We start from the raw sequence: 552312 nt of genomic DNA, 5'->3' as shown, positions 1-552312 counted from the left end.
CACAGTGGCTCAGTGGTTAGCACTGCTGACTCACAGCACCAGGGACCTGAGTTTGATTCCAGTGTCAGGTGACTGAGTGTATGGAGTTTGCACATTCTCCCCATGTCTGCATGGGTTTCCTCTGGATGCTCCGGTTTCCTCCCACAGTCCAAAGGTATGCAGGCCAAGTGGATTGGCTATGCTAAATTGACCATAGTGTCCAGAGATCTTTGGTTAGGTGAGTTAGACATGGGAAATCAGGAGTAGGGAAATGGGTCTGTCTGGGATGCTCTTCAGACGGGCAGTGTGGACTTGTTGGGCCAAATGGCCTACTTTCACACTTAGAGATTCTATGGATCTACCAAGTCTGATTTCACTCCGAGGTCAGACTTGCACAGAGCATAGAACACTACAGCACTGGAACAGGTCCTTCGGCCAACACTGTTGTGTTGAACATGATGCCAAATTAAACTAATCTCTTCTGCCTGCCTGTGGTCCATATCCCTCCATTCCCTGCTTCTTCGTGTGCTACTCTAAAAGCCCGTAAAAAGCCCCTTTTTTATTTGCCTAAACCACTATCCTGGCAGTTTGTTCTAGACACCTACCACTCTCAGTGCAAAAATCTTGTCCCTTTCATTTCCTTTGAATCTTCTGCTTCTAAACGCTTGTCCAGATTAACCATTAGCTGGGATCACAACAAGTGAGGCTCTTTGAAAGACTGGAACAGGAGTTGCAGTGAATTATATTTTATATAGTTTGGTATAACAATTTTGGGAACAGAAGATGGATTACACAAAGTCTTTGACTAAAACTAAACTGAGGCAGTGAGTGGATAAACTAAAGGTAGAAATAAGCACACAATCACATTATGATTAAAACCATTATGATTAAAGTGTTGTCTCAGTCCTTACAGTTAGAAGTACAGGAAGTGAAGGTGAAATATTACAGGTAGAATTAACTAAGATATAGTTTCAAATACAAAAGAGCTTGAATTGCAGGAAAATGAAGAGGAATGGAAACAGAGAAGGAAAAGATAAGAGAAATGGTAATATGAAAGCTTGAAAAGGAAAGTGAGGAGAGAGATAATGAAAGAAGATTGGAAAGGGAAGTAGAATTAAAATATCTTAGATATAGAAATGGAATACCCTTTATTGTCATGTGTACTCAAGTACAAAAGTATAGGAGTGCAGCAAAGAGTTTACAATGTCACCCCATATAGAGTCATCTTAGGTACAAAGTCACTAGGTACAGATCTTAGATACAAAATACAGAAATAAAAGGAAAGAGAAAAAAGGTTACATTATTTATAGAAATAACAAGGTGTAGAGCTAGATGAACACAGCAGGCCAAGTAGCATCAGAGGAGCAGGAAGGTTGACCTTTCGGGCCTAGATCCTTCTTCAGAAACATTACTTACATTACTTACAGCTGCTCATAGTATAAGCTAGAAAAATAAGAATAAGTTTGAAAAGATAAGCATTACAGCCTTTCAGTAGATCAGCGCAGGGGGCTTCCACACTTGGTCTACCCAGGTTCGTAAGCCAATTATCACATGCACCAGTCCCCAATCCAACAACTGGCTTGCTCTGCTCCAGTCAGGCCTCTGGCCTGCTGGCCATCCCTGCATAATTTGATCTTAAACTTCAGAGAGAGACAGACTTAGATAACATGGCATAGCTAGAGGAAAGCTTGGAATAAAGGAAGAAAGTATGCATGGTAGTTCAGAGGATGATTCTGATTCCATGGAGAAATCTATTTTAATTAAAAACCTTTTATTTATTCCCTGAATTTGCAGTAGATGAAGCTGAAAGCTGCCTCAACTCAGGTGAAAAGATAGCTATGCAAATGAAGTAGTCAAATGCTGCTTAAACTATAATGTTACGGAATATTCTCAGAGGAAGAGCAATGAATGTGTACACCAGTGCATTGGAATAGTAGTCTACTGGTTATTTAATTCTTCAAAGGACAGAATTGAAGATTTTACAAACTTTTCCCTCAAGTTTATCACTTGAATTAAGAGATAGAAACAACGTCATCAGATATTTGTAGAATTTGAAAGGGAAAAAAAAATGTTGTTGAGAACAATGGTTTCGGCCATTGAAGTCAGGAAGAGGTTTCGAGAAGATGAAGAAAATCATGATTAGGGAAGAATTCTGAAATAGTAATCTGGTAACACCTAAGCCTTATTAAAATGAGCATCAAGTATCGAAGATTCAAGAAGCAGTAATTCGAGTAAATACCTATAATGACTCACAAAGACAATTACATGTGAGGAAATGGCCATGTAGAAATCAACAGGAAACTGGAGAAATAGAAAATCTAAGGATGGAAAAGAATTAGGGAACAAACAGAAGGAGGCCAAAGTAATAAGGGAGAAAGGCTAGAACCGAAGAAGGATGTACCTAAAATCTGCTTCCATTGTAATAAAGTTGGATGTACTGAAGTTAATTGTTGGAGCTGAAATGGGGCGTCTATTGGCAGAAGGAGTTTTCAAAAAAACATTATCTGGGAAAGGAAATTGGTATTAAAACCACAGAAGTAATATAGGTACAATGTGTTCAGGATTGTCCTAATGATTTGTAAAGGAATTTCCTTGTTACTGTTTGGTGTTGGAGATGACCAGATGAATCCATAAGATTCAGTTCTCTTGAACTAATGTACGGACATGAGGTAAGAGGGCCCTGTTATCTAATTAATTTTTTTAAAAAATCGAAACACAGACAACACTTGCAACCTATGATGGAAAAATAAAACATGATTGGCCAAAAAAGCATTTCAAAATTGTTTAACAGACATTGAAAACCAGAGCAGATAAAAATGCCAACCCTCAAAATGATAATATAGAGGCAACACAATAGTATTGTTAACTCTCTCAGGGGAATCATTGAAGGCAAAGTTTGCTTGACCTTATGAAGTCAAAAGAAATTTAATGATGTGAATTATGTGGTGAGTGCTCTAGACAAGAGGTACGGTTAGCTACTGTGTCATGTTAATAGAAAACAGGATGGAAAGATGGAAATTGTACTTAAAGCATGGAGTATGCTGTGCATGAGAATGATTCTAAATGACAAAAGTTGGTGTACATCATCAGTATTATTTTTTTTAAAAAAGTATATGACTGAATTTGTTACTGTTGAGGCCGTACTTCCCCAAAATGGATCATCCATCGCCAGATTCACAAAAGGAGCAAATAGGTAGAGCCACTTAATTAAATGCATTCCACGTAACAGTGAGATGGATGTCTCAGTGAGTTAAGTTCAATGTTCCAACAGACAAGCCAACATGAGGCCACATATATCAACATTTAGGATTAGATTGAGTAGGTGGATGACAGAAAAAAAAGATAAAGAGGGAAGTGGAAACAAGGTGGCAGAGGTGATTAGGATTATTTGTTGATTAGATGGCTCCTTTGCTCTTTCAGGGATATCTCCACATCACAATCTAATTCATACTGACCGTGGTTCTGTTACACCCTGATGATGGGTAATGTTGCAGATAATTAACTATGTAACACTTAACTTCAAATAGACCTTTCATTTCATTTCCTGTGTTCATATTGTTCAGCATCTGTATTTTATCACCGGCACCATCTGACAGAGCTCCCAAACCACCAAAAATGGGTCAAACATGCTGAACTTTGTTTGTTACAGTTTCATTTCACTACAAGTTAACTGTGCAAATTCATTCTCTCCCCATTAATTCTTGTATCTTACAGTGAATTGGAATGTGTTCTGCTCTCTCTGTGACCCCAGAATTTCTTGGATTTTGTTTTGGTTACAGAGAGAAACAGTCCATGATCAGATTTCACATCCCAAGGTGCTTTCTGTTCAATGACAAGATCTTACACCACTCTTCTTTATTTGGAATATTAAATGTTTGATTGTGACAGATCACAGATGTTTATCTGTTATTAATAACGTTTAGTTCCTATCCAATTGTTTCAGCATGACTTGCCTGTATTCACAATAGTTGGAGCAGTGGGCGCAGTACCGTGTGCACTAACTAAAACACACACCATAATGAAACACCAAGCAAGACTTTAAAACAGTTCATTGTAATAACTAGCTAATAATTTTAAAAGTTTTCGGAACAGATATTAATGTTTCACATTAAAAGTTGGTCAGTACAGGCATTGAACATTGACTTCAGTGTCTTTCAGTTGAAAACTGTGTCTGGGGTGATGCTGGACATTCTTGACCATGTACCCCCCTCAAATTGAACCTGCAGCAAAATTCACCTGAAACTCACCATTCTTTGGTAATAACTGAGCCACCACCCCTGCCCTGCAACAACAGGTTGGGTTCAAACAATTGTCTCTTGTAGTGCAGGAAAATCTTCCATCATTTGAGAAATACTTTAAAATTTTCTAAAGCTACTTCTCGCAAATTTTTGCTGATGGCAACTGGCCAGAAGTGTTTCTTGATCAAATAAAATCTATTTAGAATTTAAAATGTAGGAAAAGCTGCTCTAGTGAATGTGATTACAAAACTGGGAGTTAACTGTTCGATAGTAGGAATAGATTTGATGGGCCAAAAGGCTTTTTGATTCGTAAAATTGGTTAAAGTCTTCAAAAGAAAATTCATAAGTTGCATGTATGACACAGACAGAAAATGAAGTCATGAATCAAGGAGCAAAGGATGGTTTTATAGGATGACAACAGAGTAATGAAAATTACAATTCCTTATCCGACCAAAATCAGAACTCGACCTGGCCTCAACCTAGGCATCTTCCAAATCAGATTTTAATAATCTGCAAAACTAGATTTCTGGTTTGTCAGCTCTGTGAGGTTAACACATTTGCTGAGAACACAGTTGTGATTCATTTCTAATTTTCAGCAAAAAAAAGTTAATTCAGTAAAATTCAGGTTTCTTAAGGGTATCTGGAAGATCTTCAAGTTTTGCTACAAGTCTTGTTGGTGGAAAAGTTGGTGGAAGAGAGTTCTTGAGTAGTTTCAAGGTGGATGATGGACCTTGATAAGCCAGTGGAGTGAAAGCTTATCGGGATAGGAGGAAATACAGATGTGGAATGAGATGACAATTAGATCAGCCCTGACCTTAGTGATTGGCAGAGTTGCCCCTGAATCAAAGTGTATGTAAGGAACATATCCTGTTGACTGCTAAATCATCTGTTCCCAATTGGGTTGACTCAGTTATCACTGAAGACATTATCAAAAGACTTATTCAGTCATTGAGCGATGGCAGTATTTAGTGAAAACAAATCATCCCTTACACATAGTCTCTACTAATTTTTTTCCTAACATTTCAGGCCAAGCTAAGTGATTAGAACTAAGTGAAAATACAAATTCCACTTCATTGCCATAAATACAGCAAATTAGGCTTTGGGCCACCTCAGTGAGCAGGCACTAATTTTGTTTTATTCATTTGAGTGATGAAGGCATCAGTGGTTAGCCCAAATTTTATTGCCCAGAGGGTAGCTAAGAGTCAAACACATTGCTGTGGATCTGGAGTCTCACATAGGTTAGGCTAGGTGAGGATGGCAGTGTTCTTCCCTGAAGGACATTAGTGAACCAGGTGGGCTTTTCCAACAATTGGCAATGGTTTCATTATCATCATTAGACTCTTATTTCCCAGATTCTTATTGAACACAGATTCTACCATCTGCTGTGGCAGGATTTGAACCTAGATCCCCGGAACATTAACTGAGTCTCTGGAATACCAGTCCAGCAATAATACCACCAGGTCATTACCACCCCTAAATATTGCAAGGATTCTAGCATCAAGATGTTTGTACAAAATAACCAGTGACTCTGTCACTTTTGTACATGTATTGGAGATGGAAAATTTAGCATTTCCACTAAATGTGTTCAAAACCAGTAAGTTCCACCGAAAAGAGCACTCAAATGTAAACTCAGTCCCAATTGTCTTACACAATGCTTAGAATGGGATCAGGGTTTGAGCGATTTATGTTGGATACATTTATGCTGTTCCATTGGACATCTCAGTGTTCTATTCATTCAAGGCAGGGTTATCGAAGGAGGAAAAATTCAGCTGATGTCATCATCTCAACTGCCAGGTTTTCAAGCTCCACATTTGTTCCTTCCTCTTGATGATGTGCACTTGATATGTTGGGTCTCATTTCCCCCTGGAAGTAAAACGTTACAATCAGCCTCAACCTTGAGTCATTCAATTATATTTCTCAACCAAAGGATTCTCTCTAGAGGTTAAGTGCACTATAAAAGAGGCATGAAGTAACCATAAAAATCTGTAAGCTGTAGTTCTATTCAAGTGACTTCTCTTCAGTCCTCTCCTTGTCATCTTGAATCTTTGCGTGAGAATAAATAAAAAATGATTGTTTTATACTAATATTTGGAATTTCATCAAAGCTCAATGAGAACCAGCGCCCTTGATCTGCACAATTGGATTTGTGATTTCTAAGTCAGCTTTCTGCCTTGCATGATCCAGAAAATCATGTCTTGGTATCATTGTAGGGGCACATTCCTCATGATCAATGGTGCACGGAGTAAACCTTGTACAGTGTCAAGACAGAAAAAATGTTTTCTTCTTCTGGTCCTTCCTGCCTAAAGAACATTTAGCGACAAGATGCTGAGAAAGGGAGAAGAAATACAATCAAACAAAACAAAATAATTTCCCTTTATATGAGTTCAGAAAGAGGAAATAATCATCTACAAGAAAGTTACCTTCTAAAATATATTTTGTTCAGCAATATTAAAAGGTTTTTAAATTCCTGAATACAGTTCACAAGGGAGATAATATGAGACTAAAAACTTCCAGGCATTATTCTATGTCTCATAAAGTACAATGAAACTAATTTTGTGTAATTTAATCCAATTTAAAAATTGCATAATTCAGAAATATGCCATTTTATAGTTTAGGATCTAAAGACAAGTGCAACATTAATTAGAGAAATGATAACAATGAAATTTATTGAATCTCAGTGAAATATGATTAATTATAGGTTATTTGGGGGAAACTAAATTACCTACATTTACTCAGAAAGAATTTGATCTTTACAATGCCTTATCAAGCCTTCAGATTCTTGTAAGTAACTTTATAATTGATTAACAATTTATGGAACATTGTTAAGAATAATGCAGCAGCAAATCTGGATGCAAGAGATGAAATGTAATTTAATCTGTAAGAAATCAGAAACTGCCAGAAACATTCAGCAGGTCTGGCAGCATCCATGGAGAGATAAGAACAGAGATAATGCTTCAGTGTGTTGTTGGTTAAAGGAGGAATGTTGGCCAGGACACAAATAGACCTGTATGATCTTCAAATTGTGCAACAGAACATTCTTTTCCCATGTAAACTTGAATATAGAACATTGCTTCAATGTCTCACCTGAATGATGCTATCTTTGATAAAGAAGCTTTTGCTTTGGTATCTATGGTAGCCCTAAGACAAATCTAAAGCTTTTGTTTAAAAATTCAATTAAGGGGTGGGGGTGTCGCTGGCTAGGTCAGCATTTATTGCCCATTCCTAATTACCCAGAGAGCAGCTAAGAGTCAACCACACAGCTCTGTTTCTGGAGTTACATGTAGGCCAGGCCAGGTAAGGATTGCAACGTCTTTCTCTAAAGGGCATTAGTGAACCAAATGGGTTTCTCTGACAATTAACAATGGATTCATGGTCATCATTAGACTTTTAATTCCAGATCTTTATTGAATTCAAATTAATGATTGCAAAGTCTAAGTATAGAGAATGTGAGAACAGGATTCTGAGTCGATGAACTGCCATGATAGTTTTGAATGGTGGAGCAGGCTCAAAAAGGCCAAGTGGTCTATTTTATGCTCTAATTTTCTATGTTTCTATAATCTAATTTAGCATGAATAAATTATAAGGCAATACTCTTAGGAAGGATCTGCAAATGGATAGAGAGTATTCAGAAAGGAGGTGTGGACCCCAATTGAAACTGTTGACTTTTTTCTTGAATATTTCCTATTCTGTGTCACAAGTTTCTAAGCTGAACAGATTTGAAGTGTGTAAGTGAAGGGAAGGCCATACTGAATGTTGCTCAAAGCAGCTTTAAGTCGCTCTCAGTAAACAAAAAGAGGAATAAATAATACTAACACAGCTGTTCAAAAATTTGCATACCTACCAGTTAAACTGATTGTCAGCTGTGCTATAAAACTCCAAAAACTCAGTAGGTTCAAGATTTTATCTCTGACTTTGCTGATGTGTTTACATTTTAGAGCCAAGCCATGTGGAACCAGTTTAGGTGTTGGCAAATCTAAGATAACTTTTCAAAACACTTTGATCTGGAATCCACCTATTATTCTGAAGCAGGTTTTCAACTTTAATTGACACGTGGCATTTAGAAAGCCTGCATAATCATAGCTGTTTTAAAACCCTTAATAATCATATCTCAATCAACATCACAATCAGATCATTATCACATTCCTGTTTGTGGGAGTTTACCACGTGCAGACTGGCTGCTATGCTTCCTACGCTACTGCGGTGATTACACTAACAAAAGTGCTGCATTGAGTATAAAGAGCTATGGAACTATGGAGGAAAGTGCTATGGAAACAAAACATTTTCTTTTACATTTTTAATATGGCCTTAAAGAGAGCACGTAATAAAATCCCCATGACAGACTACTAACTAAAGTTGACACTCATTAAATTGAAGTAAGATTATTTGTTAAGAAACTAACTGAGTAGCAGGAGACAGAAAAAATGCGCTGAACAGGACATGAATGGGGATATAAGGATCTACATTGGGACTTCAACTATTCACTATATTTGCTAACAACTTAAATGATGGGATAAAATGGGTAGTTGGTTACCTGGTGGTATTATTGCTGGGCTGTTAATTCAGAGACTCAGATAATGTTCTAGGGACCTATGTTCGAATCCCACCATGACAGATGGTGGAATTTGAATTCAATAAAATGTCTGAAATTAAGAGTCTAATGATGACTGTAAATCCACTGTTGGTTGTTGGAAAAACCCATCTGGTTCACTATTGTCCTTTAGGGAAGGAAGCTGCCATCCTTACCTGGTCTGGCCTACATGTGACTCGAGACCCTAGAAATGTGGTTGACTCTTAGCGGCCATTTGGGCAATTAGGGATGGGTAATAAATGCTGCCTGGCCAGTGACACTCCCATCCCATTTATGAGTTCAGAAACAGGAACCTCATATGCTGAAAACATAGAGGCAGGCAGTAATAAAAATAGTATACTCTACAAATAGACATGAATTAATTAAGTGAATGGGGAAAATCTCTGGCAAATGTGTTTCAATAAGTGTGAAGACAAGGTTGCTCATGGACCAAACTGGAGATTGCATAATACTTTTTAAACAGTGATAAGGCCCAAAGAAACTAAGGGTCCACATCTAGAAATCACTAAAATGTCATTAGCAGGATCACAACAAAAAGATTAAGTGATTTTTGGCCTGTATTTCTAGTGGATTAGAATGTAATGGGATGGAAGGTATGATACATTATACAAAACCCTGATTAGTCCTTTGTTTTCATTTGATTTATTATTGTCGCACGTGCCTAGGTACAGTGAAATGTTTTGTTTTGCATTCAGTACAAGCAGATCATATCACACAATGTGAATTAGGGTAATAGAACAGAGTGAGGAATACAATATTACGGCTGCAGAGAAGCTGCACCAACAGCGTGATCAACTTTAAATTTAAAATTTGAGAGGCCCATTCAAAAGTCTAATAACATTGGGGAAGATGCTGTTCTTGAACCTGTTGGCATGTGTGTTTAAGATTTGTATCTTCTGGACGTTGGAAGAGATTATAACCAGGCTGGCAAGGGTCTTTGCTTATGTTGGCTGCCTTTCTAAGGCAGGGAGAAGTACAGATAGAATCATTAGACCGGCCTGTGTTAATTAATCTTTCTCTTATGGTCTGGGGCAGAGCAGTTGCTGTACCAAGGCATGATGTATTTGAGTAGAATGATTTCTATGGTGCATCTATGAAAATTGGTAAAAGTTTTTATGAACATGTGGAAAATCCTTTGCCTCCTGGGGAAGTAGAGGCATTGCTGTGCTTTCTTGATCAAGTTGTCAGTTGAACTGAATATAATACCTTAAGAAAGACAAATTGTCTTTGGAGAGAGTACAACAGAGATTTATCAGAGACCTGGATTCCTTAGGTCAATTTGTGGAGAAATTATAAAAACTATTCTCTTATTTCTTTCAATTTAAAGGTTAAGGGTGACTTGATCAAAGTTTTCAAGAGACTTAGAGGAACAAATTGACAGAAGCTATTGAGGAAGAGGGAGCTTCACCTGCAAATTAGTGCCAGTCATTTCAGAAGTGAAAGATTTTTACAAGGAAAATATGATATTAATTTGGAGCTCTCATGAAATTACAAACTGAATTGATGCTAGGTTAACTAATAAATTCAAAGCTGAGTTTGGTAGATTTTTGTTAGCTATCTGCACTTATATATTTGGGAAAAGGCTGAAATGTGGCATCAAGTCTCAGAACAGCTATGATTTAATTGAAAGGTGGATCAAGGTGGAAGAATTAAATAGCTAACTCCTGTTCCTGTGCACTAAAGGTATACGAATGAAGATGGCATGTTGAAAAAATGGTTGAGATGCTGGTTTCATCAGGTTGCACATGCTGATGTTGTACAAGAGATGCTCCATTGTGAAGAGTAATATACACAACAGTATTGTTCCTGTACACGATAACCACGGCAATTCCACTTACAGTGGTATCCATAGCAATTCCACCGAAGTTCGTATCAAGTACTAACGTCAATGAGTTGTTACAGCCCCATGATTCTGAGACTCCAGCAAATAAAATTCCTCTGTATAGAGGCAAAGAGATTTGCCTTATCTATTTGTTTCAGAGATGGTAGGAACTGCAGATGCTGGAGAATCTGAGATAACAAGGTGTAGAGCTGGATGAACACAGCAGGCCAAGCAGGAGCGGAGGGGCAGGAAGGCTGACTTTTCGGGCCTAGACCCTTCTTCAGAAATTAAGAAGGGTCTAGGCCCGAAAAGTCAACCTTCCTGCTCCTCTGATGCTGCTTGGCCCGTTGAGTTCATCCAGCTCTACACCTTGTTATCTCTTTGTCTAATCTATTTGCTGTCCCTATTACAAAACTGAACAACTTTGATTCAATTCCAGCAATGTATAAACTAACATTAGTTCAGTTAAATTCCTGCACTAGAGTTGGAGAGTGAAATAACAGCCTCTGGCAGAGTTAGATTACAGGGACTGTTTTTTTCTGCATTCTTTAAAGGGTTTAGTTTCTCTACTTTAGAAAACAAAACCTGTAGCAGAAATGTCAGGTCTGCATGCCAACATTTCTCATTGCCTCAAGATAGGATTCCTTTGTGGCTGGTTCAAGAGTGCAGCAGAACTTCAAGCTGCTCGAACTTATATTACCCCAATTTTTCCAAAACTGCATTTCACAATAATCCCTGTGGTTAATCCCTCTAGCTTTTAGCCATAGTTTTGTCAAAAGTCAGAAGGATGTAGGCTCAAGTCTCCCTCTTCCAGACTAAACCTGCACTGCAGACTCCAGGAAATATTGCAAAGTTGGAGGTGCCATCTTTCAGATGAGACATTAGACCGAAGTTCTGAGGAAGGGTCACTGGACCCGAAACGTTAACTCTGTTTTTTCCTCTACAGGTCCTGCCGGACCTGCTGAGCTTTTCCAGCAACTTTGCTTTTGTTGTTGAAGCTGAGGTATTACCTGTCTTCTCAGGAGAACACAAAAGAAATCAGGCCACTATTTTGAACATGGGCTGAGGAATTCTTCCCAGTGCCCAGGTTGATAGCTATCTCTAAATCAATATCACAAATTATTTTGTTATTTATCTCGTTTCTGTTTTGGGGGGAAACCTCGTGTTCAAAATGACTCCCATGTTTTCCAGTCTAATACTTCTTGTAGGGAATGAATCTATTACATGCCTCCATGTATCAGCTTTACCCCATTGGCAGCTCCATCTCAGAGTTCCTTTCTTGATTCTTCAACTAATTTTTAGGTTATTGGATGTGTTTCTACAAACACACACAAAAGCTCCAATGATTTAAAGAATCAAGTTCTACACATACAAAGCATGTAGCTCTGAAAATTCATTCTAGCGAGTGGGCATTGCCAGTAAAGTCAGAATTTAGTTGGAGCACCTAATTACTCTTGGAAGACGATGATCCATCCATGAAGTAGTTTATTAACAGCTTCAAAGTGACATGGGTGACATGATGAGCACTGCTGCCTCACAGTGTGAGGGACCTGGGTGCAATTCCACCTTTGGGCAATTGACATTGCAAGTTACCTTTTTTTTCATTAAGGCATAATAGAATTTACTCATGCCTGTATCTTGATGCTGAGTGCTTGTCACTGCATATTGTAACTTATTGCTGTTTTACGGCATTTATTGTTTCATGATTTTAAGGCTGTTTGTACACGAGACACTTCTCATATAATAAGGCCTAATTGTCCCTATGACCTGTACAGAATGTCCAAGATTGTGATTTGATTTATGATATATTGTCACTTGAATGTATTTATTACAGTGAAAAGTGTCCATTATTTCCATGGTCCATCATTATCTTAAATTACAGAATGTATGAAAGGATATTAATAAAACATGAGTTGATCTTTCATTTCTCATCTAGGGTCTCTGTGACGGGCTCCAGTCCCACCAGCTCCAGTACCACCACCTCTCTGCCACACCAGGAATCCCACCTCCAGGCTCAACACACAACAACCAGTGCAGCTGCCAACAATGTCATGAAGATGAAGGTGAAAGAAAAAAGAAGGAAGAACTTCAGGCTGACCTGGAGCTCAGGAGCCCAAACATTTCCTCCTGCCACCATCTTAAAAGCTATATAACGTTACTCAGCACACCAGTGACTGAAATGAATACTAACATTATATTTGCCTTCCTAAGTGCCAAACGAACTTGCATATTACCCTTAAGAGAATTGGAAACTAGGACTTCCAAGTCCTTTAGTGCTTTAGATTTCCAAAGAAGTTCCCATTTGGAAAACAGTCTATGCTTCTATTTTCCCCACCAAAGCACATAACCTCATACTTTCCCATATTGTATTACATCTGCCACTTCTTTGCCCACACCGCTGTCCGTCCAAGTCCTTCTGCAGCATCTCTGCCTCCTCAACACAACCTGTTCCCCCATCTATCTTTCTGTCATCTGTGAACCTAGCAACAATGTCTTCAACTCCTTTGTCCAGATCATTAATATGTAACATCAATTGTTGTTCCAACACAGGACCCTGTGGAATTCCCCTTTATCCCCACTCTTTGCCTTCTGCTAGTCAGCAAATCCCCTATCCATGCCAGTACCTAGCCCCTAACACCATGTCCTCATCTTATTTAGCAGACTCCTATGTGGCACTTTGTCAAAAGCCTTTTCAAAATCCACAAAGGTTACACCCATTGTTTCTCCTTTGTCTAACTTGCTTGCGACCTCCTCAAGGAATATTAACAAATTTCTCAGACATGACCTTCCCTTGACTTAGCCATTCTGCCTTTGCTCTATTTTCCCATGCATTGCCAAGTACTCTGCAATCTCATCTTTAATAATGGACTGTTACCAACAACTGAGGTATTGCTAACCAGCCTATTGTTTTCTGTCTTTTATCCTCTCTCCCTTCTTAAAGAAAGCCTTTACATTAACCATTTTCCAGTCTTTTGGGGCCCTTCCTGACTCCAGTGATTCCTGAAAGAACACCATCAATGCCTCTACAATCACCTCTCCTATCGCCCTCAGGCATCTGGGGTGTAGTTCATCTGGTTCCAGTGATTTATTCACCTTCAGTCTTTTCAGTTTTCTTAGCACCTTCTACTTACCAATGACTACTACACTCATCTCTGACGCTGACTCTCTGGAAATTATACAAATAAGCATCTCAGTCAAGTGCTTCAACTGCCAATGAATATTCCCATTCAGTAAAGAAGTGGAGCTCTCCATCAATACGCATTCCATTGTGAAAAGGAAAACTTGGGAAATCCACTATGTACACTCATCCTATAAAGGCTTTATAAAACATGGCACTCTAAATACATAGGGCCAATTATTTTAACAGAGCATTTTTAAAAATCTGTTTCCTGTTCACTTTGCAAGTACCAATCAGTTCATTGGTTTTTCACAATCTTAAAGCCTATCTCCATTAAACATTTCCCAAAAACAGATTTAGCATCAGGGTCAAGGATGAAGACTGGGAGGGTTAGGTTACCGTTAAAGTTACTGGTAGGGCTAGGGCCAGGGTTCAGTTTATGTTTACGGTCAGCCTACCCTTGGGTTTCGGGTTGGGGTTAGGATCAGGTGAAGGATCAGCGCTCAGGCTAGGATCCAGTTTAAGGATCAGGGTCAAGGTTAGGATCAGGTTTAAGGACCAGGGTCAGGTTTATGATCAGGATTAGGGTTAGGGTTAGGATCAGGATCAGGATCAATGTTAGGGCCAGGGCTAGTGTTAGGATCAGGGTTAGGGTCAGGGTTTGGAACAGGTTTGGGGTTAGGATTAGAGACAGAGTTAGGGTTGGAGTCCGGATTAGATCAGGGTCGGGGTTAGGTTCAGGGTCAGGATTAGGATTAGGGTTAGAGTTAGGATTAGATCAGGGTTGGGGTCAGAATTAGGGTCAGGGTTGGGGTTAGGGTCAGAATCACGGTCAGGATCATAGTTAGGGTCAGGGTCAGGACTAGAGTTAGGATCAGGCTCAGGATTTGGGTCAGGATCAGTGTTAAGATCAGGATTAGAATCAGGGTCAGATCAGTCTTAGGGTTAGGGTCACAGACAGGGTCAGGATCAGGATGAGGGTCAGGGTCAGGGTTAGGATCAGAATTAAGATCTGGTTTGGATTAGAGTCGGGGTAGTATCAAGGTCAGTGTCTGAGGTAGAATCTGAGTTAAGGTCAGACTTAGAATGAGGGCTTGGGTCGGGTCAGTGTCAGTGTAGGGATGTGAGTTAGGGTCAGGGTCAGGATTAGGACCGGATTCAGAGTCAGGCTCAGGATCGAGTTTACAATCATCATTGGGGTTAGGAGAGTCTTACTGCTACAAAATGGAAGAAATATAAGGCTTTCTCAAGCACTTACCACACACATTCCCTTACTCTTCGCTCCCCCCCACGCCCCCGGCCCACCCATGTCAGTCCATCACCTTCTCCAATGGGTTTCCACACCACTTTGCCAACTCAGTGCCTGCTTCCATCCTTTCCCCTCTTGCCATACCACACCCTGGATAGATGTATCTTAGTATTACTCAGAAAGTTCAACACCGTTTGGCCTATGCGATCATCACCTCATCTAACATCTTACCATTTACTTCTCTACCATTGACACATGCTGATGGCACTGTGTTCCAGCTAGAAGATGATCTGCAAGCATTCACCAGTGCTCCTTAGATCGTACCTTTCAAACCTGTGACGTCTACCACCACAAAAGGACAAGAGTGGCACATACATCGAAGAAGCACCATACCCTGTAAGCAACTCACCATTACTGCTTGCTGCCTATTTTTTGAGCTGTGCAATATATTGTCACTTTTTGAAGCAGTGCCAATGCAGCAGAGAAACTTCCAGAGCATACAAACAGAAAATAACCATTTCACCTTCACTCTCTATTTCTCTCTCTACGTAGAATAGACAGTAAACAAAGAAACTTAAATAAAAGAATTCTGATAATACCTAGGTTTAACTGATCAACTATTAAATCCCGGAGAGACCAGCATCTGAAAGACAGCAGCATATCATCAGTGCTAAAAATCAAAATATGAAATAGTGTGTGAGACAATTTAACTCATACTTGGAATCTGGACTTGTGATCTTCAGAATATTGTTTAACCTGACTGTATTCATTTGCCATCCAACAGATCTGCACGAAATCATTTGGTATTGGCATGTCTTAATTGTGAATGAGTGTGTGAGCATTTTGGGGCTTTTTGAAGGGATATTGTTTAAGATGCACATTAGTAATTAGGGTTATTTTTGTTTTTTGTTAAAGTTGTGCGTTGCAAAAAATAGGGTTTTTTTTCTGTTGATGTGAATTGGCTTTGTTTTCAAAAGCAGTCAGTCAGGCCAATTGGTCATTTTGATTGTCTAATTGAGATTTATACATTATGGGATGAACTGTGGGAGAACCGAGGCATTATTGGTGGTTTAAAAAAAACCAAAGTGCTGCGGATGCTGGAAATCAGAAACAAAATTAGCAATCTGAAGAAAGGTCACTGGACCCAAAATGTTAAACGTTACTTTCTCTCCACAGATGTTGCCAGACCTCCTGAGCTTTACCAGCAATTTATGATTTTGGTCTTGTTAGTGCTTTATTAAAAGTGCACTGTTCCCAGTTAAGATGTTGTCTGATTTAACGCCACCCCTTTTTCTCCAGAACTCTTCACATGATGACTCCCCAAGTAGATGTTACTCACTCTATGAATGCTTCTATGAATCTATTTTCACCAGCCTTTCACGTTTGTTTTCCACATCACAACGATCCTCTGTGTGAGATAATATCTTCTCATTTATGTTGGCAAACATGTAGTAAGGTCATGGAGAGATTAGTATGTGATGACTAGGATTTTAGAATAATCCTCATGTCTCTGTTGACCTACACATATTTTAAAAACATTCATTTGCAGAAAGCTTTCTATTAAATTATAAGGCGTAGAATTGATCTTCACAAAATGAGTAATAACGGTGCAGCCCTTTTATACACCATACTGATTTTAAAATGGCATTTTCCAGAAGTTAAGCATTATTTTCTTTAGACCAAAAACTTTAATTACTCAACAATATTCTCTGCTGGCCTCCTGACGAGTAACAATGTAGAATTTTCCTGCAAGAACAGCAGGTTTTCAAAGCTGTGAAACCTAATTATTTTCGTTAAATCCAATCCATTTCCCAGAATAAGTCTGACCTCATAAATGTCTGCCTTGAATTACACTTATTTACTCAATCTTAAAGAGGTAGCAGGGTCCACTTTGAATAATACAGCTTGAACCACAAGGACACCTTCTTGCAGCAGTTTCACTGCGTGGGTAGGTTCACCATTAAAACCCTTCCATAAAAAGCCATAAATCACAGATAGTGTCTGGTTATCAGACGCACACTTCCTTCAGTTAATTAAAATTGAGTTATTTAACATTGAATCCACCAGTGAATGCTCTGAAGTTTCTTCATTACCGAACTCTTAAATTAGTCATTTTCAGTTTAAATCCACTGTTACAATGAAAGAAAGAGAGAAGAATGAACCGGCATTCACATAGCGCCTTTTGTAGAGCCATAGTCATTTGCACCACTGAAGGACATTCAATTCACTAAGTCCATGTTGACTCCCTGCAGAGAAGTTCAGTCTTGTGCCACCACGACCTCTCCTTGCCCCCACTTCAACCCCTGCAACTTCATTTCCACCAACTGCCCATCCAATTTCATTTTGAAGTCATTGAGTGTCACCACTTCGACCATGCTGGCGGACAGTGTGTTCCAGGCCATGTTGTTGGGATCCTGTCTGGCATGTTAACTGGTAATCGTGAGAGGATCAGAATATGTGGTGGGATCAAAATGCAGGCAAGAATCCGGGGACAGGGGCATCCTGTGGTCAGACAGCGCTTAAACACTGACTCAGCCTCAAACCATTGACATCAATTTGAATTGCTCAGACTCAGCCATTGCGCTGGGACAATAATTTATAGAGTTTCAAATCCATTAGTTTCCTTGGATGAAACATTTCTGTTAAGATATAAATTTTGCAGGATGTTATACAGCAGAACAATTAGGCCACAGTGAAAATTTCACAGCGGATAATTTAAACAGAATGTACAATGTAAATTACAAGCTCCAACCTCCCCAATTAGCGAACAATGTACTGTCATCAGTAGATTGTTATTCTCATATTAAAATAAATTTTAAAATGCATGCATTCTTCTCGAAAATTAACTAGTGGAGTTGATAAGGTGAAATCAGCAGATGTTTACTGGGACTTTAGAAGGTTTTCAAAAGACTCACACAAGGCGCTTGCTTGTAATATTAAGCGCATGGGATTGGGAACAGTGTACTAACATCCACAGAGAACCAGCTGGAAGATAGGAAAAAAAGTGTATGAATAAACAAATCTTTTTCCAAATGGCATGTGGGCGACTTGTCACGTGCTGCAGGGATCAGTGCTTGGAACCCAACTATTCATGATATATATTATTGATTTGGATAAGAGAATTGGATGTAATATCTCCAAATTTATAGATGGCATAAAGCTGGATGGGAGGGTGGCCTGTGTGGAGGATGCAAGGGAATAGTTCAGTGTAATTTGGGCAAGCTGAGTGAGTGTGCAAATTCATTGAAGATAAAGTATACTGTGGATCAATGTGAGGTTATCCACTTTGGGAGCCAAAACAGGAAGGCGGATTATTATCTGAATGGCAATAGGTTGGGAAAGAGGCAGTGAGACAGACGATGAGCTGTGATTATATTGAGTGATGGCGCAGATTTGAAGGGCCAAATAGACTACTCCTGCTTTTATTTTCTGTAATTCTGTGACACTACAACTAGTCCATATTAATTTTAATTTCTGTTCTGTTTTAATTAGTGACTAAGATATTATGTTAAGAGAACAGAATGCACAAGAAGTGAAGCCTGGAAATAATTTCAACCAAATATTTATGATGGTTATATTGAGATGAACAGACATTTCACTGATATGGTATTAATCAGCATGATCTCCCTGTTGAAGATTGTCTTTCATTATGTGGCGACTGTTTTACTATCAATGAATAGCTTTCCAAATGTCATCAGCACTACAGCAGCCAGTTTGTACACAGCTTGGTGTTCGTTAAAGGAGGGATATTGACGAGGGAACTGGGAGAACAAGTCCCTCCACTTTCAAAAAGTGGTCTGGGTTACTTATATCCACATGAAACTACAGAGAGGGTTAAATGTCACAAGCTGAAGAGAGCACCCTTTCCATTTGGAAATCAGGAGAACACTGAAGTGTTACCTTGAACCATTCTCTTAATGCCTGATAGAAGCTCACAACTTCTCACCCAGAGATCAAAGAAGCAAGCTGACAGACAAAATGTTGTAAACAATAGGAAAGACGATTGTCAATAACGTCAAACTGGCATCACAAAACAAACCATGAAGCAATTATCTGCAATGAGTGTCATTCTCTAAGACTGCATTTCCAGGAGACTAATTTGTTCAGAATCTGCATCAGAAATTTGTGATCATATGCAATATGCTGCAACTAAACTCATAGATTCATAGAGCCAGTGATAATGGGAACTGGAGATGCTGGAGAATCCAAGATAACAAAGTGTGGAGCTGGATGAACACAGCAGGCCAAGCAGCATCTCAAGAGCGCAAAAGCTGATGTTTCGGGCCGAGACGCTTCATCAGAGAGGGGGATGGGGAGAGGGAACTGGAATAAATAGGGAGAGAGGGGGAGGCCGACCGAAGATGGAGAGAAAACAGGGTAGGTAGAGAGGAGAGTATAGGTGAGGAGGTAGGGAGGGGATAAGCCAGTCCAGGGAAGATGGACGGGTCAAGAGGTGGGATGAGGTGGTAGGTAGGAAATGGAGGTGCGGCATGAGGTGGGAGGAAGGGATGGGTGAGAGGTAGAATAGGTTAGGGAGGCAGAGACAGGTTGGGCTGGTTTTGTGATGCAGTGGGGGGAGGGGAAGAACTGGGCTGGTTTTGGGATGCAGTGGGGGAAGGGGAGATTTTGAAGCTTGTGAAGTCCACATTGATACCATTGGGCTGCAGGGTTCCCAAGCAGAATATGAGTTGCTGTTCCTGCAACCTTCGGGTGGCATCATTGTGGCACTGCAGGAGACCTATGATGGACATGTCATCTGAGGAATGGGAGGGGGAGTTAAAATGGTTCGCGACTGGGAGGTGCAGTTGTTTGTTGCGAACCGAGCGGAGGTGTTCTGCAAAGCGGCCCCCAAGCCTCCGCTTGGTTTCCCCAATGTAGAGGAAGCAACACTGGGTACAATGGATACAATATACCACATTGGCAGATGTGCAGATGAACATCTGCTTGATATGGAAGGTCATCTTGGGGCCTGGTATAGGGGTGAGGGAGGCGGTGTGGCGGCAAGTGTAGCACTTCCTGCGGTTGCAGGGGAAGGTCCCGGGTCGGGTGGGGTTGGAGGGGAGTGTGGAGAGGACAAGGGAGTCGTGGAGAGAGTGGTCTCTCCGGAAGGCAGACAAGTGTGTGGATGGAAAAATAGCTTGGGTGGTGGGGTCGGATTGTAGATGGCGGAAGTGTCGAAGGATGATACGTTGTATCCGGAGGTTGGTGGGGTGGTGTGTGAGAATGAGGGGGATCCTCTGGGGGCGGTTGGGCGGGGGCAGGTTGTGAGGGATGTGTTGTGGGAAATGCGGGAGACGCGATCAAGGGCGTTCTTGACCACTGTGAGGGGAAAGTTGCGGTCCTTGAAGAACATGGACATTTGGGATGTGTGGGAGTGGAATGCCTCATCCTGGGAGCAGATTCGGCGGAGGCGAAGGCGGAGGAATTGAGAACAGGGGATGGAATTTTTGCAGGAGGGTGGGTGGGAGGAGGTGTATTCTAGGTAGCTGTGGGAGTCAGTGGGCTATATTGTATCCATTGTACCCGGTGTGACTTCCTCTTCATTGGGGAAACCAAGCGGAGGCTTGGGGACTGCTTTGCAGAACACCTCCGCTCAGTTCGCAGCAAACAACTGCACCTCCCAGTCACGAACCATTTCAACTCCCCCTCCCATTCCTCAGACGACATGTCCATCATGGGCCTTCTGCAGTGCCACAATGATGCCACCTGAAGGTTGCAGGAACAGCAACTCATATTCCGCTTGGGAACCCTGTAGCCCAATGGTATCAATGTGGACTTCACAAGCTTCAAAATCTCCCCTTCCCCCACTGCATCCCAAAACCAGCCCAGCTCGTCCCCTCCCCCCATTGCATCCCAAAACCAGCCCAGCCTGTCTCTGCTTCCCTAACCTGTTCTTCCTTTCACCCATCCCTTCCTCCCACCTCATGCCGCACCTCCATTTCCTACCTACTAACCTCATCCCACCTCTTTGACCTGTCCGTCTTCCCTGGACTGACCTATCCCCTCCCTACCTCCCCACCTATACTCTCCTCTCCACTTACCTTCTTTTCTCTCCATCTTCGGTCGGCCTCCCCCGCTCTCCCTATTTATTCCAGTTCCCTCTCCCCAACCCCCTCTCTGATGAAGGGTCTCAGCCCAAAATGTCAGCTTTGTGCTCCTGAGATGCTGCTTGGCCTGCTGTGTTCATCCAGCTCCACACTTTGTTATCTTGGATTCATAGAGCCATACTGTTTGGAAACAGATCCTTTGGTCCACCTCATCTGTGCTGACCAAGTTTCCCAAGCTAAACTAATCCCACTTGCCTGAGTTTGGCCCATATCCCTCTAACCCATTCCTATCCATGTACATGTCCAAATGTCTTTTAAATGCTGTAACTACATCTCCCACTTCCTCTGACAGTTCAACTGATGCCTGAGTGAGTTTATTGCTCAATGTAAGTACCCATGTGATCTATTAATTATGATTTATTGTGATTTATTATTGTTTATTATGGTTAATCAATTGTGATTTGTTAATTATGATCTATCGATTCTGGTTTATTACTTATAATTTATTAATCACAATATATTAGTCATGGATGATCCAGTTATGCATCTGGCTTTGGAATTAAAATATATTTCATTGATAATCTAGACTTTTCATTTGAGAACAGAGAAGGTTAAATGGAAATTTGATAAATGCTTTCAAGATCATGAATCGTTTTGATAAAATAAATAATGAAAGGCAGTTTATGGTGGGTAACTTGAACATAGCAAGGCTCATGAGACACAGTGGTAATGCTCTTACCTCTGGAGGCCTGGGTTCAAGTCCCACTTTCTCCAGGGGTAAATAATACCACCCATGAACAGGTTGATTAGAAGGGAAACGAAAATCTAACAGAAAGACACAGCTTGAAGGTAATTGACAAAAGAGCCTGAGGCAATATGAGGGTTTGGATTTTTAGCTTTGAGGCAGGTGGCAGAAGTCAGGAAAACTCCCAGCTCCATGTGCCTGCCTTGGAGGAAGTGACTAAAAAGATGAGTCCTTCTTTGTTGGGAGTAGGATGAATATGACGGGACTACAATGAGGCCAGCTGACCGACAAGTGGCTGCTAGATGCCATTTTAGAGGCTGTTTTAAGAGAATCAGATTCACACCACCCTTTTAGTAAAATTTGGTATTAAAGGGCCAACTTTATACATCTCTCCATTCCTCTATCCAAGTCATTAATTTATTTGGTAAAAAGCTGTACAAATCCCTCAGGAAGGCCATTTGTCACCTCCCACAAATCATTTTATCTCAACTAATTATCTACCTGTCTCAAAAGGTTGGCTCTAAATATAATTATCTAATTATCTTGCTTAGGACCTTATCAAATACCATCTGAAGGTGTATCATCCTTGTGTGAAAGATTTAAACAATATAAAAAAATCTGTCCTTCACAAATCATTGCTGAACTTCATGATCAATCTCACTGTTCCAAGTGTTCTCTCACTCAAACTTGATGATTGATCTTAATAGATTTGACTATGCTGAGATTTGCTTTGAGATTGAGCTGTGAGTGTGTTTGATGGGAGCTTCCATATCATGCCAAGGGTGGAAATACTTTATGGATGTTTTAAATTCTAACCCCCATTGTTCTTCCTGAGGGTTTAACAGCATGCTGGAGTTGAGTAATGCTCCAACACCAAAAACCATTGGTTACACATCATTTCCAGTGGCCAGTGTTGTCAAACTGGTTGATGGTGGTGTCTCAGGCTCATCCGTGCTTGATCTTAGCTAGTGCTAACTCCAGGATTGACCAGAGATGCCTGCCTAACCCTCTCTCAAACAATAGCCCTTCCCGAGCTCGTTGCCGTTCCCAATGCCATGCTTTGTCTCTCTGAGGACTTGCTGTCTAATTTTGCAACATGGCCATCACCATTGCTACATGAATGTCCTAATTTGGATTCTTCCCTCTTGTCCAGTTATTGCCCTAATATAAACTCTATTCTCTATTTGAAATATGTCGGTACCAGAAGCTCCAGTCTTTGAAACACTCTCCAGGACTGATTCTCCCTGTCCTAATGGTGCTAAATCAATATTCCAGCATTACCAACCCTACCACACATCAATAATAAAAGGAGCCTTAGGCAGGGTTTGAAAGAGAGTCCTATCTACCATCAGTCATCTCTCTCTAATTGAGCAGCCTTATGATGCCCTGTGGGACTATGGTGACTTTACCTGTATACACTAGCTTGACACATGTTGCATACCAGTTTGCGATGCAGAGTGATGCCTGTGGAGGATAATTTGGTGCGTTTTCCTGCCTTTCCTTTCAGAACTCATTCCTTTGAAGAGTTGTTCTAAACAGGAAAATAAAAGCAGTTATACAAAAGATGAACTTTACAGGTGAAGTTAAAATAAATGTGCTAACACAATCTTGTTAAAATAACATACAGAACTATCAAACAAACTCTTTGACTGTTCATCCACTTAAATCAATCAACAACAACCACTTCAAACATGTCTTGTTCTTTTCAATCCATCAAAAGTGTTTATTTTCTTCTGTTAGGAATAAATGTCATGACGTACACTACATGACTGGTAAAATGTAAACACAGAAACATACTGTAATTTACTTTCCCTGTCTGAGTATCTTGTCACGTTTCCTGTGGATGCTGGTCTGTGATTGGGATGCTGGTGTTCCTCCCCATTTACTCCAGGCATTCAAAGCTACTTCAAGCATATAAACAAAAACAAACTGAAATGTTTCAGTTAGTGAACATTTCTAGAAGCTGCTACTTACCTCTTAACAGGCCAATAACATACACCATGTCTCACACAGGTATTATACTACATTGCAAACCAGTGTACAACATGTATCAAGCAAGTTGATTCAGGTAAAGTCACCATAGTCCCACCGGACCGTAAGCCTGCTCAATTAGAGAGAGAAAACTGGTGGTACTTCAAGCTGAGGGTCACTATGACTCAGATGTAGAAGAGTGTTTCATGGTAACCTCTGCTAGTGTGTGAGTTGAACCCATGCTGTTGGTATTAATCCACATCACAAATCCAGCCAACTGAGGTAACCCCCCACACCATGTATCACACTTCGTACCACACAATGTACCACCCCAGTTCATACAAGGTATGACATTAATCCACATCACATATTGCAAGTTCTTCTTCAAGCCACTCACTATCCCGATTGGGAAATGTATTGTCGTTCCTTCACTGTCACCTAGGTCAAAATCCTGGGAATCCTTCATTCCCGAATAGCAGGGCATGGACTGCAGCAATTCAAGAAGCTAAGTCTCCATCACCTTCCCAATTAGACATGGACAATAGATATGTTAACGTTCTTAAAAGCCCTTTGTCTAAAAAGTTGCTAGTTAACACATCTCTGATAAGTGACCACGGTGCTATACGGTCCAGTGAACCCCTCTGTAGGCTATTTCTTTGCACAGTATTTAAACCACAGTATAGTCAATATTAAAGAGACTTTTACAAAATGTTCCTATGTGAAAGAGATTAAAAATTAAAGTACAAATTAAAACAGAATATCAAACACACAAAATCATGCATAAAAAGAGGAGAGTATGTCTAACAGAAAAAGGAAGACAAAAGAGTATGCAGTTTAAAAATTCCTAAGGCTGTTGAAGTTTAGGTTTTACTCTGAGATTATGATTGGTTAACTGATGTCTTGTAACTTGCAGGGTCAGAATGTTTTAGATACCTTCAAGTACTTGATGAATGAATGTTTCTCCAGTTGACTTTATCACCGAGCATTGCCTTTTAAGAGGCTGAGGAAAGCAGGCAGAGAGTTTGTTCTATTATTATAAATCTATTTTCTCTTTCTGCTGCTCCATCAAAACGGCTGTCTGAAATTTGTTCATTTCCATTTCTGGCTTCCGTGTTTTCCATGCTGTGTAATTTTTTGGCTCGTCTTTATCAAAACATATAAAATTCATTCATATTGGTGTAAGTCAAACAGCAAAACAGATCTGAGTTTCAGTGCCTTTTAATGATGAGGTTAATTCTGTATCAGACTGGTTCTTGTTTGTTGAAGGTTTCATGGCCCGTGTTGGTGCAGCCATTTTAAGTCAATGAGTTTTGCCTCTTTAAAAACTATTTAATCCATTAGGCTCTAGGAAAATCAGATGATGAAAATAGAAAATTTAGTCAATACTTTACCACTTTTGTAACAAAATGAAGACAACTATCAATCTCAAAGATCACCAGCTGATTTCAAACTTTTTCAACCATGTAGTCAATTCTCAAAGAAATATTGTAAGACCAGGTATATGCTAATGTCTAGTCATTCTTGAATATTTAACTTTTTCTTATTATTCAACTATGGAATGAGGGAATTATTAGCAAGACCACCATTTCTTGCCCAATGTTCAATTAGAGAAGCTGACTGAGTCAATGCAGTGAAATTGTTTCCATGACTGAGAGGTTAGCAACCCAAGGATATAGATTTAAATTGGCTGGTGACATTTGGAGATAGTTTCTTTATGCAGTATGCTGGTAATGATCTGAATGGACTGCCTGAGAGACCAGTGCCAATAGATCAATGGTAGCTTTGAAAAAGGGATTAGATAATCATTTGAAAGGGGAAAGCAGGGAAAGAGCAAGGAGTAGGACTAATTGGATAGCTCTTTGAAAGACCTAATACAGATACAAAGGGCCAAGTGGCCTCTTTCTCTGATGTAAATCCCATACTTCTTCTACCACCAATAACAGGACAAACAATTGGCTCCATGAATTTCAAGGTCATGGTTCACTGATCTGATTGGTTCTGATAGCCTTCGGCTGCACCTTAAAAATATTTTGATTTTTTATTCTAACATTTCTTCACGTAAAATTGACAAATTGATGCATGATCTGAAGGGCTGATAGTCATCTGAAAACATGGCTTCATTGTCAAGAAATTCCAGTTTAAATCTTCGGAACAGCTTTCAGGAATGGAGCACTTGATATTAATTGATTGAGTTCCCTGTAATCCATTCCATTATACCCCTCTGACCACAGGTTTCAAATAGTTCCCAAATTTTATCACCAGTTTTTATTTATGAGTTTCAGATGGAGTGTTCCAGAATCTTTTACTTGTGCATGGTTGAGGGCTGAAGTCATCAGTAAAAAAAAGAATGCCTTAGAATTTTCTACTCTAGGATGTACATTAAATCCACATGTGGCATCAGAGAGCAATACACAACAGAAAGAGTCCATTCAGCAATTGTGCCTGTGCTAGCCCTCTGAATGTTCTATCCAATTAATACGGCTGCCTTTTCACAAAATTTTGTTGTCTAAGCAAGCTTTAGATTGCAGTTATTGAACCTGCTTCTACAGCCATTTCATGGCATCATAGAATCCCTACAGCATGGAAGCAGGCTATTCAGCCTGCTGAACTCACACTAACCCACTCCATATTTCCCTATGGTTAACCCACCTAGTGTACACAGGCACTGGACACCATGGGACAATTTAACATTGCTAATCCAGCTAACCTTCAGATCTTTGGATTGTGGGAGGAAACCCACGCAAACACAGGGAGAATGTGCAAACTCCACACAGACAGTTGCCCAAGGGTGGGGTTGAACCCAGGTCCCTGGTGTATTAGGCAGCATTGCTAACCACTGGCCCACTGTGCTGCCCATTTCAGGCAGGCCATTCTGAATCACAACAATTAGCTGCATCAAAAGAAAATTCTCCTAGTGTCTGGCTCTTGGCGATTATCTTATGTTGTGAATGCTCAGAGAGTACTCCACCTCCATGTGCTAATAGTCTTTCTGCCTAAACTCCCTTGTCCTATTTGTATTGATTTCCTGGTAATCCAAAGCCCCTAAGACCTAATCATTCTTTCTGTTAAATTTGATACATTTTTGGATTTAATTACAAGTAAATGATGTGAAGATCTGGATCAGCTGACTCCTTGTTTACTTCACTCTGGGTCAACTTGGTTTTACTTTCCTCCCAATGTGGTTTTCTCCTCATTGAGTTCATGTCACAGCCTCAAGCTCTAACTGGCAAACATAAGCCACATCCTCCAATGTTAATTTTTCCACTTGCTATTCTGCCAATTCCAGTCTATTTTCAGCAGCCAATTTCCCCATCAAGTGAATGCTTCCCGACTTGAAGGTGAGGGCGATTTCAGCACAGCTGGAGGATGTTCTGTACAGATGGAAATTGCACATGCAGATGGTGGGATTGTGTTCCTCATGTATCCTAGGGCAGGCCTACAGGAAAATTGCTCCCTTATTGCCTTCCCACCCCCATCCCTCCAGGTTAGGCTGGTCAATAAAGGCCCTGTCTCAGCAGTTGGGTATCTGTAAACTGGGAGAGCTGGTGCTGGTTTTGAGATGAGATCGCCAATCTCCTAGGCCAAGTAGAAATGTCTTTAGCAAGTTGTAACCTCCATCTCCTCCATCTTCGGATTGACAGGTAACCTCTACAATTGCATCCTCCATGTCACCTACCTGATAAATTTTATGCAACCCCCTCCTCGCCACCACCATCACTCCCACCCCTTCGTAATAATGTCTCTCCATGCAAAAAGTGTGGGTCCACAGGTTATTGAAGCCTCCATTTAGGGTCTCCTTCAAGCCATTTTGGGAGTGGTGAGTGGTGCTCTTGCCCGGTGATGGGAATAGGAGATTTTTTCCATTAGACCAGGGAAAACAGGATGGAGATCACAGACAGACACAGGAACAGACAGCGAATAGAGGGATATGGATCATGCACATGCAGATAGGATCCGTTTGGGATGGCATCATGGACAACACAGACATGGGGGACCAGAAAGCCTGTTCAGGTTTACTGTTCTGTGTTGAATGTCCACAGACATTGGCATCCAGCAAGTAGCAGCCTTGTAAGGTCATTGTGACACAGTCAGGGCAGATTTTGCCACATAATCCTTGTGTGCATTTGTGTGACTGGAGGCCAGTGTGCAGTGGTGCACCACAGTGGTAAGTGCTAGGTCCATTATTGTTTGTGATATTCATAAATGTTGTAAATGACAATCTGGAGGACGATAAGTAAGTTCACAGATGACATAAAGATTGGACGGTGGTTGACAGGAAGGTGTTAAATTACAGGGGGATATATTCGTATTGGTCAGACAGGCAGATCAATGGCAGACAAATTTAACTCTGATAATGTGAAGTGATGCACTTTGGAAAAAAGGAGCAAGACAAGGGAGCACTCAGTTAATGGCAGGATACTAAGAAGCTCAGACGAACTGAGTGATCTTGGGACACTTTTCCATAGATCCCTGAGGATGGCAGGACTGGTTAAGTCGGTAGATCGGAAGGCATTTGGGACACTTGCCTTTATGAATCATGGTATGGATTATAAGAGTAGGGAATTATATAGGAATTTAGTTAGGCCACAGCTGGTCTACTGCATGTAATTCTGGTCACCATACTATAGGGAGGATGTGATTATACTGAAGGGGTTGGAGAAGAGATTCACCAGGATGTTACCTGGAAAGGAATATTTCAGAATAGAGGCTGGATAAGCTCTGGCTGTTTCCTTTAGAGCAGAGAAGATTGAGCGGGAACCTAATAGAGCTGTAAAAGATCATGAGGGACACGGGCAGGTTGAATAGAAAGAAGCTGTTCCCCTTCGTTGAAGGGTTAATAACAAGGAGGCATCATTTTAAAGTGAGTGGCAGGAGACTCAGAGGGGAAGTGAGGACAAAGCTTTTCATCCAGTGGGTGGTGATGTCTGGAATGCACTGCCGGGTACAGTTGGTGAGGTGGGAAATGTCACAATCCTTAAAAAGTACTCAGATGAGTGCTTGAAAAGTCATAACATTCACGGTTATTAGCTTAGTGCTGGAAAGTGGGTCGAGTGCTGGTAGTCATGTCTTTTTTGCAGTACAGATTTGATGGGCTGAAGGGCCTCTTCTGTATGGCATGATTCTATGGTTCTATGAAAAAGGAGCAGGATTACTCCACCTAAAGATGAATCTTTCCAAGTTGCAGAGTCTTTCGCTAGGAGAGGCAATTCATTTAACCAGATGTGGACTTGGCTGCTGGGACAGCGTATATTCAAAGCCCCTAATTGCCTTTGAGAAGGTGATTATGAGTTGCCCTCTTGAACAATTTTCAATTCGCAGGGTGTTGGGGCGCAATCAATGAAGTGAGGAAGGACGTTCCGGGATTTGACACTGAAGGAACAGCAATATATTTCCAAGTCAGGAGGGGAACAGGTTTGGAGGGGAGCTTGCAGGTGATGGTGTTCTCATTATCTGTTGCCCTTGCCCTTCTGGATAGGAGTGGTTTTGGAAGAAATTGTGAAGGAATATTTATGAGTTCCTGTAGTGCCCCTTGTAGATAGCACAAACTGTGGCTACTGAGGGAGTGAATGTTGAACTTGTTAGATGTAATGCCTATCAAGCTGGCTGCTTTGTCTGGACCATGTCAGGTTTCTTGACTGTTGTTGAAGCCGCACTCATCCAGGTAATTGGAGAGTTTTCCATCACACTCCCGACTTGTGCCTTGTAGATAGTGGACAGGCTGTGGGGTGTCAGGAGATTTGCTGCAGAATTTGCAATCTCTGACCTACTGTTGTAGCAGTTTCGGGTAAATAGTAATCACCGATACGTTCATAGTGAGGAATTCGGTGATGGTAACGCAGTTATGAGCAGACCTCTGATATATTGGAGTTGACTTTCTCTGCAACTTCTCTGCAGCTATAACACTATATTCTGCATTCTGTTCTATTGCCCTGGTGATTTTGTGTAAGGTATGATTTGTCAGGTTAGCATGCAAAACAATACATTTCACTGTATCTCAGTACATGCGACAATAATAAAACAAATCATATCAAATTGAACGTCAAGGGGCAATTGTTACATTCTGTCCTGTTGGAGACTATCATTTGTTTGACATGAATGTTACTTGCCACTTAACTGCCTGAGCCTGGATATGGTCCGGATCTTGGTGCATTTAGACATTAATAGCTTTACCAACTGAGGAATGGTGAATAATGCTGAATATTGTGCAATCATTAGACAACATCCCCACTTCTGACACTATAATGGAGGGAAGGTCATTGATGAAGCAGCTGAAGATAGTTGGGTCACGGGCACGATCCTGTGAAACTCCTGCAGAGATGTGAAGCTGGGATGACTAACCCCAACAACCATAACGATCCCCTTTTGTGCTGAGAATGACTCTAATCAGCAGAGAGTTTCCATAATTACATAGAAAGACAGAAAATAGGAACTGGATTAGGCCATTCCGTCCCTCAAGTCTGTTCTCCCATTCCATATAATCACGGCTGGTCATCCAACTTAGATTCCCACACTTCAGTTTTGTTAGGGCTCCTTGATGCCACATTAGGTCAAATGTAGCCTTGGTGTCAAGGACAGTCACTCTCAACTCACCATTTGAGTTCAGCTCTTTTGTCCTCATTTAGATTAAGGTTGGAATGAGGTCAGGAACAGACTGGTCCTTCCCGAACCATGTGCTGTAGGTAGACCCACAGTGCCCTTAGGGAGGGAATTCTAGGATTTTGACCCAGCAACGCTGAAAGTATGGCAATATATTTCCATGTCAAGTCGGGGAGTGGCCTGAGCAAACTTGCAGTTTGTGATGTTCCCATGTATCATGTAGGTTTGAAAGGTGCTGTCTAAGGATCTTTGGTAAATTTCTGCAGTGCATCTTGTAGATAGTACACACTGCTGTTACTGAACATTGGTGGAGGAGTGAGTGACTGCTTGTGGATGTGACGCTAATCAAATAGGTTGCTTTGTCCTGGGCGATGTTAAGCTTCTTAAGTGTCGTTGGAACTGCATCCATCCAGTCAAGGGGGGAGTATTCCATCCACCTTGTGGATGATGAAAAGGTTTTGGGGAGACAGGAGGTGGGTCACTTGCTGCCGTATTCCTAGCTCTTGACTTGTTTTTGTAGTCACTACATTTACATGGCAAGTCCAGTTAAGTTCCTAATCAATGGTAACCCCCAGAATATTGATAGTGGGGGATTCAGTGATGGTAACATCATTAAATATCAAGGGGCTATGGTTAGATTGTTTCTTACTGAAGGTGGTCATGGCCTGGCATTTGAGTGGTGCAAATGTTACTTGCTACTTGTCAGCCCAATCCTGGGTGTTGTCCAGATCTTGTGGCATTTGATCAAGATTGTTAGATTGAGACCATATGTTTTTGGTATGCGTGATGCTGCTGCCCTCCTTCACACTTCATTGAAATACTCAGTGGATTGCTGAATCAACTCTGTGACACCATGATCTGAGCCAAGTTACATATAGCATTTTTGAATATCAGATTGCAAATCTCTCTGTGCCTGAGGCTACTTGACAAAAGTGCTGATAGAATCATGGACCGAGGGGTCCAAGAATCAAAATGATCAGTTCTCGCGTATGACAATGCTGCACCTCCAAGTGCATAGCACAAGCCTGGAACAGGCACACTGCCAATGCAGTGCACATTGCCATTCACACAGGACCAAGTCACAGTGTGTTGACAATACATCTTCAGTAGAGTTCCCTACCATTGTTCCTGTATCGTGAGGTGAGAGTTTGTTCTGTTCAACACTCAAAGAATGTCAGCTATTTCTCAAATACCATGTTTCTTTTCATGTGGACCCACAACTTGTTCCGTTTCTTCGCTAGGTTCCATTGCAAACCACAGAGCCAGACCACACATACTGCGATGTTTTCACTAACTTCTTTCATCTTTGGCAGGAGTTTTCTATTTTTCAGGTCCACACCCTTGTTTTCCCCTTTCTTTCCTTTGATCTCCAACGTTAAAAACTTTCATGGTTCTTTTAACCTCTAACATTTCAACTCCGTGAAATGGACAGACTTTCTGTTGAAATACAATTCTTTCACTTGTTTTATAACTTTTTCTCCTATTATTTACACAAGTATTTACACATCTTATTTCCAGTCAGATGAGGCCATTTGCAGTCAATTTCAGCTGATCAACCTCACTCCTGTAAAGACCAGCTAACCTGACTTCTGAGGCTGATCCAGAACAAGCAGATTCTGTCAATGTAATCTTCAGGTCTCAGTGTGAGTCATACAGTCGAATGAATGCAATACAATTGACTATAAGTTTGTGAAAAAAGAATGGCAAGAAATGTTGGTGCAGATTAGTCAGACATTCCCTCAAATAGTACTCAAAACTAATAGGAGAGGACTGTCTTGTCCTTTCAAGAGGTTCTTTTGTTATCAATTGCTTATAATTTTAGAGTATCCATATAACTGAACAAGAAAAGGTCTGGGAAGTAGATCTCAACACACATCACTACCCAATTAAGTGTGTGTTGTTACATCTCGGTGGGGGAATGCAATGGAGATCAATCCCTGTTACTCCCAGAATCATGATGAGTTCAAGGTTTTATAATTGTTTGCAAAATTCCCAAGTTTTCTGTTTTTTAGATTTCATAAGACCATAAGAAATATGACCAGGAGTAGGCCTTTCGGCCCCTCAGACCTGCTGCACCGTTCAATAAGATTATGGATAATCTGACATTGCTCACATCCACTTTCCTGTCTTTTCCCCATAACCCTCGATTTTCCTATTGATTAAGAATCTATCAAACTCAGCCTTGAATATACAGGACTCTATCCCCACAGCTATCTTTGGCAAGGAGTTCCAAAGATTCAACCCTCTGAGAAAAGAAATCCTCCTCCCATCAGTCTTAAATTAGTGCGCCTTAATTCTGAGACTATGCCATCTGGTCCCAGACCCTATCATGAGGGGAAACATATTCTCAGCATTTACCTTGTTAAGCTTCTTAAGAATCCAATGTTTTAATGACACCACTTCTTATTCTTCTAAACTCCAACGTGTAGAGTCCCACCTTGTTAAGCCTTTGCCCATAAGACAACCCCTCCACACTAGGGATCATCTTAGTGAACTTTCTCTGAACTACCTCCAATGAAATTATATCTTTCCTTAAATAAGGGGACCAAAATTGCACACAGCACTCTATAGATGTGGTCTTACCACCATCTTGTATCATTGCAGTAAGAATTCCCTACCCTTAGACTCCACCTCTCTTTGAAATCAGGGTCAACATACATGGCGGCTCAGTGGTTAGCACTGCTGCCTCACAGTGCCAGGGACCTAGGTTCGATTCAATCCTTGGGCAGCGGTCTACGTGGAGGTTGTACATTCTCCCCGTGTCTGCGTGGGACGCTCTGGCTTTCTCCCACAGTCCAAAGATGTACAGGTTAGATGGATTGGCTATGCTAAATTGCCCATAGAGTTCAGGGATGTGTAGATGAGGTGGGTGCTGGGGTAATAGGTCTGGGTGGGATTCTCCAAGAGTTTATGTGGACTTGGGCTGAAGGGGCTGTTTCCACATTGTAGGGATTCCTGATTACCCTGCTGTGCCTGTGTGTTAGCATTCTGTGTTTCAAACACAAACTCCAAGTCCCTTTTTGGGTAACTTTCTGAAGTTTTGTCTATTTATGTATTACTGTTTTAATGTTCTCCCTTGCAAAATGAACAACTTCACATTGTCCTACATTATACTGCATTAACCAACTGTTTGCCCAATTACCTAAACCATTAATATCTCTCTGTAAACTGTTTGCATCGCTCCCGCAATCTGACTTCCCACCTATTTTTGTGTTGTCTGCAAATTGGTCTCCAGTACATTTGCTTCCTGTGCTGTCACTCTTTGTGAGTTTTCAATTTAAGAGGGCCTACAGCAAGCAAAAGGCATTTCTCTCCCTCTGTGCTGAATTTCCACAATCATAGAAATATATATTCACTTAGATTGTGCCTCACTCAGATTGACAGAAAGCATGGCCCATGTGTCTGTATTTAACAAGAATCACTGCTTATTACAAATAAATTGATTCCAGCTGCAGGTATCATAAACATATAACTCTACTAGTTGGAACTCTAATATCTTATAAACTCCCCTCCACACACATATAGACCGACAAAAAAAAATTGGTGTTGTTTGAGTTATTTGATTTATTGATTGTCATGTTACAAAATGCAGTGAAAAGTGTTGTAAAGTGTTGCTACTCTCTGGTGTCATTTTAAACTCAAAGAAATAAACCAAAGCATAGAATATAAAGGCAGAAAAATAAAGAAATAAAAGAAAAGTGTTCTACTTTACAGTATTTCTCAGTAAGTTCTCCATCATGGGCCTGATGACCAGGCCTCAGTCCCCTTCATTGCGCTGCCATTGGAATGAAAGTGGCCACTCTTTGGCGCCATTTCACCTCCACTGATGCCCTCACCACAATGAGTCCTTGCTGGACTTTCGCAATGCAGTTGCCACCGATGCCATTGGATACAGCACCAGCCCAAAGTTGACTTCGGCACTGCTGTCATGGGTCTGTTTCGGGCCCACCTCACTAATGCACCTGCTGCTGATGCTGCCGGCTCTTGTGCTGGACCCAAATCGTCCTTCACTGCCACCTCCATGAATCTGCGCTGGACACAGATGCCACCAGGAACCCAAACTCACTTCCATTGCAGCAAACACGAGACTGCGCTGGGCCAACTTGAGTCTCCACTGGGCCCACTCATCACCACTGATGCTGTCACCGCAATCGAAGTCTTCGACAAGAGGTAAGTAAAATAAAAGGAGGATAGGAGGGGAAAAAAAGAAAAAAAATGAAAAGAAACAAGGAAATGCAGATAGACTGGATGAACCCTGGGCTCAGAAGCCCTACTCCATTGACATCTTACCATTATTGGTAGGGGGAAAGGCTGGCAAAGCAGTTTCAATGGTTCTTCTCCTCCATTTACACTGAGATGATCCTTTTGGCTTGTGAGGACTTACTGCTCAGGAAGTTTCACTGGCTCCAGGATGCATACACAACTTACAATGTCTCTGACCTATTGGCTACAAACCACATCTCACAGCCACTGCTGAGGGAAAATAAAGCGTCTTTCTTCAGGCTTTAACTTCAGAGACAAGTCAGCACCTTCCGTTCTGGAGGTTTCAGGCTTCTGGCTAACTTGTTCAGAGACAAGTCAGCACCTTCCATTCTGGAGGTTTTCCCACAAACTCTTCAGCTAATCTTCAGCTAATCACATTGTTGTTGGCAGGCTGAAGGCCTTTGTCATTGACAACTGGGCATCACTTCATAGACCAATCAGCAAACTGTTGTCAACCAGTTCTCATTTTACATACACTCCCTGGTTCCAGCAATTCTGTAGTAAATCTCCCGCACTGATCGAACAAATAACTAATCAAACTTACAATGAGAGCTGGCAATTGTGCTCCTGAGATGCTGCTTGGCCTGCTGTGTTCATCCAGCCTCACATTTTATTATCTTACAATGAGAGCTGGCAGCTTGTTGTTAAGAAGTGCAGCAGTCCTTTCGATACTTCATAATTTAAAAAGAAGTCCATTTCCCATTTCAGTCTGCAATCAAAATATAGAATGATAAAAAGACAATCTTTGCAGTGTATGCCATGGAAATTCCTGGAAAACCAGATATTTAATGCTAACCTCAAGTTGCCTTTGAGAAGATGGTGATGAACTGCCTCTTGAACAGCTGCTATCCATATACTGAAGGTCAATCCACAGGCGGACTGTAAGATGGGCAGGTCAGGAATTTAGACTCAATGATGACAAAGTGGGGGGCGGCGGGGTGGGGGGGGGGGGCAACAATTTCCAAGTCAGGTTGACACAGAACATGAAATATTGTGTTCACGGAAAACTTGAGAGAAACCCTGCTGTAGTGAACATTTTCACTAGGTCACACATATATCGAATTCCAATATCCCTGATGAGTAAACATTGCTCAATGTGAGAGCTATCACCTGCTCCTCACTCAACATTTACACATCGATTTTTGGAGCAGCTGCGTTCTACAATGTGAAGGTATCACAATCACTCTTTCCCTCACTATCTACATCCTGGAAGTTATCATTGACCAGAAATCCACTGGACTCAGCATAATAAATACAGTGGCTACACAAGCAGGTCACAGGTCAAGAATACTGTGGTGAGTAACTAACCTCCTGACTCCCCAAAGACTTTCCACCATCTACAAGGCACAAGTCAGGAGGGTGATGGAATACTCTCCACTTGCCTGAATGAGTGCAACTCCAACAACAAGAAGCTTGACACGATCCAGGACAAAGCAGCTCACTTGATTGGCACCACATCCACAAACATCCACTCCCTCCACCACTGACATTCTGTAGCAGCAGTGTGTACTCTCTAAGAGATGCACTACAGAAATTCACCAAAGATCTTTAGGAAGCACTTTTCAAACTCTTGACCGCTTCCATCTGGTGAGATAGGCAAACTCAATTCTTCAAGACGACAGCAGTGAAGTAGTAGCATTTGGGGCTGGGTCCTGAACATGTCAGCAAATGAAAAGGAAACCTTCCACTTTTAATAGCAATAGGAGACTTTTGCAGAGCTGCTGTGAGCCTGGCAGGGAATGCCTAAAGTCATTCTCAATCCCGGGACTTTTACTTATCACAGGATGTGGCTGTTAATGGCTAGGCCAGGATTTATTGCCCAACCCCAAGAGTCAACCACATTGTCACATGTGGGCCAGATCTGGTAAGGATGGCAGATTAAAGCTGTCTTAAGTGAATGAGTTAGGCTTTTTTGACAATCAAGAATGGTTACATGGCTAGAATTTAATTGAACTGAAGTTTCACCATCTTCCAGATTTGAATCCGTTGCAACACCAGCCTGGGGTTCTGGATGACTAACCCAGTACAATTAACTTTACTCCACCTGCTCCCCCACCATTGACTAACAGAATATGGAAGAAAAGTTTATCAATGTCATCATTTAAAGGCTATTATCCTAGAATCATAGATTCATTGAATCCCTTCGGTATGGAAGCAGGCCATTCGGCCCAATGAGTCAACACCAACTCTCTGAAAAGCATCCCACCCAGATCCATCCCCTATCCTAACCCTGTATTTCCCATGGCTAATACACCTACACATCTCTGGACACAATGGGCACCTGAGCACGGTCAATGCACATAAACTGCACATCTCTGGATTAGGTTCTTATTATGCAGTTAACAAGTGTCAAACTGTAATTGCATTGATTGTTCTTTTTGCTTTAATCTCAATGGCAAATTTTATGTTCCTATTGAGATCGACATTTATCACATTTAACTAACTGTCCTGTTGAGAAAACCAGTCAATGCTATTTCATTTTTTGCAATGTTTACTTTAACAATAATACTAAAATCAGCATAAAGTAAACTTGAATTAATAGGCAGGTTGCAAAATATAAACTGTAAATTACATGTTAAATAGCAGAAAATAAAAACATTAGATATTGCAGATTTACTCAGAAGTCCACTCACACAATATAGTAATTCTATCTGCCACAAAATCTTTCAAAGTTCAAATTCCAGCTCCTTTCCTTCTGGTTTTAGCTCAATCCTCAGCCAATAACAGGACCTGACTGCAGTGTTCACCAAAATGGTGAGTGTCTGCAAAAACTCAACTCATAACCGTCTTTCTAGTGCAGATCCACCAACATTATCTAAAAGGAACTGAAATAACAGCAGTAAAAGTATTCCCAGGCCTAGAAACCACGTTACGTAATTTTCAAACTGCATTGTGCAACTGGGATCTGAGCTCAAATATCTCCATTTTATTATTTGGTTTAAACCGGCACCAGTTTCCACAGAAAACTGAGGTTTCTGTTCTATTCCACTTCTTTTCATTCCTATTCCAATTCCTTTCCCATAACCTCAAGGTTAAGTTTCCTTTTCTGAAATTGATGAGAGACTGGATAGGCTGGGTTTGTTTTCCATGGAACTGAGGAGGCTGAAGGGCTATCTGATTGAGGTATACAAAATTATGAGAGGCATAAACGGAGTAAATTATGAGAATTTCTTCCCCACTGCAGATGTGTCTCAGACCAGATGAGGAGTAAATGGTTCAGGAGAGATCTGAGAGAAAAAAAATCATCCAGAGGATGATAGAAATATGGAACATGTTGAAATTTCCATTTCAGTTCTTATTCTGGTCTGTCATTACAGAATACAGGCTTTGAAACCATGGATCTGATCAGCAGACAAAGTGTCAGGCCCTAAACTTGATTCGGTTACTGTTTACCTCAGTCATTCCAACATCAAGACTATGTGAGGAAATCAGCTGTAGTTGATCAATTATTAATTGTTGCAGCATTGAGCCCAAATTGAAAATCAATTCCCATGGGAAAATTCTTTGGTGGCAAATTATAGATAATCGGAAACATTCAGGAGCTGAGAAAATATGTGAAGTCTCTGCCTGGTTTTTGCTTCTGAATCATGCAAGGATCCAAACCTCAACATGACAGACAAACTCGACAGTTCAACAAAGCCATGTGTTTTTCCACTTCTGCTTCCTACAGTCAGAAAATGGGCAGTATCAAAATTAAAACACTTCAACAGGCTTTTAGTCAAGACTCTCCTTTCTCAATGGCTGCCAATCATAGTGAAACCTGCCAGCCACTGCTCAATAAAATATACACTCTTGTTCTCCACTGGAAACTCTGGTCTCTGCCATATTTGCAGCAGAAATGTTACAAGCAACTGACAAACAGGAGTTCTTTAAATCTTGATGTTGAAATTAATTGTTTTACTATTATTCTTCACTGAAGGGAATATTGGATCAATGAAAGCAAGAACTCAGCAGAGAAATCTAGACAGGTTAAGAGAGTGGGCAAAAGCTTGGCGGATAGAACATAATGTGAGATGATGTCAGCTTATGCACTTTGGTAGGAAGAATGAAGGAGCTGAGAATTACTCATCGAATCATACACCTTAGAAACAGGCCTTTCGGCCCACCAAGTCAATGCTAACCAACAAACAACAAACTACACTCATCTCATTTACCTGCACTTGGCCAATTGTCTACTGTGCCCCTGCATTTTAAATACTCATCCAGATGCTTCTTACATGTTGCAAGAGTACCTGTCTCTAACACACTCTCAGGCAGCACATTCCGTATTTCTGCCATGCTCTGGATGATTTTGTTTTGTCTCAGCTCTCTCCGAAACTACTTACTCTTCATCTTAAACTTGTCTGCTCTAGTCTTAGACAGATCTAACACGGGAAGGGATTTTCATGATCTGCTCTGATTATGCCTCTCATAATTTTGTACACCTCAATCAGATTCCCCCTCAGCCTCCACTGCTCCATGGGAAACAAACCCATGCTATCCCATCCCTCCTCATTACTAAGACTATTCATGGAATTTCTACAGTGAGGAATAAGGCCATTTGACCCATTGTGTCTGCATCAACCTTCCAAAGAGCTTCTCACCCAGCTCCAGAACCTCAACCCATCTCTGTAATCCCGCATTTCCCATGGCCAGTCACATAACCTGCATATCTTTGGATTGTGGCAGTAAACCAGAGCACCCATAGGACACTCACGCAGACACAGGGTGAATGTGCAAACTCCACACAGACAGTCACCCAGGACTGGAATTGAACCCAGGTCCCTGGTGCTATAAGGCAGCAATGCTACAACTCCAGGCAACATCCCAGTGAATCTCTTCTGCCCCCTCTCTAGTGCAATCATATCCTTCTGCTAGTCTGTCAATAAGAACTAGACACTGTATTCCATTTATGGCCTAACCAGTGTTTCATAAAGTTGTAAAAAGACTTCCCTGTTCCTATATTCTCTGCACCATTTAATGAAGCCAAGCATCCTGTATGGCTTTTCCACCACCCCGTCTACCTGTGTTGACACCTTCAGGGATCTATGAACATGTACACTGAGGTCCCTTTGTTCTTCAGTACTCGCTAGGGGCCTACCCATTCTTGAGTATATCCTTCCTTTATTAGACCTCTCAAAATTACCACCTTGTAATTATCAGGATTAAAATCCATCTGCCATTGCTATGCCCAATTTGTCAGTTGATCAATATCAGACCATCCCCCTCAGTTTTTATCCCCCTCACCCAATTTTCATGTCATCTGTAAACATACTAATTATACCTTCTATACTTACACTCAAGTTGTTAATGTACACGACAAACAGCAAGAGTCCCAGCACTGATCCTTGTGATACACCTCTGGGCACAGGCTTCCAATCAGAAAAAATATCACTCCACTGTTACACTTTGCCTTCTGTTTGCAAGCCAATTTTGGACTCAGTTTTCCTACTTGCCTTGGATCCCATGGTCCCTTACCTTTTGGAAGGTTCTGATCGCTATACCCAAAACACTCGCCCACTGAAATATCAACTATTTGACTGGCTTCATTCCCTAGGATTAAGTTTAACGATGCCCATCTCCAGTTGGACTATCTACATACTAGCACAAAAGGACCTCCTGGATGCACTTTAAAAATTCTACCCTGTCTAATCCTTTCACTCCGAGGCGATCCCAGTTAATGTTAGCAAAATTGAAATTCCCTGCAACTATGACATCGTATCTCTTAAACCTCTCTGTGATTTGTTGACATATCTTCTCCACTATTAACCTCTGACTGTTAGGAGTTTAATGCCAGCAAAGTAATCGTCCTTTTTTTAACTTCTAAGTTTACCCAGATGTCCTGATTTGAAGAACCTTCAAATACATGCTCCCTCTTTCCTGCAGTGATAGGTTCCTTTATCAATAATGCATCCACTTTCGCCCCAATCATCCCTGAAAATTTTATACCCTGAAAAAAAGGACGGTGATGATCTGGTGGTATTAATGCTGTTCTGTTAATCCAGCGACCCAGATAATGTTCTGGGGTCCTGTGTTTGAATCCCACTATGGCAAATGGGTAATTTGAATTCAATAAATATCTGGAATTAAGAGTGTAATGATAATCATTGCCAACTGTAGGGAAAATCCCATCTGGTTCAATAATGTCCTTTAGGGAAGGAAACTGCCTTCCTTACCTGGTCTGGCCTCCATGTGACTCCATATCTACAGCAATGTGGTTTATTCTTAACTGTCCTCTAGGTAATTAGGAATGGGCAATAAATGCTGCCTACCAGTGACACCATCATCCTGTTAATGAATTTTTAAAAGTGCTGGGCTGCTAGTTCTGCCCTTCCTTCAACCATGTCTCAGCTATTGCGACAATGTCATATTCCCATGTGCTAATCAAGGCTTTAAGTTCATCCGCTTTAACAGTCAAGTTCCTTGCATTAAAATCAATACAATTTAGCTTTCTGGGCCTTCCATGTGCCTTATCCAGCCCATGTCTCCTCCACCAGCTGGACTGTCAAGTATCCCTTCTATATCTGATTGGACCTTGCTCCCAACTTCACATCTACTCTGTGCCCCATCAGTTTAAAATCTCCAACAATATGAGTAAACCTTCAAGGAAGGATATTGGAACCATTCTGCCCAGCTTGTACAGTCCCCACCTACCCCAGAAGCTGTGCCAGTGATCCAAAATCCTAAAACTTTCCCTCTTACCCCATTCATTTAACTAATGCATCCACCTATCTTCCTTTTCATGTGTCAGCAGTGTGTGGCACTGGAAGTAATCCAGAGATTACAACGTTAATAATCTTTTGCTTTAATCTACTAACTAACTCTCTGAATTTATGCTGCACAACTTCATTTTTTTTACCCGTGCTGTTGGTACTGATATGCACTACTACTGCATAGTGTTTATCTGCACCCTTCAGAATGGCCTCTGGTTATTCTGAGACATCTCTAACCCTGGCACCAGGGAGGCTGCTGCCACAGAACTGCCTGTCAGTTCCCCTTACAATCGAGTCCCCTATCACTAAAGCTCTTCCAGTCTTTTTCCTCCCCTGCTGTACAGCAAAGCCAGCTTTAGTGTCACACACATGGCTGTTGCTGCTTTCTCTTGAGAGGCCAACGCTACAACAGTATCCAACACAGTCTATCTATTTGAGAGTGGAGGGGCATGGCCTCAGGGGACTCCTGCAGTACCTGCCCATGTTTACTTGTCTTCCTGGTGATCACTCAATGCATAGCCCTTCCTTGTGGAGTAACTAGCACCCTAGAAATGCTGTCCATGATTTCTTCAGCAACACAGACGCTCCATAGTGAGTCTATCCACAGCTCCAGCTGCTCCATGCAGTCAGGAGCTGCAGCTGAACACACTTCCTACACACATGATCACATTGAAACTGGAGAAAGATTGCAGAAAGCAGCAGCACTTAGGGATTTGGGAGTCCTTAACCTTGAAACACAAATTCAGCAAGTAATCGGGAAAGCAAATGGAATGCCGGTCTTTTTTTAAAAAAAGGAATAGAGTATACAAGTAGGGAGGTTTTGTTCAATCTATACAAAGTGCCAGACTATAGCTAGAAAACTATGAACAGCTTGGGCCCCTTATCTAAGACAGGAAATATCGCAGCCCAGAGAAAGTTCACTCGGCTAACACTGTAGGGACTTGTCTAATGAGAAAAGGTTGAGTCAGTTGGGCCTGGTACTTATTTGAGTTAAGAAGAATAAGAAGCAACCCTTTTGAAACATATGAAATTCTTCAGGAAATTGACAGGGTAGGTGAAGAGAGGTTGTTTTCCCTTGTGGGAAGGCATTGCTTCAGAATAAGGAGTCACCCTTTTAAAATTTTTATGAGATAAGGAGTAATTTCTTCTCTTAGAGGGTAGTGAGTCTGTTGAATTCTTTGCCACAGAGGGCTGTTGAGACTGGATCATTAAAAATTTTCAAGGCTGAGATTGACAGATTTTTAATCAGTAAGGGAATGAAAGGTTATGGGGAAAAGGCAGAAAAGTGAAGTTGAGGATTATCAGATCAGCCACGATCTCATTGAATAACAGGTCAGAGTGACAGGCTAAATGGCCTACTTCTACTCCTACATCTTATGGTGTTATTTATACAGGAGCTTTCATGACCACAGGGTGTTCTAAGGCACTTTAAAGACAATAATGTACAGTCAGTATATCGCACATCGTCATGTACAACAATGAGGTATTGATTTGTGAGGAATACGGTGTTTACAGCAAGCTCCCAAAGCAGCAATGAAATAATAATTAGATTATATGTTTTAGGTGATAGTAAAAGGTAAATATTGATTAGAACACTGGGAAGGTCTCATTCAAAGTCATCCTTCCAAGAGACAAACAGGTCCATGTGTTATCATCTTAAATAAAAATGGTGCCTCCCAAAATGCATCACTGCCTCGAGAGTGTCAGCCTATAGTACTTGCTCAAGTATCTGGAGTGAGACTTAAATCCACAACTTTCTGACTCAGAGACAAGTGATCCATTGAGCCCTGATTGATACTTGAACAATGTGAATCCCAAGGCCGCAATACAATCAAATGATAGAGCAAATCCAGTGGGCCGAATGGCTACTCCTGTTTCTAATATTTCAATGATGTTTGATCCATGGGTTTACCTGTAAGCCGAAGAGTTCAAGAAAAGATCTGTTGCTGTGTTTAACTGCCTGGATGAGTCAGGAGCCTTTCTTGATCATCTAGGGTTGGATATAAGACCACAGCGGTAGATGGCTGATACAGGTTACACCTCTGTAACCTGGCACCATTGGGATCCAGGCCTTTACTGGAATGGAGAATTTACTGGAATGTGGGAAACCACATGTCAGTGTCAGAATGAGAGTTTTTAAACAAGTTTAAAAAGCAATTCATGCTGTTCATAACCCTGCTTCAAAGATTGAGGTTAACCTTTACTTCCTCTTAGGCCAGATGAGATCCTTTGTTCAAACATTTATTCATGCATGCATGGGAGTTGTAACTTTCACGAAAATGGTGTAACAAATTATTCATTGCAAAAAGAAAGGTTTTATATCAAATTTACAGATAACAAGCTTCCAAACAAAAGGTTACACATTTACTATCTCTATCCAACCATATTGGAATAGTCCACATTCTGGACTGGTACACATGACTATATTATCTAATGATATCCCTACATGCTCACATCTCCTAACTGCAGTACATACTTGTGACCACAGATAAACTATGATGTTTAGTCTTTTTGCCCCAATCATTTTTGCATTTAATTATGAGGTCCAATTATACTGTTTTTGCAATAAATCATATTTTGAAAAATGAATGCTCCTCAGGTTCTTCTCCACATCACAGTGTTCCTTGTGTGGTTGGCATATACTGTTAAGATCCTCAGAGATTTCTGTGCACTGAAAAACAAATTTGAGAGAGTAATCATCCTGACTTGGAAATGTATCACCCTTCCTTCACTGTCTCTGGGTCAAAATCTTTGCAACCCTTGCCAAACAACATTGTGGGTCGCTCTACACTAATGGACTGCAGCGATTTGAGATGGCACCTAGGGATGGGCAATCAAGGCTGGTGCAGCCAGCGATGCCCACAATATCAATAAGAAAGAAAACTGAGAAGGGTAAAATTGCGTAACCACCATCGGCACCAGAGGCATTTGTTCCTGGGCAAGGTTAAAGTAATTAATTTTTTTATGGCTACCAGTACACATCTGTGAGCAATTAAATAACAATAATGTTGACTGAAGAATCCAAGTTAGATCATAACTACTGCAGACAGTTAGAGAAAGCACTCCGCAAGGTGCAAGTGGAAGTAGGGGATGGGGTGAATGGGGTGTGCTAGTGGTGAAGATAACCCTTTCCCTGAGCGAGCAGTCATTATTCACCAACATCCGGTCATTCCTGTCTCTGGATAATTGGTTACTCAATTTCAAGTTTTCAATTTGTCCTCAGGAGAAAGGGAATGAAATACTACTCTTCACATACAGTCAAGTGCTAGGGCTTCAGACTGATTTATAAACCAGTCCCCACTGAGGGGACATGTCAACAGATTCAGCCGTTCAACATGATCCAAGGTATCGAGGATCGGCAAAACCAAATAAAACACGCAAATGCAGCATCTACAGACAGGCCAAGAGTTGATATTCCCAGGTGTTCCATGCTGGGAGATGTTCCATGTGATCAATTGGAAGATGGTTCAGAGGGAGGAAGAGAGAAAAAAGATGCGTAATGAGCACACACTCCAGAAAACAGAGAATGGGAAGATGGTGAAACGGAAGAAGTGACACCAGGACATAAGGCAAGATATTTCAAAGACACAGGTGAGATACCACATGTGTGTATGAAAAACTCAAAGGCTATGGTCCAGAAGACTGAGGACCCTAATAAAAAACACCGCAGTGGGTTTCAGGTTTAGTGACAGAATAAAATAGGCTGACAATAAGGATAGAGTTTACAGAGCAGCTTTTTTCTCAGTTTGAGGGGTTAGAGGGAAATGCTTCTAATCAGAGAGAAATGAATGGCTTTGTAACTCATTATTATTAACAGGGAAAAGCTAGTTGTCCACATCAGGATATGCTGTCCTGGGAGCTGACGCACTGATGTGATGAGATACACAGCTCCCACATAGGCTTAATGCCTCTAGCAAACCTGGTTCTAATCCTGAAGTTGTAATAATGAGAAAACCAGCAGCAATCAAATATTAATGCAAGTATTTTAAAGCAAGCCATAAAGCAGAGATCCTGACCTCACTGTCAGTTTAAAGTCAGCAAAACCCAAAGAATTTAGGGAAATTTAGGGAGCTTGGTTGCACTGATTAAAGTTTAACATAAATGCCCAAAGTAGACAGCCGCAGGTAGAATATAAGAATATAAGAAGCAGAAGCATGAGCAGACCATTTGGTTCATTGAGACTGTTCTGCCGTTTGATTCGATCATGGCTGAGCATCAGCTTCAAATTCACTTCCTCTTAATCTTAGATCTCACTGTTTTCTGAGAGATCAAAATATTTTGTCTATCCTGGCCATTATTGTACTCAATGGTGAAGTATTCAGAGCCCCTGGGCCTGAGAATTCCAAAAATTAATAATCCTTTGAGTGAAGACATTCCTCTCCATCTCAGTCTTAAATAATCATCTCCTTATCCCAAAATTGTGCCTGCATGGTCTAAATTCTACAGCCACAGGAAATAAATGTCTCTCAGTGCATGCCTTTCTGAACAATCCAGCTTTCAATGAGATCACCTCTCATTCTTCTAAACCCCAGACAATATGGGCCCATTTCTCATTGCAGGTTAACCCTTTCATCCCAGGAAGCAGTCTTATGAATCTTTGTTGCACTGTTTCCAATGCAAGTGTTCAAAAATATTACACACTATATTCTAGATATGTTCTTACCAAACCCCTTTAAAATTGTAGCTGGACTATTTTAGTAAGGACTTTTACTACTAAACTCCCCTTGCAATAAATACCATTGAGTATTGATTTCCTAATTATTAGCTGTACCTCCATTCTAATTTTCTGTCGTCCTTACATGAGTTACACCCTAGTCCCTCCGAAAGCAAATATTTAAAAGGTTCACATCCCTTACAAAATAATTGGCTTTTCTATTGTGACCAAGGGGAATAACTTCTGATTTCCCTACTTTATACTGTAACAACCTTCTCTTTTTGTTGGACAGTCCGTTGGGATCGAGGGTGACTTGCTTCCATCTGGTTTGGTGGTTGATGAGGCCAATGCATAAACTAAAGAACAACATCTTAGTGGGAGCTTGAGTTTGCATTTTGATTAACAGTTTAAGAGGCTATGACAGAATTAGATCTCTTTGCTGTAGTCTGTAAGTAGAATGTCTCTTTTTTATGACAGATTAATTGCTTGAGGGGATTTACAATTTAAAATGGATTTCTTAATTTTTAGCTGTATTTGGTGCCAGATGAGTATGACTGAGCTAAAACAGTACAGGTGATAGTGATCTGAAATATAAACAGGAAGCATAGGGGAAACTCAGTTGGTTTGGCAGAAATCTGATTGGAGGGATATAGAGTCCATATGACTCCAGTTCAGAACTGAACAGAGGTGAAAATTTAACGGGTTCAGTTCTATGAAAGGAGGGTCAAATGGAATGAAAGAGTAGGCCAGTGTGAGTTTAAAGTGGATGGAAGATTAGAGATGAGAGATTTCATGGAACAAAAGAGAAAGGGAATGGTAACGGATATCAAAGTAGTGTTAATAGCATAAAAGCAGAAACATGAAACCAAGCCACTGACACAAAGGAGATGAGGAAATTATCAAAATAGATGAATGAATTAATGAGCTGAAGTTGTTGAACTCCATTTCGAGTCCTTACGACTGTATAATTCTCAATCAGAAAATGAGCTGCTGTTCCTCTAGAGATAGTAAGAACTGCAGATGCTGGACAATCTGAAATAACAAGGTGTAGAGCTGGATGAACACAGCAGGCCAAGCAGCATCAGAGGAGCAGGAAGGCTGACATTTCGGGCTTCAGATTTCTGAAGAAGGGTCGAGGCCCGAAACGTCAGCCGTCCTGCTCCTCTGATTCTGTTGATCCTCCAGCTTGCTTTGGGCTTCACTGCTGTTACCACTCCCTTTGCCTTTTCTGCTCTGGCTCTTTTGGTCATTTACCTCCCTCACCATCAAACTTTACCTTGCCCTTCCCTTTGTCTCTCTGCCTTTCAATACCATTAAACCATCACTTTTCCACCTCTCTTCAGCTCCAAGGACAATCGTATTGACTTGGAACATTAACTCTGTTCTCCTTCCCACAGATGCTACCAGATCTGCTGAATTTCTCTGACATTCTCTCTGAATGAGTGAGAGCTTTTATTAGATTGTTTAAAATCTATTTCTTTTCAAATTCATGTGGCTCATGAGTTTATGTCACAGGCAATACATGTGAATGGTTATGTAGGTGACATAGAGTATGAGGGGCACGAGGGGTGGGATGGGGTTGGCAGGGGTGGTGAAGGCTGAGGGTCAAGCCTTTTCTTATACAGATGGTTTGATGTCTTTGGGAATCTGGGTGGGCAATCCATCCATCAAATTCTGGCCTTGGTCCATCTTGGTGACTGCCTCGAGCAGCCAGGGGCCTCAGTCAACCTTGACCTACTCCAGGAGTGGAAATGGAATGTGTGCAGGTGGTTTCTATGGAGATGGGTCTGCCAAGATGGGAGATTTCCTGCAATGACGTTATGAAAATCCAGCTTTATCTGTTGAACGTCTCTCTGGTGTTTTTGATTCATCATGGTAATACCTTGATCGCCCCTCGATCATGACCCCACACCCGAGCACCAAACCATCATCTCCAACACCATTCATGACCTCATCACCTCAGGGTACCTCCCAAACACAGCCGCCAACCTCATTGTTCCCCAACCCCGCATGGTCCGTTTCTATCTCCTTCCCAAAATCCACAAACCTGCCTGCCCTGGTCGACCCATTGTCTCAGCCTGTTCCTGCCCCACCGAACTCTTCTCCACCTATCTGGACTCCATTTTCTCCCCTTTGCTCCAGGAACTCCCTACCTACGTCTGTGACACCACCCACACCCTCCACCTCCTCCAGGACTTCCAATTCCCTGGCCCCCAACACCTCATTTTCACCATGGACGTCCAGTCCGTATACACCTGTATTCCGCATGCAGATGGCCTCAAGGCCGTCCACTTCTTCCTGTCCCGCAGGCCCGACCAGTCCCCCTCCACTGACACCCTCATCCGCCTAGCCAAACTCGTCCTCACCCTCAACAACTTCTCTTTCGATTCCTCCCACTTCCTACAGACAAAGGGGGTGGCCATGGGCACCTGCATGGGCCCCAGCTATGCCTGCCTCTTTGTAGGTTACGTGGAACAGTCCCTCTTCCGCACCTACACAGGCCCCAAATCCCACCTCTTCCTCTGTTACATTGATGACTGTATCAGCACTGCCTCTTGCTCCCCAGAGGAGCTCGAACAGTTCATCCACTTCACCAACACCTTCCACCCCAACCTTCAGTTCACCTGGGCCATCTCCAGCACATCCCTCACCTTCCTGGACCTCTCAGTCTCCATCTCAGGCAACCAGCTTGTAACTGATGTCCATTTCAAGCCCACCAAATCCCACAGGTACCTCGAATACACCTCCTTCCACCCACTCTCCTGCAAAAATTCCATCCCCTATTCCCAATTCCTCCGCCTGCGCCGCATCTGCTCCCACGATGAGGCATTCCACTCTCGCACATTCCAGATGTCCAAGTTCTTCAAGGACCGCAACGTTCCCCCCACAGTGGTCAAGAACGCCCTTGACCGCGTCTCCCGCATTTCCCACAACACATCCCTCACACCCCGCCCCCGCCACAATCGCCCAAAGAGGATCTCCCTCGTTCTCACACACCACCCCACCAACCTCCAGATACAACACTTCCGCCATCTACAATCCGAACCCACCACCCAAGACATTTTTCCATCCCCACCCTTGTCTGCTTTCTGGAGAGACCACCCTCTCCGTGACTCCCTTGTTCGCTCCACACTGCCCTCCAACCCCACCACACCCGGCACCTTCCCCTGCAACCGCAGGAAATGCTACACTTGCCGCCACACCTCCTCCCTCACCCCTATCCCAGGCCCCAAGATGACTTTCCAAATTAAGCAGATGTTCACCTGCACATCGGCCAATGTGGTATACTGTATCCATTGTACCCGGTGTGGCTTCCTCTACATTGGGGAAACCAAGCGGAGGCTTGGGGACGGCTTTGCAGAACACCTTTGCTCGGTTCGCAATAAACAACTGCACCTCCCAGTCGTAAACCATTTCAACACCCCTCCCATTCTTTAGATGAAATGTCCATCATGGGCCTCCTGCAGTGCCACAATGATGCTCCCCAAAGGTTGCAGGAACAGAAACTCATATTCCGCTTGGGAACCCTGCAGCCCAATGGTATCAATGTGGACTTCACCAGCTTCAAAATCTCCCCTTCCCCCACCGCATCCCAAAACCAGCCCAGTTTGTCCCCTCCCCCAACTGCACCACACAACCAGCCCAGCTCTTCCCCTCCCCCTACTGCATCCCAAAACCAGTCCAGCCTGTCTCTGCCTCCCTAACCTGTTCTTCCTCTCACCCAACCCTTCCTCCCACCTCAAGCTGCACCTCCATATCCTACCTACTAACCTTATCCCACCTCCTTGACCTGTCCGTCTTCCCTGGACTGACCTATCCCCTCCCTACCTCCCCACCTATACTCTCTCCACCTATCTTCTTTTCTCTCCATCTTCGGTCCGCCTCCCCCTCTCTCCCTATTTATTCCAGTTCCCTCCCCCCATCCCCCTCTCTGATGAAGGGTCTAGGCCCGAAACGTCAGCTTTTGTGCTCCTGAGATGCTGCTGGGCCTGCTGTGTTCATCCAGCCTCCCATTTGATTGTCTTGGATTCACCAGCACCTGCAGTTCCCATTATCACATGGTAATACCTCCCAACTGTTTCTGCTCTTTTTAAGTATTTCCCTAATCACATGCCTGTAGAGAAGGAGGGACTTGAACCTGGGCCTCCTGGCTCAGAGATATGGACACTACCACTACACTATTAGAGCCCTCCTTTTCTTTTTTTAAACTTGTTGCTTCATCTCTCTTCTGTGTTCAGGATGACTGATTGTTTAATCCTCTTCTTTGTCATTAGATATTGCATTAATTTTAGGATGCTTTCTGCAAGTTCACAAGCTAGTTATCTAAACAAACATTACATTAATCTCCTGGTTTTCAGACAGGACAACACCTTCCAGCCTTTAATCCTCAAATTCATGAAATTCCCATCTTCACTAAACCACCGAATGAGCACTTGGTTCTTGAAGCAGTCTGTTCTCCAATCACTCTGTGCTTTCCTGATTCTCAAGAAGTTGGTCAGGGATTGTGGAATAGGATGAATCGCCTCCTGGGCTACAAAGCCACTTACAACCTCACAGCAGAGACTCTTGGGAACCCTGGCTCTATCACCAATGAGCTGGCAGGAAGTCTGAGGCTATCAGATCACTGGAAAAGCTGCATCCTCTCACTCTTCCTAACTTTTACAAACCAGTGGCATTAAGTGGTGCTTCCTGGCTAGATGTAAGATAGGTTTTCTGCTGTCATTGGTGGGGGAGGGGGTTGGTGAAGTTCAGCAGATCAGTGCTGGGTACTCACTCTCAGTTAACACCTGCCATCCGACATGTTGTCAGAGGGAAAGAGGGGCGCAGTCTAATGCTTAGAGTATTTAAAATAATAGTGTACGGCAAAAAGCCAAAACAACTGTGAATGCTGAAAATCAGAAACAAAAATGAAATTGCTGGAGAATCTTGGCAGGTCTGGCAGCATCTGTGGAGAGAAAGCAGATCCAATGTTTTGCGTCCAGTGAACCATCTTCAGAGCTGATGGTAGCTTTGAAAAGGTTGGTATTTGTGGCACTTATATAAATACCAGCCTTTCCTAGTTCCCATCAGCTCTGAAGAAGGCTCACTCGACCCAAAATGTTAATTCTGATTTCTCTCCACAGCTTCTACTGGTATGCAGCACTCTCTATGAATCAAGTGACTGTGTAACTTGATAAATAAAAGTTGGGGTAAACTTTGTGGAAAATCTAAGAATGCAAACAGCTTCCTTCCATGTAGTGACCTCCTTTCTATAATTCTTCCTCTTCCTGATCGTCTTATCTCGCCCTGACACTCAGAGGAACAGGGTTGCTCATCTGGAATAATTCATAGTTGTAAGCAAGGTTTTTACACATTTAATTTAATGTGTCACTTGTCTGTACCAGTGTGCTGCTGCCTCACTCATGTTTCTATCCTCACTGGATCTCCTATGAAGTTGTGCTCAGTGAGATCTGGACAAAACCTTTCACTCAATGCAATGTGAATATCACCAGAAGTTTCACTTACACCAAAAATAATGGTACATCCTTAGCCCAGGGGAGCAAGAAACTGGAGTTTCAAAGTTGGTAACAATAGAAAACAGTGGTGACAAAGTGGGACTGAGAGGTATTGAGGTGGTCACTTCTTGGTAAAGTCAATTCACCTTCTCCAAAGAATTAATCAATGTCAACTCTGATTACTCGATTTACACCATAATTTTAAAACTTTTCAACAGCATTTTCACTGGCTTATATCATGTAGTCTGTGTACAAGGCAATAAAATTACCAATATAGTTTCAAAAGTTGATAACTGCAATATGTCTCCATGTGTAACCAGTTTATTGTGATTATTTAGTTATAATCACAACTGCATATTTACAAATTGCTGGCTGATGATACAGAGGGTGTATCTTGCTGGATACAGTACATAAATGCAGTGACTGAGCGACAAGCTACTCAGATTGACCATATCTACAAGCCTGTCTGAGCACGTGGATATCTGAAGTGAGGGCAGTAAATCGGAAATGGAGTCAAGATTTTAAACTGGGAGGTAGCAAGAGCTGCAGATACTGTAATCAGAGATAACACAGTAGGGAGCTAGAAGAACACAGTGGGCCAGGTAGCATTAGAGGAGCAGGAAAGTTGACATTTCAGGTTGGACCCATGTCCAGAAATAGGGAGGGGGAAGGGAGGTCAGAAATAAATAGAGAGAGGAGGGTTGGGGCTGAGGAAGGTAGGTGAGATGGTGATAGGCAAGTGCTGGTAGTGGGTGGTGTGGATTGGTCAGTGGCTTGAGTGGGGTGGGTAAGTGGGAGAGAAAATAGGCAGGTTGTGTCGGGTCAAGGAGGCGGGGATGAGAAGGAGGGTTGGACTAGGGATGAGGCCAGACATGGGGAGATTTTGAAACTGGTAAATTCTATATTTAGGTCATTGGGCAGTAGCATCCTGAGCTGGAAATGAGGTGTTGCTCCTCCAGTTTGTCGGTGGTGTCATTGTGACACTGGAGGAGGCCCAGACTGGACATGTAACCCAGGGAGTGGGAGAAAGAGTTACAATGGTTGGCAACTGGAATGTGTTGTTGTTAGTCGCGAACAGAGTGCAGATGTTCTAAAAAATTGTTTCACTTGGTCTCACTGATATACAGGAGGCCACTTCAGGAGCAGCAGATAGATCCTGTCTCCTCGTTTAGCCTCAGCTGCCAATTTATTTTGCATTTTACAAATGTGTAGGCAAACTATTGAGAACAGCAATAATCTAATTTATAATGCAATAAAAGTCGTTTAATTGAGTGGATTAAGGTTTCTTCTGCTTCTGATTAAAAGCAAAAATGTTACAATGAGCAACCATTAGGAAAACTGGCTTCCTCTTTAAAAGGAGAATTTCATCCCAGGGACAAGTGCTCATCAATATGAATCATAGTGAATCTAAATTCCCAACTGGCAATGAGCTGTCACCATATCAATCAACATGAGAACAAAAACAAGTTGGGAACAGCTAGACATATAGTCTGGCCAGAAAGGCAGAGTAACAGTTTGGGAACTACACTGGAGAACAGGAAACAGAACAGAGATTGCCAATTAAACACGGGAGAACTGGGACAGAGACCAGGGGAGTTCTGATTTACACTCTGGGGCTATGATTTGTGGAGTGCAGACTTATAGTGATTTGAGCAGATTATGTAGGGGTTTGATGGAAGGGAAGATGAAGTAGAATTTGAAGAGTTGGGTACTTGACTTTTATACAATAATGAATTCTGAAAAGTTCCTTCGAAAATGTTAAAAATCCGATTGTCTGAGGGGAGTAACATAAAATAATTATAAATAATATTAAAAAATGGAATGAGAGCAAATTGATCAATTGTTTTGTAAATTCCTGATCGGATCAGATTGACAACCCCAATCAAGGAACTCATATTTCATGAGATCCAGCTGGCTGACCTTGTTACAAACACTACAGTTACATAAATTCTTATGCCAATCCTGGCTCCATCTCATGCAGAACAATTTGTACTTGTTCTCTGAATTATTTTACAGAACTGTTTTTATTTCTTGTTTAACCTGCAGTAGAAATTACTCAAGAAATCAAATCTTGCATTGATTATATAATGCGACTGGACTTTTAACCTGTGGAGGTGTCTTTTATATAATGTTGTTTGTTTTTACAAAACTGATTTAACAACATATTGGTATAAAGTCTTCTACTCCTGAATTCTCAAAGAGAAGAAAAGTGAACCTGTTAGTCACAATTTGAGGCTGTACTGAATGAGGAGCCTTGATCATGAATAGGGCATATTCTTTGCTGCATAGCATTGTGGGTGAAGTAGTGTCCATAGGTGTAAGACAACAATCCTGGGGCAGAATGAATTCCACTGCAATAGAATACGTTGATAAAATGAAAATGCGCTTCTGCAAGCTGTTACAAATATAGCTAGTCCAAAAGTATGATTACTTGAGGTTATTGACTTGCTCGCCAAGCTGGCTTGCTCTTGTTCTGACGTTTCATCACCACGCGAGGTGACATCATCAGTGGAGCCTCAGATGAAACAATGCTGTTCTACTGCACTTGGAATTTATATTGTCTGGTCCTTTATGGTGACACTATTGATGTCACCTAGCATAGTGATGAAATGTTGAATAAAAACAAACGAGCACGGCGAGCAAGTCAACAACTTCACCCACAACCCGAGCTTCAGATCTTTGCCAAAACTTCAAAATATGACTATTTTTCTGATTGCTATGTCATCACCACCAGATTAAGATGGCTGCCAACACTGGCAACAGTTTCCAAGGATCCATTCTCCATCATTTGCTATAGTGGCTCATTACCTGACCATCACTGCCTTTGAAGGTGATGCTTCCTTCAGCAAGAACATTAGGAGCTGCATTGCTCTAAACTCAGGTTTGCAGCTTGTGGACTCAAACCTCATTCAGTGATCCTCGCTATAACCAGCGATGAGCGAGCTGTAACTGTGGACAGGAAACAAAACCAGCCAAGGTTTCTGGTTCCTGATTAATGGCGTCGTGTCCACTATTCAGTTGCACAAAGACAAAATTGAGCTTGCCGATGATTTGTTCCCTTCTGTCCCATGGCAGTAAGCAGCCTGTCATAACACAATGACCAAGCTTGTAGAGGAACAATGATCAGTTGGACAAAACACTGAAAATCTGCCAACTAAAACTGAGGGTCAGTACACAGTGAGGGACAATGCCCCGGTGAAGATCAGTGTCCCAGTGAGGAATGGTGCCCAGTGAGTTTCAGTTGGCCCAATAAAAGTGAGTCCCAGTGTGGGTCGGTGCCCTATTGAGGGTCAGTGGCCCAAAGAAAGTCATTGCCCAGTGAAGGGCAGTGCCCCTGGCAGTGCAGTGTCCACTGCCTTCAATGTTGATTAGAAGAAATTATTATGTGTACATGACCTATTTGTACCAATGTCTGGATTCTTGCTTCAACAATGTATATTTATATTTACATAGTGCCTTTAATATAATGAAACATCTCAAAGCAATATCAAACCACATAAGGAGATGTTATCACAGATGACCATGAGCTTGGTCAAAGAGGGAGATATTATGAAGCTTAAAGGAGCACATGTTGTAGAGAAGCAGAGAGGTGTAAGAAAAGAATTGCAGATCTTGGGATGGAAGCAAATAAATGTACAAACCACCCAAGTTGGGGAGATTAAAAGTGGGAACTCAAAAGAGTTAAGAATTAGAGGAGTGCAGATTACATAGACGGTAGTGGAACTGGAGGAGATTACTGAGATAGTGAAGGGTAAGGTCATGGAGGGATTTGAAAACAAGGTTGAAAATTTTAAAGTCATGATATTGCTTGACTGGGAGCCAGTGTAAGTTGGGGAGCAGAGGGGCGATGGAGGAAGGAGACTTGGTGTGAGTCCAAGCATGGGCAGTGGAGTTTCGTATGATTAAGATTTTCTGTGGGTTATCTGTGGTAGACTTCTCATGTCAAATCTGCAGAAAAAGAAAACACGAGTGGTGGTTTTAACAGCAAATGAACTGAGATGGGGGTCGACACTGAACAATATTATGGAAGTGGGAATAGTCTTGGCGTTGATGTGAATGGGGTTAGAAGCTCATCTCGATATCAAATATGACACCAAGACTGTGAGTAGATGGTGGCCAGAGTGAGAGAATATGTCAGCAGCGAGGCAGCAGGGACTGAACTCAGTGGCTTCACTTTTAAGAATATTTCACTGAAGAAATATTCTGCTTATCCAGTACTGGATGTCGAATACACTGTTAATTTAGCAACAATGGAACAGTCAACAAAGGTGGTGGGCAGCAAAGTGCGTGCATTGTCAGTGTAAACCGATGCTGTACCTTTAGGTTGATGTCACTGATAAAGGTCATAACAACAGAATTCATACACTGACCAGGATGACAGAGTGATGGGTAGGGAAATAAATCAACAAATATTACTAATAATAAAAGATTATCTGACCATATCACATTGCTGTTTACAGATATTCTGTGTGTAAGTTGACTGTCAATTTCCTTCAATATGATAGTCAATACACTACAAAGTATTTTGTAGGCTTTGAGATGGCACAAGGCATGAAAGACATTAAAAGCGAGCTGTTATATCAGAAGGACAGCAAGGTAAAGAGGGGAGAAGCAATACTTCAGCTGCATAAAGCCCTGGATAAAACTCACCTGCAGAATTGTCAGGGCAGGGTAGATTCTTCAGAATAATAATGAATTATATTTTGGATGAGACTAAACAAACCTGGGTTGCATTCTCTGAATTTTAAATCAAGAAGAGCAGTTAATTTGCTGGAGAGAAGCTTGCTGGAAAGTATAAGAGTAAGGGAATAAATCTAAATATCTGACCCAGACATTTCAAGAGTGAAATTAAGATTCAATTTTATGCACAGAGGGTAATGGATATTTTCAGCTCATTTACAAAGATTACAATTCATCTTTGATCAATTATTAGTTTTAAATCTAAGATTGATGAATTTTTGTTAACTGGGGAATATAGAGTAATGTGGTGAGCCGTCATGATCTCATTGAGTTTTTTTTATTCACTCACAGGACGTGGGCATTGCTGAATGGGCCAACGTTCATTGCCCAACTCTAGAAGCCCTTGAAAGATTGGCAGTGAGCTGTCTTCTTGAACTGTTGCAGTCCATTTGCTTTAGGTACACCCACAATGCCGTTAGGGAGAGAATTCCAGGATTTTGACCCAGCAACAGTGAAGAAACAGCGATATATTCCCAAGTCAGGATGGTATTCCCATGTATCTGCTGCCCTTGTCCTGAGAGATGGAAGTGGTCATGAGTTTGGGGGATGCTGCCTACGAAGCCTTGGTGAATTTCTGCAGTGCATCTTACAGATAGTACACACTGCTCTTACTGAGCATCAGTGCTGGAGGGAGTGGATGTTTGTAATTGTGGGACCAATCAAGTGGGCTGCTTTGCCCTGGATAGTACTGTTTGAGCTGAACTCATCCAGGCAAGTGGGGAGTATTGCATCACACTCCTGGCTTGTGTCTTGTAGATGATGGACAGGCTTTGGCAAGTCAGGAGGGGAGTTACTCAGTACAGGATTTCTAGCCTCTGAATTGCTCTTGTAGACAATGCATTTATATGGCAAATCCAGTTCAGTCTCTGGTCAAAGGTCATCCCCAGGATTTTGACATTGGGGGATTGAGTGATGGTAATGCCATTGAATGTCAAAGGATGATGGCTAGATTGTCTCTCATTTGAGATGGCCATTGCCTGATATTTGTGTGGCACAAATGTTACATTAATGGAAGTTCTTATTCTTTCAATTGACTCATAAATCAGTTGTAAAAGCAGAAACATTTCTGGTTGAGCAGCAGCGCGAGTGGGAGCTTGGACCAGGGGCCTGGCGGGAAGCCGGTGAGTCACTGTTTTTGAATCTATAAAAAGCTTACCTTGTGAATAGATGGAGCGCACGCTGAGCAGGAGCGGATACGGGACTGCTGAGTAAGTGAGGTAATACATTTGTTACGTTACCCAAAACACTACCCGGATAGTGTCTCCCATCCATCCTCCTCCTCTAACCAAAAAAAAAGGTTCTGTGCGCCTGAATGGTAAGGTAACAAGTTTATTTTTTATTCTTTATTTTTTAACAGTCTCTTTGGGAATTTAGAATAATGGGAACGGAGGTCAGGGCAGTTGAATGCTCCTCCTGCAGAATGTGGGAGGTAAGGGTCACCACTAGTGTCCCTGCTGACTACATCTGCGGGAAGTGCACCCAACTCCAGCTCCTTGAAAACCACGTTAGGGAACTGGAGCTGGAGCTGGAGCTGGATGAACTTTGGATCATTCAGGAGGCAGAGGGGGTATTGAGAGGAGTTACAGGGAGGTAGTCACTCCTCAAGTACAGGAAAAAGGCAGATGGGTTACGGTCAGGGGACGGAAAGGGAACCAGCAGGCAGTGCAGGGATCCCCTGTGGCCATTCCCCTCAACAATAAGTATACTGTTTTGGATACTGTTGGGGGGTTGGCTTACCAGGGGAAAGCAGTGGGGCAAAGGTCTCTGGCACAGAGTCTGTCCCTGCTGTTCAGAAGGGAAGGGGGAAAAGGAGCAGAGCAGTAGTCATTGGGGACTCCATAGTTAGGGGGACAGATAGGAGGTTCTGTGGGGACAAGAGAGACTCACGGTTGGTGTGTTGCCTCCCAGGTGCCAGGGTATGTGATGTCTCTGATTGTGTTTTTGGGATCCTTAAGGGGGAGGGGTAGCAGCCCCAAGTCGTGGTCCACATTGGCACTAACAACATAGGTAGGAAGAGAGATGGGGATTTAAGGCAGAAATTCAGGGAGCTAGGATGGAAGCTGAGAGCTAGGATGAACAGAGTTGTTGTCTCTGGTTTGTTGCCCATGCCACGTACTAGTGAGGCAAGGAATAGGGAGAGAGAGGAGTTGAACACGTGGCTACAGGGATGGTGCAGGAGGGATGGTTTTGGATTCTTGGATAATTGAGGCTCTTTCTGGGGTAGGTGGGACCTCTACAAGCAAGATGGACTTCACCTGAACCAGAGGGGTACCGATATCCTGGGGGGGGAAATTTGCTAAGGCTATTCGGGTGGGTTTAAATTAATTCAGCAGGGGGATAGGAACAAAAATTGTAGTTCGAGTATAGAAAAGGTTGAGAGTATGGAGGTCTGAAATAAAGTTTCAGGGAAGCAAGAAGGCACCGGCAAGCAAGAAGATGGTTTGAAGTGTGTCTACTTCAACACCAGGAGCGTCCGGAATAAGGTGGGTGAACTTGCAGCATGGGTTAGTACCTGGGACTTCGATGTTGTGGCCATTTCGGAGACATGGATAGAGCAGGGACAGGAATGGTTGTTGCAGGTTCCGGGATTTAGATGTTTCAGTAAGAACAGAGAAGATGGTAAAAGGGGGGGAGGTGTGGCATTGTTAGTCAAGGACAGTATTACAGTTGCAGAAAGGATGTTTGGGGACTCATCAACTGAGGTAGTATGGACTGAGGTTAGAAACAGGAAAGGAGAGATCCTCCTGTTGGGAGTATTCTATAGGCCTCCGAATAGTTCCAGATATGCAGAGGAAAGGATAGCAAAGATCATTCTTGAAAGGAGTGAGAGAGTCAGGGTAGTTGTCATGGGGGACTCCAACTTTCCAAATATTGACTGGGAACACTATAGTTTGAGTACTATAGATGGGTCAGTTTCTGTCCGGTGTGTGCAGGAGGACTTCCTGACATAGTATGTAGATAGGCCAACAAGGGGCGAAGCTACATTATATTTGGTACTGGGCAACGAGCCCGGCCAGGTGTTAGATTTGGAAGTAGGTGAGCACTTTGGTGATAGCGATCACAATTCTGTTACGTTTACTCGAGTGATGGAAAGAGATAGGTGTATACCACTGGGCAAGAGTTGTAGCTGGGGGAAAGGCAATTACGATGAGATTAGGCAAGATTTAGGGAGCAGAGGATGGGGAAGGAAATTTCAGGGGATGGGCACATTAGAAATGTGGAGCTTATTCAAGGAAAAGCTCCTGTGTGTCCTAGATAAGTATGTACCTGTCAGGCAGGGAGGAAGCTGTAGAGCGCGGGAGCCGTGGTTTACGAAGGAAATGGAATCTCTGGTCAAGAGGAAGAAGAAGGCTTATGGTTAGGATGAGATGTAAAGGGTCATTTAGGGCTCTTGAGGGCTATGAGGTAGCCAGGAAAGCCCTAAAGAGAGAGCTCAGAAGAGCCAGGAGGAGACATGAGAAGTTGTTAGCAGATAGGATCAGGGTAATCCCTAAGGTTTTCTATAGGTATTTAAGGAATAAAAGAATGACGAAAGTAAAATTAGGGCCAATCAAGGATAGTAGTGGGAAGTTGTGTGTGGAGTCAGAGGAGATAGGGGAAGCACTAAATGAATATTTTTCAACAGTATTCACTCTAGAAAACGACAATGTTGTCGAGGAGAATACTGAGATACAGGCTACTAGACTAGTTGGGATTAAGGTTCGCAAGGAAGAGGTATTAGAAATCGTACAGAGTGTGAAGATAGATAAGTCCCCTGGGCCAGATGGGATTTATCCTAGGATCCTCTGGGAAGCCAGAGAGGAGATTGCCGAGCCTTTGGCATTGATCTTTAACTCGTCATTGTCTACAGGAATAATGCCAGATGACTGGAGGATAGCAAATGTGGTTCCTCTGTTCAAGAAGGGGAGTACAGACAACTCTGGTAATTATAGACCAGTGAGCCTTACCTCAGTTGTTGGTAAAGTGTTGGAAAAGGTTATAAAGGGATAGGATTTATAATCATCTAGAAAAGAATAAATTGATTAGGGATAGTCAGCACGGTTTTGTGAAGGGTAGGTCATGCCTCACAAACCTTATTGAGTTCTTTGAGAAGGTGACTAAACAGGTAGATGAGAATAAACCGGTTGATGTGGTCCATATGGATTTCAGCAAGGCGTTCGATAAGGTGTCCCCACAGTAGGCTATTGTACAAAATGCGGAGGAATGGGATTGTGGGAGATATAACAGTTTGGATCGGAAATTGGCTTGCTGAAAGAAGACAGAGGGTGGTAGTTGATGGGAAATGTTCATCCTGGAGACCAGTGTACCGCAAGGGTCGGTGTTGGGTCCATTGCTGTTTGTCATTTTTATAAATGACCTGGATAAGGGCGTAGAAGAGATAATGGGAACTGCAGATGCTGGAGAATCCAAGATAATAAAATGTGAGGCTGGATGAACACAGCAGGCCAAGCAGCATCTCAGGAGCACAAAAGCTGACGTTTCAGGCCTAGACCCTTCATCATCTCACATTTTATTATTAAGGGCGAAGAAGGATGGGTTAGTAAATTTGCAGATGACACTAAGGTCGGTGGAGTTGTGGATAGTGACGAAGGATGCTGTAGGTTGCAGAGAGGCATTGACAAGCTGCAGAGCTGGGCTGAGAGGTGGCAAATGGAGTTTAATACAGACAAGTGTGAGGAGATGCACTTTGGTAGGAGTAACCGGAAGGCAAAGTACTGGGCTAATGGTAAGATTCTTGGTAATGTAGATGAGCAGAGAGATCTCGGTGTCCACGTACACAGATCGTTGAAAGTTGCCACCCAGGTTGACAGGGCTGTTAAGAAGGCATACAGTGTTTTAGCTTTTATTAATAGAGGGATCGAGTTCCGGAACCATGAGGTTATGCTGCAGCTGTACAAAACTCTGGTGCGGCCGCACTTGGAGTATTGCGTACAGTTCTGGTCACCGCATTATAAGAAGGATGTGGAAGATTTGGAAAGGGTGCAGAGGAGATTTCCTAGGATGTTGCCTGGTATGGAGGGAAGGTCTTACAAGGAAAGGCTGTGGGACTTGAGGCTAGAGAGAAGAAGGTTGAGAGGTGACATAATTGAGACATATAAAATAATCAGAAGGTTAGATAGGGTGGTTAGGGAGAGCCTTTTTCCTAGGATGGTGACGGCGAGCACGAGGGGGCATAGCTTTAAATTGAGGGGTGAAAGATATAGGACAGATGTCAGAGGTAGTTTATTTACTCAGAGAGTAGTAAGGGAATGGAACGCTTTGCCTGCAACGGTAGTAGATTCGCCAAGTCTAGGTACATTTAAGTCATCATTGGATGAGCATATGGACGTACATGGAATAGTGTAGGTTAGATGAGCTTCAGATCGGTATGACAGGATCGAGGGCCGAAGGGCCTGTACTGTGCTGTAATGTTCTATGTTCTATGCTGTGAAGATTACAATTGGTTATACTGACCGTTGAAGTTTACGCTGAGTCAGTAAGATTGCATAAGCATTGCAGAATAGGATTTGCCGGATTCTACCTAATCAGTATAAACCAGGCAATCAGCAAATCAATGAATCTTAAGAGCCAGCAGCATGGAAGCTGTATCAGAGAAAATGGGAACTGCAGATGCTGGAGAATCCCAGGTAACAAAGTGTGGAGCTGGATGAACACAGCAGGCCAAGCAGCATCTTAGGAGCACAAAAGCTTTTGTGCTCCTAAGATGCTGCTTGGCCTGCTGTGTTCATCCAGCTCCACACTTTGTTATCTTGCATGGAAGCTGTGATTCCTTGCTCCCTCCTGTTGTGCTCATTCTAACGGGGAATATTAATGTTAAAACAAATACATCAGTCTGTGGGAGTGAGCATGGCCATTACAATGGGAAAGGAAAGAAAGCCTTGAATGTTTTATAGCACTTTGCAACACTTTTCCCAATTGATCAATTGTAGTCCTTCTTATGATACAGAAAGCACAGCGGCCTATTGTCACACAGCCGGATTCCACAAGCAGCAGTGGGATAATGACATGATAATCTGTTTTGCTTTATTGTTTGTGTGTGACAAGAGGCAAGACCTTGGATGAATAATCATCTGAAAGGCAGAGTCATCAACGATGCCGCACTCCTTCAGTAGTACACTGCAGTGTCAACCTGGACGATGTACTCATCTCCCAGGGATACAGTTGAACCCCAGACTGCAGCCACGGATGACAAGCACCTCAGATGCATTCTCAGCTCCTTCATACTGTGTAATTCTTGCATGATTCCAAATGGGATTAACATTAAACTCACCAAATGAAAATATCCCCAAGAATTTCTTAAAACTACAACTAATTAACTTGCAGTTTCTGAATATTATTTATGCTGAAAATAAGTACTACACAATGCAGGAATACTGAATAGGTCAGGCATCATTTGCGTAGAGAGAAAGAAGTTAACAATTCAGGTCATTGATCTATCATCAGGTCACCATCTTAACTCTGATTCTCTCCCACAGATATTGCCAAACCTATCACATATTTCCAACATTTTCTTTGATTTTACAGAAAACATTGACTTTGCTGTTTTCTCCTAGATGTTGTATGAACTGCTGCTTCTAGCATTTTATTAGCTTTATTTCAGATTTCCAGCATCTGTAGGATTCTGCTTTTGTCAAGCAGCTGCTTCTGCTATGGTTATTTTTAAAGTTTATTTAATCAGTGCAGTTTAGCACCTGATGGGATTTTCTGTGATTGCAATTCCTGCATAAGATACAATTCAGCAGAAATTTCAATCCACTAAGTATTCCCCAGACAACGGATAGTGACTACATCTTAAAACAGGCAGGTCTGCACTGAAGGCATTAAGCACATTAAAATTACTTGTGTCGAAAAGTAAGGCAGGAAAACAAAGCTCACAATAAGAACAAAATTAAAAAAGAATGATAGCAAAGATTCCCCAACATTTATTCATTAAAATACTGCTTGATTCAAACATGAGGACAGGTAGCAAAATGTTGGCAGAAGGAGCAAGCTGGTTGGCTGGACATGTGCTGTAGCTCAGTTACTAATATGCTTGCCTCTGGGAGAGTTCAAAATCTAGGGGGTATATTTTTAATGTGAAAGGAGAAAGATTTAAAAAGGACACGAAGGGCAACATTTTTACACAAGGAGTGATTCATGTGTCAAATGAGCTACTAAAGGAAGCAGTGGATGCGGGTACGGTTACAAGGTTTAAAGGACATTTGGATAAATTCATGAAAAGCAAAGGTTTGGAGGGATATGGGCCCAGCACAGGCAGGTGGGAGCTGGACCAAAGTGTCTGTTTCCATGTTGTATGACTCCATGACTCTATAACAGAGCTGAGCAAGATTGATTGGAATTAGAGGTCACTGGGAGAATCAGTAACTAAACAATTGGTCAACTTTCACAGAACCAGGTACAATGGAGATATATTCCCTTTTATGAGAAGATAGGACAAACAAATCCAGAGTTCTCTTGATGGCCAAGGAGATAGAAATTAGCATTAGAAAGTAAAAGGTGTGTTTTGGACAGGTGTAAGGCAAAACGTACAATTGTGAATCAACAGGAATACTGAAGGTTTAAGAGGGAAGTGAAAAAACAAGTAAGTGAAGCAAAGGGGAACTATGAGAAAAGACTGAGATAACAAGGTGCAGAGCTGGATGAACACAGCAGGCCAAGCAGCATCAGAGGAGTAGGAAAGCTAATGTTTCGGGTCTGGCCCTTCTTCAGATTACCTCAGATTCTCCAGCATCGGCAGTTCCTACTATCTATGAGAAAAGACTAGCAGCTAACATTAAGAAGTACTTCCCAAATTCAGAATTTAAATAATGATCACATGGAAAAGATGGGTTGATTAAGAAAAGTCAGCATGGATTTCATAGTCGTGCAGTCATAGAGTGATACAGCATGGAAACAGGCCCATTGGCCCAAACTGGTCCACACTGACCATAATGCACACTCAGCTAGTTCCACGTACCTGCATTTGGTTCATATCTTTTTAGACCCTTCTCATCCATGTATCTGTCCAAATGTTTTTTAAATGTTACTGTTGTACCTGCCTCCACCACTTTCTCCGGCAGCCCATTCTATATGCACACCACTGTATGCGTGAAGAAGTTGCCCTTCAGATCCTTCTTAAATCTTTCCCCGCTCACCTTAAACATATACTCTGCAGTTTTCAATTCCCCATCCCTGGGGAAAAAAACATTATGTGCATTCATCCTTTCTATACTCCTCATGATTTTATACATGTCAATTAGGTCATCGCTCATTCTCCTACGTTCCAAAGATTAAACTCTTATCCTGGCCAACGTCTCCCTAAACCTCAGGCCCACTAGTCCTGGCAACATCCTCACTAATAAGAAATAACATGGTGTGAAGCTGGATGAACACAGCAGGCCAAGCAGCATCAGAGGAGCAGGAAAGTTTGACCCGAAACGTCAAACTTTCCTGCTCCTCTGATGCTCCTTGGCCCGCTGTGTCCATCCAGCTTCACACCATGTTATCTCAGATTCTCCAGCATCGGCAGTTCCTACTATATCTGTAACATCCTCATTAATCTTCTTTGCACACTTTCCAGTTTAATTATGTCTTTCCTGTAAGAGGGTGACCAAAACTGTACATAGTACTCCAAGTGCAACCTCACCAACAATGTATACAACTGTAACATAACATCTCAACTCCTATAACTTAATGCCTTGGATATACAGCACAGAAACACACCCTTTGGTCCAACTCGGTCATGCCGACCAGATATCTGAAATAATCTCATCACATTTGCCAGCATTTGGCCCATATCCCTCGAAATGCATTTCAAAACAGAAAATCATGTTTAACCAATTTGATAGACTTTTTTGAAGAGGTAACAGAATGTGTTAATGAGAATAACACTGATGGCATCGTATACATGGATTTCCAGTAGGCATTTAATGCAGTGCCACACAACAGACTTGTAAGGAATATTATTGATCATGGCATAAAAGGGACAGTAGCAACATGGACACAAACAACAGTGGTCAATGTATATTTTTCATTGACGAGGGAGTTTTGTAGTGGAGTTCCCCAAGGATTGATATTTGGGACCCTTACTTTGTGTGAGGTGATGAACTTTGGTCAGATGAACATTGAAAGACAATATAAAGTAGGGGGTGCAATTCTGAAGGGGGTGCAGGAGCAGAGACACCTGGGTGTAGGGTGTAGGTGTGTGCAGATCATTGATGGCGGCAGGACAGTGAGAGACAGTGTCCTTGGTTTGATAATAGGAACATAGAGTATGAGAGCAAGAAGGTGATATTGAACTTGTATAACATACTTGTTGGACTTCAGCTGGAATATTGTGTACAGTTGTACAGGAAAGGTGTGAATACACTGGAATGCAGAATCATAACACAAAAATGGCTCCAGGGTTGAAAACTTCAATTATGGCAATAAATTGAAGAAGTTGAGACTGTTCTCCTTGGAGAGAAGAATGTTGAGAGGAGATTTTATAAAGCTTTTCGAAATTATGAACAGGTTGGATTGAGTCAATTGGAAGAAGCTGTTTTTACTCATGAAAGAAAATAAGAGGGCATAGATTTAAAGGCATATGCAATCAAAGCAAAAATACGAGTAAAACTTTTTCACACCGCAAGTAATTAGGGTATGGAACACATTGCTTGGAAATATGATGGGGGCAGATTCAATTGAAGCATTTGAGAGGGCATTGGAAATTATTTGGAGAGAAATAATGTGTAAGGGTGTAGGGAAAATACAGGAGTTTGGTAGAATAGAATAGAACTGGTGCAGACTTGATGGGCTAAATGTCCTCTTTCTGTGCTGTAGCAATTCTGTGATGTTGTGATTTAAACAGATTTCAAAAAAAAACTTGGCTATAAAGCACTTCAGGATATTGTGAAATGCACTTTTTTATTGCCAAACTAAGTTCCTTCACTATTTTATATTTAATGACAGAGACAAACTGGGAGTAAGTGTTCAGTACTATCAGGCTCATATTAAGGACCTGTGCTCTAAGGGAGTCAGATTTTATAATTAATGCTGCATCTGCCTCCCTCTGGTGTTAAGTTTGGTGTTCCGATCAGTGTTCCCCACATGACTGAGTTGAGAAACAGAACTGATTTTAATAATTAATTTCCTCTCTCATACCATGTGTCTTGTTAAAGGTGAGAACTTATATGAACCTTTTATGACCACACCTCCCACACTTAATTTACTGCACATGAAGTACCTTGTACTGTAGGGAAACCTGGGAGCTAATTTGTGAACAGCAAGACTTCCCAAACAGCTATACACTCATGGCCAGATCACCTAGTTTCAGTTATTTGCAGTGAAATAAATATTGGCCAGGAGCATTCCAAAGTTCTTCTAATAGTGGCATGTTATCTTCTATCTGACAGCGTAGGTTACCTCAAAGGGAACATCTCTGACAATGAGGTGCTGCCTCTGTGCTGACCCTCTGGCAGTGCAGCACTCCCTCAGTACTGACCCTCCGACAGGGCAGCATTCCATCAGTACTGACCATTTGAGAGTGCAACACTCCCTTGATGCTAGTAAATGTTACCAGTTCAAAACTTTGGAGTGCGTTTTGAATAGAGAAGAGGCTGATTCCCCATCCAATATTAATCAGTGCTGTTGTCAGCAATCAAATATGTTACTTCAATTGTTTCTCTGTATCTAATGGCATTTTCTAACCATAGCATTCCGGTCTTGAGAAATCTCCATTCACAGGAAGGTCCAACTCATTTACAGCATCATTCCTTCCGTAGGTTCATTGTCAGCTGAGATTTATTAACGTCAGCACATGGTCTGGCAACAGATGCACAGCTGATACTCCAGGCTTTCAGCTCCCATTAGAATAGTGGAGATGTCGAATCAGAAAGCTGACTAAAAGACCCATAGCCATCTCCAACCATAATCATTATTGGCAGTGAGAAGATTCTTTCTGAAATGACATTGAAAACCAGAAGTCTTTCTCACCAACAGTCTGCGGATACATAGAGTGTCTCTCCTCAGAGCTTGTAATAGTGACAGGGGTAAATTTAACTATTTAGTTAATTAATTTCTGAAATAATTTTTTGAAAACCCAAACTTGTTTAAATTTTGCCTAATAAGGGTTTCATTTACACCTAATCCATTAACGTCTGTTTATAACAGAAATCTTAACTGAACCATTAATAGTTACTTTCTGTGTGTAAGCATGTCAAATGTTTCTGAGCTTTTGATGTAAAAAATGAGTTCGGGGTAATGTATCCCCAGATGCTCACTAAAGTGAAAATCCCTCCATTTGAACATGTTGTGAAGTTTACTAAGAATAAAGCACCGATTTGCTTCTCCTACCATCTTGCTTTTGATTTAAATAAATACATAACATTAATTAAAACATTAGTGCTGTGACTTTGCTTCATGACACTGCTGACCAAAAGCCCAGAGCCTAATGTTTTCTTAACTTTTTCATAGGATGTGGATAACATTGGCAGGATCAGCATGTACTGCCCATCCCTAATTGTCTTGAGGACAGTTAAGAATGAATCACATTCTTATGGGTCTGGAATCACATGTAAGCCAGACCAGGTAAGCATGGCATATTTCCTTCCTTGAAGAACACAGAATCCCTACAGTGTGGAAACAGGCCCTTTGGCTCAAAAGGTCCATACCCTTGGAGCATCCCACATAGACACATCCTCCTATAACCCTCACACCCCTGAACACTTCGGGCAATTTAGCATGGACGATCCACCTCCCCAGCACATCTTTGGATTGTGGGAGGAAACCGCAGCACCCGGAGGAAGCCCACACTGACACAGGGAGAATGTGCAAACTCTGCACAGGCAGTCACCCGAGGCTGGATTGAACCCAGTTCCCTGGTGCTGTGAGGCTGCAGTGCTAACCACTTAGCCACCGTGCCACCCTCATGGATTTCATGACAATTGACGGGGGTTATGTGGTTGCCACTGGAATAACCTTTTTGTTGAATTCAAACAAGCTACCGTAGTGGTTTCAAACCTATGTCCCAGAACATTTGCCTGGCTTCTATATTACTAGCCCAGCGTTAGTAGCAAAATGCCATTATGCTGTGGGTGGCACAGTGCTGCCTCACAGTGCTGGGGACCCAGCTTTCACTCCAGCCTCGGGTGACTGTCGCATGGAGTTTGCACATAACCCCGTATCTGTGTGGGTTTCTTCCAGGCACTCTGATTTCTTCCCACGGCCTTAAGATGTGCAGGTTAGGTAGACTGGCCATGCTAAATGCAGGGTTTCAAGGATGAGTTGGGTCAGGGTGGAATGTTCTTCAGAGAGTCAGTGCAGACTTGATGAGCTGAATGGCCTCTACTTCATTGCAGGGATTCTATGACTACGATTGTATGACTTCTCAAAAATGTTTAAAGAAAATACCACAGCAGCACAAATTCTTAAAGTGACAAAGTTTTTTTATTGTTATTTACATCATGTTTTCAGTGCAATGATACTACTATTGACAAAAGGTTCAGGTCCATCCTGTATTCCCTCCCTAGATGTCTGGGAGCTGATGTTTCCCGAGTTTTTATTTTCTTCAATAGATCAAGAACACTTGTTTCTTCTTTTCCAGCTGAACTGAATAGAGCAGCTGCTCAAAGGTACTGCTCTGCTGCAATTCTCAAAGCACAATGATCGGTGATACCTGCTATAAACATCACCAGCTTTGTTCCAATTGTTTGATGTGTGAAACCCTTGGAAAATGCTGATATAATGAGTTTGATCATTGTAAGTTGCAGCTAAAATGCGCGCTGTGAAACAGTGTGGATGAGCAATAAGGTTGCCTGAAGTCTTGCCAAGAAGACAGGCGACAAGACAACATTTATGGCCCAGTATATGGTACCTTAAAGTTTCTCAGTGTATCCTATAGGTACTTCAACTCCAAATAGATGATCCAATGTCAGCAATGCACCTCACCTTCTGCCAGTCCAGGTGTACAACTGCTGTGAATCGGCAAATGTCTGCCTCACATATTTCTAATGAGGCCATCTGCCATCAGTTTGGTGAGTTGGCCGTGGGAGTGGGTCACTGTCGGTCCTGGAGGTCCATCCATGAAAGGTCGAAGATGGGGGTTATCAGGGTCACTGTTGTGGCAGGAAGCTCAAGTGTTAGGTGTTGCAGGCAGCATGCTGAGACAGAGGGAGACAACAATTGTGCGGGGGACAATCCAGTGTTGAAGTGGAGAAAGACACTAGAGAATGGGAACAACAGAGGTAATGAAAATAAGGGGTTCCTGACCGACACTCACTGACAGCATTGCACTGATGTCAATGGGGGAGGCAATGCATTGTCTGGCACAGTAACAGGATGAGTGAAGAGTGAAATAAATTGGCTGGGTAGGAGAGTGCTTGGGGGGGGGTTGTTATGAAGCTGAAACAAGAAGATGTCACAAGATTTGTGATGGGGAAGCTGAACAAGAAGAAATATGAAGATTTGGGGGGGTCACCCCAACTGAGAAGCTGATGACATGACTCACTGTGTGAACATGGCCCCATTTCCTGACATTGTGATCCAAATATCAAGTGGGCAATGGAGATAAAAATGGCTGACAAGATACCTGGAGTAGGTGGGAAACTGTTGCTTTCTATGAGGGCGGGGGCACCACTTTCATGGCCCTTCAGTGGGCAACTGCACTAAACAGGCACCCACACAATCCTAGTGAAAGATATCTGCAAGTAGTAAATGCTGTATGTGATCTTTAGGCCTTAATCTACTGTGCAGAGTCCAATTCCTGACCCTGAGCTCTCTTCATCACATCATTGCTAAATCAGGAAACAATCCCTCTTATGGCTGGCATGTATGAGCAAAATCTTGTGACATGGAAACACTGGCCCTAGTTGCCAAAGTGAAAGCATCTCCCAAGGTCTCAGAGCCTATACACGGTTCAGTCACTTCATACCTTGGACCATTAACCATGGCATAGCACTGAGAAAGGCCAGGGTGTGTTCCTTCATTCTTATTGTTGTGGCTGGAGTGACATTTACTCAGACAACTTATGATTACCAAGAACATATATTTAGAAATATGGAAACGTATTTACAGTGAAGTTTCACCCATAAGTCCTCAGATGGTCGTCATCCTCCTTTCCATCCAGTAATGTCTCGCTGTAATCTTGGGATCCACAATGGGGCTGGAGGGACTCTGCCCTAGAAATGGTTTCTATTGGCCTTGGAGTTTTGGTCAGGCTAGTCTGGGGCATTTGTGGCTAGAGGGTTCAGAAATGGTGAGTATTTTCAGGCCACTGGCATGTTTACACATGTCAGCTTGAACGCCCAAAGGGCTGATGCAGGAAATGGAACTGGAAGGTCCAGTCATGTCAGGAGTGTCCTGAGAGGTGACCTCTGAGGGCCCTGTGTGTGAGTCCCTCCTTGGACAGGAAGCCTCCATACAACAGTCCTGTCTTCTTGTGAGGAAGGGATACCTCAAGAGAGGTCAAGATCCCTCGCCCCTCTCTTGCCTTGCTGTTAGTGCTAAGCACCAATGGCTAGAGAGATAGAGTGTAGATCTGTGTTTAAACCCAGCAGGGCCTGAGAGGGCTAGACCAGATTGTCTTTGGAAGATGCCAACCTGCCCATGGAGGTAAACAGACACACTGCGTTACAGAGGTGGCCAAGTGCAATCAGCGTTGTTAATGTTCTTTAATCACTAAGTCAGTTTGTCCAGTGTCCTGACAAGCCTGCTTGCTGCTCCTATGTCTGTTTCTACATTTCAATGAAGTTCTGAACTGACAGTGCCTCTCCTACCTTGGGCTGAGCAAGTGCCTGGTCTCTGGCAATCCTCCTCCAAATATGGCATCACTGCCAGGAATCCAGGGAAGTCCCTGGTACCAGGGTGTATTGCTGCCTGTCACAAGAGAGAGGATGTGACAAGTGGGTACCATAGAGGGCATGGTATATGGGTAATGAGGTGAGTTTTGGAAAATAATGTGAGAAATCTTGCTATGTCCCACAGAGTGAAACCTTGTATGAAAGTCAAAATATTAGTACCTCACTAATTTCTGGTAAAGTTCAGCTCTCAGTGGTCCTTATACACTCAAGTTTCCCTGCACTGCAACTCCTGACACAACCTTATATCATTCAAAACCATTGTGTAGTTCTGTTCTTCAGACCAAAGTTAATATTCCCCACATTACACTCCACTTAACATCTTGCTACCCACTCAATTAACCTGACTATATCTCTTGGAATACTCTTCAAAGATAACATTCCAAACTAACATCATATTGTGAGCAAAATTCATCAATCACTCCTTGTTTCTTCTGATGAAGAAGAAGATAATTGTTAATTCCCAGTTTTAATTCTAAGATTGCTTGGCAAAAATCTATCAAAGACAGTTGTATCAAATTAAGCACCAGGTCAACCACAACGATAATGTATGGTGGAAACAGGTTCAAGGGTTGACATGATCTCCCACTATTCCAAAACCACAGAAGCTCTGATCACAGGAACTACACTGGGTGGCTTGTTAGCATTGAGGCTAAATGGTGCTCTCAATGTCATCTATTCATTGAATATATTCTTTACTGACTGCAGTTTATAAACAAATCAATTCCTTTTGTCTGTCTGAACACCTTCCATTGCAGGATGTATCTTTGAATCTCACAGGAACTGCTTACGTTCAGAATTGTTACCTCGGTCATTCAGTTGACATCAGAGTTGCACTCTCTCAGCAACTCCCCTCCGGTAGCTTTCCAAGAAGCCAGTTCTCTCTGTTAGGTTCATCCACCTTCTTCTTCCTTTTCAGTCATTGAAGCAAATCCTGAACGCACTATGACAGGAAAAGGAAGAGCTTTCAGGAGATGGTGTGGCCATTGTACAACTAAATGATCTTGAATGTCACCCAACTCACTGCAGTCTCTCACTTGTCAACGCTGTTCCATCATTAGTCATTTGGCAAGATTCGACAATTTGTCCAGGTGCAGAGCTGCCAAACAAAATTAGCACTGGGCACAATTCAAAGTGCAAAACTATATCCTGTCAAATTGGAATGTTTTAATGATTTGTTTAGCCATTTGTTCACAATACTTAAAACACTGAAACAGACCATTAAAAGAGCAGAATCCACATCTCACCACTTTCTGGGTAAAGAAGCTGTGACCTGAACTCTGTACCTTAATTAGCCACTACTTTATGTTTGACTCAGTTTCAAGTGGAATGTCATCTTTGCATCAAAGCATCCACACTTTTATTGGCTTATAAACCCCTACCTTCAACATGGTCAAATGCTTCAAGGATGTTCACGTGATCTTTAACAAACAACATTTAGACACCAGACCACAGAGGGAGATATTAACACAAATGATTAAAGAACATCTTGAAGGTGAAGTGGAAAAGGTTGAGGTAGAGAATTTCAGAACTTGGAACCTTGCATTTGGAAGGCATGACCATCAATGATTGAGCGATTAAGAGCCAAACTGGAGGAATTGAAAGACACTTTAAATGGTCCAGGGGCTGGTGATGGTCACAGAGATAAGGAGGGGTGAGGCCATGGAGAAATTTAAAAACAAGTTTGTGAAGCCAGGATCCAAGGTAGGTAATTGAAAATGATACATGAACTGGCTGAGTTAGGACATGGTAGCAGAGATTTTGAATAGCTTCATTTACAGAAAGTAGAACAAGGGAGGCCAGAAGCATAGGAAGAGTCAAAACAAAAGGTAAACAGGTCTGTCAGCATCTGTGAAGGAGAAAAAAGAGTTAATGTTTTGGGTCCGGTGACCCTTCCTCAGAAAGAGATTAGAGTATTGGAACAACAGAGGTAATAAAGATAAGGGGTTCCTGACTGACACTCGCTGCACTGAAGTCAATGGGGGAGGCAATGCATTGTCCGGCACAGTAACTTGATGAGTGAAGAGTGAGGAGTTCCGAGGAAGGGTCACCGGACCTGAAGCATTAGCTCTTTTTTCTCCTCCACAGATGCTGCCAGACCTGCAGAGCTTTTCCAGCAACTTTGTTTTTGTTCCTGATTTACAGCATCCCCAGTTCTTTTGGTTCTTAAAACACAAGGTAAGATAGGAAAGAAAGCCATTTTTGGCAGTGTATACATTGAGGAGGGGCAGAGTTGGGTAACTATACTGGGGTAGAAATTGGACTCAGTGAGGGAACAGACAAGTTTGTAAGTCCAGGGTTATGAATAGTTCAGCTTAGTTTCAGCCAAAGAGCCAGGAAGTCAATAGTTAGGGAACATAGTTAGTGATACAGGCTGAAGACAATGGGCAGAATTTAAATGGGAGCTTGAATGATGTGGACTGTGGTGAGAAATTTGGGAGAATCACATGAGAAGTTGAGTGAGGTCAATAATAACACTAAGAACAACTCATTGCATTTTCCAACAGAGTTCCAGACATTGAGAGGAGATTCTGCTCTCCAGAAATGGCAGAATGGGAGCAGTCTTTTGAGGAAAAAAATGAGTGCACTGAGCAGGAGAAGTATCACGTTATACATGACAGAACACAGCAGAGTTGGGAAGTCACAGCCAGTTAGGCAGAGCTTATTTATGCCAATTCCAGGAAATATGAGCTGAGTGTAGAAAACAAACATCAAATGCAAGATAGATTTTGTTGATCTGTACTGCAGGAGAAACAGGCTGCTTCTGTTTGCTTGCTTTCTGCTTACCGTTGGCATTTGCAAACAGAAGATCATCATTTGAAGTGACTGAAGGTGCCCTGCGTGAGAAGGCCCATCGCTGAGGACCAATAACACGCTGGAAGAGAAGTGGACACAATGGATAAATTGGTAATACGTACAGCGGTTGATAAGATTGGGTGTGGGTAAGGACAAGTCAGTGCTGTGACTTGGTGGCTAAACAGAGAGTGGGGAGGGAAATGTAGCTACACGCGACTTTGTCTCAGCCATGTCAGTGACAAGCCATGAGCACGGCGAGTTTGTGATTACTGTGTCATTATGTTGGCAGTAAAGGTAACTCAGATCTGCCAATGCCCAGCCATATGGATTGCCAGTGGCAGGATATCCAGCCAATGGCTAATTCTTCAGGCTATGGCAAGCAAGAGAATCAGGCCAGTGCCAGACAAGAGGGGAAACACAGCAGTGGGGTGGTATTTAATAAGAGCATAAGAGGAACAGGAGTAGGCTGTTCAGCTCACTCAGCTTGGTCTATAACTCAATAAGATCATGGCTGATCTGACATTCCTCACGTCCACTTTCTTGCAATTTCTCTGGAACACTTGATTCCCTGACTGATCAAGAATCAAACTATCTCAGTGTTAAATATACACGAGGACTCTCTCCCACCCTCTCTGTGGCAAGGAGTTCCAAAGACTCAAAACTCTCTGAAAGAAGAAATCCCACCTCATCTCAGAGTTAATAAAATGTGAGGCTGGATGAACACAGCAGGCCCAGCAGCATCTCAGCAGCACAAAAGCTGGCGTTTCGAGTTAAATTGGCACCATTCATTCTCAGACTATGCCCTCTGGTCCTAGACCCTACCATGAGGGGAATCATCTTCTCAGCATGTTCCCTCTCAAGCCCTTTAAGAATCTTCGATGCTTCAATTTGATCACCTCACATTCTTCTGAACTCCAGTTGGTACAGTCCCAACCAGTTTAGCCTTTTCTCATAAGACAATCTCCACACCAGGTATCGTTCCAGTGAACTTTCTCTGAACTGACTCCAATGAAATAATTTCCTTAAATGAGGGGACCATAACTGCTCATAGTACTCGAGACATGGCCTCACCAGCACCTTGTACAGCTGCAGTAGGACTGCCCTACCGTTATACTCCAACCCCCTTGAAATAAGGACCAACATTCCATTAGCCCTCCTGATTACCTGCTGTATCATGTCCTAGCATTTTGTGTTTCATGTGGAAGTTCCTTGAGTCCCTTTGTGTTGCAGCTTTCTGTAGTTTTTCTCCATTTAAATAATAGCCTTTTTTTTGCTCTTTCTTCCAAAATGAACAACCCAGTACTGATGCCAATGTCCCATAAAATTGAATCTGATTCTCCCACACTAATCTTTAAGACATACATTCACCTCTTTAATCTTGTTCACTGCATGCCAGCTTGCTTATGGCTCAAATAGTAATCTAGAGATTATTACTTTTTTGATTCTGTTTTCTAGTTTTGCCCATAGCTGCTCATATTCCCTCTATCCACATCAACAGTTGGTCCCTCAGTGGGCCACGGCAACTGGATCTGTCCCTTCCTGCTCCAAGTTCCTCTGCAGCCCAAATGTGATATCCTGAACGCAGATACCAGGCAGGCAACACAACCTTCAGACTCTTGATGTCGGCCAGAGAACATGTCTATTTCCCTGACTATACAACCCCCCAATTATAACAATTCTCTTTCCTACCCCCTCCTGAATGGCTCCCCGAATGGTACTCTGATCAGTTTGCTCAACTTCCCCACTCTCATCCACATAGGGAGCTATAATCTCAAATCTGTCAGACAAGCTCAAGGGCTGAGGCTCCTTCAGCATTACCTCTTCGATCTCTCTACGTGCCTCACATAGTAGTCACACCCTCCTGTCCCTGACCAATGACCAAATTCAACGCAGTTAATATAAAGGGTGTGAATGCCTCCTGAAATATAGCATCCAAGTAGCTTCCCCATACCTGATGTGTTGCAGTGTTCAATTCACAGATTTCAGCTCATCGACTTAGAGCCAGCGTCTCTCAGGCATGAAATACTTGCTACAGATATGGACACTATGAACCACAATGGAGTCCACCAGCTCCCACATCTTGCAGCACATCACCTGGCCTGACGTCTCTATTTTATTGACTTAGTTTTCAACTTAATTTTAAAAATTCCAACTGGTGTAAGCATATCCCCTCTTTTTTTGTCTATCTGTAAGTAGCCTACAATAGATAGTCAAATTAGTAGCTATTACCAACCAATGGACTCATGGTTTTCCTGTGATATTAGTCTTTAAAGGGCCCCTCATGCTGGTCTTCAATTTATTATGTCTAAAAGAAATCCTTAGAAACTATGAATGAAAAAAAACAAGCAAAAAGCACATCTTTCCCTTTGCATTAGATTCCCATACTGCTCCAAATTCACAAAACTATCTACGCACTCGCGCAATGTCTCCCTTCAGATGTGATCTCTCTTTCCTGTCTATGCAAAGCTTACTGAGCTTAATGTGATAACGTTTAGGATGACAGTGCAAGTAAATGTGCAAGGCTGCACGGAGAGAAACCCATCATGACTATCAATGAAAACAACAGCAAAAATATCATAATGTTCAGCCCATAGTTATTAGTCTTTCAAACAATTAGTTGGAGAGAAATTTCTACTCATGCAACACAGAATCCCAGACATTATTCTGATAGTTTAGGGACAGGGGAGGGGACAAGGAAGGTGGTCACATAAGCTGTAGTAATATCCTTCCAATCCTCAATTGAGCTATAAATCCCACAATAATCACCATGCTTCTTTTTTCTTTACATTCTTTTATGGGATCATAATGCCAATGGCAATGTCAGCATTTGTTACCCATCTATAAGTGCCCTTTGAAGACAGTTAAGAGTTAATCCAGTTAATTGTATAGTTGTGAATCTGAAATCATTTGTAGGCCTGACCAGGCAGTAATGGCAGATTTTATTCCCTCACTGGCATTAGTGAACCAGATGTGTTTTTTTAAAATCAAAACCAATGATAGTTTCATGGGCACCATTATTAAGCTAGCTTTATAATTCCATGTTTGATTGAATGAGTTTAAATTCCAGGAGCTGCTGCAGTGTGATCTGAATGTATGTCCCAGGTTGTTAGCCAGCACTCTGGATTACTCGTCCTGGTAATTACTATTACGTAACCATCTCCTGATACGACGGGAGGACCTCCCAATATCTCTGAACTTGGAAACAGTAATCAGCATCAAAAAAGTGTTTTGAATTTTTCTAATTATTTATGCAACCAGGATTTTGTCCACTAATTGAGAGATGTGAGGCTGGAAAAGCACACCAGGTCAGACAGCAACCGAGGGGGTAGCTAAGTCAACGTTTTGGGTGAAACCCTTTGTCAGGCACTGTTTTGTCCATTGGTGTCTTATTATTAGAAACTGCTGCGTGAGCATCAATGTAGCATTGCTGAAGGTGCTACACTTCAAGTGAGATATTAAACTGAAGCTCTGTCATAGAAACATTGAAAATAGAAGCATTGGTAGGCCTTTTGGCCCTTCAATATTATCATGGCTGATCATCCAACTCAATACCCTGTTACTGCTTTCTCCCAATATCCTTTGGTCCCTTTAGCCACGAATGCTATATCTACTTCTTGAAATCATTAAATGCTTTGGCCTCAACCACTTTCTGTGACAGAGAATTCTAGAGGCTCACCACTTGGTGAAGAAATTTCTCCTCGTCTCTGTCCTAAATGGTCCATCCTCTTAACTTAGACTGTGATCCCCTGGTTCTGGACTACTTGGTCATTGATGATATCCTTCCTGCATTAGCACTGTTTACTCCTTTTAGAAATTTATAGTTTACAATAAGATCCCCTTAGTTTTTCCATACTTGAGCAAATTTGTTCCTAACCAATCCAGTCTCTCCTCATATGTCAGTCCTTCATTTCAGGAATCAGTCCGGTAAACCTTTGTTGCACACCCTCCATAGCCTGAGCATCTTTCCTCAGATAAGGAAACTAAAACGCCACACAATGCTCCATGTGCAGTCTTACTAAAGCCCTGTAGAATTGCATCAAGACATTCCTGCTCCTGTACTCAAAAGTCTCTCAATACGAAGGCCTACATACTATTTACTCTTTTTACCCTCTGCTGCACTTGTATGCTTACCTTCAATGACTGGTGTACATGGACATGCAGATCTCATTCTACCTCGCCTTTTCTCAATCTATTGCCATTCAGTCAATAATCCACCTTTCTATTTCTTCTATTAGGATAGATAACCTCACATTTATCCACCTTGTATAGTATCTGTCATTTATTTTCCCATGAACTCAACTTGTCCAAATAAATACTGATCAGAGATAATGGGAACTCCAAATGCTGGAGAATCCAAGAAAACAAAGTGTGAAACTGGATGAACACAGCAGGCCAAGCAGCATCACAGGAGCAGAAAAGCTGACGTTTCGGGCCTAGACCCTTCATCAGAGAGGTGGATGGGGAGAGGGTTCTGAAATAAATAGGGAGAGGGCAGGAGGCAGATCGAAGATGGATAGAGGAAAAACCAGCTTGTCCCCGCCTCCCTAACCTGTTCTTCCTCTCACCTATCCCCTCCTCCCACCTCAAGCCGCACCTCCATTTCCTACCTACAAACCTCATCCCACCTCCTTGACCTGTCTGTCCTCCCCGGACTGACCTATCCCCTCCCCACCTATACACTCCTCTCCACCTATCTTCTCCTCTATCCATCTTCGATCTGCCTCCCCACCATTTATTTCAGAACCCTCTCCCCATCCCCCTCTCTGATGAAGGGTCTACACCTGAAACGTCAGCTTTTGTGTTCCTGAGATGCTGCTTGGCCTGCTGTGTTCATGCAGTTTCACAAATAAATACTGAAGTTTCTTTGCATCTTCCTCAAGGCTCACCCTTCCATCCAGCTTTGTCTCATCTGAAAACTTGGGAGATATTACATTTAGTTCCCTGATCCATAACCCTGCAGAATAGATTGGAAACAGGCCCTTGGACTGAACAAGTCCACACTGCCCCTTGAAGCATCCCACCCAGACCATCCCCCTATAACCCACAACCCCTGAACACTACAGGCAATTTAGTAAGGCCGATCCGCATGGCCTGCACATCTTTGGGCTGTGGGAGGAAACCAGAGCATCTGGAGGAAACCCACACAGACACGGGGAGAATGTGCAAACTCCGCACAGACAGTTACCCGAGGCTGGAATCAAACCCGCGTCCCTGGTGCTGTGAGGCTGCAGTGTTACCCACTGAGCCACCATGCAGCCCTTTGATATGTATTGTGAATAAGGGAGGTCCAAGTACTGATCCCTGTGATATCAAGCGTACCACTCAGAAAAAGACCTGTTTGTTTCTACTTCTTGTTTATTCTCTGCCAACCAGTTCCCAATCCATGTCAATACACTACACCAATCTCATGTACTTTAATTTTATACACTAACCTCTTATTTGGGACCTTAATAAAAGCCTGTTGACAGTCTAAATAAAACACATTCACTGGCTCCCCCTTATCCATCCAAATAGTTAAATCCTCAGAAAATTCCAGCAGATTTGTCAAGCACTTCTTAAAGTCATATTCTATGCCACCACTATCTTTCAACTGCTTTGTGGATATATTCCTTATAAGAGACTATAGCATTTTCCCACTACCATTGTCAAGCTAACTGGTCAATAATTTGTCATTTTCTCTCTGCTTTCCCTTTTAAACCGTGGGTTTATATTTGCTCCCCTCCAATCCTACCTATCCTCTCGGGTGGATGTGGAAGATCTCTCATCAATTGTACAAATAGGAGCAAAAGAGCAAACAAGTTCTCCCCAGAGACCCTCAACTACTATCACACACAATCTCTCCCTTACACACACACAGTCTCTGTCAATTTGATCTTGGATCTTCAAGTAAATGTCCTCCAAGGCAGACTTCAAGATACACAACAACAGGAGGATTTTATGAGAATACAGGGTGACTTGGACAGGCTGGGTGAGTGGACAGATGCATGGCAGATGCAGTTTAATGTGGATAAATTTGCAGTTATACACTTTGGTGGCAAGAACAGGAAGGCAGATTACTATCTCAATAGAGTCAAGTTAGGTAAAGGGGAAGCACAATGAGATCTAGGTGTTCTTGTACATCAGTCAATGAAAGCAAGCATGCAGGTACAGCAGGCAGTGAAGAAAGCTAATAGCATGCTTGCCTTCATAACAAGAGGAATTGAGTATAGGAGCAAAGATGTCCTTCTGCAGCTATACAGGGCCCTGGTGAGACTGCACCTGGAGTATTGTGTGCAGTTTTGGTCTCCAAATTTGAGGAAGGACATTCTTGCTATTGAGGGAGTGCAGCGTAGGTTCACGAGGTCAATTCCCAGAATGGCGGGACTATCATATGTTGAAAGATTGGAGCGACTGGGCTTGTATACACTTGAGTTTAGAAGAATGAGAGGGGATCTGATTGAGGCGTATAAGGTTATTAAGGGATTGGACACTCTGGAGGCAGGAAGCATGTTTCCGCTGATGGGTGAGTCCAGAACCAGAGGATGCAGTTTAAAAATAAGGGGTAGGCCATTTAGAACAGAGTTGAGGAAAAACTTCTTCACCCAGAGAGTGGTGGATATATGGAATGCTCTGCCCCAGAAGGCAGTGGAGGCCAACTCTCTGGATACTTTCAAGAAAGAGATAGATAGAGCTCTTAAAGATAGTGGAATCAAGGATTATGGGGATAAGGCAGGAACAGGATACTGATTGTGGATGATCAGCCATGATCATAATGAATGGTGGTGCTGGCTCTAAGGGCCAAATGGCCTACTCCAGCACCTATTGTCTATCGTCTATAACAGAGACACTGAGCAGCGGTTGATAGCCATGTTTGGTACCATGAGGACAGCCTCAACTGTGATCTTGGGTTCATGTCGCACTACAAGTGACCCCACTACACTACACACACACTTAGAGATCCTCGCTCTGACACCCACGCGCGCACACACATACTCCCTCAAACACGTACACTCACTCTCTCCCTCTCACACACATACACAAAAATCCATGGGGTGAATTTGCATTTGTAGATTTGTATTTATGTATACATTCTCCTTTGTTCAAAAAGTATACAATTTGTGGACACAGTCAGTCAATGGGGCATTTTAAAAAATAATGCTTTGGAAATAAAATCAGTCTGACTCCAAGTTAAAACACAGATTCTAAACAAGGCCTGACATCTAAAATGCACTGTCTGACCTGAGGTGCCACCTCTTGAATACACTGACAAAACCTTTAGTTATCACAGGGCAGTGACTTGAGTGAAATTCTGGGATTCGCATATTAATCAATTAATTACCTGTATCTCCTTTCTACCTGATTAAAGATTTAACAGGAGGGAGTTAACCAGCCATTTTAAGTTTATTCAATATATTCGCATCTGTTGTATGATCCTTTGATGTTTTACTTATAAATTCTGTGTCTTTATACCTCCACTCTCATTACTTCTGAGGAAGGAGCAATGCTCTGAAAGTAAGTTTTTATTACCTTGTGTCGTGTGATTTTGACCATAATCTTGACAGTCATCCACCTTTACATCCCATGTCCTCTGCCATTATTAAGACATATCACCTCCAGAAAGAAAATTAGCAGCTTGATCTGGTATATCTATCCTTAGGCTATTTGGATCTCAGCCACCCACACTCCCAGCAGCTAAAGTCATGAGGAGTTAAAATGCACAACAGTGTACACCGAATGCAATCATTGTGACTGAGTGTGTGGGTAGTGGTGGTGATTGAGGAGTTGGGGAAAGCTGAACACTTAACAATGTTTAAGTGAAACAAGGTCAGAAGGAAAATGTCAATGGTTGTATTTGTTTTAAAGACACCAAGATTTATGAGACACCACAGGACAATGGACAGGAAACATTTCAAAGCTGCACAGGAATATTCAAACTCTTGGGTTAAAAGTTACAATCAGCAACCCTGAGTTCACAGTGAGGCAGCTAACAGCAAGTTCAGATGGATATGTTTTCCCTTCTTCTAACTCCCCATTGCTGCAGGCTTTATTCAATGTCTCGACCAGGACCTTTTCATAACTGTGTGCAAGTGTCAATATTTGCTAGGACTCCACAGGTTAAATGCTCTCATGGCTTACTTCTATATATGAAATAGTTTGTGACATGACTGGAATGGAAACCTTCATCCTATCCGCAGAGACTGAACTACAAAAGTAGGTACATGAGGTGAAAGTGCAGTGTACCATCCACTGTTACAGAAACCAGAGCTGAAGATTAATGCGTTCTTGATGTCAGATTATGGAAATAATGACAATATATCATATATCACGGCTGGACAGACAGCGTTTTCTAGATTAATCACAAACTAATCAGAGCATGCTAATGAAAATACAACTTTTCACTTAAATTCTCATGTAGCAAATGCTGACAAGAAATTATATTTACAACTTCAAATAAAAAGATCTTTACATAAACGTTTAGAAATGTTTATGAACATACTATTGTACTAAAATAAGTTGTATCAGAAACTCTCCTGCATTTAAATAATGATTTTCAATATAATTAGTATAAGCTGAAATTCAAAAATAGGTCTAAGTGCCTGTATTCAGGAAATGAATAAAACTAGCATTTAATGCCCATCTGTTTGTGCCCATGAAAAATCAGTAATGAGTCACCGTCTTGAATTACTGCAGTCTTCTTGTGAAGGTACTCCTATAGCATTATCAGGTAGAGTACTGCAGAATTTTGACCCATCATGAATGAAGCAGCAATGATGTATTTTAAAATCAGTATGGTGCGTGAGTTAGAGCAGAACTTGGAGATTGTGCCTCTCCTGATTGAGAAATTGTTTTTTTGGATTGGAAAATTGCCAGACAATCCATTGTTTGAGAGTAGAGTGATAATCTAGGTAATTATAGGCTCATTGCTCTGGTGTCTGTTGCGGAAAAGTTACCAGAATCGATAATTAAGGTCAGCAATTGAGTACTTGGCTAAACATGAACTAATCACAGAGGGGCTGTTTGGACTTGTAAAGAGAAAGTCACGTTTAAAGAAACAAAGTGAATATTTTAAGGTTGTAACTAATTTTGTTAAAGGAGTATTTATTGATATTTTTAGTAAAAACCTCTTGCAGACATTTATTAATAAAAATGAGTGCATATACTTGGAAGAATGTTACTGGCTTGAGCAGTGAATTGGTTAAGAAATAGAATAGAGAGAGTTGAGATAATCAGAGGAGAATGTGTTTCACATTTCTACTGACCTTTGTGCGAAGAAGTAATTCTTTACATCATCCTGAAATGTCCAAGCTCACATTTTAAAATTACGCTCCCACCATAAGAAATAACTTCTCACTATTTAACCTACTAAATCATCTGAAATACAAATAGATCACCTGAAACTTTCAAAATGTGAGGGATTACAAGCCTCTCCAAAATAATCTTTCTGCATGATTTAACACCTTTGACTCCAGGATCAGTTTGGTGAATCTGCACTGCCCTCTTTCCAGGGAATACAATACCTAAGCAGAGGCCTCGAAAGGAACACGACAGTAGGTATGCTCTAAACCCCAGGTTAGTGACTAGCAATGCTAAAGATATTAAAATTTACATAGAAATGCAGAAAACATTTCCTAATACTTACACTATTATTTTAGGATGAAACTTCTCAGCAGCCCAACTTGAAAAGCTGGTATGTTATGCATGCTCAGCAGAGTAAATGCTTAGTGGAGAAGATAACCTTAGGCTATAATAAAACCCAGCAGTTAACGACTCAATATACTGATCTGCTTCCATGTATGCAACCTTCTCTCTCTTATGTAGCTAAAAGGTCAGCTTCGACAAAACCTCACTCTGCTGGAAATAAATGCATAAATACAAGCCATTGCAACTTCTGACAAGCGTTACATTCATGTGGGTAACTGCTATCTCAACTGATTCCTTAGCAATGAGAAACAGGCTCCTTCATAATATGCAGGGAATCTCTAAGTCTTGTATTGAGCCACGGGATACAGCTGAATGCAGCAATAATATGACCAAGCTTCTGTACACAAAAACAAGTAAACAGACACATGCTATTCATTTGGCTTTATTAGTAGTATTACACGTACACCACAAAAATGACATTTGTAACTTCTGCTTCCAAATATTTTCAGCATGTTCTGTCAAAATCACATGATATGAACAGTAGATAATTGGAGTTTTATTTAATCAGCATAATTGCATTTTGTTTTAAATATCAGATAGAACTCAATTTGCTTTGTCCAAACACTGCAGATTAAATCTCTACAGAGAAACACAGTGAACATAAACACTTTGATAACCCCATAAGGGTTACATTAAAAAAAAGGGTTCATGATCCTAAAATGAGTTTTATTGTAAAACCACAGGCTACTGAAACAGATGACCCAGGGAAATTCATAACTGAACATCTGATGTAAAGGAAGGAAGGCTTTGCGTTAAGCTTTCACACACTCTAATATTTAAGAATTGTGTATTTGTGCCATTTTAACAGGCAAATTATAATTGCATTAAAAACTAAATAATACAGGTTAAAATCTATATACATAAATATCACTGTTAAAAATAGCTTGATTATAATTTCAGATAATAAAATGCATTTGGGTTATGAATCCATTTACATTAGAAAATTGGCTGAGAAAGATTACAGTTATTATATTTTGCCCAGGGGTTCTATACATTTGGCCTGGTACATTATTGAAACAGCCTTTGTGGTATGAAGAAGGATTGCCCTCATTAGCCAACAAATAATTTGTACAAATGCTTTTTATACAGTCTTAATTGAATGGTTAGAAATAACTGAAACACAATACACCCAACTTTGGTGAAGTAAATTGCTATACATCTCACCCACTATACATTCTAAGCCATTATAAGCTCCCACCTGATCCTCCTTCCCATTGAAGTCAATAGAAAAGATAACTGGGTAGAGTATACAATTGGTGGCCAATTCACACTCACCAAAGTTGGATTTTATCCCAATGTTAATAATTAGTCACAGTAAATTGCACCATTAAAATAGTTCTACACTTGTAAAGAAATAGTTGTTCAAATTATTCCTATACTAAAACCTTTCTGCACAATTACATTTACAACTATATTGACTGGATAAACATTATACTGACCCAACAGTGGAGCTAAATTTCTTCCTCAAATGAAATGTATTTAGTTAAATGGTGTTGCAGTGTACAAAAATAACAGCACTTTAGCAGAAATTAGAATGCTACATTACATGAAATTACATCAAAAATACTTACAAAATGTCGAAAATACTGAATATTTCCTAAAACAGCAAGTTCACTGCACTTCTATAACACTATTTACATTTACACTTTACTACTCAATTCTGCATTGTTTCTAAGGTGACCAGCTGAAGCTTAAACACTAGACATCTTTAACATGTCACACTTGACATTTGCTACACTTTATGGGTTTTTCAAAGAAAACATCAATTTGACAATAACACTTTAATGAAATTCAACAAGAATGCTTAGAGAACAATAATAAAATTATTCTACATTCATACTTTTAAGGTAAAGGTCCCTTTCTGGACATTGGTTCGCTTAACTAGGTCCATGTGATATTTATACTGTTTGTATTTTCTGATAGACCAAGGAGAAGTTACATTTGCAACCAGTGCCTCAGAATCAAAGATTTTGACATGATCCCTCATCACTATTTCGGGCAGACTCAGAAACAGTGATAATTAAACTGGTTAACTGCTCAAAACTACTCATGTTCAGAGCAGCTTTGAAAATAGAACTAAACCATAACATGGCTGTAAGAGCTGCATCAAAATTATATTTGCAGAGAAGTCCGAATATTAGTTTCACTTCTATAGTACTTTTTAAAAATATTATTAATGGGATGTTGGTGTCTCTCACTCGATCAGTATTTGTTGTCAAATTGCCCTTGAGAACAGCTAGGAGTCAACCATATCGCTGTAGATCTGGAGTTACAAGTAAGACAGATTAACAAAGATGGCAGATTTCCTTCCCTAAAGGACATGTGTGAACCGGACAGATTTTAATTGTAATTGATGATAGTTTCATGATTACTGTTAATTAAATTAGAATTCCAATTGCTGCATTAGCCCATGCAATCGCTGTTGTTTCGGTTCATGGTACTGAAACAGTTAGTGTTGGAGACTGCATTGAACTCCATCCAACCTGATGACGTCATATGGCCTTGATCAGGGAAAATGCAGAAAAGCTTAGGATCTTGTAAAGTGAAAACCTATATCTTAGGTCTCTTTGTTGTCTCAGTTATAGTGTCCGTCTTACTACTATAAGTTGTTCCTGATTAAAGCAGAGCCTTGTCTCATTAAGACTCACTCGAGGTTTTCTTCTACCAGCATAAATCAAGTAAGTCCTAACTTCCAATCAAGGAATGGGGATGATGTCGCAAAATTTCCAACCACAAGCAAGTAGTCATTGGCACTGCATTTAATCACAGAATCCTTACAGTGTGGAAACAGACCATTTGGCCCATCAAGTCCACACCGAACATCCAAAGTGCATCCTACCCACACTCATCCCCTCGCTATAACCCTGCTTTTCCCAGGGTTAATCATCTAGCCTGCACACCGTGGACACTATGGGCAACTGAGCATAACCAATCCATCTAACCTGCACATTGTTGGACTGTGGGAGTAAACCCATGCAGACACGGGGAGAATATTCACATGGACTGATCCCAAGGGCGGAATCTAATCTGGGTCCCTTTTGTTGTGAGGCAGCACTGATAATCACTGAGCTGCCCTATTAGTAGTTCATACAACAACATCTGGACCATTGTTACTTGACCACTATCAGCTGCCTGAACACATTAAATTTGTCCTCACTGATTTACAATGGCTTAAGGCCAGCAATGGCTTAATTTTAAATCATTATTTTAATATTCAATTCCTCTCAGACTCTCCCTATCTCTATGGCCCTGTCTAGTTTCATAACGTTCTGAGCTCTCTAGCAATTCTTGTAAATTCTTAAACCTTGATTTCACTCGCCCAACCACCAGCAACTGTGCCTTCAGCTGCTTGGGCCCTGGACTCTGGCATTCTCTCCCTAAACCTCTCTGCTTCACAATCTTGTTCTTAAAATCAAATGTTTTGACAAGTTTTTGTTCAAAAATTTTGTTCAATAATGTTCCTCTGAACTGCCCTGGCTGTTAATACTGTGTTAAAGGTGTTATAGAAATGCAACTGTTGTTTAAGTTTTACAGTGAAGCTTCATTATTGCATTTCTATTGCAAATTGAACAAAAGGTAAAACTGTTCAGTACAGCCAGATTTGACTGTATGTTATTGTGAGGACCTTGAAGATGGAAATAACTCAAATGTAACAAGAACACCAAAAGAATATTTAACACAAATTAACACAAACATACGAATGCTTTTTTTTGGAGCAATGTACATTGTTGCAATTCTGAGTATCCTTTGACACTGGCTAGTAAACTGAAATATTTTGATAGACTTTACTTCATTGCTATCATGGGAAATTTTCACCAAGAGTATGAAAACTTAAAATTATTCTGGTTTCAATTATCGTTTACTTTGTTGGACAGAAAGGAAATGTTTCACAGAGAATGTCACGTTGGGACACAATCACCCCACCTATAAATAATTTCAAATAATCAAAATACTTCATTAGGAGGGTTTAGTTATATAAAAAGTGATAAATGGTAGCTCACGAATCTATAAGGATCACGGATTTGCTTACATCTCTCAACCTCACTAAATCTTTTTCAGTTCCCTTTTATACTTGTTACTTCGTGTATATTTAGCTTTATTCGTTTGGCTAACTACCAGCACTACGGGGGTATTCCATTAGATTTTATCTGTGGAGAGAAAAGAGTTAACCACTCCAAAGATAACACATACTAGACTCAAAACGTTAACTCTGTTTTCCTCTCTTCACAGATGCTGCCAGACCTGCTGATTTTCACTACCACTTTCTGATTTTATTTCAGATTAACAGCATCTGCAGCATTTGATTTTGCTCTGTTAGATTCTATGACATGTTTTCTGGGGTTAAACTGCAAAGTTAAAGTTTAATTGGCAAAGGGCACTCCTCTTGGTCAGCAGATTTTAAAAACGCTGCATTGTTCAGCAAAGTTGCAAAGACTGAATACACATCCTTAAAGTTTCTGTAAATCAAATGAGGAAAGAGATGTTCTTTTTAACATTACCGAGTGAAATTAGGACCATGTGATGCTGATTTCGAATGAACAGAGATGTTTATCTTCTACAATTTATTTTCTACATAATTTGAAAAAAATACTAGCTGAACCAAACTATAGTGCCTTTGTCCACCTGCGGTGCTACTCAAACAAAATTAGGGTAAAGATTTTGAAAGCTGCTGCTGTGGTTCATAGGTAGTCCTGCCAGGAGATCTGCTGTTAGGTATGCCATGGTATGTTTTAGAGCAATAATTACAATTTTCATTGTTTTTAAAATAATCTTTTCAAGTGTTTGAATGTTTACCAGACGAACACGAGGTTGCAAATCTAATCCAGTATTGAGTATTATCAGATTTACAACAGACTTGTAACTGCGATGACGTAATTATGCCACAAAAATCAATAATCATGCACATTTCAGGGAATTGTATGATTTTGGATCTAAATAGGTGCATTGTAAGGGACTGTCACTTTTTGAACAACATTTTAAGCTGTTACTTGGATTAAGAATAATTTTTAAATCATACTTTTGACTAGCATACATTATTATCCCCTAGCATTTGAAGATTAAATAATATGAATTAAGAGGGACTACTATCTAATGCCATTGTTATCAATTTATGACACTGCAAGCCCAATGTCTTCCCTAACTTTGTCCATTTTTACAAATAACACTTGTTGTTTTCTTGGTTTTATGGGTACTGACAAACTAATGCAAGAATAGCTTACATTATTTATGACTAAGAACAACACTGAAGACTTGCCATACCACAACAAAAGCGGCACGAATAACAGTGTCGACAAGATATTGATATTAAGGCATGAGTCTGAACATCAAATGGCAACATTTACAAATTTAATAATGAATATAAAAGAGAGAATGTGTAGAAATACACTGATTATAAACAGTCCAAGAGTAAGATGTAAATCCCTGGTGAGGCATGGGATAATACGGAATGGCACACTCACATTGATGTGCTTGGTAAGGTGACAGATAAGAAGGGAAGCTTTTTGATGGTTCCTCCCTTCCTCTCTGACATTTATACTATCGAGACAATAGGTACTTTCCTCTTTTAAATTGACAGAAAAGACTCCAATTGTGATGCTTGACTGGTTTTATTTTCAAGGGATCTGGCCTATGTTGACACTTGCTGGAGGGATTATCTAGAATCCAGTAATTAATCCAGTGAGGATTGTGTGTCTGAACAAGTTCGATCAGATGTAAGAAGAAAATGGTCACTCATATTGTACAGTTGTAATCCTAGTGTACAGTTTAATGTATGTATTTTTTGTTTAATGTTTCTTTAGATCATAGTAACGTTTTATTTTTAATTTATCTTTAAAGTATTTGCTTAATCAACAAGTCTGGAAAACAATCTGATTATAATCTTCCTTCTGTTGTTTCACATCACTCAGACCTTTTCATTCTGTGTTGTCTGATTCTACAGCAGTGTACATCTACTGTTAAGCATGCTTATATTTTTGACACGTGTTTATGTCCTAACTGCTAACATCTGGTTATGGTAATTTCTTTTTCCCTCATGAAGTTAAAGGGATGATCTTACAAAGTTTGGTTAGACTCTGGTATGGATTACACTGCACACACTGGCCCTAGTTCCACCAATTCACTGCCAGGAATGTGTGGCACAGTTTGCTAATGTTACTGAACTGAATCCATTTGGTTTTATCTAAATGGCTCAAATTTTCTCAAAAAGGATTCCTTAAGTCAAAAATCCTTGCTGTAATTATATGCTCACCTCTCTATGATCAACCACTAGCTTATTAACTATTTACTCAGAAAATGATGGGAACATGCTTAGATCGGCAAAGTCCTCATTGTTGTAATTGCCAGTCCCCTGTGTTGGATCTCCAAGCATGGACAACATATCCTGCAAATACAAACCAATTACAGCTTAGAGTATAGAAAGAATTAGATCCTTGTGCAGAAAATATTAAGCCTTCTCATAATGCAAATATTAAGCTTCATGAGAATATTACCGCACAACACCCAGAATAAAAGTATGTAAATTATAGCTGCAGCTAAACATGATTAAGAAATGTGGAAATGTAATTGATATAGATGAAGAACTGTTGCATGCTGTGGAAGGTTCTATTAACATTTTTTTCAAATGTCGGCATTAAAGATCACGAAATTTGGGGTATAAATTGGTTAAGAACTCAACCTTCTGTGATGTCGCTGCGCTGGTTTTGAAAACCTTGTCTTAGAAGTGGCCCTCACTCACCTAAATTAGCCAAGTCCCACAGTGAATAATTATCTTTGGGAGTTTTTATTCTATTATTGAAGGGATGTGGACTTGGCTGGCTGTGCCAGCATTTATTTCCTATCCCTAGCTGCCCAGGGGAAGGTGATGGTGAGCTGTTTTCTTGAACTGACGTAGTCTGTGTGGTATTGGTGCATCCACAATGCTATCAAAGAGGGTGTTCTAGGATTTTGACCCACTGATGCTGAAAGAATGCTAATATATTTCTAAGCCAGGCAGTGAATGGCTTGCAGGCAAACCTGCAGTTGGTGGAGTTTCTATGTATCTGCTGCCTTTGTCCTTATAGATGGCAGTGATCATTAGCCTGGAAGATGCTGTCTAATGATCTTTGACAAATTTCTGCAGTGCATCTTGTAGGCAGCACATACTATTGCTACTGAACATGGTGGACTAGGGAATGAATGTTTGAGGCTACCAATCAAGTGGTCTGCTTTGTCCTGAATAGTGTCAAGCTTCTTCAGTGTTGTTAGAGATGCACTCACCCAGGCAAGTTGGAAGTATCTCTTCACATCCTGACTTGTGCCTTGTAGATAGTGGACAGGCCTTGGGGAGTCTGGGGGTGAGATATTTATTGTGGGATTCCTAGTCTCTGACCTGTTCTTTTAGCCTCTGTATTTATGTGGAGGGACCAGTTCTATTCATGGCCAATGGTAACCCCCTGGATGTTGATAGTGGGGGATCCAGTGCTGGTAATGTCATTGAAAATGGTTTTAATTTCTCTTATTGATATGTTTTATTGAGACAGCCATTGCATGGCATTTATGAGGCACAAATCTTACTTGTCACTTGTCAGCCTAACCTTGTACACTGTTCAGATCTGTCTGCATTTGGATTTGGACTGCTTCAGAATCTAAGGAGTTGTGAATGGCATAGCACTTGCACAATCATCAGCGAACATCCTCACTTCTGACTGTATGATGGAAGAAAGGTTGAGGTGAAATTGCTAAAGAAGGCTGGCCTATAGGGTATTGCCCTGGGGAACTCATGCAGAATGTCCTGGAGCTAAGATAACTGACTTCTAACAATGAGAAAGATCTTAATTTGTTCTGAAGGAGGGTCACTGGACCCAAAACATTGACTCCGATTTCTCTCCACAGTTGCAGCCAGACCTGCTGACTTTTTCAAGCAATTTCTGTTTTTGTTTCAATCTTCATTTGTCCTCAGCATGACTCCAAATATGAGAGAATTTTCCCTCTGATACACACTGTCTCTGGTATCGCTAGAGGCTACACTCGGTTAGAGTCCTGATGAAGGGTCCCGACCTGAAACATTGACTTTCTTGCTCCTCTGATGCTGCCTGACCTGCTGTGCTCCTCCAGCTTCACACTGTATCGACAGTATCACTTCACCCCTGGAATTCAGCTCTTTTTCACGTCTGAACCAAGGCTGTAATGAAGTCAGGAGTGGAGTTGTACTGGAGGAATGCAACCTGAGCATCAGTGAGCAGGTTATTGCCAAGTCCTGCTTGTAGCACGGCTGATAACTCCTTTGATCATTTTTTTGATGATCAAGAATAGAATGAAATGGCAGCACATGTCTTGCTTGGATTATCGTGCTTTTTGTGTAAAAGACATACCTGGGCAATTTTCCACATTGTCAGACAGATGTCAGCGTTGCAGCTGCACTGAAACTTGAACAGTTTCACTAAGGGCATGGCTAGTTCTACAGCACAATCATTCCTATTATTGCTAGAATGTAATTAGGGCATTGTAGGATTCAGTTTAATCAGCCATTTTTTTGATGTGACATGGAGAAATCCAATTGGTTGAAAGCTGGCATCGGTAATAAACTGAGCTAAGCAATCCAATACAAATGGATCAGTTCTGAGTTCTTAAGCCCTGGTGCTTCTTGATTTCGAATTGGCTGATGATTGGAATTTGTGATGCTGGGGACATCCAGAGAAGGGCTAGATGCATAATCCACTTCACATGTCTGGATGAAGATAGTTACAAAGACTTTAGCCTTTTATTTTGCACTAATGTGCTGACCTCCTCCATCATAAAGGATGGTGATGTTTGTGGGGCCTCCTCTGCCAGTGAATTATGCGTGGCACAAAAAAGTGGCTCAGTCGTTAGCTCTGCTGCCGCACAGTGCCAGGGACCTGGCTTTGAATCTAGCCTCAGGTGAGCCTGTGTGGAACTTGCACATTCTCCCTGTGTCTGCATGGGTTTCCGCCAGGTGCTCCAGTTTCCTCCCACAGTCCATGCTAAATTGCCCATAGTGTTCAGGGATGTTTAGGTGAGGTGCATTATCTATGGGGAATGTAGAGTTAGGGTTAGGGGATGGGTCTGGGTGGGATGGTCTTCAGAAGGTCTGCATGGACTTGTTGGGCTGAATGGTTGGTTTCCACATTGGTTGACACTTCATTTTTTGCTCTGACTGGCGCTGCACTTGCATGTCCTCTTACTGTTTTAACTGAACCAAGATTGATCCCAGGCTAGATGGTAATGGTAACGAGGGGATATGCGGGCCTTAAAGTTGCAGCTTGTATTGAAACACAATTTGACTGCTGCTGATGGCCCACACCACTTCACCAATGCCTAATCTTGAGTTGCTACATCTATTCAAAATCTGTTAATTGGGCAATGCAACAGTGCAACATAATGGATGGTATTCTCAATGCAAAGATGGAACTTTGTGCACATAAGAATTGTGTGGTAGTCACTCTTATTAATACTGTCTTGAACATCTGCAACAGGCAGATTGGTGAGGATGAGGTCAAACATAATTTTCTTCTTATTAGTTTCTCCACTGGCTACCACAAACCTAGTCTAACAGCTATGTCCTTTAGAACATGAACAACCCAATAAGTGCTATTGAGCCTTGGTGATGAACATTGAACTTCCCACCCAGAGTACTTTCTGTGCTTCTGCCAACCTCGGTGTGTCCTTCAAGTGGTGTTGAAGATGGAGGAACACTGATTCATTAGTCAAGTACGTAATAATCAATAGGACGTTGCCTTGCTCATATTTGACCACATGTCATGTGAATCCATGAGGTTCATAGTCAATACTGAATACACTAAACATCTTCCTCCTGACTGTATACCAGTGTGTTACCACCTTTGTTAGATATGTCCTATTGCACTGCCAGGATGGTGACTGCATTGCCTGGGAAATTGTCTACAAGGTCCATTCTGTGAGTATGAACGTGTTAGGCTGAGGCTTGACCTGTACATGAGGCAGCTCTCCCAACTGTGGCACTGGCTCAGAGATGTTAGTCAGAAGGACTTTGCAAGGTCAAGGCAGCTGATTTTGCCATTGTAGTTTCCAGTGCCTAGGTCGATGCCAGGTGATCTGTCAGTTTTGGTACTTTTTTGAGATTTTTTAGTGTTTGGTGTAACTGAGTGGTATGTTAGGCAGAGGGTATTTACATGTTATTCACATTGCTGTTGGTCAGGAGTCACATGCAGACCAGCCCAAGAATGGGTGGCAGATTTCTGTCCCTAGAGTGTATTAATGAAGCAGATGGGTTTGTACAACAATCAGCAACAGTTTTATGGTCATCATTAGAGTTTTAATTCCAGATTTTTTGTTTGATTTAAAATTCCAACATCTGGCATGGTAGGATTCAAACCTGTGTTCCAGAACATGAGCTGGGTCTCTGGATTACTTTCTAGCGACAATGCCACCATGCCATCACTTTCCACTTTCCACTTGTTCTGAATTTCTTTGCTTCACAAAAAGCCCAAAAACTAAGCTTGACCATTTGGGTGAATGCACAACAATAGTTACACTTAAATTGTTCCGATTGTTTTTTAAAAATATTCTGTAAATCTGACTACGATTACCAGGTAGGCAATAAATTGGCATTTTTTCCAAGGCATTTTCAGACAATTAAAACTGGGTTACTCTCAGGTGTTAGACTGGCAGTGATTTAAAATGTCTTTTGTTGAATACCCAATTTCTTACTTTTGAGGATACCAAAAACACAAAAGTTCTTTTCAAATTACTATTTAAAATGGTACCTTGATTATTCTGAATGAAGTCAGGTTTTCCAATTGCTCATACAAAGAGTCATACAGCAAGGCAACAGACCCTTTGGTCCAACAAGTCCATGCTGAACACAATCCCAAACTAGTCCCACTTGCCTACTCCTGGCCCACATCCCTTCAAACCTTTCCTATTCATGTACTTATCTAAGTGTCTTTTAAACAATGTAACTGACTCCAATACTTCCTCAAGAAGTTCATTCCACTTTGTGTAAAAACATTTGCCCCTTGTGTCTTTTTTTAAATCTTTCTCCTCTCACCTTAAAACAATGTCACCATGAATGAGTTTGAGTGGAAAGTCAACAAGTCATTTCGACAAAATGGCTACAATTCTGTACGACTGATTGTGACCAAATGTTTTGTCCAAGAAGGAAAAAATGGATCACACTACACAGGGATTTGGATCATCTACACAGAGGAGGGTGTTTAAAACAGGTTTTGAGAACCTAAACCAGTGCACAGACCAATGGGCTAGGATGAGCAAATGGCCCAGGTGGAGATTGGCAGCAAGAGCAGGACATGGCATGCAGCGGATACCCCTCCCCCTTCCAAAAGTTGGGAGCCCACAAGTGAACCCAAGAGAGTTTGATTTCTGGCTTATGGCATGTCTGCTGCTGGTTGATTGCCTTAAGGGAGAGTCAACGCCCTTAACTGGGCATTGATTGGGTTGCAATGGACATAAGGGCAAGCCATGAAAACAGATGATAGTGGCGCTGCTAGGAGCAAATTAATCAAATGATGATGATGTCATTTTAATGTTGTCACTGACTATGAAAGAATTTCACAATGAATAAATTTCTGTCTGAGTACCAGAGTGAGTAGAAAGTGTAAAGCAAACTAGTCACAGATTTCAGAAAAAGATGTAATTTATGCAGAACTGTACCTGAAAGACCTCTGGTTGTCCTGGCTGTTGGTGTGTATGCTGCTCACTTGCCTGTTGATTGTGATGTTGGCCTTGCCACTGAGACCACACAGCTGAGCCTTCAGATGATCTTCCCTGGAACTGTCCACTACTCTGTCCGCTCTCAGCTGTGGGCAAGATGTTGATGCACATCAAAAACTAATATTAGTTACTTTTAGAAAATGTGCAGTAGTTATCACCAAAATGTTTTCACCCATAACAAAATAAAAACTCTTACTGAATAAACTGAGCAATTTGTTTTCTTTTTACAAATGCTTCCTTTGACAACCTACTGAATTTACTGTGAGAATATTTTCACAGTATGTTGAGGACAATACTGAGTAGGTGAGTTTTGCTACCGGGTGGTAGTGAGAAGGACTAGCTGCCACCCTAGGAACTGGAAGGTTAATGAGAAGACCCAAAGCTAAATGTGGGGCCCTAAAAATATTAGGCCTCAGTTAAGATAACCGCATTAAACACATTCCCATGAAGAACCGGATAATCTTATGAGTTCCAAATCTTTGTTCTGTTTTTTTCTCTAACTGTTTGTGTGTTTGTTTTGTCCCATTTTTAAATGCTTTCTTTCAGTGAAACATCTCTTTAGGATCACTGTGCTATAGCCTTATGGTTCAGAAGTTACCATCCAATATGCAATGGGCAAATGAATTGGGGCAGTAACTCCCTAAGTTGCTGCGGCGAATGTCATATCGCTTATGCATATTTTGCTTCCTTTACAGAAATTGGATTGAAAACCACCCCCTCAAGACGAAGCATAATTTCAAACCAGTTGAGTCAATCTACACTAAAAACATGAACAAACAGCATATAATTTTCAGTGTGTGGTCAGATAATCCTCTGTATGCTTTGGTTAATGGGAAAGAAATAAGACATAAAATCTGACTTAAATGTAGGTATTAGCTCGCTCACAAACCAGCTAAATGTTTTAGTTTCACAATGCTGGGGCTCATTCTGCGTGTGACAGATAGAAAGGGTGAGGAAAAAAAGAACAGAAAGTGATGAAGTTCTACAACCTTTACCTCAAGTCCATGTCGTTACTTGCTGAGCTATAACCAAGGCTGCAGTTTTTATTTCCTTTATTCATTCATGGGGTGAGGGCATCGCTGGCCAGGCAGCATTTATTGCCCATGCCTCATTGCCCAGAGGGCAGTTATGAGTCAACCATATTGCTGTGTGTCTGGAGTCACATGTAGGCCAGACCAGGTAAGAGTGGCAATTCCTTCCATAATGGGCATTAGTGATGAGTTTTTCCTGACTATTGGCAATGGATTCATGGTCATCATTAGTCTCTTAATTCCAGATATTTAGTGAATTCAAATTCCACCATCTACCGTGGTGGGATTCAAACCCAGGTCCCCAGAACATTAGAGACAACAAAATGTGAGGCTGGAAGAACACAGCAGGCCAAGCAGCATCTCAGGAGCACAAAAGCTGACGTTTCGGGCCTAGACCCTTCATCAGAGAGGGGGATGGGGTGAGGGTTCTGGAATAAATAGGGAGAGAGGGGGAGGCGGACCGAAGATGGAGAGAAAAGAAGATAGGTGGAGAGGAGAGTATAGGTTGGGAGGTAGGGAGGGGATAGGTCAGTCCAGGGAAGACGGACAGGTCAAGGAGGTGGGATGAGGTTAGTAGGTAGATGGGGGTGCGGCTTAGGGTGGGAGGAAGGGATGGGTGAGAGGAAGAACAGGTTAGGGAGGCGGAGACAGGTTGGACTGGTTTTCGGATGCAGTGGGTGGAGGGGAAGAGCTAGGCTGGTTGTGTGGTGCAGTGGGGGGAGAGGACGAACTGGGCTGGTTTAGGGATGCAGTTGGGGAAGGGGAGATTTTGAAACTGGTGAGGTCCACATTGATACCATTGGGCTGCAGGGTTCCCAGGCGGAATATGAGTTGCTGTTCCTGCAACCTTCGGGTGGCATCATTATGGCACTGCAGGAGGCCCATGATGGACATGTCATCTAAAGAATGGGAGGGGGAGTGGAAATGGTTTGCGACTGGGAGGTGCAGTAGTTTGTTGCGAACTGAGCGGAGGTGTTCTGCAAAGCGGTCTCCAAGCCTCCTCTTGGTTTCCCCAATGTAGAGGAAGCACACCGGGTACAGTGGATGCAGTATACCACATTGGCCGATGTGCAGGTGAACATCTGCTTAATATGGAAAGTCATCTTGGGGCCTGGGATAGGGGTGAGGGGGGAGGTGTGGGGGCAAGTGTAGCATTTCCTGCGGTTGCAGGGGAAGGTGCCGGGTGTGGTGGGGTTGGAGGGCAGTGTGGAGCGAACAAGGGAGTCACGGAGAGGGTGGTCTCTCCAGAAAGCAGACAGGGGTGGGGATGGAAAAATGTCTTGGGTGGAGGGATCGGATTGTAGATGGCGGAAGTGTCGGAGGATGATGCGTTGTATCTGGAGGTTGGTGGGGTGGTGTGTGAGAACGAGGGGGATCCTCTTGGGGCATTTGTGGCGGGGGCGGGGTGTGAGAGACGTGTTGCGGGAAATACGGGAGATGCGGTCGAGGGCGTTCTCGATCACTGTGGGGGGAAAGTTGCGGTCCTTGAAGAATTTGGACATCTGGGATGTGCGGGAGTGGAATGTCTTGTCGTGGGAGCAGATGCGGCGGAGGCGGAGGAATTGGGAATAGGGGATCGAATTTTTGCAGGAGGGTGGGTGGGAGGAGGTGTATTCTAGGTATCTGTGGGAGTCAGTGGGCTTGAAATGGACATCAGTTACAAGCTGGTTGCCTGAGATGGATATTCCCAATTCCTCCGCCTCCGCCACATCTGCTCCCACGACAAGACATTCCACTCCCGCACATCCCAGATGTCCAAATTCTTCAAGGACCGCAACTTTCCCCCCACAGTGATCGAGAACGCCCTCGACCGCGTCTCCCGTATTTCCCGCAACATGTCTCTCACACCCCGACCCGCCACAACTGCCCCAAGAGGGTCCCCCTCGTTCTCACACACCACCCCACCAACCTCCAGATACAACGCATCATCCTCCGACACTTCCGCCATCTACAATCCGACCCCACCACCCAAGACATTTTTCCATCCCCACCCCTGTCTGCTTTCCGGAGAGACCACTCTCTCCGTGACTCCCTTGTTCGCTCCACACTGCCCTCCAACCCCACCACACCCAGCACCTTCCCCTGCAACCGCAGGAAATGTTACACTTGCCCCCACACCTCCCCCCTCACCCCTATCCCAGGCCCCAAGATGACATTCCACATTAAGCAGAGGTTCACCTGCACATCTGCCAATGTGGTATACTGCATCCACTGTACCCGGTGTGGCTTCCTCGACATTGGGGAAACCAAGCGGAGGCTTGGAGACCGCTTTGCAGAACACCTCTGCTCAGTTCGCAACAAACTACTGCACCTCCCAGTCGCAAACCATTTCTACTCCCCCTCCCATTCTTTAGATGACATGTCCATCACGGGCCTCCTGCAGTGCCACAATGATGCCACCCGAAGGTTGCAGGAACAGCAACTCATATTCCGCCTGGGAACCCTGCAGCCCAATGGTATCAATGTGGACCTCACCAGTTTCAAAATCTCCCCTTCCCCAACTGCATCCCTAAACCAGCCCAGTTCGTCCCCTCCCCCCACTGCACCACACAACCAGCCCAGCTCCTCCACTCCACCCACTGCATCCCAAAACCAGTCCAACCTGTCTCCGCCTCCCTAACCTGTTCTTCCTCTCACCCATCCCTTCCTCCCACCCTAAGCCGCACCCCCATCTACCTACTAACCTCATCCCACCTCCTTGACCTGTCCGTCTTCCCTGGACTGACCTATCCCCTCCCTACCTCCCCACCTATACTCTCCTCTCCACCTATCTTCTTTTCTCTCCATCTTCGGTCCGCCTCCCCCTCTCTCCCTATTTATTCCGGAACCCTCACCCCATCCCCCTCTCTGATGAAGGGTCTAGGCCCGAAACGTCAGCTTTTGTGCTCCTGAGATGCTGCTTGGCCTGCTGTGTTCATCCAGCCTCACATTTTGTTGTTTTGGATTCTCCAGCATCTGCAGTTCCCATTATCTCTCTCCCCAGAACATTACCCGGGTCTCTGGATTAACAGTCCAGTGATGACACCACTAGGCCATTGCCTCCCTGTTTGACATCTTTTCAACAGTTTAATTAAGGCAGAACAGTTGGTGATCATTAATGAGAAAAAGCAATCCTTTTCTTAACGAGTTTCCTGGGCGGCTAGCCATGCTGATCATTCCAAATGCCTGACCTCCTAGGGTTGACCTATTGCTTCAAAGGTTCAAAAATTTGCGGAAGTAAACAGCACTAGTGTTCAGCATGTCTCAGCTGTGCCTCCATCTCTGGGTAGCTTCAAATTACTATGGCTATTACTCTGGTTTAATTCTCAACACCTTAACATTAAACAACAAGCTGTATTTAACATTACAGAAATTTTAAAAATTAGAAAACAATTTGATTTAGGTAAGACAGGTAAAAACTAAGTTGTTATGATAAAATACTTTCTATCTGTAACATTAGCTGTAGACATAGGTAACATTCTAGAGTCATAGAAATCTACAGCATAGGAAATGGTCTCTCAGCCCATTGTGTCTGTATCAGTCAAAAGTAACCATCTAACTATTCAAATCCCATTTTCCAGCACTTAGCCCATAGTTTTGTTCATCTTGGCACTGCAAGTGCACATCTAAACATTTCTTTAATATTAGTTTTGAGGATTTCTGCCTCTACCAGCCTTACAGGCAATGAGTTCCAGATTCCCACCACCTAATATTATACTTGAAAAGACCTTTGAAAATTATTTTAATGATTTATTGATCTTTCTCTCACTGTAACTTAAAATCCTTTATTAGTTTTGCCTCTCTGTATGTCTCTAAGCTCCTCTAACCCTGCAGTCCTTTGAGATTTCTGCACACCCACAAAGTTAGCTGCCCTAACCATTCTCGATTTCCATTGTTTTACTTTTGCTGGCAGTATCTTTAGCTGTTGAGGACCTACTCTGACACTGACTTCCTAAACAGCCTGGTTTCCCTCTGCCACTTCCCCTAAGCTGTTCCTTAAAATCTCCTTCTTTAACCAAGCTATGGTAATATGTCCTATTGCTTCCTTTTGTGGTTCAGTGCCAAATTTTGGTTGATATTGCCTTAGAAAGATAAAATTACTTGGGACGTTTAACTGCGTGACAAATAGATGAAAGTTCTTGAAGAGAACTGATTGCTGGCTTCCAATTCTGGGTTTCAATCATAGAATCACAGAATCCCTACAGTGTGGAAACAGGCTCTTTGGCCCAACAAGCCCACACCAACACTCAGAGCATTCCACCCAGAGCCATTCCCCTATAACACACCTAATCTACACATCCCTGAACACTACGGGCAATTTAGAATGATCAATCCACCTAGCCTGCACATCTTTGGAGTGTGGGAGGAAACTGGAGCACCTGGAGGATACCCACGCAGATACGAGGAGAACGTGCAAACTCCACACAGACAGTCACCTGAGGGTGGATTTGAACCAGGATCCCTGGTGCTATGAGGCAGCAGTGCGAACCACTAAGCTACCAAGCGGCCCCAGAATGTTTGTAGTTTTTGTAATATTTACAACTTGTTCACTGATATGTTCCTATAGCTCAGGTATGTTCCTATAGCTCAGGTATGCTCTAATGTTGTTTATAAATACTTATGCCAAATCTTTCATGTATTTTGCTTATGTGGCACTTCCAAATGCAACAGTCACTAAAATAATGAAAGGTGGGCAGATATCTTCACACAAAGAATTTGTCAAAGACTGGACAGTGGTTATTGAGGCAAAGGTTATAAAATTATTTAGAAAGAACAGTATTTGAGAAGGAAGAATCTGAAAAGGTAAGCAGATAATAACAAAGAAGTGGAAGTTCAATACTTAGATTTACTGGAAATGCTGGCAAGTGATAGTTTGGCTCAGTTAATAGCACTTTTACATGAGTCATAGTCTGAGAGTTGATGTCCAACTTGAAGTCTTGACCATGTGATCAAAGCCAATACTTGAGCAGAGTGCGGTATTGTATATGATCTCAGTGAAGGGCAGAATAACCCAAAGGGCTGAATTACTTATTCCTGTTCTTATATCAGTGCTTGTTGGTCACAGATTTGCCCATACAAAAGCAACTGAACTTCGAAAGTAATTCATTTGGGTTTGGTACATTCGGAGGCCAAAAATCACATTATAATGTAATTAATTTCTTCTGTACAGGGATGGGTTTTCCTGGGCAGTAAGCACTTTGTAATGACTGTTATAGGGAGGAATGAACTGTGGTATCACAAGAGAGATAGGAATTTAGAATGATTTTTGATTGCAGCATGCAAGTTCCCTGTATTTTTTTAAACACTTTTTTTCTGCTACCAGACGCTGTTCTAAAGACACATTGCAGGGACATACTACTGAAATCTCTAGATTTTATTTAGCAATTCCATGGTATTGGGAAATGGGTCAGCACTTTTAATTAATCTCCAACATTAATTGGAGGTTTTCAAGTAAATTTGCCTTTGGTTCAATATTGAACATGCTCAAACCAAAACTTCAAATTGCAAAAGTTTTAAATTGGTTCTTTGGTGCCATAATATTCTAACACCTAATTCATTCACACAATGAGGATCTCTTGCTAGGCCAGCATTTATTGCCCGTCCCTAATTGTCCAGAGGGCAGTTCAGAGTCAACCACATTGCTGTGGGTTTAGAGTCACATGTAGACTCGACCAGGTAAGGATGGCAGTTTCCTCTCTCAAAGGACATTAGTAAGCCAGATCGGTTTTTCTGACAATCTGCAATAGCTTCACAGACGTCATTACACTTTTCAATTCCAGATTTTTAGTGAATTCAAATTCCACCACCTGCCATGGTAGGATTTGAATCCGGGTCCCTAAAATGCTACCGGGGTCTATGGCTTAACAGTCCAGCGTTAATAGCACACTGTAAGTCCACTATACTTATTTAAAGATACACGTTCCTGAATACTTAGCTTGTGATTAGAACACGTAAGATGGAATTCAGCGACTTCATAGGACCGTGCCTGTATTCAGTTTTCTCTTTTGTTAACAGACTGATGTAATTATGCAATTTACATTTCTCAATTCTCACATCAATAAAGCAGTAACTACAGTTCCTCGACTGTCTCTGTAAGCCACAAGTGATTAATTTAAATGTTTTGAGATGATTTGACGACAAATAATAACAAAACCAACTACTCCTTCCTTCCTATTTGCAACGTGACCTAACATGACAAATAATTAATTTAAATGATGAAGGGTCTTGGCCTGAAACGTCAGCTGTTGTGCTCCTAAGATGCTGCTTGGCCTGCTGTGTTCATCCAGCCTCACACTTTGTTATCTTGCGGGGATCAGTGTACTTGTGGCATTTTGATGGAGCAGTATTGCTTCAAGGCAATTGATAATGTTGTCATAGAATCATAGAGTCATACAGCACGGAGACAGACCCTTTGGCCAAACTCCTCCATGCCAGATAACAAAGTGTGGAGCTGGATGAACAGAGCAGGCCAAGCAGCATCTCAGGAGCACAAAAGCTGATGTTTCGGGCCGAGACCCTTCATCAGAGAGGAGGATGGGGAGAGGGTTCTGGAATAAATAGGGACAGAGGGAGAGGCGGACTGAAGATGGAGAGAAAAGAAGATAGGTGGAGAGGAGAGTGTAGGTGGGGAGGTAGGGAGGGGATAGGTCAATTCAGGGAAGATGGACAGGTCAAGGAGGCGGGATGAGGTTAGTAGGTAGGAAATGAAGGTGCAGCTTGAGGTGGGAGGAAGGGATAGGTGAGAGGAAGAACAGGTTAGGGAGGCGGGGACAAGCTGGGCTGGTTTTGGGATGCAGTGGGGGAAGGGAAGATTCTGAAGCTTGTGAAGTCCACATTGATACCATTGGGCTGCAGGGTTCCCAAGCGGAATATGAGTTGCTGTTCCTGCAACCTTCGGGTGGCATCATTGTGGCACTGCAGGAGGCCCATGATGGACATGCCATCTAAGGAATGGGAGGGGGAGATAAAATGGTTCGCGACTGGAAGGTGCAGTTGTTTATTGCGAACCGAGCAGAGGTGTTCTGCAAAGCGGTCCCCAAACCTCCGCTTGGTTTCTCAAATGTAGAGGAAGTCACACCGGGTACAGTGAATACAGTATACCACATCGGCAGATGTGCAGGTGAACATCTGCTTAATATGGAAAGTCATCTAGGGGCCTGGGATGGGTTTGAGGGAGGAGGTGTGGGGACAAGTGCAGCACTTCCTGCGGTTGCAGGGGAAGGTGTCGGGTGTGGAGGGGAGTGTGGAGCGGACAAAGGAGTCACGGAGAGAGTGGTCTCTCCGATAGGCAGACAAGGGTGGGGATGGAAAAATGTGTTGGGTGGTGGGGTCGGATTGTAGATGGCGTAAGTGTCGGAGGATGATGCATTGTATCCGGAGGTTGGTGGGGTGGTATGTGAGAACGAGGGGGATCCTCTTGGGGCGGTTGTGGCGGGGGCGGGGCGTGAGGGATGTGTTGCGGGTCTGTTTTTTGAGTGGGTGAGAGGGGTGGAGAGGTTGAGGCGGTTAATGTCTCGACGTTTTTTAACTCCCCCTCCCATTCCTCAGACGACATGTCCATCATGGGCCTCCTGCAGTGCCACAATGATGCCACCCGAAGGTTGCAGGAACAGCAACTCATATTCCGCTTGGGAACCCTGCAGCCCAATGGTATCAATGTGGACTTCACCAGCTTCAAAATCTCCCCTTCCCCCACTGCATCCCAAAACCAGCCCAGCTCGTCCTCTTCCCCCACTGCAGCCCAAAACCAGGCCAGCTTGTCCCCGCCTGCCTAACCTCTTCTTCCTCTCACCTATCCCTTCCTCCCACCTCAAGCTGCACCTCCATTTCCTACCTACTAACCTCATCCCGCCTCCTTGACCTGTCTGTCTTCCCTGGACTGACCTATCCCCTCCCTACCTCCCCACCTATACTCTCCTCTCCACCTATCTCCTCCTCTATCCATCTTCGGTCCGCCTCCCCCTCTCTCCCTATTTATTCCAGAACCCTCTCCCCATCCCCCTCTCTGATGAAGGGTCTAGGCCTGAAACGTCAGCTTTTGTGTTCATAAGATGCTGCTTGGCCTGCTGTGTTCTCCCAGCTCCAGACTTTGTTATCTTGGATTCTCCAGCATCTGCAGTTCCCATTATCTCTCCTCCATGCCAACCAGGTTTCTTCAACTCAACTAGCCCCATTTGCCTGTGTTTGGCCCATATCCCTCTGAACTTCAATAAAAACCAAAGGAACTGAGAATGCTGGAAATCAGAAACTAAAACAGAAATTGCTAGAAGAGCTCAGCAATTTTGGCAGTATCTGTGGAGACAAATCAGAGTTAACATTTTGAGTCCACTGACCTGAAGAGGTTCCTGAAAGAACCCAAAGGGTTCTGAAGAAAGGTCACTGGACCCAAAACATTGACTCTGATTTTTCACCATAGATGCTGCCAGTCCTGCTGAGCTTTTCCAGCAATTTCTGTTTTTGTTCCCTCTGAACGTTTCCTATCCATGTATCTGTTCAAATGCCTTTTGTATGATGTAATTACGCATGCTTGCATCATTTCCTCTGGCAGCTTATTACATGTACACAAGACCCTCTGTGTGAAAAAGTTGCCCCTCAGGTTTCTTTTAAATTTTTCATCTCTCATGTTGAACTTAAGCTCTCTATTTTTGGGCTCCCCCACCCGGGGAAAAGGCTTTGGCTAGTCCCCTTACCTATGACCCTCATGATTTTATAAACCTCTATAAGGTCACTCCTCAGCTTCCCACACTCTAGGGAAAGAAAGTCCCAGCCTATCCAGTCTCTCCTTATAAGTCAAACCCTCCAGTCTCAGTAACATCCCTGTAAATCATTTTTGCACCCTTTCTAGTGATGCCACTTTCAAGGAACTATGTACCTGCACCCCTAGGTGTCTCTGTTTGACAAACCTACCCAGACTCTAACAATAACTGTGCAAGTCCAGCCCTGATTTGTATTGCCATAATACAACAGCTTGTATTTATCTAAATTAAACTCCATCTGCTATTTTTTGCCCCACCGGCCCCATTATCAAAGGACTCTTAGATAACTTTCTTCACTGTCTACTATATCACCAATTTTAGTACATTATACAAACCATACCTCCGGTATTTGCATCAAAATCATTTATATATATGATAAACAACAGTGGACCCAGTGCCGATCCTTGTTGCACATGACTGGTCACAGTCCTCCAGAACAACAACCCTCCATCACCACCCTGTGTCTCCTGCTATCAAACTAATTTTGTCTCCAACTGGCTAAATCTCCCTGGATCCCACGTGAACTAACCTTACTAACCAGTCTGCCATGTGGAACCTTGTTGAAGGCCTCGCTAAAGTCCATGTAGACAACATCTACCACTCTGCCTTCATCTACCTTCTTGGTCACCTCTCCAAAAAACTCCATCAAGTTTGTGAGACATGATTTCCCACGCACAAAGCCATGATGACTATCCCTAATCAGTCCTAGCCTTTCCAAATGTGTGTTGATCCTGTCTGTTAGAATCCTTTCCAACAATTTACCCACCACTGACATCAGATTCACCAGTCCATAGTACTCTGGCTTTTTCTTGCAGGAATTTTTCTTCTTAAATAATGGCACAACATGAGCTACCCTCCCGTCTTCTGGCACCACACAGAAATGATAACAGAAATATCTCTTCTAGGGGCTCCGCAATTTCTTCCCTAACTTCCCACAATGTCCTGGGATACACTTGATCAGGTCCCAGGGATTTATCTACCCTCGAATTTTAAAACCTCCAGCACCTCTTCTTCTGTCATGTGGACTCTTCTTAAGACATCATTATTTATTTCCCAGAGTTCTATAGCTTCCAAGTCTTTCTCCACAGTAAATACTGACATGAAATATTTGTTTAGGATCTCACCCATCTCTTCTGGTTCCACACATAGATACATAGATGGCCTCATTCAACTTTAAGGGGATCTATGCTCTCCCTAGTGACTCTTTTGCCCTTAATATACTTGTAGGATCTCTTTGGATTCTCCTTAACCTTACCTGCCAAAGCTATTTCACATCCTCTTTCTGCCCTCCTGAATTCCCTCTTAAGTGAATTCCTGCACCCACTATATTCCTCAAGAGATTCACTACATCCCAGCTGATGACATCTGACATATGCCTCCTTCTTTTTCTTGACCAGAGCCTCAGTATCTCTGGCCATCCAGTGTTCCCTACTTTCTCTTCACACTAACAAGTGTTGACTTTTTACATTTCACAAGATATCTGAACAATGTGCCGCCCCCCCCACTCATAAAAACACCCATATGTAAAAACTTAGTATTAAAATCCACAACACACGAACCTAGAAAAATAAAGATGGGAAATCTTTAATGATATGTTGGATTTTGTTCATTGCTTCAATGTTGTTTATGTGCCAATTAATAAAGCATGCATCCAAATAAATACTATCATCAGGTGATATTTCTGTTAAGTTTCCCTTTTATGTTTATCTCACTGCGAGAAATATGATTTTTCTTCTTGACAGTGAAATTAAGTATTGTTCTGCACTCCCTCCTCAATTAGAAGGAGAGCAATACCAAGGATTATATCAGGTTACTAAGGAGACAGGAGGAGCTTAAAAGGTTGCATCATATTTTCTTTGTCCTTTTAATAAATCCTGTGCATACTACAACCACAAGCACTTACATAGAGCCTGTAACGTGGCAAAATACTTCACAAAAGAGAATTTACATTAAAACTGACCTGGAGACAAATAGAAATATTAAGACTGATTTCTAATCCTTTTCGCTAAAAAGGAAGGTCTTAGGTAGAATATTAATGGATGAAAGAAGTGGGGAGGAAAGACAGGAAGCTCTAAATCTTAGGGTCTAGACTACTGAATTATGATCAGTCTACAAAAGAAATGAAACACTTTCTAATTCCTGGTGAAAACATTTTGATGCCTTGATGTTTATGCACACTTTAGATTCAAATAACAACATTTTAGAGAAAGCGAGATATGGTACAAAGTGCTTTTTCTAACACCGCCTGGAAGTTACTGAGCAGTAAATGAACAGAAACAGATATCAGTTTGGATAGAGATATGAATTAGCAAAGGGAATAACTCACTGGTGGGACAGTAGCTAATAACAAACTGTTGCTAGTAATAGCTGTACTGTAGAACAGAGTATCCATAAACAAATAAAAAAACTTGTCAAAGGGGACTGCAGAATCACGTGATTTTTATCTTCATATACATTGATCAAATTAAACTGGCTAAGGTAGCCAGAGAGGATGAGCTTATAGCGTGTATATAGGACAGTTTTTGAGAACAATATGTTTTAGAATCAACCAGGGAACATGTCATTTTAGACCCAGTAATGTGTAATTAGGTGGGATTAATGACCATACAGTGAAGGATCCAAAAGGCAAAAGTGATCACAATATGGTAGGGTTTCACATGCACAGTGAGGTGGGAAATGTAGGTCTAAAACTTAAATCCTAAACATCTACTTTCTCACAATTACCCTGGAATCCTTAATTCTTCAGAAGAATCTATGTATCTTAGACTTAAATAAACACAAGGACTCTGCTCCCATGTCTCCCTTTGGCAAGGAGTTCCAAAGACTCTCAACCCACTGAGAAAAGAAATTCCTTCTCAGCTCAGAGATAGTAGGAACTGCAGATGCTGGAGAATCTGAGATAACAAGGTGTAGGGCTGGATGAACACAGCAGGCCAAGCAGCATCAGAGGAGCAAGAAGGCTGATGTTTTGGGGCTAGACCCTTCTTCAGAAATGAAGAACTCTCTTTCTTATCTCAGTTTTAAATCAGCGCCACTTTTATTCTGAGACCATGCCTTTTAGTTCTAGACTCTCGCACAAGGGGAAACAACATTTATTCTGTCAAGCCTCTTAAGAAGCTTATAACACGGCAGTGAGGTGGTATTTATTAAGAGCATAAGAGGAACAGGAGTTGGCTGTTCAGCCCATTCAAACAAACAATTGTAATCATCTAATGAGTTGAGAATAGAACTGAGCATTGTGCAAACATCAGTGAGATTCTCAGCAAGCATCCCTACTTGTCTTATGATGGAGGGCAGGGTAATTGAGGAAAAAGCAGATGAAGATAGCTGTGCCTAGTACACCGCCCTGAGGAACTCCTGCAGCAATGGTTGAACCTATTGGACTGCTACAATCATAACCATCTTCCTTCATACTAAGTCTGACTCCAACCAAAGGAGAGCTTTTCGTTTTTGATTTCTATTGACTTGATACCAGACTTGATCAAAACTTTGATGTCAAGGGCAGTCACAAGTTAACTCTATTCACCTTTGGAATTCAGTTTGTTTTTTCTCTGTTCAGATCAAGATAATGTCATCAAGATGCAATTGGCCCTGATGAAACCCAAACTGAGCACAATGAGGAAACCTAAAGTGTGTCAAAAGTGGGTTTGAAAAGGTCACATTTTAAAACAGTTCAAACACCAGGTGGATTTCCAGTAAGAAAAAAAAAACAATGCATGATGAAAATGAACTTTTTTTTGTGTTTACTTGCAACAGATGATTGTTGGCATGAATGTGCAATGAATTTACAGAGAATGGGGAAATGTCATCTGATCAAAATAACAATCCCCAGTTTACATTATTAAAAGAGATAGCAAATCTATGATTGCTTTCTCTATCTGGCGACAGAAATACTATTTGTTTGCCTTGCTTGAATGAATGTGTGAGAATGAAATATCTAATGAAAATACATGTAACTTCCCCATATCGAATGCTCCTCTAAGTAATGTCTTCTAGCCTTTAGACAGTTCAATTTTAAAGGGGATGCAGCAACAGAAGCCTGAAGGTTAATATAAAACTTTGAAGGTTGCAGGATATCTTCAGAAGACTGATCAAAAAAAAAGTGCATTTCCGACAACCAACAATGGATTCATGGTCATCATTAGGTTTTTAATTCCAGAGATTTATTGAATTCAAATTACACCATCTGCCATGGCAGGATCCAAGCCCCGGGGCCCTGAACATTACCTGGGTCTCTGAATTAGAGTCCAACAATAATGCCACTAGGCCATTGCTTCCGCTTAAATTCAACTCACCCCAGACAGGACTTGAACTCTCAATCCCTGGTTTAGGAGGTCAATGTCTTATCCATTCGGCCACTGGGGGCACGTACAAATTGGAAGATCTGGGTGAATATCATATACCTACATTAAATCTAATGGGTCTCCCCGTCTCACTAAAAGTATATCTGATGTACTATTGAACTTTATATATTCAATTAAAACTCGTAGCTAAAAATCTTGATTCCTGGAAACATCCCATGAATTCCTCTACATCCGACTGAGTGCAATCAAATTCTTATCAGAACGCATTGATCAGAACTGTGCACTATACTCTAGCTGTGTTTATATAGATTTAGAGTAACGACTGTAGAGTATTCAGACTTCAAGCATCAACTATTAAAAGGGCCATATGGGCTATATTATACACTTATCCTGCTAACTTCAGAGATCTGTCACCATAAAATTCAAAGTCTCTCTGTTTCTCCACCGTTCTCATATCCTATCAGTTACTGTATATTCTCTTAGCTTACCTGCCTTCCCAAGTACATTACTTCATATTTCTTAAGTCTAAATCATTGATGTTTTTCATGAACAGCAAAGGATCTTGTACTCAGTGCTGTAGAAGCTGATGGGAGATGTCTTCCAGACTCAAAAACCATATTCTTTCGGCTTTTAGCTCCACTGAGGTAATTTAGTATCCAACTTGCAATTTGCTTCTGGATGCCATGAGCATTTAACTTTTTGACCTATCTGCCTTAAGGGTCCTTGACAAAAGGTTCCAAAAATGCATCTAGACTACATCAAACTACTATCTTCATTAGCCCTCCTTATTCAATCAAGTTAATCAGATTGACATTCCCTTAACAAATCTACAATCACTGTCCTTGAGCAATTCATGGCTCTCCGATAACAGATGCCATCTTTCAGAATAATTTCTCCACCTCTGAGGTTAGGTGGTCTGGCCTGTCATTTTCCCTTTGTCCTTTTCTAGAGAATAGTAATCCTCCAAATTCCGTAGCAACATGTTTGTGTAGCAGACAGTATGGCAAAATGGTCAGAGCCTCTATTTGCTCCTTTAGCAGTCTGGGATACATTTCATATGGTGAGTTATCCAATTTCAAAGATGTTGCAAGGTTCTTTCTTATTCCAAGGAAAACAAACGGTTTTTAGAGTTAGGGATGGCAGTTCAGCAGGGCCAAGCGAAGAGTACATCTTGCCCTATGTATAAAGACATGGACAGCTCATGTGTCCCAGGCATACATAATTGCAGGAAATGTCACTGGCTACATCCGCTTCAGCTCAGTGTTTCAGATCTCAAGCAGCCAGTGTTGTGAACTGTTGTGCATCCCCAGAATGTTGATGGAGGTAGCTACAGAGATAGTCAATGCAATGGTAATTATCTTCCAAAATCCTATTGATTTTGAAATGATTCCTGCAGATTGAAAGGTAGCAATTGTCACCCCGCTATTTAAGGAGGGAGCAACAGAGAAAACAAAGAACTACAGACCTTTTAGTCTTATATCAGTAATTGGGAAAATGTTAGAATCTATTATAAAAGATGGAATAAACGGACACCTGATTATCTGATTGGCACGATCAACATGGATTTGGAAATAGGAAATTGTGTTTGATAAACTTGTTGCAGTCTTTTGAAGCGGTTACTAACAAAATTAAGAAAAGAGAGCCAATGGATGTAGCATACTTAGATTTTTGAAAGGCTTTTAGTTACCCAAAGAAGGCTGGTTAGAAAGATTAGAGATCATAGGTTAGGAGGTAATATATCAGCATACATCAATAATTGGTGAACAGACAGAAAATAGAAAGTAGGGAGAAATGGATCATGACTGCATTTGCAGTGTCAATAGTGTGATACCACAGTCCTTGGAGTCCAGCTGTTCATAATATCTAACAATGATTTGGAGGTGGGGACTGAATATAGTATTTCCAAATTTGATACAAGGCTAAGTGGGAGTGTGTGCTGTGAGGAAGACATACAGTGTCTTCAGAAGAATTTGGACAGGCTTAGTAAACGGGGAAGAATAGGGCAGAAGGAATATAAAGTGGAAAAAATGTGAGGTTATCCACTTTGTAGGTGAAAAAGATAAGTAGAGTGTTTCTTAAATAATGTAAGGTTGAAAAATATACGAAGGAACTTTGTCTCTGTTAAGTCACTGAAGGCTGACATAAAGGGATTACAAGCTATTAGGAAGGCTATTGAAGTGTTAGCCTTTATTGGCAGAGGATTGAGTAATGTGCAATGAAATCTTGCTGCAATTGTAAAGGAGCTTGGTTAGACAGCACCTGGAATACTGTGATAATAAAGTGTGGAGCTGGATGAACACAGCAGGCCAAGCAGCATCTCAGGAGCACAAAAGCTGACGTTTCGGGCCTAGACCCTTCATCAGAGAGTCTCTGATGAAGGGTCTAGGCCCGAAACGTCAGCTTTTGTGCTCCTGAGATGCTGCTTGGCCTGCTGAGTTCATCCAGCTTCACACTTTATTACCTTGGATTCTCCAGCATCTGCAGTTCCCATTATCTCTGATACAATTTTAACCTGGAATACTGTGTGCGGGTTTGGGCTCCTTATCTTAGCAAAAATGCTATTGCTGTAGTGGGAGGGTAATAAAGGTTTAGTGGATCTGTTCCTGAGATGGTAAGGCTGTCCTATGAAGACAGATTGGGCAAATTGGAGCTGTGTTCCCTACAGCCTTAGAGAATGAGAGGTGATCTCATTGAAACCTACAAAATACTGAAAGAGGTAGATAGGATAGATGCAGATAAGATGTTTCCCTTCGTTGGTGAGCCTAGAATTGGAGCACAGTTTAAAATAATGGGAATGTCACTTAAGGGAAAGATAAAGTCACAGTACTCCTACCAGACCATAGAAACTGCTCTCTCATTAGCGAGAGAGATGACTAGTGATGGTTTAACCTGAGGGTCACCACACCTGAGAGGGAGAGGTTAAGGACAGTCCTTCGTGGTAACCTCGGCTGGAATTGAACCAACATTGTTGGCATCACTCTGCATTGCAAACCAGCCATCCAACCAACTGAGCTAACTGATCTCTTGCTGGCGATGCCACTGAGGCCCAAGATGAGGACAAATTATTTTATGCAGAGCACTGTGAACCTTTGGAATTTTCTACCAAGGAGGGCTATGGAGGCTCAGTCTTTGAGTGTGCTGACAGTACAGATTGATATAGTCAGATATACAGTTTTGGGGATAGGGTGAGTAAAAGACATTGAAATATTCAAATAGCCATGATTGTACTGAATATCAGCACAGGCTCAATGGGCTGAATGGCCTTTTCCTGGCTCCTATGTTCCTTCTTTATTACTGACTGCTTACTCTATCAAAGCCTTTCATTATCTTAAAACAGCTCGGTTAGGTCATCTTATAATTTTCTCTGCCAAAGAGTACACAGATCTCTTTATTTATCCTTGTGACACTTATGATACTTAGGCATCTTGCGGCACAGTAACAGTGTCCCTAATTCTGGGCCAGAAGGTCCAGGTTCATGTTCAACCTGCACCCAAGGTGTGTCAAAAAATGTCCAAACTGGTTGGTGGAAATAACTATAACGTACCCCTTTCAGCTTGGTGACTCTGCATTGCACACCTTCCAAAGTCAAAGTCAATGTACATTTCCAGAGGGATGGTGCATAAAACTCCAGATGCAGTCTAATCAGAGCTTTGTACAGCTGTAACCTAAATTCCACATCTTGTATTCAAGTATTTCATTGCCTAAATGGCAGCAGAGTAAGATTCTCTATTTGGAGCTCCTCGACTCGCCAGTTCTTTTTTCTTTCCTTTTGTTTTGCTTGTTGCAACAGCTTTTCTTCCCCACCCAACTTCATTAACTACCCTAACCTACCTGGAGAACGGAGGCAAGACGAAGGGAGATGAGCTGTGGCTAGATCCTGGGTTAGAATGGAGAGCGTGGGCTGAGTCCCAGAGCGGCAGCAGAGTGAGTCTTTACATAGAGGCCAGTGTATGGAGGGAGCATGGCCTTGTTTTCTGAAGCCCAGCAGACATGGACTCATGTTGTAAAAGGACTATAACCTGAGTACTTTATAGGCATTTCTTATTCTCATTCTGACATTTTAAACTCTGTATTCCCATGCTAATCTATTTTTCTACTATTTCAAATCTGTGAAACGCTTAAATTATCTGTGCCTGGGTACCCTTTACCTAAGATGGTGCCCAGAGGTGGCATTACAAACTTTGTAAAGGCTATTCAATAAAGGCAATAAAGGCTATTCTATTCTAATCCAAAAGCTGGGTTAAGATAAAGGCCAACATTCCATTAGGCTTTTTTTTCTCATATCTGCTGACTATCTTTTACTGAGTATCAAACTTGGAATGCTAAATTCTGTTGCTCCTTTACAGTTTCTAGACAATACCTGTCATTTTTTTGTGCGCCTGGGCAAAAGAGGCAGATTTGATAACAACTTTGGTGAGGCAGCAATAACAAGAATAAGTTGTACCTATCTCTAGGACAGCTTTAAAGACTGAATTGTCCAAAGAAGCATTGCAAAACAAAATTTCACAGCATATTACATATTAAGGAAGGCATTCAAAAGCTTGATTTAAGAGGTACTTTGTAAGGAATGTGCTAAAATAGTGAGCAGAGGTGCAGAAATGCGGAGGTTCATTGAGAGAATTTCAGAGTTGTTAGCTCAGTCATCAATGATCAAAGATGTTTCCTTTCAATGTTTGAAAATGCTAAAGAGGCCTGAGTGAGAACAGCACAGATAGCTTTGGGTTTTTGAGACTGCAGACACAACAGGGCAAGTCCATACAGAGATTTGAAAACATGGAAGACTCAAGATGTTGCTTTACTGGGAATGAATATATGTTAGTGAGCATGGAAATGATGGATGAGAAGGACTTGGAGACAGTAACGATGTGAATATCAGAGTTTTGGGATAATCCCAAATCTATGGGCGGCATGGTGGCTCAGTGATTAGCACTGCCGCCTCACAGTGCCAGGGACCCAGGTTCAATTCCATCCTTGGGTGACTGCCTGTGTGGAGTTTGCACATTCTTCCCATGTCTGCGTGGTTTCCTCCAGGTACTCCAGTTTCCTCCCACAGTCCAAAGATGTGCAGGTTAGGTGAATTGGCCATGCTAAATTGCCACTGGTGCTCAGGGGTGTGTAGCTTAGGTGGGATGCTCCAGGGGTTGGTGTGGACTTGTTGGACCGAAGGGCCTGTTTCCACACTGTAGGGATTCTATGATTTGTTCTCTATGATTCTATGGAGGATACAGCCTGAGAAGTTTGTCTGGTACCCACTGGAAGAGTCAAGTCTAGAGGTAGCAAATGCATGGATGAGGCTTTTAGTAGCAAAATGAACGGACAGAGGGGTGGCAGCAGGCAATGTGTTGGAGGTGGGAATTGGGGTTCTTAGTCTTGTTAGATATGTGGTAGGAAACTGAAACCAAAGATGTGAACAGTTTGGTTCAGTCTAAAACAGCTCCTGAAAAAGGGATTAAGTTTGTGGATAGGGCACCTAAAGTTTGTGGTGCAGACCAAAGACAATGTCTAATATCTAACTGAAGGTAACTTCTGTTCATCTGTTACTGGTTGTTGGACAAGCAGCCTGACAATATAGTGACAATGGAGGAATCGAGAGAAGTAATGGTGAGGCAGAGGTGAATGTCGCCAGCAAACACATGAAAAATGACTCTATGGCTTTGGACAATACCAGCCAATGGCTATGTGCAAATGAGAAATGGGGCAGGGGCAAAAGTAGATATTTGGGAACACCAGAGATAAACTGCATGAGTAGAAAGTGATACCATTTGTAGATGATCCCTTTTGATTAGAAAGATAAGGTTAGAAATCACACAACACTAGGCTATAGTCCAACAGGTTTATTTGAAAACACAAGCTTTCCAAGCCTTGTTTCTTCTTTAGGAGTTAGACGGAGCAAAGCTTTGAAAGCTTGTGTTTTCAAATAAACCTGTTGGATTATAACCTGGTGTTGTGTGATTTCTGACCTTGCCCACCCCAGTCCAAAACAGCACCTTCACATCATTAGATAGATAAGAACGGGACCAAGCAATAGCCCCAATCACGTGGTGGAAAGGAACTAGAAGAAAATAGTGTGGTTAACAGTGCAAAAAGATGCAGAAAGGTCGAGAAGGTCTAGGAAGGAATAACTTACCTTTGTCAGTTGTATATTTATAACTGAAAATGGCAGTTTTGGTACTGTAGCAGGAAAAGAAACCTAATTGGAAGAATTCAATCATGGAACTTCAAACAAGATGGCACATATTTCAAGGGGATACGGTGTTCAAACACTTTGGGGATGAAAGGCAAGGGATTGAGGGGCAGGCCAGTGAAGGATTTCTTGAGGAAAAGATCGATGATGGCAGATTTGATGGACAGGTAGCTAGCATTTGAAGTGAGAACTGTTAACAATATCAGCTAAAATAGGAATCAGATGTGAACTTGAAAATAAAAACTTTGCAGCGCACTGTGGAAAAAGTGAGAAAATGAATCTAATTGGATAGTTCTTTCAAAGGCCTGGCTCAAGGACAACAGGAAATATGCACACAGACATGCAATGAATTGCTAGGTTGAAAGAAAGTACAATCATAGTACAAGAATTGTTCAGAATATGATTCTTCAGTCCAATACTGGGCCCATCATGAAGTGCTCAAAACTTGAGGTTTGTCACTTTCAGCTAGTTATATCTTTCCCTTGTAGCGCTCCCTTATCGCACTAAAATGTAAATACAAAAAAAAAGTTTTACAATGTCAATGGTGATTACACAGTTGGACCTGCAAAGTCTCATTCTCAGGAATTTTGTTTGGACATACTCCCAAATAATTATCTAGATCCTCTGGGGCTGAGGGGAGAATAACAGAAATATCAGTGGCTGACCTGAAGTAATCAGGACTTATCCTTGAGAAATGTGAACAATCCTTGATTGCAAGATCTTATTTTTTCATTATGCAGTGTTTGAAAAGTTCTATCCATATCATTACTTAAAACAAATAAACTTCAAATAGAAAATGAAAAACAAAAAAGTGAAAGCTTGCTTTTGCGGTATTGCTAGTGAGCTATAAAACTACATAGGCTCGCCTGGCTGCTGGTCAAAAATACTTGGAACAAAACTTTAGCATCTCAAAGTCATTAAATTGCTGTCAGCATTCCCCTGGTTGAACTGACTTTAGGTATGTTTTTGATATGCTGTAGTCCTGCCAAATACTGACAGAAGTGTTCCTGTATAACATGTCAGCAGTGCATCTACATTTTTCAGAGTCCTTTATTTCACTCACTTTAAAGGGAGCTGTGCAGTTATTGAAACAGAAGGTGGAAAGACTGGAATTGATGGGTACCTGAGATCATTGTTTTCTAAGTAACTGCTGGAGTTCAAAAGGTCATGACAAATTATTAACTCTACAACTGGTTGAAACATCTTGCTCTCACATTGCTGACATTGTTTACAATGGTAATAAAGGAGCGAAGGAGTATTAAAAATACTGTGGAGTAATGCTGTAAAGAAGCGACATCATTATAATGCTTTGTAGCCTAATAGCAGGCAAGAAATGGATTTTAAAAAGATTAAAAATTACATGATGACAACCCAGGTAGCATGATCATGATCAGGCTAAATTTGATGTTCAGTGAGGGTGAGAACAGAGGGTCTGATACTACTTTAAAAAAAAAGGGCATTTGAGAAGGGCGTGAAAGCAGAGGTGGCAAAAATGTATTGAATTAGGGTTAAAGGGAAAACCATTAATGATGCAATGAGAGACATTTAAGGGAATATTTCAGAATACAAAGAAAACTAGCATTCAGATACAATGAGTAAGATAAATTCTAAGGGACTGACCCACAATCTATGGATAACTAGAATTTTTAAAGAATACAATCTTTTGTTTTGAAATAATAGATCGTGAAAAAATGTACAACTAAAATATTAATATAGAGGGAAAAATTAGTGTATGACAGAAAGCCAGCCAGAAATATAAAACCAAATCTTTAAAGAGAAGTATTAACAGAGTGAACACCATTACTATAGAAAGTGAGACTGGAGAATTAATAAACTGAAAATAAGGAAATCGTAGATGACTTATGTATTTTTATCATTCTTCATGATGGAGGAAATGAGTAACACCCCAAAAGCAGCAATAAATCATAAAGTGAAAGGGAGAAAGAAACTTAGAAAAATGACAATCAGAAAAGTGTTATTAAGAAAATTTTTTGAGTTGACGACTTGCAAATGCCCTGAGTGTAGATGGACTTTGCCCTAGAGTTTTAAAAGTAGCTAGAGACACAACTTCCTACAGACTAAGGGAGTGGCCATGGGCACCTGTATGGGCCCAAGCTATGCTTGCACCAACCTCTGCATCTAGCACCTCATTCTCCGCCACTTCCACCACCTACAATCCGACCCCACAACCAAAGAGATATTTCCCTCCCCCGCCCTCTCTGCAACTCTTTCGTCCGCTCCACACTCCTGACTAACCCCACCACACCTGCCACCTTTCCTTGCAACCGCAGGAAGTATTACACCTGCTGCTACACCTCCCCCCTCACCTCCATTCAAGGCCCAAATCAAATCTTTCATCTCAGACAAGGGTTCACCTGTACATCCATTAACTTGGTCTACTATATCTGCTGTTCCCTATGTGGCCTTGTCGACATCAGTGAGACCAAGCGTAGACTCAGAGATTGCTTCGTAGAACAACTACGGTCTGTACTTGACAAAGGACAACACCTTCCCGTCGCAAACCGTTTAACTCCCCCTCCCCCTCCCACAACATGGGCTTCATCCAGTGTCACAACGACACCACTCGCAAACTGGAAGAGCAACACCTCATGTTCTGCTTCAGGAGCCTATAGCTAGATGGCCTGAATGTTGAATCCACCAGTTTCAAAATCTCTCCACACCCAGCTTTATGCCATGTCCAACCCTTCCTCTCATCCCCACCTACTTGACCTGACACAACCTGTCCATCTTCTCTCCCACCTATTCACCCCACATAGCCACTGACCAATCCCCACCACTCCCTACCTGCACTCACCTATCGCCATCCCATCTACCTTCCTCAGCCCCACCCCTCCTCTCTCTCTATTTATTTCTGACCTCCCTTCCCGCTTTCCATTTCTGAAGATGGATCCCGACCTGAAATGTCAACTTTCTTGCTTCTCTGATGCTGCCTGGCCTGCTATGTTCCTCTGGTTCTACACTATGTTATCTCTGACTCTCGCATCTGCAGTTCTTCCTTTCTCTGAACGAACTGACACAGACTGATTAAAACTGATCTTGATTCAGGAAGATTAGATTGGAAGGCAGCAAATGTAACTCTTTTATTCAAAAAGGAGGGAGACAGGAAACAGGAAACTATAGGACTGTTAGTTTAACTTCTGACATAGAGTCACATTGTTATACAGCATGCCACAGACCCTTTGGTCCAACTTGTCCATGCCAACCAGATATCATAAACTAATCTAGTTCCATTTGGCCTCTATCCCTCTAAATCCTTCCTATTTACATATCCATCTATATGCCTCGAGCTCCACTAACTTGTTCCTTTCATGCACCACTCTGTGTGTGAAAAAATTGCCCCTTTCCCTTTTAATTTTTTCTTTTCGCATCTTAACCCAATGCTCTCTAGTTTTGGACTCCCTTAACCTGGAAAAAAGACCTTGGGTATTCACCCTATCCATGCATCTCATGATCTTATAAATCCACATAAGGTCACCCCTCAGTATCTGATGCTCTAGGGGGAAAAAAAAACTAGCCTATTCAGCCTATAAATCGACCCCTCCAACCCTGGCAACATTCTTGTAAAAGCAGGGAGACCAGAATTAAACACAGCATTCTATAAGTGGCTGACCCAATGTCCTGCACAGCCACAACCAATTCCTGTACTCAATACACTGACCAATGAAGGCAAGAGGGTGAAACGCCTTATAGGGGAAACATTAAAAACTATGACTGAAAAGGTACAGCATGGTGCTTGGATAAATTTAAGGTGAACAGGCAGAGTCAACTTGGCTTTGGAGAAGGAAAATCATGTTTGGCCAATCTACTATAGCTCTTTGAGGAGGTAATGTGCCATGGATAAAGGGGAACAATTGGATATACTATATTTAGATTTGCAGAATGTTTTCAGAATATTAAATGTAATTGTGGGAAATAGAAATTCACACTGTAGTTGGTAGTATATAGACATAGATAGAAATTTCACTGGCTACAGGATGTAGAGATGATTTTACACAGATGAGTAAGATGTAGCAAATAGTGTGCCACAGGGATCAGGGTTGGGATGTCAAATGTTTACAATTGACATAAGTCACTTGGATAAAGCGTCAGAAGGTATGACTGCCAAGTACACTGATGACACAAAGATAAATAAGAAAGTAAGTTGTGAAGGTGGTGTAAAGGCACAGAGGTATACGGATGGCTTAACTGAGTGGCAAATGGTGTACAATGTCGGCAAGTATGAAATTGTTTATTTTGGCAGCAAGTGTAGAAAAAAAATCTAATTAGTAATGCAGAATTCTGGGATGCAAAGGGGTGCAAGTGCCCTCACACTTGAACTGCTAAAGGTTAATATGCAAGTACAACAAGTAATTAGGAAAGCTAATATCATTTATCACAAGAATATTAAATACAAAAGTGGGGGGATTATTCTCAGTTATATTGCAGAACTATGTACAGTATTGATTCCCCTTATTTAAAGATAGATGTAAATGTATTAGGAGGCAGTTCACGGAATGTTTACTGCACTAATGCCTGGAATGGTTAGTCCTATGGGGAATTATTGGGACAGGATAGGCTTGCTTCCACTGCAGTTCAGAAGAATAAGAGGAGATTCAATTGTGTTAGAACCCTTGTTGATTTTTCATTATTTTTAAATTTATCAGTTTTGAATTAAGAACTGGAAATGACTGGTGGACATTGGGACAGCCTGTGGTGAAAAGAAATGAACAGACTAAATGAGCTTCATTTGTTTGTGAGGCCAGACCTGGAGGCTAACTGTAGACTGAGCTGTGATTGAGAAGGTTCTAACAGACACAGCAACCTTAGAAAGAGCATTGTGTTTAAACAGACAGCAGAAGCTGGTTATTAATGAGGTCAATACCTAGGAATTGATTCTGACAAGTCTGGAAGAGACCCTACGTTCAAGCAGATGGCAGTTTCTGAATCATAACTGAGGACTAGGGAAGAGTCGAACAGTCTCTCATGGTGGAGCCAGAATTAAATTTTTTTTTAGACTAAGCTTTTCTGAGAGATAGTTCTGGGCTGATGCTGAGACAACAATAAGATTTGAAAGCTCTGTGCTTAACCTGATATACCAGCTTCTGGAAACCCTGAGAATAGAAACCTTAGTTAGAAATATTTCCGCCTTTACCTGGGTGAACTGAAAAGGTGACCCTTATTAACATTTCAGAAAAGCAGTCAAGAATTCTACATTTATGCCTTTGTTATTTCATTTATTCATTCCTTAACAGTATTTGTTGTCTGTCTGCCTTCAGTGTGAATGGGAGCTAAAAACAAATGTTTTGGGTTGAAAGCATAGACATTTAATCAGCCTATTATGTTGTTTACTCACCTCTCTATTAAAGTTATTGTGCATTTCATAAATAATTACATCTTTTCTTTAATATACAAAACTGGTGTCTGGAAATTAATTACTCATAAAGTTTGGGACATATTGTTCAAAAGTCTGGATCAGATTTTTTCCTCCTCCAGGTTTTCAAGAACAATTGATATCCAAAGAATTGGGTCAGAAGATGCTTACACGAATAACATCAGAAAGAGACTACATGTCCCGACACACTCACCACACTACCCTATATCAGAAACACATCAGAGTTCACCACAAGACTCCTACGATTGCTGGGCATCAGAGTGGCACACAGCCAATGTCAACCCTATGACAACTGCTCACCCAAACTAAGGACCCACTCCCCGCCACGGACAGGACCAATGTCATCTACAATATCCCCTGTGGACTGCGAGAAACACTACATCAGACAACAGGAAGGCATCTAACAAGAGTACATGAACACCAACTGGCTACAAAAAGGCACGACCAATACTCACTCATCTCAATCCACATGGACAAGGAGAACCATCACTTCGACTGGGACAGCACCAAGATCCTGGGACATGCTAGGCAGAGACAGGCACCAAAATCCCTAGAAGCATGGCACTCCACAAAGCATGCTATTAATAAACACATTGAACTCAACCCCATATACATTCCACTACGAAGGAAAACCAGAAATGAGGCAATCTCAACGGACCTCACGGTTTAAAAACCAGGCGGGAAAACACACTGACGCTTCATCGAAAGCTGCACTGAGGATGTTACCCAGCAGGGTAACGAAACGTCTGTGAAACAAGAAACCAGCTCAGCGAGCCAACCAACCTCAACAACCTCAAAACCCACAACCCGAGCAACAAGTGTACTCCAAAACCTTCGAGTCTGGATCAGGATCACTAGTGTGACTATTTGGGGGTCTTTGACTGTTTAGTTTTACTACGTTGTGAATACAGAGGCAGAAAGGTTGATTTGGTTTGGTTGGCTAGCTGTGTTGTAACAAATGAAAGACACAAGATCCTGAGAGAGCTGGGAAAAGCAGATGTGGAGAGGTTGTATCCTCTTATGGTTAGGCCTAGAAGTCACTGTTCTGAAGTCAGAGATTGTCCATTTAAAACACGTAAGGCAAAATTACTTGTTTGAGCATTGTGCATCTTTGGAATTGTCTTCCCGAAGATGCTGTGGAAGCAGAGTTTTTTAATATTTTTAAGGGAGAGGCAGAAAGATTGCTCTTAAGCAAGTTGGGTTAGGGAAATTGAAAAAAGTAAGTTATTAAGAGACAGGCAAAATGCAAATTTGAAGTTCCAACCAGATCTGCCATGATCTTATTGAATAATGGAGCAGGTTTGAGTTGCTGAATGGCCTACTCCAGCTCCTAATTATGTATGTATATTCCTATAATGATTAATTGGGGCAGGTCTACCAATATGAGGTAGGAATGCCAATTCTACAATTTGTTTCTGATGCATCAGCATTGTAACATCAATATTTGGCTTTTAGTAATATATTTTCATTCTACTTGTGCTGACATTTTGCACTTGGGAATTTATAGCTTTTTGAACGCGCCCACTGAAAATGATTTAAGAACTTATTAGCTGTTTTTCAATCTAAAGGCCTTTCACACAGTTAATCAATATTACCAAGACAATCTTAGGTTTTACTCAAAAACACTGCTGTAATTGATATTCTGTCCAAAAACAATTGATGAAGGAGAAAGACTGACTGTGACCTAAGGTTATGGTTTCTTGTTTCACAGACGTTTCGTAAATTTACTGGTATCCAGGCATATACCGGAATTGTCAAAGAAATTTCATCATACGACAAGACCATGTACCTGCTCCCCAGGACCTTCTGCTAAAGTCTATGACTTGGAGTTACAGTCAAACACTTTGGATAGCCCTGTAATACTAAACAAGGTGGTTTCCACTAAACATTAGACACATCAAAACTTAGTCGACTATCTGGGTAACACTGCAACTAGCTCCCCAATAATTCCTTCAACTCTCTGACTACCACCTTGACCAACCTTGCGGGCCAATTAAACCTGTCTATCCTCCTGGACCAGCCCCATTTATTCCCCCAGTCGAACCCAGCTACTCCTCCCAATCCATTTACCTCCTTGAACAGTCAACTACACCCCAACCTGACACAACTATTCCTTTACCCACTTACTGCCTTACCCAACTCTCCACTTGCTTGCCATCCAGTTTTCCCCTGACTCTGCTTCATCAGAGCTACCTAAAGCACACCGTGTTGCAAATATTTGAGAAAAAGTAATATACAGGCAGTCCCTTTTCTGATGAAGGGTCTGGGCCCGAAATGTCAGCTTTTGTGCTCCTAAAATGCTGCTTGGCCTGCTGTGTTCATCCAGCTCCACACTTTGTTATCTCTTAGTCCCTGGGTTGTGAACAGGTTCTGTCCTTGAGTCTGTTTGCAAGTCAATTCATGCACAAGTTGGAACACAATGCGGGACACATAAAGTAGCAATTCTCAAGTATAGGAAATGTTCATATATTGGATCTTTAAAAATTTCATGCTTGTAAGTATAAATGTTTGCAAGTCAGATAGTTGTAAATCAGGGACCCTCTGTATGGCAGTTGAGACAGGAGAGTTTTGAAGCATGGCTGCATCTCTGGCTACAATTTGACTATTTTTGTCACAGCTCAGGTGATCCACGCTGTACTCATTCTAATACTCATTTTAAAACAAATGTTTTACTAATCCATTAAAAGATATGAGAATATCCAGTAGAAAATGAGAAAGATAATTTGGCTTCATAATTTTTTTCTTTTATGAACCAAGCATTAACTGACCCTATCTTTGGTTCTAACCTGACCATATCGCCTTATCTCAACCTTTTGATTAGATTCCCTACGGTGTGGAAACAGGCCCTTCAGCCCAACAAGTCCACACCGCCCCTTGAAGCATCCCACCCAGGCCCACCCCCTATAACCCACACGCCCCTGAACACTACGGGCAATTTAGCACAGCCAACCCACCTAGCCTGCACATCTTTGGACTGTGGGAGGAAACTGGAGCACCCGGAGGAAAGCCATGCAGACATGGAGAGAATGTGCAAACTCCACACAGACAGTCGCCCGAGGCTGGAATCGAACCCAGGTCCCTGGCGCTGTGAGGCTGTAGTGCTAACCATTGAGCCACCGTGCTGCCACAACCTTGCTCTATATTTTTCCTTCAGCGTGATAAATCAGCAAACACTGAATTTTGCCTTTACTGCCCACTTCTTGTTTCCACCCTGGGGTATGTGACTGTAACCTTAAGCAACCAGTTCAATGTGCTTTGGAATTGACACCCAGATCTCTCCACATACTAATACCTCTCTGTTTGCCTCAGTGTTGAGTTTTGCTGGACCTTTGTAAAGTGCATTGAGACTCTTTTTGTGGAAATGTCAGATTCACACCAGTTTATAAATAATGAGTTCAAGCCTCAGTCTAAAGTCTTGAGCATATAATCCAGGCCAACATTATAGCAGGCACTGACGGTAACTGGAAAAATATTTATCCCTCAACCATCAAGTAAAAGCAGATCATGATTACATTGTTCTAACAGTGAAAATACTACAAACTTATTTAGACTGGCGATTGCTTTACAGAACACCTATGTTCTGTCTGCAAGAATGACTCCAAGTTTCCAGTTGCCTACTACATCATTGTGTTCCCTGGCCAACATTTATGTTTCATGCTTGCTGGGGTGCTCCAGTGAGGCTTAGTGCAAGCTAGAATTACAGTATCTTATTTTCTGCTTGGGATCCCTGCAGCCTTAGGATTCAATATCAAGTTCAATAATTTTAGAACCTGAAAACTTTCTTCCACGTCCTTTACTCACCTCTACCCCATAGTCCTGTCATGACATGGGCTGCTTTCAGCAGTCAACCCATTTTCATCTACTTATTTATGGTCCCCATTATCAGTTTTTCTTTTTCCATGGCATTCTATCATCCATCCCTTTGTCTGTCAATCTCTCTCTCTGGGCTCCATCTTCAGCTATTTGCTCACTCTTTCACTCCCACCACATCCTCTGTTTACAGCATATAGAACCACCACTTCTTAACTGCTCTGAGTTCTGAAAAAGGGTCACTGGGCTCGAAATGTTAACTCTGCTTTTTGTCCACAAACACTGCCAGACCTGCTGAGTTTCTCCAGTAAATTCTGCTTTTGTTATAAAACTACTTCTTCTGTAAGGCATTTTAGCACATCCAGGATCATTAACAGTGCCATATAAAAACAGTGCTACTTTTGTTATAATTGTGTACAATATTCTGTGACCTTGTCAGTGACCTTTGAAGATTTGGAATTATTTGAATTCTAAGACAGGATTGTGAACTTTCCTGGACAAGTTTGGAACCTTCGGGTACCAAGGATGAATTTCTCAGGAAGTCCAGCTTGTAGCTCAAAGGAAAAAGCATACTTTATATTATTCTGCTGTTTGCAACAGTCGTCCACACTGCTCTTGGTCATTGAGTCATACAGCATGGAAACAGATCCTTCGGTCCAACCAGTCCATGCCGAACAAAATCTGAAACTGCCTGCTTCGCCCCATATCTCTCTAAGCATTTTTTAATTCATGTGCTCATCCAAGAGTCTTTTAAACGTAACTGTGCCTGCATCCACCACTTCCTCAGGATGTTCATTCTACACACAAACCACCCCCTATTTAAAAAATTGCTCCTCATTTTTGAAATCTCTCTCCTCTATCCTTAAAAATACGCCCCCAGTCTTTAAATCCCCAATCCGAGGGAAAAGACATCAATATTAACCCTATCTATACCCCTCATAGTTTTATGAATCACCATTGGGTCACCTCTCAACCTCCTATGCTCCAAAGAAAAAAAGACGCAGCCTTTCTTTATAACTCAAACCTTCTGCAAGTGGCAATATTCTGGTATATCTCTTCTGAATCCTTCCAGCTTAATAATGTCCTTTCTGTAACAGAGCGACCAGAACTGGACATGGTATTCCAGAAGAGGCCTCACCAATGTTCTGTACAACCTCAAAATGACTTCCCAACTCCTATATTCAAAGTTGCTAAATAATTCCTAAATCCAATGACAATTGTGAGAGAAAAAAAATCTGAAGTCTAATTCAAGCAGGTAAAGTTTATGCAGTGAGAAATAGCTGGCATTGGTGGTAGCTTGCAGCTGTGTCGGGTTTCAGCTTTTACAGAACTTGAGAAATTCTTTTTATTCACAGTACTGTTTATTTCATCTTCTGGAACCTCGAACAAGCATTCAATCTCATCTGTCAGAGAATGATTACTGAATTGATTTTGTGGAGCAGCATCTTTAATTCTTGTACATTGTACTACTAGTTGCCCAGTCTTATGCAAGAGGATCTGGGCTGAGAGTCTTGTGCAATTGGAATAGATGCTAATACTCTCACTGCAGAGCAGTTCAATTGCACTTCTGCATTGAATGTCATTTATCACAACTCAGTTAGAAGGAAGGATTGATTACTGTCCTTGTATTATGCCTGCAGTGGCCGCTGCAAAATTTAAAAGCATGGTGAAATTATCAACCACATATACATATATACTGATTAAATGTCTTAGAAAGCACCAAAAAGACAAAAATAGCTCAAAATCAGGAAAAATAAAATCAGCTTCCTTAAATGAATAAATAAGGAACAAATCTATGGCAAAAAGCTCACTTAAGCAAAGATTACCACCAAATCATTCCAAATGTGCAAAATTATCCAATTACCATTCTTGAAAAATAACACACACATAATCTCCTCCAAGACTGAATAAAACACAACTCTGCAATTTGTAAGTAACAGTAAATTAAGAAAACAGACTTATTCACATTGGCAAACCACTGGTACTGGAGTTTTTAAGATAACAAGGTGTAGAGCTGGATGAACACAGCAGGCCAAGCAGCATCAGAGGAGCAGGAAGGCTGACGTTTCGGGCCTAGACCCTTCTTCAGAAAATGAATTTCCTACTATCTCTAGTACTGGAGTTTTTTCCTGGATTAGTTAAGACTCATTAAATTTTTCTTTACTGGAGACAGAGGTGCAAATTCAGATATCTTTGAAAACTTGCCACTTTTGGTGTTAAGACCTTCCAGTTGGTTTTCAACTCTCAGACTTTGAGATGGCTTCACAGTAAGATAGAGGGGGCTAAACACATCCCCCTGTGGAATGTCTGAAGAAGGATCCAGACCCAAAATGTCAGCTTTCCTGCTCCTCTGATGCTGCCTGGCCTGCTGTATTCATCCAGCCCCACACCTTGTTATCTCTTCCCCCGTGGCAAGTTCTCTCTGATTATCTATGCTTCCTAAACCACTAGATCATGTGATAGCCCTTTGAAAGAATCACAGACTCTCTGACTCCATCTATTCAGCCTATTCTTTGTAAATGCAACGTTATTGCTGTAGCCATTGTCCTTTGCTTTAAAAAGAGTTATTTGCAAACGTTCAACATATTTATGCATACAATGAAATTATGAATTAATCTTTTAGGCAATGCTTTGCACCGTTTGTATTCAACACAGCCTATGATCAGTTGTGGTCTGTGCAGGATCTTTGTAACATGCTTTAGGGCAATGTTATTCTGCTTTCATTACTTCAGACGTACATTCAACCTGAACTGTAATTCAAACTTTAGGTATTTTTCTTGGCAAGTTTCAGTCTTGTCAGATGATAACTTGTGCCATGGTGGTCAACGTGGTTTTAAAACATCGTTTAGTGGAGTTCAGGAGCCCACTCTGGCACATCAGTATCTGTGAAATATCTGTCGTTGGGGAGACTAAAACTCCAGACCTGTTTTTATTTAAATTTTCATTCATGGGATGTTTGGTGCTCTAGATTACCAGAACATCATTGCCTCCTATAGATTTGCTACTGTACTGTGTACTGTAGTAGAAATTACAATCTAGTGATAAGTCTACTGATCCAGAGCCTGAGGTTAATGCTCTGTGGGCAGGGTTTTAAATCCCACATGGTAGCTGATGGAATTTAAATTCAATTAATAAGTCTGGAATAAAAAGCTAGCCTCAACGACGATCATGAAACTACCATTGATTGTTATAAAATCCTGTCTGATTCACCAACATCATTTATGGAAGGAAATCCGCTCTCAGCCGATTTGGTCTCGATGTGACTCCATCTAAAACATTATGCTCAACTTTTAACTGACTTCTGAAATAGTCTAGCAAGCCATCAAAGGGCAATTAGGGATGGGTTAATAAAAGCTGCCCTTGTCAACGATGCTGACATCCCATAACAGAAACTATAATTAGACCATAGTCTTCAATGCTTAGTTTAATTCACATGTACCTAAAGACTGTTCTCTAACTTTTACTTGCCTGCTTCATGATTTCACATTTTGGCTACTTCATTACTCAAGGTTTCAGAGATTTGTGTATTCTAAATCACAGAAACCCTACAGTGCAAACATGGTACCATACTGAATCTTCCATCTACTAAGATCTCAAAAACTGCTACCTAAGGTCACAGTTTCTACTTAAAATACCAATGTTGCAAGTCTGAATTACTGCAAAAGAACTGGCTGAAGTTTGAGTATTTCGCCTCAACTTTATAGGGAAATGAGTCAAGGGTGAGAGGCTCTAAAGATTGACAAGCTGCAATGTTAGGCAAGGGACATTGAGAATGATGAAGAAGGAAGCATATGTCAGGTAAAGCACATTAAAAATAAGGAAGGCCGTTCAAAAGTATGGACAGCATAGGAGGTTGCTTAGAAAGGAAATTAAGACGGCAAAAAGAGGGTACCAAATATCACTGACAAATGGGATCAAAGAAAATCCCAAGGCTTTTTATAAATATATTAACAGCATGAAGATTACCAGGGAAAGAGTGGGATCTATTAGCGGCTAAAGGGGCAAGCTGTGCGTTGATGTGGCTGATGCCTTAAACAAATATTTCTCATCCATATTCACAAAGGAGAAAGACATTGCACCTGGTGATTTCAGTTGGGATGGTGAAGTTTTAGAGCATGTTAAGATTAATGAAGAGGAGATATTAGATGTTTCATTGGGCATACAGATGCAGAAATACCCACGGGCTAATGTATCCCAGGCTGCTATGGGAGGCAAGGGAGGAGATTGCCAGGGTCCCGTTGGAGATATTTAATAGACCGCTGGTCACAGATGAAGTGACAGATGACTGGAGGATTGATCCTGTGGTTCCTTTCTTCAAGACGGCCAACAGGGATAGGCCAAATAATTACAGATGAGTTAATTTGACATTGGTAGGAGGGAAATTACTGGAAAAGATTCTAAAGGATGCTACTTGGGAAGGCAGGGATTGATCAGAGACAGTCAGCATGATTTGTTAGAGGGGGATCCTGTCTGATTAACTGAGTTTTTTGAAAAGACAGCTGAACATATGGATGAAGATAGTGCAGTTGATATGGTTTACATGAACTTCAGCAAGACCTCTGACAAGGTCCCACATGAAAGGCTAGTTCAAAAGGTAAAGGTCCAAGGGATCCAAGACATATCGGCAAACCGGATCCAAAACTGGCTTGCAAATAGGAGGCAAATGGTGATGATGCAGATTTGTTTTTGTGATTGGAAGCCGACAGGGTTCAGCGCTGGGACCCTTGCTTTTGTTATTTACATTAACAACTTGGATGTGAATGGAGTTGATACAATTAGTAAATTTACAGATGACATGAAAAATTGGTCGTGTATTTGGAGTCATAATCCATACACTGCAGAAACAGGCCATTCGGCCCAACAAGTCCACACTGCCCCTCTGAACCACATCCCACCCAGACTCAACTCCCTACCCTTTCCCTGTAACCCTGCATTTCTCAAGTCTAATCCATCTAACGTACACATGCCTGGACACGATGGGCAATTTAGTATGGCCAATCCACCTACCCTGCACGTCTTTGGGCTTTGTTGACAGTGAGGAGGATGATCTCAGGCTACAGTCTGATATTGACCAACTCGTAAATTTGTTAGTAGAATGGAACTTAATCTCAGTAAGTGCAGTGATGCATTTTTGGAGGTCTAATAAGAGAAGGATATACAAAATAAATGGGTAAGTCCCTAGGGAGTACTGAGAAACAAAGTGACCTATTGTATGGGTCTATAGATCCCTTGAGGTGTTAGCAGTTAACATGCTTTTATCAAAGAAAAATCATGTCTAACTAATTTATTGGCATTCTTTGAAGAAGTAACTTGTACTAGAGACAAAGGGGAACCAGTAGGTCTATTGTACTAAGATTTCCAGAAGACGTTTAACAAAGTATTAAGGCTAACAGGAAGGAGAGAATACAAACAAATGGGTCTTTTTCAGGTTGGCAGGATGTCATGAGTGGTGTGCCACAGGAGTTGGTGCTCGAGCCTCAACTCTTTATAATTTATATAAATGAGTTTGGATGACGGGATTGAAGGCTAAATTTGCTGATGACAGCAAGATAGATAGGAAAGTGTGTTGTGAAGGGGGCACAGGAGCCTACAAAGGATATAGATTGGTTAAGTGAGTGAGCTAGATTTGGCAAAAGAGCTATAATTTGAGAAAGTATGAACTGTTCATTTTGGCAGGAAGGATAAAAAAGAAACATCATCTAAACAGTGAGAAGTTGCAGAGCTCGGGGATGCAGAGATCCGGGTGTCTGAGTGCATGAATTGCAGAAAGTTAGTTTGCAGATAAACAAGTAATCAGGAAAACTAACTGAATCTTATGCTTAATGTGAAGGGAATTAAATATGAGAGTAAGGATGCTACACTTCAGATATACAGGGCACTGGTTAGACCACATCTGGAATGTTTTGCTCAGTATTGATCACTGTATTTAAAGAAGGATGTTAGTGTCATAGAGCACAGATACAGGGCCTTTGGTCCAACCCGTCCGTACTGAATATAATCCCAAACTAAACTAGTCCTACTTGCCTGCTCCTGGCCCATATCCCTCCAAACCCTTCCTATTCATGCATCCATCCAAATGTCTTTTAAACGTTGCAATTGTACCCTCAGGAAGCTTATTCCACATGCGAACCACTCTCCATGTAAAAACAAAGCCTCTTATTTCCTTTTTACATCTCTCCTCTGATCTTAAAAATTGAAATTCCCCATCTTAGGGAAACAACAACTACCATTACCTCTATCTATACCGCTCGTTATTTTATAAACTTCTACCAGGTCACCTCTCAACTTCCTACACTGCAGTGAAAATAAACCCATCCTATCCAGCCTTTCTACTCAATCCTTCCATACCTAATGCAACATCCTGGTAAATCTCTTCTGAACATCCTCCAGCTTGATAATATTCTACCTATAACTGAGCGAACAAAACTAGACACCGTGCTCCAGAAAAGGCTTCACCAATGTCCTGCATAACCTCAACGTCCCAACTCCTATACTCAAAGGACTGAGCAATGAAGGCAAGCATGCCAAATATCTTTTTAACCATCCTGTCCATATGTGATGCAAACTTTAAAGAATTACGTACCTGCACCCTAAGGTCCCTCTGTTCTACAACACTGCCCAAGTGCCTACCATTAACTGAACAAGCCCTACTCTTGTTTGTTGCACCAAAATGCAATACCTCGTATTTGTCCAGATTGAACTCTATCTGCCATTTTTCAACCCAGTAGCCCATTTGATCAAGATCCCTTTGTTCTCTTAGAAAGCCTTCTTCATGGTCTACAATGCCACCAATTTTGGTGTCACCTGCAAACTTATTAACCATGCCTCCCATATTCTCACCCAAATAATTTATATAAATGACAAACAAAACAGGATCTGGAACCGATCCCTGTGGAACACCACTGGTCACAGGACACTAGTCTGAAAAGCAACCTTCCACCACTATTTTTTGTCTCCTGCTGTTAACCTAATTCTGAATCCAACTGGCGATCTCACTCTGAATCCTATGTGACTTAACTTTACTAATTAGTCTATCATGTGTGGAACCTTGTCAAAGGCTTTACTAAAATCCAAGTAAATGTCTACTGCTCTGCAATCATCAATCTTTTTGTAACTTTCTCTAAAAACTGAATCAAGTTTGTCAGACACAATTTTCCTTGCTCAAAACCACGTTGACTATCCCTAATCAATTTGTGCCTTTCTAAATGCCCATAAATTCTATCTTTTATAAAGGCCTCCAAGTATTTATCCACAATCAAAGTCAAACTCACAGGATTATAGTTCCCCAGTTTCTCCTTACAACTTTCTGAAGCAAAGGTCTAACATTAGCTGCCCTCTAGTCATCAGGCACCTCTATCATAGTTATAGATAATGCTAATATTTTTCTAAGTGCGCCAAACAGTTCTGAGAAGGTAACTCGACTGATAGCTGGGATGAGTGAATTACCTTATGAGGAAAGAATGGACCGGCCTGGCCTGTATCCTCTGGAGCTCAGAGGAGTCACAGCTAACTTAACTGGAACATAAAGATCCTGAGGGAACCTGAATAGATGGAGGTCAAAAGGATGATTCCTCTTACGGGGGAGTCTAGATCTAGGGGTCAGAGTTTTAAAAATAAGGGGTCCTCTATGTCAAACAAGATGAAGATAAATTTTTTGCTCTCAGAGGGTTGAGAATCTTTGGAATGTTCTTTCTCAAAAGGTAGTCGTGGATGCAGAATCTTTAAATATTTTTAAGGGAGTGGTAAATAGATTCCTGATTGCCAAAGGGATGGAAGATTATTGGGGATATGCAGGAATGTACAGTTGAGGTTAAAATCAGATCAGCCATAATCTTACTGAATGGTGGAGCAGGCTTCAGGGGCCAAGTGGGCTAGTCTTTCTCCTTGCTTGTATGTGCATATGTAACTCATGAAGGTGTTCAAAAAAATTTGGTGTGTGGAGGACATTCTACGTGACTGGAGATAGGAACAACTGTCAATCAATCAGAAACTTAGCAACTACGACAACTGGGAAGGCACACTATGGCTGTCAGTACCTAAGGTATCAACGTGGTGCTCCTAAACAGGCTGAAAGCAGAAGTAGTCAGTATCCTTCCTGAAGAATAGGCAGGTTTCTGGGGAAGCAGACCATGCTGCAATCAGATGTTTGCACTCGGGAATATTAATGGGCATTCAGTTAGGTTATGGCTAATCTGTATTTCAATTCCATTTACCCTCACCAATGTCACCCAAAATAATCTATCAATATTAGTTTTCAAAATTTCAATGGATCTCCAGTCCTTACTGGATGAGAGTTCCATACTTCCACGATGATTTGAGTGAAAAAAAAATTCCTGATTTCATTCTCGATTTTGCCTAACTTTAATTTTACGCTGTTTTGGATTCCATTATCAGAGTTAACAAGTTTTGTATCCACCTTATTCAACTGTTTTATGTACTCTGATTAGGTCACATCTCAACTTTCTAACCTGCAGCAACATAAGACACATTATGCAAGCTGCCCTCATAATTTAACTCCATTATCATTCTGGTGAAGTTACCCAATACCCTTTCTGCCTATCCTTCTTCAGCCTTAATGCCCAAAACTGAACCCAAACCCTAGAAGCGACTTGACCAATGTTTCATTTACCTTAAGCATAACTGCTATCTCTTTGGATTTCTGTCCGTTTAGAAGAAGACCAGCATTTTCATCAGACACTTTGATTGCCTTTGTCCCATGCACAGTTTTTACTGGGCTGGTTTCCTGGCAATCTCATGCAGTTTTCCATTCGGCCCCTTCTCATAGAAGTATACAGCAAGGAAACAGACCCTTTGGTTCAATCAATCCATGCCAAACATAATCCCAAACTATACTAGTCCCACCTGCCAGGTCCTGGCCCATATCCCTCCAAACCTTTCCCATTTATGTATCTATCCAAACGTCTTTCAAACTTTGTAATTGTATTCACATCCTTAACAAAAGCAGGAAGATCCATATTTCAGAGAGAAGATTTCATTTCAGGTCTCCCTCAGGAATGTGGAGCTGTACTTCCAGTTCTCTTATAGCACAGAACTGCCAGGGGAAGGCCAACGTTTCACTGTAGTCAGTCACCACATTCTGAAATGTAAAGGTCCTGGCAAACACTTTGACAGCTGCTGTCAAACTGTAAATACAAAAGGTAATTGGGATGTTAGGGTGCTGAGAGGGTAGGGTGCCTGGTGGGCATGCAGATGCCAACTGGGAAGGATCCAGTGGGGAAAAAGGAGGTGTTAGGTCATGTCTGGGGGCAGAGCTCTAGCTGCAACTAGCAGGGGAAAAAGGCAGTCCTGGAATTTTTGGGGTGGGGGGTGGTGTAGGGGGTGGGGGGTGTCTGGTCAGGTCAGAACTAGTGGATCAGAAGAGGGATTGGATCCATTGGGATGTTGGGTCAGGATCAGTGAGGGGGTTGGGGGTGGGGAAGCATAGTTGGGAGTGTGAGGTAAATATGAGTTCAGTTTAATTGTTACTCAGGAGTTACACGATGTAATTTAATTATTTAAAAATTTCCTTGAGTAACTATTTTACCTAAGTTCATTGGGATCATCCGAAGTCTTCAATTTTAATTCAGACTTCCGTAGGGTTCTAAGGGTACTGGAAATGTTCGGCAAAATGCTCAGCTTCCCAGGCAATCCCTTTGTAGTGTACTATGATGGGAATTCTGCAGGGTCCTTATGTACAACTCCCATCACACTGGAATAGCGAAGATCTAACCAGTGGAAAAACTGTTGCTGGAAAACTCAGCATTTATTGCCCTTTCTAATTTCCCTTGAGAAGGTGGACTTCCAAATCTCTTTGTTCCTGTATACATTTTGGTTTCTCATTATTCAGAGTGTACTCTTTTCTATCCATCCTTTATATCCAAGTTGATGACCTCACAATGAACCACACTGAACTCTATTTGCCATTGCTTTGTCTGCTCTCTTACTATCAATCTGCAAGGTTACATACATAAATTCATCAACCAAATTATGAACAAATATACTTAAAAGTAATGGCCCAAGAACAATTTTGTGCATTTTGACATATTTAGCAGCTTGAGGCAACAATGATCAAGGTGAATAGGATTGGCAGTATTGAGTTTAGCTTAGTTCAAATTCCTAGGGTTTATTCAGATGTTCAGCAACTGGTCCAGAGAGCATCCAGGTTAAATCCTCTTGCTATAATGAACTCAAAGTCAGTGCAGAACAGAATAGGTTCGAGTGTCATGGCTAAAGAGAGAACTTGATAAGCTAGTGCTTTTCATGACAAGAGAGAGAGAGTAGTCGTATCACAAAACTTTTGCAGTAGAATAATAAGTCTCAGGTCGGGGACATTAATTTATGCACATACAAGAAGTATTTAATTACATGGAGTGCAATAAATCACAGGAAAGGTTCGGCAGCCAGAGTGATTGAGGTCAGGATACTACATTCACTTAAGAAACACAATACTTGGAAGACATGCAGGGTTTGTATTCTGCAAGGATGAAATAAAATTAGCTGAATGGTGTCCTTCAGCAGAACCTATAAAAATAAAATGTTTTCTCGAACCACTTCCTCTATTTCTCACCACCTTCAACTGTCCCTTTGAAAAGGCCTTTGGAATACATTGTATGCTACCTCATGGGGTGGGGTGGGGGAGCAGTGTGTGAAGACACCAAGTAGAAGTTTGAAGTTACTACTTTGCTATGTTAAACGTGCTACACCAGTAGATCTTGTTCCAATAGGCGAGCAGGATCAGTCAACCATTTTGTACTTGTACTAAGTATTTTGTACGTTGTTCCGTTTGCTACCTAAAGATATTCAAATACTTTTTCATCTAGGTAAATGAATAGTAAACCTATTGTGTTAATGTGATATAACTAGTGGTAGTCAATGTCACTGCTCTCAGCTCAGTGAACAGCTGACTTCTGTTCATTGCTACGCAGTCTTATTTAACAAGAGGTGCTCAGCTGTTTTTTCATGCTTTCTTTGATCTTCAGCATGAACAAAATAACCTTATTAATAAGAATAAACTCTTTAATAATTTGCCTCTGTAGTTCAGTGAGTCATGTGTGTTTGGCTGTTAATCAAAAGGTTAGTGGCACATGTTCACTTGGATACAATTGATTGAATGGCCTGCTATTTGTACAAGTGGTTTAGAAAAAAGTGTAGACGGTTAAATATCCAGTGAGTTAGCTGGCACAGCAAGTAATTCAGATGGGAGAAAAAGTTGTAAAATGATATCGACCGTCTAAGTGTGGCCAAAACTGTGGCAAACGGATCTCAAGATTTGGAAACTTTAACATCATCTACTCAGGACCCAGGAAAAATAAGGCAGTGGTAAGAAAACAGGAACTGAGTAGGACTAGAGAAGTACACAGAAATCTCCATAAGCTAGCAATCAGGTTTCAAAAAAGTCTATAAAATGTCAATCTTTACTTCAAGGAGGCTGAATTGAAAATTGAAACAATATTCTTTGGAACTGTGTAATAAATTGAGGCCTGTGGAACAGGAGGATCAATGTCAGCTTGGGCAAAATATTGATCTAAGAGCAAAAAACAATCAGTCATGGTAAACAGGGATTTTACTAGACTGAATGATAGCAGACAGCGGTATATCTCAAAAGTTAGTGGTAGGATCACTACATCTTTGATTTATGCACATGACTTGGATATAAGAGTTCAGAGTAAACTGTGAGGAATCACAGATATGCTACCAGAATAGACAGAAGAATGACAGATGGGATTTAATTCAGGGAAGTGTGAGGTGATGCACTCTCGGCAGAAAAAAATACAGCAAGGCTTTATATATTTAGAACATAGCACATAGAACATAGAAAAGTATAGCACAGTACAGGCCCTTCGGCCCACGATGTTGTGCCGTGGAATAATTCTAATCCAAAAATAAAATAACCTAAGCTACATTCCCCTCAATTCACTGCTGTCCATGTGTATGTCCAGCAGTCGCTTAAATGTCACTAATGACTCCGCTTCCACGACTACCACTGGTAAACTATTCCATGCGCTCACAACTCTCTAAGAGTTAGACATATTTAATGGCACAGATCTAAAAAGTGTGCATGGACAGAGGCACCATGTACATAGATTTTGAAAGCAGTGAGACATTACCAGTAATTAGTAATGCAGACCGGAATCTAGAGCTTCATGTACTTAATACTGATGGATGTGAGTTTGCTCGCTGAGCTGGAAGGTTTGTTTTCAGACGTTTTGTCACCATTCTAGGTAACATCATCAGTGAGCCTCTGACGAAGCGCTGGTGTTATGTCCCGCTTTCTATTTATCTGTTATCTATCATCAAGGGGCACTGTAGAAATTTGTGTGTGGAACGAGAGGATGCAGGTAGAGTTTTAAATGAATATTTTGGCTCAGTGTTTACCAATGAGGGGAATAAGCTGGGTACAGAAATCAGAGAGAAGGTTTGTGATACATTTAAAGAAATTAGCATAGACAGAGAGGACATTCTGAGTGGATTGGCAGGCTTAAAAGTAGATAAATCTCCAGGCCCAGATGACATGTATCCCATGTTGTTGAAGGAGGAAAAGGAAGAAATAAATACTGAAAGAACTGCAGATGTCATAAATCAGAAACAAAAGCATAAGTTGCTAGAAAAGCTTGGTAGGTCTGGCAGCATCCGTGAAGAAAAAGATCACAGTTAAGATTTCGGGTCCGGTGAACCTACCTCAGAACACAGGAAAGAAATAGCAGGAGCGTTTGCAAAAAATTTCCAATTTCACCGTTATCTTTAAACAATATAATGAGCAAGTTAGACAAAGGAGAGCCAGTAGACTTGATCTATTTGGATTTCCAAAAGGCCTTTGACAGGGTTTCAGACAGGAGGCTGCTAATTAAGAGCCCTTGATGTTCAGGGCAAGATACCGGCATGGATAGAGGATTGACTGACTGGCAGAAGGCAGAAAGTGGGGATAAAGGGGTCTTTTTCAAGTGACTAGTGGAATTCCAGAGTGGTCAGTACTGGGATCACCACTATTCATGTTATATGGTAATGAACTGGATGAAGGAATTGAAGACATTATTGCCACGTTTGCAGATAACAGAAAGATAGATGGAGGTACAGGAAGTGTTGAGTAATTGGGGAGGCTGCAGAACAACTTGTCCATGCTAGGAGTACACAAACAAGTGTTAGAAATGTTGGAAAGTATGCACTTTGATAGGAAGAATAGAGATGTGGACTATTCTCTAAATGGGGAAAAGGCTTCGGAGATCTGAAGCACAAACAGACTTGGTTTGTTTGTTATTGACTTAAGGTTAACATGCTGGTTCAGTTGGTGGTTAGAAAGGCAAATGTAATGCTGACATTCATTTCAAGAGAACTAGAAAACAACAGAAGGAATGTATTCTGAGGCTGTTTAAGGCTCTGGTTAGACAGCATTAGGAATATTTAAGCAATTTTGGGCATGGCATCTACAGAAGGATGTGCTGGAGTTCCTGAGAAGGTTTGTAAGAATAATCCCAGGGATGAAGGGCTTATTATAGGAGGACCAGTTGCGAACTCGATAAAGTTTAGAAGATGGGGGGGCCGGATCTGATTGTAACTTAAGGAATATGGAGAGGCCTGAATAGACTGGACATGGAGAAGATGTTTTCACCACTAGGAGAGGCTTAGACTCAAGGGCACAATCTTAGAGTGAAGGGACTGCCTTTTATAACTGACATGAGGAGGAATTTCTCCAGGCAGAGGGTGGCTAATCTGTGGAACTCATTGCCACAGAGGGCTGTGGAGGCCAAGAGATTCAGTTATTTAAGACAGGTTAAGTACGATAGATAGGCTCTTAATTAGTTTGGGGATCAAGGGTTATGGGGAGAAGGTAGCAGATTAGTGTTTAGAAATATATCAGCCACGGTTGAATGGCAGAGCAGAGCAGACCTAATGGTCCAAATAGCCTAACTCTGCCCCCATATCTTATTGTCTTTTATTCAAGAGACTTTTCCCCAGGGCAGGATTGACTGCCACGAGGGGTCATAGTTTTAAGGTGTTAGGAGGAAGGTATAGAGGAGACGTCAGAGGGAGGTTCTTCACCCAGAGAGTTGTGAGCGCATGGAATAGTTTACCAGTGGTAGTCGTGGAAGCGGAGTCATTAGTGACATTTAAGCGACTGCTGGACATGCACATGGACAGCAGTGAATTGAGGGGAATGTAGCTTAGGTTATTTTATTTTTGGATTAGGATTATTCCACGGCACAACATCGTGGGCCAAAGGGCCTGTACTGTGCTGTTCTTTTCTATGTCTAAGAAGGGAGCAAGGGATAAAACAGTCCAGTCAGTCTAACCTTAGTAGTGGAGAAACCATTGGAAGCAATTCTGAGGGACAGATCATTGCCATTGAGAGAGGCAAGGATTAATCAACAACAGTCAGTGGTATTGTTATCCAAGAGAGATCATATCTGACCAACTTGATTGAATTTTAGGACAGGTAACCAGGTGTGTAGATGAGGTCAATGTTTTTGATGTTGTCTACTTGGGGTTCAGTAAGATTTTTGATAAGATCCTGCACAGGAGACTGACAGAGAATGTAAGAACCCATGGAATCCAGGAAAATTTGTAAAATGGTCAAAATTGGCTGAGTGGCAGGAAGCAGAGAGTGATGGTTGAGGGGTGAAAAATTAGGGACAGCAGCTTTATCACGAGACGAGTGACCTATTTGAGAAGGGCAGCAGAAGCTGAAGATAACAACAGGTGGCAGATAGTCTCTTCAACCTAGTTCTATCTGTCAGAGTCAAAGTGCCACATCACAGGAGAACAATCGATGAATGGTATGTATCTCAGTATCTCCATTAATTTCACTGAACAGTGGAACAGGCTTAATGGACCGAATGGATGATTTTTGCTTCTACATCTTATTGTGTGTTCTAGCCAATATTATTTGTCAATTGAGAATGAAATGGCACAAATTTCAGGTTACTTATGAAAATAGCAAAAGCCACATGAAGAAAACTTTAAAGTCTGAAATACACTGCTGGAAAGTTTAGTGGAGACAGATTTGAGACATTCAGAGTTAAAACATAATCTGAAAAGGAAGGATGTGCAGTGTTATGAGTAGAAGACAGGCAATGGCAAGATGTAAACTGCTCATTTGGTAAGCAATGCAGATAGGGACGCTGGACAAAGATTTAGTCCTTCGTGCCTGCTCCATCATTCTTGATCATCATGGCAGAACATCTACTTCAATGCCATTTTCCTGCACTCGCCTCAAATCCCTTGATGACAGGAGCATCTAGAAATCTATCAATCTCAGTCATTGGCATAGTCAACAACTGAGAGTTTTCACAGGTCTCTGGGACAGAGAATTCCAAAGGTTCACCACCGTCTGACTGAATAAATTTCTCATCTTGCTCCTAAATGACTTGCCCTTTATTCTGAAATGGTATCCTCTGGTTTTAGACCTCAAAGTCAGAGGAATCATCCTTTTATCATGCATCTCTTGAGCTTTTTAAAATTTTTCTATGCCCCAGAAAGAATATAGGTGCAGTTTCCTGAATCTCTTTACGTCAGATAGATGCACAAATCCGAGGAGTTGGTCTAGAGAACCTCTGCTGCAATCATTTTATGGCAAGTATATGTTTCCTCAAGCAAGGGAACTATAATTGCTCATGATACTCCAGGTGTAGTCTCACAAGGTTCTATATAGTTGAAGCGAGATATTTTTACTCCTGTCCTTGACTGATGGACCAAATGCACTCCAACAAATCTATGAATCAACCAACACCACTAAAACAGATGATTGGGGTTTATTATGACACTGTCATGTGAAAATTGGCTTCTCACACAACAAAACTGACTATACTTAGTCATATTCATTCATTGTAAAGTGCCCTTTGAGTTTCTGAGCCAGACAATGTCCTATAAAGCACAATGAAGTTTTAAAAATTTCTTTTCTTCCTTCTTTCCTCCTACAACTGCAGTGAGGTGCATTTTGCCTTTGATTTTTGATTCCATAACGAGGATGCCCAAGTAGTAATCCTTTCAACTCCCTTCTGTAACCTCAATTCTAACCATCGTCAACTCTTTCTTTTTTACTTCCATCTATATCCAATCCCAGTATTTATCTTCAGCCTATTGCCACCCATCATCCAGTGTATCCTCACTTTAAAGAAATGAAAGAAGAAAAAATTCAGAATAGTAGGGTAAATAAATAAATTTTACAATGAAATGGTACAGTGGAGGCACAGCAACGAAAGATGTATGCATCGTTGAGCAAGTGTGAGGAAACGGTCCATCACACTGGACAGAGACAGTGAAAAGGAATGTAAAATGTAAAAAATGCTCCACTATCTGGCTGGGCTCCAAGCTTTGGAATATCTTTCCTCTACCGCTTTCCTCTCTCTCTTGCTTTCTTCCTTTAAAAGGCTGCTTAAAAACTAAGACTGACTCATGTCTCCTTATGCATCTTAATGCCATGCTTTGTTTTATAATACATCTGCAAAGTGTGCTATGAGACTTATGTTAGAGATGTTCTACATAGTAAACAGAAGCAGCAGTAGGCGATTTGGCCCTACAAGCCTGCTCTGCCATTCAATAAGATCATGGCTGATGATCCAACTCAGTATCTTGTTCCTACTTTCTCCACTGATGTTTTGATCCCTTTCCCCTGAAGAACTACAGAAACACAGAAAACTCAAGTAGGGCTCAGTGATAATGGGAACTGCAGATGCTGGAGAATCCAAAATAGCAGTGTGGAGCTGGATGAACACAGCAGGCTAAGCAGCATCTTAGGACCACAAAAGCTGACGTTTCGGGCCTAGACCCTTCATCAGAGAAGGGGATGGGGAGAGGGTTCTGAAATAAATAGGGAGAGAGGGGGAAGCGGACCGAAGATGGAGAGTAAAGAAGATAGGTGGAGAGGAGAGTATAGGTGGGGAGGTAGGGAGGGGATAGGTCAGTCCAGGGAAGACGGACAGGTCAAAGAGGTGGGATGAGGTTAGTAGGTAGGAAATGGAGGTGCGGCATGAGGTGGGAGGAAGGGATGGGTGAGAGGAAGAACAGGTTAGGGAAGCAGAGACAGGCTGGGCTGGTTTTGGGATGGCTTCTTCTACACTGGGGACCTCTTTGCAGAACACCTCTGCTCGGTTCGCAACAAACAACTGCACCTCCCAGTCGCGAACCATTTTAACTCCCCCTTCCATTCCTCCGACGACATGTCCATCATGGGCCTCCTGCAGTGCCACAATGATGCCACCCGAAGGTTGCAGGAACAGTAACTCATATTCTGCTTGGGAACACTGCAGCCCAATGGTATCAACGTGGACTTCGCAAGCTTCAAAATCTCCCCTTCCCCCACTGCATCCCAAAACCAGCCCAGCTCGTCTCCTCCCCTCACTGCATCCCAAAACCAGCCCAGCTCGTCACTGCCTCCCTAACCTGTTCTTCTTCTCACCCATCCCCTCCTCCCACCTCAAGCCGCACCTCCATTTCCTACCTACTAACCTCATCCCGCCTCCTTGACCTGTTCGTCCTCCCCGGACTGACTTTTCCGCTCCCTACCTCCCCACCTATACTAAACTCTCCATCTTCTCCTCTATCCATCTTCGGTCTGCCTTCACCTCTCTCCCTATTTATTTCAGAACCCTCTCCCTATCCCACTCTCTGATGAAGGGTCTAGGCCCGAAACGTCAGCTTCTGTGCTCCTGAGATGCTGCTTGGCCTGCTGTGTTTATCCAGCTTCACACTTTGTTATCTTGGAAACCCAAGTAGGGCATTCAGCTCTTTTTGTTATAGTTCTCTGACTCACAGGGATTCAGCAACCTCTCATCTAATTGTTAAATTGCATTGGCAATAATAATCTACAGCAGTAACGTCACACTTAACACAGCATAAACTTATAACAAGGGAGTATTAAGGGCATCAAAGAGGAGAAAAAGATTTTGGTAAATTACCAAGCTGCAAATGGCTAAAGATTAAAATGGAAATGGGAGTCAGATTCAGCATATGCAAGTATGCAGCATAATGTGTCAGTTATTTGTAACCAAGAATAGAAATTGACTTTAGCCCTTCTGTACCTGAATAGAATATTCAGCATCTCTCTTACACATAAAAGGTCCAAGCACAATTGTGGTGGAGCAGAGCTGCAATTTTACTTCATATGTAAAATGCATGTTTTAGCAATCTTAAGTACATACTAACGTAACACAATGATCTATTCATCTGAGAAGATGTTGACTGAACGATCTCGCTGTTTATAATGAGACATGTTCTTACCAAAACCAGTGGATCGATTTGCCAGACTGGTATAAGAAGGTCCTCCCGGTGAAGATGTAGACACAGGACTGGACAGGGGACTGAAAGTCGATGGGTCTGCTGGGAATGTGTGACTTGATCCTATGGCGAAAGGTGGTGACTGAGCCTTACCAGTTTGAGATGTTACTTGCTGCAAGAGATAATTATATTTTTAATGTGCAATTACCTTAAGTGTCAGAAAAGGTTGGCACTCTGAACATGGAGATAGCAAGAACTGTAGATACTGGACTCAAAAACAACACAGTGTAGAGTTGGAGGAACACAGCAGGTCAGGCAGCATCAGAGGAGCAGGAAAATTAACATTTCGGGTCAGGACCCTTCTTCAGAAATGGGGAGGGGAAAGGGAGCTCGGAAATAAATAGAGAGAAGAGTGGTGGGGCTGGGGAAGGTAGGTGGGATAGTGACAGTTGTATGCAGGTAGGGGTTGGTGGGAATTGGTCAGAGGGAAGGGTGGCACTGATAGGTGGGCGAGAAGATGGACAGGTTGTGTCAAGTCAAGGAGGCAAGGAGGAGGATAGGTGGGGCTGGGAAAAGGTAGGTGGGATAGTGATAGGTGGATGCAGTGGGGGTCATGGGGATTGGTCAGTGGGAAGGGTGGGGCAGGTAGGTGGGCAAGAAGATGGGCAGTTGAGTCAGGTCAAGAAATAGGGGATGAGAGAGAGGTTTGAATGTGGGATGAGGCTGGAGGTGGTATGTAGATCTTAAAATGGGTGAATTCTATGCTCAGGCCATTGGGCTTTAGGCACCCAAGGCAGGGTATGAGGTGTTGTTCCTCAAGTTTGCATAAGGCATCATTGTGACACTGGAGGAGGCCCAGTATGGATATGTCACCCACAGAGTGGGAGGGGGACTTAAAATGGTTAGCAACCAGAAGGGTTGTCGATTATCACGTATGGAGCGCAGATGCTCCACATCAGGAGCAATGGATATGGTAGACCAGGTTGGAGACATATAGGTGAACCCCTGTCAAATATGGAAAGTTTGCTTTGGGCTTTGGATTGAGGTGAGAGTGGAGGTATAGGGGCAGGTGTAGTACCTCCTGCATTACAAGGAGAGGTGGCGAGTGTGGTGGGGTTAGTGAGGAGTGTGGAGCGGACGAGGGTTTTGTGGAGAGAGTGGTCCTTATGAAAGGCAGATGGGGTGGGGAGGGAAATAGCTCTTTGGTTGTGGGATCGGATTGTAGGTGGTGAAAGATAATACGTTGGATTTGGAGGTTGGTGGAGTGACATGTAATGACCATGGGGACTCTGTCTTTATTTTTGCTGGGGGGGGGGGGAGGGTTTGAGGGCAGACGTGTGGAAAATGTAAGAGATGCAGTTGAGGGAATTTTTGATCACCAGAGGTCCTTGAATCAGGAGGGCATCAGGGATGTCCAGGAATGAAAACGTTCCATCTTGGGAGCAGATGCGGCGGAGGTGGAGAAATTAGGATTCTTTCAGGAGGTTGGGTGAGAACAGGTGTAGCCCAAGTAGCTATGGGAGTCAGTGGGCTTGAAACAGATGTCAGTGTTGAGGCATTTCATTGAGCATTTGCACTCTATGCAATAATCGACAACACCTTCCAGTTGCTAACCATTTTAACTCTCTTTCCCACTCCCTGGGTGACATGTCCATCCTGGGCCTCCACCAGGGCCACAATGACATCACACGCTAACTGGAGGAGCAACACCTCATATTCCGCCTTGGGAGCCTACAGCCCGATGGCTTCAACATAGAATTCACTAGTTTTAAAATCTCCCCACCCCCGGCCTCATCTGACATCCAACCCTCCTTCTCATTCCTGCCTCCTTGATCTGACACAATCTGTCCATCTTCTCTCCCTCCTATCCAGCCACCATTTCCACTGACCAATCCCCACCACCTGCTACCAGCATCCACATATCACCATCCCACCTCCTACTATTTATTTCCCAATTTCCTTTCTTCTTCCCAGTCCTGAAGAAGAGTCCTGACCCAAAACATCAACTTTCCTACTCCTCTGGTGCTGCCTGGCCTGCTGTGTTCCTCCACCTCCAAATTGTGTTGTGTCTGGCACTCTGAGCATTTTTTTTACTGAATTCAAATAAAATATTCCGTGTATAAATACACTTTGAAATCTTAACAAAGCTAGAAAATGTAACGTCAATAAGATGAAAATTTTACTAATTGAACATATCAGAGTTCAGCTCTTTAAAAATATCTAAACAATATCAGCGGCTGATAACTGCATGCAAAATTCATCTGGAATTGAATTCCTATGTTCTAATTTTAATATCGATTTACACCATTTAAAATAAACCTAAATACGACCATTAACACTACAACACAAGAATTTTCAATCCCATCCTGAAACAGGGCCTATTTTTCATAAACTTACCATTAATTTCATTGTACAAACTGATTCAGGTATTAATTCCTCTTTACATTTTGTTAATTTGTGGTAAAGTTCTGGGTAATATCATTTTTCTTGTTGTGCATTCCTTTAGACAGTAAATATGCTCTAAACTTATTATTTATCCCATACTTTCCTAGCTTACTAGTTACTGCAGTTTAGAAATAAAACCGAGAAGGAATTTTAATTTTCCAGTTCCTTTTTGTTACTCACCTTTTCACATCTCTTGTGCTGTATTTTCGCACCTTTCCCTAACACACAAATACTGAATTAAGGACAGGAGAAATAAAAGCAGGAGACTTTCAGCAATTGAGCCTGCTCTGACACTCAATAAAATCACAGCTAATCCGAACATGCCCTAACTCCATTTTCCTGCCTACCATGCTGCGTCCCAATAATTCTAAACTTTTTTTAGATGAAAATTCAATCTAACTCTGTCTTCAACATTACAACTACTCATCTCCATCTTAAAAGGATAACCTCTCATTTTGGTTCAACCTTTCCCCATAAGATAACCCCTTTAGGCCAGAAATCAGATGAGTGAACCTGGTCTCAACTGCCTCCAGAGCAAATAAATTCCTCTGTAAAAACTGGATGTAGCACTTTAAGTGAGGTCTCACCAATACCCTCACTTTTGTAGAAAAACGTCCCAAATTTTACAGAGCAAACCCTTGCAACAGAAGCCAAAATTCTATCTGCCTTCCTAATTCCTCACTGTACGTAGGCTACTATTTTGTGATCCATGAACAAGGGTATTCAATTCCCTATTAACTACAGCATTCTGTGGTCTCTCTCCATTTAAATAATACTTCAATTTTCTATTCTTCCTACCATTGTAGATAATCCCATACTGTCTCACATTACAGTCCATCTGCACAATTTTTGCTGTCTCTTAACCTATTCACATTGCCTTTGCAGATGCTGTACGTTCTTTTCATTAACTAGCTTTCTTGCACAATTCCATATCAGCAGCAAATTAGGCTACAATGCAGCTATTCAACCGAGTCACTAATAAAGACCGCAAACAGCTGAGGCCCCAGACTGATCCCTGTGGTACCGAACTGATTCCTAATAAATTTTGTACTTTCTAAAATTAATTCTCCAGTGCCATCCGTTGAAGGGGAAATGTTCACCTTGGTGCCTTCTTCTTTTTTATATAAATGTAGAAGCTTTCCTGCTTGTTTTTGTATTTCTTGTTAGCCTACTCTTTGCAGAATTGTACTCCAGCACAATCTGCAACTTCATATTCCGGCATATCCCCCACTCAACTATTACCATCAAGCCAGGGGATCAACCCTGGTTCAATGAAGAGTACAGGAGGGCATGCCAGGAGCAGCACCAGGCATACCTGAAGATGGGGTGTCAACCTGGTGAAGCCACTAAACAGGGCTACTTGTAGACCAAAGAACAAAAGCAGCAAGCGACAGGCAGAGCTAAGAGATCCTACAACCAACTGCTCAGATCTAAACTCTGCAGTCCTGCCACATCCAGTCATGAATGGTAGTGAACAATTAAACAACTTACTGGAGGTGCGGCTTTGCAAATGTTCCCACCATCAATGTTGGAAGAGCCCAGCACATCAGTGCAAAAGATTAGGCTGAAGCATTCGCAGCAATCTTCTGCCAGTAGTGCTGAGTGGATCCATCTCGGTCTCCTCCAGTCGTCCCCACCATCACAGATACCAGTCTTCAGCCAATTTGATTCACTCCATGTGTTACCAAGAAACGTTTGGAGACATTGGATACTGAAAAGGCTATGAGCCCGGACAACATTCCAGCAATAGTACTGAAGACTTGTGCTCCAGAAATTGTTGCTACCCTAGCCGAGTACAGATACAACACTGGTATCTACCTGGCAATGTGGGAAATTGCCCAAGTATGTCGTGTACACAAAAATCAGGACAAACCCAACCCAGCTAATTACCACCTCACCAGTCTACTCTTGATCCTCAGTAAAGTGATGGAAGTGATGGCATCAACAGTGCTATCAAGCAGCACCTGCTCAGCAATAACCTGCTCAGTGGCGCCCAGTTTGGGTTCTGCCAGGGCCACTCAGCTCCTGACCTCATTACAGCTTCGGTTCAAACATGGACAAAACAGCTTCATTCTAGAGATGAGGGGAGAGTGGCAGCCTTTGACATCAGGACTGCATTTGACTGAGTGTGGCATCAGACAGTCCTGGCAAAACTGGAATCAACGGGTATCAGGGGGCAAACTCTCTGGTGGTTGGAGTTGTACCTGGCACATAGAAAGATGGTCGTGGCTGTTGGAGGCCAATCATCTCAGCTCCAGGACATCTCCGCACAGGTTTCTCAGGATAATGTCCTTGGGTCAACCATCTTCAGCCGTTTCATCAATGGACTTCCCTCCACTATAAGGTCAGAAGTGGGGATCTTTGCTGATGTCTGCACAATGTTCAGCACCATTTGCAGCACCTCAGATATTGAAGCAGTCCATATTCAAATACAACAAGATCTGGATAATATTCAGGTTTGGGCAGGCAAGTGGCAAGTGACAGTCACACCACACAAATGCCAGACTATGACCATCACCAATAAGAGACAATCTAACCACCACCCCTTGACATTCATTGGTGTTACTATCACCGAATCCCCCACGATCAACATCCTGGGGGTTATCATTGGCCAGAAATTCAACTGGACTCCCCACTTAAACACAGTGGCTACAACAGCAGGTCAGAAGCTAGGAATACTGTGGCAAGTAATTCACCTCCTGGCTCCTCTAAGCCTGTTCATCATCTACAAGGCACAAGTCAGGAGTGTGATGGAATATTTCCCCCTTGCCTGGATCAGTGCAGCCCCAACAACACTGAAGAAGCTTGACATCGTCCAGGACAAAGCAGCCCGCTTGATTGGCATGAACCGACAAGCATCCACTCCCTCCACCACCAATGCTCAGTAGCAGCAGTGTGTATTGTCTAGAAGATACACTGCAGAAAATCACCATAGATCTTAAGACAACACTTTCCAAATCCACAACCACTTTCATCTAGAAGGACAAAGGCAGGAGACAAACGGGAACACCATCATCTTCAAGTTCCCCTCCAAGCCACTCACCATCCTTACTTGGAAATATATCACCGTTCCTTCACTGTCTCTGGGTCAAAGTCCCAGAATTTAATTCCTAATGGCATTGTGGGTCAACCCACAGCAGGTGGACTGCAGCGGTTCAAGGCAGCAGCTCACACAGTGGCTCAGGGGTTAGCACTGCTGCCTCACAGCACCAGGAACCTGGGTTCAATTCAATCCTTGCACGACTGTCTGTGTGGAGTTTGCACATTCTTCCCATTTCTGCGTGGGTTTCCTCTGGATGCTTTGGTTTCCTCCCTGAGTCCAAAGATGTGCAGGCTAGGTGAATTGGCCATGCTAAATTGCCCGTCGTGTTCAGAGGCGTGTAGATTATCGATGTGGACTTGTTGGGCTGAAGGGCCTGTTTCCACACTGTAGGGATTCCATGACCTAACTAGGGATGTGCAAGAAATGCTGGCGTGCCAGTGAGGCCCATGTCCCACAAATGAATAGAAAACAAAGCTCTTATTTTCTACTATCTCTCTCGGCATTGCAAGGCTTTTAATTTGATACCATCCTCAACTGCCTCTGTTATACGTGGATTGTTCACCCTTCGCACAGTCTTTCTTTATTCACAATCTGAATGGAAAATCCCTTTCTTGAGGATTCTGAAATATTACTTCACAAGACTGCAACTGCTTCTCTATTGCTTTTTTTAAATCCTTTTTTCATTGTCCACTTTAGCCACCATATCCCCACAGCACTGTAATGTCACTAAGATTGAGAAACTTATTTCAGACCCAGACTTCTCAAGCTCAAACTGAAAGTGCACATAATGGTCAGTCTTCTCTAGAGACTTTTCACCATGAGATAAACAATTAAACAGAGTCTAATTCAATGTGAAGATAATAAAATGTGAGGCTGGATGAACACAGCAGGCCAAGCAGCATCCCAGGAGCACAAAAGCTGACGTTTCGGGCCTAGACCCTTCATCAGAGAGGGGGATGGGGGGAGGGAACTGGAATAAATAGGGAGAGAGGGGGAGGCGGACCGAAGATGGAGAGTAAAGAAGATAGGTGGAGAAGGTGTAGGTGGGGAGGTAGGGAGGGGATAGGTCAGTCCAGGGAAGACGGACAGGTCAAGGAGGTGGGATGAGGTTAGTAGGTAGCTGGGGGTGCGGCTTGGGGTGGGAGGAAGGGATGGGTGAGAGGAAGAACCGGTTAGGGAGGCAGAGACAGGTTGGACTGGTTTTGGGATGCAGTGGGTGGGGGGGAAGAGCTGGGCTGGTTGTGTGGTGCAGTGGGGGGAGGGGATGAACTGGGCTGGTTCAGGGATGCAGTGGGGGAAGGGGAGATTTTGAAACTGGTGAAGTCCACATTGATACCATATGGCTGCAGGGTTCCCAGGCGGAATATGAGTTGCTGTTCCTGCAACCTTCGGGTGGCATCATTGTGGCAGTGCAGGAGCCTCCTGCACTGCCACAATGATGCCACCCGAAGGTTGCAGGAACAGCAACTCATATTCCGCCTGGGAACCCTGCAGCCATATGGTATCAATGTGGACTTCACCAGTTTCAATATCTCCCCTTCCCCCACTGCATCCCTAAACCAGCCCAGTTCATCCCCTCCCCCCACTGCACCACACAACCAGCCCAGCTCTTCCCCCCCACCCACTGCATCCCAAAACCAGTCCAACCTGTCTCTGCCTCCCTAACCGGTTCTTCCTCTCACCCATCCCTTCCTCCCACCCCAAGCCGCACCCCCAGCTACCTACTAACCTCATCCCACCTCCTTGACCTGTCCGTCTTCCCTGGACTGACCTATCCCCTCCCTACCTCCCCACCTACACCTTCTCCACCTATCTTCTTTACTCTCCATCTTCGGTCCGCCTCCCCCTCTCTCCCTATTTATTCCAGTTCCCTCCCCCCATCCCCCTCTCTGATGAAGGGTCTAGGCCTGAAACGTCAGCTTTTGTGCTCCTGGGATGCTGCTTGGCCTGCTGTGTTCATCCAGCCTCACATTTTATTATCTTGGAATCTCCAGCATCTGCAGTTCCAATTATCTCTAATTCAATGTGTTTGTTGATGGAATTGCAGTTAGAATAGCAGATCTCCAGGAATTCCCTGGCATGTCTGTTTGACTTGTGCGATTATGAATGTGTTGTTTCAGTCAAATTCGTGTCCCTTGTTGTCTGTGTGTCGTGAGACAAGTGATCGCTTGAATTGAATTAGATTCTGCTTACAAACCAGTGAGAAACAGAACTGGGAATGGTACCAAGCACGCCAACAAACTGAGGCATATCAATAACAAGCAGACAGAACAGTGATGCTGCACTGGAGGCGCACTGACAATGTTTCCTAGAAGGATGATGGAACTCTTGCAACCAAACCCACTGGCTCAGCAAGCATGTCTACAACCGGAGCCAGGTTGTGTTAGTAGCACTGACCTGCACAGTACGTCATTATATGCAGAATTGCACATCAACCTCACGTCAAGTAGCTATCACACTTAGTGATCTTAAAAGTTCATTGAGGAAAGAAGCTGGCATGTTACTTCATCATGGCATTGTTCGCTCTCCAAATCATGTAGGCATTTATTCCCAAGAATCGTTTTACCCACGAATACACTAATATGGATCATTTGTCCTAAGTAAGGACATACTTTCAAGATTAGTAAATGCAAAACATATGTGAGTGTGCATTAGAAAAAAAAAGAGGCTTAGAAGGCTGAGGAAGCAATTGCGAAACTTCTCCCTCATGTTTTGGTAGAAACATTTAACCATAGTTTTGTTATATAGACATCCAGAAAACATAAGTACAATAACACAATGTTAATTTATGTAAGCAGTATTTCAACAGATTTTTCCATTGAAAACTGTTGTCAGTTACTTGTATCATAGGTTTTTATTTTGATGAAGTGGGCCCTACTTCTATTCATTACATTTTGATCAAAACAGTTTATCTAGAGTAAATACCTCACATAATTGCACAATCAAGTTATATGTCATTTGCATAAACAATTTACGAAAGAATGAGCACTGACCATGCGTGTTTTTATGTTTGGAATAATTTAGTCCAGTAAATAGTATGTTCATGTTTATCTAAGTGCAAAGATGTTTGTCTCTTTCCAACTATACTATGTCCAACTGCACTGATTGCACTCACTCAACAACTGGTGCATGTAATTTGTTCGGCTGACTGGAGTATGGGACATTTAGCACAGTTGATGGGAACACAGAGCTCCAATCACTATTAGAATGGCTGCAAACCCACCTCTAAGGTAGGGTGTGATCTTTTAGGACATTTTTGTCTTACCACAGAAGAACCTTGTTGTAGTAAGTATATTGAAAATTCCTCAAAACAGTTCACCTCAGGTCCTAAACGGTTAATTATATTAAAGTATGGCCATTAATCCATGTTCTGGCTGAGAATGGGCTGATTAATTGGAGTTCAGTAACAATAAATGCCGTGATCGTCTGGCACAATTCTACTCATTGGAAGAGAAAACTAAAAAGATATTTAGTCAAGCTGAAAGTTCCAAGTTTTCAGCCAGGAATTAAAATATAGATCAGTTTCCTAGCTAGGTTGTGAGTGAAAGGAAGAAAAATTGGGTGTGGATATTCTTTCCATTTTTCGAGATAGCTGTTTTTTTTTGTAGGTCTGCGTTGATTGAAGCATATTGCAACAAAAGCTTATAAAAACCCAGAATTGCTATTTTTGATCAATCACGCATATTCCATGAATCAGCTTTACAACACAAGTGAAGGAGGTAGATTTGATTATTTACACTAACATCAATGGAAATGCAGAGGTAAAACCAGCTTTTGATTCCTAGTTAAAAGTGTTAACTACCTACCAAATCTGCGCTCGTTCCAAGGAGTTCAGAGTTTTTGACCTGGCAGAAATGCTGCAACTGATCCACATGGACCAATTATGTATGTTACATTGCATAAAATGTTACATGAACTTGCTTTTATTCTTGGTTGTCAAAGACCGAATGGTGATCTGACCAAGGTGTTTAAAAATGGCAAGTTTGGGGCCTTTAATTGGGCAGGAAAGTGCCAGATGGGCATTTCAATGCTTTCCTCCTCTAATCTGATTAAGGAACGAAAGAATTTTAGAATAAGGATGAGAATTGCAAAATAGAGGCATTGATTAACTGTGTGCCAGTTTGGATTACAGAACACTGGAGTGGTGAGGGAACGGAATTTGAATTGAATGAGGATTTGGGCAGCATTTTGGATAACCTCAATTTTATAAACGGCAGAATACGTAAGACTGGCCTGGAATGCATTGGAACCTTTAAGTCAAGAGGTTTTAAAAAAAAGCAGGATTGGGGGTCAGCAGCACAGGAGCAAAGCCTAAGAATTTAAGGTTTTATTTTTACTGTTTTATTTTCGATGGTGCGAACATGGGGAGACAATGGCCTAGTGGTATTATGGCTCGACTGTTAATCCAGTGACCCAGATAATGCTCTGGATTCGAATCCCACCACGGCAGACGGTGGAATTTGAATTCCACAAAAAAAATCTGGAATTAAGAATCCAGTGACAACCATGAATTAGTTGCCAATTGTCGAAAAACCCCATCTGGTTCACTAATGTCCTTTACGGAAGGAAACAGCCATCCTTAGCTAGTCTGGCCTACATGTGACTGCAGACCCACAACCATGTGAATGACTCTCAACTGGCCTGTGGGTAATTAGAGATGGGCAATAAATGTTGCCTAATAACGACACCCTTGTCTCGCGAATGAATAGTGGAAAAAATATGTAGCTGAATTTGGTGTCAAATACATCAAGGTTTCCTCTTTTTCAACAATTTTTAAGACATTCTTTCAAGGGATGTTAGCATCGTTGTCAAGTCACTTCGAATTACTCTTGAAAGTGGCTTGCTAGATTATTTCAGAGGACAGCTGAGACAACCACAGTCTTATGAGTCACATGTAAACCAGACTAGATAATGTCAGTATGTTTCCTCTCCCAAAGGTCAGAGAATCAGAGGTTTTTTTTATGGTAACTAAGAAACAATAACTATCTTTCAACTCAAAATTTACTACTTTAGTTTAGTAATCAAATTTAAATTCCACCTCTTGCTGTGGTGGTCAAATGAACCAGCGTCTCCATCCCGTTAGTTTGGGGCTGTAGACTACAGGTTCAGTGGGTTTACCACTAATTCCACCACTACATGGATAGACATGAAATTAGTGTCACAAATAGATCTTATCAAATAAAAGAGAAGACTTGAAGGGTGAAAAGACCTACTGCAGAGAGAAGGTCATTGGCAAAGTAACTGAAGAACTAAGGAACTCATCTTGCTATCCTGAGGCTCCAATAAGCACAATTATCATCCTTTGTGCCAAGTTGGACTCCATCAGTTGGTAGTGTTCCCTGATATACGCTACTTTTAGTTTTCTCAGGGCTCCTTGATGTCATTCGAAGTCAAACACTGCCCTGATATCAAGATCTTGCTAGACTAACATGTCCTCTTTTTGGTGGAAAGGACATAGTTAGTCAAATATCTACACTGTTGGGTAGTAATGCTGCTTGGCCAGAAGTGTAGCCAATCCTGGAGTCTTCAGTACTAATCCTGCAGCCAAGTTTTGATGTCATATGAATTGAATTAACAGACTATTGATATTTGTGATGTTGGGGATTTTAGGAGGAGGCTGAGATGGATTAACCACTCAGTACTTCCAGTCGAAGGTAACTGTAAACATTTCAGCTTAATCTTGTGGATTGATATATGAATGCCCAATATCAATTAAGATGGGGATATTTACATAATCTCCCCCTCCCTGTTAATTGTTTAATTGCCCATATGATTCATGATTAAAAGCGGTAGGGCTGTAAAGCTTTGATCTGATCCACCGGTTGAGGCAATTTAGCTTCTATGGCTTGGCATGCATGTAATCCTTTGGTTCACCAAGTTGCTACTTCATCCTTATATATGCCTGGTGCTACTCCCAGCATGCTCTTCCACATTTCTCATTTAATCATGGCTGATCCCTTGGTTTAATGGCAATGGTGGAAGAAAAAGCTGAACTGAGCGCTCTGGACTTGAAGACAGAACTTAATTTCCACAAGGACTATGCAGTAGTCTCTTCAACCAGCACTGACATGGGTTAATGATCTGCAAAACAGAAATTTGAGAGGACTAGGCCAAGTTGGTTTTTTCCTCTTCTTGCTCTCTGGTACAGGTCCAGGCTGGCAGTTATGTTCTCCAAAATGTGGCCCGTTCAGCAAATGGTAGTGCTGCTAAGCTATTCTTCATGATAGTCATTGATGCTCCTGGTCCAGACTATATTCTGTGCTCCTTGTACCCTTGATGCTTCATTCAAGTCAATGCAATCATCAGTAGTGGTGGTGGTCATGGGATTGCATTGTGGTAAGTGAAAAAAAGCAGCAAAAACCTTGACTTGATGTCATGAGACCGTATGGTGTCTGTTTGGTGTTCAGGTTTCTGCCATTTTTACAGTACATCACTGTGCCACCACTTCAGGTGGGTGTGTTCTCCTGGTGTGTTTGGATATACACAGAGAATGGTGGAAGATTCCAGGACATTGGCTGAAAAGTATGCTTCAGTGAGTATAGTTGCATCTGGCTGTTGCTTGACTTGTTTTTGGATGAATCTCCAAATTTTGGCACAGGTCCCCTAATGTTAAGGGGAATTTTCCATTGTAGATCGGGCCAGTTGCTGATGCCCACGCTGAAGTAGTGATGAGTTCAATCATAATTCTTATGCCTTATTTTAGTGATTTGATGTAATTGAGTGACTTGTTGGGCTATTTCAGACAGTTTTTGTCAACCCTGTACAATGGTCTGGAGTCACACATCAGCCAGATTCCTTCACTAGAGGAAACTGGTAGACCAGAAGGCACATTATGACAATCCAATTGTATTGAGTTACAATTATTAGCATTTTATTTCAAACTTATGTAATTAATTGAATTTAAAATCCCCAGCTCATAATTCATCTCTCCAAATCATTAGTGCAGGCCTCTGATATACTCATATAATAACATTATGAATAAGCTCCTATATTGCGCTTCATAAAATAGATTCTGTTCATGAATTTGACAAGCAAATCTTCTGAAACTAAAGCATTCTTTTTACATGAACTAAAACATTATGTGTTCCAACTTTTTGAAAAAATCAGTTGAAGCAATGACACATTTTGAAATACTTAAAATAAATAAATTAGTTCTTCTTCTTGGCTTGGCCTCACTCCCAACAAAATCAGAAAGTGGAAACATATTTTCTATGTTATCTGAGATGGTTTCCAGGTACATTAAACTCTGAGGTGGCAAAATGCACTACATTCAAATGGCTGCTGAAACATGCTGTCACCAGCAGCCATGCAAAGACCTACTGAACTGCTCTCATGCCAGAGAAATTCCTGGAACTAAATTTCACCTTCATTTCAGGTTAAAAACCATTTGGTGGAGTTCAAACACACAATCTTACTGACACCACTTAACTACATTCCAAGTTACACAAATTTTACTATTTACTAAAGATTGGTCATGTGCAAATATGATCAAACCATGTTGCAAGTATTGCCCTGTCAAAAGAAAATAACTTTGAAAGCAAATCAACAATAACTTGCAAATATATAGTAATTCTGAAGTAGAAAAAAGTTTAAAGATTCCTGGTAGGTGAATACTTAGAAAAAAACTGCACTTATTTTAGCATGAGAAGTGTAGATATTCATTCTTTAAACTCTCTGCTTGGGTCACTGACAACACCTTCAGATGGACTGGATTAACTTACAAGTAAATGGCATTTGACAGAAATTGGACACTTCACCTTTGTAACGTCAATGAGACATGAAAACGATCATATTGTTTTAAAGCTGTATCTCCTTGCTTAGTTTTTGAAATGGACTAAAGCATAGCTGTGGCCAATCATAAGATGCAAACTGACTACAATTTCTACAAGAGATAGTAGGAACTGCAGATGCTACACAATCTGAGAAACAAGGTGTAGAACTGGATGAACACTGCAGGCCAAGCAGCAGCATAGGACCAGAATGAAGAAGGGTCTAGGCCCGAAACGTCAGCTTTCCTGCTCCTCTGATGCTGCTTGGCCTGCTGTGTTCACCCAGCTCTACACCTTGTTATCTACAATTTCTACAAGCTCTAATCAGCAATTACCAGGTCAGAGATTAGACAAAATATCATCTTGGAATCTCTTGCATTAAACTGGACTGAATCTTGTATTGTGTGGGAATTGCAGTCAACAAATACAAAGGAGCACTCAACAATAATAATCCCTAGCACTATGTCAAAACTCATTATGTCTTCAAGGGGACTAAAGCCCACTAATTATCTCATACAATGAATGTGGTTTTGAACAAGGGTATAGAAAATTTCCTTTGCCATATTTGTGGATGTGGTAACAGCCCTATCTATCTCCTAAGATGAAGAATTGCACCTTGCCCAGAGATAAAGAAATTAATTAATAAGTTGGAACTGACTCCTTAATGGGTCCATCATATGATCAAAAGCTTTTCTAGTCTTTGAGAAGCCTTACTTGCGTACCTTTGAAATGTTAGCTCAGTCTGCCAAGAATCAAGCCAGCTGCTAACACAATAGCCTGGTTCCAGGCTAAAACCTAAGCCTACTTAAAGTCCAAGTAAGCCACCTTTAACCTAGTTTCAGCAGAAATTGTCTATTCTACTGAAAAGAGGAACTATCTCTATGTGAAAACATTGTATTGCTGTGACATTGTGAACTTTAAAAGGAATTCTATAACACCTGCCAAGGTTGGATGAACCTGTCTGAATTTAAGTCACTACAAATGAAAGAATCCTCATTGGACATTAACTTTCCAGATTCTAGAAATCATATGAAATAATTTACAAGTCATTCGGAATTATAAACTCTTTCCTTTCCTTTTTCTTCCTCATGCTAATATGTGCGTGCAGATATTGCAATAATTATCTACTGGGTGTGAATGCCACAGCTAGAGTACTATGTGCACTCATAGGAGGGATGTGATTACAGTGGAGAGGGGCAAAGGAGATTTACCAGGATGTTGCCTAGGCTTCAGTTATGGAGAGATTGGACAGACTGGGGTTGCTTTCCTTAAAACAAAGCAGATGGAGAAAGAACATGATTGAGATGTATAAAATTGTGAGGGACATAGCTAGTATAGAATATAGGGTCATAGAGAAATACAGCATGGAAACAGGCCATTTGGCCCAAAGTGGTCCAGGCTGGCTCTGGTGCCCATTCAGCTAGTTCCAGTTGCATGCATTTGATCCATATCCCTCTAAACCGTTTCCATCCATGCACCTATCCAAATGTTTTTTTAAATGTTGTTATCATAACTGCCTCAACAACTTTCTCTGGCAGCCCATTCCATATACTCACCACACTCTGCGTGAAAAAGTTGCCCCTCAGGTCCTTCATAAATCATTCCCCTCTCATCTTAAACCTATGCCCACCAGTTTTCAATTCCCCATCCCTGGGAAAGAAGCTATACGCATGCATCCTATCTATGCTCCTATGATTTTATACATCTCAATAAAGTTACCCCTCATTCTCCTATATTCCAAGAAATATAGTCATACCTTAATCAACCTCTCCCTATAATTCAGGCCTATTAGTCCTGGCAACATGTTCATCAATCTTCTTTGCACACTTTCCAGTTTAACAATGTCTTTCCTATAACAGGGTGACCAAAACTGTACACAATACTCGACACGCGGCCTCACCAATGATTTCTACAACTGTATACAACTGACATCCCAACACCTATACTCAATGCCTCGACCAAAGAAGACCAGCATATTAAATGCCTTCCTCACCATCTTGTTCACCTGTGATGCTGCTTTCAACGAACTATATACTTGTAGTCCTTGGTCCCTGTGTTCCACAACACTCCTCAGGACCTTACCGTTTACTGTATAAGTCCTACCTTGGTTGGACTTTCCAAAGTGCAACACCTCATACTTATCTGTATTGATTTGCATTTACCAATCTTCAGCCTACTTCCTGAGACAGGAAAAAAAACTTTTACCCTTCAGAAGGGATCAAAGACCAGGGGGCATGCATTTAAGGTAAAAAGGCAGGACATTTAAAGGACATGTGAGGAAAAACCTTTTCACTAAGATGGTGGTGGGAAATCTAAAACGGTGGTAGAGGCAGAACCCCTCTAAACATTTAAGAAACATTTGTACTTGCAATGTCAAGGCAAACAAAGCAATGGGCCAATTGCTGGAAAATAGGATTAGAATAGTTAGGTAATTGTTTTTAACTAGCATGGACATGACAGGCTGAAGGTCCTTTTTCTGTGCAGTAGATATCTCAGACTCTATGATTGGTGATGAGTTTAATCTGAGGGCCAGTAGGCGAAGGATGAGGTGATCACATAATGGTGATCTGAGCCATGGAATTGAGCTCAAGCTGTTGGTGTCACACTGCAAACAAACCAGCTGTTCAGCCAACTGAGTTAACTTGCCATTATACATTATGTATATAGGTGCGTGCACACACAGGCGCAGGTAAGGCTAAGCTTCACAGAATCAAAGCCTAAAAAGAAACCATTTGGATCACTGTGGCTATGTGGTTCATTAATTAGAGCAATCCAGTTTAGCCTCACTTGTCTGCACTTTCCCTTTTATTCTGATTTTTTGTTTCCTTTTTAAGTATCAATACAGGTTGATTTTGCAATTGCTTCCGCCATTCTTTTGGGTAGTGTATTTCAATTAGCTGAATAAAAAATTCTGATTTCCACCTATTTATCAACCTCCCGCCAGTGCGAACTTCTCCCGAATACTTCATGATAGGCCTTTTCTGCTCTAAGGAGAATATCCAGTTTTTCTGGTTTCTCGAATTGAAAGGTCACCATGGCATCATTCCAGCAAATATTCTCCGCACCCAGTCTCAGAACCTAACAATCTCCCTAAAGTGTGGTGCACACAATTGGGCCCAATATACAAGCTGAGACCTGACCAGCATTAATAAACATTTGGCATCATTTTCTTGCTTTTCAAACTTAAGTTTCTGATTATAAAGCCAGATATTCAGCATGTCCTTCATTTTAAAAAACAATTCAACAAGATTTGATAAAATTAAAATGCACTTTAATCATTTTGCAAAGTGCTTTGAGCCTTCTGCACCATGTTCCATTGCATACCTGGCTTTTGAATTTTAACCTGCTGCTGCACTAGGTCATGGCAATGTTCTAGTTCTGTGCTTGAGTGGATAAATGCTGAAAATTGTTATTTTTATTATTTCTTTGGTAATTTTACTACAGGGTCATGGGACTTGCTGGATGTAACTGCCCATGTGTGTAATTAAATCTTTTTCCTAAATAATATTTGTGCAAAGGTTCTAAGCAGAAAATAAATAAAGCACAAGAGATAAAAATGCAAGTTTTTTTGACTTGAATCACGTATACTTGTCTCTCAGAGCTAGATATAAGTAAAAGAAGAAAATTATACGTATGATCAAAAGGATATCTTAAACTAATCTTTGAATACCTTTTGCAAATTAGTTGGTAAAAGAAAGAAACATAAATTCTGTTACTGAATCAGGGACGGCATGCGTTGAAATTTGAAAGGGGAAAAATAAATAATTCTTTCGTAGGCTTTCTAAATAATTCTTGGCACAAACAAAAGAAAGCTTGCGTCTTGTAATTTATCTTGATTGATTCCTCTCTTGATTGTCCTGACTTCCACTCTAAATGAAAAATTAAGCATTTAAATATAGATTCAACTGGAATGAAATCTTTCAAAATTCTTTCTAGTTTTGCTTCAAATTATTTTCAAAAACTCAAGAGAAAACACACATCAAACTCACACAAATTAATTTTCTGAAGAATTCTGTACAATGCAGCAGCTACAGGCATGAAGTAGCTGGGAGCTTTACAGCTGATTGAGCAATGGCTCTGGAATAAACAGTTTTGTTCATTTTAGGCGTTTCAGAGTGATTTGTGTAAACTTATCAGGGTGAATCTTATACTCTTTCTGCTAAGTTTGAATTCATCGGGTTTTCTTGCTGTATTTTGCCAAGCTTGCCTCCTTAACAACTTACCCTGGCTCTACAGCATCTCCCACATCCAATTCCAGTCCCATTGTATTGTTCCTAAAACAACTTACCACTCAGTGGACAACCTGGAATTCACCAGCTTCCTTGGCACCTGTGCCATCTTTAAAAGACCTTTGTGCACCTGGACTATCACTGTTCCTGACATTAGCCTTGAATTAGGCTTGACGGCAGGGACCTGAAGGTCCCACAGAATGGGATGGTACAAAGATGGGCTGTCCTCTTTCCCAGCACCAGCAGTGAAGATCACATCACCACAGAATGTCAGCCTGGTCAGAGGATGCCACCTGGGATAAAGCAGTCTCCACCTTCTGAAGGAATGCGAAGCATTGTAGGAGGAAGGTCAATGTCCTTCTCCACTCCACATGGGCAAGTTATACCATCTTCTCGCTGATATCTCACACTCACTCTGCTACTGTAACAATCTCCCACCAAGGCTCAGCCCCTACCACCTTCACTAATGCCTGCAACATCTTTATCACTCACCTATCGCATCCTCCCAACACCAGCAACCCTGTGTGCCCTCTGGGCTCTGCGATCCACTTTCATCTCCCTTCATGCCTGCCTCTCCTTCATTCCAGGAGGAAATGAGCCCACAAAAAGGTAGAGAGACTCAACACAGGTGATGGGCTGCTCAACATTCAGTTCCTCACCCTTTATGTCAAGAGCCTCCTTACTCTTGACCACCGTGACTGACTGACTGCTCTCAAGCCATAGACTGGCATCAGAATGTGCCCTTGGTTTATTGTGTTGGGAACCCCTGAGTAAAGGCTGAGACCTGAAGCCTCAGATCCCCAAGATCAGCAGACAACTATGTCAATTTTCCTTCCTTTGTGACTGTGCTGAACAGAATGCAAAACAAGAGTATAATGAGCCTGGTATTTATAGCTGCAAGGGGAAAAGTACACAACATCAACGCAAGGAAGGGACTCTGTGTATTATGGAAGCAAGTGAAGAGCACGAAGGTGCTTCTTGGTTCAGTCCATGAGCTGGATAGACGTCCGGTTGCTGCATTACAACGATAGTCGCTGGTGCAGACCACGGTAGAGCATAGAATTTGAGAAGCATCCTCTAAGTGACTGCAGATGTGCCAGGTGGGCTCTTAAACACTGGCACAAATTGGGTGCTATTGTCCACAGACATTGGGTGCATTGGGCCAGTGCTGATAGAGTGTGCCCTAAGATCATAGTCTAATAACGAGGCTCCTATAGGAAAGGATGTTGTGAAATTAGAAAGGGTTCAGAAAAGATTTACAATGATGTTGCCAGGGTTGGAGGGTTTGAGCTATACGGTGAGGCTGAATAGGCTGGGGCTATTTCCCCTGGAGAGTCGGAGGCTGAGAGGTGACCTTAAAGAGGTGTATAAATCACAAAGGGCATAGATAGGGTAAATAGGGAATGTCTTTTCCCTAGGGGTTGGGGAGTTCAAAAGTAGACAGCATAGATTTAAGATGAGAGAAAAAGATATAAAAGAGATGTCAGGGGCAACTTTTTTTATGCAGTGGATGGTGTGGGTATGCAATGAGCTGCCAGAGGAAGTGGTGGGGGCTGGTGTGATTACATCATTTAAAAGGCATCTGGATGGGTGTATGAATTGGAAGGGTTTAGAGGGATATGGGCCAAATGCTGGCAAATGGGACTAGATTTATACACAATATCTGGTCGGCATGGATGGGTTGGACCAAATGATCTGTTTGTGCTGTATATCTCTATGACTCTACGATTCTAAGCAGAGGGGTGAATGTGCCAAGTACAGACTCTGGTGTTCATGCTGAGTTTTCTCAAGGGCTAGCTTGTTTGGGGAGTTGAATATTAATAAGGTGAGTTGGACCACTGATTGTCTGACTTCATTCAGAAATTAATTGTTTTTTGGCTGGAGAACTGTGCCAGCTACAGGTTTAGCTTAGAAATACACAACTCGGTGCTGCTCATGGTGACTCAACAAAAATGCTGTTTTATCCCATATAAGACACAATGTATTATACATATTAGCCAGTGTACATAGTATAAATGCAAATTTATTCATTCACGTGAGTATTATTAATGTTATCATGGATTCATAGAATTCCTACAGTATAGAAAGACACAATCCAGCCCATCAAGTCTGCACCAACCCTCTGTACAGCATCTCCCCAGACTCAGCTCCCACCTTATCCCCATAATCCCACATTTATCATGGCCAATCCACCTAACTTGCACACATTTGGGAGAAAACTCGCAGACTTGGGGAGAATGTGCAAACTCCACTCCGGCAGTCATCCAGGCTGGATTTGAACGTAGGTCCCTGGTGCTGTGAGACAGCAGTGTTAATCACTGAGCCAACACATCAATCTCCTGAGTTACCTTCATTTTCAAGTTCCATAACCGTGCTGATAATGTTTAGCTATATTTCCATTGGACAGGGTTTTCATAATTTGGAAGAGATTCATTAGGTCATCAGTCAGTCTTACTTTTCCAAAAAGAGACCCAAACTGTCAATCCTTTCTCTATGTGCATACCCACAGTTTTCTGGTATCACCCTTGTAAATCTTCTCTGCATGTCTCCAGTGACTCATATCCTTTGTATAATCTGGTGATCAGAAACAACTAAAGTTCAGAAGAGGTTTAGCATAACATTCTACAGATCCCTTTAGAAATGAAGCTTAGTTTCTTGATATTTTCCATGGCCTTGGTAACCTGTGGCGCAACTTTTAGTGATTTTGTAATGGTGCTCTATGATGGCTTTGTTTATTTACTTTACTCAGAATGTTCTCCCTATTTTTCCTATCAGCATGTATTACCTCAAATCTATTTGTGTCGGGTTTCATCTGTTTTATTTGGAAGGTTCTGAGGTTGTGAATGACTTTACACAAATGCAAGTGTGTTACTTCTTTGTCTTTTCTGTTCCTTGTACGAGATGATGGTGTTTTCTTCTTTTAACCTTGTCCAAAGGGCTCAGACAATGCTCTTGGAATGGCAGAGTGTCACCGGTAGCAACAGGGGACGGTGCCTGTCTGTTGTGCCTCTAGAGGTTTGCAGTACTCATTGTCAACACTGATATAGACCTGGGAGGCCTCAAGATTTGGGACAAGATCTCTGTCAGGTTAGTGAGTGGATACTTTGTGCTTCCTTGCTGGATTGGCATAGATCTCTGGAAGTTATAGTCCATTAGGTTAAAAGCTTATAGTGAAGGGAAAAAAAAGTACTCTAAGTTCTAATGTAGGGAACACAGAAATTAACACAGAGTTTCAAAACTGTACTGCACAAGGATGGGTCAAAGAATCTGCACAGGAATAAACAAATATTCTGTTGCTCCATGCACCAAATTCAAACTCACTCCCCATTGTACTTCAATAGAAGGATGTTGCATTATCATACTGATGATCCTCGGGGAAGGTAATCTGCTCCTATCGATTCATTGTGACCTTTACATTCTAAGTGGTTGGCTCTTAGCGATGGCAATAAAATGCAATCTTGCCATCGTTGCGTGCACCTTGAGAACAAAGTTTACTTGAATGGCTGCAAAGTGAACATCTATCTCTCATTACATGAATCAACAAGTGAGAAAATATCTCAAGAAATGATACTTATGCATTGAAGTTTAAATTGTGGTGACAGTGCTTTCTTTTTGCAAACCTGGGCTGAAGTGCTGCAACGATTTAGAACACAGGATACATCTGGCAGAAGGGCAGGGCATTTAGTTTTATTAACAGCGTGATTAGTAGTAATGTCGGACCAGAATTCACTATAAGAAAATAAACCCATAATTCACAATTTAAAAACAATCTATAAATTATATGATAATAAACTAAACATAATAGAGGTTTCACTATAAATCATCAAGTGTAAATCTTAGTTTGTTGTTCAGAAACCAACTGTTTAAAATTAATCCATCAAAAATGTCATACAGCACCTGCCCCGGGAAAGGTGGTCGACTCCCAGTCCAGGATGTTGCAGAGACCTGGTTCGCATTTGATTGGCGAGATATCTGGGCTAAAATCTGGCCTGCTGAGGATGTTTGCTGAATGATGTTTCCACCAGGTACCATTGACGTGCTGAATAGACAAGATTACAAATCAGTTACCAAACAACCAACCATATCCCCAACAATATTCATTTACACAAGTGTTTTTAATTCAATATAACACCTGAAAGCACTGCACAGGAGTGCTATCAAACAAAATTTGTCATCAGATCACGTAAGGAAATATTAAGTCAGTTGAGAAAAGCCTCGAAGCAGTAGGTTTTAAGGAGTGTATTGAAGAAGGAAAATGTAAGGGGTAGACAGATTTATGAATGGAATTCAAACTTCTCATGCTTAAGCCTTGTCAACTGAAGGTAAAGATAAAGGTAAAAATTGAAGCAAGGATAAAGTATCCACAGTTCTACTGTCTCATTAGACAGTGATGGCTGGGGTTGGTTTAACCTGATGGTCCCCCTACCTTAGGTGAGGGGAGAGGCTGTGAAGGAAAGTCCTTTGTGGTAACCTCAGCCAGTACAGGAATTGAACCATTGTTGATGACATTACTCTGCATCACAAACCAGCCACCCAGCCAACTGAGCTAACCAACCCTCTTGCCACCAATGAAGAAGAGTTAAAGTTAGAAATACACAAGAAGCTAGATATGGACAAGAAAGAGATTTTGGAGGGCTTTAGGTGTGGAATCAATTTGGGAGAATGATGCATATAGAGGGATTGGAAAACAATTTTGAGAATTTTAAAGTGACCAGAAGGGAACTGATGTAATCATTAAGCAAGTCAGAAATGGTTACATGGGGCTTAGTGTATATTAGAACATAAGCAGCTTTAGAACCACTAATTTTGAAATAATATTCTAAACATCAATAAGGCCAGTTGAGAAATAATTACTATTTATGTCCACTATATTTAAAAGGTATAGGAGGTTGAGGGAAGATGGTATTTATAGGAGAATTGTGGTGAAAATTTCAATAATGAATTTACCGCCATAATTGACTTCTACATTATAGAAAAATATAACTCAATAAATATGCGACCTCTTTTTGTTCCAAAATGAAAATAATCTGAAGACTGGCAAGGTCACTGGTCAGCTACTGAATATTTAGAAGTGTTTACAACTTATTCCAAAATTGCCTACCAGGTCTACACTGAAATAAGCAAATGCTCCTCTTTCTTATAACACATCATCCAGCACTTGATAAGCCAAACAGTGAAGAATGGCTTCCTCAAAACATCCCAAATATAAATTGTATTTGTAAGAACATACCACAACCATGTGTTATGTTTTTCAGGGTGAGACCACAGGTTTCCAGTCAGAAAACACTCTTCAACCTTCATCCTCCATTTCCTGCCATATTTTAGATTTAATTTGTCAAATTGCCCTGGAGCCCATAGGCTCTTAATTCCTTAAAATATCCTGCCAACGCAAAACCTTCTCAAAGCCTTTCTCAAGTCCATGTACACTACACTAACATTTTTAAAAAACATTTCAAATAAATACTTATTTTATAAAGTATCTTGATATACATACATAGTCACTAGGGCAGTTCGATTCCGTGCAGCCCTTCGTATGGAGAACAAACAAACCCGAAACATTTCTTCCTTATGCATGGGAATATTTACATACATTTGAGGCACCAGGTTGGTCTGTTAACTGAACTTTGAGAGTAAGACCTCAGATGGTGGTCTTTCACCACTGTGCTTTGGTGGCAGCTGCCCAAGTTTTAACACGTCCCTCAGCATACAGTACTGGAGCTTGAAATGTGCCATTCAGCAACACTCGGTTGAGGCCAGCTCCTTGCTCTGGAAGACCAATAAATTTTGGGCAGATCAAACAGTGTCTTTCACCATGTTGATGGTCCTCCAGGTGCAGTCAATGAGTGTGTCCTGGGGAACAAACTTGTGAAGCATTCAGTCCTACATCATGGAGCAGCTGTGGAGGAACCTCGACAAGAACAACTGTTTATCTCTCCAGACTTCCTTTGCAAAGGTACATTCCAGCAGGAGATGTGCGACATACTCTACACTCCCAAGGCTGCTTCAAGCACAGTGTGTGGTGTCACAGAGAGACCAGGCATACATGAAGGGTCTCATTGGCAGTGCCCTTCTTGCCACTGGCCGAGCAATGTCTTGGTGCTTGTTGGAAGTTCTGGTGATGAGGCTTTCTGTCAAATGACTCTGACAGTCTGCTCAGGGAATAACCCAACAGAATCTATCCTCTCCTTTTCCTAAGAGGTCTCAAGGGTGTTATGTGCTGACCACTTCTTGATGGACTTGTAGTCAAAGTTGTTTTTCTTTGTAAATTTCTCCAGAAAGGAAAGGTGATATGGAAAGGTCCAACTACTTAAGAGTATTCCGCAGTGCCAAGGCCTGTCCCATCATTCGCACAACCAGGAACAGTTAGAACCTCAGTATGTAGTGTCACTTGGTGTTTGCATATCAAGGGTCTACACACAACTTGATGCAGCTACACATAAAGATGGCCATCAGCATGACGGTGATGTTTGGTATATTTTTCCCTCACTAATCCAGACATGTGCAGCTGTTAATAGAAAGGTAGGTGGAGGGGCAGGCAGAACGAGTCATGTCTTCCTCACTGGTCTCAACACACACGGATAAAGAAGGACACGAATTTGACAGGATAATGTATCCTTAATAGCACAAGTCAAACAGAGACATAGCAGGGAATCACTGGAGGCCTGGCATTCCAACCGGAACTCAGTCAACAAACACATCGAACAAGACCTGATATACAAACCACCAAAAAACAGAACCAGAAGTAAAGCCAGCCACCCCAGCAAACTGAGGCATATATATAATAAGCGGGAAAGAACACCAATGCTTCACCGGAGGCATACTGATGATGTTACCTTGCAGGGTGATGAAACGTCTGCAATCAAACACACCGGCTCAGTGAGCAAGTCTACAACCTCATCCACAACCCCAGCTACAAATCTTCTCAAAAACTTTAAATGATCTTTGCTTGTCAAAGCTATGCTGACAGTCCTTCAATAATCCTTGCCTCTCCAAATAGAGATACATTATGTACCTCAGAACTTCTTCTAATAGTTCCCCTACCACTGATATTAGACTCACTTGGCCTGCAGTTTCTTAGTTTACCCCTGCAACGCTTCTTGAATAAAAGTATGACATTAGAAGTTATCTGGTGCTTTGGCACCCCTCCTGTGGCCAGAACGGATTTCAGAATTAATGTCAGAGATCCAGCAATCTTCTTCCCTACTTTCCACAGCAGCCTTAGATTCATTGAAACTGGGCGTGAGCATTTATCCATTTTCAGGCCTGTGAAAATCACTAATACCTCCTCGCTGTCAACGCTAACATATGCAAATATATCACAGTCCTCTCCCTGATTTTCAAAACTATATTGTCCTTCTCTATAGTGAATACAGACACAAAATATTCACTTAAATCTTAGCTGTAGCTTCCAGCTTCATTCACAGATCGCCACTTTGGCCCCTCATGGACTCTACTCTTTCCATCGTTATTTTCTTGCTCCTGTTGGGGAAACTGAACTCCTCTCTGAATATTACCCTACTATTTTTGCACTTCTCTGAGATTTGTCTACATATGCCTAACCGTCTCTCCTTGACTGCTTGAGGGAACATAGTACACGCTCCAACAAATTGATTGCACCCTTTTTGTTTTTAAGTTCGACCCATAAGGCCTCGTTTGAGATACCTCCTAAGATATTGCCCCTCCGTACTGCCGTATTTGACTTGTTGACCAATATTAGGACAGAACCTGATCTTTTACACCCCTGCTATCATTTTGCCTGGAGATTCCTCAACTCAGAGTACTCAACTGACAGGAACAAAAGCAGAAGTTGCTGGAAAAGCTCAGCAGGTCTGGCAGCACCTGTAAAGGAAAAAACAGAGTTAACGTTTTGGATTCGGTGGTCCTTCCTCAGAACTGATGGTAGTTGGGAAAATGTCAGTTTATCTGCAGAAAATACGGAAGTCGGTGAGGTAGGGAGTAAATGACAGGAAAGAGCCCAAAGAGAGAGAAAAACAGTTGGACACACAAAGGAATTGAACTGTCAGTCCTGTCCCTCCCTCAAACTTGTCTCTACATCAGCAATAACTTCATATCCCCATGTATAAATCAGCACCTTTAATTCATCAGCCTTACTCGTAAGGTTCCTTGCATGAAAATAAATACTATCCAGTCTTGCTATGAAGCTGTGATGCTCATAAATCTACCTGAATGTTTGTCCCGTTCTCCCAGGCTGGAACGAACCTCCTTGTGAGTAGATCTGTTGGCTTCCTGCAACTGAAGCTGTGGACATTGTCTTCTTTTCACCTGTATTAATACAATTAGGGTGGCATCTGAATTACAAAGTTGGTCAAACACTTCGCTTAATGTAAGTCTGAGTGTAATTTTAGAAATTCTACTGCCACACTGCAGCTAAATAGGAATTGTAAAATTGATATCCAAATCTCTACATAAAGGCAAACACATTTCAGTGATCCAAACATAAACCCAGGGCTATTTAAATTATTTCGCCAAACTTGTTATTCTGTTAAAGTAGATTCAATTGACCGTTCTGGCCTTTTGAAGGCCTGTCTCACATTGAGAATATTCTACATCATGCTGTGTGGCATTAACACCCATATTAAATGTGACAGACTTCAGACACATCTCGCAAATTAAAACTGGGCATCCATGAGGCAGTGTAAGTCCTCACCAGCAGCAGAATCGCACTCCAACACAATGTGTAACCTCAAAGCCCGGGATATCTTCCACTCTACCATCACCATCAAGTCAAGGGATCAACCCCAGTTCAATGAAGAGTACAGCAGCACAAGGTATGTGAGGTGTTAAATGAGGTGTTAACCTAGTGAAGTGATAAAAGAGGACTACTTATATACCAAGCTACATAAACAGCAAGTACTTGACTACACTAAGCAATTCCAAAGAATGTGCAGATGTTGGAGTCCAAGGTAGACAAACAGGAGGCTGGAAGAACACAGCAAGCCAGGCAGCATTTGGAAGGAAGGAGAAGTCAACTTTTTCCGGTATTAGCCTTCTTCAGGACTCACAGTCAATGTTAATAAGGGTACTACCCAAAACGTTGACTCCTCCTTTCCTCCAGATGCTGTCTGGCTTGCTGCGTTCTTCTAACCTCTTGTTTGTCTACCTAGGTAAAATCTAAGCTTTGCAGTCTTTCCATATTCAGTCATGACTAGTGATGGACAATCTAACAACTCATTAAAGGAGGCAGCTCCACAAATATTCCCATCCTTAGCAATGCTAAAGCCCAGAACATCTGTACAAAAGGCTGAAGCATTTATAAGAACCTTCAGACAGAAGTGCTGTGTAAAATGATCCACCTTGGCCTCCTCCAGAGGTCCCTAGCATCACAGATGTTTCAGCAAACTTAATTCACTCCTAGAAATGTCTGGAAGCACTGGATACTATAAAAGCTTTGGGCTCTGACAACATCCTGGCAAGATTGCTGGAAGACATGTGCTATAGAACTTGTGACTCCTCAGATTGTGAAGCAGACCATGTCTGAAAATAGCTAGATCTGGATAATATCCAAGTTTGGGCTGACAAGTAATAAGTAATTATTTTTTAACCCATTTATCTAATCAACCTGTTCAGAGATCTTATTATAGATCTCTGGAGCAGGTGTGACTTGAACCGGAGCCTTCTGGTTAAGAGACAGGGACATGGCCACTGCAACACAAGAGGTCTGAATAATATTTGCACCACACGCAAGGTGCCAGACAATAATCATCTCCAACAAGAGAGAATCTAGCTATTGCTCCTTGACATTCAATGGCTGCACTGAATACCTCATTATTAACAGTCTGGGGGTTACCAGAAACTGAACAGGACTAGCCATATAAATACAGTGGCAACAAGAGCAGGTCAGAGGTTTGTAATCCTGTAGCAAGTAACTTATCTATTGACTGCTCAAAGCCTATTCACAATCTACAATGCATAAATCAGGAGTGTGATGGAATATTCCCTACTTGACTAGACGGTGCAGTTCCAACCACACTCCAGAATTTTGACACAATTCAGGACAAAGCAACTTGCTTGATTGGCATCACATCCACAAATATTCATCCCTCCATCACTGACACTCAGTGGTATCAGTGTATGCAATCTGCAAGACAACTGCAAAAATTCACCAAGGACAGCACTTTCCAAACTCACGACCACTATCATCTTGAGGAACAAGGAGCAGGACAAGGAACACCAGCACCTGCAAGTTCCCCTGTAAACCACTCACCATCTTGGCTTGGAAAAATATTGCTATTCTTTCAGTGTTGCTGGGTTATGATCCTGGAATTCATTCCCTCCCTACATGCAACAATTGGACTGAAGTTGTTCAAGGTAGCTCACAACCACATTCTCAAGGACAACTATTGAGTAAGCTGATTATGAAATTGACTACTCAATAAAACATATTTAAGGTTTACCTCCTTCACTGATATTGCATAGAGTCATTCCAAGTAGTTTTAAAGGATCAAAAAATGAATTAACCACTGATTACAACCATAGGGAAGAAACAGTGCAGATTTGATCATTCTGCCAAGATTCTATGACGGTATGCATGGAAAATGTACCGAAGAACAGTACGAAGATGTGAACTGAACATAGAATTCTATCTAAATACTTCAGGCATAATGGCCAATCTCTCCTTGTTATACCTTTGATATTTATGAAAGCATAAAGCTGCATGAATAGTTACAGAAAACATTTATGCTTCACCATGTTTAACACTGCTGCAGTGAAAAGCTATGCGCTAATAGAATTTCATCAACATCAATATCTATTTTGTTGGATGTCAATCATAAACAACCCATGCAGAATTATGTGGATGAGGGAGTGCTGTAGGAAAGTGACATTACTATACTTAGAAAATAGAAGGATCTTCAAGCAGCAAGTGTTCAAAGTTCAGAAGGAGGTAAAAGGTTTCCCATATCATGGGCCTCCTCATGCAATGGGTAAAACAGCACTGGGGCAGGATATGGCCTTCCAGTAGCAAATAATTAACAATTTAGGGACCTCAACAGAACCAAAAGGCAGATGGGCTACTGTCACCTCTACACACACACACACACACACACACACACAAACAAACTGAGACTGGTCAATGATTGGACATGTGGATAGCAGACAGAAAGAGCAAGAACTGCAGTTGCTAGAGTCAGAGACAACAGTGTGGAGCTGGAGGAACACAGCAGGTCAGACAGCATCAGAGGAGCAGGAAAGTTGATGTTTCGGAAGGGTCCCGACCCAAAATGTCTATTTTCATGTTCCTCTCACTCTGCCTGGCCTGCTGTGTTCCTCTAGCTCCATGCTGTGTTGGGCAGGCAGGCCATGCATAAAATTTTACAAGACCCCCGATCCTTCACATTCATTGACAGGGACTACAAAGTCCATCTGATAGAATTCTATGGTAAACCACAGGTCCAGACTTGTGCTTTGGTGACATGGGTTCAAATCCCACCATAATGGTTGGTGGACGTAAACCTAGTCTCAGTGGTGGTTAGCAATACTGTTTCACAGTGCCAGGGATCCAGGTTAGATTCCAGCCTTGGGTGACTGTAGAGTTTGCACATTCTCCCGCGTCTGCGTGGGTTTCCTCCGGGCACCCTGGTCTCCTCCCATATTCCAAAGGTGTGCAGGTTAGGTGGACTAGCCACAGTAAATTGCCTTGTAGTGACCAAGGTGGATTAGCCATGGGAAATGTGGGGTGATGGGGATAAGGTGGGGATGGGTCTGGTGGAATGCTCCTCAGAGAGTTGGCACAGACTCGATGGGCTGAATGGTCTCCATCTACAGTTAGGGATTCTTTGATTCTATGGTGACCATGACAAATATTAACCATTATTATTGAATATATTCATAAAAGAGATGGAAAAATTTTGAGATTTTAAAAGCATCAAGGAGAAAGCCTAGGAATATGGCACTAAGATATGCTACGATTATGCTGAATGGTAGAATAGGCCCAAAGGACTGAATGGTCTAATACTGGTCCTAGTTTCTCTTTTTTTGAGTGAAATCTCATCTGGTTTTCTAATGCCCTCTAAAGAAGGAAATCTGCCACCTTTAGTTGATCTGGCTTGCATTTGACAGCAAACGCACAACAACACGGTTGTTTCTTAACTGCACTCTGAAATAGACATGCAAGCCATTACATTCAATTAGAAATGGACAACGAATACCAGCAGAGTCCACAACAAATCTGCTCCAGACATTTACACATTTTCAGCATAAAAATTTATCCTGACATAACTGACCTTCAGGCTCAAATATCACTGGCATTGACTTCCCAGATTAAACTCTCGTGCTGATATTTGTATGTACAGCCACATTCCTTTTAGATTGTTGAGTTCAATCTCCTAGGCACTTTTCTCATAGTGCCTTGGCTTGACATTTAGGATCATTCCTACCCCATTTCTCTTCAATGTTGTACAATGTTTTTGTGGCTTAATAACGAGAACTGAATCAATGTCTCAGTGGGTAATACATCTGTTAAACTGCATGCAGCCAAACCTCTCTTAACATCCATAAAGAGAATCTTCAAAGTGGTATTTCATTTGAAATCACCCCTCCAAATGCATTGTCACCAGTGTTTTTAACTGCTTTGACTACATGACTGAACGTTCTAGTCTTAGCATTTTCCTTCGTTGTCACAAGTACGTTGACAACGTTAACTATCACTTTTAGACTTGATAATTCACTCTTGTTTAGTTGCATCTCAATTTTTGGCACAAATCTATCACTTTATATTCATCAGTGTTAAACATCATTTTGGATTTCCTTTCATAATTACTTTGAATATTGATTTTACAGTTCTGAAGAAATGGCAATGGCACTGATGTCTGAGCGTTGTCAGATCTTCTCTGCTTTTCAATCCACCATTCTTTCTGAATGATGCAAGTTTTCTGCTGTAATGTTTCTTTAGGGGCCTGTAGGAGTGCTACTTTTCTGTTCAGGTGTGATGAAATTTCTCATCTGCAGAAGATTCGCGCTATACTATTAGATCTTCAACCTCATTTTTGTTAAACCAGTCATAATGGGTAAATTTACTGCAAATGGCTAAGTGTGAATTTTGGTGAGTTTCATGGAGGATTCCTCTCCATGAGGGGTGCAATTTCTCCCTCTATCTTCTGAAACCTGCCTACTGTGACACTATCTATTCACCATACCGTCATGGCATCCCACTCGTCACACTGTACTACTCGGGAAGTATTCACCATTGCTGGGAGCTCCAGGGATTCCAGGTTCCAACGCTATAGTTAAAATGCAGTTGTGCACAAGGTCAAGCACTCTCAGTGCGTGGCTCTGATAAATCCTTCCCCAGATATGGAAAACATTGGAATACTGGCATCCCACTTTGCTGATAGGACTTAGAAGTTCCGGTAGATGGAATGATACAGAAGATGGCAGCCTTCATTCCTGCAAGATTTGCTGAGGATTCCACGTCATCAGATGGTCCCACCTTGTTCCAAGGCCACGAACTGATCAGTGTGGTTTTCACACTCCAAAGAAAGGCCAGCATTGCTGCAAGAAGGTCAATGGCCTTTGATACTTAGCTAAGTGCCACAACCTTCTCTCTGTTACTCTATCTCTGTCACTGCACATAATTCATAGCAAGGCTCATGGTCCTCCACTCTCACCATTGTGCAATATTCTACCTCAACCACTTCATAGCACCACACCACTAACCCTCCATGATCTCTGCACTTGCTCACCAAGGACACCTCATCACCTCTTCCCCACGCACAACAGCACTGGCAGCTATTTTCATCACACTCAATCCTTCACTTTTGTCTCATTCCAGGAGAAAATACTCCACAACAGGGCCAAGAAAGTCCAGGTGGGCAGAAAGGCGTCTTATGAGGACAGGGCCCTGACCTTGGCCAGTAAGAATCACAGCCACTCGTGGTGATTTTGAAGTACCTTTGTGTGCTGACAACCAGTATGTAATTTAAATGCAAAAGCAAACACTGAAACAGCAGGCACAGTTAGAGTTTTACTGGAGGCACCAAGCAAGCTGATTCAAAGGTTGGAGGACTCAGCGAACGCTGTCTACACTATGCTGCCTTTGGTATGTGGATCTGTTTACTCCATGAATGGGTTAGTGGCTGCCATGGGGAGTCAGGTCCAGCACACTCAGAGTCTGCAGGATATAAGCACAGATCAACACCCCATCTCTTTATTGGTGTTTACTACCAATAGCAAGGTAAAAGGGAGAACCACTGATCTCACTCCAGGTGCCTGATGTTCATTAGGAGACAGGACCATGCCAGTAGCCACCAGCTGCATGAGGAATCACATACAGGTCTCCACATCTCCACTCTGGGCACTCCAGAGGTGACCAAGTGTTCCGAATTCATCTTGCTTACTGAATCCAGCCCTTTGGGATTTTGAGACAAGGGTAAATATACCTCTGGCCTGGACACACTCACCATTTCTGAACCCTCTAGCCACAAATGCCCCAGACTAGCCTGACCAAAACTCCAAGGCCAACAGAATCCATTTCTAGGGCAGGGTCCCTCCAGACCAGCTCTGGAGCCCAGGACTACAGCGAGACATTATTGGAGGGAAAGGAAGATGACAACCATCTGAGGATATATGGGTGAAACTTCACTGTAAATACATTTCTACATTTGTAAATATATGTTCTTGGTAATCTAAGTTGTCTGAGTAAATGTCACTCCAGCCACAATAATAAGAATGAAGGAACACACCCTGGCCTTTCTCAGTGCTACGCCATGCTTAATGGTCCAAGGTATGACTGAACCAAATATAGTCTGCGAGGCCTTGGGGGATGCTTTCACTTTGACAACTAGGACCAATGTTTCCAGATCACAAGATTTGGCTCATGCATTTCAGCCCTTTCCTTTGCATATCTGATCATATCCCTCGCTTAATATATTGAGTTGGCCTGCACTTCAAGCTGCTATTCCCCTGCATCCCAGCATACTGCCTCCAAAATTCATAACTGAGTGTCCCAACTTCCTTCCTGCAATAGTGGCCCCAGTGGTCCCCTATTGACTTTTAGCAAACTAATTGACAGACTGACAGTGGCCCAGTCCCTTGATCAACTTGGACAGATAGCCTTTGACTGATGACTGATCAGATTCCTGTCTGATTTATGGCAGCGTGCTGATTGATTTACTGTAACTCCATGGACTGCATTGGACCCACATTGATTACTGTGGTCCATACTCCATACTACAGAGGCGTGAACCCCCTCATCCTGGATGTCCCAAGTGAGTGACTGACCATGCTCAAGCCCCTGGGCTGATGTCTGAGGTTGCCCTTGGCTTACTGTGTTGAATCCCCTTACTGAAAGGTATTGCCCTTAACTTGACAAAAAAGCTAGCACCTTCCTTACACTTTGAGACACAGTTATGTGATCGATATTTCCCATGCATGCTGCTGGCACCAATGTATGTGTGAGATTGACAGCACTAGAACTACAGCAACTCTGTGACTGATGATTGATGACAACCATAGCCAACAGCTGGGGTTTCTGTCTGTGCCAAAAGGCAAGGCAACACAGAGTTAGCATGAAACTGCAAATCTGGCTGAGGGGACAAAAAACAAAAATGCAAGGATGCCTAGGCAGAGATGCTGTGAGCATCAAAATGTGCACAAAGTGAGTGAATACTAAGACAGAAAGCAAACAGCACTGAAATGCATCCTGATCTAATCAATGAATTGGATGTCTGTCCCTGTGCATGAAGTGTCTTTGCAGCAACATTGCACTGAGAGGTCCAAGAACCTATGAACAGTAGCATTGACATGCAGGCCATATTATAAGTCAACTGCAGACGTGCCATGATACAGTGAGACTGGTAGATGTCCAAATACCAATGTCTGGGACAGGGGGTGCGTGTTCTGAGATGTTGGTAACTGGTATCCACTACTGAGGGTCAGAGGAGCAAGTGGTGAGTTGGAATCACCAGGTAAGCACTTTGACTTCCATTTTGTTTCTTACCCACTGAGTGAAAAATGGGAAACTGTACAGATATGAGGTGAGATTAACTAATAACAAGATGTTAAGGGATGCTAATACATGCAAATAAGCCTCTCACAGCTCATCAGAGAGATTCTCATCTTGTCAATTAACACTTGTTTGAAGAATGGGGCTTCTTGCTCTTGACATCCTTACTGCTGATCTCATGCAATTTTCCCAACGTTCTTGTCAATGTCCATATTGTTCAGGGCTGGAAAGATTGTGCTGGTAAGGCTGCCAAGGTCCTCTTCACAGATGGCTGTTATGGTGAACTTTTAGGTCGGCAAGAGCATATTGTAGTGTCTGATAGCTGGAGATCGTTCGTGACGTGCTGATTGAGAAGGGCTGCTTTAGATGAGAATTTTCTTGCAGCATTGCTTCTCTTACCTCCATTGATTGGAGCCTGGCTGATGGTAGATTGGATGAGGCAGTGATGGTTTAAGCAGTTGTCAGAACCTGTTATGGCTCAGGTGAGATGGGCTTCTCTACATGGTGTGTAAAAACCAAAAGGGCTGTGGATGTTATAAATCAGAAACAAAAAAAGAAATTGCTGGAAAATGCTGCAAAAGTACTGGCAGCATCTGTGGAGTCATCTCTCTACAGATGCATCCACCTTTTCTAGCAATTTCTGTCTGTGTTGTCTATAGTATGTATACCTCCCTTGCATAAATGATGATGTAGACAGGAGATGCCAGTGTTTGGACTGAATACGTTGCCATAAGGTCTTGTTGCTTATGTTTCTGGTGCTGTTTTTGCAAGATATGTTCATTTTATCAAAAGGAGGACTCTGTTGAAATTATCTATGGTCTAAGCACTTAAGTGTTCATCCTGCTGAGGGACAAGCACAGAGGTGGAGGAGATGAGGCTCCTCACTGGAGAGGATATTATGAAGAACTGTTCAAGCTAGACTCTGTCTTTGACGGTTTCATTTGGGATCATAACAATGTAAAATATGTATAAACAGAAAGCCGCAACTTGTAATGCATGTTGTGATTCTTACTAACTCTTAGTTAATCCAACAGTTACACATTCTGTGATAATGGGAACTGCAGATGCTGGAGAATCCAAGATAATAAAATGTGAGGCTGGATGAACACAGTAGGCCCAGCAGCATCTCAGGAGCATAAAAGCTGACGTTTCGGGCCTAGACCCTTCATCAGATTCTGACTACACACACATTCTGACTAGATTTATTAAATCATGTCTTTACAATAAAGAATTCAATTTAAAGGAAAGGTTATTAATGTAAGAAGATCTCAGAACAGTACCCGTGATTTGTTAATTTAAAACATGTATCTGCCAATTGGATTTGTAAAAAGGAATTTATAAATAATTATTAACCCATTTTTTCAAATAAAAGTGTCCTGTTACCTTTATTGATATCCCACATTAAAGAACCAGGAGAGTGAGGGTCCAGTTTCTTAAACACTATAGTTTATTCTCAACTCCACACTGCATGTAAAATTTTACTTTACTGGAGTGTCTAACACAAAATAGGTTTGCCGGAAAAAAACTGCTTCTTCTACATTTTGGGTATTTAAGCTTAAGAAATGCTTTGTTGCGAGTTTGAGAGATTGGAGGGTTATAATGTTCCTTGCAATGTGCTTATAAGTTGGGAATTTCTCAATTTATTATTCAGCGATCTTTGAAAAATAAGTGCATGCTCCATTGCATGACTAACAAACTGTAGGGATTGTTACTGTTTCACAAAAGTGCGAAAGGATCAGTACCACAGGAAAACTGTGATTGCCCTATTTTGTTCATTCTTGTGAAAATCAGATTATGTGAAATTGGTTGATTTAAAATATATAGGTGTCAAATAGATATCTAGAAAGGAAAATATAAATGATTATTAACCTTTTCTTAAAACAAAGGTGAAAAAGTGAATGTGAACACAGCGGGCCAAGCAGCATCAGAGGAGCAGGAAAGTTGATGTTTTGGGTTGAGACCCTTCTTCATAAATTTTCTGAAGAAAGGTCTCAACCCAAAATGTCAGCTGTCCTGCTCCTCAGATGCTGCTTGGCCTGCTGTGTTCATTCAGCTTCACACCTTGTTACCTCAGATCCCCCAGCATTGGCAGTTCCTACTATCTCTGAAAAAGTGAGTGTATTGTTTAGCACCTCATTTTCACCATTCCAGATCAATCTTCTGATCTGTACAAAATAAAGATCAGAATTAAAAACTTGTGATCGTGAACATGACTCTGATGTTAGCTGGGAGCTAGGGAGGTTGCAGGGAACAGGTAAGCAAGGAAAGAGCCCGATCAGCTAACAAAGTGAATCTGGATCTTAATGGTAAGGTCTTGTCAGATAGTTGTTGGCTTTCCCAGCCAGCAGCCAGAAATCAGAATGAATAGTGAACCTGCACTCAGAAGAAAGTAACAACTTCAGGTTGTCCAACTCCAGGCAAAGAGAAGCTGCAGATCGCAATGGATGAGAGGTTTAAACCTTTTGCACTCTTGCTGTATATGATGTTGCAAGTTCTGCTTCCAGATCAGTCTTTGCTTTGCTTCTCTTTTACAGGTCTTTGCTGTGTCTGAGAACAAAACTAACTCAAGCAGCCATCAAAAAATTTGTACCTATATGGATATTAGGACTGATGACCCTGCATACTCATTCCATTCCAGTCAAACAAAAATGTAACAACAAAAACGTGAAATTGGTTGAAGAACTGTCAAAGAAAGAAAATTAAAATGCAATGCAAACAAGGAACTTTACCCATGTTGCTACATTCTATGAAGGTTAGCATTTAAGTTTTTTTTTAAGATTAGATTAGATTCCCTACAGTGTGGAAACAGGCCCTTTGGCCCAACAAGTCCACACCGCCCCTTGGAGCATCCCACCCAGACCCATCTGCCTATAACCCACACATGCCTGAACACTACAGTCCGATCCACCTAGCCTGCACATCTTTGGACAGTGGCAGGAAACTGGAGCACCTGGAGGAAATCCATGCAGACACGGGGAGAATGTGCAAACTCCGCACAGACAGTCACCTGAGGCTGAAATCAAACCCGGGTCCCTGGTGCTGTGAGGCTGCAGTGCTAACCCTGAACCACTATGCCACCATCTTTTCTTCTGTTTTTTCCACTTGGACAAGAAACTTTAAAACTGGCTTTGGCATTCAGCAATGCTGAGCAGCAGAACACAGAGCAGCCAGGGTTCCTTCAGCCAAAGGAAGACTGAGGTCTTAGAAGGAAATCCAGTCCCTATTCCCAATGTTATGCCAGAAACAGTGTCCTATGTGTTAGCCAAATTAAATCATAATGCTTGATAAATATGTGAGTAATACTCTAATACACTCAAATTAGAGGCACCATCAGCAGAAACCTAATGAAGGGTGTCCAGAAAGTGACAGAGGAATTGGTGAATGAAATAACCTTTAGCTGAAGTTGTGTTAGTAACTGCATTGAAGAAAATTTCCATCTGACATTCACCCATGTTTTAAAAAAAACAGAAATCGCTGGAAAAGCTCAGCAGATCTGGCAGCAACTGTGGAAAGAAATCATCTTAACCTTTTGGGTCCACTGCCACTTCTTCACACCACAAGTTACTGGCAGAACATAAATCACATCAGTGACGGTAAGCAATCCCCACTACTAGCATACTAACAAAACATTCAAATTACAAGAAAATGAAACATTTTAGCTGTTTTTAAGATATTCAAACATTAACTTGCTGATTACGTTCTCAATATAGAGAACCAGAAAAGGCCATGCTGGATGCAGCATCTGTATATCATGCACAAAATGAATTTGTTCTAACAATCATAAGAAGCCTTAAACAAAAACTCAAATAAAACTAGTTTCCAACCTAAAATTAGCTAATGGAGGAACCTTGGAACATCAGATGTCCTACAGTGTGGCAAAACCAGCAGGCTTTGACACACAATCCTACAAACATGCCATTTAACATAGTGCAGACTAACTGTACATTGTGCAGTTAGCTCCTAGGAGTGCAACAGAATACTGAGGGGAGATAAGAAAACAGTTGAATGACACTCATTTAAACCATCACTTGTCTCTCTCTAATGACAGCTGCTTCATCAATGACCTTCCTTCAATCATAAGATCAGAAGTGGGGATATTTTCCAATGATTGGACAATAAAAACCAAAAAAAAATGCAGATGCTGTAAATCAGGAACAAAAACAAAGTTGCTGGAAAAGCTCAGCAGGCCTTCTTTCCTTCCCACTGACTCTTCCTCAGAACCAGACCTGAAACGTTAACTCTGATTTTTTTCTTCACAGATGCTGCCAGACCTGATAATTGCACAATGTTCAGTACCATTTGAGACTCCACAGATGCTGAAGCAGTCCAACTTCAAATGCAGCAAGATCTGGACAATATCCAGGTTTGGGCTGACAAATAACAAATAACATTCACACCACACAAATGTCAGGCAATGAATATTATCTCTAAGAGATCATCTAACCGTGCCCCTTGACATTCAACACCGTTACCATCACTCAATCCCCCAATATCAACATCTTGCAGTTTATCATTGACCAGAAACTCAACTGGATTCACCAGTTAAATGCAGTGGCCAAAAGAGCAGGTCAGATGCTAAGGAATACTCCAGTAACTCACCTTCTGACTCCCCAAAGGTCTGTCCATCACCTACAAGGCACATCTCAGGAGTGTGATGAAAACTCCCTAATTGCCTGGATGAATGCAGCTCCAACAACACTCAAGAAGTCTGACACCATCTAGATTAATGTAGCTTGCTTGATTGGCACCACATCCACAAATATCCACTCTCTCCACCAACTTTCAGTAACAACAGCATTATCTACAAGATGCAACACAGAAATTCACCAAAGATGCTCAGGCAGCACCTTCCAAACCTATAACAACTGCCACCCAGAAGCACAAGGGCAGCAGATACATGGGAAAACCACCAACTGAAGTGGCAGATGGAGTTTAACCCTGAAAAGTGTAAGGTGATTCATTTTGGAAGGACAAAGTTGAAAGCAGAATACAGGGTTAATGGAAAGATTCTCAGCAGTGTGGAGGAGCAGAGGGATCTTGGGGTTCATGTCCACAGATCCCTGAAAGCTGCTACCCCGATAGATAGAGTTGTTAAGAAGGCGTACGGTGTGTTAGCTTTCATTAATAGAGGCATTGAGTTCAAGATCCATGCAGTTATGCTCCAGCTATACAAAAGCCTGGTTCAGCCACATCTGGAGTACTGTGTCCAGTCCTGGTCACCTCATTACAGGAAAGATGTGGAGGCATTGGAAAAGGTGCAGAGGAGATTTACCAGGATGTTGCCTGGAATGGAGGGAAGATCTTATAAGGAAAGGTTGAGAGAGCTAGTGCTTTTCTCTTTAGAATGACGAAGAATGAGAGGTGACTTGATAGAGATGTACAAAATGAGCAGAGGTATAGATAGACTGGACACTCAGAGACATTTTCCTGGGTTGGAGGTAGCTATTTCGACGGGGCATAGTTTTAAAATGAGTGGAGGTAGATATAGCGGAGATGTCAGAGGTAGGTTCTTTACTCAGAGAGTGGTAGGGGCATGGAATGCATTGTCAGAGGGTAGTGGAGTCAGCCACATTAGGAGCATTTAAGCGGCTATGAGATAGGCATATTGATGATAGTATAAGGTAGGGGTGGAGGTTAGATAGACCTTAGGTTCAGGGTAAAAGTTTGGCACAACATCGTGGGCCAAATGGCTTGTCCTGTGCTGTACTGTTCTATGTTCTATGTTACCAACTGCAAGCTCCCCCCAAAGCCACTCAGCATCTTGACTTGGATATGTGTCTCCATTCCTTTAACATCACTGGTTTAAAATCCTAGAATTCTTTCCTTAACGGCATTCTGGTCAACCTACAGGACTACAGTTTCAAGAAGGCAGCTCACCACCACTTTCTCAATGGCAACCAGAGACAGGCAATTGCTGCTGGCCAGCCGCGATGCCCACATCCTACAAATGAATAAGTAAATAATAATGAGAGAGCAGGAAGGGAGTAGACTGGACTGACACAGGAATTTTAGACTCCACAACTGGGGCAAGTATCTTACCTGCATTTACCCTGTCTGTCCCTTTCAGTATTTTGTAAGTTTCAATGAACTCTCTCTTCATTTTTCAATACTCAAGAGAATACAGGCACAGTTTATCAATCTCTCTTCATAGAACTATCCTTTCATTCTAAGAATAAGTCTAATGAACCTTGGTTGATCTCCCTCTATGGCAAATAATACCTTTGTCAAGGAAAGGAGGCCAAAACAGCACACAGTACTCAAAGTGCAATGTAACCAAGTGCCTCTTCAACTAAAGAACAACTTCACTGCTCCTTAATCAAATCCCTTTGCAGAAAAGCCTATCATTCCACTAACCTTGCTAATGATTTGCTGACCTCTGAGCAAGGACAACTGGGTCCCTTTTTACAACTATACTTTTCAACTTCTTACCATTGAGGAAATAACCTGTTCTTCCGAACAATGTGAATAATTTCATGTTTTTCCACATTACATTCCATCTGCCATGTTTCTGCCAATCCACTAAGCCTGACAAAATCCTCCTGGAGCTGCTTTTTACATAATCCTCACAACACATTCTCACTGAGCATTGTACCAGAGATGTGCAAACATTACATTTAGTCTCTACTTCCAAATCATTGTGTGAACATCTGGGGCCCAAGTAATGATCCTTGTGGCACTTCACTAGTCACAGCCTGCCAACCTGAGAATGACCCATTTCTTTCAATGCTGTTTTCTGACCTTTAGTCAATCATTAACCCAGGCCAGTACATTACCATGTGCCTTAATTTTTTTAAAACAGCTGATTATAGTGGGACTTTGTTGGAAGTCTTCTGAAAGTCTAAGTATGCTACATAGATCACTATCAATTTTGTTAGTAATATTTTCATAAAAACTCCAAAAAGTTGGTAAACATAATTTTTTTATTTATCCATGCTGACAGTTGATTCAATGACATCATCATCATCCAAGTATCTATCAACCACATTCTTTATAACAGATTCAAGCATTTTCCCTACTACTAATAGAGTTATACAGCACAAAAACAGACCCTTCAGGCCAACTCGTCTGTGCCAATCAGGTTTCCTAAACTGAAATAGTCCCATTTGCCTATATGTTGCCCATTTCTCTCTAAGCCTTTCCTATTCATGAACCTGTCCAAATGTCTTATAGATGTCTTCTAAATATAATAACAGTACCTGCCACTACCACTCCCTCTGGCAGTTTGGTCCATAAATGCACCACCTTCTGAGTGAAATGCTGCTCCTTGGGTCCCTTGTAAATCTTTTCCCTCTCACTGTAAACCAAAGTCCTCTAGTTTTGTATCCCCAAGGAAAATACCTTTGCTCTTCACTTTGTCTACACCTCTCATGATTTTATAAATCTCTATAAGGTCACCATTCACCTCCTACACTCCAAGGACAAAGGTCCCAACATATTCAGCCTCTCCCTATAACTTAACAGGTCTGTAGTTCCCTGTTCTCTCTCTCTCGCTCTTCCCCCAACTTTCTTAAATAGTGGGATGACATTCACTGCCTTCTGATCTTCAGGATTCATTCCATAATATATAGTATGTTGGAAGGTGATCACTACTGCATCAACCATTTCTACAGCCAGCTCCATCAACACTCTGGAATGCAGGCTGTCAGGTCCTGGGGACTTATCAGCTTTCAGCTCCATTAATATATCTAGGATGATCTTCATACTTATCAATAATTTCCTTCAACTTCTCATTCTTTCTAGCCACAGGATCTCAATTTCTGAAAACGTGCTTGTATCTTTTCCAGTGAAAATAGACACAAAGTAATCATTCAGCTTCTCTGCTATTTCTGCATTCGCCATTATAAATTCTTCTGACTATTCGTAATGGACTGATGTTTGTTTTAGTCAAACCCTTCTTTTCTATGTAACTAAGGAAGCTTTTACAGTCTATTCCATGTTTTTTGATAGATTGAATTTACATTCTATTCTTCTTTTCTTGATTCTGTTGCTGTATTCGAAGAAACATCCCAATCCTCAGAACTATTGGCATGTTTGGCCACTTTACTGTTTTTTTCTTTTAATCATATACAATCCTAACCTTTCTTTGCCAATCCTAGGTGAGTGAGTTTTTTGTGCTTTTTGCATCTGAAGGAATATGTCGCTGCGCTGTCTTATAACAGTTCTTTAAAGTCTATCCATTGTCTATGTAGCGTCATACATAATAAAAGACTTTTCCCAATTCCCAAAAGCCAATTTGTGCCTCCTGCTTTCCTCCAGTCAAACCTAATACTGCTTCAGACTAGACTTCCTCACTTTCTAACATAAAGTAAAATTCTGTCATATTGTGGTTACTCATCAATAACGGTTCTTTTGTAAGATTATTAATTAGCCCTCTTCATTACATAATATTGGATCTAGAGTAGATAATGGCCCAGTGGTATTAGCACTAGACTATTAATTTAGAAACCTAGGTAATGTTCTGGGGACCTGGGTTTGAATTCCATCATGGCAGATGGCAGAATTTGGAGAGAAGAGTCTCATGTTGACCATTAATCCATTGCCAATTGTAGGTAAAAACCCATCTTGATGACTAATGTCTTGCTGGGAAGGAAATCTGCTGCACTTAGCAGGTATGGCCTACATATGACACCAGGCTCACAGAAATGTGGTTGACTCTTAACTGCCCTCTGAGCAATAAATGATGGCCTTGCTAGTGACACCCACATCCCATGAATGATTTTTTTAAAAAAGTAGATCATGTTGGCTCCTCAACATGCTGCCTCAGAAAACTATCCTGTGCACACTTCAGAAACTCATCAACCTCCATAGCTTTAAAGCTTAGTTGGTTTACCCAGTCTACACAAAGATTGAGGTCACCCATGACTACTGTATTGTCTGCGCTACAAGCATCTCTCATCTCCTGATCAATAACATGCCCCACGCAACCACTACTACTAATCGGCCTATAAACAACTCCAACCAATACCTGTGCTTACCTTGCTATGAAAGCTGAGTGCATTCAAGCGGACTGCCCTCAACTCTGTTGGGGGAAGCAGAATAAAGAAATAAAAGGAAATACAGCAGGTGGTAGGATACTTAAATCAAATCAAATCAAATAAATAATAAATCAGATAGATAAATCGAGTTAAAAGAAATTGAAGGCTGAGGGGTAATGGCCCTGGTTTTCATTCATATGTCAGGTGTGCAAAGTTGGGAGACATCCTGACTTTGCAAACCTACCCTTTAAAAATGGCCACCTGCACTTTTGGACTGGTTGAGGGATGTGCATGTTGGATTCAGAGTTGGGCCAAGAAACTGGAAATGGTTCTAAGACGCTGCCAGTTCCTGAGGTGAAGTGGGTAAGAAAGTCTTCCATTGGCTGCAATGCTGTGTTCAAAGTTTCAAAATTGTACTTAAATTGATAAAACACCCTTCCTGCTCTCAGAGATAACGGGAACTGCAGGTGCTGGAGAATCTGAGATAACAAGTGTAGAGCTGGATGAACACAGTAGGTCATACAGCATCATAGGAGCAAGAAAGCTGATGATTCAGACCTAGACCCTTCTTCTTTGTAGCTTTGATTATTTTAGAGGTGAAACTTGTTGTAATAGTTTACGAATCCAAACTCCAGCTTGTGCCAAAGCTTTTCAGAAGAGGTAATGATTCATGCAGGTTACCACAACACATACCTATGTTTTAACCTAGTGAAACCTACTGATGCATACTGAGAAATTTGGCAACCTGCTCACATTCTACAGATGTGTTTGGTAACACTAACTGTTCAAAGAAAAAAAACAGCTGAAACTTATGTTTTTCTGGATATGTTGTTTTGATATTAAAAACTACTCTGAAGGCAACAGAACTTATGAAAGAACATTCAGTAGGGAAATTGAATCATGCTATTGTGAAATAACTAATTTTACTTTTTTAAAGCCTAATTTGAAGATTACAAATTTTAGTTATTAAGAGAAAAATGGTGGATCATTATTTTTTTCGAACTGCGTTTTAGACAGAATGGTACTGGATTTACATTACAAGCCATTTAGCACAAAACCCATCTAAGTGACACACAAACCTCCTCCTACCTTGTTTATCTCACCCTATCAGACATTCCTCCCTCACATAAATTTCCAGCTTCATCTTAAATCTAACAAATAGATGATAGGCTACATGCTGTGATGAAAGATCACCGATCTGAGAAATTTGCTCAGCCTACTTTACATTGGAGAAACCAAACACAGACTGCTTAACAGAATGCCTCCGGTCCATGCACAAGCATGATCCCGACCTTCCTGTACCCCGTCATTTTAACACAGCATCCTGCTCATACGCCCACTTGTTAGTCCTCGGCATGCTGCAATGCCCTTGGGAATCACAGCACAAACTGGGGGGGGCGACACCTCATCTTCAGACTAGGCACTTTACAACCTGATGGGCTCAATACTGGGTTCAACATGTTCAGATTGTGAATCTAATTCCATTCCTTCCCTTTCTTTTCGCCTTACTTGTTACATTCTCTGTCACCATGCCCTGTCTGCCCTCCCCCTACTCCAGTGGGCTGTCTGTTTTTTCCAGTCTGGCAGTTAGACATATCATTGCTATGCCATTCTCACTTTCAGATCACTTAATTTGCACCATCAACATCCTAGCAATCCATCCCACCACCCCCAGCACAAATGCTTCCCCCTCCACACTTCATGTCAGCACTTATCTTTCTCACTCTCTCTCTCTCCATTGATGCTGCTTGACCCTCTGTGATTTTCAAGTTAGCTCAGTTTCTCTCTTCACAGATGCTGCCAGACCATAAAGTCACAGTCTTAGAGTTATAGAGTTGTACAGCACAGAAACAAGCCCTTCAATCCAACTCACCCATGCCGGCTAGGTATCCTAAATTAATCTAATCCCATTTGCCAGCATTTGGCCCAGATCCTTCAAAACGCTTCCTATTCATGTACCCATCCAGATGCCTTTTAAATGCTGTCTTTCCTCTGGCAGCTCATTCCATACACACATCACTCTCTGCGTAAAAAGGTTGTCTCTTAGCTTCCTTTTAACCCCTTCCCCTCTTAACTTAAACCTACAGTCTTTAGTTTTGAACTCCTCTCCCTTGGAAAAGGCTTGCTATTCACCCCATCCACGTCCTTCATGATTTTATAAACCTCTACAATATCACCCTTCAGCCTCTGATGCTCTGGGGCAAGTAGCCCCAGCGTATTCAGCCTTTCCCTACAACTGAAACCCTCCAACCCTGGCAACATTTTGGTAAATCTTTTGTGCACTCTTTCAAGTTTAACAACATCTTTTCTATATTAGGGAGACCAGAATGTTGAGTATTTCGAGGATTTCCTGTTTTTCTTATAAGTTAATGCACTTAAGGTACAAGAGCCAGTTCCTTAATTTTTTTGACTGGCTAATGCCTGCTGACGGGCTAATTTACAATTTGTGGATTTCCTACTCTCGACAGCTTCTTACTGGAATTTTTCTAGTCGCGTTTTGAGAATTTGCTAATTCATTAGATCTGATTTATTGTCACTCAACTTTGAGTAACTAGTGTGTGACAACAAAAATATGACAAATTAGAATTGAATCAGAAATGCAAGACATTACCAGATGTGTAGTGCCACGGGAAATTAAGATTCAAGCTGTAGTCCAGCAGTATTAGATGATTTAGAATAGTTAGACTTGGGTCCAGATGTCATTCTAGCCCCATTTTGAAGTCAGCCAACCATCTTCTTTTTTCCCAAATATCATTTTTAATTAAATAATAATGCCTACAGCAACTGGGAAGCAGGAAAATAAAGTAGAAAGTTGTTCTGCAGTTTAGATGCGGGACCTGGGAGACAGAGAAATGAGAGCAGAGACACTGCACAGCCACAAGTTATAAGAGGATAATATTTCTACAGGTAGTTTCCTGACATAAATGAATAAGGGTTACTTGAACACTAAAGGAATTAAGGAATTATGGAATTAAGAATTAAAAGAATTAAAGGCTATGGTGTGCAGGCAGGTAAGTGGAGCGGAGTCCACGAAAAGATCAGCCATAACCTTACTGAATGGCAGAGCAGGCTTGAGCAGCGAGAATGCCTACTCGTGCTCCTATTTCTTATGTCCTCATATATATTCACACAGGAAGTAGGTGTCAGCCTATGCTCAGTGGAAGCACTCTGCCATCTGAATCTGAAGGCTGTGAACTCAAGTCCTACTTCAGAGGATTAAGCACAAAATCTAGACTGACATTTCAATCTAACACAAATTTCCCAACATCGATAAACAGTTTGATTTGTCAGTTCAGTCATTGCTTTTTGATTGTGGTATCTTGATTTCTGGGATTTACAAAATTGCACTAGCAACCACACATCACAAGTATTTAACTGGCTGTAAGATATTCCATTTTAACTCTTGAATTTTGTCAGTAGAAACTGATTGCAAGCCCTCACCTACATTCCAGTAAAATGAACCACATCGATGTTTGAGTTCTAGCTACTCTCCCTTTTGTGCTAGACTCATCTGTTGGTGGTATTTACTAATATTATATGAAAACCAACACCATAATGGCTTCCTAATGCTCTGCCTATCTCAAAACTATCACAAAGTATATCAATTGGAAACTATATCCAACAAGAGATGTTGATTAGCTATCCTCGAGAGTACAACACTGCTTCATCTTGGAATTAAATGGGCAGTTTAAATCACAGAGGTTTTGCTACAACTGTGCAAGGCATTTGTCAGAACATAAGTGAAATCCTATGAATAGTTTTTGGCCCCTTATCAATCCAGAGAAGGTTCAACTAAGCTGATAGCAGGTATGAAGAGAAGTTGAGTAGATCAGGCCTGTACTCATTGGAATATAAAAAAATGAGAGGTGATGTTATTGAAACATACAAGATTCTTCGAGGACTTGACAGGATAGATGTGAACAGGTTGTTCCCCTTCTGGGAGAGTCTAGGACCAGAGGGTATAATCGCAGAATAAGGGGTCAAATACTTGAGATAATAATGAGAAGGATTTCTTCTCTCAGACGGTAATAAATCTGTGGAATTCTTTATAACAGAGGGGTGCTGAGGCTGGGTCATTAAGCATATTCAAAGTTGAGATAGATTTTTAATCAATAAGAGATTCAAGGTTTATAGGGAAAAGGCAGTACATGTAGTAGAGGATTATCAGATCAGCCACGATCTTTTCAAATGGCAGAGAAGACTTGACGGGCTGAATGACCCTACTTTTGTCCTATGCCTTATGGTTCATCCATATTCTAAACACTTTTCTGAGTCGTTGGAGATTCTCAAATTTAGATTGCAGTGTACAAAAACAGAAATTACTAAAGAAACTCAGCAGGTATGGCAGCATTTGTGGAGAAAACAGAGTTAACGTTTTGAGTCTGTGACCTAGTACTGATAATAGTTGGTAAAGGCGATGCTTATGCTGATGGTAGGGGAGGTGGAGAGAAATAGATAGAGATGGAGCAGAGAGAGAGAAAGTTAGGCAGATAAAGGGACACAATTCTCTGGGCTCTGCCTTTCCCTTTGTCTCTCCACAAAAGCTGCCTAACCTGCTGAGTTCCTCCTGAAACTTCTGTTTCTGTTTCAGATTTTCAGCATCCACAGTTCTTTGTTTTACATATACTTCCATTGACTCCAAATATTACCACTTTATACCTTCTTTATAGTCAAACAGCTTGGGTCCCTCCTAATCTCTAATCAGACCAGAAGTTAGCATGTTAGGTCTCACAATCCCTTTCTTCACACATTGTCTCTATAATCATTGAGTTGTACAGCATGGAAACAGACCCATTGGTCCAACTTGTCCATGCCAACCAAAAAACTGTAAATTAATCTAGTCCCATTTGCCAGCATTTGACCCATATCCCTCTCAAAACCTTCTGATTCATGTACCCATTCAGACGACGGTGGGCGATGGTGGCTCAGTGATTAGAACTGCTTCCTCACAGAACCAGAGACCCAGGTTCAATCCCACCCTGGGGCAACTGTGTGGAGTTTGCATGTTCTCCCTATCTCTGTGTGGGTTTCCTCTGGGTGCTCCAACAGTCCAAAAAAGTGCAGGCTAGGTGGATTGGCCATGCTAAATTGCCCTTTGTGTTCAGAGAAATGTAGATTAGGGGGATGAGTCTGGGTGGGATGCTCCAAGTGTCGGTGTGGACTTGTTGGGGCAAAGGGCCTGTTTCCATACTGGAGGGATTCTATGATCTATGAAATGTTGTAATTGTACCTGTCCCCATGACTTCCTTTGGCTGTTCATTACAAATATGCACTATCCTCTGTGTGAAAAAGTTGCCCTTAGGTCCCTTTTAAGTCTTACCCCTCTTACCTTACAGCCATGTCCACTAGTGGTGGATTCCCCTGCCCTGGAGAAAAGACCTTAAATATTCACCCTATCCATGACCCTCATGATTTTATAAACCTCCATCCTTTAGGCTTCAATGCTCCAGGGAAAATAGCCCCAGCCTATTCAGCCTCTCCCCACAGGTCAAGGCCTCAAACTCTGGCAACATTCTTGTAAACCTTTTCTGAGTCCTTTCAAGTTTCATAATAGCTTTCCTATAGCAGGGAGTCCAGAATTGAATACATTATTCCAAAAATGGCCTAATCAATGTGCTGTGTTAGTGAGGTTGCTGGGACTGTCTTGCTTCTTCTCTGGCTTTCTTCAAACTTCCCATACTACGAGCTTCAGTGTTATCAAGCATTTGATTTTTCTCTCATCTTCTGTTTTCACCCACAATTACTCCTTCAGCTGTTATCAGATCTTCTTTTCCAGTGTCCAGTCTCAGCTGGCTTTCTCATATTAACTGTACTTATCAAACCTTTTGGTTTCCAAAGATTTTCTCTTGATCTAACTCACTTATCCTCCAGCATATTCTGAGCACCTTGCCTCAAAGTCAGATTTCAAAATATGTTATCTCTCCCTCATTTTCTTTCTTTGGAGGACAACTCCCCCTTCATTTTACCTGATCTGAAGATACAGTTCCAAAGGATAACAATCACATAAACGTAATTATACCCTATGATTTAGAGTCATTCTATGCTGGCTGGAGAATATCAGCAAGCCCAATGATCTTAACACAGAAAGCTTATTCTGTTCAACAGCTGGTCGAATCCGTTATTCTTTCATGGGATGTGGATGTCACTGGCAAAGTCAGCATTTGCTGTCCATTCCTAATTGCCCTTGAGTGGTTTACTCAGCCAATTTAGAGGCCGTTAAGAGTCAAAGACATCACTGTGGATCTGGAGTCATATGTAGAATGGCAAATTTCCTTTTGCATAGAACATCGGTGAAATAGCTGGGTTTTAATGACAATTGAAGTTTGTAGGTTATGTACAGTGTTACTGAAACTATCTTTATATTCCAGATTTATCAATGGAATTTGAATTCCATCAACTGATGTCACAGGAACTGAACTCATGCTTCAAGGTGTTAGCCTGGGTATCTGAATATCAATCTACTGACAGTATTACTGTACCCCAAATCCCAGAATCTGCATTCAGTATAAAGTGTAAGATCACACACTGTAGGTGTTTGCTTGATTGAATTGATATCACTTGAACAGGTGGTGAGGAGTTCAAGTCACAATTTACTTCTTCAGCCATATCTAGCTGACAGTTTAGGGCATTTCCCAAGGACTGATGAATTGCTGAAGATGCCACTTTCGGAAACAAAATTTAGACCAAGGCATTTCCTACCTACTGAAGTGGATATAGAAGAATCTTTGTAGAACACAGGAATTTTTCCAGGCTGCACCATTCCTTCCTCCAATGACGTCAAAAATAAAACAGAGATTAATTGGCTAATTGCCCCAAGATCTATTTCTAGGATCTTATTCTGTGCATTTTCTTACAGATAATTGCTTCAATTAAATCCAAGTTGTAATTTTGAAATGCTTTAGGACATGCCAAGGACATGAGGAGGTGGTTTGATCATATAGAACTTAAGTATTGGTGAAAAATGTTTTTGAAGCATTTCCTCCTGAATTCTTCAGGACAGACATAAGAATGCCAAATTTCAAAGGGAGAGCTCAAACAACATGTATGCATATGCAGAGACTGTGCCCTTAAACAAAAGCTTAGATAACAATTGCCCTTTCATGTATGTGTCATGGCAATGCTTTGAACAATGAGACCTGACCTTTCTAACAAACTGGTACCTTCTCTCCATGCAGCATAAATTGTTACTTCCTTTGAAATTTAGCATTCTTGTGTCTGTCCTGATAAATGCCAGACTATAAGCTTCAACAGCAATACATGAGGAGGCACAAAATTGATGCCAGTGTATCCCATCATACCTCAGATTATCTTTTGGGAATCAGCCTTTCAAGTTATATTAACATTTTCTGAACTTCTTCACTCTGATGAGAAAATGTTGGAATAGCAGAATCTTGACTCTGTAATTTTTGCATCTCTTGTCCCTTCTGTAGCAACGAATAAAGTCTTCTATTTGAAAGTTACCATGCCAGCAACAGACAAAAACATGAACACATAGACATGGAACTGTTTTTCCATGAATTCTCGAACAGCTCAGAACTACTGTCAGTGATTTGTGACTCACTAATGGGAGACAATAATTCCTGACTATCAAGCAGATAAACACAAACAGGCAAGGATAAATTACATTCAGGATTACAATGCACTTCCAAGAGCAAAAGTTTACTTTGAAAAACTGAATTCTTTGTTCCACAAGCTTACAATGAAGTTAACATACGTTGATTAATTATTCCCTAAACCTCTATTATCTTTGCTTTATTTGAAGACATAACTGAAATTAATAGATCTAGCTGAAGACATTCTCAGCATTAGTTTGAAAAATGAAACAATAAAATAAAAACAGGCAATTTTCGGCAACTGTTATTTAATAAATACCAAGGTTCTATTTCTTTGAATAAATTATACAGCTTTAATGTCTGAAATTTTGAAAAATATCCTTGTCTGCTTTTTAAGCAGGTAATTTTAAGGAGCATTTCTTTAGAAATATTTGAAAAAAGCTTTTAAGAGGAGAAAAAAGTATGCAACATTTTGCTTTTTTTTGTTTGAAGGAAACTATGAATTTTTAATTGGTTCTTGTCTTGTATTTTAAGGTTATGGCTTATAAGCATTTCAGCTTTTATTGACACAAACTTCATAATTCAACTTAAAAAACTGAAATTTCTGGAAAAAAACTCAGCAAATCTGGCAGCTTCTGTGAAGAGAGAAAGAGTTAATATTTCGAGTCCAGGACCTTTCTTCAGACAATCGTACTTGACTCTCAACGTTAACTCTGTTTGTCTCTACAGATATTGCCAGATGTTCTGAGTTTCACAAGCACTTCCTGTTTTTATTTCAGATCTCCAGCAGTTTCGGTATTTTGCTTTGATCATAATTCAACTTACCAGGTGAAATACCAGTGTAGATATCTGTGAACCTGGGGTCTCTATCCTGCGAAAACAGTGGGTCAGTTTTGTCAATTGACTTCCCATGTTCTTGGACACCGGCAGATACAGTTGCAACGGGCACCTTTTAAAATAAATAGTTACATGAAATCTGCTATAAACATCAATTCTTCCAGTCATGCTGGCTTTCATCTGCCTAATAATATATTTTCTACTTAGTTAATCAAAACATTGAATTGTATAAATATGCATTATCTGGTTCAGTGCACAATGTCATGCCATGGGCTAGGCGATATTTGAAGTATTGCTTGTGAAAACATCAATTCTTTGTATATACTACCTGGGAAGGGTCATAGGAAGGTAGACCTTCTCTTGGACCCACTTCAAGCTCAGCTTGTTGTTGCTGCTGGAGTTGCCTAGAACATAGAACATAAACAAATTGGGAAAAAACAAATCACAACAGCAGTTAGTTAAATTACTTGTACTTCAGAGGGCAGAACTGGGGCTGCAGTTCTTTACAAATTAGGAAACATCATCACTTCCAGTCAAATCCTAATTTCTAAATGATTACCACTTCCCCTACCTCCTGCAACAGCTGTAACAATAATCACAAACCAGAACTTTATTAAAATATCACATTCTGCTTTTACATCTGGCCTAAAATTTGAATTCCTTAACAATTTTTCAGAAGATCAGTTAGAAATGTCTCCAACTATATTTCAGAAAAATATCCAAGAATACAAATTGACATCTCAGTTGAGAGATTTTTAATTATAATTCTCATCAAAATCACTTCAAATGAAATATTATTCACTTTTCTTGTTCATTCACAAGCTGTGGGTATCACTGGCATAGCATAATTTGCTGCTTATCCCTAACAGCCCATGAAAGGTGTTGGTGAACTGCCTCGGAGTGGAAGTTCCCTGATAAGTAGGTTGTGATTTGACCAAACTACAATAGAACAGTGAGTTCTGAATGCCGTGTGACTTGGAGGGGAGCATGCAGGTCCTGTTGTCCCCCTGTGCTTGACACACTACTGCAATGTATCATGGAGATGGCATACACTATTGCCCCTCTGACCTGGTAATGCAGCAACTGAATATTTAAGGTGGTGAATTGGGTGCCCATCAATCAGGGTGCTTTTCCTGGATGGTATCCAGTTTGAATAATGTCGGAGCTGTGCACATCCAGGAGGTGGAGAGTGCGCCATTGCACAGCCTGTTTGTACCTCATTTGTGCTGGAGATTCTTTCAAGAGTTAGCAGGTTAGATAGCTCTAGTCTGCTTTTAAAACCACAAATTTATGCAACTGGTCTGGGTACGATTCTGGTTTATGATAATCTTCAGGATATTGCTGCTACGGAATTTATAGAACATACAACATAACAGCTCAGTACAGGCCCTTCGGCCCTCGATGTTGTGCCGACCTGTCATACCGATCTGAAGCCCATCTAACCTACACTATTCCATGTACGTCCATATGCTCATCCAATGATGACTTAAATGTACCTAAAGTTGGCGAATCTACTACCGTTGCAGGCAAAGTGTTCCATTCCCTTACTACTCTCTGAGTAAAGAAACTACCTCTGACATCTGTCCTATATCTTTCACCCCTCAATTTAAAGCTATGCTCCCTCGTGTTCGCCATCACCATTCTAAGAAAAAGGCTCTCCCTGTCCACCCTATCTAACCCTCTGATTATTTTATATGTTTCAATTAAGTCACCTCTCAACCTTCTTCTCTCTAATGAAAACAGCCTCAAGTCCCTCAGCCTTTCCTCGTAAGACCTTCCCTCCATACCAGGCAACATCCTAGTAAATCTCCTCTGCACCCTTTCCAAAGCTTCCACATCCTTCTTATAATGTGGTGACCAGAACTGTACACAATACTCCAAATGCGGCTGCACCAGAGTTTTGTACAGCTGCAGCATAACCTCTTGGTTCCGGAACTCGATCCCTCTATTAATAAAAGCTAAAACACTGTATGCCTTCTTAACAGCCCTGTCAACCTGGGTGGCAACTTTCAAGGATCTGTGTACATGGACACCGAGATCTCACTGCTCATCTACACTACTAAGAATCTTACAATTAGCCCAGTACTTTGCCTTCCGGTTACTCCTACCAAAGAGGATCACCTCACACTTGTTCGCATTAAACTTCATTTGCCACCTCTCAGCCCAGCTCTGCAGCTTATCTATGTCTCTCTGCAACCTACAGCATCCTTTGTCACTATTCACAACTCCACCAACCTTAGTGTCAATCTCAACTCCACTGACACCTTCAATGTCACTGAATGTCGCCCTTTTTGCATGTAGTCCCATCTTCACTGTCAGGGTGTGTCTGTAGGTGGCTGCACAGTCCTTATTGAAAGACAGTTGGTCCTCTAGTTTGATGACAATGGTAGAGTGATATATTACATAATGAGGCTACAGGTTATGGTGGTATACAATTCTGTTGCTTTTAACAGCCCTCAGACAAGCGTGGATGTCCAGTTTCTAGCTGCCAGATCTGTTACAAATGATCTCATTCATATGGTAGTAATCTCACTCAACTTATTGCACAAGGCAGAAGGTGGAGTTGAAGATAAGATCAACCATGATCTCACTGAATGACAGGGAAGACTTGATGTATCGAATGGCCTACTAATGCTCCAACATCTTCTGATAACATAGTAGAATGGTGTTCTCGGATGAAAACAGGGCTGAAACTCCATAAAGCCTGTGCAACCTGTCCTACTAACACTCATGGATGTATGCATTTTGACAAGCAAATTGGTGAGGATTTGATAAAGTAGATTTTTCCCTTGTGTTATTCCTGCAACCCCAGTTTAGCAGATATGGTCTCAACTGACTGATGCTCATAAGTCCCTCTTGATGATGTGCATTTGATTCCCTCCACTCAGAAGATATTCTGTAAAGTTACTATCCTTAGTGCTTTTGAGAAGCAGTGTTCCACATGGAAGAATAGTGCTTCAACATCTAACAGAAGGCAGTGTATTGTGACAAGCTGGAGGCTTCCATGGCCACGTGTGACTTGATGCCATGATGTTCAAGGTCAGAGTCAATACAAAGGACTCCAAGGCCCATTCGTTTCTATCCATATCCACTGTGCCACTATCTCTGGCAAAACAGGGCATAGCCAGATGAGGAGCTTGGGACATTGGCGGAATGGGCTGTTCTTGGAAGTATGATATGACAGGCTAGTGTTTGAGACATCTTAGGGAGAGTTCTCCTGATTTTAGCAGAAGCCTTTAGGCGTTAGGGAGGAGGTGGTGGAGGGAACTGACAGGGCAGGATGTGCATGAGTTGTGGCCCAATCCAATAACTAGGTGACACAAGGTGTCCCATCCAATTCTATTCATAATTTATTGATAAATTGGAATGACTTGCTCAGCCTTTACACAGGACAGTTTGGAGTTATTGCCTTACTATCAAATTGGAATTAAACACAAGACAATCTGGGTTGGGATTCCAGACTTCCTTCTCTAAAAAAAACATCAGCAATAGGTTCAGAATTACCATTATTGTGGCTGGCATTTTATTCCCACCATACTTATGTATTGTAGGATAATAGACGGTGAACAATGAAGAAGCAGTTTTCAACACTAGCCTTGATGAAAACAGTCCCAAAATAGGTCACATTTTCCCATTTCAGTTTCAATCTGGTGGCAAGGTCCGCAGCGGTGATGTAATCAAGCAAGACAAGCAGCCAATCATGTGGAAGTATTCTCCCTGACTGCAAGCCAGGAAGTAAGCACTACATTCCTTCACTGTTAATGCTTAAATCTTACAGATAAGAAAGCAAATGATTGAGACTTATACATGGGAGTAAGGTAGAAGCTAAAACATTATAAACAACTTTAAGAATTTTTGTTTTAACATATGGAACTTCTCATCGTACAAGACACTGAACAAATAAAATTACCCTCTCAGGTTCATTCAGTAGAATGAATTTAGTTCACCATTGAACACCCAGGTATACCTCATTTAACAAGGTATGACTAATTAATGACTTCTCACAACAAACCCAAGAATGGATGAGTGGACATTTTCACCAGTTCAAAGATTTTCCATTGACAGTAGTCTGAGAGGACCTCAATAGGACATCCTACAGAGCACAGAATCACTGGATGAAATTTTCACGGTCACATGCGTATAGGTTTAAAGGAGAGACCAGGAGGAAATGCACTAAACTTGGTGTTGGGGCAATGTTAACACATTCCACCTCTGGGTGATCTTCCACCCAGAACAGGGTCTTCGCCAGCAGAAGCTGCCCACCTGGCAGCAGCAAGCAGCCAACCTGCTTAGTTAGTAGACTATTTGTGGACTGACTAGAATTTTCTTAGCAGCAGGGTAGCCCTCTACTGGGAACAGTCCACTGGTGCTTGGTGGCAAGTTGTCAGTGGACTGGCATAAGGGCACTACAAGGTCTCCTACCCACATCCCATCTACCACTGTACCCATCAGTGGGCTACTCCAATTGTGAGTGTTCTTTAGTTCCTACCTCCCAACCACAGGATGGCATTTCAACTATTTTTTTTTATTTTACTAAATTGAATACCTCTCCAGATACTCTCTCAAGATGGAGGTGTTCATGTAATTTCTTTCTGCAAAGGGTCAGGGAACCATCAGTCATCCTAATTGTAAGGTGGTAGCCTCTTAATTGGTCATCTCTGCAAAGATATCCCAGGCAAGTATCCTGACAACTAATATGGACTTGAGATCTGGAAATGGTAACATGTCTTTCTTTCTCTTCAAAAGAAATTAGAAGATGACCTCGCAAGTCTTTAAAACTATGGAAGGCCTTGATACAGTGGATATCAAGAATATGGCTCTATCGGTAGAAAAGAAGAAATATACTTATTTTAATATAACGGTCAGTAAGAAACCAAGTAAGGAATTCAGATATTTTGTTTTTAGCCATAGAGTGTTGAGAATGTGGAAATCATGACCACTGGGAGTGGTTGAGGACACTGATATTTATACAGTTAAGGGGAAACTAATTTAGTGTTTCAGAAAAAAGGGAACATAAGTTATTCAGAAGCTGGTGATGGAAAGAGACTCAAATGGAGAATAAGGAGCCGCATGAACTGGTGAGGATGAATGGTTTCTCTGCAATATATTCTATTCCAGCACAACCAGATTCCTGTATTTAAATGGCCAAACAGCCCATTCCACTCAAGTCCTGAGAGACCATGTGAGGAATACAAGTGGAGCTGAAATTAAGGCATCATGCATGCTGACAATTCAATTCCTCCCTGCCCTGACACTTGCTTCCTCCATAGCATGTTGTCCAATTTTGGCTCCACCTGCTTTATCCCACCAGGGTCCCACTGCTTTGGCTCTGCTCCCATTGAGGGAAATTATTGCAGGATGTTGAATGGAAGGAAGTCAGCACACAGCAGGCAAAGATTGCTAGAATAACAATGACCTGAAGAAATGAAAGACTATAGAAATGTAAACAGTACTCAAATAGTGTATGAGAGACATATTAGGAAAAGCAAAATGATGAAGAGAGAAGGAAATTGCAGCGTAATAAATTGTAGCGGAGGAAAATAGAGAGCTTGGGTGCACCAACTGGCTTTTATCTACTGCTTTATATTGCTGTAAAACAGCTCCAAGCATGTTTCATAGAAAATTTCATGCCAAACTCTATGAAATTGTAGGAGAGGTGAAAGAGACATGTTTTAAGGAATGCTATAAGGAGGAAAGAAACAAAGCATGACAAAGGGGGGCAATTCCTTAGCTAAGGGTCTAGCTAACTGAAGGCATCACTGTCAATGCAGGGGGAAAAGAAACCACAGATACACAAGAAACCAGAACTGAAGGAATGTGTGGAGGATTTTTAAGCTGTTAATAGGAAGATATAATGTCATGGAGGGGCATGAACACAAAGATGCACATTTTTAAAAATGTAGAGCAGTGAGCACAATCGTGATGACTAAATTGTACTTGGTGTAAATCAATGTATGGAGAGGGCTTTGTGATAAGCTAAAGTTTATCATGTTAAACATGATAAGGTTTGCAGGGATGAGAAGCTGAAAAAATGAACACAGACAGGCAATATGAAGTAATTCATGGCAAGAGATCAATAGAAATGCAGAGAGAGAGAGAGAGACGCTGATTAAAAAAAATGAAAATAAACAGCAAGGGAAGAGGGACCCTGGCACTGGAAATTCAAAGATTTATTTTTCATGCTTTCTTAAGTTTCTGAAGTAGTCCTATATATTGGATCCCTCCAAATAATTGACAAAATTCTTCTGGCCACAATGTTCACTAATAAGAAAACACAAAGTCCTCTCAGTCTAGAACTATGAAACTAACCCAGTTCTGGACTTACAGGTCTCAGGTCTGGAAACATCCAGTTTTGTTCTTACTGAAAAGCAGAAGCCTCATGCAACAGTTTTAAGGCTTTGCCAAGAAACACAAGTGTAAGAATCATACATCGAATAGCTTGCTCTGTTTCTCAAACTAAGTCAGAAACAAATGCATGAAATGCCTGTTAGAAGATTTCTTTCAAAAACAAACAAAAAAAACAGATATTTTCCATTTCAAAGATGAGAGAACTTTAAAGAATTGTCAAACGCTTGACTCAAGCCAAAATGTCAATCTGCGTTGAGTCACAAATAAGTTAACCAATTAAAATAATCTCATCGTAGTTTTCTTGAAAACACTACACCACATGTAATATATGGTAATATTCCAAGGAGGGTATTTTGAACTTTCTGTCAAAATATTGTGAAAGGCATGCCATAATAACCACAATCCTGATCTAGTGCTGTGCTACATTAGTCATCGGGAACCAATAGTTGGATCACCATGCTGGAGCCAACAAAATTCTGATTACCCAAAAGTTATTTGAAATAAACAAGTTACGTAATGTTCTAACTAAATATTAAGAAAATAATTTCTCATATGTTTACTTGGAATAAATTAAGGATGTGTGCAGGGAGTCATGCTCTGTTAAAATTAGTTTTCATCACTTATCTTTCCATAACGGTATGCAACAAGGTTTCACAAAGATTGGCATTCATAGAATCTGTTAAGAAGTTTCTCCATATATAATTAAATAATTCTCAAATCAAGATTAAAGGGACTACATAAACCAGGATTAGCTCCATGCATTATATTGTGTTGTTTATGTTAGCATTCTTACACAAGCTGAACTGTTATCATAAACTAAATTAACTTCAAAAGGTCATGGTCACTATTTTTTTGACAAAACAATTCTAAAATGCATGGTAGATGATTACAGCATAAAGAAAGTATTCTGTTATAATTTGATCACACAAATTCACTGAACAAAACAGCAAGTGAGGTCAGGTTATTACAGTATTATAGGATAGAACAGTACATTGAGAAACTCATGTTCTGTGTCACCAGTAAGACAGTTTCGTGTCTTATTTTCTTGAATGTCCCATTAATCCTCCTACCTTAGAGATACATTTTAGCCTGGACTGTTAACATTTCTCATTAGAGTCATAAAGCCATCGAGAGCTACACCTAAAAAAGCATGAATCCTTTAGCCTGGTCTATTGTATCTCCCATCAAAAGTAAAACTCTCCAGCCCAGGGAACATACTGGTAAATCTCCTCTGCACCCTCTCCAGTGCAAACACATCCCTCCAGAACTGCACACAATACACTCTTATACAGTTCCAACATAACTTCGCTGCTCTTAAACACTATGCTCTGGCTAATAAAGGCAAGTATCCCACATGCCTTCTTAAATACTTTATCTGCCTGCTTGGCTATTTTAAGCAACTGGCGGACATGCACACAAATTTCCCTCTGATTGTTATAGCTTCCAAGGGTCCTACCGTTCATCATGTATTCCCTTGCTTTGTGTGTCCTGCCCAAGTGTATCAGTCCCATTTATCCTGACTGAATTCCATTTGCCACTGATCAGCCCATCTGACCAGCCCATCAATATTCTCTTATCGAAGGCTTTTCTCCTCATCCCACCAACTTTCATACCATCCACAAACTTACTGATCAATCCTCCTACACACAAATCTAAACTGTTTATATATACCAACAGCAACGCCCACAAACTGAACACTGCAGATCCCCACTGGACACAGGCTACCAATCACAAAAACATCCTCAACCACCACCCCCTGGATCCATTAGCCAACTGCCTGGGATCCCATGGGTTCTTAGCTTTGCTATGAGTCTCCTATGCAGGACTTTATTAAAAGCTTTGGTGAAATCCAAGTAGACTAATTTGTCCGCTAGATGCATTGATCTAATTTAAACATTTGGTCACCTCTTTGAAAAATTCAGTCAAGTTGGTCAGATGTCACATCCCTTAACAAAACCATGCTGACTATTCTTGATTAATCCTTGCCCCTCCAAGTGCAGAGTAATTCTATTCTTTGGAGTTGCTTCCAATAGCTTCCCCTTCACTGAGATTAGACCGACTGACTCGTAGTATCCTGGTTTATTCCTTGCCGCCCTCATGAATAACAGTACCACACGGGCTGTCTTGCAGTCATCTGGCACCTCTTCTGTGGCCAGAGAGCATCTGAAAATTATTGCCAGCGTCGCTGCTATTTCCTTCCTTGCCTCACTCAACAACCTGGGATTCATTTCATCCTGGCCTGGAGATTTATCTACCTTTAAGCCTGCCAGTTAACTCAGAGCCTCTTCTCTGTCTGTGCTAATTTCTTAAAGCATATAACTGTCCTTCTTCCTGATTTCTATATCCATGTTGGACCTCTCACTTGTGAACACTGACAACTTTCATATAGAGCCGTACTTGTGTACTCTGGTTCCGTGGACAAATTACCGCTGTGTTCCTTAATGTGTGTGTTCCTACTGTGTTCCTACTCTTTCCCTAGTTATCCTTTTATCCTACTGCACTTGCAAAATGATTTCAGATTTTCCCTGATTTTACCCACCATTATCCTTTCACACCCCTTTTTATTCTCCTCATTTCCTTTCTAAGTATCCACTTGCACATTCTGTCCTCCTCCAGGACCTCTGCTGTTTTGAGCTTTCAATATCTGCCATAAGCTCCCATTTTCTCCTTATCCAATCCTGCTTATCTCTTGATAGTTCACTGGATTTGTTGGTCCCAACCTGTATCTCTATTGGAACATCTTTATTTCAAGGGTCCATTCTTTTATATCAATCTTACATGGGATATAAGGTTTGCCAGCTAGTCCAACATTTATTGTCTATTCCTAATAGCCCTTTGAAAGGTGGAGATGAAGCTGGCTTCTTGAACATCAGTGGTCATGTGCTGTAGGTAGTGCTATTAGGAGGGGAGTTCCAGAATTTTGAACAAGCGTGAATACTGATATAGTCCCAAATCAGGAGGGTGTGTGGCTTGGTGAGAACTTGAGAGTTGTGGTGTTTCCATACAGCAGATGCTCTCACGCTTATGTGTAGTAAAGATCATGAGAGGTACTGTTGAAGCAGACTGAGAAAGTTGCTGCAGTTGTAAATGATACAAACTACTGCCACTGTGTATGGATGGAGGACAGAATGAATGTTGAAGATAGTGAATGGTGCCAATCAAACAGGCAGCTTTGACCTGGATGATGTCAGGCTTCTTGATTGTTGGCAGAGCCACATTCATCCAGGCATGTGGGCAGCATTCCATCACACCTGGTTTGTGAAGTGTAGTGAAAAGTTTTGCTTTGCACGCAGTACAGGTAGGTCATGACTACAAAGATCGTAGGGTGATTGAACAGAAGGAGAAATACAAGTTACGGCTGGAAAGAGGGCGTACGAAAAGCGAGATCGACATTAGATTTGAAATTTGAAACGTTCATTCACAAGTCTAAAAAACAAACAGCAGGGAAGAAGCTGTTCTTGAACCTGTTGTGCATTTAAGCTTTAGTATTTTCTTCCTGGTGGAAGTGGTTGGAAGAGATTATAACTGGGGTGAGAGGGTTTATTGAAGATGTTGGCTAACTTTATGAGGCAGAGTGAAATGCAAATGGAGTCAATGGATGGAAAGTCAGCTTACATGATGGTCTGGACTGTGTTCGCAACTTTCTACAGTTTGTGGTGGTCCTGGGCAAAGCAGTTGCTGTACTAAGCTGTGATGCATTTAAATAGAATGCTTTCTATGGTGCATCTATAGAAGTTGGTGGGACGCCTTGTGAACATGTCAAATTTCCTTCAGTGTCTAAGGTTTTACAGTAAATTTGTAGCTCGGGTTGTTGTAGTTGGTTGGCTCGCCAAGCTGGTTTGTGGTTCTGCAGGCCTTTCATCAGCTCAATGAGCCAACCAACCACAACATCCACAACCAGAGCTACAAATCTACTCTAAAAGCTTAGAGACCTAGGAGTGAAGCACGTTCAAATTGGCACTAGCTGATGGTGTTACCCAGCAGGGTAATGTAACATCTGCGGAACAACAACCCAGCTCGGCAAGCCAACCAACCACAACTTCCTTCAGTATAAACTAATGAAATAGTAATACAATACATACAGACACAGAGTAAAATAGAAATGAAAGAAGAGCACCAGCATCAGCATGTAAAGAAAAGCATATGAGAATGAACTTTCTGAAGAAATTTCTGAAGGAGGGTCCCGACGCGAAACTCCTCTGATGCTGCCTGACCTGATGTGCTCTTCCAGCTCCAAACTGCGTTATTTGTGAAAAAAGGTTTGCCTGAAATTTGCTGATCTTGCCATGTAAAGAGTTGCTGGTGACTGACTGTGGAAGACTGGCACTTCCGAGTTCCAGGGCTTTGTGTTGTGCAATATGCTAAAGCATGTGGCAGTCATTGAAAAGCCTCAGTGAGGAAAGGGCACAGACTAAAGCCTTCCAACCATAGTACTCACTGAAAATTGTATAAGACTCCTTTACTGAAATCATCAAAGAATGATCAGAGAAATCACCAGAAATTTAACAAAATTACAATTTTTTACCAAAAATAAATGTGTAATGACATGCATTAGACAATCTACTGTACTGAAAGAAAATGATCTATGCTATGCTTTAGATATTAACAAAATTGAACTACTATGCATTGTATTTGTATAACATTTATGAGAAAAGCGTACTTCTCAAAAAAATTATACGTAGTAACAGACACCTCAATGGCAAGGCCTTTCCAGCATTTTTGTCCTTTTGAAAATGTGTGTCGTGGGGATGCACCTGGAAGGGAAATGTCAGTGAAGCAGCACTTGAAAAACAGTAAAGGTGGAAATCATAGTTATAGTAAAGCTAGTCCCATTGATTATTTAATGGGTACTGTAAAACATCTGAAATCATTCACCTCTTATTAACTTACAACAAAATGTAGTAAGTATGCATTCTAAGTTTCAAAGAATGTAGATGGGAGTAGGTCTGTTATAAACAAATGTGAAATACTGTGCATTCCAGCTAGATCCAGGAAATTTTAAAGTCTCCATAATTTAGCTTATGATGATGAGTGTCGATAAACCAGCAATTTTCTATAACTATAGACATAAAGTACAAAGACACTGCTTACAGCATTTAAAGTGAGAGAATACTTTGACATATTCATTCCTTGAACATTTGCCACTTAGAAAGCACATCTGAATTTTGTTAAACTACCCTCATTTTTGTACAAAGTGCATTATGGACCAAAAAACCCATCAACTTGTCTGTAACCCACTGCCACACCATACCACCCTACGGTAGTCACTCTACCTAGTGTCAGGTGATGATGGTCACGACCACAATGCTGAATGGCAAAGGTCCTCACTCCTGGTGCTGTATGGCGATCACAACCCTCAGCAAATCATTTGTTTCTTTACCTGATGTCGTCATTACCCAGTGCCACACACCATCAACTTTTTGCCACTTAATCACTCCTGAATGTCATCCAATCATAGATCCTCATTTTTATTCCTTGGTCACTCCAGCTTTTCCTGTCTTGTAAAGAAACTATTCCAACGCTAAGCATTCCCAGTTCTGATAAAACATTGTCAATGTTAACTCTGTTACGCTCTTCATAGATCTGTCAGACCTGTTGAATACGTGTAGCATTTTCTATTTTTATTTCATAACAAATAAAACTATTCTCATGTAAATTACTCATAAAATTGATTGTGGTTTGATTAATCAAAAGAGTCTAAATATATTCTACATATTTTAGTTCACTTTATACCATTCTAACTTCGCTACCATTAAACTATGACACTTACTTTACATTGGTGTTGGTGCAGATAATATATTCAATTTCATCTGAATAGGGATTTTGGAAAGTAAAACTGCTTGTCCTTATCCATAGCCAATCCCTGCTTTTGGTTCGGAAACGGTACATCACTGACAGCACCTGCCCTTTCAATTTCACGACCTTGAGAAAAGAAAACAATGATAAAATATATACAGCATATTCCAAGATAAATGGTTATGAACTAATGGACAATGCAGAATATCAATTTACACACAAACATATGACTAAGATGACATGGACTTCACTTGTACTATACTCCGCTTTGGTTTCATGTAAAATTATTGTATCCAATTGTTTTGGTATTTGGTATCCTCACACAGTGAGTGATAGCAAGGCTTTGGAAAGGGCACAATGTAGGTATGCTGACTTAGTTTCCAGCATAAAGTAACTTGTTTATTAAGATGGAGTAATATAGCCGGGTCTCTACACTTTGGAGACATGGATGGAAATCTGAATGAAAGGTTTATGAAGAAGTGATTAGCTCATGTTTCAGTTGGTAGTTTGTCCCATTTGAATAGGTTTGGAATGAGCATGGGTCATAATGTTATATCTACAAGCCCAAATCCTGGCTAGATTATCAGGGAATTTTTCTGCCAAAAGATCGACTATTTTCTTGCAGGAACAAATTGTCAACTGGAGTACTGGATGTTGAATCAATAACTTCCTGAAAGTGAATCAGAATCTGTTTCTGGCTGGGTGAAGATCACCTCAGAAAAAAAACACTCGGAGCTTCAAGGAATTACTGAGGCCACAGAGACTTCCTGGACTAGTTCTAATCACATTGTGGAGTCATGTCAAATTTTCCATATGTTCCACCCAAAATTAAGCTTGGTTTTTAGGCCTGATTTTCTCTTACAAGTGGTTACATAGATATAAACTGGACAGGGAGAATATATTTGTATGGAACAGGTGAAATGGATCAGAACTTTTTCCTGTCTTTCACTGTTTGTATAATTATTTGTGCTTTTGATCTGAAACAATGCGGTCAACAATAGTCTTTCTGGATGCAATTTTTTTCAGATAGCTCTTGAAAAAGTGTAAGGTGTTAAACCCTTTATTTACCATTCAATATAATTCAACGGTGGCTCACATGGTATGTAACACTTTTTGATCAGCAACAGAAAGATTCCTGGTTAGTTTAAGTTCAATCACACATGTGAAGTGAAAGTCACTATACTGCCAGAGGACCATAGGCTGCTTTCTCGTTATTAAAGAGGTGGCTGGTGGGTAGTTTAAGCTGAAGTCTCCATACTTCAAGCGAGGGATAATTTTGGTAACGTAGGGTCACCTCAACCAGTACGAGAATTGAAGCTGCACTGTGGCATCATGCTGCATCACAAGTCAGTCACCCGATTCTTAACAAGCAAGCATTGAGTGCCCTCACCCACTTTACAGTGGTAGAAGGTTAATACAAAACTACTATTCCATACAATGGAAAACATGGGAATGGGAACGGAGTGATCTCTATCAGAGGAAGCCACACATTTACATAATTAAATAGTAAGCTTACATGGCAATTCTTCACTTTTCAGCTGACCGATTGATAGACTCAACAGAGAAAAATATATTCTATTATATCAAGATCAGTGGATAATACAAAGGATTTTGTAAACTGTCTCCAAGGCCATTTCCAACTTTTGGAAAGGGCTTCCCAAGAATTGAAAGTCCTGTAGTGCAACATGATGACCAGAGGAATCCAAAGAGTGATTGCAAGATCCACATCGGGTTGCCCATTATGAAACTTGCAACTGAATTTTTGTGCAAACTTTCTTACCTTTGAAACTTTAAAGCCTTTTGTTGAAACACTAGCAACTTTCCTACATAATCATTACTCATGTGGAGTTCAGATAGTGAATGTATACGGGTTATTTGAGGGGGCATCATAGTCAAAAATGTGATCATGTCCTTAGCAGCACCCAGATGCACATTCTTCTTAAAGGAGGATCACTTACAAGAACCCTCCAACCCAGGACTGTTCAGTACAAAATTAGTTGCCCATCTACACTTTTTGAAACCACCCTACTGAAGGAAAGACAAGGTAATAGCTTCCTGACTACTACCTCCTGTGTTCCTTTGTCTGATGCATTAGTACTCACTCACATTGAACCACTACAGAGGAAGCGCTGAGCATGGAACACTGAATGTATGCTGGATGGTTTACCTCAATATCCATCACCAAGAGTGGCTTGGTACCAGCACTACTGATGGTGCTGAATCCTAAGAAAATTATTTAGAGACTGGGTATGCAGCAGGGGGTGAGGAATCTAAGAAGAGGGAAAAAAAACGCTTGACCTCATCCTCGCCAATCTACCCACAGCAGATGAATTTGTCCACAGCATTATCAGAAGGATTACCACCGCAGAGATAAAATATTGTAAATACATTGCGGATACCATCCATCATGTTTCCTGCACTACCATCATGTTAAATGGGACAGACTATGAACAAGATCTAACAACTCAAAAACTGTCTATCAGCAGAACTGTACTTAACCACAATCATCCAGTTCATGGTCCCTCTCTACCACAATCATCGAACCAGGAGATCAATTCTGGATCAAAGAACAGTGCTTAAAACATGCCAGAGCAGCACCGAGCGTACATATAAAAGATGTGTCATCATGGTGAAGCTACAACATAGGATTACTTGCACGTCGAACAGCAAAAGCACTAGCACCGGGCAGGGCTAACTGATCCTACAAATGACAGTTCAAATCTATGCTCGGCATTCCGAGCACATCCAATCCTGAATAGGGGAGGACAATACAATGCCTAACAATAGTAGGGCAGCTCCGCAGCTCCCCGATTTCAAACACGGATTTGTCCAGCTCATTTGTGCAAAAGACAAAGCTTAAGCACTGGTGTTCATCTTCAGCAGAAAGTGTTAAGTGGACGCTTCAAGTCATCATTCTCCCGAGGTCCCCAGCATCACAGATGCTAGTATTAAACAATTTGATTCACTATCTATGATATCAATTAAATAGGTCAAGGTGCTGAATAGTGCAAAGACTAAGGGACCTGACAATAGCAACAGTACTGAAGACCTGTGCTCCAGAATTTGTTGCATTCATGGCAAAGCTGTTCCCTACATCAAAGACATTTCCAAAATTACTGCCAGACTACTCGGACCTCTTGGCATCAGGGTAGCCCACAAACCCACCAACACACTAAAACAGCAGCTAATGAACTTAAAAGACCTATACAGACAACAAGCAAAACGAATGTCATCTACAAAATACCTTGCAAAAATTGTGACAAACACTACATTGGGCAAACAGGCAGAAAGCTAGCCACCAGGATACATGAACATCAACTAGCCACAAAACGACATGACCACTATCACTCGTATCCTTACGTACAGATGAGGAAGGACACCACTTTGATTGGGACAACACATCCATCCTAGGACAAGCTAAACAGACACGCACGAGAATTCCTAGAGGCATGGCATTCCAACCGGAACTCCATCAACAAACACGTTGATTTGGAGCCAATCTACCATCCTCTGGAAAAAAAAACAGGAAATGACATCACCAATGCAGGAAATGACATCACCAACCCAAGGAAACCTAAACAGATAAATAGAAAGCGGGACATAACACCAGCGCTTCATCGGAGGCTCACTGATGTTACCTAGAATGGTGAAGAAACATCTGAAAACTAACCTTCCAGCTCAGCGAGCAAACTCTCATCCAGAAACTCAACCTGAGCTACAAATCTTCTCAAAGCTGTTCCATTGCAGATATGACACAGGGATCTACCTAGCAAGATGGAAAATTGTCCAGGTACATCTTGTCCTCCAAAAGCAGAACAACAAATCGAGCTCAGCGAAATACTGGCTCATCAATCTACTGGAAGTAATGGAAGGTATTGTCAACATTGCTACCAAGCAGGACTAGCAATAGAATAACCTGCTCACTGATACTCAATTTGAGTTCCAACAGGCCTACACAGCTCCTGACCTCATTATAGCCTTGGTCCAAAAGGGGACAAGAGAGGGGGACTCCAGAAGTGATTTAAAGTGGCTGCGCTTGATGCCAAGGCAGTATTTGGCATTAAGGAGCCCAAGGAAAATCACAGTCAATGGGATTTACAGGAAAACTCTCTGTCATACCCAGCACAAAGAAAGATTGGTTGTTGGAGGTCAATTATCTCAGTCCAAGGGTATAGCTGCAGAAATAGTTATGGTAATTAGCAAAATATTATAGACACAAACATCTTTAGCTGCTTCAACGACATCCTTCCATAAGGTCAAAAGTGGAGATGTTCACTGATGTGGTGAAGGAACAGTACCATAGAGAAGGAATTTCTGATGTGCATACAGAGGAACCAAGTACAGAACAAGTCATGCCAGAAGGGGTACTGTGCAATGAGAAAGGAATAATGAGTAATGTAGTTGTGAGAAAGCCCTTAGGGATGAGCGACCATAATGTGATAGAATTCTTCATCAAGACAGAGTGTGAGATAGTCCATTCTAAGACTAGTATCCTGAATCTTAATAAGGGTAACAACAATGATATGAGGCTTGAGTTGGCTATGATGGATTGGGAAATGTTACTGAAAGGAATGGAAGTGGACAGACAATGAGACAGACAAACATTCAAAGAGCAAATGGGTGAGTACAGAGACAGTTGCAAAACCATAGCTTACGAGGGAAGTTAGAGAGAGTATAACTTGCAAAAAAGGCATACAAATTTGTGAAAAAAGAGACCTGAGGAATGGAAACAGTCTAGAAGTCAGCAAAGGAGGACAAAGGGATTGGTTAAAAAAGGAAAAATAGAGTTTGAGGCTGAGCTCGAGGGGACCACAAGAACTGACTGTAGAAGTTTCTACAGGCATTTAGGGAGAAAATGTATGGTGAAAAGTGATGTTTTACAGTCACAAATGGCCAATGAACTAAATTCATACTTCATGATAACAAAGTGTGGGGCTGGATGAACACAGCAGGCCAAGCAGCATTTTAGGAGCACAAAAGCTGATGTTTTAGGCCTAGACCCTTCATCAGAAAAACCTTTTCTGACGATGGGTCTAGGCCTAAAATGTCAGCTTTTGTGCTCCTAAGATGTTGCTTGGCCTGCTGCATTCACCCAGCTCCACACTTTGTTATCTCAGATTCTCCAACTTCTGCAGTTCCCATTATCTCTAAAATTCATACTTCACTCCTGCTTTCTTAAAGAAGGACACAAATAACATTACAGAAGTAATGGGGAACACAGGGTTTAGTGAGAGGGAGGAACTGAAGACAATCTGTATTCGTACAGAAATGGTGTTGGATAAATTGATGGGATTGAAGGCTGGTGTATCTCCAGGGCCTGATAATCTACATTCCAGAGTACTTAAGGAAATAAGTATTGGAAGGCTGAGAAATAAGGCCTAGAAATAGTGAATGCACGAATGGTCATCTTCGAAGATTCTTTCGACTCTGGAACAGTTTCTACAGATCAGAGGGTTGCTTATGTAACTCCACTGTTTAAAGATGAAAGCATAGCAAAAACAGGAAATTACAAACTACTGAGTCTGATGTTGGTGATGGGGAAGATGCTAAGATCCATTATCAAGGATTCTACGGCACAGCCCTAAGAATACAGTGGTAGAATCACTCACGGTCAGCATGGGTTTAACAAAAGGGGGGAGCCAGTGGATGTGGTTTATTTGGACTTTCAGAACGCTTTTGACAAAGTCCCAAATAAGAGGTTGATGTATAAAATTAAAGCATATGGTATTGAGTGTAATGTGTTGAGATGGGTAGAAAATTCGTTCGTAGACAAGAAACAAAGAGAAAAACAATCAGGGTCTTTTTCTGAATGACAGGCAATGATGAGTACTTAGGGATTGGGATTAGGACTCAGGCTATTCATAATATATGTTAATAATTTATTTCAGATGTTGCATTATGATTTGGAGAGGCCGAGAGAATGGGCAAATGTATGGCAGATGAAGGATAATGTAGATAAACGTGAGATTATGCACTGTGGTAGAAAAAATAGGAAGGCAGATTATTTTTTGAAGGGCTGTAAATTGAGAGGGGAAATGTTTAACAAGAATGGTGTGTCCTTGTGCATCAATTGTTGAAAGTGAGTGAGTAGGTGGAGCAGGCAGTAAAGATGGCAACTACATGCTGGCTTTCATTGTGAGACGATTCAAGTACAGGAGCAAGGATGTCTTATTGCATTTACACAGGGTACTATTGAGGCTGCACTGGAATACATGGTGCAGTTTTGATCTCCTTATCTGAGAATGAGTGTTTCTGCCATTCTGGGAGTGCAGTAGGGGTTTACCAAATTGATTCCTGGGATAACATGGTGTAGAGCTGGATGAGCACAGCAGGCCAAGCAGCATCAGAGGAGCAGGAAAGCTGACATTTTGGACCTCGGCCCTTCTTCAGAAATCAGAGATTCCTGGGATGACGGCTTAGACGAATGAAGAGAGACTGAGTTTGCTGGAATTTTATTCACTGACTTTAGAAGAATGAGGGAGAATCACATTGAAACCTATAAAATTCTAACAAGACTTACATTGTAGGAAGGATGTTTCAAATGGTGGAACAGCCAAGAGCCAGGTGTCATTGTTTAAGGATAAAGGATAAGTGTTTTAAGACTGACATAAGGAGAAATGTTATCATCCAGAGAGTGGTGAGCCTGTGGAATTCACTACCACGGCAAGCGACTGAGGCCAAAACATTGTGTTTTCAAGGAGGAGGTACAAATTGTTCTTGTGGTTCAAGGGATACTGATGGTGGACGGCGACAGGGTGGAGAGGGGGAATGGTGTGCTCAGCCATGATCATATTGAATGGAGGAACAGGCTTGAGGGGTGAATGGCCTGCTCCTTGTTTCTATGATAACAGCACAATGTCAGCAGTATTTGCAACTCCCCAAATGCTGAAACAGTCCATTTCCACATGAGCAGGGCTTTCTAGACTTGAGATGAAAAGTGGCAAATAAAATTTACATCACACAAGTGCCAGGCAATGACCATTTCTAACAAGGGAGAATTTAGCCATTGCCTCAAATCATCCATGTCCAACACACTGGAGATTACCGTTGTTCAGACTTGAACTGGACTAGCCACATAAATGCCATACTACAAGTACTGGCCAGAAGTTAAGAATTCTGCAGTGAGTAACTCACATCTTTCCTACCTAGTGCCTGTCTACCACCTATATGTGCATGTCAGGAGTGTGACAGAATTCTCTTCCATTGCCTGGATGAGTGAAGCTCCAACAACACTCAAGAAGCTCAACATTACACAGCACAAAGCAGTCGACCTGACAGACACCCCACCCACTATCTTCAACATTCACTCTCTCCACCACGACCCATGCTGACAGCAGCAGTAGTATGTACCATCTTGTGTGCATTGCAACAACTCATGTAGGCTCCTTAGATAGCGTCTTTCAAACCTGCAACTTGTATCACCTAGAAGAACACAGGCTGTAGATGCATCTCCGGCAAATTCCACTCAAAGGCACACATCACTTTTGAAGTATATCGTGGAACACCCATCCTATCAGCACTATAGGTATCCCTACACCCCAAGGGCTATAGTGGTTGAAGGAGGCAACTCGCAAGCACCTTTTCCAGAGCAATCCGGAATGGGCATTAAAAGCTAGACTAGTCAGACATGAGTACATCTGTGAACAAATTTTTAAAAAGTAAATGAAGAACTCCCTGGTGAATGGTCTGTCTCTCATGGTCAATCTTGCTGAATTGTCAGGTGGAATTTGACCTCCCTATTCTAATATGTACTACTCTTGAATAAATGTGAAACACAGAATACAACAATAACTTGTATTTACATAATACCTTAACAAAGAACAAAGAAAATTACAGCACAGGGACAGGCCCTTTGGCCCTCTAAGCCTGCGCCGATCAAGATCCTCTGTCTAACCTATCATCTATTTTCTAAGGGTCTGTGTCCATTTGCTCCTGCCCATCCACGTACCTGTCCAAGTATATAACGTGTCTGCGTCTACCACCTCCGCAGGCAATGCGTTCCAGGCACCCACCACCCTCCTGAAATGTAAATTAAACTCCTAAATTGTTTTACATGAGTGTAATAATCAAAAGAGCTCACTTAATGCTTCAGCAGCAGATGGGTGGATGCAAAGGAAAACAACAGAGGTGGAAAAAGGGTGGCTTTATGAACGAAAAGGTTTGGGTTTGAAACCACACCATGATCAAATAGGAAGCTAAGGTTGCAAACAGTCTGACTCATCCTGCAAAGGCAACAATGGAAGGAGATGAAATCAATGGTGAGGAAACAAAGTTTGTGTTGGAGGACAAAGACATAGTTTCCGCCTTCCCAAAACTGAATCAGGACTCGATATTGAACAAGTAGACTGCTCACATACAGGCATCTTCTCACGGTAGTTAGAAAACTTGACAGATCCCTAACTTCCCCTCACTAGGTATACATGTAATAATTTAAACTCTGAAGCAATACTTTTATGACATTCTGCCAATATGCACAAGTTGTTATTCGAAAAATGAACAACAAAATGATTGGAATATAAAGAATGCCAAGATGCATCTACTATGACGAGGCCAGTCATCAATAAAGAAAACAAAGGAAGCTCCATTCATTAATGAATGATCAGCACATGTACTGAGCTAGCAAGAAGCAGCTCCTCACAGATTATCATAGACTCAGAGTAAGAAGAGGCCCATCAGCCCACTGAACCTGTACTGCCAAAAATACACTAGTCCCATTTACCAGCACCAGGCCTACAGCCTTGAATTTTATGACACTTCAAATGCTCATCCAAGTACTTTTTAAAGGTCCTAAGGTTTACCACCTCAACTACCCATCCAGGCAGTGTATTCTAGATCTTACAACACTCTGGATAAACCTCCTTCTATTAATCTTATAATTATGCTGCCTTGTTATTGACCATTCAACTTAGGGAAACAACAGCTTTGTGTTCACCCAATTCGTGCCCCTCAACTTTATACACCTCTGTGAGGTCCTCCTCAATCTTTTCTAGTCCAGAGAGGACAAAGGTGACAAGCATATCCAGCCTCTCTTTAAAGCTAAAGGGCTCCATTCCAGGCAACATCCTGGTGAGTCTCCTCTGCACCTTTCTCCCAACACAATTATATCCTTCCTATCATGTGGTGACCAGAACTGCACGCAGTACTCCAGCAATCGACTCACCAAACTCTTGTACAGCTCTAATACAAATAGCTCTAGAATCTACGCCTCAGTGATAAATGCAAGTGTCCCATTTACCTTAACTACCCTAATAACCTGTCCTGCAGACAAGCATCTCAAGAATCCTCTGCTCCTATGAGCTTCCTAGTGTTTTGCCTTTCATTGAGTACAGCCTTGTCTTGATCCTGCATTTACTGGAAATAATTCACACTGATCCTAAAGCTAGGTCCCAAAGAAGGTCAATGAACTTGCCTTCAAACTCAGTTTTGCAATACCACCTTCAATGCAAATGACCTTAAATGAACGGATGGGCAGGCTGATCTTAAAAATTAGACAACTGAGTACATGAGTAACAAATGATATTATCACATTTCACAATGGAAGGAATGAGAACCAGCAGAATGGCTACATCAGCAGCCCCTGTGACCCAGGAACTATGCACAGCACAGCACTGTTTCAAAATACATATGGATTTAGTAATACAATAACAATCATTGGTGTAAACAACCCTGACAGAAGCTTTTGTGGTTTAACAAAGATATTGCAATTGTGTTTGGAACAGATTGTAATATCAGTATGCTTAAAAAACAGCCATGTTGAAACTTAAACCAGCAGACTTTTCCTAATGACAGGAAATTGTAATTATCACTGTTGTGATGTAAAATGTGGGCTTCCTATATATAATTTTTAATACTATTTATACGAGTTTGGGATTTCTGGGTTTGAGTTAGTAACTGGTAGGTTTTCTATGTGCCTGAAGTTGATACTTAACTGTAGCATAGTGAATAAAAACCAAAAGAACTGTGGGTTCTGTACATCAGAAACAGAAACAGAAGTTGCTGGATAAGCTCCACAGGAATGGCAGCATTTGTAAAAAGAAATCAGTTAACTTTTCGGGTCTGGTGACCCTTCCACAGAACAGAGGAAAACTGTTTGAAGACTGGTTTTAAAGCAAATGGGACTGTGTGCATCACTAATTAACTTTTCATTTATTTTAGAGTGTTGTGTGACCCATCAAGGTAAATAATGGTGCCTTGCGGATTCGTAAGAGATTTGAAGCACCTTTTGTTTTTAAGCTGAAGGGAAACACTCATCGTTCAGAGAGGAAGACTTTTAAGTTTTAGTCTTTACTTTATGTCCTTAGAATAAGACGGCTGTATACACCAAAACCAGTGCTCCTGAGAAGGGTAGGATATACAGTATACTAGGTTACCTTAATGTGAGGATTTAGCGTTAGCCCCAAACCAGATGAGTCGTGATAAAATGTTTAAGATGTATTGAAAATTCAGGACAATCAAGCATAGGTATACAATGATTACAGAAGAAGCAATTGGCAGTTCCAGTCTAAATGGTAAATTACAAGTGACTTAAACATCTGGGGATGTTAGGTACAAGGACCTGGGTGTTAGTATTGTGTAAGTGGTGCTTTGGGTATTGTACCAAGCTGTCTTTTGGGTACTGTATAGAAGTAGTCAGCTTCTTTTCAATTTATGAATGAGTATTTTGGAACTGATAGGATTTTACTCTTACTGTATGTTTAAAAATATTTGCATTTGTATTATAAGTGATTTATTTTTCTCCATCTTCATTTATGTTTGTAATAACTTGTGTTTTATTGTTAAAGTAGGAGCTGCAGCATGGAATGTCTACATTTCAGCAAGAGACCACTTCACTTAGTACGGAGATGAGATTTCTGTCTAATTAAAGTTAGCAGGAGTATGAATGGAAGTGGATCCCAGATACTAAAGCCAGCCACCACAGAAGCTGATAGTTGTCCTGAAGGAGAGCATTTGAGTCATCAGCTTGTATTGCACCATAGAGAGACAGTACATAATGAAAGCATTTCGTGGCTTGTACCCATGAAATCCCCTTCCCAAAGGGTGGCACAAGGAAGCCAACTGCCATACAGCAAGATGTATGGCTTCAGAGGTGCCTCAGAACATTCAGCATTTCACGTTATAACACTGGAACATTATCAAATATAATTCTAGCCATATAAGGAGATATTAGGGCAGATTAACAAAAACTGGGTCTAGGAAGTTAGTTTTATTCAAGAAGTGAGAGGGGATAAAAGACATAGGGCTGATTGAGGAAGAAATTCCAGAGTTTGGGACAAGAGCATTAAAAGGCACAGCCACCAATGTTGGCACAATGAGAGTTTGCCATGTACAAGAGAGCAGAATTAGAGAACAGCAGAGAGATTGCCAGGATTAACGAAAAGTACTGAGATGCAAGGGAGAAACCAGGGAGTGATTTGAAAATTACAAAGTAAATTTAAAGCATACATGGGGTGCCTGCTCTCTGTACTGGTAGATTGGCATTGGGAAACTCAGTTGATCAGTCAAATGAGTGGTTGGTGCATGCACATGGAACACAAGGAGACTGGACTGAGGTTTCAAAGGGATTTCAAAATGATGTTTATGCATAAAAGGTGGGGTAGGGTGTGGTCTAAAAGTAATATTGTTGGATTAGTAAACTAAACCCAGGAAAGATTCTGGGAATTCGGGTTTGGATCCTACAATGGTGGTTGATGAAATTTCAATTTAACAAAATGTGGAATTAAAAATCTGATAACCATGAAACCATTCTCAAAAAATTCCTTCTGGTTCACTAGTTTAGATGAGGGAAGGAAATCTGCTGTCATGTGTCTGGCCTAGACTCCAAACCAACAATGACATGGTGGACTCTTAACTGTCCTCTGAAATGGCTAGAAAGCAACTCAATGCCAAGCAGCATCAGAGGAGCAGGAAGGCGTAGCTCTGATGCTGCTTGGCCTGCTGTGTTCATCCAGCTCTACGCCTTGTTATCTCAGATTCTCCAGCACCTGCAGTTCCTACTATCTCTGAATCAAGTTGTACCAAACTGCTTATGGGTTTCAAAATATGGCATCAATTCAGGCATCACAAATGTCAATGACAAACCCGGTCCTGTGGACTCTGCAAAGACCCCCTCACTAATATCTTGGGGGTGGGGAGAGCCAAAATTGACAGCGCTGTCTCACAAATTAGTCAACTAACTGCTCAACATAGTCATACTCACAGAATCATTCCTAGCTAGACAACACATTCACGATCCAAGTCAGACCCTGAAGAGATAGCTGTATAGACACAGGAGGGAAGTGCCCTAGGAGTCCTCAACATTGACTCTGGACCCCATGAAATGTCATTGCATCTGATCACATATGGGGAAGGAAAGCTCTCGTTTATTATCACATTTCATATCGCTGATTGGCAGATGGATCAGTTTTATTCCACGTTGCATGTCACTTGGAGGAAACAATAAGTGTGGCAGGGGTGCTAAACGTACTCTGGGTGGTGGACTTCAATGTCCAGCACCAAGAGTCATTTGACACCACTACTGCTGACTGGGTCCTAAAGAACACAACCACCAGCCTGTACTGCAGCACACAGTGAGGGAGCCAACAAAAAAGACACTAAACCAGAAATTGCTGGAAAAGCTCAGCAGGTCTGGCAGCATTTGTGGAGAGATAGCAGAATCAACATTTCAGTGACCCTTCTTCAGAATGCACTTGAAGAAAAAGACATACTCGACTTTATCATCACCCATCTGCCTTCTCCAGATATATCCGCCCATGGCAGTATTGACAGGAGTGACGACCACAATGTTTTTGTGGAGATGCCGATGAGGTTCTGTCTTTACATCGGGGATGCCCTATATCATGTTGTGTAGCCATACTGCCATGCTTAATGGGAGACATTTTTCACATATTCATTACCTGAAGATTGGGCATCCATGCAGTGCTGTGCAAAGCTAAAATGTATTCTAACACAATCTGCAAACTCATGTCCCAACATATCTCCCACTCTTACATTCATCCAGCCACAGGATCGACCATGGTTCAATGAGGGCTATACTTAAAAATGAGATGCTAACCTCGTAAAGGTACATCATAGGACTAATAGCATGCTAAACAGTATAAGCAGCAAGTGATAGACAGGGCTAAAATGATCCCACAGCAATTCCACATTGCGTCAGATCCAAGCTCTGCAGCCCTGCGATATCCAGTCGTGAATGATGGTGGGCAAATAAAGAGCTAACTGGAAGAGGAGGTTCCACAAATATCCCCATCCTCAATGAAGGGACATCAGTACAAAAGATAGGGCTGAAACATTCGCCAAGGAGATTATCAATCTTGGCCTCCTCCAAAGATCCATTACAAATGCCAGTCTTCAGCCAATTTGATTCACTCCACATGATAACCAATTAATAGCTCAAGGCACTGGATGCTGCAAAGAGTATTGATTCTTCAACGTTGTGGCAATAGCACCAAAGACACATGTTCCAGAGCTTGCTGTGCATCTAACCAAACTGTTCCAGTACAACGACAAAATTGACATCTACACAGCAATGTAGAAAATTGCCCAGGTATGTTCTGCACACAAAAGCAGGACAAATACCATCCTATGAGTCAGCTCTTGACCACCAGAAAAAAATGATGCAAAGGCTGATTGACAATACCAATAAGCAGCACCTGCTCAGCATTAAACTGAAAAAGCAGATTAGATTCTACTAGGGCCACTCATTCTAAAATAGGGTCACTATACCTGAAACGTTGATTCTGTGATTTCTCTCCACAGATGCTGCCAGGCCTGCTGAGATTTTCTGCAATTTCAGTTTTTGTTTCACTCATTTCCTGATCTCATTACAGTCTTGCTTCAAAGGCAAAATAGTTAAATTTCAGAGTATTCAGAATTTAAGCTGAAGTTGCTTCATCAACTAACTTTCCACGGAAGGTCAGAACTGGAGGATGTTTGTTGATGAATGCATAATGTTCAGCACCAACTGCAGTTCCTCAGACACTGATGCAGTTAATGTCCAAATGCAGAAATTCCTGGACAATATCTAGGCTTGGGCTGATAGGTAATACTCACGCCATACAAGTGCCGGGTATTGACCAAGAAAGAACGTAATCTTCATCCCTTAATATTCAATACTATTACCATTGCTGAATTGCCTGGCATCAACACCTTGAGGGTTGCCATTAACTAAAAACTGAACTGGTTTAACCATAAAAATACTGTGTCTACAAGAGGCTAGGAATACTGTAATGACTAACTCATCTCTGGATTCCCCAAAACCTATCCACCATCTACAGGACACAAGTCAAGAATATGATAGAATACTCTCTACTTGCCTGGGTGAGCGCAGCTCCAACAACACTCAAGAAGATTGACACCATCTAAGATAAAAGGCGTCGGCTTGATTAGAACTATATCTACAAACATACATTCCCTGAACCACCAATGTACAGCAGCAGTTTCTATTTATAAGATGCAACGCAAAAATTCACCAAGTTTCCTCACACAGCACATTCCAAACCCACGATCACTACCATCTAGATGGCAGTATGTACATGGGAACACCACCATCTGCAAGTTCACCTCCAAGCAACTCACTATTCTAAATTTGGAAATATGTTGGTGTTCATTCAGTGTCACTGGGTCAAAATCAAGTAGGCAGCTCGCCAATCCTCAAGCTGACTGAGAGATGGACAAGAAATGCATCTAGTGGGCAATTCTCCACATCCATGAATAATTAAGAAAAAGAGTATTTATCCAATTCAGGTCCATTTAAGGAGAAAATGTTAGCTCCAACCGTTTTATCCATTTGACTCAAAGACTTACTGTCTCCTGATGGATTACATAATAGATTTGGTTTGGCTTTAAACATCTGTGATTAAATCCTTGACAAAGCTTTCATTTTTTCAGGTCAACAACCAACACCCTTCTATCAACAGTGACATATCCCACACCCTATTAGGAGTTACAAAAGACACAGAATTCATATTAAGTATCCAGGTTACATGATAGATAAAACAAGCCCTGGAACTGATGATACAGTCCTGTGTTATTTTTGGCCCTACGTAAAACACAAAGTCCCAAGTTTCCCACTGCAGCTCATGTCTTTATCTCTCCTTGGGTAGGAAACCTGTGCATGATGCTCACAGGTTTGAAACCAGATCTGCACCAGTTTCAATAGCCTTACTTTACTGCAAACATTATCAAATCCCTGGTAATACAAACATCTTACAGATCAAAAAAAATTTTATTGGCTTCAGACAAAAGGACAATTTTCTCAAAAATAACAGGCTAAAATCAGATTCACAAAACTTTGTCTTCACATTACATTGTAACAGCAGTAAAAATAAACACTAATCTACAGTGTTGCTCCCGGAACTAAGCATGACGTTACTTATATTATCAGGAGGGGTGCTTAGGAAAAATTCTTAAAGATGCCTGCTTGAAATATTAAGATGTAGAAACACTGCCAGATGTACCATGCTACATAAAGAATTTCTTTCACTGAAATAAAATGTAAGATATCACATACAACTGGAAGACCGGAACATTCATCTCCTCCAGAAAAAAACGATCAGTCAATATTAAACACTCCTGTTTTCCTCGTGATATTCCTCTCTTCCTCTCCTGCATTATGTAAATACCCAGTTGCACTACATAGTAGGTAAATGAGAGACATTAGTCCTCAATCCTAGTGTTGACTACTCATGAGAGGGACGGGAAATGTATTTGGATTAAGATAATCAGAAGTTAAATGGCCAACAAGGTTGTACTACCAAGCTGCATGTCCTGCATAAATGAAAAAAAAAGATGGATTATTAAGGATAGATACACTAGGTAACTCCAAGCATTCTCTATAACTTGCAATGAAAACACAGTGAACCAGACTGCAGTCACTGTTCATGACCAGGATGGTTCTTTCTAATAAGGAGCTGCAGACTCTTGTCACTAACTTCCAGCAAAAAGATTTTGCTAAATAGAAAAGCAGTTGGCTGAATATATAACAAGGTTTAGAGCTAGATGAACACAGCAGGCCAAGCAGCATCATAGGAGCAGGAAAGCTGACCTTTTGGGCCTAGACCCTTCTTCAGAATTTGTTTTTCTGAAAAAGGGTCTAGGCCCGAAACGTTAGCCTTCCTGCTTCTATGATGCTGCTTGGCCTGCTGTGTTCGTCCAGCTCTACACCTTGTTATCTCAGATTCTCCAGTACCTGCAGTTTCAACTATGGCTGAATATATATATTTGGATAGATACACAATAGTATCGAAGAAAAGATGTTAATTATAGCAGCATAAAATCACAATGCTAGTAAGTTGTCACAGGAGGTATACTCTAAATGAGCAGACAGTTGTGGCAAAAGTACAAAAGTCAGATAGATATGGTGCTTGAAACATGAAGAAGAACATCACTAGTCAGAATTTTAAGTCTATTGGCAATATTTTTCTCTAATGGTGCCTTTTAAAACATCAGAAATCCAGCAGTGATAACAAGTAGTGTCTACAGCACCATCTGCAGTACAGTAGTGTCACCTGTCATTACAACATGCCAAGATAATAAAATGTGAGGCTGGATGAACACAGCAGGTCAAGCAGCATCTCAGGAGCACAAAAGCTGACGTTTCGGGCCTAGACCCTTCATCAGAGCTCTGATGAAGGGTCTAGGCCCGAAACGTCAGCTTTTGTGCTCCTGAGATGCTGCTTGGCCTGCTGTGTTCATCCAGCCTCACATTTTATTATCTTGGAATCTCCAGCATCTGCAGTTCCCATTATCTCTGATACTATTACAACATGCCACTTGTGATTCCTCCAGTTGACTCCATTCTCTAATCATGTTATTGTAAAAGATAAAAATCAACAACCCAATCTGCGGAACTTTTATAAAGAAGATTCCCATAAGTGAAAAGGCACTTTAAAGAACATAATTTTTTCTAGAAGGTGGCTCTGAATTTTTCTCTTTACCTTAAAAAAACAATTTATGGCACAATAACAATTCAATCGCCTGACCACTTGGATAAGAGAGGCAACAGCAATCGATATAATTTAATTTCCTACATATAAAATGTAATTGTTGAATTACACAACAATTGTGAGAACACTGATATGTGTTTCATGTGCAAAGGCTTCTAATTAAATATACCTGAACTTATAATTGCATATAAGAGAGACACGAGAGAGGCATCCTGTTTCAACATTTACTAATCAATTATAACCAAAGTCCAGCACAAAGAGGAATATCTGCAAGTAACAGTGTTGCAAGGAAACTCACATCCTAAAGTAAAGAATTTTCTAGCATTTTTCACAACCTAAGCAGCTAATGAGAAATTCTGTGCAAAAAGCGTTGTTTGAAATTAGGTCAATGTTTACATTACTGGGGAGGGAGAAGAAAAAAGATTTCACCAGAGAAGTAGTGACGCCTTTGATGATTACAAGATATAGCAAAAGGAATATTACAGATAAGTAAGAACTATGGTTCACTTATAAAATGTAGACACAGAATAATATGGGGGGGTGTGAAAATATTTTTATACCCCATTTTCAAGGCTTAAAGTCAAAATACTGCAGATATTAGAAATCTGAAATACAAACAGGAAATAGTGAAAACACTCAACAGTTCTGGCAGCATCAGCGTAAATGTATAACCTATGAGTAGAGCAGCAGCAATAGGATAAGTAAGAAAGAGAATTAAGCAAATGAACCACTGGGAAAATACTTCAGTTGGGAGAGGGAGCGGGGACCACTGCTTATGGCAGCATGGCCAGAAGCAAAGGGATACAGGAGGTGTTAAAATGGGGAGTCTCTTGCTGTGGCTTGAGGCAAGGGAGCCACACATGATAAGTTCCATCTGCCTGCTCAGGGAGGGAAAACTGGGATGATACTGCAAGTACAAAAATCAGATAGGATGATCCTTTGAATCCTGAAGGAATGAGATGTAAAAAGAAGAGGAGCTCTATTATGGGGGGGTGGGGGGAAGAGCAGAAATGAGGAAAATGAAACACATATAGTCAAGCACCGTGGGAAGATGACTTGGTTCAGAAAAACAAAATAGAAGGATCAGTACAGAAGATCATATAGTTGGCATCTGAAATAGAAATATTATGGAAATGCAATACATTCCTAATGTGAAGCATCATGTGTGATGTGATTTATTATTATCACCTGTTTCAAGATACAATAAAAAGTGTTGTTTTGCATGTTATTCAGACAAATACTACCTTACATGATTACATCAGGGTAATATAACAGAATGCAGAATATAGTGTTACAGCTACAGAGAAGGTGCAAAGAAAGATCAACTCTAATGTATGAGAGGTGCATTTACAGGTCTGATAACAGTAGGGAAGAAGTTGTACTTGAATATGTTGGGACATGTTTTCAAACTTCAAAGCAGCAATGCTAGGCCTTATAGTGAATGTTCCAATTACCTCACAGGAAAACAGACATAGCTAAGATCAAGGCAAGACCAAACTGAACTAAACCAACCACATAAATACAGAGACTACAAGAGCAGTACGAAAGCTAGGAGTCCTGCAGCGAGTAACTCATCTTCTGACTCTCCAGAGCCTGTTCAATAACTACAAGGCATAAGTCAGGAATGAGTTACCTAGATGAGGATAGCTCAACAACACTCAGAAGCTTAACACCATTTTGACAGACACTCTTGAAAATCGATAAATGCCCAGGCTGAGATGAGATGTATCTCAGGTTGCTGTGGGAGGCAAGGATAGTGATTGCAAGGACCTTGACATCAATTTTCAAACCTTTCTAAACACAAGAAAAGTGCCAGAGCCAGATTTTTTAAGGCACTTAATAAGCTACCATTATACAGGAAGAGTGTGGTAAAAATAAATCAGGGAACCACAGGTCAGCAAGTCAAATGGTAGTCACCAGGAAACTTTTGGAATATACTCATGTACATGGACAAGCATTAATCAAAGATAGTCAGTATGGCTTTTTCAGGAGAGAGCATATCTAACAAATTTGATTGAATCATTTGAAAAGGCGCCTCAGTGTATGGATGAGGATAACGCAGTTGAAATAATCTATGTGGACTTTAGTAAGGCTTTTGACAAGGAGGTGCATGGGAGATTGGTCAAGGAGGTGACAGCCCTTGGGATCCAGGACAATTTGGCAAGTCGGATCCAAAACTGGCTTAGTGGCAAGAAGCAGAGGGTGATGTTTGAAGGTTATTTGTGTATTTGGAACCTGAGACCAGCGATGTACCAGTGATGAAGATTGATTTGACACAATGTGACATGCAGAACATCTCCATTCAGTCTTTACATGCATGACTGCCATGATTTTGGTCACCTTCAAATTTAATTCCCACACCAGTCCCAAACCAAACTGACTCTGTCCTCTGTATTTGGTAGTGTTCCAAAGAAATTCAAAGTAAGTTCCAGAGACAGAACTTTTACTTCTGATTAGGCAATTTTTGGCCTTCTAGAGCCAGCATGGAGTAATTTCAGATCATAAACACTGCATGTATTAATTTTGTTTTTCATCGATTCTGTATTTTGTTGTTTATGGTTAATTTTGCTTTCAGATGGTATCTGTTCACAATTCTGTCATGCACACCTCCTCCACTAGCATTTTGTACCGCTCCAATTGTCTTTGCACCATTTATTCCCTTTGCCATTTTACCTCTCTTGCCTTCCACCTATCACCGAGATTCCCTTTGTTATTTCCCTCCAATAAGCTCCACCATTTTCTTGCTTAAAGCCTGGAGTCATACAGTGAACAGAAAGGAAACAGAACCTTCGGTCTAAGCAGTCCATACCAACCATATCCCAAACTAAACTTGTCCCTTTTAACTGCACTTGGCCCATGTCCCTCCAAACACTTCTTATTCATGTATTTATCCAAATGTCTTTTAAATATTGTAACTGTAGCTGCATCTGCCATTTTCCCTGGAAGTTAATTCCATATACGAATCACTCTTTGTAAAAAGGTTGCCCACCACGCCTTTTTAAAATCTTTCTCCTCACGCCTTAAAAATATTTGCAGAGATAGTAGGAACTGCCGATGCTGTAGAATCTGAGATAACAAAGTGTAGAACTGGATGAACACAGCAGGCCAAGCAGCTTTCCTGTTCCTCTGATGCTGCTTGGCCTGCTGTATTCATCCAGCTCAACACCTTGTTACCCTAAAAATATGCCTGCTAGTCGTGAAATTCCCAGTCCTAGGGAAAAGACACCTGACATTCACCTTATCTATATCCCTCATGATTTTATAAACCCCAATAAGGTCACCCCTCAACCTCCTAAGCTCCACTGAAAAAATGTCCCAGCCTACTTTTGTAACTTAAACCCTCCATTCCTGGCAACATCCTGGTAAATCCTTTCTGAGATAACAAAGTGTGGAGCTGGATGAACACTGCAGGCCAAGCAGCATTTCAGGACAACATAAGCTGGCGTTTCGGGCCTAGACCCTTCATCAGAAAAGGAGGATGGGGAGAGGGTTCTGAAATAAATAGGGAGGGACAGAAAGGCGGATCGAAGATGGATAGAGAAGATAGGTGGAGAGGAGACAGACAAGTTAAAGGAGTGGGGATGGAGCCTGTAGAGGTGAGTGTGGGTGGGGAGGTAGGGAGGGGATAGGTCAGTCTGGGGAGGACGGACAGGTCAAGGGGGCAAGATGAGGTTAGAAGGTAGGAAATGGAGGTGCGGCTTGAAGTGGGAGAAGTGGATAAGTAAGAGGAAGAACAGGTTAGAGAGGCAGGGGCGAGCTGGGCTGGTTTTGGGATTGCAGTGGCGGGAGGGGAGATTTTGTCTGTCTCCTCTCCACCTATCTTCTCTTCTATCCATCTTCGATCCGTCTTCCCTTCTCTCCCTATTTATTTCAGAACCCTCTCCCCATCCTCCTTTTCTGAAGGGGGGTCTGGGCCTGAAATGTCAGCTTTTGTGCTCCCACGGTGCTGCTTGGCCTGCTGTGTTCATCCAGCTCCACACTTTGTTATCACAGATTCTCCAGCATCTGCAGCTCCCATTATCTCTGATACAAATCCTTTCTGAACCCACTCCAGTTTAATAATCTCCTTCCAACATAGGGTAACCAGAACTAGACACAGTACTCCAGAACAGGCCGCACCAGCATCCAGAACAACTTCAATAATGATGTCCTAATACATTTAAAGCAATGTGAAGGATTTCACAATAGATCTAAATATATGGAGAGGTTACTTCAGGACCAGATAATAAGGGAAAGGATGTTCCTAGGCAAGGTTCAGAGCAGCACTGCACCTCCACACCTCCTGGATGTCTGAAAGTGTGGATGTGCACACTGTGAGGTTCATGCAAGGTAACATTCAGTATCCCTATTCTACTGTCCCTGGAGCTCTCACCAGTGTTGCTGGATAGTAAAAGGCAATATGTTCTAATATCTAAAACATTTCCAAATTCTGATGACATGATACCAACTTAAAATGTTAATGCTTTCAATTATCAGAGGAAATAATTTAGGATGCTTTCCTTTTCAACTTCCAAGTGATACGCAAGATTGCTTTTTGCAGAAGTTGTGTGCTTCACTTTAGAACCTTTTAAATCCAAGATGAGAGTGTTCTTTTTTGCCTTTTTTTCTCTTCTTTCCTCTCCCAGCCACGGACTTCTGGCCACGGACTCAGCGCAGACACGGCAAGGCAGCATCCCGGTCTGGCCCAGCAGTCTCACAGCCCAGCGTGGCAGTCTCTCAGCCCGGCATGGCCTCAGTGTGGACTTCCATTCCTTGGAGTGGTGTCCTACTGTGGCTAAGCACTTAAGACTGTAATGTCAGACCTTTTAGCCTTATTTCTTCTTTCTAATTAAAATTAAGAAGCTCTGTAATGTGTAACTTTTAACCACATTTCATATGTTTTGAGCTATACTATAACTTCTGCAATGCTTCACTGTTAACATTGTTTTTCCGTTCTACCTGTTCTTGAGATTCTGTACCCTGGTACTTGCACCTAAGATGGTGCCTTGTGTGGTGACATTATACACTTTCCACTGGACTCCTGTACTTTTCTATACATGACAATAAAATCAAAATCAAATCAAAGAACCTCAACATATCGTGAACATAACTGCTAAATGCTGGAATGACCAACTGCACACCTTTTTATATTCAAAGGTGAAGCTTGCTTTATCAGCAGATTCCCTTATTTTAATGAACAAAGAATTACAATAGGAGATGCAAAATATATTCTCACAGTCTCGCTGCTGATTCAGTGCAACACATCATTTTGTCAAATTCTGTATTTTTACCCTGCAATATATCTCTCCATGTCTGATATTCTGTTCACTAGTATTTCAAAATTTAACAAATAGAATACATGACAGGTCGCTTCTCTTCCACCTTCAGCCTGACACAATGTGAGAGATTTTTCCACGATGAAATACTGCTATTTGCTCCCTATACTGCGAATCCCAAAAAATTTTTGATTTTCAAGTGTCAGTGAATATTTGCAAACAGCACACTCAGGTGTCAGAGTGATAGGCTATTAGTCAATAGCCACAAATTACCATCTACTATCCAGCAGCACTGAGGAAGGCCTCAGAGACAGTAGAATTGGGATACTGAATGTTACCTTGCACAAACCTCACAGCAGCACATTCACATTGTCAGGCACCTATTGCTGCTCCGAACCTTGTACAGCAACATCCTTTCACTGATCTTTGTCTGGTCCTGAAGTAACCTCTCCACATGTTTAGATCCATTGTGAAATCCTTCACATTTGTCAGCTCAGCTGGTACCACTGCTGCCTCACAGCGTCAGGGACCTAGGTTCGATTCCACCCTTGGGCAACTGTCTATGTGGAGTTTGTATATTCTCCCTTTACCTTGCGTGGGTTTCCTCCAGGTGCTCCAGTTCCCTCCCACACTGCAAAGATGTGCAAGTCAGGCAGATAGGCCATGCTAAATTACCCATAATGTCCAGGGATGTGCAAGCTGGATGGGTTAGCCGTGGGAAATGCAGGGTTACAAGAGTAGGGTAGCAGGCTGGGTCTGGGTGGGAGGTGCTGGTCAGAGGGTTGGTGTGACCTTGATGGGCTGAATGGCCTGCTCCTAGGCTGTAGGGATTTTATGATTATTTTAAGTCATAAACAATTTGAGCATTTCATTACATTGCAAGATTTTCTAATTGTAGGCATTAAAGCATGGAGATATGCATGTACTCAAAAACATTTCATGGATAAGTTAAATAATTAATGGATAATATATATACAGTGCATTAATTTTGACGTGTAACTTGTGGGAAACTGCAATGAAATCTGATTATATTCTGCTTACCACAAGATTTAATGCAGATAGCAATTTCACTGAAGCTACAACACATATCTTATCTTTGACACTGTGTGTTTGCTACCATCACATGCAGAGATGTGATTGTCAAAAGGAAGTTAAACAGGACAGGAAAATAAAACTTCCCTGTTCAATTCGGAGATATTATCTATATGCTAATCAGTGGAATTTGGAAACAACAGGCAATTTTCCACTTGAATTATCTCTGTTGATCATTTACAAAACAAAAAAATTCTCAAAAGGAGGAAAATGGTAATGCTTCTTGTTCTACTGCGTTGCCATCTTGATGCATGAAGCAGATCAACCGTTCCTCATATGACGAGCAACTGACTCGCACAGAACAGGGTTGTTCAAATTCTAACCAATGTTGAGTTGGCTGAGGTAATTATTCTTGTACTTACTGGTTAACAGATAATAGCCTAGTCTATCTGCATCTGATCACTGTCCAGAACTCCTACAGCAAACATAAACACACAGAGAGATGGTGGTGACAGGATCATGTTATCCCACCTCAGCTGAAAAGCCCAACAACACTCGTCAATGAAAGCATTAGCGAGTAGAAACAGTTGGAGGTAAGGAGCAGGAAATTTTGAATTTTGTCTGTTATTTTAACCATAAAAAAATCCACCAACATTTTTTTTTCCAAACAAGAGGTTCAAGGCCATAAGAAAATAGGAACAAGTGTCAGCCATTCAGGCCCTCAAACCTGCTCTGCCACTGAACAGGATCATGGCCGATCTGACATTCCTTATATTCAATTTCCTGTCTTTTCCATAACTCTTGATTCTCCTATTAATCAAGGATCTATCTCAGTCTAAAATACACAAAAGGACTCTGCCCCACGGCTGTAGGTGGAAAGGTGTTCCAAAAATTCTCAACCCTCTGAAAAGAAATTCCGCCTCATCTCAGTTTTAAATTGGTACCCCTTTATTCTGAGACAATCCTCTCTGGTCTTAGGCTTGCCCATAACGAGAGACACCTTTCAGTATTTACCCCGTAAAGCCCCTTAAGAATGCTTTATGCTTCAATGAGACCACTTCTTATTCTTCAAAACTCCACAGAGTACAGACCAAACCTGTTTAGCCTTCACTCATTAAAATAATCCCTCCTCAGAAGTGATCATCCAACTGAACCTTCTCTGAACTGACTCCAGTGAAATTTTTTTACTTAAATAACGAGAGCAAAATCGCTCACAGTACACCAGAACTAGTCTTACCAGCATCTTGTACAGTTGCACTAAGGCTGCCCCACTCTTACACTGCAAGCCCCTTGAAAGAAGGGTCAATATTCCATTAGCCTTCCTGATTACCTGCTGCATGTGTCCAGCTTTCTACATTTCATGAACAAGTGTCCCCAAGTCCCTTTATGTTGCAACTTTCTATAGTTTTTCTTCACTTAAATGGCACTTTTGTTCTTCCTTTCAAAATAAACAACTTCACATTATTCTACATTGCACTCATACTGTGAAATTTTTCACATATATAACCAATCGATATCTCTCACTAAACTGTTGGTATCCCCTTCACACCTGTTTTGGTGTCATCTGTGTATGTGGCTATGTTATATTGGCTTCCTTTACATATTGTAAACAGTTGTGGTGCCATCACCGATCCCTGTGGAAACCCATTGGTTGCAGGTTGCCAACATGAAAAAGAACCCTTTATCACCACTTGCTGTTTCCTGTCCATCAGTAAATTCTCTATCCATGCCAACATACCACCTCCAACACAGTGGACTTATGGCTCTACCTTTAGCAAAATACCTTGTCAAACGCCTTCTGGGAATACAAATGTAACACATTTACTGGTTCCTTTCTATCCACTCTGGTTGAGAATTTCTTAAGTAACTGTAGTAAATTTATCAGACATTATTTCCCTTTCATGAAGCTATGTTGACTCTACTTGATGTGAGTAATGATTTTTCAAATGTGCTATTATTACTTCCCTAATAATTAATTCTAACAGTTGTCCATCAAAAGATTTAGGCTTATCAGTCGATAGCTACCTGCTTTTTGCCTCTGTCCCTTTTGAATTGAGGTATCACAATGGCAGTTTTCCGATTCTCCAGAATCTGAAGACTTTTGGAAAATTCCAACCAACTCATCCACTATCTCCAAGTACTTCTCTTAGGATCCTAGGATGCCAAGCCATCAGAACCAGGAGATAAATGCGTCTCTATCTCCATTAGTGAGTGTATCTACTACTACTTCCTCAGTGATAATGCTGGTACTAAATTCTTCCCTGTGTTCTTTATTATCCGTAGGATGCATGAAGTAGCTTTGAAGAAGCTTCAGGTAGCTTCCTTTCTCACATGGTTTAGCGACATCAACCCAATCCAACTATAAATGAGGCTTAGAAAGGCAATGAACTGTATACCTTTTAGAAATCTTACATTCTGCAATAACAGAGGTTTTCCTCTGTCGTTGATGTTGGACATAAACAACTTTTCATTAATTTGGAGATTAACGTTAGTTTGTATACATGCTACAAGTCAGTTTGAGATGCAAGTGGCTAGTGGTGGATCTTTGGTTGAAATATTCATCTTTTATTTTGTACAATCAAAATACATTATTTCAAAATCTCGTTTCTCATGGAATTCTTTGCATGAAATGTGCATTGGGATGCATATCTATGTGCATACTTATGGTGCTCATATACGAACATACTAACAGGAGCAGAATTAGACCATTCAGCCCCATAATCCTGTGGCACCATTTAGTAAGATCAGAGCTGATCTGCTCGTGTTTCAAATTTCACATTCACACCAACTCTTGTTTCCGCTGGCTCACAAGAATCTATCCACTGAAAACAAAAACTGCTGGAGATCACGACAAGACAGGCAGCATTCATGGACAGAAAGCAAGCTAATGTTTCAAGTCTTGTTGACTCCTCATTAGAACCTGTCCACCTCTGAGTTAAAATATTCAAAGACTCCACTGCTTTTTCTGGAGAGACTTCAAAATCATGCAACCTCAAAGTACAAAGTTCTCTTCATCTCTGTTTTGAAAGAACTTGAGAACAGCACTCTAAGTTCTGGCACACAACAGGAGATGTTATTCCACATCCACCTTGTCAAAATCATTCAGGACCTTGGACACTTCAGTCAGATCACCCCTAACTCTTCTAAATTCCTATGAAAGCAAGCCTAGCCAATGAGCCTATCCTCATAAGTCACCTGCTCATTCCAGTATCAATCTAATAATGTACCTCTGAACCACTTCCAATCAATTTAAATTCTTCCTTAAATGAGGAGGCCAAAATTATACACAGTATTTACAATGTGGTCTCATTAATTTCCTGTATAACTGAACCATAACATCCTTAGTTTTGCTTTTAATAGTAAAGGACAGCATCCCATCTGATTACATACTAAATCTGCGCTCATGTAACAGAACACTTAAATTGCTCTGCAGCTTGGATTCTATAGTTGCTCTCCATTTAAATGATACTTTAGTCTTTTATTCTTCCTTCAAAAATGAACTACTTCATATTTTCATACATTATGCTCTACCTGCAAATTTTTGCTCAGTCAGTCAACCTATCTTTATCCATCTGCAATTTCCTTGTGCCTTCTTCATAACATATTTTCCTTCCTATATGATGTTGTCTATGAATTTAGATACCAGACCTTCACTCCCCTCATCTAAGGAATCGATGCAAACTGTAAGTTGAGGCCCAACATATACTCTTGCAAGATTCCATTTATCACATCCTACTAAACAGATGAAGAACCATTTAGGTATACTCTCTCCCCATCCCCCTCTCTGATGAAGGGTCTAGGCCCGAAATGTCAGCTTTTGTGCTCCTGAGATGCTGCTTGGCCTGTTGTGTTCATCTAGCTCCACACTTTGTTAACTAGGTATACTCTGTTTTCTACCTGCCAAACTGCTAAAGTATATTTATGCTACGCCTGTACCATGAGCTCCGATTTTCTACAAAAACCTTTATTGTGGCTTCATATCAAAAGTCTTCTGAAAATCCAAGTAGAATAGATCCATAAGCCCCCTTTATAATATGTATAACGCTTTCAAAAAGAACTCCAGTAAACTGGTAAAACATGAATTGCCCTTGGCAAAACCTACTGATGTTATTTCCCCTGAGGTTTTCCATACATGCAGCAATAATCTCTAATGATGGATTCTAACACCTTTCCAATGAGACATAAAACTAATTGGTTTATGGTTTCCTGCCACCTTGCCTTTTGAATAGGATTATGTTTGCTACCATCCAGTCTGATCGAGCATTTCCTAAATTGAGGGAATTTTTGATAATTAAACAACACATCTAACAGCTCATCAGCTATCTCTTTCAGGGGCCCAGGATATAGCCCATCAGACTCAACAACTTGTCAGTCCGTAGCTCCATCAGTTTGCTTGGAACTGCTTTCCTCATGACTGTAATTTCACCAAGTTCCTCTCTCCTTTTCACTTCCTGATTTACAGGTGCTACTGGTATAAAGTAGAATATTTGTAATTATCAAGTCACCCTTTAATGGAAAACAGTAAATGTCTCAGGATTTCATATCATCAAGTCAAGACTGTTTGTGTTTAAAGAATTAAGATGAGCATGGAAAATTCATATTAAAAAAACGACAAGCAAGTTATAAGAGCCTACTGCTTTGTCATTTGACGCTATAAGTACCTGCTGAAAACTGTCTCGCACGTGGCTTTGATCTTCGGGATGGCAATACTCGACAATATCCTTTCCCAGTAGCTCCTGACAAGAGAAAATGAATAAAAGGTGTTTAACTGGACACAACTAAATTATTTGTCTCAGAGGCAAGCCAAGGTTGCAAGTGGTTTTATGCCTATTGACGGTATTTAATTAGATTCAAAAGTTGTGCGTTAACTGGGGTTCACCTTTGCTCTCTTTTTGGAGTAGACAAGCTGGTAAATGATTTTCAGTTTAACCCAACAGCCATTTCCTTGACAAAAAGACATGGCTGTTATCTGCATCTGGTTTATTGACATTTGTTTGCACTAACTCCCTGGACTTGACATAAGTTGTCTAAAGCTCGAAGCAGTATAGTGATTTCTTACTCAGTAGATCCAAAAAGTACAGAAAATCATTATAGATACCTGACTTTTATTGAAATTTCAGTGTGTAATTTCTCCAGAGCCATGACTTTCCACTGGATCTGGTTATTAACAGAAATCTGTTCATGAGGTCCTCATGATGCATTATATTTGTGTAAAATGTAACTGAAATCAAGCTAAATTTCAGGTACTGCACTAACATGAAAAGTCCTTCAACCAATAAGGAGATCCTCAAACCAGCCTGTAAATAGATGAGCAAGAAACTAACCTGTGGCTGATAGCCAATAACAGTGATGCATCTATGATCCACGAATGTAAACAGTCCATCTGAATTGTGCCTAGACAGGAATTCTGTAGGGATGGCGAGACCATTCATATCCATGCACACTGGTGAGCTGGTTACCTAAGAAAAGATATCAGAATTGAACACAGGTTAAATATAAGTACTTTCCTCCTCCCTTCCACAAATAGCAATATGAAGTAACAGCAATGGTTTGTCTAGTTTGTTGCACATTGTGAAGGAAGGAAGGAGATGCTTGAGGTGGATAATAAGAATAGGAAGAGGCCACTCAATCCCTCCATCTTGCTTCTTAATTCAAAGAATGATGTGTATCTTCCCTCCATCAACCCATATTAGTTCTATATTGCTTATCATCCTTACAAAACAAAAACAGTACTGGCAAGAAATCAGCAGAAAGAAGGAACCAAAATGGAAATGTAAAAGTTGAAGAAAAAAATTACTTATGTATTTGAAACAAGAAAAACAGAAGAAAAACAACCTAATTTACTCTTGACAGATTAGTGGAATGAACTATAATTATGCTGCATGATTGCAGCATATGTGCTGGACTCCAGCCTACAATTTTGTAACGAACATTTTATGATGAATACAAGGCATAACTTTGTTCACAAGAATCTAATTCTTTGTGGGTGAGCCCACAATCTTTCTCAGGGAGACAATCCTCAGATTTCTCCAAATGCTTGAAAACAGACATCTACAAATGCAAGATCCTATTTTGTTGCTCACTGAGGCTTCTTTTGGAAGATTCTGACAAACCAGATACCACATGGGAGAGATCATATTGAACAGTCATTTTTGTTGTTTGATGGAATATGCTGGTAAACAACTGTCAAACATAAACAACAACCTAAATGTAGTTTTGACCTAAGGAACGTGGAATATATTTTAGGCTGTGGAGAAGTGTGCACTACAGATTTGGCAGAATCGTATGACCAGGTTAGCTAGCCAAATTCCTACCAATAATTTGTCCAGAAAATGAGTCAAGGAAGGTGCTAAAGTTAAAATGGAAGAAGAGGAATACTGATACTTATAAAAGGGACGAAAAGTAATTAGCTAGTGCAGAGTTTCAAACCTAGCCTGGCTGCCTCCTTCTGCTGAATAAAGTCCTCTGTGAAAGAAGCATGGGCAGGTTCAATCCAGAACTGGTTGATAACAAATCATAAAATTGACAGAACTATTCAGCAATTTTGGCCAGGCTAGCCAGAATAGGAGATGATAATGCCACTACATTACATTCTAAGCTTGTGCAGCATATATCTAATCCATGTTATATATGGTATAAGCATACATGACATGGGTATGGGTTACAAAATTAATTATTTTCTTTCCATTATTTACCTTGCCCTGTGCATTAATTATAACTTTCAATAAAATAACAAAAAATTGAAATACTAAAATCAATAATCTTCATTTATATTAAAGAAAATTTATATTAAAATTCCACATTTAGAAACACAGTCTATCTTCGTGACAACACTCGGAACTGGTATCAATACATAAAACATCCAATAGTTAATGTCTCACTTAGGAAGTGAATGAAACAAGTGGGCTCAATCAATGGTGCAATTATAAAACAAGAAGATTTTGTAAATGTGGTATATCTCTGGTTCCAAAATGCTTTGAAATCGAACATTAAAAGATAATTAATGTTTAAAGTGAATAAACAATTAACTTATTGATCTTTTGCTGTTATCAGGGCTTTCTTCAACCTACTTCAACTTCTATAGAATACTTCTTACTAAATTTACAATTACTTTCTAAAATCATAAATACTGAATCTTTTATTCAAGGCAGATCAGTCACTTGCAGCAATTGCACAAATTTGTAACACATTTCATTCTCCTGGGTTTATACATTGCAAATTTAATGGCAGTCATGTCGCAGCAATTAAAATGATTTCTTATTTGTTAAATAAATCATTGACCTAATTATCTGCGCAAAAATGATGGAAAAGGAGTCTAAAGTCTATATATTACTGATCTGAGCTGTGACTTCCTGAAGTTTAATGAAGACTAACCACTTCCTACAAAGAAATGACAATCCCGATCATTTAATCAATAAATAGACAGCCTAAAGATAAATGATTCAGCTCAGAACTGTCCCAGGTTCTATTCTTAGAATTGGTTATGGCTCAGTTGAAGTAGCCTTGGCATTCCAGTACTAAGGAAGAAATAAAGAAATGATTTCTTGCTCATGTGCTGTTTAGTGATGCTGTTCGTAAGTGCTGTCATATAGACATTTGTGAGCAGAGGATTGGGCTTGACATTGCTTGCTGCCTGGGCTCACATGCCAGGAAAGGACAGTGTGTAAGATAAAAAAGACTTCTCCAGGAGAGAAGAGAAAGAAGCTGGGATATTTTTATTTAGGGAATTAAATAAATCTCCAGGTTCACCTCGGGCTGCTTTACTATACCTCCTACAGTGTAGTTCTAAGGAAGCATTAGGAGAGACCTTGGTGACAGTCACTGATCAGGAATGGTGTGGTGTGCAGCATCAGAACAGAATTTGAAGGATAAACACAAAATAGGCTAAAGGAGAAAGTCAACAAAAGCTCACACCTAACAAACACTGCTGTCCTTTGTTCAACAAACTATTGCACAGGCACTTCATGTGCAGGGCGTTCTGATACAATAACTTTTGGATGGCCTTAAAAATCTTAACTAATAAATCTGATTCCGGTCCTGTTGGTTTCCTTTTCAGTTTGTGTACAATTGTTTACAATAGTTTGCGTACAATAATTTAGAAAATTCTGAACAGGCAGCAGTTTCAGGGGGTCAAAAAAGGCTTTTCAAAAAGACCATAAACATATGGTGTCGCTGCGTATCAGATTTGAAAATAATTGAGCAAGATGTAAAATTCAAGACAAACTATATCACCAGCGGCTAGTTGTACCAGAGGTGACTTCATTAAAACATAAGAACACAAAATGTCATCAAATCAAGCGGATAACGATTATACATTGCAGAGATTAGGGGTAGCAACATCATATATAAATAAAAATAATATTACACAAAACTGTAAATTGAAATTGCAAAAAAATTATTGAAGAAAATAAAGCTACAAGTAACACTGCGTTTTGCATGGGCGTATCTCCCTTCCACAACTATTGTCCTGAGACTGAAAGATTAACCACTGAGCGCATTCCATAGAAGATTAAGACATTTGAAGGGCAACTTCATCCAAGTTCACTGTATGTATTAGATGTAGACATTAAGCACTTTGAAGAGAATTTTCCACACAATCCAGGTTCTTTTCCATTTCATCAGGCAACCTCCCAAAACTCCTATCTCCTGATGTTTTGTGTGGTTGCATGTTGCTGTGCACAGTTGGTAGGAATTCTTGCAGTATCAGAAATTTCTGCCCTGTGTGGCAGCATGAATGGATGCCATCACAACAGAAAACATAGGCAGTGGGGAGCAGTATTCCATGGAGACAGCGGAATCCAGGCAAAACACTTAGAAAGGAAGGAAATAAAGGAAGGTCACAGCATTAACCAGGTTAAGAGAAAAAGTACGCTTTCTTGAACTGTGGAGGCGATGACAAGGTTTTAGACTCAAATTAAGGAGGATGAGAGAAGAGAGTGTTAGCGATTAGAACAAAATTGCCAGACTGTGTCATGAGGAGAACAATTGAGAGATCTGCAATTATAGAAAATAGAATGTTTTGAAAAGTATGTCAGGCTTTTCTGAACTTGGAGGAATGATTATTAAAGTATGTTTTGGGAGTCTCAGATCTGGTTGGTCTGTTGGAAACCCACTTTAATTCATTATTTCCTTAAGATTAACAAAAAAAATCTGTTGAGTGTACAAAAGTCCCACTAGATTAGAAGAATTAAAAGCTCAACTGCACTTTCACTGTGAATATCCGCTCTTACATAATGAGTTTATAATCTTGCAATTATTGCTGCCTCTCTTTCAATGGCTGTGGTCATTTTTACCAGCTAAGTTCATGATTATGAACAGACGATAAATATTTAGCTTTCATTAACTATTCCCCTTTTAAATACAAGTTGATTTTCTCTCAGCACTGTTCCAACACAAGCTTCACCCTTAGATCATGCACCAATAAAATCACTAACTTAAAATTTGATGACCTTATCTGTGACTCTATATAAGATTCTAGTGTACACCTGATCTTGTGGGCAACATATAGCCCTAGATGAAGATGGTCAGTATTGGTATTATTTAGCACGGGCTAGAATTCAGATCTACATTCAACAACAACAGAAAGAATTAGAAACAACTATTCAGAAAATTTCACAGGCAGATAACATGGAGATTTTTTGTTTTACATTTCTTAATTTTACATATCTATTTATTGAGTTGCAGTGGGTATTTGATAAAGTACCACATAGTGGACTACTATGCAAAATGGAAGCATAAGGATAGCATGAATTCAAAACAGCCTAGGACAGACAGATCAGAAAAATGTTGAATGGTCATATTTCCAACTGGAGAGAAGTATACAGTGATGTCTCTGGGGCTTGGTATTAGGATCACCACTTTAATAGGTATCAATTACATCCACACGATACATAATTTTAATATTTGCAGATGACAAGATTTGGAATAGTTGCAAGCTCAGAGGAAAATATTTTTGAAAAGCAATTTAGGAGGATCTAGGCTGGTAAAATGAGCAGGTGAAACTTAACGTAGCCAAACGTTAAATGACATCTTTTGGAATGGCAAGAGGTGGCAATGTATGTTAAATGGCATGATTTTAAAAAAAGTGTGCTGGAATGGGGACATGGGGGTCTGCAAACTTAGACCAGGCCTTTTAATAAGCATGTGGTATCCTGGACTTTATAAACAGAGGCAGTGAGTGCAAACACAAGAAAGCTAAAAATACAATTTTATAGATCACTAGTTAAACCTCAGCTGGAGTAGAGCGCACAAAACAATGGTATCACTTGCAAAGAAAGGTCAAGGCATAGGATTATTCTCCCTGAAACAGAAAAGATTAAGACATGCTTTAGCAGTTAAGATGGAACTTGATAGAGTAGTTAGCAAGAAACCTTTCCAGTTTTTAATGGAAGGGGAGTTGGTAACCAGAGAACACAAATTCATGACAATTGATAAATTCCAAGGTTGGGAGATAGGACTAAGGAGTGATCTTCTTAGTGATAATGATCAGAAATAAAATTCCCAACAGGATAGTGAAAATAAGTTCAATAGCAATTTAAGGTTTTAGCAAAGATTTGTAGCTCGGGTTCTGAATGAGTTTGTTGACTTGCTCGCCGAGCTGGCTTGTTTTCATTCAGAGGCTTTGTCACCATGCTAGGTAACATCATCAGTGAGGCCTCGATAAAGTGATGTTGTTCTAGTCTGCTTAGAATTTATACTGTCCGGTCTGTTATGTTGAGTAGTGTCATTTATGGTTTTGTTCTGTATGGGTTTGTATGAAGGATCCAATTCTATATGCTTGTTGATTGCATTATGGATTGGAAATCATGCCTCAAGGAATTCTGGTGGGTGTCAATGTTTGGCTTGGCCTACTATAGATATGTTGTGCCAGTTAAACGGATGGCGTTTAGGGAGGCCTCACTTGATGGTGTTACCTAGCACAGTGACGAAATGTCTGAATGAAAACAAGTCAGCTTGGCGAGCAAGTCAACGACCTCACATTCAATAGCAATGTTAGAAATAGAATCGGATGTTTACTTGAGAATGGAAAATTTGGCAGGGACACTGGGGATAAAAACCAAAATGGGACGCATCAGAAATGTACAGGCATGTCTGCCTGAATATGGTGTATTGCATCATTCTAGGCTAAAAATCTGCTTCTTCTAACAGTACAAGGCAGCGACCATTTCTGATTAAATTGTAATGCTTAAACCATGAGTGGAACTGGCTCATGATAATTGCACAACAAAAGAATTCTAGGATTTCTAAAAAGTTGCCTCGTTTTAAAGTTCAGATTCTGTTTCTAATTTAGAACCAACCGCATCTGAGAATCTCAACATTTAAGAAAACAACAAACCTTGACAAATTTCATGGAAATAAATTTGCAACTCTTGAAAAAAACATCTTAGAAGACCAAAAATATTTAGACAGTATTGTACTGTGGTAATTCACAACATAACAAACAGTTACAAAACAAAGACTTTTTCATGTTTTATAACCTAAACTTCCTCTCAATTTGTTGTGATTCTGTTCTTTCAATGTAAAGGCACAGAGGCTCTCAGAAACATTTTGTTTAATGTGTAGAGAATTGTAAGGCATCATACGAATCTGATCTTTCTGAGGTTCCATCCCATTTAACAAGTCTGTCTCTGAAAGCTGAGGCATGAGTTGGCCAAGTATCATTTTATTCCCCAATTGCTCCTCTCTTCAACATGTTCATCGTTGATTGAAAATATCGATATTACAATTGCTGTAGTAGTTAGTTTGATTTTATACTTCTTTTTCTTGAAAAAAAAATTGCAAAATTTTTACGTTCATTTTTGCCTCTTGGCTCCATTTGATTAAAATAATGATAAAGAGAGGAAATAAAGAGTAGGAATTAATAGGTCCTTTTCAAATTGGCAGGCAGTAACTAGTGGGGTGCCACAGGTATCAGTGCTGAGACCCTAGCTATTCACAGTACGTATTAATGATTTGGATGAGGGAACAAAATATAACATTGCCAAGTCTGCAGATGATACCAAGTTGGGTGGGAAGGTGAGTTGTGACGAGGATACAGAGATCCTTCAGCATAATTACAACAGATTGAAACGAGGTTGAGTGAACAAATCAATGGCAGATGCAGTATAATTTGGATAAATGTGAGGTTATTCACTTTGGAAGCAAAAACAATAAGACAGACTACTGAATGGCTGTAAATTGGGAGAGAATTGCAGCACGCAGTAAAGAAGGCAAATGGTATGTTGGCCTTCATTGCGAGTACAAGAGCAGGGATGTGTTGTTGCAGTCATACAGGACCTAGGTGAAGACACAGCTAGAATAAAAACCAAAAGAACTGTGGATGCTGTAAATCAGGAACAATAACAAAGTTGCTGGAAAAGCTCAGCGGGTCTGGCAGCATCCGTGAAGGGGAAAAGAGACTTAGCATTTTCGGTCTGATGACTCTTCCTCAGTATGTTCTGAAGAAGGGTCATCGGACCTGAAACGTTTTCTCCTTCACAAATGCTGCCAGGCCTGCTGAGCTTGACCGGCAACTTTGTTTTTGTTCCATATCTCGAATATTGTGCGCAGCTTTGGTCTTTTTTCTAGGAAGGATGGTCTTGCTTTCAAGGGAGTGCAACAAAGGTTTACCAGGCTGATCCCAGGGATGGCAGGAATGATGTATAAGGAGAGAGTAACTAGGTTAGGATTGTTTTCACTGGGGTTCAGACGAATGATATCGGATCTCATAGGGACTTGTAAAATTCTAACAGGACCAGACAGGGTAGATGCAGGGAGAATGTTCCTGATGGTGGGTGTGTCCAGATCCAGGGTTCGCAGTCTTAGGATTCAGGGTAGACCATTTCAGGATGGAGGTGAGGAGACATTTATTCACCTAAACAGTGGTGAGCCTGTGGAATTACTGCAGGAAGTAATTGACGCCAAAACATAGAATGTATTCAAGGGGCGGCCAGATATAGCACTTGGGGCAAATGGAATCAAAGGTAATGGGGAGAAAGAAGGATGAGGCTGTTGAATTGGACTATCAGCCACGATTGTGATGAATGGCAGAGCAGGTTGAAAAGGCTGAATGGCCTCCTCCTGCTCTTACCTTCTATGTTTCTAGAAGAAAAAGGAGCAGGAATATTCCATATGGCCTCTTGATTCTGCTGCGACATTCAATGAGATCATGGATAAACTTGGAACTCAATTCCACGCTTCTGCCGAATACCCACATCATGATTCCCATGCAGTCAAAATAACTATCCATCTCAATTTTGAATATAAGTATCAATTGAATACCTATGGCTCTCAACGTGAAGTGAAGAAATTTTGCCACCTCTTAGTCTTAAATTGTTCATTCTTTATGTGAGACTATATTCGCTAGTTTGAGAATCTTTAGCCACGAGAAACAACATCCAGGTTACAAAGAATGCTACAGTGCCATCGTGATCACCTCCCGTTTTCCTAATGTGGGGATTAATTTCCAGCATGCTACCACAGTGAAGTGTCTAAGTGGATCCTCATCAAGTCTCAGCAGCATATAAGACTAGCCCAGTTAGTGCTGACTTACAATAGGGTGTGGCAATTGAGTGATTAAGGAAGCTCAAGTGAGGAAGGGAATGAGATGTTCTGTTGAATTTGTCTTTCCTAAACTTTTTCTGGAGATGTTTCTTACTCTGCTACAGTAGCAGCTAGTTATCTGGGGAGTATATGGTAAATGGCTAAGATTTATTTTATTCCTACAGTTCAACTTAATACAGCAATTGATGTTAAGGTTAATAAGATATGTAAAAATATACCTAAATATAAAACTGAATGAATTAAATAGCTCATTAGAACACATTAAGGCTAGCATGACAGCAAACTTCACACTGTCAGAAAGGAGAGATCATAACTGGAGTGGAACACGGCCCAAGCAAATGTGTAGTTAGGGAATTTGGAAGCAGTGTGGGAATTCAGTGCAGAAGGAAAGAGGTACCTTTTGTTTGCGTTTTTTGGCTCACAGTTTGTAAGGCTTTGTTTTAAACAGGATAAACTGAAGTCCAGGAACAGGGTCTCAGTGAAGAAGAGTGACATCTCAAGTAGCCACAAGTTCATTTGTTGGTGATAGTCAAATTATTAGCTATCTATCATAGATTACTTTCAGATTGAAGACAAATAAGGAAAATATTCACAGTCTATGAATTAAAATATGAATACAAAATCATTAAAACTCAAATTGAGAACTATGTAATTAAAAGTAAGATATAGGGCTAGGTGATATGTTGTAACTGCATATTGGGGAAGCTGGTGGACCCAAATGTGGTTCAATATGATCACATCTATTGCAAATGTTGGTTACTTCAGGAATTCCAGCTCAGAGTTGATAAGCTAGAGTCTGAGCTTTGGATATTGCAACACATTGGTGGTGGTGGTGGGTGGTGGGTGGTGGTGGGTGGTCGTGGGTGGTGGTGGGTGGTGGTGGGTGGTGGTGGGTGGTGGGGGGGTGGGGGGTGTGCGGGGAAAGAGTCACCTGGACACTGTGTTTCAGGAAGCAGTCACATACCTTGGATTAATTACCTTGAATTTGGCCAATGGTCAGTGGTCAGGGACAGAACAGTGTGACTACAAGTGAGGCAGTAGATAGATCCTGGAGGTAGAGCTGAAGGAGCCTCAGCCCTTTAGCTTATCTAATAGGTTTGAGGTTCTTGCTCCCTGTGTAGATGAGGCTGGGCCTCTAGGGAGGAAGCGCAAACTGACCATAGCACCATTACACATGCAGCCATTCAAGAGACAGGGAGAAAAGAGAACTATAGTTGTAATGAGGGGATAGATGCTGCTCTCTGTGACCAGGACTGAGAGTCCTGAGAGCTGCATTGTGTGCCTAGGTGCCCGGGTTCAGGATAGCTCATCTGGGCTGCAGAGGAACCTGGAGTGGGAAGGAAGTGATCCAACTGTCATGGTTCATGTAGTTCCCAATGATAAAGGACAACTAGACAATCTGCTGAGGGAATATGAGCAGTGAGAGTCCAAATTAAAAAGCAGAACCAAAATCTCTGAGTTACGACCTGAGCCATGAGCTAAATGATACAAGTTCAACAAAACTAAAGAGCTAAATGCGTGGCTCAAAGATTTATAAGGGAGAAGGGAGTTTGAATTCATGGGACATCGGCACCAGTACTGGTGAAGAGAGCTATTCCGGTGGGACAGGCTCCACCTGAGTTGTGCTGGGGCGAGCATCCTTGGCAATTGCACAATTAGGACTGTGGATAGGGCTTTGAACTAAATAATGGGGGTGTTGGTTTCAGCAGCATGGAAAATTATTAAAAAAAGGTAAAGGTGAGGGGCAAGAGAGTTCAGCAGAGGTTGTTAAATTTTCCATAACAAGTAACAGTACAGAAAGTTTGAGAAGGATCAGGAATCTAACTTCGGGTACAGCAGATGAGGCGACAATTGTGCATAGGGGGTCAATCGTTGCAGTACTGACAGTTTTATACTTAAATGTACAAAGTAAGGTAAAAGAGGTTGTAGCGCAGTTTGAAATTGCCAAGTATGACATAATGGGTATCACAGAGACGTGGCTGCAAGGGAATCGGGCTGAGAACTAAATATCTAAGGATACACATGCTATTGAAATGACACTCAGGTGGACATTGAGGGTGGGTTTGTCTTGTTGGTAAGAAATGAAATTAAACTGATGGCAAGAACTGATATAGAGTCAGGAGGTGCATAATCTGTGTGGATAGAATTGAGAAACTACAAAGGAAGAAAGGCCCTGATGGGAGCTGTGTGCAGGCCTCCAAGCAATAGTCAGGAGGTGGAGACAAAAACAAATCCGGAAAAGAAAAGCATGTAAGAAAGGCACTATTACAATGCAGTTTTTTTAGCAGATCTCAAGAACAGGAATTCGTGGAATGTCTACAAGATTTTGTTTGGGTAGATCACACTGAATTTACCCTGCAGTTTGAGAGGGAAAAGCTTGTATCAGATGTAATAATATTACAACTGAGTAAAGGCAACTTTCCTCAAAGACATGAGGAAAGAGCTGACTGGAATTGATTGGAAGGGAAGCCTAACAGGGAAAATGGTGGGACAGCAATGGCAGGAGTTTCTGCGGATAATTCAGGAGACACAGCAGAAATTCATCCCAAGCAGGAAGAAACATACACCAGGGAGGACAAGAAGGGAAGTCAGTGACTGCATAAAAGCAAAAGAAAGAGCATACAAGATGGTGAAGATTACTGGGAAGCTTTTAAAAACCAACAGAGAACAACTAAATGAGCAATAAGGAGGGCGAAGATGAAATATGAGAGTAAGCTAGCTGTATTATAGAAAAAGTTTGTGAGTTTTTTTTAAGCTTTCTAAAAGGGAAGAGAGAAGCAAGAATGCACATTGGACTGCTAGAAAATGAGGCTGGAGACGTAGTAATGGGGAAGAAAAGAAATGGCAAAGGAACTGAACAAGTACTTTATATCAGTTTTCAGAGGAAGACACAAGCATAACAGAACTTCAAGGAAGTCTGGGGCCAGAGGTGAGTGTAGGGGCCATCATTAAGGAGAATGTGCTGGGTTGCAGAAATTTCTGAAAGTGGATAATTCACCAGGACCAGATGGGCTGTACTCCAGAGTTTTCGGGCGATAGCTGAGGAGACTGAAGAGATGATCTTTCAGGAATCACTGGAGTCACGGAGGGTCCTGGAGGACTGGAAAACTGCAAGTGTAGCACTCCTGTTTAAGAAGGGAGAGTGGCAGAAGACAGGAAATTATAGGTCAGTCAGCCTGACCTTGCTCACTGATTAAAATTTTAGAGTCCATTGTTAAGGCTGAATTTGTGGATTACTTGGAAGTGCATGGTAAAATAGGACTAAGTCAGCACAGCTTTGTCAAGTGGAGGTCATGTCTGACAAATTTATTATTATTCTTTGAGGAGGTAATAAGCAAGTGAGAAAAAGGAGAGCCAATGGACGTGTTCCATTTAGAATTCCATAAGTTCTTTGAGAAGGTGCCAGACAGGATGCTTCTAAATAAGGTAAGAGCCCATGATGTCAGGTGCAAGGTACTGGCATAGAGAGGGGATTGGCTGATTGGCAAAAGGTAGACATTAGAGATAAAGGGTCTTTTTCAGATGGCAGTCAGAGGCTAGTGAAGTTTCACAAAAGTCAGTATGGGGACAATTCACATTATATATTAATGATTTGGGTGAATGAACTGAAGGCAAGATAGGTGGAGGAACAGATAGGTTGAGGAAACATCAAGGCTGTGGAAATAATTTGACAGGCTAGGAGACTCAAAGAAGTGGCGGATGGAACATAATGTGCAGAAGTGTGAGGTTGTGCACTTTGGGAGGAAGAATAGAGGCAAAGACTATCTTCTAAACAGGGAAAGGCTGCAGAAACCTGGAGCACAAAGGGAGTTAGCAGTCCCAGTTCAGATTCTCTTCAAGTCTATACACAGGTTCATTTCATAGTTTGGATGGAAAATGCAACGTTAGCATTCATTTCAAGAGGTTTAGAATACAACAGCAGAACTGTACTGCTGATGCTGTATAAGGCTCTGCTCAGATTGCATTTGGAATATTTTGAACAGTTTCAGGTCCCATGACTATTGAAGGGTGTGCTGGCCTTGGAGGCTCAAAGAATGATCACGGAAATGAAGGGATTGTTTGTCATACGAGGAGTCTGGGCTTGACAGAGTTTAGAAGGGTGAGAGACAATCTCATTTAAACTTACAGAATACTGACAGGCCTGGATAGAGTGATTGTGGAGAAAATGTTTCCACAGAGGCACACAGCCTCAGAGTGAAGGAATATCGCTTTTGATGTGAAATGAGAGGTATTTTCTTCAGCCAGAAGTTGTTAATCTGTGGAACTTATTGCCACAACGCACTGTGGAGACTAAATCATTGAGTGTATTTAAGACAGGGGTAGGTACGTTCTTGATTAGTAAGGAGGTCAAAGATTTTGGACAGAAGGCAGGAGAATGGAATTGAGAAACATATCGGCCATGATCAAATAGCAGAGAAGACTTGAAGGGTTGATTGGCCTAATTATGCTCCTTTATCATAAGGTCTTGAGAATAGCTGGGGTCCAACCACTGATCACTGCAGTACCCACTGGGTCATTGCCTGCCACCCAAAGAGACCTGTTTATTTCTACTTCTGTTTTCTGTCTGACAGCTAGTTCTCTATCTATGTCAAGACACTACCCCCGTGCCATGCATTTTGATTTTACTTTCTACTCTCTTATATGGGACCTTATTGAAAGCCTTCTGAACGTCCAAGTCAACTACATAAGTTCCCCCTTATTAACTCTACTGATGACATCCTTGAAACATTTCAACAGATTTGTCAAGCATAATTTCCCTCTTATAAATCCATGCTGGCTGTATTCAGCTCAGTCACTATTTTCCAAGTGCTCTGCTATTAATTCTTTAATAATGGACTCTCTACTCCCTTTTCTATAATAGCAGGGGTACATCAGTTACCTTCCAATCCATAGAAACTGTTCAGAGTCTACAGAATTTTGAAAGATGACTATTCCGAGGGCCACTGCCTTAACTATTCTGGAATGGAGATTATCAAGCCTAGGTGATTTGTGAGCCTGTATTCCCATCAGTTTCCACACCATTCCCCTACTTATTTCATTCAGCTCCTACCTCTCACCAGACACTGTGTTTCCCCAACATTTTTGGGATATTGTGTCCTCCTTTGCAAAGAGACAACCAAAATACATTTTTAATTGGTCTGCAAACACTTTGTTTTCCATTATAACTTCCCTGGTTTTTGACTGTAAGGGTTCTACATTTGTGTTCACCTACCTTTTTCTCTTTGCATATCTTTAGAAATTTTTATAATTAGTTTACCCGTTCCCTGCAAGTTTACTTTAGAATTTTATTTCCCCCTTTTAATCAATCCCTTTGCCCGCTTTGCTGAAGTCTAAACTGATCCCAATCCTCAGGTATGCAGATCTTTTTGGCTGATAATATGTGTTTCTTCCTTAGATCTTATACTATTCCTCATTTCCATTGTAAACCATGGCTGGGTTACCTTTCCTGTTTTACTTTTGTGCCAGTGATGAACAATTGTAGTAGCTCCTCCATGTACTCTTTAAATGTTTGCCATTGTCTATCCACTGTCATCCTTTTAGTGAAGCTTCCCACCCTTTTCTATCTTACTTGTTAGTGATATCCTCAAAACCTTTGTGAAGCCTTCCTCAGTTGTGGTTATTAAATACAGGTTTACTTCATGCTAATTAAATATTAATTTTGTAAAGTTATATATAATTCTCACATTTGCCTTCTCTTGCAGTAATCTGAAATATAGGAGATTTAGTAAGAAGTCTGTACCTTCCACTGGGGGAAAGACACAACCATATTAATTTCCTCAATAAGTACTTATATACCTGTAGGCGTCCAATTGCAACAAGACAAAATTTACTGCTTTGTCCGCCATCTGATTCCTCCTCTGGAAGGGTCATTCCTGTCAAATAAAAATGATGTCACTGTGTTACTACCAACAAATTTCAACACTTGCATTAACATTTTATTCTCATTGAACCCTCTGAAAATATTAATTTTGTACAAGGTATCAAACCAGTTAACCCTAATGTACTAAGGGTCTCTGAATGGCTTATGCAACTGACTAGCTTTCCAGCCTAAAGAATTCATTGAGGTTTCTTTATGTTTGAAAGAAAATAGCAAAACGTGATTCTTAGCAAACTGCTCCAGGAGTTCATGTATACACCATCGCAGCAGGAGATCACATGGGCGTTTACAAGACCAACTTGTGGTGAGTCAGCAATCATCTGCTGCATAACTACACAGTTCATCACTGATTGCAGGAAAAGAAACGAAAATAAATTGCATGGACTTATTAAAATAATTTACATTACACATAAAAACAAAAAAAAGTGATCAAAAATAACGCTCAAAGAATGTCTTTAGGGTCAACGAAAAGCCTGGTCCAAATGCTTGGTAAGGAAAAAGGGTATTCAAAGTGGAAGGCAGAGGTATTTACAGAATAAAAGAGTGTGTGGAGTCTTTGCAGCGGGAGACACAGGCACCACCAAAGGCGAAACTAATCTACAGTGAATGCACAAGGTCTTAAAGACAGTGGATCAAAGCATTTGGAAGAGTGGGTGGGCAATGCAGAGCTGAAGAAGCTGATAAAAATGATGAGAGAAAAGGGAGGAGCGGTGGGTTGGTTCAAAGAAATGAGGAATTACAGAGCAAAATGGCCTTTGGTTCAAAGAACATTCCCGAACAGAAAGGTGGAGTCATCTGGCTGGCAAAAGTGATGGACCTTACTGAAGATGTGGGGTTAAAGCTGCATTTTTGGAAGGGTGAAAAACTGCTCTCCGATGAATAAATTTATCAATCGGGAAATAGTTTTTAAACCCTCCAGACCAGCAGGTTCTACCAACTTGAATTCAGCTTCACACATGAGCATAATTAAGGAGGAAATACATGGGTTTCACAGGATGGATCATCAAAAGCTACTAAGCCGTTTCTGAACATCACTGTATAGAGCATTTAAATAATAGAACATTACAATTCTAAAAGTCCAAGATCAAAAACCAATCAGAAATAATGCACCACATCCACTCATGTTCATAGGTCAGGTGCCCTCAATTTTGGAGCCAAAGCTGAAGTGCATACCTATTATCTTATCAAGTTACCGACCAGAAGAAATCAATCATGCAGAAATTACAGGTCATTTGCAAAAGTAGTCAGTACAACCCAAAAAGATGAAAAGAAACTGAGCACAATTATTTTACTAAATGGGAACAATTACACAGTTTTTAAATGCTATTTTGCTGAATCAGAGACAGCGCTGCAGTATACAGGTAATTAGATTCAATTCTATCGGCAGTTCTACAACTCCATATTTCTCCACCTTTGGCCTCAGGTGCATCTTCCACTTTCTTCGACTTGTCATTGGCAGGCCTTTTCTTCAACGATCAAAACTGAGGGTTCTGAAATTCGCACACCGAGTCTTTCTCTCCCTACCAACTGGAAAATTCCAATCAGTATTGGAAGAATGAGCTCCACAGATCCTTTAGGTTTCCCTTCTGGAAACCACCTGTGAGCAGATAGCAAAGATCCAGCTCAACAATTTGACCCATTTAGAACAGCCTGGACGCAGGAAACTGCAGACCATCCTGATGTTGTGCTCACCTCCGCAACCGTTTTAAAAATCTGACCTTGATGCTTATTTCATTTTGGATCCAGTCCAATTGGGGAAGTTGAAATACTTTTCTGATAGGATAAGGAGTATTTTTTTAAACATTGTGTATTTAAAAAAAGTCATGAGAAATAGGAACTTTAAATAAACGATGGTGTATGGATTATTTCTTCATTCTGGCCATGGCACACAAACAGACCACCAAACTAAACATCTCTTGGTTGAGTTTAATTAGTCCACATTCTTTGTTGATTTATTTCCAATAGCGAAAGGAAATAAATTCCTTTCAAGAGTAACAGGATATTTTGTAAAAATCTGAATTCTTGAAGTATTTTTTCCAGTGATGTAAAGTAGAATACTTGTGGGGGTAATGTGGAGTGAATTAGATATAGGATTTAATTCTATGGCTTCCTTAGTAATTGTAGCATATTTCAAAGACCAGAAAATCCCATACAGTATATTTATTTCATCAATAATTTAAGCTGCTTAAAACAAGACTTAGAGATAGGCAACAAGAATGAAATCCAAGGGTATTTGAGATTTTGATTCCAGCAGCTTAAGCTCAGCAATTCAGGGTCCTATTTCTAAATTTTCATCTTAGTAATGACTTAAAGCAAACACTGAGTGGCTAGGGAATGATGTAAAATTAAAGGTAATTAAATGTTTACAAATAGTCTTGTGATCAAACAGGAAAGAACGTGTAGGATGGCATTGTGTTTAACACCACGCCTCACAGCACAAGGTTCCCAAGTTCCATTCCAGCCTTAGGTGACGGTCTATGTAGAGTTTACACATTATCCATGTCTCTGTGGGTGCCCTGGTTTCTCCCACAGTCCAAATATGTGCCAGGTTAGACAGATGGCCATGCTAAATTGTCCACTGTGTCCAGAGACGTGTAGGCTAGGCGTACCAGCCATGGGAAATGCAGGGTTATGGGTATAAGTAGGGGGCCTAGGTCTAGGTGGGATGCTTTTTGGGGGACCATTGCAGATGGGTCTAATTGCCTCTTTCCACACTGCAGGAAAACTGTGTTTGAACTTGAAATATGGAAATGCTGAGCAGATAAATTGTACAATGTGTATATAGTCAAATCATGTTATAGTAGTTGCAATGCTGAAAATAAAATTATGAGAACTCACTGTTCTGCCACTCACTGATATCATGACTGATCTGTGAATTAACTCCCTATACTTTTGTCTCACATCTCCTAACAGTTTTGGTCAATAGTATCAATCACTCTGCCATCGATGTCAGGCCAGTAAACGGTAAGGTCCTCAGGAGGTCTGTGGAACAGAGAGACCTAGGAGTACAAGTACCTTGTCATTGAAAGCGGCATTTCAGGTGGACAGGGTGGTGAAGGAGGCATCTAGCATGATGACCTTCATCAGTCAAGGCAATGAGTATAGGAGTTAGGATGTTATGCTACAGTGGTAATTGGTGAGGCCACACGTAGAGTATTGTGTACAGCTTTGGTCACCCTGTTACAGGAAAACCATAGTTAAACCGGGAAATGTGCAAAGAAGATTTACAAGCTTATTGCCAGGATTAGCAGGCCTGAGTTATAGGGAGAGATTGGTCAGGGTAGGACTGTAGGAAGATGAGGAGTGACCTTATTGAGGTACATAAAATCATGAAGGGCTTGGATTGGAAGAATGCATACAATCTTTTTCCCAGCGATGGGAAATTCAAAACTAGATGGCATAGGTTTTAAGGTGAGAGGGGTAAGATTTAAGATTTAAGAAGGACCTGAGGGGCAACTTATTCATGCAGAGTGTGGTGTGTATGTGGAATGGGCTGCTAGAGGAAGTGGTTGAGGCAGATACAACAGCAACATTTAAAAAACATTTGGATAGGTACATGGATGGGAAGGGTTTTGAGGGATATGGACCAAATGCGGGCGATTAGAGCTGGATGAATGTGCATCATGGTCAGCATGGACCAGTTTGGGCCAAAGGGCCTATTTCCATGCTGTATTACTCTATGATCTAATTATCAGATGGAGGAGACAGTTCCAAACTTCTAGCAACAAATGCACTCCTGAGAGACTTGTCTGTAATTTTTAGACATTGGGGAATTTAGGATTAGTGAGGGACAATGAGTGGAAATAGGTTCTTACTTTCTTCAGATCAGAGGTATGGTCACAGACATTCGCACGGGCCCTAGTTACGCCTGTCTCTCTGAGAGCTATGTGAAACATTCTCTGTTTCAGTCCTACTCAGGTCCTTCCCCACAACTCTTTCTCCAGTACACAGCACATCATTGGTGCGGCTTCCCTCTCTTCTGAACGTGAAACTTTTATCAATTTTGCTTCTAATTTCTACCCTGCTTTCACCTTCATCTAGTCCAACTCTGACTCTTTCTTTCCCTTCTCTGACATCTTGTTTCCACTTCAATTATGTCAATGATACATCCTCACGCCCTGCTTCCTGTAAAGACTCCATACCAGTTTCCCAGTTCCTCCATCTCTGTTTCAACCATTCTGATGCCAGCTTCCACAAGGGGGCTCCAAAATATCCACCCTTTTCCTCAAGCAAGGATTCAGCACCACCATGGTTGCCAGGAGCCCTCAGCCACATCCAACACATCTCTGCACTTCTGTCTTCACCTCTTTTCTTCCCTCCCAGAATAGCAATAGGATCCCCCGGTCCTCGCTTACAACCCCGCTAGCATTGACATCCAAAGAACTGTAAGCCACCACTCCCGCCACCTTCAGTGAGATGCCAAAGCCAGCCACATTCCCCACCCTTCCCTTGTCAGCCTTCTACTGGGACTATTCACTCGACAACGCCTTGCTCCATTCCACCTCCACTCCCAAAACCACCCCACAGACTACAGCACCTTCCCACACAATCACAGAAGGTGTAACATGTGGCTGTTTACTTCCTCCCTCATCAGTATCCAAGGCCCTAGACACACTTTCCAGGTGAAGGAGTGATTTGCCTGCACTTCACTTAATCTAGTCTACTGTATTTACTGCTCACAAGGTGGTCTCCACCACATTGCGGAAGCAAAATACAGTCTGGGGGACTGTTTTGCAGAACACATAAATTCTGACTGCAAAAATGACCTGGACAGTCCTGTTGCCTGCCCTTTCAAGACACCACCATGTTCCCACTATCTCAGGCTTGCTGCAGCGCTCCAGCGAAGCTCACAACAAGCCGGAAGAACAGTATCTCACTTTCTGCTTGAGGACCCTGTAGCCTTCAGGACTCAACACCAAGTTCAATAATTTTTTGGCCTGAGCACCTTCTTCCATATCTTTCCCGTAAGCTGCTCACACCTCGCCTTGACATCACAGGAACTGCTACTAGAAAATAATCCATTGTCAGCTAAAGTCACCATTAGCAGCTGTTTATTCTCCTAGGATGACCTTTACCGATTCTTTTGCCTGCCAAACTGTTGTTCTTTCTCTCTGGGCTCCACCTCCACCTGTCGGTTACTCCTTTCCCCTCAACAGGCCCCTCCCAATCCTAAGTTCAGAATGTATACCATCCTTTTTGTAGCTATAACCAGAAGGGTCTTCAGAAGGGTCACTGGACTCAAGACTTTAACTCTACTTTCCCTCCTCAGTTGCTGCCAGACCTGCTGCATTTCTCAACAATTTCTGAAATAGGTTACTTTCATTTACTTGAAAACTTTAATCCTGAATCTTCTAAATTCCAGAAAATGCAACCCTAGTAATTTCTCCTCTGTGAATAACTGTAATTATTAATAGATTATCTGGATCATTCAGTAATAAATCTATTAAAACTGTTCAAGGTACTCCAGGTGTGATCCAACCATGCTTTGTAGAGCTGGAGCAAAACTTCATCTGCTTGTATTCCTATCATCTGCATATAAAGTCCATCATTCCATCAGATTTTATATTATTTTCTGTACTTCCCCATGATATTTTAATGATTTCAGTGTGTAGACAACCCACTCCTACCCCACAGTTTATTTGAACCTCCAATGTTTCTACCTTTTCATCAGTTATTTAGTTGTCGGTGCTAAATTAAATCAAAGAACTATGGGTGCTGGAGATCTGAAACATAAACAACAGTTTACTTCTGAAGAAGGATCACTGAGCTTGTAATGTTAACATTTTTTTCTCTCCACAGATGGCGTCAAACCTGCTGTGTCTTCTGTGCTATATTTTTTGGTATCAAAATGGATGACCTCATATTTGCTGATAATGTAATCTGTTTGTCATACAGCACAGAAACAGATTCTTTGGTCTAACTTGTCCATGCTGACCAAGTTTCCCAAAGTAAACTAGTTCCATTTGCCTGACTTTGGCCCCTATCCCTCTTAACCTCTATTCATCACAAATGATTTTTATATTGTAATAACCCTTGGCCCGTTGAGTTTTATTTTTGTGAGATGTCCCCTTTAATCCAAAGTGAAGTTGTTTTAAGTTCAACGCTGGCTGATGTCAGTATGCAGATAAAAGCTGATCAGGATGGTAATAGGTTCCAGCCTGTTTTGTGATAGTTGCTTTAAAGAGTTACACTTCAGAACATAGGAGTCCTATTAGGGGAACCAAGCAAAGCTCACTGATGATCTGTTTTCTGTTTAGCATTAGAAAACAATATGACTTCAGAAATTTTTAGTGAAGCCATATGCAAGAAATGAATCCTGAAAGTGGAATGAATAGTTCAGAAATGCTAAAGGGCTGAGTGTTTCTGTAAGGGAACCAGTGAACCAGCTCGGTGGATTGGTCATTTGGGAAGGAACTCTGAAAAGCTATGGCATCAGAACAGAACAATGAGAAAAGGATCATAGATGCGCACCTGATCAACATCAGCAGTATCTGGGTATCGTAGATAGAATCTGACTGCTGATGAAAGCAACTTGATCAGATAGGACAATGGACCAAGGAGTGACAGATGGAGTTTAATTTAGATAAATGTGAGGTGCTGCATTTTCAAAAGGCAAATCAGGGCAGGGCTTATATACTTAATGGTAAGGTCCAAGGGAGTGTTGCTGAACAAAGAGACGTTGGTGTGTAGGTTCATAGTTCCTTGAAAGTGGAGTCACAGGTGGATAGTTTAGTAAAGAAGGCATTTGGTATGCTTGCCTTTATTGGTCACTGCATTGAGCATAGGAGTTGGGAATTCATATTGTGGCTGTACAGGACATTGGTTAGGCCACTTTTGGAATCGTGTATAATTCTGCTACAGGAAGGACGTTGTGAAACTTCAAAGGGTTCAGAAAAGATTTACAAGTAAGTTGCAAGAGTGGAGTGTTTAAGCCAAATGGAGAGGCTGAACAGACAAGGGGCTATTTTCCTTGGAGCAGTGGAGGCCGAGGAGTGACCTGTTTGAGATTTATAAAATCATGAGGGGCATGAATAGAGTAAATAGTTAAGGACTTTTCCCCAGGTAGGGGAGGCGGAAATTGAGGGCATAGGTTTTAAGGTAAGAGGGGAAAGATTTAAAAGGGGAAAGATTTAAAAGGGACCTAAGGGGCAACATTTTCAGACAGAAGATAGTGCATGTTTGGAATGAGCTGCTAGAGCAAGTGGTAGAGGCTGGTACAATTACAACTTTTAAAGGTCATCTGGAGGGGTATATGAATAGGCAGGATTTAGAGGGATAGGGGCCAAATGCTGGCAAACGGGACTAAATGTATTTACAATATCTGGTCAGTATGGAAGAATTAAACCGAACGGTTTGTTTCTGTGCTGTATTTCTCTATAGTACTATAACCCAAGGGTCAAATCCATCAAGTGAGTAAAGTGAGAGAACTCAATACTGGAGACTAAGATGGAAAGATTGTGAGATTGCACAATGGTCCTACATTTGCATAAAGTGATGGGGGTATTTGCAAATGTTTACATTGTACGTTTGGTGTTGAATTATTTAAACAAAAATGTGTTTTATATGAAATATCAATAACCAATTAATTACAGTGACCTTTGTTGGGTCATTAGTGTAAAATTGTTTTAGGAAGTGAAATTTTGTCTTTGATCATTTCCGCTGGTAATGTGAGGATTCCTCCGTTGTAAAAGGTTTTCCATCTCTATTGGGATTGCGATAGTATATTGATGATCAGAGTAAGCACAATGGTATAAGTTACACTACATATAAGCTAGGTTAAAATGGACAGTTGTACAAGACTGTTAACTGTCAATGAAAAAGATAAATGATTTAGACTGCTATGATGAAGGTAATAATTCATTTGCACATTGAGGGAGTGTCTCACTGTCGGAGGCACTGCCCTTTTGATATTAGATATTAAACTGCGACTCTGCCTGCGTTTAGAAGGAGATGTTAAAGATCCTGCTGCACTATTTGGAAGAGGAGGGAGGGAGCAGCACCAGCATCCCTCAACCGATATAACGGAAGCAGATTATCTGGTCCTTCGTATCACTGTTTCTGGAATCATGCTGTGTATGAAATCAACTGCCACACTCCCTAATTTACAACAGTAACTACATGTCAATAGTACTGAACTAGTTGTAAAGAATGATGGGACCTCCTAAAACCGTCACGCTATTTCAATGCACTATATGATGTAAATATAAATATCAGGCTAAATGAAAAACACATAATAATCTTTCCGAATTTCAAAACCCAGGTATTAAAGTGCCTAGTCAATTACTAGAGATGATATAACATTGAATTAAGAGAAATTAATTTTATGCCAGACAATCTTCATTAGCTATGTTTGGAGTAAAATCCGAAGATCATTTTTGAGTCGGTAACTAAGTAACTCTGAAGAGCTCAAAGTGTGGAGCTGGATGAACAGAGCAGGCCAAGCAGCATCTCAGGAGCACAAAAGCTGATGTTTTAGGCCGAGACCTTTCGTCAGAGAGGGGGATGGGGAGAGGTTGCTGGAACAAATAGGGAGAGAGGGGGAGGCAGACCGAAGATGGAGAGAAAAGAAGATAGGTGGAGAGGGGAGTATAGGTTGGGAGGTAGGGAGGGGATAGGTCAGTCCGGAGAAGACGGACAGGTCAAGGAGGCGGGATGAGGTAGTAGGTAGGAAATGGAGGTGCGGCTTGAGGTGGGAGGAGGGGATGGGTGAGAGGGAGAACAGGTTAGGGAAGCGGAGACAGGCTGGTTTGTGATGCAGTGGGGGGAGGGGAGATTTTGAAGCTTGTGAAGTCCACATAGATACCATTGGGCTGCAGGGTTCCCAAGCGGAATATGAGTTGCTATCCGACCCCACCACCCAAGACATTTTTCCATCCCCACCCTTGTCTGCCTTCTGGAGAGACCACTCTCTCCGTGACTCCCTTGTCCGCTCCACACTCCCCTCCAACCCCACCACACCCGGCACCTTCCCCTGCAACCGCAGGAAGTGCTACACTTGCCCCCACACCTCCTCCCTCACCCCCATCCCAGGCCCCAAGATGACCTTCCATATTAAGCAGATGTTCACCTGCACGTCTGCCAATGTGGTATACTGTATCCATTGTACCCGGTGTGGCTTCCTCTACATTGGTGAAACCAAGAGGAGGCTTGGGGACCGCTTTGCAGAACACCTCCGCTCGGTTCGCAATAAACAACTGCACCTCCCAGTCGTGAACCATTTTAACTCTCCCTCCCATTCCTCAGGTGACATGTCCATCATGGGCCTCCTGCAGTGCCACAATGATGCCACCCGAAGGGTGCAAGAACAGCAACTCATATTCCGCTTGGGAACCCTGCGGCCCAATGGTATCAATGCGGACTTCATAAGCTTCAAAATCTCTCCCTCCCCCACTGCATCCCAAAACAAGCCAAGCCTGTCTCCGCTTCCCTAACCTGTTCTTCCTCTCACCCATCCCTTCCTCCCATCTCAAGCTGCACCTCCATTTCCTACCTCATCCCACCTCCTTGACCTGTCCGTCTTTCCCGGACTGACCTATCCCTTCCCCACCTATACTCTCCTCTCCACCTATCTTCTTTTCTCTCCATCTTCGGTCCACCTCCCCCTCTCTCCCTATTTATTCCAGAACCCTCTCCCCATCCCCCTCTCTGATGAAGGGTCTAGGCCCGAAACATCAGCTTTTGTGCTCCTGAGATGCTGCTTGGCCTGCTGTGTTCATCCAGCTCCACACTTTGTTATCTTGGATTCTCCAGCATCTGCAGTTCCCATTGTCACTAACTCTGAAAAGCTTGCATTTTTGTCTTCAGTTGTGAGTATATTGACATATTTGTGCTCTTTGAGGTTCAATAGCCCTGGAATTTTTAATTAATTCAAATTTTATATAAATTCCACTTTAATTCATGTTTTAGTTTTTTTTAATTTAATAACTAGTGATTAATCTTGAAGTAATTCCACAGAAGCTGGTATCCTCTCACCAAGTCACCCTTTATTTACTCATGAAGAGTCCTTCGTTATCTCTACTACTGCCACTTCAGAGCTAGCTCTCAGAGTATTAGAATCTCTAACACTCATCTTCGTATCTGACAGCCAAGGCTCCCTGATTGGAGCAAATTACCACACCCAACCAGGGAACTCATATTCTATGAGGTCCAGCTGGCTGACCTCATTACCATCACAACCAATCTTGCCAATTTAATCTCTCACACAGCTAATGGTTATGTTTTATTTTGTTTTATTTTATTTGGTTTGCTGAGATAAGACTATATTGACTTGCAAACAAAGTTATAATGCAACTGCCCTATACAGCCCAGTACCATTCCCAGGTTATAAGCACAGGTAGGGCATGTTGACTCTATGTTGGGGTTGGAGGATTAAAGTGGGAAGATAAACAATCAGATAAAGAGATTGGGTGGGAATGTGGGGAAGTTCAAACCTGATATGATTGACAGGGAGGGATACCATGAAAAGAGTTTTCACATCTGGTGGTTCACTACGGATCCTGAGAATCATTACATGAACAGAGATCACTGTTTCTTTAAATCATGCCTCAAATACCAAGTGTTCTATGGAAAAGAAAATGGCTGACGCTACCCATATTGGACAGCGTAAGTGTTTCAAATTGTGAGAGGGGGGCATCATGAGGCCCTTCAAAGAGCAACAGCATTACTCAAGCCCTATAAGCACAAATGAAAGACCGCAGCTTCAGAATTAATCTCACTAATGGCTGTGATGCACAGCAATGAACTACAGCCTGGAAAGATTGTGCATAGTTGCCAAAGTAACAGGCACCTCTCAAATTTCCATACCATGCACATGGTGCAGAACTGCTCATTTCACACGCGGACCATAAAACCTTGTGTTGGTTGGCTTTGCCCTTCTATATTGAAGTTTATGATGTATATACAGGTTCAAAATGCTCTGCACCTGGGGGAAACCAGTTATGATAGCAAAGATTATTGTTCTGCCTGCAGCACTAACATCATCACAGGGAAATGAGATGAGGTGATCTGATCTTTCACAAGCTGTATTGATACATTTGTGGATTGAGGGTTATGGCAACCTACTCCGGTCGCCAATGAATCCCGGGAAGCAGGCATAATAAATGAGATGCAGCTGTCACATTGATGACCACTGGGATAAGATGGCTATCACGCCTTCAGGTGTCTCCATCCTCATTCTGCGCTGGCAATGTCTGGAGGAAATGGTATCTGTTTTGGCCATTAACCTTACTATTTTGCTTGTCCCTCATAATCCTGGACTCCTTTGTTAATTACAAATAGGTATTTTTAAAAACATTATTCATCAGATGTGGGGCCCATCTATAGCTATCCTTTAGAAAGTGATGGTGAACTGCCTACTTGAACAGCGGCATTCCTTAGGTTGTAGAGACATCTTCAGTACTGTTAGTGATAATCAAGGAACAGCGATTTAACTCTAAGTAAGATGGTGTGTGGCTTAGAGGGAACTTAACTTGCAGGTGGTGGTCTAACATATTTAATGACCAATCATACCAAAGATTTTGCAAGGGATGAAATTCATTCTCATCTCTTAAATAAATGGGAGATCCTTTATTTTTAAACTGTGTTGCTTTGTTCTAGATTCTCCATGAAGGGAAGTACATGATTATTATTTCCACTGGGAAAAGGACAGGTACCTACAGAGCACGGATGAAGTTAATTAGCATATGAACCAAAAAGATCACAGTGGGTCATGATTATCTGGAATTGACTGCCTGATGGTGATAGAGACAGATTCAATACTGACTTGCAAAAGAAAATAGGATAAGAAAAGAAAATTTTTGCAAGGCTACAGATGAGAATGCCTGATTGGAGTGACCGCCTTTTATGCAGTAAGATCTAAAGTATAAAATTTGGAACAATCAAAAAAATAGCTGCCAATACACAAACTGAGTTAAATTAAACATGTTAGCAGTATGAACAATGGTACGTGAAGGTGAACATGGGTAACATAAAACTACTGCACACTAGATGAGAAATGGATTATACAAATGCTCACCAAATAGTATCATGTGCTTAGGGAGCAATCTAGCTGAGTGTATCAACTAAGAACCTCAATCATTAAGTCACAAAGGAACGGAAATTAGCAAAATTAGGTTTTAGAATATTGAAATAGTAGATTGTCAATAACCACTCATTAGTATTTTATTAACAGCATGAAATTAACTTGTTAAAAAAAATTAATCAGTTTGTGGGCATTGCTGGTTAGACCATTTATTGCAAATCTCTAATTTGCCTAGAGGACATGTAACAGTCAACTACATTGTTTAGGGTCTGGAGTCACATGGAAGCCACACCAGGTAAAGGTAGCAGTTTCCTTCCCTAAAGTGCAGTATTGAGCAAGAATTATTTTCCTAATAATCAACAATAGTCAATTAGACACTTAATTCCAGACTGTTATTGAATTCAGATTCCACCATCTAACATGGCAGCATTCAAAACCAAGTCCTAGAACATTACCAGGGTCTCTGGATTAATAGTCTAGTCTAATGCCATGAGATCATCAAACCTTTACAATCTGGAAGCAGTGCAGAGAGTATCACAAGGTTGATGTGTGATATAAAAGAATTGAGTTAGGAAGTAAGACTGCAGAAAACTTGGATTCATGGTTAGAGGAAGTGGTGTCCAAATTTTAAGACTCTAAAAGTATGAAAATTAATAAATAACTGACGACAAAAGGAGTAGAAAAATGAAGAATGAAAGATAGTAAAATATAGCATAAATTAGGAAATGTGCAGTAACATATTTCTAAAAAGCAACATTCATACTGAGAGTGCAGGGACGCTGGGTGATAAGGTAAAACAGTGGGATTTTAGAGTTATGTTTACAGGAAGTTAGTAACTGTACCTCATGTGTGTAAAGCCAAATAAAACTAATGAGATGCAAAGTTTTATAGCAGGTTGTGCAGAAGAGAGAAAAAAAGTAATCTATAATAAAACCTTACTAAGGCCCTCTTGTGATGCAGTGATAATATCTCTACCCTGAATCATGGGCATGGGTTTCCAATGCCAACTGCTCCACAGGTGTGTAATAACGCCTCTGAACTGGTTAATTAGAAAATAGGTTAATGAAAATAAATGATCTACAAAGCCTTATTGATACTATAGTTTGAATACTGTGTGTAGTTTTGGGATCCACATTAAGGGAAATCTGTTGCGAAAATGTGTGGGTACAATGCAAATTCACAAGAATATCACATTACACAAGAAACTATAAATGCATGAAAGGCTTGCAAAAGTGGACTGGTTCATTAGAAAGAGAATTTAAAAAAAATAAACTCCAAGTGCTTTCCAAGCCGTGGGACATCCAAAGTACTTTAAAGTCAATGGAGTACTTTTCAATGGTAGTTACCATTGTAATATAGGAAATGCAGCAAACAACAATGAGATACTGAGCAGATAATCCATTGTGGTACAGAATAAGAGATAAATACTGGTCAGGCACCACAGATGACTTCACTCCTTCATCTTCAAAAATACTGACAATGAATCTTTTTGGTCCACCTTGATTTAACGTCTCACTCAAAAGATGGTACCACTAATCAAACAGCCAGTGAGTGACCTTGAATTATTCAATGTTCGGTACTATTCAGGGCTAGGTAGTCAGACAGAAAGATGCCAGGTTAGGTTAGGTAGATCAGAGAGATTGGCTGTGACTAAGCAGAACAAAGGGGTATCCTCATAAGCAATGGGAAAGAGCTAAATACAAATGTAGAAAATGCGACGAGAAAGGTAAATTTTGGTTAATATGGGTTAATATTCAACAGAAAACAGTCATTAAAAGAATTAGGTAAAACTAGATTAGATTACCTACAGTGTGAAAATAGGCCCTTCGGCCTAACAAGTCCACAGTGCCCCTTGAAGCATCCCACCCAGACCCATCCCCCGATAACCCACACACCACTGAACACTATGGGCAATTTAGCATGGCCGATCTACCTAGCCTGCACATCTTTGGACTGTGGGAGGAAACCGGAGCACCCGGAGGAAACCCGCACAGTCATGGGGAGAAAGTGCAAACTCCGCACAGACCATCACCCGAGGCTGGAACTGAATCCGGGTCCATGGCGCTGTGAGGCTGCAGTGCTAACCACTGAGCCACCGTGCCGCCCAATAGATTAACACCTTAATGAATGAAGCGCTATAATCAAAGGATCTTTGAATGAAACTTTATTTCTGACTTTCTGGTAACATGTTGGCTCGAAAATTAGAAACATGGTAAGGCGGTTAACCGTGTTAACTTTTGAATCCAGTTCCAGGGACACAGAACAACTCTTTACAATAACATTCAGTTTAAGTTTTTATATGTAATTGTGTGCATTGTTAATAGTCAAATTAAAGAATCTTTACAAGACAAATACAGTATTGTATTAAACAAAGTATGTGATTAAAACTAATATTACCCAAGATTAGTGATGATCAACCTTTTTTTAAAAAATATCTTGGTAGTTCAATTACTTACAAGTTTATGAGTCACAAAAACAGTTAGTATTACTACAGGCACAGCACAATTGGCTGATATATCACTTATAGACTGGCTGACCTGTAACTGAAATATTTGTCCAAATTCCAACAAAGGATAGCATGTGTAGCAGACAGCTGTTGCACCGTTGTATACTAACTGCCTGTAACTATTTATCAATGGCGATGGTCTATTATAGGGTTCAGCTGGTTTTTACAGCTTGGTGTATATTTAGAACAATCATTAAATTTAGACAATTTCATCCACTGTTTACACAAACTAAACATACAGAGGAAGAGCATTCAAAGGAGTCAAATTTCCATGAACACATAAACCTGGACTCTCCAAGCGCAAACCATCCAGACTTATTGGGTAATGTTTAGGGCATTCTAATTCAAAACCTAATCACTACACTTAATCAATCATACTGTACTTCAATTAAACTTCAGAATACATGGTTACTTATAACCAAAATTTTTGTTCCATAATAAAATATGTTCTGATCACCATGGAAGCACTAGGCAAGATCTTGTATAGTTGTATTTAAATTAATGCATTCCAATTCTAATCTCGAAATTTTGACAATTTGCTTAACTAGTTAAACTGATGTCGAGATATGTTAGAAAAAATGTCTACAGATTCTCTGTAATTCCTGGTTTGGGTGCTGAAATTTAATTATATCACTGGAATAAGAGGTGAAGGACAAATCATAAAAAATAAATATCTAACTTCTCCCTGAGAATTCTAAGTATTCAGTTCCTTTTTATCTGGAATTGTTCCACATGCCTCCTTTCTACGTCGTTCATTATTCTTCAGATTATGATGTTTATCTAGGAGACAACCAAACAACTTTTAAATTATAACTGAACAGCGCATGCATCTGTGAACACAACCTGTCCGGAGGTTCAGCCTCCAGGGCTAAAGATGATATACAGCCATTTATCATACTCTCAGTGCTGACTCTGGGCCTGGATTGCAAAGCTGCAAAGCCTCTGTGCAATGAAACCATGAACTACGGATGCTGGAGATCTGAAACAACAAAAACAGAAATTGCTGGAGAAGCTCAACAGGCCTTATGTATGTGGGGAGAGGGGGAGGGGGAGAGAGAGAGAGAGAGAGAGAGAGAGAGAGAGAGAGAGAGAGCCGGTAAGAGTTTTAAGTTCTATGGCTTTTCTTCAGAATTCAGAAGCAATTTCTGCTCTTTGTTGTTTCAGGACCTTTGTACAATTAGATCTGTTGCACCTGGAAAGCACAGGAACTAGCTGCACAGTTTACAGACAATGTGCTTTCAGCAACTCATATTTATGTTGTGACTTTAATCATTTCTGGGCATGTAAATTAACCAAAGTTGGAAAGGAAGCCAAAGAAAACATCGGGACAGGCAAGCGATAGCTTGGTCCAAAATGTAGGTTTTAAGAAACCTGAATTGGACTCAAAATGTTAACCCTGTTTCTCCACATCTTCTGCCAGACCAGGCGAGTCTCATGAGCACTGTCTATTTTTACCTTGGAAATCAATGCTAGTCAGAGAGCATAGAGATGATGTGTGAACACGATTTTGAGCAGCCAGCAGACCTTTGGAAAAGCTCAAGTTTTTGAAGCATTAGGGAAGCCTTTTTGAGGATACCTGGTCAGAAGTTCAGGTCAGGGTCAATGAAAAAGCATAGTTCAGCTTGACATTGCCTACGACGAGAATGGAATCAGCAGCTGCGGGAACTGAGAACACAGTGGCAATAAAATAAAATAAGTTGTCTTTCCAAGTTTTAAATTTTTTAACTGATTAGGGGCTGGATGTAAGGTAAAATCCAAGAAGAGCTTCCGCAGTTCACAAATCAGCTACTCACATGGCCACGTTTCCAGCATGATGGAGGCAGGGTAAGTCGCTCCATTTGGAGCACCACTCTGCTGGCCATTCTCTTTCTCTTTCCTTCTTTATCCTTTTCTTTCTACCTTCTTCTCTCTCCCTCTGTAGTAATTCTATCCACCCCACCCCTTTTAACTACTGACCTAAGGAGTCTGGAAGGAGCTGGTTCACAGCTGGGAACCACGTGGTGAGGAGTTGAGTATGCCGGTAGTGTCCTGCAGCGATGGTGGCAGAAGCAAAGAAGGTGACATTGGGCCATGTGTCAGCGCAAAGCAGGACACTGCCAGCAGCATGGAGTGGGCTGGAAAGCCCCGAGTGGGACTGTGGCAGTGGGAAGGAAAGTTGAACTCTCTTAAGTTATCTTACCTTATTGATATGAATAATGTCATGTATGTACAGCGAAGGTACACACTTTTCACCGTACTTTTACACTGAATTCATGTGACAACAAATCATTCAATTCAATTCAGTAGTAAGTTATATGATCTACTGATCAGCTATGTATCTGAGTTTATGCTGCCACGTTTGTGGCATGTGACTCAGTTGTTAGCACTGCGGCCTCACAGCCCCAGGGATCTGGGTTCGATTCCATCCTTGGGTGACTGTCTGTGTGCAGTTTGCAGATTCTCCCCGTGTCTGCGTGAATTTCCTCTGGGTGCTCCGGTTTCCTCCCAAAGTCCAAACATAGAACAGTACAGCCCAGTAAGGCCCTTCGGTCCATGATGTGCTGAAAGATGTGCCGGTTAGGTGGACTGGCAATGCTAGATTGCCCGTAGTGTTCAGGAATGTGTAGCTTAGGTGGGTTATAGGGGGATGAGTCTGGATGGGATACTCCAAAGGTTGGTGTGAACTTGTTGGACCAAAGGGCCTGTTTCCACACTGTAGGGATTCTATGATCTATGATTAAAGCTATATCCTTGAATTAAGAACAGATATTGCAGATGCTAGAAATTCAACACGTTTGAGAATATATGGTATTTTTTTAACAAATCCAGACACAAATCATTAACTGTTTCTCCCTACAGATGATGTCAGACCTGCCGAGTATCTTCAGCATTCTTTAAGCTATTCTAAATCCTTTATTGGCTCGTTTGAATATTATCCTGTCCATTCCTAGCGTCTTACTGATGTATCTCAGAATGTTAAAATAATTCAAAACAAATTATTTTAGACATTGTGAGAAACAGTCCCTGCTCACAAATTCAGCCTGAGACAAAGCCTTGGAAACAAGACAATTTTATTCTGTACGATCTTGCAAGAAAGGGTGTCTGCTAGACAGGCACACACACACAAAGGAAGTTAAACATTCTTATACAATTTACGAGTTGCAGAATCACGCCTCCCTGCTCCCATTGGTCTTATCCTATCATTCCCCGTCCTGTCGGACAGCCCTTGTTTATTATTCCCTTTTCTGCCGGCCGAAGGCCCCATTCCCTTTTTATTACTGCAATCCTTATTTGGCTATCTTAAAGTGCACTAGACATGCTGTACGTGCGAATCGTCAGTTTTGCAGAAATAAGCCTCTGCTACAACACCCTTATCTGTACCATGTCCTCGTCTGCAGAAAGAATGTTACTGGTCGTGCTAACTGACATCTTTGCAGAACCTAATCTCTGGTTAATGATAAACTTCTGCTATAAAATCTTGTGAATTTCTGCTTTTGCAAGATCCCATCATTCATCCTTACCTGCAGAAACAACACATTTAATCTCTCACAATTCCCCCTTTTTCTTTTTCTCAAACTGTTGTTTCTACACTAATTAAGCCCCCTTTTTTTAAAATTCATTTTCCCATTCTCTGCCCTCTTCCGCTTGCTGGCGTTGAGGTTCACAATCTTGTACACGGTTAACCCTTAAACCACTCTTTGTGATGTTCGTTTTTCGAACTCTAGAAGCATTCTTTGACTTTCTCTTTGTTGCATACCATCTGCTGATTGTAAAACCATCTGGTGATGTACTAGGGTTCGTTCCCTTAGAGATGTCATTAATTGGTTCAGTATCCATTTTGAGGGCATTAAACCCCACCACCAGACCCACTAACATCAATAATCCATAGATGGCCAAATTAACCAACCACTTTCCCCAAAAGAAAGTGTTTGATGGCATGAGGATTTGGCATTACTTGGATGGTTCTAACATCTGGCAGCATTGAGTCATCGAGCTGTACACTATGGAAACAGACACCTCTGTCCAACTTGTCCATACCGACCAGATATCCTATATAAATCTAGTCCCATTTGCCAGCATTTGGCCCATGTCCCCCTAAACCTTTCTATTCATGTCTCCCCCTCTCTCCCTATTTATTTCGGAAGCCTCTCCCCATCCCCCTCTCTGATGAAGGGTCTAGGCCGAAATGTCAGCTTTTGTGCTCCTAAGATGCGGCTTGGCCTGCTGTGTTCATCCAGCTTCACACTTTGTTATCTTTAATCCTTGTGACTGTTTGTCGTAGAGTGGCTGTAGGCTTGAGTGCCACAATGATTCATAGTGGTCTTAGAAATATTGTTGTCAGTTCCAATATGTTCTTGATGTAGGGCAGTCTAGCCAGAGGGTTAGGTCATACTGTGCCCTCCTGTTGTTGTCTGTTTTGTAGGCATCTGAAAATGATGTTGTGGAGATATTCGTTAAAAGCGAGGATCTTGTATAAGTTTCTTCCTCTTCCTGGCGTAGTTCTGGGGTGCTGCAGAGTTTCCTAGCCCATTTAAATTGAGTTCTAATGCAGCTTTGTTTGTGGATGTTAGGGTGGTTGCTGTGGAAGTTGAGGATTTGATCTGTATGGGTTGCTTTTCAGCATACTGAGGTTTGGAATCCCTGTTTGTCAATTTTTCTAATTTAATATCCAGAAACGGAAGTTAATTGTCGTTTTATTCTTCCCTTGTGAATTTAATCCCTGCAAATACACTGTTGATGAAGTGGTGGGTCTCTTCTAATTTGTTGCATTTAATAATGACAATGTGTCATCTGTGTACTGGATCCATGGTTTAGGATGAATGTCAGGGAGGGTGGTGTGTTCTAGTCTTTGCACAATTGCTTCTGCGGTGAGTCCTGAGATGGATGACCCCATTGGTGTACCGTTGATCTGTTTGTATGTTTGACCATTAAAGACTAAGTGTGTGGTGAGGCAGAGGTCTAGTAATTTAAGCATGTTGTCCTTGCTGACAGAGTTGCTGGTCTGCATTGCTGTTTCCTCTAGTATTAAGGTCACTGTGTATTTGGCTAGTGGGATGTCAATTGATATGAACAAAGCTGTGATGTCAAAGGATACCATAATCTCATCATCACTGATTTTTATGTTCTTGAGGGTATCCAGGAAGTCTTGACCCAAAACTGCAGCTAGGTAATAGGATCACCCAGACACTGAAGCAACTAATGAATGCAAGACAGATAATCAAGGCAGACTTCATGAGAATGAAACCAGAAGGTACAATCACCTCCTGCTTCTATGGACTGCTCTAAGTACACAAACCAGACACCCCCTCAGACCCATTGTTTCCCTACTAGGTACACCTTCACACAAACTGGCCAAGGACTTGCAACAGAGATTGAAACACCTAGTAGACGGATCACGCCATGCTATTCACTCAAACCAAGATTCTACCTAAGTTGTGGATCTGACACATTTGTATTTTTTAAAATGCAACAAATGAGAAGAGATCCACCACCTCATCACTTTTCCTCACTCCTGCAACTACAGCAGCAGCTGGAGGTGGAGACAGCCAACTCTTTCAGGAAAAATATTTTGGTTAATTCTATTTTTTCTCCATTTCAAACAGTATTTACAAGTATAGGAGAGAGAGAAGGAGACTGCACAGATGTTTTCCTTTTAATATTTCAGTTCAAGTGATCACTTGAACGAAATGCATATCTTGGACTGTAAAAAGGTAAATATTTTCACAGTTAATATTATATCAGTTTGCTTTTCCAAGTGATTAACAGGCTGGAAGATAAATTTCAGAGCTTGTTTTAGGAGAAATTTCATAGTAAAAAATGATGAATGTGCATTTTCTTAAAAATAGCTTGAACAGCTAAGGCTACAAAAGAATGAAAGAATTAAGGCACTTGTGTGAATAGCTTCTATCAAGAATTCCAAAGCATAGTTCATTTACAGAAATTCTTAACTCTGTAAGTGCATTTGCTTTTTACCCAGGTTTGACGGCAGAAGAAATTTTCCAAATAAACAATCAACATCAAAGAAATTCCAGGCTCCCATCTCAGGTACTCCAAATCTTTGGACCATTCTCTCTACCCAATGAGCTAGCAAAGCCCTGTACGCTTAAATGCGTAGCCCTGCACCCTAATGCTTTCAGATCTTGAGGCCACAGCCTTGGTTGTCATCAGATTATGGAACAACTCCAGACATAGGGCTGCCTTATTTTTCTGTTTTAAAATCCTGAGATCCACTTGAACATTAGGACATCTGTGGTATCAGTTCAAAAGAACTTATCACTCCTGCTCGCCTTTATTGGTCAGTGCATTGAGTATAGGAGTTGACAGGTCACGTTGCGGCTGTACAGGACATTGGTTGGACCACTAGTGGAATACTGCGTGCAATTCTGGTCTCCCTGCGACAAGATGTTGTGAAACTTGAAAAAGCTAAGAAAATATTTACAAGGATGCTGCCAGGATTGAAGCTATAGGGAGAGGTTGAATAGGCTGGGGCTATTTTCCCTGGAGGGATGGAGGCTGAGGGGTGACCTTACAGATGTTTATAAAATTATGATGGGCATGGATAGGGTGAATAGACAAGTTCTCTTCCCTGGGTTGGGGGAGTCCAAAACTAGAGGGCATAGGTTTATGGTGAGAGGAGAAAGATTTGAAAGGGACCTAACAGATAACTTATTTCAAACAGAGGGTGTGCACGTATGGAATGAGCTGCCAGGGGAAGTGGAGGCTGGGACAATTAGAACATTTACAAGGCATCTGAATGGGCTCATGAATAGAAAGGTTTAGGGGGACATGGGCCAAATGCTGGTAAATGGGACTAGATTTATATAGGATATCTGGTCGGTATGGACAAGTTGGACAGAGGTGTCTGTTTCCATAGTGTACAGCTCGATGACTCAATGCTGCCAGATGTTAGAACCATCCAAGTAATGCCAAATCCTCATGCCATCAAATTGCAGACCTACACAACAGATTTAAAGGAAAACCGTACACAATCTCAGAATTATATCCACAGAGTGGTCAAAAAAACGGAATATAATACAAGTTATTTGCTCAATGAGTCACCATAAATTCCTGTGCACTACCTGGTATAATCTCCTGTCATAAAGCAATGTTTTCTCCAATTCAAATTATCAATAGACATTAAGTAGCAATGTACAAAAATACATGTGAGGGCACATTTGTTCGCTCTCCCTGTATTATATTCTGGCAGCAGACTTCTCACAGCAGCTATTCATTATTGCTGAATGTCAAACTTTTTTGTCCTGCACTCAAGACAGATGCCAAATTTCATGGATTTGACAACTTACACTGTATGAGAAAAAGATGCTTCATTGGTCGTGGTTTTGCTGTGGAGAGCATATCAGAGAACGAGTGTGTCCAAGGCTTTTGTTTAATTCAATTAAAAGTTACAATGCCTGAAGACATTTCTTTTGCTTGCAGAAAACCACTCCTACTCACTTAAGTATTATCAACATACTTGGAAATAAACCCTGGAAACACAAATTTGGGTGCTAATTGTTGCTCCCTTTGAAATGTGGCCATGATGCTCAATATGCTTCAACTACAAGATAATAAAATGTGAGGCTGGATGAACACAGCAGGCCCAGCAGCATCTCAGGAGCACAAAAGCTGACGTTTTGGGCCTAGACCCTTCATCAGAGAGGGGGATGGGGAGAGGGAACAGGAATAAATAGGGAGAGAGGGGGAGGCGGACCGAAGATGGAGAGTAAAGAAGATAGGTGGAGAGAGTATAGGTAGGGAGGTCAGTCCAGGGAAGACGGACAGGTCAAGGAGGTGGGATGAGGTTAGTAGGTAGCTGGGGGTGCGGCTTGGGGTGGGAGGAAGGGATGGGTGAGAGGAAGAACAGGTTAGGGAGGCAGAGACAGGTTGGACTGGTTTTGGGATGCAGTGGGTGGGGGGGGGAAAGAGCTGGGCTGGTTGTGTGGTGCAGTGGGGGGAGGGGACGAACTAGGCTGGTTTAGGGATGCAGTAGGGGAAGGGGAGATTTTGAAACTGGTGAAGTTGACATTGATACCATATGGCTGCAGGGTTCCCAGGCGGAATATGAGTTGCTGTTCCTGCAACCTTCGGGTGGCATCATTGTGGCAGTGCAGGAGGCCCATGATGGATATGTCATCTAGAGAATGGGAGGGGGAGTGGAAATGGTTTGCAACTGGGAGGTGCAGTTGTTTGTTGCGAACTGAGCGAAGGTGTTCTGCAAAGCGGTCCCCAAGCCTCCGCTTGGTTTCCCCAATGTAGAGGAAGCCGCGCCGGGTTCAGTGGATGCAGTATACCACATTGGCAGATGTGCAGGTGAACCTCTGCTTAATATGGAATGTCATCTTGGGGCCTGGGATGGGGGTGAGGGAGGAGGTGTGGGGACAAGTGTAGCATTTCCTGCGGTTGCAGGGGAAGGTGCCGGGTGTGGTGGGGTTGGAGGGCAGTGTGGAGCGAACAAGGGAGTCATGGAGAGAGTGGTCTCTCCGGAAAGCAGACGGGGAGGGGATGGAAAAATGTCTTGGGTGGTGGGGTCGGATTGTAAATGGCGGAAGTGTCGGAGGATGATGCGTTGTGTCCAGAGGTTGGTAGGGTGGTGTGTGAGAACGAGAGGGATCCTCTTAGGGCGGTTGTGGCGGGGGCGGGGTGTGAGGGTTGTGTTGCGGGAAATACGGGAGACGCGGTCAAGGGCGTTCTCGATCACTGTGGGGGGAAAGTTGCGGTCCTTAAAGAACTTGGACATCTGGGATGTGCGGGAGTGGAATGTCTTATCGTGGGAGCAGATGCGGCGGAGGCGGAGGAATTGGGAATAGGGGATGGAATCTTTGCAGGAGGGTGGGTGGGAGGAGGTGTATTCTAGGTAGCTGTGAGAGTTGGTGGGCTTGAAATGGACATCAGTTACAAGCTGGTTGCCTGAGATGGAGACTGAGAGGTCCAGGAAGGTGAGGGATGTGCTGGAGATGGCCCAGGTGAACTGAAGGTTGGGGTGGAAGGTGTTGGTGAAGTGGATGAACTGTTCGAGCTCCTCTGGGGAGCAAGAGGCGGCGCCGATACAGTCATCAATGTACCGGAGGAAGAGGTGGGGTTTGGGGCCTGTGTAGGTGCGGAAGAGGGACTGTTCCACGTAACCTACAAAGAGGCAGGCATAGCTGGGGCCCATGCGGGTACCCATGGCCACCCCCTTAGTCTGTAGGAAGTGGGAGGAGTCAAAAGAGAAGTTGTTGAGTGTGAGGACGAGTTCAGCTAGGCGGATGAGAGTGTCGGTGGAGGGGGACTGGTCGGGCCTGCGGGACAGGAAGAAGCGGAGGGCCTTGAGGCCACCTCCCTACCTATACTCTCTCCACCTATCTTCTTTACTCTCCATCTTCGGTCCGCCTCCCCCTCTCTCCCTATTTATTCCAGTTCCCTCTCCCCATCCCCCTCTCTGATGAAGGGTCTAGGCCCGAAACGTCAGCTTTTGTGCTCCTGAGATGCTGCTTGGCCTGCTGTGTTCATCCAGCCTCACATTTTATTATCTTGGAATTCTCCAGCATCTGCAGTTCCCATTATCTCTGATGCTTCAACTACATGCTCTTTTCTTATCAATACTCAATAATTACTAAGTGACTATTTGTGCACCCAAAGCAGAAGTACAATCAAGACTAAATCTGGAATGCTAAAAAGATGATGTGACTCATTGGTAAGTTATCTGCAAGCTTTCTCCAAAAGTGCATTATACCCTGCTACCAATAATCATTTTCAGAGTAAATTCGATGTGGGAGGAGGAACTAGAAGTTCTGATGATAAAACCTTCCATAATAGTGTCTCTGAGTTGTCTTTAGTTTGTCTCAACCCAGTACCTGCATTCTCTGGTCCCCGCACCACACCGCCCCCAACTATACCGTGGTTGAAAGGGTCCTCAAACACACATGCCACATTTCCTGCAAACCTGATCTCATGCTTTCTCCTGCCTCTGAACATCATTATACAGTTCCTCCTGTCTTGATCACCTACCCAATCAGCCTCCATTGTTGTCAGATCATTTCATGTCATTTCTGCCACCTCCTGCTTGACACCACTGATGTTGCCCTTTCCTCTCCCTCGACATTCTGAAGAGGCTGTTCCTACTGAGATTTTCTGGTCTTGTCCTTTGTCATTCCAAAAACCCTGTCCACTTCCGAGTGCACCTTTCCTTGCAAACACAGGAGGAATCATGCCTGTCATTTTATCTCCCACCTTCTTACCATACAAGACCTGAAAAATTTCTTCCAGGTGATGCAGCAATTTACCTGTACTTCTTTCAATCTGGTCTACTTGTTGTCCATAAACTAATGCCCTGTGTAGTATGGAGATGAAATATAGATTGAGTGAGCACTTGAGAACACACACAATATGCAAGCATGGCCTATCATTTTATTTCTCCACTTTGCACTCACAATGACATTTCTGTCTTCTAGTGAGCCTCAAAATAACCTTGAGGAGCAGCACCTCATAACCTGATTAATCACTTACAGTTTTCAGACACAACATGGATTTGAACAATTGCAAATCAAAATCCTCCATTTTGTTTCCCTTTCTTAGCTTCCTTTCCTTTCCAATCAGAAGCAAAGCTGCTTGAGGCACTTCTCTTTTCAGAGAATCCTTACAGCGTGGAAGCATACTATTTGACCCATCAAGCGCACACCAACAGCCGAACAGCTCCCCCCGCCAGGCCCATTTCCCTACCCTATCTAGTAACCCCACATTTCCCATCCCCCTAGCCTGCATATCCCTACACACTTTGGGCAATTCACATGGCCAATCCACCTAACTTGAATGTATTTGGGCTGTCAGAGGAAACCAGAGCACCCAGAGAAGACCACACAGACACATGGGAGAATGTATAAACTCCATACAGACTGTCACCCGAGGGTGAAATTAAACCCTGGTCCCTAGCTCTAAGGCAGCAGCATTAACAACTGAGTCACTGTGCTGCCCCAGATACATCAGAATATTTATAGATTGGGGGAATGGGCATTGCTGTGGCAGATGGATTTTAATAGAAGCAAGTGTGAGGTTATTAGTTTTGAACGATCAAAGAGATCAGCTCTGGCAGAACACAGACTGAGCAAGTTTTAATTAGTGCAGCTTGCTGACATTGTTGACTTTACTGATGATCGAGTGTAGACTGATTAGGGTGGTAATTGGCTGAGTGGATTTGGTTTGCTTTCTGTGGACAGGACATACCTGGGCTATTTTCTCACATAGTCGGGTAGATGCCACTGTTCTGAACAGCTTGTCTAGGGGTATAGCAATTTCTGGAGTACAAGTCTTCAAGTACCAAAATGTCACAATTCCTTCATTTTCTTTGGGTCAAAAACTTGGAACTCTTACCTAACAGCATTGTGGATCTATCTACCTATAGAACATGGACTGCAGCCACTGAAAAAGGAGGTACTCTATCAAAGGCAACAAGGAATGGGGTGATAACTCTTTAAAAGCCCAGGGGAAAGACTAACTATCCTCCCTATGGAGCTCATTAAGTATGACTTCCTTTGGCAACAAAAATAGCCTGCCCAAGTGGAACTCATCACCTCAGTCCTTTATCAAAGGCATGCTATCCCTGCTTGCTAGTAGAAGTGAAAGTGGCTCAACATTTTGCCTATGGCTACACTGACTTGAAAATGTCCAATCCAGTCTGAGTCAAAAGCTAACCACTCAGGGCTAGAACTTGGACAGGGAACTGCATGGGAATACCAACAGTAATAGGCTTTCGGACCTCTTGTGGCACTGTAGTAGTATCCATTCCTGTTAACCCAGATATAAGAAAGTGTTTTTAAAATTTATAAATCAGACCCCTGTCACTCAGTTGTGTATGAAAGCACTTCTGGGTATAAATATATCATAAAGCAGATACAACCCCTACTTCCACCCCCAACCCACCCAAAACACACATACTACATTGCCCAGAATGGGCATGGCATGTGAACTTCTAATTGGCTGCATGGGTGATTAGTGGCAATAAGAACAGGAAAAATAAGTCATTCTGACTTGGTGGTGTGAAAGTCATTCAATTGTGTTTAATAACACTTCTGGATATATGAAAACAAATAAAGCAGATCCTCTTAGGCACAGTGGTAGCGTTTCTGTTCTGAGCCAAGAGGTATGGAAGAACATCCCTGAACAGGTTGCTTAGTAAATATCATAAAGCAGACACCCGTGGGCTCTTGTGGCACAGCTGTAATGTCCCAAAAATGTCATGGTGATTTGGTGATGGGAAAAAATCCTTTCAGTTGCACGTAATAGCACTTCTAGATATAAAGAAGAAAGCAGACCCATTGTATGTAAATATTCAACTGGCCAGACGGTTGACTTACTGGTGGTGATTAGTCGTTAAAAACAAAAATAATGTCATGGTAGTTTGGTGGCAGAAAAACCATTCAGTTGTGCATATGACAACACTTTCAGATATTTTTTTAAAATGTAGACACACGGAGCTGTTTTGGTATAGTACTACGGTCTCTAATTATGAACCAGGAGGTCTAGGTTTGAGCATTAACTGTTCTGAGGTGTATCATAACATTTCTGAAAATTTGATAAGAAAAAAAGCAAACTCAGGAGTAACTCTGCAGAATTGTTTGCCCTGGGTTAAGTCTAGCCAGCGTATGCCAAGAACAGTGGTCTATTTTGGTGTTCAACAATAAATAATATTTCTGTACAGTTGGGCTTCCTGAGTTATTACAGATGGATAATAAATGCTCATCTAGCCAGCATCACCTATATCTCATGAATGAAAATTTAATAAATTCCTTGGATCCCATGGGCTCTTACTTTCACTATCAGTCTCCCTTGCAGAACCTTGGCAAAAGCTTTGCTTAAATTCAGGTACATGATGTCAAATGCATTGTCCTCATCTACACATCTGGTCACCTCTTCAAACAATTAAATCAGGCTTGTCAAACATGACTTTGTCTTAATGAAACGATGCTGGCTGTTCTTGATTAACCTTTGCCTCTCCAAATCTATCACTGGTTGGTTATGTTGTTTGGCATGCAAATAGTCCTATTTTGTAGTTTCACCAGGCTGATACCTCATTTGTTAGTTATGCCAAAAGAGTCTGACCAACTTCACTAGTCTTTGGTGTGTGTAACTAACTTTTCATAGATTCACAGAATCCTTACAGTGTGGAAGCAGGCCATTCAGCCCATCGAGTGCACACCAAAGAGCATTCCACCCACATCCCTATCCTATCCCTGTAACCCTGCATTTTCCCATGGCTAAACCACTTGGCCTGTACACCCCAGGCCACAATGGGCAACTTAGCATGCTGAATCCACCTAACCTGCATATTTTTGGACAATGGGAGGAAACCGGAGAACCCAGAGGAAACCCACGCAGACTTGGTTAAATGAAAAAAGTTTGTTGCTAATTTGTGTCATTTTTTTTGCCAAGCTAAATGCTGTGGCTTTTACACCTTTGACAGAAAAGTTCATTTTGAAGTTACAGGAGTATCGGTTTACTGCATTTGATGAGCTCAGGCAATATAGTATCAACACTTGATGCTTTTCTCATGACAAGCGAGTCAATTACTTTGCCAAGCTCTTCCAGCAAGGGTTGAATTGCATCTCTACCATGATAGGTGGCTACTCCATGGATGCCTATAGCTTCCTTAGATACAATGGTCGTTCTAGAGCACAGCTCAAAAAAGTAATTTCATTTATTACGCCAGGAAGCATGCTGTTAAACTTGAAAGGGTTCAGAAAAGATTTACCAGGCTGTTTCTGGGATTACAGGATTTGAACTATGCAGACAGGCTGAACAGGCCTGGGCCTTTTCCCCTTGGAAAGTGTCAGTGACTGAGAAGTGACCTTATTGAGATTTGTAAAATCATGAGAGTGAAGAGCCAAGGCTTTTTTTTTTCCCCTAGGGTAAAGGAGTCCAAAACTAGCAGGTATTAGTTTAAAGTGAGATGGGAAAAGATTTAAAAGGGGGGTAACTTTTTCATGCATAGAGGGGTTGTGCATGAATGGAATGAGCTGCCAGAGGAAGTGGTGGAGGCAGGCACAATTACAATATTTAAAAGGTATCTGATGGGTACATGAATAGGAAAGGTTTAGAGGGATATGGGCCAAATGCTGGCAAATAGGACCAGGTCAAATTGGGATGTTTGATCAGCACAGACAAGTTGGACCGTAGGGTCTTTTTCCATGCTGCATAACTCTATGATTCAAAGGTGCAATGTTCTAGCCAGGATGCAAGCACCTGTTATTGAACACAAGTCTGGTAAATTTTATAGAGATTTTGTGCTGCCAGAAATCAAGGTCCCAACATCCCCAGTTGGTCCAAAGGAATGCAAAGCATTAAGCTTGGCAGAGGCTTGGTTGTAAGAATTGCCAGATAAGCCACATATTTAGGCATTAGTTCCCCTTTTGGACTCCACTCAAAACTTCTCTTGTAAGAATTTACTCCCTTAACTTTCCCAAGGCATCCACAAGACACTGAAAGCATTTGCAGACAGCCAAGGGTTCGGTTCATGAATGTCAGGGTGTGTCAAAACAATGGTTGACCTGTACACTGCATTCAACCTTCTTCAAGGTTCCTCTGAAACTTAAGCCTGGGGCCATAAAAAACCCAGACTCTGCCAATTGCCATGAGAAGGTACAGTTAAGGACTTCCGTATAAACAGTTAGGAAGAGACAAATACATTTGGCTTTTTGACATTGCTGTTAGGTAGAATATCGAACATAGAACATAGAACAATACAGCACAGTTCAGGCCCTTCAGCCCAAGATGTTGGCAGGCCTATTACCCTACTAAGATCAATCTACCCTGCATACCCTACACTTTACTATCTCCTCTACCATTGCTGACAGTGCATTCCACATGTCCACCAATCTCTCTGTGTAAAGAGCCTACCTCTGACATCTCTCCTGTGCCTTCCTCCAATGACCTTAAAATTATGCCCCCTCGTAACGATCATTTCTGCCCTGGTAAAAAGTCTCTGACTATCCACTCTATCTACATCTCCCATCATCTTATAAACTTCTATCAAGTCACCTCTCATCCTTCTTCTCTCCAATGAAAAATGCCCTAGCTCCTTCAACCTTTCCTCATTAGACCTGCCCCCCAGTCCAGGCAGCATCCTGGTAAATGTCCTCTGCACCCTCTCTAAAGCTTCCACATCTTTCATGTTATGAGGTGATCAGAACTGAACTCAATATTCCAAGTATGGTCTAACCAGAGTTTTTTAGAGCTGCACGGCACTTAAACTCAATTCCCCTGCCAATGAAAGCCAGTACATCATACACCTTCGTTAATAACCCTATCAACTTCGGTCACAACTTAGAGGGATCTATGGACATGGACTCCAAGATCCCTCTGTTCCTCTATACTGCCAAGAATCCTGCCATTAATCCTGTATTCTGCATTCAAATTTGACCTTCCAGAATGATTCACTTCACACTTTCCTGGATTGAATTCCATCTGCCACTTTTTTACCCAGTTCTGCATCCTGTCAATGTCCCACTGCAACCTACAACAGCCCTCCACACTATCCATAACCCCACCAACCTTACTAACCCACCCTTCTACTTCCACATCCAATTAATTGATAAAGATCACGAAGAGCAGAGGTGCCAGAACAGATCCCTGAGGAGCACCACTGGTCACCGAGCTCCAGGCTGAGTATTTTCCATCTACTACCAGCCTCTGTCTTCTATTGGGCAGTCAGTTTTGTATCCGGACAGCCAAATTTCCTTGAATCCCATGCCTCCTTATTTCCTGAATAAGCCTACCACGTGGAACCTTATCGAATGCCTTGCTAAAATCCACATACATCACATCCACTGCTCTACATTCATCCATGTGTTTTGTCACATCCTCAAAGAATTCAATAAGGCTTGTGAGGCATGACCTGCCCCTCACAAAGCCGTGCCGACTATTTCTAATCAAACTGTGCTTTTCCAAATCATAAATACTATCTCTCAGAAGCCTCTCCAATAATTTGCCCACCACAGAAGTAAGACTGACGAGTCTGTAATTTCCAGGATTATCCCTATTCCCTTTCTTGAACAAGGGAATGATATTTGCCATCCTCCAATCTTCTGGCACTGCTCCAGTTGACAGCGAGGATACAAACATTATTGCCAAGCAGCCAGCAATCTCTTTCCTCGCTTCCCATAGCAACTTTGGGAGTATCCCATCTGGCCCAGGGGACTTATCTATCCCCATGTTTTTCAAAATTTCTAGCACATCCTCCTTCCTAACAACAACCTGTTTGAGCATATCTGCCTGTTTCATGCTGTCCTCACAAATATCAAGGTTCCTCTCACTGGTGAACACTGACGCAAATTATTCATTCAGCACCTCCCTTACCTCCTCTGACTCCGCACATAAGTTCCCTCCACTATTCCTGATTGCTCCTACCCTCACTCTGGCACCATCCTCTTGTTCTTCACGTAAGTATAGAAAGCCTTGGGGTTTTCCTTCCTGCCATGGTTTTCTCATACCCTCTTCTGGCTCTCCTAAGTTCGTTCCTGGCTACATTGTAGACCTGTAGAGCCCTGTCTGATCCTTGCTTCCTCAACCTTAAGTAAGCTTCCTTCTTCCTCTTAACTAGGTGTTCAACATGTCTTGTCATCCAAGGTTCATTCACGTTACCATCCTTTCCTTGCCTCAAGGGACAAACCTATCAAGTACTTGTAGCAGCTGCTCCCTAAACAAGCTCCACATTTCTGTCGAACATTTCCCTGAGAACATCTGATCCCAACTGGTGCTCCAGAGTTCTTGCCTAATAGCACTGTAAGTCTCTCTCTCTCTCAATTAAATGCTTTCCCATACCGTCTGCTGCTCTCCCTCTCCATGATTATAGTAAAAGTCAGGGAGTTTTGATCACTAATCACTGAAATGTGCTCCCACTGAGAGATGTGACACCTGGCCTGGTTCGGTGCCAAGCACCAAATCCAATATGGCTCCCCCTCTCATTGGCCTAACCACATATTGAGTCAGAAATCCTTCCTGGACACACCTGACAAAATCTGCACCATCCAAGCTATCAGAACTAAGGAGTTCCAGTCTATTTTACGTAAGTTGAAGTCGCCCAGGACAACAACCATATTACTTCTGTATCTTTTCAAAACCTGTCTCCCAATCTGTTCCTCAGTATCTCTGTTGCTACTGGGGGGGGGGGGGGGGGGGGGGGGTCTATAGAAAACTCCAAAAAAGTCACTGCTCCTTTCCTGCTGCTGACTTCTACCCATACTGACTCAGTGGGGAAACCCTCCTCCATGACTAACGGTGTAGGCTGAAAATGAGAAGCAAACGAACACACCAAAGTGGAAAGCACGTTAACCTTCTTCACTGACAAAGTGAACACATCACATCAGCCAAGATAACAAAGTGTGAAGCTGGATAAACACAGCAGGCCAAGCAGCATCTCAGGAGCACAAAAGCTGACGTTTCGAGCCTAGACCCTTCATCAGAGAGGGGGATGGGGTGAGGGTTCTGGAATAAATAGGGAGAGAGGGGGAGGCGGACTGAAGATGGATAGAGGAGAAGATCGGTGGAGAGGAGGGGATAGGAGGGGAGGGGATAGGTCAGTCTGGGGAGGACAGACAGGTCAAGGAGGCGGGATAAGGTTGGTAGGTGGGAAATGGAGGTGCGATTTGAGGTGGGAGGAGGGGATAGGTGAGAGGAAGAACAGGTTAGGGAGGCGGGGACGAGCTGGGCTGGTTTAGTGATGCAGTGGGGGAAGGGGAGATTTTGAAGCTTGTGAAGTCCACATTGATACCATTAGGCTGCAGGGTTCCCAAGCGGAATATGAGTTGCTGTTCCTGCAAACTTCGGGCGCCATCATTGTGGCACTGTAGGAGGCCCATGACGGACATGTCGTCTGAGGAATGGGAGGGGGAGTTAAAATGGTTCACAACTGGGAGGTGTAGTTGTTTATTGCGAACCGAGCAGAGGTGTTCTGCAAAGCGGTCCCCACGCCTCCGCCTGGTTTCCCCAATGTAGAGGAAGCCACACCGGGTACAATGGATACAGTATACCACATTGGCAGACGTGCAGGCGAACATCTTCTTAATATGGAAAGTCATCTTGAGGACTGGGATGGGGGTGAGGGAGGTGGTGTGGGGGCAAGTGTGGCACTTCCTGCGGTTGCAGGGGAAGGTGCCAGGTGTGGTGGGGTTGGAGGGGAGTGTGGAGCAGACAAGGGAGTCATGGAGAGAGTGGTCTCTCCGCAAGGCAAACAAGGGTGAGGAAAAGGGGGATTCTCTTAGGGTGGTTATTGCGGGGGCGGGGTGTGAGGGATGTGTTGCGGGAAATGCGGGAGACACGGTCAAGGGCGTTCTCAACCACTGCGGGGGGCGGGGGGGGGGGGGAGTTGCAGTCCTTGAAGAACACTGACATCTGGGATGTGCAGGAGTGGAATCTCTCATCCTGGGAGTAGATATGGTAGAGGCGAAGGAATTGGGAATAGGGGATGGAATTTTTGCAGGGTGGTGGGTGGGAGGAGGTGTATTCTCGGTAGCTGTGGGAGTAGGTGGGCTTGAAGTGGACATCAGTTTCTAGCTGGTTGCCTGAGATGGAGACAGAGAGGTCCAGGAAGCCTCCTCCCATCTCCTCCCACACATCCCCCCGTATCCCCCTCGTTCTCACACACAACTCCACCAACCTCCGGATGCAATGCATCATCCTCCGACACTTCCACCATCCACAATCCAACCCACCACCCAAGACATTTTTCCATCCCCACCCTTGTCTGCCTTCGCAGAGACCACTCTCTCCGTGGCTCCCTTGTCCGCTCCACACTCCCCTCCAACCCCACCACACCCGGCACCTTCACCTGCAACCTCAGGAAGTGCCACACTTGCCCCCACACCACCTCCCTCACCTCCATCCCAGGCCCCAAGATGACTTTCCATATTAAGCAGATGTTCACCTGCACATCTGCCAATGTAGTATACTGTATCCACTGTATCCGGTGTGGCTTCGTCTACATTAGGGAAACCAAGTGGAGGTTTGGGGACTGCTTGCAGAACACCTCCGCTCGGTTCACAATAAACAACTACACCTCCCAGTTGCGAACCATTTTAACTCCCCCTCCCAATCCTCAGACGACATGTCCAGCATTGGCCTCCTGCAGTGCCACAATGATGCCACCCGAAGGTTGCAGGCACAGCAACACATATTCCGCTTGGGAAACCTGCAGCCCCATGGTATCAATGAGAACTTCACCAGCTTCAAAATCTCCCCTTTCCCCCACTGCATCCCAAAACCAGCCCAGCCTGTCCCCTCCCCCCACTGCATCACTAAACCAGCTCAGCTCGTCCCCGCCTCCCTAGCCTGTTCTTCCTCTCATCTATCCCCTCCTCCCACCTCAAGCCGCACCTCCATTTCCCACCTACCAACCTCATCCCACCTCCTTGACCTATCCGTCCTCCCCGGACTGACCTATCCCCTCCCCACCTCCCCACCTATACTCTCCTCTCCACCTATCTTCTCTATCCATCTTCGGTCCGCCTCCCCCTCCCCCCCATTTATTTCAGAACCCTCTCCCCATCCCCCTCTCTGATGAAGGGTCTAGGCCCAAAACGTCAGCTTTTGTGCTCCTGAGATGCTGCTTGGCCTGCTGTGTTCATCCAGTTACACACTTTGTTATCTTGGATTCTCCAGCATCTGCGGTTACCATTATCTCCCTCACATCACATTAACCAGTTGTTATAAATCATCTTCTGGTGAAATTCTGATTGGAACAACATTCTATATGGTAGACAGTCTCACCTGAAAAACTCACATGAATGATTTTTGTTTAATGAAATATTTTGAGCATATAAATAAACCAGCTTCCACTGTTATTCTGAGAGTGAAGGAGTCGTGGATGCCACTGTATGTGATATTTTTCGTCGTCTTCTTCAGGGCCTTGCAAATACAATCAAAAGTGACAGCGAAAATTATATGCAGAAGGGAAGGGCAGAAAATGCTTCAAACCAATCAAGAAATATTGCTGGAAAAATGAGTTAATTTAATATCATTAATAGATTAAGCCAAAAAAATTTAATGACTTACAAAGTAAGACTTTCAAGTACGTTTTCTAAGAAGATAATCAACTCTCTTTCCAATTTTTAGTATTTAAATTAAAAATTCATTTTCATCAAGAATAAACTTTCTCATCTCATGACTGATAAAGATTATCTCCAACAAAACAAAGCCATATCAGAACCCTGTATTTTCGAAAAAAGAATGCTCACAGATTGTACAGAATGAATGACTCTTTTGAAGTCTGCAAGAGATGGCTCGTAAGTAATATATTTCCTGCTTTTTTTGTCAGGTATTACCCCTGTTTCCTTCCTTAGTGACTAATGACCCTATTATTTTGACATAGGAAGCTGCAGGTTGAAGAAGCTGTGAAGGATTCTGCTAATCTTATGATATACAACTGGGTTTTCTCATAGGCAACTGCAGTAAGTTCTGTTTTGTATCTGTCAACTTGCTCTCATCAAAATGGTTATGGTGTCTGGGAAACTACTTTGGTTTCCAGTTTGAGATATACTATCATAACCAATTAAATACTTAATCTTATAAATTTGCCAATACATTCAAGCAAGTGCTATATTAACAATACATAGATTTGACATTGTAAGAAATAAACTCCTAAACAAATTGGAGAAGACTTGTATCAGTTGTGCTGTGGACCACTGAGGTGGCCAGGGATGGATCATCCACTCAGCACTCGTGGCTAAGGATGATGCAAATGCTTCATTCACATTTTTTGTTTGGGTATGCTGGGCTCCCCTTGCATTAAAAAACAGCAAAGAATCACTACAACATTAGTAAAGAGGGGAAAAATGAACAAACAAGAAAAAAGAAGTGAATTAATGAATAAGTGCTGATCCTACAGAAAATAAGTCTGGGGAATTAGTTGTGAAGGATAAACAGGTGGCAGGCGAAATGAGCAGTTACTGTGCATCAGTCTTCACCAGACAGGATAAAAGTAAACCAGAAATAACTGTAAATCAGATACTGAAAGAGAGGGAGCTCAAGAAAATTGTCATTGGCAGGGAAGTGGTAATGACTAAATTGTTGAACTGGTCAAAAAGTCCCCAGGTGCTAAGACCATAATAAATAGGATTGTGAGCAGGTTGTTCGGTCCCTTGAGCTTGCTCCACCAGTCAATATGATCATGGTTGATCCACATTCCTTCAGTTCACTTTCCTGCCTTTTCCACACAACCCTTGATTCCCCAACTGATAAAGAGACTATGTATCTATCTCAGCCTTAAATATACACAAGGACTCTGCCTCCACAGCTTTCTGTGGAAAGGAGTTGCCAAGATTCACAACTCACTGACAGAAAAAATACCTTCTCATTTCAGTTTTAAAAATGGTGGCTCCTTTATTCCAAGACTATACGCTCTGGTCCTAGATTCTATCTACCATGAGGGAAATCATCCTCTCAGCATTTATCCTGTCAAATCACTTAAGAATCCAATATGTTTTGATGAGATCAACACTTATTCTTCTAAACTCAAATGAGTAGAATTACAGCCTTTTTAGCCTTTGCTCAAAAGATAGTCCCTCCATACTAGGGATCATCCTGGTGAACTGTCTCTAAACTGACTCCAAAGAAATGATACCTTTCCTTAAATAAGGGAACCAAAACAACCCACAGTACCCCAGATGTGGTTTCACTAGCACCTCATACAGTTGCAGTCAGACTTCGCTACCCTTGTACCTATCTGTCGTTAGTCCCATCTATCTGTCTAATACTTCTTCACCTCTGGTCAATTTTATCCTAGGGTCTTAAAAGAAGTAGCTAATAAGCTATTAGATGCGTTGGTTTATTTTTCCAAATTCAGTCGATTCAAAGCCAAGGTCCCTTTTGATTGGAAAATAGCTAACATAACTCCTTTATTCAAAAAAGAAGGGATGCAGAAAGCAAGAAACTATAGGCCCATTAGCTCAACATTCGTCATAAGGAATATGTCAGAATTTATTATTTAAGGCATTACAACAGTGCAGTTGGATAAGTTCAATGTAATCAGGCGGAACCAACATGATTTTGTTAAAAGGAATCACGTTAAACTATTTATTCAAGTTCTTTTAACATATGCTGTAGATAATAGGCATGTAATGTACTTAGAATTTCCAGAATGCTTGATAAGGTGCCACATCAAAGGCTACTAATAGAATAATGAACAGAAGATTGGCTTGCTGGCAGGAAGCAGAGTAGCAATAAATCGGTCATTCTGAGGCTGGCAGGATATCACAAGTACTGGGGCCTCAATTTTTTCAATTTACATAAATTATTTGGATGAAGGAACCAAAGATATGGTAGTTAGATTTGCTATGTTTCTATGATTCAAAGATATGTAGGAAGGTGATTCTGAAGGACACAAGGAGACCACAAAGAAATATAGATAGGTTAAATGAGTGGACAAAGATCTGGCAAATGAAGTAGAAAGTGGGAAAGTGTAAAATTGTTCTTTTGGGCAGAAAGAAGAAAAAAGTATATGATCTAAATGATGAGAGGTTGAAGAACTCAGAGATTTGAGTGCCCTAATGAATCACCGGTTAGTTTGCAGCTACAGCACGTAATCAGGATAACTAGTTGAATGTTATATTTTGTTTCAAGGGGAACTGAATGCAGAGTAGAGATGTTATGCTTCAGTTGTACAGGACATTTGTGAGACCGCATCTGGAGTACTGTGTATAGTATCAGTCACTGTACTTACGGAAGGATGTTCAGAGAAAGTTTGTTTTATGAGGAAAGGCTGTATCCTTTGGTGTTCTGAAGAGTCAGGGGTGATTTAGCTGAAACATAAAACATCCAAAGGGAACTTGACCAGGTGGGTGTTGACAATCCTCTTGGTAGGACAATCTTACCGAGGAGTCATGGTTTAAAAGTAAGGGAGTCACCTGTTTAAGAAGAGGCAAAGAGACTTCTTTTCTCTCAGGAAGTTGAGAGTCTTTGAAATTTGTTTCTTCAAGAGTCAGTGGATGCAGAATCATTAAACATTTTAAGTCAGAGGTAGAGAGATTCTGTATTAACAAGAGAATGAAAGGTTATCAGGGATATGCAGGAATGTAGAGTTGACGTTAAAATCAGACCAGATCTTATTTAATGGTGGAGCAAGATTGCGGAGCCAAGTGGTCTACTCTTGCTCTTCGCTCGTATATGCATACTTATTGAAGATGGAAATATTTGTGGAGCCTCCACCTCCAGTGAGTTGTTTTAATAGTTCATCAGCACTTGGGATTAAATCTGGTAGGATCTGTTGCACTGATTGTGAAATTGCTTAGTTCTGTGAATCACAAGTTGCTCACGTTTCTTGGCACACAAGGTGTCACATGCTGTAGTTTCACCAAGTTGATACCACATTTCTTGATATGGTTGTTGCTGCTCCTGATGCTCTCTGCACCCTTCATTGGCCAGGGTTGATTTCGTGGCTTGACATTATTGGTAGAGGAGAGGACTACGCTGGAACATGAAGTTCTAACATAAGTATATTGGATACAATTCTGCTGTTGCTGCTACTGCTCGAGCCCACAGTGCCTCAAGCATGCCCAGTTTTAACTTGTTGTTGCACTTAACACAGCAATAGTCCCACATAATACAATGCGGCATACCCTCAAAGTCAAGATGGAATTTTGTCCACATGGACTGATGCATCTATGACAGGGAAAGTAGGTTTATCCTTAGATTCATATGACAGAAGGGGCTCTTTAGCCTATCTAGTCTGTATTGCCAAAGTTACACTGAAACTACAGCAGTCCCACCTTTCAGCATTAGGTATGTGCGTGTGGCATCCGTCAGTCTCGAGAGACCATGGATCTGCGCTTGAAGAGATTTGATTCAGCTGCTGGCGGTAGCTCAGCATCTGTTGTGGCTGTACAGGCTCACACGGGAGTGACAGTCTCAGTTGCAGCGACTGCATTTGAAGACACTCTCCTCCAGTGCTGCCGTGTTGCTGTCTTTCTGTTGAACATACTTTTCCTCAGCAGCAAGCCTCAGTTTCTCCTCTCCTCGCTCCAGACCTCTGCGTAGTTCCGGTCTCCAGCGTGAGTGATCGTTTGCGACGTCTTCCCATCTCTCGACGTCCAGGTCCATTGACTTCATGTCCCTTTTGCAGATGTCCTTGAAACGAAGATGAGGTCGTCCTTGTGCTCTCTTGCCGATGGCCAATTCCCCGTACAGCACATCTTTCGGGATCCTCCCGTCCGGCATACGATATACATGACCCAACCAGTGGAGGCGGTGTTGTTGGAGTAGGGCGAAGAGGCTGGGTACATGGGTGTGGGTGAGGGCTTCGGTGTTGGTGACTCGGTCAATGCACTTGATGTCCAGAATGCGTCTCAGGCTGTGAAGGTGGAAATCATTGAAACGCTGCTCTAGTCTGGAGTAGAGGCTCTAGGCCTCACTGCCGTAAAGCAGTGTGCTGAGGATGCACGCCCTGTAGACTACAATCTTGGTGTTCGTAGTCAGCGTTTTGTTTTCCCAGACTCTCTCAGTCAGCCTGGCGAATGTGGAGGCTGCTCGTCCGATCTGCCTGTAGATCTCAGAGTCCAGGGCGAGACTGTCTCTGATGGTGGAGCTGAGGTGTGTGAATTCGTGGACTACCTCCAGCTCGTAGTTGTTGATGGTGATGACAGGGGGGTGCTCAACGCCTTGACCCAGCACGAAGGTCTTCTTCAGGCTAATGGTTGTGCTGAATTCCTGGCAGGCTCTTGAGAGGTTGTCCATGAGGCGCTGCTCTTCACAGTGGGCTGCCAACGCTGCGTCATCTGCAAACAACATATCTCTAATGAGTACCTCACGAACCTTGGATTTTGCCCTCAGCCGGGACAGACTGAACAGCCTTCCGCCCAATCTGGTGTGGAGGTAGACACCATCGGTTGATGTTCCAAACGCGTGTTTCAGCATGACTGCAAAGAAGATGCCGAACAGGGTGGGGGCAAGCACACAGCCCTGCTTAACACCGCTGCCGATGTTGAAAACCTTCGAAGAGCCGTCAAATTGATCGACACCTTTCATATCCGTCTGAAATGATTGGACTATTCTAAGGAGTCTCGGAGGACAGCCAATCCTGGCGAGGATTTTGAACAAGTCTTCTCTGCTCACAAGGTCGAATGCCTTTGTGGCATCAATGAAAGCGATGCAGAGTGGTTGTCTTTGCTCTCGGCAAATCATTAGGTGCACAGCCTTGAATAATACGATATTTCATGTGCTCAGCCAATTACTTATTAAATGTTATGAAATCACTCACCTCACGTACTCTCCAAGGCAGGGCATTCTAGATGTCCACCACCCACTGGGTCAAAATACTTTTCCTAAAATTCCACCTAAACCTCCGCCATTCATCTTAAAATTATGCCCTTTATCATTTGCGCTTTGTCTAAAGTGAACAGCTGCTTTATATTCTCCCTGTCCATGTCCCTCATAATCTTATGCACTTGTATCAAGTCCCTCTTAACCTTCTCTACTACAAGGAATATAACCCCAGCTTATCCATCCTCTCTCCATTGCAAAACTATTCAATTCCAGGCAACATCCTGGTGAATCTAAAACAAAACATAAAAATAAAGAACCTGCAGATGCTGGAGTTCCAAAACAAAAACAGAAATTCAGGAAGAAAGGAGGGGGGCACAGTCCTATCGACATCAATGGAGCGGAGGTGCAGAGTGTTGACAGCATCAAGTCCTTGGAGAGATGATAACCAATAATCTGTCCTGGTCCTCCCATGTGGATGCAACAGTCAAGAAGACACAACAACACCTCATCTTCCTCAGGAGGCTGAGGAAATTCAGCACGTCCACAAGGACCCTCACCAACTTTTACAGATGCACCTTAGAAAGCATTCTATCTTAGTGCATCACAGCTTAGCATGGCAACTGCTCTGCCCAGGACTGTAAGAAACTACAAGAAGTTGTGAACACAGCCCAAACCATTATGCCAGCCAACCTTCTATCTATGGATTCCAGCTACACTTCTCATTGCTGTGGAAAGGCAGTCAACATCATCAAAGACCCCTCCTACCCTGGTTATACTCTCTTCTAAACGCTTCCATCAAACAGAAAATACAGAAGTTTGAACACATGTACCAACAGGTTCAAAAACAACTTCTTCCTTGCTGTTATTCGGCTGCTGAATGGACCATTCTAATTTCAAGTTTAATGTTGATTTTGTTTTTGTGCATCTCCTGTGCAGCCATAACCTTGTACACCTCACTCTATCTAAACAACCTATGATCTATATGTCCTTGTATGTTATGATCTGCCTGTATTGCACTCAAAACTTTTCACTGTACTTAGGTAAATGTGACAACAATAAGTCAAATCAAATTGTTGGCAAAACTCAGTAGATCTGACAGCTTCTTTGGGGAGAAAGCAGAGTTAATGTTTTGAGTCCAGTGACTTTTCATCAGAAGTAATAGCAGAACTATTTTGAAGAAGGGTCACTGGGCCGAAAATGTTAACTCTGCTTTCTCTCCACAGGTGTTGCCAAATCTACTATGTTTCTTTCCAGCAACTTTTTTTTGTTTTATCCCAATTAAATTGGGAAAGTTGATATCTCCTAATTTAACTATCTTTTTAATGTTTTTACATAACTCAGTGAATTGTCCACATATCTGCTCTTCAATTGCCTGCTGATTCTTTCGGGGTTGATGATACACTTCCAGCAGTCTGATTCCCCTTTTTCATTCCTAAAATCTACTCACAAAGGCCCTTCCAAGATATTGTCCCTCCTTAATGCAGTAACCATTTCCTTCATTAATAATTCACCAACTCCTCTTTTACATCTTCCTCTGTCCTGCCTGAAGATCTTGTACACCACAGCAATGTCATTGACTCTTAACTGCTCTCTGGGCAATTAGGAATGGGCAGTTAAATGCTGTCTGGCCAGCAACACCCTCATCCCGTGATTGAATAAAGTCATAAAGGAATGTGTTGAGTTTCCAGTCCTGCCCCACCTCCCAAACCATATCTCTAGGATGACAGCAACATCACAATTCCACATGTCAATCCGCACCCTTAACTTATCTATTTTACCTCTAATATTCCTATCATTAGAATGCCTTACTCCCTTGAAGATCACCATATCTGAACTCCATCTGCCTATGTTCCTCTTCTCAGGTATGCTGTGCCCTATTGAGCTCACGCACCAGGTCCCCTGCCCCTGTAAAACTAGGTTAAACTTTTCCCAACAGCAATACTAAGCTCTCCTACATTCTGGTTCAGATGCAGACTGCCTTGCTGTAGAGGTCCCACTTTTCCTAGAAACCCAGGAATCTTAAACCCTCCAGGGTTTAATACTTTTGAGGTATCCATCAGCCCTATTCTCCTTTTACTGTAGTTGCCAGCACGTGGCACTGGGAGTGATCCACAGATTACAACCTGTGACGTCCTGCTTTTTAATCCACTTCCCGGATCCGTGAACTCGTGAACCCTTATCTCTCATTCCATCTACGTCATTGGTACCAATGTGTACTTTGTCTTGTCACTCTCTCCCTTCAGGATGTCCTGCAGCTGCACAGTGACATCCCTGACCCCAGCACCATGGAGGAAACACACATCCTGGAGTCATGCCTGCGATTAACAGAATCATCTGACTATTCCCCTAACTAATGAATCCCCTATCACTATTGCTCCTGTTTTCTTCTTCCTCCCTTCCTGTACAGCCACGCCACTTGCCATGCCAGAAATCTGGCTCTGTCTGCACACCCTCATCAGCTTACGAAACGGAAAACTGATGTGTGAGCAAAACCTCAGAGGACTCTTACACTACCTGCCTGATGGTCACCTTTTCCCTTCTTTCCTTGAGCTACAGTGTGAACACCTCTCTAAATGTGTTAAACATATGACTCTCAGTCTCATGGATGTGCCACAGTGTCTCCAGCCACCTCTCTGAAACATGGCACTTTGGAGCACTTCCTGCACTCGTGGTCATTTGGGATGCCAGCAGGGTCCGGGAGTTCTCACATGGAAATTTCTTTCTTATTGGTTCCATCATGCCCTACTGCAGATTCGGTCTCAGGTTTTGCTCTTTAGGACTCTTTTGGACAAAGGGGCATAATTTTTTTAAGTTAAAAAGCAGGCGGTTCAGAGGAGAGTTGAGGAAAATTATGCACACCGAGTGTGATAGGGATCTGGAATGTACTGCCTGGGAGGGTAGTTGAGGCAGGTAACTCACAACCTTTAAAAAGTACTTGGATCAGCACGTGAAATGTCATAACATTCAAGGCTATTAGTCCAGTGCTGTGAGGTGGGACTGGCGAACGTTTGTATAATTTTGGCAGTACAGACCTGATGAGCTGAAAAGCCTCTTTCTGTGGCTCAGATGGTTCAGTCAGTAGTGGTGCTACAAAGTCACTGGTAATGATGGACATTGAAGTTGCCTAATTGGAGTACATTCTATGCCCTTGCAACCCTCAGCGCCTCTTCCAACTAACATATTGGTCTTCCTGTAGAGGCAATGGCCTACTGATAATGCTGTGAAATTACTAATCCAAACAATCAGGTAATGTTCTGGGGACCCAGGTACAAATCCTGCAAAGGCATTAAAATTTCAAAATAGGAGTCTAACGATGAATGTGAAACATTGTCAATTGTTTGAATAAAAATATACTTGGTTCACTAATAATGTTTAGGGAAGGAAATGGCCATCCTTACCCACACTGGCCTACATGTGACTAACAACCACAGCAATGTGGTTGATTCTTGACTACACTCTGGGCAATTAGGGATGAGCAATAAATACTGGCCTAGCCAGGGACTCCCACATCCAGTGAATATGTTGTTAAAAATAGTGTTGTTCAAAGTGGAAGTACTGATTCTTCATCCAAGAGGGCGTGTTATATGTAATCAGAAAGAAATTTCCCTCCCCATATTTGACCAGATGCTATGAATTTCCATGGGATACAGAGTCAATGCTCAGAATTTCTGTATACCACTGTGCTGCCACTCCTAGTGAGTCTGACTGGCAGTAGGACAGGCATACCCAAAGGTGATGACGCCAGGGTTTGGAACACTGTCCATAAAGCATGATTCAGTACCTATGACTGTGTCAGGCTGTTTCTAGACTATTCTGTAGGACAGCTCTTCCAATTTATACTCATATCACCAGATGTTAATAAGAAGGACTTTATAGGGTCAACAGAGCTAGGTTGGCCACTATTGTTTCTGCAACCTGGATCAACGCCAAAAGATTCAATCAGTTTCATTCTTTTCAAATACAACAAAAAGTTGTGCATTCTGGAGTAAGCAATTCTTCAGGTATAGTGTCCAAACTGGATAGTAAGCTAGAAGCTAAACAGGAAAGAATACAATTGCAAATATAACAGATAATGAAGCGTTATGTACAGTTTTGGCCTCCTTATCCGAGGAAGGATATTCTAGCTGTGAAGGGAGTGCAGTAAAGGTTTACCAAATTTATTCCTGGGATAGCAGGGCTGACATATGAAGAGAGACTGAATTAGTTAGGCTTATAAAATCATGGAATTTCGTAGAATCCCTACAGTTTGGAAACAGGCCCTTTGGCCCAACAAGTACACACCAGCCCTCTGAACAGCATTCCACCCAGACCAGTCCCCCTATCCTTTCCCTATAACCCTACATTTTTCATTGGTAAGACACTTAATCTACACATTCCTGAATACCTAGCCTGCACATCCGTGGACTGAGAGAGGAAACCGGAGGTCTCAACAGAAACCCACACAGACAGATGGAGAATGTGCACACTCCACACAGACAGTCGCCTGAGCATGGAATCGAACTCAAACCCCTGGCGCTGTGAGGCAGCAATGCTAAGCACTGAGCCACCACTAAAGTTTGGAAGATATGGGGAGGATCTCATAGAAACCTATAAAATTCCAACAGGACTACACAGGCTAAACGCAGGAAGATGCTCCATGATCAGGGAGTCCAGAACGAAGGGTCACAGTCAAGGATTGAGATGAGCAGAAGGTTTGTCTCCCCAGGGCTCTATGGAATTCCCTGGCACAGAAAGAAGCTCAGGCCAAAGCAGTGAATGTTTTCAAGAAGTTAGAAATAGTTCTTCAAGCTAAAGTATCAAAGAATACAGGAAGAAACGGGATTAGGTTGCTAAATTGGATGATCAGCCGTGATCATACTGAACTGCAGAGCAGGTTTGATGAGCCTATTCTAGCTCCTATTTTCCATGTTTCCATAATGTTATTGCTTGTCAAAGGACAAATGAAACATCAGGTTAATATGAAGAGGTATGGAAGTCTTCAACAATTATTTCAAATCTCATAATTAATAAAACTTTTGAAAGGGCAAGATTCAATGGCTAGATTAATTCATACATGATATCATTAATGAACTCTACAGGCTATTACCGAGATGTAATTGAAGTGACTTAAAGACAGAATTCATGACAGACTGGGTTCTTGTAGGCACTACTGAGAAATCACTGTTAAATTTATTACAATTTAAAGACGACCCAACTCAGGAGACAGCCATTCAGATGGTAAGAGAAGCAGAAGTTCAAAGTAAACCACATCAATCCCAAGGGAACAAGGTAAAAATTGGCACAGGAGATCAATGAAATGTATTTAGTTTTTTTAAGGTAAAAGACTACAAAAGGCATACTACGCAAAAAAGCAGTTGAAGCAAAAAGCATATAAAGGAGACCAAAGTCAGTGATAGACCCAAAGACTGGGATAAATTCACATTCATCAAAGGACAACTAAAAGATAAAAAAAGACAGAGAAAATAAACTTTGAGGGCAAACTAATGAGGAATGTAACAATTGATAGTAAGAGTTTCTTTAAATATGTAAAAAGAGGTGTCGAAGTGAATATTGGCCCCTTAGAAAATGAAACTATGGAAACGATTCTGGGGAACAAAAATAGCAGAGGAGCTAAACTGATATTTTACATCAGTCTTTACAGTTGAAGGTACTTAGAACATCCTATTAATACTAAAGAATACAGGGGAGGAATTAATTACCATCACCATAATTAAAGATGTAGTATTAGGCAAATTAATGTGGTCAAATGCAAATAAATCCCCCAGCCCTGATGGCTTACGTCCCCAGATCCTAAAAGAGTTAGCTACAGGGATAGTGGATGCATTGGTTGTAATTTTCTAAAAATTATTGGATTTTGGAGAAGTACCACAGGATTGAAAAACTGTCAACGTGAGGCCTTGATTCAAAAAAGGAGATGCAAATGGTAGGTAAAATAAAAAGTCAATTAGCTTAACATTAATCATCAGAAAAACTTTGCAATCTATTATTAAGAAAGTAATAGCTGAACATTTGGAAACTCATAATCCAATCAAGCAGAGTCAAATCTTATTTAGATTATTAGGGTTTTTCAAGGAGGTCTCAACCAGAGTTGATAGAGGGAGGTCTCAACCAGAGTTGATAGAGGGAAACCAATCGATGTGTTGTTTTTGGACTTCCAGAAGGCATCCACAAAGGTACCTCACAAAAGGTTAAATCTTAAGATGAGTCCATGATGTTGAAGGGAGGATATTGACACGGGTAGAGAACTAGCTCATGGGCAGGAAACAAGTGTGGATAAAGGGTTCTTTTTCAGGTTGGTGACCCATGACCGGTGGAGTTCCACAGGGATAAGTGCTGGGGCCACAGCTGTTTACAATATATATTAATGACCTGAAGGAAGGAAATTAATATACTACCACCAAATTTGCAGACGACACCAAAATAAATGACGGAGACTGTGAAAAGAACACAAACACAAACAAGAGAGATTTTGATACATTAAGGAAGTATGCAGAAAGTTGGCAAGTGAAGCAAAATGTGGAAAAATACAAAGTCGTTCATTTTGGCAGGGAGAACAGAAGAACAGAATTTTATTTAAATGGAGGAAAACAACAGAAAGCTACAAAATTAAAGAGAGTCCGACCCCACCACCCAAGACATTTTTCCATCCCCACCCCTGTCTGCTTTCCGGAGAGACCACTCTCTCTGTGACTCCCTTGTTCGCTCCACACTGCCCTCCAACCCCACCACACCCGGCACCTTCCCCTGCAACCGCAGGAAATGCTACACTTGTCCCCACACCTCCTCCCTCACCCCTATCCCAGGCCCCAAGATGACATTCCACATTAAGCAGAGGTTCACCTGCACATCTGCCAATGTGGTATACTGCATCCACTGTACCCGGTGTGGCTTCCTCTACATTGGGGAAACCAAGCAGAGGCTTGGGGACCACTTTGCAGAACACCTCCACACGGTTCGCAATAAACAACTGCACCTCCCAGTCGCAAACCATTTCCACTCCCCCTCCCATTCTTTAGATGACACGTCCATCATGGGCCTCCTGCAGTGCCACAATGATGCCACCCGAAGTGTGCAGGAACTGCAACTCATATTCCGCTTGGAACCCTGCAGCCCAATGGTATCAATGTGAACTTCACCAGCATCAAAATCTCCCCTTCCGTCACCGCATCCCAAAACCAGCCCAGTTCGTCCCCTCCCCCCACTACACCACACAACCAGCCCAGCTCTTCCCCTCCACCCATTGCATCCCAAAACCAGTCCAACCTGTCTCTGCCTCCCTAACCTGTTCTTCCTCTCACCCATCCCCTCCTCCCACCCAAAGCCGCAGCTCCATCTCCTACCTACCAACCTCATCCCACCTCCTTGACCTGTCCATCTTCCCTGGACTGACCTATCCCCTCCCTACCTCCCCACCTACACTCTCCTCTCCACCTATCTTCTTTTCCCTCCATCTTCAGTCCGCCTCCCCCTCTCTCCATATTTATTCCAGAACCCTCTCCCCATCCCCCTCTCTGATGAAGGGTCTAGGCCCGAAACGTCAGCTTTTGTGCTCCTGAGATGCTGCTGGGCCTGCTGTGTTCATCCAGCCTCACATTTTATTATCTTGGATTCTCCGGCATCTGCAGTTCCCATTATCACAGGGATTGTCTGAAGTTGGTTGGAATTAAAATAAAATGTTTCATATCATATATGGGATGGAAAGCTGTGACTATATTGGTGTGATTGAAATGTTTTCCACTGCTACCAAAGCAGAAGGCAGTTTCAACTTCAAACGGCAACGAGGTTTGGGATGAAGTGCAAGTAACAAGACATAACTGAACCATTGACATTACTTGAGGGGCTATACAGCGATAGACATTGCAAGTATCTTCAATTAAATTGTGCCAGGTTGCTACATTATACAGCAAATAATTAACTACTCCAAATTCAAGCCAAGGTGTTTAGGAAGGGACATGTTCAAGTAGAGTCTTCAACCTCTCCAAATTCCAAAAAGACATCTTCAACAAATATAAATTAACACATCATGCAAGAGTTAATCTTCAAATGAGGGAGTGAAGAAGTTGGTTTCATGAATAATTAAATCCACTCAATCAAAATAGCTCAAAGTTTAAAACCACTTTATTAAATCACCACTTAAATTAAATGAAGACGAGGTCCTAATCGACTTTTCTCTCCAGATATCCAAGACCTTTCATCCCTAATGTCATCCTTTAAGACCTCTTCACAGATTGTAGCATGGGCATTTAATTGACAAAATTGATTTTAACACAGATAAGCATAGGAATTTACATTTTGTGAAAATAATAGGAGCAATTATAACTTGAAAAATAAATATCTAAGTTGGTATTGCTGCAGAAAAGACATGTTGTCGAAGCTTTTTACCTTGTACTCATTGGGACAATTCAAAAGAAATTCCAATGTAAAGGAAAAACAATATTCACACAGAATGGGAGGAGAATGCTGACTGGTGGGCCTGAAATACTAGGACATGAATGGCCTATGATAGAATTTCGGTAAGATTTTAAAAGCAAAGGATTGGAATCTCTTGTAAAGAAGGCCAGGTTAATTTAAATTTGGGGAGTGTCAGCGTCAATGACATCTGGGGAGCTGCTAAGATAGAAACCACAGAAAAATAATGGTATAAAAAGAAGCCATTCAGTCCACTGTGTCTGCACCGAGCTGAATAAACTGGCCATCCATTCTAATCCCGTTTTCCAGTATTTAGTTAATGGTCTTGAAGGTTACAGCAGTTCAGGTGCAGATTCATTTGACAAATTTAAATTAATTGGCAAATTTTAGCACATGGAACTAAAAATTAGCATTTCATAACTTCAGCACTACCTGAAAACTTTCACTATTAAGTAACTTGGAGTTGTAGTCACTGCTCTAATATAGGAAAAGTGCAACTAATTTATTCACAATACCACAAGTAGCAATGCCATAATGCACAAACAGTTCACTGCAGTGATATTATTCAGAGGGGGGATACTGACCAAGACTACTCCCTCCTCCTTCTTGGCAGGGTTCTTTTCCCTAAATGCACAGAAAAATATACTGACAGCATAGCATTCCCTCAATGCTGCACTTAGACCAGATCAAAACTTGCAACGCTTTTCTAAGACATCAGTTATTACACCTTTAAGAGCCCAGTGACAGCATGTAGCAATCCAGAAGTGAAAGCCCATAAACAGTGTGGGATTTTCATAAATTAACGATGATTGAAATTCTTTGATGGGGGGGGGGGTGGAATGTCTGAATGACTCTTGTAGCAGTCTTAACACAATCTTTAAAAAGCTTACTTTTCATCTCAGAATTGGTTCTGAAATTTGCATTCTGTTTCTGAATACACAAACAGGGAATACGTTTCGACATTCCATCAAATAGTATACCAGGCTGCTTGAAGAAAACTTAGGATAGCTCAGTACAAATTAAATCATGTGTATAGGTATGTACTTTCTAGAAGAACAGGTTCAAAGTGCATCATAAGATCATTCATAGGAAATGTTAGATTACATGAAAGTTCCAAACATGATTGTTAGTTACAAAATAAGCAAGCCATTCCATTCTCTTGCATTCATGTACAAATATATGCAAATATACAAAGAAATGTGAACCGATTATCTTTCAATAACATATCTAAGAAATAACTGGGGTTTGATAAGATAGAGCATTGGGAGAGGCATAATTTTGATCTACTGCCGCTCATCCTCCTTAGCCAGCTGAACCCCTCTCACAAATGGCACAGCTTTTCAAACAGAACAAGTGTAAGAAGTAGAAGAGAAAGAATTATCAATGATTCTGAAAATGTTTGGAAGTAAGACATCACAGAAAATCAGAAGTCAAGATATTGGGTGGGGAGCAGTAGCAAACAGCATGATAACAGGCTTTCCCTATAAGTTTTATACAACTAACATCCATGGTTAGTTGGACACTAAAGGGTATAAGATTATAAAGGGTATAAGAACATTTGTTTGGATCACGTACAGAATAATAAACTTTAACTACTACACTGGAAAAAAGCATACTAAATTACCCTTTAATTGAATTAATTTACCTGCTGGTGGCCAAGCTTTGATGTATCCAGTGCAGTGAACTACTGAATACTGCGACTCTCCTTCCTTGACAGGTCCCAAGCCATTTCTAGGAGAACATCAATGGAGGATTAATTGTTAATTTGACACCACTGATCTCAAAGGAACATAAAAAGGGTTACAAAAAAAAGTTGCATAATTTCATTGCAACGTGGTGACTCAGTGGTTAGAACTGCTGCCTTATGGTGCCAGGGACCTGGGTTCGATTCCAGCCTCAGGCGACTGTCTGTGTGGAGTTTGCACATTCTCCCTGTATCTGACATATGTAGGTTAGGTGGATTGGTCATGTTAAATTGCCCACAGTGTCTAGGGTGAGGAAATGCAGAGTATGGGTGGGTCTGATTGGGATGCCCTTCTGAAGATCAGTGCGGACTTGAATGGCCTGCTTCCACAATGTAGGGATTCTATGGATTAGGACCGACTATAGGGGTACTTCCCGCGAACTAGTATTCCAAACTCGCAGACTAATACTCTGGGAACGTGGGTTTGAAATCTGCCGAGGCAGATGGTGAAATTTGAGTTCAATAAAAATGTGTAATATTGCTGACCGGGTAACCATTGTTTATTGTTGTAAAATATTTATCTGGTTTGTTTATGTCTTTTAGAGTAGGAAATCTGCCATCTTTACCCAATCTGATTTACTTGTGATGCAAAAACCACAGCAATTCACTCTTAACTATCAACGGCCATAAATACTATCCCTGCCAGCGATGCCTATAGTCGATGAATGAAAAAAATCATGTGCAGCTAAAAAAAATTTCATACTTAAAATAGATTAGGGTATCACCTATATCTCTTGCGTAGGACAGTCAGCCTGCTCAATGAGATATGTTCCAAGGGAGCCGTTCCACACCTGCATTTAAAAAATCCATTATAGTTAAAGTCATATTCAATATTGGCACTGCTTTATACTTTAAGCTTTCTGAAAAACTGTATAGTCACTGTTGACTGAACTGCAAAGTTACTGTTACAGTCCAGCCAGCATTCTAGAATTGTAACTTAAGCACAACATAAAAGATCAATTTCCATTAGTAATACAATGCTTTTGAAGAAATGAAATTTGACAAGATATGAACCATACCTGGTTGTGTGCCACATGATAAATGGTTTGCAGAAAGAATAAATACAGACAGTTGCTATGCACTTATCAACTAAAAAAAATGTTTTTTTTTTAAACATATAGAGCCCTTAACATAAACAGTTTCACAAATAGACACATGACATCCAGCTGCGAAGACAGGAAAACAGATGTGAATTGACACTCTGTTCCATCAAAAACATTGGGTTTTTAAAAGATATACTGAAGGGGAAAGAAACAGACATCAACAGAAATTAAAATATCAGACAAATACAACTGAAAGTTTTACCAGCACAGCAAATGTACAAAAGAGCAGAAGAAGAGAAAACAACCATACTGGACAGACAGGAGACTGGGGGAGATAGCCAACAGAAAGCAGGGCATAGTCATGAATTCATTCACAAGGACAAAGATTTCAAATTTATTGCATTGTAGTCAGGAGGTTCAATGTAAAGACTAAATCAATGAAAACAGTATGAGGGTGAGTGGGACATCGAGCTATTCAAGCATTCGGACATTTGGAAAAAAAACTCGAGTTTGTTCAGAGTGACAAATGGAAAGTCATGAATAAAGAAGTTTAAATAATGAATTTTGGACAATGACAAGTACAAGGGTTTTAGTAAGGAGGAGGGTGGCACAGAAGGTAGTCAATATTGCAAGGTCAAATCAACAGACTCATTGATAGGATGAATCTGTTTAAAAGCTAACAGCAAAACCACATAGTTAAAGTTACTGACCTACTAATCAAGTTTATTGTAAAAGGTGAAGTCATACACAAGCAGAAATATACCAAATCAGATACCAACACAATATACACTTTTCATCATTTCTTTTTATTGGCAGCAACACAAAACCACAACACGCTTCAATTTAAAACTTAGAAATTGTCGAATGGGAAGTTTTTTTTTAGAAAATGCTTAGATGGGTTTGTCACAGAATATTATTTTTTAAAGTGGATTCAAACCATTACAATACTGCACTTTATCAAAGGCACTTGTGTATTTTAGAAGGGAAAAATATAGTAGACAAAGGGAAAGATATAGGATGCGAGAAAAGAGTGGCACATTGAAATTCATTATTGATTGTTTGTGCAAATAGCGACGGCCAATATACAGGTCAAATGGCCTCTGCCCATTTTGCAGTTTGATTATTTTCCTAAGCTCTTATAATTTTAGAAAGTTACAAACATGGCAATTGGAATCCATAGAGCCATCACCCACTCATGTGTAGTACAAGGGAGCAAACCACACAAACCGATCTACTGCACAAAATCTTACCACACTTTATTTTAGACTCAGGCAGTTTCTGGCTATCGAACTGCTAGAACAACTTCATAACAAAAACATATACCTTATTAAACAGAAATGCTACTTTATCACAGAAAAAAACAGTATTCTTAACTGATAAATTACTAGATAAAACAACTTGACATAATTGCTCACATTCTAGTTACATTCTCAGCAGGTGTTTTGAGTAAAAAGCCCACTTTAATGTCAAACATTCTATTCATCAATTTGAACAAGTAGCTCATGAGTAGAAACTTAATGGATCCTCACAACTTCAGTAATTCAGAACTGAAATGAAAGCTTTGGAGGGAAAAATATCAACCCTGGTTGCATTTTTTAAAGACAGACTATTACAGTATTAGGAGACAGCAGGTCAGTGAAAATAATAAGGTGTAGAGCTGGATGAACAAGGCAGGCCAGGCAGCATCACGGCAGCAGGAAAGCTGACATTTCGGGTCTTCTTCAGAAAAGACCCTTCTGACTCCTCAGGTCAGTGAAGCATGTTTTGGATTGCTTTAACATTGCAGGAATGTAGGTGTTATTGCTCTTTCACTGTAGTGGCAAGACTGAGGAGGCAGTGGCATAATGGATACAACACTGGCTAAGGTACAGACAGTAGAGTAGCAGTGAGTGGCTATTTTTCAAACTGGACATGTCCCCCACAGATCAGTATTAGGATCACTGCTCACTTAGATATAAATTAATGACCTGGATTTGGGTACAAAGAGTAAAGTTTCAAAATTCACAATTGACATGGTATTCAAAAATATACCAAACAATGAGAATCGCAACAAACCTCAGGAGGACATAGACTGACTGTTGGAATGGGAAAGTATGTGACAGATGAAATTTCATGCAGAGAAGAAGCATGAAGTGATGCATTTGGGCAGGAAAATTGTGGTGATCTAATTTTGCAATTACAATTTTAAACGGGTGGAACAACAGTTAGACATGGATGCCCGGAAATATATGAAGATAGCAGGACCAGTTGAGAAGGTTCTTAAAATTGTGTAGAATTCTTAGCTTTACAAACAGAGCATTGGGCAAAAATGAGCAAATATTGCAAACATTAAAAATCACTGGTTAGGCCACAGTTTGAGAAGTGCGTTCAATCCCAGGCTCCAGATTTCAGGAAAAATGAAAGCCGATCCATGAAAAACAGGACCGTTGCAGACTGGCTAATTAACACCCCATTAGTATACTCTCAATCATCAACAGTGATGGAAAGCATTGTCAACAATGTCATGAAGCAGCATTTAATAAACAACTGCTTACGGGTGCTCAGTTTATGTTACATCAGAGACATGTGGCTCCTAGCCTCATTACACCCTCCATAGAAACATTAATAAAAAAGTGGAATTAAAGAGGTGAGAGTGAATGCCTGTGACATCACAGAACCCTAGCAAACGTGCAGTAAATGGGCACTGGCGGAAAAGTTTCCATTTACCACAAGTCCATCAGGAAGTGGTCAGCACATAGCAACCTTGAAACCCTGAGGGAAAGGAGATGGTGGAACTTGTTACGTGGTTTCCCTGAGAAGACTGTCACAGTCATTGGTAGAAAGCTTCATCACCAAAACAAGCAACAAGACACTGGCTGGTGGTGAGAAGGATCTGTGAGATCCTTCATGTATGCCCGGTCAGCCTGTGCCACCACACACTGCCCTTGAAGTGGCTGTTTTGGGTGGGGTCATTGAGATTGTCACACGTCTCCTTCTGGAATATGCCTTTGCAAAGAATGTCTGGAGGAAGATGAAGTAATTTTTGTCAAGGTTTATCCTGAGCAGCTCCGTGACATGAGACTCTGTGCTCTACAGTTTGTTCCCTGGGACACACACCACAACAAACATCAACTGCACCTGGAGGACTATCAACTTGATGAAAGATGCTCTTTGGTTTGCCCAAAACTTATTGGTCTTTCAGAACAAGGAGGTGACCCCAAATGAGTGTTGCAGACTGGCACATTCTTTGGTCCAGGACTACATGCTGTTGGACACACTATAGTTTGGGGCAGCTGCCACCAAGGCACAATGAGGAAAGACCACCATCTGCGGTCTTCCTGCTGAAGGTTAATGGGGGTCTGTTCAGTTATTGGACCCTCCTATAGCCTCATATATATGTAAATATTAGTTTTGTGTAAGAGAGGTCTTTGGTTTTGTTGAAATAGTCATAGTTTAACGTTTTGTTTGTTTGCTTGAAAGACAACTTAGCAGAACCAAATTGCTTTGTAACAATGTATACATACAAAGAGATTTTTTTGAATAAAAGTATATTTTTGAAATTTAAAAAAATCTCCACTCCTTGGAATCTTAGCTAGCACAAAGGAAGATGCTTGTGGTTCTGGGAGGACATTCAGTTCCCAGGGTACTGCCCTAAGCCTAGCCAGGGCTGAGATAACATGGCTGTGGCAGGTAAGCCAGTCCCTGAAACTCTCAAGAAAACACAAACATATTAGGTGTGAGAGTGAGTGCATTCGAGTGAGACATAGAGTATAAGAGATAAAGAGATAGAAAGAAATTCAAGAAAGGTTGCCCTCATGCATATTAGCCTAAATTATGGCTTAACAACTGAATTAATCTCGGTTACAGGAAAGTCACGCAGACTTTGATTCAAGTCGGAGCCAGTGCAGGAGAGACAAAACCTGAGAGGAGTGGCTTCTCCAAACACAAGTTCCAAAAATCCCATGGTCACTGCTCGAGCTCATCCAATTTAAATTCTCTCTTTTGCACTCTTCATTGCTCCTCCAGAGACTGAAGCTATAGCTGAGGAGCAGCAACAGTGCGATGGAGGAAACATGTAAATTAAGCTGAGGAACTGTTATCCTAGTCAATGAGCACAACTTATTCAACATCCTCCAAGACCAGGAAACTGAGAAGGGAGAAGTGGAGAAGGACAAAGGAAAAGTTAGGCATCTGGTAAGAAGTCCAAGAGCAGACCTGAAGGAGCTACCTATACCATGGATGTGTTCAAAGACAGCAGTCATTGGAGAGATTTTATTTTATTTTGTTGTAACCCTGTAGTGATGGATGACAGGGTGGCATTTTAGAAACAGGAATAGGCTATCAAGTCCTTAGCTTGAACTCCTTACTTCTGTTTTTAATTCCCTAAAATAAATGACAACTTTCTATTAGATTTCCTAATTAATTGTTTTACCTCCATACTGGACTTTTTAAGAACATGCATAAAAACACCAACAATCTTTCACAAGATGGGATTGTCCCCATTCTTTGCCCCCTGAACAGATGACCCAAAGTCTGGCACACTGCAAGCAACAGTACCATCTGGGTCCATGTTTAAACTGTGCACCCTTCATAATCTGCAATCTCTTACTATTGGCATAATAAGGTTCCTTTTTATTCTCCTTATCATGTGGACAATTTCACATTTTCCCACATTATACCCTACTTACCAGATATTTGCCCATTCATTTATCTTATATATTACACAATACTATATTATTATTTTATATTTTTGTAGTCTCTTTATGTCCTCATCACAACTTACTTTCTTATTTTTCTTCTCATCAGCAAATTGGCACCTGTATCTTTTGCTTTCCATCCAAGTCGTTTATATAAATTGTCACACAGTTGCGGCCCCAATGCTTATTCCTGTGGTATACGTTCGTTACAGATTTACAACCTGACTAAGAATCAATTACATCTACTCTCTGCTTCCTGATATCTAGAAAATCTTCTGTTCAGACCAAAATGCCACTTGCCTATGTCATGACCTTTTGCTTTTGTTAATAAACACTGAAGTGGCACTTAATCAAGTTCTTACCGAAATCTTACGTACAATGTATCCACCAAATGCCCTCTTCTACATTACCTGACACAGCTTCAAAGAATTCTAATACTTTGCTTAAACATGATGTACTTTTAACAAAACTATATTGACTCTGCATAATTCCCTTGAACATATCCAAGTGCCCTCCTTTAAATTATTTAACAAAAGCATCTAACAATTTCTCAATGACAGATGTTAAACTAAGTGATCCTAGTTTCCAGCTTTCTGACTCCCTTTTTGAGTAAAGGAGGTACATTTGTTACCTGCTAATTAAATGGGTTCTTCCCTGACTCTGGGAAGTTTTAGAAAATTAAATCCAATTCATCCACTATCTCACCAGCCACAAATTTCATGACCCTAAGATGAAGTCCATCAGGAACTCAGCGCTTGTCAATCCCTATTTCTAACAATTGACTTATTACCACGTCAAGTGATTTTAATTTTCCCAAGATTCCTCCCTCCATTCTATTTGCTGAGTTATCACTGACATTTAGATGTTACTTGCATCTTCCATAGGAAAAACTGCTCAATCATCTGGCAACTCTTTATTTTACATTATAATTTTCAGACTTGTTTTTCTAGGACCAGCACTCACTTTAATACCTTTTTTAAAAAATAGCCATAAAAACTTTAAAAATCTGTTCTTATACATCTGGTTAGGTTACTAATCATGCTTTAATGTTTCCCTCCTTACTAATTTTTTAGTCATTCTTTGTTGTTTTTGTATTCTGTCCAATCTTCTGATCTGCCACCTGTATTTGCACAATCAAATGTTTTTGCTTAGAGTTTTGATACTACCTTTAATGTTTTTAGTTAACTCAGATAATTCTTCCTTTCTCATTGGAATGTTCCAATTTTGTGTATTCTAAAACGTCTTTATATGTCTGACATTACATCTCCAATAAATTATCCTTTAAAGTGATTTTCTAGTTTAGTTTAGTCAGCTCTGCTTCTTTGCCCTCATAACTACCCTTATTTAAGTTTCAAAATTTGATTCATTGCCCTCAGTATTTACTTTAAAATCTCCTCTACTTGCACGGTTTTGTGACTCACAAGAACTTTGGTCCCCAACACCAGTCAGATGGAGACCATTCCAATGGCACAGATCCTATTTTCTCAGAGTTGGTGAGCGCCCCATGAGCTGGAACCCTTTTCTCCCACAGTAGTCTTTGAGCCATGCACTGATCTCTCTAACCTGAACTGTGCTGTGCCAATTTGTATGTGGTGTAGGTAACATTCCTGAGATTATGACCTTGGAGGTTCTGCTTCTTAATTTGGTGCCTAGCTCCTCATACAGACCACACACAACCTCATTCTTTCTCCTACTTATGTCACTGGTATCTACATGGACATCACCGTGATGGGACTGTCGCCATCTCCCCCTGAACAGATGACCCAAAGTCTGGCATAGTGCAGGCAACAGAACCATCTGGGTCCACGTTTAAACTGCACAGAATTGTGTCAGTCTCTTCAATATATTGTTCCCTATTACTAATACATTCCTTTTTGTTCCCCCAACTAGAAAAACATCTTCCTGTACCCCTGTGCCATATCCAGTTAGCTCAACACCCTGCAGCTCAGATTATCAACGAAACAAGCTGAATGAACTTCAAATCTATTGGATGATTGCAAAGGCTGAGGCTCCTGTACTCTTAATCTGTCTCAACAACAATCACAATAAAAACAGAACTCAGCAGATCAGGCAACATCTGTGGGAATAAAGCAGAGTTAATGTTTTGAGTCTGGTGACTCTTCATCAGAACTGCTAGCACATGGAACAACTGGTAGTTATGCTGAACACGAGGTTGGTGTGGGGGGAATTATAAGGGACTGGAATCATGGAGACTGAGCCCAGAGAGAGAGAGAGGGAGAGAGAGAGAGAGAGAGAGAGCTAGAGCGAGTGCGAGAGCGAGAGAGATAAAAGGGGTAAATAAGCAAGGGGACTACGGACAGGTCAGGACAGAAGAGAAGGTGAATAAGTGATAACGACAGCTAAGAGTAGCAGAGAATGGACAGCCTATGCTGAAAACAAACTATACAATATGATAACAGGCCTGAGAGTGGGTGAGAAGGGTTGGCTGTGCTAAAGGCAACCCATGTAATAACAGGACTGGGTGTGGGAGTGGCTAAAAACCATGGAACGGCAGAATCAGAATCTGGATTCTTGAACTCAATGTTGAAGCCCAGAGGGTGCAGGCCCCCAAGTGGAAAATGAGATGTTGTTCAATGATAGTAGGAACTGCAAATGTTGGAGAATCTGAGATAACAAGGTGTGGAGCTGAATGAACACAGCAGGCCAAGCAGCATCAGATGACCAGGAAGACTGACATTTCGGGCCTAGACACTTCTTCAGAAAAAACATTTTGACCCTTTCAAGGGTCTAGGCCCAAAACATCAGTCTTCCTCCGCCTCTGATGCTGCTGGCCTGCTGCGTTCATCCAGCTCTACACCTTGTTATCTCTGTTGTTCAATGAACTTGCGCTGAGGCTCACCGGAACACTCTGACTGAAATGCTCATGTGGGAGCATGCTGGTGTGTTGAATTGGCAAACAACTGGAAACTTAAGGTCATTTTTACATTCAGGATGTATGTGTTCTACAAAGCGGTCACCCAGTCTATGTTTCATCTCCCCAATGCAGACCACACAATGAACAGCAATTACAGTAGACTAGGTTGAATGATGTGCAGGTAAATCACAGCTTCACTGAAAAAGTATGTCTAGGGAGTTGAATAGTGAGGTGAGAGAAGGTAAACGGGCAGGTGTTATACCTTCTGACACTGCATTGGGAGATGCCATGGAGGTGTGGGGGCTTAGTTGTGAATGGTGGAGGAATGGGCCAGCATGAGCATGTCCTGGAAGAAGCAATCCCGCCATATATGACAAGGGAAGGGAGGGGAGGGGAATGTGTGTCTAGTCATGGTATCCTGCTGGAGGTGATGGAAATGGCGGCTTACAATCCTGTGGATGCAGAGGCTGGTGGGATGGTAAGGACCAGGGGGATATTACAACTGTTGCGAGAGGAAAGAGAAGGAAGCAGTGCAGAAGTATGGGAGATGTGCCTAAGGGCCCTGTCAATGACCATGGTGACAGGGAATCCTCAGTTGAGGAAAATGGTGGATGGAGGGCCGCCTGCAGAAGTTGGCACCATCAGAACAGATGCGATGGAGATGGAGCAACTAGGAGAATGGGGTGGAGACCTTACAGGAAACAGAGTATGAGGATGTATAGTCCATGTAAATGTGGAAGTCAGTGAGTTTGTAACAGATATCAGTGGCCAGCCTATCTCCAGAAATGGAAAAAGCAAATTCAAGGAAGGGAAAGGAGGAGATGGAGATGGACCAGGTAAAGATGAAAGCAAGAGCAAATTGGATGCAAACTTAATAAATGTTTACAGTTCAGAACAAGAAGGGGAGTAATATATTCCTCTCTCTAAGCACCCTATGATCTGTATGTCCTTGTTTGCTATGATCTGCTTGAACTGCTCACAAAACAAAGCTTTTCATTGGACTTAGGTACATGTGACTACAATAAATCAAATCAAATCAAGTCAAACAGCAACAATGCTGTCATGGATGTATAAGATAAAGAGTTGTGCGTGGAGCTAGAGTAGGACTGGAACAAGGAATGTCCCACATACCCCTCAAAGAGACAGGCATAGCTGGGGCCCATGGAGGCTCCCATGGCAGCACTTTTGACTTGAAGGAAGTGGCAGGAGTTAAAGGAGAATGAACTTGGCCGGGCAGAGAAGGATTCAAGCCTTTTATCCCAGAAGAAGTGGGCAGCTCTGAGATCATCCTGATGGGGGATGATCATGTAAAGTAACTGCATGTGTGGTGAAGAGGCAGTGGCTGCTGCCAGCAAACAGAAATTTTTGAAATGAAGACCTGTCGATATAAGTGGGAAAGGACTGGAAAAGACTGGAAAAAAATTGAAACCGAAAGAACTGTAGAAGAAAATAATTGAGTCAAGTAGGAAGAGATAAGTTCTGTGGGGCTGGAGCAAGTAGAAACAATGGGTCTGCCTGGGCAGTCCTGTTTGTGGATTTTGGGAAGAAAGCAGAAGTGAATTGTGAGGTTTGGGACCATGAGCTGGAGGCTGTTGAGGGGAGATGCCCAGCCGAGATGAGCTTGATGACAGTTGTGGCATAATGGTCAAATGGTTTTTGGTAGGGTCATGGCCTCTGCAAAAAGAGGTCAGTACACCAGACAACAACAGCACCAACCTTTTTAGCAGTCTTAATTACAAATTCAGGCCTGGATCTGACAGCACGGAAAGCAGGCAGTTTAGATGGAGACATGCTTGAAGAATGGGGGCCAAGGAGGGTATTAAGGTAATTGGTGTCACGTTGGCAGTTCACAATGAACAAGTCAAGTGCAGGCAAACACCCAGAGTAGTCCAGGTCGAGGGAGAGTGTTAGAGGCAGGTGACAGTATCTGTGGGGTGGGAAGAGGACTCCTGTCCGAAGAAATGACACATAATGGGAGGCAATGGAAGAACTAGCTATTTGAATACTAAACTGGCTCAAAAGGTAGAAGAAAGAGGGTTGTGGTGGAAGGTTGCTTTTCAGGCTGGAGGCTTGTGACCAGCAGTTCACCACAAGGATTGATGTTGGGTTCACTGCTTTTCTTCATTTTTATAAATGATTTGGATGTGAACGTAGGAGGTATGATTGGTAAGTTTGCACATGACACCAAAACTGGAGGTGTAGTGGACAGTGAAGAAGGTTACATCAGAGTACGATGTGACCTTGATCAGATGGGCCAATGGGCTGAGGATTGGCAGATGGAGTTTAATTTATATAAACATGAGGCACTGCAGTTTGGAAAGGAAAATCAGGGCAGGATTTATATACTTAACGGTAAGGTCTTGAGGAGTGTTGCTGAACAAACAGACCTCAGAGTGCTGGTTCATAGTTCCTTGAAAGTGGAATTGCAGGTTGATAGGATAGTGAGGATGGCATTTGGTATGCTTTCCTTTATCAGTCAGCACATTGAGTATAGGAGTTGGGAGGTCATGACGCAGATGTACAGGACATTGGTTAGGACACTTTTGGAATACTGATCACTCTACAATAGGAAGGATGTTGTGAAACTTGAATGGGTTCAGAAAAGATTTATAAGCATGTTGGTGGGTTGAGCTATTGGGAGAGGCTGAATAGGCTGGACTGTTTACACCAAGAGCGTCAGACGCTGAAGGATGATGTTATAAAGGTTTATAAAATCATGAGGGGCATGGATAGGGTGAACAGACAAGGTATTTGCCCCCATGTGTGAGGGAGTCCAAAACTACAGGGCAGAAGTTTAAGGTGAGAGGGGAAAGATTTAAAAGGAACCTAAGGAGCAACTTTTTCACACAGAGCGTGGTGCAATAACCTGCCAGAGAAAGTGGTGGAGGCTGGTATAATTATCATATTTAGAAGGCATCTGGATGGGTATATGAATAGTAAGGATTTAGAGGGATAGGTGCCAAAAGCAGGCAAATAGGACTACTTAACTTAGGGTACCTGGTTGGCATGGACGAGTTGGACTGAAGGGTCCATTTTCATGCTGTACATCTCCATAATCCATGACTCTAAGAATTCAACGTCACGCCATCCCAAAATGCATTGAGGTGAGGGTGCAGAGGGATAAAACTATGATCCTAACTGTGTATAGAATATTCAGGGAGCAGAAGGGATTGTAAATGCCTGACGGGAGGTGGGGCTTGGAGAGGGGATGGAATCAGGGGAAAGAGTGGGGAGGAAGGTTCCAATAGGCAGTGATTATCTCTGAGTTGTTGCATTTTGCGTTCCTTAATGCCTGAAAGGAATAAATTTCTTGTTATAATGTCAAATGGGCTAGAGAATGAAGTAAAAGTGGAGTATGGAGACAGGACATGTGCAGTGCTGATGGAGACAGAGGTTGAGAGTATGCATATGGCAGCAAGAACTGCTGTTTGAGGAGCATGGTATATCATGGAGATACCCCATGATCCTAGGCGGATTCAAAATACGAAGGATGAAATTTCAGTTGAAATCCATGTGGAGTGATTCTGAGCCAGAGGCTCAGATGTGGAAGTGGGCTTTGGAAAGACTTTGTCAAATACAAGGAGAAAAGGCTAAGTAATAATGGAAAACAGGAAGAAAGATTAGCTTGGAAATCCTGCTGGTGACAGGAGCAGAACTTCTTTAAGGAGGGCATACTGGAAGCAATGCAGCAGTGCGTTAAACATCAAAATAAAACAAGGAACTGCAGATGCTGGAGATCTGAAATAAAAACCAAAATTCCTTGTGAAACTCAGTTGCTCTGGCAGCATCTATGGGAAATACCGCCATTCTTTTGTGCATTAACAACTGACTAAAGCAGTAGACTGTATCATAAGAGTTGTAACTGCCTCCTGGTATAATGTTTTCCCTGATGATTTGCAGTTTCAACAGTTTTGGCACCAGCTTATAAACACTGAGCTGAGCCTGCATGAATTATTATAGATTTGTATGCCTTTGATCAAACCAACAGCCAGGAGCTACCACATGCTGCAGCTGCGGCAGATTATTTGACCTGCCATCCTTGATGTGTTCTAACAGCTTAATTATTTTATTCAATTATGTATTTATTTATTTTATTCAATTATATATTTTATTAACCTTAACAATCTGTTGCTGTATTGTTGTGAACCTTATGAATATATCTTCGTCATTTCCATGATACTACAAATCTTCTATAGGAGAAGCTAGTTATCATTGAATCAGAAAAACCCTACACCCAGAATAGAATCTGGCCATACAGCCCATTGAGGCCATACCAATGCTCCAACGAGAAGCTCCCCCAGAGTCACCTCTCTATCCTATCCCCCGAACAGAATTTCCTATAGCAAGTCCACCTAGCCTGTACATTTTGGACACTATGGGCAGTTTAGCATGGCCAATCCACCTGATCTGCGCCTCTTTGGACTGTGGTAGAAACCAAAGCACCCAGAGAAATCCATGCAGCCACGGGGACAATGTACAAACGCCACACAGGCAGTCACCTGTGGGTGGAATTGAACCCTGGTCCCTGGTACTGCGAGGCAGCAGTGCTCAGGGGAGATGATGGCCTAATGGTATTATTGCTGGACTGTTAATCCAGAGACTCAGATAACTTTCTGAATAAGACAACAAAATGTGAGGCTGGATGAACACAGCAGGCCAAGCAGCATCTCAGGAGTACAAAAGCTGACGTTTCAGGCCTAGACCCTTCATCAGAGAGGGGGATGGGGTGAGGGTTCTGGAATAAATAGGGAGAGAGGGGGAGGCGGACCGAAGATGGAGAGAAAAGAAGATAGGTGGAGAGAGTATAGGTGGGGAGGTAGGGAGGGGATAGGTCAGTCTAGAGAAGACGGACAGGTCAAGGAGGTGGGATGAGGTTAGTAGGTAGATGGGGGTGTGGCTTGGGGTGGGAGGAAGGGATGGGTGAGAGGAAGAACAGGTTAGGGAGGCAGAGACAGGTTGGACTGGTTTTGGGATGCAGTGGGTGGAGTGGAGGAGCTGGGCTGGTTGTGTGGTGCAGTGGGGGGAGGGGACGAACTGGGCTGGTTTAGGGATGCAGTTGGGGAAGGGGAGATTTTGAAACTGGTGAAGTCCACATTGATATCATTGGGCTGCAGGGTTCCCAAGCAGAATATGAGTTGCTGTTCCTGCAGCCTTCGGGTGGCATCATTGTGGCACTGCAGGATGCCCATGATGGACATGTCATCTAAAGAATGGGAGGGGGAGTGGAAATGGTTTGCGACTGGGAGGTGCAGTTTGTTGCGAACTGAGCGGAGGTGTTCTGCAAAGCGGTCTCCAAGCCTCCGCTTGGTTTCCCCAATGTAGAGGAAGCCACACCGGGTACAGTGGATGCAGTGTACCACATTGGCAGATGTGCAGGTGAACCTCTGCTTAATGTGCAATGTCATCTTGGGGCCTGGGATAGGGGTGAGGGGAGAGGTGTGGGGACAAGTGTAGCATTTCCTGCGGTTGCAGGGGAAGGTGCCGGGTGTGGTGGGGTTGGAGGGCAGTGTGGAGCGAACAAGGGAGTCACGGAGAGAGTGGTCTCTCCGGAAAGCAGACAGGGGTGGGGATGGAAAAATGTCTTGGGTGGTGGGGTCGGATTGTAGATGGCGGAAGTGTCGGAGGATGATGTGTTGTATCCGGAGGTTGGTGGGGTGGTGTGTGAGAACGAGGGGGATCCTCTTGGGGCGGTTGTGGCGGGGGCGGGGTGTGAGAGACGTGTTGCGGGAATTTCTGAATAGCTGGGTTTGAATCCCACCATAGTGGAATTTGAATTTAACAAATGTCTGGAATTAAGAAGCTAGCGATGACTACAAATCCATTGCTGTTCATCAGGAAAAACCCATCTGGTTCACTAATGTCCTTTAGGGAAGCAAACCGCCATCCTTACCTGGTCTAGCCTATATGTAACTCCAGACTCACAGCAGTGTGACTGAATCTTAAATCCCCTCTAGGCAATTAGGGATGGGCAACAAATTCTTTCCTAGCCAGTGATGCCCCCATCCTGTGAATGAATAAAAGAGTTTCTGAAGGCTGAAAAGGTTTAAAAAAAAGCACAAACGTTTCTTCCCCTTCTAATTTCCTTAATCACCCAAAATCCAGCACTCACAGTAAGCTGCATACACTAATTCCCTGAATCATCTAATTCCTGGCATTCTAAATGGTACTCAAGCACACTAATTTTACATTAGTTGCCCCTTATTTGAAAGGACCTATCTGTCCCAGTTACAAAAGAATCAATTTCAGCTGCTTTGATAATTAACTAAGGCTGACCGCTCTTCCAGTAGAGACCTTGTTAAAACCCTGTTTAAGCTGGGGAACTTTAGAATTTAAACACAATGTTTCTGCTAAATGCTAACAACAAGCAAATTAAGACTGCACAAAAAGATGATGACTCTCTTTCCCCATCTATTGCCAGCATCAGTTTGCTAACGATTGCATTGATTACAAAACATAAACAATATTCAGGTGTTGGGAATTTGTGGTATTTCATAGTTGAGCCACACAAGTGCCAGGGAAAGATAATCTCTGACAAGATAGAATGTAACCAGCTCCCCTTGACGTTCAACACCATTGTCAAATCCTCCACCATCAACAATCTAGGGGGTTACCATTGGATAGGACCAGCTACACACATATGCAAGGGTGTGTACCCTTACATATGTGTGTAGCTGGTCCTATCCAATGGTAACCCCCTAGATTGTTGATGGCGGAGGATAATATATACACATTGTTGATGGTGGAGGATAATATATACACATGAACTGAGGGTATAAGAGCAGGTCAGAAACCGTGAATTCTACAGCAAGATATTCACTTTCTAATTTCCCAAACCCTGTCTTTCATTCACAATGCAGAAGTCAAAAATATGATGGCATATTCATGATTTGCTGGATGAATGCAGCTCCAACACAAAAAAACTCAACCATCTAAGACAAAACAGCCTCCTCGAATGGCACCTAGCTCATCCAATACATCAAACATTCACTCCCTCCCTGAACAGTGGCAATGGCGTGTAGCAATTACACGCTCCAAACACCATTGTAAAAGTGTGCCAGAAATGCTGTGGATCTGTCCTTGAATCAGCTGAAAAAAGGGCAGAAATGACAGCACACAAATCTAAGAGATAGTAGGAATTGCAGATGCTAGAGAATCTGAGATAACAAGGTGTATAGCCGGATGAGCACAGCAGGCCAAGCAGCAAGAGAGGAGCAGGAAGGCTGATGTTTCGGGCCTAGACCCTTCTTCAGAAACATCAGTCTTCCTGCTTCTCTGATGCTTGGCCTGCTGTGCTCATCCGGCTCTACACCTTGTTAGCACACAAATCTCACTTTGTTTTCGTTAAGCTTTAAAAACAAGTGAATCCCATTTTGAGACAGAATGTTGTTGGAAGTTGATTTGTGCTTTGGAGTCTATGATACTTTGAGTCTTTAATCAAACTTGGCAATTGCATCTTCAGAGTTAAAATAAATGTGAGCTTAAAAGGAAGAATGGAACAGTTTGTGAAATGACAAGAATCAGTCACAGACCAAAATTGGGGATGAGCAATGTAGCTTTAATAGGATAAATAAACTTATTTTTAATACACCATGGTGGGAGCAAAGTAAAATGCCTGAGTTAACAAAATGCACCAGTTAAAGGAAGTCTGCAATGTGGTTAACTTTGTTTTTGTTTCCACACTTCTCAGCTGGAGGGATTTAAAAGCACTGCGTGCAACAAATATTATGCATTTTTGTCTAATACTTGCATCTTTATTTTGCCCCAGAGGTTTGGGCACAGTGATATTGTGGTTATTCTCAGCTCAGTCAGAGGCTGTTCATTCAAGCTTCGTTGCCTGACCTGAGAAAACAATTGGGCTGACGTCCCAAAGCAGTATCGTGGGTGTGATGCACTAATGGATGTGTTACTTCTCAGATGAAATGTTAAACTAACTGTTTAGGTAAGTCAGAAAAACAAATGTTACTCAAAGAGAAGGGAGTGCTTCCTGTGTCCTGCTCAACATTTACCCTTCAACTATCAGCATTGATCAGTAGTCATGGGAACTTAGTGGCCAAGTAACAACAGTGCGCGGGCTTTAAAGAAATGCTTCATTTGCTGTGGAGTGTATTGACAGCTTACAAATCAAGATATACTGTTAAAAATTGTTTTCCTTTTAAAAATGTCACAGTGCAGAAAATGGTAAAAACAGCTATGTAGCCTGTCCTTAAAAAAAATCATTTGGGGCTGGACTTTCCAGAGGAACAGACTGCTTGACCCCCTGGAAGTAATGCTGTAGATGAACTGATCAATCAGGAAGAAGCTCACCATGCTAATAACACGCTTCAGGCTGAAGTGCGGCACTGTGGAACTTTGCCATTCACTCATGCTCTAGATCTTTTTCTTTTTATTCACTCATGGGAGATGGGCATGCTGGCTGGCCAGCATTTTGCCAGCTGCCCATCCCTAGTTGTCCTCGAGAAGGTGTGGTAAGCTGCCATCTTGAGCCGTTACAGTCAACCTCCTGTGGTTCACCCTCAAAGCCGTTAGGGAGGGATTTCCAGGATTTTGATCCAGAGACAGTGAACGAGCAACGATATACTTCCAAGTAAGGATGGTGAGTGACTTGGCAGGGAACTTGCTGGTGGTGGTGTTCCCATCTATCTGCTGTCTTTGTCTTTCTAGGTGGAAGTGGTCGTGAGTTTGGAAGGTTCTGCCAAGGATCTTTGGTGAATTTCTACAGTGCATCTTGTACATAGAACATACTTCTGCTACTGAGCATCGTTGGTGGAGGGAGTGAGTGCTTGTGGATGTTGTACCAAACAAATGGGCCGTTTTGTCCTGGATGGTGTTCAAACTTCTTGAGTGTTGCTGAAGCCACACCCATCCAGGCAAGTGGGGGTTTTCCATCACACAGTAGACAAACAGGGGGGTGGAAGAACACAAGGAAGCCAGGTAGCATCTGAAGGAAAGGAAAAGTCAACGTATTGGCTCATACCCCTTCAGGAGTCCTGAAGACAGGTAATACCCGATACGTTGACTTCTCCTTTCCTCCAGGTGCTGCTTGGGCTTGCCGTATTCTTCCAGCCTCCTGTTTTTCTACCTTGCATTGCAGCATCTGCGAGTTTTTTTTGTCTCTAACCAGTATTCCATCACACTCCTGACTTGTGCTTTGTATATGGTGCACAGGCTCTGGGGAGTCAAGAGGTGGCTTACTTGCCACAGTAATCTGCACCTCTGACCCGGTCTTGTAGTCACTGTCTTTTTGTGATGAGTCCAGTTGAATTTCTGGTGAACGGTAACCTCAAGAAATTGTCCAGATCTTCTTGTATTTGTAAACAGATTTTGTTCAATCATATTGCAGCAGCACCAGCAGTGCTACAAGTTCAGCAGTGGTGCTACCAGTACTGCAGATACCCATCAAGAAAACAACATGGATCCTATCTTAAAGTAAATCAGGAGAATTCGATAGGATGGATTTGGAACAAAAACAAAGTTGCTGGAAAAGCTCAGCAGGTCTGGCAGGATCTGTGGAGGAGAAAACAGAGTTAACGTTTCGGGGCCGGTGACCCTTCCTCGGGTGGATTTGGAAAGGTTAAGGAGGTGGGTCAAGAGCGGTTGGGAGAAGGTTTTGCAGAATATGTTCACAGAAATTTGAGGGTGCATACATGAGGATCAATGGTAGGCACAACATCGTGGGCTGAAGGGCCTGTTCTGTGCTGTACTGTTCTAATAGGCAACGAAGGAGGATAGTACGTTCAGGTAAATGTCCCTGATGTGCATAGTTTACCCCTGAAGATCATGCCCCACCTTTTCTTCCAACCTTTTCATAAACTCTACAAATAAAACAGCCTGCCTGCTCCAACACAGCTGCAACCACGTCCAGTATTGTGACTTGGGAACCATATTATCAGAGTCAAATCAGCTTTTAACCAACTCATTTAGTCCTTTAAGGTTTCGGAGTAGATTTGTAGCTCAGGTTTGGGTGTTGAGGTTGGTTGGCTCACTGAGCTGGTTTGTTGTTACTCAGACATTTCGTTACCATACCGGGTAACATCCTCAGTGCAATCTCTGATGAAGCGTTGGTGTGTTTTCCCACCTGGTTTATAGAGTCTGAAGTCCATTGAGATGAAATGCCTCAATTCCGATTTTCCTTCATGGCGGAGTGAATATCATCATAGAGTCATAGTATCCCTAGAGTGTGGAAGCAGACCCTTCAGCCCAATAAGTCCACACCGAACCTCAGAGCATCCCACCCAGACCCATTCCCCTATAACCCACCTAATCTACACATCCCTGAACATTACGGGCAATTTAGCCAATCCACCTAACCTGCACATAGTTGGACTGTGGGAGGAAACCAGAGCACCCGGAGGAAATCCATGCAGACACGGGGAGAGTGTGCAAACTCCACATAGACCGTTGCCCGAGGCTGGGATCAAACTTCGGTCGCCTGGCACTGTGAGGCAGCAGTGCTAACCACTGTACCACTGTGCCACCCCCAGGAATTTGGTCCCAATTCGACTGGGACAACACCAAAATCCTTGGATAAGCTAAGCAGAGACAGGCATGGGAATTTCTAGTAGCCTGGCACTCCACGAAACATGCCATTAATAAACATGTAGAATTTAACCCCATATACATTCCACTACGAAGGAAAACCGGAAGTGAGGCAATACAGCTCAATGGACCCTAGAGTTAAAAACCAGGCCGGAAAACGCACCGACGTTTCATCTGAGGCTGCACTGAGAATGTTACCCAGCATGCTAACGAAACATCTGAGGAACAACAAACCAGTTCGGCGAGCCAACCAACCTCAACATCATTTAGTCCTTAATTGGTGATTTACATATGGTGTGGATGTGCAGAGGGATCTTGGTGTCCATTTACATAGATCCCTGAAAGTTGCCACCCAGGTTGATAGTGCTGTTAAGAAGGCGTACGGTGTGTTAGGTTTTATTGGTAGAGGGATTGAGTTCCGGAGCCATGCTGCAACAGTATAAAACGCTAGTGTGGCTTCGTTTGGAATATTGCGTGCAGTTCTGGTCGCCCCATTACAGGAAGCATGTGAGAGCATTGGAAAAGGTGCAGAGGAGATATACCAGGATGTTGCCTGGTCTGGAGGGCAGGCCCTATGAAGAAAGGCTAAGGGACTTGGGTCTGTTCTCATCGGAGAGAAGGAGGCTAAGAGGGGATTTAATAGAGATATACAAGATGATCAGAGGATTAGATAGGGTGGACAGTGAGAGTCTTTTTCCGAGGATGATGACTTCAGCTTGTACAAGGGGGCACAGCTACAAATTGAGGGGTGATAGATTTAAGACAAATGTCAGAGGCAGGTTCTTTACTCAGAGAGTGGTAAGGTCGTGGAACGCCCTACTTGCCAATGTAGTTAACTCAGCCACATTGGGGGCATTTAAACAGTCCTTGGATAAGCATATGGATAATGATGGGATAATGTAGGGGGAGGGGCTTAGATTAGTTCACAGGTCGGTGCAACATTGAGGGCCGAACAGCCTGTTCTGCGCTGTACTGTTCTATGTTCTATGTACCCATATCAAAGCCTACTCACCGTCCATATAATGGGGGTGAGGTGAGCTGGACACTCACCTTAGAATACATGCCATTCTGTCAAAAACATCTTACAACGCCACTTGCAAAGGTATCTCCATTTTCAGCACAGATCTTACAACTTGTAACCTGATTAATCTGCATCCCTTACTCAATGCAGGCAATATATTTCTATCCAGTTTAGCTATGCCTTCATAAATTGTATTCACATTTCATCTGTGCTTTTGAGTCCGATATTCACAGTCACTGATACTGGATTGCAGATTATCACATACCATTATAATGTTATTACAGCTGCTACACACAGCACTTCTCTGGCTCAAATAACAGAAGCAATAAATGCCTGTCCGTGCTTCAATCTTTAAGGAAATAGTTACTTCAAAGTGAAATATAAGTGTTTATTGCTGCATTCAAAGCAATCAAACTGTGAATAGAATTCAGTTCACACTTTTTTGAAACATAACAGAAAGTCTGCCAGACTGTCAGAAAGATTAGGCTGAACATGTGGTAGCCTGCTCTCACACATGATAATATTCTTCAAAATCACTGGCTCTGGCTGCACATTCCATAGCCTCACAAGTGTGGGTTAAACAGCATCCTCTCTTCTATGTCCTAGATCACAGTTCTATCTTATATTATATCTAGTCATATGAAATATCAGCAATGTTAACCATCAACAATGCAAAAGTATCAGACAGGTATTGATGTTTATTCTCCAGAACAAAGCCTTATCACTATCTGAGAACACGGCAGATCAAATCTAGGCAATTCTTCCATTTTCTAGGATTCCTCAACTCCTGGTCAACATCAATGCTTTGACTCAAGATAATTCCTCACCATCAGCACAAGGCCAAAGCAAATTAATGCCCCTTTGCCAGGTAGATATATTTGTTTTGATGCAACTCCTTATATTTGAAATGCTTCAAAAAGGCAATTCCAAGGGAATAAAGATTTTAGAAGCTTTTGATTAATTATACCTGGCAAGACCTAGTCAGAAATAAATAGATACAATGTTGAACCTGCATCAACCAAGCCAATTGGTGAAAGCCACTGAGTTCACAATATGCAATTCAGATTACTGGATAGCTCAAGAAGTGGATAGGGATTCATGCAATGTTGAAGGATGTTCTACCATTCAGAGAGGGCTAATTATAAAAACGACTGTGAAAAACTCAGCCTGCCTCAACCTTTGGCAAAGCCTATGACCTTGAACCTATCAATGTAAAAACAACTTTCTAGCCAGAAAAAGTGCAGCTTAATGAAGTCAATGTATTATACTTGAAGGAATGGATAAGGAGAGGCTGAGGAGTGGAGCAATTTCAAATTTGAGTCCAGGGCACAAGTACATACAAGTCAGAAATAATATGGACCAGGGAATATCAGAATACTAGGGTAGTAGGATGAAATAGTTTATCATAATTTTTGGAAGTTGAATTTTAAAATTAGGCAGAGGGATTTTGGTCAGTTTTGTGAGAGTTGACCTTTCGTCTTTTCTCCAGCAATCTGCTCCTGTATCCACCCCCATCATCACCTTTCCCTCTCTCTACAGTTCTGGTCGCCACATTACCAAAAGGATGTGGATGCTTTGGAGAGGCTGCAGAGGAGGTTCACCAGGATGTCGCCTGGTTTGGAGGGTGCTAGCTATGAAGAGAGGTTGAGTAGATCAGGATCATTTTCATTAGAAAGATGGAGATTGAGGGGGGACCTGATTGAGGTCTACAAAATCATGAGGGGTATAGATAGGGTGGTAGCAAAAAGCTTTTTCCCCCAGAGTGGGCGACTCAATTACTAGGAGTCATGAGTTCAAAGTGAGAGGAAGAAAGTTTTAGGGAGATATGCGTGGAAAGTTCTTTACACAGAGGGTGGTGGGTGCCTGGAGTGCATTGCCAGCAGAGGTGGTAGATGCAGACACGTTAGCGTCTTTTAAGATATATTTGGACAGGTACATGGATGGGCAGGGAGCAATTGGACACAGACCATTAGAAAATAGATGACAGGTTAGACAGAGGATTTTCATCGGTGCAGGCTTGGAGGGCCAAAGGGCCTGTTCCTGTGCTGTAAGTTTCTTTGTTCTATTTATTTCAGAGCCCCCTTTCCTGCCCCCATTTCTGAAGAAGGGTCCAGACCCGAAACGTCAGCTTTCCTGCTCCTCCGATGCAGTCTGGCCTGTTGTGTTCATCCAGCTCCACACTTCGATATACAATTGCAACCGCTGTCTACAGAAGGAATCAGTTAAGTCAAAATGTGAAGAGATATAAGGGGAGTATAATTTTGAGAAGATTTGTAGCTCAGGTTGAGGTTCTGGATGTAAGTTTGCTCGCTGAGCTGGAAGGTTCATTTTCAGACATTTCATCACCATTCTAGGTAACATCATCAGTGAGCCTCCGATGAAGCGCTGGTGTTATGTCCCGCTTTCTATTTATGTGTTTAGATTTCCTTGGGTTGGTGATGTCATGATATCACCAACACTGGAAATGACATCAACACAGGAAGTGACATCACCAACCCAAGGAAATCTAAACACATAAATAGAAAGCGGGACATAACACCAGTGCTTCATCAGAGGCTCACTGTTGATGTTACCTAGAATGGTGACAAAACATCTGGTAACAAACCGGCAAGCTCAGTGAACTAGGTTACATCTCAAACACAATAAAGACCCACTCTCTTGTGGACCGAGAGGAGGAGAGTGCTATCTTGGAGGTGAAAGGAGGATGTCGGGTTGGCTGTGCACCCTTGCGACCAGTGGATCTTAATGCTGGCTTCGGCCTAACACTGGTTCAGGGGAGCAGCCAACCTGCAACGATGGCTGCGGCAAGTGCTTGGGCTCCAGGTCAGGGGGTCCGGAACACCATCCGTGTTTCTGTAAAGAAGGTGGATGAAGGTGCACCTGTGGACCGCACCTTCTTCGTGAAGAGGGTCCTGTTGGACTGTTGTGGGTTCGCTGCTGCGGACATTTACTGCCTGCAGGATTTCCCCGGAGGAGGTTTTTACGACGTGACCTTCAGGAGTTCCAAGCTTTGCGAGCGCTTCCTGAAGGTTTTCAAGGAGAAAGGAGGTGAGGGCCCCCTCTCTGTATTGACCGCTGTCCCGCTGTTTGTGATGCCAGCACAGAGGAGCCGTATGGTGACTGTATACATGTACAACCCACATGTGCCAGCAGTTGATGTCCTGACCTTCCTCGGAAGATATGTGAAGGTGGAAGGGGACCTAACTGACATCATGGACCCCTTTGGCATCTGGACGAGTAAGAGGCAGGTCAAGGTGACGCTGAGGATGGGCGCAGACGGGAATGTCGCACACCCACCGTCCAGCTTCGCGATCGGCGGGAGCAGGGGCTACCTGACCTATGCAGGGCAACCTAAAGTCTGCCATGCCTGTGGTAGGTCAGGTCACATGGTGGCCGACTGCAAAGCCACCATCTGCAGGGAGGAGGGACACCTTGTAAAGGATTGCCCACGAGAGAGAAGCTGCAACCTTTGCGGGGAAGCGGGCCACTTCTATAGGGCATGCCCGCGGTGGGGTACCACCTACGCCCAGGTCGCCGGCAGGGGAAATGCGGGGCCAGCCGCGCCCCCCCCGCCTGAGGAGAGGAAGGCACCAGGGCCCAGCAAGGACCCCACTAATGTGCAGGAGGGCAGGCCGCGCAGGAGGGCCCAGCCCTGCAGGATGGGCCCGAGGCCAGCAAAGCACCCCTGCAGGCTCCGATCCCCCCCGACAACCCGGAGCCAATGGAGGCGGCGACAGGCGACCCAGGGGAGTAGACAACAGTCCGGAAAGCGAGGAGGAAGGTGCGTCGACGGGCCCAGGAACCGCAACCATCAGGCGGGAAGAGGCAGCTACAGGGGGGCTATAAGAGCTCCTCTGACGAGGAGGATTCGGAGAGGGCCCACTCGAAGCAGAAGTTAAAGGTCTCGAGGGGGAAGGAAAGCAGCACCCCGCTTCCAGGTGACGGGAGGCGTCCTGAGGCTCCCTCCGACACCCAGTCAAGTGCCGCTGGAGCACCGGAGGGCCCCCCGGAACTTCCAGGCGGGAAGGAGGAAACAGCGCGTCCCCAGCCTGACCCGGAGCCGGACCCTCCTGCCTCCGCACCCCTGACGGGGGGATGCCACCCGGAAGGCAGCACGGACGGTTTCCTGAGCCCAGAGAGCGTCCAGCAGTTAGCCCGGGCAATGGGCATGAAGGGACAGATGGAGGGGCTGGACCTTGGACTTGGGGAGGGTACTGCGGTCACTGCCCACAATGGGGGTACGAGTTGCGAGCATTAATGTGCGCAGCGTCAAGTCAACCGCGAGATGTGTGTCCACGTTGGCCTAGCTGACCACCATCAAGGCGGACCTCCTGTTTCTGCAGGAGTGCAGGATATCGCACCTCGGCAGGTACGGGAAATGGTCCGGCGCCTGGACCTGTGGGCCTTCGATCTGGTCGGTGGGGTAACGACTGTCGCTCCTCGGGCCTGGCTATTCTGCTGTGGGGGCGCGACTTCACCATCTCTCAAGTTCAGGAGGTGGTGGGGGGCGCCTCCTAGTGGCTGACATCACCTACAGAAATGCTCCCCTGAGGCTGATCAACGTGTACGCCCCAGCGGTACGGAGTGAGCGGTTGGCCATCCTGCAGCGGCTTCCACCCCTGCTGGCTATGTCCAGGCCGGTCATCCTAGGCGGAGACTTCAACTGCATCATTGATGCAGACGGAAGATCCGGCGTGGGGACAGCGGGTGGGGGGGTTCAACTGGACGTCACGTCCAGATTCCTGATGGGCACGGTGAAGGACACCAAGCTGCTCGACTTCTTCAGCACCCCTGCAGACGGAGCGCAGCAGAGGTACACCTGGTCGCGGCCAGACGGGTCTATCCGCTCGAGGATAGACTTCCTGTTTGTGTCACGGACGTTCTCGGTCAGGTCCACCGGTGTCGAGCCGGTGTTCTTCTCTGACCACTGCCTCCTGTTGGCCGACCGTCACTTACAGGACGACCGGCCGGCCGGCAAGGGGACGTGGAAGCTCAACACGACTCTGTTGACCCCAGAGAATGTCGAGGAGCTTAAGAGGGAGTACGCCGGTTGGAGAACCATGAAACCCCTCTTTGAGTCTCCAGGCGACTGGTGGGAGACGGTGAAGGAGAACATCAAGAGGTTCTTTGTCCTCAAGGGTGTTCAGAAGGCAAGAGAGAGGTGGGGAAAGCTGTCGCGACTCCAGAAAAGGGTGCAGAACCTGCTCCTTCTGCAGTTGATGGGGATCGATGTCACAGAGGACCTCCGCGAGGTGAGGGGCCAGCAAGCCCCGCTCTTCGCCGCGGAGGCCTCCAGGATAATCTTCCGGTCCAGGGTCCGCTCCGTGGAGCAGGACGAGACGTGCTCGCGTTTCTTCTTTCAGAAGGTGCACAAAGAGAGCTCTGTGCTTAGCCGGCTGAAGGAGGACGATGGCTCGGTGACGTCGTCACGGCCCGACGTTTTGAGGATCAGCAGATCCTTCTATGCCGGACTGTACGACACGAAGCCCATGGCGAGCACGGCCTCCGAGTCGTTCCTGTCGTCTATCACGGAAGTCTTAGACGACGGCACGAGGGAGCGGCCGGACCGGCCGATATCCCTGGATGAGCTGGCCAGAGCCCTCAAGTCCTTGGAGAGGAATAGGACTCCCGGAAGCGACGGCTTACCGGTCGAGCTGTATTCCGCTCTGTGGGGCCTGGTCAGCCAGGACCTGCTGGAGGTGTACGATAGTGCGCTTCGGGCAGGGGAAATGTGCAAGTCCATGAGGAAGGGCATCATCACCCTTGTTTACAAGAGGAAGGGGGAGAAGGAAGAAATTAAGAATTGGCGTCCCATTTCACTTTTGAACGTGGACTACAAAATCCTGGCCAAGGTCATTGCCAACTGGGTCAGGTCTGTCCTGGAGTCAGTGATTCACCCTGACCAAACCTGTGCTGTGCCGGGCAGGAAGATCGCTGAGATCCTCACGCTCATCAGGGATACGATCGCCTATGTACAGGACAGGCGGGTGGACACCTGCCTCGTCAGCCTGGATCAGGAGAAGGCCTTCGACAGGGTCTCTCATGCTGACATGAGGGACGTCCTCTCCAAATTGGGGTTCGGGGAGGGCATCCACAATTGGATCCGGCTGCTCTACGCCAACATTGTTAGCACAGTCTCGATCAACGGGTGGGAATCAGACAGTTTTCCTGTTAGATCTGGAGTCAGGCAGGGCTGCCCGCTCTCTCCTGCCTTGTTCGTGTGCTGTGTGGAGCCCTTCGCCGCCTCCATCAGGAAGGACGTGAGCCTGGAGGGCGTGACTATGCCAGGCAGCGGAGGCCTTCAGGTCAAGACCTCACTGTACATGGACGATGTCGCCGTCTTCTGCACCGATCGTCGGTCGGTGAGTAGACTATTGGACATCTGCGGCCAGTTTGAACTGGCCTCGGGTGCCAAAGTCAATAGGGGTAAGAGCGAGGTCATGTTCTTCGGGAACTGGGACGACCACTCCTTCATCCCCTTCACCATCAGGACAGACTACCTGAAGATGCTGGGTGTTTGGTTTGGTGGAGCTGGGGCATGCACTAAGACTTGGGAGGAGCGTATCGCCAAATTGAAGCAGAAGCTGGGCAGGTGGACGCTCCGGTCCCTCTCCATCGCGGGTAAGAACCTGGTTGTCAGGTGCGAGGGGCTTTTGGTACTGTTGTATGTGGCGCAGGCCTGGCCTATTCCACTTCATTTGGGGGTCGAGGATGGACCGGGTCCGCAGGGACACCATGTACAAAGACCTGGGGAATGGGGGAAAGGGCGTACCGAACGCCACCCTCGCCCTGACAGCTACCTTTGTGTGCGGCTGCATCAAGCTGTGCGTAGATCCTCAGTACGCAAACACCAAGTGTCACTACTTACTGAGGTTCTACCTGTCCCCGGTGTTGCGAAGGATGGGCCTGGCCTCGTTGCCGCGGGACGCTCCGAGTAATTGGACCGTTCCGTACCACCTGTCCTTCATGGAGAAATTTTTGAAAGGAAACACCTTTGACCACAAGGCCGTCAGGCAGTGGTCAGCACATAGTATCCTCGGGACCCTTCGGGAAAAGGAGAGGGTGGATCCCGTCGTGTGGTTCCCCACGCAGACTGCCAAAGTCGTTTGGCAGAATGCCTCATCGCCAGAACTTTCAAACAAGCACAAGGACATTGCTTGGCTGGCGGTGAGAGGGGCTCTGCCAGTGAGATCCTTTATGCATGCCCGGAATCTCTGCACCACCGCACGCTACCCTCGAGGTGGCTGCGGGGGTACGAGACTGTCGATCACCTCCTTCTGGAGTGTGCCTATGCGCAGGTGGTCTGGAGGGGGATGCAGTGGTATTTGTCGAGGTTCATCCCGAGCAGCTCCGTGACGCGGGACTCCGTGCTCTACGGGCTGTTTCCGGGGATGCACACCGAGACCAACATCAACTGCGCCTGGTGGACCATCAATGTGGTGAAAGACGCTCTTTGGTCTGCCCGCAACTTGCTGGTCTGCCAGCTGAAAGAACTAACCCCGACCGAGTGTTGCAGACTGGCGCACTCCAAGGTCCAGGACTACGTGCTGAGGGACGCGCTAAAGCTTGGGGCAGCCGCCGCCAAGGCGCAGTGGGGAAAGACCACCGTATGAGCCCCCTCGTCCAGAAAGGGGAAAAGAACCCTATCTGGTAACTGGGCCCAGCTGGCGCCTTCCCCAACTGGTCAGGGGGCCAACTGGGACTGTGCGGGGTGACGACTGCCGGGGTGGTTTCTTTGCTTTGTTTTTTTTTCTCTGTTTTGTTTTTTTTTCCTTTAGTTGGTGTACGTAACCCAGAGCGGCTTGCATGACTGGGTAGGTGTATAGATGTTTTTTTTGTACATTCTATGAATAAAGTATATTTTTTCAAATAAAAAAAAAGTGACAATGTCTGAAAACGAACCTTCCAGCTCAGCGACCAAACTTACATCCAAGAGTATAATTTCTTTGCGCATAAGACTCTGTAGGGGGTACGATTTGGAAACAGGGTCCAATTTTGTTTTGCTTTTAGTATTAAGACCTTTTTGAACTGATTTCCATTATCTAAGACACTTGCAACATTCCTCGAATTTTCTTTCCAGCTATGTGGGCCTCTGAGGTGTGTGGGCAACTGCTATTTCCAGAACTGGAAGTAAATGCCAACCAATGTGTGTGGAACATTTGAATGCTGCACACACTGGCCGCTGCAACACCTTAGGGGGAATGTTGGACATTTATTTTCTTTCTCTTCTTATTTTATATAATAAACTTGTGTTTTGATATTAAAGAACAGTATGCAGTCCTGTGTAACTATATTTCAGTGACTAACTATCATGTTAACTAACTAAAAATAAATTCAACATCTGATCGATCAAACTAGGTTTCATTCCAGGGCCTGAATTGTCCAGTAGTAGCATCAGCTGGGATGAATAGAATAGAACAGAATCATGACGGGTGGAAACAGCCTTTTCGGTCCAACAAGTCAAAACATAGAAATATAGAAGATAGGAGCAGGAGGAGGCCATACGATCCTTTGAGCCTGCTCCACGATTCTTCATGATCATGGCTGATCGTCCAACAGTCTGATCTTGCTTTCTCTCCAGAAACTTTAATCGCATTCGCCCCAAGTGCGAAGATTCCAGGCCAAATAAGTCAGCTTTCCTGCCCCTCTGATGCTGCCTGGCCTGCTGTGTTCGTCCAACTTCTATAACTTGTTATTTCTTCCACCTTTACCAAGGCAATTAGTCCATATGTAATGCTAGTCCAGCTTGTAACACCCATGTGATGAATAAACAGAAATAAAAAAGCAATATGCTATTTAAATAGAGGGAGATTACGGAACACAGTAGGAAAGAAGTTGGGTGTTCTGGTATGTGAATCACAGAGTTTGTATGTAGGAGCAATAAGTGATTATGAAGATAATTTTTGTTTAATTTACCCATGGGGCTTGAGTGTTGCTGGCTGTACCAGCATTTATTGCCTGTCCCCAGTTGTTCTTGAGAAAGCAGTGGTGAGTTACCTTCTTGAACTTATGTGCTGTAGATACACAATGCCATTTGTCAGGAGGACTTCCAGGATTTTGACCCAGTAATAGTGAAGGAACGATGATATATTTCCAGGTCAGGATAATGAGTGGTTTGGAAGGGAACTTCCCTTGTCCTTCTAGATGTTCTAAGGACCTCTGGTAAATTTCTGCATTACACAGTGCTGCTACTGAGCACTGGTAGCAGAGAGAGTAGATGTTTGTGCACGTGGTGCCAATTAAACTGTTACTTTGGCCTGGATATTGTCAAGCTTCCTAAATGTTGCTGGAGTTGCACCCACCCAGGCAAGTGGGGGAGATTCCATCAGACTCTGATTTGTGCCTTGCACATAGTGGACAGACTTTGGAGAGTCGTGTGGTGAGTTAGTCACTGTAGGACTCCTAGTCTCTGACCTGCTCTTGTAGCCACTACTTACAGCTAGCCCAGTTCAGTTTTTGGTTGATGCTAACTTGTTGATGATGGTACCAACTGGCACTTACAAATGCCTAAGTTGCTCGCTGATGCTCAGTTTGAGTTTCACCAGGGTCACTCTGCTCCTGATCTAATTGCAGCCTTGGTACAAACATGTTGACACAGCTGAATTCCACAGGTGAAATCACTGCCCTTGACAGCAAGGCACCAAATGTAACACTGATAATGGGGGATTCAGTGATGATTATTTCGTTGATTGTCAAGGGCCGGTGGCTCGATTGTCTCTCACTGGAGATGGTCATTGCCTCTTCTTTGTTTCGTACGATTATCACTTACCACTTATCAGCCCTAGCCTGTTATGTAGCTGAGGAGTTGCGAACGGTACTGAACATTGTGCATCCCCACTTTTGACCTTGTGATGGAAGGATGGTTGTCGATGAAGTATCTCAGGATGGTTGGCCCTGGGACACCATCCAGAGGACTCTATAGAGAATCCCTGGAGCTGAGATGAATGACCTCCAAAAATCACAAACATTTTTCTGCATACCACATGTGGCTCCAGCCAGCAGAGATTCTGTCCCCTGACTGCCACTGATTCCAGTTTTGACAGGGCTTCTTGATGTCTCATTCAGTCAACTGCAGTCTTGATTTCAAGGGTACTGACTTTCACCTCTCGAATTGAGCTCTCTTATGCATGGAATACAAGTGTTTACTGCGAAAGGAATGGAATATTAAAGTCCAGATATTTACTACAGTTGAAGATAGTCTTAATGAAATTCCATTTGGAGTAGTATGTACAGTTTTGGACCGATTGAGAAAGGATATAATTGCATTAGAAGCAGTTTAGAGAAGGTTAAATTTTTAACTTTATCAACATGTGACTTATATGCCAAAACACACAAATTAGTTTGTACCACTGAGTTCTGCAATCCTTCTCTATTTAAGTTGTATACCATTTTACTTCTACATCATTGATGGGATGTGAGCTCCTTATTTTCCATTCCGAAGGGTTCATTTCTGAGATGAAGGACTATTTTCTGAAGCCAGGGTGAACAGGTTGTTAGGAATTTCAAAGAAATAGGGTGATCTTACTGAAACAAACAACACCCTGAGGGGACTTCCAAGGCTGGATACTAGGAGGATGTTTCCTCTTGTTGGGGAGGTTAGAATGGGGGGACACAGTTTTAAAATAAGCAGCCTCAGTCTTAAGGCCAAATCAAGAGAAACATTTTCCACAGGTAGATTATTGTTCATCGTATTCTCCTGCCCAGAAAGCAGTGGAGGCTGGATCGCAGATGGGAGTCAAAGGTCATGGAGAGCAGACACCTAAGTGGATTTTAGACCACAACTGGATCAGCCTTGAGTTTACTGATGACAGAACAGGCTCAAAAGTTACTCTTACTCCCAAGTGCCATGTCCCTAGAATTGAAAAATCACTAGATAGCCAGAAACTATTACAATTAAACAAAAGCTGTTACAAAAATTTACTTGAAAATGTAGCACTCAAAAACAATTTTAAAAATCAAGGAACAAAAAATCTGAATAAGTGAGAAAATGAGATATATTGACCCAATTTGAATCCCTATTTGTACAAATGTTATTTGTTTAAACTTTTCTCACAGAAACTTTCAAAGATCAAAGCTATTTCAATCAAGCAAACTACATTATGTGCGATTATACATGCATATAAACAGAAATAAATGCTAATATATCATTCAGAAAGTATCATTTCACTTCGAATCTATGCACAATAAATCAAATACCACAATTGAGCTCATAAACAGAAGAGGTGCAACGGCAACAAGGTTAATCATTTAATTATGTAAATAGCTAATAGGAAAACCTCACTTCATGTTATTAGACTGTGTCCTTACCTCATTCTACAAATAAAGGAACGTCTGGATCCCATGCACATTCTCATTGAAGACTGCTGCCCTTCTTTTTTAACTGTCCCAGTCTTGAGATCCAGTATACGGCCTATGTTTTAAGAGGAAACAAAAAGAAATGATGCAAAGTTAAGATTACTGCACAATGTTTTCAGATTGAGGATAATGTAGAAAGGGAGTGAGAGTTGAAGATGGGTTTCAATATCTTACTGGGGATTCCAACAACCTGCATTTATAGTGTGGGAAAGCATTTCACAGGTATTTTATCAAACAGAATTTAACCCACGTCAGGAGTGGGTAAATGGTCAAAATTTTAGTTGAAACCTTAAATGTTCATTGGACATTTCAAACGGTGGGGATTGAAGTGGCGAGGTTTAGGAAAGGGATTTCAGAGGTTATAGCCAAGATGACTGAAGCACGCCACCAATAGTGGAGCAACTAAAACCAGAGATGTGCAATCAATCATGAGATCTCTAAGAGTTGTAGCTGCTGCAAGAGTTAACAGAGATGGGTGAAACTTGGAATGATTTGAACAGAAGGATGAGATCATAGGATGCTTAGACAGAGTGGGGCATACAAGGTTGTGGCTGCACAGGAGGTGTGGAAAGCAAGATTAACATTATTTGAAGTTACAGAGGTCCATTCAGCAGTCTAACAACAGCATGGAAGAAGCTGTTGTTGAACCTGTTAGTGCACGTGTTCAAATTTCTGTATCTTCTGCCTGATGGAAGAGGTCAGAAGAGAGCATTACCAGGGTGGGAGAGGTTTTTGAAGATGTTGGCATCTTTCTGCACCAATGAGGTGTAAATGAAGTCCATGGATGGGAGTTTAGCTTCCATGATGGTCTGGGCTGTGCACATAACTATCTGCAGTTCTGTACATTCCTGAGCAGAACAGTTGCTGCACCAGGTTGTTATGTAATGCAAGGAATATAGGGCTAAGGACCAAGTGCAGGAAACTGGGATTACAATAGTTAGGTGGATCTTTTTTGATAGGTGTGGACACAAAACATTTTTTTCTGTGTTGTCGACCTCTAATACTCCAAGGCATTGGTGAGTCCAGAGTCCATGTAGGACAAATGAGCACTCGGCAAATGAGACTTGCCGCGTGTTAGGATAGATGCAACAGAGATTTGAATGAGTTCAGGCTTACATCCATTGGAAATTAGCAAAGTAGCCAGGAAACCATTTCTGTTTCATGTGCAGCCATTCACTGGGTTTACACAATTATCTGACCTACCCATAGTTGTCTGCTAGAATACCTCAACCATAAACAGACATTTTTATGAAAGGAAAAACATTTCTAATAGTAAGAAAAGATAGCTTGGCTAATCATCCCAAGATCCCACATGATTTCATCAACTCAACCTGTTGTAACCATGAGTGTACTCATGTATTCCATACTATAAGAGAATCTGTAACAATTTCAAATTCCTATGCAGGAAACTCAACTATATTTCAAGCATTGGCCATAAAATAACAATTCAAAATGGTGTAAACACTCAGCTGCTCAGGCAGCAAGTTGGAGAGAAAAACACAGTCAGCATTTCTGGTTCTCTGAACTGTTCTATTTTCATTTCAGATTTCCAGTATTTATTGTATTTTGCTTTTGCATTAGTCAAAACTGGGTTAGTCCAGTTTCAGTATTCAAAATCTTAACGATGTGAGTAACTTGCTAAAATAGTTTACCTTAGTACTTCAGAACTTTTAAATAAATTTCTTATGAAATGGAAGATTGAGGCCTTGGTTCAACAAATTTTCAATTTATAAATATTGTTTAGTCACCAATGAATTCAGCCATTACATTAAAGTCCATTTAACAGTATATTATACATTATTTTCTAATCCCTTATGCCCAACTGAAATAACTCACCATATTCACTATATCCCTCCCCCTCTGAGTCCAAGGACATCGGCTGATTCTTATTCTTCTGCTCGACCTGAGGTGTTTTAGCAATCTGCCTCGAACACAGGCGACAGGCGATGTGTAAGGCACAACAGCTTGCGCCTTGCAAGGAACATCTCAGACGGAATTCATTCTCTTCTGCAGGTGGCAAAAGGTGTTGAAGAGGAGACATCCACTGTGTCCATCTTAGATTCTGAGGTCTCTTCAATGCTTGACAGAGAGAGAAAATCCATCGGTTCGCCACCCTTTCTGACTGTTCTAAGGAGCCAAGCATGTTTTGCTTCCACACCGTAGCTTTCAAATGGTCAACGTGCTTGTTCAGGATTGTCGCATCTACGCAAATTTTATATGTCGCTGGACCTGAACTTGTACCAACCATGCCTCTTACCCATGCAGGGCCATTCCCAGTGGTTCCTACACTAAACTTCATCCCATGAAGCACACTGTCTCTTGCTTAGCAGTCTTGTGCCTGGCATTGGCACTCCTGATGCCATTCCACCTTCCCTGTTAGGACCGGGAAGATCAGATATTACCTGGTGTGGAGTCTTCTCTTCATTAGCAACTCAACCAGAGCTATCCCTGTAGTTGCATGACTGGTGGTCCTGAAATCAAATAGGAACTGGGACAGTTTGTTATCCAGTGAAGCTGTTTCTTTAAGTGAGCCTTCAAAGTTTGGACTGCTCTTTCTGCCACACCATTGGATGCTGGATTGCATGGAGCTGTCCTTTATTGTCGAATGCCATTCCACTTTATGAAATATTCAAATTCCCTGCTAGTAAATGATGGCCCTTTATCTGTGACCAACACAAAGTCTGTGTATTTCAGAGGATGCGCAGAATTTTTCTATTGTCGTCCCCACATTTGACAAATGAATTCTATGCATATCCAATCATTTTGAGTGGACCCCCACAGTGACTAATAATGCTGAGCCCATGCACAGTTGACGTGTAATCGAGTCGAAGGTTTACCTAGTCATTCCCATTAATGTGTGGGAGCTGCTGACAGTAATTTCTGTCTTTGTTGGCACTCTGGCCACTGCCCCACCAACGCACCAACGCAGCTCAATCTGCATCTGATTCTGGCTACCAGACAAAGCTTCTTGTCAACATTTTCATTGTAAATGCCTGGATGACCCTGGTGGAGTTCAGCCAGTATCTGGCAGCAATGTTTGCTTGAGACAATCACTCTTGCTTCCCATAATAATATGCCATCCTCTACTGTGATCTGGTCTCTCTGGGTCCAAAAAGGTTTCAGTACTGGTTGTGACAGCTCTTTGGTTTCTCCCATCACCACTGTTTCAGTTTTGCTAAGACAAGATCTTTCTACATCCAAAGTCTGATACTGAAATAATGAAAATAATCTGTCTCTCAACATTGACAAAACTAAAGAACTGATCATCGACTTCAGGGGAAAAAAGGGAGAACACAGCCCCATCTACATTAACGGAAATGAGGTTGAGAGAGTGAACAGCTTCAAGTTCCTCGGAATGATGATAACTGATGACATGTCCTGCGCTTCCCAGGTAGATGCGACAGTCAAAAAGGCACAACAATGCCCTTTCTTCCTCAGGTGGCTCAGGAAATTTTACTCGTCCATAAGCTCCCTCATTAACTTTGACAGATGTACCACCGAAAGCATACTGTCTGGGTGCACAATGGCCCGGTATGGCAACTGTTCTGCCCAGGTCTATAAGAAATTACAGAAGGTGCTGTGCACAGCCCAGACCATCACGGAAGCCAACCTTCCAACCATGGACTCTATTTACATGGCTCACTGCTGTGGAAATGCAGCCAACATCATCAAAGACCCATCGCACCCTGGTAATGATCTCCTATGACCTCTTCCATCAGGCAGATGATACAGAAGCCTGAACATACATGAGCAGGTTCAGGAACAGCTTCTTTCTGGCTGTTATCAGACTGTTAAATGGCCTCTAGCCTCAAATAATATAACCTGCAATGTAACCTGCATGCCTCTAAGTCTTTTTGATCTGTACATCCTTTGCTTGCTGTGATCTGCCTATACCACTCATAAACAAAGCTTTTCACTGTATTTCAACACAAGTGACAATAAAATCAAAAATCAAAATCAATAATGTCAGCTGTGACTGAAAGTGTGTCCAGAAAATTTAGAACCAGTACGGATCCTTCCAGTGGGTGGTGGTTCAATGCATCTGCATTCGTTACTTGGCTTCCCGGACAGTATTCCAACTTGTAATTATATGCACTTAGTATTAGCTGAATTTGGCCTGAAGCTCTGAGCGGTCCTGCTTTGTCCTGTTTAAGTAGACCTAATAGGGGTTCGTGGTCCACTATTATTACAAATGTATGTCCGTACAGGTATTGGTGGAACCTCCTGACTCCAAATATGACCGCCTATCCTTCTTTCTCTATCTGGGCATTCCTACGCTTTAAATTAGTCAAACTTCTGGATGCGTATGCTATTGGGTATTCCACTCTACTGAGCCACCCATAAGCTAATGCTACTCAATGCCGTATGGGGACGGATTGCATGTCAAAGCCAGATCTCAAGTGATATAACAGTGTGCAAACATCTTAGAGGATGATAGCTGTTTCTTCCCTTCCCTGAAAGCTACGGCATGGCTACATGATCATTTCAAAGGCTGGCCACTTTTTGGGAGTTTCCGAACAGTTCACCAGTCCAAGGTCTTTTCCCTAGGGTGGGGGAGCTTAAAACAAGGGGGCATATTTTTAAAGTGAGAGGAGAAAGATTTAAAAGAGATCTGAAGGGTAACTTTTGCACATAGAAGTTGGTTCGTGCCTGAGGAAATGGTAGATGCAGGTACGGTTACAATATTTAAAAGACAGTTTGGAAAGGTATATGAATAGGAAAGGCTTAGCAAAATATTGGCCAAATGCAAGTAAGTAGGATTAGTTTAGTTTGGGAAACTTGGTTCGGCATGGACTAGTCGAACTGAAGGGTCTGTTTACTTACTGTATGTCTCTATGACTCCATCACTATCTTAACTAGCAGCACTGAGTAGTTAGCTTTACACTAGAAAGCTAATTACTCTGTGGAAAAAATGCTCTGTATTGAAATGACCATTTATTTTCCTTCTGCATGCTCATTGTCATCAAATACACCAAGTTGAAAGATCAAATCGTCCACAACAATAAAATGGAACAAATCAGAATTGTGTCGCCTTAACAAAAGATTAATTCATGAACATGACAGAACCTGAATCAGAATGCATCATGGGAGAATAACAACATTTTCAAATCATGCACAGAAAGTGAAATCAAAAGACAGGGGAAAAGAAAAGTTGGATCAGGAAAGTCTAAAATTAAATGAAATTTAAAAAATAAATATAAAAATAAATTTGAACAAAGCTCACAACAATTAAAAGTTGAAGAGGAGACTCTATGCTTGTAAGCACTAATTTTCAGCTCGAGAGAGACAATATGATGGTAATTAAGATTTACCACATCATTAAAAACAATAGTTAGACTAAGACAGACAAGCCCTAATTTTTTATGGTGAGTTTAGCCTGTAGCTCAATACAACCTAATGAAATTTCATACCACTGAACACATTTGAAAGAGGAGCTAAATGTGAAATACTATTTGGTACAACAGTCAGATGAAGGGAAGATTTGAAATTTGCTAAGTACCTGGTCTCGACTGAGTTGATGTGTAACTTGCACAGAAATAACAAGTCAATGTGCTTTTCTATAATGTTAGATGGATGGTAAACTCTGTCTTATAATGTCATAAAGGATATGATGAAATATTAAAATGTGTTTTCAAAAAACACATTGTATAAACTACAAAACCTTTGAAACCATTATTCACTTATTGGCACAATAACAACTCCTATTCCAAAAACATGACACTTGGAAAAGCATTTGACAAATCAGAATGTACAGTTACATGGGTTTCTCAGCTCAATAATACCGTAAACTTTAAAAAATCATTATGACTTCAGCAAGGTTTCTGTTAGCAGGAATTTAAAAGCAATTAATAAGTTTCTACTTTAATAATTTGGGACGACAACTGTGCGTCTGATAAAATAAACTATTTAATCAGCTAGGATCCCAAAATTTATCACAGCCAATATGGAACACCCAGCAATCCAATAAACAGCAGGGTTGTATACTGTAATAAATTATGAATTCCTTTATTTCACAGAATATCAAAACATAAAGTGACTAGAAGTGCAGGCCAGGATTTTGGGTTCTTGATAAACATTTAGAGTATGACGTACATTTTTATGTACATTAACGGAAGTTAAACATCTTCAACACAGCAAAAAAAAAAATCGACTTAATGCATTGTGGATTTGTTTTATTGTATTCCAGGATTTGGATACAGCTGGCAAACCTAGCATTTGCTGCCCATGTCTAATTGTCCTTGAAAGGTGGTAGTGTAATAAACAATAAAATTATATTTAAATTCGATCTCAGCACATTGAAATATTTCAATGAATTTTGTACATTAATTTTAAATGTAGTGATTTGTGGTGAAAAAACAGTTATTCTCAGTAGAGGGATTCAGTGCCAAGAACGTCCTCCAAACAGCAATCAGATCAATGGCCAATTAATGTATTGTTCAAGTAGAATTTACTGAAGGACAAAAGCAAGCGAAGATATTGAGACAAGTTCCTCCTTCAAAATCTGGCAGTGATCTTTAACAATCACATTCATGAATTGCAAGGCAGAGTGTCAACTAATATTTCCAGTGGAAGGTTAAAGTTCAAACAGCTTCAGCTCAAAGTTTCTGAAATGAAAGCTGAATGCAGACTCTGCCATGTATTATGGAGGGGTGTGGCTCCCTAGATTCTCAAACCAGAGGCACATCACAGTACTTAAGATTGTGACTTCTGATTGGTCTGTAGTCAAGGACGGAACAACGTGACTGTCAGTGAGGCAGGTAAAGACACCCAGAGAACAGAAGTACAGGAGGGTCAGTTTTTGTAATTGTCCAATAAGTGTTAGGTTCTCTCAGCCTGTTTGATTGAGAATGGGGGCTGCAGGGCGGATGACGACGGGGGGGCGCAACAAAGAAAGATATCAATATAGTAGATGATAGTATAGTGAGAAGGACTGACACGTGTTCTCTGCAGCAACGATTAAGAATCCACATGGCTGTGTTGCCTCCTAATGCCGGGACTTGGGACATCTGCTCAGGGCTAGAAATGAAATTGCAATGGGGGAGGGAGGGTCCAGTAATCATTGTCCATGTTGGTACAAACAACAAATGGAGAACTAGGAAAAAGGTTCTACACAGACAGCATTGGAAGCTAGGCACTAAATTAAAAAGAAAATATTATAATCTCTTATTACTTAAAGCGTGTGCAAATTCAGATATGATGCGTCAAATTAGAGAGAGTTATGAAAGTTGGTTGAAGAGGGAGAAACGAGGTTCTGGTTCATGGGCCACTGGCAACAGTACTGGGGAAAAGGGGGAGCTGAATGATTTTACTATTTATACCTGAACAATGCCAGGGCCAGTGATCTTCCAAACTGTGTAACAAGGCAAAGAGAAATGTTTTTAAACAAAATAGGGGACGTGGCATCAGATGTGGAAAGATGTAGCATATCAAAAAGTACAGTCAAGGTAGGAGACAAATCATGAGCAAGACACATCATGAACTCAAACTTCAGGATGCAGTTTAAACTGAACTCCTGTACTAAAGGTTACAATATTTACTGATTCTACTCCACTTTCAGGGAGCTATGGACTTGAATCTCAAGATCCATCTGTACTTCAATTCTGTTTAGGGTCCTGTCATTAATTGTATGCTTTTCCTTAACATTTGGTTCCCAAAGTGCGGCACCTCACACTTACCGGATTAAACTCCATCTGCCATTTCTCTGCCCATATCTGCACCTGATTTACATCCTGCTCTATCCTTTGACAACCTTCTATACTAACCACAACTCCACCGATCCTTGCATTGTCTGCAAATTAACTACTAATACTAACCAACTCAATCCCCCTTCTTGCATCAGTCCTGCCATTCCCAGAATCAATTTGGTAAACCTTTGCTGCACTGTCTCTATAGCAAGAACATCCGTCCTCAGATAAGGAGAATAAAAATATACACAATCTTCCAGTTGTGGCGTCAACAAGGCTCTGTATTACTGCAGCCAGACGCCCTTGTTCCTGTACTCTAATCTTCTCACTATGAAGGGCAACAATACATTTTGCCTTCTTTACTGTTTGCTGCTTTTGCACACTTACTTTCAACAATTGGTGCAAGAGGACATCCAGCTCTTGTTGAATATTCCCATCTCTAAAATCACAGCATTCAATTAATAAATTTGCTTTCCTATTTTTATGATCACTCGCATTTATCCACATTATCTTGAATCTGATATGCATTTGCCCACAGCCATAGCTAACATCATTGTATCCTCATCACAGCTCACCCTTTCTCCCAGCTTTGTGTCATCTACAAATTACATTGATTTACCTCATCTAAATCATTAACATATATTGTAAACAGCTTGGATCCCAGCAGTTATCCTCCCACTTCCTACTATATAGCAAAAGACTATTTATTCCGAGATAATGGGAAATGCAGATGCTGGAGAATCTAAGATAACAAAGTGTGAAGCTGGATGAACATAACAGGACAAGCAGCATCTTAGGAGCATAAAAGCTGACGTTTCGGGCCTAGGCCCTTCATCAGAACAAAGACTATTTATTCCCACTGTTTGTTTCCTATCTGCTAAACAACCTTTTATTCATTTCAATACATTACCCACAATTCCATACAATTTAATTTTACACATTAATTTATTAAGTATAACTTCGTCAAAAGCCTACTGGAAACCCAAATAAATGACATCCACTAGTTCCTCTTGATCATCTCTACTAATTACATCCTCTAAGAAATTCAGTAGAACCATCAAGAATGACTTTCCTTATGTAAATCCATGCCGGCTGTATCTGATTCTCTCAAATTTTCCTAAGTGCACTGCTATAAAATCCTTGATATTAGGCTCTAGCATCTTCTCCACTCCTAAAGTCAGACTCGCTGGTCTATAATTCCCCGTTTTCTCTGCACTTCCATTTTCAAATGGTGTGGTTACATTAGCTACCCTCCAATCTGCAGGGTCTGTTCCAGAGTCTAAGGAATCTTGAACAGGACCACAAATAAATTCATTATTTCTAGGGCCACTTCCTAAGTAACCTGGAGTGTAGGTTATCAGCCCCTGGGGATTTATCAGCCTTCAATCCCATTAGTAAAGAAGTAGTGTTGGAGAAACTAATGCAGATTGGCTTCATTCCTCCCTCTCTCTCAATCCTGTATTTCCCTTCCTTTTTGGAAATTATTTGTGTCCTTCTTTATGAAGATAGCAGCAAAGCATGGATTTAGTTTGTCAGCCATTTATTTGCTCCCCATTATAAATTCCCTCCATTTGTGATTATAAGGGAACTATATTAGCTTTCAACAATCTTTTTCTCTTTGCATACCTAAAGAACTGACTGTACAGGTTTCTAATGTTCACTTCAAGCTTACTCCCCTTTTTGACTTCTAAACTGTTCCCAGTCTTCAGGCCTATGGCTTTTCTTTCCAATTTGTATGTTTTTTTTATTTGCTTCAAATACTCTCTCTACCTCTAACTTACCCCATACGCCATGATTTGGCCACTGCTTTCTTTGGATTCCTGCACCAGACAGGAATAAATAGCTTTTGTAGCTCTGCCATTTGGTCTTTTAACGTTTGTCATTGCCTATCCATTGTCATTCCTTTCAACAACATTTTGCTAAAGCCGCTCAGCACCTGACATTAGTCTAAAGATGGACAAACAAGAACACCAGAGGTGAGGTGACAGTGACTGCCCTTGGCATCAAGACTACATTTCACTGTGTGTGGCATCAAGGAGCCTGAGCAAATGTTGAATCTATGAGATTCAAGGAGAAAACGGTCTACTGGCTGGAATCATACCTGGCACCAAGATGTGTTGCAGGTCAATCATCTCAGCTCCAGGGCACTTCTACAAGAGTGTCTCAGGGCACTGTCCCAGACCCAAACATCTTCAGCTGTTTCATCAATGATCTTCCCTCCATCACAAGGTCAAAAGTGGGGACGTTTGCTGAAGATTACACAATGTTCACTACCACTTGTGACTCCTCAGATACTGAAGCAGTCAACATCCAAATGCAGCAAGACCCGCACAATATGCAAGTTTGGGCTGACAAGTGGAAAGTAATATTTGCACCACACGTGCCAGGCAAGGACCATCTCCAAAACAAGAGAATCTAACCATTGCCTCTTGACATTCAATGGAATTGCCATCGCTAACCACCCTCCTCAACCTCTATCAACATCCTAGAGAGTATCATTGATCAAAAGCTGCACCAGGCTAGCCATATAAATACTGTGGCTACAAGAACAAATATGAAGCTAGGAATCCTGTAGTGAGTAACTCACCTTCTCACTTCCTAAAGACTGTCCATTCAGGGAAAAGCAGCCTGCCTGATTGGTGCCACATACAAAAATATCCACTCTCTCCATCCCTAACACTCACTTCACAAAGTATGTACCAACTACAAGATCCACTGCAGAAATTCACTAAGGTTTCTTCAACAGTGCCATTCTAAACCCAAGTTCACTACAATCTTAAAGGACTAGGGCAGTAAATACATGGGAATACTAGTGTCTGCAAGGTCCCTTTAAGCTGCTCACCGTTCCGACTTGAAAATATGTCATGGTTCCTGGAGTATCACAGGGACAAAATCCTAGACCTCCCTTCCTAACAGAATTGTGGGTGTACTTCACCAAGTGGACTGCAGCAGTTCAAGGCAAGTCATCACCAGCCTCTCACCTACAAACAGGCAATAAATACTGGCCCAGCCTAGATGCCACAGCCCCTGAATGAGTAAAAGAAAACCTTGCTCCCTTCCTTTTTGTTTTGTTCATTGTCATCCATTTACATTTTTTTTCCCTCCTGGCTTCTTTTCTTTTCCTACTGTATTCTGCAAATTTATGATAAAATTAGGAAACACATAAAAGCTAAAACAAGATAATTGCAAAATTTGGCAGCTTATTATTTGATAAATATTTGTGATGTTTAAAAGTCAGCAATGTCACAATGGGCAGCACTCTCACAGTTCAGTCAGATAGTTGTGTGTTCAACTGCCATTCCAAGTCTTAGGCACAAAAGTTGATAGTCAATGTCATGTTGTTTTGAATGTGGATCCTCTGCATTCGGTTTTGTTACAGAAATGATTAGAACGGTGCATCGCCTATCTAGATGTGTGACTAGCATCATAAATACAGTAATTAGTGTAGATCAACTTGCATTATCCATCAGTCAGCATTTAGTGACAGAGAATTAAATTTTCTGAACCATTTTCCTATGTAAATTATAGCAATTCTGTTCTGTTAAGCATCTCTTTAAATCATACCGTAAATCAAATATAAATTTTCCCTCACCCAAAACCATGCATTCCACCACTGCAGCATACCATGAAATCAATCCAAAAATAATTCCTTTTCAACTTCTAAAGAAAATATCAGCAACGTACTTTAAAGCAGAAACAGTAACAATGCCTTTGGGAAAGAAGAAAACCAAGCAATTGACGTTGATTCAGAAGTAATGGAGTAACATGGGAAATTTAACACAGCACACTGAACAGAATATGAAGAAGTACAGCCAGTCAATAATATCTTGCTGCTCCGTTTCAGAAAGAATATCCACAGTCAAAGAATTAAGCTGATTTTATAGCCATTTATTCTCAGGTAAAAGCAAACAACAGCTCATATGTACAGCCAAATTAGAATCACTGACATTTTAAGCAATAGCCACATGTTTGTACATACACAGTAACTGGTTAGCAATGGTATGAAATGCTAGAAGAGTTGATTAAATCATTTCTTCTTGATTGAAATACAAAATAAATTTATCGAAGTGGATTTTCTTTTCAGGTTTAAATTCAAACAAAGCATGTAAGATTAATAATATGATTTTTCTTCATGCAGAAACTCTCCAGTTTTTGAAAATGGTTTCTAAATATCTCCCCAGATACATGTTGGAAAAACATGATAACAGATTAGTTACTACTCCTAGAAAATGCTCAAGATCTGTTATTTCACACACATTCAATATCCTGATGATTTTAGTTAGGGAATGGGGCCACCAGTGCATTCATGATGAGGTGCACTTTGGACCAACCAGGGAATTATCTGGAACTGCAGAGTATTACAAAGAAATAATTTATAGCACAGACAGAACTAATTCAGCCCAACTGGCCAACTTCTGAATTTATGCTGAACACACACTTTTTTCTACATTCATTCATCCAACACTACCAGGATATCTTTATGCAAATTTCTTCCAGATATATTTCATTACCTTTCTCTTAAATGTATCTATGCTATTTGCCATGACTCTACAATGTTTTACACTTAATGCATGTTTGATTTTGCTGAACAGGCCATAAAAGTGTCTGTCCTGCCATACCCTCAGATAGTGTACTCCAGATTCTAACTAATTGGTAGGTGAGGAAGAATTTCCTTGTGACATAAGAACACAGGAAATAGGAATCAGCCATTCAGCCTTCTGAGCCTGGTCAGTCATTCATTAAGATCATGGCTGATCTGATCGTGGCTTCAACTATATTTACCTATTTGCTCCCAGAACCCTCGACTCACTTGTATTCTCAACCATTCCAATGCACTTCTGGTTGTTCTCCCACATTCTATTTGCTTTAAATTGAGGGTCACTCAAAACTCTGTGCCCATGTTTTAACTCCTGTTCCCCTACCACGGCAATGCTCAATGATAAATATTGGCTCCTGATCAAGCAGTATTTTGATTTTAAAATTCTCACCGCTTTCAAATCCCTCTCTGGTTTCACACTCTTGCTCTACTATACTTTTTTTTGTTTATTAATTAACCAATTTTCTAATTAACCTTTCACAGATGTAATTGCACATTCGTAGAGCAGGTGGGGCTCAAACCCAGGTATCATGATACCAATAAAGAGATCCTCTCCTACCCCTGCATTTCTTCCAATCTCACAACTTGAAACGCCTATGTTCATCTAATTCTGACATCTTGTGCATTCCCATTCGTAATTGGTCTACTAATGATGGTCATACTTCAGTTGCCTGGACCTCAAGTTCTGGAATTCCCTCCTTATACTCTCTGCCTTTCTAACTTCACAAAACCTATCTCTTTGACCAAACCTTTGGTTATCTGATCTATGTGGCTGAGTGTCATATTGGGTTTTATAATGTTATTGAAACACCTTGAAATGTTTCACTAAATTAACGATGCTAAAGAAATACAAGTTGTTATTATTGTAAATTATAAATCTGTTGATCTCCGCCTTGAATACATTCAATGAATGATCTACTGCTCTTAAAACCAAGGAATTTCCAGATTAACAACTCTTTGAGAGAAGAAATTCCTCTTCATTTTAATCTTAAAGAGGAAATCACTTATGCATGAAGTGTGACTTTATCTTACGGATGGGGACGCAGTTACAATACAATGTTGGGGATAAAAATCCATTCAGCTGACATAGTGTGAATGAGTGTGATGACACCAGGAACGCATTATTCACGGCAGGAGTTTAGTCTATGGGTAATGATTTGACTTGGATGACCATAGCCACTATATCAGCTTTCCTCATGTTTCACTATAGAGTAAATAGCCACAGCTCCTTGGTCGGTTCTCAAGAAGTTGACGGTTGTCCAAAATTTCTGTGCAAACACCTAGAGCTTCATCACTCATGACAATCCCAGAGTTGTAACTGATTATGTTAACAGACAAACAGGGGATATGCCATCAAGTGGTGGTAATGGAGAAGCATATTTCAATCCTGATTACCATCTGATGGCCTTTGCTGGAAGTGTGCAGATTTGAACTTTGCTGTAGTAGTCCAACAAGCTGTCAGTACATAGATTCATAAATAAATAACAGCCAATTGGCTGAATGATGACAGTAATCATGGAATTTAACCCTTTTGTGTCAAAATATTTTACTGCTTTCTTGTAATAATCAGTATAGATAAGCCAATTTTATACTTGAAAGGGAAAGACATTACAGGATTATACAGAAAGAGTAGGGAAATGATATAATTCAATAGCTCCTAAATGACTTCTGCCATCCTGCACAATTCCAAATGAAGAACATTTATTTGCACAGACTATGTATCACCGATTAAGAACTCAAATTTACTCAACATGAAGATACATAACAATCCATGAATGCAAGAAAGAAACCCACGAACAGAGAGAATTACTTGTCCATAAATAGGAGAATAAGAGCAGAGCAGCACTAGGCAAAAACAAGGGAACTAGCATGGTCATTGTGAGCAAACAAAGCACTGACTTCAGGAAACCCCTGCTATTCAATAGTGGATTTCAATGTGCATGATACCTGAATAAAGCAAAAAATTTAGGTGTTGCTCAAAACCTTGAAACTGAGCATGTGACATCACAAGACAATATTATGGAATTTGCAAGTGCACATTTTCCTTTTGTTTTCTTTTCACTTCCTTATTTTTCTTTTTTCTCATTCATTCATCCAAAGTAGGTGTCTCTGGCATGGTCTGCATTTATTGCCCACCCCTGGTTGCCTTGGAGTAGATGGTAACAAGCTGCCTTAAGGCATAGCAGTCCTTAGGGTGCAGGAACATCCAAAGTACTGTTATAGGGGACTTACAGGATTTTGACTCGGAGACAATGAAGAAATAGTAGAAAGTTCCAAGTCAGGTCAGTGTGTAGCGTGGAGGGAACTTGTAGGTGATGATATTCCAAAGCATTTGCTGCCCTTGTTCTTCTAGACGGTAGAGCTGATGGGTTTGGAAGGTACCGTCTAAGGAGCCTTGCTGGCTAATGCAATGGGTCTTGTGAATGTGAAAGTAGCGAATGCTGAAGGTGATGGATAGGTTGCAAATAAAGCAGCCTGCTTTGCTCTGGATGGTGTCAAGCTTTGAGCACTTTTGGCACTGCACCCATCCAGATAATTGGAAAGCTTAGTTTCTTCTAAATTTGCTATAGTCTGCCATTATATAGGGCTCCAGCATTAGATTGGAATCAATGGCACTCATCATATTTACAATCATAAAGATTCAAGCATGTGATCAGCATGGTTATGTGGCCCAGATGTTTTAATTATAAGAACCACAGATGTTCAACAATTCCTCAAGTACCTAGGTGCAATGGCTGAAACATAATGAATAAAATAGATTGATTCAGATAATAAGTCCATCCTGTCTTGAAATTATGATCAGCATATAACACAGTATTGCAAGCACTCATTAAAAACATTTTATATGCAGTAAAAAGCTATTTTATTGATTATCAAATCAGCTTTAAAACTGTTAAATTATCCTGAATGCTTAAGGGTGTTCAGATTTTAAAAAGTCTCAATTCTAGCTGCGGGTCAATTTCAAAAGATATTTCTACTGTTGGAAAAGTCCATGCACTCCTTATTTAAACTTGGACAGGTTTGTTGGGAGAGATGGGTACTCTGCTAAAATACAGTAAAACCAAAGACAAATTTTGACAAATATCTCAAAGTTTGTATTTTTTTTTATTCATTCATGGGATGAGGGCATCACCTGCTAGGCAACATTTATTGTCCATCCCTAATTGTCCAGAGAGCAGTTAGGAGTCAACCACATTGTGGGTTTGGAATCCCATGTAGGCCAGGCCGGGAAAGGATGGCAGTGTCCTTCCCAAAAGGACATTAGTGAACCAGATGAGTTTTTCCCATCAACAATGAATTCATAGTCACTACAATTCCAGTTTTATTGTGAATTCAAATTCCACCATCTGCCGTGGTGGGATTTGTTCCCAGAACATTATCTAGATCTCCAGATTAACAGTCCAGTAATAATATTACTAGGCCATTGCCTCCCCAGATTATGATAAAGACTGACTTCATACTGCTCAGTACAATTAAATGACACATTATCGCTTGCTTTATATATAACTGCCTACACACAATCCTGCATTCAAGCAAGTTAACTGATGGAAAACCACAAGAGTGAAAGCAATTACCCTCAAAATATTCCAGCAACATTGCATAAATTGTGCTTCCGTCTCTGCGTGAAATTCCTGATACCTTGGCATTATGAAAATACCGACGATGGTTTTATACTAAATTACCACTTAAAAGTGAAACTCTAATCAAGCAATTTTGACAGTTACAGCAGGTCTTCTCATTCATTCCCTGATTGTCACTATAAGACACATGCCTTCCAACCAAGAGAAGTTCTTTTTTTGCTTAAAATATATTTACAGTTCAGAGCTAAAACATAAATTCGTGTATGAAGAAATAACTTTTTACACTGAAGGCAACTATTGAACATTCAACTCCTCTCATTTTTCACTATGTCTATGCGCAGCTCTTGATTAATAGGATTAATATGGTTAATAATGAGGTCAGCTCAGCAAACTCAAGTTTCAACTTATCAATGTCATAAAACATTTCAAAGTTAGAGAAATTAAACATATTTTACAAATTATGTTCAGTTCTTCAACTTCTTCTTTTATGCTTTATTGCTGTTCTTTATGGACATAGTACAACACTGCCATGATACATGCAGAAGTGTAAAAAAAATTCAGGAGCCAAGAGATGACTAATAGCTACATCAACATGACTTAGCCCGTGAATTACCCTGCTTTGATTTAAAGGAAATTATCATTATCATTCTTTCCACTGCAATACAATCTTCTAGCTTGTAAAATAAAAACTGAATATACATCAAAGTAATCATGCAGAAGATCAGTTGCTGGGAATTTCAGCTACAGTCTGTATAATATTTTAACCACTGCACAAAAAAAAGGGACTAGAGCTGCTCACTTGATAGACAATGGAAACAGGGTAAAATGAGGATGTGATGAGGAAGAAAAAAAATGTGCAAGGAATGGCCAGTAGTAGAAAGAAACAGGAATCGGAATGAACTATGAGATAGCAAGAACCGCAGATGCTGGAGTCGGAGATAACCAAGTGTGGAGCTGGAGGAACACAGCAGGCCATGCAGCATCAGAGGAACAGGAAAGCTGATGTTTTGAGTCAGGGCCTTTCTTCAGAAATGCTGAAATTACTTCTGAAGAAGGTCCCAACCAAAAACATCAACTTTTCTTTCCTCTGATGCTGCTTGGCCTGCTGTATTCCTCCAGCTCCACACTTTGTTATGTAGGAATGGACTATACTGTCTCTTGATCCTGTTCCTGCAGTAAAGCTGAACATATTTTATTTCCTCTATCTGTATTTGGCACATACACCAATGCCATTTTATTCAATTGTATTCCTCTTGTCAAGTGTCAGATGCAATGTGCCAGTCACTTCCTCTATCATATGCATCCACTGCCTTCTGATACCTCATGTTTGCCCATTCTTTGATATTGTTCATCCAAAACACTCTTGGTCTTCCAGTACTTTTACCATTGATAAGGCCTTCCAGTACTGTTTGTGTATTGTCGTGCCTTATCAGGTGGCCAAAATAACACAATATTTAGCTTTCAATTATGTCTACTATGCCTGTTCTAGAATTAAATCTCCCATGGACATTCTCATCGTATACTGTGTTTCCAAGACATTCTCCGTATTCTACTAAATGTACATATTTCATTACAAATATTTCTACTTTGACTGCTAACTTGTACAGAATATGCAGCAATGCGGGGGAAGAACATTCTATACGATCACTAGAGAAAACTCATATCCTTCAATCGCATTCACCGGGATTGTAACCAAGTCTTCTTGCTGTCTTCATATCTTTGCAGTCTTTGGAACTGTTGACTCAACTATTCTTTCAACATCTCTTCTCCTGCTGTCTGGCTCAATGGGACAGCTGATTTGTCTCATTCTTATCTATCCAAATACAACCAAAGCATCCACAGAGATGGCTCTATTCTTGACAATGTGCTATTATTTCCAAAGTCTCTGAAAACCTATAATTTCAACCCTACTCTACTTCCTCACCTGTGAATCAGATTCTATATGTATAACACCCACTTTATCCTCTTTGCTGCCCCACCATTACCAAGCAAAAGACATGATCTAATTCTGGATGATCTATAATTTTCTAGGACCTTTGACTTAAGCTTCCTCCACAATATCCACAGCTTCACAAACAAGTCCAAGCTCTTCCTGGATTCATCTTAGCAGTCTATTCAACTGAGGGAAAATTCTGATCGCATATCCGCTCAATCCCAAAGATCAACTCCAGCCTCCATTCATAACTCAGCCCATTATGCAGCTGAACTTTCATCCATGTCCTTTCACCTTCAGCCTCGACTCCTTTCATGCACTCCTTGCCAAATGTGCCCTTGTTGAAACTGGCATCTACGGAATTTAAACTGTAGAATTCCAGTTTAGTGCCAATTACAAACTAAGTTAGAATTGAAGAAAATAAAAAAAGCTATATTTTCTTATCAAACAAATGCATTCACTCAGTCCTCACAACACATTCACATATAAACATGCATCCAAGGAAGAAGAAAAATTACTAATTACTTAAAAATCAAAAATGTTAGAATTAGTTCACATGAATTCAAAACTTCAGTAAGTCAATTTCCAGAGAAGATCATTACAGATGTCCATGCACTGAAGGCACTTTTATGGGAGCTATGATACAATCGAATTGCTGATGATTGATAGTTGTAAAATGGAAATTGGTTCACTTTGCAAGTGAAACACAGATCTCTTCACAAGAAACAGGCTTTTGAGAGATAAATTTAGCAAGCCTGGAGATGCCAACTGTTCTGGTGTCATAAGGAGTCTAACAAACAAAAGCCAAAGCTGTATAATTCAATGGCGATTCACACAAACCAGCAGCTTTAGTTATGTAAGTGAGACTTCAATTTGAGATATTTTCGATTTGTAGTTTTGATGTTCATTTGTCAGAAGCTATTGTATTTCGTAGCAGGTAACTGTGTAACCAAGTCCAGCAATAATAGGTTTTGATCATCTCTTTTTTCAGAACAAACTGAAGTAGATATCTCCTCTACCACTCCTTTGTGTGGCATGTTCTAAAACACAAGGAATGCCACATTCCAGTAGGTGATGAGTTCACTTTTGCCTTGCTAAGTGCTAGAAATATTTGGAAACAGTGAACTTGCCTGTTCTGTGTGTTAAAATCTGGCAAGAGTCATTTCAAAATAATTTAAACAAAATTAGTTTTTTTTTTGAAAGTTACTAGGATCTCTCTTCTTTCCCTTTGGGCATTATTGCCCTTGACCGAGCGTGATATCAAGAAACCTAAGCAAAACTAGACTCAATGAGAATCAAGGGGAAAACTCTCCAATGATTAGAGTCATACTTAGTTCGGAGGAAGATGGCTATAGTTACTGGAGGTTAGTCTTTTCAGGTTCAGGATATCTCTGCATGAGTTCCTTAGAACAGTGTCCTAACATAAACACTTCCCATGCTTCCTCAATGATCTATCCTCCATTAAAGAATTGATGATTACACCAGCACTACTTACTCCTACTCAGATACCAAAGCACTCCTTATCCACATGTAGCAAGACTTGGACAATATCCAGGTTTGGGCTAACAAGTGACTAGTAACATTTGCAGTACACAATGCCAAGCCATGACCAACTCCAACAAGAGATTACCATTGTCATGTGACTTTCAATGTCTTGCCATTGTTAAATCCCTCTGTATTAATAATTTGGGGCTTGCCAATGACCAGAAACTTAACTGGACCAGCCATATAAATACCGGAACTGTAAGAACTCTCTTATTGATTCTGTCATGAACAAATGCATCTGCCACAGGCAGACTGGTGAGGATGAGGTCTAGTATGACTTTCATCCTTCTTGGTTTCCTCAGCACCTGCGGAGGCCCAGTCCAGCAGCTATATCCTTTAAGACTCAACCAGCTCAATCAGTGTTCCTGCTGCTGAGCTACTCTTGGTGGTGGACATAAATATCCCCTAGCCAGAGTGTGATCTGCAACTTTGCCACCCTCAGTGGTTCCTCCAGGTATTATTTAACATAGAGGAACACTGATTCAACAGCCAAGGGAGGACGGAATGTGGTCATCTGCAGTAGGTTTCCTTGCCCATATTTGGATGAGAATCCATAGCATCCCAAGTCAATGCTAAGGAATCCCACAGCAGCTTTCTCCCAACTGTGTTCCAATGTGCTGCCACATCTGCTGCACCAGTCCTGTCGGTCAGAGAACATATACAGGATTGGTGATGGTGGTGTCTGGGATATTGACTGTATAATTGTGTCAGGCTGCAGCTTGACTAGTCTGTGAGACAGCTCTCCCAATTCTGTCACTAACCTCTTGCCTTAAACCTATGCCCCTAATAATTGACATTTGCATCCAGGGAAAAAGACTCTGACTATCCATACCTCATTATCTGATATACTTCTATCCAGTTGTCCCCTAGCCTCTGGTGCTCTAGCAAAAATAATCCAAGTTTGTCAAGCCCCCGTTTATAGCTAACACATTCCAATCCCCCCACCACTAATGCTCAGTAGCAGCAGTGTGTACTATCTGCAAGATCCTCAGACAGCACCTTTCAAATCCACGACCACTTCCATCTAGAAGGACGGGGACATCAGACATATGGGAACACCACCATCTCCAAGTATCCCTCCAAGGCATTTACCATATTGACTTGGAAATATGTCACTGTTCTTTTACTGTCGCTGGGTCAAAATCCTGGAATTCCCTTCGTAATAGCATTGTGGGTCAACCTACACCAACAGGACTGCAGTGGTTCAAGAAGGCAGCTCATCACCGCCTTTTCAAGGGCATCTAGGGATGTGTATGAAATGCTGGTCAGCCAGTGATGCCCATGTCCCACAAATGAACAGAAAAAAAATCCAATCAACATCCTGGTAAACCTCCCTTGCACCCTCTCCAAAGCCTCCATGTCCTTCCTAGAGAGTGAGGACCAGATCTGCATACAATACTCCAAATTGCAGCCAAGCTAAAGTCTCATTCAGCTGAAACATGACTTATCAAATTTTATATTAAAAGCCCCAATTGATGAAGGCAAGCTTGCTGTATATTTTCTTTGCCAACTTGTCTACTTGTACTGCTATTTTCAGAGATCTATGGACTTGTACTCCAAGATCTCTGCATTTCAATGTTCTTACGGGTCCTGCCATTTACGCTTTCCTCTTGCATTTAACCTCGCAAAATATATCACCCATACTTGTCCAGATTAAACTCCATCTGCCATTCCTCCGCCCAACTTTCCAAGTGGTCTATATCCTGCTGTGTCCTGTGATAATCTTGCTCACTATTTACGGCTCCACCAATTTTTGTGTCATCTGCAAACTTACTAATCAGACCACCTACATTTTCATCCAAATCACATATACAAATATATAATTATATATTACACAAGAGGTCCCATCCCTGATCCTTAGAGAACACCACTTGTTAAAGACCCCCAGGTCAGAAAGATACCCCTCCACAACTACTGTCTGCCTTCTATGACCAAGTCGATTTTGTATCCAATTTGCCAATTCACCATGGAATCTTCTGAACTAGCTTATCATGAGGGAGCTTAGCAAATGCTTTAATAAAATCCTTGTGGACAACATCCACTGCCCTACCCTCAACCATCTCCACTGTTTCTTCAAAAAACTTTCAAATCAAGAGTTAACACTGCATAAAGCCATGCTGGCTATCTGTAATAGATCCACTCTTCTCAAAATCTGAGTAAATCCTGTCCCTATGAACCCTTTCCTACCCTACCACTGACATAAGGCTCACCAGCCTATAACTTCTTGGATTAACCTGCTGTTTTTCTTAAACAAAGGAACAACACTGGCTCTTCTCCAGTCTTCTGGGACCTCACCTAAGGCTAAATCAGATACAAAGATCTCTGTTAAGGCCCCAGCAATCTCCTCCCTTCCTTCCTTCAGTATCCTGGGAAAGGTTCCATCAGGCCCTGTTTCTCAAGATACCCAAACCCACCCCTCCTTAATATAAATATGCCCTAGAATGTCACATACCCCTCGCTAATCTTACCTTCATCCATTTCACGTTCTTGGTCAATACCATTGTGAAGTACCCATTAAGGATCTCACCCATTTCCTCTGGTTCCACATATAAATTCTTTCCTTGGTTCTTGCATTAATCCTACCTGCCAAGGATATTTAATGTCCCCTTCTAGCCCTCCTAATTTCTTGCTTTTTTATTACTGCTTCCTTTATACTTCTCAAGGGCTTTGTTTGATTTCAATTTCCCAAACCTTACATATATTTCATTTTTCTTTCTGACTAAACTTTCAAGATCACTTGACATTTAAGGTTCCTCAATCTTGCCATCCTTAACCTTCATCCTCACAGGAACATGCTGGTTCTGAACTCTGACCAACTACCTTTCAAAGACTCCCACATTTAAAATGTAGATTTAGTCTGAAATAGCCGTCCCATCTAATTTCTCCAATTCCTGCCTAATATTGTTAATAGCCTTCCTCCAATTTAGCAATTTCAACCAAGGACCTGCCTTATCTTATCCATAACTATCCTAAAACAGCAAGAGTTATGATTACCGCTCCCAAAATGCTCCTCTACTGAAATTTCAATCACTTAGGCAGACTCATTCCCTAAATAAGGTCTATACTAGCCCCTTCCCTAGTTGGACTATGCATATATTTTTTCAAGAAATCCTTTTGCACTGATCAGGCTTGAACTCCATCTGCCATTGCTCTACCCAGTTTACCTACTAATCAAGATCATACTCTACCCCAACACCATCCTCCTCATTATCAACACCACCACCAAATTTCCTGTCATCTGCAAACTTGTTAATTATACCTTCTAAAACAATAACAGGAATTGTTGGAAAGGCTCGGCAGATCTAGCAGCATCTGTGGACTGAAATCAGAGTTAACATTTCAGGTTCATTGACCCTTTCTCAGAGCGGAATTTTGATTTTGATTTCCAGCATTCGCTGTTCTTTTGTTTTTAATTATATCTTCGACATTCACATTCAAGTTGTTGATGTAAATAACAAACAGCAAAGGTCCAGCGCCGATTCCTGGGGTACACCACTGGTCACAGCCTTCCAATTACAAAAAACAACTCCACCATCACTCTTTGCCTCTTATTTGTAAGCCAATTTTATATCCAGTTTGCCAACTTGCCTTTGATCCTCTGGGCTCTGACTTTCAGGACGAGCTTTCAATGTGGGACCATGGTAAAGGCCTTAGTTCAGTCCACATTAACTGCACTATCCTATCAATGCATTTAATCACCTTTTCAAAAGGCTCAACTACATTAGTCATACAAGGTCGCTCGCTAACAAATCCATGATGATTATCCCTGATCAATTCTGGCCTTTCCAAATATTGATTAATCCTCTTTTTCAGATTTTTTTTCCAATAATTTCCCTACCACTGATGCCAAACTAACTGGTCTGTAATTACTTAGCTTACCCTTGCTGCCCTTCTTAAACAAAGGAACATTTGCGATGCTCCCAACATCTGGTACTTCACCTCTGGCCAGCAAAGTATTAAGTACCTCTGCCAGTGCCCCAGAAATCTCCTCTAAATCATCAGTGAAATAATGGAAGTTGTCATCGACAGTGCTAACACACAGTATCCATTCATCAATAACCTGCTCACTAATGCCCAATGTGGGTTCTGCCTGGGCCATTCAGCTCGTGACATCATTACAGCCTTGGTTCAAACATGGACAAAAGAGCTGAATTCCAAATATGAGATGGGAGTGACTGCCCATGGCATCAAGGCTGCAGTTGACTGAATGCAGCATCAAGGAGCCCCAGAAAAACTGGAGTCCATGGGAATCAGGGTAAAACTCTCTACTGATTGCAGTCATACATAGCACAAAGGAAGTTGTTTGTGGTTGTTAGACGTCATTCATCACACTTTCAGGACATTTCTCCAGGGATTTCTCAGTGTAATGTCTTATGCATAACCATCTTCAGCTGCATCAACAATGACCTTCCCCTCCATCATGAGGTCAAAAGTAGGGATGTTCGCTGATGAGTGTAAAATGTTCAGCACCTTCACAATTCCTTAGATACAGACGCAGTCCTTGTCAAAATGCAGGAAGACCTGGAAAATATACAGGCTTGGGCTGAAAAGTGACAAGTAACATTCGTAAATGACAGGCAATGACCATCTCCAACAGAAGAAAATCTAACTTGAAATACACTGGTGTTACCATCACTTAATTCTTCACTATGAATATTCTGGGAGTGGGCCTTCCCATTGAGAAGAAACTGAACTGGACTAGCCATACAATACCATATCTAAAAAAGCATGTCATAGGCTAAAAATACTGCAGTCAGTAACTCACTTCCTAACTCCTCAAAACTGGTCCACTGTCTACAAGGCAAGAGTCAGGAGTGTGCTGGATTACTCTCCACTTGCCTGGATGGTGCAGATATAACAACACTCAAGAAGCCTGACACCATCAGGGAAAAAATACAGCCTGCTTGATTGGCACCACATCCATAAACATCCATGTCTTTCACCATTGACACTCAGTGGAAGTGTGTACCATCTACAAAATACACAGTAGAAATTTACCACATCCACCCCATGACTACTACCATCCAGAAATTTTTTTTTATTCACTCACAGGATGTGAGCATCTCTGGCTAGGCCAGCAATTATTGCCCCTTACTAATTGTTTTGAGCGCAGTTAAGAGTCAACCACATTGGTGTGGATCTGGAATCACATGTAGGCCAGGCCACTGCAAGATGCAGTGCAGAAATTCATGGAGGCTCCTTAGATTACAAATGCCAAACCCATGAACACTTCCATCCAGAAGGACACCGGCAACAGATTCTTGGGAATCCCACTTTCGCAATTTCCCCTCCACACCACTCAACTCCTGACTTGGAAATACATTGTCATCACTTCAGTGTCGCCACGTCAAAAAAGTGGAACACGTATCAGCATTGTGCGTCCACCTACATGATAGGGACTGCAGCAGTTCAAAAAAATAACTCACCACCTGAAGGACAACTGGTGATGCCAGCCAGTGACACCTATATCTTATGAATGAATAAAAAAAAACTTTTAAAATCATATTCAGTCTTTGATCCCTAGGTCTATAATGTGTACCTTCCCTATAACGATTCATCCCCTTTTATACGTACCTCACTCACCAACATTTTGGGAAGCTCTCTGAACACCTCTTTCTTTGAGGAGGCTCTCATATTATCCTAACTGTGTCGCTGTGAAATGCCTGGCAGTCTTTTCCCAAGTTACAGAATCTGCTGTTGTTAGTGCATGCTTGAACACCTTTGATAACACTTCTTTTTTGTCTTCAGGCCCTTAGTTTCTTTCCAAACTTGAAATTGAAACAGATATTTTCTCCACAACTTTCGCAATCATTAAAGGATTGGCCAAGTAATTTGTGCCTCCAAAGCTCTACATTCTCAGATTCTATAGTGAGATGATATCCTAACATACTGCTGTATGATTTCCTCAATACTAAGCCCCAATTTTTCTGAGGTAACTATCCTTACCACATTGAAAATTATATCAGATGTATGTTTTTCCAATGTATTTGAAAACAGAGCATACAATGAGTTTTAAAGGCATTTACTGAGCTTTAAAGAATGGAAATTAATACCGAATGCTCTTTAAATTCAGAAACTAATAGACTGACACATGAAAAACCATGCACTTCCTGCTATCTCCTATCGCCAAATCCTTTGATTTTACTGTTACATGTTAAAAACTATAATTGTGTGAAAAAAACTTTAAATTCTTCCACATATGACAGAATTTTTCATTATCCCCAGGCTTTCAAATGACTTGAAAGAAGGAGAAGATAAATTTTAAAAGTTTTCAATGATAAGATTTCAGAGGCTGCACCTCAAAAATTTGCAGTTGACGGGAATGAGCAACAACTCATTGTTGCACAAGTATATAATTCTACAACTGTGCTGTCTTAAGTGTCCATCCAGCATTTCCTGAATTTATTTCAGACTTCTAACATTAGCAGCTTTTTCTCTTCATTTCTTGCTATTTATTTATCCAGCTGCAGTAGATAAGAGCATGAAGGCAAACTTGAGCAAATATTTTCACATTAAATGAATATGGACAGCTTCCTGGCTACTCTTAAGCCCTCCCTCGCATTAATAAGAGACCTGTTATAAAACCTGGGATAATGGGAACTGCAGATGCTGGAGAATTCCAAGACAATAAAATGTGAGGCTGGATGAACACAGCAGGCCAAGCAGCATCTCAGGAGCACGAAAGCTGACGTTTCGGGCCTAGACCCTTCATCAGAGAGGGGGATGGGGAGAGGGAACTGGAATAAATAGGGAGAGAGGGGGAGGCAGACCGAAGATGAAGAGTAAAGAAGATAGGTGGAGAGAGTATAGGTGGGGAGGTAGGGAGGGGATAGGTCAGTCCAGGGAAGACGGATAGGTCAAGGGAGGTGGGATGAGGTTAGTAGGTAGATGGGGGTGCGGCTTGGGGTGGGAGGAAGGGATGGGTTAGGGAGGCAGAGTCAGGTCGAACTGGTTTTGGGATGCAGTGGGTGGGGGGGAGGGGGGGGGAAGAGCTGGGCTGGTTTAGGGATGCAGTAGGGGAAGGGGAGATTTTGAAACTGGTGAAGTCCACATTGATACCATTAGGCTGCAGGGTTCCCAGGCGGAATATGAGTTGCTGTTCCTGCAACCTTCGGGTGGCATCATTGTGGCACTGCAGGAGGCCCATGATGGACATGTCATCGAAAGAATGGGAGGGGGAGTGGAAATGGTTCGCGACTGGGAGGTGCAGTTGTTTGTTGCAAACTGAGCGGAGGTGTTCTGCAAAGCGGTCTCCAAGCCTCCGCTTGGTTTCCCCAATGTAGAGGAAGCACACCGGGTACAGTGGATGCAGTATACCACATTGGCAGATGTGCAGTGAACCTCTGCTTAATGTGGAATGTCATCTTGGGGCCTGGGATAGGGGTGAGGGAGGAGGTGTGGGGGCAAGTGTAGCATTTCCTGCGGTTGCAGGGGATGGTGCTGGGTGTGGTGGGGTTGGAGGGCAGTGTGGAGCGAACAAGGGAGTCACGGAGAGAGCGGTCTCTCCGGAAAGCAGACAGGGGTGGGGATGGAAAAATGTCTTGGGTGGGGTCGGACTGTAAATGGCGGAAGTGTCGGAGGATGATGCGTTGTATCCGGAGGTTGGTAGGGTAGTGTGTGAGAACGAGGGGAATCCTCTTTGGGCGGTTTTGACGGGGGCGGGGTGTGAGGGATGTGTTGCGGGAAATACGGGAGACGCGGTCAAGGGCGTTCTCGATCACTGTGGGGGGAAAGTCGCGGTCCTTGACCGCGTCTCCTGTATTTCCCGCAACACATCCCTCACACCCCACCCCCGCCACAACCGCCCTAAGAGGATCCCCCTCGTTCTCACACACCACCCTACCAACCTCCGGATACAACGCATCATCCTCCGACACTTGCGCCATCTACAATCCGACCCCACCACCCAAGACATTTTTCCATCCCCACCCCTGTCTGCTTTCCGGAGAGACCACTCTCTCCATGGCTCCCTTGTTCGCTCCACACTGCCCTCCAACCCCACCACACCCGGCACCTTCCCCTGCAACCGCAGGAAATGCTACACTTGCCCCCACACCTCCTCCCTCACCCCTATCCCAGGCCCCAAGATGACATTCCACATTAAGCAGAGGTTCACCTGCACATCGGCCAATGTGGTATACTGCATCCACTGTAACCGGTGTGGCTTCCTCTACATTGGGGAAACCAAGCGGAGGCTTGGAGTCGCTTTGCAGAACACCTCCGCTCAGTTCGCAACAAACTACTGCACCTCCCAGTCGCAAACCATTTCCACTCCCCCTCCCATTCTTTAGATGACATGCCCATCATGGGCCTCCTGCAGTGCCACAATGATGCCACCCGAAGGTTGCAGGAACAGCAACTCATATTCCGCCTGGGAACCCTGCAGCCTAATGGTATCAATGTGGACTTCACCAGTTTCAAAATCTCCCAGTCCCCAACTGCATCCCTAAACCAGCCCAGTTCGTCCCCTCCCCCCACTGCACCACACAACCAGCCCAGCTCTTCCCCCCCACCCACTGCATCCCAAAACCAGTCCAACCTGTCTCTGCCTCCCTAACCGGTTCTTCCTCTCACCCATCCCTTCCTCCCACCCCAAGCCGCACCCCCATCTACCTACAAACCTCATCCCACCTCCTTGACCTGTCCGTCTTCCCTGGACTGACCTATCCCCTCCCTACCTCCCCACCTATACTCTCTCCACCTATCTTCTTTACTCTCCATCTTCGGTCCGCCTCCCCCTCTCTCCCTATTTATTCCAGTTCCCTCTCCCCATCCCCCTCTCTGATGAAGGGTCTAGGCCCGAAACGTCAGCTTTTGTGCTCCTGAGATGCTGCTGGGCCTGCTGTGTTCATCCAGCCTCACATTTTATTATCTTGTTATAAAACCTGCATGCTTTCAAATACTTTCTGTATTTGACCACCAAGTTTTGATGGCAAACTTAAACAGACTAACTACATGCGAATTTGTTGCAGTTTATTACTTGAAAACAAAACGTATTCTTGCAATAATATGTTTCTTCTGGCCAATGGGTTACTATCCTAATTTATTGGCAGGGATCAAACAAACAAGATTGCACTCTTTATAAAACAATCGTCCAGAATTTGCTCAAGTAGGAAATCCTGAACTGTACTTCATTATTTGTTTTCTTTTCAATAATTTTATGCTCAAATATTTTTGTTGCATAAATCGAACTCATGAATGATGAACATAATTTGTTATTTCTTAATTGTTCCACCCAGAAAAAGCATACACTTCTCCATTGTAGCAGTTAGTGTTTCTTAAAAGGGAAGATAACTGGGAACAGCTAAGACTGATTCAAGAAGAAATACTGTACTCAATAATAAGAGATAAAAAGGTGTAGCGCTGTATGAACACAACAGGCCAAGCAGCACCAGAGGAGCAGAAAAGCTGACGTTTCAGGCCTAGACTCTTGTACTTGATAATTCTTTATGGAGATGTCATATAAAGTGGATTAATTAAATACAGAGAATTTGATCTAGGCAGATATTGAAGAAGTATTGAAAAGATAAAGCTGTACAAACTTAGAGAGGTAAAGGAACAGAAAGAGACGTATCTAAGTATTTTCAATATTATAAACAAGTCAGCCCTGTCTGAAACCAAGAACCTGACCCCAAGCTTTTACATGGCCACAATATGTATCAGAGTTCTTCCAGATCCTAGGTTTCCTTTGTCCTTTGCAGTCTTCAAATTTCTCTGCCCCCACACACAACCTGAGGCAATAATTTCACTAGCTTCAAACTCATTCCTCCAGACATTGCTCCACACAGAGTTCACTCTAGTCTAATAGTTAACACTTAACTAAATCAAACTTGCCCAGGCACCAAGTTGACCCTCTGAGTCCACCACAGAAATGTGACTTTCAACAATCTCACAAATAAAAGCAGAAAATGTTGGGAAGTTTCAGCAGATCAGGCAGAATGTGTGAAGAAAGAAACGGTGCTTCAGGTTAATGAATATGGGTATATTCTGTTGCAGTACTGTGCAGTAATGTTAATTGACAATAGATGTCATCTGTGTTTTTCGTTCATGTAAGGACAGGGATAAAACCCAGTCTTTTGTACCAATGAATAGTGTAGCAGAGCCAAACACCTATTGCCCTTTTCATCAGATCTTGAATTTCTAATTCTGTTTCCACAGAGCTAGAGATGTTACTATGCTTTCTAAAGAACAAAGCTAAGAACAGCATTCAATGAAATGCCAGAAACTGGTCAACTATCCAATCACTTGTTGTGGGTGGTTTGTGCAGTAGAGGGAATAACTAATAACTGAGGGAGAGAAACTGAATTAAATCTATTGAAAATGAAACTAAAAACATTTTTTTTAATTATAAGTAATGGATAACATGCAGAAAAGTAAAAAAGTAGCCAGACTTCAAGATATTTATCTTGATTACTTAGATGTAATGGAATTTTTCAAACTATCTTACAACCAACAAATTTAAAATCCAAGAGTTGGCTCCCTGTGAAGACAGATCAGTAAACGTAAACAAAGAAGCTCAAAGTACATTAATTCTCCATCTCGAGTTAAGCAACGGCAGCCTGTGAAAATGGCCGCTGGCTACACCAGCTAATTTATTCTGAAAGCTCTTTCTTAAGCTCAGGGTTCAATAAAACTGTTTTCATCATTTATTTCACTGTGAACTTCCGATGTCACTGGAGTAAGTTCACTGTCAGAACCAAAAAAGCAACTTTAGACAAACTACAAATATATATTTCGTGGTGATGCTGTCAAATTTCAGATCGTGGCTGATGTTACAGAGAAAATTCAAAACCAGGCTGTTGACAAAACAAGAATGCTCACACAACTAAATACAAAACTGCTGGAACTACTTGACAGATCAGACAGCATCTGTGGAGAAAACCTGAGAAAATATTTCAGGTTGATTACCTTTGTCAGAATAATTAAAAGGAATACATGGAAGTATCTTCAAATCTAAGTTTCTTTCCAAGTCAAGTATGATCCTGATTTGAACATACATCACTGTTTCGTTATCGTCTCTGGGTCAAAGTCCAGGAATTCCCAAATTAGCAGTGCTCTTCACCACATGGTCTGCAGTGGTTCAAGCAACTGATCACCACCTTGTCAACAGTCATGATGTCATATTCACCGACACTACTTACAAGCAAAGAGCGGAGGGTGGCATGGTACAAAGAATCTGTTTACATTGACTTAGTTTTGCAGTTTGCTCAGTATGATAGAATCATAGAACTCCTACAGTGTGGAAGCAGGCCATTCAACCCTTCAGGTCCAACCATTCCCCAACCCCCCAACCAAAGGGCATCCAAACCAGGCACACCCCTCTATCCTATCCCTGTAACCATTTAGCTTTCTCCACGGTTAATCCACCTTGCCTGCACATTCCTGAACACAATGGGCAACGTTCATGGCCACTCTACCTAATTTGCACTTTGGCCTGTGGGAGGAAATCAGAGCACCCAGAAGAAATCCACACAGACATGGAGAGAACATGCAAAATCCACAACGACAGTTGCCCGAGGATGGAATCAAATCCGGGTTCCAGACCTGTGAGGCAGCAATGTTAACCACTGAGTCTCCGTGTCACCCTGTTTGCTCAGTAGTTAAAGAGATTCTCTACAAACTTTAACAAATGAACAGAATTCATCGCCAAAACTACTCCTGACCAAAGGAGAGGATTTTGAAAGATGGAACTCTAGAGCAGAGTAAAGAAAAAGGAGGAGTAACAATTCAACTGTGATTACCACACTTCCAAAGATTCAGCCCAATATAGTCACAACTACTGCTTTATCCTCATATCCGTAGCCAGGTCCCCAACATTACCATTATGTCGCAGTCCAATGTGGTGACATGTGCCAGCAGTACACCAACTTTATTTACAATGCTATGTGCATTTACTAACATGCATGTTTTTAGAATACAGTGTACAATTCTGGTCTCCCTGTTATAGGAAAGATGTTGTGAAACTTGAGAAGGCACATAAAAGATTTACAAGGATGTTCCTGGGACAGAAGAGTTTGAGTTATAGGGACAGGCTGAATAGATTGGGGTTCTTTTCCCTGTAGCGTTGAAAGTTGAGGGGTCACCTTATAGAGGGTTAGAAAATAATGAGGTCCATGGATAGGATAAATAGCGAAGGCCTTTTTCCTCGGGAAAGAGAGCCCAAAACTAGAGAGAATAGGTTTAAAGTTAGACAGGAAAGATTCAAAAAGGATCTGAAGGGCAACTTTTCACACAGAAAGCGGTGTGTGTGCATAGAATGAGCTGCCAGAGGCGGCGATGGAGGTGACACCACTTAAAAGGCACCTGGATGGGTATATGAATAGGAATGGTCTAAACAATTGTGAGCCAAAAGCTGACAAATGGTGTGAGGTCAGAGTGGGATGTCTGGTCAATGCAAATGAGTTGGGCCGAAGGGTCTGTTTCTGTGCTGTACAACTCTATCACACAGGATGGACAAATGGGTTAGATGAATGGTCTTTTCAGGAATATTGCAGATGGAAAATACAAGGTGTGCAGGTGCAAAAACAGGCACAAAGTCAGTGTATAAAAGTCCAAGTCAATAGGTCTGGAATGAGATGTCTTTTGTCACAGTCCTTTTTCGGCTTTTGTCAATGATCCTCAATTTGGTGACAAGTCAGTTGGTCTTGGGTCTTGGCTTGAATTAGAAGTTTTCTTTCTCTTTGCAAAGTCTTTTGAATGCTTCTTCCATTCCAGTTAGAGAGTGTGGATTTGCTTATTGCTGGGTTTTTGCAGATCTGTCACCAACCGCTCTTTTTTCTCACTCTGAGTAACAAGCTACCACACACAACCAATGCAAACTGTCTACTTACAACATTCTTTTAAGTGGTAATGATGTTGCACGTTCCACAAAAGTATCAACATCCAACTTCTTGTGAAGTTATATCTCTTGTATAACCATTAAATGGCTGCACAGTTTCAACTTTCCTTCAGGTGTTAAAAACAAAACAGCTAAAGGGTTTATATTCCAAATAAAATGTACAATCCTCTGAATAGACAAAGCTGCTAAACATGTTTCAGACCATCTTTCAATCTCCCAATGCTCTCTGGGGTCATTGCTGCTTTACCAAAATGAGAAAGTCACTTTAATTAAAAGTAGATGGTAGAAGCTGATACAATTACATTATATAAAAGGCATCTGGATGGATACATGAATAGGAAGGGTCTACAGAGATATGGGCCAAGTGCTGGCAAAAGAACTAGATTTATTTAGGGTATCTGGTCGGCATGGACAAGTAGGTCTGAAGGGTCTGTTTCTGTGTTGTATGACTCTATGACACGCCAGACCCATTTCTGCACGCTGTCTGATTCACCCAGCCCTCTCCACAACCAACTTTCTCTCCCTGACGTTCCATCCTGGTGCAATATCCCTGCCAAATTAGACCAAACACTGTTCAACACTGGCCCCAAAGTGTAATGCACCACTTCACCCAACAGTTCAATAATCTGTCCGATGGAGGAAATACTCAAACTTGTACTGGGCCTGTTATCACATTACCTGGCTTTCAGCAGCGGAAACGAGTTTGAAAGTGCCACAATTCCAAAGGCTCTTGCTTTGGCTGTTTCTTCTTACCCTACTGAGTGGCCACTAACTTACCACTCCACTGAAATCTGTGGCTGCATGATGATCACTTTCTGGGACATGGGTTCCAAGAAATTCCTAGTATCCCATATCACCTGTTGTGATTCTAATTGCTCTTTAATCTTAGATAGAGTTTAATTTTGAATAAAATCAAGACACTGAACATATAAGCAGCTATCTATGATTTCCCAAATAGCACAGGAATTGTGATAACAGATTTTGGGTGTTACCATCATTTTACTTAAATCTACATGCATCGTATGTTTTTACGTTAGTATTGTCTTGCTTTTATTCATTACTTAAGTATGTACATATATATGCAGTAACTCCCTAATCCGGTCGTCTCAGGAAAGCCAGGCCAGGATCAGAAAATTTGTAGGGCCAGGAGAGACCATCTGCTGGGGTCAGCAGGGCATTTTTAAACCACTCCTTTGTTTACTCCTGACCCTTTTTAACAGCAGCAAAATAGCAAAAATTCTACTTACTGTATTTTAAACTGCCTTTATAACAGAGAAATGCTTAGAAATCTAATTTGCTACATTGCAAAATACTAAAAGCACTGTGTATTCTTCAGAAAACTAGAATCACTGTGGGTGTGGGACCGCAATGGCTGCCAGACTAGACAGTGCCAGATGACAGATGTACAACCTGTATTCGACTTTAATGAGCTTCCATTCATCTTTAATGCTGACATCCTCTACCTAGCTAATTTAGTTTGATTCCCTTATATCAAATTGATTACAGATTTAGATATTGACTTACATATTTCTGAAGGGTCTAGGCCTGAAACGTCAGCCTTCCTGCTCCTCTGATGCTGCTTGGCCTGCTGTGTTCATCCAGCACTACACTTTGTTATCTTACATATGATTGCCTTCTGGTTTGAGGTTCTTTGTATTTCCTACCCCTATCAAATAAATTACCATCACTGTTTTCTTTAGCATTCTCCCAACTCAATATACAGATGGATACAATTAAAAATAAGATCATTTATGTAAAACTCTGAATGGAATCTTGGTTAGGCCATAACTTGAGCACTGTTCACAATTCTGATCTCCATATTATGAAAGGGATATAGGGGCATTGCAAAAGATATCAAATGATTCACAAAGAGGATACCAAAACTGACAAAATAAATCTATCAGTACTGTGGAACAGGGGAGGTGGGGTTGGGGGAGGTGATGTCATCCAAACTGGAGGTCATTAGGATAAAATAACCACTAAATAAACCCAGAGGGAATTAAAGAAAAAATTCTTTAGTCAAAGAATGGTAAGACTGTGGAATGCACTCCGCAGGGAGTACTGAGGTGAATACCTCAATAATTTGAACGGAAACAAGATAAACACATCAGGAAGAATGAATAGAAGATAATGACATTAGCTTCTAAATGAAGTGAGGCTGAAGGAGGCTCTAATGGAGTCTAAACACGGGCATTGACCAATTGGGCATATGATCTGTTTATATGCTATAGACTTAATGCAGATCTATGGATAAAGAATGTTATCCTACAACAAGAAATGTTTCATTATACACTGTAATTCAACATTATTAGCCTCAAATAAAAACAGGAAATGCTGTCAAGTTTGGCAAAAAAACCATTAACATAAGAAATACGAGTGCAGTAGAGTGGCTCAGTGATCTCACAGCACCAGGGACCCAGGTTCAATTCAAGTTTCAGGTGTGTGTGGAGCTTGCATGTTCTCCCCGTGTCTGTGTGGGTTTCCTCCAGTTTCCGCCCACAGTCCTAAGACGTGCAGGCTAGGTTAGCCATGGGTAATGCATGGTTACAGGGACAGGATACAGGGATGGGTCTAGGTGGGATGTTCTTCAGAGGTGTCTGGATTTGATGGGCCAAATGGCCTACCTCCACACTGAAGGGATTCTAGAATTCTTACGCTGATTCTCTCTCCACAATGACACTAGATCTGCTCAGTTTTGTAGAATTTTATTTTTACTCCAGATTTTCATTGTCAACAGTATTTTACTTTTCCAAACACCAGTACAGGTAAAACTAGCATGTATGTATAAGGGGCGGCATGGTGGCTCAGTGGTTAGCACTGCAGCCTCACAGCACCAGGGACCCGGGTTCAATTCCAGCCTCGGGCAACTGTCTGAGTGGAATTTGCACATTCTCCCCGCATCTGCGTGGGTTTCCTCCGGGTGCTCCGGTTTCCTCCCACAATCCAAAGATATGCAGGCTAGGCGGCCATGCTAAATTGCCTGTAGTGCTCAGGGGTGTATGGGTTATAGGGGGATGGGCCTGGGTTGGATGTTTCAAGGGGCAGTGTGGACTAGTTGGGCCAAAGGCCCTGTTTCCACACTGTAGGTAATCTAATAAGTGTTGGCCCCAGTCCAGATAAATGGGAAGGGAGGAAGGCATCTGTCATAAACCACCCACCAAACCAAAACCTGGCTGACAGGGTGCTCAACCAGCGTCATGTCAAACCCCATGGGAAAGGTCGCAAGAAAAAGAATAGAACTAATCTCAAATTCTCTCAGCACTTCTTTTTGAAGTGGGACATAAGCATTGATGGCAAGCTCAGTATTGATTGCCCATACTAACTATCCTTGAGAAGATGGTGGTGAGCTGCCAAATGTATTTTGTTGGTTTAAAGAGCTAGTCCATTTACCAGCAGAATAATCACAAAATGCCACAAAAAAAGACAGATTAGTGTGAAAAGTATGGAAATAAAGACAAAGAGTGCAGTTATAACACACATTCAGACAACAAACAAACCGATTACCATGAAATTATATGCAAACAACCATAACATGGCATTCAGACACATAAACACAGACAAACATTCAGAAGACTTATCATAACAATGGAACAGGAATGAGCAGAGATAAGAAAACATCAAATATGTTAACAAGTGTAACCATCAGCAGCAAACACATTTAGATCTCACAACAGCAAAGATACACACACTGAAAACTTGCAGAGACATGCTCAGAACTCATTGTGAACATATCTAAGGAGATTTACTTCAGAAGCCACACACAACAAAAAGAGAAAATGAGACAATGCTCCTGATCTATTGAGAACATTATCCAGAGGTGCAAAATGCCAAAGTGGCCTCACAACCAGTTTACTCTCATTGCAACTGGTCTTAGAATATTACAGTAGATGCACCAGGAACCTTCAAGAAACACACCCTTTCTCAGCACAACACCACACAATCCTCCTTTTAATCTGAGTTATTGGGGATGGTGAACTTATTTAGACCCATAAACTGCGTAATCAATATAGTACATGTTCACAATTATTTTCAAGGAAGGCGCAACATGCTCAATCTGTTATATTTTGGCTGTGTCAATTTTGTGCAAGTACCACACAGGGCTTCTCACCATGAGGTCTCGCAAGATTTCTTACCATACCGTCCCAAACGTACCTCATTAATTATCCACAAAAATCTGTAGCCAGTGAGCACAGAGCATAGATAGTTAGGACTTGTGAGAGTTATGATATGGGCAGCAGACTTTCGGATGACCTCAGTTGGAAAGGGTCAACCAGGAGAGCAGTTTAATAGTTGAGCATAGAGCTAACAAAAACATTGATGAGCATTTCAACAACAGAAACATAAGTGGACAATGTTATGTAAGTGCAAACAACATATCTTGGGGATGGAGGGAGATGTCTTAGAGAGGTTCATGGACCTGTAATACTAATTCTGTATCCAAATAGCTAATTCTCCCTGTATTCTGTACGATCAAAGGGTACAGTGGGTAGACAGGAAGGTGGAATTTAGCTACAATTAGATCAGCCATGATCTTGCAAAATGACACAGCCAACTCAAGGAGCTGAATGGCTAATTGCTGCTCCGTATCTGTCTATCGATATGCTTGTAAAATCATATAGCTTTAAAAGAATTGGGGAGTGAACTGTTGATAAAAAAACACAATTCAAAGTAGTGCTCTGTGACTTCAGGTTGCCATGAGGATGAAAGTTCAGAAGGGAGAGAAAGTCAAACAGAAACTTACTGAGGCAGCACTTTCTGTATGCTTTCGCAAACGCTCACAGAATGCAGAAAAAGCTGTTGCTGAGAAACAAACAGAACAGACTGGAGCTCTCACAGAACAGGCCTTCTCTGTTTTAAAGTAAATGACAGGGACAGTGGAAAATTTGCTTATACTGAAGAACAAGGAGGAGGTTTCTTGCCAAGAACAGAACAGAACAATTGGAGCCTTGAAGATTTAAGGAGTATTCTGATGGTGATAATGATATCAGGAAGACTCAGTATGAGCACAGTGGGTGGTGATGGAGGACTCAAGTCAGTGAGGAATGATTGATCTGTTAGAAAACTGGGAGAGGTTTATGGATTGCTCTGTAATTCTATATCTGCCCAAAGCATTGTGTAGAGATTTTCTTGTCTCAGGCTGTGCAGCTTCCCTGTTAGCTAACCTTTGAATTCCGATTTTGTTTTGTTTGTTACAGTAAAATTTTCACAAATAAAATCTTGCTCCCTGGTTAGTTCTATTGCATCACTTTGGAAATCCAACATCTATTTTTTCTCTCTACTGGGGTTAAAACAACAATAAGTCTATCCCATTATCGTAAAGGCAAGCTCAAAACATCTATAAAGAACTTCACACACGACCAAGTTAGAGTCCTCATATGTTCCCTGAAGTTGAAGTTTGAGATATTTCAGATTGCAATTAATTCAGCTATTGTGCTTACACACCCAAAATATAAGGCATTTACATTATTACAATAATAATTAACTTATTTTAATCTTGGGTTTTCCTTTAGTATGCATTCTTAAAAAGGTCCAAACACACATTTCCTAGTTTTAATGTTTTGTTTCAGAGCTCTACACTCTGCATACCACAAAGAAATTATCAAAGTAGCAGGGATACAAGTTAGCAAACAGATGATTATTTTTCATCAATAGTTTCAATTTGTTCTTGTTGAAAGGAACAGGAAATAGACAGTCCTTACACTAAAAGTGCATGTCGCTTTTTCCTATCCCTAAGACATGAATGATTCCAATCCATCTTCAGTTTCTAAATTTTAGTAGCTTACAAGTCAAACAATTACAAGTATCCCCCAGACAGGAATACTGACAGATAAAGGGTCTAGGCCCGAAACATAGCTTTTGTGCTCCTCTGATGCTGCTTGGCCTGCTGTGTTCATCCAGCCCCACACTTTGTTATACTGACAGAATTGTCTGTATTGTATGTACACTATTTCCACAGCAGACATTGATTAAGGCCCACTCTATCTACCCACTGCCAAGTGATAACATTACACATATGGGAGTTAAGTGAATCTAAGTTTTTCGTGGCATTTGATTTCTGCAAGGGAATAAAATATTGTTGGTCTTGTTAGCTGTATAACAAACCACTTAATTTATGCAGTGACTGATCCATCTGTGTCCATCATATTACTGTTGATCTAACAACTTTCAAGTTTCAACCTTGGTAAGCATATTTAACTCAAGAGAAACATTGAAACTGCTTCGTTTACCATTGCATAACTATAGATATATTCAAGGAATCATTAATATTCAGAATTAGCATATTTACTGTAAAATTAAAAGATTTCCCATGGTGCTGTATGCAATTAATTCAGGACCTGAAAGCTTGTTTGCTAGAGTCTGGTTACAGGTGAAGTATCACAGCTCCACCACTACAGTGCGGCAGAATCTCAAAGCAAAGTAATGCATTATGACTGGTAGGAGGATAAAAACAATATAGGCCATACAGATATTGAAAGGTATAAGACTCATGAATGAAATACTTGTAGAACGACATATCTAGCACTTTAAAAACTTGTTGATACAGTGAGGAGCTGGAGGAACACAACAGGTCAGGCAGCATCAGAGGAGCAAGAAAGTCTATGTTTTGGGTCAAGACCCTTCATCAGGACTGGGGAGGGTTAAGGGAGCTCAGAAATAAATAGAGGAAGGGGGTTTGTGCTGGGGGAGGTAGGTAGGATGGTGATAGGCGGATGCAGGTAAGGCATTATAGAGATCAGTCAATGGGAAGGATGGGGCGGACAGGTAAGAACGAAAATGGACAGGTTGTGTCAGGTCAAGGAGGCAGGGATCAGAGGGAGGATTGGACATGGCTTGAGGCTGGGGGTGGGAGATTTTGAAGCTAGTGAATCCTATGTTGAGGCCATTGGTTTGTATGCTCCCGAGGCAGAACAAAAGGTGTTGTTCATCCAGTTTATATGTGGCCTCATTGTGACATTGGAGGACACCCGGGATGGACATGTCGCCAAAGGAGTGGGATGTTGAAATGGCTGGCAACCATAAGGTGATGTTGATTGGAGCGCACAGAGCACTGATGCTCTGTGAATTGGTCACCAAGTCTGTGTTTGGTCTCTCTGATGTAGAGGGAACCACATCGGGAGCGACGGATACAACAGACCAGGTTAGAACATGTACAGGTGAATTCCTGTCAGATTTGGAGAATGATTGTCTGGAGCCTTGGATGGAGATGAGGGGTGAGGTGTGCAGGTGGCAACAGTGGCGGAGGATGATGCAATGCATTGGATTTGGCGGTTAGTGGGATGGTATGTGAGGACCGGGGGATTCTATCCTTATTGTTACTATAGGGAGGAGGTTTGAAGGCAGAAGTGCAAGAAATGTAGGAGATGTGGTTGAGGGCATTATGAATCATGGGAGAGTGGAAGTTACAGTCCTTTGTGTGCTCACCTTCCAGTTACCAGCCATTTCAACACCACATCCCACTCCCTTGGAGACATGTCCATCCTGGGCCTCCCCCAATATCACAATGAGGCCATACATAAACTCGAGGAACAATACCTTGTATTCCGCCTCAGGAGCTTACAGCCCAGTGGCCTCAACACAGAATTCACCAGCTTCAAAATCTCCCCACACCTGGCTTCATCCCATGCCCAGCCCTCCCTCTCAACCCCACCTTCTTGACCTGACACAACTTGACTTCCAGAACCTGCAGTTCTTGCTATCTCCTAAGTCTTGAAAACAATTGTTTGAGATACAAGTAATGGATTCTTGTCACCTCTCTTAATCACTGTATTATAACTTGCTCCATATATTGCTCTTGTCGAAATGAGTGGTTAAATTTAACAGAAGCTGAGTGAACAAGTCCTGCTGCCAGGATACATTTCTCACACATAAACACTCACGGAACATTCAAAATGAGCTGAAACTCCAGGTAAAGCACCAGCTAAGCTCCAGAACTGATATAAAACTCATTTCAAAGACATAATGTATTTCCATGGAATAAACAGCCTATTCAACATTACTAAAACACAAAGAAAGAATAATTTTAATTATTCTAAGCAATTTTGCTTCCAGAATTATTATTTTAAAATGAATGTACTGATCCAATTGAAAAAGCAAAATAGCATCAAAGGTTTTAAAAAACCATTGGCACAATTTCATTGCCTCTTCGTATTCTTGATTGGCTATAATAAATAACAGATATTTGAATAAATTAAATGATTAACAAAACAGAACCAATATCTAAAACATTGCTTGGACTTTAAGAAGTTGAAGTGCGGCTTTCAGGTTAAAGCTAGCTTCACTCAAAAATTAAAATCAGTTAAGTTAATTGTGTACAAATTACTTCAATTTTTTTAACAATGACATGATCAACTTGATCACAATAAGAAAGTTCCGTAACTTCAGCAAAAAGACATTACAATAGAACAGGATCACAACTTATACCACCAAGATACATATTTAGGGAGAATGAAGTAATATCAGATATTATAGCCATGATATTCTCAGCAGTATTAAATTTCCCCAAATAAGCATACACGCAACAGTAAACAATGCAATTTTACATAAGAGCAATGCATTGCAATGTCAGGCAAGATAATGCTCAGTCCAGATGGAAAGAAAGTTTCTTCAGTTTATTATAAAGGTTCTTTGCATGAAGTTTTATAATTGACAACCTCATCACCCAGCTCCTGGTGGGTTTCATTCACTAACAGAGAATATACCTGAATTTAGCAAGCCTATGCAGAGGGACAAAGATGTCGGATGGAAATTAGAGAAAAAAATCTGCATCTTTACAACAGGTACATTCCCCTAACACTTGGTTAAGGGAAATAAGCCCCCTATCAAAAATCCTACTCTCTTCTTCTCTTCTCCAACCTGTGTGTTGTCTTAAAGTACTTGAATGCATTGTGCTTACCAGGTCCTTAGTTATATGTCCCACTGCTCCTTGTGTGAACCATGTCCATCAGGTTTTTTTTGTTTCCAAAAACACCAAAAATGAAGTATAACATTCTCTGATGCTTTACAAGTTTCATTAATCCTCTTATGTACTCCCCCAATTAATTACAGCATTTATATTAATATACAACACCATTCCCCTCTGAATGCTGTCCGCTGCTCTGGAGCTACTTAACAATTTCCTTGTCAGACTTTCACAAGGAGCATAATCTTGAAAGTAGAGTTATACCTATCAGAAGTGGAAGGTGGAAGTGCTTTTTCATCTAAATACACAAATCTGGAGCTTACTGTATGCAAGCTCTTACTCCATCCCACATCGAAGTGCTGACTGATGACCACTTTAAATTTAGAGCAGATGGATGAAATTTTTGATGTGTATGTGAAATAAAACAGCAATTTAAAAGACAGATGCTAAGCATACACAATGACCTGACAACGTAAGAAGTGGATCTTCAAAAAATAAATGTACACCAATAAACCGTTAGAAAAAGGACCTGGTAGAGCAGAGACAATTCAGTGCAGACTGCAGGAGTAGGGTGCAGCCAATAACGTTACCATTTCAACCTGCCATTTAGACCACTGCTGTTGGCTTATGATAAGTCTGACAGAGCAGGGCTCAACTAAGTCAGGACAATGACACTAAACCAAAAATAAGTGAACGTTTCTTGCCTTGTATGCCTTCCAGATTAGTGTGTCATTGCCTGACAGAACATAAGTCAGACTACTGGTAGGCAGGAAGATGTAGCTGCAGCACCCACAACCCAGCTCATTCTGAATAGTGTCAGATCTAATTTTCAGTAAGTTAAGCCACTTGTCAGGAAATATATAACATGCATCATTTACCAAAACAAAGTATTAAAAGTCACAATCTTAGCAATTCTACTGCCAACACTATCCAGCATATAATGCTGTAGTTCTGCCACATGTAAATGCATCAGATCACACAAAACAGATTTAGTTCATTACTCATGTACTATTTTGAATATACAGTAGTTCTCATTTGTAACTAAAACATTTCCTATATGATGACAGTTTAGCAGCAATGACATGGAGATTACTGTCAGGTCAGTCTACCTCAACCAACAGGTAAGGCTTGTATCATCAGCTAACTGCACTCGGGTACAAAGTAGCTCATTCACAAAACTACTTTTTCAGACAAGATGCATTATAACTGTCAAAGAGAAGGTCACCCTTGCTAATGAGTCTTGCAAACTGCAAAGTCACAGATATTTTAAGTTAGTTTTGATTCAGGTCTGGACTTCTAGCAGATCTTCAGGATACCATTCCAATGCTATAATCTGCATTATTGAGACACACTCTGTGCTTTCTAATTTACGGATACAGGTCTAAATGTAGAAGTACATCCCACGGATCATTTGGTCTTCAGCCTGCACTTGTACAGACGACTTTCAATTTTAACAGTAAAGAGAGATTTGACAAGCACCAGTCTGGAAAACATAATAAATAAAGCAGTGATTGTTCTTGATGTGAGGCTCCTCCCATCTCTGTAGTTTCTTGTATAATGGAGAGTCATGTAAGCTGGTTCTGATAACAATTATCAAGGTTATAAGCGTGCTTCAAACTGGGTGGGTAAGGATAAGTTGTCAAAATTCAACTGGTTTGACCCACAAAACACAATACAATAATATATTAGTCAATGCTGGTTCACTCCAGTTAAAGGTCTTTCAGACAACAGAAGAATGCAGACGTCGGACTTCATTATCAGAAATAGCAAGGTGTTGCTCTTGAAATATTTTCTACCACATGATAGTAAAACGGTCTTACATTAATTTTAAGTGGCCATAGTAGAGAAGAACAGGCAGACAGAACATAAAGAACACACAATTACTAGGTTCACTAGTATCTTATTTCAGGTAAGGTTGAAAACTACTACAAATATTTAAAAATCAAAATGATATCCTTGGCCATCAAATTGGAAAAATAAGCATGACCAATAATTAAACTTGAAGTAGATGTTTTTTTTAAAACAAACCTGCATTAATTATGAAAGTAATGACTGACTTGTAAAGGAATCTGTATAGAATTTAGAAAAGGTTAGGCCACAATTCTGGTTACATGCATCCACTTACCATATAAATCAAGTTTAAAAAAATCAAAAAGATATGGAAGATATTTGAATACAAACTCAAGTTAGATCTTGTAAACATTTAAAAACATGATGATAAAAAAAATTATAGCAACCAATAAATCTCATTTAAAGCAAACAAATGCAACATTAATGTGAAAAGAGCTCAGGTTAATCACATTAGCACTACCTGCAAATACTTGGTCCATGTTTCCATGGGCAAGATACAAAAGTACAGCATGTTACGAACACAAATGAATTTATAATTTAATACTGAATTTGATTTTTCAAACCACAGAACATATTGACCACATGCAATAAAAGGTACTAGAACATAGAACAATACAGCACAGAAAGAGCCTTCACACTTATCCATGGTGTTGTGCCGAACATGATGCCAAATTAAATTAATCCCTTCTGCCCAGTCTTGATCCATATCCCTCCATTCCTGGATATTCATGTGCATATCTAAAAATCTCTTAAAGGCTCCTGCCTCCACCTTCACCCCTGGCAGCGTGTTTCAGATTCCCACCACTCTGTATAAAAACTTGAACCTCAAATCTCCTTTGAACTTTCCCCCTTTCACTTAAAAGCATGACCCTAGTTTTAGACATTTCAACTCTAGGAAAAAGATTTTGACCATTAACCTTATCTTTGCATCTCACAATTTTATAGGCTTCTATCAAGTCTCCCTTCAGCTCTGCCGCTCCAAGAAAAAAGCCCAGGTTTTTCCAACTTCTTATAGCTCATTCCCTCTAATTCAGGCTGCATCTTAGTAAACGTTCTCTGCATCCTCTCCAAAGCTGCCACATCCTTCCTGTAACATGGCGACCAGAATTGAATGCAATATTCTAAGTGTGGCCTAAACAAAATCTTATAAAGGTGCAACATGACATCCTGACTCTTGTACTCAGTTCCACTACCGATAAAGACAAGCATGCCATAATACACCTTCTTTACCACCCTATCCATTTGCATGGCCACTTTCAGGAAGCTACAGACTTGAACCCCAAAATCCCTCTGTACATCAATGCTGTTCAGGGTGCTGCCATTAACTGTAAACTTTTCCTTAACATTTGATCTCCCAAAGTAAAGCACCTCACACTTATCCAGATTATACTGCACGTGCCATTTCTCTCCCTTATCTGCAACTGATCTACATCCCCCTGTATCCCTTGACAATGTTCTACACTATCCACAACTCCAATGATCTTTGTATCACTGGCAAACTTAATAACCCACACAACTAGTTTTTCATCCAAGTCATTAACATATATCCCAAACTGCAGAGGTCCCAGCACGGATCCCTGCAGACCACTACACATGGAATTCCAGCCTGAAAAATACCCTTCCACCAATACCTTCCTGCCTTCTACGGGCAAGCCAATTCTGAATGCATGCGGCCAAGTCACTGGAGATTCCTGCTTCTGGGTCTGCCTACCATGAGGGACCTTGTCAAAAGCCTTACGAAAATCCATGTAAACAACATCTACTGTTCTACCCTCGTAGATCACCTTTGTCACTTCCTGAAACAAAAATCAGTCAGGTTAGGTCTTGCACTTAAACTATGGGAATGACAGGCAAACAGTCTAGCTTTGTAAAAATTATCAGAATATAGCTTGTAGAAGTTACGAATTCTTGTACGAAACTAGCATTTTAACAAAGTTCACTCTGATATTTCAGAGTACATGCCGTTACCATTTTGAAAATTAGAGTTTATCAAGTAAAGGAAATTAGGCTGGTTGAAGAAAATGGCTTGGATAAACAATGAGATCTCTGACTTCATTAATAAATTACAGCATTTTCAGAGGATTACACAACAGATTTTTTTATCAGCCACATATTCAGAAGAAGATATTAGCAATTTAAGGTACTGACAAAGTTTCTGAAATGATGCAAAAAGGCCCAAATTGTGAAGTTATGACCTACATGCCAAAGCTGCCCAAAATGTGTCTTATTTCAGTTGCCTTAAATGGATGTTAGGTCCCTTGTATACATTAAAGGAACTAATATCCGTGTAAGCATCCCACATGGGAAAGTAAGAAGGGCTTTGACTTTCAAGCTTGCCTTTCAGATAAATGAGCAAAAATTTAAGGGACAGCTGAAGACCATCAATAAGATTTTGCTCATTTTAAACTTGACTTAATGTGGAGCCAAAACAAGAACAGCTCCTTCTACTTCCACAGCATGATTGCAGGACTGCACTCACCTGACTTATAGTTAGAGAAATCTTATAGTTTTGTGGGTACAAAATCTGCAGCAGTCCAAGGTCAATCAGGACAACTCACTGTATTCCTCCTCAAGAGGAACATCTAGAAGATGCACTAGAATAGGATGCTGAAAATGCTTTGATATACTATCGCAAAGGTAAATCTTCAAATGAAGAATCACTGACACTGGCACAGACACTCTTGAACTAATCTAACAAGAAATAAGCTGATAACAATTGTGGCCAAATTATAACACTCTCACCTATATGGACCCAAGTCCAACTTGAGCACCTAGTCAAATACCATAGTAAAATAATGGTACAGTCAACAGTTTAATCCTTTGATGAGGTGATGAATCAGCCTGCCGAACCTTCTCTGAGCTGAGCCAATGTCTGTATATTGTCCCTTAGATAAGGGGCCCCAAAGCCATGCACGGTTTTCCAGCTGAAGCCACCGGGCTTGATGTTAACAATGTTTTCTCTCCACACATGTTGCCAGACCTGTTGAGTTTCTCCAACAATTTCAGTTTTTGTTTGTTTGAAATTTGATTAATGTCTGGTACAGTTTTAACAAAACCTCCCCAAAGGCCAATATTCCATTTGCCCTCCTTATTACCCACAACTCGGATGCTAGCTTTTTGTGATTCATGGATGAGGGTTCTCAAATCCCTCTGCTCCATGGCTTTCTGCAGTTTTTTCTATTTAAATTTTCTTCGGTTTTTCCTGCCAAATTACATAACCTCATATTTCTCAAAATTCTATTCTATCTACCAAATTTTTACCCACTCATTTAAACCTGTCTACGTTCTGTTATGGACCAGACCAAACCCTCTCAAAATGTTTTCAGAAGATGGCCTAGCCCCCAACCTTTTCTTATTTTTAAAGATAAGTGTAAGGCACTATATTCCAGATGCAATTCAATGAGTTCGACTATCAGGCTTGGAGCAAAACATACTTTATTCTGACCGTATAGTTAAAATATGAATAAAAGAACGAAAAATTGGAATAACAACTCTATTGGAGAACTTAACAGAATAATAGATAATTTAACTACTAAACAGCAACTGTTCCAATGTTGTAACATCCCATAAACACATCATTGACAAAGACAAATTCAGTAAAACAGATTGTCTAACATGCGATTCTAGCAGCAGGTACAGAAACCAAGCTTTTAGCTGTAACAAACAGCAGAATAACAGCTTTCATACGCAGTTTCAAAGACACAGCAACTACTGAAAGTTAAACTAAAAGCCACATTCTATGGGAACTTGATCCCACTTATTCATGCTGCTTCTGTATGTCAATTTTTTAAAAAAGGCTGAAGACCTCACAAGCTGTTTACTTCATTGGCTTGGAACAGACTGCTCATCACCTCTGTCTCAAGGTCTCCATAAAAAGTGAAAAATACCTCTTAAAGACACAGTATCATCACAATCCCTCTGCAGATTCTTTGCATCATCCTTACCACTTGCCTTCCTACCTTGGCTATAGTACATTCATTATCCTCAACCAAGTCATTAATATATATTGTAAATAATTGGGCTCCAGGACCAGTCCCTGTACCACACTGCTAGTTACAGGTTTCTATCCTGTAAATGGCTTCCTTAACCCAACTCGGTCTTGTATTAGTTATTTAATCACATATCAATAGAAATATACTACCTCCAACTCTATGGCTTCATCTTAATACGTAGCCTAGTATGTGGTACCTTCACAAATGGCTTCTGAAAATTCAAATAGAGTATATCCACTGCTTTTCCTTAATCAATCCTGCTAGTTGCCTTCTTAAATAATTCTAGTAAATTTAACAGGCAGTACTTCCCTCAAAACCATGCTGACTCTGCCTGAATGGATCTAAATGCTCTGCTATTCCATCCTTTATAACAGACTGTAAATTTTTTCTAATAATACATTAAGCTAACTGACCTTTATTTCATCCCCTTCCCTTCTTAAATAAAGGTATTACACTGGCAGTTGTCCAATCCTCTGAGGCTTTTCCAGAGTCTAAAGATTGCTGTAAGATTACTACCAGAGCGCCTAATATCCCTGTAGCTCCTTCTTTTAATGCCCTCGGTTGCATCCCATCAGGTCCAGAGGGTTTTCAGTCTTTAGTCTCATTAGTTTCCCTAATACTTTTTCTCAGCGGATTATGTTTATTTCCACTTTTCCTTTTGCCCCTTCAGTATGTAATAATTTTGGAATGCTATTAGCGTCTTCTCCACTGAGTATGACGCTAAGCATTTATTCGACTCCTCTGCCATTTCTTGGTTTCGCCTTAATATTTTCCCAGTCCATTCTCTAAGAAACTTAGCTTTGTCAAAATTTAACTCTTCAAACACTTTAAATTAGTTGCTCACTGTTTTAATTTGAATTTCTAATGGTTATTAATAGTGTAAAAAAAACTAAAATTGCTATACATGCAAAGATAAAAAAGGTATTCACATTTGCCATAGATTCCATGGTTCTTTCATCTCTTGAAACTCCTGCTCCAGTAACCAACAGATAAGGACTAATAAGGCACCTTTCTCATCTTCATCCCTTCATTTCCCACTAATAAAGACACAACTATATCACATAAACGTCATGAAATGAAATTGTTAAAGCAGATGGGAATTAACAATTATAATTAACAAGTTGTAAAAATTATAATGAACCTGATTTATTTCCAGCTGCAGATTTTTCAAAGATAAAAACAAACATCAAACAGTCAGTCAGCGCTAGTCAGTAAAATACAAGGAGATCCATAATTATTGAAATATCTGTAAGGTATTTTAGGGGTCACATGTAGCATGATATTAACCCAAGATCACGGCTGAGGCAGTCTTCATGGGTACAGAACTTGGCTATCAGTTATTGTTCAGCAATTCTGCATTGCTGTGTATCTCAAAGGCTGCCCTGGCAGTCGCTTACCGAAGGTCAGAAGCTAAATGCACTCGACCGCTGGGTATTCAACACCAACAACTGCCAATTTCCAGACACCATCCTACAACTCATCCACTTCATCCTCAACCTCAACATCTACACCCAGACGACCAGTTCTTCATCCAGACACAGAGCAGCCAGGAGGACCAAACTTGCACCCCAATATGCCAACTGAGAAATTACCAGTTCCTGATGTCTATATGACTGCTTAAAACTCTTTTTAGATACCTGATCATCTTAAAATATTGCATTTTTACTTTTAGGCAGTTATATTGCACTAAGGGCTGCAATAAATCCAAATAAACAAAGCCATCATTTTGCATTTTCACTATATTAAAGCTTTAAACTTTTTTTAAATGTCGTAAAATACTTGTAAGGTGATAAAAGCAGGCCAGAACAATAACTAGTATTGATGTAGTGCGCTTAACACAGCAAAAGTTCCAAAAGCATTTCACATGTTACTAAGCCACGTAAGATTGTCTTGGGGCAATTAACCAAATGCATGGTCAAAGAGATCCATTTTATGGATATTCTTAAAAGAGGGAAGAGAGAGAGCTAGAGGGACAGAGGTTTAGTGATGGAGTTCGTGAACTTGGGTTTTTGGTACTTGAAGGCATTGTCACCAATAGGACTGAACTTAAAATTGAGAATCTGCAAGAAGCTAGAATTGGATGGAGCACAGATGTCTTTGAGGGCTGTAGATGCTGACAGATATTGGTCATGGAAGGATTGCAAAGCAAGTTGTAAACTTTAAAGGAGCAGGGAGGCTGACGTTTTTCTGAAGAGGGATCTAGGCCCGAAACATCAGTCTTCCTGCTCCTCTGATGCTGCTTGGTCTGCTGTGTTCATCCAGCTCTACACCTTGGTATCTCAGATTCTCCAGCATCTGCAGTTCCTACTATCTCTGAAAACTTTAAAGTCAAGCCAGTATTTCAAGAGGTATACTAATTCAATCAGTTTCAAATTTGAACAAGGTGCCTTTAAAATAGAGAGGCAGATGCACTTTCTAGAAAACAAAAGATGACACTAGAGATCATATGAGCGGGATGGCCTTCATCCTCTAGTGCGACAAGAACTGTTAGGCTCTAGAAATCGTGGATGCATTGGTAATTATTTTCCAATGTTCTATAGATTCAGGATCAGTTCCTGTGGATTGGAGGGTGGCTAATGTTGTCCCACTTTTCAAGAAAGGAGAGAGAGAGAAGACAGGGAGTTATTGACCGGTTAGACTGACGTCAGTGGTGGGAAAGATGCTGGAGTTAATTATAAAAGATGAAATTACGAACCATTTGGATAGCAGTAACAGGATAGGTCAGAGTCAGCATGGATTTACGAAGGGGAAATTGTGCTTGACTAATCTTCTGGAATTTTTTGAGGATGTAACTATGAAGATGGACAAGGGAGAGCCAGTGGATGTAGTGTACCTGGACTTTCAGAAAGCCTTTGATAAAGTCCCACATAGGAGACTGGTGAGCAAAATTAGGGCACATGGTATTGGGGGCAAAATACTGAGTTGGATTGAAAATTGGCTGGCTGACAGGAAGCAAAGAGTAGTGATAAACAGGTCCCTTTCAGAATGGCAGTGGAGTTCCACAACATTCGCTGCTGGGACCGCAGCTATTTACAATATACATTAATGATATAGATGAAGGCATTCAAAGTAATATTTGCAAATTTGCTGATGACACAAAGCTGGGTGGCAGGGTGAAATGTGAGGAAGATGTTCTGAGCATACAGGGTGACTTGGACAGGCTAGGTGAGTGGACGGATTCATGGCAAATGCAGTTTAACGTGGATAAATGTGTGGTTATCCACCTTGATGGCAAGAACAGGAAGGCAGATTACTATCTAAATGGAGTCAAGTTAGGTAAAGGGGAAGTACAATGAGATCTGGGTGTTTTTGTACATCAGTCAATGAAAGCAAGCATGCAGGTACAGCAGGCAGTGAAGAAAGCTAATGGCATGCTGGCCTTCATAACAAGAGGAATTGAGTACAGGAGCAAAGAGGTCCTTCTGCAGCTGTACAGGGCCCTGGTGAGACCGCACCTGGAGTACTGTGTGCAGTTTTCGTCTCCAAATTTGAGGAAGGACATTCTAGCTATTGAGGAAGTGCAGCGTAGGTTCACGAGGTCAATTCCCGATATGGTGGGACTATCATATGTTGAAAGATTGGAGCAACTGGGCTTGTATACACTTGAGTTTAGGAGGATGAGAGGGGATCTGATTGAGACGTATAATTAAAGGATTGGACACTCTGGAGGCAGGAAGTATGTTTCTGTTGATGGGGGAGTCCAGAACAAGAGGACACAGTTTAAAAATAAGGGGTAGGCCATTTAGAACAGAGTTGAGGAGAAACTTCTTCACCCAGAGAGTGGTGGATATATGGAATGCTCTGCCCCAGAATGCAGTGGAGGCCAAGTCACTGGATACTTTCAAGAAAGAGATAGATAGAGCTCTTAAAGATAGTAGAATCAAAGGTTATGGGGATAAGGCAGGAACAGGATACTGATTGTGGATGATCAGCCATGATCATAATGAATGGTGGTACTGGCTGGATGGGCCGAATGGCTTACTCCTGCACCTACTGTCTATTGTCTATTGTATCTATGACATCAAGAAACACAGGAGTGATAAGTGAACGGGTTTAAGACTATGTTTGGATAAGAGCAGTAGAGTTCTGGATAAACTTAAATTTACAGAGGGTGAAACATAGGAGTCCAAGCAGCCATGCATTGGACATGAATCAACAAACATAGCTTTTTTTGTTTCATTTTCCCTTTTGGAATTCCTATCCCAGCAATACAGAACTCACCTTTTCATTTTATTTCTAAAATACAATACCTTCAAATTAGTTTTATGAATCTTTGCTTGCCATTGTTCAATCTATTAACAAATTACATCAAGCTTTCTTTTCTAAGGTGCTGGCTGTTTCCTCAGTCTTGAACAGAAGTTGGATGAGACCAGAGAATAGTCCAACCGGTTTATTTGAAATCACAAGGTTTTGGAACATTGCTCCTTAGTCAGGTAAAGTAAGAGAGAAGTACACAGGCACAGAATTTATAGGCAGAGAGATCAATGGGCAGAGGGATCAGAAGATTGTACAAACGGTGTGAGTGTAGTGTTGACAGGCTGAGTAATAGGTCGCTGCGGGTGTGAGTAAAGTATCAACAACTGGATAACAAGCAAAGGCCTAACCAAAGTAATAAGTAAACCAAAATTAATTTGGGTAGAGAGATCATAACAATTTATCAAGGTGATGGTGTCAAAACAGGACAGTAAGGAAGATTTTACAGATTCAGAACAGTGTGGAGGGGTCACATGTAGCACAATATGAAACAAAGATCATGGTTGAAGCCATCTTCATGGGTAAGCAAATTGGCTATTAAGCTTCTGCTCAGTGATTCTGCACTGTTGAGTATCTCAAAGACCACCTTGGAAGACACTTAACCAGAAATTAGAGGCTGAAAATCTTTGTCTGCCAAAGTACTCAACATCAACAACTGCCAAATTTCCAGACGCCATCTTACAACTCATCTGCTTCAACCTCAACCACAACATCTTCACCTCTGACAGCCAGTTCTTCATCCAGACACACTGAATAACCATGGGAATCTAATTTGCAGCCCAATATGCCAACATTTTCATGCCAAGTTCAAGCAAGACTTCTTTGCTCCGCAGGACTTCTGACCAACACTATACAGCTGATACACTAATAATATTTTCTTCCTTTGGGCTCATGGAGATGTATCACTGAAACAACTACATAGTGATATCAACAAGTTTCATCCCGCCATCAGACTTACTACGGACTACTCTTTAGAATCAGTCTCATTCTTGGACACACGCATCTCCATCAAGGAGGGAAATCTCAGAACCTCACTTTACCACAAGCCCACTGATAACCTCATGATGTTCCACTTCTCTAGCTCTACCCAAAACATGTTAAAGAAGCCATCCCCTAAGGACAAGCCCTGCACATACACAGGATCTGCCCAGATGAGGAGGAATGCAACGGGCACCTGAAGATTTTGAAGGACACCCTCATTAGAACGGGATACGACGTCAACTCATCAATCGCCAGTTCCAACTGGTCACACGAAATACTGCAACAACCTCCTGAGAAGACAGACAACAGGATTTTATCAATGGAGTACCCTCCCAGTACTTCCCCAAAACAGAGAAAATATGCCATGTTCTCTGCAGTCTTAAACACATGTCATCCGTGAAGACGAGAATCTTGCCAAGCTCAACCCTATGCCTCCATTTCTCATCTTCTAACAACTTCCAAACCTTTAAACAGGCCATCGTTCGCAACAAATTAACCAGCCTTCGGGAGAACATTTATCACAATACCACACAACTTTGCCACAGCAACTGTTACAAGACATGTCAGAGTATCAACATGGATACTACCATCACACATGGAAACATGACCCCACCACGTACATGGCAGATACTCATGTGACTCGGCCAATGCTGTCTAACTCATACGCTGCAGGCAAGGGTGGTCCAAGGCATGGTATATTGGTGAGACCATGCAGATGCTATGACAACGATGAATGGATACCTTGCAACAATCACCAGACAGGAATGGTCCCTCACAGTCGGGGAACATTTCAGCTGTCAAGGGCGTTCAGCCTCCGACTTTTGGGTAAGCGCACTCCAAGGTGGCCTTTGAGATATACAACGCAGAATCGCCAAGCAGAAATTGATAGCCAAGTTCCGTATCAATGAAAATGGCCTTAAACTGTGATTTTTACTTCACGTCATGCTACATGTGACCCCACCACACTGCTCTGTATCTGTAAAATCTTCCTTACTATCCTGTTTTGACACCAACACCTTGATAAATTATTGTGACCACTCTACCCTCATTAGTTTTGAGTTACTTATTACTTTGATTTGACCTCTGCTTGTCGACACTCCACTCACACTATTTGTATCATTTTTTGATCGCTCTGCCCATAAATTCTGTGTCTAAGTGCTTCTCTCTCACTTGACCTGATTATGGAGCAGTGGTCTGAAAGCCTGTGATATCAAATAAACCTGTTGGATTATAACCTCATGTCGTCTGACTTCTGGCCTTGTCCATTCCAGGCCGACACTGGCACCTCCACTTCCTCCGTCTTGATATCACCTACAAACACAACTCTTCTGCGCTAGGGAGGTTAATGCAAGGTATTTACAGTTATTAAAGATGGGAAGGGTCCCAGTATGGAACCATAAAACATTAACAACAATTTCTCTCTTCCAAAGCAGCTTTCTTCCCCTTGTACCTTCCCATTGCTTCCTTTCTTTTAGCGTATTAATAAATTACAACTATTTACCTTTAAAATCCAGTAATCCTATTATTTAAAGAGGCCTCATGTAAGGATGACAGCTCAATATTCAAAATTGCTATTTCATGAAACACAAAGAACCCAAAGCTATACACAACTTGGTGCAATTTTCAGGTATAAGATACTTATGCATCACAGAAATGAACTGCTTCTAGTGCAATTACATACTTTCTCAAGTAAAGAGTTCGAACCCGTACACAAGATTCCAGATGTTACCTTACCTGTACAGCTGCAGCACATCCCAACTTCTATATTCCACTCGCCTTGCAATAAAACTTTTCAATTTACCTTACTAATCACTTGTGTCCTGCCTATCAACATTTTATGATTCATGTACCAGGGCACTCAGGTTACTCTGTACCTCCAGTTCTGTAATTTTTCTCATTTAAATACTCTACTGCTTTCTATTCTTACTGACAAAGTGGACAAATTCACATTAGCCTATATTGTACTCCATACGCATAATTTTTGCCCACTCATTTAAAGATTCTGCAAAGGGATGCAAGTTGTTTATCTCCTAACAGCTTACGTTCTTACCTAGTTTGGTGACATCAGAAAATTTAGCCATCACGTACTTGGTCCATTCATCCAAGAGACTGATATAAATGAGGCACCGCCATTTAATCCTTTTGTACTCCACTATTTACTGCTTGGCAACCTTAAAAAAGAAGTCCATTTATACGGTACCCAGCTTCTTGTTACTGGGATTGGAGGGTTTGAGTATAAGAATAGGCTGGGACTTTCTTCACTGGAGTATAGCTGGTTGAGGGGTGACCTTATAGAGATTTGCAAAATTGTAGGGGCATAGATAAGGTGGATAGCAAACATCTTTTCCCTATGGTAGAGGAGTTCAAAGTTAGAAGGCATAATATTAAGGTAGTGTGAAAAGATTTAAAAGGGACCTGAGGGGCAATATTTTTCACACAGAGTGTGGTTCATATGTGGAATGAGCTGCCAGAGGAAGCAGTTGATGCAGGTATAGTTCAAACATTTAAAAGATATTTAGGCAGGTACATGGATAGAAAAGGCTTAGAGGGATATGGGCCAAATGCAGGTAAATGGATTAGTTTAGTTTTGGAAACCTGGTCAATATGGACGTGTTGGGCTGAAGGGAGTGTTTACATGATAAATGACTATGACTCTATAATTAATCTGCACTTTAGGAGGGGGTGGTTAATTAAGAACAGTCAGAATGATTTTGTAAAGGGGAGATCATGTCTGACCAACTTGATTGAATTTTTCAAAGAGATGACCAGGTGTGTAGATGAGGGCAATGTTTTTGATGTCATCTATTTGAACTTCATTAAGAATTTTGATAAGGTCCCACATGGGGCACCAACAATAGTTAAAAGCCCATGGGTTCCAAGTAAATTTGACTACTTAGATCCAGAATTTGGTCATTTGCATGAAGCAGAAGGTGACTGTCAAGAGGTGTTTTTGTGAATAGAAGCCTGTGTCCAGTGGGGATCTGTGTTGCTGTCCTTACTGTTTGCAGTGTATATAAATGATACAGATGTCAATGTAGAGGGGTAGGTGAGTTAGTTCACAGATGATATGAATTTTCAGGGAATTTGTTGGGGGGGGGGGGTTGACAAATGGTGAGGAGGATAGCCTGGGAATATATGAGGACATTTACAGGATATTGGAGACAGTAGGAACTGCAGATGCTGGGGAATCTGAGATAACAAGGTGTAGAGCTGCAGGAACACAGCAGGCCAAGCAGAATCAGAGGAGCGGGAAGGCTGACGTTTCAATTTCAGAAGAGGGGTCTAGGCCTGAAACGACTGGCTTCCTGTTCCTCTGGTGCTGCTTGGCCTGCTGTGTACATCCAGCTCTACACCTTTTTACCAGGATATTGCCTGATCTGGGGAGTTTTGGCTATCAAGAGAGATTGGATAATCTGGGCTTGTTTTCGTTGAGAACAGGAGTATGAGGGAGGCATGATTCAGATGCTTAAAATAATGAGGGTCATAGATAGGGCACACAGGAAAGATCTTTCCCCTTGGTGGAGGGAACAATGGACGGGGGCATAAATTTCAGTAAGAGCCAGTAGGTTTAGAGGGGATGTGAGGTAAAATGTTTTCACCAGGAGGAAATCTAGAACTCACTACCTGTAACGAAGGTAGAAGCAGAAACTCTCAGAACATTTGAGAAGTAGTTAGGCATGCACTTGCAAAGCCAAGGCATAGAAGGCTGTAAGCCAAGTGCTGGAAATGGGATTTGAATAGGCCAGTGCTTGTTTTTGACCAGCTGAAGCACCTTTTTCCGTGCCTCTATGGCTTTATAATGCCTCCAATGTCTTTGCAATCACCTACTTTAAGACCATAGGTTGCAGGCCGTCAATCTGAGCTCTATGCTCAGATGCTTATTGATCAAATGTCACAATCTCTTTTCAAAAAAACTTGAATCTATCGCCTCCTAAAAGACAAAAATTACACAACAGTAGCCCTACCAAAAACAGTTATGAATAGGCAAACGCCTTCCTACTGTTACCCAACTGATGCCTAGAGATCAACATCGAATTGTATGCACTTGCCAAGAAAACTTCCTGTGCCAATGTACATCCTGCAGCTTCCATGCAATCAAAACAAGCAATTCCTTCAAATGCTGTAAAATATATCCTCTTGAAACTACTATTAAAATGAAAGTAAAATTCACCACTGAAAAATGATACAGTTTGTATAGCATTTTTCCAGAACAGTGGGCGCCTCAAAGCATTTTACAGCCACTGAAGTGCTTTCAAAGTGTCGTTCCTGTTAAAATGCAGGAAACATAGCAGTCAATGTGCGCTGAGTCGTACTCTCACAAACAGCAATCTGACAACTAACGATTCATCTATTGTTAATTGATAGATAGATATCAGCAAGGACACCAGTAGAAGATTCCCTGCTCTTCAAGAGTAACAGAATCAACTACATCCACCTAATTTCTGTGCTCAGGCACAGAGGGAAAGTTGCAGACACAAACCTTCATACTCAAGGGCAAAGGTGTTATGAACCAAGTCGCAGCCGACATTACTGAATCAATTTCGAAATAAATGGCATTGAATGAATTAATAGTTACTTGCTGCATATAAAGTATCATTCATGTTTGGGCAATTCATAAGTGATAATATCATCTCATTCTTACCAGGGAAACAAGCAACTTAAGACCACTTAATGTCACATGCCATTTGATTCCTCCACTAGAGAAGTCGTTTAAAAGATTAATGCACAAACACATTCAGGTAGGTAATGACCTAGTGATATTATTGCCCAACGATAAATCCAGAAACCCAGATAATGTTCTGGGGGCCCAATTTCAAATGATTGAGTAGGGGATATGCCAGGCCATGGAATTTGAATTCATTAAAAAAAAGTCTGGAATTAAGAACTTATGATCACCATGAAACCTCTGCCATCTGTCGAGAAAACCCAACCTGGTTTACTAATGTCCTTCGGGCACTGAAATCGGCCACCCTCATCTGGTCTGGCCTACGTGTGACTCCAGACCTGCAGCAATGTGGTTGACTCTCAACTGCCCTCTGAAATGGCGAGCAAGCCACTCAGTTGCACCAATCGTTACGAAATCTCAAAAGAAAGGAAATTAGGCAGATCACCACACACCAGAAAAGACAGCAGCAGAACAGTTCAATCAACCCTGCAAAGTCCTCCTCGTTATAATCTGAGGTCTAGTGCCAAAATTGGGACAGCTGTTTCACAGATTAGTTAAGGAACAGTCTGACATAGTCGTACTCAGAGAATCATATCTTACAGACAATGTCACAGGCACCACCATCAACACCCCTGCATATGTCCTGTCCCACCAGCAGCACAGACCCAGCAGAGGTGGCAGCACAGTGGTATGCAGTCCAGAGGGAGTTGCTGTGGGAATCCTCAACATTGACTCTGGACCCCATGAAGTCTCATGGCTTCAGGTTAAACATTGGCAAGGAAACCTCCTGCTAAATACCACATACCACCCTCCCTCAGCTGATGAATCAGTGTTCCTCAATGTTGAACAACACTGAGAGAAAGCACTGAGGATGGCAAGGGCACAAAACATACTTTGGGTGGGGATTTCAAACTCCACCACCAAGAGTGGCTCGGCAGCAGTGTTGCTAATCAAGCTGGTTTGAAACTAAGGGACATAGCTGCAAGACTGGGTCTGCAGAAGGTGGTGAGGGAATTGACAAGAGGGAAAAAACATACTTGACCTCATCCTTATCAATCTACCAGCTGCCATTGCATCTGTCAACGTCAGTATTGGTAACAGTGGCCATCGCACAGTCTCTGTGCAGATGAAGTGCCAGTTTCACATTGAGAATAACTTCAATCGTGTTGTGTGGCTCTATCACAGTGCTAAATGGGACAGACTTCTCACAGGTCAAGCAACTCAAGACTGGGCATCTATGAGGCACTGTAGGGCATCAACAGCAGTGGAATTGTAATCCCATACAATCTGCAACCTCATGGACCAGCATATCCCCCACTCAACCATTACCATCAAGCCAGGAGATCAACTCTGGTTCAGAGAGTGCAGGAGGGCATGCCAGGAGCAGCACCAGGCATACCTGAAGATGAGGTATCAACCTGGTAAAGCCACCAAACAGGACTACTTGCATGTCAAACAGCAAAAGCAGCAAGTAATTGACAGAGCTAAGTGATCCCGCAACTTAAGGATCAGATCTAAGTTCTGTAGTCCTGCCACATCCAGTTGTGAATGCGGTGGGCAATTAAACAACCCATTAGAGGAGAAGGCTTCACAAATGTCACCACCCTCAATGATGGAAGAGCTCAGCATGTCAGTGCAAAAGATAAGGTTGACGCACTTGCAGCAATTTTCAGCCAGAAGTGCTGAGTGGATGATCCATCCCAGACTCCTCCAGTGGTCCCTAGCATTACAGACACCAGTTTTCAGCCAAGTCGATTTCACTGCACATGATATCAAGAAATAGTTGGAGACACTAGATACATTAAAGGCTATGGGCCCTGACAACATTCTGGCAATAGTACTGAAAACTTGTGCTCCAGAACTTGCCACTCCCCTAGCCAAGCTGTTCCAGTATAGTTACAACACTGGTACCTACCCGACAATGTGGAAAATTGCCCAAGTATGTCCTGCACACAAAAAGCAGCACAAATCCAACACAGCTAATTACCATCCCATCTGTTTACTTTTGATCCTCAGTAAAGTGATGGAAAGTATCAACAACAGTGCTTTCAAGCAGCTTCTATTCAGCAATAACCTGCTCATGACGCCCAGTTTAGGTTCCATCAGGGCCACTCAGCTCCTGACCTCATTACAGCCTTAGTTTAAATATGGACAAAAGAGCTGAATTCCAGAGGTGAGGGGGAGAGTGACGACCCTTGACATCAAGGCTGCATTCGATCAAGTGTTGCATAAAGGAGACCTAGCAGAACTGGAATCAATGGGTATTGGGGGCAAACTCTCTGGTGGTTAGAGTCATGCCTGACACATAGGAAGATGGTCATGGTTGTCAATCATCTCACTTCCAGGACATCTCTACAGGAGTTCCTCAGGATGATGTCCTTGGCCCAACCATCTTCAGCTGCTTCATCAATGACCTTCCCCCATCACAAGGTCAGAAGTGGGGATGTTTGCCAATGATTGCACAATGTTCAGCACCATTCACAACTCCTCAGATACTAAAGCATTCTGTGTTCAAATGCAACAAAATCTGGACAATATCCAGGCTTGGGCTGACAAGTGGCAAGTGACATTTGCGCCATACAAATGCCAGGCTATGACCATCACCAATAAGAGACAATCTAACCACCACCTCTAGACATCACTGAAACCCCACTATCAATATCCTGGGGGGGTTATCATTGATCAGAAACTCAACTGGGCTCACCACATAAACACAGTGGATACAACAGCAGGTCAGAAGTTAGGAATACTGCAGCGAGTAACTCACCTCCTGGCTCCTCAAAGCCTGTCCACCATCTACAAGGCACAAGTCAGGAGTGTGATGGAATACTCTCCACTTGCCTCGATGATTGCAGCCCCAACAACACACAAAAAGCTTGACACCATCCAGGACAAAACAGCCTGCTTGATTGGTACTACATCCACAAACATCTACTCTCTCCAACACCAATGCTCAGTAGCAGCAGTGTGTACTATCTACAAGATGTACTGCAGAAATTCACCAAGACCCTCAGACAGCACGTTCCAAGCCTACAATCACTTCCGCCGAGAAGGACAAGGACAGCAGACATATGGGAACACCAACACCCTCAAGTTCCCCTCCGAGCCACTCACCATCCTGACTTGGAAATATATTGCTGTTCCTTCACTGTTGCTGGGCCAAAATCCTTGAATTCCCTCCCTAATGGCATTGTGAGTCAACCCATAGCAGGTGGACTGCAGTGGTTCAAGACGGCCGCTCACCACCACCTTCTCAAAGGCAACTAAGGATAGGCAAGAAATGCTGGCCCAACCAGCAATACCCACATTCCAGAAATTAATAGAAAATAAAATCTGACTATAAAATGGAAAAATTAATGACTAATTTATTAGGGAAAGCCAGAATTATATATTACCTTTCTATAGAAGGTTGACTATTGTGTCCATAAATTTTTAAGTCATTGAGTCTATATTTGGAATCACCTACACATTTATTTCTATAACATTCTCAGTTTCTGTACTTTCAAACTGAATTTTTGCCTTTTCCATGGATTTTCCTACATAAAGCTTGTTGTCTCATGATCTCTGCCCAGAAATGGCACCAAGGAAACTCGTTTTGTCAAAGATATACTTGATTCAACCCAGGGATAACGTACTTAGAAAGAATACAAAACAAATGTGACTAGCCAGTGCCACCTCCTGGTTATAGTATAAAGTAGCTCAGCTGTCATTTAATGAAACAATGTCATAGAAATAATTGAATAACTTAAAAGATTTATCCAGATTACTCTAATAACAGTATTTTTGCCTGTTTGGCCTTCTCTATGCTCTAGCACTGAGCTACTCATCGCACTCCACTTGCGAAACTCACTGCCAATTAAAAAAAAGCATTCATTTCCTCACAAGGACCTTGCACACACTCTGTTCCAGGTTATTTCAACTGTTTAAGCACGGAAGGACTAAAATAGAGGTCATGTCACAGTCATGTTTTTGAAGCTGAATTCACAATTACCATCGCCTAATACAGCATAAACTCTTTCAAATTCCAACTCAATTCTTGTCTGAATTTTAAGCTCTGGAATTGTGCATTTTAAATGAATGCACAAGCCTCTGGTGACAAAACGTCGTGCAATTGAAATATGAAGTCGAGCCAGCACCCACATCCTATGAGCCTTTTTGAACATGGATGCCGAATGGCCTGCAGAGATTTCCGCATCTTTTGTTTCTATTTCAGATTTCCAGCATCTTCACTATGTTGCTTGCATTTAGGCCCTAGTATGTTCCAAGGACACTGTACAACTTATCTCAAAGCCAGTTCCACAGTAGTCTTACTCAAAGTGTCAAGTCTGATAGTCCAATTAGGCAATAATTAGAGATCATAAATTCTTTATCAGATACCTTACATCTCTGCCTGGTGCTTACATATTTTTAAAAGATGTTCATGGGATGTGGGCGCCAGCTGGCTGGGCCAACATTTATTGCCCATTGCTAACTATTCTGGAGAAGGTCATGCAGAACTGCATTCATGAAGCACTTCAGTCCTTGATTCTTCTGCCATTAGAAACAGTTTCTCCTCTAGTTTTGTTTAATTCTTTTGTGGGACTTGGGCACTGCTGGCTGACAGCATTTATTGCCTGTCCCTAGCCCTTGAGAAGGTGGTGAGCTGCCTTCTTGACCTGCTGAGGTCCACATACTGTCGGCAGACCGATAACGTCCTTGGGGAGGCAATTCCACTCATAATATTGACTACTTCTGTCAAATCTCCTCTTTGCCCTTTTTTCTCTAAAAGCCAGCTTCTCCAGTCTGTCTACATAAACCGGTTGTTAAAACAGGGAGTTTCCCAAGTTTATGATGTTTTCGGACTTTATTTTTAAACGTAGGGTGCACAGAGGAAATCAAGTGTTCTGTGTTGGAGTCAGCCTGACAGTACACCTGGGGTTTGTTCAGTTGTTAGAGATCAAAGGACGGAGATTGTTTTATCGAGAGGGAATTGCATGAAATTTATGCTTGGAGACAAATCACAGCAATTCCTAAGTCTACAATGAATAGACCCTGAATATTCCAAGCTCCCAGAAACATGTTATAGATATCAAGTTGTAAACTGTTGTGCTGCAAACTGTCCCTCTACTTCCAAGAGGAAAACTGCAATAAAAGATAACTGATTAGCATTTCTACTTAGAGACAAAGCTAACGTGGCTCCTGTTGCCATGGAGGATAAGGCAGAAAAAGCCGTTCTGAGATCAGATTACAGTCTTCTCGATAAACCCAAGTCTGAAAAACAATAATTAATTTTGCATTTGCATTTTCTGTTCCTTGGACAATTTTGTTTCCATGCTGATGACCCTTTAAGAGCTTCAAAATTCATAACAGATCTATTGTGGCACAACATCAGATAGTTTTCAGATATTCATAAAGCACATTAACAAAAACAAATATCAACATTCTTCTGTTATTTATTTAAATAAATCAATCACATTAATCAAAAATAATTTATCTTCACAACCCATGTTGTGTTTTGTTATGGCTTCATACTTGAACAATTATCACATAATTTTGTTCCTAATTACTGTATTTAAAGTCAACTCACTGCCGATATTCTATTGACGGGCGTGCAGTTGGGTTTAGCCCCTTCCCTATCATCAATGCAACTCTACAGACAACTTTCCATATATTACAACAGTGACTGCAGCTCAAAAGTACTTCATTGACTTTAAAACACTTTTAGGATGTCCTGAAGTCATGAAACACATTAAAGGGATATAAATCTTCTGTCTTTAACTTTGGCAACTCTCCTCCACAAAGCCATTTTTCCTTTGAAGATGCTTCCAAGATATGAAACAAAAGATTTGATGTTTATGAGGAAAGGCTTCACATAATGGAACTTGTTTTTATTGGAGATAATCCTGAGAGTATGGGTCTGAAGGGTCAGATTAAACTTTCAATGAAAATAGTATCACTTTAAGCAGCACAAATAATAATCATATGTACCAGCAGTAACAAACTGCCTATTTAGAATCTATGGGCTCAAAACAATAGTAAAACAAAAAGGGTGATATTAAAACAGAAATTAGGAAATAAAAGAGGAACTTGAAAAATATTGGCAAGGAAAACAAATAAAGTTTATAAAATGTAACAAGTTGACTGAGGGAACAGCATGATCAATTACTTACTGGGATGGTGCCAGAAGACTGGAAAATTGTAAATGTTACAAGGATTCTCCTGCCACTGCATTGGCAGGAGATGTCAGCACCACTAACATCATTAATGTGCACCTAGAACTGGAAGCAAATGCCAATTGCACCCACATGCACATATGTAGTGGTACTGATATTGAAGGATGTCTTGCAATCCTCACTACACTTGATATCCCTTGCTCTTATTCCCTGCTGTAGACATCTCAATGCTGCATCACTGCAAGAGACACTACAGGCCCTGTGTCTGGTGGTAGGTGCACAATCTGCAGTTATGGCAATATACACAGTCAATGGGTAAACCTTACAAATAGAGGCCAATTAGTTTAACTTTGGTTATGGGAAGAATTTTAGAACCAATAATCCAAGACACTGTTAGCTATCATTTGGACAAGTGCAAAGGCCCAAATAGAGTTTCCTAGAGGTCAGTGCTGGAACCCCTGCTTTTCCCACTGAATATTAATGACCTAATCTTGCGTACATAAGGCAAGGCTTCAATCTTTCCTGGTTACACAACACTTGTAAGTACTGTCAACTGTAAGGAGGACTGTGACAGGCTTCAAGAAAACACAGGCAGGCTAATGAAGCACAGACATACGGCTGAGAAAATTTAGTGCACAGAAATGCAAAGTAATTTACTTATGCTGAATGAATGAGGAAACACAATCTCAAATAATTCTAAATGGTGATGAAGCAGAGATTTGTGGGAATTTGTGTGCAAAAGTTGTTAATGGTGACGGGAGATGTTGAGAAAATCTTTAAAAAAACATCCTGGGCTTCACAAACAGCACCACACAGTACAACAGCAAGGAAGATGTTATAGCTTTATAAAATATAGGTTTGACGTCAACTGAAGTATTGTAGTCAATTCTGGGCAGCATAATAAATAAAGTGTGAAGGCTTCAAAGCACATGGGAAATTGACGAGAATCCAGGAATAAGATGCTTCAGATCTGTGGATAGACTCTAAAAGTTGGAGTTCATCGCCTCTCACAAGAGAAGGTTGAAGCATTGGATGAAGGTGTTCAAACTAATGAAGGGTTGAGACAGAAGACACAGAGATTTTTGCCAATGGGTTTGCTTTCTTTGAATCAGAGGAAACCAAGTGGATATATATTTGAAAAGCATAAAATTATGAGGGGCAGGGTTACATTGTATAGAAAAGACTCATTTCCCTCTACAGAGAGATAAATAACCTTAGGAATGGTACCACAGATTCATACATTTGAAGTAACTGGTGGAATGATTTGAATAGGGTTGAGGATCAATTTTGTCTATCAAAGAGTGGTGAATCTGCAACCAATTAATGAAAAGGGAAGGAGAGATAAAAACCTTAACTGCACTTAAAAACAAACTTGAATGCACATGAGCAGTGCTTTAATCTTTATAGTGCTACATCTGAACAAGGGATTTGATGAGGATTTGGCTGTTTTGACCACTACAGATACAATAAGGTGAATGGTCTCTTTTTGTGCTGAAATCTGTCGATGTTTCTGTGACTCACCCAAAACCCATTCACCCTCTTGCTCGTGAAAGATCTTTGTGAACTCGTGGATTGGGAATCAAGGTGTAAACAAAGTTCAAATGTTATCTATTCTCAGTCATTTCATTTATTAGATTTTATCTTCTATTTAATTAATTTCTAAAAACTGAGTGTTATCTATTTATAATCACGCAGGTATTTATTAGCCAAACACAAAACTACTTCGGTAGATGTGTTCAGGCAAAGCAATTCTAATACTTAGCTATCATGTAATCTTTATATCTCTGATATGCCAGTCTTTCATTACCAAGCAAAATACATACCAGTCATGGAACTTTCTGATGTAGACAGTTGCTCTCTCAGTTTCTCCACATCATCTGGATGAACCTGATCATACAAGGTACTTCCAAACCATTCAGATTGTGGATGATTTAAAACAGGCGTAACAGAGTCTGAAACATAGATGATTCTTCCAGTCTCAGCTGCAGCTACAAAGAGGAATCCATCTGCTGCCTCCAAAATCAAATGTTTCAACTCCTGGAAAGAGAAAGGAAAATATGCAAGTTAAAATTCAGAATCACAATTCACTGTACCATGCTGGTTGTTTAGTTCAGACATTTCTATGAAGATCCACCATAAAAAGTTAATAACTTATTCTCCCTCATTTGTAGACTAAAAGAAACACTAAACTGAATCCTAGAATGAGAAGGTTGTCCTGTGAGGAAAGATTGAGTAGAATGAGCAAATATGTTCTATGGTTTACAGGACTGAGAAGTGACCTCATTGAAATGCATAAAAGTTTTCAGGAATTTGCTGAGGTGGCTGTTTCCACTGACTAGGGAGTCCAGAGATGAGGATCATAGTCCCAGAACAAGTGGTAAATCAGTTATGATTGAGATAGGGAAAGGTCTTCACCCTAAGATTTGCAAAACTTAAGACTGATCCATTCCAATGGGTTGTAGATGCTTATTGAGTATTTCCAAGCCTCTGGTTGATAGGCACTAAGGAGATAAAGGGGCAGGGTAGAAACATGGAAAAATCAGCCATGATCTAAATGAATGACAGAGCAGGCTCCAGGGGCTGTACGATGTACTCCAGCTCTCACTTTTCATGCTCAAGTCACAGTTCAATATATTTTCTATGAAGTCTGCAATTCAAATTCTCCAATTGATATCATATCTGTTGCCAATTGTGTGGCACTCTTTACTCAAGGATAATGCTCTTTCCACATGCTTCTATTCAACAGCTATTTGACAGATCACCTTATTAACCATTACTTTGAGATAAATCTATAATGTAGAAGCAACACCTGTGGTGTTCAATTTGCAGGGGTAATGAGGGACAGCAAGTACGCAATAAAATAACTTACATTTGAAACAATTGGAAACCATCTTCTATGATCCATCTCATTCTTCTGCAGGGGTCGCAGCACCAAAGGTGCCAATCTTCAGCCAATTCAATGCACTTCATGTTATATCAAGAAATAGCTTAAGAAACTAAATATTGCAAAGACGGTTTGCAGTTTCTATTTGAAACTGTTCATCATCTCCACTTCCATCACACTGTAAACAAGCGGGTTCCAGGTCATTACTACTCACTGCTTAAAAAGCTCTTCCTCCACCCTATCTATAATCTTTCGCCTAAGACCTTAAATCTATGTCACTAGTCCTGTATCGTCAACTAATAGGAACAGCTTTTGTTTGTCCACCTTATTTAAGCCTGTTATCATCCATACACATCTATCATAGTACCTTTCATTTTTTTTTTGTTCTCAGGAAAATAGCCCCAGCTTTTCCAACTCAACTCCGTAGATAAAACCCTTTATCCATAGAACCTTTCTGTTAATTATTTCCTGTACCCTTTCAAGAATTCTGACATCCTTCCTAGTGTGGTCCAGAACTGGACACAACATTCTAGGTATGACCCAACCAAAGCTTTACACTGATTCAGCAGAAATTCAATTTGACAACCTCAAAATCCCATATGCTTTCATAACTCTCAATTATTACAAATAACATTATTACCCAAGCAAAAGTGCTGCCATTGAACCATGGTAAAATGTGCTCCTAACTACACTGGCAGCAATGATTATCTTCTTAAAATCACACTTGAAGTTACGTTTGTCAAGCACTCTACTTACAAAACCAAAATTTTGTATTTGGGCTGTGTGTCAGAGCCAATCAAAGCACTGCTAATAGTTAACCATGCCAAATAAATCATAGCAAGCCTGCATTATACCAATAAATGAAGGGTAACATAAATACTATTTATTCAAAGTTATCACAAGTTAAATACGACACAAACATTTTCATTGACAATATATTAAAAATCTCTAACACAATTAACACCACCACAAATTCGGGTAATGAAATTAATATTTAACATCAATCGATGGAATCTAAACCATAAGTCAAAGACTAACTGAAGTGCATCTCAATATCTCAGCTTTAAGTAAACTTTTATTTATGAAGTGCAAGATTACAGTATGACTTAACAGAATTAATTGTATTCAGCAGATCTAACATTTGGCCAACATTAAGGTCGACCCCAATTTTCTAGAATATTTAGGTCAAGTATTAATTACAGCTCTTTTTCAGTGCTCAAGACTTCAGAGATAATTGCAGCTCCCTTTAAATTTTACTCTATCTTTTCCCAAACCCCATATAGACATCTGGCAACTACAGAGCAATGACTTTACACACTTTAGCTTCCACAAGGAAAATTCTGCTTTAGGACACAACCAATAAAAATTAGCTGCTCAGATCATTTGGACTATTCATGAGGTGTATTCAACAAGGCAGCCACACATTAGAAATGATTATTGCTTGATTTCTCTTAGTTAAAAAGGAGACCATGAATTTCCTTGTTGTTTGGTTGATTACAGTAATAATGACTAAAGATATACCTTTGTCAATGTTAGAATTCCTTCCCTTGAGGACTGTTAAGCCATCTACCCAAGCACATTACACAACAGCACATCAATCAATGTTTTGGTGGACTCCTTTGTCAAACTCTCATCAAGGATCAGAACAGAGTTTAATTGGAAATGCATTAGCATGTTTTTCTGCAGTCATGATTTCTCAATGTTGTAAGGATTTTCCTTTTCAGTATCCTAGATGAGCAGAAGTTTTCATTTTTGCACCTCACGTTCAGAGTAATGACAAAGAATACCAAACAAATAAGTAACTGAAATGAAAACAGATGATTAAAACAAAATATGCATCAGTATCTATGGAGAAAATGGACAAGCAACAGCAGTGGAGAATCTTGGTAATTCCATACTGTAAACCTCTATGACTCTATCCAATACTCTAATCTGAACACGAACCTTTTCTGTTAGGAATGAAGGCTTATAGGCACCATCAGTAGAAGTATTTCCAGTTCCCCTTAAAGACTTCATATGTGACACAGCCATCCGTAAAATAGTCAGTTTATCAGGTTTACGTGCTAAAGCACTGCATGTTGGCACCATGTCTGACAATTCTGTGATGTAGGCTGTCATCTTGTTTCGACGTCGTCTCTCAATTTCACTGTGGTTCTCTCTGCAGATTATAAAATATTAATTATAATAACGTTAAACTGGAAAAAAATTATAAAAAGGAAATATTCCAGTTAGTGGTCTATAAATTATTTCCAATGACATTGCCATATTTCAGGGTTTCTGAATATTCTGATATTCTGAAAAGCAGCCATAATCATTTTGTTACACAGCACTCAAAGTAGAATAACTGTTCGTAACGTGACAATTAAAGTAATCTCACAAAAGTTAAGGAAGAGAGCAAGGTGAAAGAGAGTGGAGACAGCAGTTTCATAGAGAGTCGGACAGAGCCAGGGCAGGAGCTTTTCAACATTCAAGACAGCATAGAACAGCAGCTTCTTAAACAGTGCAAGAGACAGCAGGGTCAGCACCGTCATAAAAAAGCAGGAGACAACAGAATAGCAACTTCTGAAGCAGTGCAGGAGAAAAAATGGGAACTGAAGGTCTCACTAAGACTCAGCGAACAGAGTGCAGGTCAGCAACTCCTGAAACAGAGCATGGAAGCAGAAACCTCAGAGTAGGAGAGCATAGACACAGCAGTTTCATGTAAAGCTGTATACAGCAAGGGCCTGGGCTTCTCATACATCATGAGGCAACATGGGGATCATAAAGGGAAGAATCCACTGCAATGAGAAGGACAGTGGTGGTGATAGATAAAATCCAGCAGTCTGTGTCTACAAGCTGTTTCTGCATGTCACAGCTGAAAATTGGTCAGTGATTGATGGGTATTTCCTCCATATTATTTTTGATTGGTCAACCAATATAAATCAAGAGATGTTACAACGGAAGAGTAAAATTAAGATATTCGCTTAAAATAATTAGCATCCAAATTAATTAATTAAATAAAGATGCTTAGGCAGGAAAAGTGTTACAAAAAGCTATAGTATACAGTATCTGGTTATCACAAGTTCATACACAGTGCTCACACCTGCACAAGCGTTGGCTTCTCCAGGAACTTCAGCTCAGATTCAATGTGCTGGAGTCTGAGCATCAGAGAGAGAGTAAGGTATCTGAACACTGTGTTTCAGGAGACAGTCACACCCATTAGATTAATTACATTAAATCTGGGGGTGGGGGAGGGGGTAGGGGCTGGTGGTAGTAGTGGTGGTCATCTGTGGTCAGTGACAAGAGGCTGAGACTGTGATTGAGAGAGATACGGGGATACAGTGTGGTCAGAAGCACAGGTGGGCCATTGATAAGCATACTGGCCACAGCATCAGGATACAAAGCACCATGCAATTTGGGTGGAGGAGTTTGAGAACAGAAATGTACTTCTAACAGGGGATAGCACAGGCAGGTAAATGCACAATTATTCTGTGCAGCAAAGACAGATAACCCCGAAGGGTGTCCCGTCTACTTGGTGTCAAGGATCAGTACGACTCTTTTGGGCTGGAGAAAAACTTGGAGTGATACCAATAACAATAGCTCGAGGCTAAATTAAAGAGCCCGACCACAAATATAATAAACTCCAGGTGACTACACAAGCCACAAGCAAATTGGTGTAAACAGGAAGAGGAGTAGGCCATTCAGCCCCTCGAACATATTTCACCATTTAATGTATGATCTGTGGCTAACTCCATATACCTATCTTTGGTCCGTTTCCCTTAATATCTTTGCTTCATAAAAAACTATCATTTGTGGAAGAGAATTCCAAACCTCTGCCACTCTTTCTGAGCTTCCTAACATCTCTCATGAATAGTCTAGCCCCAATTCTTGGACTAAGCTCCCTCGTTCTGGAATCTCCAACCAATGAAACTAGTTTATTTTTATCGATTCTGTCTTCTCCTGATAGAGAATAACATAATAACATTAGAGAGAAAAACACAGTGTTCAAAGATTGGTGGGGGTGAAGGCACTGGCAGGAGTACTGCGAAGAGAAAGTTGCTCCATTGGGATGGGCTTCATTTGAAAAAAGCTGGAGCTGATGTCCTAGCAAATTATATAACAAGGGCTGTATATTGAGATTTAAATGAATTCATGGGGCAGGATGATTCAATTGAAGAGAAGTTTTTTAAATATCCTAATGAAACAAAAGACCAGAGATGCAGAGTAGTGAAAAAATAAACAATAATGTAGTGTAGAATATATGTGCAGAGTGCAGCAGAAATTAGTGGTAGATTAAGTAAGAATGGTGAAAAGTTAAAGTTTGAATGCATGTACCATTTCTAAAGAGATTGAGTTAGTGGCACAAACAGAAATGAATGAATATGACTTGATAGCTAACATGGAGGTATGACTGCAGGATGACCAAAATCAGAAATTCAGAAATAATGAATAGCCAGGTAATGAAGCCAAGGTGAGTGTAATCTATAAGCCCTCAAAGAGCTGCCTCACTGTAGGATAAAGTACAAATTAGGAAATAATATTGGTGCATAAGAAGGCATGACATCTATGTTGGCTGATTTAATCTGCAAATTGACTGGGCAAAGCAGATGGGCAAGGCGAACAAGCAAAATGAATTTGCACAGTAGATCAGGAATTGTTTCTTAGAGCAGTATATCACAGGACCTGCTTGGGAATAGGCTATTTTGATCAGATAATGTGGGATGAAGTAGGTTAATAAGAAATCTTGTACTTAAGAACCCCTAGGGGTAGTAATCACAATGTGGTACAATTTGAAATTCAGTTTGGGGGAGAGCAATTCAAATCTCAAATCAGTGTCCTCAAATTATATAAAGTAAATTATGAGAAAGAGTTGTCTGAAGCAGGCACAGAAAACAGACTAAGGGGAAGACCAGTGGAGTTCAGTGTCAGAATTTACGAAGATATTTCATAACAGTGAGCAAAAATCTATTCCAGACAAAAAGAAACAATCAATGAGAAGGATAGAGGACACACAGGTGAGGGCTTATTGATGACTCTCACCCTGACTTCATTCCTTGCCTATTCCTTATTTCTGAGTTTCTGATTTTGGTCATCTGCAGTCATGTCTCCGTGTTAGCTATCAAGTCAAAAGCAGAGGAATATGAATCAACAAAACCTAGTGATAGGCCAGATGGTTGAGCATTTTTTGTAACCATCAATGGATGACCAAAAATCTAATGAAGGAGTAAATTGATAATGAGAGCAAATTGATAAGAAATATAAAATCAAACAGCAACAGCTTCAATTGATATATGAAAAGGGTATGGGGTCCATGAAGGTTACAACTGGGTAATTAATAATGGGGAAGAGGGAAATGGCAGATAATTCAAACAAATATTTTGCATTGGTCTTCATGGAAGAGACTATAAATATCTCAGAAATTACAGGTAAATAAGGTGCTAATGGGAGGAAAAATCTTATAACAGTCTCTATAATGAGGGATAAGTATTTGACAAACTAATGGGACTAAAAGCAATCAAATCACCTGGTCCTGATGACATGCATCCAAAAGTTTTAAAATACATTACTTTGGGGTCATGGAAGTATTGGTCAATTCAGAGAGGGTTCCAACAGATTGGAAAACTGCTAATATAATGTCCTTACTCAAGAGGGAAGGAGACAGAAAGCAGAAAACAATAGGGCAGTTAGCCTAACATCTGTTGATGGGGAAATGGTAGACTCCATTACCAAGGGAGAAATAGGATATTTGGGAAAGCTTAATATAATCAAATTGAGTCAACGTGGTTTTGTGAAAGGAAATTGTTCTTTTAATGTAAATGTTCTTTGAGGATAGTAACAAGCACAGTTGATTTAGAGGAGCCAGTAGAAATAAAAGCAGAAGTTGCTGGAAAAGATCAGCAGGTCTGGCAGCATCTGTGAACAAAAATATCAGAGGTAATGTTTCAGGTCCAGTAACCCGGAGGAAGGGTCACTAGACCTGAAACATTAACTCTGATTTAATCTTCACAGATGCTGCCAGATCTGCTGAGCTTTTCCAGCAACTTCTGCTTTTGTTCCTGATTTACAGCATCCACAGTTCTTCTGGTTTTTATTGAGCCAGTAGATCTAATGTCTTTGAATTTCTAGAGGCATTCAATTAGGTGCCTCATAAAAGAATACTTCATATAAAACAGAAGCTCATACTATTCAGGGTGACATTCTAGAATATGGATTGAGGATAGGGTGACCAACACCAGACTGAATCAGGATTGAGTGGTCTCTTTCACGTTGGAAAGATGCAACTCAGAGCACAAAAAAGATCAATCCAAGGGCCTCAATTATTAACCATCTATATTAATGACTTCAAAGAGGGGACAGAGTGTAATGTATCCAAATTTTCCGATACAAAAATAGATGGAAGAGCATGTTGTAACAAGGACAGAAGGAATCTGCAAGGAGATGAAGACAGGTTGAGTGAGTGGGATGAAATTTAATGTAGGGAAATGTGATTTTTGTTTACTTTGGTAGGAAGAATCAAAAGGCAGACTATTTAAATGGATGAATATTCAAAAAGGTGTAACGCCAGTAATCTGGGTATCCTTTTGCATGTAAGCCAACATTAGGATGGAGGCGCAGCAATTAATTAAGGAGTTAAATTGGCTTTGGTCTTTATTGCTAGGGGGTTGGAGTTTTAAAACAGGCAAATCTTGTAACAACTGCACAGGATATTTGAGACACCTCACCTGGAGTACTGTGTACAGTTGTGATCCACAAATCCTTTTTTTCTATTCAATCACAGGACATGGACAACACTGGCTAGCCAGCATTTATTGCCCATTCTTAATTGTCCAGTTAAGAGTCAACCACATTTCTGTGGGTTTGCAGTCACATGTAGGACAGACCAGGTAAGGATGGCAGCTTCCATCCCTAAAGAACACTAATGAACCAGATGGATTTTACTAACTGGCAACGATTTCATGGTCATTGTTAGACTCTTTCTTCCAGATTTTTAGTAAATTCAAATTATTATCTCCCAAGGTGGGATCTGAATCCTGGTGCCCATAACATTACTAGTGTCTGTTGGATTAAAGGTCCGGTGAAAATACCACTGGGCCATTGCCTCCCCCTGAATAATGATGCACTGGCACTGAATGCACTTCAAAAGAGGTTCACTAGTCTGATTCCTGGGATGAAAGCAGTGGCTTATTAAGCATGGCTAAACAAGTTTGGCCTTTATTTATTAGGGTTCGGAAGAACGAGAGATCTTATTGAAACATACAAGATTCTGAGGGGGCTTGATAGGGTAGATGTTGAGAAGGTTTCATTGGTCAGCAAAGCTTGAACTAGGGAACACAGTTACAGGGTAAGAGTACACCAATTTAAAACTGAAATGCGACTAAATTTCTTCTTCAAAGGGATAGTGAATGTCTGGAAAGCTCTACACCAGAAGGTTATGGAAACTAGATCATGAAATATATTTGAAGAGGAGGTGGACACATTTTTTAAATATCAGGGGGTTGAGGATTATGAGGAGCTGGCTGGTATAAAACAGAAGTTCAGGCCCAGGGCAAACCAGTCAAAACATTATTAAAGGGTGTGACAGGTTTGATGGGCCAGATGGTCTGCTTCTGCTCCTAATGCTTGCATTATGACTGAAGGACTTTAATATATTGAATTCAGGTAAAACATTTCAATTACCATGTTTCAAACTACAAAAGTCAGTTTTGACACTGGTCATAATTCACTCCTATCCTGGCTGAGATGATTTGATTCATTACAGCTCCCAGGGTAGTGCCAGGGTGATCTGTTTGCTGGCATCAAAATTAACAGAACGACGAAAAAACATTAGATTGACCCTCAAACAGGTTTAATAGTTTGCTAGAAAGCAGGCCTTGACCTACAAATTTAGTTTTACCAGCGAGAAGCAAGCCCATATGGAAATAATGCAAAAAAATGTGTATTGCATTTGTTATTCAAGATAATACAGTCCTTTCTATGCTGTGCTGTACTTTTACAGAAAGTATAGACTAATTAAGTGTTCTATATTTATTTTGCGTTTCATAACCAATAAACTTTTTTTAAAATTTATCATCTATTAATCTTACTGGATAGTTTATCAATTCCAACAAATGCTTTTGCAAGTGCATGTTGCCAGTTTGTGTGTCTAGTATATACTAAAAAGCTGAAATATTAGATAGGTAGAGATAGGTATTTGGCAGTACCAATTTACTGCAGAATGCAAACAACGCAAAGTGTGCCAGTCACAGTTATCTGTGCCAAGAAGATTGTGAGAATGTCTCAAAAATTGCAACAGATCACTCAGTTGATTTCTTTTCAAATATGGAAAGCATGTCACAAAACTGTAACCAAAATTTAAGTCATCAACTTATTCAAAATAACAGTATTTGCATTATTCTATTGTGTATAGTACTTACTTCATAATGCCTAATTCCCTATACAAATGAAGCATGTAAATAACATAATTTAAAAACAATTACTGACTTTCGTAATTTTACACATGTAACTTTTTCCAGTTTGCAAAAATGCTGACAAATGAACTTTCTCGTCACACACTACATATGCTTCCATTTTTTTCAATAATTTGCTAAACTAGTTTACTTTTGCATGATGCTGCAAAACAAGTTCTTGGATATTTCAAAATTACATATCTTGATTTTTATACCAAATCATTATCCTATGTGACAAACAAGATTGCCTTCAAGCAAATTGAATGAGTGTGTGCTATGATAGCTGTCATTGATGGGAACAAAGCTTATAACTCACAGGTACATTTTCTAACCCATTAGGCCATTCACTGCACCTTGTATACACATGATTGAGTTTATTGCACTTTTAGTAATATAAACCACTTCTAAATTAAAGCAAATGAAGACTTTATAAAAAGAAAACTTGCTCAGAGAGGTCATAGAAGGACGGGAACAAAACATCACAACTCAAACATCTGCACACAATGAACAGCTACAAATATGCTACTGTTGAACAGGCAAAAACAAAACTATGCACAGCAAAATCTCAAAAAAAGGAACAAGAGGAATTACAAATGAACCTGGTGGAACACTTTAAAGGAGTAATGTTCCCACATCAGGAAAACACACAGGCTCTCTTCTAACAGTGTCACCTGAACAAAGTGAAACGCAGGCAACACTTCTGCATTGCCAAAAGCGCTTTGGCTGTTAGAGTAAACATCAAGTCCATAAGTGCTGTAACTGAAAAGTCAGCTCCATCTGTACACTTGTGCCTTCACATGTGTGACTTTAAGCCAAAGCATTTTTAAATAGCACCAGGTGTGCTAATGACTGTTTGAACAGGATGGATTCAATGTGGTTGTTTGTAACAGTCACATCTGGAATCCAGCAAAGAATACCATTCTTTAGAGCTTTTCAGTTCAATTTAATCAGCACAGATTAGCAAGTTATTATAACCAATTAACGAAATCTTGTCAATAGATAAACCAATGCAATACACTAAAAATTACAGGATTTTAAAAAGTTGTTCACATGATGTAGGCTTTACTGGCTAGTGTGCATTCATTGCCTGTCACTAATGCCGTTGAGAAGGTGGTAGTATGTTGCTTTGGTTGAACGATTACAGTCGATTTAGTGCATATACCCATTGTTTGCAGTAATGAAGTTCTAGGACCTTGACACAGTGGCATCAAAGTAACAGCGATAGATTTCCAAGTCAGGATGGTGTGCTACTTAGAAATGAACATGTAGGATGGAGCTCCTATTGTTGCCCCTGCTCTTCCAGGTGATAGGGGTCACTGTTTGGAAGGGGTCGCAGCTTTCCCCGAAACAACATGAGTTGCTGCAATGTATCCTGCAGATTGTGCATACTGTTACCACTGTGCGTCAGTGAAGGAGGAATTGAATACTGAAAATGGTGGATAGGATGCCAATCAAGCAAATGTTGTGTCCTGAATGATGTGGAGCTGTTTGACTATTACTACAGCTGTATTGATCCAGGCAAGTGGAGAATGCTCCTTCACACTTCTGATTTGTGACTTGCAATTGATGGACAGGCACTGGGAAGTCAAAAGGTGAGTTACTCACCAGTGAATTTCTATTAACTGACTCACTCTTGTAGTCACTGTATTTATATGCCTGGCGCAGTTCGGTTGCTGGCTAATGGTAAACTCCACCAAGGTAGAAGACACAGTCAAGATAGTGATACAATATTCCCCATTTGCCTGGAATAGTGCAGCTCCAAAAACACTTAAGAAGCTTGACACCGTTCGGGACAAAGCAGCCCACTTGATTGGCACCACATCCAGAAGAATCCACTTCCTCCATCACTGACACTCAGTAGCAGTAGTGCATACTTTCTAGAAGATGCACTGCAGAAATTGCTTGGACACCACCTTCCAGACCCTCGAAGGGCAAAGGCAGCAGATACATGGGAACACTATCACCTTCAAGATCCTCTCCAAGCCATTCATCATCCTGCTTCATCACTGGTTCTTCGCTGTCACTGGGTCAAAATCCTGGAATTTCCTCTATAACCACGCATAGACTGCAATGGCTCAAAAAGGCAGCTCACCCCATTCTCAGAGGCAACTATGGACAAGCAATAAATGCTGGCCAGCCAGCAATGCTCACATCCTACAAGAGAAATAACAAAAAATGTTAATACTGTAAGATTCATCCATGGTAATGCCATTATACATAAAGGTGTGATAGCTGGATCCTCTCATGTTAGAAATGATTGCTGCCTGGACATTTGCATGATGTAAATGTCACATCAGCCAAAGTCTCGATGTTGTCAGAGTCTGGCAGTGCATGAACACTGCTTCAGCACCTGATGAGTTGCACATGCTGCTGAACATTGTTTAATCAATAGCAAACATATGCAATTCAGCCCATGTGATGGAATGTAGTTCATTGAAGCAGCTGAAAACAATTAGACATAGGCCCCTATCCTTGAGAACTACTACAGTAATGTCCTGGAGCTGAGATGATTGACCACCAATAACAAACACCATGTTCATTTGTGCCAAGTATAACTCCGACAAATGGAGGTTTCCCTCAAACCTCCCAATTCCCATTGACTTCAATTTTGCCAGGGCTCCTTGATGCCATGCACGCTTATGTGCTGCCTTGTTGCCAAGAGCAGTTACTCTTACTTTATCTCTGGTGTTCCGCTGTTTTGTCCATGTTTTAACCAAGATGTTACACATCAAATAATATAACAATAAATACTTTCCTAACTTATGAAAAATGTCACTGCATCTTCCAAAGGTCTGATTCGACAGCAAACTCAGCGAAAAAGTCAATCGACCTATCTATATTCTTCAAGCTATAATGTTTTCAGTAACAAAGATGGTATCATACATTTTTACTCCTTTACAGGAACATTAATCAGGTTCCATTGGTAACTAATATATCAAAGGTAATTCAATTCACATAATTATTACATTCGCAGCTTGCAATTGTTGATGGCATATGATTAATGTTTTATCAAAATTCTACAATGGTTACTGCACCTATTTCTGCAAATAGTAGTTATCATTATTTTCCACTTAAAAAATAATTTCTGCATTTTTATTTATTAAAATTGTTGACTCCAACAAGATTGAAAAGCAGATGATAGCATTGCTTTGGGTGCTTTTTGCTTGTCCCTACCTGTCTAGTTTTCCTGGTCATCAGCATTGTGGTCATCTAACTTGGAAGAAAAATCAACTCTCTATACTAGAGACAGTAAGTCGGCTTTGTGGGCAGAGGATGAAACGACTTGGTTTGTCTCGTTGCTAAACCCATCAGAGTTACTCCTACCTTGTACATGTTTCTTTATCATCAGGGATCTGCATACCTAGAAAAAAAAAGGTAGTCAACTCAAAAGGAACTAAAAACAATTCTATATATATTGAATATTAGTGAAAATAAAATGACGCAAAATAATATTCGATTATTTGGTTCTTAGAATTAGAAATTAACCTCCAAACAATGCCTCGCTGTAAAGGCATTTTACAGCGAGTCTTATAATTATCACTCACACACTTTATGGTTACAAAGGTCATAGCGAAATAAAATGTAATCTGTTGAATAAATTGATCTGAACACTTTAAAAACATATAATCAAGGGTTGCTAAGTGACCTCTTTGCGATCAACAATTCAACAAGATATGGAAAGAACTGGGAGCAAATTGCATCTTGACCCAAAAACCAGTGCATGGCATGCTGGAAAAACTATTGGAACATTCCATTTTACAACAATTCCACTGCGTCAAAAACATACAATATTTCTTTAAATACCTTGACTGTACGAAGTAGTTTGCACTAATAATTAGAATAATAATGTTGTATTGTTTCAATTCAGACCAGATTACAATCTATAGAAAAATTAGACCTGTTATATTTTGTTAACTACAGCCAGAGTTGAAGGCAGAGTCGTTGACATTCCCAGTATAAAAATGAAGACCAAGTCCAGATCCACATGGTAGGGAACCTTCGTCAAGTCGCTAACTTCTTCCGGCCAAGACCTCTACAGTAATCTGGGAGGAATCCTGCCTCTGAGACCTTGAAGCCAATCAGATGGCAACCAGTTCATTGGTCTCAGGGAGATGAGCTGCAGCTCATCTTTGCTGAGCATCAGCATTGGAGCCAGATACAAGGAAAGGGAGGGAGTGGCCCCAGGAAGAGGAGTGAGGGAGGTGCATTTGGGAGCACAAAGGAGGAAACAAGCAGTAGCAACATTACTGATTGACGCGTGGCTTTTGGCACAGGGAGACTAGTGACCACACCATCCTACAGTCAGGCCAAGTTCACCAGATAACCCCACCATACGGCATAGACGCCATTCCCTGCCTTCACTTTATTAGTTGAAACAGAAGTCACATAAGTGGTCACTTAAGGCCCTCAATTTGATCAGGGATAACTAGGCTGGCTAAAACTCTACACTGGCACTGGTGAAATTCCAGCAGAGGCAAGTAGGGATATGCAAGGTGCTCTCTTCAGGCCAATCAATTTTACTAACCCACGTCGATCATGTCAGAGCACACTCTGGGTGGTCTGGGGGCCAGAAGAGGAGGATAGATAAAAATTCAAGCCCATGACCCAGAATTTTCCCGGAGCTGTTCACTGAACACGGAGCAAATTTGCTAACAATACAAATGCATGGGGCAAAGAAGTAAAATATTCTGTTTAAATCTTATCCATTTAAGTGGACTAATCACTTACTATATCAATGCCTGGGTGAAATGTATCGTACATCCATTAGAAAGAATCCATAATAAAAAAACACAAACAGGAAATGGGAATGTAAAGAGAAGAACTCTGGGAATAGATCCTTGGATTTACACATTGTTGATCTTGTTGAAGCACATTAAGTTTCTACTGACACCTTTTCCAATGCAACCCACTTATTTTCGTTACTTAAGGGATGTGGGCATCATTGGCTGAGCCAGCATTTATTGCCAATCCCTAGCTGCCCGTTGAGAAGGTGGTTGGGAGATTCCTTCTTGAGCCTGCAGTCCATATACTGTGGGTAGACCCATAATGCCATTAGGGTGGAGTTCCAGGATTTTGACCTGATGACACTGAAGAAATGGTGCTGTGGTTCCAAGTCAGGATGGTCAGTGGCTTAGAGGGAAGCTTGCAGATGGTGGTATTTTTAGGTATTTACTACTCTTGTGCTACTAGGTGATAGTGGTAATGAGTTTGGAAGGTGCTGTCTATGGAGCCTTTGTAAATTTCTTCAGTGCATTTTGTAGATGGTAGACATTGCTGCTACTGAGCAGCTGGTAGAAGGAGTGAATGTTTCCGGATATGATGCCAATCAAACAGGTCACTTTATGCTGGATGGTGTCAAGCTTCTTGAGTGCCGTTGATACCCCCCTTATCCAGGCAAGTGAACAGTATTCCATTACACCCTGACATATGGCTTGTAAATGATAGACAAAATTTGGAAGTCAGTTGGTGAATTATTTGTACAATTCCTAGCCTGACCTTCTGTTGTAGCCACTGTATTTATCTGGCTAGCCCAGTTAAGTTTCTGGCCAATGGAAACCCCCAAGATGTTGAGAATGGGGATTCAATCATGGTTATGCCATTGAATGTCAAGGGGTGACGGTTTAATTCTCTTTTGTTGAAGACGGTCATTACCTGGTGAGGCATGAATGCTGCTCGCAACTTGTCAGCAAAACCTGGTATTGGCCAGGTCTTGATGCATTTGGTCATGGAACCCAAGGTTCCATTTTGTTTTTCTTTATTCTTGATGGGATGTGGCATCGTTGAATTGATTGTCTAGATCATTTCAGAGAGCAGTTACATGCCAACCACACTGTCCTGGAGTTGCATGCAGTTCAGACAAGGTAAGGATAACAGATTTTCTTTCTTAAAGGACATTAGTATACCAGATAGGTTTTATGACAATTGACAATAGTTACTTGATCAGCATTAAACGAACTTTTCACACAGGATAGTAAAGATACCAAATTTATTATCAGCCACTGCGAAATTCAAAGCCATATCCCCAGAAAATGGGTCCCTGGATCACTAGTTCACTGACGTTACCACTTGATTTCCACTTCCCCTGCTCTTCATGTGCAAGCTTTTAACAGCATCCAACAGGGAATAGATATTTTATTATAATGTAAGACGACAAGGACAACTCGCATTTATTTAGCGTTTGTAAGGTAACAACCACCCGCAACAATTGACAGGCGTGTTATAAAGCAAAGTTTGATATTAATTAAAACTTGACATGAGATTTAGGTCAGATCACTAAAATTTTGATCAAAAAGGTAAGTTTTTAAGAAGTATCATAGAGGAGGAAAGAGTTCAAAAGAGGAGGCCAAGAACAGTTTGGGGTGTGAATTCTAGAATGTCAAGAAACTGAAATCATCATTACCAATCGTGGAAAAGTGAAAATCAGAGATGGTCAAGGGACCAAATTATATGATTACAAATATTTCAAGCGTTGACAGACCAGACGAGATTACAGATATAGGCCTGAGAACGGTCACTGAGAGATTTGTATAAGAATGAGAATTTAAATTCTTAACCAGGAGCCAACGTAAGTCAACAAGCACAGAAGTGACAGGACTTGGTGCAAGTTAGGGCATAAATAGACAACAAAGTCTTTGGAAACCTCAAGCTTACAGAGGGAACAAAGTGGGAGGTTGACCTAAAGTACATTGGAACAATCAGGTCATGTGGTAACAAATGCCTGGGAGTGGGTTTCAGATGACCTCAGACTGTCATGGAGCTCGGTAACATTGCAAACATGGAAATAGACAATTTTAGAGATAGAAACATCTTCTCAGGGTCAACTATGCTACCAAGATTGTTAAAGGTCTTACTCAGTTTCAGACAATTGCCAGGATGAGGGATGGAGTGCATGGGCCGAGTCATACAACAGATCAGCGCAAACAGGCCGAGCCCCATGATAGAACATAACATGCAAGGGCTAAGTCCCACAACAGAATGGAGCGAACATGCTGGGCCTTGCGGGAGAACAAGCATATGCTGAGTCCTACAGCAGTGGGGGAGCAAACAGGCGACTCCTGGAGCAGCAGTGGAGCAAGCCCTTGATGGAGACCGGCACATGTGTTCTGGGGCGTGAAGCCACAGTTTGGAACTTTAGCACTTCTGGGCAATTATTACTATTCTGGACTTTTTCACTGTTTCTGGCTAAATTATATTTTTTTTTCGCACTGTAACAACACTTTTTTTTTACTCTGTAAGATTTGTACCTAGGTACTTGTACCTAAGAAGGTGCCATTAAAGTCAGCCATTATAGAAACTTTTCACTTGACTCCTGTTTTGGAGTACATGTGATAATAAAGGATATTCTGGTTCTAAGTTTGCATGGTTTCTGATGTCACTGGTACCATTATTGCTAGGACCAAAGACATTGATCAGACTGGAAAGGAGATCCTACTGAAAAAATTTGAACCATTAGGAGCTAAAAGCAGAGACTCAAAGGTAATAAACTCAAGATACCACCTGAATCAAGGCAAATTCGCTCAGGATAAATAAATGAGTTAAATGCGTAGCTGAAAGATTGGTGCAGGAGGAATGGGTTTCAGATCATGATGCATCACCTGGCATCACCTAGAAGGGAGGTGTTTTGGTTGGACAGGCTTTAAATGAAATGTGTTAGGATTGGTGTATCGAATAACCAGGTTCTAGATAGGGCCCTCCTCAGGAGGGAGGATACCTAGGCGTACAAAGCAAAAGGATGCGTCAGCATTGCAAGGCAACTGTTTTGATAATGACATCCAGATCGGGACAAGGAGGGCCAGAATGTAGAAGCATAAAATTAATAGTTGCTAATAGGTTCAAAGGGTATAAAATCATAAAAGGCAAAATGGAAGCCGTTTTACTTAATGTGTATAGAGTTTGAGACAAAATAAATTAGCTGATGGCATAAATAAAGATTAATGAGTATGACTAACTGACATTAATAAGATATAGTAACAAAGATATCAAAGTCGGGAACTTAATTTTCAGGGGTATGTGACTTTCTAAAATGGCTTGCAGGAGGGGAGGAGTGGTGGGGTAGCTCTGTAAGTACAAGACAGAATAAGTATGATAGCTAAAAATGATCTAGGATCCAATGGGTAGAATCAAAATGGATGGAGTTTAAAAAAAAACAAAGCAGAGAAGACACTGGAGGGAGTAGACGATAGGCCCCCTAACAGTAACTTCTGTAGGACAGAGGATAGACCATGAAATAATGAGGGCATGTTATAAATGGCGGTAATTTAATCATGGATAACTTAAATTTTCTTCGCAAAATTAAAATTGGCAAAGGTAGGCATGAGGAAGAAATTGGAGCGTATTAGGGACAGTCTCCCGGAACAAAATGTTGTGGATCCAACCAAGGATCTGAAGTAGATTTAATAATGATCAAAGAATAAGAGATCTCCAGCTAACAGGGATCATAGCCTGGTAGAATTTAACTCTCAGTTTGACAGGGAGAAACGTGGGCCAAAAATAACTGTGGTAAATTTAAATAAGGGTATATAGATAGGGGTGAGGGTGGGAGAGGACCAAAAAAAGACGTTTAGCAGAAATCATGGTTGTGAAACAACAGCAGATTTGTTGACTCAAAGAAAAATATATCGCATTGAGAAAAATGGACTCTAGGAAATGGAAAACTAACGATGGTTAAACAGGGAAGTTTAAGGATTATTAAGTTGAAAGAGAAAAGAGTTACAAGATTTTTGATGATAAAGCAGAGGAATGGCAAAGTTTTATAATCCAACAAAAGATAACCACAAAAAAAGAGGGAAAAAAAACCAATAATGGCAAACTAGCAAATAATCTAAAGGCTAAATCAACAGCTTCTTTAAATGAATTAAGAAGCAGAATAAAAGGCCAAAGTGAATAATGCCCCTTTGAGAACGAGGCTGGGGAAATAATACTAGGGAATCAGGAAATGGCAAAGGAGTTGAATAAAGACTTAACAGTCAAGATCATTAATAACATTCCAAAATATACCACATAATGAAGGGGCTAAAAGGGGTGTGGAGTGCGGGGGGGGGGGGGTGATATTTACTTATTCATTCATAATATGTTGGCATGACTGACTACACCATTATATATTGCCCATCTCTAATTGACCAAAGAAAAGTTACAGTCAACCATATTACAATGGGCCTGGAGTCACATACAGGCCATACCAGGTAACAATGGCAGTTTCCTTCCCTAAAGAAAATCTGTGAAGCAGGTGGGTTTTTCAAACAATTGACAACAGCTTCATCATTAGACTCTAATCGCAGATTTTTATCAAATTCAAATTCCACCATCTGGCAGGATTCAAACACAGGTCGCCAGAACATTACTTGGATCTCTGGATTAACAGTCTAGTGATAGTACCACTAGGCCATTGCCTCCTCCAATAACTATCATTAGAAAACAATTGGGAAATTAATGGAGGTGTAGGCCAATAAGTACCCAGTACCTTGTTAACTGCATCCTAGAATTTTAAAAGAAGTAGCTACAGAGATTGTGGATGCACTGGTTATAATCTTGCAAGAGTCCTCAGATTTGGGAAAAACCCCAGAGGATTAGAAAACTGCCAATGCAATACTCAGTAGGACAGAAGGGAGACAAAAAAAGATGAATTAGCAAATTGTCTTAGCATCTGTCATTGGGAAAACATTTGATTCTATTATCAAGGATGTAGAGCACACCATTTAGAAAAACAAGGTATGAGCAAACAGAATCAGCATAGCTTCACAGATGAGAAGTCATGCCTGACAAATTTATTACAGTTCTTTGAGGAAAAAACAAACAGGATAGATAAAGCAGAACCAGTATTTGTAATATTTTGGATCTTCAAAAGGCATTTGATAATGTACCACATGAAAGGCTTCCTAATGGAATAACAGCCTACAATGCTGGGGTAGTATATCAAGCATGGATCGAGAATGGGTAACCAATAGAAGAAAGACAGTTGAGCTAAATGGGGCATTTTTAGGTTGGCAACCTGTCACTATTGAGTACCTCAGGGTTCACTGGGGCCAAGATTATTTACCTTACAGATTAGTTACTTGGATGAGGAAAGTGAATGCATAGTAGACAAGTTTGCAGATGACACAAAGATGGATGGGATGGTAAGAATGAAGATGGCCTTGTGCATGGATCATTAAACATTAGCATCCAAGTTCAGCAGCAAGGCAAATAGCTGTTGGCATTTATTTTAAAGAGAATGGAGTACAAAAATAGAGAAATCTTGCTAAAACTGTATAACGTACTAGTCAGAGCACACTTGGAATACACTGAATAGTTTCAATCCGCTTATCTAAGGATAGATATACTGGCATTAGAGGCAATCCATGTAAGGTTTACAGGTTTGATTCTGAGGATAGAGGAATTTGCTGATGAAGAGAGGATCAATAGGTTGGGCCTACACCCATTGGAGTTTAGAAGAATAAGAGGAGATCTTGTTGAAACTTACAAAATTTGTCAAGGACTTGACAGGGTAGATGTAGATTGGCTGTTTCTCCATGGAGGACAGTTTAGGCCCAGGCCGCATAGTGTCAGAGTAGAGGTTTGCCCATTCAAAACAGAGATACGGAAGGTTTTATTTCTATCTCAGAAGGTAGTCAACCTGTGGAATTCTTTATCACACAGGACTTTCAAGGCTCAGTTATTAACTATATCCAAGGCTGACAAATTAATTGTTGTGGAGATAAGGTAGAAAAGTGGAATTGAGGACTGTCAGATCAGACGGTATCTCACTGGACAATGAATTAGATCAGATGGGCCAAAAGGCCTATTTCTGTTCTTACATTTTATAATGTTGCTGAAGAAAATGAAAATCATTACAGGGAATTACATAGAAAGGAAACAAAAGGGAAAAAAACCTTAACCTGCTCCCATACCATTATGTCTGGGATTTCCAAGGAACTAATCCTAGTTCCCTCCTCTTTCTCATCTACAAATTGCTTTTCGACGATGTCATCTGAATATATATCAGTTCTACACATTCTCCATGTGGCACTAATACCTCTGATGTGACACACTGCTTACTCAACGTGCAGCACTGGGTCTGCAAAAAAATTCATCAATTAAATAATGGAAACACAGAAGCTAAGCTTTTAGTCTCCAAATCAAGTTCATTCCTTAGTAACTGACATGGGGCATCTTTCCAGACTTAAGTAACCCTGGCATATACTGATCTTCAAGCTAGCCTTCCAGCTTCACATGCTTTCCATTCACCAAGACCACCTATTTCCACCTCCATAACGTCATCCATCTCTGCCTCTGCGACTTCCTTTGCTAATCTGCCACTCAAACTCTCAGCCATGTCTTTGTTACCTCTAAGGCCTGATTATTCCAATGCCTTCCTGGCCTGGGTTCCAGCCTGTACCCTCTGCAAACACACCTCATCCAAAACTCTCTATCAATCCCCTAAGCTCAAATCACATCCCACTCGCCCATCATCCCTATGCTCATTGACCCACACTGGCTCCTAGTGTTGTAAAAAAGTCTCATGTTTGTTTTTCAGTCCCTCATGAACTCACCCTCTCTTTATCTTCTCCTGACCTACGCTCCTGCACTGCCTCTGGACTGTTCCAATTTTGGCTTCTTATATAGTTCAATTTTCATCACTCCACAACTGGCAACTATGCTTTCAATTACCTGTGCATCTTTGGAATTGCCTCTCTCGTCTTCTCCACAGCTCTCTGCTACTTCTTAAAACTTATCTCTTTGACCACTCAGCCGAACATTGTCTATACACCAGTATAAAATTTTGCTTGACAATTCTCCTGAGGAGTCTTCAATCATTTCAGAACAACACAGGTGCTCCAAAAATGCAAACTGCTAATGTTTATCAATTAAGATTTTTTTTTCAATACTCAACAGAACAATTAAGATTGTCATTTCAACACGTTTCAAGGTTTTCCTACATGTCTTCAAAACCCCGATAGATCTTTTGTTTGTCACTACTCCAATCCATTTTTTCTACATTCACTCACCATCCACAACTTTATGAGCAGCACGGTGGCTCAGTGGTTAACACTGCTGCCTTACAACACCAGTGACCCGGGTTCGTTTCCACCCTCGGGCCACTGTCTGTGTGGAGTTTGCACATTCTCCCGGTGTCTGCGTGGAGGTGCTCCGGTTTCCTCCCACAGTCCAAATATGTGTGGGGTAGGTGGATTGGCCATGCTAAATTGCCCATAGTGCTCAGAGATGCTTAGGTTAGGTGGGGGAGACACAGCAAACTGGGGGAATGGATCTGTGCGGGATGGTCTTCAGAGGGGCAGTGTGACCTGTTGGGCCAAATGGCCTGTTTCCACATTGTAGGAATTCTATGATACTGTGAATCAATTAGCATACAAGTGCAAATTTTCAGATGTAGTATTGATGAGACAGGCAAAAAATATCCTTCCCCACAAAAAAGGAACTGAGGGCTAAAAAGAAATGAATGCAAATTTCACAGTTTAGGGGTCATCAGTTGCTCACATTTCCAACTTTTAAGCCATCACATTTCTTTTGATTTGGAGTAATCACTGTCTATCAAGTGATGCCTCATTTTAGTGTGTATCAAATCTGTTCTTTGTCATTTACTATGTTGCATATTCTTTCAACTTGTAGGAAATTAAAATATAGACAACTTTGCAAGTTTAACCACCCAAATATTGCTAAGGAATATTGACAATAGTATGGCAAATCAGTGTATTAACTGTCATGACAGTTTCATTTTACCCAAATTACCCAGTGTTCATGATAAATGGGGCTATTTCATATCAAACAGAACTTGCCACCGTAAAACAAATAGCAATTATACTGGCCAAAATGCAAAGGGCAATGAACTTCAGGCAATGCATGGCAAAAACTGCAAAACCTCACGTTTAAATTTAAACTCACTTGTTCCAATTCACTTACCTTGAAAATTTGCTAGGCCCTTCTCCATCTTCATCATCAAATTCCAGTCTAAGGAAAAATATATTTTAATCAAAATTTTCGATCTTTAACTGAGTAAAAAAAACAAAGACTTGTAACGTACCTAATCACCTGGTATTGGCTAGATAAAAGAACTGTCATTGTTCACTACTGTCTGCTACCATTTCTCACCGTGCAATTTCAATCATGCTGGGCTTAATGTTCTCAACTTGAAATGTATATTTCAGCAAACATGACATATCTTGAAGGGAGTAAGAACAGAAAAATGTCAAAACTGGAAGTAAATGCAAATAACAATATGTTTTATATGTGAGAGTGGTTTTGCAGCCATTGAGCAGCTCTTGCATGCCATGACATTTGTAACATTTGTTTTGTATTTTGTTTTGTTCATGGATTGTGGACATGACAGGCAAAAATGGAAATTATTGCCAATCCAAGTTGCCCTTGAGAATTTTCAATGAACCACCCTCTTGAACCACTGCTGTCTATGGTTCTGTTTTAATTGACTGGTCATCACAGATAAATATCCACATTCTGTCAAAGTTCCTAAAAGGTAGCAGACATGACCTGTCAAAATTGTAATTCTGATGTGAAACTTTGAATTGGAAATAATCTAGAGACGGGCCCTGAAGGTTTCAAGTAATATGGCTGAGACTATTTTCTTTGGCAGCTGGTTTCAATTTGGATTTGTCCTTGAAGGAAGATTATCTATAAGCTGTCTTTATAAGAAATAGTCTTTGCAGTTTGCACAGATGACTAACTTGTGATATTGCTGGAGGACACCAAATACTTGTTTCTGTCAATTCTACGACAGCCTTATGGTCAGTCTAGTTGTGTTCCTCCTTTACTAAAATGTTTTTCATTCCAAATATTCAATCAAGGATGTGGTACTTGAGTATTTCCCATGGTGATTCGAGCAGAACACTGCAACAGGTCTCTAGACCACCTCAACCTTACTTACCTCTCCTGCCACGTAAGGATCCCAGACAGACCCAGCATATTCCAGGACTGGAAAAACAAAACTAGTAAGTTATAATCAATTCCAGCCTTGGGCAACTGTCTATGTGCAGTTTGCACATTCTCCCCACATCTATGTGAGTTTCTTCTATGTGCTCCGGTTTCCTCATACAGTCCAAAGATATGCAAATTAGGTGGATTGGCCACACTTAAAAAAAGTTGCTCCGTAGTATTGAAAGATGTGCAGGTTAGATGGGCTAGTCATTGTATAAACCCCATGGGGAGGTTATGGGTTTGGGGAAAGGGATGTCTGGATGGGATGCTCTCCAGACAGTCGCTGCAGATTTGACGGGTCACATGGCCTCTTTCAGCACTGTGGGGATTCTATGTTTCAATGACTCTGATATCTTTGCTGGAATATTCCTCCTACGAATCTGTTTCCTCTGGAAGTTATTTGCTGAATATGGAATCCCCACCAAAGGTTGTTTTTAAGATGAACACCCAGGTACAGATGTGTTGGAAAAATTGATTACAGAACTATCTGTTGGTGGTTCCTTTCTGTCGGTTATGCACATGACATAACATCTATTGCCATGGAATGGCATCTTCCACGGGACCTCCCATTTCTGCAATTCCAGAAAATCATTCTATAGTGAAATGATGAGTTTGCCTTGATGCATAATCACAGTCGTTTGCAAACAGTCTTACCCTGTTTTTAAATTCTTAGATAGGTAGTTCATGTACATCAGGAAGAATAAAGTTCCCAATACCATTCCTTGAGGACATCTCAATTTTCCCAAAACACATCACTCTTAATCTAATGGTGAGAAAGTGCCAAATCCAATTTCACAATGGCGCCTGATTCCACAGTCATTTGGGTTTGAGCATTTCATGAGGAATTCTGACAAAGTTGGCAGTTGCCATACTAGCCCATGGCACACCCAAAGGAATTTCAGAAATCTAGTATTATCATGTGTACAGTTTCATCTCTTTTGAGGCTTGATGGTAGGTCATTGAAATGAGGCTCAGGTACAAACACAGTGCTGTTCGAGAAAGAGTTCCAGGATTTTGATTGAGCAACTATGAAGAATAGTTGCATAGCTCCATGTCAGGATGTTTAATGGCTTGAAGAAAAACTTGCACGTGATGATATTCCTAGTGGCTTGTTCCCTTGTTCTCCTACATAGTAACAAACTATGGGATTGGAAGGTGCTGTCAAAGAAGCCTTGGTGATTGGCTGCCAGCTTCTTGTAAATGGTGCACAACACTGTGATTGGTAGAGTGACTGAACATTTGCAGTTCTAATAGAACGGGTTGCTTTATTTTTGAATGTTAAGTTTCTTAACAGTTGTTGAAGCTCCACTCATCTAGTTAAGCAGGGGGCATTCTATCACACTACGGATCTGTAGATGGTGAATAGGATTTACAAAATCAGGAAGCCAGTTACTCACTATGGAATTCACAGCTTTGTCCCACCCCTTGTAACTACAGTATCTGAGTCCTGATGTGGTTGTAGTCAATTTTTGATTTGATTTGATTTATTATCGTCACATGTACCTAGGTACAGTGAAAAGTTTTGTTTTGCATGCAGTACAGGCAGATCTTACCATATAGAGTGCATAGGGTAATAAAACTGAGTGAGGAATACAAAGTTACAGCTGCAGAGAATGTGCACAAAAACAAAGATCAAATTAAATTTGAAATATGTCAGTGAATATGCTGTTCTCGAAATTGTCAGAGCGTGTGTTTAAGCTCTTGTATCTTCTGCCCGATGGAAGGGGTTGGAAGAGACTGTAGCCGGGGTGGGAGGAGTCTTTGATTATGTTGGCTGCTTTTCCAAGGCAGCATAAGTATAGACTGAGTTAATGAATGGAAGGCTTGTGTGACGGATTGGGCTACGTTCGTAACTTTCCATAGTTTCTTACAGTCGTAGGCATAGCAGCTGCCATACCAGCCCATGGCACACCCAAACAGAATACTTTCTACAGTGCATCTATTAAGAGTCTTTTCAGACAAGCCAAATTACCTCAGCTTCCTAAGGAAGTAGAGGCTTTGTTGTGCTTTCTTGGCCCATCGCATCAACGTCGGTGGACCAGGAAAGATTGTTAGTGATCATCACTGCAAGGAACTTGATGCTCTCAACCATCACCACCTCAGCTCCACGGATATTGACAGGAGTGTGTCCTCCACCTTGCTTCCTGATGTCAATGACCAGCTCTTTCATGTTGTTGAAGTTGACAGACTGATTGTTATCTTTACACCATACCACCAAACACTCTGTCTCTTTCCTGTATTCTGTCTCATCATTGCTTGAGATCTGGCCCACAATGGTTGTATCATTACTGAACTTGTTGACGGAGTAAGGACGAAATTTGGCCACACAGTCATGAGAATACAGGGTGTATAGTAAGGGCTGAGTACACTGCCATGCAGGTTGCGGGTGTCGTGGAGGAGGTGCTGCAGCCTATTCCCACTGATTGCAGTTTGTGGGTCAGGAAGTCAAGGATCCAGGGGCAAAGGGAGCAGCAGAGACCTAGATCTCAGAGTTTGGAGATTGCTTTGGTTGGAATTATAGTGCTGAACTTGGGGTTACATACAGTGAGTGGGAACCTGACATAGGTATCCTTGTTATCCAGATGTTCCAGGGATGAGTGTAGGGCTAGGGAGATGGGATCTGCCATAGACCTGTTGCAACAGTAGGCTAACTACGTGGGATCAAAGCAGGCTGAGAGGCTCGAGTTGACATGAGCCAAAGTCAATGATAACATCCAGGTTACTGAAGGTGAGAAATTCAGCCACGGTAATGCTGGGGAATATCAAGGAAATGATTAGATTCTCTCTTGTTGCAAATGGTTACTGTCATGTCATTAATGCTGCATGCCACTCATGAGCCCAAGACTGCATTTTGTCAGGTTTTGCAGCATGCAAGAGCAGACTGTTTCAGTATCTGAAGAGTTGTGAATGTTACTAAAAATATGCAACAGCAAACAGCTCCACTCTGAGCTTGCACCTTTTTTTTTCCCTAATACAGCAACAAAAACTTCACAAGTAATTATGATTTATGTCCATCAGCTTGTACTTTGCAACGTTCAGCATTTTAAAGAGGTCATCCTTGGACAAGCATGAGTAAGTTAACATACTACATTTTTTAAAATCAATTACTTACAAGGCAATGAAAATCTGTTGTACATTTCAATAAAATATTTTAAATACCAGTAATGAACCAACAGTTCTCAAACCTTCAGTATCATCAACACAAACACCGAACAAGACCTCATAACAGCAAAATGTTGCTTTTTAAGCATATTTCAGATAATGTGATCCTAAAAAAATCATGTTCAATTCAATTATGTAAAAATACTCATCTTGAGAAATAATCCATAGTCTGAATGTATACTGGAAAAAATGAACAAGAAGTAACATATTCGTAACCTTGGAATACTTTCACATAAAATAGGGGCTCCATTACATATTCACATGCTTGATAACTTTTTAAATGTTGAATAAAAATATTTAAAAACATAAATTAGCCATATAACTTGAATCATTAAATTAATTTCATGAAATGTTCAGCTGAGACTTTTGAAAGGGTGGCTGGTTGAACATAGTGTTTACTGAGAATTTAATTCATTCACCCAATTCCCAAGCAGCATGAGACCAAACCACATGGTCAGCACAAACTAATTTGGATGGCTATACTCGAGAAAGAGAGCAAGGGACACAGAGACACAGAGCGAAAGAAAGAATACAAGTGAAACAGTGAGAGCGAGAGAATAAAAGGCAGGTAGAATGGGAGACAAGAGATCAGAAGAAGAAAGCAAGAGAAAGAAATGTAGCTTTAACACAGTTGAACACATATTTCAATTAACTGCTATATTTCAGAAACCCAGCTTCTTACTACCATCTTCTTTTGTGCTAGATGTGACTCGAACCAGTGGAGTTTTAATTCCCACTGAATCCATTTGCTAGGGTTCCTCAATGTTATACTTAGTCAAATATTGTCTAAAAATGAAGGCAGTCACTCTCACCTCATTTCTAATTTCAACTCATTTTGTCCAAGTTGTTATTGGTTGTAACGAGGTCAGAAGGGAAGTGGCTTTGGCTGAACCAAAATTGAGCATCAGTGGGCAGGTTATTCGTAAGTAAATATTGCTCAATAGAACTGTCAACAAATGTTGATCCTCCAGCATATTCTGCACAGTGCCATTACCAGCAAGCTGCTCAGGACAAAGCAGTCTGCTCAATCAGCGGCTATTCCTCCAACACTGTGACAGCAGTGTGTACGATCTAAAGGATGCATCGTAGTAATTTACCAAGGATCCTTTGTCAGCACAATCCAATCCGTGATCTCTGCCATCTTAAAAGACCTATGTGTTTCCCTCATACATAAAGTCATATATCATCCCAACCTAGAACTACAATAGCTGCTCCTTCATGATCATAGAAGTCCCTTCCTAACAGCTTAGCACTTACCACATGGACTGTACTTACAAAGGTTCCACCACGTCTTGGGCAGTTAGGAATTTACAATAAAATGCTGACCCACATCAAGTGAATGAATAAAAAACTTACCCTGAAAAATTATGAGTGGAACCAAATATTGTAAAATCAATAATGCATATCCCCACTTCTAATTTTATTATAAAGTGAAGATCATTGATGAAGCAGCTGAAAGATGGTTAGATTCAGCCTATTAAAACATCCTCTGGAACTCCAACAGTGATATCTCAAGGCTGAGATGATTGGTGTCCAACAATCGCAACCATTTTCCTTTGTGCAAGGCATGATTCCAACCGGTGGAGAGTTTTCCACCTCATCCCTATTATCGCCAATTTTATGAACTTCGAAGGTGCCAAATTCAGTTAAGTGTTGCCTTGCTGAGAAGAGAATTCTTTCACTCACTAATGGAATTCAGCTTTTTTGTCCATATTTCGGCCAGGACTGTGACAAGCTCTTAATCCCAGTGGTCCTGGTAAAACAGACAAAACTTCCAAATTCAATGTCAGGAAACAGTTCATTCATTAACAAGTACTTTCAACAGCATCTAATTTTCTTTCCAACTGTGCAGGCCTCTGAGGTTCGTACATGGCAGCAGCTTCTGGAACCAGACATCAATGCCACGATCAACATGATGACGTTGTTACTCAATAGCACTGTCATTGGCACCTTCCATCAATTTACTGATAACTGAAGTTGTTGGGTCCACGGCTGTTTGTCATTTTTGTAAATGATCTGGATGAGGGCGTGGAGGGATGGGTTAGTAAGTTTGCAGACGACACTAAGGTCGGTGGAGTTGTGAATAGTGACGAAGGATGCTGTAGGTTGCAGAGGGACATGGATAGGCTGCAGAGCTGGGCTGGGATGTGGCAGATGGAGTTTACTGCAGACAGGTGTGAGGTGATGCACTTTGGTAGGAGTAACCGGAAGGCAAAGTACAGGGCTAATGGTGAGATTCTTAGCAGTGTAGATGAGCGGAGAGATCTGTGTCCGTGTACACAGCCCCTTGAAAGTTGGAGGGCATACAGTGTTTTGGCTTTTATTGGTAGAGGGATCGAGTTCCGGAACCAAGAGGTTATGGTGATGCTGTACAAAACTCTGGTGCGGCCGCACTTGGAGTGTTGTGTACAGTTCTGGTCACTGCGATATAAGAAGGATGTGGAAGCTTTGGAAAGGGTGCAGAGGGGATTTGGTTGGGTGTTGCCTGGTGTGGAGGGAGGGTCTTGCGGGGAAAGGCTGAGGGACTTGAGGCTGTTTTCATTAGAGAGAAGAAGGTTGAGAGGTGACTTAATTGAAACATATAAAATGATCAGAGGGTTAGATAGGGTCGATAGGGAGAGCCTTTTTCCTAGGATGGTGACGGCGAGCACGAGGGGGCATAGTTTTAGGTTGAGGGGTGAAAGGTATCGGACAGTTGTCGGAGGTAGTTTCTTTACTCAGTATTAAGGGAATGGAACGCTTTGCCTGCAATGGTAGTAGATTCACCAACTCTAGGGACGTTTAAGTCGTCATAGGACAAGCATATGGACATACATGGAATAGTGTAGGTTAGATGGGCTTGAGATCGGTATGACAGGTCAGCACAACATCGAGGGCCGAAGGGCCTGTACTGTGCTGTAATGTTCTATGTTCTATGAAGTATAGTGATGGGGTGGTATTTGACTGGGTTGGATTTGTCCTGCTTTTCGCAATTTTTTAGTATCAGATAGATGGCAGCATTGTAACTGTACTGAAAAAGCTTGGGTAAAGGTGCAGCAGTTCAGGAGCTCAATTCTGATCATTATAACCAAAATGCCGAATGATCCGTTAAAAATGTATGTCAATTATACCGATATCAAAGTACATTTACTTGCCAAACATGCATTTTGTTCACTCCTGGCAAAGATCAATAATCCGACCGGTATTCCATGGTCCTGGTCCCCAGCATACAAATCTAAGAACTGCTTTTCCTCATTAATTTGGTTTCGGATCCCAACTAAATCAAAGACCACATATCTGAAAAATGCAAGGAGTACTGGCAATGAGGATTATATTTTCATTCGGTGAAGCTCTCATTGTTTCATTGACCAATATTCATATTTGATACTGCACTGTCAGCAAACATGAAACAAGCTCAGAAGGTGACTTTAGTTAAATAACAGAGACATGACTGTACATTGGCTGCCAAAATTTTGATACATTGAAGAGAACGCTAGTTAATGCAAAGATCAATGGACAGAATTAGGCCTTTCGCTTCTAACATCAGAATTACAATAAAATGTCAAAGATTAACAGGCCACAGATTTATTCCGCACAGATAGAGGATCAATCTTTTTCAATCACTGCTGGCTATAATACAAAGAAATTAAACATTGTTATTATATTTATCATGCCATTTAAGAGTCAAAGCATTTTTTGAAATGGATTTTTTTTGCTCAGAGTTTGGAAATATTTTTCAGAAGACAGATTTATTTAAGTACTCCAGGCCGAGAGCTGACAGGGTCTGGGGCTACTGCACGAGTCCCTCAGTATTAGTGCCTGTCGAACCACCAGTGAGCGCAAAATAGCAGTTAAGTTTTGTACTTTCCCTATGGATTGGCACGTCACCCTTTTTAGTACCTCAAGAGATGCACCGGATGAGGTTTCTGGACTAGGAAACAATAGATACACGTTGGGATACATATATCTATATCGCATTGGATACCTTGGAGTCCAAGTGACATCTGTCATAGCTGCAAATCTCTTTTAAAAATTTCACATTGCGACCTTCAAATCTAAAAACCAAACACTCTCGGGTGCTTAAAAACAGGTTGTATTTATCTGATTTTGGAGCTGTTTTTACCATACGTTCAAAGGAGTAATTCAACAGAAGGAGCAGTTAAAGTAAAGACGGTTCAACTGTAGCAGCTAAACATTGTAACAGTTCTCCAGCTTACATATGTGCAATATCTCACAGGATGTACTTCTACAATAAATTAAGACTGTTAACAATGGAATTATGAATCATAACCACTAATTTATGCAAAGTAAGTCGCAGAATCACAGATGTGTTATGGTACAGAAGGAGGTCATTCAGCCTATCATGCCTGCACTGGCACTTCAAACGAGTATCATTAATCTTTGCCAATCTCCTGCTTTTTCCTCATATTTTGCACATTATTTTTATTAAAATAACCATCCAATGCCCACTCGAATGCCTCAATTGAAACTGTGTCTATCACACTTGTCCCATACCCTAGTTGCTCATTGTGTGAAAACATTTTTCCTTAGTTCATCTGGATTTTTTGCATATCACATTAAATCTATGTTGTCCAGTTCACTATATGAGCACAAACAGTTTCTCCCTTTTTAAAACCTTTACCAGATCTCCTCTTAGCTATCTTCTCTCCAAGGAGAACAGACAAAATCTATCTTCATAACTAAAGTTCCTCATCTCTAGAACTATTCAATGTAAAGTGCTTCTGCACTCTCCAGTGTGTTCACACCCTTTCTGCAATGTGGCAGGCACAATTGTATACAATATTTTGGGTGAAGTCTAACAAATACCTTATACAAGTTAAACACCAGCTCCTTGCTCTTGTACTCTGTTAATGCTCTTATTAATGCAGCAAAGGATAAGTTTTCCATACTGCTCTCTTTACCAGTCTTGCCACATTCAATGATCTGTGCACATATACACCCAGGTCCTTCTGTCCATGCACACATCTGACCCCAGTTAGAATTGTACCTATTTTATGTTGTCTTTCTCCGGATTACTACCTGCATCATACGCTAGTGAGGCTAGGAATTGGTAAATTAGGTAGTTCAATATGTTGCTGGGGGAGTGGTATAGGAGGAAAGTCTTTAGATTTCTGAATAATTGGGGCTATTTCTAGGGAAGGTGGGACTTGTTCAAAAGGGATGCTCTTCACCCAAACAGTGACAGTACCAATATTCTTACAGGTAGTCTTTCTAGCACTGTTGGCTGGACTTTAGACTAATTTGGCAAGGGGATGGAAACCTAGGGGGAGGCTCTGAGTTAGCTAGAGCAGGTGAGGGCTTAAGGAAAAAGAGAATCAAGATAGTAAATGAAAATCAAGAAGTGGCTGAGCAGAGTATGAGTGGAAGCCAGGTAGTGACAGAAAAAGAGAGAATGTTTAAAAATAGAAGTTCTTCTGGCAGAGGTGTTTGGGTTCAAAAAGAAGGTAGAAAAACTAGTGAAAAGGCACTTTACCTGAATGCGCACAGCATTCAATATAAGTTAAATGATTGCTGGCACAAATCATCGTGAACGGATATGATTTAGTGGCCATTACAGAGGCATGGCTGTACGGTGGTCACAGACAGGAGTTAAATAGCCAGGGGTATCAGCCAATTCAGAAGGACAGACAGGAAGGAAAGGGAGGTGGTGTTGCTCTGATGTTTATGGATGACACAAGGGCAGCAGTGACAGATGATTGAGTAAAAGGTTAAGTCAATGTAGGTGAAAATTAGAAATAGTAAGGGGAAAAGTCATTGATAGGTATAGTCTTATAGAGCACCAAATAATAACATTAAGGTGGAGTGGAGCGGGGGTCAATAAACAAAAGAAATAACTGATGTATGTAAAAAGGTATGGCAATTATCATGGGGGATTTTAATCTACACATTAATTGGTCAAACCAAGCTGATAAAGACAGCCTTGAGGAGTAGTTCACGGAATGTACCCACGATAGCTTCCTTGAACAGTATGTAATGGAACCTACCAGGGAACAGACTATCCTAGATCTGGTCCTGTGTAATGAGAAAGGAATAATTAATTATGTCATTGTAACTGATCCTCTCAGAAGGAGCGAGCACAATATGGTAACTGAACTTAAAGCACAGCTGGAGGGTGAAAAGATAAAATCCAGTACCAGCATCTTGCACTTAAACAAAGGAGACTGCAATGGGATGAGGGAGGAGTTGGCTAACGTAGACTGGGAGCAAAGCCTGTATGATGGAACAATTGAGGAACAGTGAAGGACTTTCAAAGTGATTTTTCACAATGAGGACAGTAGGAAAAAGGATAATCAGCCAGGGATAACTAAGGAAATAGAAAAGGTATTAAACTGAAAGGTAATGCATGCAAAGTGGCAAAGGTCAGTGGGAAAATTGAGGATTGGGAAATCTTTAAATATCAACAGAAAGTCACAAGAAAAGCTATAAAGAAAGGTAAGATAGATTATCAGTCTATAAAAACAGATAGCAAAAGCTTCTACAAAGATATAATGCCAAAAATAGTGGCTAAGATAAATAGTGATCCTTTAGAGGATGGGAAGGGGAATTTAATACTGGGGAATGAGGAAATAGCAGAGGTGTTAAACAGGTCTTTTGTGACGGTCATCACAGTGGAAGACACAAATAACAGACTAATAACTAAACACAAGAAGGTTAGGACAGGTGAAGATCTAGAAGCAATCTAGAAGTTGTGCTGGGCAAGCTATTAGGGCTAAAGGTAGACAAGTCTCCTGGCCTGATGGAATGCATCCGAATACTAAAAGAGATGGCAGGGAAAACTGCTAATCCGTTCGTGGTAATTGCTGGACTCTGGGGCAGTTCTGGCAGATTAGAAAATAGTAAATATGACACCACTGTTTAAAAAAAGAATGTAGACAACAGGCAGGTATCTATAGGCTTAATTTCTGTAGCAGGGAAAACGCTTGAATCTATCATGAAGGAAGAATTAACAAAATATCTGGATAGAAATTGTACTGCTGGGCAGATGCAACATGGGTAATTTACTGGAATTCGTTGAGGGAATTATCAATACAGTTCTGGATGTGAGTTTGCTCGCTGAGCTGGAAGGTTAGTTTTCAGACGTTTCGTCACCATTCTAGGTAACATCATCTGTGAGCCTCCGACAAAGCGCTGGTGTTATGTCCCGCTTTCTATTTATCTGGTTAGGTTTCCTTGGGTTGGTGATGTCATTTCCTGTTCTTTTTCTCAGGGGGTGGTAAATTGGCTCCAAATCAATGTGTTTGTTGATGGAGTTCCGGTTGGAATGCCATGCTTCTAGGAATTCTCGTGCGTGTCTCTGTTTGGCTTGTCCTAGGATGGATGTGTTGTCCCAATCAATGTGGTGTCCTTTCTCATCCGTATGTAAGGATACAAGTAATAGTGGGTCATGTCATTTTGTGGCTAGTTGATGTTCATGTATTCTGGTGGCTAGCTTTCTACCAGTTTGTCCAATGTAGTGTTTGTCACAGTTCTTGCAAGGTATTTTGTAGATGACATTTGTTTTGTTTGTTCTCTGTATAGGGTCTTTTAAGTTCATTAGCTGCTGTTTTAGTGTGTTGGTGGGTTTGTGGGCTACCCTGATGTCAAGAGGTCCGAGTAGTCTGGCAGTCATTTCGGAAATGTCTTTGATGTAGGGGAGAGTGGTTATGGTTTCTGAGCCCGTTTTATCTGTTATCAATACAGTGGAAAACAGGGAACCAGTAGATGTAGTGTATCTGGATTGCAAGATGGCATTCAACCAAATGCTGTAAAAAAGTCTGCTGCATAAGATAAGGTGCACAGCATTACGGGTAATGTATGAGCATGGTAACGAATTAACAGGGAGCAAACAGTGGAGATAAATGGGTGTTTTTCTGATTGGAGATCAGTGGCTAGTGATGTAACTCGGAATCAGTGTTGAGAACACAACTGTTTATAACTTACAGTGATTAGGAGTTGGGGACCAATTGAAGTGTGTGTTAAAGGTCCCAGATGACACTAAGACAAATGGTAGAACAAACAGTGCAGAGAAGATTGAAAGTCTGCAGTGGGATATAAAGAGGTTGAGAATGGGCATGTGGAGTTCAATGTTGGCATTATATCTTTGTAGAAGCTTTTGCTATCTGTTTTTATAGTCTGATAATCTATCTTACCTTTCTTTATAGCTTTTCTTGTGACTTTCTGTTGATATCCATTTTGGTAGGAATAATTGCAAAATGGGCTGTTATTTAAATAGTGAAAAATTGCAGCATGCTACTGTGCAGAGGAACCTGGGTGTCCTTGTGCATGTATCACTAAAAGTAGGTTTGCAGGTGCAGCAGGTAATTGAGAAGGTAGATAGAATATTGTCCTTCATTGCTAGAGAGATGGGGTTTAACAATAAGGAGGTAATGCTGCAGCTGTACAGGGTGCTGGTGAAGCCATACCTGGAGTACTGTGTGCAGATTTGGTCTTCCCACTTGAGAAGGAACGTACTGGCAATGGTGGTTTACTAGGTTGATTCTGGAGTTGAGGGGATTTGCTTATGAGGAGAGATTGAGTAGACTAGGACTGTACTCATTGGTATTTAGAAGAATGATGGGGGATCTCATGGAAACATATAAAATTGTGAAGGGAACAGATAAAAAGAAGTAGGGAGGTTGCTTCTATTGGCAGGTGAAACTAGAATGGGGGGCCTAGCCTCAAATTAAGGAGGCACAAATTTAAGACTGAGTTGAACAGTTACTTCTTCATCCAAAGGGTTGTGAATCTACAGAATTTCCTGACCAGTGATCCAATTGAGGCTACCTCATTGAATGTTTTTTAAGGCAAAGATAGATTTTTGAACAGTAAAGAAATTAAGGGTTACAGTGGGCAGATAGGTATATGTAGCTGGGTCCATGAAAAGATCAGCCATGATCTTATTCAATAACAAAGCAAGCTTGAAAGGCCAGATGGCCTACTCTAGCTCCTATTTCGTATGTTCTTATTTTTTAATGCTCTTCCTACCAAAATGCATCATCTCACACTTCTCTACAATGAAACTTATCTGCAAAGTCAAATTCTGTTTTCATCCAAAGAGATTTTAACTGCCACTTTAGGAATCAAAGGTCATCGCACTGAAACTTACAAAGTTCTTACAGGACATGACAAGGTGGGTGTAGACAGAATACTTCTCCTAAAAGGTGAGTCTACAGCCAGGAACATTCTTTTTATTTATTTATTGGGCGTCAAAGTCACTAGCTAGGGCAGCATTTATTGCCCATTCATTAGTGACCATGAAATAAGATGATGACAGTTCACCTTCTTGAACAGCTGTAGTCTTTGGCATGTAGGGTCACCCATGTTACTGTTAGGAAGGAACCCAGAAATAGTCAAGGAACAGCAATACAGTCCCAGTCAGAATAGTGTATGGTTTGGCAGTGAATTTAATATTGACACTGCTCCACGTGCATCTGTTGCCCTTATCCTTTTAGCTGGCTCAGGTAACAAGTTTGGGAAGTACCACTGGTAGAGCCTTAGTGATAGTGCATCTTGCAAATAGTACACATTACTACTACTGTACTCTGGTGGTGAAGTGAAAGTTGGTAGATGGGATACCAATTAAGTGCACTGCAATGTCCTGAATGGTGTGCAGCTTAAGTGCTGTTGGAGCTGCACTCATCCAGGCAAATGAGGAGTATTCCAACACTCTAAGGGGAGAAGAGGAGCAGAATTCCTAGACTCAAGACAAAGGAACTCCATCAGCCTGCAAGACCAAGAATGTTAAAAGTCAGCTGTTCAATTACCAATATAAATGTTACTGATAACCTCCACTTGTAGCAACCACAAAATAGTGTCTGCCATTCACCAAAAATAGAAACTGACCTGTCCATCTTGTTTTTAAACTTTTCCTGTTTTTAAACTTTCATCTTTCTGAAAATGACTCTTATTTCTAAACTACATATGTGCTCGTTTTGTTGTTAATTCTTCTCATGTTTAACCTTCCTCACCCAGGAGCTTGACAGTTTGGGATATCCTGTCTGGAACCATAACAATTTAAGGAATCTCATCCAGGGTCTGGTTGAAACAAATTGGGAGCTCTTGCTGTGATCTGAATCCACAAACAAATAAAAATGCATCAATTGTCAATTTAAAAACAATTTCAAAGGATAAAAAATGCAAAAGTCTATCTTCGGTTTACAATGCTACAGTCCATAAATTTCTGCATTCAATGCCAGAGTGCTCCTAGTGGAATTAGTAAATATGTTTTTGTGGATTTAAATAGTCTGTCTTAAACAGTTAAAAGATTTAGCAAGGCTTTCGAATTAGAATGTCAGCCCAAAGCCAGTGTTACAACATAGAGACAGACAGTCGAACTAAATCAGCCTTTCTACTTATATATTCACAACACAGTAAAAATACCTTCAGAGAACCTCAGAATTGACCCCAATGATCCCTAACCAATCCCAGGCTCAGAGTAATTAATTCCAGACATTACGGCTTAAACAAAATACTTAGCATTTTATTCACAATACAATAACATTAGAAGAGGAAAAATTAAACTACAGTTGTTTAATTGATTATGCTTTGGACCCAACAACCTTGTTTTAGCGAACAAAGATGAAAATTGCTGGAAAAATTCAGCAGATCTGGTAGTATCTCTGGAAAGAAAGCAGAGTTAACATCTGAACTGGGTAAAGATCACCCTGGAAGAATGAATAGCTGCTAATGAGGACCTTTAGTAGGGTTGTTTGTAGTAGCAGTCCATGTGATGACATGGCCTGGTGTGTGGTGGTTGGGGTAAGGACTTGGGAGAAGGTGCCTCAAGTCCGAAAATTGTTGAACTTGAATATCAAGGCCAGAATGGTTGCCAAGCAGAAAATGGGGTGCCATTCTTTCAGCTTATACTGGGCTTTGCTGCAGCACTGCAGTCCTTACCCAACCCTTCACACACCAGGCCTAGTCAATACATAGGCTGCTACCACAACAATCCATTGTCAACCATAAATAGTACCCGGTCACAGCTATTTATTCTCACAGGCTGACTTTTACCCATTCCTTTATCTGCCCAACTGTTTCTCTCCATCTCAGGGCTTCATCTCCACTTATCGTTTACTCCTCCGCTTCTCTATCTTCAGCATATATACTAATCTTTTCCTAGCTACAATCAGTTCTACAATCAGTCACTGGACCCAAAACATTAACTTTGCTTTCTCTCCACAGATGCTGCCAGACCTGCTGACTTTTTCCAGGCCTTGTTTCTGGCTTCCAGAACCTTCTGATTCGGAATCAGTCTGCAATTAACTTCAAGACGTGGCATCACAAATAAATATGGGCTTATTTGGCCTGTTTTCCTTTTAACACAAGCTGTTACATACAGTCCCAATGTCATCTTCATCTCACAGTTCCTAATTCACAGTTTCAAAACAAAAGAATAAAATGAAAATAATTCAAAAATCAGAAAGGGCTCTAACACCGGAAAATCTGAATTTTTAAACAGGTAGAAACTGAGGATAATGAAGCAGATAATGTAGTGCTAAAGATATTAAAATTGGAGCTGAGGGCAATAGAATAGAAGAAAAAGAGAAGAAAAAAGGAGCGGGGTGGGATGAAGAGGAGAGAAGAAAATTCATTGAAAATTGTCAGAAAAGGAGGTTTGGACTAAGACAGCTTGAGCTGAGGAGCAGGATCCATATTGAGACCCATGAAGACATCAGTGGCTCAGACTTAAGGATGGAAGCAACTCAGTTTGCACATTGAATTTCCAAGTCTGAGGTAGCAAATGTAGAAACTTTCCTTTTTTCTTTCCAGCTGGTGGCTCAGCAGTTAAAGTGGCCCAACATTGGTTCTAGCTACTGCAGCGTAACCCTTACGGAAAGCACCCAAAGTTTACTTGCCTGATGAAAGTACCACTGATTACAAAGTAGCAAAACAGGCTGTTATGGAACACTCAGGTGAGCGCCTTTTGAGGGTTTTCATGTCATTTGTCAATGTTGGGGGCATACCTCTATTAGCGAAACTTCACCGATGATAAGCAAAAGACTGGGGTTAAGTACCATACCAAGTCAGGCATCCATTCCAAGTCAGTAAGTGTGATGTTCTTTAACAAGGGAATCATAGAGCTAAGTGTTATTCTGGTTAACAGTCCAAGGACTTCGGCACCACTTGATTCTTTTTTAAATGTTGTGCTTGACCTGCCACTGCACACTGTGAATAGCCTTGCCTTTTTGTGAATTTACCACTACAATTTTTATTATCTCTGCCGCCATTTTTCGTGTAAGTGTAAGTGCGTACACCACCTTACGTCAGACAAAACACCATACCCTACACCTCGGGCTGGTGTGAGCCATCGCCAGCTATGAGCTGGATTATTATTCCTCACCCTCTTACCTGGTACCAAAGACCTGCAACATCTTGAGCATCAGGGATAGCATTAATCATGAGATCCACCAGGCGAATGATTTGCATCTTTGAATTTTTACAAACGAGGCTATTGTGAAGCTATGGCATTTGCTTCTTGCACCCAGCGCGTAGCCACAGTGTTTTGACTCATAGCCCCTGTCAATTCCATGATCACTGGTCCAAGGTGTATAATTGAGTTTTTTTTTCCCTATTTCTGCTCTATTGCCTTGTTGTCATCCTCATACTGAACTGTGACTTCTACCACTATGGCGTCTTGGCCGTTTGTGGAAATGATATTAAGTTTGTAGAGGATACTATCGCCACCTTTCAGTCTTGGTTCAAGGAAGGTGTCTGGCCACAGCTGGAGACAAATTGCTGTAGTTGATCCAAGATCTTATTGGTGTGGAGCAGCTGAGAGCTGGAGCAGAGCAGGCTGGAGGCAGGGAGCAGAGCGGGAACAGTTGTTGAACAGAGGTCCAGCAATGGGCTATCAGTGGCTTGCAAGGCCAGTCAGACTCTCTGTGGAAGCCCTTGCACTGATCCACTGCAATGTAATGTTTATCTGACTGTAATGTTTATCCTTTTAACTATGTCTTATTCCTAACCCATAACTATGAGTCACTGTAAGGCAATGCAACTTCTTTTCTTCTTTATTCCACCTTTTGTATCCAAGGTTTGTACTTAGGTACTTTGTACCTAAGATGGCACTTTCAGAGGCGATATAGTAAAGTTTTCACTGCACTCCTTTACTGCTATACTTGACCATGTGACAATAAAACTTAATTCTATTGTGGAACTTCATTTTCACACACTTAACAAACGGCAGTATCCTGAAATTTCACCTTCATTGGAAACCTCACATTTCTAGCACAATTGGTCATGTTGTCCCCATGCCAGATTGACCTTGGAAAGCAGAAATCTCTATGTTAGAAAACCTAGCAAGACTCCAACAGCCACACTCACAAGCCAGTGAAGTGGCCCAAGAACACCAGGAAATCTTCTAAGCTCAGTACTGAAATGAAAGTCTGACTAACAAGCCACAGTATAAATGTTTCAGCCAGGAGACAATGTCTTAGTGCTCCTACTAATAATAGGTGAACCATTTAAGTACAGGCTCAGTAGCCCAAATGAATTACCTGACCTAGACTCCAGACTGGGAAGAAAAAGGCAAAAGGCTTTGTCACAACAATAAGATAAAGCAAACCAAGCAGAGGCTTGGGGACCACTTTGCAGAACACCTACACTCGGTTCACAATAAACAACTGCACCTCCCAGTCGCAAACCATTTTAACTCCCCCTCCCATTCCTTAGACGACATGTCCATCCTGGGCCTTCTGCAGTATCATAATGATGCCACCCATTGGTTGTAGGAACAGCAACTCATATTCCGCTTGGGAACCCTACAGCCCAATGGTATCAATGTGGATTTCACAAGCTTCAAAATCTCCCCTCCCCCCCCCACTGCATACCAAAACCAGCCCAGTTCATCCTTGCCTCCCTAACCTGTTCTTCCTCTCACCTATCCCCTCCTCCCATCAAAGCCGCACCTCTATTTCCTACCTACTAACCTCATCCCGCCCCCATGGCCTGTCCATCCTCCCCGGACTGACCTATCCCCTCCCTACCTCCCCACCTATACTCTCCTTTCCACCTATCTTCTCCTCTATCTATCTTCGGTCCACCTCCCCCTCTCTCCCTATTTATTTCAGAATCCTCTCCCCATCCCCCTTTTCTGATGAAGGGTCTAGGTCCAAAATGTCAGCTTTTGTGCTCCTAAGATGCTGCTTGGCCTGCTGTGTTCATCCAGCTCCTCACTTTGTTATCTGAGAAAGGGACAGACATCTAACAGTCTGACTCGCTGCCACCAAGCTAGAGAGTGAGATGAACAGCAGGGATGACTTGGAGGGAGACACTGGCAAAGCCCACAGTGAACATGCTATTACACAGCTAGCCAATATAGAAATACTAGCAAATTTAGACTATTTGCTCACCTGGATGCAGAGCAGCAGCAGACTTAACAAGGCTGCTCACAGCATTTAAAGGTGAATGCAGAGACATGCCAGACTGCAACACCCTAGTTCTACAATGATGTGAATATGGATGTGGAAAAGGCAACATCACTATCAGCTAGGTGTAAAAAAGCTATCCAAGAGTGATGAGGAAATTTACCTCAAGTCACATGTTGAAGCACCAATAGATAGAGCCTGGCAGCAACAGCTAAAAGCCCCCAGGTATTTTTATGCCCAAGGTGGATGGTTCCACAAAGCCCTGGACCGACTACTAAAATGTCAATGCAGCGATCAGAGCTAGATGTCCTGGTTGTCATATGGTATAGACAGGGTAGGTAAACCAGTCTGTGTTACCAGGAATTAATGGCCGGGGTTCTCTCCCTTTGCCTGTGCAAAAGAATCTCCACCTTCGCAAATCCAGACATGTCATATCAGTGTCATGACATTTGGGCTGCAAAATGCCCCAGCCATTTTTCAAAGGATGATGAGCAGATTGTGGTAAGTTTATCAATTTGTGTCTTGTACAGACATGCACAGAAAATAACAATTAGAACAACTGGAAGCCCTTTTTCAGAAAACTTGGTCAGCTATTTTAGTAGTCAATCTCATGAAGAATGAGTTTACTAAGCCTATGTGACCTATTTAGGACACTTAGTGAATCAAGGACGCAAACTGCCCAGGGCTGAAAAAATGGAAGCAACAGCACAATTCCTCATTTCTACGATAAATGGGAAGTTATAATCTTGGGAATGTGTGGGTTCTACTAAAATTTTGCCCCAAACTTCAATACTGTAACTATGCCAGTGACAGAGAAAAAAAAATCAAAGGTAGCATAAATTGACAAACGCCAACGAGTTTTTGAAAAGACCACTTCACCAAGCAAACCTGTCCTTACAGCTCCAAACAAGTCGTCATCATTGCAAGTGACACTCAGGTTGAAACTATTCTCCATCGGGAAATCTAAATCGGAGTCATCACAGAAGATTTTTAAAAGAATGCACAGAATTCCCGATTTACCCGTCTTTTCACAGGTTGAGAGAAAGAATGGACTAGGTTACTGTACTTCCATCTTCACCAGGGGCCTATAAGGATGCCTCAGTTCAGAACTACGCTTTTAACATAATAACACTTCGGAATTCCATTAGTTTCACATTTAGTATGAGCTATCTGTAATAACACATTTAACTCTGGATCTACTTCCTGAGCCTCAAACATCTCTTTTGAACTGTCTTCATTCTTAAATAAAATTTCAGTTACCTGCTTGCTGTATTACAATGGTGAACCTCAGGTCATAGACTTTGTTTAGCCATTACTCAGGTCACTACACACAATGGAAAAATATGAAAACCTGTTTTAGAAACTATTCCATCCTTTTAGCTTCAACTAGACTTTGTGGTTTTAGTATGAAAGTTATAGTTTCACCTACCTGAATGGCTGTGAATTGGGAGAGGGGAGGGTGCAGCAGGACCCAGGAATAAATCAACTCTATCTATGGATAATTTTTTTTAACTACCTTTACTACCATGAATCCAGAAAACAAGTCACATTCTGATTAAATTTTTGTACAATCGAACCCGGATATATGCTCCATCTAACATTTTGGCTTACACTGAACTCTCCAGAGAGAAAATTACTTCCTTCTCCAGCAAGAAAGTTTGAGGAGCCTCTGTTGTTGGCTTGGATGTTTCCTCTGAAGGAAAAGGGATTATTATGATAAAAAATCTCTCATCCAACTTATGTACTTCTTCCGCACTCACAGTAGTCTTTACCTTCAGCTGATCTGTAGCTTTTTATTTCCGTTTCCTTTTCACATTTGTTCTTACCATTTCCATTATGCCTCTTCTCAAGTTTCCCTCCTAAGTGCCAGCAATCTGAATGAACCTGTCCCATCTTGTTATAAAAGATACAGGGGATCAGCTTCAAATTTCATCTCCAACCTTAGTACCTTCCTTCTAGAGTGAGTCTGAAGACTTGGAGCACTCCCAGCGATACATTCCTTGCCTTAGATACATGCATTTATTTCACTCCCCATTTTGTACCTCTTTCAAATTTATGAGAAGGGTGACAAAAAAGATTAGTTATATGAATTAGTTCATAATTGTCAGTCATTATTGCTGCCTTTATAGCAGCTTTAACCCTTTGGTGCTCAATGAGGGTGCTTATTGCAGAAGTAGCAAATTTTAAGAAAATAACCTTTCGAAGAGCTTCACTTGTGGCTTCAGCTTCTAATGCTCAGATCAGCTTGTCAAAATTACTTTGCTTAACACTTTCGAAGTCAGTATAGGGTTGCCCAGGCTACTCCCTTAAATTCTAGATCCTTTTCCTATATGCCTCAGGCACTAAATGATATGCAACCAATACAGTTCTCTTTATTATGTCATAATCCTAGGGAACCTGTTCTGACAACGATGCATGAATTTCCTGTTCTGTTCCTGTCAACATTCCTTGCACGGGCAATGCCCAGTCCTCTTTTTCTGCAATTAATTTGTCTCATAATTTTCTCAAATGACTGTGAAGAATGCCTGCAAATCCTTTTGCTCAGATTTTGGTACCGGCTGTGCACACTTAAATATTTCCTTGCTGGACTCAAGTTTGTGACTTGAATTCCCACTCCATGGCCTCCATCAGTATCAGATATATTTTCTTTTAACTACATCTTTTGAAGCCGATATTCAAAATCTATAATTTCCTCGTGCTTACAGTTCAAATTCTCATTTGCTTATTTCCATTTCTTTCAATTCTATTTTCTATTCCTGCTATCTGCCATTTCTTGATTGTCTCCTTATAGTCAAGCTGCCTTACCCACGATGGAATATCTCCCTACTCTGATATTTCACTACAGGGTACCTGGCCTTTTTTATATTTTATATATTTTTATATTTTCCCTAAACCCACGTCATCAGTCATCTCTGCCTTTTTAGCTGTTTAAGGCAAATCTACCTCCAGTTTATCCACCAATTCAAATCAACCTGTTCTTTGAGGATCCCCTCAACACTGATAGGGGCAACTCTGCAGGAAAGCTACAAGTGCACAAAGACATCCAGGTCCTGCTGCACACGCCCCTCTCCCAATTTACAGCCATTCAGGTAGTATTCTGCCTTCCTGTTTTTGCTTCCATAGTGACAACCTCATATTTATCCAAATTATACTGCATCTGCCACTGATATGCCCACTCACCCAACCTGCTGAAGGATCTCTGCATCCTCATCACAATTCACCCTCCTATCCAGCTGGGCATCATCTGCAAACTTGGGAGATTTTACATTTTGTTCCCTCACCCAATCATTAATATAATTTGTGAATAACTGGGGTCCCAGTACTGACCCCTGTGGCTAGTTACTGACTGCCAATTTGAGAAGGACCCATTAATTCCTACTCTTTGTTTTCTCTCTGCCAACCAGTTTCCTATCCATCTCAATACATTCCCTCCAATCCCATGCACTTTAATCTTGCGCATTAATCTCTTATGTGGGACTTTGTCAAATACTTTCTCAAAGTCCAAACATATTACATCAACTGGCTCCATCTCGTCAACTCAACTACTAACATCTTCAGAGAAATCCAACAGATTGTCAAGCATGATTTCACCTTCATAAATCCATGCTGAATCTGTCTGATCCTGCCACTACTTTCTTAAGTGCTCTGCTATAAAATCCTTGACAACGGAGAATTTTCCCCACTACCAACGACAGGCTCACTGGTCTATAATTCTGTTTTCTCTCTACCTCTCTTTTTGAATATTGGAGTGACATTAGCCACCCTCTAATCTGCAGGGACTATTCCAGAGTCTTTAGAATACTGGAAGATGAACTCCAATGTGTCTACTATTCCTAGAGCTACTTTCTTAAGTACACTAGGATGTAAATTATCAGGCCCTGAGGATTTAATCGGCCTTCAATCCCAATTTTCCCAGCCGTTATGTTGCCCTCTTATCAGAATTAGTCGCATTTTTCTCAATAGCCCTGTCTGAATCTTGTCCTTGGTTTCTCAGCCTATCACTTTTCATATTCCCTTTACTAGCTTTTGTTTTTGTCCTTGCTGCCTTCTTCTCTGACTGTTTACATAGGTTCCCATCCCCTTGGCATATTAGTTTAAACCGTTCCCCAGCCACTCTAGCAAACACTCCCCCAGGCATCAGTCCCAGTGCTGCCCAGGCGTAACCCATTCAATTTGTACATGCCTCACCTCCCCCAGAACCAGTTCCAATGCCTCCGGAATCTGAAACCCTCCCCCTAAATGACTAAAATGAGAGAAGTGTCTGATAGCAAGTCTGTGAATGACAAAACAAAACAAATGGGATGACAGCACGGCGGCTCAGTGGTTAGCACCGTTGCCTCACAGCACTGGGGACCCGGATTCGATTCCACCCTCGGGTGACTGTCTGTGTGGAGTTTGCACATTCTCCCCATATCAGCATGGGTTTCCGCCATGTGCTCCAGTTTCCTCCCACAGTCCAAAGATGTGCAGGCTAGGTGAATTGGCCGTGCTAAATTGCCCGTAGTGTTCGGCGACGTATAGATTAGGTGGGTTTTTAGGGGAATGGGGCTGGATGGGCTGCTCAGTGGGTCAGTGTCAACTTGCTGGGCTGAAGGGCCTGTTTCCACACTGTAGAGATGCTATGATTCTATGTAAGTAGTGAGGATGATACAAAGAATCTGTACAGGGGCACATACAGGTTAAATAAATAGGCAAAAACAGCGGATGAAATACAAGGTGGAAACTGTGAGGTTATGCACTTTGGGAAAGAATCGAACAGCTGACTTATTTAAATAGGGAAATACGTCAAATAGCTACACCGCAGAGAGCTTTGGGTGTTCTTGTGCATGAATTTCAAAAAACTAGTGCACATGTTCACCTGGTGATAGGGAAGATAAATGAAGTGTTTACCATTATTTCATAGAGAATGAAGGACAAAAATAGGGATGTCTTGTTAAATCTAAATAAGGCACTAATTAAAACACACCTGGAATACTATGCTTGGTTTCCTTATCTAAGGAAAGAAACATTGACATTGGAGGCAGTTTGAATTTATACTCATTGGAGCTTAGAAGAAGACCTTATTGAAATATTGAAGATTGCGGGCATAGTCTCAGAGAAATGGGTTGCCCATTTAAAACGTGTATGAGGAAGACTTCTTTCTATCAGAGGTTAGTCAATTTGTGGAATTCTTGACCAGAGAAGGCTGTTGAAGCTGGATTGTTAATTATGTTTTTGATCCGGGATGGAATCAAAGGTTTTGGGATAATGCAGGCAAATAAGTTGAGGTGACTAGATCAGCCATGATCTCACTGAATGACAAAACAGAATTGATGGGCTCAAAGGCCTACTTCTACTCCTACATCATATAGTCTAATTTCAGTCCCCCACCAGTAGAAATACTCACTCTCCATCTATTGCATCTGTTCTGTAAATATTTTGCTAATTTTGATCGAATCACTTCTTAAACTTCTAAGTTCAATTGAAAAAGATTCCTGGTTTGTGTCCTCTCTCCCGTAACTTAACCCACGGAATCCAGGTATTTCCACGAATCTATGCTGAATCTTGGTAGCTGGATCTTGCATATTTGAAGCAGTGATCCTCAAGATATTGTGATGAAAGATGTGAGATATAATCTACACTTGATCCTTGTTATACATGTAAATATTTGCAGATTCATCTGAGGTCAGACCCAGACGCAATTTCTTTTTCTGTGACAAGTCCAGCTGGATCATACAGTACTTAAGGGTCTGTTGGGACAGATAATGGATTCCCATTCTAGTGCTATTCACAGTTTTATGTTATCCACATAAGATTCATGCCCTGACTCCTGCAGATGTAAAAGATTAGGTGGATAAATGCCATTTTTAGCATTTCAATTTCAAAATAGTGACATCTGGATACTGCTTACTTTTGTGAACAAATTTTGTAAAACCACAAGGTTAGTGTCTTTCCAGAGCAGTGACCTAATCCAGTAATGTGTCAGAGAGCAGGTGACTGCTGACTCCATAGTGTTAATGGGATAAAATGGTTTATACTGTGGTGGTTTACAACAGATGGTTAAATATTGAAGGCCAAATCAGGTTGTTTTTCAATTCAAAATAAGTAAAGATTGATTTTGGTTTAGAAAACCCAGAACTTGAAAGTTTTTAGAGCAACTCTGAGGAGGCCTGACTGGGATCAGAAGCAATTCTCTTCTTGCATAACTATAGGACAGTCAGGGAAATACAATCACCTCAGTAGAAAGGTTTTCTTTGTGAAACTTCCAAACCAGCAGAGGTTAGATAGAAATCTGCCGGGCATCAGGAACTGAAAACCTTACGGTCTCAATTTTGAGAGTATTCAGATAATATGACTCCACAGCTCACAAGAAAGAAACTGGGAAGAATCAGTTTGGGATATATTTGACATAGGGGGCAATTTCTCTGGACTGAGATTCTTTAATGGATATGATAGACTCAGGCAGGAGGTGTGCACTAGAAATCAAGCTGCACTACTCCATGAGCTGTACCAAAAATGTAAATGTCTTACTGAATCACCAGAATTGGTCAATTTGTTTCTCTTTATTACCGTTAATTAGAACAAAACAGACATTCATCAGGCTTTTTCAATGAACTCAAATTGACATATTTATTTCAGGCAAACGTATTCTTCAAACAAGTGGCAAACTGGTTATCAATGAAGCGAGTATGTGAATTAAACTATATATCCCCAAATCAAAATTTTAAAAAATGAATCTCAGTGGATCAAGTCGGCAAACTAAAATGGTAAATGCGATGACCTTCTCACAGTTCCTTTGGTTTCTTGTCAATGAGGTCATGTTGCTGTCAAATGCAAAATGACACGAAATCTTCAGAACAGATTTCAGATTATTTGAAGCTTTATCAAGGCTTTTCATACCCCTTCAACGAGAGATATACAGAATGCTGCTTTCAACTCCAATCCCTTGACTTTTACAGACAGAAAGACAATATTGCAACCTTTAATTGTGTAAAATGCCACTCTTACCTTTCTCTAAAACTCTGCTGGATACAGATTTCCAAGGTCACGTATTTCTTTGTCAACAAAAACTGACTGAAGTCTCCTTTAATGCTTACATTCTGTAGTTCTAAGCAATCACATGATTAAATCCTTTGCAACCCAGTAATGTCCAAATGCCCATTGTCCAGTTTTCAATCCATAAATGTATGTGTTCCTAATAAACAATGTAAGGTAACTGATTGAATGAAACTTTGTTTTACTATGCATTTTAAGGTCTTTCCAACTGTGTTATATATTTAGATAGCTTGTTTTATTTATTTGATGTAATAAACTTTTGATTATGAAACTCCAGAGCCAAGTCAGAATATGTTGAACTGACTAGTTGCTATATTGAAAATGCTAAAATGAAAAATTCTTATCAAGCCAGATTTCATTGTGGGATCAGACTTGTCCAATAGTGCCATCAGCTGGGATCATAATAAAAACGCCAGCATTTCATTATGACCTTTACAGGAACTCAAACCACAAGATTAGAAATGTGTAATGTGTTGCAACATTGCACAATACATCAGTCCAATCTGCTGACCTCGAACACTTGATTCATACATGTTTTTATGTCTGTATTTTAAGAGGGTACCATATTTACAAGCACAGATCCATTTGTCAATTTAACAAACCAAGTGGGGTGTTGCATCAGGAGTAAAAATGTATGTCATTTACATTTGGTGAACGGCTGGACACTCCCATTACGTGCTAAGTGCATTTTGATCACATCTAGCTGAAATTGTTTTTGCTTTGCAGCAGCAGCAACCGGTATTCCTGCTACGCACCATAATCAATATACTAGCACATTGTTATTCCTTCAAAATTCAGACCTCATCATATAGCAAACATAGTGAAAAACCGCAAGCTCGATTCTGACTGCATGATTTGAAAACATCGTGGTAAAAATTATAATGAAAATCAAAGTTACAAGAAAAGATACATATTTTTCAGTTTAGAACAAAAGTAATTATGGATTGTCCTTAGTTGACTGAACATTGCACCATTCTTGTTTTGTTTGAAAATGCCATTGAAATTCCCCTGCTTCTCCTTACAAAAAATTGCAGAAAAGCAAGAAGGTTACAGCACAGAAGGGCCATTCAACCCATCATGTCCAAGCCAACTCTCTGCAAAAGCAATTTAGTTGATCATAGGCTACTGTCTTTGCCCCATAACCTTGCATTTTTTTTTAAATGTTCATCCAATTTGTCTTGAAAGCCACAAATGAATTAGTCTCCACTACATTCTGAGGCAATGCATTTCAGGCCTTAGCCACTCACGGCATTAGAAAGTGTGTCCTCATGTCACCACTTGTTCTTTTGGTAATCACTTTAAATTGCTGTCCTGTAGAAATATAGAAACATTTCCCTATCTCAACGTATAGCCATTCAGAAAATAATCTGCTTTCTTGTATTTGCTACCAAAGTGGATAACCTTACATTTATCCACATTATACCTACCTGCCATGCATTTGCTCACTCACTCAGCTTGTCCAAATTATTAGGAAGCATCTCTGCATCCTCCATAGAGCTCACCCTCCCACCAGCTCTATGTCATTCCAAATTTGGAGTTACTGCATTTGGTTTACTCATCAAAACTATTAACATATTTTGTGAAGAGCTGGGGTATAGAATCAGATTTATATAGCATGGAAATAGACCCTTTGGTCCAACTAGTCAACACTAACCATGTTTCCAAACTAAACTCGCCCCACTTGCCTGCATTTGGCCCATATCCATCCAAAACTTTCTTATGCATGTATTTATCTAAATGGTCTTTCAAATGTTGTAACTGTACCTGCATCCATCACTTCTAGGCTCTCTTGTAAGAGGTACTATCCACTCCACATCTAACCTGTCAAGACCCCTCAAGATTTTATGTTTCAGTCAAGTCACCCCTTACACTACTAAACTCCAACAGAAACAAGCCAAGCATGTCTGATTTTTCATCATTAGGCAACCATCAACCCATTTCAGGTATTAACTTAACAACCGTTTCCAAACTGATTCTACATGTTCACGTTCTTCCTTTAAAAAGTACTCAGGACTGTGTACAATACTACAGATGCGGTCTCACCTGTCCAGTTTCCCGAAACAGAGCCTCCCCATTTTTGTGGTCAATTCCCTCACAATAAATAATAACATTCTATTGGTTTTCCTGCATATTAACTTTTTACAATTCTGTATGAGGACACCTATATGCCTCTGCATTCTCTCACCATTTGATAATGTGCTTTTTTATTCTTCCTGATAAATGAACAATTTCACATTTTCCACATTATATTTCATTTACCACATCGTAGCCCAATCACTTACTCTGTAAATATGTTTTAACAAAATCCAAATCAATAGGTATTGGAAGGGAACCCTCTCTCCATCTGGCAATTATTTCAGCCCCAAGGCAACACTGTAGGAGTTCATCAGTGTAGCCGAAAAGGTTTTAACACTTTCAACTACTTCAATAACCTTCCTCCCAAGGTCAAAAGTGGGAACATTCATTCATATTTGGGTACTTTTAACACAATTTGCACTCCTCAAATCCCTGCAACAGTCCGTGCCTAATCCAGTAAGTCCTGAACAACTTTCATGCAGTTAAGAGGCAAGTAATATGCACATTATACAAGTACCAAGCAAAGACCACCTTCAACAAGAGAAAATCTAACCAACCCCGTGTAACATTACAACTTGCCAAAAACTTAATTGGGCTACTAATATAAACATTTTTTAGAGTACAGTAGATCAAAGATTTGGAACTCTTCAATAAATAACTAATTGCATAATGCTCAAGCATGAGCACTATTCAGAAGTGTGACAGAATACTTTCTACTTGCTTGGATGAGGGCAGCTCCGACAAGACTCAAAAAGCTTGAGATCAACTGGTGAAAGCAGTCGCTGGATCAGATCTCAGAACTGTCATAGGGCAAAAGGAGGCAATTCAGACCATCATGTTTTCACTGCCTTTCAGCATTTTAAGTTAATGCCAATCCCATGCCTCTTCCCTATCTGCCACCTTAAACATTTACCACTTCCACCATTGATGCAAAGTGACGGTAGCGTGTACTAGGGCACAGTATTTTGAGGATTCTTCTTGAGATGTTTTCAAGGGCTACTTTTTCATTCTTACCTTATTCTCATCAGGTGATGTAGTCATGATGCAACAATAATTCCTGCATGTGCAGATATACAATATGTGGACTCACACAGGATCAGAATTAGAAGAACCCTCAATCTTTATCAACCTACTACTAAACTTAAAATGACAACATATAAGGAAAGTAATGAAGGCCCAGTGGCCTAATGGATGATGCAGTGGCCTCCTAAGCCATGGTCTGAGAGTTTGAGATATATCTGGCACACAAGGGTGATCTGATTCTAAGGGATCTTATAGTGCAATAGTAGTGTCCCTACTTCTGGACCAGAGGCCTGAATTCAAGCCTCATCTGCTTCAGAGGTATGTCATTGTATGTCTGAATGGTCAACTACAAATATCTAGAAAGACAGCACTAATTTCTTAGACTTCACATAATTTAAATCAGCACAAGTCAACCAAGCTTGACAGTCCATTTGCAAGGAATTCATTCTCAGTGATTTCAAATTGTTCTCATTTCTAGTTAGGAAAGTATTCCTTTATTGAAAGGTTTAAAACCGTTCCTTCACCCGTCAGCCTCCTTCCCCACCCCTCAATCTCCCTCTCTCTCTCCCTTCCTTTGCAGCCTTTCTGCTTTGCACGCTTGCAGCAGCCCCTTAACACCCTCTTTCAAGACTGTCCCTTTTGAAGCCTTCTTCACACCTCTCTCACCTCTCCTACAGACTCTTCTCCATTGAAGCTACTGTATTGCACCCCCCCCCCATTTTCTTGCAATCACATTCCTCACCACCCTTCCTCACAGCCACATTCTCCCACTTGCAACATTACCAGACCCCCACACCCCAAATCCTCCAGAAAACCCAAAAACTCAATTCCTGACAGATATCTACTGGTAGCTTCCCTGATAAAAGGCATCCCAGCAAAACATTCACTATGAACTGATTATAATCAACAAAAGAAGGAACCAAGTTCATGATTGGAAGAGGCCCTCCTCACCAATATTGCCCATTCTACTTACAGCAGCAACATTTCTGAGTGATTCCCCCAGTGACTGATTCTTCCCAGGCATTTTGGGAATATTGACGACAAATTCACCCACCAGCGCTTAGTATTTTGAGTACTGGTATGTGCTATCCACAAACAACATAGACGTACAACTCACACAAAAAAGGTCTTCAGACAGCATCTTCTAAACTCCAACCAGCCTCTATTTCTGGAATAATAACAGTTGCAAATCCATGCAAAGACCACAACCTGCAAGCTCCTCTCCAAGTCACACATCATCCTGACTAGAAACTGCATTGTTATCAAAATCCTTGACCTCAGTCTCTCACAGCAGTGTGGCTGTATCTCCACCAGTGGTTCAAGATAACAGTTCACTGTGCTCAAAGGCTGGATGATAAATGTGCTGAAAAACAAAACTTTATAAAAATATTTATGCAAAAAGCTGATTTTGTTAAAACTGAACCAATTATTCTTGCCCACTTGCTGATTACATGTCACAAAAAGTACATACCGCTACAGGTTATTACTCAAAGTGCTGGGGAACACATTAATTTTGAAGCACAAATTGTACACCCAAGACAATCATCCAGAAATACCTTGTACTGTCTACTCACAGGCTTCCTTTCAGAACGTCTGACTCTCTCTCACAAAGCAACATGAGCTTGCACATTCAAGGTAAAATGTCCTATCCAAAATATTTGGTTTGATGGTTTCCAAGGGACACAGAATCCAATATCATTACAGTGAAAGCAACACAGATATTGTTGACAGATGAAGAGAACTTCAAGAGGCCACACTATAAATGATTTTTAACCTTATGCAATTACGTTATATTCCAAAATATTCCAAAAATCTTGAAAATCATGTGAATCCATGTAAACCACGATGCATTTGACATTCTCAACCTTCTTAAAATGATGAAACGGAACACCACATGACACTTATTACATTGTTGTAAAATATTTACGATGACTGCAAATTCCTGGGTGCAGGTCACTTAGAGATTCAAACTTGAAAAGATAATAGATTTCATATGTGTGGAACTCAGTTTTATTGTACGGAGTAGCAAGAAAACTTTGGCTGCGACTTTGTGTTGTTTTCTCTAATCACAAGACGGCACAAAGTTGGCTCAAGCCAAAATGGAAATAAGTTCGCCAGATAATTTATGGAATATCAGTAATGCATGAAGTGGAGCACAATGAGCAAAATTTTTTCACTTCAAGAACAAAAGCATGACACTGAATAGGAGAGCAACACCTAGCCAGAAAAACACAAATCAGTGTGAAATTAATTACAGTTAGTGGAAATATACGGTGAATGGAAATACGGTAGGCCAGCAAACTAGGTAGCCAGGTAGCCATCAAACTTCCAGGACAAAGCAATAGCCTGGGTGAGGAATACATCATCCCTGTAAATCTTACTTATTGAATACTTCGAAATAGAATAGTACTTCTTAAAGCAACTACATGCACTTTGTCAATGAAGTAAAATGAGAATTCAACAGATTCAGAAATTAAATACTATATTATTGAAAACAAACATGATGCCAAAGATTTTTGTCTTGTAATCAAAAAGGGCAAATGGAAGAATGCCAAATTTCGAACAACTCATACAGCAGAAGAATAAGGGACCTCATTAATGCTCAAGGGCAAAGTATCTCAAATATTTTAGAGAGTTGCCTGTGTTCCTCCAGCCCACAGTGTGTTGTCTCTGACTGGAGCATGTGCAGTTCTTGTTATCTCTCAAGAATGTTAGCAATAGGTTAAATATGACATTTCGTATTTCAACAATGTAGCAGCTATGTAAGTGATAATATTTTCCTCTAACAGGATGTTGCCACCAGTCCAAACTTCCAACCATACAAATGAACAATACATTGAAAGTGTAATGTCAGGTATGTATCGCAGGTCCCAGCAATTAGTGGAGTGAATCAAATGGCACATTCCTTGAGTTGTTCATAATAGAAATAAACAATACTCAACAGATCACAGTTGCAAAACCCAAAACAAAACACCTACTACTGTTAGATGCAGTTGGGAAGCACTTGTTGAACAGTCCAGAGGGTGCTAAAAGTTACAGTAACCACTAAATTAAGATAATCAGTTGATTTATATCATAGCTACTCAATATCTGCCAATGAAAGTCTCACATCTTTTATGAATTACCTAGGAGTCAATCATTCCCCATTGCTTTCTTCATGGGAATAACCTCATCCAATCTGACAACCAATCAGCAACCTTTTCTCCTATTATGTGATGCTAATTCAAGTGTGAATAACCACGAATCTTTTTTGTATGAGTGTACCTTGTTTCAAAGTTACCTCAGCGCCTCAATGAGTTTTAGCCAAAATAAAAGTGGTTCTGGTCTCCAAATTTGCTTAGATTCCTTCCTATTGGTTTTATACTGAAAATAAAAGATATTTTTGAGCAGAGGTATGTCTTACTTTAGGCTTGAAACATTTGGCTCTAATTTTTTAATTGTGCCCTCTTGCCCACCAATTCCCTATTAGCAAAAAGTTTCTCCATATCCACACAATCTGTTTGTCTTAATAACTTGAAAATTTTGATCAAATCATCACTTACATCGAAATTTCAGGTAAGGCAGCCCCACTTTGTCTCTCATAATTTAACCCATTGAATTCAGGTACCATTCTGGTGAACATTTCCTCAACAGTTTTGTCTTACAGCGTTAGTGTCCCTGCCTGTGTGCCAGAATATCCTAGTTCAAGTCCCATCTGCCATGGAGGAATCTCATAACATTTCCAAATTGGGTGATTAAAAATAATTTTGCATTCTGTCTACTCTTCCTATGGTATGACATCCAGAGCAGCTCACCATCCTTCAGATGTGTTCTCAGAAATAATGGGAACTGCAGATGCTGGAGAATCCAAGATAACAAAGTGTGTAGCTGGATGACCACAGCAGGCCAAGCAGCATCTCAGGAGCTGCTTGGCCTGCTGTGTTCATCCAGCTACACACTTTGTTATCTTGGATGTGGTCTCAATTGGGTTTTATATAGCCAAAGCATAATTTCTACCCTACTGTAATTCTAGCATGATAGTTATAAAAACCAGCATTTCAATAGTTTTATTTGTTATTACGATGATGACGACACAAGAGTATAGATACATGGTTCCCAGTTCTTTCTGAACCTCTACTGTTTTTAACCTTGTCACAATTTCAAAATGACTCCCTTCGGCAATTTTAGGTTTAAACAAATTAAATCATATTTGCATACAAGTTTTTCCTTCACACAATATATCAATTTCCCTCATAATATTATGGCACAATGTAGATTGCTTATAATGCCACCCATCTTTATATCATTGGCAAATTTAGATATGTTGCTTTTTATTGCATCTTCAAAATCATCACTAAATACAGTGAATAACTGAGATACAAATACAGGCCTTTGGGAAATACTGCATCCTGATAAGCAGAGTATCTGCCCATTATCACTACTCTCTGTATCTGGCCACTAAGCCAAATTTCTAACCAGGTCAACAACTTGCTTTCAATTCCATAAGCTTCAACTTGAATTTTTCAGTTACTTCTGAGGGGGTTATCAAATGTCTCCAGGATATGGATACATGAATGACATTAATAGGTATTTTCCTATCCATTGTCAACTAAATGTTCTTAGTTTCTGAGTTTACTCCCTTTCACTTTCCCTTAATGATAGGATTTCCAATCTAAGGAAAGGAATCTGAGATAACAGGTCTTTACTGGAAATTTACCATTATCTGCATATTTTAAAATTATGGGACAGAAATCATTTGGTTCTGGGTACTTATCAATGACTACAACAATTTTTATTCTTTTGCTTACGTTAATTTGTGTCTGTCCCTGATTCAATGTCAGAATTCCTGGGATGAAGACCGCATGTTGACCACTTCCTTCAGTGCAAATGCTGAATCAAAATGATTATTTATTTAACAAATAGTCAATTTCTTTTCGTTCAATGACAGGGCCCACCTTGTGGTTACCACTCTATTTCTCCACATTTCACTGTAACAGCCTTGTTGTTGAATTGTGAAAGCCCTTACAAGTTGTGCATCTCATCACCAAATGGGTTGCCCCCAACATTCTATCTACTCTTTGCAAGACCCTCCCACTCATTCACCAATTTGTGAGAACCCTACTGTAGCAGTAACACACCAACTACAATCGACTCTGAGACTCCTCTCTCACTTACTCTTAACCATCCTTCCAATCAGCCTGGCCCCATTCACACAGATGCATGCATATCACACTTCATCACTGGCCCACTTTCTAAACATCTGCACAAAAACCTGCGCACACCCACATGTCTCCAGGCCCCCCCATTAACTTAAACTCTCCCTGCCCTGTTACCATAGCTCCTCACGTAGTTACCAAACCCCCACTCCAATCACCAAAGCCCCGCCTCTAGATACCCCAGTTACCCAGCCACGCCTCTTGTTCCCATAGGCCACCCTCATTAACACGGCCCGCACCACTTACCCTGGCTCCTCCCCTGGGAACACTAGCTCCGCCAATAGTTACCAGGCCCTCAAGTAGTTACCACGGACAGTTCCTTGCTTACTCAAGTTATGTTAGGCTCCAACTCCACTTACATTGACTCCTCCCCTAGCTACATTAATCCCTCCCCTAGTTACATTAGTCCCACCTTTAGTTACCCTGGCTCCTCCCCTGGTTACTCGAGCACCAGCCCCTCAGTTACGGCCGCTCTTCCCGCTCCTGCATTTAATTGGAGCTGAAGCCGCGGGTAATTGTAAAGGTCTTACCCCGAGCGCCGCTTCCCTCCACGGGCAGGCACTGCTCCAATCACCCTCACCTGCCCGGGTCCCGGTGTCACTGGATTACTCGGTGCTGTCAGAGCCACCGGTTCGGGAACCTCAGAGCTCATCTCGGCGGCCATGGCCAAAGCGAGTACAATGAGCAGCGCCCACTGCGCAGCCGCGGAGCTACCGCCAGGACCCGGATCGGAGTGGGCGGGGCTGCGGAATGGACCCCCGGGGGGCGTCTGCTTCCAAATCCACCGGACTGTCCGGCGGTGGGGGCGTGTGTACTTGATTTATTCCCAGCAGGGAGGGGAATCCCCGGGAGGGAGGGGGAACCTGGATTGTCCTCGGGAGGGAGGGGGTGTATCTGGATTATTCCCGGGGCGGGGGGAACTGGATTGTCCTCGGGAGGGAGGGGGAACCTGGATTGTCCCCGGGGGAAAGGGGGAATCTGGATTGTCTTCGGGAGGGAGGGGGTGTATCTGGATTGTCCCCGGGAAGGAGGGGAATCTGGATTATCTCCAGGAGGGAGGGGGAATCTGGATTGTCCCCGGGAGGGAGGGGGATCTGGATTGTTCCCAGGGGGAATCTGGATTGTCCCCGGGAAGGAGGGGGAATCTGGATTGTCTCCATGAGGGATGGGAGATCTGAATGCCTGGATTATCCTCCCGAGATGGGGGGGTTTCTGGATTTTTCTCTGGGTCTTGGGAGGGATCTGGATTGTCCCCTAAAGGGCGAGATGATCTAGAATGTCCCGGGGCAAGGGGAGAATCTGTATCCTTCGGAGGCGGGGTACCGATGTGGATTGTTTCCGGGGTAGGGGGATATTGGATTGCGCCTAGATGAGGAGGGTCATCTGGATTGTACCCGTTTAAAGGGGGATCATGGTTGTCTTTGACGGGGAGTGTGTATCAAATTCCCGACGCTCCCAGAATGTCCCTGGTGGAGAGTGAAGTTGAACCTTCAGGGAGGGTATTGCAGACAATAAAGAACTTTCTTTGAACGTTTCTTGCTTCTTATTGATTTAAAAAAAATCATTGGGAGAGAAACATTTCCTGGACTAATCAATAATACATCAGAATAAGTAATTCCAGGAAGATTTAGGAATGATAATAAAATGTGAGGCTGGATGAACACAGCAGGCCAAGCAGCATCTCAGGAGCACAAAAGCTGACGTTTCGGGTCTAGGCCCGAAACGTCAGCTTTTGTGCTCCTGAGATGCTGCTTGGCCTGCTGTGTTCATCCAGCCTCACATTTTATTATCTTGGAATTCTCCAGCATCTGCAGTTCCCATTATCTCAGATTTAGGAATGAAGTGGCCAGATGCATGTACACGGAAGTATCCGGAATAGCACATAGCTGCCTCCAGCCCGTGTACCAAAACTATATTATCACCAGGTGGATAGGCCGTGCTAAATGCACATAGTGTCCAAAGGTGCGCAGGCTAGTGGAATTAGCCAGGAGAAATGCAGAGTTACAGGGAAAGGGTAGGGTGGTGGGTCTGGTGGGATGCTGTTTGTAGGATCATTGTGGACCCGATGGACCAAGTGGCCTGCTTCCACAGTGTAGGGATTCTGTGGTTAACCAGCACATGGAGAGAGCTGCTACATATTAAATATAAATTATACCTCCGTGGAAAACTCTAATTATTTGGGACTTCTGGCAACCCCAAGATATTACAGAGTTGCGACAAGTGTGTCTGTAAGTAATTGTCCACTGTAATGTCAATGCTGAATTCAATTGAGAAAAAAAATCAAATTGAATTGGAGCTGCTGAGTGAATCATATGAAAAAAATGACTTCCTGATGATGTGACAGTACAACTAAGAAATAGTACTCACTGCTCAGCTTGAATACCAGAAAGTGGAGCTCCAGTACCTTTATTTCCCAGTTTTACTGGTTGTAAACTGCTTTTTACTGGAGTCTAAGCATTATGATGCATTGATATTTGAAGTTTTCTAAAATTACTTGTGCTAAGGCAAGGGTTGACTACATTTATGGACAAAATATTGGATGTGTGTGTAATTACTTGGAGATCAGTGTGAACGATAGTCAAAGCTAAAGAACATTTTTGAGAGGTTCTGCACATACCTCCAGCAAAAATCAACTCAGCAGGTCCACTGATACAAATTTCACAGCCTGAGTCAGGAACCAAGTGAGTCTTTTAATAATATCTCAACAACAATGTAGCCAGCAATTGTAAATTCCTAGAAATGAATAAGTAGTTGGTATATTAGCTCATTTGGCTGCTCTGTATAGCCTAGTGTATAAACAGGTCTCATTAGAAAATATAATCTCTCAATGCCACAGGCTGCCAGTCCACATGAAGCCACAAGTAGATTTGAGATGCTGACTCCCAAAAAGTTCATTTTCAATTTAGTCAAGAGAAAGTTTGCAAGGTCGATGCAGTGAAGCAACAAAGGAATGCACACCATTCAGAAAGAAAGATGTGCAAGATTTCTGAAAACCATATGTTTTCATAGAGATAAAGAAATGCCCTGCAAACAGAACAAACCACAGATCTTCGAGGATCACTCGAAAAACATGGATAGAACAAATAAAGAATTGATCAAGTTACCAGAAGCAGAGCAAAAAACCTAAATACCCATGTTTTTGGTGCTCCTGAGATGCTGCTTGGCCTGCAGTGTTCATCCAGCTTCACACTTTGTTATTTTTGGAAGATAGTGAGTTTGTAGACAGAATGGGCATGGGAACAATATAACTGCACAAAATGTGTGGATGTGATACTTCCCAAAGAAAAAAATTTAAACAAGCCATATGGACCAGAAAGAAAATGAAAAGTAAATCTGACAATTGATGAGAGCACAGGTTAGATCTTTCCTGAAATTTTGAAGGAAAATAGGTCCTAAATGAAGATTTTCTGAAACCACATAGTGTTATTCTGCATGCAGGGGAAATGAGATTCAAAAGCCAGGAACAACCCAAAACGGAGGGACACGCAGGCAGAATTAACATTGTTGAAAGCGATGACAAAAATTATAAAGATTTGCAGCTTACCTCAGTGCGCCGTGAGAGTCAATGATAAGATGAATGATGTAGCGCTGAGAATTGAAGGTAGTGCATCCTCTGATCAAAAGCAAGATCGTCTCCAGACAGTTTTACCAGGAGATTTGGATGCTTTGAAAATGTGAGTACCATATCACAATTGATCCAAAGAAGAAACCAATCATTCATCTCCCCATAACGCACTGATCATAGGTCATAGAATCCCTACAGTGTGGAAACAGGCCCTATGGCCCAATAAGTCCACACTGACCCTCAGAACATCCTACCAAGACCATCCTCCTATAACCCACCTAATCTACACATCCCTGAACACTATGGGCAATTTAGCATGGCCAATCCACCTCCCCTGCACATCTTTTGAGGAAATCGAAACACCCAGAGGAAATCCACGCAGACATGGGGAGAATGTGCAAACTCCAGACAGACAATCACCCAAGGGTGGAATTGACCCCGGGTTCATGGCACTATGAGGCAGCAGTGCTAACCACTGAGCCATCGTGCCACCCCAAACTGATCAAATTGAAAGGAAAACTTGAAAGCAAGCTCCAAAAACTGAAAAAAAAGGAAGTGATTACCAGAGTGTGATAGAGTATACAAAATGGGTGAATTACATTTGTGGTGAGACAGGAGCCAAATGGAAGCTAAGAATTTTCCTAGATTTCAAAGATCGTAAGCAACAAAGAAGAATCACGAACCCATTCAAATAGTATCAGTGATGGAACTGTTCAGCAAACCTGAAGCCAGAAAGAGATACTGAAAAGTGAATCTTTATGAGGAACTTTCACTGATGACAACATTCAAAACACCCTTCAGTCAATGCAAACTCCTGTATTTATCTTTTGATCCCAAAGGAAACCAGGCTATGTTGCAGTAGAAAATGGGCAGGGTGGAAAAGAGTAGTTGGCTTATCTAAATCTATGATGTGGATGAGGAAAATCATGACCACCATCTGTTTGAACCCATGAAAAGAATCAAGAAAGCTGGGATTGAGAACAATGCATTGTGAAATTGACCAGATGTTAGTACATCAGAATACTTTACACAACTGACAGAGTCAAGTTGCATCCTGAAAAGACCATGGCTCACATATAAGGTCACATACAATATTCAGTCATGGAAATCTGGCATTACATCAGCACATATATCAAAGTTCATACATCAAATTACTAATTTGTGAGATAGGCAGAAAAACAGCCAAAACTCTAAATACAATGTTCATCATGAGATGTGATTCTGCAATTGGTAATATTTGCTAAATAATCTTGAGGGTGCTAAAAATTACACAGACAACCAAACAAACTTTTATACAAAGTAAAGCTAGTTCAGAATTGACTGTGTCATCAGCTGAAACAGTTAATGTTATTCCAGTCAATTACATCTGTAGAAACTATTGTTGATGTTCTCTGGTTGAGAAGTTGGAACTAATTAGCTTTGTTTCACAACCACAGTTGGCATTACCTTTATATCACTGTCAGACTTCTGAGAATGATATGTGTCTAGTAGGAATGAGGAATATTGAGCAGAAATACTGTTTCTTAAAATAAAATGGAAAAATCTTAAGGAAAAGAATGAATGCCAGGGTAAAAACACCGAAGTAGATTAGACTTCGTAGAAACTTACAGCTCAACAAAATACCATGAAGTCTCTTCAAAAGAGCTGTTGTGTTTTGATCCACACTTCTGACTTTTATAATTCTGTAAGTTTCTCCTTTGCAATTATCTGTCCAACTTTTTTTCAGGTAAAGCATTTGAAATCCTAACAACTTTCTGGGTGAACAAGAATCCTATTCCTATCTTTTCTCTGGATATTTTTCCAAACTTGTCAACCAATCAATAACCTTTCCACCTGCAATTATTGTGATCATCAGAAGTTTGGCTTTCTTGTATTTGTTGTGATGACAAGACAAAAGCTTCAGCAACATATCTCTCTCATGTACAGTATTCAAGATTTTAAATCTATGACCTTGCTTATTGACCCACTTACCAGAGGGAATTGTTTTATTTCTCCACTCTACAAAAGCTGTATATTTAAAACCTCTTAATATTCATCTCTTTACCTTTCTGATCCAACAGAACAGTCCTAACTTTTCCACATCCCTCTCAAGTCAGAAGATTGCAAGAACTAATATGTAAGAGGAAAGAGAAATATACAAGTATCTGAATCCAATACAAAAGCAGAGAAACTGTGTTGATCCAGTAACATCTGATTTAGGCCACTACGGAGTATTGAATCTTATTCTGGTCACTATACATTAGGCAGGATGAAATAAGGGTCCTTCAGAGGACACAAAGGAGATATGCCACAGTAGTTTCAGCAACAAGGGATTTTAGCCACAAAGTTAGTTTGGAGAAGTGAGGTTATTTTTGGAGTAAAGGAGATTGAGGGGGGGAATCTGATAGAGGTGTACAAACTTAAAACAAGTTTAGATAAGGGAGACAAAGTAAAACAGTGCCTAGTAGCTGACAAGAACAGATTTAAAATTTGAAAAATAGACACATGGGGCTTGACATAAGAAAGTTTTTCTTTACATACAACAAGTAATAATGACCTGGAACATGTTGTCCAAGGCGGGAATTGTGGGAGGGGGTGAGAAACTTGAAAGGAAATAAACATGGAAGACGATGAGGTAAGAGTAGAAGAATAGGGCAGAATTGCTGTAGAGAGAGCCAATAGAACTCTCTGAACCAAATGGTCTCCTTCTTTACTGTGATGCCTAAATGAAACTGAGTGATGTAATCATCTATAAACCCTACTTGCTGCTGTGGTGTGCATGTTGTGTGCTCTAATGTCCTTCCAAGTGTACATGGACCTCACTGAATGGCCAGAAGAATTTCAGCACCAATTTTGGGTCTCCGTATTGCTGCTAGTTCAATTTTTTTCAATCATAGAAATTTACTTGCAATGCCATTTTGAACAATTTGCTATTCTGTGATTCTAAATCCCTTTACACTCCTATCTACCCACTGGGACCATTTTTTCAACATACAGTGGCTTCCTTTTCCTTACCAACAAATTAAACCACCTCACAATTATCTACCTTAAAGTTATTTGATACTTACATGCTCATTCCATATGTTTGTTAATGTCCTTTTTGCATTTTTTTTAATATCTTCATTTCATTCAGTTAACTGCATGGAACCAGATTATTTGGCTAAAGAGGCATTTACCAGTGTTGATGTTTCACATGAGCTTCCCCCACCCTCTGTCTTATAATTTATATATTAGAGTATCCATCCACTCCTTTTTCTTTCATGAGTTTCTTCAGTTTCTCCTGAAATACCTCCTTTGCTACTCATCCCTATCAACCCATGTTGCATTGACCTCCACTCTTTGGATGAGGAAGTCTTCAAAGGACAAGTACAGAGTAAGAATTTATTGAGCTATCTGAAGTAATCACTATGCTTCATAATGATAAACGTTACCTTTGTAATCAACACCTATGGACGATGTAAAGATGCCAGCTGGACAGCTGCTAGAATTAAACATGAGGACAGTGACTATTTTTACATTAATTTTTGCTGTTTAAGATGTTTAACAAAACCCTGAACTTCCATTTTCTTCATTTTCTAAAGAAATCAGTTTTTCAAAAAAGCACTTAGAAATATGAATAATTCTCTGGATTTCACACATGATTGAGAATAAATTACATTTGCATGCACACCAGTCGCTTCTTTTGTATTCTTTTCATGGTAAAATTTGCATTTCTTAAGGACTTAATGAGATTTATTGACAGAATACTAATTTATATTTAAGGTGCCAGTGTACAGATGACTCCACTTCCTCAATGCCATTTATTTCTTCATTCCGCTACAGACCAAGTGTCGTATCGGGAAAACTTCACCAATCAGAGGGCTGAACCTGTCTCTGACTCCTGAGATTAAAGCTGCTTTGTGGTCCATTAACACTAACTGTTACCATGGCATCGGGATCCAGCAGTTTGCGAGGATGAAAAATAAACCTCACTTGATATTCATTGGTCAGAAAGAACAACAGAAATTCCAAGTGGAAATTATGCCCACAGATGTACAGGCTTTAGCCAACAACATTCTGATCAACAATGTTATGCATCAACAATGCATTGCAAATAGAACTCCACCCCACCCCTCTGTTCTGTTTTGGTGTACGGCCTTTGTGGTGGCAAGAGAATGACTGCATCTTGTCAGCTACTTCTCATGAGGGGCATGGACAAGGTGAATTACCAAAGTCTTTTCTCCTGGGTAGGGAAGTCCAAAACTAGAGGGTACATGTTTAAGGTGGGAGGGAAAAGATTTAAAAGGGACCTGAAGTTCAACTTTTTCACTTAAAGGATGGTATAGATACAGACCAAGCTGCCAAAGGTAGAGGTAAAGGCAGGTATAATTACAACATTGAAAAGGCATTTGGACAGCCACATGGATCTGAAAGGTTTAGACGGATTTGGGACAAACATGGCCAAATAGGACTAGTTGAATTCAGGAAAACTGCTCAGCATGAACAATTTGGACCAAAAGGCCTGTTTCCATGTTGTACGACTTTATGACTCCATGTTTAATAAAATCAAACAAGCTTGAGTGATACATTACTATAATGTTAAAGTTCAACTGAGTAAGTTGTCTTATTTATGGAAAAGACATTAGTTAGAGCTTCAGAGATAATGGGGTGCAGATTCTGGAGAATCTGAGATAAGATGCTGTGTTCATCCAGCTCCACACTGTGTTACCTCATTAGTTAGAGCTTGTATGGTTTTCTAGTCCTCATTTCTCCATCTGAGCAATTTCAGAAGAGCAACAAAAATATTCTCATGTGTTAAAAATTGTGGGCCATAACAGCGTACTGACCACCCACTCCTTTCCCATGATAATGGACATAAATTATTGTGCAAACTGCTAGAGGTGGACTAATTAGGTACAGAAAGTTAATTTTTTTTATTCATATGTGGGACTTGGGCATCGCTGGCTGGGACTGCTTTTATTGGCTATCCCTATTTGGTCTTGAAACTGGCATCTAGCAAACAGACCAACACAATGGGAAATAATATACTTAAATCCTTGTCAGACACATTTCCATTTTGAACCATCCAGTGATTCATTCAAATGTAAATGACGACCCCCACCCTTGCAGCACCATGATATTAACTGGAAGTTCCCCTCAACAGTGATAATTAAAGATTTTATCCAACACTTATATGTTAGTTGTTCGATGCTCAGGACAGTTAACACAAGTTTTCTTCATTGTAACCTCTGCCAGTGCAGGAATTGAACCCATGCTATTGGCTTCACTCCATCTCTGGAGTGTTTACATCACAGGTCTTCTATGAAGATCTTCTGACTCACCCGTGACAATGCTATACATTTCAGCACAGGTGGTGCTCCATGAAAAAGATCAACCAGAATGTATGGATTACATAAAAATTGAGCAGGTCCTTAAATCCATTATTAATTAATTTTTAGATGAGAGATTGAGTTATACCTTCACCTGGCCTTACTCTGGTAATCACTGAGTGTGGTGCTAGCAGTCAGTTCCAAGGAAACAAAGCACCCCACTCTGCTGATTTTAATTAAAGAACATTAGCTCAGATCAGAGTCCATGGGTGTCTATGAAATACAATCCAAACACAACAGGGTTGATTTTGATACTGCAGACAAGAACAGAAAATTTTCTTGTGGATACGGGTTCTGAATTTTTATCATTAAAAGATTAAGCAGAGAAATTGTTTGGCAAAAATAGAACAAAGTTGCTCCACTTTACATTTTCCACCATCCTGGTAGACACATGAGACAATGGCAATTGAATTGTTGACTAATGAGATCAGACTACAACTTACACAGAAATGAGGCAAGAAAACCTGTCAGCAGAGGGAAGTATAAGTCCAAAGTCACCTTTTTCCTACTAGGTATTCTAAACCTACTACTTCTTGTCTGAAATATTTCATATACTTCATCTTGAAATGTGCTTTACTGAAATTAATCAATCTAATTTGTATTTTAAATTACAGTAATTACTCTAAGGGCACAGCCAGCAAATTCAACTTGATAAAGGTTGCAGTATTAATATTAAAAAAAGATTCTAATACAGAGCATTTGTAACATGTCCCCTTTAATATCTAACCCCTCTTAGTTTTCCTTTCACCCCTCTAGGCTTCCATGCTAACCACTGTTTCCCAGCTGAGAAGATGAGCTGTGAATATCTCCCAATCTCTGTAAAAATAAATCAACCTGTTTGAAAATGTTAAGTCACACCTCCAGGCATAGGAGATGGGATTTGAACGCAGACCATGTGAATGCTGGAGATCACAATGGGTCTGACAGCATCTATAGAAAGAGAGCAAGTAACGTTTGGCGCCTAGGTGTCTCTTCATCAACCATCAAGACTTGAAAAGTTAGCCTGCTATCTCTCCATTGAAGCGGCCTGGCCCACTGTAATCCCCAGCATTTGTTGTTTCCAGCACAGATTCCATCATCTGCAGTAATTTGTCCTACCTTTTGAACCAGAGATAGGAATACAGCAACCACGCCACAATTCCTCTCCCAACTACTATATTTGAACAAAAAATATATTTTAATCAATTTCTTTTGACTCTGGGGCAGTTGGTACTTGAACCCAGACTGTGTGCATCACAAGGCTTGCCCAATCACTGTATGTACTATCAGATGCCAACCAGTGTGTATTTGAGGTGTGGCAAAGTGATGGGCTTATTGTGAGGTAATGTACACTGGAAAGAAAATTGGAAACTGGTGTACATGGTTAAAGTGTTTTGTTGAATGAAGGTGAAGAGGCAATCTAATTATGATCTTTCATTGAAATGTTTTACACTGACTGGAAGCTCTTTCTTGCAAAGATGCATTAGCTTATAAGTAATAAGCGTGAAATTAATCAATGGGATAAGAATTGTGTGGGCTGGACAGTAGGCAGGTGATCCACTCCATCAGATTACTACATAGCTGATGAATGAAAATTAACCCCATATGTGCAATATTGTATGTAAATTTTGTATAAATTACAACAACATCAATTTACAATGTAAGCTTTTAATGCAGGCTAGTTTACCAAGGCATTTCACAGAAGGGTGAGGAATAAAATGTTTGGATTATTCTCCTTGAAATAGATAAGGTTGTGGAGGATTCAATAGAGGGCTCAAAATTATTTTAGATGAGAATTACTTTAAGGAGAGAATCAGTAACAAGTGAATACAGATTTTAAACATTTTGCAAATTAAGATGATGGGAGAGGAGGAAAATCTCTTTACTTAGCCAATTGTTGTGACCCTTGCCTGAAATGAGAGTTGAGACAGATTCGGTAGAAACATTCACAAAGGAATTAAATTTGTACTTAAGAAGAAAGAAATTGCTGCGAAATGGGGAAAGTACATGTGTAATGGTAACAAGGTCAGCCAGATGGACCTCATAGGATGTGACATCTCTGATTGGGACTGTTAACCTGGTCAGTCAGGGAGACCTGGCTGACAGGTATAAACAGGAGTTTCAGAAGTCCCATTTACTCTGACAACTGGCTCTGAGGAAACTGAACTAGTGTCAAGTACTATGCGCGTGTAAATAAAGAGTGACTTGGTGATGGGATAGTGTCTTCTGTGAAGTTATTTTGGAAGTGATGAGAGAAAGAAAAACATTCCTGAAGAAATTTGCCTGCAACAGTCGTCTATGAGTTAGGGGAAGCATTTCTGGAATCATGTCACTATTTGGAAAGTCTGCCGCATTTAATTATGCTGTTGAAATGGTCCCAGTATGTGGAAAGAATGGTTTATGGTTTCTGGGTAAATGTCATTGGGGCAGATGAAAAGCAATGAGTAAGTCTCCCGGCAGGTTGCGGACCTATAGCTTTTTCAGTTATTAGGAGACTAACGTTTCCTGATATGCCAGATAATAAAACTTCTCAAGAGTTACAGATTTAGTGAAGGAATATTACACCCTTGAGGCTCCTCTAATTCTGAGATGTTATTGGTTTTAATCTATAATTCAAGAACCAGGGGTATATGTTTTGCAATTTTTGACAAGGTTAAGAATTCTAGCGAGTTTTGAAAAGATTTGTAGCTCAGGTTGAGGTTCTGGATGTAAGTTTGCTCGCTGAGCTGGAGGTTAGTTTTCAGACATTTTGTCACCATTCTAGGTAACATCATCAGTGAGCCTCCAGTGAAGCGCTGGTGTTATGTCCTGCTTTCTATTTATCTGGTTAGGTTTCCTTGGGTTGGTGATGTCATTTCCTGTTCTTTTTCTCAGGGGATAGTAGATTGGCCCCAATTGATTAAGATGACTGGCACAGGTGTGTGACTTTCGCTTAATCCTTATTGAGATACTGAGAGGCCATTTGGTATGTGGTATTAATGATGTGACCATGCAAAAGCACCTATTAGCTGAAGCCTGTCTGGAGTTCAAACAGGCACTACAACTGGCTTTGTCATTAGAAAATGCAGCAAGTATTACAGGGTATGACGATGGAAGTGGACACACTTGCCAAGCCGACTGAGCATGGGGGACAATTGCATAGCCTCAATCAGGCTATATCCTGAACAGAGGCATTCTAGGTCAATCTTCAGTAAGACCCCAAAACAAAGTCAAGCCTTGGCCAGATGGTTGGCACTTAGAGTCACAGAGATATAGAGCACGGAAATGCACTTTTTGTCCAACTCGTCCATGCTGAACAGATACCTTAAATGAATCTATTCCCCTTTGCCAGCATTTGGACCATATCCCTCTAAACCCATCCTATTCATATACCCATCCAGATACCTTCTAAATGTTGTAACAGTACCAAACTCCATCACTTCATCTGGCGGCTCATTCCATACATGCACCACCCTTTGTGTAAAAAAGCTGCCCCTCAAGTCCCTTTTAAATCTTTCCCCTCTACCTTAAACCTATGTCCTCTAGTTCTGGACTCCCCCATGCCGGGGAAAAGACCTTGTCTATTTACTCTTCTGTTGCCTGTCATGATTTTATTCACCTCTATATACAGTCACTCCTCAGTCTCCAACACTCCAGGAAAAATAGCCCCAGCCTATTCAGCCTCTCCCTGTAGCTCAAATGCACCAACCCTGGCAACATCCTTGTAAACTTTTTCTGAACCCTTTCAAGTTTTATAGTATCCTTCATAAAGCAGGGAGACCAGAAGTGCACACAGTATTCCTAAAGTGACTGAAACAATGTGCTGTACAGCTGCAACATGACATCCTTTGTGATGCACACAGAATGGGTTAGAGTACCAACTGCCCCAGAATCAAAAGAAATTGATTAAAATATATTTTTTGTTTAAGTATAGTAGTTGGGAGAGGCATTGTGGTGTGGTTGCTCTATTCCTATGTCTGATTCAAAAGGTAAGAGCAAATTACTGCAGATGATGGAATCTGCACTCAATGCACTGACCAATAAAGGCAAATGTACCAAATGCCTTCTTCACTATGAGTGATAATGGGAACTGCAGATGCTGGAGAATCCAAGATAATCAAATGTGAGGCTGGATGAACACAGCAGGCCCAGCAGCATCTCAGGAGCACAAAAGCTGATGTTTCGGGCCTAGACCCTTCATCAGAGAGGGGGATGGGGTGAGGGTCATGGAATAAATAGGTAGAGAGGGGGAGGCGGACCGAAGATGGAGAGAAAAGAAGATAGGTGGAGAGGAGAGTATAGGTGGGGAGGTGGGGGGGGATAGGTCAGCCCAGGGAAGAAGGACAGGTCAAGGAGGTGGGATAAGGTTAGTAGGTAGGAAATGGAGGTGCGGCATGAGGTGGGAGAAGGGGTGGGTGAGAGGAAGAATAGGTTAGGGAAGCAGAGCCAGGCTGGACTGGTTTTGGGATGCAGTGGGTGGGGGGGAAGAGCTGGGCTGGTTGTGTGGTGCAGTGGGGGGAGGGGACGAACTGGGCTGGTTTTGGGATGCGGTGGGGAAGGGGAGATTTTGAAGCTGGTGAAACTTGTAACTGATGTCCATTTCAAGCCCACTGACTCCCACGGCTACCTAGAATACACCTCCTCCCACCCACCCTCCTGCAAAAATTCCATCCCCTATTCCCAATTCCTCCGCCTCTGCCACATCTGCTCCCAGGATGAGGCATTCCACTCTCGCACATCCCAGATGTCCAAGTTCTTCAAGAACCGCAACTTTCCCCCCACAGTGATCGAGAACGCCCTTAACCGCGTCTCCTGCATTTCCCACCACACATCCCTCATTACCCTGCCCCCGCCACAACCGCCCAAATAGGATACCCCTCGTTCTCACACACCACCCCACCAACCTCCGGATACAACGCATCATCCTCCGACACTTCCGCCATCTACAATCCGAACCCACCACCCAAGACATTTTTCCATCCCCACCCTTGTCTGCTTTACGGAGAGACCACTCTCTCCGTGACTCACTTGTTCGCTCCACACTGCCCTCCAACCCCACCACATCCTGCACATTCCCCTGCAACCGCAGGAAATGATACACTTGCCCCCACACCTCCCCCCTCCGCCCTATCCCAGGCTCCAAGATGACTTTCCATATCAAGCAGAGGTTCACCTGCACATCTGCCAATGTGGTATACTGCATCCATTGTACCCGGTGTGGCTTCCTCTACATTGGGGAAACCAAGCGGAGGCTTGGGGACCGCTTTGCAGAGCACCTCCGCTCGGTTCGCAATAAAAAACTGCACCTCCCAGTCGCAAACCATTTCCACTCCCCCTCCCATTCTTTAGATGACATGTCCATCATGGGCCTCCTGCAGTACCACAATGATGCCACTCGAAGGTTGCAGGAACAGTAACTCATATTCTGCTTGGGAACCCTGCAGCCCAATGGTATCGATGTGGACTTCACCAGATTCAAAATCTCCCCTTCCCCCACCTCATCCCAAAACCAGCCCAGTTCGTCACCTCCCCCCACTGTATCACACAACCAGCCCAGCTCTTCCCCTCCACCCACTGCATCCCAAAACCAGTCCAACCTGTCTCTGCTTCCCTAACCTGTTCTTCCTCTCACCCATCCCTTCCTCCCACCCCAAGCCGCACCTCCATCTCCTACCTACTAACCTCATCCCACCTCCTTTACCTGCCTGTCTTCCCTGGACTGACCTATCCCCTCCCTACCTCCCCACCTATACTCTCCTCTCCACTTATCTTCTTTTCTCTCCATCTTCGGTCTGCCTCCCTCTCTCTCCCTATTTATTCCAGAACCCTCACCCCATCCCCCTCTCTGATGAAGGGTCTAGGCCCAAAACATCAGCTTTTGTGTTCCTGAGATGCTGCTAGGCCTGCTGTGTTCATCCAGCCTCACATTTTATTATCTTGCCTTCTTCAGTATCCTGTCTACCTGCAACTCCACTTTCAAGGAACTATGAACCTGCATGCTGAGGTGTCTTTGCTCAGCAACACCATCAATGATCTTATATATATATGTATGTATGTCCTGCCCTGATTTGCCTTTCCAAAATGAAGCACCTCACATTTATCGAAATTAAATTCCATCTGCCGCTCCTCAGGCCATTGGCCCATCTGATCAAGATCCTATTGTACTCTGAGGTCACCATCTGCGCTGTCCACTACACCTCCAATTTTGGTGTCATCTACAGACTGACTAATCATATATCCTATGTTCACATCCAAATCATTCATATATGTAACAAAAAGCAAAGGCTCCAGCATTGATCCTTGTGGCACACCGCCAGTCACAGGTCTCCAGTCTGAAAAGCAACCCTGAGGCCGAATGTTATCAATATGGATTTCACAAGCTTCAAAATCTTCCCTCCCCCACTGCGTCCCACAACCAGCCCAGCTCATACCCACTTACTTAACCTGTTCTTCCTCTCACCTACCCCCTCCTCCCACCTCAAGCCCCACCCGCATTTTCTACCTACTAACCTAATCCCATTCCCTTGTCCTGTCCATCCTTCCCAGACTGACTTATCCCCTCCCTACCTCCCCAACTACACTCACTTCTACTGGCTCCATCCCCGCCTCTTTAATTTGTCTATCTCCCCTCCACCTATCTTCTCCTCGATCCACCATCGATCCGCCTCCCCCTCTTTCCTTATTTATTTCAGAATGCTCTCCCCCTCCCCCATTTCTGATGAAGGGTCTAGGCCCAAAACGTCAGCTTTTCTGCTCCTAAGATGCTGCTTGGCCTGCTGTGTTCACCCAGCTCTACACTTTGTTATCCCCTTCATCACCACCCTCTGTCTTCTCCCTTCAAACCAGTTTTGTATCCAAATGGCTAGTTCTTCTTACATTCCATGATCTAATCTTGCTAACCAGTCTACCTTGAGGAACATTGTCGAATGCCTTCCTGGAGCCCATATAGATCACATCCACCATCCTGCACTCATCAATCCTCTTCGTTTTTTCTTCCAAAAATTCAATCAAGTTAGTCAGACACGATTTCCCATGCACAAAGCCATTTTGACTATCCTTAATAAGTCTTTGCCTTTCCAAATACATGTGAATCCTATCCCTCAGAATTTCCTCCAACAACTTGCCACCCACTGATGCCAAGCTCTCTGGTCTATAGTTCCCTGGTTTATCCTTACCACTGTTCTGGCAGCACGCCAGCCAACCTCCAGTCTTCCAGCACCTCGCCTGTGGCTATTGATGATACAAGAACCTCACTAAGGGGCCCAGCAATCGCTCTCCTAGCTTTTCTCAGATTTCTTGTGTACTCCTGAATAGATCTGGGGATTTATCCACCTTTATGAGTTTTAAGCCGTCTAGCACCCCCTCCTCTGTAATATGGACATTTTTCAAGATGTCACCATTTATTTCTCCATGACCCGTATCTTCCATTTCTTCAGGATCCGGGCTGGGAAGCCATTTCAATTGCCACTAGTACGCACTCAAGACAGCAAAAGTGTCCCACTAGGCCTGAACTGAGTAAGAGGATTCACTGGTTGGTATCGGGAGCGAGGGCAACCTGGAAAGCCTATCTACATCTGCCCTGGAACATTTACAATGTGTAGTGACATCTAATTCATAGCAAATCAAAAGAGAAGACTGGTGAAATGGTTATGTGGATCTAACAGGGGTTGATACTGGCACAACCTCAGCTCAACAAAGATCCTATACCAGGGAACCTTTCCAGATTGAGGGTACATCTTAGGTTCTGGTCTGATTGTAGTACAATGCTTGAGCCCAAGACATGCGAGCAGAATTGGTTGACAAAGATTCATCTTGATTGGCTCAGCATTTTTTGATTACAGGCTGCCTGAGTGAAGTCCTAGTTAAAGGAAGGTCCAGGGACTATCAAAGGAGCCAAGGCGATTTTGCCTGCTGACCAGGAAGCAATTCCACAATTCTGAAAGGCCCACCCAATGCCGTTTGCGTTATGTGCAAAAGTAAAGGCAGAAATAAAGTGGTCGGAATGCAAAGGAATCATCAAACCAGTACAATTTGCCCAATGTGCAGTACCAGCCACATCGATTGTGAAGACTGGTGGGTCAGTTCTCCTTTGTGGGGACATCAAACAAATGCTAAACTGCTTCCCACAGCTGGGTGAATATCTAATCCCTTGCATAAAGAACTTAATGCAAAACTGGAGGTGGGGGGTATTCTTCACAACAGACAAACCCCATAAGGGTTTATACCAATATATGAGACTGCCATTTGGGGTATTTTCAGCCTGTGCCATTTTACAGTGGACGATGGAAAATATTTTACAAGGTCTACCCCAGGTCATCATTTATCTGGATAACAAGCTAATAACAGAGAACAAGAAAGAGCACTTAGAGAACTTGGATATAGAACCTTAGGTGCTTCTCCAATGCAGGCGTATGCCTCAGAAGGGAAAAATGTGTGTTCTAGTCACCCCAACTGAATTACTTGGGCTACAGAGACAACAAGATCATGTTATAATTGTTGGACGATAACGTGACGGTGAGAGAATGTGCCTTGTTCCCATGTCCATACCAGAACTTAGATTTTTCCTTGGATTGGTGAATTATTACAGAAAGTTCATCCATAATCTGGCCTCCATCTAGGCACCCTTATATCTGCTATTGAAAAAGGGGCATCCTTGGAAACAGTCTTGTAGCCAAGATGTAGGCTTCAGGGAAATGAATCATCTCAGGTGTTGGTACTCCACAATTCCAAATGAGAACTGGTGCCAACATGCGTCTTCCCTGTACTGTATTAGGGTGATGATGGCTCACAGATGGGCCAATAGAGAGGAACACACAATAGCATATGCTTCCCAGGTTTTGGCTGATGCAGAGTGCAAATATGCGCAAATAAAGAAGCAAGGTTTGGTGGCCATGTGTAGCGTGAGAAAGATTCACCAGTACCTTTACTCTATTGGTATTTGTCTTAGTTACACACCACATAGCCCTGCTAGGTCTCCTTAAAGAGGACAAGGCCATGCTGCCCATAGCTTCAGATCAAATTCAACTTTTCGTCCTCGCTGTCCATGGGTATAGTGTCCAAAGATTGGAGAGAGGCAAAAGTCATTCCCTTGTTCAAAAAAGGGAATAGGGATAAAGCTGGAAATTACAGGCCAGTTAGTCTTACATCAGTGGTGGGCAAGTCATTGGAAAGGGCTCTGAGAGATAGGATTTATGATAAATTGGAAAGGCACAGTTTGATTCATGATAGCCATAATGTATTTGTGAGCGGTAGATCATGCCTCACAAACCCTATTGAATTATTTGAAGAGGTTGAAGGTAGAGCAGTGGATGTGGTATACATGGATTTAAATAAGATGTTTGATAAGGTTCCCCATGGTAAGTTTACGCAAAAGGTAAGGAGATATGGGATAGGCGGAAATGAGCCAAATTGGATTCAGAATTCGCTGACCCTTATAAGACAAAGGGTGGTAGTAGACGGAAAATATTCAACATGGTGCTCAGTTACAAGCGGTGTACCACAAGGATCTGTTCTAGGTCCTCTTCTATTTGTGACTTTTGTAAATGATTTGGACGAGGGAGTGGAGGGGTGGATTGGTAAGTTCATGGACAGTACGAAGATGGGTCGAGTTGTGGATATTGCAGAGTGCTGTTCTAGGTTGCGAAGGGGCATTATTAGGACGCAGATCTGGGTTCAGAAGTGGCAGATGGAGTTTAACCCTGCAAAGTGTGAGGTGATTCATTTTGTAAGGACAAACTTGAAAGCAGAATACAGGGTGAACAGAAAGATCCTTGGCAGTGTGGAGGAGCAGAGGTACCTTGGGATTCATGTCCACGGTTCCCTGAAAGCTGCCACCCAGGTGGATAGAGTTGTTAAGAAGGCGTATGGTGTGTTAGCTTTCATTAATAGAGGGATTGAGTTCAAGAGCTGTGTAGTTATGCTCCAGCTATACAAAAGCCTGGTTCGGCCACATCTGGAGTATTGTGTCCAGTTCTGGTCACCTCATTACAGGAGAAATGTGGAAGCATTGGAAAAGGTGCAGAAGAGGTTTACCAGAATGTTGCCTGGAATGGAGGGAATGTCTTATGAGGAAAGGTTGAGAGAGCTAGGGCGTTTCTCTTTAGAACGATGAAGGATGAGAGGTGACTTGATTGAGGTGTACAAAATGATCAGAGGTATAGATAGAGTGGACAGCCAGAGACCTTTTCCTATGGTGGAGGTAGCTATTATGAGGGGGCATAGTTTTAAAGTGAGTGGAGGTAGATATAGGGTAGACGTCAGAGGTAGGTTCTTTACTCAGAGAGTGGCCGGGGCGTGGAATGCATTACGGGAGAGGGTACTGGAGTTATCCTCATTAGGGGCATTTAAGCGGCTACTAGATAGGCATATGGATGATAGTATAAGGTAGGGGTGGAGGTTAGATAAACCTTAGGATTAGGGTTAAAGAGTGGCACAACATCATGAGCTGTAGGGCCTGTACTGTGCTGTGCTATACCATTCTATGTTCGATGGTCAACAGAAGGCGCTAATTCTAAGTGCGTACAATTACAAGTTGGAAAACCATTTGGTTGAGGGGGGAGTTGTTGGGCAAATGCAAATGCAGATCCCTTGAGCCACCTTCTGCTGGCAGATACACCACTGCTGGTGCAATCACTAGAAGAGTCCATTTTGATTTTAAATTTTCTGGACAAGCTTCTTATCACCACTAAAAATGTCAAACTGTGGACACAAAAAGATCTTGTCCTGTCAAAACTAAAACAGTTGTTGGTGATAGGGGAAACAAAAGAGTACTACAATGAGAAAACCCTTCTGTACCTGGGAAGACCAGGTAGACGACGGTATACCATTATGGGGAGCATTAGTGATTGTCCTGATTGCTGCCAGAAAATGGTTGAGCTCCAGTAGAATCATCCAGGGTTTTCCAAAATGAAGATGTTGTCAAGAAGATATGACTGGTGGACAGGATTGGACGCAGACATAGCTGCATTGGTGGGGCAGTGCCCAGGATGCCAACAAGAACAAAAATTAGCACCAACATCTTCCCCATATTCATGGGAATGGCCAAGTAAACTCCAGCTTCAGTTACCTGTTGGATATGGCAACCCTTTCATGGGCTCAATCTTCTTAGTTATTGTGGTTGGCCATTCAATGTGGTTGGATACACATGGAGATCGTTCATCAAACACAGGAATGATGATCGAAAAACGGCAAGCATCTTTCACAATACAATAGGTCATCATTTACCAGCAGAGCATTTGAGTATTTCTGAAAGTCGGATGGGATTCAGCATATAAGGACAGCACCATATCATCCACTGTCCGATGGTCTGACAGAAAGAGTATTCCAAACTTTGAAGGCAGGCTAAAGGAAGCAGCCTCTAGCTTCATTAAATTTCAAACTGCCCCGTTCCAATTTGATTATAGGGCCATCCCTCTTGCAACCACAGGGATAGCTCCAGCAGAGTTGCTATTGTGGAGAAGACTCTACACCAAGTTAAATCTGATCTTCCTGGTCTGGGGGGGAAGGTGAAACAGCATCAGGAATGTCAATGCTGGACACAAGCCTCCACTAAGTGAGAGAGACAGTTTACTTTGGAAGATGAAGTTTGGTGCTGGAACCATGGGAATGGCCCTGCATGAGTAAGAGGTATGGTCAATGTGAGGTTAGATCCTATGAAATACAAAGGTCCGGAAAGTGAGGTGGTCCTGAACATGCATGTGAATCACATGAAAGCTGTAAACTCACAAATGGGGCAGGGGCAAAAAATACCCGGCCCCACAGAACAGCCAGAGAGGCTGTCAGAACCCATTGGTTCTTCCCCTCTGCCTAGTGTTGAAGAAACCTCAGAGTCTGAGATGGACACAGCAGACATAGCAGCCTTGATGCCTTGACTGCCTAAAGAAAGGGATGAATTTCTTCCAAAACGTTCCAGATGTAAAACGTGGGCTATAGTCTAGTACACATCACCTATATCCAAGGCTGAGTCAGAGGAACCGGAACCAGTGTGAAACACCAAGAGAGGCTACACGAAAAAGACAGACCTACATCCCCAGACTAAGAGGAGGGAGGATATAGTGATTATCGTAGAATCCCTACAGTGTCCTATCAGTATCAGACAATCCCTACAGGCATTCAGGCCATTGAGTCCATGCTCTCTGAAGAGCATCCCACCCATACCCATCCTCTCTTCTATCCCCATAACCCTTCATTTCCCTTGGCTAATCCACCTAACCTCCACATCCCTGGACAGTATGGGCAATTTGGCATGGCCAATCCACCAAACCTGCACATCTTTGGACTGTGCGAGGAAACCAGAGCATCCTTGCAGACATGGGGAGAATATGCATACTCCACACAAACAGTTGAACTCGGGTCCCTGGCTCTGTGACGCAGCAGTGCTAACCACTGAACCACCGTGTAATGAGGTCAGCCAGGAGAACCTCATAGAACATGAGTTCCCTAAATGAGACTGTTAACCTGGTCCAATCAGGGATCCCTGGCTGACAGATACAAACAGGAGCATCAGAGGTTCTTTTCAATCTCAGAGCTGGCTCGGACTAGTGTCAAGTACTAGGCACGTGTAATTAAAGGGTGGCTTGGTGATGGGATATTGGCTTCAGTGGAATTACTTCAGTACAGAGGAGTGGAACTAATTTGACAGCTTTTTCAGAGCTGGCACCAGTGCGCTGCACTAATTTATTTCCTTTGTGCTGTATAATTTGATGATTCTTTAAGAGAGATCTGCAGAAGTGGAGGGGATTGAGAAGAGGATTTCAAAAACTGGGATCTGGGCACTGGAACAGAGCCCCCTCCGAACAGAGGAGGAGCGAGAGTCGTTGCAGCACAGAGCCCTTAAAATGGAGGCTGTCGATGTTATTAGATCTTTATTAGATTGTTTCCTAACTACTGCCTTAGATCAACTGCTGCTGAAACCCTCATTCTGCCTTTGTTACTTCAGACTGGACTACTCCTAGCAGTCACAAATGTTCAATAAACTTAAATCTATCCAAAATTCTGTTGCTAGTATTCTAACTTGTGCCATTCACCTCTTCCACCCGTACTTGTTGATGTGTGTCGCTTCCCGGTTTAGTAACATGTTGATTTGAACATTTTCACGCTAGCTTTCCAGTCCCTCTGTAACCTCACCTTTCCCTAGTTCAGTAATATCCTGTCCAATACCACAGCTATCTGAGCTGGCTGCATTTGATTTTGGCGTGTAGAAAGTTCAAGGCTTCCGGATTATGTAATGCATATGGCTTGTGACGCTGCTGGAGCACAGAAGCGTAACATTGGTCTGAAATTGGGTATGGGATTATCCATGGAGTTATGAGGAACTCAGTGAAGATCTGTAATTTATAGCAGTTTTAGGTTTTCTTGGGCACAGGTCCACATTAACCAATATCCACAGCATCCAGATGCTACTGACAGGGACAAGTTTCTTTTGAAGAAATTGCCCAATGGGAATCCCCCTCTGGATACCACCATAGATCCCTACATGGAGCCATGGGACTTTGATTCACACTAACTAAAATGAGGTGGTTTCACTATTCAAAAATACCAAAATAACTCAAAGGTAAGGTGTACTATGCCAAGGCAGAATTTGGAGCAGGTGACTAAACATGACTTAATAAGTGGCAAGATGTGGCCCAAGAATGAAAGTAACGTAGCTAAACTTTATCACAGCCTTAACAGGAACCTTCAGGTATGTGCTCACTGCCGCAAGTAATTAAATTGTCCATAATCACTTGTACTGTGTGTGTTAATTATGGTTTCAGCCTACAAAACAAGTAATGCAGCAGGTATCAAAACACGTAACAACACAAAACTAAATCTGAACACTAAGTCTGTACCACATAGCTGCAATGAAAGTACAGCCTATCATGGCCTGGTCATAATTTAATCCGAAATTCAAGCCAACATTCCATTGCTTCAGAAATGAAACATTGTGTCAAAATGTACCTTTACTTTCTATGAACCATTTACTTTCTGACTGGCTCATTTGCCACTTCTCAATCTTCATAGAGTTTTTTTTGTTACAGTGATTGTCTTGTCACTTTTAGCTCTGCTCTTCTGCTGAGCATTCATTGAAGCCATGTGAGTGACATCCACTACTTCCCAGAGTTTAGAGGAATTGTACAACTTTCTCACATTGCCGATCCTGTTGAATTTGAAAATTCAGAATAATGTGTGAGCTGACCTGGATAAAACTGCTGTTGCCTATGGACTGAAGCAGAGCCAAGATCAAAACCATGGTCACTTTGAAGACCATTGTCAACACAATTTCATTGTTTGGCACACAGAGAAAGCTAGCGAAATGGTACAGGAGAAAGGTCTTGGGACATTGAGGTTATTTTTAGAACAGGAAGGATCAGCAAAAAGTGGATGGGCTGCACTTCAACAAAACTAGCACAAGTCTGATTGCTAAAGTGTTAATTAGTGCTTATGGTTAGGTTTAACTAATTTAGCAGGATCTGGGGAATTGAGATGCAACATTAAAGAGGAGAAACAAGATGCATAGAGAAATAACAGTGGAAAGCAACACTGCAGTAAAATCTAATTCAAAAATTGGATGAATCAGGATGGGATTGGGAAGATGAAACGTGAAGCAGACAAAAATTGCTTTGGGATAACACAGTGTGAAGCTGGAGGAACACAGCAGGCCAGACATTCCTGCTCCTCTGTTGCTGCCTGGTCTGCTATGTTCCTCCAGCTCCACAATGTGTTATCTCTGACTCCACCGTCGGCAATTCTTACTTTCTCAAAAATTCCTTTGGAGTTTGGTTATGTAATTTAATGGAGCATGCTGAGTAAGGTTGGTGAGCTGTAAGCACAAGTTGTCACATTAGACTCTGATAAAGTAATAAGGACAGAAATCTAGCTCGGAGGATGACATGAGAGCTTATTGGCCTAGATCTTCATTTTTGGGTTGCATGGCAAGAGAAGTGAAAATGTACAGTTCTGTACGCCTAGTTCAGGGGAAAGCGCTAGTAAAACAGATCTTGACTGCCAGTGGTGGTTGTAGGGGAGGAGTTTGTGGTCAGGCCAGCCGACTGGAAAAAATTCAGGCACAGTCTCTGGGTAGACTGTTTAAGGCTGAGATGTATTGTTTAAAAGGTTCTCCTCAGTGCTACGAGATATCATCCCTGTTATAATAAAAAAAAGTAAGGCCTTATAGCCCTTATAAGCCCACACAGTCTCCAGGCTCCATCCATACCCCTCATTAACCCTGTTCCCACCCCTACCTCGCCAGGCCACGCTCCACATCTATTCTTCATATTCCCTTATGTCCCCTTGCCAAGCTCTGCTCACGTTCATTGATCGACAATGTTTGAAAAAGTATTATTATATGAACTATTGGCTGAGAATGAACGCATTGGAACACCTGAACTCCAAAGTAAACTGTGTATACAGTTTTTGCTATTGATACTTTAAAAGTGATTGATTGGCATTTTTATTGCCCTGCAATGAAAGGACTTTTTCAACATAGTGGCAAGTTATTAATTAATGGCTTCTTAGAGCATACTTTTACACAGACTTTTGTCACTAAAAGGTTTATCAGTTCTATACAATTTCAGTAGCCACAGAAGTACCGTAGTTTGGCATAAGGAAAATAAGGGTCCATGGAGGTGAATGGAGATGCATAAAACTTGTCAAGGGGGTATCAAGACTCATGCAGGTAACAGTGCAATCAAAAAAGCTATTATAGAACTAGATACCAGTGATGTGGTTGAAGGACCACAGACAGAGTCCATTTGATTAGAATTATGGAACAATAAATACGCTATTAAATGACTGATTTTATATTTTAGGCTATCAAGCAAGAAGAAGGATTTAGGGAAATGTATTTTCAGACAAATTACAGAAAGATGCAAGACGTACACACTAGTGACAATTGAGGAATTCATTTTCTTAAAGTGAATTGGGATTATAACAGAGTAAATGGCAAAGGTAGGGTGAGGAATTCCTAAAATGTGCACAAGATCAATCTGTTTGCAAACTACTGAAGAAACAGACCATACTGGCTCTACTTCTGGGAATAGAAATGCAGCAAGTGAAAAATGTTTCAAATAAGTGGGAAAACATTTGATGGCCAGTGAATATGATGTCATCAAATTTAGTGCTGCTAAAGAATTGTAAGAGGTGCACTGAATAACTGGGTAAGGGCAAACTTCAAACTTAAATGCAATCCGAGCCAGGTGGAATCAAAAATTGGCCATCAAGATAGTAATTGAATGATACCTCCAAAGAGAAGATAGGTCGATCATAAAATAGACACATATCAATGAAGTCAAAGGAAAAGCTTCCAAATCCAGAAATGTCTGGATAACTAAAGTTATAGGACTAGATTTTGAGGTTAGAAGCCCTAAAGTTTTGTAATTTTTGAAAGATAGATTTTCCTTTGCCTTTTCAACCCTATACACAAAGTGTAGAGCTGGATGAACACAGCAGGCCAAGCAGCATCTTAGGACCACAAAAGCTGGCACAAACGCTGACTTTTCGGAACGTCAGCTTTTGTGCTCCTGAGATGCAGCTTGGCCTGCTGTGTTCATCCAGCTCCACACTTTGTTATCTCGGATTCTCCAGCATCTGCAGTTCCTATTATCTCTCCTTACACTACATTGTGTTGCCTTTTGGCAGGTTAGAAAATCTTTGGCTTGAAATAAACATACACCTCTTCAAGATTATAGAGAAATGTAAATTCATGCACTGATGCAGTTTCTGTAAGACCTGAAAAACAAAGCAATTCCTTAGAAATTTGTGACCACCAGGGGAAAACCTGCTGAGGAGCTGGCAACATTCTGTAAGGTTTTTGTAAATGGTTTGACACACTCAAATGTTACTATTAGAATCTGTATTATAATTTAGAAGTGTCTTAATGCAATGATTCAGTATAGAGATTTTTCACAATGGTCAAATTAACCTTTGAATTAATCAGCAATAGATAATTGTTGTCATGCATCATTGCAACTTTCCAAATGTCAAAAGTGCCACAGTGCACTAAAATGTAAAAGTAAAGTCGTGTCAATCTCTGTTGTCATGTTTTGTGCTGTGATTAAAGCTTACTGACAGCTTTGGTTGTTTGAAGATGACTGCCTTTAAAGTTGAAAAAAATCTTTGCTCCAGTTCCTTCTTTCAATGGATTGACAGGCACTCTGCTTTGAAATGGAAACAGGAGCCTAGGAACTTTAGATATGACACTCATTTCCATTATGAATGTCTGGCTTGGTTTCAAAATATTTGTGTGTTTTTGTTTGTTTGCAAACCAAAATGGCATTTATAGGATTGCAGTTGTTTCTTGCATGAGAATAGTTTTTTGTTCAGAATTAGTGGTAGTGTCTTTGAATTCAAAGTTTTATCAGATTGTCAGTGGTTTAGTTTTCTCAATGATTCCGTAATATTTCCCGTTGTTATTGTATAGATGCTATGGACTATACACAGTGTATACTGGATTGGTGGCAAGGCAGAATACATGGAAACACGCAGGTCACATGGGGTGACATGGGAACATGATGGCATGGGATGGCACACAGGTACAGTGAGGTGGGGAGGGGTATATGATGACATGGGTGATCTCAGTGGCATTGTGTCTGAGTGGGTATAAGAGGACCCCATAAGTATCCCTAGAGTATCCCAAAAAGGAGCCAGAAGCATAGAGGTTCAACACAGTGGTGATTTTCACTGCCACTGGCATTAGGTGCCATCTGACTGACATTGATCACAGCTTGCTCACAACATGGCACACACATCAACAACTGTGTCTCTTAGCAGCCATAGTCTTTGTCCACATTGGATCTTCAGCATCTGGATGTGATTCTGGCACATCTGGGCTGTGGTTGACCCTGGTCTAATGGGAGATGGCTGCAGTTGTCACTTCCTTCGTCATTTCTTCCTATGCATCTGTGTCACACTCACCAGAAAACATCAAACATGTCATTCATTCTACATGCACAAGAAAACACATCAAAATTAGTCTAATTGTACTGATGGGATGTGTGCTAAAATAAACAAATACAGTGTCCTTTATATGATGCTGCATCGTCTGAACTTTACCCTATTGCTAAAGCCAGAACTGTTCTCAACTGCGGCTGTACCTGCTCCAGAAATCCAATTTAAGCAAAACAACTCCTTCCACCAATCCCTGATACCTTTGCTTGATCCAGAACTTTCAGTGGTATTAAAGACCAATCATGGTGCCACAGGCCATACATGGCCAGAGAAATGTTGGATATAATCATCATGCCACTCACTCTACATCATTTCCACACCTACTCCGGCTTCTAGTGCTCAGATCATCTTGTGATCCATCTCCACAATCTCCTCCATCAACGTCACCATGACAACAACAGACATCTCTCTGGCCTTTTCGGTGGGCACAGATATCCACTGGTTACAGTGAATACAACAGATTATACCCAAAAGGTCAAACAAATCAAATGGGTCATCACGACATATAATTGTCAAATTTAGGACTGTGTTTGTCAAAAACAAAACATGAAAATTGTGAACTTCATTGCAAATCACAATCCTCCAAAGAAGCCATGATTTTCTAAAATTCTAAAATTGCTGACCATAATGTACACCAAGGTTCAGTTAGGAAACTGGACAATGAAACAATGTGAATTAAACAAAGAAGCATAAATAAATTGTGAGATAACAAGGTGTAGAGCTGGATGAACGCAGCAGACCAAGCAGCATCAGAGGACCAGGAAAGCTGACATTTCGGGTCCGGACTCTTTTTCAGAAAAAAAAAGAAGGGTCTTCCAGACCGAAATGTCAGCTTTCCTGTTCCTCCGATCCTGCATGGTCTGCTGTGTTCATCCAGCTCTACATCTTGTTATCTCAGATTCTTCAGCATCTGCAGTTCCTACTATCTCATAAATAAATCGTGTGATGCTGTGAACAAGGAGAAAGAAAATGGAAATGCTGGAGACACTCAGCAAGTCAGGTAACAGAGAGAGGAAAATCCAACTGTATTTCATAAGATCATAAAATCAAGACAGGTGTTGGAAGGATGTTTCCTCTTCTGTGGAAACCTACAACTCAGAAAGACTGAAATGAGAGGTTTGCCATTTAAGATAAGACGAGGAAGAGGACTTTCTCCTCTCAGACAGTTGTTAGTGTTTGGAATTCCCTTTCCCAGCATGTTGCGGAGGTTTGGTCATTGAAGAGCTGACATAGATTTTTGATCTGTTAATGGGTGAAGTCTTTAAGGATACAGGGAGGAAAGTGAAGTTGATGCCATGATCGGATCAGCCATGATTTATTAGTGATAAAGCAGGCTTGAGGAGATAATGGCCTACTCCTGCTGCTATATCTTACATTCATAAATTTCATAGATTCATATATTCATACAGCGTAGAAAAGGCCCTTCAGCCCATTAAGTCTGCACTGACATAATGATCACTAAAAGTGTGCTAAACCCAATTTCCTCCACTTGTCCCATATCTCTGAAAGTTATGATATCTGAAGTACTCATCCAAATATTTTTTAAATGTTGAAAGGTTTCCAGCCTCTTTTACCATGTGTCCTTTCTCAACCACCCTTCACAATCACTGTCGCTGTAAACCCTTTTCTTTTTGTCCATGTTTACAGCCTGCCTCGTTGCTACCCACATGCCTTGAAACATAATGGCTATATGTGAAATTGACACCTGTCACTGTACATTGCTCGGCTTCCCCATCTGCAGACCTATCACTGATTGTTTCTATTGGAATCCCTTTGGAATTCTCCCAGCCATCCATACCTTAAAGTGACCCAAATTTCCACTCAATGTGTTGTTTGCCAAAAGGAAAAGTTCTAATAATTAACTTTTGCTCTCTTACAGATGCTGCCTGATCTGCTTCTAGCATTGTCTATTTTTAGGTCAGAATTCTAGTGCCCACAGCACTTTGCACGAAATGTAGTGTAATGCTATTTGTAAGTTGATGAACATTTATTTAGCAGGTTAAAAATTCCAATCATTGAAGTTTAACATTAATTTGAGAGCTGACTAATGGAAATGGAATTGAGCCGTAAAAATTCATTAAGGTGCTCTGTGCTTCAATTCCCAGGAATAACCTCTCTGCATGGTCAAATATTCAACTTACTATACTACAACTAGTTTGGGATCTTGCAGAGGAACAAATTTTGGGGAATGCAAAGTCTTGCCAGTGATGGTGTTTTTCTTTTCTGATGTAAATGACAATGGTGAGTTTATTTCAAAGACGTTATGGTAAAACACAGAGGAAAGATTGCACTCAATGTGGTTTGTCACAATCCACTTGGGAATGTGCCAGGGCACTGGAGCCCCACCACTCCCAAGATTATCTCAAGAGCTAAAGATTTAATAAATTACTCAAAGTCCCCAATTTTCCTGTCTGATGAACTCAGCTTAACAGAAAACATGGAACAGGTTTCTGCACAGGTCCATGACCGACACCATCTCCTTGGACGTATAATCATCCCGAGACCATCTGATTAACTACGACACCAATTTATTGACCATTGCTTCACCTTCAATGCCATAACCCTATCCAAGCTCAGCTCCAAAGTCTAAGCCCCAGGACTCAACTCCCACATCTGCAACTAGTTCCATGACCTCCTGTCTCACAGACCACAATCAGCAAGAATAGGTGACAATATCTCCCCCACAATAATCCTCAACACTGGTGCCTTGCAAGGCTGTGTACTCAGCCCCTTACTATGCTCTTCATACACTCATGACTGAGGCTAGATTCTGCTCTAACTCCGTTTACATGTTTACTGATGGCACCACCATAGTAAGTTGGATCTTAAATGTCGATGAGACAGAGGACAGAAAAGAGATACAGAGCTTAGTGGCATGGCCTAAAGACAGCAAACCCTCCCTAAATGTCAGCAAAATGAAAGAGCTGGTCATTGACTTCAGGAAGCTGAGTGGAGGACATGCCTCAGTGTGTATCAATGAAAATGAGGTGGAGATGGTCAAGATCTTGAAGTTCCAAGGAGCAAATATCACCAATGATCGGTCTTGGTCCATCCATGTCAATGCTATGGTTAAGAAAACACATCAATGCCTCCACTTCCTCATAAGGCAAAGGAAATTCAGCATGGTCACAATGACTCTTACCAATTTTTATGGATGCGCCATAGAAAGCATCCCATTTGGATGGTTCAGATCTTGGTATGGCAACTGATCTGCCTAAAACTGCAAGGAATTACAGAAAGTTGTGAATGCAGCCCAGTCCATTTCAGAAACCAGCCTTCAATCCATTGACAACAACAACAACAATCCATTGACCCTGTCAGTACTTCCTGCTGCTTCAGAAAACCAGCCAATATCGTCAAAGACCCCAGTCATGTTCTTTTCCATCCTCTTCCGTCAGGCAGTAAATATAAAAGTTTGGAAATACACACCAACAGATTCAAGAATGCCTTAAAAATAAACTGAAAGAATTGTGGATGCTGTAAATTAAGAACAAAAACAGAAATTGCTGGAAAAACTCAGCAGGTCTGACAGCATCCGTGAAGAGAAATCAGAGTTAACATTTCGGGTCTGGTGACTGTTCATCTGTTCTGAGGAAGGGCCACCAGACCTGAAACGTTAACTCTGATTTTCCCTCACGGATGCTGCTAGACCTGCTGAGCTTTTCCAGCAACTTCTGTTTTTGTTTAAGAATAGCTTATTGCCCGCTGTTTTCAGATGCTTGAATGGGCCTCTCATATTTAAAGTCAGTTCTTCTTTGCATCTTCTCTGTTGCTGTAACACTATATTCTGTATTCTGTTCTATTGTACTTACATAAAGTTCTGATGTATGTACATAAGGTATGATTTTCTTGATAGCATGGAAAATAATACTTCTCACTATATCTCAGTGCACGTGACAATAATAAAATAAAACCACTTAACAAGGAACTATTTATTTACTACAAATAAAACAATTTGAAATACTAATAAACAAAATATGATAATCAATTTAAAATTCTGTAACTTTACCTATTTCTTAAACTCCTACATGCAAGTGCAGACAGACATAAACAAAAAAGCAGATATTTTGGGTGGAGAGAAAAGACATTAGGGGAATACAGTTCAATAGCACCAATCCACAAGATTCAATGAGGTATCCTTTATCTTCTTCCAAGTCCGTCTGATCTCTGATTTTTTTTTGCTCCAGGTCGCCTCAGTTCTTTACCGAAAACGTATTGTGGATGGCAGCCAAATTGTTCAGTTTCTCAGTCCCTGGTTAGGGGCAGCAGCTGATAGGTGCGTGATGATTAAGACTAGCAAGCCAGATATCATCTAATTGTTTTGTTAATTCTCTGCAAGGAGAGAGAACTTTTTTAAAGATTCTGAAACTTTGTGCTGCCACATTGTTCATACATGATTGAAAAAAATACTGCAAACTGTCCTTGGGCAAAGTCGATGCAATGAAAGGCATGCTAAAGCAACAGTGTAAATATAACTTACAACGATTTAGAATCGTAAAGTCATATTATCTACAGCACAGAAACTGACCTCTTGGTCAAAATTTCCATGTTGGCCAGATATCATATATAAATCTAGTCCCATTTGCCAGCATTTGGCCCATATCCCTCTAAACCCTTCCTATTCATATATCCATCCGGATGCCTTTTAAATGTTGTAATTGTACCCACCTCCACCACTCCCTTTGGCAGCTCATTTAACACACGCATTACCCTCTGCACGAAAGATTTGCCCCTAGGTTCTTTAATATCTTTCCTGTCTCACCATAAACCTATGGCCTCTAGTTTTGGACTCCCCCATCCCAGGGAAAAGACAAAGAACAAAGAGCAAAGAAAATTACAGTACAGGAACAGGCCCTTTGGCCCTCCAAGCCAGCACTGACATGATGCCCATCACAACTAAAACCCCCTACCCTTTCGGGGACCATATCCCTCTATTTCCATCCTATTCATGAGTTTGTCAAGACACCCTTTAAAAGTGACTTTCATGTCTACTTCCACTACCTGCCCCAGCAACAAGCTTCAGGCACCTGCCACCCTCAGTGTGAAAAACCTGCCTCATACATGACCTTTAAGCCTTGCCCCTACTATCTTAAACCTATGCTTTGTAGTAGCTGACTCTTCCACCCTGGGAGAAAAACTTCTGACTGTCCACTCTGTCTATGTCCATCATAACCTTGTAGACCTCTATCAGGTCACCCCTCAACCTCCATTGCTCCAGTGAGGACAACCAAGGGTTTCCAACCTCTCCTTATAACTAATGCCCGCCATACTAGGCAACATCCTGAGGAATCTTTTATGTAGACCTTGCCCATTTACCCTATCATGCCCATCATAATTTTATACACCTCTATGCAGTCACCCCTCAGCCTCTGACACTCCACAGAAAACAGCTATTCTGCCTCTCCCTTTAGCTCAAACCCGCCAACCCTGTTACCATCTTTGTAAATTTTTTCTGAACCCTTTCATGTTTCACAATATCCTTCCTATAGCAAGAAGACCAGAATTCCAAACGTGGCCTGACCAATGTCCTGTACAGCTGCAACATGACCTCCCAACTCTTATACTCAATGCAGTAACCAATAAATGCAAGCGTACCAAAAGCCTTCTTCACTATCCTTTCTACCTGCAACTCCACTTTCAAGAACAATGAACTTACACTAAGGCCTCTTTGTTCAGTAACACTCCCCAGGGCCTTATCTTTAAGTGTATAAATTCTGCCTTGATTTGTCTTTTGAAAATGCAGCACCTCACATTTATCTAAATTAAACTCCATCTACCACTCCACAGGCCCGTTGTACTCTGAGGTCACCTTCTTTGCTGTCCACTACCCCACCAATTTTGGTGTCATGTACAAACTTACTAACCATGCCTCTTGAGTTCATATCTAAGTCATTCACATAAATCATGAAAAGCAGTGGACCCAGCACTGATCCTTGTGGCACACCACAGGTCGCAGGCCTCCAGTCTGAAAAACAACCCTCAACCACCATTCTCTGGTCTACCATTGAGGCAGTTCTATATCCAAATCGTTAGTTTTCCCTGTATTCCATGTGATCTAACCTTGCCAACCAATCTACCATGAGATACCTTATCAAACGCTTATTGAAGTCCATATAGTTCACATCCTCTGCTCTGCCCTCATTAGTCCTCTTTATTGTTCTTCAAAAAACTTAATCAAGGTGGTGAGGCACGGCTTTCCACACACAAAGCCATGTTGACTATTCTTAATACAGCAAATTGTTTTAAAAGTACAACAATTCCTTCCACAATTTTCTTGGTTTAAAATCGTATTCATTTTCCACGATCTAGAAATTTAAAAAATAATAAAACAACGTAGTCTTTATCGATTTAATTTTGGAACCTCAGAAATTACATTGCTATATTTCAGGATATTCCCTCGTATGCACTTGGCCTTCTGTGATAATCTCTTTACAGATTGGAGTCCTTCATTTTATTTACAGGCTGTTTACACCAAAAATCAACACCAAAATTCAGATAAAGATACAATAAGGTATCAGTTTTCAGTGCAAAATAAATCTTGTGTTTGTTGAAACCAGCATTGTAGCTGTTGAGACCAGAAAATCGATGAATGAGCAGCCAGGTCCATTTATAAATGAGATGATTATAAATCATTATCAGGATTGGTAAAAAGTTCTGAATGAAATTATCTTTTACTATACTCCTAATGACTGACCAAGAATTAAGTGTTAAATAATTTTTCTAGCCATTAGCCAACACTGAGGGTGCCTAAATAAAGAAATGTATTAAAGATTAAAATGAATTAACCAAGTAATTTCCCATCATTACTGTCTGAGAATTTTAGAATACAGGAAAGCTGTTGCTGCATCCTAGTGACAGGGATAAAGGTTAAAGAGCCATTGTCCTGTTTTCCAGTCGTCAAAATAGAAAATCTAAGCCAATATTTCATATGTGTTTTACCAGGTGACTAATCCAACTTGAAGGGTGAAATTAGTAATTTCACGAGAATGCAAGCCACAAATTTAAGAGAAATTCTTCATTTTGAAATCCTTCATTAAATATCCTCATTGTCATCTCTGCTCTAAGAACAATCCTAGATCCCCCAGTCTCTCCAGAACATTGATACCCCTCATCCCTTGAATCATTCTAATAAATCTCTTCTGCAACCTTTCTCGGCATCCATCCAAAAGTGTGGGTGGCCACATTCAAATGTAATACCTGAGGCCTCACCAATGTTTTCTGAATGTTTTTCATATCTTCCTGGTCCTTGCAGTTGTGCCCAAAGTGGAGGCTGGGTTGGGCCCGCAGCAAATATAGAAAGCAGTGGATGAGATTGCTGTCTGAAGGGTTCCTGCCCGTAGGTGGCCTTGTTGAATGTGATGTCAAAACAGCAGTTCATTGCACACAGCGATGTTGAGCAGATACAGTACATTCATTTCAGTAGTTAGTGACCATTTATTGAAGAGTCTATTATTTTCTGACATGTCACAGGCAACAAACAACCCTAACCACCACTCCTGCCTACTCCCTTGTTTTGTCTACAGCTCACCTACACAAAAGACAAAGGAAGGGCAGGTGGCCACAGCACTGCGGGGTCAACATGAAATTTTAATTTTGAGGGGGAAAATGAACAAATCATACATTCCATTGACAAAAATTTACAAGAGGATTGGCACCAGCTCCTGATGGATCCACTAGAGAGTGTTGGTTGAGAGGTTTAAGCTGTCTCCTACACTGTTCAGATAACCGGCGCACAACCTTTACAGAGGGACTGGTATTCACCTGTCACTTCAGGTTCTCTGATTTATACTCCTGTACCTAGTGACCCTGATTTGTTGGTGAACAAGGCTTTGGCTGCCTCCAGGAAGATTGTGCAGAAATGCCAGACACCAGGGGGTCGGGTCCCAAATATGATCCTAAAGGTTGAGAAGGTTGAAACAACAGAACTTTTCACCCTAAGCTCCTTCTAATAAATTACAGAGACTGATAGATTTTTTTAAACAGTCTTCTCAATATGCCCAGTTGCCATCAAAGAGTACATGCATCATAGCATTTAATTCACAATGCCTCTCTTCATCATTCCCAAGAATAGTAACACTTTTCTACATTTAATTTCATCTGCCATGCATCCTTCATTTCAGCAGTCAGTCTAAATCCTCCAGAAGTCAGTTTTCATTCTCCACAAAGTTTACTGTATTAGTTAATGATCATTCTTTCCAGTTGAGCTGCTTTTAAGAGGCTTTGAAGGATTTTCATCTGAAGGATACGCAACACTGAATTGTAATTATTCGGCTACAGTTTAGTATTGACATTGCCTACTTTCATTAGATTTAATATTCAAGGAGTTGAATATTCGTGACCTGTGTTAATTTAGTACACTTGAATAAAAGCAAAATACTGCAGATGTTGGGAATCTGAAACAAATAAGAAAATGCTGGAGAAACTCAGCAGGTCTGGCAGTATCTGCAGAGAGAGAAATAGGTTTAAAACTTCGAGTCAAGTATGACCTTTCTTCACTACTGAAAGGTAATAGAAACTGACCTTTTTTTATAAATGTTAGGTGGAGAAGGAGAGGAGCAAGAGGGTAGATGGTGTAGAGACCCAGTGCAAAAGACAAAGGGATGCTAATGGTGAAGAAATCAAAAAAGAGATGTAAGATGTGCGTAAAGTAGGAAGAGGAGAGAAAGGATCCTTGTTACTCAGAGCTAAGTAAACAAGACAAGGCTGTGGGGTATGGCGTGGGACTGGACAGAATATTAAGAAATGGAGAACACACATGATCTGCTCACTTGCTGAAGTTATGGAACTCAATGTTGAGCCCTGAAGGCTGTAAAGTGCTTCAGCAGAGAATGAGGTGTTGTTCTTCAAGCTCGTGTTGAATTTCATTGAAATATTGCAATCCCAGGACAGCAATGTTAGCAAGGTGGTTTATTGAAATAGCAAACAATCAGGAGGTCAGGGTATTTCACACAGACAGCGTGAAGGTGCCCTAAAATGTGCTCACCCAACCTATTTGTGGTCTTGCCAACATAAAGGCAACTACACTGTGAGCAGCAAATTCAGTAGACTAGATTAAAAGAAGCGCAAGTAAAATGCTTCCTTGTCTGGAAGGTGTGTTTGAGGTCTCAGACAATGAAAATGGGGAGGTGAAGGATGGAAGAGGTATATCTTCTGCAATTTCATGGTGAAGGTGCCATGGAGGAGTGAGAAAACAATGGATATTGGGGACAACTTATCCTCAGAAATGGAAACAGTGAAGCCAAGGAAAGGAGGGAAAGAGTCAGAGGTGGACCAGGTGAAGGATGAAAATTTGAAGCGAAACTGATAAATTTTTTCCAATTCAGGATGAGACCAGAAAGCAGCACTGAAGAAAGAGTTGTGGGTGGGGGAAGCCAGGCAGGACTGAAACGAGGAATGTGCAACATATTCCACAAAGAATCAGGCTTAAGAGTGACCCTGACATAAAGCGTCAGAACAATCACTAATGTAAGGGAAAAGAGACTAAACAAGGGAGTCAAGATAGGAAAAATACAGACTGAAATAGTGCGCAGTCCCATTTGTGGATTTCAGGAAGGAGGTAAATGCAGGCTATGCAGTGTTGAGGAACTATGAGTTGGGGAGCTGTGAAAGGGAGGTGTGGGTCTGTGACAATTCTAGGGAACATACGGGCTGATGTTCAATGGTAGGCATGTGACCTGGGGGAGCGAGAGCAGGAAGTGTATGACAGTAGGGACTCAGCCTCTGCCAGGTCAAGATTAGCATACCAGGCAACAAAACACCACCCTTACCAGTAGGTTTAATGGCCAGGTCAGGGCTGGATCTGAAGGAACAGAGTTCAGCAAGTTCAGAGAGAAACAGGTTAGAGTGGGTTATGGGGTGTAGAGTAAATAAGAAAGTTGTATCACATTGGCAGTTCTTGATTAAGAAATCAAGTGTCAGTAAATGGCCAGAGGGAAGGGCCCAGTTATCAGGAGGAGTCGTGGAGGATTAGTGAAAGGGTCTGAGTGGCATGGAGAAGACTCCTGTCCAAACAAGTGGGCACAGAGATGAAGACAGTAGAAGAGTTAAGCTCAGGGTTTGAGTGAAGATTTGTAGCTTGTGTGCTGGTTGTAGATATTGGTGTGTTTACCGAGCAAGGAGCTTTGATAGCTGACATTTCATCCCTCAACTAGGTGACATCCTCAGTGCTGTGGAGTCTCCTGTAAAGTGCTGTTGTCTCAGAACTGACAGCCAGACTACTCAGACTGCTAGGAATCATGACAGCACACAAACTGGCAGCCACACTAAGACAGCAACTGACCAGAGTTAAAGGCCCAATAGATACTGTGGACAGGACAAATGTGGCCCACAAGGTACCATGTGGAGACTGGAAAAAACACTACATGGGACAAACAAGCAGACAACTAGTGACCTGCATCCATGAACACCAGCTAGCAAATAAACAACACCACCAGATGTCCTTGGTTTCAATACACACAGACGAGAAGAACCATACGTTCAAATGGGATAACACTACTGTCATTGGACAAGACAAACAGAGGATAGCCAGAAATTCTTGGAAGCTTGGCATTCATTCACAGAATCTGTCAACAAACACTTTGAATTAGACCTGATATACCGACCATTACAAAACACGGCCAGAGCCGGCACCTACCTGAAGAAGCAAACACAGAGCCATATAAATTCAAATGGGTACAAAACAACACCTCTCCACAGGAGGCTCCACAGCACTGAGGATCTCACCTAGCATGGGGATGAAACGTTTGTGATCAAATCTCCCAGCTTGGAAAATACACCACCATCTAGAAGAGTTAAGATTCATGTCATGCTTAAAATTCATAAGGTTGGGGTATAAAGGAATAAAGCTAAGCTGAGCACAGATGGTTCAGCATTCCTCAACCAATGGAGGAAATCAAAGCTTTTCTGTCTTGTCACGTCAGTCATGTGTTGCGGTGGATAATTAAACAACTCTCCAGAGGAAGAGGCTTCACGAATGTCCCCATTCTCAATAAATGGAAGAACCCAGAACATCAGTGCACAAGATAAGACAGAAGCATTTGCAACAATCATGGTGAGTAGATTGTTGGACGGTATAGTGAATACATGTCAAAGGGTGCAATTCGATGAAGGGATAGAGTTGGAAGGAAGGCAAGGGAAGTAAAGATCCACTGAGGCTTGAGTGCCCTCACATCACAAGACTGTAAGATGCATGAACAGAATCAGACCATTCAACCTATTGAGTTTGCTCTGCCATTCAATCATGATTGATATATAACCCTTGATCCCCTTATTAATTAAGAAGCTATCTATTTCTATCTTAAAGACACTCACTGACTTGGCCTCCACTGCTCTTTGCTACAATGAGTTCTGTTTGATTGAAGAAATTCCTCCTCAACTCAGCTCTGAAGAGCCATCCCCTCACTGTGAGGCTCTGCCCTTGGGTTCAACTCCATCATGTATAGACCAAGATCCCTGAATTGGCCCTCACATGACAAGCTCTTCAATCTGGGATCATTCCGGTGGCCTCCTCAGGACCCCATCCAAGGGCACAACATCTTCCCTTAGATATGGGACCCAAAACTACTCTCAATATTCCAAATCCAATCTGACTACAGCTTTATACAGCTTCAGCAGTTGGGGCTTTGGAGCTTGCATTCCTTAACACCTGAAAGGGAGAGAAAATATTTTCTGTTAAAGCATCAAATGAGGTGAAGAATGAAATAGAAATGGGGTCTGGAAAGGTTTGAGGTGGTCTGTGGTGCCGTTGTAGGAGAGAGATATGGAAAGTGTGGTTGTAGCTGCACATAGCACTGAGTGTGGACAGAGGATGCAGCAGTAACAGCTGTCTGAAGAGTGTGTTTTTTGTCTGAAATTCCTAAAATTCTGGGTGGGTTTGAAACATGAAGGATGGAACTTCAGTTGGAATCCGCATGGGGTAAGTTGGACTGTCACAGAGGAGGCCATGGAAGCAAATCTTATTGAACAGTAGCGGGGAGATGGAAAGCAATGGAGGTGAACAAACCAATAGCTTGGAGCAGAAATCCTGTCAGAGAGACAAGCAGAACTTCTTCATGGGCATACCTTAAGAGAAATGGCAGTGAATTAAACACCCAAATAAAAGCAAAATACTGCTGAAATCTGAAACAAACAAGCAGAATATCAGAGAGAATCAACAGGCCTGGCAATATCTGTGGAGAGAGAAAGAGTTAACGTTTCAAGTCTCTTCCTAACAAGTGGGGGGGGCTGGAATTTCTTTTTCCATTCTTGGCAGAGGCAAACGTGTTGAATATGTATTCCAGAGATCGGTTAGCTCAGTTGGCTGATGTCTGGCTGGTGATGCAGAGTGATGCCAACAGCATGGGTTCAATGGTTGAGGTTACCATGAAGGTCTCCTGCTCTTAAACTGTCCCTCACCTGAGCTACAGTGGCTCTCAAGCTAAACCATCACCAGCATTCTCTACTTAACATAACACATTGTAGAGGTGAAGGAACACTGCAGGCCAGGCAGCATCAGGGGAGCAGGAACGCTAACATTTCAGGTCGGGACCCTTCTTCAGAAATGGGGAGGGGAAGGGGGCTCTGCCAGCCAGAGCGTCCCACTCTCTATTTATTTCAGACCCCACCTTCCCCCATCCAACCCCTCCTATTTATTTCAGAACCCCCCTTCCCCACAACCCCTCCCCCATTTCTGAAGCTGACCTGAAACGTCAGCTCTCCTACTTCTCTGATGCCACCTGGCCTGCTGTGTTCCTCCAGCTCCATACTGTGTTATCTTAGATTCCAGCATCGGCAGTTCTTACTTTCCCTGTTTAACAGCAGCTCCTGGGGGAGATAATGGTCTCATGGTATTATCACTAGACGATAAATCCAGGGATCCATGAAGTATTCTGGGAATGTAGATTTGAATCCCACAATGGCAGATGGTAGAATTTGAATCCAATAATAATCTGAAATTAAGAATCGAAGGAAGTTGATTGTTGGAAAAACTACTTGGTTTACTGATGTCCTTTAGGAAAGGAAACTGCCTTCCATATCTGGTCAGGCCCATAAGTGAATTTAGGGTCCTAACATTCTTTACTGTCTTTGGTCAAAATTAGGGATGGGCAATAAATGCTTACCTAGCCAGCTTCACCCATATCTCCTAAAAGAAATTTTAAAAATCACATCATTTCTGCAGTTATTGACTGTAGTCAAGCAGCTTGTGCTTGAAAACCCAACACTAGAAGTGATTCTTCAGTTGGACAGTGCTCAATGAATATTACAGAATATCCCAGAAGCTAACAACAATTTAAAATTATCAGTCAGGCTTACAAAGTGGCTCACTTATATTTGCCAGAAGGTGTACAGAGCCCAGTTCTCTGCAGAACTACTTGCAAACTAAATAGGATCCGCAGCAAGTGATAGACAGAGCTAAGCAGTTCCTCAACCAATGGAGGAAATCAAAGCTTTTCTGTCTTGTCACGTCAGTCATGTGTTGCGGTGGATAATTAAACAACTCTCCAGAGGAAGAGGCTTCACGAATGTCCCCATTCTCAATAAATGGAAGAACCCAGAACATCAGTGCACAAGATAAGACAGAAGCATTTGCAACAATCATGGTGAGTAGATTGTTCAGGGGCTTAACAGGGGGTTTGATGAGAGGATGATTCCCGTTATGGAAGAGTGTTGGACCAGAGGGCACAGTCTTCGTACAAAGGGCACCAATTCAAGACTGAGTTGAGGAAGGATTTCTTCTCTCGGAGACTTGTGAATTTTTGGAACTCCTTGTCGCAGAGACCTGAGGGACGTGGTTGGGGGGGTTGGGGTGTGATGGACAGAATCTTTAAGCATATTTAAGGCTGAGATGGATAGATTCTTGATCAGTAGAGGAATCAAGGGTTACAGGAAAACCACAGGAAAGTAGACATGAGGAATGTTGGGTCAGCCAGATCATATTGAATGGCAGAGCGGGCTTGAGGGTTTAAACAGCATACTCAAGTTCCTATTCTTATGGTTATCCTTGGCATCCTCTAGGTGTCTCCAGCAAATTTCTTCCACCAATTCGATTCGCTCCACATGATAGACAGAAACAGTCGAAGGCATTGGATACTACAAAGGCCTTAGGCCATTACAACATTCCAGCAATAGTAATGTTGTTTCAGCGGTGGGAGTCCGGGAGGGAGCATGAGGGCAGCCTGGGAAGGTAAGCTTCCACCCAGTAAATTTGGGAGTTAACTAATATTCGAGACACTGCACACGTAGTGTCTCCAACCCTTCCACTTAGTCTAACCCAATAATAACGATTAAGTGTGGTGAGCAGGTAAGCTATTTGCATTTTTTTTCATCTCTTTGTTATCTTTTGGGGTGGTCACCTTGACGCCAAATCCTCTGGGGGCGGGTCGGAAAGCAAAGCCGGAGTCTGTTTTGAGCATATAACGGAGTAAACTTACTGGTGCAGCGAACACTGCGAAACTAAAAAAAACTAATTAATTTTAAATGATTAACTAGGTAGAGATGGCAGGCCAGATGATGTGCTTGGCTGTATGATGTGGGAGTTAGCTGATCCCATTGAAAACGGCAGTGACCACATCTGCAGCAAGTATTGTCTGCTCGAGGAGTTCCGGCTCAAAACTGATGAGCTGGAATCCGATCTCCAAACACTGCGGCACATCCGGGAGGGGAAGAAATACCTGGATGCTGTGTTCCAGGAGGCAGTCACACCTGGTAGATGAACTAATGTTAATTTGAGCAGTGGGCAGGGACAGCAGTGTGTGACTGCCAGTGAGGCAGGTAGTGGGGCTCTGCAGACAGGAACACAGGAGTGACAGCCCTTGACATTGTCACACAGGTGTGAGGCACTTGCTCCCTGCGTGGATGAGGAACAGGGCTGCAGGAAGGATGAGTCGACTGACCATGGCACCATGGTCCAGGAGGCCATTCAAGAGGGAGGAGCAAAAAGACAGATTGTGGTTGTAGGGGATGTAGAATTGAGGTCAGGAGGAACTTCTTCACCCAAAGGGTCGTGAATCTGTGGAATTCCCTGCCCAGTGAAGCAGTTGAAGCTACCTCACTGAATGTTTTTAAGGCAAGGCTAGATAAATTTTGAACAGTAAAGGAATTAAGGGTTATGGTAAGTGGAAGGGGAAGTGGAGCTGAGTCTCAAAGATCAGCCATGATCTTATTAAATGGCAGGGCAGGCTCGAGGGGCCAGATTGCCTACTACTGCTCCTCATCCTTATGTTCTAATGTAATGAAGATGTGTGTTACAGAAACTTTCAAACCTTGAGTCAAGCTGTTCCAATACAGTTAAAATATTGATATCTACCTGACAATGTGAGAAATTGCCCAGGTATTTGCTATGCGCCAAAAGCAGGACAAATACAACCTGGCCATTTAACACTCTGGCTGTCTACTCATGAACATCAGTAAAGTGATGAATCTGGTCGGCAACAGAGCTATATTGCTTAGCAATAACCTGCTCATTGCTGCTCAATTGGGTTCTGCCAAGGCCACTCAGCCCCTGACCTCTTTATAACCTAGGTTTAAACATGGGCAGAAAAGTTGAATTCCAGAGGTGCGATAAGAGTGACTGTCCTTAACATCAAAGTTACATTTGATTGAGTACGTCATTGAAGAGCCTGAATAAAACTTTGACCTCTCTCTTCAGTCTGCCTTTATCTTCAGGGCAGAAGATAGTAAACCAGCTCTCATATTAGCTAAAAAGCCACCTCGTGTCCTAACTTCCCTGAAAACCTGACTTCCAAGATGAATGCTGTATTTTCCCGAAATACAAATTAATTCCAACCGGCAAGAAATATATTGCTACACCTTCAACTGCATCCACCTGTATCTGTGTTCCTGTGTGAAGGAATTCTGTCAGACCAGCCAACTGTGAGAACTCACTGAACATTGACTTACTGGCCTCCGCATCATGAGAATTAATGTCAATGTCTTTGACTGTTATTTGATTGTATCTTTTTTCCCTTTCCTCTTTCCTCGCACACTTCTTTCTGTACTTGTGTAGAGTGTGACGTCGTGTTACTCCTGCCCACTTGCACTTTCCTGGGTTTTGAATGGCTGGATAAATGCATGGCATGGAGGCTCAGCGACTAACACCACTGCCTCACAGCACAAGTGACCTGCGTTCAATTCCAGAGATAACAAGGTGTGGAGCTGGATGAACACAGCAGGCCAAGCAGCATCAGAGGAGCAGGAAAGCTGATGTTTGGGCCTAGACCCTTCTTCAGAAATTCTTCATTTCTTCCTTTCTAAAGAATGGTCTAGGCCCAAAATGTCAGCTTTCCTGCTCCTCTGATGCTGCTTGGCCTGCTGTGTTCATCCAGCTCTACACCTTGTTATCTCTGGTTCTCCAGCATCTGCAGTTCCTACTATCTCTGAAACAATTTTGACCCCATTGCGAAGCCTCTTCTAAGATGCCTACCCTGAAGAAGTTACCCTCCTCCCTATGGAGCATTTCTGAAGAAGGGTCTAGGTCTGAAACATCAGCCTTCCTGCTCTTCTGATGCTGCTTGTTCTACAGTGATCGTCCAACTCTACATCTTGTTAACTCAGATTCTCCAGCATCTATAGTTCCTACTATCTCTGAATTCAATTCTACCCTTGGATGATTGGCTTTGCACATGCTTTCCTGTGTCTGTATGGGTTTCCACCCATAACCCAAAGATATGTAGGGTAGGCAGATTGGCTGTGTATTGAGGGTCTTGGGATCTGCAGGTTAGGTGGATTGGCCATGGTAAATGCAGGGTTACAGGGATAAAGTGTAGGACGCTGTTTGGAGAGGCAGTATGGACTCAGTAGGCTGAATAGGCTGCTTCCACACTGTGGAGATTCTATGATTCTAATCCTTTTGTGTTAAAAATAATTGCATTGGGTTATTTTAAAATTGGAATTTACCAACAGGATTTGAGGTAACAAATGGTGATTTATTTCAAAAGGGAAAATACATTAGAAAAGAAAATTAAAATCACTTGTATCACACACTGAAGAAGAAGACCATAAAAAGTCCCATTCATTTCTCCTTTGTGTCTGTCTCCTTTATGTATATAACACTTCAAAAAAATTCATTAGCTATAAATCATTTTGCGATATCGTGAGGGTGAGATGTGGTGCTATATTAATATTTCTTATTTCTAATTTTTAAATTCAATGCCTTTGCAGTTCTCACAATCCATTTACTGGTGTCCTTCTGAGGATTTCATTAACAGTCATCAAACATAACACAGGGATGTTTCCAACCAAGGCAATTAGCTTGACTTACTGTGATCATAGCGAATATAGCAAAGCTCTAGTCCAATATTCCGTGACTAGAATGACTGACTTGATGATCAATACTAGTCATGCATGGTCTAAAAATTGCTTTTCTGCAGATCAGCAGTTTCCCCTTGGGTGTTTGTGTTCACAAGCTGTTCATGCTTCAGTTGCTGCTACTTTTAGCCTTTTGCGGCTTAATGAAGAATTTTTATCCTTTAAAGCTCTCATTAATTTTGGTTCAATTTTAACTTGAGCATTAATTGGCAATAATCAGATATACTGGGCGAGGATAGGACAATTCACCACTATCTCCTGCCTCAATGGTGCTGAATGTAATTTTCAATGCCAGATGGGAAAACAATTGTATTGCACCAGTGAAAGACCACAGTACTGTGGGAATTGAGGCTAATAGGTGATACTGTTTTTGAAACCAGGAAGACTGGTCATGGCACCAGTAGTATGGATCCTGCCAAAAGTAACACTGGCCTTTGCATCAGTAATACTGGTCATTGTTTCAGTCATATGGGTCAAAGTGCCAAGCGTGATGCAGGTTGTGCCCAGATTGTCTGTATTTTACTGAGTTCAAACGAACTAGAAATAGTTACATGGGTGGTAGTTTGTGCTGTTGAGCATGTATTTGGCAACATCAACTGTGTCACTTAATTAAGAATTACATCATTTACAGTACTTTAGAATCTGAGACATTTTATTGAGAATGTAAATACAAGTGCATAGTCAACAAATAAAGACAATTCACAGTGTAAAAAATACTAAAAGGAGCTACATCCCAAACCCCCAAATAAACATGGCTTGCTAGCTTCCCTTCTCTGAGTAAAATTTACCAAATGATTTAACAGAAATCCTTGAGTCTTCCCTGACCTGCTTTGCCCTTCCTCCAGACCACTCAGGCTTAATTCTGTTGCTGGGAAGTTACCAGGCTCCAGGCAGAACAAAATGGCCTGAGATGTAACTGAGGTCTGGGGTTGCTCCTTCATCAGTCATCGCCATGGGTATAGGTGTTGGCCAAACCAAATTGTAGATGGGGAGAAGGGAGTGAGAAATAATTTTTGGTTGCAAACACAACAAAGTTAACTGTGGGGCATTAAAAGCCGAGATATTGGTGTGAGGAGCTGTAAAAAAGAAATCAAAGGCATGCAAATGAACCACAACTGTTTGCAATAGAGCTTATCTTTAACAGCATTCAGCTTAACAGGACAAAGTGCGGGTTTGGATTATCCAACTTGATGAAGTGGGCACACATCCTGCCATGGATTGATTTAATGGACATGAAACGTTAAACTCTATTTTCTCCCCACAGATTTATTTTTCTTTCCATTTGTACAATGTGGGTGTCACTGGCTGGCCACCATTTCTTGTACTTGAGAAGGTGATGGTTAGCTGCCTTCCTGAACCACTGCAGTCCTCCTAGTGTGGGTTGACCCACAATGCCAGTAGGCAGGGATTTCCAGGATTTTTACCCAGCGACAGTGAAGGAACGGCACTATTTTTCCAAATCACGATAATGAATGGCTTGGAGGGGAACTTGAAAGTGGTGGTATTCCCATATGTCTGCTGCCCTTGTCCTTCTAGATGAAGTGGTCGTGGGTTTGGAAGGTGTTGTCTGAGGATCTTTGGTGAATTTCTACAGTGCATTTTGGAAATGGTACAGACTGTTGCTACTGACCGTCAGTGATGGAGGGTGCAGATGTTTGTGGATGTAGTGCCAATCAAGCGCACTGCTTTGTCCTGGATGGTGTCAAGCTTCTTGAGTGTTGTTGGGGCTGCACTCATCCAGGCAAATGGGGAGTATTCCATCACACTCCTAACTTGTATCTTGTAGATGGTGGACAGGCTTTGAGGAGTCAGGAGGTGAGTTACTCGCTGTAGTATTTCTAGCTTCTGGCCTGCTCTCGTTGCCATTCTGTTAATGTGGTGAGTCCAGTGAGTTTCTGGTCAATGGTAACCCCCAGGATGTTGATAGTGGGGTTTCAGTGATGGTAACACCATTGAATGTCAAGAAGTAGTGGTTTGTTCAGAAAATTTTGTGAAAAAGTGTCTAGACACAAAACGTCAGCTTTCCTGCTCCTTTGATGCTGCTTGGCCTGCTGTGTTCATCCAGCTCTACACCTTGCTATCTCAGACTCCAGCATTGGCAGTTCCGACTAGCTTCTTGCTGGCATCTTCATTTTGGAAACACCGGGATAACCTGGTGGAGTTCGGACTGTATCTGGGCATTTGCTCGGGACAATCACTCCTGCTCCACAAAGCAATACACTGTCCTCAACGGTGATCTTGTCTCACCATTCAGAAAGGGTTCAGTCCTGGTTGCGATTGCCATTGTGTCTACTCCATCACCACCAGCTGCTTTAGTTTTGCTAGGACAGGATTTTTGTGTTCACACTCAGACATTGTCAGCGGTGATCAGAAGGATGTTGAGGAAGTTTAAAACCAGAATGGCTTCTTCCTGGGGAGGCACTGCCAGTGGGGTATCTGCCAACTGGAGGCAGCTCAAGGCATCTGCATTAGCCACCTGGCCTTTTGGACAGTGTTCTAACTTGGATTGTACACACTGAGAATAAGGGCCCAGCACTGAATTCTACCAGAAGCTGAGGGTGACTCTGCCTTGTCTTCCAACCCAACCATTGCAGAGATTTGTGATCTGTCACTATGACAAATTCCCATCCATGAAGGTCCTGGTGGAACATCCTCACACTAAAGATGATGGCCAGACTGTCCCTCTCTATCTGGGTATATTTGCGTTCAGCATCAGCCAAAGTCCGGGAAGCATACAGTAACAGGTTTTCCTCTCCATTGGGCCGCCGGTGAGCCAACACCACCCCAATACTATGTGGAGAGACATCACATGCTAACACTATCTCTTGCTTTGGATTGTACTGGGCCAACACCTTAGATGACAATAGCTGCTTTTTTAGTTCCCTAAAGGCTGCTTCTTGGCTACATGGCCATTTCCAAGGCTGACCCTTTGTCAATAGCAGATATAAGACTGCCAAGGTGGAGGCCAGGTTGTGTATGAATTTTCTGTAATACTTCACCAACCCAACGAAAGACCTAAGCTCCAGCGCAGACATGGGAGCTGGGACTCCTTTGATCGCCCTCACTTTATCTTCCAACGGGTGTAACCCAGTTTTGTCGACCCTGTAACCCAAGTGATTGACTGATTGATTTATTGTCACGTGCACCGAAATATAGTGAAAAAGCTTCGTTCACAAGAGGTACGGATAGATCATAGTCAACAAAGGATGCACAAATCAAAAATGACTTAGACAGGGGCATACAGGTAATATTCCACAGGGTGTGTTTTAGGCAAGATCAACATGAGCAAGATCAGTGTTATTTGAGGCTAGAGCATCCATTCGTCAGTCTGATAACAGTTGAGAAGAAGCTGTTCCTGAACCTGTTTGTGCGTGTGTTCAGGTTTCTGTATCTTCTACCTGACGGAAGAGGTTGTAGGAGAGCATTACTGGGGTGAAATGGGTCTTTGATGATGTTGGCCGCCTTTCTGCGGCAGCGAGCTGTGTAAACAGAGGCCATGGATGGAAAGTTGGCTTCCGTGATGATCTGGGCTGTGCACAGCACCTTCTGTGGTTTCTTATAGTCCTGGGCAGAGCAGTTGCCATACCGTTATGCACCCGGACAGAATGCTTTCAATGATGCTCCTGTAGACTTTGGTGAGGGACCTTATGGACATGCCAAATTTCCTGAGCTACCTGAGGAAGAAGAGACATTGTTGTGCCTTCTTGACTGTCACATCTATGTGGGAAGTCCAGGACAGATTGCTGGTTACCGTCACTCCAAGGAACTCGATGTTTGCTGGGTCACTTGGGGTCCCTGCAACACACAGTTTTCCCATCTAAGGTATAGAGCAACCTGGGAGAAATGTTTAAGCACTGTGTCCAAGTCTCCAAGTCCTCTTTATTGGTCTTCCCTATTATTAGCACATCATCCAGATAAATTTCACCCTGGGATAGCCCTTGTAAAATGCTCTCTGTGGTTAGCTAGAACAGAGTTCAGTCTCGTATATTGGTATAAACTCTTATGGATGTTAATTGTGCGTACTTCTGGAACTCCTCATTCAACCACAATTGTACTGATGCATGGCTCATTTCCAGCTTCATAAAGGACAGCCACCTCACCAACTTTGCATACAAATCCTCTGTGTGAGGTGTTGGCTACATAACCAGCTGTGTGAAACGGTTCACCGTTTGCTTAAAATCTCCACAAAGGCGAACCAAGTGATCAGGTTTCACATTTGGTACTACCAGTGCTGCCCACTCCAAACGCTGCACTGGTTTGATGGTCCCTTTACTCTCCAGCCTTCTGATTTCTGCAATGATGGGAACTGCAGATGCTGGAGAATCTGAGATAACAAAGTGTGGAGCTGGATGAACACAGCAGGCCAAGCAGCGTCAGAGGAGCACAGCAGGTCAAGCAGCTCCTAAGATGCAACTTTTATACTTTTATCCAAAAGGCAAATGGCATTGGGCAGGCCTTGCAAAATCTCAGAATTGCTTCCTGGTCAACATGAATAGTGGCTTTGGTTCCTTTGATAGTGCCAAGGCCTTCCTGAGAAACACTTGGGTATTTCATTTGGATTGCACTGAAGCAGCAATTTTGTAATTGAAAAATGTTGAGCCAATCCAGATGAATCTTTCTCAACCAATTCTGCCCCAATAGGCTTGGGCCTTAGCCTTCTACTACCATCAGCAGTAACTGCACCAACTGCTTCTCATAGGAGGCTGGAACCGAAGTCGTACACTTAATCTGCAATGATTCCCCAGTGTATGGTCTCAGTCTGGCTGAGGTCTTGTGCAAACTTAAGTTGGAGTCCCAAGTTAATCTTGTTAAAGACAGCTTCTGCAACCACAGATACAGCTGTGCCAGGATGGACCTTCATGGGAACTGTGTGACCTTTTAACGAAACATTAATTTTAATCAGTTCCAATTTGGATGTTGCAAAGAAAGTTAATTGTTCTAACCTACATTCAAGGGGACTTTCCAGGGTGTGCACTCTCCTGGGCACTGGCCTATTATTTTTCTTACTCAAGTCAGGGCCTTGTAGGACTGCTTTTCTGTCTTGATCCTGCATGGCCAGCAGCAACTACAGTGGCTTGCCAGCCCAGAACCTGAAGGATGTTTTGGCCACTTGGCTGAGGCTCAGCTTTGTTGTGAGGTTCCGCTGTGTGCTGTCCAAAGGTCCCTTTGCTCAGGAGATATCCTGCTTGAGGCTCTGTAAGTACCTACACTCTAGTGGTGTTCTCCAAGCTCAATCAGACAGGTGAGGGTGTCCACTTCCATTGGACACCCTGCAGCTCTCAAGCTCCACTTGCCGCATTTTCTAATGACAAAGCCAGTAACGATGCCTGTTTGAAGTCCAGTTGGGCTTCAGTGGATAGGCACTTTTATATGGCTACATAATTAATCCCACATACCAAACTTGGTATCTCATTCAAGGTTAACTCAAAATCATATGCGTCTGCCAGTCGTCTCAACTTCTTCAAAAATCCCACTATGGATTACCCAGTTCTCTAACAGTTGAATAAAATTGATAGCATCTCAGGATTAGAAAAGGCTCGTGGTCATAATATTCCTTGGCCAATTCCATCATCTCTTGGAAGATTTTAGTGTCTGGTGTCTCTGGGAAAGTTAAGACCCTTATAACCAAAAACGCTACAAGTTCGCAAGTAGTCAAAATGATTACTGATTGTTTTTCATCTGCCCAATGTTATCAGCTCTGGAAAAATATTGCATTGGTTCCATACACTGGGGCCAATCTTCAACGGCAGGATTAAACAAGTCAAGCCTTCCAAATAAAGACATGATGCCAGAAATGCTTACTGTTATGAGTGAATATTCTTCAGGCATGTACTGTTTTCTCCTGTTGCCATTGAAATAACTGCACTGAGGCTGGTATGCCACCACCAAGTTATCCTTTACTTACTTGTGCACAGTACACTGAATTGAGGAGATTACAATCTCCTGGTTATATTGGTCAATCAGAGCTTTCCTGATTGGCCCAAGTTAACAAACCCAATCAATGACCTCATCATCAACAAGGTCCTTCTGGCTCCAATTGCGACAGCATTGTAATATGTTTTCTTTTTACTTTTTTGTTGTTTGCTTCTTTCTTTTATTACATGTTGCTGCCCTTTTAAAAGTTGTGGGTATGTGTGTTTAGGTGATATTCATGCCAAAGCAAAATAGTGATTTTGCCTGTTGCCAGAACTTTCCGACAAGCACCAAGATGTAGCTTGACTAATGATGAGAAGGCTCTGTCCATCAGATCTTTCATGCATACCCAATCTCTGTGTGCCACTACATGCTGCCCTCAAATTAGCTGTTGGGGGTGGAGTGAGACTGGAGAGAGATGTAGTGGCACTGGTTGAGCTTCATCCCAAGCAGCTCTGTGATGCAGAACTCTGTGTTCTATCGTCTGTTCTTGGGATGCAAACTGAGACAAACGACATCTGCACCTGGCAGACTATCAACTTAGTGGAAGATGCTCTTTTTTCTGTGCAAAAAACTTGGTCTTCCAGTGTAAAGACTTAACCTCACCAAGTGTTGCAGACTGGCACAAGGTCCAGGACTACATGTTGAGGGTCACACTAAAGATTGGGTCAGCTGCCACCATGGTGCAGTGACAGAAGGCCACTGTCTAAGGTCTTTCTACTGAAGTACAAAGGGGTCTGTTCGGTTATCAGTCCATCTCTTTGCCCCAGAATGAATGTAAATAGTGTCCTGCGTGAGTTGGAAATGCTTTTGGTTTTATACCTGCGGAAAATGTCAAATTCCAATGATTGCTTTTTCTTTGCATGTAAAAACTGTATAAAACTGCTACTTGTGTATGTACATAAAAATAGTTATTTTTGAATAAAGTATATTTTGCAGTTAAAACAAAAACCACATGGATAGCATATTCAAGGCCAACATATTCCAATAAATACAGAGGGTGAGACCAACAAGTCCAGTGAAGTCTGGATATCATGGCATTTACGGGGTTAAATAAAGAGCAAAAAGGAACCTAATGGCAGACACCGGGGTCCAAAGTAGCAGAAGTCCTAGAGGAGTATGGAATATGCAGCTTGGAATGTATGGGATTCTTGCCTGTATTAGCCATGGTGTACAGTTTAAAAGCAGGGAGGTTATGCAGGAACTGTATAAAACAGTTGGAGGACAAGATTGAGACGTATAAAATTATGAGGGGCATAGACAGGGTTAGCACAAAGGAAACTTCACCCTTGGTGGGGGAATCAATGTCTGCAGGTGAAGTTAAGGGAATGGAGCAAGAGGTTCAGTAGGGATGTGAAGAATTTTTATTCATCCAGAGGTTGGTGGGAATCTGGAACACAGATTCCTGTAAGGGCGGTAGAGACAGGAACTTACATAACATTTAAGAAGTATTTGGATGTGCATTAGCAATGCTAAGACATACAAGGCTGTGGATCAAGTTCTGGAAAATGGGATTAGAATAATTAGATGATTGTTCGTGACTGGTGCAGATATAATGGCCAAATGACCTCATTCTAAGCTGCAGGTGTTTGTGGCTTTATGACACATGGAACATTGTCTCCGAAGTGTGGAAATTGTATGGATTCTGAGAGCTGCAGGAGAGCCAAGAAACACCAGAGAATTATTAAAAAACCTCGGTATGTAAATTTGTACAACGGGGTGAATCAGAATTTTCTCATCTGCTTCTGTGGAGATCAGAAGTGATCTGAGATTGGATTGTAACTCCATCTGGTCTCAACGGTAAAATTTTGATGTAGCCAAGAGTTAAATGAGAAACTTAGACGAATAACAGAGGTAACTGCCCAGGGCCTGCAGGAAGCAGTGATGAAAGGATGGCCAGAAACAATCAAGTGATATCTGTTGCTGTAAGTGAATGTTGAATTATAGAGATGATGTGATTGTCCAGGGCAACATCTTGTACAAAGCAAGTAGAGTCATTAACCCGAAAGAGACGAAAAAAATAACAGTAAGCACATTCCTGCAAACCATCAATAAATTGAGTCCAGACTGAGGAAGGCAAAATAAATGTTATACTTGTCAAACATGAGCGATGAGATGAAGGATCAGATGGGCCTTTGCACAGTTTGAAAGTACTATCCAGACTACTGGGGATTAGACCAGCTGATATCATGAGCGCCAGTGAGATTGCAGAATACCAGAAAAACAGACTTCAGTCTTTACTGCATGTCAGTCATGTTGAGCAATACTGACCTTTAACACAAAGTGATGAATTCAGGTGCCTCATAAATGATTGGGAAATTCAGTACGACACATATCTCCAAATAGAGAGGCTGAGGTGTGAGTGAAATTCAGCAAATGGATCATTACAAAATTGAATAGTTCTGGTATACATGGCAAAACTTCAGTGGAGAATGACACCAACAGAAGTCACTGAAAGTAATTTAATCTAGTAACTAATGCTACACTACATCCAACCAACCCTTCCAATAGGTAAAAAATTACTGAAACCAGGAGAATTTCCAGGATATTATTAAGCTGGAGAGGGTTCAGAAAGGATTTACCAGGATGTTGCTGGGTATGGAAGGTTTGAGTTATAAGGAGAGGCAGGATAGGCTGGGGCTTTTTTCACTGGAATATAGGGGGTGATTTTATAGAGGTTTATAACTTAACAAGAAGCATAAACAGGGTGAATAGCAAATGTCTTTTCCCTAGTCTGTGGGATTTCAAGACTAGGGGGCATATTTTTAAGGAGAGTGGAGAAAGACTAAAAAAGACATGAGGAGCATTTTGCTCACAGAGGGTGGTTCATGTGTGGAATGAACTTTCAAAGGAAGTGGTGGATGTGGGCATGGTAATCATGACCCGTATGAAGTTGACATCATGATTGTACACAGTGCATGTCAATGACTAACTATATCAGTACAACTATGAGATATAAAATGAATTGGAGAAGCTGCTGCTTCCCTGCAGATATCTGATAAGGAAAATGTAATGTCACCAGCTGCACAGAGTACATAAGTGACCATCAGTCCTAACGTTCCACCATTTCCCAACAAGATAATGAGATTGCTGTTAGCATATAATATAGCAGCAACATTTGGCACTATAATGACATTTTGTACAGAAAAACTAGCACCTCAGGAAAAAGCAGATACCCAACATTAACATCCAACAACAACCTACATATAGAACAGTTCAATGGATTCAATAGTTGAATAGGTTTTTATATAACTGTTAAAGCCCTTAAATCACTTAAAGTTTATACATGTAATGCACATGGTAAAGCATGGGACAGACTAGAATGAACAAAGAGCTTTTGTTAATAACTGATCATTTTTGTACAGGTCTTTTTTTGAGTAACTTGCCAATGCAAATTACAGTATGTGCAATTTCCTTTGTCTCTTTTGCAAAGCATTTGTAAACTATACCTCATACACTGTGGCTTCTGCAGTCACCTGACCTCTAATATATTCAATTTCTGTATTGAGGCATGAAGGCAGAAGCTATTAAATCCAGCACATGGAACATCGATCTCTTCATTGCTTGCAATTTCATTTCACAAGCCCACATTTCTGTCCTCTGCCTGGTGAAATGTTCCAGTTAAGCCTAGCAGTCAGGAACAATACCACAACTTCTGATTAGGCATTTGACAGCCTTCTGGACTCAATAACATCATAAGGAGAATTCTATCATTTTTTTTCCAAGTGCTGATTTGTATTTTGTTTCCATGTTTTGCTTTCTCACACTGGTCTCATTCATTCTGCCATTAACACTTGCTCTAACCAATGCTTTGTTTCTTTATTGGCAACCATTGCTACTCCGTTTGCCTTTTGTTCCATGGTATCTTCGTCACTTCATCTCTCCTGCCCTCTACCCATATGACCTGCTTTTTTTGATACACCTGACCCTTCCACCTTTTCCAACAGCATCAAACCCATTACATTTCTACCTCTTCAGTTCTGACTTCTGTTGGACTTAAAAAGTTAACTCTTTCCACAGATGCTGCCAGACCTGTGGATTATTTCTAGCAATTTCTGGCTCTATTTCAGGTTCACAGCATCAACTGTGTTTTGCTTTTCTAGACTATTTGATAGTGTCACCCAAATAAACATTCACACTTTAAAATGATTTATTCATTAATTGTAGTGATTGGCTTTTCTCCTTTTCCTTACATCTACATCTCTGGATAAAATCTGACCATCCAAGCAAATGGAATTGCTTTTATTTATTTCACTTCATTTAATGGAAATTGTGTACATATATGGTCTAGAAATTATCTTTGCAATATCTTTTTTTGCTGCTTAACAGTGTATTAAGGTTTCAATTTGACGGGCTTAAATTGTGTGCTCGTTGTGATCTGGAACTGCCCTGTTCATAGTGTTGGCAAAAGTCAAAATATCATTGTCCAGGTCACTTTGCATTTGTGTTTGTTAAATCATCTTTCCGCAAGATTCACAACCACACAGCAACGCAGCTAAAAAGAAAAAAAACAATCATTAACATAAACACATCAGTCACTGTGGCTTTCTAATGTCTCTGCTCAGCAGAGACAAACCCCAAGCTATAAGTAATCCTTCATGTATTACTCATTCCTCTTCACTCTGTACCTTCTACACTGAACCAAGCCCGCTGCATTTTGTGCCTGTGGTACTTAAATGAATTACTATGTGACTAAGAATAACTAATTAAAAGACAATAAAATCGATTCATTCTTTAGTAGCCTTCAAATCCTGACCTGAATTTGTGATTCATTTTATTCTTTGGAGGGAGAAGAAGTTTCTTTAGCCATTGGGTTCAATTAAATTAAATTTCACTTGTCAACCTAAAGACCAATAACATTTGAAAAAGATTAATTGTTTGATCTCATTCAAACTAGCTTATGTTCCACTTGCAACATTCTGGCAGCTAAGAAACCGTGTTACCGACTGCCTTGGAGTTATCTATGGATAAAGTTACAGCCCCAAATATCCGTGGAGTTGCATCCTGAGGGGGCCCATCAGTGTTGATCCTGCTGGAGTATGTAGGGCAAAAGGTTAGTGCCAAAAGCTGATTCAATGCAGAGAGTATAAGCACTATAGAGGCTGGGCTTTAACACCCTTTGATCAAATCAGCTGGCTGACTGGGCTGTAATCTTTCAGAATCAATCAGACGATATGATTTTCACGCTGTTGCTCATACATGCATTGTAGGCAGAGGTTTTAGAAATTATCCATTTGCACCATTCAGAGGTATTATTACACACAAATAGATTCAAAATAACAAGGCGTAGAGTTGGATGAGCACAGCAGGCTAAGCAGCATCAGAGGAGCAGGAAGGTTGATGTTTTGGGCCTAGACACTTCTTCAGAAATGAACCTGGGCTTCCTAGATGAGAAAGACTGGGACTTTGAGATGAGCTGATGGTTCTTAAAAATCATAGTTGCGACTGAATCAAGTTGGTTTTTGTCACTATTTCTGGGACTACCACAAGGTTACTGGACTGACATCCAGCATGGAAATAAATATTTCAGACATGGAAGATATTGTTTTCAAACTCTACTACAATCTCCAGCACTGAAATACCATTTCCTGGACATTGACCAAGGCTGAAGGATTTCTGAAATTCTGAATTTCTGAATAATTTCTGAAGAAGTGTCCCAACCCGAAACATCAACTTTCCTGCTCCTCTGATATAGCCTGGCCTACGGTGTTCCTCAAGCCACACGCTGTGTTATCTCTGACTCCAGTATCTGCAGTTCTTGCTATCTTTCAGGCTGAACCTCTTTGTCTGTTATCCTTTTTTGGAACCTAAGCATCCAACAGTGAATCTTTTCCATTAACAAAACAGTCCATTTCACTACCTTAACATTGTTAATAGCTGCCTCAGTTCACTTGCTGTGGAAATCTTCATCCATTGAAACAGAGAAAATAGGAACAGGAAGGTTCTTCAGTCCTTCAAGCCTACTCCACACTGTTTCCACACTGTAGGTAATCTAATCATACTCCACCATTTTACATGGTCATGGCCAATTGTCCAACTCACTCCCTGTTTCTGCTTTCACTGCATACCCTTTGATCACATTAGCACCAAGAACTATATACAACTGCCTGTTGAAGACATTCATTGCTTTGGCCTCAATCCCTTTCAGAGGCAGACAATTTCACAGGCTTTCAACTCTCTGGCGAAGGAATTTCTCTCCATCTCAATCCTTTATAGCCTACTCCATATTCTTAAACTGTGATTTTTAGGTCTGGGCTTCCTAGTCATCAGGGACGTCTTTTCTGCATTTGCACCATTTCGTTCTGTTACAATTTAACAGAATTTATAAGATCCCTTCTCATCAGAACATAGAATATTGAAAAGTACAGCATGGGAAACAGGCCCTTCATCTCACAATGTTGTGCCGAACACGACGCCAAATGAAACTAAACCCTTCTGCCTGTCATTGGTCCATGTCGTTCCATTCCTTTCACAGTCATGGGCTTATTTAAAAATCCCTTAAATGTCCTTATTTTAGCTGCCTCCACCAGCACCCCTGGAAATGCATTCCAGATTCCTGCCATTCTGTGTGTAAAAAACTTGTCTCATGTCTCTCTTGAATTTTCCCCCTCTAACCTTAAATGCATGTCAGTATTAGACATTTCAACTCTGGGAAAAAGATTCTGACTGTCAACTCTATCTATGCATCTCATAATTTTATTAACTTCTATCAAGTCTCCCCTCAGCCTCTGCCACTCCAGAGAAAACATACTAAGTTTTTCTAGCCTCTCTTTATAACTCATAACCTCTAATCCAGGCAGCTTCCTGGTAAACCTCTTCTGTACCCTCTTAAAACCTGACCAGAATTGAATGCAATACTCTAAATGTGGCTGAACTAAAGGCTTATAAAGCTGACTCTTGTACTCAATTCCCCAATCAATAAAGACAAACATTTCATATATGTTCCTTACCACCCTATCTACTTGTGTGGTTATTTTCAGGGAGCTATGGACTTGTACCCCAAGATCCTTCTGTACATCAATGCTGTTCAAACTCCTGCCATTAACTATACACTTTCCCTTAACATTTGATTTGCAGCACCTTACACTTACCTGGAGTAAACTCCATCTACCATTTCTCTGCCCATATCTGCAACTGATCTATATCCCACCATATCCTTTGGCACTTTTTCACACTATCCACAACTCCACCAATCTTTGTATTGTCTGCAAAATTACTAACTCATTCATTTACATTTTCATCTAAGTCATTTATATGTCTCACAAACAGCAGGGGTCCCAGTATGGTTCCATGTGGAACACCACTAGTCAAGGTTCTCCAGCCTGAAAAACACCTTTCCACCAATACCCTCTGTCTTCTGATGGGTAAGCCAATTCTGATTCCAAGTGGCCAAGTCACTGTGGATCCCATGTATATTAATCTTCTGGATGAGCCTACCATGAGGGACTTTGTCGAAAGTCTTACGAAAATCCATGTGAGCAACATTCTCTGCTCTACCTTCACAATCACCTTTGTTGCGTCCTTAAAAAATTCAATCAAGTTCGTAAAACATGACCTGCTCTGCACAAAGTCATGCTGACTGTCTCTAACTAGGTCATGTTTTATTCCAAATGTGTGTAAATCCTATCCCTGAGATTTCTTTCTGGTAGCTTCCCAACCACTGATGTGAGATTCACCGGTCTGTAGTTTCCTGGATTATCCCTATTTCTGTTCTGGAACAGAGGATTGACGGTAACTCCTCGCCAGTCCCCTGGGACCTCCCTAGTGGCTAACAAGGATACAAAGATCTTGTTAAGAGCCCAGCAATCTCCTCTCTTGCTTCTCTTAATAATTTGGCGTAGATGTCATTGGGGCCTGAGAACTTACCCACCTTAATGCTCTTCAAAAGACCCAACACCATTTCTTTCTTGATCTCAAAATGCCCTAGCATATTAGCATGCTCCACACTAATCTCACCATCTTCCATATCATTCTCCTGGGTGCATACCGATGCAAAGTGTTCAGTTAGGATCTCACCCACACCCTCTGCCTCCAAGCACAAGCTCCCTCCTTTATCCTTTATCCTTCTCCTTAGTTATCCTCTTGTTTATAATGTATATATAGAATGCCTTGGAGTTCTCCTTAAACGTACCTGCCAAGGTCATTTCATGGTCCCTTCTTGTTCTCCTAATTCCGAGCCTGAGTTCTTTCCTGCTTTCTTTCTATTCCTCATGGGCCCTATCTGATTTTAGCTTCCGAAATCTTACATATGCTTCTTTTTTTCCCCTTTTGACGAAATTCACAACCTCCATCATTATCCAAAGGTGCCTTGCCTTGTCATCCTTGTCCTTCCTCCTTACTAGAACATGCCAGTTTTGAACTTTCCCCAGCAGGTCTTTAAATAGTTCCCACAGGTCAAGTGTGGACTTGCCTGATAACAGCTCCTCCTAATTTCTGCCCCCACCTCCATTTAATACCTTCCCATTAGATCCTGACATATCATAGTTCATAGCTATCTTTAAACTTAAGCAGTTGTGATCACTGTTTCTAAAATGTTCTCCCACTGAAAGGTCAGTCACCTGCACCAGACTTATTAGCCAACACTGGCTCCAGTATGGCCTCTCCTTTAGTTGGATTATCCACATACTGTTTCAAGAAACCCTCTTCGATGCACTTAAAAAATTCTGCCCTGCCTCAGCCTCTTGCTGTAGGGGAGTCCCAGCCAATATTGGGGAAGTTAAAGTCACCTTGTTTTTATTGCATTTTTCCATAATCTGCCTATATATTTGTTCCTCAATGTCTCAGTGGCTGTTGCGAGGCCTATAGTATAATCCAACCAGAGTGTTGTACCCATCTTATTTTTGAGCTCTATCCATATTGCCTCAGTGGATAAACCCTCCAGTATGTCCTTTCTGCATGCAGATGTAACATTCTCCCTGATCAATAATGCCCAACACCTCATCTTCTTTTGCCTTCCTCGCTATCTCATCGAAAACAAAGAATCCCTGGAACATTGAGCAGTTAGTTCCCTCCCTCTCTCACCAAGTCTCTGTAATGGCTACAACATCATAGTCTCATGTTCTAATCCAGGCTCTAAGCTCATCTGCCTTACCTATGTACTTCAGCCCATTAGTACCATCATTTTCATTTACCTGTGCCTGAGTGCCCTCTTTTTCTGATTTATTCATCATAATATCTGCCTTCCCCTGAATCCCCCACTTGCTGACCGGCTGCTCTGGTTCCCAGGCCCCTGCCACTTGAGTTTAAATCCTCCTGAGTAGCATGAGTGAATGCCCCTGCAAGGATATTGGTTTTCCTTCAGTTTAGGTGTGATCTGTCCCTCTTGTGCTGGCCACCACTGTACTAGAAGAGGTCCCAATGATCCAAGAACCTAAAACCCTGCCCACTGCACCAGCTCCTTAGCAACACATTCATCTCTCCTATCTTTCTATTCCTTGCCTCACTAGCCCCTGGCACTGATAGTAACCCAGAGATTACTACCTTTGAGGTCCTTCTTTTCAGCCTCTTATCTAACTCCCACAGTCTTCCAAACACCAGTGAATATAGTCCAGATTGATCTAATTTCTCTTTATGTATCATTCCTGCCATCCCAGGAATCAGTCTGACATTTTGTACTATATCCATCTTTTATTAAATCCAGTCTGAATTATTTTAATGCCATGCTGGTCAACCTACCACCTTGCATATTCATAAACTTGAGCTCATCCAAAACTCTGCTGCTTGTATGCTAATTCCCACCTTGTCCTGTTCCTCCATTTTTGCTGTGTTTGTTGACCTACATTGGCTCCCAGTACTGGACCAATTTGATTTTAATATTCTCATCTTTGTTTTCAAATTCACCTACAGGCTTCACCCTCCCTATCTCCTAACCTCCTCTAGTCAGTTCTGGGCTCTGATTTTAATTATTCCATTCGTTGCTGTACCGTCATCTGTCTGGGGCCTAAAATGTAGAATTACTTCTTCAAATCTCCCTATCATTGTCTCCTTCTTTCAAACACTCCTTGAAGTCAGCTCATTGACTAAGGTTTGTGTTAACACATTTGTGCTAATGTGGTTCAGTGTCAAATTCTATTTGCCAGTCTCTGCCTCAGCAAATCAGCCTCTGCACACATTGCCTTTTCCAGTAAACTGTGGGGAGATTTTTCATTTTTCCATTCTTCATTTTGTGCAATCTCTCAGGAACTGCTCAACCTTTATTATACGTGAGCTTTATACTTATTAGGACGAAGTCTAGCCTTTTTTGTAACAGTGGGAGGATATTCCATGATGTAAATGCATTAATTAGCTTCATTTTAGCAATCACATCATTGTAGTTACAGAACACAGAATAGTTAGCATTTGGATATGCAATAGGCTGTGGATGAGAATGAATAAAATTCAGTTAATTGAAAAATAAATTGCAATGAGAGTTCCTGACAAAAGAGAATGAACATGATATGTCTTACTATTTGAATTGGTCTTTATACATATTTTCTTGCTGCAGCAGTAATATCAGAGATTTGATCGGTTACAGAAAATTCTTGATTTCATCTGATGTATTTGGGAATATTAATATTTCACATGGACTAAATCTTCCCATGGACGTTATCCTCCAATATCAATATCAGATGTGGGTCCTGAACTAAACATGATCTCAGATCATGTTCGGATCAACTTTACATTATTTTAATCAACTTGCAGATTGAGGGGGTCACTGGCTAGGCCAGCATTTATTGCCCAGAGGGCAGTTAAAAGTCAACAATTTTGCTGTGAGTCTGGAGTCTCATGTACACCAGATTAGGTAAGGATGGCAGTTTCCTTCCCAAAAGGACATTAGTGAACCTGATAATTGACAATGGATTCACAGTCATCAATAGACTCTTAATTCCAGATTTTTATTGAATTCAATCTCCATCATCTGCCATGGCAAATCCAAGTCCCCAGATAATTCCTGTCCCCAGATAGTCCAATGATGATACCGTTAGGTCATCAGCTCCCCCTCCTAATTGGCTATTTGCATGTTCACCATCTAACTGAGGATTTTTGAGGCCCTGTAAGGGCTCCAGATGATCGGCAGTCTACCAAGAGAGAGATGTAGGTGTTACAAAAAGTAAGCTGGCATGAGGGCATGACAAAATGGAGGCACTCTTATATGTTTGCAGAGCACATTTAAATAAAGAAGCTCTATAGGATTTACGATCATCAGTGTGGTGGAAGAAACTCCACCACAAGAATGACTTTCGCTGTTTGATGGCCCTCTGATCTGTTGTTCCATGTAGTACTCAGGCTCTGCCAGGAGGGGGCACACCAATGCCATGCTGTAATTGGAGCTTTTAGTTACTTATCTTTGAGGAACAGGATTCTGATTGCATCAGCAACCAGGAAAGCCCATCAAAGGGAGGACAGCTTTGGTGAACCAGCCTGACCAAGTTTTCCCCTCCTTTCCTGAGAATCTGGTTCTATGGGGCCAGGAAAGAGGAGGCTATTGTTAAAAAAGTATTATGAAGCCTTAGAGACAGTCAGAACTGCAGATGCTGAAGAATCTGAGATAACAAGGTGTGGAGCTGGATGAACACAGCAGGCCAAACAGCATCAGAGGAGCAGGAAAGCTGATGTTTCAGGCCTAGACACTTCTTCAGAAATGGGGGAGGGGAAGGGGGTTCTGAAATAAACAGAGAGGGGGAGGCAGATAGAAGATGGGTAGAGGAGAAGATAGGTGGAGAGGAGACAGACAGGTCAAAGAGGCAGGGATAGAGCCAGAAAAGGTGAATGTAGGTGGGGAAGTAGGGAGGAGGCAGACCAGTCCAGGGAGGATGGGTCCATGGGTACCCGCATGGGCCCAAGATAAGCCTGCCTCTTTGTAGGTTACATTGAACAATTCCTCTTCCGTACATACACTGGCCCAAAACCCACCTCTTCCTCGATTACATTGATGACTATCGGCGCCGCCTTGTGCTCCCATGAGGAGCTCAAACAGTACATCCACTTCACCCAATCTTAAGTTCACCTGGACCATCCCTAATACTTCTCTCTCCTTCCTGGACCTCTCTGTCTCCATCTCCAGCAACCACCTAGAAACTGATATCCATTTCAAGCCCACTGACTCTCACAGCTACCGAAAATATACTCCCTCCCACCCACCTTCCTGGAAAAATGCCATCCCCTATTCCCAATTCCTTCACCTCCACCGCATCTGCTCCCAGGATGAGGCATTCCACTCCTGTACATCTCAGTTGTCTTCGTTTTTCAAGGACCACAACATCCCCCCGACAATGGTTGAGAACGCCCTCGACTGTGTCTCCTGTATCTCCCACAACTCATCCCTCACACCCCTCCCTGCAATAACAACCAAAACAGAATCCCCCTCATCCTTATGTACCACTCCACCAACATCTGGATCCAACGCATCATCCTCCGACACTTCCGCCATCTGCAATCTGACCCCACCAACAAAGACATTTTTCCCTCCCCACCCTTGTCTGCTTTCCAGAGGGACCACTCTCTTCAGGACTGCCTTATCCACACCACGGTCCCCTGCAGCCCCTCCTCACCTGACACTTTTCCCTGCAACCACAGGAAGTGTCACACCTGCTCCCACACCTCCCCCTCACCCCCATCCCAAGCCCCAAGAAGACTTTCCTCATCAAGCAGATGTTCACCTGCACATCTGCCAATGTGGTATACTGCATCTGCTGCACACGTTGTGGCCTCCTCTACATTGGGGAAACCAAGCTGAAACTTTGCAGAACACTTACGCTCAGTTCGCAATAAACAACTGCACCTCCCAGTCGCAAGCCATTTCAACTCCCCCTCCCATTCCTTAGACGACATGTTCATCCTGGGCCTCCTGCAGTGCCACAATGATGCCACCTGAAAGCACCAGGAACAGCACCTCATATTCTGCTTGGGAACCCTGCAGCCCAATGGTATCAATGTGGACTTCACAAGCTTCAAAATCTTCCTGCCCCCTACCGCATCCCAAAATCAGCCCAGGTCATCCCCACTCTCCTAACCTGTCCTTCCTCCCACCTCAAGCCCCACCTCCATCTCCTACATACCAGCCTCATCCTGCCTCCTTGATCTGTCCGTCCTCCCTGGACTGACCTATCCCCTGCCTAACTCCCCACCTATACTCACCTTTACTGGCTCCATCCCTGCCTCTTTGATCTGCCTGTCTCCTCTCCAGCTATCTTCTCCTCTATCCATCTTCTATCCGCCTCCCCCCCCTCTCCCTATTTATTTCAGATATTCCATTTCTGGAGAAGGGTCTAGGCCGGAAATGTCAGCTTTCCTGCTCCTATGATGCTACTTGGCCTGCTGTGTTCATCCAGCTCTACATCTTGTTATCTCTATTATGAAGCCTTATTTGTCACCCTACATTAGTAGGGTGAAAGGAAACAAGGTAGCTGGGCTTCCTAATTTGAGATTAGATTCAGATCAGCCATGATCCTATTGAATGTAGTAAAACTAGGTCAAGGAGCTAAATGGAGTACTATTGCTCCCTGTTTGTACATTTGTACATATGGTCAATATCCACTTGGGAATAAGGGAGGAGCTGCATTCTGAACTGAACAATACTTGCTACTCATTGCATATACAGCTGCCATAGACATTTTAGGAGCATTTCAGTGGTAACTACCTGTCTTTGGGAGTCTGAAACAACCAGATGTGGTGACAGAAATATTGGGATCACAATAAACAGGTTGGACAATGTCATAAAAGCCTAAAGAACTGTGGATGCTACAAATAGGGAACAAAAACAGAAGCTGCTGGAAAAGCTCAGCAAGTTTGACAGCATCTATGAAGTAAAAATCAGAGTTAGCGCTTCAGGTCTTCCTCAGAGAAGGATGACCAGGCCCAAAACATTAACTTGGTCAATGTCACGCCCCCACAGCTGGTCAGCTTCTGGAATCCTCATTGGGATTGGGATCCTCATAGAGTGATTGCAATCCAGCAAGATACAGATGAGTGTTTGACTCATTTAGGAAGTAAAATTGTAAAAGGAACCTCAAGGCCAGGTATAGAAAGTTCGGAAGAAAAATGAAAGAGAAGGAACAAAGAGTACGTAAAAAGGCTGACAGTGAACAAGAAAGATAATTGAAAATTCCTCTGCGGGAGGTGAAAAGGTGGTAAGAGAACAATGAGTGACAAGAGGGAATTGATGCTGGAGATATGTCTGGATATTAATTGAATATTTTGCACCTGGTTTTATCTGGATCTGCCAATGTCATTGTGAAAGAGGAGGTAATTGGTATTATGCGATAGGGTAGCATTTGATGAAGAGGAGTTATTAGAAAGGCTAACCCTACAAAAAGTTCACAAGTTACCAGATCAGATGGGATGCATCTGAAGCTGTTGAAGGCAAAGAGGATGGAAATTGCCGAGGCACTGTCTGTAATCTTAAGTTTTTTGAGATACAAAGGAGGTGCTGGAAGACTGGACAATCGCAAATGTTCTACCACTGTTCAGAAAAGGGTGTAAAGATAAACCTAGTCAATCTCACATTGATGGTGGGAGACAGTAGGAGCTGCAGATGCTGGAGAATCTGAGATAACAAGGTGTAGAGCTGGATGAACACAGCAGGACAAGCAGCATCAGAGGAGCAGGAAAGCTGATGTTTCGGGTTGAGACCCTTCTTCAGAAAATGTTTCATTTCTTCATTTCCTTCATTTTCTGAAGAAGGGTCTCAACCCGAAACATCAGCCTTCCTGCACCTCTGGTGCTGCTTGGCCTGCTGTGTTCTTCCAGCCCTACACCTTGTTTTCTCACCTTGACGGTGATTGATATTCAGGGACAAAATTAACAGTCATTTGGATAAACATAGATTAATTAAAGGACATTAACAAGGTGGCATCAGGAGGTTTGCTTGCCCATGTTGGATCTGATGCCATGAGGTTTCATGGGTTCAGTGCTAATGTTGAGAATTGCCAGGGTGCTCCCTCCTGATTACATACCACTGTGCTGCCTACTACCTCTGGTGGTTCTGTCCTTCTGGTGGGATTGTGATAGACGAATCTGAGATGTTGGATGTAAGGTATGATTCAACACGTATGATTATGCCAGCTGTTTGGTTGACTGGTCTATGAATCAAAACTCCCAGTTTGGCACAAATCTCTCAGATGGTAGTGTGGATGACTATGCACAATCCACTGGTCAAGTTGCGTATGATTGTTATTTCCGAGATGTAGGTCAATTCCAGGTGAGCCATTTAAGTTTACACTTAACTAACATTGCTGTCATAGCTTGGTACAACTGAGTGTCTTGCTAAGCCATTGTGGAGAGGGTTTTAACGTTATTGCTGTGAATCAGGGGTCACAGCAAAGCCAGGCCACATAAGGGTAGCACAATTCAGTCCAACAAGCCCACACCATTTCTCAGAGCATCCCACCCAGAGCTATACCCCTATAACCCACCTAATCTACATATCCCTGAACACTACAGGCAATCTAGCACAGCCAATCCACCTAAGCCACACATCTTCAGTCTGTGGGAGAAAAACAGCACCCGCGGGTGGAATCAAACCTGAATTCCCAGTGCTGTGAGGCAGCAGCGCTAGCCACTGAGCCACCGTGACGCCCTAAAACATTATCTGGGTTTCTGGAATAGCAGTACAGCGATAATACCACTAGGTCATCGCCTTCCCATATGCGGTTTCATTTCATAATTTATGACATTTTATTCCAAATTTAATTAACTGATTTAAGTCCTAACAGATACATTAAAGCAACAGGAATATCATTGCATTAAATAACTTCAGCTCTGCCCTCAAATTGATGCTGAAATATCTTAATTCACTGGTTCCTATGTAAAAGATTTGACTTCTTGAGAACTGCACATACATTCTAATCACTGAATCCACTGTGAGGCAGTATACCCACAACCAGATAGATGATCAGAGTCAGGCTGGTAGTTTCATGCTGTTCACTATTCAGAAGCACAACTACAGAGCCTGTCTAAATACAGGAATACATTTTGCATTGAATGGTTACTCTGCAGCTGTGTCACCTCAACAAAGTAGCAGACCAAACTGCTGTGCCCAAAATAACATCAACCAAGAATGAAAGGGATCATTGCATTTACATCATCCTTTACTTTTTCTTTCATATTATTGTTCCAAAACACTTCACAAACACCAGGTGGGTCTGCTACATGGTTAGCATATTTTAAAAATCATTTAAATTGTCAATCTATTTCAACATCTTTGTGTTTAATTTGAAAATGTTATAGCAATAGTAAATTATGGGGGAATTCTAAACTTCTCTGTTTGAATTGTGGTTTGGAAATGCAGGAACTAGATTGTTAAACAGTCAGCATGAGAAAAAGGGTCATGGTGACTCTTACCAGGAGCCCAGATATTGCAATCCAAAGAGTAGACTGAAGGAGGGTCTTGACCCGAAATGTCAGCTTTCCTGCTCCTCTGATGCTGCTTGGTCTGCTGTGTTAATTCAGCTCGACATCTTGCTATCTCAGATTCTCCAGCATCGACAGCTCCCACTATTTCCAAAGATTAGGCTGCCCAGGTTTGGAATTGAGTAGAGAGTAAAGGATAAGCAGAAGAGATCACAAACTGAGAAAACACCAAAATGTGTGGTGTCACCAAAAAGTTAAAGTTGTATATTTGGAAGTCTGCCTCCTGGTCTTGCCTTGCTCTTTGTCTTTGGAGTGAAACTTTCAGACCTATACATGACCAATTGTCTTTATGTAATGGAAGGAGATATCTGTGGTCCTTTCCAGACTATGGCTAATCACTGACTGAGAATAAGAACCCTATTTCCTCTTCAGAACAAAGTCTTTATTTGTGAAGGAGGCCTTCAAGCAGCTATACAATCATATGGAGATCTGGAGCTGTTTGATCGATAGCTTGGGAACAGATTGTGTTTTTTGTTTGGATCAAAGCAGGCTCCCAAAGTAGTCAGAGTCATGGAAACAAGTTGTATTATTTTCATGTCACATTGCTATTTAATATTCATTGGAAAATGCATTCCCAGATTGTGTGATAAAGATATAAAGAACATTTCGACATGCATCATACGTGCAGTTATAGACATTGGGCTTTGTGGCAAAAATAACTGTGGAGAAAAAGTGAGCTAAAAGTTGGTAAATATGACATGGGCAGACATGGAAACTATTTAGTATCAGCAAACTGTTTGTACCCTTTTGATGGTTTTAGTTGAAGAAAGAGTGGGGCCACAATACCAAAGAGTGTCAGCTTTTGTGGCTCTCTGATGAAGGGTCTAGGCCCGAAACGTCAGCTTTTGTGCTCCTGAGATGCTGCTTGGCCTGCTATGTTCATCCAGCCTCACATTTTATTATCTTGGAATCTCCAGCATCTGCAGTTCCCATTATCTCTAGCTTTCTGCTGTTGTCTGTTTGCGGAGTGTTAAATTTTTTCAGAATAGTTCCCACTTTGTTGCTGTAACATCGCCAGAACTACATTGCAGAGATCATTCATGCACCAGAATTCTGTCAAATTTAAGATCAAAAAATTTCAACATCCAACAGATGGAAATGGAGGATCTTAAATATTTATAATCTGGCCATCTCTGGTTTATTGCTGTATCTGAAAATCAGACAACTGGTGTGGCACAGTGGCTCAGTGGTTAGCACTGCTGCCTCACAGCACTAGGGACCCAGGTTTGATTGCACCCTTACATGTCTGTCTGTGTGCAGTTTGCATATTCTCTCTATGCCTGCTTTGGTTTCCGCTGTGTGCTATGATTTCCTCCCACAGTCAAAAATGTGCATGTTAGTGTGGATTAGTTAGGTGGATTAAATTGCCAATAGTGTTCCAGGGATTTGCAGGATAGGTGGATTAGCCATTGGAAGTGTAGGGTTGTAAAGATGGAGGGAGGTCTGTGTGGGATGCTCTCAGTAGAGTCAGTGTGGACTCAATAGGTTGAATGGCCTGCTTCCACTCTGTAGGGATTCCATGTGCGGTACTTTCCTGTCATGGCACCAAAATGCCATTCCATGCTGTCAGATCCTGGAATGGGCTTTGAACCAAAGCCTTTTCAGCCATGGATGACAGTGTTACTGATTGACTAAAGCACAAACTCTGATCTTCAAAAAGCTGTTCACTTTGCTTCAACTGAACCATTGATGATGGAACTAAACTGGTTTGATGCAAGAATTCTGGAAATTCCTGTAAGATAAACCTGTCATGAAATGCTTGGTGGAAGACATTTTCTATCTGAGCTTCATAGGATTTTAAACTGAAATGTAAAATTGGGTATATGTTGTATTTTCTGGTCTGCGCTGCCATGAACTCATTCATTCCTTCAAAGCCAGCACATTCTAATCTGTCATCCATCGGCAAGATTCTGTAGTTGTGCACAGCCTTACGAATCCAATATGCTGCCTATTGATGGTAACAGTTGCATTTCTGGACAACAATATTCTAAGCCTCACGAATTCTTTATTCTCTTAGCATGAACTGAAACTGGTATATGGAGACCATGTTGTTATGACTGAGCAGTTTCACCAAGAATTGCTTCCATGCCCTTTAATAGGTTTCAGGTCAATTTTATTGATAGCCACAGGGAATCCTGCATAAAGACTCAAAAACTTTGAGATCAATGCTTGAGTTGTACATTTGAAAAAATTGGGGATCAGATATCTTTATGTGAAAATTTCAAATATAAATAGTTCTCACTCTAATTTTAGTTGCAGTCATTTCAGTTTATCAAAGCAATTCAATTTTTTGGCTAATGTTCCAGTGCAGCTTTATTAAACAATTGATAGAAACATGGGAATTACTCAATGGAAAAAGCCAAGGTCCATTTATTTGCTTTCAACTATCTTGACGGCAGCACAATACAATGATAATTGAGTTCCTAACAAATCATGGCAATATCTGTATCAATTTGTCTCCAACAAGGAAGCTATGAACAATGAAACCCCAGTGAGATGGCGAGATTGGGAACCATTGGACCAAAGTCACCTGTTATTTGCAAGCACAATACACTCATCATGTATGTCTCAATTTGACTTGTACTTTGTCTCAAAATTTTATTCTCTAAAAGAAAATTATCTAAATTCTATTTGAAAGAATCAACACCACTTACTTCCACTCCTTCACTGGCATCAATAGTTGATAATCATGTTCAGTAGCGTGTCAGTATGAAAAGGGAAGGTCAATTTTTCTGACCAGTGAAAAATTAATGAAAATGTATGGGGAGTGAGCTGAAGAATGCAATGAAGCATATATGGAGACAACATTGCATTGTACTTGAGAGACTGAATGCCTCATTTCTGTCCTGGAACATTCTACATTTCTTGCTTATTTTACTGAGGCTATCAAAGGGAACAGCAAATGGAAATTTAATCTTTTATGTTGGCCTAAAAATATACAGCATAAACAAAACCTGCTGATCAAAGGATCTGTATTTAATTAACAGGAAGACAGAGGCTGTTGCTAATTTTAAATGGCTTGATTTCTGTTGCTAAATATTAGAGCAAGTTGTTTGTTTGACGTATTGTTATGAACAGCAGCTTCTTTAGCAATTTGTTATGCTCCATGACATCAAATTAAACTCACTAGAACAAAAATTAACATTACTCTATCATATTAATCAAACCTGTGCCTTTTACAAGCAGTTGTTTCAATTACACAAAGGCATAGAGTTGAAGGGCAGGAAGGTTATATAGGAACTGTATTACACATTGATGTAGAGTATTGTCTCCAATTCAGGAATCCACATTGTAGGAGGGATATGATAGCATGAGAGAAGAGATTTACCAGGATGTTGCCTGAGTTAGAGAGTTTTAATTATGAAGAGATTGGGCAGTCAGGAGTTGTTTTCTTGCAAAAGAGGAGACTGCGGTGGGTTTGAATGAGATGTTTGTAAAAATTATGAGGGGTGTAGATAGGGTCGACAAAAAGAAACATTTTCCTCTTGGTGGAGGGATCAATGATCAGGGGCATAGATTCAAGGTTAGGGGCAGAAGGTTTAGAAGGGATATTTGGAAAACTTTCTAAATTTGGAGAGTGATAGGGAACTCACTACTTGTAGAGGTGGTAGGGACAGAAGCCTTCATTACATTTAAGTATTTAGATGTGTATTGGTGGTGCCAAGGCATACAAGGCTATGGCCAAGGGTTGGAAAATGGGATAGTCCTCTCTGATGAAGGGTCTAGGCCCGAAACGTCAGCTTTTGTGCTCCTGAGATGCTGCTGGGCCTGCTGTGTTCATCCAGCCTCACATTTTATTATCTTAGAATAGTTAGATCATTGTTTTTGACCAGCGCAGACTCACTAGGTTGAATGGCCTTTTTCTGTGTTGTAAATCTCTATGATTCTAAATCAACAACCAACAAATGAATTACAGCAAAGGTAATCAAATTAGTGTATTTTAATTCAAGGAACACAGTAACAGGAGTAAACTATTCAGTGCCTTGATGTTGATTCACCATTCAATTAGATCATAGCTGATCTATACTTGTTTCTCTATTGCTCCCCATCAGTTGATCTCTATTGATCTTAAACATAAAAACTCCCACTATCTCTGCATCCACAGTATTTTGAGGAGAAAAATTACGGATCACTACTTACTTTTCTTTAAAAAAGTGCTTTCTAATTTCCCTCCTGAATAACCTAGTGTGAATTTTAAGATTGTGTCCAATTCTTCTCGAGTCCCCCATTAGAGGACACTGGTTTTCTGCATTGATCATATCAAGCTCATTTAACATTTTAACCACTGAGATTAGATCAGCCATCAATCTTATAAACTCAAGTGAATACCTGCCAAACTTATGCAGCTTGTTCTCTCAAGTTAATCTTTAAGGTCTTGTCCTGTTCTGAAGTACCCTTTGTAAGCAATTCCAGCCGTCTCCCTCATGGCAACTCAAGGTCAGCTCAGGATCATATTAAATATGGTTTATTCTTCCTGAGCCCTGGAAATAGCCCAGCAAGCCGTTCAAATAAAAGCTGAGTACTGGAAAGCCCAGCAGGTCTAATAGCATCTGTGGAAAGAGAAACAGAGTTAACATTATTAAGTTCAACTATGACTCTTCTTTGAACTTGCACTCTATAACACTCCATGAGTAAGTTTTTCTGTTAAGGCATTGAATGAGATGAACCAATCAGATTGTAGATCAGAACAGTTTAGAGATAGGGGAATTGATGCTGCTGGGGAGAGAGGTGGAGTGTGTATATATGGTGGTCCATGGGCACTGATGTAGATCTTACTATGTGGGCAGAGCAGTATTCCAACAAAAGCGATATATCTCATGAGTGCTTGTAATCCTGGGTGGATTTGAAACTTAAAGGACTTTATTTCTGGAGAAGAGCCATGTTAACTCTAAATATTAACTCTGCTTCACTCCACAGATACTGCCTGACCTGCTGAGTTTCTCTAACCCTTTCTGTTTTTATTTCAGATTCCCAGAAACAACATTTTTTTATTTTTGTTTTAGCAAGTCATTTCATTGTATCGAAAGAAACTCTACAAAAGAAACATGGGTAATGTTGGCAAACCATTTGGCTACAACTTAGACATTTAAACAAGACAAAGACATACACACCCTGGTCAACAGGACCAGATATTGAACTGATCCAGCCATATAAATACTGTCCCTACAAGAGCTGGTCAGAGGTTGGGCGTTCAATAGTGAGGAACGTACCTCTTGACTCTTTACATCATTCTAACTAGGAACGACATTGCTGTTCTTTCACTGTCGCTGGAGTAAAGCCCTGGCACTCTCTCCCTCATCGCACTTTAGGTATAGTTGCAGCAGTTCAAGAAAGCAGCTTGTCACCATTTTCTCAAGGGCAATTAAGGTTGGCAAATAAATGTTGGTTTGGCCAACATTGGCTACATTGTGCAAATAAAGATAAAAATTATCCCAGGTTTCTCTATAACTAGTGCTCATTATGCTCTGTTAGAGGACAGGCCAAAGGAAGTGAAGGCACAGCAGAAGACACGAGGGAGAGTTATGGTGCAACTCCTCAATGTTGTTGTTGATACTTACAGAAAGGCATCCTGAAATCTGTCAGAGCCACCACATGGTTTTAAAGATGGGGACATCATAGACTACCCACTGTAGGAATTGCTAACACACTGAGGCCCCAGATATGGTTACCTTGGGGAGGAAAGCCCAAGATCCTAAATGGTCAGTTGTCTCCTTGAGGTCTTAAAGCAGGCAATATTCCCTGAGTGCACTGGGTTACCCTAACCCTTCACCAGCTAATTTTGCTGCATAACCTGTCTGAAAGCAATTACAAAGAAATTATCTGGAACCAGGGGATACAGTATAAAACTAAAGGTCTCCCACTTCAGATAGACTTATAAGACCATAAGATATAGGAACAGAATTAGATCATTTGGCCCATCAAGCCTGCTCTGCTATTCAATCATGGCTGATACGTTTCTTACCACATTCTCCTGCCTTCTCCTCATAACACTTGATGCACTTACTAATTAAGAACCTATCTAATTCTGTCTTAAATATACTTAATGACCTGGCTTCCACAGCTCCTGTGGCAATGCGTTCCATAGATTAACCACTCTAGGGTTGAAGAAATACCTTCTCAACCTCAGGTTGTAGTCTTTCATACTAATGATAACATCTTCTCCACATCCACTCTATCCAGGCCTGTCAGTATTCTGTACATTTCAATCAGAAAGATGTATTCTGTACATCCTTCTAAATTCCCATCAAGTACAGACCCAGAGTCCTCAACTGCTCCTCATTTAACAAGTCCTTCAACTCTGGGGCCATTCTTGAAAACGTCTGGATTCTCTCCAAAGCCAACACATCCTTCCTTAGATATCAGGCCCAACATTGCTCACTGTATTACAAATGTGGCCCAACCAGAGCCTTATACAGCCTCAACAGTACATCATTGCTCTTGTATTCTAGCCCTCTTGAAATGAATACTAACATTGTATTTGCCTTTCTGACTGCCAAATGAACCTTGCGAGAATCCTGAACTAGGACTCCGAAGTCCCTTTGCACTGCAAATTTCTGAAGCCTTTCCCCATGTAGAAAAGTGTCTACACCTCTATTCTTCCTATCAAAGTGCTTAACCTCAATTTCTCTTGTTGTATTCTATCTGTGACTTCTTTACCCACTTGCCAGCATTCCATGTCCTTCTGCAACCTCCCCACTTCCTTCAACATTACCTGTCTGTCCACTTATCTTTGTGTTGTTATTTGCAAATTTGACAACCATGCTCTCAGTTCTTTAGTGCATAACATGAATAGGGTGGTTCCAACAGTGATTCCAGCAGTATTCCACCAGTCATGGTCTGCCAAATTGAATAAAGATCCTGTATCCCTACTCTCTGCCTTCTGTCAGTCAGCCAATCGTCTATCTGCAGCTCCCAACATCTTGTACTCTTATCTGATTTAGCAGCCCCTGTTGCCCCTTGTCAGAAGCTTTCTGGTATTCCAAATAGATCTCATCCACTGGGTTTCCTTTATCTAACCTGACCTCCTCAAAGAATTCTAACAGATTTATCAGGCATTGACCTTCCGCAGGTTGTTTACAAGGCACAAGTCAGGAGTGTAATGGAATACTTCCCACTTTCCTGGAAGGGTGCAGCTCCAATGATACTCAAGAAGCTTGTCGCCATCATCCAAAGCATAGGACAAAATAGCCTGCTTGATTGGCACCACATTCACAAACCTTCATTCCCTCCAATACCCACACTCAGTTGCAGCAGTGTGCACTATCAACAAATTCATCAAAGATCCTTAGACAGCACCGTCCAAACACACAACCACCTCTATGTACAAGGACATGGGTAGCAGATAAATGGGAACACTACCAACTTCAGGTTCCCCTCCACATCACACATCATCCTGACTTAGAAATATATCACCGTTCCTTCACTGTCACTTGCTCAAAATCCTGGAATTCCCTCCCTAATAACAATTTAGGTCAACCTACAGCAGGAGGACGGTAGCAGGTCAAGAAGGCAGCTCACCACCACCTTTTCAAGGGCAACTAGAGATGGGCAATAAATGCTGCCCAGCCAGCAGTGCCCATGCTCCATGAATGAAAAAAAAATTCATCTAGTCCAGTTATGTATCAACCTTCAGACCTTTCAGTTGTCCCAGTGCCTTCTCTTTAGCGCTGGCCGCTACATTTACCTCTGCCCCCTGACTCTCTTGAAGTTCTGGTGTGCTGCTGGTGTCTCCCTCTGTGAAAACTGAGGCCAAGTACCTCTTCAACTCTTCCCCCATTCTTTTGGTCCCCATTACTACTTTCCCAGCTTAATCTTCCACTGGTTCAATGTTTTCTCCTGCATCTCTCCTACCTTTTTGACAAGCGAAAAACATGTGTAATCTTCTTTCCTACTACCAGCAAGCTTACTCTCACATTTCTTTTCCTGCTTATTGTTGTTTTAGTTGTCTTCTGTTGGTTTCCAAAGGCTTCCCATTCTTTGGTTTCCCACTAATCTTTACCACATTGTATGCTTTCTCTTTTGCTTTTCCTGACTTCCCTTTTCAGTCATGGCTGCCTCATTCTCCCCTTAGTTTGTTTCTTCTCCCTTGAGGTGAATTTGTTCCCCTGGAGCGGAGTCACAGGGAGGAGCACACAGTGCATGGAGTGTATAAAACTAACTTACCCCGGAGATTCACGGCCTTGTTCCCAGGGAGCGGAGTCACAGGGAGGAGCACACAGTGCATGGAGTGTATAAAACTAACTTACCCCAGGGATTCACGGCCTTGTTCCCAGGGAGCGGAGTCACAGGGAGGAGCACACAGTGCATGGAGTGTATAAAACTAACTTACCCCGGGGATTCACGGCCTTGTTCCCAGGGAGCGGAGTCACAGGGAGGAGCACACAGTGCATGGTGAGTATAAAACTAACTTACCCCAGGGATTCACGGCCTTGTTCCCAGGGAGCGGAGTCACAAGGAGGAGCTTTCTGAATAACTGAAACCAAACTGAAAAAGTGATGAGAGATAATGGGAACTGCAGATGCTGGAGATTCCAAGATAATAAAATGTGAAGCTGGATGAACACAGCAGGCCAAGCAGCATCTCAGGAGCACAAAAGCTGACGTTTCGGGCCTAGACCCTTCATCAGAGAGGGGGATGGGGGGAGGGAACTGGAATAAATAGGGAGAGAGGGGGAGGCGGACCGAAGATGGAGAGTAAAGAAGGTAGGTAGAGAGAGTGTAGGTGGGGAGGTAGGGAGGAGATAGGTCAGTCCAGGGAAGACGGACAGGTCAAGGAGGTGGGATGAGGTTAGTAGGTAGCTGGGGGTGCGGCTTGGGGTGGGAGGAAGGGATGGGTGAGAGGAAGAACAGGTTAGGGAGGCAGAGACAGGTTGGACTGGTTTTGGGATGCAGTGGGTGGGGGGGAAGAGCTGGGCTGGTTGTGTGGTGCAGTGGGGGGAGGGGATGAACTGGGCTGGTTTAGGGATGCAGTGGGGGAAGGGGAGATTTTGAAACTGTTGAAGTCCACATTGATACCATATGGCTGCAGGGTTCCCAGGCGGAATATGAGTTGCTGTTCCTGCAACCTTCGGGTGGCATCATTGTGGCAGTGCAGGAGGCCCATGATGGACATGTCATCAAGAGAATGGGAGGGGGAGTGGAAATGGTTTGCGACTGGGAGGTGCAGTTGTTTGTTGCGAACTGAGCGGAGGTGTTCTGCAAAGCGGTCCCCAAGCCTCCGCTTGGTTTCCCCAATGTAGAGGAAGCCGCACCGGGTACAGTGGATGAAGTATACCACATTGGCAGATGTGCAGGTGAACCTCTGCTTAATGTGGAATGTCATCTTGGGGCCTGGGATGGGGGTGTGGGGACAAGTGTAGCATTTCCTGCGGTTGCAGGGGAAGGTGTCGGGTGTGGTGGGGTTGGAGGGCAGTGTGGAGCGAACAAGGGAGTCACGGAGAGAGTGGTCTCTCCGGAAAGCAGACAGGGGAGGGGATGGAAAAATGTCTTGGGTGGTGGGGTCGGATTGTAAATGGCGGAAGTGATGTCATTGGAGGGTTGCTGACCTGATTGGCTGGTAGGAAACTAATTAATAAACAAACTAGCTAACCAGGGATTAACTAACCAGTAAATTAATTAACTAAGTAAGAGGTGACTGTGTAGGTGATGTGTAGCTGTATGATGTCGGACCTTGCTGATCTCAATTTGAGCTGCAGTGATCACATCTGCAGCAAGTCTTGTTTGCTGGAAGAACTTCGGCTCAGAACTGATGAGCTGGAGTCTGAGCTTCAGACAGTGGGGCACAGTTACTGGGACACTCTGTTTCACAAGATGGACACACCCAGTAGATTAACTGCAACAAATTTGGTCAGTCGTCAGGGACAGCAGGGTGTGACTGAAAGTGAGGCATGTAGAGGGATTCTGTAGCCAGGAACAGAGGAGACTCAGCTCCTGACCTTGCCCAACATGTACAAGTCATGGTCTACTTGCTCCCTGTGTGGATGAGGAACAGGGCTAAAGGGATGATGAGCCAGCTCACCAAGGCACCATGTTATAGAAGGCCATTCAAGAGGGAGAAGCAAAAAGACAAGTGGTAGTTGTAGGGGATTCTATAATCAGGAGAATAGATAGTATCCTTTGTAAGCAGGATCGAGAGTCCCACATGGTATGTTGCCTGCTCGGTGCCAGGGTGAGGAACATCTCTGACTAGCTCGAAAGGGTACTGGAGAGGGAGGGGGAGAATCCAGTTGTTGTGGTCCACATCATGGCAAACAACATAGGCAAGACTAGGAAAGAGGACCTGTTCAGTGATTATCAGGATCTAGGAACTATAATTAAAGAACAGGTCCTCAAGCTTTGTAATCTCTGGGTTACTACCCAAGTCACGTGCAAAATGGCACAGGGGCGTGAGAATAAGGGAAGTAAACACTTGGCTAAAAGAGTGGTGCGGGAAAGGAGGGTTCCTTTTCATGGGGCACTGGCAACACTATTGGAACAGAGGGGTCAGTACCAATGGGATGGCCTATACCTGAACTAAGCTGGCTCCATTGCTCTAGCAAAAAGGGTAAATAGGCTAGTTAACAGGACCTTAAACCAGAAGGTTGGGGTAGGGATAAGGTAGGGAAGAGTTAAAGTCCAGTACAATGGCCAATGGGAAACAAAGCAGTGAGTTAACATCTGTGGGAGTGGACTCAACTGCATGGAAAACTATGAAAAAACTGAAAAGAAAGAATTCACAACAGGTCTCCAGAACATAAAATTGGGCAGAGTATTTGGAAAGGGTTAGGAATCTGACTTTAAGCACATCAGATAGAGGATGACAATGAGAAGAGGCATGGTAAATACAAGGATTAAAGTTGTTGTATCTGAATGCGCACAGTATCAGGAATAATGTGAATGAGCTTGTGGCACAATTGAAATTGGCAGGTATGATGTGGTGGGCATCATGGAGGTGTGGCTGCAAGAGAATCGGGCTAGGGGTGAAATATCCAAGGGTATACATCCTATTGAAAAGACAGACAGGTGAGCAAAGGGCTGGAGTTGCATTATTAAGTAAGAAATGGACAACAAGAAACGATATCAGGTCAGATGATGTAGAATCTGTGTGGGTAGAGTTGAGGAACCACCAAGGTGAAAAATCCATAATGGGAGTTATGTACAGGTCTCCAAACAGGAGTCAGGATGTGGGGCACAATATACACCAGGAGATAGAAAAGGCGTGTAAGACAGGGAAGGTTGCAGTGAACATGGGAGATTTCAATATGCAGGTGGACTGGGAAAATTAGATTGGTAGTGATTCACAAGAAGAAGAATTTATGGAATAGAACATAGAACATAGAACATAGAACAATACAGCGCAGAACAGGCCCTTCGGCCCTCGATGTTGCGCTGACCTGTGAACTAATCTAAGCCCCTCCCCCTACACTATCCCATCATCATCCATATGCTTATCCAAGGACTGTTTAAAAGACCCCAATGTGGCTGAGTTCACTACATTGGCAGGCAGAGCGTTCCACGCCCTTACCACTCACTGAGTAAAGAACCTGCCTCTGACATCTGTCTTAAATCTATCAGCCCTCAATTTGTAACTATGTCCCCTCGTACAAGCTGACATCATCATCCTAGGAAAAAGACTCTCACTGTCCACCCTATCTAATCTTTCTCTGATTATCTTGTATGTTTCTATTAAAGCCCCTCTTAGCCTTCTTCTCTCCATTCAGGGCAGACCAGAGTCCCTCAGCCTTTCCTCATAAGGCCTTCGCTCCAGACCAGGCAACATTCTGGTAAATCTCCCCTGCACCTTTTCCAATGCTTCCACATCGTTCCTGTAATGGGGCGACCAGAACTGTACGCAATATTCTGAGAGAGGCCGCACTAGTGTTTAGGATTTAGACAGGTCAGGAGAGTGCGCACAGAAGTGGCAGATGGAATACAATGTGGGAAAGTGTGAAGCAATGCACTTTGTTAGGAAGAATAGAGGCATAGTCTATTTTTTACATGGGGAGGAATTCAGAAATCTGAAGTGCAAAGGCACTTGGGAGTCCTAGGCCAGGATTCTCTTAAGGCTAACTTGCCGGTCAGTAGGCAGGAAGGCAAATATAATGTTGGTATTTAGTTTGAAAGGACTAGAATATAAAAGCATGGATATACTTCTGAGGCCTTGTAAGGCTCTGGTCAGGCCATATTTAGAGCATTGTGAGCAACTTTTGTGCCCTACACCTCAGAAAGGACGTATTGGCCCCGGAGTAGGTGCAGAGGAAGTTCACAAGAATGATCCCAGCAATGAAAGGCTGAACATGTGAGGAATGTTTGAAGACTCTTGGTCTATACTGAGTGGAATTTAGAGGATAAGGGAGGAATCTAATTGAAGTTTAAAGAATATTGAATGGCCTTGACAGAGTGAATATTGGGAAGATGCTTCCATTACTAGGAGAGACTAGGAGCTAAGGGCACTGTCTGAGAATAAAGGAAAGACTCTTTAGAACCGAGATGAGGAGAAACTTATTCAGCCAGACAGTGGTGAATCTATGGAATTCACTGCCACAAAAAGCTGTGGAGGCCAGGTCATTGAGTATCCTTAAGGCAGAGATAGCTAGGTTCTTGATTGTTAAGGGGATCAAAGGTTACGGGCAGAAGGTGGAAGAATGAGGTTTAGAAAGTTATCAGCCATGTTTGAATTCCAGAGCAGGCTCGATGGGCCCAATGGGAGAATTTCTGTTCCTATGTTAGCAAGTTTTGAGAAGATTTGTAGCTCAGGTTGAGGTTCTGGATGTAAGTTTGCTCGCTGAGCTAGGTTAGTTTTCAGACGTTTCGTCACCATTCTAGGTAACATCATCAGTGAGCCTCCGGTGAAGCGCTGGTGTTATGTCCTGCTTTCTATTTATCTGTTTAGGTGTCCTTGGGTTGGTGATGTCATTTCCTGCATTGGTGATGTCATTTCCTGTCCTTTTTCACAGAGGGTGGTAGATGGGCTCCAAATCAATGTGTTTGTTGATGGAGTTCCGCCATGCTTCTAGGAATTCTCATGCGTGTCTCTGTTTGGCTTGACCTAGGATGGATGTGTTGTCCCAATCAAAGTGGTGTCCTTCCTCACCTGTACGTAAGGATACGAGTGATCGTGGGTCATGTCGTTTTGTGGCTAGTTGATGTTCATGTATCCTGGTGGCTAGCTTTCTGCCTGTTTGTCCAATGTAGTGTTTGTCACAGTTCTTGCAAGGTATTTTGTAGGTGACATTTGTTTTGCTTGTTGTCTGTTTGGGTCTTTTAAGTTCATTAGCTGCTGTTTTAGTGTGTTGATGGGTTTGTGGGCTACCCTGATGTCAAGAGGTCCGAGTAGTCTGGCAGTCATTTTGGAAATGTCTTTGATGTAGGGGAGAGTGGTTATGGTTTCTGGGCACATTTTGTCTGTTTGTTTGGGTTTGTTGCTGAGAAATCGGCAGATTGTATTCATTGGGTACCTGTTCTTTTTGAATACGCTATACAGCCGATTTCTCAGCAACGTCCAGGTTGGTCATCCTAGGCAGAGACTTCAACTGCATCATCGATGCAGATGGAAGATCCGGCGTGGGGACAGCGGGTGGGGGGAGTCAACTGGACATCACGTCCAGATTCCTGATGGGCACGGTGAAGGACGCCAAGCTGCTCGACATCTTTAGCACCCTTGCAGATGGAGCGCAGTGGAGATACACCTGGTCGCGGCCAGACGGGTCTATCTGCTCAAGGATAGATTTCCTGTTTGTGTCACGGGCTTTCTCGGTCAGGTCCACCGGCGTCAAGCAGATGCTCTTCTCTGACCACTGCCTCCTGCTGGCTGACTATCACTTACAGGATGACCAGCAGGCCGGCAAGGGGACGTGGAAGCTCAACACGACTCTGTTGACCCCAGAGAACGTCCAGGAGCTCAAGAGGGAGTACGCCGGTTGGAAAACCGTGAAACCCCTCTTTGAGTCTCCGGGCGACTGGTAAGAGACAGTGAAGGAGAACATCAAGAGGTTCTTTGTCCTCAAGGGTGTTCGGAAGGCGAGAGAGAGGTGGGGAAAGCTGTCGCGACTCCAGAAAAGGATGCAGAACATGCTCCTTCTGCAGTCGATGGGGGTCGATGTCACAGAGGAACTCCGCAAGGTGAGGGGCCAGCAAGCCTCGCTCTTCACCGCGGAGGCCTCCAGGATAATCTTCCAGTTCAGGGTCCACTCCGTGGAGCAGGACGAGACGTGCTCGCGTTTCTTCTTTCAGAAGATGCACGAAGAGATTTCTGTGCTTAGCCGGCTGAAGGAGGATGACAGCTTGGTGACGTCGTCTCGGCCCGACATTTTGAGAATCAGCAGATCCTTCTATGCCGGACGGTACGATGCGAAGCCCACGGACAGCACGGCCTCCTAGTCGTTCCTGTCGTCTATCATGGAGGTCTTAGATGACGGCACGCGGGAGTGGCTGGACTGACCGATATCCCTGGATGAGCTGACCAGAGCCCTCAAGTCCTTTGAGAGGAATAAGACTCCCGGGAGCGACGACTTACCGGACGAGCTGTACTCCGCTCTGTGGGACCTGGTCGGCCAGGACCTGCTGGAGGTGTACGATAGTGCGCTTCGGGCAGGGGAAATGTGCAAGTCCATGAGGAAGGGCATCATCACCCTCATTTACAAGAGGAAGAGGGAGAGGTAAGAAATTAAGAATTGGCGTCCCATTTCACTATTGAACGTGGACTACAAAATCCTGGCCAAGGTCATAGCCAACCGGGTCAGGTCTGTCCTGGAGTCGGTGATTCACCCTGACCAAACCTGTGCTGTGCCGGGCAGGACGATCGCTGAGAGCCTCGCGCTCATCAGGGATACGATCGCCTACGTACAGGACAGGCGGGTGGACACCTGCCTCGTCAGCCTGGACCAGGAGAAGGCCTTCGACCGGGTCTCTCATGTTTGCATGAGGGACGCCCTCTCCAAATTGGGGTTCGGGGAGGGCAACCGCAATTGGATCCGGCTGCTCTACACCAACATCGTTCGCGCAGTCTCGATCAATGGGTGGGAATTGGGCAGTTTTCCCGTCAGATCTGGAGTCAGGCAGGGCTGCCCGCTCTCTCCTGCCTTGTTCGTGTACTGCATGGAGCCCTTCGCTGCATCCATCAGGAAGGACGTGAGCCTGAAGGGCGTGACTATCTCAGGCAGCGGAGGCCTTCAGGTCAAGACCTCCCTGTACATGGACGATGTCGCCGTCTTCTGCACCGATCGTCGGTCGGTAAGTAGGCTGTTGGACATCTGCGGCCAGTTTGAACTGGCCTCGGGTGCCAAAGTCAATAGGGGTAAGAGTGAGGTCATGTTCTTCGGGAACTGGGACGACCGCTCCTTCATCCCCTTCACCGTCAGGACAGACTACCTGAAGGTGCTGGGTGTTTGGTTTGGTGGAGCTGGGGCATGCACTAAGACTTGGGAGGAGCGTATCACCAAACTGAAGCAGAAGCTGGGCAGGTGGACGCTCCGGTCCCTCTCCATCGCGGGTAAGAACCTGGTTGTCAGGTGCGAGGGGCTTTTGGTACTGTTGTATGTGGCGCAGGCCTGGCCTATTCCCCGGACCTGCGCCGCTGCGGTCACCCGGGCCATCTTCCACTTCATTTGGCGGTCGAGGATGGACCGGGTACACAGGGACACCATGTACAAAGACCTGGAAAATGGGGAAAAGGGCGTACCGAACGCCACCCTCGCCCTGACGGCTACCTTTGTGTGCGGCTGCACCAAGCTGTGCGTAGATCCTCAGTATGCAAACACCAAGTGTCACTACTTACTGAGGTTCTACCTGTCCCCGGTGTTGCGAAGGATGGGCCTGGCCTCGTTGCCGCGGAACGCTCCGAGTAGTTGGACCGTCCCGTACCACCTGTCCTTCGTGGAGAAAGTTTTGAAAGGAAACACCTTTGACCACAAGGCCGTCAGGCAGTGGTCAGCACGTAGTATCCTCGAGACCCTTCGGGAAAAGGAGAGGGTGGATCCCGTCGTGTGGTTCCCCACGCAGACTGCCAAACTTGTTATGCAGAATGCCTCATCGCCAGAACTTCCAAACAAGCACAAGGACATTGCTTGGCTGGCGGTGAGAGGGGGTCTGCCAGTGAGATCCTTTATGCACGCCCGGAATCTCTGCGCCATCGCACGCTGCCCTTGAGGTGTCTGCGGGGGGGACGAGACTGTCGATCATCTCCTTCTGGAGTGTGCCTATGCGCAGGAGGTCTGGAGGGGGATGCAGTGGTATTTGTCGAGGTTCGTCCCGAGCAGCTCCGTGACACGGGACTCCGTGGTCTACGGGCTGTTTCCCGGGACGCACACCGAAACGAACATCAACTGCGCCTGGAGGGCCATCAATGCGGTGAAAGACGCTCTTTGATCTGCCCGCAACTTGCTGGTCTTCCAGCTGAAAGAACTGACCCCGACCGAGTGTTGCTGACTGGTGCACTCCAAGGTCCAGGACTATGTGCTGAGGGATGCACTAAAGCTTGGGGCAGCTGCCGCCAAAGCACGGAGGGGAAAGACCACTGTATGAAACCCCTCGTCCAGAATAGAAAAAAGGGCCCTGTCTGGTAACTGGGCCCAGTTGGCGCCTTCCCCAACTGGTCAGGGGGCCAACGGGGCCTGTGCAGGGAGACGACTGACGGGGTATTTTTCTCTTTGTTTTTTTTCTTCTTTGTTTTGTTGTTTTTCCTTTAGTTGGTGTACGTACCCCGTGGGTAACCCGGAGTGGCTTGCATGACTGGGTAGGTGTATAAATGTTTTATTATTTTGTACATTCTGTCAATGAAGTATATTTTTTCAAATTAAAAAAAGGTGACGAAACGTCTGAAAACAAACCTTCCAGCTCAGCGAGCAAACTCACATCCATTCTGTTCCTATGTTTTATGGCCTTATGAATTTATTTTGCACCTCCCAAATTAATGCCAGCAATTCCTGTCATTATTGCTCCACCATCTTCCCTGGTTGGCTTTCCCTCCAATCAACTTTGGCCAGCTCCTCCCTCATGCCTCTATTGTTACCTTCACTCAGTTCTAATTTCATTACATTGGATTTCAGCTTCTCCCTCTCAAACTGCACAGCAAATGCTATCATATTACAGTCACTGCCCCTGAGGGGTTCCTTCACCTTCAGTTCCCTAATCCATTCTGCCTCATTACACAACGTAATGGCCTGTTCCACAATGGGCTCCACGACAAGCTGCTCCCAAAACCATCTCCTAGACATTCCACAAATTCCTTTTCGTGAGATCCATTACCAACATGATTTTCCCAGTCTATCTGCATTTTGAAGTCCCCCATGACTATTGTAATGACGTCTTTCTTACCAGCCTTTTCTATCTCCTAATTTATTTTCCTACCCACATCTTGACCATTGTTAGGAGGCTAGTACGCATCTCCCATCAGGATCTTCTTTTGTTTTCCTCCACTCCACCCATACCTTCCAACTCTATATCACTTCTTGCCATTGATTTAATTTCATTTCTTACTAATAAGGCAACCTACTCCCTCTGTCTATCTGCCAATCCTTTTGATAGGATGTGAATCCTTGGATATTCAGTTTCCATCCTTTATCCCCTTGCAGCCACGTCTCTATGATGCTCACAACATTGTACCAGCTAATTTTCGATCCGTGCTATAAGGTCAATTACCGTGTTTTATGTACTGGCTGCATTTAAATACAACACCCTCCTTCCTATATTGTCTATCCCCCTTCTCATAATTGTCCTCTTATCTACTGTACCTGAAGGTAGATTTTTGATCCTTCCCATACTTAGCCTATTAGTTGTTCTGGAAACTTTAACTTCTGCTGAGTGTGCCCCCCACCACCTCTCCTTTTAAGTTTTTCTATAGCTTTCCATGTAACTGAATCCACTTCTCCCATGATTTCGTTCGAAGCTCTATCCAGAGCTCTAGTTATGCAATTCACCAGGACTCTGGTCACAGCATGGTTCGGGTGGAGAGAGAGAGATATTGGGAGCTGCAGATGCTGGAGAACCCAAGATAATAAAGTGTGGAGCTGGATAAACACAACAGGCCAAGCAGCATCTTAGGAGCACAAAAGCTGACGTTTCAGGCCTAAACCCATCATCAGAAAAGGGGGATGGAGAACGGGTTCTGAAACAAATAGAGAGAGAGGGAGAGGTGGACCGAAGATGGATAGAGGTGGAGATAGGTAGGGAGTATAGGTGAGGAGGTAGGGAGGGATAGGTCAGTCCGGGGAGGATGGACAGGTCAAGGCGGGGGATGAGGTTAGTAGGTAGGAAATGCAGGTGCGGCTTGAGGTGGAAGGAGGGGATAGGTGAGAGGAAGAACAGGTTAGGGAGGCGGGGATGAGCTGGGCTGGTTTTGGGATGCAGTGGGGGGAGGGGAGATTTTGAAGCTTGTGAAATCCACATTGATACCATTGGGCTGCAGAGCTCCCAAGCGAAATATAAGTTGCTGTTCCTGCAACCTTCGGGTGGCATCATTATGGCACTGCAGGAGGCCCAGGATGGATATGTCATCTAAGGAATGGGAGGCTGAGTTAAAATGGTTCGCGACTGGGAGGTGCAGTTGTTTCTTGCGAACCGAATGTAGGTGTTCTGCAAAGCGGTTCCCAAGCCTCCACTTGGTTTCCCCGATGTAGAGGAAGCCACAAAGGGTACAGCGGATGAGTATACCACATTGACAGATGTTAAGGTGAACATCTGCTTGTTGAGGAATGTCATATTGGGGCCTGGGATGGGGCTGAGGGAGGAGGTGTGGGGGCAAGTGTAGCACTTCCTGCAGTTGCAGGGAAAAATGCCAGGTGTGCTGGGGTTGGAGGGGAGTGTGGAGCGGACAAGGGAGTTGCGAGAGAGTGGTCCCTCCGGAAGGCAGGCAAGGGTTGGGATGGAAAGATGTCTTTGGTGGTGGGGTCGGAAGTTGCGGAACTTTGGAAGTTGCGGTCCTTGAAAAGCGAAGACATTTGGGATGTACGGGAGTGGAATGCCTCATCCTACACCTCCTCCTACCCACCTTCCTGCAAAAATTCCATCCACTATTCCCAATTCCTTTGCCTCCGCCGCATCTGCTCCCAGGAAGAGGCATTCCACTCCTGTACATCTCAGATGTCCTCGTTCATCAAGGACCGCAACTTCCCCGGTCACCAACCCCCACCCACCCACAGTGGTCGAGAACGCCCTCGACCGTGTCTCCCGCATTTCCCAAAACTCATCCCTCACACCCCGCCCCTGCAATAACTGCCCGAAGAGAATCCCCCTAGTCTTCATATACCACCCCACCAACCTCCAGATACAACGCATCATCCTCTGACACTTCCGCCATCTACAATCCGACCCCACCACTGAAGACACTTTTCCATCCCCACCCTTGTCTGCTTTCTGGTGGGACCACTCTGTCCGGGACTCCCTTGTCTGCTCCACACTCCCTCCAACCCCACGACAGATTCCACACAGAGAGCAAGAATCTCAAACCTATTAGACAAGCTCAAGGATAAGAGGTAACAAGGTGTAGAGCTGGATGAACACAGCAGGCCAAGCAGCATCAGAGGAGCAGGAATGCTGATGTTTCAGGCCTAGACCCTTCTTCAGAAATGTCAGCCTTCCTGTTCTTCTGGACTAGATGCTCCCCCTCCCTGATGTGTTGCAGTATTTAAAGGTCAGGCTCTAGCCAATCAACTCTAAGCCAGGGTTCCTCAAGGAACCAAAAGAACTGCAGAAGCTGAAGGTTCTGAGGAAGGGTCACCCTTCATGAAACCTTAACTCTGTTTTCTCCTTCACAGATGCTGCCAGACCTGCTGAGCTTTTCCAGCAATCTTGTTTTTGTTCCGCCAGTGTTCAACACTTGTTATAATTTTGGTCACCAGGAACCACAACGGGGTCCACCAGGTTCCACATTATTCAGTTACAAAATTGGCCTGGCATCACTATTTTAAATACTTACTTCTTAATCTGATGTTTAAAAATTTCATACTGGTGTTTTAGTTTGTTGCCTGTAAATATTTTCCCTATTTACTTTCCATCTGAATGTAACCTTTCATCAAATTAATAACTTGCGTCATAGAATGGATTACCTGCAATATCAGATAACAAGGTGTAAAGCTGAATGAACACAGCGGGCCAAGCAGCATCAGAAGAGCAGGAAGGCTGACTTTTTGGTTCTAGAGAAGGGTCTAGGCCCGAAACGTCAGCTTTCCTGCTCCTCTGATGCTGCTTGGCCCGCTGTGTTCATTCAGCTTTACAGCTTGTTATCTCAGATTCTTCAGCATCTGCAGTTCCTATGACCTGTAATATCACTCTTTTGTGCTGGCCCCATATCCTGGACTTCAATTTTTCCTGTTTGAGAAAAATCTTACTAAGTCTGAGAAAAAAAGCTGCTAAAACCCTGATAGATTGCTAACCTGGCCAAGTAGCAAGGGATTACTCGGTGCAGAGCTGGATGAACACAGCAGGCGAAGCTGCATCAGAGGAGCAGGAAGGCTGACATTTCAGGCCTAGACCCTTCATCAGGTTTCAAAAGGGTCTAGGCCCAAAATGCCAGCCTTGCTGCTCCTATGATGCTGCTTGGCCTGCTGTGTACACTCATCTCTGCACCTTGTTATCTTGGATACGCCAGCATCTGCAGTTCCTATTATCTCTCAAGCAGTAAGGAGTGCTGAGGTTACTGGCCAAGTAAAACACTGAAATCGCAAAACCCACACAAAAAAAGCAGCCAGATGTTAATAACATTGGCATAATGTAAACAGCAAATTATTGGCAATTTATCCTGGACAGTCATTATCTCAACAATTCATCCACTCAACAACTGACAGCTAGACAGAAAGGCACCAGGTCCTGCAACACAAAGAAACTGACAGTATCATGCCTTCTAAATGGCTGAATCGTGTTTCAAACCATTAAGTGTGTCTCTCTGATTGGCCAAAACTACAGAAAGTTTCTGAAAACCATCTAAAAGCTATAAGAACAGGATTTACTTGCAGACCTCTCTCTTGAGTTGTCTAAGGCCTTCAGAAGAGACCTGTATGGCGGAGGCAGAGACCAACCGACCATTCGGAGACAGAGGAAGAAAGCAACTTCACAGACCCAGAGCCAGTGAGAGAGAGAGAGAGAAAGACATGTAAATCTGCAAGAAACTCAGGGAGCATTGTAACTTTAATGGGCCAAATCGAATTGGAGATTTTAGATTTGGAAAAAAGGTTGTTGAAAAAAGTGGAACTGTTTTGCATTGGTACCAGCTTTTGTTTATATTAATTTGAACGCATCGGTATTGGGGGACACCTGGGCAAATTCATTACTTTCTGGTCGGAGTTAGCTGTAACTTGTTCATGGAGACTTTATCAGAGCCACAGATCTTCCAAATTCCCTGAACTATCCAATCTCTTGGGCTATCTCAGTCTGGGTGGGATTTCTCCTTTCTGACCATGTGAAGCTTCCGATTCTCAAGAGGGTCACAAGTCTTCGGAATTTTCTTAGATAACAAGGTGTTGAACTGGATGAACACAGCATGCCAAGCAGCATCAGAGGAGCAGGAATGCTGACGTTTCAGGCCTCGGCCCTCCTTCAGAAATGACCCTTCTTCTGAAGAAGGGTTCAGGCCCGAAACATCAGCTTTCCTGCTCATCTGATGCTACTTGGCCTGCTTTGTTCATCTAGCTCTACACCTTGTAATCTCAGATTCTCCAGCAGCTGCAGTTCCTGCTATCTCTTCAGAATTCTCTTCCCTGCTCTGCAATCAGGGTGGGAGAGATCATTGAATACTTTTAAGAAAATGGTAGATAAATTGCCTCACAAGGGAGTCAAAGGATTTTGGGGGTAGGCAGGAATTTGGAGTTAAGCATGCAATCAGATCATATCCAATGGCAGAGCAGGCTCAAGGGGGCTTCTTTGAATTGTATCTAATGTATTTACATTCTTTCTTAAACCAGAAGACCAAAACTGCCCCCAGTACTAACCAAATAAAGCTCTTCCATTTTGGTCAGGTACAAGTCAGAGAGTCCTAGAAGTCCAAGATATGTTTGACCCCTTCAGGGATAATCCCAAAAATATTTTACTGTTCTCCTGGGAACCTCCTGCCATTGTTGAATTCTGGGTAGTGCGGCTGTCAGGCATTTAGGAGACATATCCCACCCTGTAGAACATGAGTGATTTGCAACTCACTGCAGAACAAGTTGGCTTGGGAATGGACACTGTTGCTGAAGCATCTTTTTTTTAACCATGGATTTGGGGCTGTAAGTGTAAGACAGAGGATTCAGTAACTGGAATCCATTATGGTGCAGAGCTTTCAAAGGAAATGAATTAATAAAACATTTTCCAACTGTCAGATGTGGGCTGCTGTCATCATGTTACAATGTAGTGGTCAATCACGGTCACAGGCACCTTCCCACATCTCGAATGTTTCTGCATTTGGCTATGATCAGAATGAACTCTGTTTCAGCATGTAAATATTGTACAAGGTATAACCTCTGAAATGAAGACAAACAAGTTATTGATCCAAATTACTCATTCCCAATTCTGATGCAGCAAACCAAAATGAGCAAGGTAATTTATTACTAGAGAAAAACAGATGGTGAGAGACAGGGTGGTACAGTAGGGAAGATTATTTACTTTTTATAGATAAGGTTTATTTTTGAAGCTGACATTAAGAGAACAAAAATCTGCACCTTCTGTCAGTTAGAAGTGTCCCAAATAAAATTAGTTTGGAAAGTCTCATAACAGTAAGATGTAGATGAGAGTTTACAATACTAACTCAGCGTTAATTGGCACACAATTCCACTCCAGTATAAGTGGAGCTCTGCAATTTGAATTGAATCTTTTGCCTGAGTAGGAGAAGCTTTGTTTTGTCGTTAGCCTTTGATGTGTGGAAAGTGGAAGCATTTATTGATGAAACTGATGATGTGAGGTTCAAAAATGTTTCTGGAGCTGATCTATTGAGGTGCTACATAAGAGGGTTATGCAGTAGAAAGATAATTGCAGATGGAATTAAGGAAATTACAACATTGAATGGAGAGATGGTAAGAGGAAAGAATGCAAAATTAAAGGAAATTTCTTGGTTTGGAAGCATGAGTATCAGTCCTTAGAATTTCATCTTAGTTTCACTTTAATTTTCTAAATATATAAATAATTTGGGTTTGGGAATCATGGAGATGACACTGAAATTTGTGGATGACATCGTTTGTGGTATAGCAACATTTTGCCATGATTATGGCAAACTGCAGATTGGCACAGATCAGATGGCAAGACGGATGGCAGTGGAAATCAAAATAGATTTTGGAAATAAGAATAGTGGCAGGACTGGTAGTATTTTAAAAACAGACCTTTGTGTGCAGATGCATAGGTGATTGAAGTTGACAGCACAAATGAATGAGACCACAGATGAGGAAAATAAATTTCCTAAATCCTTGGCATCCAAACACATGAGATAAGGTTGGATATGAATCAATTCATCAAGCTTGCCATATCCAAATATGTTGTATCTACACTACCGGTGCAGTTCCCTAATCATACTATCACTTGGTAAATTAAAATGAAGAAATAAAACAGCCCACTTTAACAAAATGTCCAGGAAATGATGCTCCAATTCCCTAAGATGTTCAAACTCTTTCTCAGCCCACAATTTACAATTGTGTTCTGCTTTCTCAGGAAAAGATCAATGTCTTTTTAGAAGCACCTTTTAGAAACTATACTCACTGCATCATCAGTAATCAGTAGGAAACTTTAACATAACTTTAAAAGAAGTGTTTATAGCATTCTTTTCTAACATCATACCAAATCAATCCAGTATCTGTTTTCCCTCGCTATATTCTTACATAAACATCCTTAAAAACATATCAGTATTTTGAATAATTAAGGACAGAAGGTGCATAGGAACACCATCAATCCTCTCGAAGAACTTGTTCAGATTTGTCATTGATTGTTCCTTCCACATCACTGTCTTAGAATCCTAGAACTGACTACTAACAACACACAGGCATCAGAGGTCTAAGAAGGCAGCTCACCACCATATTCACAAGGGCAAGTGGGGATGGACAATACATGACCAAAAAATGCCTAGATCTTGAATGAAGGTGTAAAAAATTACACATGTGCCTTTAACAGCTAATCAAAGGTATCTCCTTCTTGATCTGTAATCTTTTTGTGTACTTTGCATGCATGAGTTGATTAGCGGTCTAAGTTAATGCAGAAATCTCGATAGGAATGTACAAACATAAAAATTAGGAGCAGGGCAGGTCACTTGAGGCTGCTCCACCATTTAATAAAACCACGACCAATCTGATTGCAGTCTCAGCTCCATTTTCTTGCCTGCCTACATAACCTTGAACTCTAGGCATTTCACTACCTCTGCTGTATATAAAAAAAATTCAAATTGCCATCTTGCACCATTCTCTGGGGAAGGGAGATCTACTCAGAGAGAAAATGTTTCTTCTCATCCTTCTTTATATTCAAGACCCCCAATTTTTAAACTGTAATCCTTAATTCTAGTGTCCCACAAATGGAAACATCTATCCAGCATCTATCTGATCAAGTACCCTCAGGATTACATGTATTTTTATATGATCTCTTTCCAAATTCTTCTAAACTGTGATGAATTCAAGTCCAACTTGTCTTACCTTTCCTCATTAGATAACCCTCTCAATCCCAGAATTCAATTGAATGAACTGTCTCTAAACTCATTCGAATGCAATTATGTTTTTTTTTAAGATAAGGTGACCAAAACTGCACACAATACTCTGGAATAAAACAAAGATCTGCAAATGCTGGACTTAGAAAACAAAAACAGAAATTGCTGGCGAAACTCAGCAGGTCTGGCAACATCTATGGAGAGAAAACAGTGGTAACGTTTTGGGTCAAGTCACTCTTCTACAGTTCTGTCTGCTCTCCACAGATGTTGCCAGACCTGCTGAGTTTTTCTGGCAATTTCTGTTTTGTTACAGTGCCCTGGACGTGGACTCACCATTGTCCTGTATAACTGTCGCAGAACGTCCCTATTTTATGTTCCATTTCCTTTGCAATTTTAAAATTCTTCCAGCAGATTTAAAGGAATCAGCCATGTGCTGGGAAGATATTCGGAAAGTAATTGTGCTTCAGGCTTTCAGCAAAATAGATAAGAAGCTGAATAGGAAACCAGCACTCAGTGGGACATCATATAGGAGTGAGGGGAAGTTAAAACAAAGGTAACCTCAGGCTCAGGATGAAAACTGTCACTAATATGTATTTTAACATCTTTCTGTTAAATTCTACAAGAGAAACCCAGAAAATATTAAATGCCATTACACACTCAGTTGCTCTTTTACGTGAAGTACTTTAGCCCATATCTACCATAAGACGACAGTTGTTGCAGCAGTGTAGCTAGAGGACCATGTCAGAACCATGCAGATTTCCCAACATAACTTTGCTGGAATAGCCTGAGGAGTTTAAACTTCCAATGAATGATTTATTGGCACCTGGAACCTTTGACAAAGCCCCAGATAAAGCCCCAGATTTGAATTAAAGTTAGAGACTTTGAAGTGTTCCAACTGATTCACCTGAACAGTTAGCAGGAAAAGGTTAGCAGAATTAAGGCCTGCTGTAACTCCTGGTCTACTAAACTGACTCGACTCACCACTTACCCCCTCCTATTCCACAGACTACCCTTTGACCTCCCTGCATTGTCACCCAAACTCCTACCCAGTCCCTTTATTTGATCTTAGCTCCTCCCGCAAAATCCTATAGACACTTGACAACACCCTCTCCCCTTTCTTCTTGGAGGCAACATCCCCACCAACATGACTCTCAACCATCCACTGAGCTGACCTAAGATAACAAGGAGTAGAGCTGGATGAACACAGCAGGCCAAGCAGCATCAGAGGAGCAGGAAGGCTAATGTTTCGGGCCTAAAACCTTTATCAGAAAACCTAACTTTCTCTCTGACTACCTTCAACATCTTCCTCCAATTCATCACTTCTGACTGCAACCCCTCGCCCAACCTCATTAATACTCCTCTTGGCAAGACCTAATCTTCCAGTCCATACACCACTCCTCCTTCCCTCACACCCCCTCCCCAATCTCCATGACACAAATCCCGACTAGACAAGCAATGATAGCCCTGAATGGCGCAACCTCAAACCCACCCTCAGCCGTCATCCTCTTATCAGGCCCACCACCATGTCTCCACCAAACTGGCACTTGTATCCCCACTCACCTACCACCTTGTCACGCTACTCACTTGTCACCTTTATATCACCCTCATTTGCCTGGCACACTATCCTCCTACCCATGTATCACTGAAATGTCAATCCACCGGACACCCTTATTTCCTCATGCACCTGATACTATATAGCACCTGGCACTCTACCTCCCAAGAGCCATTGGCACCTGATTCTCCCATGACCTTACTCACCTCTGACCACCCATGGACCTGACACTCTCTCAACTTCCCCACCCCATCAACTGCTACCCAGTTCCCAACTGATTCCCCGTAGGCCCTCTGCCATCTCAGTCACCTCACAAATACCTGGCAGGTCACCAATCCATTCTGCAAATCACCCAGAACCTGCCTGGACCCCATCATCACCACCACTCGACCTGATTGGACATCTCCTTAATTTCCAAGATGCCGACCCACCTCCCCTGCCTACCAGATCTGAATTGGCTTCCCTCACCGCCTGACTCCCACTATCCACTGGATCCACACTCTCTCCCTACATACCCCAAGGCTTCATCTGCTTTACTGTCACCTGAACCCCCACTAACTGGGTGGACACATGTGCACTGGACACCACTCGCTGTCTGTGTCATGGATGTGACCAGGTTGCACATTAAGCTCCTTTCTGGCTTTCTTTCAACTCACTGGGCTCTGCTTGGAAGCTCTCAACATCTCGGTCTTGCTTTGCTTTGCTGCTTAGTGCAGTCACAAAGCCAGGAATGCTATCAAAGTTGTCAGCAGTCAACAGTCAAGGCGATGGTTATGGTCCTATATGGCACCATGCCATGTCAATCTGACACCTGTAGCATACTGTAGCACCTAATGTGGCAAACACATTGTATGTGCATCAAGCAAATGGCCAAATCGCAAAGTCTGAGAGGAATAATCCTCCGACACGTCAAGGGAAATAGCCTTCGGTCAGGGGGCCACAGCATAATAAATCAAAGACAAAGACTGCAGTCAGCCCTGGGCTCAAACATAGTCTGTCAGCCATTTGGAGTGTCCACGGTCAGGGGGTCTGTATCACTACAGTCTGTGAAATAAGCCATGAATAGTCATGCAGGTCCAGTGTAATCAGTCCAGGGATTCACAGTAAGTCATTCGGGGAGCTGCACCTAGATGATGCAGGGGTCTAATCAGTCATCAGCCCAGGTTATTTGTCCAACTCAGCCAGGGATTATACCCTGGGAAATCTGGAAATTCATATCAATGAAAGACAAGAATGGCCACTGGGACCACCACTCTGCTAGGGAAGTTGGGGAAGTCAATTGGAGATAGCGTACTGGGATGTAGAGGGAACAATGACAATGAAGGGAGGGGCGTTGAAACTTAACATATTGTAAGGGGATGGGGAAAGATTATTGGATGGCATGCATTGGTGCAGAAATTAGGGGGATCATTGATGATCACAGTCACTTTGGCTTTGATAAGGGACTGTGCAGCTCAATGGTTGGCATGTCTAAGCTGTAAGGCTGTCACTCGGGGTATGTTAGATGAAGTTAGGTGGAATGTGGGAATGAGTTGAAGTTCCATACTGACAGTCTCGACAGGGCATGCAACAAAGAAAGAAATTTGGAGGTTTGGGACAGGGAAATATCCTTCATTAACAGGTTGATCTTGTGACTCGTTGAGCTGACCAGGACCTATGTGATATTCCATATACAGGCAAATATTAAATGTGCACTGGAAATGGAAAATGGCTATGCCCGTTGGATAGGGCAGCGTAATTGTCTTTTTTTCCCCTGCCCAAGCATGCAGACTCTACTTGTGAGTGTTGTGAGGCCCTTCAGGAGGCAAATGCATTATACATGCACTTCTACTGGGCAGGTGACGACCCAGTAGTATTATCACCGGATGTTAACTCAGAGACCTAGGTAATGTTCTCGGGACCCATGTTTGAATCCTGCCATGGTGCATAGTGAAACGTGAATTAAATAAATATATAGAATTAAGAGTCCAATGATGACTATGAATCCATTGTTGATTGTTGGGAAAACCCATCTGGTTCACTAATGTCTTTTAGGGAAGGACACTGCCTACATGTGACCACAGATCCATAGTTGACTATTAACTGCCCTCTGGAGAATTAGGGATGGGAATAAATAGACACTAAGCAATGCCCTCATCCTGTGAATGAATACAAAAAGTTTACGCAGTAAAGGTTGAAGGCGTTTGTAATCATAGTACCCTGCATGTGACATATGTGCAGTGCTCAAGCATGTTGGTTACAACTTCTGGTCAATCTTGACGATGTCCCCAGGCGTTGCAGATTGAAGATGGTCATCTCCATGAAGCAGAGGTAATCTTGGAAACCTTAAAAGTGGCATCTCAGGCCTCAATTCACAAGGACAATTCAAGATGCAGCAGGCTGCACAAGATCACAAAGCTGATTTCCTCTTACTCTTACATAGAGCTGTTAAGTGATAATGGGAACTGCAAACGCTGGAGAATCCAAGATAATAAAGTGTGGAGCTGGATGAACACAGCAGGCCAAGCAGCATCTCAGGAGCACAAAAGCTGACGTTTCGGGCCTAGACCCTTCATCAGAGAGGGGGATGGGGTGAGGGTTCTGGAATAAATAGAGAGAGAGAGGGGGAGGTGGACCGAAGATGGAGAGAAGAGAAGATAGGTGGAGAGGGGAGTATAGGTGGGGAGGTAGGGAGGGGATAGGTCAGTCCAGGGAAGACGGACAGGTCAAGGAGGTGGGATGAGGTTAGTAGGTAGGAAATCGAGGTGCGGCTTGGGGTGGGAGGAAGGGATGGGTGAGAGGAAGAACAGGTTAGGGAGGCAGAGACAGGTTGGCCTGGTTTTGGGATGCAGTGGGGGGAGGGGAAGAGCTGGGCTGGTTGTGTGGTGCAGTGGGGGGAGGGGACAAACTGGGCTGGTTTTGGGATACGGTGGGGTACGGGGAGATTTTGAAGCTGGTGAAGTCCACATTGATTCCATTGGGCTGCAGGGTTCCCAGGCGGAATATGATTTGCTGTTCCTGCAACCTTCGGGTGGCATCATTGTGGCACTGCAGGAGGCCCATGATGGACATATCATCTAAAGAATGGGCAGGGGAGTTAAAATGGTTCGCGACTGGGAGGTGCAGTTGTTTATTGAGAACCGAGCGGAGGTGCTCTGCAAAGCGGTCCCCAAGCCTCCGCTTGGTTTCCCCAATGTAGAGGAAGCCACACCGGGTACAATGGATGCAGTATACCACATTGGCAGATGTGCAGGTGAACCTCTGCTTAATATGGAAAGTCATCTTGGGGCCTGGGAGAGGGCTAAGGGAGGAGGTGTGGGGGCAAGTGTAGCATTTCCTGCGGTTGCAGGGGAAGGTGGCGGGTGTGGTGGGGTTGGACGGCAGTGTGGTGTGGACAAGGGAATCACCGAGAGAATGGTCTCTTCGGAAAGCAGACAAGGGTGGGGATGGAAAAATGTCTTGGGTGGTGGGTTCGGATTGTAGATGGCGGAAGTGTCGGAGGATGATGCATTGTATCCGGAGGTTGGTGGGGTGGTGTGTGAGAACGAGGGGGATCCTCTTTGGGCGGTTGTGGCAGGGGCAGGGTGTGAGGAATGTGTAGCGGGAGATGCGGGAGACGCGGTCAAGGGTGTTCTCGACCACTGTGGGTGGAACATTGCGGTCCTTGAAGAACTTGGACATCTGGGATGTGCGGGAGTGGAATGCCTCATCGTGGGAGCAGATGCGGCGGAGGCGGAGGAATTGGGAATAAGGGATGGAATTTTTGCAGGAGGGTGGTTGGGAGGAATACGTCAAATTGCATTTATAAGTTCCTGCACTAATTACACAGCATAACGTATGTGATATTCATTAGAATGTGGTCCTTATGCCAAATGTCCACATAGATACCCTGCACGGTCCTCCTTGTAAGAGTGCTCCATGTCCCACTATATTGAGGAATGTGCTACACCGGCTTTTATGACTAACAAAAATATTGACTTGTACTATTTTTAATATTTACCAGGCAGATCAATTGAAAGATAGAAAATAGGAGCAGGAATAGGCCATTCAGCTTGACAAGCCTGCTCCACCAACCAATATGATTGTTTCTGATCATCCAGCTCAGTAAAATCTGTTCCTGCTTTTCCCTCATGTCATAGACTGATAGATTTGTGGAGATGTACAGCACGGAAACAGGTCCTTCAGACCAACTCTTCCATGCCAATCAAATATCTTAAGTATATCTAGTCCCATTTGCCAGCATTTGGCCCATATCCATCTAAACCCTTCCTATTCAGGTACTCATCCAGGTGTCTTTTAAATGTTGTAATTGTACCAGCCTCCACCACTTCCTCTGGCAGCTCGTTCCATGTATGCAACACCCTCTGAATGAAAAAGTTGCCCATTCGGTCCCTTTTAAATCTTTACTCTCTCACCTTAAAACTATGCCCCTCTAGTTTTGGGCTCCCCCACTCCTTGTCTATTTACCCTATCCATGCCCCTCATGATTTAATAAGCTTCTATAAGGTCGCTCTCTCAGCCTCTAACGTTCTAGGGAAAATAGCCCTGGCCTATTCAGCCTCACCTTATAGCCCAGACCCTCCAACTCTGGCAACATCCTTGTAAATCTTTTCTGAACCCTTTCAAATTTCACTATATCCTTCCTATAGCTGGGAGGCAAGAATTGCACACAATATTCTAATAGTGGCTTAATCAATGTCTGAGTCATAGAATCATTGCAGAGCACAAAGGAGTCATTTGGCCCATCAAGTCTGCACTTACCTGGCGACTATCTCACCCGATAGACACTCCAATCCTATCTCTGCAACCCTGCATTTCCCATAGCTAACCCATCTAGCCTGCACATCTCCGGACATTGTGAACAATTTAACATGGTCAATCCACTTAAAATGCACATCTTTGGACTGTGGTAGGAAACCCACACATGCACAGGAAGCATGTGCAAATTCCACACAGCCAATCGCTTGAGATTGGAATCAAACTCAAGACCCTGGCACTGGGGCAGCAATGTTAACCACTGAGCTGCTGTGCCTCCCCATGTTGTTTGATATCTTCAGCCAGAATTGCTGTATCCAATTCCTTCCTACAATATTTTGAGATTTCTGTGGTAGCAAATTCCACAGGCTTAGGTCACAGCATCTAGCCTCAGCAATGGTCACTGTCACTGTTGCTGCAATGCAACAAAGGTGCTGAAAAATGGGCAAGAAACAGATATGCCAGCAAGGCTGGGACCAACAGCAATGTCCAGCAGATTCCATGCAGCCTTCACTTGGAGAGGTTGCAGCTGAATGTCCCCTCAGGATGTGGAGGAGGTGCAGGAGGCCTAGTGTGTAATGTCTGCAGTGCCATTTCCTCCAGGCGATTTAGGCACAGTCTCACCACTGACTAAGAGTGCCCCTGGGACACTTTCACAGACTATGCCACCTGCTGGACTGGCACTTGCAATTTGAAGTGGGGGTTGGCCATCCTATCAGGGTGGCTGTCAAGGGTACAGCACACTAAACCTTTATACAATTGGCTGCTTCCAAGGGTCCAATGGGCATCAATATGAGATCTCACAACCTTCAACCTTCAAAATTATCAGGGCTGTTATTGATCCAATTTGCACCAGATCATGTTGTTTCATTTCATTTCCCTGCGATGAAATCAGTGCTGCAACCTGGGCAGTGACTTTGCCAACATCACTGGTTCCCCAGGTGGCATAAACTTGTACACACTTTGCAATGAGAGCACCATATCGTAACATATGTTTAATGAACTGAAAAGGATTTCAACCCATCAATGTACAAGTCATCAGTGGCTGTCGATATCATATCTTATAAGTCTGTGCCAGGTACCTTGAAAGTTGCCATGATGACTATCGCCTTGAGCACTCTCATGTTCCAGCTTCTTTTGAAGGGCTGGATGCCTTACAAGTATGGTTACTGGGAGCCAAAGGCTACCCTCTGCAACCATTGGCTGATGACTTTCTTTCGCAACTCCCTGACTGAAGCCAATGGAGATCATGCAGTAGATGATCGGCCTGCTGAGAGTGAGGTTTCTATGCTTGAATCAGTCTTGGGAAGAGGCATTTTGCAGTACAGTTCAAAGGGACAGTTCTGCATATTCCTAGCACAACTGGAGCAGAGAAAGAGGAGGATGGGATGAGCTCTGAAGAGCTGGGTGAGCAGCAGCAGTCTCCGAGAAGGAAGATGAAGAGGTCGAGTGGAGGAACATCACCTTCAACGTAATTGAGCGATGCAATGCAAGGAACAATGAACCAGGCAGGACTTCATTGACAATATGTATGAGCGTGTGCAACAATCACTATGGATTTAAATTTGTTGCTGCTCAAACAGTAAGCAGTCACAGTCTCTTCCCAGAAGTAAATAGAGATTTTGTTTTGTTTGTTTGTCTTTGCTTTTGCTGTTGCTAAATAACAGTGAAAATTTACAACAGTCTGAACACTTTCAATACATGATAGTCCCATATTGAACAATGTCATGGCTACAGTGCGCATGGGAGAAAGAGTAGCTCTTCCTTATACAGATTATAAGATGGATGAAGCTCTAAAGACAATTAACCCACCCTGTTTCCTAAACAGTATCATTTTTATGAACGTGCAGTTGTATTTGTAATGAAGTGTTGGCGTGCCAGCTAATTACCTGAGAAACATTTCTTTTTGCTTTCCCTCCCATTATATGTACGAAGGGGTACTCCTGGCTGGCAACACTTAATCTGTTGCATGACTGGCTTTTAAAAACTTTTCCAGCAGCACTGAGAATTCCAGGAGGTTCCATTATTGGTGATGGTTCTGCCTCTGGTGAGAAGGAAGATAGGAAGAGAGAGGAGCCAGAGCGTATGGTGCAGAACTAATGAGGTGAGATTGGGAGAACAGTGAGAGAAACTTTGCTACAGATCACAGAGACAAACCCTCACTGAAGCTCGCAAAAATTGACACAACGGAAAATTCAGTCCAACATTTTTGTCTTAAATTTAATCAACTGCTAATCATCCATAGCCCTGGTAAGTAAAGAATTCCAAAAGCTCAGAACCTAAGCGAATAAATTTCATCTCCTCTCAATCCAAAAAGGCTGACTGTTTATTCTGAGACTCTTGACTCTGTGTTCTGAATTCCCTCGCCAGGGTAAAAGAATCACTCAAATCTATCCTATCAAGCCACGGGCTGTGCTTAACATCAGACCTATTCTATTACCTCTTTTGCAGAGATTAAACACATGTCTTCAGTTATCCTGAATCTGTTAGGCTGAAACACAATTGGCAGAACACTGTCTAATCTGTTTGATTAAGTGGCCTCTGTGTACACTGCCATAGTTTTCATAACTCAAACTCGTCAAGTCTCCCTGTGTAATGAGGGCTGGTTCTTTCAGCTGCTCAGAGCAATTTCTAAGGTCACTGCATTATCCACCAATTAAAGAGGCAAAAAAGTAGGCTGTGTCTGCTCCACATACAGTCTAACCTGGATATTGGCTGAAAGACATCTTGGACATTCTTGTTACAGTATCTTTTGTAAGTAACAGGTCTGTGTGTGTATCACTGAATACAGAGGATCTTCCACTGTCCATTGTTGGAAAATCAATGAGTGTAATGAGTTGGAGAATATGTGAGAGTGAGTGAATGGCACGAGAACAGATTGGGATGCCTGGTCAGCATGGACAAGTTGAACTAAATGGCTTGTTTCCCTGCTGTATGAATCCATGACCTTATGAATGAATTGGGGAATGATTGAGGATGAGTGAATTTGAGAGAGTGAGGGTGAGTGAATTGGGGAATCAGTGAGGGTGAGTGAATTGGGGAATCAGTGAGCATGAGTGAATTGGAGATTCAGTGAGGGTGAGTGAATTCGGGAATCAGTGAGGGTGAGTAAAAGAATGGTGTTACTGTCATGAGTGTTGGTGATGAAAGATGAGATGTAGCTGGGCTGAATGAGCACCACTCCGCCCTCCTAATAACACCAGCCCTCACGTGAAAGTGGCCAATTTTACCTGGAGAAGGACCAGTAGTTGGGCGCAGTAAATAGAGAGTTACTTTAACACTGGGAGCAGCATTATCACTCACTGTTCCCCCCACACTGCTGTCAGGGAATGTTGTATGTTGCAAAGGAACATTATTCCATTCCCTTGACTGTTGGGAGAACAGGGATACTGGGCAGCATGGTCTGTGTTATGGGGACACAGCAGTCTGCTCCATGTAATGGAGACAGTGGTCAGTATGGTCTGTGTAATGGAGGCACTGGGCAGTATGTTCTGCATTATTGGGACACTGGGCTGTATGATCTGTGTAATGGGGACACTGGATAATATGGTCTGTGTAATGGGGACAGTGGGGAGTATGGGCTGTGTTATGGGGACTCTGGGCAGTATGGGCTGTGTTAAAGAGACACTGGGCGGTATGGGATCTGTTATAGGGACCTTGAGCAGGGAACACTGTATTATAGGGACACTGGACAGTATAGTCTGTGTAATAGGGATACTGAGCAGTAAGCTCTATTATGGGGAGACTGGGCAGTAAGCTCTGTGTTATGGGGACACTGGGCTGTATGAGCGGTATTTGCAGTTACTGACAACGTGCATTAGCTCTATTCGGATAATGCGAGCTTCTATGACAAATATAATAAAATGTGAAGCTGGATGAACACAGCAGGCCAAGCAGCATCTCAGGAGCACAAAAGCTGATGTTTCGGGCCTAGACCCTTCATCAGAGAGGGGGATGAGGTGAGGGTTCTGGAATAAATAGGGACAGAGGGGGAGGCGGACCGAAGATGGAGAGAAAAGAAGATAGGTGGAGAGGAGAGTATAGGTGGGGAGGTAGGGAGGGGATAGGTCAGTCCAGGGAAGACGGACAGTTCAAGGAGGTGGGATGATGTTAGTAGGTAGGAGATGGAGGTGCAGCTTGGGGTGGGAGGAAGGGATGGGTGAGAGGAAGAACAGGTTAGGGAGGC

The 552312-nt window shown here is 41.8% G+C and overlaps 1 protein-coding gene across 9 annotated transcripts; it reads right to left on the bottom strand.

The window, feature by feature from the left end:
• Nucleotides 1-83871: 83871 nt before the first annotated feature.
• arnt2 (aryl-hydrocarbon receptor nuclear translocator 2) lies at nt 83872-451575 on the bottom strand. 9 transcript variants are annotated; one of them, XM_059639326.1, is made up of 20 exons: nt 451426-451575; nt 417031-417078; nt 404101-404118; nt 397652-397865; nt 394647-394860; nt 329802-329904; nt 299069-299134; nt 298245-298330; nt 248384-248460; nt 234370-234504; nt 233707-233781; nt 205790-205941; nt 194000-194075; nt 193660-193783; nt 168529-168628; nt 164243-164384; nt 142863-143031; nt 95134-95279; nt 89735-89866; nt 83872-85750 (listed from the first exon to the last, which is right to left on the bottom strand). In XM_059639326.1, exons 1-19 carry the CDS (start codon nt 451557-451559, stop codon nt 89768-89770), a joined length of 2178 nt encoding a protein of 725 aa, XP_059495309.1. In that variant the 5' UTR covers nt 451560-451575; the 3' UTR covers nt 83872-85750; nt 89735-89767. The 9 variants fall into 9 exon arrangements, with proteins under 9 accessions (XP_059495309.1, XP_048418670.1, XP_048418666.1 ...); XM_048562713.2 differs by adding an exon at nt 407458-407494 and having other exon boundaries at nt 83872-89866; nt 451426-451470; XM_048562709.2 differs by having other exon boundaries at nt 83872-89866.
• Between the last annotated feature and the right edge of the window lie 100737 nt (nt 451576-552312).

Source organism: Stegostoma tigrinum, chromosome 33, assembly GCF_030684315.1.
Source record: "Stegostoma tigrinum isolate sSteTig4 chromosome 33, sSteTig4.hap1, whole genome shotgun sequence".
Classification (NCBI taxonomy): domain Eukaryota; kingdom Metazoa; phylum Chordata; class Chondrichthyes; order Orectolobiformes; family Stegostomatidae; genus Stegostoma; species Stegostoma tigrinum.
This window is presented reverse-complemented; position numbering and strand designations above follow the sequence as displayed.

Bases quoted from the DNA above. Each gene is read 5' to 3' on its own strand.
- arnt2 (XM_048562709.2), bottom strand. From the start codon at position 451,559: ATGGCCGCCGAGATGAGCTCTGAGGTTCCCGAACCGGTGGCTCTGACA. The intron at 193,784-193,999 runs GTAGTATATACA...TTATTTTAAAAG, and splicing joins CTTCCTATGACCCTTCCCAG to GTGCCCGTTGCAACTGTATC. The intron at 164,385-168,528 runs GTAGATTTATGA...TTGTCTATTCAG, and splicing joins AGAACGGGACAAACATTCAG to CACGTCAATGGTACCTGGTG.